General features: G+C 36.8%; 24 protein-coding genes and 4 pseudogenes across 43 annotated transcripts; 15 read left to right on the forward strand and 13 right to left on the reverse strand.

Annotated features, from left to right (window-relative positions):
• Positions 1-22,359: 22,359 nt before the first annotated feature.
• LOC104880694 (ribosome biogenesis protein BRX1 homolog 2-like) lies at positions 22,360-25,865 on the forward strand (annotated as a pseudogene).
• A 3,141-nt stretch (positions 25,866-29,006) lies between these two features.
• On the forward strand, positions 29,007-31,712 carry LOC100246599 (transmembrane 9 superfamily member 11). The gene is made up of 2 exons (XM_002264870.4): positions 29,007-29,142; positions 29,359-31,712. The coding sequence occupies exon 2, from the start codon at positions 29,395-29,397 to the stop codon at positions 31,363-31,365; it is 1,971 nt and encodes a 656-aa protein (XP_002264906.1). The 5' UTR covers positions 29,007-29,142; positions 29,359-29,394; the 3' UTR covers positions 31,366-31,712.
• A 1,672-nt stretch (positions 31,713-33,384) lies between these two features.
• Positions 33,385-58,546, forward strand: LOC100256872 (adenylate kinase 5, chloroplastic). The gene is made up of 19 exons (XM_002264779.5): positions 33,385-33,722; positions 33,815-33,916; positions 35,671-35,799; positions 35,883-36,017; positions 46,210-46,356; positions 47,562-47,636; positions 47,733-47,826; positions 48,787-48,839; positions 48,997-49,125; positions 55,027-55,062; positions 55,132-55,212; positions 55,324-55,462; positions 56,144-56,223; positions 56,342-56,407; positions 57,243-57,272; positions 57,354-57,463; positions 57,943-58,080; positions 58,198-58,227; positions 58,310-58,546. The coding sequence occupies exons 1-19, from the start codon at positions 33,528-33,530 to the stop codon at positions 58,332-58,334; spliced, it is 1,794 nt and encodes a 597-aa protein (XP_002264815.2). The 5' UTR covers positions 33,385-33,527; the 3' UTR covers positions 58,335-58,546.
• A 2,049-nt stretch (positions 58,547-60,595) lies between these two features.
• On the forward strand, positions 60,596-64,390 carry HT7 (hexose transporter 7; the record flags this gene model as incomplete). The annotated part of the gene is given in 4 exon segments (NM_001280908.1): positions 60,596-60,860; positions 61,499-61,818; positions 63,124-63,747; positions 63,831-64,390. Coding segments are annotated over 4 exon segments (1,581 nt in total). The 3' UTR covers positions 64,317-64,390.
• A 2,824-nt stretch (positions 64,391-67,214) lies between these two features.
• LOC104880700 (sugar transport protein 7-like) lies at positions 67,215-68,157 on the forward strand (annotated as a pseudogene).
• A 5,400-nt stretch (positions 68,158-73,557) lies between these two features.
• On the reverse strand, positions 73,558-74,735 carry LOC104880696 (uncharacterized). Its single transcript, XM_010658249.3, has one exon. It carries the CDS (start codon positions 74,609-74,611, stop codon positions 74,033-74,035), a length of 579 nt encoding a protein of 192 aa, XP_010656551.1. The 5' UTR covers positions 74,612-74,735; the 3' UTR covers positions 73,558-74,032.
• Positions 74,736-83,336: 8,601 nt separating this feature from the next.
• LOC100256785 (uncharacterized) lies at positions 83,337-103,926 on the forward strand. Of its 4 annotated transcripts, none has more exons than XM_010658250.3 (5): positions 83,337-83,573; positions 84,380-84,462; positions 85,561-85,643; positions 96,380-96,602; positions 103,390-103,926. In XM_010658250.3, exons 4-5 carry the CDS (start codon positions 96,420-96,422, stop codon positions 103,693-103,695), a joined length of 489 nt encoding a protein of 162 aa, XP_010656552.1. In that variant the 5' UTR covers positions 83,337-83,573; positions 84,380-84,462; positions 85,561-85,643; positions 96,380-96,419; the 3' UTR covers positions 103,696-103,926. The 4 variants fall into 4 exon arrangements, with proteins under 4 accessions (XP_010656552.1, XP_002264271.1, XP_010656554.1 ...); XM_002264235.4 differs by having other exon boundaries at positions 84,424-84,462; XM_010658252.3 differs by lacking the exon at positions 84,380-84,462.
• An 8,506-nt stretch (positions 103,927-112,432) lies between these two features.
• Positions 112,433-236,210, forward strand: LOC100260203 (protein ENHANCED DISEASE RESISTANCE 2). Of its 2 annotated transcripts, XM_010658253.3 has the most exons (23): positions 112,433-113,006; positions 130,637-130,711; positions 131,482-131,535; positions 138,126-138,191; positions 138,597-138,655; positions 138,965-139,041; positions 139,707-139,832; positions 146,907-146,941; positions 176,724-176,824; positions 176,894-176,989; positions 177,923-177,987; positions 178,609-178,680; positions 180,457-180,627; positions 188,329-188,555; positions 189,832-189,898; positions 199,680-199,855; positions 200,308-200,409; positions 202,994-203,041; positions 221,032-221,175; positions 221,262-221,357; positions 225,212-225,313; positions 233,982-234,117; positions 235,875-236,210. In XM_010658253.3, exons 1-22 carry the CDS (start codon positions 112,770-112,772, stop codon positions 234,072-234,074), a joined length of 2,289 nt encoding a protein of 762 aa, XP_010656555.1. In that variant the 5' UTR covers positions 112,433-112,769; the 3' UTR covers positions 234,075-234,117; positions 235,875-236,210. The 2 variants fall into 2 exon arrangements, with proteins under 2 accessions (XP_010656555.1, XP_059596680.1); XM_059740697.1 differs by lacking the exons at positions 233,982-234,117; positions 235,875-236,210 and having other exon boundaries at positions 225,212-232,069.
• A 686-nt stretch (positions 236,211-236,896) lies between these two features.
• LOC100265415 (leucine-rich repeat receptor-like protein kinase TDR) lies at positions 236,897-241,375 on the forward strand. The gene is made up of 2 exons (XM_002264494.5): positions 236,897-240,432; positions 240,810-241,375. The coding sequence occupies exons 1-2, from the start codon at positions 237,858-237,860 to the stop codon at positions 241,151-241,153; spliced, it is 2,919 nt and encodes a 972-aa protein (XP_002264530.2). The 5' UTR covers positions 236,897-237,857; the 3' UTR covers positions 241,154-241,375.
• Positions 241,376-246,880: 5,505 nt separating this feature from the next.
• Positions 246,881-331,892, forward strand: LOC100243116 (dicer-like protein 4). The gene is made up of 25 exons (XM_002264450.5): positions 246,881-247,186; positions 247,696-247,873; positions 249,180-249,290; positions 251,468-251,608; positions 251,723-251,795; positions 266,078-266,142; positions 267,148-267,279; positions 267,403-267,531; positions 271,760-271,898; positions 272,145-272,241; positions 302,922-303,114; positions 307,458-307,618; positions 307,710-307,916; positions 308,032-308,294; positions 308,396-308,667; positions 308,745-309,169; positions 310,766-310,866; positions 311,651-311,856; positions 312,000-312,209; positions 313,201-313,650; positions 313,787-314,059; positions 320,263-320,589; positions 330,501-330,792; positions 330,902-331,016; positions 331,464-331,892. Exons 1-25 carry the CDS (start codon positions 247,041-247,043, stop codon positions 331,624-331,626), a joined length of 4,869 nt encoding a protein of 1,622 aa, XP_002264486.2. The 5' UTR covers positions 246,881-247,040; the 3' UTR covers positions 331,627-331,892.
• Positions 331,893-344,782: 12,890 nt separating this feature from the next.
• Positions 344,783-350,396, forward strand: LOC100261877 (DNA replication licensing factor MCM5). The gene is made up of 16 exons (XM_059740808.1): positions 344,783-345,200; positions 345,295-345,438; positions 345,728-345,907; positions 345,997-346,095; positions 346,174-346,310; positions 346,439-346,544; positions 347,045-347,179; positions 347,256-347,333; positions 347,536-347,640; positions 347,803-347,894; positions 347,990-348,122; positions 348,222-348,317; positions 348,613-348,704; positions 348,793-348,883; positions 348,949-349,058; positions 349,782-350,396. Exons 1-16 carry the CDS (start codon positions 344,916-344,918, stop codon positions 349,921-349,923), a joined length of 2,025 nt encoding a protein of 674 aa, XP_059596791.1. The 5' UTR covers positions 344,783-344,915; the 3' UTR covers positions 349,924-350,396.
• Positions 350,397-351,624: 1,228 nt separating this feature from the next.
• LOC100248232 (uncharacterized) lies at positions 351,625-356,532 on the forward strand. 3 transcript variants are annotated; one of them, XM_019223106.2, is made up of 9 exons: positions 351,625-351,860; positions 351,951-352,008; positions 352,327-352,435; positions 352,591-352,738; positions 353,078-353,129; positions 353,235-353,372; positions 353,468-353,579; positions 355,536-355,662; positions 355,963-356,532. In XM_019223106.2, the coding sequence occupies exons 1-9, from the start codon at positions 351,718-351,720 to the stop codon at positions 356,420-356,422; spliced, it is 1,347 nt and encodes a 448-aa protein (XP_019078651.1). In that variant the 5' UTR covers positions 351,625-351,717; the 3' UTR covers positions 356,423-356,532. The 3 variants fall into 3 exon arrangements, with proteins under 3 accessions (XP_019078651.1, XP_010656557.1, XP_002264438.1); XM_010658255.3 differs by having other exon boundaries at positions 351,626-351,860; positions 353,226-353,372; XM_002264402.5 differs by having other exon boundaries at positions 351,628-351,860; positions 352,594-352,738; positions 353,226-353,372.
• Positions 356,533-356,809: 277 nt separating this feature from the next.
• On the reverse strand, positions 356,810-379,098 carry LOC104880697 (uncharacterized). 3 transcript variants are annotated; one of them, XM_059740525.1, is made up of 6 exons: positions 378,078-378,262; positions 369,660-369,758; positions 360,011-360,058; positions 359,028-359,152; positions 357,868-358,033; positions 356,810-357,669 (listed from the first exon to the last, which is right to left on the reverse strand). In XM_059740525.1, exons 4-6 carry the CDS (start codon positions 359,141-359,143, stop codon positions 356,899-356,901), a joined length of 1,053 nt encoding a protein of 350 aa, XP_059596508.1. In that variant the 5' UTR covers positions 359,144-359,152; positions 360,011-360,058; positions 369,660-369,758; positions 378,078-378,262; the 3' UTR covers positions 356,810-356,898. The 3 variants fall into 3 exon arrangements, with proteins under 3 accessions (XP_059596508.1, XP_019078652.1, XP_010656558.1); XM_019223107.2 differs by lacking the exon at positions 360,011-360,058 and having other exon boundaries at positions 378,078-378,258; XM_010658256.3 differs by lacking the exons at positions 360,011-360,058; positions 369,660-369,758; positions 378,078-378,262 and adding an exon at positions 378,327-379,098.
• Positions 379,099-381,038: 1,940 nt separating this feature from the next.
• On the reverse strand, positions 381,039-385,286 carry LOC100246513 (uncharacterized). The gene is made up of 5 exons (XM_002264196.4): positions 385,077-385,286; positions 384,381-384,996; positions 383,550-383,959; positions 382,774-382,872; positions 381,039-381,406 (listed from the first exon to the last, which is right to left on the reverse strand). Exons 1-5 carry the CDS (start codon positions 385,205-385,207, stop codon positions 381,193-381,195), a joined length of 1,470 nt encoding a protein of 489 aa, XP_002264232.1. The 5' UTR covers positions 385,208-385,286; the 3' UTR covers positions 381,039-381,192.
• A 1,099-nt stretch (positions 385,287-386,385) lies between these two features.
• Positions 386,386-408,403, reverse strand: LOC104880698 (uncharacterized). Of its 8 annotated transcripts, XM_010658263.3 has the most exons (5): positions 400,071-401,857; positions 399,443-399,502; positions 392,879-393,002; positions 387,504-387,669; positions 386,386-387,278 (listed from the first exon to the last, which is right to left on the reverse strand). In XM_010658263.3, exons 3-5 carry the CDS (start codon positions 392,992-392,994, stop codon positions 386,490-386,492), a joined length of 1,071 nt encoding a protein of 356 aa, XP_010656565.1. In that variant the 5' UTR covers positions 392,995-393,002; positions 399,443-399,502; positions 400,071-401,857; the 3' UTR covers positions 386,386-386,489. The 8 variants fall into 8 exon arrangements, 7 of the variants coding, with proteins under 7 accessions (XP_010656565.1, XP_010656568.1, XP_010656563.1 ...); XR_009466915.1 differs by lacking the exons at positions 399,443-399,502; positions 400,071-401,857 and adding an exon at positions 405,062-408,401; XM_010658266.3 differs by lacking the exons at positions 399,443-399,502; positions 400,071-401,857 and adding an exon at positions 405,437-408,403.
• A 13,514-nt stretch (positions 408,404-421,917) lies between these two features.
• LOC100267065 (ATPase 8, plasma membrane-type) lies at positions 421,918-426,030 on the reverse strand. The gene is made up of 13 exons (XM_002263205.4): positions 425,911-426,030; positions 425,684-425,821; positions 425,265-425,579; positions 424,861-425,187; positions 424,633-424,752; positions 424,418-424,540; positions 424,233-424,337; positions 423,830-424,139; positions 423,042-423,556; positions 422,800-422,973; positions 422,535-422,717; positions 422,258-422,439; positions 421,918-422,144 (listed from the first exon to the last, which is right to left on the reverse strand). The coding sequence occupies exons 1-13, from the start codon at positions 426,016-426,018 to the stop codon at positions 422,048-422,050; spliced, it is 2,697 nt and encodes an 898-aa protein (XP_002263241.2). The 5' UTR covers positions 426,019-426,030; the 3' UTR covers positions 421,918-422,047.
• LOC132254618 (plasma membrane ATPase 4-like) lies at positions 426,015-426,566 on the reverse strand. Its single transcript, XM_059740547.1, has 2 exons — positions 426,449-426,566; positions 426,015-426,207 (listed from the first exon to the last, which is right to left on the reverse strand). Exons 1-2 carry the CDS (start codon positions 426,497-426,499, stop codon positions 426,034-426,036), a joined length of 225 nt encoding a protein of 74 aa, XP_059596530.1. The 5' UTR covers positions 426,500-426,566; the 3' UTR covers positions 426,015-426,033.
• Positions 426,567-433,658: 7,092 nt separating this feature from the next.
• LOC100852602 (uncharacterized) lies at positions 433,659-438,975 on the reverse strand. The gene is made up of 4 exons (XM_010658271.3): positions 438,896-438,975; positions 434,229-434,284; positions 433,972-434,075; positions 433,659-433,881 (listed from the first exon to the last, which is right to left on the reverse strand). The coding sequence occupies exons 1-4, from the start codon at positions 438,973-438,975 to the stop codon at positions 433,807-433,809; spliced, it is 315 nt and encodes a 104-aa protein (XP_010656573.3). The 3' UTR covers positions 433,659-433,806.
• A 1,510-nt stretch (positions 438,976-440,485) lies between these two features.
• Positions 440,486-444,364, forward strand: LOC100248969 (uncharacterized). Its single transcript, XM_010658268.3, has 9 exons — positions 440,486-440,747; positions 441,944-442,028; positions 442,107-442,181; positions 442,266-442,302; positions 442,389-442,472; positions 442,569-442,629; positions 442,719-442,825; positions 443,990-444,055; positions 444,144-444,364. Exons 1-9 carry the CDS (start codon positions 440,672-440,674, stop codon positions 444,237-444,239), a joined length of 687 nt encoding a protein of 228 aa, XP_010656570.2. The 5' UTR covers positions 440,486-440,671; the 3' UTR covers positions 444,240-444,364.
• Positions 444,365-451,724: 7,360 nt separating this feature from the next.
• On the forward strand, positions 451,725-462,471 carry LOC104878818 (uncharacterized). Its single transcript, XM_059740847.1, has 3 exons — positions 451,725-451,985; positions 452,086-452,358; positions 462,460-462,471. Exons 1-3 carry the CDS (start codon positions 451,725-451,727, stop codon positions 462,469-462,471), a joined length of 546 nt encoding a protein of 181 aa, XP_059596830.1.
• A 19,922-nt stretch (positions 462,472-482,393) lies between these two features.
• Positions 482,394-486,250, forward strand: LOC100244749 (class V chitinase CHIT5). Its single transcript, XM_010658272.2, has 2 exons — positions 482,394-485,673; positions 485,994-486,250. Exons 1-2 carry the CDS (start codon positions 483,624-483,626, stop codon positions 486,020-486,022), a joined length of 2,079 nt encoding a protein of 692 aa, XP_010656574.1. The 5' UTR covers positions 482,394-483,623; the 3' UTR covers positions 486,023-486,250.
• Positions 486,251-486,330: 80 nt separating this feature from the next.
• LOC100248333 (class V chitinase CHIT5b) lies at positions 486,331-488,073 on the reverse strand. The gene is made up of 2 exons (XM_010658274.3): positions 486,722-488,073; positions 486,331-486,512 (listed from the first exon to the last, which is right to left on the reverse strand). Exons 1-2 carry the CDS (start codon positions 487,818-487,820, stop codon positions 486,490-486,492), a joined length of 1,122 nt encoding a protein of 373 aa, XP_010656576.1. The 5' UTR covers positions 487,821-488,073; the 3' UTR covers positions 486,331-486,489.
• Positions 488,074-489,857: 1,784 nt separating this feature from the next.
• Positions 489,858-495,639, reverse strand: LOC109122173 (class V chitinase). Of its 3 annotated transcripts, XM_019218563.2 has the most exons (7): positions 494,304-495,629; positions 493,201-493,338; positions 492,938-493,113; positions 492,215-492,425; positions 490,706-490,943; positions 490,458-490,608; positions 489,858-490,362 (listed from the first exon to the last, which is right to left on the reverse strand). In XM_019218563.2, exons 1-7 carry the CDS (start codon positions 495,373-495,375, stop codon positions 490,273-490,275), a joined length of 2,076 nt encoding a protein of 691 aa, XP_019074108.2. In that variant the 5' UTR covers positions 495,376-495,629; the 3' UTR covers positions 489,858-490,272. The 3 variants fall into 3 exon arrangements, with proteins under 3 accessions (XP_019074108.2, XP_019074107.2, XP_019074106.2); XM_019218562.2 differs by having other exon boundaries at positions 490,706-490,937; positions 492,938-493,338; positions 494,304-495,639; XM_019218561.2 differs by having other exon boundaries at positions 492,938-493,338; positions 494,304-495,633.
• A 1,760-nt stretch (positions 495,640-497,399) lies between these two features.
• Positions 497,400-504,293, reverse strand: LOC100258593 (cysteine-rich receptor-like protein kinase 34). Of its 3 annotated transcripts, XM_059740588.1 has the most exons (8): positions 503,824-504,293; positions 500,007-501,491; positions 499,571-499,705; positions 499,276-499,466; positions 498,581-498,791; positions 498,216-498,453; positions 497,970-498,120; positions 497,400-497,886 (listed from the first exon to the last, which is right to left on the reverse strand). In XM_059740588.1, exons 2-8 carry the CDS (start codon positions 501,112-501,114, stop codon positions 497,566-497,568), a joined length of 2,355 nt encoding a protein of 784 aa, XP_059596571.1. In that variant the 5' UTR covers positions 501,115-501,491; positions 503,824-504,293; the 3' UTR covers positions 497,400-497,565. The 3 variants fall into 3 exon arrangements, with proteins under 3 accessions (XP_059596571.1, XP_019074112.2, XP_019074111.2); XM_019218567.2 differs by lacking the exon at positions 503,824-504,293 and having other exon boundaries at positions 498,581-498,779; positions 499,285-499,466; positions 500,007-502,832; XM_019218566.2 differs by lacking the exon at positions 503,824-504,293 and having other exon boundaries at positions 499,285-499,466; positions 500,007-502,832.
• A 2,208-nt stretch (positions 504,294-506,501) lies between these two features.
• On the forward strand, positions 506,502-507,240 carry LOC100255594 (uncharacterized). Its single transcript, XM_002270050.4, has 2 exons — positions 506,502-506,851; positions 506,933-507,240. The coding sequence occupies exons 1-2, from the start codon at positions 506,690-506,692 to the stop codon at positions 507,035-507,037; spliced, it is 267 nt and encodes an 88-aa protein (XP_002270086.1). The 5' UTR covers positions 506,502-506,689; the 3' UTR covers positions 507,038-507,240.
• Positions 507,241-507,368: 128 nt separating this feature from the next.
• Positions 507,369-508,943, reverse strand: LOC104877292 (class V chitinase-like; annotated as a pseudogene).
• A 6,713-nt stretch (positions 508,944-515,656) lies between these two features.
• Positions 515,657-516,815, reverse strand: LOC100245284 (isopentenyl-diphosphate Delta-isomerase I-like; annotated as a pseudogene).
• Positions 516,816-542,956: 26,141 nt separating this feature from the next.
• LOC100241931 (class V chitinase) lies at positions 542,957-544,260 on the reverse strand. The gene is made up of 2 exons (XM_002270332.5): positions 543,166-544,260; positions 542,957-543,033 (listed from the first exon to the last, which is right to left on the reverse strand). Exons 1-2 carry the CDS (start codon positions 544,241-544,243, stop codon positions 543,011-543,013), a joined length of 1,101 nt encoding a protein of 366 aa, XP_002270368.1. The 5' UTR covers positions 544,244-544,260; the 3' UTR covers positions 542,957-543,010.
• Positions 544,261-571,003: the final 26,743 nt, after the last annotated feature.

A 571,003-nucleotide genomic window follows, 5' to 3' on the forward strand; every position in this document is an offset into this window, starting at 1 on the left:
TCTATGTGGGTCGCATATATATCCCCTTACCTCCAACTCTCTTGGTTTCGGTCATTCCTTTCATCCCGGTTCCCACTATTGCAAGTGTGAGACCTTCTGTGTGCTTGCTCTCTGACCGAGCCAGAGATTAGGAGTAGGGTCTAGCGACGGGCTATATCGATGTACGGGAGCATTCTGGAGGAGAGCGACACTTTGATGTCGGGAGGAGTCCGATCATTGAAGACCTGTATAGCCCGGAGCTAGGTTTCATGGATATTCGTGCGACCAGTGTGTTTTCTCTCCTGTTTTAGCTTCTTAGGGTTTTCGGATGCACCCACACCATTCACCGTGCACTCTAGTCGACCATTGAGCGTTGAGAGTTTGAGAGGTTTCACCATAGGAAACCCCCTGGGATGTCGAGGTAGTGCATGTGTGGAGGTGATGACCACCTTGCATGGAAGCGCCCCGTCTCTTCGGAGGCGTGCAGAGGGTTGCGTACCGCCGGAGGGTATGATCGCTTCTGCTAGGGATCTTTAAAATCCACCCATATCCATTTAGAGCCACCTTGACCTCGTAGGTTGAGCCATAGATCCTTCAATTAGGACTCCCTCCCTACACGTGGGTGCATCTGAGGGCTTCCAGAGCCTCTGTGGTTACAGTTCGGATCCAGTATTCCCTCTTTTTAGTCTCCAGTGAGAGTGCTCGGAGATCGGTATGAGTTTGAGTATCGGTTGGATCACCTTTCGTCTTGTCGCCTTAGTTCGTGTTTTTCACTCGTTGAGTTTAGCATGTTTTCTCCCTATGGCTTTTGTCCTCATTTCTTGGCTCGACGCACCTCTTCACTTTGTTGTCACTCACTCGATATTTTGGGATATGTTCATTGATCATCTTTTTATACTGTACACCTATCACGGGCTCAGTACCTCATCATTTGTTTGATCCTTGGTTCGATTTTCAACTCGATGCTCATATTTTCATTATAGAAAGGTGAAAGGTACATTTTCATATTCACACCTTTTTCGAGAGATTCGCCTTGATCACCTTATCATATTTTCTCTCATGGAGCTCGAGTTGAAGGTTGAGTCAAGGATATTTTGGTCTAGATTGAGTATCGATCTCGTGATAGTGTTCTTCACACCCCATTTACTTTCTTCACACCTCGATCATTTTTTGGATCATCGATAGAAATTCTTTAGTCGTATTTGTAGTTGTCTCACACTGGACACTCAGGTGACTCTAGAGATTCTATCATATATCCAAATTTTGATTGTCACCATATGATTGTGTATCACACCCTGTCATGTATTGGGTTGTATTGTATCATGCATTGGTCATTGTTCGTTGCATCCCGTGTCGTTGCATGAGTCGTGTTTGAGTCGTTTTGTTTAGGTTCTTTTGTAGGGGTTATTTGTAGTCCCAGTCTTGGTTCAGTGCCCTGGGTTGAGTGGGATAGAGGTTGATTCACATCTCTAGGTTGCTATAGACGGATTCACAGTCATTTTCGATTGGCTAGCTTATCGCTTCTGTGGTTTCGATTCAGGAGGCATTAACCAGTTTGAGCTAGAGGATGGATACTCAGCAGAGTAGGCATGTAGCGCTCGGGGACACGCCATCTGATTTATTGACACCACCTGTTCTACCTGTTCAGATGCCAGCTACACAGACGTTGCCTATTGTTTCACATGATCGGGCTGCTGTCGTTCCACCTATTGTCCCACCAGTTACCATTGTTGGAGATCCTCGTTCTCGTATGGACAGACTCGAGCAGAGGATCAGACGGATGAGAGATCTTGATGAGATGATTTCATGGGATGACCCTGGCGATGTGCCAATGGCCACTTTGCCAGTTGGTTTCAGGATGCCTGATATAGAGAGATATACGGGTGTTGGATGTCCTCGTATTCATCTCAGACTTTATAGCACAGTTATGAGGGCTCTTGGTCTAGATGAGGCACAGTTGCTCACTTTGTTCCCATTGTCACTGAGCGGCGCGACACAGAGATGGTACGCTGCATTAGAGTCATCTCGTCGGAGAAGTTGGGCAGACTTAGCACAAGAGTTTCTGAGACAGTATTCCTTCAGTGGTGATACGAGCGTTACACGTAGAGAGCTTGAGTTTCTTCGACAGGGATCAGATGAGTCTGTTTCTTTATTTATTTCCCGTTGGAGGGAGAAGACTGCGGAAATGATTGAGCGACCTACTGAGAGAGATCAGATGAGCATGTTTTTGAGGAGTTTGCATCCTAGGTTTGCTCGGCATTTGACAGGAGTCCCATTCCAGGATTTTGGATCATTGGTTCAGGCTTTGTTCGATGTAGACGATGGCATATCTAGAGGATTATGGTCAGATATTACTCCTTCCTCAGATACTGAGGGGAAGGGAGTTGGTGGATCATCTGAGAGCTATGGAGGCGTATGTTCTGCGGACTTTCAGCCTCGACGACCTAGTTATCATCCCTATGCGAGATCATTGCAGATACCCAGGAGTGATTTCCCGCCTTTACAGCATCATCATCCTCATTCAGTTCAGCAGTACCCTTCTGTGCATCCGCATATCGTCACGGTGCGACCTTCATTTCAGTTTCAGCATCCACAGACTAGTATCCCACGGCATGAGCAGTCTCGCCCCCATCGGCGACGTCAGAGGACTTATTCTGATTTGGGGATGCCTTTGGATAGAGCTTTTGAGCGACTCAGATCTACTGGTTTTTTAGTACCATTGGCCCCTAGGCCACTCCCGAGTACCTTACCTCCGCGTTTTCGTGCTCACGAGTTCTGTGCATTTCACCAGATGGCGGGCCACCGTACTGATTATTGTGCTTCTCTACGTCACACTATACAGGATCTTATTGACAGTGGTGCGGTTAGTTTTCCTGTATCGGCTACAGATACTGATCTTGGTCCAGATATGTCTACTGATTCCTTTCCAGCTTAGTCCACACATGCAGTTCCTCCTCCTTCGGGCTTATACCATCACATTTTGGACACCTAGGGCATTGATATTCACAGGACACTTTGATACCTTGTGGGTGTATTTTGGGACTACCTTGTTAGTTGGTTGTTTGAGTTTTTGTTCTCTTTTACTTTGTATTTGAGTCTTGTTTTGTAGTTAGTGGTTCGTGTTCGTACCCTATGTTTTGAGAGTAGACCTTATTATCTTATCATTTCGCATGATGTACTCTCATTTCACTTAGTGATATTGTTGTTTTCTTGGGTATGTGTTTCTGTCTTCTTTTTATTATTATCATTGTATCGTATCATGCATTTTATGTGTTGTTATCTTGGGTAGCATCTTGCGTTGCTTTGTTTTTGTCTCTTGCATGTGTTTGTTTTAGAGTCTTGGACAGTTTTAGTGTCGTGACTGGTCCCCGAGCAGATATTGATGGTATGATGGTTATGATACAGAGTACATCGAGATTAGACTTCTTCAGTTGAGGTTCACCATGTCGGACGAGATCACACCCATTACTCTTACTGCTCTTTATGAGATGATGGTGGATTTGACGCGGAGGGTTGAGAGGATTGAGCTTATTTTGTCAGAGCATCCATCGTCATCGAGAGGAGCTCCAGGAGTAGCGATGCCTTCATTGCCACACTTGACTTCACCGACACCTGTTACTTTGGGTGCCTCGCATCCACGACCTCGCCCACATTTAGTACTCCAGCAGCATTCCTCATCCATTTCACTGGCTACGCCGACACGACCTCCATCCCGGCTTCGGGGCCCTCCGGTCGTTACAGTTCCTCAGGATCGATTTCCTCCCCATAGACGATGTCGGAGACACTTTTCAGATTTGAGCGCACCCCTGAGCAGAGTTTTTGAGATGTTCCAGGCCATGGGATTTTTGGCTCCTCTGGCTCCTAGGGCGCTTCCAGATCCTGTGCCTCCACAGTTTCGACTTGATTTATATTGTGCGTACCACCAGTCAGTAGGACATCACACTGATCGTTGCACTGCTCTACGACATGCCATACAGGACATTGTTGATTCTGGGACATTTGGGCATCCTCAGTTTGATATGTTTCCTGTTCCTATCTCAGCTCAGGCCATGCATGCAGACGCCCCTTCACCAGCAGTCCCTGATCTTATTGACTTGGACGATTGACTCATGATTGGCTTACCTTGGTGCAGTGGTGCTCAGTTTTTGTTCCTTCTGTGGCCAGAGATGTGATGACAGGACCAGTCACTGTTTTTGTTTTTGTTTGTTTAGTCCCTATCCCGGTGTAGAAGGTGAGTAAGGCTATAAGAAATAAAAGGCTATGATGCTCATGCGAGGCTCAAAGGGCTAGCAATGGTCTAGATGTCAATAAAGGTAATAAGGTGTGAGCTAACCGAAATGAAGGCCACCCATCCTACGACCACGGTCTCAAACATCATGCTATCAAGTCCTCAAATGATCAATACTAAATATCAATGTCCATATGATATAACCACGTCAACCCTCTAGAATCATGCACCAACCGTACTCTAAATGCTCCATAATAATCTCAAAGATGATCCTCTCAAAGCAAAGTGAACGGTGATCTCATCGGGCACGACTGCTCATCACAAGCCAACTCTCATCATACAAGATCAATCTCTATACTCATGGCAAAATAAGTGACAGTCCCATCAAGCAATCGACCAATCCACATATCGTAAACCACCCAAAGATCATAAGATATCCCTCGCCATGCAAGATCAACCCTGGGCTCAAACTCCTCACACTCTACCTGGTCGGATCAGAGAGGGGATGTGCAAAACTAGAAAAGTCGAGGACGGAAAGGTCATATAATGGTCTCAAAGGTGATGCTGTGAAAAGCTCATAATGGATGGATGTAGGTCAAAACAAAGCAAGGTGTGGGAAGTGAGCGAGGTACTGCTCTGATCATAAAAAGATGTGTCACAGTCTCAAACTCCCTAGGTCAAATCTCTGATCCTAGGCTAATAGGCTCAATATCCCCTATGATAGGTCAAGCCTCAAGACCACAATATGCAAGTGAAGAGATGCCCCAAGTCAAAAGTACAACACATCATATCACAAAACACAAACACCTGTCCATAAAGGAAAATGCATCTAATGGGATAATCCGATGAGTACATCATGTAAAAGAAAGACAACAAAGACAATACTCAAGAATCGAGTTATAGTCTCTAAATGTCAAAAGCAAAACAAGACTAAACAAACAAAAACAAAAACAGTGACTGGTCCTGTCATCACATCTCTGGCCACAGAAGGAACAAAAACTGAGCACCACTGCACCAAGGTAAGCCAATCATGAGTCAATCGTCCAAGTCAATAAGATCAGGGACTGCTGGTGAAGGGGCGTCTGCATGCATGGCCTGAGCTGAGATAGGAACAGGAAACATATCAAACTGAGGATGCCCAAATGTCCCAGAATCAACAATGTCCTGTATGGCATGTCGTAGAGCAGTGCAACGATCAGTGTGATGTCCTACTGACTGGTGGTACGCACAATATAAATCAAGTCGAAACTGTGGAGGCACAGGATCTGGAAGCGCCCTAGGAGCCAGAGGAGCCAAAAATCCCATGGCCTGGAACATCTCAAAAACTCTGCTCAGGGGTGCGCTCAAATCTGAAAAGTGTCTCCGACATCGTCTATGGGGAGGAAATCGATCCTGAGGAACTGTAACGACCGGAGGGCCCCGAAGCCGGGATGGAGGTCGTGTCGGCGTAGCCAGTGAAATGGATGAGGAATGCTGCTGGAGTACTAAATGTGGGCGAGGTCGTGGATGCGAGGCACCCAAAGTAACAGGTGTCGGTGAAGTCAAGTGTGGCAATGAAGGCATCGCTACTCCTGGAGCTCCTCTCGATGACGATGGATGCTCTGACAAAATAAGCTCAATCCTCTCAACCCTCCGCGTCAAATCCACCATCATCTCATAAAGAGCAGTAAGAGTAATGGGTGTGATCTCGTCCGACATGGTGAACCTCAACTGAAGAAGTCTAATCTCGATGTACTCTGTATCATAACCATCATACCATCAATATCTGCTCGGGGACCAGTCACGACACTAAAACTGTCCAAGACTCTAAAACAAACACATGCAAGAGACAAAAACAAAGCAACGCAAGATGCTACCCAAGATAACAACACATAAAATGCATGATACGATACAATGATAATAATAAAAAGAAGACAGAAACACATACCCAAGAAAACAACAATATCACTAAGTGAAATGAGAGTACATCATGCGAAATGATAAGATAATAAGGTCTACTCTCAAAACATAGGGTACGAACACGAACCACTAACTACAAAACAAGACTCAAATACAAAGTAAAAGAGAACAAAAACTCAAACAACCAACTAACAAGGTAGTCCCAAAATACACCCACAAGGTATCAAAGTGTCCTGTGAATATCAATGCCCTAGGTGTCCAAAATGTGATGGTATAAGCCCGAAGGAGGAGGAACTGCATGTGTGGACTAAGCTGGAAAGGAATCAGTAGACATATCTGGACCAAGATCAGTATCTGTAGCCGATACAGGAAAACTAACCGCACCACTGTCAATAAGATCCTGTATAGTGTGACGTAGAGAAGCACAATAATCAGTACGGTGGCCCGCCATCTGGTGAAATGCACAGAACTCGTGAGCACGAAAACGCGGAGGTAAGGTACTCGGGAGTGGCCTAGGGGCCAATGGTACTAAAAAACCAGTAGATCTGAGTCGCTCAAAAGCTCTATCCAAAGGCATCCCCAAATCAGAATAAGTCCTCTGACGTCGCCGATGGGGGCGAGACTGCTCATGCCGTGGGATACTAGTCTGTGGATGCTGAAACTGAAATGAAGGTCGCACCGTGACGATATGCGGATGCACAGAAGGGTACTGCTGAACTGAATGAGGATGATGATGCTGTAAAGGCGGGAAATCACTCCTGGGTATCTGCAATGATCTCGCATAGGGATGATAACTAGGTCGTCGAGGCTGAAAGTCCGCAGAACATACGCCTCCATAGCTCTCAGATGATCCACCAACTCCCTTCCCCTCAGTATCTGAGGAAGGAGTAATATCTGACCATAATCCTCTAGATATGCCATCGTCTACATCGAACAAAGCCTGAACCAATGATCCAAAATCCTGGAATGGGACTCCTGTCAAATGCCGAGCAAACCTAGGATGCAAACTCCTCAAAAACATGCTCATCTGATCTCTCTCAGTAGGTCGCTCAATCATTTCCGCAGTCTTCTCCCTCCAACGGGAAATAAATAAAGAAACAGACTCATCTGATCCCTGTCGAAGAAACTCAAGCTCTCTACGTGTAACGCTCGTATCACCACTGAAGGAATACTGTCTCAGAAACTCTTGTGCTAAGTCTGCCCAACTTCTCCGACGAGATGACTCTAATGCAGCGTACCATCTCTGTGTCGCGCCGCTCAGTGACAATGGGAACAAAGTGAGCAACTGTGCCTCATCTAGACCAAGAGCCCTCATAACTGTGCTATAAAGTCTGAGATGAATACGAGGACATCCAACACCCGTATATCTCTCTATATCAGGCATCCTGAAACCAACTGGCAAAGTGGCCATTGGCACATCGCCAGGGTCATCCCATGAAATCATCTCATCAAGATCTCTCATCCGTCTGATCCTCTGCTCGAGTCTGTCCATACGAGAACGAGGATCTCCAACAATGGTAACTGGTGGGACAATAGGTGGAACGACAGCAGCCCGATCATGTGAAACAATAGGCAACGTCTGTGTAGCTGGCATCTGAACAGGTAGAACAGGTGGTGTCAATAAATCAGATGGCGTGTCCCCGAGCGCTACATGCCTACTCTGCTGAGTATCCATCCTCTAGCTCAAACTGGTTAATGCCTCCTGAATCGAAACCACAGAAGCGATAAGCTAGCCAATCGAAAATGACTGTGAATCCGTCTATAGCAACCTAGAGATGTGAATCAACCTCTATCCCACTCAACCCAGGGCACTGAACCAAGACTGGGACTACAAATAACCCCTACAAAAGAACCTAAACAAAACGACTCAAACACGACTCATGCAACGACACGGGATGCAACGAACAATGACCAATGCATGATACAATACAACCCAATACATGACAGGGTGTGATACACAATCATATGGTGACAATCAAAATTTGGATATATGATAGAATCTCTAGAGTCACCTGAGTGTCCAGTGTGAGACAACTACAAATACGACTAAAGAATTTCTATCGATGATCCAAAAAATGATCGAGGTGTGAAGAAAGTAAATGGGGTGTGAAGAACACTATCACGAGATCGATACTCAATCTAGACCAAAATATCCTTGACTCAACCTTCAACTCGAGCTCCATGAGAGAAAATATGATAAGGTGATCAAGGCGAATCTCTCGAAAAAGGTGTGAATATGAAAATGTACCTTTCACCTTTCTATAATGAAAATATGAGCATCGAGTTGAAAATCGAACCAAGGATCAAACAAATGATGAGGTACTGAGCCCGTGATAGGTGTACAGTATAAAAAGATGATCAATGAACATATCCCAAAATATCGAGTGAGTGACAACAAAGTGAAGAGGTGCGTCGAGCCAAGAAATGAGGACAAAAGCCATAGGGAGAAAACATGCTAAACTCAACGAGTGAAAAACACGAACTAAGGCGACAAGACGAAAGGTGATCCAACCGATACTCAAACTCATACCGATCTCCGAGCACTCTCACTGGAGACTAAAAAGAGGGAATACTGGATCCGAACTGTAACCACAGAGGCTCTGGAAGCCCTCAGATGCACCCACGTGTAGGGAGGGAGTCCTAATTGAAGGATCTATGGCTCAACCTACGAGGTCAAGGTGGCTCTAAATGGATATGGGTGGATTTTAAAGATCCCTAGCAGAAGCGATCATACCCTCCGGCGGTACGCAACCCTCTGCACGCCTCCGAAGAGACGGGGCGCTTCCATGCAAGGTGGTCATCACCTCCACACATGCACTACCTCGACATCCCAGGGGGTTTCCTATGGTGAAACCTCTCAAACTCTCAACGCTCAATGGTCGACTAGAGTGCACGGTGAATGGTGTGGGTGCATCCGAAAACCCTAAGAAGCTAAAACAGGAGAGAAAACACACTGGTCACACGAATATCCATGAAACCTAGCTCCGGGCTATACAGGTCTTCAATGATCGGACTCCTCCCGACATCAAAGTGTCGCTCTCCTCCAGAATGCTCCCGTACATCGATATAGCCCGTCGCTAGACCCTACTCCTAATCTCTGGCTCGGTCAGAGAGCAAGCACACAGAAGGTCTCACACTTGCAATAGTGGGAACCGGGATGAAAGGAATGACCGAAACCAAGAGAGTTGGAGGTAAGGGGATATATATGCGACCCACATAGACAAGCGACATGCAATCAAGCAGAAGAAGGGCAGTCATGCAACACTCAATCAAACAAATCTCAGATATATCATCAATGTACACACACAAGATAAGCGAGAATACTACAATCAGATGGATAGTGATACCAAGATAACACGCTCAAAGATGATCAAATAATATACCAACAAGTGGATCAGCATGTCGAGTCGAATGATGTACAGTAGTGAGTGTATGCATGTGAAGTGATCAGAACAATCATGACAAAATCAGGGTCAACGTGCTAAGCAAAGCAATAAGATCAATCATCAATAATCCAGCATGTCAATGTCTCAAACGAATATATCAATGAAGCACAAAGAAAATCACTGTGTCAGAATCTCCAATCAAGATAATCGACCAATCCAATCAATCATGTCAATGTCCCAAGTGAAAACTCGGGAACCCTCAATGTGCAATCAAGATGTGAGTATCCACTAATCGACTCATCAAAAGCCACATTTGCTTCATCTTAAGTTCAAGCTTGACCCTCTAATGATCCCCAGTGGAGTCGCCATTTTGTGGACCCCGCATTTCGATTCGCTCGAATGCGTTTCCCACTCGATTGGCGAACTCGATTTTTAGTTTTTGAAAAATTGATTTTTATTGATTAAGAAAATGACTTGGAGTCGCCACTTATTTTTGTTTTATTTTTAAAAGGGTAAACAAAATAAGAAAGAAAAACCCTAAGTGTGACTCCTTATTTTGGAAAAGGTGGTCTGTGAAAAACCGGATCGGGTTCGGGGGTCAGGTTACTTATCGGGAAGGTACGGTAAAAACCGTAGCACCCCTCTAAGTCCCTAAAGTCGGGTCTCTACTAATGAAATGAAGCTGACATGACAATCAATGAGAAAATCAATAAATACTCGAGTCAATCATGCACATATGAGAGTCAGAAAATGCATATAAACTAACCAGAGTGGGAACGAGTGTGTACCTGAGCAGCGAGCCACTATGCGCTATCAAGAGAGAGGGTTAGTGCACAATTAATGAATATAGAATATAGCCCGCGAGTCAGTAAACAGATAAAGAACTATCAACAGCACACATGGCATTTCACTCAAATTCAGTTTTATTTGATGAAAATTCATTTCATGTTGGGCCCCCACCAAAGCCCTTTTATTTTGCATGAATCAATTCCATAACTTCCATCACTTGGAATTACGGAATTTAATTCTTACTTATTTTAAAAACATTTTGAAAATAAAGAAAATGCAAAAGTGGCTTGCCGGAAAGAAAATGGCAACCAAATTTTATTGAAAATGGGATGTTGGTACCTAAAGGGGCTTTCGGGATGAAAAGCTTAGGTGATTTGAAATTATTTGAAAATCAGAATTTATCAAACTATTCACAAAGTGAAGTTCAAGAAATTCATTTTCAAAAATAGAGAAGGGGGAATGAGAGGAGATGACACGTGATTCCTCGGATCAAAGGTGGCCACGCAAACCATGCAGCAAGTGGGCCTGGGATGCAACTATGCTGAGTTGCATTAGTAGAAAGGGTCTCTGACAAGACAATCCCTTTATTATGATGAAGACCGAGTATCAGGAGAACATCATTGCTTTCAACTGCTGCACCAGCATGAACAAGGATGCCTTTAGGGCCCCACCTTACACGAAATGACCTGCCCATGAACAATGTTGCATCAACTGTGTTGCGGGAACGGTTTTCTGTTATTGGTGTCTCATGCCGGAGGTCCAACTTAAATCCTTCTACTTTTGTAATCTTCAAGGCGTTTCCTTATTTCTTTGGGCCATAAGAATGGTCCCAAAAGGAGTTGGAGTCAACACTACCAAGATCGTACTCAAACAGAGCTAGTGGAGTTATCTGTGCCGCAAACGAACCAGATTTATGGCTCATCATCCTGGCAGAATAATGTAAAAGAGGTCATGCATATTCCTTATTGAAAGGTGGTTCCCGCTGTTTAAATTCCTCACTGAAATCACGATCCTCTTCTTCATCAACAAGAAACGTCACCATTATCATTTACTTCATCTTGACTTCCCCAATAGTGAAGAATGTGTAGATTTAGCTGTAATCACCCTTCCCTGTGGTAAAATTCCTCATTGTGACAGCAAAACGTCCTTGTCACCGTCAATTATGCAATAGCAACCATGCCTTTCTTCTATTCTGACGGGAGACACCCCGCTCTACTTTTGCACTCTCCTTCTGACCATCCTGTATGGCTCACCTTCCGGACAATGACATAGTCTCCCTCATTCAGGCTCAGTTCCTTCTCTGATGCTACACTGAGAGCGTGCATCGCTTCAGCCAAGAAGTACATCGTCTTCTCTGTGTGGCCCTTTTACATGTAAGCTTCCTTAACAACTCGACTAGCCGCTGTATCACCAGCTGTAGACAACTTCACTTGCTTTACATGAAGAATCGAAACAATGAACTCTCCAACATCCCATTTTCAATAAAATTTGGTTGCCATTTTCTTTCCGGCAAGCCACTTTTGCATTTTCTTTATTTTCAAAATGTTTTTAAAATAAGTAAGAATTAAATTCCGTAATTCCAAGTGATGGAAGTTATGGAATTGATTCATGCAAAATAAAAGGGCTTTGGTGGGGGCCCAACATGAAATGAATTTTCATCAAATAAAACTGAATTTGAGTGAAATGCCATGTGTGCTGTTGATAGTTCTTTATCTGTTTACTGACTCGCGGGCTATATTCTATATTCATTAATTGTGCACTAACCCTCTCTCTTGATAGCGCATAGTGGCTCGCTGCTCAGGTACACACTCGTTCCCACTCTGGTTAGTTTATATGCATTTTCTGACTCTCATATGTGCATGATTGACTCGAGTATTTATTGATTTTCTCATTGATTGTCATGTCAGCTTCATTTCATTAGTAGAGACCCGACTTTAGGGACTTAGAGGGGTGCTACGGTTTTTACCGTACCTTCCCGATAAGTAACCTGACCCCCGAACCCGATCCGGTTTTTCACAGACCACCTTTTCCAAAATAAGGAGTCACACTTAGGGTTTTTCTTTCTTATTTTGTTTACCCTTTTAAAAATAAAACAAAAATAAGTGGCGACTCCAAGTCATTTTCTTAATCAATAAAAATCAATTTTTCAAAAACTAAAAATCGAGTTCGCCAATCGAGTGGGAAACGCATTCGAGCGAATCGAAATGCGGGGTCCACAAAATGGCGACTCCACTGGGGATCATTAGAGGGTCAAGCTTGAACTTAAGATGAAGCAAATGTGGCTTTTGATGAGTCGATTAGTGGATACTCACATCTTGATTGCACATTGAGGGTTCCCGAGTTTTCACTTGGGACATTGACATGATTGATTGGATTGGTCGATTATCTTGATTGGAGATTCTGACACAGTGATTTTCTTTGTGCTTCATTGATATATTCGTTTGAGACATTGACATGCTGGATTATTGATGATTGATCTTATTGCTTTGCTTAGCACGTTGACCCTGATTTTGTCATGATTGTTCTGATCACTTCACATGCATACACTCACTACTGTACATCATTCGACTCGACATGCTGATCCACTTGTTGGTATATTATTTGATCATCTTTGAGCGTGTTATCTTGGTATCACTATCCATCTGATTGTAGTATTCTCGCTTATCTTGTGTGTGTACATTGATGATATATCTGAGATTTGTTTGATTGAGTGTTGCATGACTGCCCTTCTTCTGCTTGATTGCATGTCGCTTGTCTATGTGGGTCGCATATATATCCCCTTACCTCCAACTCTCTTGGTTTCGGTCATTCCTTTCATCCCGGTTCCCACTATTGCAAGTGTGAGACCTTCTGTGTGCTTGCTCTCTGACCGAGCCAGAGATTAGGAGTAGGGTCTAGCGACGGGCTATATCGATGTACGGGAGCATTCTGGAGGAGAGCGACACTTTGATGTCGGGAGGAGTCCGATCATTGAAGACCTGTATAGCCCGGAGCTAGGTTTCATGGATATTCGTGCGACCAGTGTGTTTTCTCTCCTGTTTTAGCTTCTTAGGGTTTTCGGATGCACCCACACCATTCACCGTGCACTCTAGTCGACCATTGAGCGTTGAGAGTTTGAGAGGTTTCACCATAGGAAACCCCCTGGGATGTCGAGGTAGTGCATGTGTGGAGGTGATGACCACCTTGCATGGAAGCGCCCCGTCTCTTCGGAGGCGTGCAGAGGGTTGCGTACCGCCGGAGGGTATGATCGCTTCTGCTAGGGATCTTTAAAATCCACCCATATCCATTTAGAGCCACCTTGACCTCGTAGGTTGAGCCATAGATCCTTCAATTAGGACTCCCTCCCTACACGTGGGTGCATCTGAGGGCTTCCAGAGCCTCTGTGGTTACAGTTCGGATCCAGTATTCCCTCTTTTTAGTCTCCAGTGAGAGTGCTCGGAGATCGGTATGAGTTTGAGTATCGGTTGGATCACCTTTCGTCTTGTCGCCTTAGTTCGTGTTTTTCACTCGTTGAGTTTAGCATGTTTTCTCCCTATGGCTTTTGTCCTCATTTCTTGGCTCGACGCACCTCTTCACTTTGTTGTCACTCACTCGATATTTTGGGATATGTTCATTGATCATCTTTTTATACTGTACACCTATCACGGGCTCAGTACCTCATCATTTGTTTGATCCTTGGTTCGATTTTCAACTCGATGCTCATATTTTCATTATAGAAAGGTGAAAGGTACATTTTCATATTCACACCTTTTTCGAGAGATTCGCCTTGATCACCTTATCATATTTTCTCTCATGGAGCTCGAGTTGAAGGTTGAGTCAAGGATATTTTGGTCTAGATTGAGTATCGATCTCGTGATAGTGTTCTTCACACCCCATTTACTTTCTTCACACCTCGATCATTTTTTGGATCATCGATAGAAATTCTTTAGTCGTATTTGTAGTTGTCTCACACTGGACACTCAGGTGACTCTAGAGATTCTATCATATATCCAAATTTTGATTGTCACCATATGATTGTGTATCACACCCTGTCATGTATTGGGTTGTATTGTATCATGCATTGGTCATTGTTCGTTGCATCCCGTGTCGTTGCATGAGTCGTGTTTGAGTCGTTTTGTTTAGGTTCTTTTGTAGGGGTTATTTGTAGTCCCAGTCTTGGTTCAGTGCCCTGGGTTGAGTGGGATAGAGGTTGATTCACATCTCTAGGTTGCTATAGACGGATTCACAGTCATTTTCGATTGGCTAGCTTATCGCTTCTGTGGTTTCGATTCAGGAGGCATTAACCAGTTTGAGCTAGAGGATGGATACTCAGCAGAGTAGGCATGTAGCGCTCGGGGACACGCCATCTGATTTATTGACACCACCTGTTCTACCTGTTCAGATGCCAGCTACACAGACGTTGCCTATTGTTTCACATGATCGGGCTGCTGTCGTTCCACCTATTGTCCCACCAGTTACCATTGTTGGAGATCCTCGTTCTCGTATGGACAGACTCGAGCAGAGGATCAGACGGATGAGAGATCTTGATGAGATGATTTCATGGGATGACCCTGGCGATGTGCCAATGGCCACTTTGCCAGTTGGTTTCAGGATGCCTGATATAGAGAGATATACGGGTGTTGGATGTCCTCGTATTCATCTCAGACTTTATAGCACAGTTATGAGGGCTCTTGGTCTAGATGAGGCACAGTTGCTCACTTTGTTCCCATTGTCACTGAGCGGCGCGACACAGAGATGGTACGCTGCATTAGAGTCATCTCGTCGGAGAAGTTGGGCAGACTTAGCACAAGAGTTTCTGAGACAGTATTCCTTCAGTGGTGATACGAGCGTTACACGTAGAGAGCTTGAGTTTCTTCGACAGGGATCAGATGAGTCTGTTTCTTTATTTATTTCCCGTTGGAGGGAGAAGACTGCGGAAATGATTGAGCGACCTACTGAGAGAGATCAGATGAGCATGTTTTTGAGGAGTTTGCATCCTAGGTTTGCTCGGCATTTGACAGGAGTCCCATTCCAGGATTTTGGATCATTGGTTCAGGCTTTGTTCGATGTAGACGATGGCATATCTAGAGGATTATGGTCAGATATTACTCCTTCCTCAGATACTGAGGGGAAGGGAGTTGGTGGATCATCTGAGAGCTATGGAGGCGTATGTTCTGCGGACTTTCAGCCTCGACGACCTAGTTATCATCCCTATGCGAGATCATTGCAGATACCCAGGAGTGATTTCCCGCCTTTACAGCATCATCATCCTCATTCAGTTCAGCAGTACCCTTCTGTGCATCCGCATATCGTCACGGTGCGACCTTCATTTCAGTTTCAGCATCCACAGACTAGTATCCCACGGCATGAGCAGTCTCGCCCCCATCGGCGACGTCAGAGGACTTATTCTGATTTGGGGATGCCTTTGGATAGAGCTTTTGAGCGACTCAGATCTACTGGTTTTTTAGTACCATTGGCCCCTAGGCCACTCCCGAGTACCTTACCTCCGCGTTTTCGTGCTCACGAGTTCTGTGCATTTCACCAGATGGCGGGCCACCGTACTGATTATTGTGCTTCTCTACGTCACACTATACAGGATCTTATTGACAGTGGTGCGGTTAGTTTTCCTGTATCGGCTACAGATACTGATCTTGGTCCAGATATGTCTACTGATTCCTTTCCAGCTTAGTCCACACATGCAGTTCCTCCTCCTTCGGGCTTATACCATCACATTTTGGACACCTAGGGCATTGATATTCACAGGACACTTTGATACCTTGTGGGTGTATTTTGGGACTACCTTGTTAGTTGGTTGTTTGAGTTTTTGTTCTCTTTTACTTTGTATTTGAGTCTTGTTTTGTAGTTAGTGGTTCGTGTTCGTACCCTATGTTTTGAGAGTAGACCTTATTATCTTATCATTTCGCATGATGTACTCTCATTTCACTTAGTGATATTGTTGTTTTCTTGGGTATGTGTTTCTGTCTTCTTTTTATTATTATCATTGTATCGTATCATGCATTTTATGTGTTGTTATCTTGGGTAGCATCTTGCGTTGCTTTGTTTTTGTCTCTTGCATGTGTTTGTTTTAGAGTCTTGGACAGTTTTAGTGTCGTGACTGGTCCCCGAGCAGATATTGATGGTATGATGGTTATGATACAGAGTACATCGAGATTAGACTTCTTCAGTTGAGGTTCACCATGTCGGACGAGATCACACCCATTACTCTTACTGCTCTTTATGAGATGATGGTGGATTTGACGCGGAGGGTTGAGAGGATTGAGCTTATTTTGTCAGAGCATCCATCGTCATCGAGAGGAGCTCCAGGAGTAGCGATGCCTTCATTGCCACACTTGACTTCACCGACACCTGTTACTTTGGGTGCCTCGCATCCACGACCTCGCCCACATTTAGTACTCCAGCAGCATTCCTCATCCATTTCACTGGCTACGCCGACACGACCTCCATCCCGGCTTCGGGGCCCTCCGGTCGTTACAGTTCCTCAGGATCGATTTCCTCCCCATAGACGATGTCGGAGACACTTTTCAGATTTGAGCGCACCCCTGAGCAGAGTTTTTGAGATGTTCCAGGCCATGGGATTTTTGGCTCCTCTGGCTCCTAGGGCGCTTCCAGATCCTGTGCCTCCACAGTTTCGACTTGATTTATATTGTGCGTACCACCAGTCAGTAGGACATCACACTGATCGTTGCACTGCTCTACGACATGCCATACAGGACATTGTTGATTCTGGGACATTTGGGCATCCTCAGTTTGATATGTTTCCTGTTCCTATCTCAGCTCAGGCCATGCATGCAGACGCCCCTTCACCAGCAGTCCCTGATCTTATTGACTTGGACGATTGACTCATGATTGGCTTACCTTGGTGCAGTGGTGCTCAGTTTTTGTTCCTTCTGTGGCCAGAGATGTGATGACAGGACCAGTCACTGTTTTTGTTTTTGTTTGTTTAGTCTTGTTTTGCTTTTGACATTTAGAGACTATAACTCGATTCTTGAGTATTGTCTTTGTTGTCTTTCTTTTACATGATGTACTCATCGGATTATCCCATTAGATGCATTTTCCTTTATGGACAGGTGTTTGTGTTTTGTGATATGATGTGTTGTACTTTTGACTTGGGGCATCTCTTCACTTGCATATTGTGGTCTTGAGGCTTGACCTATCATAGGGGATATTGAGCCTATTAGCCTAGGATCAGAGATTTGACCTAGGGAGTTTGAGACTGTGACACATCTTTTTATGATCAGAGCAGTACCTCGCTCACTTCCCACACCTTGCTTTGTTTTGACCTACATCCATCCATTATGAGCTTTTCACAGCATCACCTTTGAGACCATTATATGACCTTTCCGTCCTCGACTTTTCTAGTTTTGCACATCCCCTCTCTGATCCGACCAGGTAGAGTGTGAGGAGTTTGAGCCCAGGGTTGATCTTGCATGGCGAGGGATATCTTATGATCTTTGGGTGGTTTACGATATGTGGATTGGTCGATTGCTTGATGGGACTGTCACTTATTTTGCCATGAGTATAGAGATTGATCTTGTATGATGAGAGTTGGCTTGTGATGAGCAGTCGTGCCCGATGAGATCACCGTTCACTTTGCTTTGAGAGGATCATCTTTGAGATTATTATGGAGCATTTAGAGTACGGTTGGTGCATGATTCTAGAGGGTTGACGTGGTTATATCATATGGACATTGATATTTAGTATTGATCATTTGAGGACTTGATAGCATGATGTTTGAGACCGTGGTCGTAGGATGGGTGGCCTTCATTTCGGTTAGCTCACACCTTATTACCTTTATTGACATCTAGACCATTGCTAGCCCTTTGAGCCTCGCATGAGCATCATAGCCTTTTATTTCTTATAGCCTTACTCACCTTCTACACCGGGATAGGGGCCCTTCAGTGTATGCATGCATTGTTTAGGAGTTTCATGAGCCTTGGACCGAGGGGCACATCTTTCTCATTATCTTTTCCTATCATTGCGTCATTGCATTTCGTCACATCTCGTTGGTTCTTCATCCTCTTCTTTATTATATCTATCGTTTGTTCCGCTTCATCTTCTCCCACCCCGAGTGGTGATCATCCTCAGTTCATTACATGGAGGGTAGTCATGTCATTTTCCACTATCTATCCTACGGACGTTGATCCAGGGATCCTTGGCTTGAGAGGGTCACATCATTAGAGAGAGTTTGTGATATATTGATATTTGAGGGCATGTTTATTCATTTTTTATCCCGTCTTTGGGTCTTTCTTGGTTTGCTTTAGAGCATGTATATTTGTATATATGTAAAAAAAAAAAAAAAAAAAAAAAAATGAAAAGAACAAAAAAAAAAAAAAAAAAAAAAAAAAAAAAAGAGGCACATGTGTGTATTATTCTCTATCATTGAGTATGTGTATATTAGTGTTCGAGGGGTCGCTTTGTTGGATGTGTCTATTGATGGGAGTTCGTATGTGAGCTCCTCGGGACCCTTCATTCTTCGTATTCATTTTGTTGTATGTTTTGAGAGTGAGATGAGTGGCCTTCTCTTAGGAGCTCTGGGTCATTGTCCATTCCATCATTGTGTTCGTTATTGACGTGACCTCCTTTCATATTTGATTTGAGCAGATCATCACTCGTTCTCGTATTCTATGCTTCATCATCATCCTCGTTTTCACTTCTGATTCATCATTTTTATTTCACCCCTTATTCCGTTCTTACAGTGACCTCATTTTCGGGTTCGATACCCTCTTCGCACCATCATTATACATCTCGTCATGAGTTCGATTTTTCTTCATTGCATCATCATTGTTACCATGTTCACAGTAGGCATCTTCAAGTCCATGGCTCACGATATTTTCTATATATGTTGCATTTTATACATGAGGGCATGGGTTTTGATCATTGGGTATTTGGGCCTAGTTTCCCTTCATTTCTATCACCCTATCACCCTAGCCTACGTTACGTCCCGTGTCTTAAGACCATCCTGAGGCCATGACATCACACATTGTGTTTGATAGCTCTTATGTGAGCGATACTTGGGATTGATTCGAGAGCATTCTGATTGTGCTGGACCAGGAGTTATGGTATGACCCTACACTGGGGCATAACCATCTCAGAGAGTTTTATTATCGGATGACCATTATGTCGAGGCATACTCTTCTCAGTCGATGACGGATTTTTGAGCCATGTCCATTCCTTGGAGGGTATCAGATGTCATTTTTCACATTGGAGCATGAGACATGATCAGTACATTTCATCTGGTGTACTTTACACAGAGGCATACCTCTTTCGATCGATGATGGTTTTTTTGGCATAGCTGTTCCTTGGAGGCGATTAGATGCATTTCACATTGGAGTACGAGATATGATTTGGTGATTTCTTTGATGTGATTACAGGAGCATAGCCTTCTCATCATTGTTGACATATTTTTGAGATGATTGGATCAGGACACGGACACTTATGAGAGCATGCAGCCGAGTTTAGTCATTTCAGGGTTTGCCCTATACTGGGGCATAACCCTTTCATTGGCGGTTGATCTTAGAGATATCAGTTCACATTGGGACATGTTTTTTTTCTTTGGGGGAGGTCAGATACTCTCTTCACATTACCACGATGGCTTTGAGGAGCAGAGGTTCACTTTGATCAGATGATGTATGATCGGTTGCACTCCTCTCATGGATGTTTGTTTTGGAGGTGCTTACACTGGGGCATAGCCCACTCGTCTTGATGATGATTTTGTGAGATGACAGTTTATACCAGACGCTTACTTTCCAGAGATTATCTTGTACTGAGAGTTTATCCATTTCGAGATGACGCAGTCACACTGGGGCATAGCCACCTTGCTGATTTTGACATTGAGACTCCATTTCGTGTTCATGGTTGCGACTTTCGATGGATCATGGAGTCATTGACACCCTGGGCTCAGTCTCCTCAGCATACCTAGTTTGATTTGGATATTCACTTACCTTTGTTACACACCCATACATCCTACATTTGGCACCGGTATAGCTGCACCCATCTTATCAGAGCTTTACATCTTTTGAGCCCACATATTTCATCGTTTTACATGATCTTATCCATTTCTTTCGTGATCAGAAGAGGATGTAGACCAGTCTCGGGTTTTCTGTTGAGTTTTCACATGCCTTTGGACATTAGGTTCAACATCTCCCATGATGGTAGGGCCTATTAGATTGTTGATGCACTTGTGATGATGTACTCATATTGATAGATGACATGACATATTTTGATTTGCTTACATTTCAGACCTAGGATCTCGGTCAGCATTTGTTTGGGGCCATTATTTTAGTTTTGCTTCGTCAGCATAGTTTCGGTGATGCTTGGACTTGTTTTATTATTTGTTCATTGAGGCTCTATATGTGTTTTTTTCTTTGCATCATCATTGAGCATATCCCGGAGTGTCTTGTATGGTGAGATTCCGTGTCTTATGTTAGTTACTATCCTACACTGGGGCATACCCCCATCCTTGAGTTCATCGGATCTTTTGCAGATTCTCTCACTACTCGATCTACTTCTTGATCTTCATGGGTCATCACACTGGGGCATAACCCCCATCCTTGAGTTTATCAGATCTTTTGCGTACTTTCCCACTGCTTGATCTATTTCTTGATCTTTGCGAGTCGTCATACTAGGGCATACCCCTTTAGCGCTTTTCTACTGGGGCATACCCCCTCTCTTTGGGTTTACCGTGTCTCGTGTTGATTTCATGGTTGTCAGACCCATTTGCCGATCTTTATGAGTTATCACCTAGGGCGTCCCCCTATTGTCATTTTGTTTAGGGCATCCCCCTACCATTTAGTTTGTCTGGGGCATTCCCCTTCATTCAGATTTTCACCACCATAGATTTTCATCTATGGGCTTTTCAGTTATTATCACCATCATAGATTTTCATCTATGGGCATTTCAGATTCACCACCAAGGATTTTCATCCTTGGGCTTTGATCAGTTTTCACCACCATAGATTTTCATCTATGGGCATTTCAGTTATCACCACCATGGATTTTCATCCTTGGGCTTTCAGTTTTCACCACCATGGATTTTCATCCTTGGGCCTTTGAGATTATCACCACCATGGATTTTCATCCTTGGGCTTTCGAGATTTTCACCACCATAGATTGACATCTATGGGTCTTTTTATTGTGTCACCACCGTAGGTCTTCACCTATGGATTATTTCCTCAGTTTAGTGTTTAGAGTTAGCTTTTTGGTTGGCTTCCAGAGCTTTATTTTCTTATTTTCTAGTTTAGTGTTTAAAGTTAGTTTTTTTTGGTTGGCTTTCAGAGCTGTTATTTTCTCAGTTTAGCATTTAGAGTTAGTTTTTTTGGTTTGGCTTGCAGAGCTTTATTTTCTTATTTTCTAGTTTAGCGTTTAGAGTCAGTCTTGTCATGCAGAGTCACAGCTCCTAGCGTTCATATTCTCTGGCATTGCATGTCTCACCTTCATGGATTTGCGCTTATTCTCACTCTCCTCACCTCGTTACCCTGTGCTTATCGTCTATTTATCTCATAGTCCACATAGGGCAGTCTCCTTTAGACGCATTCTTGTTCGTACTCCAGGGTGATTCGACCGTTACTCACCTTTGACATCGATCTTCGGGTCACTTTTGGAGACGTTTTAGAGGGAGCTTGGATCCTTAGTGTGACTTCAGAGGCATTTTCAGACACCCATCTTTCTCTTTTAGGATTAGAGCCTTTGTGTTTGTCTTTTGGCCTGAGTGAGTTCACACCTCACTACTGTCCCTATGGGGGTCTCCTTGGTTCTTCGGTAGAGTTCACTTCATTCCACTCACTATTCACACTTACCTTTCACTTCAGTGTTCATATTCTTTACACTCGTTAACTCTACCGAAGAGGGGCATATTTGTAGACCCTCATTTTGGTCTATAAGTTTTTAGGGTATTTTCAGGGCATATTTTCACCACTTTGAGGAGCTTTTTGGCAGCTGGTATGAGAGGGTGGCATGAGAGGAGTGATCCTAGAAGTGAGAAATCAGGGATTGACACGTTGCATGGGGATATTCTGGCAGTAGTGAGGCACGTATTTTTTCTGTTAGAGGAGGTAGGTGCTGATTGGTGCAAAGGAACCTTTGGCAGGAGGTGGTCCAGGCTGCCCTGAGAGATATTTTCAGAAAAAGAGGTGCTTTTTCAGAGGGGGGACTTTAGAGAGAGGGTATTCGTTTAGCTAGGGTGAGAGCTGTAAGAGGCATGGGTGTTTTCGGGAGAGGGAAGCTGTGACAGAGAGAGAAAAGCTGTTACAGAGAAGGGGATTCATCTTTCTGGGTGAGGGTGAGAACTGGAGAGAAGGTGATTTTTTCTGGTCATTTTTAGAGGGATGTTTTGATGAGGAGAAAAACAGGGATAGTTTTGCTGAGGAGTATCCGTTTAGGATGAGAGGGAGGGGAGCTTCCTTTCGAGTTTGGTGAGAGAAGATATTTTTGAAGGGGTTCCAGGGAATTTTTCTAGGAGTTTCTAGCTTAGAGGAGAGGCTATCGAAGGAGAGAACAGCAGGAGCAGCAAACTGTGAGGGTAGTGGGGGAAGAGGCTTGGCCGTTAGAGATTTTTTTGGAGCAGAAAAAGAGAGCAGAGAGCTAGAGAGTTTTTGGGGGAGAAAATTTTCTGGAGGAAGGAGGACTTGAGCTGCCGTGAGGTGGGTGACTCCACTTGCTAGAAGAAGGAGACTCAGGTATGATTTCCATAGCTATGTTTATTTTTACATGTTCATGCCCCTTTCATGGTGATATCTGAATATCAAATGAGGTTCTATCTGGATGTTTGAATGTGTTTACTGAGTATTCCCGTTGGTTTTTGGGATCTTGAGCTTGCTTGTACTCACCCTTTTGCTTGATTTCTATCCCGTTTCAATGTCCCCTGTTTTGAGATCTCTCATGAGATTCCCACCTTTGTTTTCGTTTTAAAACTCGTTTTTGAGTTTTTTTTTATTTTTATTTTCCTTGAACTGATTTTATATCCGAGCTCATTGAGGGTATGGGAAATGAGACTTGTATGAACTCATTTGGTTCCCATCTGCTGTGCTCTGTTCTGGTTATATTCCTCTGTTTTTAGGACCCATCCCTATCATGCATCGGATCTTCCACTTTCGCCTGATGAAGAAGGGTATTATGAGGTGCATAATCATGTTGGTTTGGTCCTTGTGCTTTCCTGTACCGAGATGAGTCATTTCTCAAGAGGAGAAGGGTATTATGAGGTGCATGATCACGTTGGTTCGGTCCTTGTGCTTTCCTGTACCGAGATGAGTCAGTTTTCAAGAGGAGAAGGGTATAAAAATGGGATTAATCATGAATGAGGGTGGTGTGGTATGTGATGGTGCTCGTGGTTTTAGACCTAAGTCTCTACATGCTGACACGGATGAAGTCTATAGGGCTATCACCATGAGAAAATGCCAGGAAAGCCCGAAGAAATTGAAAAACATGAACCAGAGATGAGGAGTTGGGGATGTTAAATCTATTGGCTGCCATACCTCACGTCCATCCAACCCATATACCATGTATCCAACCCACCATTTCTCGCGCATTATTCCCTCACCACCTTTTCTCTCTCTAACCACAACTATACCCATTTTCTCTCACCAGTTTCTGCTACCTATAGCACCCATCTCTTAACCTTTATCTTCATGCTCCAAGCTCATATTCATACCACTATACAACCCATTTAATTCACTCATTCATCATACCCATTGCACACCCATGAACATACCCATTTCTCACTGATTAGTTTTTCTCACCACATTCTCTCTCTCTCCCTACCACTAACCCCATGCCTGCATTTTTCCCTCATCACCATTCGTATCCATCTCCATGCCTACACTCATCACCACCCCGCCTTCATTATTTCATACCCATGCATACCATCAATTCATCCAATACCCACCGTATCCACCATATTCATCTTTCCACATCATACACCTTCCATACCCATCAGCATTTTCTCGTACCCACCAAACTCGCGCACCACCTCCGACACTTCATCCCCTCTCATCATGTCTCTGACGCTGAAGAAGAACCACAAGTTTGCATCGGCTCTGAAACAGTTGGGAAGAGTATCCCATAATTTTATGCCCCATGGATCCGTCTACGACTAGCATGTTTGAGAATATTGATTAATTTGACATGAAGGAAATCCCAACAGTTCATGTATGCAAGAGAAGGTGTTGGTCACTTGCCCTCGCCGCATCAGCTACAGGTATCGCCATTTGATGCTGAGTATAGTTTCACTTCTCCCTCATGCCAAGAAGGACAACAAGGTGGAGTCCAAGGAGAGTAAAGGCGCCACTTTGAATGAGCTCGTTGAGCTCAAGAACTGTTCTTCCTGTTTGTTTTTTTTGAGTGCAGGAAACAGAAAGATCTATATTTATGGATGGCCAAATGCCCCAGTGGTCCATCTGTAAAATTTATGGTTGATGCTGTGCACACTATGGAAGAGTTGAAGCTTACTGGGAATCATCTAAAAGGATCACGTCCTCTTTTTGACTTTCTCAACCAATTTTGATAAGGAACCCCACTGGAAACTTCTCAAGGAGATGATCACATAGATATTTGGAACTCCGAAGGAGCACAGGAAAGCTAAACCTTATCATGATCATGTCTTTGCTTTCTCACTTGCTGATGATCATATATGGTTCCGGAACTACCTGATTTCTGTTCCTCATAACGAATTTGACAAGGTGGATCGAGGAGGCCTAGATAAAATTACCTTGGTTGAGGTTGGTCCAAGATTTTGTTTGAATCCCATCAAGATATTTGGTGGCAGCTTTGGAGGCCTCGGTAACCATTACAATACTGAAAAACTGGCTGCAAATGAGTTTTAGGGACCCACGATTAGATTCGGCCAAGTGTACGAAGGAGATGATGCTGTCTTTTGGAGTTTGTTGGTGAGAGTGGCTTCATCGTAGGCGACCCAAGGTGGCAGAGATGATGTAGTGTAGTGTTGACCATTCTTCATGCGTGCATGTACACTATGATCAGGTCAAAGTCTCAGAATTGAAAGCAGAGAACACGGGCAGTTTATGGGCAGGATTTGATTGATGGTCAGCTATAGGAAGAGCTCCATTCAGGGTAGCAGGTCACGAGACTGTTTCAAATCAAAGATCAGATGCTCACTATTTGCAATATACCATACAGTCTCTTGGCTGAAGAAAATACAGATATACACCCTCTGTCAGTTGACCATAGACCTGAGTGTGATGATGAGGAAAGAGGCCGTATCGCTGCAAGTAGGGGTGAAGTCAGTCAATTGAATACAGGTACTGGTGTAGAGACCGTCCTTTTGAGATGCTGGCTGGGTGGCTTGCACCTTTCACAATCCATTGGTGATATGGATGTTGGAGAGTTCATTGTTCCGATTCTTCATGTAAAGCAAGTGAAGTTGTCTACAGCTGGTGATACAGCGGCTAGTCGAGTTGTTAAGGAAGCTTACATGTAAAAGGGCCACACAGAGAAGACGATGTACTTCTTGGCTGAAGCGATGCACGCTCTCAGTGTAGCATCAGAGAAGGAACTGAGCCTGAATGAGGGAGACTATGTCATTGTCCGGAAGGTGAGCCATACAGGATGGTCAGAAGGAGAGTGCAAAAGTAAAGCGGGGTGTCTCCCGTCAGAATAGAAGAAAGGCATGGTTGCTATTGCATAATTGACGGTGACAAGGACGTTTTGCTGTCACAATGAGGAATTTTACCACAGGGAAGGGTGATTACAGCTAAATCTACACATTCTTCACTATTGGGGAAGTCAAGATGAAGTAAATGATAATGGTGACGTTTCTTGTTGATGAAGAAGAGGATCGTGATTTCAGTGAGGAATTTAAACAGCGGGAACCACCTTTCAATAAGGAATATGCATGACCTCTTTTACATTATTCTGCCAGGATGATGAGCCATAAATCTGGTTCGTTTGCGGCACAGATAACTCCACTAGCTCTGTTTGAGTACGATCTTGGTAGTGTTGACTCCAACTCCTTTTGGGACCATTCTTATGGCCCAAAGAAATAAGGAAACGCCTTGAAGATTACAAAAGTAGAAGGATTTAAGTTGGACCTCCGGCATGAGACACCAATAACAGAAAACCGTTCCCGCAACACAGTTGATGCAACATTGTTCATGGGCAGGTCATTTCGTGTAAGGTGGGGCCCTAAAGGCATCCTTGTTCATGCTGGTGCAGCAGTTGAAAGCAATGATGTTCTCCTGATACTCGGTCTTCATCATAATAAAGGGATTGTCTTGTCAGAGACCCTTTCTACTAATGCAACTCAGCATAGTTGCATCCCAGGCCCACTTGCTGCATGGTTTGCGTGGCCACCTTTGATCCGAGGAATCACGTGTCATCTCCTCTCATTCCCCCTTCTCTATTTTTGAAAATGAATTTCTTGAACTTCACTTTGTGAATAGTTTGATAAATTCTGATTTTCAAATAATTTCAAATCACCTAAGCTTTTCATCCCGAAAGCCCCTTTAGGTACCAACATCCCATTTTCAATAAAATTTGGTTGCCATTTTCTTTCCGGCAAGCCACTTTTACATTTTCTTTATTTTCAAAATGTTTTTAAAATAAGTAAGAATTAAATTCCGTAATTCCAAGTGATGGAAGTTATGGAATTGATTCATGCAAAATAAAAGGGCTTTGGTGGGGGCCCAACATGAAATGAATTTTCATCAAATAAAACTGAATTTGAGTGAAATGCCATGTGTGCTGTTGATAGTTCTTTATCTGTTTACTGACTCGCGGGCTATATTCTATATTCATTAATTGTGCACTAACCCTCTCTCTTGATAGCGCATAGTGGCTCGCTGCTCAGGTACACACTCGTTCCCACTCTGGTTAGTTTATATGCATTTTCTGACTCTCATATGTGCATGATTGACTCGAGTATTTATTGATTTTCTCATTGATTGTCATGTCAGCTTCATTTCATTAGTAGAGACCCGACTTTAGGGACTTAGAGGGGTGCTACGGTTTTTACCGTACCTTCCCGATAAGTAACCTGACCCCCGAACCCGATCCGGTTTTTCACAGACCACCTTTTCCAAAATAAGGAGTCACACTTAGGGTTTTTCTTTCTTATTTTGTTTACCCTTTTAAAAATAAAACAAAAATAAGTGGCGACTCCAAGTCATTTTCTTAATCAATAAAAATCAATTTTTCAAAAACTAAAAATCGAGTTCGCCAATCGAGTGGGAAACGCATTCGAGCGAATCGAAATGCGGGGTCCACACAATTATTAGGTCGAGTTCAACTCAATATTCGTAGTTGACTCTATATTTTAATTCACATGTTGTAAGTCGAAAAAGTTTATATTAAAAAAAAAAAACAAAAAAGTCCCCATAGAATGGAGAAAAATTAAGATATGAATCTCTTAAATGGATTTTGGTGTTGAGGCACCCATGCCGAATCAGTGGACATGGACCTTCCCTCATTTATGTTAGGCTTTGGAATTAAAGAACCCATATCCAATAGGTGGATATAAACCATCCGCACCCAAACACACTCCACTACCACAATAATTTCAAAATTTTGAATTTTCCCCTCTTCTGATTTTCTGGAGCAGGACTTGGCTCTTTATGGTCTGCTCATGAAATAATGAATAAATGTATACAAATATGACAGAAAAGTACACAAAATTTTCTTAGACATGTAATTAATTGGTTTTTATTTTATTTATTTTGTCTTTTTAAATTTTGTGCTTTCTGATTGGTGTTATTAATTAATTTTTATTGTTTCTGGTGAGGTCTCATGATCAGGGCCTGTCCTGAGTACCTTTCATATCTCTAATGGGCTAATGGGCCCACTCCAAGTGGGTATGGGAATTTGCAACCCCCATTTGACTATTACAACAATTTCTTTTCCCTAAATACTATGTGTACAATAGTTTTAAAAGCTTTTTATTTTTATTTTTATTTTTTTCAGTTCAATAAAGCTTATTAAATATTGAATTGACAGGTTCTGAAGATGAACCAGGCCTGCTACGCTGGAAATGACTGAGGAAGGAAAAGGAGTTGAGCTTTTCTGCTTAGGGATTAATTGGAATAATAAATAGAGGTGGTGAATTATGAGGTTTCCCTCATGGAATAATTTCCTTGCAGGAAAATTGTAGTGCCCTCAAGGGCAAGAGTCTTCACCATATATTATCATGTCTTTTTTTTTTTTTTGAGCAAGTAGGTAGAATAAAAAAAAACTGGGGTCAATTGGTTGTCGGTGTGTAGGTTAGCCTTCAACCTATCGAGTGAAAAGTAGACGGTAATAAAATAAGTTATTTTTTTAATTTTATAAATATATTTTAAAATCATGAGAGTTGAAAAAAAGTAAATAATTTTTTTTATATAAATTAAATATTTAATAAATTTTTAAAAATAAGTTTAAAGTTTGAATAACCTATTGATTAATTGATTTCTCAACTAAAAATATTTTTAATTAAATTGTTATTGGTGAATAAATTATGGATAAAAATGTTTTAATTAGACTTTTGTGATTGAGAAAAGATAAAAAGTTGACTTAATCGAATGGTGAAATTTTGGTTTAATAAATTTAAGGATGAAGCAAGAAAGATAGAAAATTTACAAAATCTGAATATGGATGATATCCAAAAAGAAAAAAGGAGTACAAAAATAAATGAATTGATTGATTAGGGTGCATTATAGGTTATATATCTATATAAATAAATAAATAAATAAGTGGAGGAGGGGTAATATGGTCACTCCAAGAAAAGCCAAAGGCTCGTCAACACGCTGGCACCCTTTCGAAGTAACCGACGTTATAAAGCTGGGCTCGGGACATTTCTCGTCCTCTCTCGTTCGACACTTTGAGAGCTCGTCGATCTCCGTTTCGACTCCTCTCAACCCTCTATGCTCCGCCCTCTGCTGAGGTCAGTTGAATCGATTTCTAATTACTATGTTTTTTTTTTTTTTTAATGCAAAACCATTTTATCGTTTGTTGTTTGGTTAATTTTTACTCTCATGATGCTGTAACTATGGAAAATTTTATGTATTTTGATGCATGATTTGTTGATGAACTCAAAAACCCATATAGGAAACGGCATTTTCTTGTGTTTTACTCATTTTCCCATCCGGGTTTCTTTCAGATCTGACGAAAATCCGTAAAAATAATTAGTGCAAAAATGGACTTATTTCGTCAATTCAAGATCTGGGTCTTGTTTACATGCTTGGTGTTTCAATGTGGATGTGGGTTTTATCTTCCGGGTAGTTATCCCCATAAATACGATATTGGTAATACCTTGTCCGTGAAAGTGAATTCTCTGACTTCGATCGATACTGAAATGCCCTTTAGCTACTATAGTTTGCCCTTCTGTAAGCCTCCAGAGGGTGTCAAGGACAGCGCTGAGAATCTCGGCGAGCTCCTAATGGGGGATCGGATTGAGAATTCACCATATCGGTTTAAGATGTACACGAATGAGACTCAGATCTTTTTGTGTAAGTCTGATCCGTTGTCAGCTGATGATTTTAAGATCTTGAAGAAGAGGATTGATGAGATGTATCAGGTCAATTTGATTCTTGACAATTTACCCGCAATTCGGTACACGAAAAAGGAGGGTTTTTTCTTGAGGTGGACGGGGTACCCTGTTGGAATTAAGGTTCAGGATATGTATTATGTGTTTAATCATTTGAAGTTCACGGTTCTCGTTCATAAGTATGAAGAGACCAATATGGCCAGAGTTATGGGAACTGGGGATGCTGCAGAGGGGATCCCAACAGTTGACAGGACATCTAATGTGCCTGGGTATATGGTGGTTGGATTTGAGGTAGTCCCTTGTAGTGTCTCACACAACTTTGATTCAGTAAAGAATTTGAAAATTTATGATAAATACCCATCTGCAATTAATTGTGATCCAACTACTGTGGAGATGGCTGTTAAGGAAGGCCAGCCAATGGTTTTTACTTATGATGTTTCATTTGTGGAGAGTGACATTAAGTGGCCGTCAAGGTGGGATGCTTATTTGAAGATGGAAGGGGCTAAGGTTCACTGGTTTTCAATTCTTAATTCCCTAATGGTGATCACTTTTCTAGCTGGCATTGTCCTTGTGATCTTTTTGAGGACAGTTCGCAGGGATCTGACCCGATATGAGGAGATTGACAAGGAGGCTCAAGCACAAATGAATGAGGAGTTATCAGGGTGGAAGCTTGTTGTGGCTGATGTTTTTCGTGCTCCAGACAATCCTGCACTATTGTGCATAATGGTTGGAGATGGGGTTCAGATTCTTGGAATGGCAGTTGTGACAATATTGTTTGCAGCTCTTGGGTTCATGTCACCAGCTTCTCGTGGTACACTTATCACAGGTATGCTATTTTTCTACATGGTTCTTGGCATTGCAGCTGGTTATGTTGCTGTTCGTCTTTGGAGGACAATTGGATGCGGCGATTCCAAGGGATGGGTCTCAGTCTCATGGCGGGTTGCTTGTTTCTTCCCTGGTATTGCCTTTTTGATCCTAACCACCTTGAATTTCCTATTGTGGGGAAGTCACAGCACAGGAGCCATTCCCTTTTCTCTTTTTGTCATTTTGCTCTTGCTTTGGTTCTGCATCTCGGTTCCCCTTACACTTGTTGGTGGGTACCTTGGGGCAAAAGCCCCCCACATTGAATACCCAGTCCGAACCAATCAAATTCCTCGGGAAATCCCAGCCCAGAAGTACCCATCTTGGTTGTTAGTTCTTGGTGCTGGCACTCTTCCTTTTGGTACTCTGTTCATTGAGCTCTTCTTTATCATGTCTAGTATTTGGATGGGCCGTGTTTACTACGTGTTTGGGTTCCTCTTCATTGTTTTGATCCTTCTTGTGGTGGTCTGTGCTGAAGTGTCTCTTGTTCTAACGTACATGCATCTCTGTGTGGAGGACTGGAAATGGTGGTGGAAATCCTTCTTTGCCTCAGGCTCTGTTGCGATTTACATCTTCTTGTACTCAATCAACTATCTTGTATTTGATCTCAAGAGTTTGAGTGGACCTGTCTCTGCTACTCTTTACATTGGGTATTCCCTCTTCATGGTCTTTGCAATTATGCTGGCTACAGGCACTGTTGGGTTCCTTTCGTCTTTCTGGTTCGTGCATTACCTATTCTCTTCAGTGAAGCTGGATTGAGGAACTTCTTCAAGCTCGGAGATTTGTGCTATGAAGAGCAGTGGTGGGCATCCATGGGAGAAACGAAAACAACCCTTAAAATTGTCCTTACATATATATCTTACTTGTTTTTCAGTTTTATCGTTTTGCTAGGGAACTTGGTGAAGATAATAACAATAACTTCGTCCAGTTTTGCTTAATTCTTTATTAGTTGAAGATCATTGCATGATACCAAAGCTCAGTTGCATTCTGGCGGATAGGAGTAGATGTGGGGTTTTCATTATGTACTTTGATTGTCTGAATCTGTATGGATTTATTGGAATGCAAAATGAAAAAGGAAAGAAAAAAATCAAATTTGCGGCTCTTTAGGCTCTGGTGTTTCTTTAATTTTTAATTTTTTTTCTTCCTTGACCGGATGCCTTCTCTGAGATTTTTGCTATTATGCTAGCATGGAGAGAATTGGCATGCTATATTTATCAGTAGACCCTGAGCCTGGCTCAAGTGGGGAGGGACCGGATTGTTTGATTTAAGGAAATAAAAAATAAAAAAAGATGTGTTTCCCACCTAACTACCAAAATGTAGTTGGTGAAGTGTCGGTGCCTGACAGATGGCTTCTCAACCCAGATTTGTCATAGGGCATACAAAATTTGGGTTGTTTGGTATCCGGGCGAAGGTGTTCTGGAGAAACAGGCCAAGAATAAGATTTGGTAAATTGCCTTGATTCTTCTCTACCTTTAGAGGATGGGGTCGAGGCACCGTTTGTCCATCACCACTATTCTTCCCCGTGCATGGTCATGGGCTCAGCCCAATGGTTCCTTTTAACAAGCCTTGTTGAGCAGGGATAGGAAGGAAACAATAATTTCTGATTTCTTACAACTTATCATACTTACAAAAATTTTTGAAAATAATTTCAAATAGGTTAAGAGTGTGATTGAAAATGTTTTTATTTGAAATATTGTTAATTAAAGTACTTTCTTTAATAATGTATATCAAAGAAACATTATAAGTAAATTTATTTATTTATTTATTTTAAATTTCAAATATTTAATTTTCCTTCAAAAACTCTTTATTATGTTAAAAGTGCTTTATAAAAATACCGTGAAATGTACCTGAGCTTATTTACATACCCTTGTTATTTCAAGGTGTTAGACATTTAAGAAGGCATATCCCGTGTTACAAGCTCAATGGCAAGTGCTTAGAGATGAAGCAAAAATAACACTTAAGGGCATATTTGGTTGTTGTTTTTGAAAACTGTTATGAAAAACAGTTTTTGAGAATAGTTTTTTTGTGTTTTCAAAAATAAAAAAATTGTGTTTGGAAATTGAATTTTGGAAAACAGTTTTTATTCTCAAAAGCAAAAAAAATTAGAATAAGTAAAACCAAAAACATATTTGAAAGTTATTTTTTTAATTGATAAAATGTTTTATTTCATTAACTTGATATTATAAATATATAGATAATTTTCATATGCACAATTTATTTAAATTTAAAAAATATTTTATTTTGAAATTTTTACACCAGTTATAATTTTCATAAACAAATGATGACTTTGTTACCATGTGTAAGTATATTAATTTCAATTATTTTAGGAAGAAGAAAGGGTTTGTGGATGAGGGTGTGGTGGTTGGATGGAGCTCATCTTTGTGAAAACATAGAAAACAATTAAGAAAAAAAAAAAAACTAAAAATAATCTATTATTTGAATAGTAAAAAATAATGAAAACATCTTTTTATTGTTTTCAAAAAAGTAATTTTTGAAAACACAAAAAATGAAAACACACCTCCTTTCCCAAACAATTTCTTTTATGTTTTTTATTTTCAAGAACAAAAAATAGTTCTTGAAAATAGAACCAAACAGGCGGTTAAGTTCTGCTTTTAATTTTAGCCACCAAAATCTAATCACTTAAACAACTCAACTTATTTCGACTTTTTTTTCAGAATATTATAATAGCAGTAAATTAGTAAATTTGGTTTCAAAAATTTCCAAAGCCACAAATTATTTTCATTAATTAAATAAATGCCTGGTGGACCGTGTCACCGCGGAACCTGTGGTGTCCATTTTTCGGTTAACGCCACCCACTACTCAGCCCCTCGACTCTCCAACACCCTCCCCTGCCTGCTACATTCTTACCAGTTACCACTCACTACCTCCGTCCGTCCGTACCTCCGTGTGATTCATCGACAATGCTCCAAAGCTCTCTCGCTCCTCCTTCTCATCTTCACTGCACCAATCTCTATTCCGTTCCTTCCCTCCCTCCTCTCTGCTCCCTCCCTCTCTCCTTTTCTTCTTCCTCTCTCTCTTTCGGTCGTCGACGTTGCCGCCGCTTGTCATTCGGAGTTCATGTAGACACCCATTTCAGCATCAACCCCGAGCCCAAGGTTAGTTTTTTTTTTTCCACTTGTTGTTCTGTGTTGGATTTTGTGCTCTTGGCTTTGCTGATCTTTTTGTTGGTTTTATTTATTTTTTGCAGGGATTGAGAGTGAGCTGTGCGATAAGCGAGCCCTTGAAGGTAATGATATCGGGGGCACCGGCTTCAGGTAAAGGGACGCAGTGTGAGATGATTGTTCAGAAGGTAAGATAATTGGAAATGAACACGTAGTTAGAACTTAGAACTTTACTTGCCTATGGCATTGATCGCTGTTTTGTAGCTCGCAGACAATTGTGGAAATAGACGCAATTAGACTGTGTTGAAATTTTGAGATAAGAATTCAGCTTTAGGTTCTGAAATTTAGCCATGCTCAATATTTGGACTAATAGTTTAGATATCTGGTTGATGAAATAAAAGGTTCATTAGATGAAATTGATTGAAACTTTTGACCTTTGTCAAATTTGGATTAGAGTGGGAAATAAATTCCACAATCTTGCTTGTGAATCTTTAATCATTCTCTGCATTGAGACCATGGCAACAAAGTTCCTTTCATGTAACTAGTGTTTTTTTCTTCTTCTTTTTTTTTTTTTTTTTTTTTTTTTTCTTTTTTAAGAGATCTTTGGATGACATTGTGGTGTTTCTAATTTTTTTTTTAGGTTGGAATGTTTAGGTTGTGGTTTAGGTTTTGTCAATGGATAGTGAAGGTTAATTTGGGCTCACATCTTATTTCTTGTAATGAAAGTTGTAATTCCTCTATTTTTTTTTCCTCAAGGATATTCATCCTTCTTGTACCTATTGGTTCCTTTTGTAATCCAATGTGCACTTAAAAAACTAAAATGGATGATGAAACTGAATTAGTACAACTGGCTTATGTCTTGTGATTGGTTTCATAATGTGGATTTGCTTCCATAATTAATAACATTGTATAATTGCACCATCTACAAGATGCAACCAACTGGCTCTTATGTTTCTTAAACTGTTACCTAGTAACCAGTCTTTAAGCGATTGGCAGACTTTCATGTTTTCTCCACTAATGTCTCATTTTGTTGAATAGAACACCATGTTCTTTAAATCTCATAATATTAAGAAGGAGGAGAAAGAGGGGGATAAATAATATTAAGAGTCTTGTTAAGTGTTCTTTTATCCAATCTTAGTCAAATGAGTTGAGAAGAAGAAAATAGGATTATGTGCTCACAGAAAGATGTAAAATATTTGTATTTTTCATGTGAAGTTTGAGAACATCAAATATAAGGCTGATAGATTAGTTGGTTTTCCACTTTTTTATGAAGAAAATAAGCATAAACCCACATTCTTTTGTGGATCATACGTGAAATGGACCCCAATTTCATAAAATTGAATTATCACCATGGATTTCATTTTCTCAAACTGTGGTTGACGTAAAGTTGCATCAATTCATCAAGGGTAATGAGTATAGAGCTGGACATATGATTGGGAAAGAGAAAATACCCGGGTTGATACTCTGTTCTCCATTCCTTGGTGAATGTACTAAGAGCTAATATCACAGATCCATTGACAGCATGACCTGATGCACTTGAGATGGACCAATTATTTATCTTCTTCTATTATGTCTGATTTTTCTTTGTCATATTCCTTATTCTTATTTCTATACCATAGCATTGGTTTGTTTAGGCAGGCAGGCATACTGCAGTCCAAGATGCAGTAATTTGCCTTTTCTCATGCTTCCCATGTTCTTTCTGGAGGCCTATTTGTTTCTTCATCCGTAGTTCTTCTTTCCCCCGTCCCCTCCTTTTTGAATGTTCCTTTAAGAAGTTTTCATCTGTTTAGTTTAATTGCTTTCCTTTGCACAATGCTTGATAGCCTACTTCTGGTACTGTATATTTTCTTCATTAATTATGGTTCCATGTGTCTTCTATGTGTGGAAACCATAGTTTGTCCACTAATCTTATGATTTTCATTCATAACTGTTTTCTCTTCAGTTTGGGTTGGTGCACATATCCACTGGTGATCTCCTAAGATCAGAGGTCTCATCTGGGTCAGAAATTGGAAACAAAGCAAAAGAGTACATGGATACAGGTCGTCTGGTTCCAGATGAAGTTGTGATAATGGTATTACATTATTTAGCTAACTTATCTATATATTTCCTTTTCCCCTTTCAGTATTTGAGAAAATGAAAAACTTTGTCTGGCAGATGGTGACAGCACGAATATCACAAGAAGATGCAAAAGAGAAAGGGTGGCTTTTGGATGGGTTTCCACGAACTTTTGCTCAGGCACAAAGCCTTGAGAAGTTGAAGATTAGACCGGATGTCTATATAGTACTAGATGTATGTGATTCACATGTTTGTGCTATTAACTTTCAATCCTCTGGAACTGCTCAAAACTTATTGAATCAGCTTGCTAGTAGTAAATATACTTATGGTCTCCTGAAAGATTTTATGATATGCTGACTAGCATTACATTTATTCTACACAAGTTACTCTTTTTGGGACTAACACACTTTGCTTTTATCTAGCATTGAAACTGTTTCATCAATTTGTTGGATAATGAATATTTGTTTGGAATTGGTATCCTAAGCTTCCATGCTTTTCTCTTAAAATTGGATGGTCTTGTATAGCATATATATTATTTTTTTTGATAGATAAACAACGATATATAAAAAGGGCCAAAAAGCCACAAAGTATACAGGGGTTATACACAGAAGCCTAAGACGAGAAACAAAAAGAAAGCGAGCAACCTCACCAACCCTTAAGTGGTCGCGAGCCACTCCAAAAGCCTAAGAGTGAAGAGGACTCCTCTCCGATGTACACCCTAGCCCAACTCCACAGATTACATACAAAAGAATTTTTGAGTTTCTGTATAGCTAACGACCCCCCCCCCCCCCCCTCTCCCTAAAAGCTAATCTATTCCTTTCCTTCCAAATCGTCCAAAATATACACAATGGAATGGAATTCCAAATATTTTTTCTTTTTTCCCCACAAAAGAGCTCCTCCAACTAAATAACACCTCTTTAATAGACTCAGGGAACACCCACTTAACCCCAAAAATGGCGAGGACAATCTCCCAAAGAGTCTTAACCACTATACAATGTAAAAGAATGTGATTGCCATTTTCCTCTTCACAGCCACACAAAAAACATCGGTTAGGGAGCTGCCACCCCCTTCTTTGAAGCCTATCCAAAGTGAGGATCTTCCCCCACGTGGCTTCCCAAGCAAAAAAAGAAACTTTTGTTGGGACCTTATCCATCCAAATGCATCTATTCAGGAAGGTGCAAACTGTGAAGCCAATCAGCATATTAAAAGCACCCTTAACCCCAAAAGCGCCATGACCCCCCCCTTTCCAGCTTACTGAATCCTCCTCTGGAGAAGTCCTGAAGTCCCTCAGCAAGTTGAACATATCTCTTATCTGATCCAGCTCCCAATCATTGAAATCTCTAGCAAATCTGAGATTCCAACCTTCTTGACCAAGGCTTGAGTCCCACACTTCATTGACCGTTGCATTCCTGTGAACCGCCAAGGTGAACAACTGGGGAAAAATTTGGGACAACGCCGCATTACCACACCATTTATCAGTCCAAAACATTACTCTAGTCCCCTTCCCCACCTTAAACTCTATGCTCTTCCAGCACCAATTAGCCTCCTTCATGATCTCCTTCCAAACTCCCACTCCAAAAGACCCACAAGCTTCCTTAGTCCTCCATCCACACCCCTCTTGACCGTATTTCACCCCGATCACCCTTTTCCAAAGATTGTCCTTCTCATAGGCATATCTCCAGATCCATTTACCCAACAAGGCTTTGTTCAGCAAGTCAATCTTCCGAATGCCTAGACCACCCTCCTCTTTTAGGTTGCACACCACCTCCCAATTAATTAAGTGAGCTTTCCCCTCCAAGCTTCCCCCCCAAAGGAAGTCTCTTTGAAGTTTTTCAAGCCTTTTTGCAATAGACTTAGGAATGCGAATAAGGGACATGAGGTAGATGGGTATGCTGGCCAAAGTGCTCTTGATGAGAGTGATTCTCCCACCCTTGGAGATGTATTGTCTTTTCCACTAGGCTAGTCTTCTCCTCATTCTCTCTTCCACCCCATCCCAAGTTGAAGAGGCTTTATGGTGGGCTCCAAGGGGCAGCCCCAAGTAAACAGTGGGTAAAGCCCCCAATCTGCATCGTAGCTCTACCTCCAACTCATCCACTTCCCCAATAGGAATTAGAACACTCTTAGCAAGATTAATTCTTAGACCGGAAGCCGCTTTGAACCACGCCAAAATCCAGCTTAGATTGGTTAATTGCTCTTTTCTAGCTTCGCAGAAAATAATTGTATCATCAGCAAAAAGAAGGTGGGAGACAGTCAACTCCCCTCCCCTTCTCCCCCGAAGCTTGCAGCCTACAGCCAAATAAAAAGCCCCCCCCCCACCAGCCCTTTTAAAAAGGGTGCTAAGCACTTCCATACCCAAGACAAAGAGATAAGGAGAGAGAGGGTCTCCTTGCCGCAACCCCTTTGAATTCGAGAAAAATCCAATAGGCACCCCATTGATTAGGATAGAAAATTTGGCAGTTGAAATACACCACCACATCCAATCTATCCAACGAGACCCAAAGCCCATCATAAGCAACACCTTCATGAGAAACTTCCAATTGATACTATCATAAGCTTTTTCAATGTCCAATTTGCAGATCAACCCTTTCTCTTTTCTTTTATGCAAAAAATCAATCACCTCATTGGCTATTAGAGAAGCATTCAAAATCTGTCTGCCTCTCACAAAGGCATTTTGGTCCACAGAAACCACCCTTTCTAACACCTTCTTCAGCCTATTCGCCAGGACTTTGGCCAAAAGCTTGTACAAACCCCCAAGCAAGCTAATGGGCCTGAAATCCCCCAAGTCTTCAGCACTTCCTTTCTTAGGGATAAGGACCAAAAAGGTAGTATTACGGCATTTGGCAAAGGATCTATGCTCATAGAATTCCTTGAACAAATCCTCAATCTCCTCTTTCACAAAATCCCAGCAGACTTGCCAAAATGCCACTGTGAACCCATCCGGGCCTGAGGCTTTATCTCTCTTCATCTCCATCAAGGCGAAATGGATTTCCTCTTCAGTAAAAGGTAGCTCTAAGACTTCAGCTTCCTGGGAATTAAGTTGATTAAGTTGCAGCCCTGTCAGCTCTCCATCCCGGCTCTTTTGAGAGTAAGTTCTGGAAAGCGTTCACAATCCCCTCCCTCACCTCCTGATCCTTAGTCAACCACTCCCCATTAGTCATGATCCTGTCCAAGGAGTTATTCCTATGGTGGGCATTAGCCATCTGGTGAAAGAAACCAGTGTTCCTATCCCCTTCCTTAAGCCATAACTCCCTTGACTGCTGCCTCTAGTGGACTTCTTCCATTAGCACCCATTTATTAAAAGCATCCTTAGCTTCTTTTTTCAGCTCAATTTCTTCTACAAAAAGGCTCATCTCGCTTTCCACACCATCCCAGTACTCCACTTGTTGAAGAACTGAATTTTTATTGACTTCCAGCCTTCCAAACACCTCCATATTCCATACTTTAATTTTTTGCTTCAACTCCTTCAGCTTGGAGTCCAGTCTGAAACTACCCCTTCCTCTCACCTCAATCCCCTGCCACCACCCCCGGAGAAGAACTTTAAAATCATCAACTTTAAACCATATATTTTTCAAATCTAAACGGGGTAGGGCCCCTCCTTAACCCACCACCCATCAGCAATATAGGAAAATGATCAGAGGTAGGTCTGTGCAATTTGCATTGGGCGACCCCACTAAACATATCCAACCAATTCTAAGTCACTAGAAACCTATCTAGTCTAGCCCAGGATTGATTATTCCTACCCCCACTCCAAGTGAAAGCACCCCTTTGTAGAGGAAGATCGAGAAGTTCTAACTCATCAATAGTCTGGGCAGAACTTTTCATAGCTCTAGTCAGCCTTCCCTGACTACTCCTTTCCCTTTGGGACAGGATGACATTGAAGTCACCCCCTAAACACCACGGATCGTCCCACAAGCCTCTGATCGCCCCTAACTCTTCCCACATACAGTCCCTATCCTCTCTGGAGAAAGGTCCATACACACCAGTAAAGATCCAAGTTAGCCCATCTTCCATATTCCTGAACCTGCAGGAAATTGAGAATTTTCCCACCTCCATCTCAAGCACTTCCAGAGTCCTTTTATCCCAACATATCAACAGCCCTCCCGCAGAGCCATAGGCATCCAGGGCCCCCCGATCTGACCACCCACCAGAACCCAAACTTCTCACCAACCCCTCCAACATTGTCTGAATTTTGGTCTCCTGAAGACAGAAAAGATCCACCCTCTGACTCCTATTCACAACCTTAATTACCCTTCTTTTGGAACTGTCGTTAGCTCCATGAACATTCCAGCTCAATAGTCTTAGCTTCATTTAACTTCCATAATCTGACACCCTCTTACTTGCTCTCCACCATTTTGCTTTTTCCCCCCTTCATAGTTAATGGAACACTTTAATCTTTTCAGTTTTCTTTCGAACTTAGATTTCTCCAGAAGGGTTTTGCTGTGAACTCTTTCCTTTTTTTTTCGGATTTTAATCAAGAAGTCCACAATATCTTTCTCCAGGCTTTCTGTCGAAAACCCCAAGAATTTACTAAACTTGGCCAGATCACTTTCCTCCCAAATGGGCTCCTCTCAGGCCTTTGTTTCTCGTGGCACTGTTTGAGCAGAACACAACTCCTTTCCAAGTTCTTCAATTCTGCCTTTGTTGACCTCCGTCAAGTCCCAACATTTGACAGTCTCACCCACTGGGGACTCCGTACCATTGAGTAAGCGAAACGAATTTTCCCCCTCATCACACTCCTTTCCGTCCCCAGAAAGGTCGCAATACTCCCCCAATGGAGTCCGACCAGAAAAAGAAGAAGGAGAAGAATAGGGCCCAGAAACCAAACACCCAAAATGAAAAGAAGCACTCTCGTACCTCAACGCTTCCTTAAAAAGGGCGAGATCAGTCTTCGATCTCTCTTCAGAGTGGAGCTCTGCCTCACAAAGCCTGGCGCAGGCCATCTTTCTCCCAAAAAAAAGAAGTTTCAGAAAATGGACTCCTTGAAGGACTAGGGCTAGACCTCTTTGAGTTTTGGGCCTCACCAAAGTGGTCTCTGGACTCCACAGACTGGGGTGGACCTTGACCGTCGTCCAATCTAGCCGGCCCAAAACCCACGATAGTCTTCAAGGCCTTGGCTCGTCTAGGATCCTCCACCGCCTTCGGCCTGAGGGAGAACTCAGCCTCAAGAGAGGGGGCTAGGTCTAGTCTCTCAGGCCCATAGCCCAGCATGGAGCTTTGAGACTCCTCCAAGAGGCCAAGCTTGATGGGCCCACCCAACGATCTCACAACTCCCTGGGGCCCATAAGGCGACCTAGCAAGCCCTCGAGAATAGTCCAAGGGGCGCCCTGACCCGCTTGTTTGCCCCCGCGTCCCATCGGCAGACTGCGTTTGGTCCTCGAGCCTTGGAGCACCTTCATCCTCCAACACGTGCTTGCCCTCGCGTGGCAGAAACTCACCCTTGACCTCTCCTACAGCTTCGAAGGGTTTCCCCCTTTCTTCAGCCGGCAGCGATCTTAGTGTTGGCCTAGTCTCCTACCACAAAGATAAGGAATAACACATGTTTTCGACCCAAATTTCCACCGTATTAGGGAACTTCTCTCCATTAAGCTTCACCAAGATCCTAGCCCACTACAACTCCTTCATCTTCTCCTTTTTAGCGTCGATATCCAAAAACCCCCCACACTCCTCCCCTACCCTTCTTAGGATGGCCCGATTCCATAAAGAGATGGGTAATCCTACGATTCTCACCCAGGCCTCTCTCTCTTTCTCTCCCTCCATCAGACATCCCGTCATCTGGCTCCACTTCTCCAACTGCATGAAGAAACCTCCGATCGAGACTTCCCCAGCTTTTAGGGCTTTCTCAGCTTCTGCCATCACCTCAAATTCCAATAATGCCTTGCCACTTTCCAATTTAGTCCTAAGTTGCCCTTCAGCCCCCAAAACTTTGCCATTTGGGTCTCCCTAGCTTGGGGTCTCAGCAACCAACAAGACGGTGGGCTAGCTTCTTTAAGTTTTGGCTTAAGTCCCTGTTGTCGACTTCCACCCTAACCACCGCTTCTCCATTGCTACAAGGTTGCTTAACCACCTCTGCAAAGGATTTTCCCAACAAGGGTTTCCACGGCTTTTCCTTATCCTTCTGTCTCACTTGCCTTTCGGAAGCAACATCCACCCCCCGTAACGCCTCCAACAAAAGAGCCCAACCCCCTTTTGCTCCTCTGCCTTTGGGTATAAAGATGCTAAATCTTTTCTTATCCCGGTCGACAACACCCAAACGGAGGAAGCATCCCCCCTTATTTTCGTCTCGCACTAGCAAGATGATCCTCCCATTCTCTTACCAAAGTTTCTCCCAATGTCCAATTCTCGTGTCCTTGGTGCAGAAAACCAGACCTTCCAGGAGCGGCCCTAAGCTCGCCGGCCCCAGCTTAATCCATGAAGAGACTCCTCTCTTTCTTTCCACAATGAAGATTTGCATCTTGCCCTTCTTCTTTTTTGTCTTGACCTCAAAGGTCTTCGACTCCACCCCAAAACTACTTTTCCGAGCCCCTGACTGGACAAAGCTCGCTGCGTCCTCGTTCACGCCTTGAAGCAATCGCTCTCGCTCACTCTCTCTCTAGACCTTTCTCTCTCCTCCATGTACTCACAATTGCTCAAAACTTATAGCATATATATATACTGAATAAATTCATTTACAAATAATATAGCATATATATTATTTGTAAATGAATTTATTCAGTACTTGCTAAAGTAGAAGAAAAAAGATAGAAGTACAAACAAAAAAAATAAAAATTGAGGTTTAAAGGGTTAATTGCAGGCTTATACAAGGTAGAAAATTGGGAACGGTAGGGGAGGGAGGCTTTATTTCAAGATTTAAGATGGGGAAGGGGGGAGAATAATGAGTGGAGGTTTCCCATCTCTTTTTTGTTAATGACACCTTACTTGTTTCATAATTGTCCAGATTAAACCTACATGAATTGGGTTCTACTATGATTTGAATCTTCTTCAAGATGGAAAGTTACCTTGAAAAAAAGTGAATTAATCCCAGTATAGAAGGTCCCTAATGTGGAGGAGCTGCTTTGGTGTTGGGATATGGGGTGGAGAAGCTTCCAGTCGCTTATTTAGGTATACCTTTGGGACCTTCTTTCAAGTCTTAAGCTGTTTGAGATGTGGTTGAAAAGAGGCATTTAAAATGTTTAACTCTTTGGAAAAGGTAATTCTTCTCTAAAGGTGGGAGATTCACCATACTAAAAAGTACTCTTAGTAGCTTGTCTATTTACTTCATATTCCTTTTTGTCATACCTAAGGTGGCACTAAGATTGGAAAAAAAATTCAATGGGACTTCCTATGGGGAAGAGGCGCTCTTGAGAGAAAATCCATCCAGTGAAGTGGTCAACATTTTGCAAAGATCAGAAGAAAGGGAGGTTTAGGTATTAATGTTTCATCAACACTCGATAAAGCCTTATTCAGAAAATGGTGGTGAAAATTTATCGAGGAAAAAGAAGTCCTTTGGAGAAGGGTAACCGTTGGAAAGTTTGGGGAAAAGTTGGGAGGTTGGTGCTCTTGAGTTAGGAGAGATATGGTGTTGGATTTTGAAAGACAGTAAGAAAAGGATGAGGATCTATTAAGATCAGAACAAGATTTGTTGCAAGAGAAGAATCAAGCTTTGAGAAGATATTTAGTGTGATGATTCCTTTAAAGGACTTTTTCTCTCTCTCTTTTCTCTTTTGCAACTTGATAGGAGGCTTGGGTGGCTGATGTTCAGGTGGTAAAGGGTGGGCAGTTCATTTGAGATCTATTTTTCCTAAGACATTTCCAAGATTGGGAGGTCAACAACATTAAGGAATTGCTTTGAAAGCTTCAAGTGTTAGGGAGATGTAGCAGGAAGGAGGATAGTTTGGTTTGGAAGGCTAGTAAGAGTGGGAAGTTCTTAGCATTGGATGGAGGAGTGCCTTTCCCACCAAAGGAAGTGTGCAACCCTTGAGCTCCTGCAAAAGTGGGTTTCTTCACATGGGAGGCCATATGGGAAGAATCCTAACCTTGGATCAGCTCGAAGAAGAGGATGGGTTTTGGTAATCCGTAATTGTTATGTGTAAAAATGCAAAAGAATCTGCTAACAATCTCCTCATCCCATATGGGAAAAATAGGTGGTTGTGCCACATTTTATTATCTCTTAAACGTCTATTTGGTCCTAAAGAGCTACTACAGGTTGGCATGGGAGTATTATGAGTCAGAGAGAAGGAATGCTTGAAGAATAGCTCTTTTATGCTTATTTTGGACAATTTTGAAGGAGCATAATCAAAGCTCCTCTGAAGGGGTCCAATGCTCAGATCAATCTCATAAGGGTTCCTTTATTTATGACCTCTACCACTAGTTTCGCTGGTCTCTTCAAGATGGTTTTCAAGTCGGCTTTTCATCTCTCCTAGACTTTATTGAGTGGCTGTGCTAATGTCAATGTGGATTTTGTTTGTCTTTTACTTTTGGCCCTGTTGTATACTTCTTGTATGCTAGGAGAGTGCCCTCCCTTTTTTAATAGGTGCTTTTAATATATTTCTTATTTGTATATCAAATAAAAATAATAATAATAAAGGCAGAAGATTTAAGTTTGAATGATGGACAGTGGATAGGCAATCAATTTTCAACTCATAGATTATGAAAATGTTGTGGATAAGCATAACATAGGGCATATTATAATTGAAGATTTATCAAAAGGAAAATGTTTCAGATAGAACAGTTTCCATACGGAATAGGTTTCAGATAGGCTTGTAATCAAAACTAGTAGGTGGTAGAATTAAGGAGAATATGCATAGGAGGAATGGAGCCTTAATGAACTCAAGTATGCTAGGTCATTTTGACAGAAAATTGAAAGATTGAAAGATGAAAAGGCATGATTTATGGATCTGAAATTGGGTTTTAAAGCTGGAGGAAACGGTTGATTTTCTTTGCAGTGGTAGCTAGTAATGCTATGGGCTGTTGACGGATTGGAAACTGTCTATTATCTGTCTCAGAAATGTTATCTGGTGGGTAATCAGTGAACCTGGTATTGGCTCTTAAGTAACGGACTTGATGAGGAAGCACTACTCTTTCATCAGGATAAAAAGAATATTTGCTTGCTTAGAAACCAGTCAATTATCTGTAGCGAGGAGTTTTAGAACTTAGAAATCTGAATAGCAAGGAGAAAGTAGCGAGTTTTATTCCTCCTTCAGCAAAGTTGAATTTTTTTAACTTTGCAGGTTTTGCATTTCCTGTCCATGTGGTAGGCCAAATCTTGGTGATTTGTGTGGCAATCTCTCATATTAGTGAGGAGCAGTTACCATCATGTATGCTATTAGCTACTCTTTATGTTGTCATTATTGCTTCCATCCGTACCATGGAGGGGTCTCTTCTGTAGGCATTATTGTTGTTTTCCATGGACATGATATTTCCTAGTGATTCTTTGCTTCATTATCTGAGTATGAGGAAGAACTCTTCTCTGGCAGCATTGGTCCTTGCCATCCTCTGGTTGGCAATGGTGCCCCAGTCAAGTGCTAGTCATTACTGTTTCATTCCACCATGTTCAGACAGGTGGACTGGGACTGCTTTGTTAAATCTGACCTCTTCTTATCAGTGCATATACTGTACCTGTAAATTTGAGGTCAGGAGATCTTTTGCCCTGTCACATATGAGATGCAGCACCAATAATTTGCCTTCACTGGCTTGATGCTAGACCCCATGGATGTTGTTTATTTGGAGCCACTTGGTAGGTGCCCTTGAATTCGTACTAGCATTTTAACTGACAAATGGGCTGTTGCTGATGAAAAGGAACTTCACCCTTTGCTTTAGTCACCCTTTGAGATCACGCTCATGAATTGTCATATGGTCACATATGATAGGTGCCTGCCCTACAGTTTAAATTGAAGCATCTAATTACTTGGTTTGAAATTTATCTCAACTAAGAAAAAAGATGATATTCACTGAGGCTTGCAGTCTTGAGGTACCTAATAGGTAAAAGAATAGGCTTTTATAGGGGCTTTAGTTACATATTATTCACCTATTCTTGTACTTCATTCCAGTTTTAGTAAACACTACCTAGAGAACAAGAGTCCTAGTAATGGATGATAATTCTAATAGATCTTGACAGAGGCATTGCCTTACTTTTCACTTTGGATTAATATATGTTTGGTATGCAGAAAATTGCAGTTCCTTTTTCTCTATCTTGTATAATTGCATCTGTGGTATTAGAAATTGACTCTAGCATGTTGTGTCCTCTTTGATACTGAAAAGGACTCTTGTTTTCTGTCAATTAGAGATCAAGGGTTCATTTGCATTTATATCTTCAGTTTCATTGGCCCCTTCAAGTTTTAACTCAAGTTACAATCTTGACACTTTTTTTAAACATCCTTTCAATTGTTCAATTAATAAAAACTATTTCCAAGATTGGTCTTTTACAGAGATGTTATTTCTTAATTCTCAGGTTCCTGATCAAATTCTAATCGACAGATGTGTTGGTAGACGGGTGGACCCAGTAACAGGGAAGATTTATCATTTAAAATTTTTCCCTTCAGAGAATGAGGAAATTAAAGCAAGACTTGTAACTCGTTCTGATGATACTGAGGAAAAAGTATGACTGCAAATCCTTTATTTTTTTTTTTGATAGACGACTGCAAATCCTTTATTATCCAAATTCATAGTTCCTATTTGATCACTCATTTATTGTTTTCCTTCGATACATAATGTTGTGATTGTTTATTAGTGCTACAGTGGATTTTATGGTACTTTTATTTAAGCAAATCTTGCTGCTATAGAGAATAGGTTTCTCAAAAAAGAGAGAATAAAACACCAAATCAAGGGCCGTAATAAATTGGAACTTAATTGCACTTTAACAAAATTCCTTTGAGCATCCTTTAGTTTTCCATAACCTGGATAGGAACATGTTAAACACTTATTAGCTGTGAGGTGGATATGTTCACATGACTAAAAAGAAAAAGCAAAAACGGGTTGATAAGTAGGAGTTGATCATATGGCGTCATGGATCTGATGTATTATTCAAACCTGTTGATGTATGGATTGGTATCCCCTGAATCAAAAAGCATTTATATTTTCCTTTCTTCTTTTCTTTTAAACCAGAATACCAGAAAAATACTGCATAACTTGGTCCTAACAAAACTAGTAAACCTAGACAGAAACAATATCTAGCACAAACCTTGGAACATTAAGCTGCCTTTTAAATCCTGGCCAAGTCTAACACTTGCACCATAGTTGCCACATCATTTGAATTGAAAAGCTGAGAATGCAGGTGCGTCTTGGTCCTTTTCTTCTTTAACTTTAGTAAAACCATAAATAGAGGTGAGGGAATACTTGATATAGTGAACGACAGCAAAGTAACATGTCAAATAATTGAGAGTACCCAGTCATGTAGATACCTTGTAACCATCTAAAACAATTGGTTCTCTTTTGCACCAATCGATCTGAATTTTCTTTAGTTTTCTTTATTATCAATTCTGCCTTAAAAGGAAAAAATAATAGACACAAACTGGATTTGTGCAGTGAATGCAAAATATTCATTTAGGAAAATATTTTTGTCTTGTGGGCTTGGGTCTAAAGTGAGACAGCACTGTGTATCCTCTAAATTAACAGTGGACAGAGTTTTCTATCAACTGTTGCACTTTAGATTACATTACAACTTTGGCAAGGAGAAACATCATGCTTGAAACATGATAAACAAATTCTTTTTAGTTATCTTTATGTTTTTTCTCCATCTAGGCTAATTGACTAGGAGCTCCTACTGTTTGGTATCTAACATGTATCTTCTTAATTTGTGTCCAGGTGAAATCGCGTCTAGAAATATATAAGAAAAATGCAGAAGCAATCTTGTCAACATACTCCACCATAATGAATAAGGTGTTTGCATGTCTATTCATGTTGATATTTGCGTTTATTTTTCTCCTTATGAGTCTCAGTGATTATTAATTGGTTTCATTGTTTCTGAAAATACAGGTGGATGGAAACCATTCAAAAGATGAGGTTTTCAAACCTATAGACTCTTTGTTGTCCAAAATGCAGCAAGACAAAGAAAACATGATGAAACTAGGTAAGCGTTTTTAGAATTTTATCACTTTCGGAGATTTCATCGAGGTATTCATAAACAAAGCTTTTTTTGCATCCTTTGGTTCACTTTCCATACCATCCTGTGTGCTTCATATGTTTCTCTACTTATATGATTATGGACCATATTTTTCTTTCAATGTTGATCATAAAAGTGCCTTTTTTTAGCCCCAATTTTGTGGGAGTCTAGACATATTTATCTTGTGAAAGTAACCTTTTTTTTTCTTGTTGAATCAAAGACTTGTATGTCTAACTAGGTAGCCCATCATACAATAGTTAAAATTTTCATTTGTTCTTGTACTTCAAAAGAGACCTTTCATTTTGGAGTCATATATCAATATGTTGATTAAATAGAAGATGTCTAAAACATCTGAAGAGTGGTGTTTTCTTTATTGATCTTGATCTGGTATCAGTGCCCACATAGGGCACACACTGCTATTCACTTGAAGGAATAGCCCATTTGTCTTGTACTTACCTGGGACCGGACTATTCTTTCTTCGAAATTTATCTAAGTGTACAACCTATCCAGCACATGCTTTTCTGTTCATTCTCTCTTTAGATTTTACAGTGGGATTCATGTATCTATCATTTAATAAAATGCCAACTGATAGTTATGCATCGTTATCAATATATATTTTGTTTCTGATAAAAAAAGAAAAAAAAGTTATGCATTACTATTTGTATGGTGTTGATTCAGTTTGTTGTCTAGCTAGTTTGGTATTTGAAAAAAAATATGAAAAAATCATTTGCTGGTGATCTTTCTTATTTTCTTATAATACTTTCAATAAGGGATGCTTACTAAATATATTGAGAACTTCATCCATGAAGTTAAGAAACTTATTTGAATTTCAGTTACCTAACAAACTTTAGCCTCTGTGGTCTGTCAATCTTCTTTTATTTCTTTTATCTATTTATTATTCATTCTTTTGACTCTTCTTTGTGTCAGAAAAATCAATTCGTGCAAGTGAACGTCTTTCAAATCTGGCCTCTTCAAGCCAGGTATCTGGTTGTGTATTGTAAAGTTTAATAATTGAATTTTTTTCCTCATTAACACTTTTCCTTTACATTATGAATGGATAAACAAGAAAATAACAAAAAATAAAAGGTAATTCGTTTTATTATTTTTCTGTACTTATTTTGCTTTAGCCTTTCACAGGAAAACTGGAGGGGAATTCCTACAAGATTGAATAACATTCCTCATTCTAGGGAAATCAGGACATATTTCTATGATGATGTTCTGCAGGCCACACAAAGAGCTGTAAATGATGGGAGAACTCGATTAAAGGTCAGTTAATTTTATTTGTCTGTCTGGTTGAAGATTCAGTTACTTCAACAGAGAAATCAGTATTAGTTCCATAGCAGTTGAACAACCATTTAATATATTATTTTACTTTATTTTTTAATTTCTGACAATACAAAACTCTCCTGTGAGCTATGATTGTCTTAACAAACTATTACACAAGTGTAGGAGATGCTCTACCATTCTGAACATCTTGAAAAAAAAAATATATATATATATATATATTCTTAAAGCTAAGATTTGTATTAGGAAGCATATGAGGATAAAGAATACCAACCAATACAGAGAAAATAAATTCCTTTGTACTTGAAGGCTTAGCTAATATAATATCATACTTATACACCGTACTACTTTCATGCTCATATTGGAATATGATGATTTTATCTGGCTTCAATGGTTTGACATTTTTCATCCAGAATAGAATGATTAATTAATGAACTGGATACTCCATAGTGCAAATGGGGACACTGTCCTTTTCATTTGAAACTGTTTTTGTCAAATGGCACTTGTTCTCTGTTTGGTTCTTTTGTCATACATCTGATTAGATACGTGTAAGTTTCTTGCTTGGAAGTATTTGATGACTTGATCACCACACCAGGGTTTTACCATTATGCAATTCTAGAGAGATGCAACAGTAAAGCCTGTGGCTGATCCTATAACTCAAAAAAGAATAATAAGAACCATCTTATTTATCATTATATGTTGTCATTTATGTCAGTTTATGAAGTGCTCCTACATTTTTCAAAATCAGTTATCTTACAATGAGGCATTCAACTTGCATTAATAATCGGAACTGTGTAGTCCTTTTTGCCTCTTTTGTGATGTAGACAAGCCCTCTTCCTTAGGAAGAGTATTTGGTAGAAATTGCACTAGCAAAGTTTTTTAATAGTTTAAGGTGTTGGGCCAGCGGAAGTGCTAATGTAAACAGATTAATGAAAGAACACAAAAATAAAGTAAACCAAACACAAAGGTACACAAGATTTTAGCATGGGTTGGCCACCATGCCTACCTCCATGGATGAGAGAGAACATTCTACTATACGATAAAAAATATTACTAAGGACAAAAAACAAATACAACAATTGAGTCCCAAAACATTCCACTTTTTCCCATTGTTTGTATCTCTACCTTGAACCATGAGCCTTTTTGCTACATTAGGTATCTCTCACTTTTCCTCACATCTACGCCCTAATGAACTCTTGCTCCACTGGGTGTCTCTTTCTCTTCCTCACATCTCCACCCACCAGGTATAGTCCTCACATCTCTACCCATAACTTTTTCTTCTCATAACCTAGAATATTTATAAAGATATTCCCACTAGCTTTCCTTACTCTATAAGAAATCTAATTACAATCGCATACCAACTTAGGAAATATTCTATATGATATTCCTTCTACAAAGAGGAATATATTCCAATTTGGAATCTGAGACACTACCTAACAATCTCCACCTTGAATTAAATTCCATTAATTCTATCTTCCATCTCTCCATGATGTGCGGTTTCCTTGTGCGCCTCACTCTCCTCGTGTGCCACGATTTTCTTTGTGCACCCTGATCTTGTCGTGTGTCGTGATCCCCTTTCTTCTTATATCACTTGATAAGGGAACGATTAACTCCACCTTAAACATGAATTCTTTCTATAATCTTGTTTTGTGTTTTATTCTCTTTGCTTTTCTTGGAATCGTCAAATAGGATTCTTCCAAACATCTTCAACCAAGGCTCTTTTAGACATCTTCAATCAAGGCTCTTTCAGACATCTTCAATCAAGGCTCTTTCAGACATCCACAATCAAAGTTCTTACACCACTTGTTGGGAAAATTGCAACACCCAAATGTAGCAACAAAAAAAAAAAAAAAAAAAAAGTGAAATGGAGAAGAAAAAGTGATGAAAGAGCGATGAGAGATAAGCAAAGCGTGTATTGGGTTTTGCATAGAGAAGGGTTGAAAGAGTTTGAAGTATGCATTCTTGAAATTTATTTATAAATTCAATCTTCCTTACCCATGGAAGTATGTGATTACCTTGAACCACCAAAATCTTTCGTCTTCTTTATTTCACTTTATTTTTTCTATTGTGTTTGAGTGTTGCGATAACTAATCTTTTATAATTAAAAAAATGTAACTAGAAAGAATATTGCTTCAATGTTATTTCTCTATATGATTTTTGTTTAATTTCATTTTCTCTTGATTAGAGAACTTTCATTTTCGCTAAAAAAAGAATATATGTGTATGCTTGTCACTTTGTTATTAGGATTTGAAACTATGCCTTGTGTCAATATTGAATTAGTAAAAGATGTTGTCCCCTATGGTAGTGGGATGGAATGGAGGAATGGTTTTGGAAGAGGTTGTCATTGTGGAAAAGCCTATATTTCAAAAGGGAGAAGGATTATTTTAATCCAAATTACTTTAGCCGGTTTACCAATTGTTTCATGTCTTTATTCTCTATCTTGAGAAAAGTTAGTATGAGGCTTAGGAGAAATCAAAGAGGTTTTTTATGGGTTGGTAGGGCTTTGGAGAAAAAAAAAGGGGTTTGGGTATTAAGAGTCTCTCTTTGCTTAGTAAAGTGTTGTTGTGTAAATGGAGTTGGCGTTTCGCAAGTGAAAGGAGAGCTTTTGGGAGACAGGTTATAGGTAGCAAGTATGGGGAGGTAAAAAGGAGGTTGGTGGACTTGTGATGTGAGAGATGGGTATAGTGTTGGGTTATGGAAAACTATAAGGAAGAATTGAGATACTTTTAATAAAAAATTGTCTTTTGTCATAGGTAATGGGAGGAGGGTGAAGTTCTAGAAAGATAGGTGATATGGAGAGGAGCCTTTTTATATTCAATTTCCATCTTTGTATACTTTATCCTCTTCAAAAGAGGCTTGAGTAATGGGCTTGTGGGATCGACTTGGGGAGAGGGGTTAGTGGAATCTTTGTTTTTCAAGAAATCTTAATGATTGGGAACTTGATAATATAAAGCAATTTTTTTGCAAGACTAGAAGGAAAGATAGTGAATAGAGAGGACTATAGGGCAATGTGGATGGATGCAAGGAATGAAACCTTCTTAGTGAAGTCCCTTTATGCTACCTTAAAGCTAGGGAACTCACCTTATTTTTTGGTGGGGGTCATTTGGTACCCTTGGGCTCCATTTGAATTAAGTTTCTTTGTGTCGGAAGCTTGTTGGGGAAAAGTTTTGACTCTTGATCAACTACAAAAAGGGGATGGACATTGGTTAATAGATGTTGTTTATGTAAAGTGGAAGAGAATTCCATAGATCACATTCTCCTCCATTATCCCTTGGCAAGGATTTTTTGGTAGTTGTTATTTTCTTTGGTTGGTGTTCCTTGGGTTTGTCGACCATGGTACGATAGACTTTATTGGGGTGGCATGGGTTCTTCATTAGTAAGAAGCGTAAGAAGGTTTGGACAGTTGCTCCTTTATGTATTTTTTGGACTATTTGGAAAGAGATAAAATCGAAGGTTGTTTGAGAATGAGGAATTGTCTATCAAAATTCTGAAGAGCACTTTTCTTAGTAGTATATATATGTGTGTGTGTTGGAGGGGTGGGGTGGTGGTGGTGGTGGTAAAGATGTATGTAGGTGATAACACTTTGTCTCTAATTGATTTTGTTGATTGGTTGGATTGTTGGTAAGAGAGGGAGCTGTTTTTTGGTTTTCTAGCCTTGGTTTGTTCCTTAGCTTTTTTGCTGTTTTCTTGGTGCTCGTTGTATATTTCCTATGTACCTTGTTGCGCTCTTTCTTTGGTGCATGTTTATAATATCTCATCATTACTTATCGAAAATAAAATAAAATTGAATTACTAAAAATTTGAGTCAGTCCAAAGCTTGAAGACCTGAATCTGTAATAGTTAAATATTCATATCATTTTAAATTCAAGTACTGAAGTTATTAGAACTCTTCATTAAAGTAAGAAATGATGAAGGTTGAAATTTGTTAATAAATTTCAACCTACATCCCTATGATCATATTTTTCTAAAACATTCTTTCACTAATATTATCTTAATAAACTAAAAATTTAGTTCTGTAAACTTCAAATACCTGAATATGTAATAGTGAAAAGTTTATTATCATCTTGAATTTATGTGGTAAAGTCAATAAGTAAACTATCTAATAATCCCTATTGTCGCATTTTTTTTTATTCTTTTATCTGTATTATCTTAATAAATATCAACACTACCCATGTTCAATGAAGAAATCTATGTAAAAAGACATGACAACATTCCAACCTTCCACTCATATTTTAACATCCAGAATTTATATGCATCCACTCGTCATCTATTAAAGGAAATATTAGTTTTATGGTTCCAGGATAAATCATTGGTTCAGGGACTTGAGGGGAAAAAAAAAAAGAAAGATGAAATTGAAACCATTCCCATTTACATGAAAAAAAAAAAAAAAAAACTATTAATGTATTCTTAGAAATGAAAAAATCAAGTGGGCTTTTTGAATAATAAATAGATATTTTGACAGGTCTATAAGAAGAATATAAGGAGAGACACATGACAAATTTCTGCAATGAAAAAAATTCCTTTTAAAAGTTAACAAAAAAAAAAATCCTTCTCAAAATTGCAAAGCAGATAAAGAGGGTAGAGGAAGAGAAATTTGTTGCTGGTAAGATTCATTGCATACAAGGTTGAATACTAATTTTAAACTAAGCATGTATTGCTTTCAATGTTGTCAGGTTTGCACAACCAAAAATTTTAAATCATATTTAAGTTAAACTGAAGTTTTAAGAGGCAACTTTTTTTGTTATCAAGCATATTGATTTTATAATTTTCAGCACTTAATATGATTATCAAACAACCCTTAACCTTTTTATGGTATGCCTTGCTGGAGATGGGCTAGCTTTCTTTAATCTTTCTGAACTAGCATATAGGAATTGTGCATTAATGAAGGTGAATCAGGTGTCGAGAGGTTTAAGACTTGGCCTCTCTTTGCATGTTACATCTCAGACATCTGTGGGTTTTCCTATTACCATCTAGCTTGACTAAGGCCCTTTTTGGATTAGTTTTGTTGAAGTCTAAAACTCTTCTTTAAGCACAACAACAACTTTCTTCTGTGTTTGGGTAATTTTACTAAAAAATATTCTAGCTTAAAGAAGAGCTAAACATGGAAGCAAGGACAGCGTTGCTTATCATGGGAGCCCTTTTGTAGCTTATGCCAGAAGTTTTTTCATTTTAATTGAACTTTCATATTAGCAAGATTGTTCTCTTTGAAATCATGGCTTCTGTTTCTGCTTCTAGATAGGGCCAAAACCAAAAAAAGTTTTCCTAAATGAGGCTTGAGTTTTCTTTGTGATTTCATTGGGTACCATGCTTTGAGATTCTATGTACTAAATACTTGATCATAAACTAGAAGTATATATTGGAGCCTTTTAGGTCTAGTTTGGTGCAACGTTTTGATAGCCTAAAAACTCTTTCCAATTGCTTAAGAGATAATTGCAAAAGTGCATGTCCTACTTCTCATATGTGGAAGTTCTACCATTATTATCCATTCTCATTGAGTATTTCTTGTGATTGCATTGGGCATGGAATTTTGAGGTTCTATATACCAAATACTCAATCAGAAGGTACATATTTATGCCTTCAAGTCTCCTGTTGTGCAACTTTTGGGTAGCCTAACAACTCTTTCAGATTGTTAAGCACTTTATGGGTGTTCAATTATGCACTAGAACACATTTTTTAAATCAGGCTTGGACCCCCAAATGTCCCTTCTGAGCAGTCTTACTGCTATCCTAGCCATCTACTTGGAAAGAGAAAGACAATTATTTCTTGTTCGTTCATTCAGTCATTGTGGTTTGCAGAGAATTTCTTTTTAAGGATGCAGCTAGCATTTGCAAATATGTCTCCAACCAGGATCATGTTAATAGTTTGAATCTTTCCAAATTAACAGGTGGAGATCAATATTCCAGAACTGAACCCAGAAATGGTAAGAAAAATTTCCCTTTTAATTTTTCTAGGATTTTGTTTGGAGTTAACCATATCTTATGATGCACAGGATGTTTATCGAATAGGTACACTGATGGAACTTGTTCGAGTCCTTGCTCTATCATTCGCTGATGATGGAAAACATGTTAAGGTATTTAGTTTAGCTGTTTGTGTCATAGCTATGAGTAAATCTTCATTTTATAATAAAACACAGTAACAGTGGTTTCCATTTATTGAATTTTCCAGAATTGTTGCTCCTCAGGTTTGTGTTCAAGGTTCAATGGGAGAAGGTGCACTTGCTGGAATGCCATTGCAGCTGGCTGGAACTCGGAAGATCTTGGAGTTCATGGACTGGGGTGACTATGGTGCTAAGGGAACCTTTATCAACATTGGTTCTATAGGTTTGCATCTGAAAACTAAAAACATCTGCATTTGTATGACTTCCAGTTGTCTTTCCCCTCGTTATGTTGCAGTTTCTCATCATATCCATCATGTCGTAATATTATTGGTATTCCACATTCTTCATCAATGGTTCATTATTGGCTTGTTTCTTGCCTTTAAATAATAGGAACAAGGCACGTACAATTATGAAGAATAATGTCTTACATATAGACTTTCATAAGAATTACTTTGATAGTAAGGTGGATACCATTTCTTCTTGTCAAGTTAATATTGCAAAAGTTTTGTTAAAAATGAGAAATGTTAATGTGATAGTGTTCTGAATTTTGTAATTTTTCCCAAATAAACTGTTTTCATCCATATTTTAAAGTCTTTACTGTTTTTTCCCTCTTCATTGAACTTCAATGCTTTGTTGTTAACATATCGTCCTTGTTTTATGGTTTCAGGCTGTAGACACTTCATTAGAGTCAGCATATTCAGATTAAATAGCATTTTTATTATGCATTATATATAACTGATTTTTAATGGCACTCCACCCTAGTGTTTCTACTGTATGTGCATTCTTAATTTGCAAAATATAGAAACATTCGATCAATTACAGGAATTATGATTTCCTTCTTATACATAACTTGGTTGGGTATTTAATTTTGTTGATGTTGCCATCTTGTTTCATATTTGTGCAGGTTCTAAAGAGGTTGAAGAGCAAGATGACTTGTTTATTCTAGTGGCTCCTCAAAATGCTGTTGGGAATTGTATTATTGATGTAAGGATCTTGAGAGCAAATGTTTAATTGCTTTTTTAATTTTTTTTGGCACAGCATCTCTACTTGACACCTATACTTCCATATTTTCCTTTTAAGAGCCTTGAGGTTGAAAATGCAGGATCTAAAAGCTATGACCGATGCTGCTGGTAACCGTCCAGTCATTCTTGTCAATCCTAGGCTCAAGGTTTGGTTTCTGATATGAACTTTAACTTAATATCCATTCATCAAGTAATTTGTGTACCTATTAATATATGACTTGTCTTTCCTGCATTTGCAATTTTGTACAAAAGTACATGCTTCATTTCTTAATAGTTTTCATATAGTAAATTTTGTTTTATTCAAACCATCAAATGTACCAGCTCTAGGTCAAATGCAAAACATCTAAAATATCCCACATGAAAGAGCAGACCAAATCACAAGTAAAATTTCAAATGGGACCTCCCACCCTAGTCCCTAGTACCTCTCTTGTCATCGAGGTTCCAGAAAAGAGTGGCCTTAAATGATTCTCAGATTCTTTCCTTTTCAAATGGACCACTATACAGTTCCTAGCATTTTCTCTGCAGTTTAATCCCTTTAATTCTTCACTTACAACAAAAATACACTGAGCACCCATGAAAACCTAGCCCTAATTGGCAAAGGTAAAATATATTAGAAGGCAAACCTCTTAATTAATGCAGATTATGCATGCCATTGTGAAAATTCAATCTCTGGAAACTAGGAGTTTAACCATAAAAATCTTTTCAAAAAGCATAAGAAAAATTGATCTACTTTACAAGGAACTGCCACTCATTAGGAAACTATTAAACTGAACCTAAAATTCAGTTAAGGAAATTTTACTGCTTTACTATTACTCTCTTACCTATGAAACATGAAACTTTGTTGGGTTCCTTTCACCATTCCATGCTTACAATTACCTTGTTTATTGGTAATTAAAGGTCCTTTTTGGCATCCAGTTATGTTTTAGTGCAAATACTTTTTTGTCTGTCTACTAATTCTCTTATGAATTTCTTCAAATTCAGGATTTACCCGGTTCCAGTGGTATTATGCAAGTATGTACAAACCAGTAAGCTGTAAATAACACACAAATGAATATAAATTCTCAGCTTCTAATATGCCAATTTCTCTTGAAGACAATGGGCCGGGACAAGAGATTGGAATATGCTGCGTCATTTGAAAATTGCTATTTCTTTCGGCTTCTATATTACGCAGGAACTCAATACCCAATTATGGGTGCTATCAGGTGAGATTACTGTGAATCTAGTACTTTCTGAATGCCCTTAGTTTTGTTTTGGCTTTGGTATCTTTCAAATTTGAGAGAAATTTTGACCTACTCAAGAGGGAACACATCATGAAGAATAATATAGGGTATAGAATGATGCTACACAAAGTATTTAATACTCTATTATATTATCTCTGTCAACCTTATATGGCTTTGATCTCAAGCAGAGGGTATGGCATGCAGTGGTAGTAAAGACTAAAGAGAAAAACCTTATGTAAATTTACTTCTCTCTCCTCTCAAAGTCAGTTTGATGTGAGAACTAAGAATCCGTTTGGTTGTGATTTTTGGAAGTGCTACATTAAGTCAACATCTTGGCTACAATATTTATATCCATATTTTATATCTTGAGAGGGGCGTAGCGGTTGACATATACTCATCTCCCGAAAAAATTTTGTCAGCCAAAATGTTCCTTACAAGTCAATCTCACCTCATGATTTCAGGATGTCTTATCCATACCGTTATGAATTATACAAGAGGGTGGATGAATCATTTGGAAAGGAGAAGTATATCATCCTCTCAACGTCTAGTGCACGGCCAAACATCGATGAAATCAATGACGCATTCCTAGGAAAACCAAGGTAACTCGTATTGAAGTTTCCGAAATGATGTGTTATTACCCATTTTCTTTCTTTACTTTTCAATCCCACCCATCGGCCTAATCATCAATTCAATTCATTTTGGATCAACACTTGCAGGTCTGAAGCCAAGAAGGCCACAGGATTCTGGTAATATAGACCTCTGTATGTTTAATAGTACCGAGTTGTTGTGTCTCTTTGAGGTTGACCCATACATTTGTTTCTCCTGTAGGGGCTTCTTGAGTGGTATACTTTGAGTAGAAAGGAGAGTATGTTGATACGCATCAGATGGAGGTTTCAATATTAGAAAGTATGTAAAGGTAAATATTATGTTATCATACTGCCTATTTTGATGAGCCTGGATTGCACTCCTCCAGATGAATCCAGAAGGACAGTGTTTATTCCCTTCAACTATTTTTTTTCCTCCCCAGGATATATTCTATTCAATACATGGCAGATTTAATTCCCATTGTTTATTTTGAAAGGAAAGAGACTTTCTATCCATTAGTGAAATTTTTTTTTTAAAAAAAAAAAATTACCATAATGGAATTTAAAAATATAGATGCTTTCTCATAAATAGGAAACATAAAATAAAGCAAGTGAATTATTTCATTAGTTGTCACCAAGTTTCAAAGTCTTCCCATGTTGAATCGTCTTCACTGTATAGAACTTCTCCCACCAGTATTACGTCCCTGCCATGGCATCAATGATCCTGATTTTCAACCGCCAAACAAAAAAGATGGAGACCCTAAGAAGAGAGAATTGAGAAAAAAAAATAAAAAATAAGAAAATGAATGGCTGAGAAAAGAGAACACAAAGTAAGAAAGACAAAGAAGATAGAAAGAGAAAGACAAAAAAAAAAAAAATCAGGCCGTCGGATAGAATGGATAGAGGAGAACATGGGGTTGTCGTGGCAAATTTTTTTTTTAATTTTTTTTAAAGGAAATAAGAAGTATTAATTGGATAAGGTTTGGGTTAAAAGTTAAAACAGAATTCAATTTCCAATAAAAAATTATTATTCTTTTATTAATGAAATGGATATTTGTAAAGAAAAAGAAAGAGAAATGGTCATAGCCCCACCTGACCTAAATTAAGTACTCTTCCGATAAACTTCTCCTTAAATAAGCTCCAAATTTTAATTATAATTAACGGTCCATGTAAAGATAAGGTTTGGAATCATAAAGAAAGCCGATCGTGGAAAATAAAGCTATTGGGTGGGCATTAAGAAGTGAAATTAATTTCTCCAACTTTCAAAAGTAGAACACCTAAATTCTACAACATTGGCCCTTGGACTCCAACTTTCAATAGGAATTAAGGTAAATCAATTCTACACGATCCTCAAATCTGTAGAAAAATCAAAAGGAAACAGAACTGCCTAGAAAAGAAAAAACCTTCCTTTTCATAAAGCTAACCATGCCCAATCCCTAAATTGGGAATATTATCTGCATATCAAGTTAGGGGAGATCTTCTCATACCCCATTATAGCCACAAGATAAAATACCAAAATTTTCAAATACAATATCATCTCTTTACCACTGCATTGGTGATGGGGCTGAGTGATGATAGTGAATTATTTGGCTTCAATGTAGAGAGTGGGGCCTGATAAAAGGACTCTGTTTTTGTTTTTGATTTGGCACTGAATTATTTTATGTCTGGAAGATTCATTGGTGTTGATGGTGCACAGAGATGGTGACTCTCAACAAGTTGAGGAAAATTACAGCCAAGTACTATAAAATATTCATACACCTTCATGCATTATATTTGGTTTGGTGACAAAGTCCTCTTGCCTTTCTTTATTAAACAAAAAGAGAAAATAAAAATGAAGATTTGGTTGTGGTTAAAATGAAATTATGGGGAGTTTTTCAAAGTATTGGTGTCATTCCACTGGGTGTATTTATGGAAGGGAGACTAAGCAAAGTCAATAATAATAAACTGTCACTGCGAAAAAAGGGTTGTCTCTGACTTTTTCTGAGATGTTTTGGATTATAGGGGGTGGGCTTGCGTGTGATGAGCCCACCATCCATGACTCGGAGGAATGCAGACATAGCAGATAAGAAATGGAATCAGAAACTGAAGCAAATCCATATAAACTTCCAACAGGAAGAACAAGCCAAGTGGTGAAGAAAAGACAGAGGGGGAAAAGCGTTGAAAGCCCATTAACCTTTTTAAGGGTCTCTCTCTTTCTGTTTCTTTTCTTGCCTTTTCAAGCGTCTCCAAAACCACCCAAAACCATTTTTTTTTAAATGGAAGTTTTTTCTTGGATGGTAACTTTCTTGGGTGCCAAAAACAGAGCAAGCCTTCCGATTGTTTTCATGGTAATTTAATCCCTTCCTTGATTTAAAGCAAGGATTTTTTTTCCTTAAATAATTGTTGTCCTGTATCAAATATTTTATCCATTTGTTGTCGATGAAGACTGGTAACTGATTACGATAGGTCAGCCCCTCATTATTAAAAGCTAATACCATTGTTGATTTTCTCTTCACTTCAGTTGAGAATTACAAAAACCTTGAGTGGGGAACCTCTCTGTTTCTCCTTGTAAACCGCCCTTGGATTGAATTCTCAAGGAGAAGAAGGTCTTAGTCATTTTCCTTGGTGTCTCAACTGTGTTGGGAGAGGAGGAAGAAGAGGAACTATGGAGGTGGGAGATGGGTCTTTTGCTCCTGTAGGTGTGTCCAAGCAGAGGGCAGACCAGTACAAAGGCAGGCTCACTACTTATGTGGTCGTTGCTTGCCTTGTTGCTGCTGTTGGGGGTGCAATTTTCGGCTATGACATTGGGGTTTCAGGTACTTCACTTTTCCTACATCAAAGCTGTAAAATATTCCAGTTTGCTTTTTGTAATGATGAGGGAATCCGTGTGAAATGGAAGAAAATCTCAAGGGAATGGAACTTTTTGCCTTTAGGCATGGATAATTCTTTAGTATATACTACTTTTCAAATGGAGTACTGGGCATCTCATATCTCGGAGGAATGGAATCAGAATTATAAAGAACTTTTTGTAATGACTTTTGGTTGGCAAGTGTGGAGAAGATTAAAATTTGAAACCAGATGGGTCATTAGTCCGTGAACAACAAAACAAGACAGAAATTCTAGTAGCCAAATTGGGACTCTATTCAATTTTCCTCTGCTGATTTTGCTTTCAAATTTATGCACTTTTCAAAACCCCTCAGATGGGGGTTACATCCACAAAGTCCTGTTTTCGATGTTGCTGTCACCACAAATCTAATCCTGGACAAAACTCCAAATGAGAGTAGAAAGTAATGGTGATGTTTTTTCTGGATTTGATTATCTTTTAGAAGAGTAGCAAAACACAGGTTTATCCCTCTGTTCCTGAATATGATGATCATAAGTGGCCAAATGCCCAAAATGTTCATTAAAAACAAACATAAAAAATTCTTACCAATGCTATCTTGATGAATAACAGGAGGCGTGACATCAATGGATACATTTCTTGAAAAATTCTTCCACACAGTCTATTTAAAGAAGAGGCGGGCCGAAGAAGACCACTACTGCAAGTACAATGACCAAGGCCTTGCAGCATTTACCTCTTCCCTCTACCTTGCTGGTTTGGTTGCGTCCATTGTGGCATCGCCTATTACAAGGAAGTATGGGCGTCGAGCAAGTATAGTATGTGGTGGGATCAGCTTTCTTATTGGAGCTGCCCTAAATGCTGCAGCTGTGAACTTGGCGATGCTTCTTTCGGGTCGGATCATGCTTGGTATTGGCATTGGATTTGGCGATCAGGTAATACAATTTACATGAAACTCTAGTTTTTTTCATGTTGACATAGACTCACTTCTACAGTTCTACCAAACATACATCCAGCATTCCTTATTTGAAAGGAACAGAATTTTCATTCTCTGAACTACCAAACCTTCACAGCCTAAAGGTCTGGTTTGGTGTTTGTCAAGGGGAATGGAGTGCATAAGAACTCCATCATAGAAACATCCATGTATCTCAAAGAATAACTAGAAAAGACTTAATACTTCTTACTTAATAACTTAAGTTAAATTATTTTCGAGTTGTTCAAATAGTTGAAAAACAATTAGAAGGAATTTATAAATGATTTAGAGGTTAGAAATCATGAAAAATTGTAATAAAAATGAAAAAAGAAAAAAACTCATTTCATGGTATTTGGACTTGAAAGACACCCTGGAGAGATCTTGAAAAGTTGGACACAACAGAAATGTCCAAATGTATGATATTGGATAGAATTTAATTGTTTGACAGTTAGGTTGTTTGGAGGGACAGTTCCAGACAACTATAAGAGGGTTTGGATGTACAATTCTGAACATTCTAAGCGTGTTCAAAAATACAGCGTCAGACATTTATAAAACATTCGACTTTGCAAAACTGAACACCATTTGCGACACCTCCTTCTTAAAAAAATGCGAAAAGAAATATAAAAATATTATAAATGGCATACATTTGCACTTTATGACATACCTTGACACTTATGCCATCATTGGAGATGATTATTTGTTTATCCATTGGTGCGAAACACAACTCTCTTGATAAATTTTATTAGAACTTTAGAGAGATTAAAAGAGAAGTGAAGGAAGAATAAGAAGGTAGCATTTAGGGGTGTTTTTGTTCTAAAAATATTCATTATTTAAATGGATGCAAAAATCAGTTTGGTGGATACAAATATAATTTTTTTATTTTTTTATTGAGTATTCATATTTAAAATATCATAGATGCATAAGAATAATTATAAAAATATTTATTATAAAAGATGAGTTGAATGTAAAATCATACTTATGATGTACTTTCACTAAATATGGACAAACGAGACAAAAGAGATTCGAGATTAAGGATGAGTTATCTATTTTAGCTTTTTAAAAACATTTTTTATTTTTAAGTTGTGATATTATATTATTTTATTAAAAATATTTTATCTACTTAATGACTTAAATTGAATCATTAAGTGGTACTGAATATTTATCAAACGCCCTCCCAGTTAGAGGCTCAAGGAGGAAGGAAGGTGGTATGTGTTTTTGCATTAGCTTTTTAAATAGTTGATCTACTCTTTGTTATTCTTGTGTGAAGGCAGTGCCACTATATTTGTCAGAGATGGCGCCGGCCCATCTCCGAGGAGCCCTGAACATGATGTTTCAGTTAGCAACTACGACGGGGATCTTCACAGCAAACATGATCAATTACGGAACTGCAAAGCTCCCCTCATGGGGATGGAGGCTGTCATTGGGCCTGGCTGCATTACCAGCTATCTTAATGACAGTGGGAGGCCTATTTCTTCCTGAGACTCCCAACAGTCTAATCGAACGGGGATCAAGGGAGAAAGGGAGACGAGTCCTAGAAAGAATCAGAGGTACCAACGAAGTTGATGCAGAGTTTGAAGACATTGTGGATGCTAGTGAGCTTGCAAACTCAATCAAGCATCCTTTCAGAAACATCCTTGAGAGAAGGAACAGGCCACAGCTGGTTATGGCAATCTGCATGCCAGCTTTCCAGATCCTCAACGGCATCAATTCTATTCTCTTCTATGCCCCAGTTCTGTTTCAGACCATGGGATTTGGAAATGCTACTCTCTACTCGTCCGCTTTGACAGGGGCCGTTCTTGTTTTATCCACAGTGGTTTCAATCGGATTGGTGGATAGATTGGGTAGAAGAGTTTTATTGATTTCTGGGGGAATCCAAATGGTCTTATGTCAGGTACACATTCAAAAAACACTTCATTTCTGCTTTTTTCCACCATATAACTCTTTCCATTTTTCCCACTTTGGCATGATGAACAGGTGACAGTTGCCATAATCCTGGGGGTCAAGTTCGGAAGCAATGACGAGCTCTCGAAAGGCTACTCAGTATTGGTGGTGATTGTGATCTGCCTCTTTGTTATAGCATTCGGATGGTCGTGGGGGCCACTTGGGTGGACAGTTCCAAGTGAGATATTCCCACTGGAGACCCGATCAGCAGGACAGAGCATAACAGTGGCTGTGAACCTCCTGTTCACCTTCATAATAGCTCAGTGTTTCCTTTCCATGCTTTGTTCTTTCAAGCATGGAATTTTCCTCTTTTTTGCTGGGTGGATTGTTATCATGACCCTCTTCGTATACTTCTTCCTACCTGAAACAAAGGGAGTTCCCATTGAAGAAATGATATTCGTGTGGAAGAAGCATTGGTTCTGGAAGAGGATGGTGCCTGGGACTCCAGATGTTGACGACATCGATGGCCTGGGAAGCCATTCAATGGAGTCAGGTGGAAAGACAAAGCTAGGCAGCTGAGCTTAATTCTTCTGATTTCGGTGAACTTCAAATAATCCATGTAGCATATGGCAAGCCAGGCTCCTATCATGAGCCAAATAAATTAGTCTTTGTATATTGTTGCAGGGTGGAGGGTTTAATTTGGCCTACCGTGAGAGATCCCACATACAAATGAGGCTTTGTTTATATTTTCCGCATGAAGTATGGATGGCTACGGTACAGACTTGGGACGGGCCATCTCTATTCAAACTCCTCCTTTTATTTAAATTTATTTCCATCCTCACCCAAAAATGAAATTAAACTCGTCCTTTTATTTTTATTTAAATTATTTATGTAATTTTGTAAAAAAAAATATTGATATGATTAAAATTAATCAAAATATATAGAAATATTATAAAAAAATTTAAGAAATAATAAAAGTAATAGTATACATGTTAAAGTTGTTTTACTAAAAAAAATTACATAAATATAATTGATATAAAAAAGATGATTTATTATACTTTTTGTTTTAAAATGTTTATGGCTTATTTATTAATTTGTATTTATATATAATTAATTAATTGAAAAAATAATCATTATAAAAGTTATTATGATGTTTTTATATCATGAGATAATTAAAACTAATTATTTTATTAAAAATTTATTTTTATATTTTATTGTTTTTTTTTTTTTGGAAAAACTTTAAATGAAATAATTACTATATATTTAAAGTACGTTTGATAGTGATTTTAGGAATTGTTTTTAGTATTTTTAACATTTAAAATTTTTTATTTTTAAGTATTAGAAATAATTGAGAGACTTCTCAAAATAATTGCTAAATGCAATCTTAATATACATGACTTTCAATAATTAAGGGCAACTTGCCCTAGCGATATTGGCAAGCTTTTTGCATACCCAAGGTCATGGGCTCAAGCCCCGACCTTCTTTGTATGTTGTAGGCTTGTAGCTCGGTAGAGGGTTGGGTAGAGGGTATAATTTGGCCTACCGTGAGATCCCACATACAAGTGAGATTTTGTTTAGATTTTTAGCTGCAAGTATAATCGAGCAAATAAGGTGGCATTTACAAAAAAAAAAAATCTAAATATAACTTCATTTAAATAATTAAGTTTAAATAGATGTTAAATATTAAGTTGTTTTCTTTATTATTATTATTATTTACTTCAATATTAAAGAAATTTGCTTTAAGACTATGTATTTGTTTTTTAACTTATCATAAAAAAGTATAATTTTTTTTTTTTACTTTTATCTTAAATTGTAAAGCATCTTGTTTTAAGAGTTAAGCTTAAAAAAAATAAAGACTAATTTTATTTACTTTTGACTAAATATGCTTAATCCCATTATTTTAAAATCTTATCAAATGTATTTTTTATTTTGAATGAGGAAGGATGTAAGTGAAAATAATAAATAAAAATGATAGATGAAGTATTTAATGAAATTTGAAACCAATTAAGATTAGGTGTATTTATCAGATGAGCAAAATAAAATAAAAAAACAAATTATTCCTAAAGTCTTGTTGGTAGGATATAGGATAAGAGATGATATAACATATTATAATATTTAGTTGGTAATAAGATCAAATAAGTTGTATGATCGTTTATCTTATCTTATTGTTCAATCAAATATGACAAAATAAGTTATGAGATATATTATCTAACTTTTGGTCTGATGATTAAGTTGGAAAGCTCGGCCTTACCTTGCTTGGCGCTTGATTGGTTTAAGAGAAAGACCATACTACCAAACTTGTCTTTGGATGGGAAATCATAAAATGTAAGGTTGAGTATCGGAGGGTAAGTCAGATCCCCTCCTGCTTTTAGTTTGTCAGGTAGAACTCATTTTAGTTCTCGAGTAACTCACTCTACCTCTAATGCCTTGAAGAGGCAGATCAAAATGCATGGGAACAAACACTTTTTTTGAGAAGAGTAAAGCGAGGGATAGGATAGATGAATAGGAGCGTAGCCTTAAGGTTGGCCAAAGTGGAAGGCTCCCTTGACCTCACTGGAAAATGAGAAGGAAGCTTTACTCAACCTTTTAGTAAAGATCAGGGAATCTAAGACTTCTCTTGAGGTCAAACTTCTTCATGTGTAAGAAAAGACGCTAAAAGGACAAAGATGAGGTTTCGGCTAAGGTTTTTAGGGAACTGATAACTGATCTTCAGTCTCTAGATGAGCTTAATCAAAATGAAGGTTATACCTTTGGCTGGGTAGATGCTCACTTGAAGTTGGGTGTCAAGAACTTTGATCCTCCTAATTGCCTTCGATAGTCATTTAGAGGGTTTAACCGGTCAGTACTTGGTAGATGACTTAAGGCTAGATGAAGGGGGCTTTCTAAATCTAATATTTAGGTGAGCTTTACCTTTTTCTTATTGTTGATGCATTAGTCTTATTTTCTCTCTTAGGGGGTGCTTTGGTTCTCCTTGGCTTGCAAGTCCTGGGGATTCTTGGTGATCCACCTATGGGCCCTTCTAAATAGGTCGAGAGGGATATGTAGTAGATATTGCACAAGGATCATGTCAACTGACTTCCATGGACCTGGGAGGTGGCTTTAGGATTAGGTCGACTGTTTCTCCTGAGCGAACTAGGGATGATCTGCCTCAAGAGTAGGGGATTGACATCAACAGGGCTGAGCCTTCTGGAGATGACTGCAAAGAAAGGGTTCTTCTTGTATTTGATGCTATCCTACGAGGCAGCGTGTGACTTCCTAGTAATCTTTTATATCTTTTTGAACAATTTACTGCTTTTGGTGTGATCTTTTTTATTGACTTGTTGGGAATCGAGTTGTTTTGAGTGGGGATTTTCTTTGTTCTCTGGCCAAGAGAAGTTGGCAATTGTGGTAAGACCTTCGAGGAAGGTGGTCAATTCTTGAAAGAGCCACCAGACATGTTTACAGTTTACCTTTTGAAATATCGGATGTACTCTTTGTTGTTACCGTGTGAAGGCAGTGCCATTATATTTGTCAGAGATGGTGCCGACCCATCTCCGAGGATCACAGAACCTAATGTTTCATTTAGCAACTGCGATGGGGATCTTCACAGCAAACATGATCAATTACGGAATAGGAAATCTCCCTTCATGGGGATGGAGGCTGTCATTGGGCCTGGCTGCATTACCAGCTATCATAATGACAGTGGGAGGCCTACTACTTCCTGAGACTCCCAACAGTCTAATCGAACGGGGATCAAGGGTGAAAGGGAGACAAGTCCTAGAAAGAATCAGAGGTACCAAAGAAGTTGATGCGGAGTTTGAAAACATTGTGGATGCTAGTGAGCTTGCAAACTCAATCAAGCATCCTTGAGAGAAGGAACAGGCCACAGTTGGTTATGGCAATCTGCATGCCGGCTTTCCAGATCCTCAACGGCATAAATTCTATTCTCTTCTATGCCCCAGTTCTGTTTCAGGCCCTGGGATTTAGAAATGCTTCTCTCTACTCCTCCGCTTTGATGGGAGCAGCTCTTGTTTTATCCATACTGGTTTCAATTGCATTAGTGGGTAAATTGGGTAGAAGAGTTTTACTGATTTCTGGGGGAATCCAAATGTTCATCTGTCAGATACACATTCAAAAAGCACTTTCATTTCTGCGTCTCCCTCCATACAACTCTTCCATTTTTCCCACTCTGGCATGATGAACAGGTGATGGTTGCCATAATCCTGGGGACAAGTTCAGCGGCAATGACAAGCTCTCGAAAGGCTACTCAGTATTGGTGTTGATTGTGACCTGCCTCTTCGTTATGGCAATCGGATGGTGTCGGTGGCCACTTGGGCGGACAGTTCCAAGTGAGATATTCCCACTAGAGACCCGATCAGCAGGACAGAGCATAACAGTGGCTGTGACCCTCCTCTTCGCCTTCATAATGACGGAGTTCTAGAAAATCTTTTTTAAAAAATTGAAAATCTTTTTTTTTTTTTTTAAACAAAGTCAATTTTTTAAATAAAATTGAAAAACAGTTTTTTAACATAATAAAGATAAAAAAATTTAAATGTTTATCTTAAATAAATTTGGGACCTTCTTTTTTAAAAAACAATAAATTTGAAATCATTTTTTTAGTAGACATAATTTGCAAAGTTTTTAGAATAAAATTGAAAAACCTTTATTAAAATCTTTCTTTATAAAATTGAATAAAAGAAATCATTTTTGGCAAATAAATAAAAATAAAATCCTTTTTAATCAAATAAAAAATAATTTTAGGTAGATAAAAATGGGGATAAAAGCATCTTTTGTAAATAATTTTGTAAAATTTTTCTTCTTTTTTCTTATTAAACGTCATTTTCATTGATAGAATTGAGTTGGGACATTCTTTTCTAAATAAAATCATAAATCTAGTTTTCTAACAAAAAATAAAAATAAAAATCTTTTTCTTGTAAATTAAATTAAATTCAAACTTCTCTCTTTAAATGAACTTGTACTTGTTAATAAAAACAAGAAAAATTATTTGAAAATAAATTTGAATGTGAATAAAATTAAATCTTTTGATAAATAAATGAAAGCTTTATGAATAATCAAATTGGTTTTTAATGTAAATAAATTCTTTCAAGATTTCTTACAATTTTATTATGATATTTGAAATAATAAAATCTTTTTAATAAATCATTTTGTGTATTTCTCATGTATCAATTTTGTATATTTGTGTAATTCGCTATTATCATTACTTTGATGTACACTTGTATTATTCTTTTGTGGTATCCATAATTTACTAACCATTTGTCATAGTTCCATTGACCCATTTAATAGAGACCATTTTTTTAGGGCTTAGAGGGGTATTACAGTTTATCACTGTACCTTCTTGATAGGTAACCTGATATCCGAATCTGTTTTTACTTTGCAAACTTGTCATTTTTCCAAATAAGGAATCATATAAGGTTTTCTTTCTTATTTTGTTTTCCTTTTTAAAAATAAACTAAAATAAATAGTGACTCCAACCTTTCAAAAATAAGTATTTCACAATAAAATGCGAGTCTCACCATTAAGTGGGAACGCACATGAAAATTTTGAGTCCATAAAATGACGACTTCACTAGAGATGTTTAAAGGGTCAAACTTAACTCAAGTTAAAGGGAAATATGATGTTTGATTAGTTAACCAGTGCATACCCTCTTATTGTGCCTTTGTTGTATGCTTGTTTGTTTTAGGGCACATGAGAGTTTGACATGTTGATTACTTCTACTATATATATATTGTTTGTGCCTTGATTGTATATTGTTTCTTGTTATCATGTGGACTTGTATATATCTACTCATATTTATATATATCTACTCATGTTTGTGTATGCTTGTACATATATGCTTTGCATGACTACTTTTCTCCTACATGGTGCATGTTTGCTTGTCTTTATGGGATAAACATTTATCCCCCTATCTTCAACCCCCTAGTCTCAGTTGATTTGTCTTCCCTTTGATTTTGTATTTGATATAAGACTTAATGCTTTGTTTGTTTTGCAATCGAGCTAGTAATTAACAATAAGGTTTAGTTTTAAGTTATATCTATGTTTGAGAGCATATTGGAGAAGGTCATCATGTTGATGTTTCTTGGAGTTTGATCTTTGAAGACTTGTATAGCTCAAAGTTAGATTTAAGATATTTGTGTGATTAGTTTGTTTCTTTTTCTACTTTAGTTTCGTAGGTTTGTTAAATGCATCCACACCACCCACTGTGCACTTTAAATCGTCACTAAGTGTTGAGAGTTATGAGACGCACTAGCCAGTAGGAGAGCCTTTGTCATTACCCCAAGGATGTGAGGTATTACATGAGTAGAGATGGTGACCATCTTGCATGGAAACACCTCGTTTCTTGGAGGCATAAGAGGTTGCATATCGTTGGAGGGTATGATTGATTCTATTAGGGACCCTTTTTAGCTTACCCTTTTTAGAGTCACCTTAACCTTATAGGTTGAGCTTTAGATCATTCAACTAAGATTTCTACCTACACATAGGTGCTTATGAGCCTTTGGTGTCGCTTTAGTCACATTGTGGATACAACACCTCATTTTTTTCTTTTTTTTTCTTTTTGTGCTAAGAGATCAGTACAAGTTTGAGTATCAATTGGTGTACTAATTGAGTCCAACATGCTTTCTCCCTAGGCTTCTGTCAGTTTTCCTTTCTTGAGTTAGCACATTCTTTTAGTTTGTTGTCACTTTCTACTTAACATTTTGGGATACACTCATCGATCATGTTCACCCTTTTACGTTCTACACCTGTCATGGGCTTGATACCTTATTCTTTGATTGATTGTTTCCATTTTCAACATAATATTTTCATTATGGAAATGTGAAAGACATGTTTTCACATTCATATAGTTTTTGAGAGATTCACCTTATTCACCTTATCATTTTCTTTTATAAAGCTTGGGTTAAAAGTTGATTCAAGGATATCCTATTAGAGAAAGGGAATTGATCTCATGATAGTGTCATTCTTCAAATTCTAGATTATTAATAAAAATTCTCTAGTCACATTTGTAGCCATCTCACAATGGACATCTTTATGACTTTTGAGTTTCTATCATACATATAGATTTTGGCTACCATCACAAGATTGTGTATCATATCTTATCATGTGTCATGTTGTGTTGTAGCATGCATCATATCTTTGGTTATCTTGAGTCGCATCATGTGTCGTGTTGTTTTGTCTTTTGCATGTGTTTGTTTCATGTCTTATGGTCACGTGTTGCACTTTTGACTTGAGGCATTTATTCACATATGTATTATGATCTTGAGGTCTAACCCATCACAAATGATATTGAACTTATTGATCTAGGACCAGAGGCTCAACCTAAGGAGTTTGAGACTGTGATCTATTTATCTTATGATCAAAGCAATACTTCATCCTATCCTTTCGTACCTCGACCTTATGCACCTATCTATGACCAACCTTACATATCATTACCCTTGACACAATTGCATGACTTTTTCATCCCTAAGTATGTTAGCTTTATGCATCCCTTCTCTGATCCAACCATGTAGAGTCTGAGAGGGTTAAGCCTAAGGTAGATCTTGTTGTTAAGGGTTGACTTACGATGAGCGAGTTGGTTGATTGTTCTATGGTTTGTTGACCATTCTGTGGTCGAGATGAGCATCTTTAAGGTTGTTACATAATATTTTGATTGGGCCCTTACACATGACTTCAAAGAGTTGGCATGGCTATAAGAGGTTCATTTTATGAGATGATGATGAGTGGCTTGTGATGAAAGAGTGAGCAAATTGCTTTTTGAGAGTGTTGATTGTTCTATAATTGAGCGAATCATCTCAAATTAAGCCCTTACACATGACTTTAGAGAGTTGGCATAGCTATAGAAGGTTTATTTTATGAGATGATGAGTGGTTTGTGATGAAGGAGTGAGAAGGTTGCTCTTTGAGATTGTTGATTATTCTATAATTGAGAGGATCATCTCAAATTAGGCCCTTACATATGACTTGTCAATGCAATAAAACCCACAAATTACCATTCTTTATTTCTTCAATTGTTTCTTTTCAACCTTTTGAAATAATATCTTATTCAATAAAAACCTTTGTCACATTCTTCGCAACTAATTGTATTTTTCATCTCACCATTCCTCCACACACATAAGAACATAATAGGTATTCTAAATATCGTCATTGTCATATTGTTGAAACAAATAGCAATGATGGTGTTGTGCGGAAGTTCATCCTAACTTAGTCCTACGATTCTCCCTTAAGGATCTTAAGCCTTTTTCTTACTTTATTGGTGTTGAAGTCACACACCATCATCATGGGTTATTTATCTCTTAACGTTGATGTATTAGTTTTTAACATTGGCGGCAGGGCCCCGTATTGCATATGAGATTCCTGTTCGTCAACTCCAATAGGCATCACTCCTAAGGTTCCCTTGCTTTTCTCTTCGAGATAGTTGCATTACCAATGGGAATTGCAGTTGATGTCAATCTAGTGGTAGTTCTCAGCCACCTATCATATAAGTGGTAGTTCTCAGCCACCTATCATATAGGAAAGTGGCAAGGGTAAGTATAAAAGTCATTGGCTTACCAACCAGTAAAGTTTTTGCTTTTCCTCGGGTTTAGTTTGATTTGCAATTGGTTACCCTCGATGTCGTGCCTGCCTTCAACTTTGAAGGGGTTTAAGTTTAACTTCATATACCTTGGAGCGAGTTGCATTACCATAGGAATATATAGTTAAAGGAAGCTTACCCAATTACAGTATTAAGCTAAGCGCATTCAGTTCAAGCAATCTCAGGTTCAGCACCCTATATTGACTAAGCTCTAAGCTCTCGTAAATATCTAATGTGAATAAGTTGTAATAAAAGGGTCAGTCCTATTTATCAGTAATAATTTCTATATTAGTACTAGACTAGTATAGTATACTTCTAATATTGACGATCTTTTAGCTCGCACTTGGATGTTAGATGCCAAACCAGTTACCACACAACTTGCTACATTTCCCACTCTTGAACTCCACATCAGTATCTTTCTCTTACTCGGCCTATTAGCACTTTTGCAATGAATAAACTCTCATTATTTATGCATCGCCCACTAGTGATCACTGGCCTATTAGAACTATTGCACATTCTTCTACTAAAGTGGGATACTATCATGTTGCTTGTACATCTAGTGAATTGCATTGGGTATGTTTGGTGTTAATATTCCACAAGTACCTGTTATCTACTACGATGATGTTGGTGCTACTACTCATCTCTCATCTCTAATAACGTTGGTGCTACTCATCTATGCTCCAATCCAATCTTTCATTCTCACATGAAATATGTTGCATTAGATTATCACTTCATTCACAAACAAGTTCAAAGTGATGATGCTTTCTAGTGGCTCATGTTCTCCAAAGATCAATTAACTGATGCATTCACCAAACCTCTTTGCACGATTTCCTATTATTTGAATTTTTCTGTCGTTAATTAGGAGAGCCATAATTTCCAAAAGTATAACGCTTTTCATCGTGTCTCACCAGGTTGAAAGAAAACTCAACTTGGAGGGTTCCACCACCCCTAAGCATATAACGTTTGCTCTTTTCATGTGTATCTCACTGGGTTGAAAAACACTCAACTTTGAGGGTTCCACAGCCTCTAAGGATCACCTCATTCCGTAAAAAATTCAGGGTCAATTTGTGCTTGTTGTCCTCCAAGGTTTAGATTCCCCGATCTTAGTAGAAACGGAAAGCACGATTTAGATGCCCGTTCAGGCAGAATGCTGATCTCGTAGTTGGGGTTTGTAGTTGGGGTTCCCCGTCTGAAAAATATCATCACCATCAAAATAAACAGCAAACACACGAACACACCGAAAAGGGCAGCCTCATTTTATACTAAAAATCTAAAATTTTATTCAAGACTATAGAGCTACAACAAAGTTATGGAAATGTTCAAAAACCTAAACAACCAGTATCAATACTACTTTCCAATACCAAACTATTGAAGAATCAAGCAGAGATGCTTACACACAACGCTGCAAAGCAAAAAACAGAGATTCTTTCAAATAAAACTACCCACGAAATGAAATACCCCACACCCACACCCACACCATCTTCGTCGATGGCTTCATCGACTAATTCAAAGATTATCAGACTAACATAGAATGGAATATACAGCAAACACTACCATGTCTAATTCTCCGCACTTCGCTAGCAAGAAGTCATCATAAGCACTGCTTCGATCACTTCATTTGCTTATTTTTTCTCAAGGTCTTCCTGTTGAAAAAAAATAAAGGAAGATCCATGAGCAGAAGCCAGATCTGTATCATCCGATCAACAACTTTTTAATCTTTTGAGCCTAGGTCAAAGGAAATCGAGACGCAGCAATCGCCGTAGATCGCTAGTGGCCGCGTCGTTACTGGGAGATCCATCCTTCTTTGTGAAAAAAAGAGGGAGTGGAAGAGAACTCGGAGGAGGCGAAGAGAAGAACGCTGATCCGGCATAAAGGCCGTCCACGACCTTCGATTCCGAAACTCTAATCTCTTTCTGAACCATTTCAGGCTCCGGACCTAGCCGATCCGTCGAGCCCAGCATCAAATCCAAATCAGCCTCGCGCCTCGCCCTCCCCTTCCTGTCATTTCCAAGCCCTCGGTTTTTGGGTAGACTCAACGCCTCGCCACGCTTCAATATCGTCACCTGTCCCATGACCAGATTCCTTGCCGGCGACTTCACCACCATCGATCCATACCGATCTGGAACTCGATCATTTCCATTATCTTGAAACCCCAGCGGACTCCGCTTCCGTCGACGAGCCCGCGTACCATTAGGGTTAGGGTTAGAGTTAGGGTTAGGACGAGATTTAAGAAGAGGGGAATAAGTTAGGGTTTCGGGGTGAAAACGATCCCTGAGACAATCTTGGGATCGAAGGACTACAGTGGCCATCTCTTGTTTGGCTAGCAAGAAAACGCAAGAAAATGAAAAAGCCCGAAGAAATCCAGATGATTTCTCTTCGAAATGTACTTAGCTGGGCCTTAGGAAATTGGTACGTGTCCATGGTAGAAGGATGGAGCGGGAATATATACAGAAATGAAAGCGCCACGTGGCCTCCATCACCGTCATGAGCATCGATTCCATCACCCGCGGGGGACGCAAACTGTCACCAGTCTCATACGGACATCATTATTAAGAAACCAAACTTCTTCTGAAATTTACGTGAGTGCCATACCGCGTCTTTATCAACCGCGTTTCTGTGATGTGATAAATGAGGAGGGCGGTGGTAACGTTGGTAATATTGAGAAGAAAGAATGGGTAAATGAAAAGAGGGTGGTCCTCAAATGTGGAGAAAGGAGAGGACACGCGTCTTAGAATACGTGGCTATTAGGTTTAATCTTATCGACAAGTGTCGACACGGTCAACCGACTCCATCCTCACTTATCTGAACCGCCTAAAATGGGGGTGGGCCGCCTTTTCCACTTTTGCACGCAAGGGATGAACCGGATTCCTCTCCTTCCCGGTTCATTTGGAATGGTCCCACTTCCCGTGACTACTAAAAAAGAACCAATCACAATATAACACCTATAAGGCTCATTAATTTTTTATCATACATGTGACACGTCTCATTTATTTAGATTTACTCTTATAGTAACATTACATGTGACTTTATGATACAATTTCGCCGGTAAAGTAGTATTTAATAATTTAATAATTTAATTTAAATTATCATGTAAATCTATGTTTGATAAAATAATTTAATAGTATGATTTAAAGTAAAAAATAACTTTAAGTAATAAATAAAAATAATTTATTTATTTTTAATTAAAATACTTTATTAATGTTATTTAATTGAGATAAAATAAGTAAAAATGTTTTTCAAACAAACCATTAAAGACTTAAATTAAAAATAAAAATAAAAATTGTTCAACTTTATTTTATTTTCCATGAATATGTTATTTTAATTACCTACCATATTTTTTCAATCTTTCTATCTTTTTATCTTTTTATATTTCCTTTGCATTTCCTTCCTCACTAGTATACCAACTTTTTCTTATTCCTTCCTTATTTTTCTTCTTATTCCCTTCTTATTTTCCCTCTATAAGACACCTTGTATAGATTACCAAAGTAGAATTATGATAAACTTCAATAAATTCATATATAATATGGGATGGAGATAAATTTATCCAATCTTTTTTTATATTCCAAATATAATAATTCTAAATTGAGATATGAAATATATATTGACACACTTTATAATATATGTTTGAATAATCTAAGTTGTGACACGAGATATAATCATCATAAGTTCGAATAATCTTCATATTGTTTTTAGTCAATTATATTGATATACTCTATTATTTTCGTTTCTATCAATGATGTAATAGAGATGGTAGATGATTGTAACATATAATTGAGTTTTTTTTTTATCACGTTTATCTCTCTCATGACTTGGTTTTGGAATAATAACTCTATTTTTTTAATTTAGTTGGGACATGAGAGCTATTTTAAATGACTTTCTACAAATCATACTTAACTTATTTTAAAAACCAAGTCATTCTTATTTTCCAATACCTATAATCTTTCCCAATAAAGAATATGGATCTATTTATAAAGTACTCTTTCATTAGTAATGAATTTGATATGTTTGCCATAAGGTGAGTGGAAGGGGGATAGAGTGAATTAGGTGTTGATCAATTTTCACACAATAGTAGAAGTTATGCAAAGTTTGGCAACCACTTAAATTCGCTTCTTCTAGGTTCTTCTCAGGCTTGGAGACTTTTCTAGTACCAAGGTGCAAAGTTTGACAACCTCTTAAATTCGCCTCTAGGTTTTTTTCAAGCTTGGAGACTTTTCTAGTATACTAAGAGCTTCCTCAACCAAAGTCATTCAAATTCGCATACACTTGGATTTAAAGGTTTCAGTGGACCTTTACAACTTTTTAAGTGTTCTCCTACACATTTCCCGCTCTTCTCTCATAAAGATACAAAACATAATTGATATAAGATAACGAGAGCTAACTTGGAATAAATTACAAAGAAGAAAGTGGGTAGGCTCATCATGCAATTGAACAAATTGTGAAAATAAATGGACATAAGGCGGTGTTTAAAGCTCTTAATGGTTGATAAGATTGATGTTTAAGAATTGAAAGAATTATAAATGAACTCTATAAGCTTCAAATAGATGATTTTTGCATCAACCAATTGTTAGAAATAAATTTTTATCATTCTATCTCATCATTAACAAAACTTGAAATATGACAAGTTATTTCATCTCTTATCTTATCACATTCTATATCCTACCAATCAAACATATTTTTAGGCTATGTTTACTCGGTTGGAGATGATAGGATAAGGATATATATATCTTAAGACATCATTTCCTTTACTTATATTTGGTTTGTAAAAAGAATAAAATATAAAATATATTATATTTCAATATTTAATATTTGTTTAAAATAAAAATTATATTGTGTCACAATATCTACTATTAATAAAAGTGTAAAATATCTTTTATATATATAATATAAACTTGAAAACATTCTACAATTTATAATTTAATGAATAAATTTTTATTTCTTTGTTAATAATATTCATGATTACTATATTTAAATTTTATAAATAAAAAAGATTATTTATGTTGTTAAATATACAAAACAACATGTATATATTAAATAATATACATTTTAATATAATTTTATGATATATTTCATACATAAGGAATATAAAAAGAGGTGGGATTATACATCCTACCATACTTATTCTACTTGATGTTTGGCTGAAAATGGGATATAATAAGTGATTGGATAACTAATCTTATCTCATTGTCAATCAAACATGAGATAAAATACATCACCCATTTTTTATCCTATCATGTTATATCTAGCCTATGAAACATGTCTTTAAGATGTGTCATAAGTAAGCGCTAACTTAGAAATACATCAAGTGCATGAAACATCATTTTAATTTTAGATTTTATGCTTCTATTAATTTGGCAACTTCACTAAAATACCCATTTTCTAGTTTAGCAAATGCTAATTGTTTCTTAGAACTATTAATTGCTTCATTTTTTTTTCTTATTATTTAGATTAGAAATATATGCCTTGGAAATTTAAAGTATTGTCAAAATTTGTGTATTTAGGCAATTTAAGCAGGTAATTGAACTTAAGAGAAGAAAAATCTCTCTTTATGATTATATGTACCATAGAATGGTCAAGAGCATTGAACTTTGGGGCTCCTTATTACACAATTGTTTTGGAGTCATCTTTGTAGGGAAATTGGGATTACTTTGTTCCCTATAGATCTCATAAGGTGCATGCAAACTATCCTGGATTTTCTAAATTTAAGACAAAAAAATGACAATAAAAACAATAATAAACAAAGATCTAGAGATTTTGAGTGATATACTTATAATCTGTATGTTCCTAGATCAAGTCCAATTTGATAAAGTAAACCATAGATGTCGTAGATCTCATATACCTAAAGATCTTCCGCTAAATCTCTTTTTTCTTAGATCTCTAGCATAAGAGAAATATAAGCTTTTCTAGAGGGAGGGTAAGGTTTTCTTTTATGGAGTGCAGAAGATAAGGATGCAAAAGTGAAGCCTAACACCCTTAAAGAGGGTTTATATGAGTTTCCTTATGGGCTTAAGTAACTTAAGTCCATCTTGGATTTTGATCCCTTAATCCAACTCATATGACTCTTAATTAATTAATTAATTAACTTTGTTACGCTTCAATTTTTTAATTAGCCTAGACCAAAAAGAACTCTTTTATACAATATCAACTGAAAATGAAAAACCTCATAAACTTCGAATATGTAGAGACAAAAGGGGATCACGAGCCCCTTTACGTAATATCAAGTGACCTTAATCATCATGGGGTAAGTTATCAAAAATGAATATAAAAAATTATGAACCATGTGAAGTTCTTAGCATAACGTTTTCATTTCTAAGTTTTCATTTCTTAGGGTAACATTTTCATTTCTAAGTTTTGACTTTTATTGGTACAATATTATGTGCAATATCCATAGTGAAAAAAATTATTGTACACATTTATATTTTTGGGTACAAAAAATAAAAAATATTTTTGAGTTAAATATTTTTAGTTGTAAGATTCAAAATAAAAATAAGATAAATTAAAAATTAAAAATTAAAAAACATAAAATATTGTCGATTTAATTATTTATTTATAAAGCTATAAATAAAATAAGATAAACAAAAAATTATTATGTCAAAAACAAAGAATGAAAAAATATGTGTGTGAACAAAAAAAAAACAATAAGAAAAAATGTTACGTGTAAAAAAAAAAAAGAATATGTATATGTTAAAAATGAATAAATAATTTACGATTTGGGGATTTAGGAAATTTCCACTAGATGATCGAATGAAAGAGGAGGGGTGGGTTAGGGTTTTGGGGTTTTAAATTGAAATAACGATTTTGCCCTCACTTAAACATGTCATGTATTTTACACATGTGTCTTCCATTCATTTCAACTAACGTCATTGCACAACACATGTACATTACATGTATTTATGAAATATGAAGGATAAATGTGAGGAGGTAATGTGAAAAACACGATATAAATTGGAGGGTAAAGAGTAATAAACTCTTATTTATTTATTGATGTTAACCCATAGTTCATCATATATGATGAACTCTACGTTAACATATGAATTATAAAATAGGACAATTTCTTCAAAATCATCGTCTTTGTAAGTTGTCATTGAGCTTCTTAAGTTTGTAAGAGTTGTTCCAAATGATATCAATATAAAATCTATTTGTCACATTAGCCTCACAAAATATAACACAATATGAAAATAATTAATTCATGATTCTTAAATTATTTATAAAAAGATAGTAAAAATTTTATGTATAGAAGTTATTCTAAAATCCATCCTTATAACTAAATTAATTAATTTTTAAACTAACTATATTTTATTTTATTTTTCCAGAATAACATAATTTTTATTAAAATGGTTCAAATCATTTTTTGCCTCAAATTAGCCCCATTTTTATGCTATTATATTTTTCTTTTTAATATATATATTATAACGAAATAAATATTTTAGAATATAGATATAATTTAAAAAAAAATAATAATTGGTTTCATAAATAAATAAAATGATATAAATTTGAAACTCATGAGACCTAAAACCAGCTTAAATCCTATCAAATTAATCATGGATAAAACAACTTTAAAGTGACGAAGTGATGTTGGGTTGAAACTGTGGTTGATTAGGTCCATGAACAAAATTGGGCTGCCCCAAGTTCAGCCCATTATCAGACAGCTCACTGTACCAGAACTCCATCAGCCTGCAGCACAGGTAGCGCCGTAGCGGCGATCTCTATTGGCAGGAAAGCATCCGATAATTTCTTCTCCAAACGCAACGTTTCGATCGATCTCTGAGTTCAAGCCTCAAGGTACGGTCCCTATCACTATTCCAATTCAATCATTCGACTTATGGTCTAGATAAAATCGTTTGGTTGCTGAGAAAATGAAAGAAAAATTGAATAGTGAACCTTCTACTATCTAGGGGTCAAAAGAATGATACTTCACCTAAAACTGTTACGGGTTTTTGGTTTGGCTTTCTTTTTTTCCTTCATTTTCTTGGTAAGCAATGCCCGTGAAACTAATGGAACTTTGGAAAACTGCTCAATCTGAAATTTTTGTTGGATTGACGGCCATTGCTATTTGGGAATGTTTTCTTGTATAAAAATAGATTTAGTTTATACATGAAGAGCAAATATGAGAAAAGTAATTAAAAATTTGAATTATAAGCTTTTCTACACCGATGATTCGGGAATATGGAAAAATGCCAATTAGAACTCACACGACTGCTCGACTTAGTTCGCCTGAGGGTTTTTTTTTTTTTTTTGAAGTAGAAGATGAGAGATAACACAGGAATGAAAACGTTGTTTTCTTTTTATTGCTATATTTTCTTGGAAATCAAACGGAGGGCTTGAGTTTCTCTTGAATGCTTTTAACTTGTCATTTGTCAATGCTATTGCTGAAAATTTTGAATTCTAGGACTTCAATTTGGATCATGGATCAAGCTAGAATTCTTATAAATTTAACTACCAAGGAATATTATCTTGGACAATTATATACATAAAAGATTAGGCTCCTCAGCCCGTTATAACCAATAAATAATAATAAAAAGTCGAATTTATTTTGAGTTTTAAAACTATGTTTGGTTTCGGAAAGCACACGAAAAGTAAATTTTTTTTTTTAATTCTTTTATTTTATGTTTAGATTTCCATGGCAAAAGGTAAAGAAAAAAGTCATCTCGTCGTCATCCCTACATTATATGAGTGTGTGATGTGTTAATGTGTTTAAAGTAGGGAAGTTGATAGGACATACTCCAATACTTCAATTCCTCTAAAACGGGCTACCTTGTACACTTCCTATATAGTTTGTTCATTGACCTTATACAATGAGTACAACTACCTTATGTAGTTGTTCAAATTCCACATTCGTACTCTTGGTTGTGTGCACAAGTGTGTTAACCATGATTTAATCATAATCTATACAATAACAATCTGAATTAGCATAGTCATTTGGCTCAAGTTTTAAAACTTCGAACACCAAAGCAACGGACACGAAATTCAAACTTCATTCTCAATATTCTTCTCATTTTCTCATTAACTAAACAAAGCAAATCACAACTATTTGGCTCAAATTTCAAAACTTCGAACTCTAAAACAATAATAACCAAAAAACTCAAATTTCATTCTCAGTCTTCGCCTCATTTTCTTAACAACTAAATAAAGTAAAGAGAATGAAAAGTTAGTACAAGTGTTTCTAGAAAAGGAAAAAAAAAATCATCTTAGGTTGACAACGAAGACGAGATCGCAATGGTGACTAGTGCTAATAGACTGTATGATCAAGATAAATATCTGAGATCATGAATTGTTGTGATCTAAAAATTCCTTTGTTTTGTCTCTCAATAACAAAAACATGGTAAATAAAAAAATGAAGTAAATAAGAAAATTCTTTCCTTTACTCAAATGAATTTCTCGGTTCACTAATAATGTAGTATGAATTAAAGACCAATTGAAGATCAAAGACCACTAAGTGGATTGAGATGATCTACTATGGTTTTGGTCAAGCTTGTAGGGACTAGAGATGGTGGAGGTTTGGATTCTAGAATATTGAGGTAAAAGACAATGGAAGCCATTAAGAGAGATGGGAGAGGGTTGTAGAAAGAAAAGTACGAAGGGTTGAATAAGCAAGATATGAGTATTTTTTTTCCTACACTTCCATATCCTTACAAACAATTATACAAAATATGTGGCTTTAGGGACTTTATTAAATTCCTTTATTCCAACATAATTGTTTCAAAAAAAAAAAATGTGCAATATTTTTTCTCATATGCATGAGATGTTTGATTATAAACACTTTCAGGGATTGTTTGGTACATAGGAATGAGGAGTGAAAATGAACATTTTATTTTATTTTTCTCCTTCATTCTTATGTTTTTGGATGACTTAAATGATAACGGAAATGAATCAAAAGTTATTCAAGTGGAAATGAAATCAAGTGGGATTTCAATTCATCCCAATTATAAAGTATTTTAATTTTATAGTGCAAATTATTTTTAAAAATTTAAAAACTAAAGACTTTTTTTAGATAAGTTGTTTTTAAAAAATAATATTTTATTTTGAATTTGTAAAAAAATACAAATTATAAATTCAATTTATAAAATGTAAACTAAATTTAATTCACATCTTATTAAAAATAAATAATTTTTAATAAAATATGAATATTAATAATATAATAAAATTATAAATTATATTTTTTTATAAATATTATATTTTGAATTATTACTTAAGATGAAATTTTGATTTATTTTATTTAATCTATAATTAATTAATCAATTTTTTTAATTTCAAATTATTACTTAAAATAGTACTATATTTTACTTTGTTTATAAAAAACAACAACCAAATAAATTTTTTAAAACAATTTTGTTTTTAAATCATACGCACAAATAAATTTTTATTATTTAGCAAAAAAAATCTCATGAATTTTTTTAAATGACAATAAAAAGTTATTTCAAACTATGTAAAATGTGAGTTTTTTTTTTTTAAAAAAATTATTTTAAATGATATCAGATAATTTATTTTTTTTGTTTTTTCATATTAATTTAGAGATAATTAAAACGGAAACAAAATATTTACTTTCATTCATCATTTTACGCACTAAACGCTTAACTTGTCCTTTAAAAGAACAATAATAAAGTAAAGCCTTTCACAACCAATGATGAAAATATCGGTGATCACGGATATATCGGTAATTTGATTTTACGGTCGGATATATCGGAGAAATATCGACGGATATTTTGGAAAAAAAATTTTGATAGGCAAAAAATTGATCAAAACTCATAAAAATGTAAAAAAAAAACCTCATAACAATGTAATTAGAAGTATAATAGATAATTTAAATTTATTTTGTTGAATAATTTGATATATATATATATATATTATATGATTTGCGATATTATATGTAATTATATTATATGGGTCAATAAAAAATATGAATTTTATAATTATGTATTTATTATCAAGCTTCATAAAAAATTTGATTTTATTAAATACAAATAATTTATATATATTAACTTGATTTTATTAAATACCAATAATTTGTATATATTATCCCATAGCTAGGTTCACTTTGGATCGTTGGATCACATCCAAATTCACTTTGGACCATCACCATGGAATCATGATTTGTTTCCATTTTTTTTTTTTATCTCTACTAAATTTTTTGAAAAATCAAAAGGCCATCCATCCGAAAAGCCCTTTGCTGAAGACCCGCTTCTCTCACTCGGGCATCAAAAAGCCCTTGGCTGAAGCTGCCCTCCGGACGAGAGAATCGGCCCCAATTTCCTCTTTCACTCTCAGTCCTCGCAGGTTCTAATCTAATCATTTATTACTTTTTTTTTTTTTTTGCAACCCCTGTTTGATTCCCAAGAAAATCCATCCCCATTCAATTTCCGGGAAAATCCATCCCCCATTCGATTTCCGGGAAAATTCATCCTCGTTTGATTTCCGAGAAAATTCATCCTCGTTTGATTTCCGAGAAAATCCATGCAAAACCCTCAAGGAAAACCAAAAAAAATTGCTTTTTTTTTTTTCTCCCTGTGTTTTCTGATCTGTTATAGGTCGCTTTGCTTTTGTGCCATTGGATTTAAATTTCACGAACCCTAAATCCACGATTTTTGAGCCAGGCTGAAAAACAACCTTTGCCTGCAAGTCATGATCAGATTACCAAGGAACATCTTATGTTTTTTTTTTAAAAAAAAAAAAATTGGACAGATTTTGTATCCTGTGCGCGGGCTGGACTGGTAGGAAATATCGGGAAATTTCCCGAAAAATCGGCGATACAAACCGAAAATTCACCGATTTTTTGCTTGCAGCCATGTTTCGGTGATTTTTTCGCCGATTTTAACAGAAATTTGGCGAAATTTCTCCCGTTGATATTTCGCCCCCCTCTTTCGTATCGCCGGCCACCGAAACCCGAAATTTCGGCGAAATTTCCGCCAAAAAAATGTAAACTTTCATCCTTGTTCACAACAATATATTTAAAAAAAAATTATAAGTAAAGAATAATATTTAAAAAAAAAAAAATCATATCAATATTTTAAAATTTCATATAAATATTAAATACATTACACGTAAATAAGGAAAATGAAAATTTTTATTTCTATGTAATGTAGAATCTCTTGTACTTGTAAGTAAGCATCGATCATTCTTTCTCCAGACGCCGCTTTTCGTCGATCTCTGAGTCCAAGCTTTGAAGGTACTCTTCCAATCTCCATTTCCAACTAGTTCAATGGGCTTCTAGTTTATATACAATCGTTTGGGTGCTGAGAAAATAATGAGAAAACGAAAGAAAAGTTTGAATCCTAATTCGTTCACCATCTAGGGCTCGAGGCAGTAATAAAAATATGTTTTTATTTTTTATTTTTCTTCATTTTCTTGGTAATCCACACTCATTCTCAAGTGTTTTATAAATTGGGAATGTAGTGCAGTGAGTTTTGAAATCTAGGGCTTCTCTTTGAACAGCCGTAAAACTATTGCCAGTTTGCATTACAGCTCACGCTGGAATTTTTGTTAGATTAACGGTTTTTGCTGCTTGGGAATTTTTGTTAGATTAACGGTTTTTGCTGCTTGGGAATTTTTTCTTGTATAAAAACAGATTCAGTTTTGATACGGAGAAAATATGAAAAAAGTAATTAAAATTTTGAATTGTTAAACTTTCACCAACGATGATTCGGGAATACAGAGAAATGCAACTTAAAATTGACACTGCTGAGGGGCCGACCTTTTTTTTTTTTTCGGAGGCAAAAGATGAAAAATAACTTGGGAATGAAAAGGCTGTTTTCTTTCATTTCTGTATTTTTTTAGAAACCAAACAGAAAGCTAGGTTTATCTTGGAATGCTCTTAACCCGTCATGCTATTGTTGAAAATTTTGAATTTTAGGAATTCATTCTGGACTACATGGAAAATGCCAAATGATCATTGGAGTATCATTTCCCTATTGATGCCAACCTTTTTTTTTTTTTTTTTTTTTTTTTTTTTTCTGTTATGGGGCTGAATTCTTGTGACAATAACCATGGGGAGGGAATTTCTCATCTAGATGAGGAAAAAATAGATCAAATTGACCAACTCTGAAAGGAATTTGAGAGTTCAGCCACTGATTTGAGCATCCATTATTTGTAAAGTGGAATATTTTGCAAAGGCACCCCTTCTTAATTTCTTATGCAGTTAGCTTATAAAAAAGGAAAGTTCTTGGGCAGTTTCTACAATTAATCTTGTATGAGTGTATATTATGAATTATCCTTTTATGGTGGAGAAAATTTTATCTTACCTGTTCTTCTATTCTGAAAATTTCAGGCCTCTTCCTTTCAGTTGTTGTGAGGCTTGTATTGGACTCCTTTGAAACATCCAAGCAAGTTAATCAACCTGCCTTGAGTAATGTAAGTATCAAATTTTGCAAAATGTTCATCTTGGTCATTAATTCTTTTTGCCTTGCTATTGAATGGTTACATATTTAAACTTATTTTTAGAGTCTGAACACATTTTCATTTTTAAGATAATAGGTAATTTAGGAAATTATATGGGTGCATTTTGTTAAAAACTTTTTCCTTTTCTAAGTATATAAAAGTAGGTTTAGTGTGTACATTTTTTTTTGTATATATAAATAATTTAATTTTTGCAAGGTAATATATTTTAGGAATATTGATTATACTCTATATTACCATTTAATGCAATGAATACATTGGAATAAAGGATATTCTCAAAGGTTATAGTGCAAATTTCAGAAATGGTTGTTTTTGGCTAATCCTTCACCTCAAAGATCTAATTCTTCCTTGGATTGGTGTTTTCAAGTTTTAGCACATGATCATGCATGGCATGATTGTTTTAACTAACCTATTATACCATATAGGTGTTTAAGCTTCACGAAGAGTTCAAGAAAACAATCAACCCAAATTTAGGTGGGTTGGGTCGGGTTGATGCTAACATGAGCACAACCCAACCCATCCCAACCTCAAACTTGATGTACTTAACCCAAGCCCAACCTAACCTCATTTTCTTAGCTCGGGTTGAGTTGAGATTGAATGGATTAGATTCAAATTAGTTAGATTAGACCTGAGTTGGTCAAGTTGATCAAACCATATGATTCAAAATTCATCCATAATGTTTTTTAAGAACTCTTTTTTCTATATATTGATACCAAAATTTAATAGTAAATGAGACAAAATTTCAAGATAATAATAAAATAGTAAAAATGAATTTATATATCTGTTTATAAAAAATGGAAAAATATATAATATTATAATTTGACATTTTTCCTTAAAAATATAAAAAGAAAACTAATATTATGTAGGATAATATACATTATAAACATTAATATTAAATTAGGTTTGGGTTAGGCTCGAGGGTTATCTAAACCTTGGATTGAGCCTAACCTAAATTGAGTTTGGGTTAAAAAAACTTGACCCAAGCCCATCTGATAAAAAAATGATCAGCTCTAGCCCAACCCAATATAAAAAATGATTGTCTAAGCTGGTCCAAATGTTGCATCCCCAGAGAAAACACAAATAAAAATGGAAAATAGAAGTGTTTATTTTTAGATATTTCTCCAATTTTATTACCCTTCCAGTGGAAAATAAAATAAAACCAATCGAGGTTGTTCTATTAGAGCCTTTTGGTGGTGGGTGTATATGTCTTGTATACCTTGGGTCGCTCTTTTGGTGTCTTTTTATAATATATATACTTCTTTATCTATCAAAGAAAAAAAAGTTGTTCTATTATTATTTTTCATTTTTTTATTACTTTTAAAAGTTAAAATAAATCTTAATTTCACATTTTCAACAAGCATGCTGGCTTACACAATAATATTTATGCCACAGAGCATTACTTATCTTCTATTTCCTATTATATACTTGTTTGTTTGAATAGAAGAAGAAGATTACAAAAAGCTTTATTATGTAAATTAATAAGTTATTTCATATTCAATAAAAAATATACAATACTAATAATATCACAAGATTCAAATTTAACAATTTCATCAAAATTATCTCCTATGAGTGTTTTTTATTTGTTTTTGTGTAAAATATTTAGTCAAGAAGTTTTAATAAGTAATTCAATAGAACTTTGAACTTGAATTTGTCCAATGCTTTGATAGCCTTTTCCATGATTGATTTTATAGAGTGGCTTTTTGTCTAGGTAGGGGAAAAGTTTTTTGTTTTTCTTTTCACCTAGTTTCTTGGGCAATTTTTGTATATTTCATGTGTATTGTTTTTGCTGCCTCTAGGTGTTTCTAATACAAGCTCTTACTTACCTATCAAAAAAAGAAAAAAAGAAAAAAAGAAAAAGAAAGCTTCGATGGCCTTATTTGAATTAAGTGAAAAAGTTTTACCCAAATATAACCTCAAATTGTATCCACTATATGATTAATAATAATTTTTTTTTTTAATTTTAATCTTCATTTCAAAATGGTGGATGCTCATTCTGATGGTCATTGTTAGGATGAGTGGAAATTAAGGAAAAGTGGAAAAGTCATTTTGGCCATTGAAGGAGAATTAGTTCTTTTCAAATCAACGTGAAAAATGACGGTTTTTATTGGGTCCGAACCCATATCAATTAATTGGTTGTGGTTAAAATCTCTATTCACTATCATTGCCTACCAAATCCACCAAGGATTTCAATGTCATCATTGCCCTATTGTGCAAAGCCAATATCATTTATATATATATATATATAAAACTTACGAAGGTCAAGTGAATAATAATATTGATATTATAAAAATTTTGTTATACATGAAATAATATATATTAAAGTAGAACTTTTGTTATACATAATTTTTTTTTTTTTTTGTATTAGATTATTTTTAATCGTAAGTTATTTTAACAAATTTATCTAAATAGATATAAAAGCTCTTTATAAGCCAATTCAAAATAGGGTCAAGGAGATTGATGGAGTTGATGAGAGACTCTTAACTAGCTTATATATGTAGTATGATCTTGTTTTATTTGTTCATATGTTTTTTGAGTTTGCATTTTACTATTGAACCAAGGCTATGAACTATGGTAGAGATGGAGTTTGATTTGATTTGATTTTACTTTTTGAACATAGTGGAAAATATGAATAATATCAATTCAATTCTTTCTTTCTTTTGTTTGTTTTGAAAGAAAAATATATTTTTGAATAGGTGGAGTGTAGTAATTTCTTGCATGCAATTTTCTTATATATGGGAACATTTGTTAGAAGATCTAATTAATTATATTTTTTAAGAAAAAGTTTGATGTTCTAAGTGTGATGCTTATGCTTTGATGGAGAGATTTTACTTTATGGCATTTGGTAACATGACAAGGCATAAAGGTTTGTTTGGAGAAATCAGTGGTGACAACTAATTAGAAAAAAAAAAGTTTTTATTTTTTATTTTAATTCTTTTTTGGGGAGGGTTTGGTATTAGTCACTCTATTATTACTTAGAAAACATTATCAAAAGAATGCAAATAGTGAATGCAATATTTAGGGCTATTTTGGGAATATTTGAAAAGCCAATTTGACATTGATTGTTTTTTTTTGATGGGCAAAGACACAAAAAAAAATATATTAATAAAAATAGGGGCTAACCCAACTGCTAACTCAAAGCATGCAAGAGGTATACAATAGGCGCCTATAGACAAAAAACAAAAGGAAGAGGGATATAAAAAACTAACCCGCCCTCATCTATAGCCTAACCACTCAAAAAAGTTAATTAAAGAATTGGGCCCTTCATCTATACACAACTTAGACTAAGACCATAAATTACAAACAAAATAATATTTCATCATTTGGATTGAAAGATCCTTATTTTCAAAAGCAATCCTATTTTTTTCCTTTCAAACTGTCCAAAAAAGGCACAAGGGGGCTACTCTCCAAACCTTTACTCACTTCTTACCCACAAACACACCATGTCACCCAAGAAGGATCTCCTTCATTGATGATGGGAGAACCCACAACACACCAAAAAGGTTAAATAACAACTCTTATAAAACCCTAGCCTTGGTGCAATGAATTAGGAGATGATCAATAGACTCTTCAACAGCACAACAAAGGTAACATCCATTTGAAAGAGACCAACCCCTCTTCTTTAGTTGGTCCAATGTTAGAGCTTTATCCCAAGTGGCTTCCCAAGCAAAAAAACTTACCTTAGTATGAACACATGGGCTCCAAATAATGCTTTTCGGGAATGGGACTGTGTTGCTGCCCTCCATAGCACTATAAAAGGATTTAACAGAAAAATTACCACCCTTAGCCTCCTTTCACTGCATCCTATCCTCCAAATTGATAACCACCCTATTCCCTTGCAAGGAGAATATGAATCTCTCCACCATCTCCATCTCCCAATCGTTAAACGGCCTAGAAAAGTGTGGATTTCAGCCCCCATCCTCCCCCATAGCATCCCAAACCTCCGCCACCCACGCCTTTTTAGAAGTCGCCAAAGCATACAACGAAGGGAAAGAAAGACTTAGAGTTTTGTCTCCGTACCACCTATCCTCCCAAAATCTCTCTCTTTTTCCATCCTTTACAGAAAATATGAATTTGTTTTTCATAAAAGGCCATTCCTTTCTATTTTCCTTCCAAAGCCCCACACCATACACCTCCCTTCTTCAACCCCATATTTCCTACTAATAACTTGATTCCAAAGGGTCCCCCTTTCTTCCACAAAGTGCCAACACCATTTACCCAAGAGGCCTTTATTGAGTTTAGAAAGACATCTAACACCTAAGGCACCTTTTCTTTTATCCGAACAAACAATTGACCACTTCATAAGATGAGACTTTTTCTCCAACCCCCCTTTCCTAACCCTAAAGAAAGTCCATTTGAATTTTCTCTAGCCTTAATCTTACTACTTGTGGCATACATAGCATAGACATGTAGTATATGGGTATGGTTGACAAAGTGCTCTGAATGATCCTTCCTCCTTTAGAAATAAATTACTTCTTTCACATGGCAAGCCTCTTTCAGAACCTCTCCTCCACCACATCCCAAACTGCCATCGGATTATGAGCAACCCCCAGAGGAAGCCCCAAATAATAGGAGGGTAGCACCCCTATCTTGCTGCTAAGTTCTAAAGCCAAATCCTCCACATTGTCAACCCTTCCCACCAGAAGAATTTCGCTCTTGTCCAAGTTTATTCTCAGACTTGAGATGGCTTCAAACCACATTAATAACCAGCTCAAAAAGACCATCTGCTCTACGAAAGCTTCACAAAACACAAGAGTGTCATTAGCGAACAACAAATGGGTTATTTGCCTTAACCCTGCAGCCTGATAAAAAGCCCCCGCTCGTAGCTCTATTAATAAGGTTGCTAAGGGCCTCCATCCCAATCACAAAGAGATAGGGCAATAGAGGATCTCTTTGCCTCAATCCCTTGCTACTATGGAAGAAACCCAACATTGTATCATTGACCAAAATTGAAAAACTCGCTATGGATATGCACCATCTTATCTAGCCTGCCCACTTCTCCCCGAAGCCCATTTTTTGCATCACAGTCAACAAAAAATTCCAACTTATGCGGTCATATGCCTTCTTTATATCCAGCTTGCATAACACCCCGCTCTCATTTCCTTTTATCAAAGAATCTATAGCTTCATTTGCTATCAACACAACATCAAGTATTTGCCTTCCTTCAACAAAAGCATTTTGGGTCGGAGACACAATCTTACTTACCACCTGCGCCTCCTTTTTTATTTGTATTAAAACCAAGAATGTAATATTTAGGCTTCTAACGAATTTCCCCCACTCATGGAATTCTCTAAAAAAGCCCATAACTTCCTCCACGAAGTCCTAACTAAATTGTCAAAAAGCAATGGTGAACCCATTCGGCCCAGGAGCCTTGTTCCCATTCAACTCAGACAGGGCAGAGAAAACCTTCTTTTCACTAAAAGCTTCCTCCAACCTGACTATATCCTCATCCCCGATTCGTTCGAAGTCCAATCCTGCCAAGCTAGGGTTCCAATCACCCGACTTTGTCAACAAATTTTGGAAAGTCTTAGCCACCCCCTCCTAAATCTCATTCTCCTTTGAACACCACACTCCATTAATTTTAATCTTCCTCAACCAATTTCTCCTTTTGTGGGCATTAGCCATCCTATGGAAGTAGCTTGTGTTTCTATTTCCTTCCCTCAACCAAATTTCTTGACTTTTGTCTCCAGGAGACTTTCTTCATAAGCACCCATTTCTTGAAATCCTCCCGCCTCCTTTCTAGCCTCCACTTCTTCCATAGATAACTCTCTTGATTTCTCCTGCTCATCCCAAAAAGAAACTTTTTATAAGGCCAAAGTTTTATTAACCCCAATTTTTCCGAACACATCCTTGTTCCAAATTTTCAAGTTGGTTTTAAGGGCCTTCAACTTCTCTGCCAGAACGAAACTACAAGAACCACTAAAATCAAAACCTTGCCACCAGCTTTTTAGCAACTCCTTAAACCCCTCCTTTAACCACATATTCTCAAACCGAAAGGGGGTCAGTCCTCTCCTCACCCCTCCTCCATCTAGCAGGATGGGGAAGTGATCAAACACTGGTCTTGGGAGGGTGTAATGAACTACCCCTCTGAAATGGCTCCCCTAATTCTCAGTGACCAAAAAAGGGTCCAGTCTAGACATGGATTGACTGTTCAATTTGCCACTCTAAGTAAACAAACCACCCTGTAGAGAAAGATCTCTCAAATCCAATTCATCGATCAATTTTGAGAAGCTCCTCATGTTTGAAGACACCTTCCCTCTCCTGTTACGTTCACAAGGGAATCTGGTCATGTTAAAGTCCTTTCCAATACACCAAGGATCATTCCACAACCCCCGGATGGCCCCTAACTCCTCCCAGCTTTCTCTACACCTCTTTACAGTAGGCCCATAAACGCCCGTGAAAATCCACATGAATCCATCCTCACAATTTTTAAAACGGCAAGAAATTGAGAATTGGCCCACCTCCATTCCAAACCAGCTCCAAAACTTTGTTATCCCAAAAGACTACCACCCCTCAAGTTGCACCCCTAGCATTCACTGCACCCCACTCTAAAAATCTTCCCACTCCCAGGCTTTGCACCACTCTAATAAACATTTCTTGCATTTTTGTCTCCTGCAAAGACACCACATCCATCTTTTGAGACTTGATTAAAGCCTTGATTAATTTCCTTTTATTAACGTCATTCACCCCTTTAACATTCCAAGACAAAATTTTCAACTTTATGTAAGGTAGACCTCTTTGGCCCCTCCTCTTCTGTCCAACCCGTTCCGTTTTTTTCCTCTATTATAATTAATCGAGTATTCTAGCTTCTTTAGCTCGTGATCAAAGTTAGTAGTCACCAAGCATATTTTCTTTTTGCCCTTTTCTCTTCTACTCTTTATCCTTTGAAGCAAAATTAGAGTTTCCTCCTTGAAACCTTTTGTCAAGAACGCTAGCAATCTACTAAACTTGGCTAGACAACTATCTTCCTAGCCACCTCCTATCCCCCTCTCTTCCTGCGACGACCCCTCAACCTTTGGACTTTCACACCTATCGCCTACTTTCATAAAGGATAACATCTTCCCCCTCCTCACCCCCATCATCCTGTCCTGTGAGTCACACTCAACCATCAAAAGCCTCAATGACATTTGTACCCTCAACGACACCAAATTCCCTTCACTAACGACGTCTTCCCCCCTTCCCAGGCCAAAAGACCCACCTTTCACCAAGGTCCGTCCGAAAGAAGAAGAAGAAGAAGAAGGAGAAGATATACCCCGACCCCCTGCGAGAAGAGAGACGTCGCCATACCTTGAAGCAGAAGAAGAAGAAGAAGAAGAAGAAGAAGAAGAAGAAGAAGAAGGAGAAGATATACCCCGACCCCCTGCGAGAAGAGAGACGTCGCCATACCTTGAAGCTTTAGACAAGAGAGCTTCATCAGTAGCCGTCGCTCTAATCACCTCCTCCAGATACATCAATGCCAAGTCTCCCCTCAGATCCCCATCGAGGACATCGACCCCTCGCTTCTCTCCTTTTCTCTCCATCTCGGTTCTCTCTTGAGCCCTAGCAAGAAGAAGAAGAAGAAGAAGAAGAAGAAGAAGAAGAAGGAGAAGAAGAAGGAGAAGGAGAAGGAGAAGAAGGAGAAGATATACCCCGACCCCCTGCGAGAAGAGAGACGTCGCCATACCTTGAAGCTTTAGACAAGAGAGCTTCATCGGTAGCCGTCGCTCTAATCACCTCCTCCAGATACATCAATGCCAAGTCTCCCCTCAGATCCCCATCGAGGACATCGACCCCTCGCTTCTCTCCTTCTCTCTCCATCTCGGTTCTCTCTTGAGCCCTAGCAAGAAACACCCCTTCTGAAGCCTTTGGGTCAATAAAAGAGTTTCCCCCACAAGGCCCAACTTGTTAGGCCCAAAATCCTCTCCCACTTTCCCTTTTCGGCCCACTCCACTGTCTTTTAGGTAGATGGGCCTCACAGCCCCTAACTCCCTGCCCCCTCTCTTTAGAGAACCCAACCCATTCAAAGGTTGGGACCCCAGGCTCTCCAACCCACCCAATCCACTTCCCTCACCATCCACCTGACTACCCAAAGCTTCTAACCCACTTCTCATAACACCCGAATTGCATTTGCATGACATGTAGCACCTTAAAGTCAAACCGTTTCTCCTTATACATCCCTCCTCCCTAGCCTCCACAGTCCCCACAACCTGCACCCCTACAAAACGAGCAACAACAGAAGCTGCAGCACCCTTCAAAAGTCCACTCGTAGACGACACATCCTATACCCTAACTGTGCCTCCACCTAAGCAAATCTTTCCATTGGACTTTTACTGTAGGTAGTGCATGAACTTACATCTTCTTCTTCCCTAGCCATTGTGAGGCCATCTACATGGCTCCCTTGCGACGACACTATGTGCACAAACTACGGTGGAAATTCCCACCACAATAGAACGAAGAAACACCCTGACCCCACTACAACCTAGACTGAGCTAGGTAAACTTCTCCCATCCAACTTCAACAAGATTCAAGCCCATTGCAACTCAGCCATACAAGCCGTGTCTTCATTCTCCGTAATAAAAACTCCGCAGCCATCTCCAATCTTTTTGAATACCTCACGGCTCCACAAATGAAGAGGAAGACCCAACACCCTAACCCATGCTTCATTAGCATGAAACTCCTTTTGAAAACACCCTACCTCCGGGTTCCATTTCTCTAAACACAAAAAATTCTCCTTAGCCTCCAACATTGTCTCAAACTCAAACAGAAACAACCCTCTCCCTAACATTGCAATTCTTAAACCCTCCTTTGGAAGCCACGAGAGTTTCACCCACCTCCTTAGAACATCCAACTTAGGAATAGGAACTGCAGAGTTACCCCACCATCCCACCAAGCACTGATTCAACTGTTCCAACCTTCTCTACATGTCACTAGCCCCCACTTCAAACCACACTGAATCTCCTAATCTTACATGTTTAGGCTTAGTAGCCTCCAAAAATGACCTTGATACCACCCCCTTCTTCAGCAAAGCTTTTGGGGTGAGTGGAGACTTTGCATCTCGAAGAGGCTCCACTCCAAGGCTCCTCAATTTCTCCGCCAGAGTGTTCCACCCCCCCAGCAGTCCCTTTCTTTTTGGAACAATAATACAAAATCTTTTTAGCTCTTAAGTCACGAACAGAGCATAGAAGGAATCTTACAACCTCGTTCGAACGACGTTCCAATCTATATTTCCTTCCCCCATTTTCCCAGTTAAGAGCCCACTTTCTATCTCCATTATCCCTGCAATAGGCCTCGACTCCACCCAACAAACATCGCAAGCTCGCATCTCCAAACTTAATCCAGGACGTGACCCCTCTGCATCTCTCCCAAATGTTGCCTATCAACTTTCCTCCCTCTACCTCAACCACAATCTCAAAAGATTTTGCCTCCACTGCAAACCAGCTTCTCCCTCCCCTTGAAACCTCACTCATCTTCCCTTTAAGATAACACCCCATATCCATCCCTCATAACCTTTGAACATCATTCCCCTTCCCAAAATTTATGTCCTGTTTGACACTTATTTTAGGAAGTGTTTCTATCCTTTCAAGCTCTTAAAAGCGTTTTTTGGGTAAAAAAATAGGTGTTTGACAATATTTTAAAATTTTAAAATTAAATTAATTTAAATTAATTACTTTGCTTAGATTTGCTCTTCGTCCAAACTAAATTAAAATTTTGAATTGCTAAAGTTTTTATACTGAGGATTCAGGAATATAGAATAATGCCAATTAGAACTCACACAACTGATTAAATTTGTTTATCTAATGGTATCTTTTGAAGCAGAAGATGGGAGATAATGTAAGAATGAAAATGTTGTTTTCTTTTTATTTCTCTATTTTCTTAGAAATTAAACAAAGGATTAGAGTTTCTCTTTGAATGCTTTTAACTTGTCATTTGTCGATGCTATTGCTGAAATTTTGAATTCTAGGATTTCATTTTGGACTATGGCTCAAGCTAGAATATTTGTAAATTTAACTATCAAAGAATATTATCTTGGACAATTATATATATATAAGAGTTTCCTCTATCAGTTTATAACCAATGTATAATAAAAAAGTTTTATGAGTTTTGAAACTATGTTTAGTTCTTGGAAAGCATAAGGAAAGGGGAAAAAATTATTATTTTATTTTATTTTATGTTTAGATACTGTGGAAAAAGGTAAAGAAAAAAAAATATACTAAGGAAAATAGAGGAAAATGCTAAAAAATTTCCTTTCTATTTTTCTGACAAGGTGGGAAAAGTTTGGGGATCATACATTCTTGAATTATTTGATTTTCTCTCTCTCAATTTTTCATGAACAACCAAATAAGAATTTTTATTTATTTATAATATTTCCTTTTTTTCTTCTACTTTTCATCTTTATTTTCTTTTCTTTAAACTTTCAAGGACCAAACGTAGCCAAAGGGGATTTATTATGCTTGTTAGAGTCAAATTTTTAAGATTTGAGATATGAGGCGAAATAAGTGATGCAACAGGAGTGTTTTGGGAAGAAAAAACTCTTCAGAGGTAGTCAGCAGTTTCACTGAAATATCCAATTTCCAGTTCTATCGAATGTTGATTGTTTCTCCAAATTGTTTTTCTTCAGCAATGTTTTGTTTGGCCTGCTTGATTATTTTTCTTTATATTTAGAAATTGTGCCTCATAATTTACAGTATTGATTAATTTTATGTGTGTTTAAGCAGTTTAGGAAAGCAGTTGAGCTGAAGAAGAGTAGAGGAGAAAATGCCTTTTTATGATTGTATGCTTCTGTTGAAGCCACATGTTAACAAGGAAAGTTTGATGGACTTAGTTGCCCGAGTCGGAAAACATGTGTACAGAAGGAATGGTGTTCTTACTGATATAAAGTCATTTGGGATTGTTCGATTGGGCTATGGTATTAAGAAGCTAGATGGGAGATATTATCAGGTGAATCTACTTTTGCTACTACAGATTTTTTATTTTTTATTTTTTATTTCTTTTTGAAAATTTGATACATGATTTGGGTCTCTTAGTGTTTGAATGGGGATTTTTTTTTTTTTGATAGGAATTTGAATGGGGAATTTATAACCTGTTCATTTCTATAGTTCTATCAGTGGTTTGATATGTTTGATTGTTGACACACTTTTGCACATGATTTCTAAATGTAATTATTGTTGTAACTGAAATTCAGTTGGTCTCTGATTGTGTATGTTTGTTATAGTGTAATGGAACAAGGTGTGATCGAACCATGCTATCAGATCCTCAAATGGTTTAACAAGGTGGAGGATGATTGTCCTTCACCCTCTCCTAGATATATACTACAGCATTACTCAAGGAATGGAGCATCAAGGGGAGGATATGAATCTAACATCTTAATATTCTAGGACTTCCAAGAGCTTCTAGTTTCCCAAATAACCCAATTCATTAAATCTATTGTATCACCTTCCAAGTGCTTATTAGGTTCTTATATTTGAGTTTCCTCAGACTCCACCAGAGAGCTATACTAGAACTGATTGGACCTGCTGAATCTTGAAATGATAAAGTATTTCTAATGTTCGTCCTCCAAAAGCAGTGGATAGGGTGATGATCTGGAAATGTATAAGAGCTGGCTTCAACATTCATCTTGAAACTCTAAACAGATGGAGAATTCAGGTGATATGGAGTGTATGGTATATTCTTAGTGACAGATTCTACTTCTGTCGCATTCTAAGTCCATTGATACCTACAGTGCTATCTGTATAAACTCTGAATTCTACTACTGCTTTCTAGCCTCTAAAAACTACGAGCTTTGCCAAGCAAGAATTGTCTTTACTAGTATAGTGGACTATGTAGAGAGTTTGATGTGATTTAGCTGCATATGCTATCATTGCCTCTACAGTGAATATTTGTAGTCATTGATGTATAACTGCCACTCCTCTCCCTACCATTCAACATCACTAACTGTCTTTGTTTTGGGAATGGAAAAGCATGAGCCTACCTTGACTCATAGGTGCCTCAATATGGTTGACTTGGCAGTTTGAATCAGCTCTAGAGTATGAAACTTGATGACTTGGTTATCATGACTGGGGGAAAAAAAACAAAGACCGATTAAAATTTGTATTTTTAACAGTTATTATTTTCATTGAAAAGTGTTGACTCCACTTGAAACCTGGTGGAGTTAACAAAAGGTGTGAAGGTAAATCTGAACAAATTTAGCTGTACTGAATTTACTTTGTGAACTTCAAAGTTGTATACCTTTCTTTTTTTCTTTTTTCTTTTTGTTTTTTGATAGGTAAAAGCAATTGTATTGAAAAGTAAAAAGTATGCATGACATATACAAAACAACTATTAGGCAAAAAGACATGAATACACAAAAACTAGCAACCGCACCCTACGAAGAACCTAACCAATTCACAAAATCTAGCATTGACATAGAACCATCCCCAATGTACAATCTAATCCAATCCCAAAAAAGATATAAAAAAAGGAGCTTTTAAATGCTTGGTCTAAACTTTCACAATTTTCAATGGCTCTCCTATTTCTTTCTCTTCAAATGGACCAAAAAAGGTATAAAGGAGAAACTTTCCAAGCCTTCTTCCTTTTTCTACCAACACAAAAGCCTCCCTAACTCAAGAGCAACCCACTCACTGAAGAGTGCATTACCCACTGTGGTACATCAAATAAAGCAAAAATCAACTACCACAAAATACAAGCTTTCAGACAATGAAGTAGAATATAATTACTTGTTTCTTCTTCTTCTTTGCACATGTGACATCTATTAGGCATCTTCCAACTCCTCTTTCTAAGCTGATCCTAAGTCAAAATCTTGGTTCAAGTTGCTTCCCAAGCAAAGAAGGAAACTCTAATAGGAGCCCAAGAGTTCCAAACTATACCATGAGGGAAAGTTCCGCTCCCCTACTAGCCAAGGAGGAGTAGAACTTAACTAAAAATTCACCATTCTTTGTATCCGCTCACACCAATGTATCCTTAGAATCCAAAGAGAGGAATTGATCATGCAACCTCTTAAAGAAGTTATCTACTTCCTCTAACTCCCAATCATTCAACTGTCCAAAAAACCTAGAGTTCCAACTACCACCATCCCAAACATCAACCACCCAAGCATCTTTAGAGGAAGCTATAGAAAAAAAGATTCGGGAAAGTATCCCTCAAAGGCAAATCCTTGCACCATTTATCCTTCTAAAACTTCATCCAATTCCTAAAACCAACCTTGAAGCATGTTTTAACTTTGAAAGCCTCCCAACCATTCCTGATTGCCTTCCATATCCTCTCACCATACCTCTATCTTACCCCTTTTGTGCACCAACCACCATCTTCTTACCCATACTTGCCAATAATTATCCATTTCCAAAGAGGATATCTTTCAATCGCAAATCTCTAAGACCACTTTCTCAAAAGGGCCTTATTAAAGGTCAAAAGGTTTGTAAAACCCAATCCCCCTTTCGCTTTTTCCAAGCAAATAAATAACCAACCAACTCAATAGATGGGGCTTATTAACCAAAGCTCCCCTGCCCCAAGGGAAATCCCTCTAAATCTTTTCCGGTTTAGCCACTACTCTCTTAGGGATGACAAAAAGAGACATGTATTAAATAGGTAAGCTAAATGAGGTGCTTTTAATCAGAGTTTACCTCCCACCTTTTGAGAGATACTGCCACTTCCACAAAGCAAACCTTTTTTGAAAGCTTTCTTTCACCCTTTTCCAAACCCTAGAAGACTTGTATGCAGTACCCAAAGGAAGACCTAGGTCGATGGTTGGGAGGGCACCCACCTTGCAACCTAGAACCTACAAGCTCCTCCAAATTTGGGACATCACCAATTGGAATCAACTTACTTTTCCCTAGATTAATCTTTAGCCATGAATATGACTCAAACCACATAAAAACCCAACTCAGATGCTCTAGATTTTTCTTACTAGCATCATAAAGAATGAGAGTATCATCTGCAAAAAACAAATGAGACACCTCTACCCCCACATCATGCCTTCTTTTGACCAGAAATCCATAAATAAAACTGCATTCCTTTGCCCTAGAGAGCAAGCGAGAGAGAGTCTCCATCACCAAAATGAACAAATAAGGACACAAAGGGTCTCTTTGTTTCAAACCTCTAGAGCTTTGGAAAAAACTTGAAGGGGAACCATTTACCAAAATAGAGAAGCAAGTTGTAAATATACACCGTCTGATCCATCCTATCCACTTGGAGCCAAACCCCATTTTCTCCATAATTGTAAGGACAAAACTCCAATTAACATGGTCATAAGCCTTTTTGATGTCCAACATGCATGAGATTCCTCTCATATTGTCCTTTATTTTGGAATCAATTGCCTCATTTGCTATCAACACAACTTCCAAAATTGGTCTCCCTGCCACCAAGGCATGCTGAAAATCTGAGACTAAGGAGCCCACCACTTTTTTAAGTCTATTTACTAGAACCTTAGCCAGAAGCTTGTATAACCCTCCAACCAAGCTAATGGGTTTAAAGTCGTTTAGGTCTTTTGCCCCCCCTTCTTAGGTACCAAAACTAAAAACATTGCGTTTAGACCCCTCTCAAAGGACCTCAAGCCATAGAATTCACCAAAAAAACCCATTACCTCATGCTTCACAAAATCCTAACAATACTATTGAAAAGCTACGGAAAAACCATCTAGGCCCAGGGCCTTATCTTCACTCAAGCTGGATAAAGCTGCAAAGACCTCCTCTTCAAAGAAAGGGATTGCCAAAGCTTCTGAATCAGCTAGCTATAAGGAATTGAAAACCAACCCATCTATACTTGGCCTCCACTCCCTTACCTTTGCCAGAATCCTTTGAAAAGCTTTTCTCACCCTTTTTTTTATGTTGTCCTCCCCGACTAGCAACTCACTATTTACTCTTAGCTTGGCCATAAAATTCCTCCTTCTTCAAGCATGGCCATTTTGTGAAAAAATCTAGTCTTTTTGTCCCTTTCTTTTAGCCACAACTCTCTTGACTTTTGCCTCCAAGAGATTTCCTCCATCTTTGCCCATTTCTTAAACTCGTCCACCACTCCTCTTCTAACCTCATTTTCCTCCACTGTGAGGGTCGTTTCCCTTTCCTTTGCATGCCATAGCCTTAACTGTGCCAAGGCCTCAAGTTTCTTAGTGGACACATTAGCGGAAACTTCCTTATTCCAGATTTTTAGGTCCTATTTCAAGGCTTTAAGCTTCACCACTAGAATGTGACTAAAGGGCCCTTGAACACTCTACCCCTCCCACCAGTTTCTGATAAGATCTTTGAAGCCTTCCACCTTTAACCACATATTTTCAAATCTGAAAGGTGTCTTTCCTTTTCCTTATCCCTCCACCAAGAAGCAGGATTGGCACATGATCTATGACTAGATTTGGAAGGGTGCTTTGAAACATCCGACTGAATTGATTCTCTTAATCATCAGAAACAAGAAAACGATCTAGCCTAGAGGTTGACCTATCATTTAACCCACCACACCAAGTGAATAACCCACCGGACAGGGAGATCTTTAAGACACATCTCAATAAACTCTGAAAAGCACCTCATAGAAGCCGATAATCTTTGACAGCTCCTCATTTCCTCTAGGAATCATACTACATTGAAGTCCCCTCCCACAACTTTAAAAGGGCATCCCAAACCCACTTTAAGTCCTTATAAAGAATCCTCTATAGCAAGTTTTCCTCTTCCCACACAACCCTAATAGCAGCCTACTGCTCCAGATGCAGCCTTTCTTCTGAAGCCTAAAGAAGCCACACCTCCTATAGCTCTCGACTCTCTAGAAATCAACAACTCACCTGCTGGTTGCAACCCCGCATTCCTCATGCGACAAGGCGCATGGGAATCCCCTTGCTTCTTCTTCCCTGCTTCTAGCCTCTCCTTGCAAGGGGTCACCTGAGCAACCCAAGGTGGGAGCTCCCACCACAAGTAAACAATAAAACAAAGTTGTCCTACCACCACCTGTAACTTCCCCAACACCTTTCTCCCATTTGTCTTGATTAAAATTCTTGCCCACTACAAATTCTTTCCTTCCAGAGTCTCCTCATCCTCCCCCAAATAGCCCCCACAAGCATCACCCACTTGAAGAAATCTCCGTGCCAAAGATATAACTAGAGGCCCACTATCCTCATCCAAGTGGACTTAGCTTAAACTCCTTCTTTGAAATAGCAAGTTGCTGGGCCCCATCTCTTTAGCAACAAAGTCTTCTGCTTGAAAACACGCTCTCCTTCCTACAACACCATTTCCGCCTCCCTTGGAAATTCAAATTCAAACAACATCAAGGCACCTCCCAAAAAGTACAACAAGAGGTTCCACTTTAACCTCCAATGGTACCTAGCCCACTCCTTCAAAGGAGATAACAACAGAGCATCATCTGAGAAGTCTCCCCACCAAGCACCAGTTAAGAAAATGCAACTTGTTGAAAGCATTGACACCCCCAAACTGCAACCACACCAACTCACACTTGCTCCCCCAGTCAACAGAAACATTAGCAGCCTTCAAAGGCCCTTTCCTCTGAACAGGGCCAAACTGAGTGTTGGGAACATCGTCAGCCTTGACCAGAAGCACTACTCCACAGACTCAACTTTTGAGCTAAAATAGTCCACCCCCCCAGCAACCCCTTCCCTTCGGGGAAGATCAAAATGAAAAGATTTGCTTCCGCAGAAAAAACAGAACAAAACAGGTACCTTCCCGCCTCATTGCTGCATAATTGAAGCTTATAGTTTCTCCCTCGCTCAAGCCAAGAGTTGTTGAAAACCTTCAAACCCTCCTTTTGGCAGCAGGCCTCCACCCCTTCCAGAAGCAAGGACAAACCCCTCTCTCTGAATCTTATCCAAGAAGAGAAACTTCTTCCCCTCTCGGTGATGACCCCAGTGATCTTCCCATTGAGCAACTCCACTGAAATCTCAAAGGATTTAGAGTCAACCCCAAGCTAGTATAAAAGGTTTGTTGAAAACTTTGGGAGCCCAGTATCCCTGGAATGGTCAGCACAATAACATGGGATTCTCTGGGGAATGATATCACTTATCAGTTATCAAGTTTATCTGACTAGGTATGACATTGCCACAATACTTTTAACCATGCAACAAAAGCTTTAGAAACAAGGTGGATGTTGTGGAGTAGAATTCATTTATAAACAAGCCAAGTGGCTAGAATATGTGTCTTCTAAGGATGGAAGTTTATTTTGGATGTAGAATGGAGGCTTCTGAATTTTATATATTTATGTTGAGAAGATGGAGGAAGGCTAGTATTTTCTTTGAAGTTCCTTATCAGTAACCTGGGTTTGTGGAACATTTGGCTTTCGCCTTTATCATTACTTAATTGAACACTGGTAGCCAAAATATTTGAAGGGCTTCAATCAGATGGAGCTTTGGCCTATAAAGAGAGGAAAAGAAACAAAGAAAAGAAAAGAAAAATGATATCAGATGCTCAGCACCAGTATATGGGTATGGTGCTCTGGTCATCATAATAGGTTATTGTCATTGAAGTCTACGAATTTGTAAGAGCTTTGAAGGAAATGCTTGCTATGGCGTTCAACCCATTTAATATAAATTTGTACACAAAGTAAGAATTTTTTTTTTTGGTTGTGTTATGAATTCCTGTTTTGAATTTTGTATTTTTGCACTTCTCTATATTTAGGTAATTGGTACTTTTTGTCACTAATTAACATGACAATCAAACCCTCATTTTGCTTTTGTCATGCACTTTTTTATTCTCTGTCAGATTGAGTGGAACACCTTCTGATTGGTTTGCACATGTTATAGGGCCAACTGATGCAGATGAGCATGATGGCTACACCCAACTTCAACAAGGAGCTGCATTACCTGAACAAAGAAGACCGGTTGCTACGGTGGCTTCTGGTTAAACACCGAAACACCAAATACGGGCTGGAATTTCTGAATGAAGATGATGTTAGAAGTGAGCTGAGCAAGTTCCCACGAAGCACCTTATTCGACGATGAGAACATTGATGAGGATGACGATGACGATGATGAAGAATATGAAGTGAACCAAGATGAGGGTCACAATGATGAAGAATATGAAGTCAACCAAGATAAGGAGGAAAAGTGAAGGATAATGAAATCTTGTAGTCATGTTTATATGATTATGAGGGCTGATTATGTGGGCATTTTGTTAGCATGCCCTTCTTAGGGATTTCTGTACTAGTTTAAGAGTTCTAGCATTGTGTTTTTGGTAGATTGTGTTTATTGATTTACTAGATTGTGAGTTTTGGCCTGATTCTGGTGATGGACAGATGCTTAATAATCCTTTTTGGCAATTGACTAAAGCCATTGAATCTCAGAGTCGTCAATAGCTAGTTTCACTTGATACTTCTATACTTTACATCATCACCATGTCTGTCTTGAGACTTTTGCCTATGAATCTCCATGTGGGTGTTCATTATAAATTCGTCCTGATTCCCATGGTTGAGACTGTGGACTCCAAGAACACAGTGGAAACAAGACTCCCACAGAGGTACAAAATCCCAAACTCTTATTCTTTGTTTACACATCAAAGCACAAGGAGCATGCCTAGTATATGACACCTCCTTTATCTTGATTATCAGATTTCTCTACTTGCTTTGTAATCCTCCTCCTCGAGAAAACATTTCAGGAACATCTGTAATCAGGAGGCAACTAGTAAATTTTGAAAGCACTGAAATGCTATGTTTTGTTCTCGGAATTTTAATGTTATGTTTGATTCTTGGAAAATATGAGAAAAAAAAATAGAGAGAAAAAAATTGAAGGATAGTAAAAATAAGATTTGATGTCTTTAAATTATTTTTATATATTATTTTAAACTTATTTTACTAAAAAAAAAAAAAAATAGACAATTCGAATATATATAAAAAAGGGTTTGTGATGTCTAATCTAAACTGTGAAGTCTCTACTTTACCCTCTAGAAGGATTCCTGAGGAATTTTTCCTTTCTTTTAAAAGAATTTTATTTTTGCCTTTATTAAAAAAAATTCTTAAGGAATCTTTCCTTTCTTTTAAAAGAATTTTGTTTTACCTTTATTAAAAAAGATTCTTGAGACATTTTTCTTTTTTTTTTTTTTTGAAAAAAAATTGCAATTTTATTTAAAAACAAAATTTTCACTTAACTTTTGCTAAAAATATATACATTTTATTTTTTTTCAAATATTTTCATCTGTAAAAAATTATAATTTTCTCTAAAAGAGGATTTTGATTCACTTAGAAATAATAATAATAATAAAAATAAAGATTTTTAAATTTTATTTTACAAAGTAGTTTTGCCTTTAAAAAAAAAAGCAGTTTATCTAAAAGATGAATTTTGATTAAATTTTAATTAAAGAGAGATTTTTTGTGATTTCATATGTAAAACTAATCCAATGCAATTTATTGAAGAATGAATTATTGAGTTTTTTTTTTTTAAAAAAAAAACAATTTTTACAAATTTATTTACATATTCCATAATAGTTTTTATTTTTTTTTAAATGATTTTTACAATTCCAAAATGATTTTTACATCTGTTATTTTTTTTTTCAAATTTTATTTAAAAAGCATTCCAATTCAATTTTCATTAAAAAAAAAACTTGTTTGGTTTTATTGGATAATATTTAATAAGTAAAAAAAAATATTATTTTATGAAAAAGATATTCCAGTAAAAAAAAAAAAGTGCTTTATTTTATTTAATAGAAATTATTGAATTTTATAAAAAATGGTTTGACTTTTTTTATTTTTTAAAGAAATTCACTTTATTTATTTTAAACAAAAAGGTTTTAAATTTATTATTAAAAAAAAAATTCAACATTCATTAGCCATGATTTTAGTTTATTTAAAAAAAAAATCTGGTTTGAGATTTCTAAAAAAGGAATATCACAAGTGAAACAATAATCCTTATTAATTCATGTAACCTATACATTTTTTTTTAAACAACATTAACAAAATAAATAAATAAACAAAAAAAACAGAATAACAATAATATATTTATAACAATAATATATCTACAAATCAATAAATAAAAATAAAGCAAATATATACACAAATAAATAGAAATAGAAAAAGGAAGCGGATGAATAAATATGTACCATTTTACAATGCAATCCCAAAAGCTCAAGCCCAAATCCCTTATTTAACCAAATCAGGTTCCCCATCAATTTCTACTATGCCCTGTCTTAAACAACCTTAACTGTCTCCAACCAACATTGTGTCTCTTCCCGCTCTCAGCAAATGATGCCAAAATACCAAACAAAAATACAAGCAAATCCCCAAAGAAGCAAATAGAACAAATTCAATTAGACATAAATTAAATAATTCAAATGGGTCTAAATTCCTTATTAATTAACAAGCCTAAATCTCACAATTTCAAGCCCAAAAACAATGAGAAACAAAAACAAAATAAAGAAAAAGTAAAATAAAATAAAAACTTGCTTATCTCCCAAACCCACGAATAGAGATGTAACAATGGGAAACCGGTGATGGCGGCTTGGATGTGCAATTGGTGGCAATGGGTGAAGGAAATGGGGTCCGGGTGAGAGGGAGGGGATGTAGGGTGGCATGTGGTGGCTGCGATGGTGGGAAAAAAATAAGAGAGAAAACAAAAGAAAAGAAGAAAAAAAATGAGAAGGATGGAAGGAAGAAAAAGATAGATAGAGAGAAATAAATAAATAGAGTGTGTGTGAGGAAAAGAGGTGGCCAACCAACTTGCTAGTGGTGTAGTGTAGGGAGAGAGCCTCGATTTCTTCAATTCCAATGCCCAAACTTTGGAGTACCAAGGTCGATTCAAGTCATTAGACGGAAAATCTTGAGCGTATGAGACCACCGAACTCTTCAAGCTTCATTTTCATCACGTGGAATTAATTTGAAAACATTTAAATTCAAGGTAAAGTTTTCTTTGTCTTTGATTTAGATCCTAAAATGTTAAAAATGTTATTTTTGCTTATTTTGCATAGGATTTAGAAGTTTAAAGTAGTTTGCATGCACCTATATGATCTAGGGTTTGGGAACAAAGAGATTCAAGGTTCCCAACAATATGAACCTAGTTTCATGATCATTTGAGAGTTTAGGAGTGTTAGCCCTGTAGTTGAACTGTGACTCACTTCCTAAATCTACATCACTCATTTCCTAAACTTTCGATTTTTAGATTTTATTGATTTTAGAAACATGGATTATCCTTATAAATCCAAAATTAATGGAATTATCTCCAACCCATGTAAGCTTCATTTCATGTTCATTAAAGAGATGGAATGTGGATTTCTCCATGGAAATTAATTTAGATTTATATCAAAGCCCACATATTGCCTTGTTTTTTAGTTTTAAAGTGTTTTTACAAATTTGAACTATTTTTCTTGTTTTAAAATATTTTTGAGGCCTGGAATGTGTTTTGAACATCTAAAATGAGTCAAATAATTTTTTCTTTGCTAAAAAACCCCTCTCTAAGCTTGTTGAATAATTCAGTTTTTTCCAAATGCTCTATTTTTTAGTAATGAAATGTTTCTTGAAAGCTATACCTTAAGATGTATGTTTGGGCTCTTTGGTTTTTTGAAATATGTTCTAGACATCTTATATATGTTATAAAAAAAATTTCCTAATTTTTATCTCATCTATAACTTTATTAAATAATTTGATCTCTTGCATGGTTACTATGTTGCTCTATTTTTTAGATGTGAGATGTTTAATGAAGTTTGTAACATATGGTTCATGTTTGAACTCTTTTGGCTTTTTAAATATGTTCTATACATCTTTAATGTGCTATGTATTTTTTTTCCCTTGATTTCAATCTCATCTCTAACCTTATTAAATAATTCAATCTCTTGCATGTTCATTATACTATCTTGTTTTTTAATTATAAGATGTTGTTGTAGTATGTGGCTCATATTGAGTGAAAGACATCTATGGAGAAAAATAGGCAAATGTTGGAGTGGAGCGGAGTAGAACGATGACATTTGTCATTCAAGTTTGCATTTTTATTATTAAGGGTGAATGATAAGTTGAAGGGCATTGCTCCCTATAGTATGGTTCAGTGGTATTTTTGGAATTTCAATACTTGAAAGGTTAGTATAAATACCATTTTACGTAATCCTAATTTTTTATATAGTGAAAGTCTTCCTTCATATTCTCATAGACATGGGCAATTTATCGAACCATGTTAAATCTATGTATGTGTGTGTGTGTGTTTTTTTTTCTCTAATTTCTTCATTAGGAATCGTTGTAAGAATATCAACAAATGTGTTAGTGAAATTTGTACCTTTGTGTGTGTGTTTGGGCTCCTTGGGCCTTTGAAATGTATTCTAAACACATTTTATATGTTGTATAGTTTTTGCCTTAGGGTTGATCTCACCTCTAGCTTTATTGAATAAGTCCACTTTTTCACACACTAACATGTTGCCCTGTTTTTACACCCTTTATGTATCTTGTTGAATTAGTTCTAATCATTGCACTTTTGACCTTCCTTGATTTTTTATTTGAGTTTTATAATCTTGTACTTAATAAATAACCTTAGCCTTGTAACATGATCACCTCCTATCTATTTTAGATAAGTTTATTTTGATAGTGCATGTTTGTAGTCCTAATTTAACCCCTTTGCATGCATATGTAAATCAATCTCTCTTGATGTTAGTTTAAATACTATTGACCTTTGATTTGAGTTGTATGTATCTTGTACATGTTTGATCCTTGTTTTGTTATAATATCACTTTTTATGCTTGTAATTAATTCTTTCTTATGTAAGCACATTGCCTTTGTTTTGGCCATTATGGAGGTACGTCCTCTCCCCCCTTTGTTTGTTTGATTTATTTGCCATGGATGCTATGCTTTTAGGTGAGTTCTACCTATTTGGCCTTGGTCTTATGGTTTTTTGATGTACATGACCCAAAGATTTATCATCAATTTCTTGTTTATTATAACCATGTCTTCTTGTACTTTTTTTTTTATTGTTGTCTCTTGTTATCCAAGGTCTACTAGTCAATTGTCTTCATTCCCTCCATTTGTTTAGTAAATATCTCTTTAGGGCTTAGAGGGTACTACCATGTGATACTTTCTAATAAATAACCTGACCTTTGAATTTATATTAGATTTTCACAGACATTGCTTTTCATTAAAAAATGAGTCACTCGAGGTTTTATATCTTATTTTTTTCCTTTTAAAAATAAATAAAAAGAAGTGATGACTCCAATTTTTTTAAAAATAAGTTTTTCATATAAAATACAGGTCTCATCATTGAATGTGAACGCACATGAAAAATATAGGTCCATAGACATCAATGTCAGTTACTTTAAATTGGTCACACTCAAATATCATGTCATACCTAAACACATTCAATAAATGGGAATTGTTTTTTTTTTTTTTTTTTTGCAACAATTTAAAGCGATCCTAATAATAAAGTTAAAACAAATACCTTTTCAAGGGGTTCCAATCTATCTCTAACATTAAACCTAAAATGACAAATATATATCAAAGAATCAAAGACAAAAAATGACAACATGTTACACAGATGATTATTTTTCCCAAATCCTTCTTCGGTCGGTGGAATCAATACTATTAAACCATGAGCAATATAACGCTAATCCAAGTTCTAAACAATTTTTTTTAAAAAAACAATTTTGTGCAATAAAAAATAAATTCCCACTAAAAAAAAAGTAAAAAATTGCTCAAATGAAAGGCAAGAAATTTGGGCATCAGTGTGGGTCTCACATTACCTTTGGTTTCAAATGAGATGATAACAACTGATATGATGGTTCAAAAAACAAAGGCAAAAACCATGAGAGAGCATGTGTTTTATAATGGGATTTTTTCAAGGATACACATGAGATGAAGAAGAATAATCTTTTTGGAGACTTCTTTGATTCATGTTTGTGGAAGGATTGAGGTGTGCAATTATATATATATTGTTGTTGTTGAAGGGTATTTTTTATAATTCTTTATACAAATAACCTTTGGAGAAATTTTTGCATTTTTTCCTATGAGTGCAACTCGAGCGAGTTAGTTTGATCAAATTCGTCGTTTGAGCGGGTTTGAACAATCATTTTTAATACTTGAATTAGACTTGAATTAGGTTTTCTTTAATCTGAACTCATATTGGGTTGAGCTTGGGTTAAGATTCAAACGACTCAAACCTAACCAAATATGATTTAATGTTTTTATAATATTTATAATGTATATTATCTATATAATAGTATTTATCTTCTTTTTATATTTTGAAGAAAAAAAAATCAAATTATATTATATCATATACTTTTTCAAATTTTTTAAAAATGTATAAATTTATGTTTATTTATTTTTAGCTATTTTGAATTTTATCATATTTACTATTTAATTTTGCATATAAATATATATAAAAAAACTTTTAAAAAAAGAATTGTAGATGAATTTTAAATTATGCAATCCGATCAACTTGACAAACCTGAATTTAACTTAATCAACCTAAGTCTAACTTGACTAACTCGAATCTAATTTGAGTAACTCGAACTCAGTCTGAGTTTAGAAAAATAAGGTTGAGTTAGACTTGGATTGAGTTCCTCGGGTTAGAGGTTGGGTTGAGTTGAACTCGGATTGGTTGTTTCTTAATTCGAATTAGGTTTGTATTTACTATTAACTTGAGCAACCCCTCTAATTTTTTCTTACACTTCACAAAACCTTGTTCACTAATTTTCCCTATTATTTATGTCATAGAACATTCCATATATTATATTTTCTATTATATACTTGTATATATGGATTTACTTATATAAAAAAAAAGCTCTTTTTAAAAATTTATCAAAAAGAATTAAAGAAAGGTTTATTATGTAAATTAAAATAACAATTGAATATTCTTAAACCCATTCATCACATTTCTCTATGCATTCATTTTTTTAAAATAAAATTTATACATGAAAAAACCAAATTAGCTTTTTCTTTAGCCTTCAACATAACCATCCCAAACCCTAATCCATCATTCTCCTCTTTTCCTTCTTTCTCTTCCCTTCTGTCTTCATCTTCATTTCTCATTTTTATGGTGACTGTCGGCACAAGTGGAAATCAAAGAAAAGCAGAAAAGCATTTAATTCTTTTCCAACCCACCTAAGAAAAGTATTCTTCTTGGGTCCAGACCCATGCCGAAGGAGTGGTTGGGCTAAAAATCACCATCACTGTCATCCCATTTCAAGCCAACAAAGAGACCATGTCATCATTGCACTACTGTATCAAGCTTATATCATCATTTTACACCCTACCATACACAAAAAAATTTACAAACAAACGAACTTACTTCTCATTTCAATACACTTTCTATTTTTTATTTTTAAAAAATAAAAATTAATAATAACTTATATATATATATATATATATATATATATATATATATATATATAAATGGAAAAAAAACAAAAACAAAATTACATTTAGATATCTTGATTTTTTTTTTTAAATATTTTAAAAAATTATTCATTTTTAAAGATAAAGGCTCTATTTTATATTAGATTTATTATTAATTTTTTGTTTTAAAAACAAAAAATAAAATGTTAATCCAAAAGACACAAGCCACATGAATAACCTTCATTTAAAATTTAGAACCTCTTTTATTTTTCATTGATATATAAGTCAAAATCATAATTTTCAAACAATAATATTGATAGTACAAACATATCAACACATCAAATGAATTTCTATATAAACTAAAATACAACTTTTATTTTACAATTTTTTTTTAAAATATTTATGTTAAATTATTGATGAGATGTTTATGATATATGGGAAGATTTGTTAGAAGATCTAATTGTATTATTTTTTTTTCTCATAAAATATTGATGTTCTAAGTGTGATGCTTATGCTTTGATGGATAGATTTTGCTATATGGCTTTTGGTAACATGACCGAGCAAAAAAAAGCTTGTTTGGAGAAATCAATCATGATAACCAAATAGAAAGATGACGGAAGAGGTTGACGCTCCTTGGCTTGTTCAAGCTCCTAAGATTAGATAAAACGACTATTCTTGATTAGAGTCGATAATAGAGTAGTGTCTTCATCAAATACATAAGATTATGATTAGAATCACGAATAGAATAATGTCTTTACCGAATACATAAGACTGTCATTCCAACAAGAATATGATAAGGTCTTTACCAAATACTTAAGAACATTATTCCTAACCCCCAAACCCAAATGAGAAATAGAGTAAAACCTTAACCAAGAACTTAAGGGCACTATTCTTGACTTTAGGTAAGAATAGAGTAATACCTTTACTAATAATGAGAATTTCTTCAAATAAAATATAAATTTGAGTTCAAAATTCAAACTACTCAATTAGAATTAATTTACATAAACTGTTTATTATAATGAAATTAATGCCATCAAAGTTTAACAAGAAAGAAAGTAATGTCATTAAACTACAATTAAAATGCAAAACTGACCAAAAGATCAATTTCAAGATTGCCATTTTCTTCTAACTTTAAAAAGAATTCATTTTTAATGGATAAATTTCCAAGCACAAAAAAAAAAAAAAAAAAAAGGAAAAAAGAATTCCTACTAAAATTTTATTTTCTACTCTTCTTTCTCATTCCCAATCTTCTTTCACTATATTTACCATATAAAAAACATTAATCACTAAATTTAGATATAAATTAATTAGCCATTTTTTATTTATGTAGACCAAAGCATACGAGGAAGTAGAACTGAGGGTCCACAGAGTTTAATAATTGGGGTTTGAAAAAAAATAAAATAAAAAAAGCCCAAAAGGAAATGGAAAGCAAATTCTAAATCATCCTTAAAAGAATATAACAATTAACTTTTATTTTTCCTTTTTGACATTTTGTTTTCTTTATCTTCCTTTTCCTCTATCACTTTCGTTTCATCCTTGGTTCTTTCATAATTTCAACCATTCAGACAGATTTTTCAGAGGGGCTGAAAAGAGAAAAAAACATTTTTCTAAATTGGGATGATGTTTTATCATTTATGTATGAATATGGAGGAAGCACATGGCGATGATGGCACCTCCCTTGACTAAAAAATAGAAGTTGAAAACGAATAGGCTAACGTGTCGACAATTATGAATTCTTTATCATTTTGTAGTGAAGTTATCGTTTGAGTGAGTGGGACACATCGTTGGATAGCTCACCGGTCAGTCGCTATTCTCGGGAAAACAAGCAAGAAAAGGGAAGGGTGTCTGCTTGCCCAGAAGGAGAAGAAATCAAGGGACAGGCCTGAGGAAGATGGCAGCAACGTCAGCGCCGCTCTCCAAGCCCGGTAGCCAGGGATCGTCGGAGAGATACGGATCGGAGAGCGGCGCGGAGGAGAAGGCCCAGCGTGCGACTTTCGAGTATTTTGGATGGGTTTATCATCTGGGGGTCAATTCTATTGGGCGTGAGTACTGCCATCTTCGTTTCTTGTTTGTCAGGGGCAAGTATATGGAGATGTACAAGCGCGATCCCCACCAGTTTCCCGGCATTGTAAGAACTTATACCTTCAATTCTTGTCACCGTTTTTTATTTCGCTTTTTCTTTTTTCTGTTTGTTTGGTGGGGATGTTGGGGTGTGTGAGCAGATCGAGCTGGTGTCTGTTGGGTGTTCGGGAAACGTGAGAAACCCCTTTCTTTCTTTCTGTCTGGAATGAATCTACTGTGCTATTGCTTGGGTTTGTATAGTCGTGGTGAGGTAAGGTGACGGGTGTTTTTTAGAACGACGAAAACCAAGTAAAATGATTTAGATAAGTATTAATTTTTTTTTCTTATTTTCCTGGGTTTTCTTGTCACCCAAACAGAAGCTTGGGATTTTATTTTATTTTTTATTTTATTTTTGAGGTTGAGTATGATTTGAACGGTTGCAAATCATATTAGTGCTGAAGTAGAATAAGTTGAATCTGGATGTTCTTGGGATTGAGTGAGGAAATGGTTGTTCTGATTGGAAGGAAGCCAGAAAGGATGCCAAAAAACAAAAACAAAAAATCCAACTTGGAACAGGGGTAACTGCACCTGGCACAGGTAATTAAAGCTGTTAGCCATGGTCATTGGATGCAGAGAACTAAGTGAATTGTGAAGGAAACCTAGTGGATAGCATGTGGCAATCACCCTAGGAAGATGTTGATACAGGTGGCATTGGCCAACAGACACATGACTGTGATCTGTGGCGGGGTGCAAAATGAATGTGCTTTGAGCTCACAGTTTGACAAGCTAGTCGTTATAGAAAACTTAAGAGGTTATTGATAGGCCAGTAATAAAGTGAAACAGTTGGTGAGCAACAACTCTGTGATGATGACATGTAGCAAATTGCAAAATGAGTATGAGCTTGCAATTTCACCAGCAAAGCAACTGAAGTACGGCCCATTTAATCATGCATAGTGGGCTCCAATGGGTAAGAGGTAATAAACATGTTGGCAACCTTCCTAATCTTATGCATTCTGATGTCCACTTGGGTTCTTAGTAAGGATTGGGCATCCTAAAATATTTCAGGATTTGCCAATTTTCTCGGTCATGGTGTGATGATATTGCCCCCTTATCAAAGACTAGAATGGTTTAACTGGAGTGAGGTCTAACTGGAATAGTTGCATGTCCCGCACCATAACTAGGATGGGACACCTTCCTGCCTCAGTTTTCATAGGGAGTCGAGAAGAAAATTAAGTTACAACACATATCCAATGTGCTTACATTTTATAGCTGACATATGTTGGGCACATATTGGTTAGCTAGAAATAAATATTCTCATGAACTATAATTTGTAGAGCCTTGCCTTGAGAGGCTAGCCTTGAGGTGTAAGCCTCAATAGCCTTTTAAAACATGGATTTTGCTAAGATGAAATTGGCAGGGTTTGCAAAGTGTTATTGGTAATCAGTCTTATGTGATATTGACCATTTAGGTTAAGGCCCTAGTATTGTGTGGCAAGTGATGAAGTTAGGACTAACGAAGAAATACTTACTAGCTTGTCATAAAAATCATTTTTTAGATATGTTACTGAATCTTAAGCAAACCACTTCCCCTATTAGTGAGAGTAAGGCCTTATTTGAGGAACTAATGTTGCATTGTGGCATTCACGAGGATTACTAGGTCACTATTGCTAGGTTTTATAAATGGTTTGAGGCTTGAAATTAAGCATGGGGTTAGTTTGCACTCTCTTGAGTCCTTAAAGGAAGCTGATCATGAGGCTTTATAAACTAAAAAGTATCTTCGTTCTTATCCTCTAAGGTGTCACAGTTTGTCCCTCCTCAACTAAACAATGGACAAAACCCTAATATTACTACAAATTTTAGGGCCACCTTAAATAAGAGTAACTTGAATAATTCATCTAGTTCCTATTCACCTGCATCCTAACTTGAGTGTCATTGTTTTCACGGAAGGGGACACCTAGCTTCTAAATGTCCATAACCCATGAAGCCTATGAGTATTTCCAACTTGAGCCTATGGAAATTCCTAATTGCAAAGGGGAACATTTTGAGGTTAATAATGATGAAGAAGTTTTATTTGTGTATGTGATGAGCTGTATCTTGTCTACCCCAATTGATTGTGATGTGTGGAAATGTACAAGTATTTTCTATAATTATATTCCATTTAAGGATAAGGCTTGTAAGTTGGTCATTGATGGGGGTAACACCATGAATGTGGTGTTTGAGTCTGCCATTGCAAGGTTTGACTTGAAGCTCAAGCCCCACCCTCGTCCATTTAGGGTAGCTTGGGTAGATAAGATTTCTTTACCTGTCAAGGAGAGGTGTTTAGTTCCGCTTAAATTAAGACCTTATTTGGGAGACATTTACCATGATGTGTTACACATGGATGTCATACAGATCTAGTTAGGACATCCTTGGTTGTCCTATCATGATGTGAAGAATTTTTTATGAAACAATACCTATGAATTTAGTCATGGAGGTAGCGGGTCTTAAAACTTGCTCAACCAACAGTTAACTAGTGAAAGCCTGTTGATAAGTTTATTAGTAGGGAAGGATCTAAGCAAAGAATTCACTGTGTCTCAGGCAATTTGATCATGTGGGGCTTAATATTGGTTTGTTATATGCCCTCGTAGTTGAGGAAAGTTTCCACACTTCATTTGAGTCTAGTTTAAATTACCCTTCCAAAGTTACTCCTATGCTGGATAAATTTCCAAATGTCATGCCTTAGGACTTACTTGGTGAATTGCCATTCATGAGAGACATTCAACTCGCTATAGTTTTAGCCTCAGGATCAAAATGACCTAATCTCCCTCCTAGGATGGACCATGTGGATAGGGTTGAATTGAGTTGATAAATAGAGGGTTTCTTAGCCGAGGGTTTTATTTGCCATAGCCTTTTAGTCCTATGCTGTTCCTGTTTTACTCACACCTAAAAAGGGTAGGTCTTGGAGAATGTATGTGGATAGTAGAGCCATTAACAAAATTGAAGTTAAGTAGGTTTCCTATTCCTCAGCTAGAAGATACGATAGATGAGTTAGTTGGTTACCAATGGTTTTCAAAGATGGACTTATGTTGTGGATACCATCAAATTGGGAATACACTTGGAGATAAATGGAAGAAAACCTTTAAAACCTAGGATGGATCGTATGAATGCTTAGTGATGCCTTTTGGAATGCAACGCCCCTAGTACTTTTTCATGTGAGCAATGATGCATGTGTTGGGGCCATTCTTAGGAAAATTCCTTATTATCTATTTTCATGATATCTTGATCTATAGTCAATCTAAGGAAGAGCATTTAAGTCATCTTAGGCAAGTATTTGTTGCCTTGAGAGATGAGAAATTGTATGGGAACCTTAAGAAGTGTTGCTTCATGCAACCTGGATTGCTTTTATTAGGTTTTATTGTGTTTGTTCAAGGGATATCTATTGACCTGGACTAGGTAAAGGCTATAAAAGATTGGCCTAAACTGAAAACTTTTACTATATTTCTTAGTTTCCATGGGTTAGCTTCTTTTTACAGGAGTTTTATTCAGGGAGTCAATAGCATCATTGCCCCAATTATTGAATACATGAAAAAGAGGCTTTCATTTTACCCCGACAACCATAAAGTTGTCTTTGTGATTAAGTAGAAAATGATTGGGGTTTGTATTTGGTAACACCTTGATCTTTCTATGGTTTTTGATGTAGCTTGTGATGCTTTTGGAGTGCGTATAGGTGGTGTATTAATTTGGGATGGTCATCTTATTGCCTACTTTAGTGAAAAACTCAATGGAGCAAAACAAAGGTATTCTACCTATGATAAGGAGTTCTTTGCCATAGTGTAAACTCTTTGTATTGGCGGTACTATTTGTTACCAAAGAAGTTTGTCCTTTATTTTGACATTAAGCCCTTAAGTACCTTTATTCCCAACATAAGTTGAGTGAAAGACATGTTGCAAGGGTTGAGTTCCTCCAATATTACACTTTCACTCTCAAACATCATTCTGGGATAGAAAATAAGGACATTAATCCCTTAGTTGTGTTGCCACTATCATCCACTCTAAGTAATAGAGTGGTAGCATGCTTGTTCAAATTTTGATGTTAATTTTATAGATCTCTTATATCATCTTAATAAAATTCATGCCAACTTTCTCATTCAGGATGGTCATTTTTTTCAAGGGAGTTAGATTGTGCATTTCTTGACCTTCACTTAGGGAGTTTCTAGTTTGAGAATTACACAAGAGGTTTAATTGGACATTTTGGTAGAGATAAAACTGTAGCTCTAGTAGAAGATAGGTTTTATTAGCCTTTGTTGGAAGGGATGTTGCTAGGATTGTTTCCCAATGCCATACCTATTGATTGGATAAAGCTAAGAAAGAAAACACAAGTTTGTATACTCCATTACTTATTCCACTCACAACTTAGTGTAGTCTTAGCAAGGACTTTGTACTTGGGTTGTCTAAAACTGCTAGAGGTCATGACTCCATTTTGGGGTAGTTATGGATAAATTCTTTTTGATAAGTAAATAAAGAGTGTATTAAAAATCTAAGTGCTTCAAAGCATACATGGAGTATACAACGGGTGCCTAAAGTACCTCCAAAAAACAATGAAAAACGCAAAAAAAAGCACCCCTCAATAAGACCCTGTCAAATCCACAAAATCTACAATTGAAAAAGGGCCAAGAGCTATAAACAAATTGGACCATGCCCAAAGATTACACAAAAAATTCAATTTAATCCTATGAACAGAATGCTCAATGTTTTCAAACGCCCTACTATTCTTTACTTTCCAGATTGTCCTAAAAAAAAGCACAAGGGGGCAGCTCTCCATACCTTTCTCCTTTTTCTACCCACAACAGACCTGTGCCAACTTGTAAGCATCTCTCTCACTGAAGAGGAAAGGACCCAAGTCATGCTGAAAAGCGAAAAAAAGAGGTGTCAAACAACTCGTCTTGTTACAATGGATGAGAATGTGATCAACCGATTCCTTCTCTTTGCAACAGAGGAAACATCTATTTTCCATAATCCACCCTCTTCTCTGGATGTGATCCAAAGTTAAAACTTTGTTCCATGTGGCCTCCTAAGCGAAGAAGCCCACCTTGGGCGGTACCCAAGAGTTCCAAATAATGTTTGAAGGGAAATCCAATTATCCACAACTCTTTAGTTGTGGATAAATTCTCTGAGATGACTCATTTTATCACTTGTTTAAAGACTACTGATGCTACCTATGTGGCAAAGTTGTTTTTAGCCAAACTTGTGAGGTTGCATGATATACCTTCTACCATGGTGTCTAATAGGCTTGTCAAGTTTATTAGTTATTTTTGGAAGACACATTGGAAATTGTTTGGAACCACTTCCTTTGGGGGGGAAGAGAGCTCCAAAGAAGAAGGGGGATGATGTTCTAGAATTTTGACAAAATGCTATGGGGTGAGTCTTTAGAAGGTGATTTGATGTGGGTGGAAGGGGATCTATGATAGGATTGGCTTTAGGGTGGGAGATGGCAAAAGGGTGAAGTTTTGGAAAGATAGGTGGTGTGGGTTCACCTTTAGCTGTGATATTCCCAAAGCTGTTTTCAATTGCCACTGATAAAGAGGCTTGGGTGGATCAGTCATGGGAGCAAACTAGGGAGATTGGCTGTTGGAATTCAGTGTTCTCTAGACAAATAAATGATTGATAGTTGGGTGAGGTGGAAGGTTTGCTTAGAAGGTTGCAAGGGCACATGATCAATGGAGGAGTAGAGCATGCTATAGTTTGGAGGTTGGTGAAGGGGGGGGCACTTTTTCTGTCAAATCTTACTACTCCTCCCTAGCAGGTTGTTATCTGAAAGGTTTCCTCACAAGCTTGGTGTGGACTCCTTGGGTGTTGATGAAAGTTAGTTTCATTGCTTGGGAAGCTTTTTGGAAAAAAATTCTAACTCTAGATTAGCTAAAAAGGAGGGGTTGGAGCCTTCCAAAAATATGTCATTCTTTAAGGGTCAAGAGGAGTCAAACCATATTCTCATTCATTGTCCTAAGCCAAGCATGTTGTGACACCTTATTTTGGCTATTTTTGATGTTCAGTGGGTGATGCCATTCTCAATCAAGGATGCCTTCGTTAGTTGGCGGGGTGCCTTTGTTGGGAAGAAGAGGAAGAAGACTTGGAAAGTTGCACCTTTGTGCCTATTTTGGATATTATGGAAGGAGAGAAATCGAAGAGCTTTTAAAGATTCTAAACTAATAGACCAAACGATTTCATGCTCCTTCATGTACATGTTTTTGGAGTGGGTTAGGGTACATGTAGAGTCTAATTCTTTGTCCCTTTTAGATTTCATAGATTGATTGGGTTGTAAGTGAAGCGAGGGTGTTGATTTTTTGTCTATCCCTCCTTTTTTTGGCCTTATATACATCGTGTATACTTTAAGCGCTTTTTGGTGCTTTTAATACAATTGCTTTACTTATCAAAAAAAAAAAAGGTTTGGAACCACTTTAAAGTAGTCCCTACTTTCCATCCTCAAATAGACGATCAAATAGAAGTTGTTAATCGTAGCTTGGGTAACTTGCTTAGGTGCTTGGTTGGTGAGAAACCTAGTAATTGGGATCTTGTTTTACCCATCACTGAATTTGCTTACAATAATTCCATTAATCAATTCATAGGCAAAAATCCTTTTGAAATTGTTCATGGTCTTTCATCTTGCTAACCCATTGATCTTGTTCCTTTGCTTATTGACTACCTTATTATTTTGTTTAGGACTTTGCTGACCATATTTGTGACTTACATGTTGAGATACAACCAAAAATTGCTTTGAGTATGTCGATTATAAACTTGCTGCTGATGCACATCATAGGAATAGAGAGTTCAAAGATTATGATTCAGATTTGTCCTGAGTGTAACCTTAAAAATTCCATAAAGAAACTTCATGCCACTCACTTGACTCCTTTCCTGTCCTTCGAAGGCTTGGATCCAATGCATATTTATTTGATTTACCATCACACATAATTGTAAGTCTATTTTTTAATGTGGTAGATTTATTTCCTTATTGAGGCGCATTTGAACCTCTAGTCTTCTCCAGGGTAATCCTCCAATCTTGTGCCTCATGCTCCTTCTGTTTTATCAGTACCAATTGATGTATTTGTGGATGTCTTGGTGGATCAATATGTTACTTTCCTAACTAGTGGTAGTCATCGTTTCCTTGTTTGATGGAAAGATTGTCATGATATTGATAATACTTGAATTATTGATAAGGAGTTTTGTTGACTTGATCCTAATCTTTTGTAGTAATATCCGCTACATAACTTACTGGAGTCAAGTTCTTTTCAGCTAGGGTGAAATGATGTAGATAACGATGTTAAATTACACACTCATGCGCATATGTCAGGTGTAAATATAAAAAGTGATAGATTTTTTTATTCATTATTGATTTTAGGGTATTTGTTATTTATTTTAGGGTCATAGTTAATTACTAACAATGTTTTATTAGAGTTAGGATTAGTAAAATTAGTTTCCTACTAGAGTTAGGATTGTCTATCTATATATGTGCCTTGCTAACTACTACAAACTTTTTAGTTTTTTCGTATTTTCTTTGGCATCTCTTTTCTACTTCTATTTTTCTCCCTTGAATTCTTTTTCTCTCTATTGTTCTACATCACTTACTATCCTGGTTCAGGTCTGATGATGCTGCCATCCCATCTAAAGTGAGGATGATTTCAAGATCTTGCCTTAACAATTGTTTCAAGGTCAAGGAAGCCTTGTCCTTTAAATAGGGTCATTACCTTCTTACCTTAGTCTTGTAGAGATTTCGAGGATCGAATGAGACTATGACATGTCCATTTATGCTGATATCCCACCTTGCCTTATGTTGAGTTTTTATTAGCCTTTAGAAATCTCCCAGAAAAGTATTCCCCAAAAATATATATCAATTTTAAACAATAATTGTTTCATTGAGAAACTTACCATCTGAGTTGTCCTTGGTAGTTTCTATCCATCTTCTTGGAATTTTAACTTTTGACGCAACCTCACTAATTTAGAAATTGAAGTTATTGAAAGACTCATGTCTTCCCTTACTTTTGTGCACTAGTCTCTTTCTAACGCAGATTCTAGAGCTTGGTCATTATCTTTTTACCTAGGTGTTGGATTAAAGAGAAAGGATTTGCATAGAGATGACATGTGGTGATGTGCTTGAGCCTTGCAACTCCTCAAGTAGGAGAAACATACGGGTGGCTCATTGCATAGCTTATCTAGGTGTCAATGAAAGGGCAAGGATTTGCATGGAGATGACATGTGGTGGGGTGCTTGAGCCTTGCAATTGCTTAAGTAGGTGAAAAATAAAGGTGACTTGTTGCATCACTTACCAATGTGTTGATCAAAGGCAATGGGTTTGCATGGTGATATGTGATGACGTGCTTGAGCATTGTAGCTTAAGTGGGTGAAACATATGAGTGACTTGTTGCATGACTTACCTATGTGTCAGTCAAAGGGAACGGATTGCATAGAGATGACATGTGGCGCTGTGCTTAAGCCTTGTAGCTGCTTAAGTAGGTGAAATAAGTTTTTGAGTCACCATGCATGGTTAGTTGTCACATGATGGAAGTGACTTAGTGTCCTTTTGGTTGTATGCATTCCAACAACTCATGTGTGGGTTGCATGAGCCTTGAAGCTACTTAGGAATGTCTGGTTGAAATCTCTTAAAAAAACCAAAGTATGTGATGCACTTGGTTGCTCTGCAAGCTACATGCAAGAAGGTGATGCTTTTGCTTGCTTAGCAAGGAGGTGATTAAAAGGTAAAACTCCAAAATATTATTCATAAAAAACTAGAGTAGTCACAGTGGGTGTGGTGGGAGGGATGAAGGTAGGGGTTTGGTTTGTTGGTATAGGATTTTAACTATTGAATTATTAATTTATATAACAAACAGTTTTGGTTTTATGCTATTGTGGAAGTTCATTTTTGTATGAAGAATAGATGGATGATAGTTTTATCTTTTCTTTCTAAGAAGTGAAACTTGAATAAGAAAGTGGTTATAACATTGTGGCAATTTTTCAGCTAGAATGCTTTATTCTTTTGTGAACTAAGCACTATTCTTTAGATTGAAAAATAAGTTTCCTAACAACTCTTTATGAGTCTCAAAATGAATTTGAGGCTTTATATGATAGAACTGTTGTTATGTTACAAAAGAATTGCATTTTATAAGTTTCAATTAGAACCCATGAAATCAGGGATTTGGAATATGAGAGGTCATTATGTCTGTAGTGTACTGTGAAATCATGGTTGGAGAATGAGAAAGGCTAGTATGTGTGTGATATATGAAGGGAAAGAATGGAGTTTTATCGTACTATGTAATGGTTGTATTAAGTTCCTCAATAGAATCCAGTTGGGTAATGCTTGCATGTGCCTAAATAGTGTTGGATATACATCTGATGTCATGGAATCATGATTGTCCACCGAGAGAGGCCCGCGATTATGTGTGGGTTGGTGCATAATGCACCCAAATGCGTACTCTTTTCCATTATAATTTTCTGTATTGTTGATAACAAGTATTCAACTTTTACTTATTACCTTAACAGGGTGGGTTCAAAAGCGATTGATAAAGCTGTATGTTGACTGCTGCAAGGAGTTGTCTGAGACTCCCAATATTAAGTTGCTTAAGAAACTGTACAATTTGGTGGTATGAATAGGCTATAGAGGTTTAATGTGTGCCATACTGTGGGTGAAGGCAAATTTATGACTAAGTGAATGAGGATTGATGCGATTATTGGTATTTGTGGTAGTCATGTAATTCTCACAACTAAGAAGAAGAAGAGATAAACCTAAGAGTCATGCTAAGGCCTTGATGCTGGGAATAATTGTGAGTAACTGTGAGGCATGATGAAGTGCAAAGTTGAAAAGTTTGAAGTGGAAAAAAAGTCTTTTCAGGTGAAGTTTGAAGGATCGAATGGTGGAACTTGGGTATCAGTAACAGAAAGGAGCCGTGGTTTAGTTGTATCAGTAGGATTTGGAAGGGAGGAGGTGGATTGGTTAACGGAGCATTTGAAGAAAGCTGTGGAGTTGGAGAATACCAGGGGATTTACACGAAAGTTTAGGGGCGTGAATAAGATTCATTTGATGGAGATTTGCTTCAACAATAGAGGGCGATTCATGAAAATCACCAAGATTGCTACAAGAAGGAAACCTCTACTTATTGTCATCCCCGAGGGTGTTAAAGGTAATGGATGGGAAGTCCTTAGGAGGGCGATTCTTTCAGTGCAAGATTATTCTGATCAAGTCGGAGAAGAGTTGAAGAAGATGTTTGGCAATACTTAGATGAGTAAAAGCATATATAGAGGTGGTCGGTCATACGCAGAGGTGGTTGCAGAGGATGGAATTAGGAGTGGAGTTCCATTATCAGCTGGAAAATGGGCCAGAGCCGTAATATGCGAATGCAAAGAAAAAGTCCAAGACTGGATTCATGAAGGCAAGGCCATTGCGAGGATGATGGGTGTAAAAGGTATGGTGTCTATAAACCCCATTTCCGCCTTCAAGGGGTGTTTCTTTGTGAGTACAGCAGGAAGAGCAAAATGGTTCCAAGAGTAGGAGAGTCTTTTAGTGAAAGGAAGGCTTGTTCTCCTAAGAAGATGGACGCCAAGAGAAAATATGATTATTCTTGGAAAATTCAGAAGGGGTTGGTTAGTGTTGAAAGGCCTTCCTTTTCACTTGTGGGAGGAAGACCAGCTGAAATTCATCTTGAAGAAGTGGGGGAGGGTGACGGAGGTAGCAAGGGAAGCTGTGAAGCTGTTGGACTTGTCGAAGGTGAAGCTGTGGGTGGAGATGCATCCTAATGTCGTGCTTCCAGCGTTGCTTGAGGTGGAAGACGGGGCCTGGAAACATACAATAGCATTTTCAGTCATCGGAGAAGAGGGTGAAGACGACACTGTCACGTCCGAGATATCCCACCGTAGGTACGAGTGGTTGAAAGAGGGGGGTTGCGTCTCTCAGACGACAAAATTTGCAGAGGGGCTACGAGGTAGTATCAGGGGTAATGAGTGCTACAGTAGGGAGCTTCTTCCCCGGGCACGTTATCGGTGCTCAAGTACAAGCATGGCGGCCAAAAGGGAGAAAGAATGGGAAGGAAGCAGATTGGGCTTAGTAGAAGAAAACATTCTTGGGCCCATAGTGCCTGAGACTTCTACTAAAGGCCATCCAGTAAGGGCCCAAAGAGGGAGAAGGAGTCGTGGGCTTCACGCTGGCCCAGACGCCCCTCAAGCCCATGACGTAGCGGCATCCCCTTCTTCTCTCCAGCGAGTGGGCTTCTTTGCAAAAGCGACCACGCAACCTCGTTCAGGCGATGAGAGGGCCGGCGTCGAGGTAATTCATGGAGAGGATGGTCGGGCCGATGAGTTACAGGCCCAAACTTCATCCAACCCTAGCCCACCTTCAGAGATAGAAGATGTGAGTTACGGGCGTCGGACTGTGGGCTGTAAGTCAATAGGCCCGTCGGGGTTGGGCCAAGTTCTAGGAGGATCGATGTCGTCTGGCATGAGAGGTAGGTCTCGAGAGGAAGAAAGTGTAGCGAGAAAGGGGAAAGCTCCAATGGTTCAGATGGAAGACTTCACGCAAAGGGAAAAGACGATGGATTCAAGGAAGATGTGGTCCAAACTCTTCCTTCCAAGCGCGGCTCGCCGTCATGGACAATGGAGTAGCAACGAGCCTCTTCCCATACGGAGTGCAGCGTCACTTAGCGAAGTCCGCAATCTGGAAGTGGATGGTGGGATGGGATCTCAACAAATACGAGGTATCAGAGAGAGTCCCATCTTCCGTTGTCTTCTGCCAAGGAGATGCAACAGCTGGTCGAAGGAAGAGACCTTGACGTCAAGAGGAGAGATGGAATCGCGAAAATCCCAACTCAAAGATGACAAAGGAGGATTTACGGGCCGTGCGGGGTACGATCCTTGTGGTTCATCAGTCACGGTGTCACCTTCTATTCCAAGAACCAGAGGTAAAGAAATCATTTTGGGAGGAAATTGTGAAATTCCGAGAGTGGAAAACTTGGAGGAAAGTCAGCCTTTTTTTTCTTACCTACCCGAGCCTTATTCCTATCCTTTCTGTAATCTGGAAATGAATCTTCTGAGTCCCTCCGGTCCTCATCTCCCAAATTTAGAATTTCTTTCCCAGTCTCCTTCGGTAAATCAAGGTAAATTTAAAATTTTTCCTGAAATAGGCGATGTTGGCCCCTTAAATTTTGTTGGCATCCCTATCCATGTTGAGGAGGAGAATCAGAGAGATGTTTCTAACCAAATGTCCGAGAGATCTACCCCTGGGAAGTCTTCTAACCTGATGCCAGGCAGTCCGGGGGATAATGAGGCATCCCCACCGGAAGACTTTCTTATCGATGGCCTGTCCCCTAGGAAAATGGCTAAAGTGCGAGAGGTTCTATGCTCTTTGGACATTAAGGTGTACTCTAGGAGGAAGAATAGAGGTCCTTAGGTGTTTGAATCCAGGTGGATTTGGTTTGGAGGATTAGGGCCTAAGTGTTTTTCCATGAAAATTATCAGTTGAAATGTTAGGGGTTTGGGTTCAAGTAATAAGCGAAGGGTGATTAAAGATTTCCTTAGGTTAGAGAATCCGGATGTTGTGATGATTCAGGAAACAAAAAAGGGGAAGTGTAACAGAAGGCTAATGGGCAGTGTCTGGACGGTCAGAAATAAGGATTGGGTTATTCTCTCGGCGTGTGGGGCTTCAGGAGGGATTTTGTTCATTTGGGACTCAAAAAAGTTGTGCAAGTAGGAGGTGGTATTGGGCTCTTTCTCGATATCGGTCAAGTTCGCCTTGGAGGGCTATGGACCTCTTTGGATTTCTGCAGTTTATGGTCCAAATAGTCCCTCACTTAGGAAGGATTTTTGGGTGGAACTTTATGACATTTATGGTCTAACTTTTCCGTTGTGGTGTGTGGGCGGTGATTTTAATGTCATAAGGAGAAGTTCAGAAAAATTGGGGGGCTCTAGGCTAACTTCAAGCATGAGGGACTTTGATAGTTTTATTAGAGAATGTGAATTGCTTGATCCACCTCTTCGGAACGCATCATTCACTTGGTCAAATATGCAAGAGTCTCCCGTGTGTAAGAGATTAGACCGTTTTCTTTACTCAAATGAGTGGGGGCAGCTCTTTCCCCAAGGCATTCAAGAAACCCTTATCAGAAGGACCTCAGATCATTGGCCAATTGCTTTGGATACCAACCCGTTCATGTGGGGCCCAACACCTTTTAGATTTGAGAACATGTGGTTGCAACATCCTAGTTTCAAGGAGAACTTTAGAAATTGGTGGAGGGGTTTTCAAGGAAACGGATGGGAAGGCCACAAGTTCATGAGGAGATTACAATTTGTTAAAGCCAAATTGAAGGAATGGAATAAGCTTTCTTTTGGAGAGCTTAATGAAAAGAAAAAAAGTATCCTCAAGGATTTAGCTAACTTTGACGCCATTGAGCAGGATGGGGGTCTCACCTCTGAATTGTTAGATCAAAGAGCCTTAAGAAAAGGGGAGCTAGAGGAATTAATTTTGAGGGAGGAAATCCATTGGAGATAAAAAGCTAGGGTGAAATGGGTTAAGGAAGGGGATTGCAACTCTAAGTTTTTTCATAAAGTGGCTAATGGCAGGCGAAATAGGAAGTATATCAAGACATTGGAAAATGAAAGGGGTTTAGTGTTGAATAATGCCGAGAGAATCACAGAGGAGATCTTACTTTACTTTGAAAAACTCTACGCGAGTCCTATAGGAGAGTCTTGGAGTATTGAAGGATTAGATTGGTCCCCTATTTCGGAAGAGAGTGCGATAAGTTTGGATGCCCCTTTCACTGAAGAAGAGATTTCTAAGGCCATTTTTCAGATGGATAGGGACAAGGCTCCGGGGCCTGATGGCTTTACTATTGCAGTATTCCAAGACTGTTGGGATGTGATTAAGGAGGATTTAGTGAGAGTGTTCGTAGAATTTCATAGGAGCGGAGTTATCAATCAAAGCACCAATGCCTTTTTCATTGTTCTTCTGCCCAAAAAGAGTACGACAAAGAAAATCTCAGATTTTAGACCCATTAGTTTGATCACTAGTCTCTATAAGATAATAGCCAAAGTGCTCTCAGGGCGTCTAAGAGGGGTTTTACATGAAACCATCCATTCTACTCAAGGTGCTTTTGTTCAAGGGAGACAAATAATGGATGCGGTCCTCATAGCAAATGAGATAGTGGATGAGAGAAGACGATCAGGGGAGGAAGGTGTCGTCTTTAAAATTGACTTTGAAAAGGCTTACGATCACGTAAGGTGGGATTTTTTAGATCAAGTGTTGGAGAAGAAGGGGTTCAGTCCTAAATGGAGGAAATGGATGAATGGATGTTTGTCCTCGGTATCTTATGCAGTATTGGTGAATGGTAGCGCTAAAGGTTGGGTTAAGGCATCGAGAGGATTAAGACAAGGTGACCCTTTATCCCCCTTTTTGTTTACTTTAGTAGCAGATGTATTGAGTAGGATGCTTTTGAGAGCAGAGGAGAGAAATATGTTGGAGGGTTTCAGGGTGGGTAGAAACAGAACTAGGGTATCTCATTTGCAATTTGCCGATGACACCATCTTCTTTTCTAACACTAGGGAGGAAGACTTGCAGACTTTCAAGAGTCTTTGGTTAGCATTTGGGCATATTTCTGGGCTTAAGGTCAATCTAGACAAGAGTAATATTTATGGTATCAATTTGGATCAAGCTCATATTTCAAGATTGGCTGAGACGCTTGAATGCAAGGCTTTTGGCTGGCCTATACTCTATCTGGGTCTTCCTTTGGGTGGGAACCCTAGAGCAGGTGGATTTTGGGATCCTGTGATTGAGAGAATTTCAAGAAGATTAGATGGTTGGCAAAAGGCATACCTATCCTTCGGAGGGAGGATAACTCTCATCCAATCTTGCCTTACCCATATGCCCTATTACTTTCTTTCTTTATTTAAGTTACCCGCTTCAGTCGCTGCAAAAATCGAGAGGTTGCAGAGGGATTTTTTATGGTCAGGGATTGGGGAAGGCAAAAAGGATCATTTAGTCAGGTGGGATGTCGTGTGTAAACCGAAGGAAATAGGGGGTTTGGGTTTTGGGAATATTTCTCTGAGGAATCTCGCTCTTTTAGGGAAATGGCTATGGAGGTACCCTAGAGAGGGTTCAGCTCTATGGCATCAGGTCATACTAAGCATTTATGGTTCACACTCCAATGGTTGGGATGCCAACACAATAGTCAGATGGTCACATCGCTGTCCTTGGAAGGCTATTACTCAAGTCTTTCAGGAGTTTTCCTCGTTTACTCGGTTTGTGGTAGGAAATGGGGAAAGAATTCAGTTCTGGGAAGATTTGTGGTGGGGGGACCAATCTTTGGGATCCCAATATCCAAGTCTATTTAGAGTAGTCTTGGATAAAAGCATACCTATTTCTTCAGTTCTCGGTCCTACTCGTCCTTTCTCTTGGAATTTAAATTTCCGTCGTAACCTGTCAGATTCTGAGATAGAGGACTTAGAAGGCCTCATGCGATCTCTCGATAGATTGCATTTATCTCCTTCGGTTCTAGATGCCAGATTGTGGCCCTTATCTTCTTCAGGGCTTTTTTTAGTTAAATCTTTCTTTCTAGCTTTATCCCAATTTTCTGGATCTCCTCAGGTTTTTCCTTCTAAGTTCGTTTGGAATTCTCAAATTCCTTTCAAAGTGCAGTCCTTCATCTGGTTAGTGGCACACAAGAAGGTGAATACTAATGACATGCTACAAGTGAGAAGACCCTACAAAGCCCTTAGTCCGGATATTTGTATTCTGTGCATGAAGCATGGGGAATCAACTGATCATATTTTTCTTCATTGCTCCTTGACGATTAGGTTATGACACATGTTATTTCAGTTAGCTAAGATAGATTGGGTCCCCCCGAGGAGCATCCTTGACATGATGTACATCAAATTTAATGGATTTGGTTCGTCTAAGAGGGAGATAGCCTTGTGGCAAGCTGCAAACATCGCTCTTATTCGGATTGTGTGGAGGGAAAGAAATGCGAGGATTTTTAAGGATAAAGCAAGGAATTTAGAGTTTCTTTGGGACTCTATTGTTTTCCTTGCTTCTCTTTGGGCTTATTGTTCCAAGGTTTCGAAGGGGACTCCCCTTAATGTGATACAACTTGATTGGATAGCAGTGTGTACTCCATAAGGAGTGGTCTTTTTAGAGTGTTTGCTTGTTTTTCAGTGTATTTTTCTATAGTTTAGATTTCTTTGGCAGGAGGATACCTCATCCTTCTTTTGTACTTATTTTTATCTATCAATAAATCTTTGTGTCGTTTCCAATAAAAAAAAAAAAAAAAAATAATGCACCCAAATGCATGTTTGCCCGTATACACTGGTACCCCCATACACACGTACACCACCAGATTTGATGTGTGAAAGGAAAGTGAAATCACATTACTTTATATAATTGCAATATTTTGCTTTCCTAACCATCTCAGCTGTTCTTGGTAATTCCTTTCTATTCTCTTGGAATTTTAGTTTTTGTCATAATCTTACTGATATTAAAATTGAACTTCTTGAAAGACTCATGTTTTCCCTTGTTTCAGTGCACTTGTTTCCTTTTACTGTAGATTCACAAGCCTAGTTTTTATCCTCCTCAAGCTTATTCATAGTTAAATCTTTTTTCTTGACCGTGTCCAATTACTCAAATCCTACTTTGTTCCTTTTGGCCATTTTTCTGTGGAAACCAAAAGCCCCCTCAAAGGTTATGACCTTTTCTTGGTTAGTAGCACATAGGAAGGTAAATACCAAAGACATGTTACAGTTGAGAAGACCTTACAAATCTCTTAGTACTCATTGGTGCATTTTATGCAAAGGAAATAGAGAATCAATTGATCATCTTTTTCTGCATTGTTCTTGAAATTTGAGATTATGGAACAAGCTCTTTAGTTTAACAAGGATGGATGGGGTTCTGCCTAGGAGTATTGCAGATATTATGATTATTTATTTTAGAGGATTAAAGAATTCAATCAGAGGAAAGACTCTTTGGCAAATTGCTTGCCTCACTCTATTGTGGACTGTGTGCTTAGAGAGAAATGTTAGGAATTTTGTGGAAAAAATGGAGATTGGAAGGGATGTTGTGGGATTTGTTTCACTTCTACTCCTCTGTTTGGGCTTCTTGTACTACCGCTTTTAGAAGAGTTCCACTTAACGTTATTCAACTCAACTGGCTTTCGGTTTGTATTTCAAAAGTTTGAGATAGTTGGGGATTGCCTTTGTGTATGGTTTTTGTATAGTGGGGAGTATGTATTACTTTGATCAGGACGCGTATTTTGAGGGAAGAACTTTTCATTCTTCTTTTGTACCTTAATTATCATCAATAAATAATTTGTTTCTGTTTAAAAAAAAAAAATTCTACTTCCCTAAAGATTTCTCATATATGATATATAAAATGAAAGGATGAAATCCCATTGTTTTATGTACTTGTTACACTCAGCTTCTCAAAATAATCCATTCATGTAATTTTTGCATAGGCCCAACTTAACTTAGTTGTATTGATGGGGAGGATCTTTTTTCCTTTTTCCTTGCTACCTGTACTTAAGATGGAAAATTTTGGTCTTGTTTTCTTGAAATAATAATGGCTTATCTTTGCCTAATGGCATACAAATTGGTTTTTTTTTTGCATAGCTCATTTAACTCTGTAGTTTGCATTGAGCTCCTTTATAATTTTTTTTTTTTCCTCTCGAAGTATTACTTATGGTTTATGCCAACATTTTCTTGTGCAGAAACCGATTAGGAGGGGTGTTGTAGGATATACACTCACAGTAGAGGAGCTTGGACGGCGGAAGCTCAACGGTGGGGTGAGTCCTGTTTCATTATGTTTTAGGATTCTTTTTTTTTTTTTTTTTTTGATATGCAAACTGAGAAAATATATTATATGTGCCTGACAAAGAGTGCACCTGAAGAACTGTTCCATTATGTTTTAGTGTGCTGAAGTTTATTTATGTGTTTTTGATCATAAAGGAAAGTTACTAGGAAGGAGCCAAATTTTAGATGTAGCTAGCAACTTAGGTTGTTCCTTTTCTTAGTCCCCACATTTAGCTAATCATGTGGCAGATTGTTCAACAAAATGAACAACCAAACAGAGGGTTTCGTATGCAGAGGATTTTTTACCCCCTTGAGTTGCGGACTGTTTTTCTATTTTGCCCATGTTCTGTTTTTATCCTTGAACTGTAATCTATGTTGCTGCTCTAGTTAAGTATTTCTCCATTCCTTTTTTGATCATCCCTTGCATTTAAGGAGAGATTCCTCATCCTTTGCTCATACTTAAAATTCATATCAGTGAATTGCTTGTTTCTGATAAAAAGGTATAAAAAAAAAAAAAAGTTTCTTGGAAGGATGGACTGTGTTTCTAGTTAAACCCCAAAAGTAATGTGTACAAACAAGAAACAAGGAGAATGCAGAATTTTATTTTTTACATTTTTACTGTCAAGTATTTTATCTGAACATTTTCCTTATTAGTTGCTTTGGATGCTGTCCTTTACTGAATAGTTTTTGTCATTTTAGTATTTATTTGTATTAGCTCAAGAGAATAATGGAAGCTACATTTTGTTCTTAATTTTTTTGATAGGATATTTATGTTCTGCGCTTGTACAACCGGTTGGATGAGACAAGAAAGGGTGAAGTAAGTTGTGGTTTCAAATAGTTCAGTTTTGAAAATTGTTGCTAGGAATTGAAACTTTTCCACTTTAAAATATACTTATTTATGATGTTTTGCTGTAATAGATTTTACAATGTTGGAGGAAGTTTGAACTGTTCTTTCTATAATGTATTTTGTGGGCTGTACTATTTCTGTTTGGTGATGACAAGCTACCTTCTTTATTCTGAGTACAATAATTCATGGACTCTATAATATCAGTTAGGAATTGGATAATGCATCTTGTCTAGTTATGCTCCTCAAGATATACATGAAATTCATTTAGTTTACAAAAAACTAAAAAAAAAATAAAAATAAAAATAAAAATTTGATAGAAACACAAGTAGATAGAAAGGAAAAGAGTTTAGATGTAGGTTAGTTTCTTTCAAAACAATGTTCTTGTCTTGAATCTGAATCTCTCATGTTGTCAAACTATGGAAAATTGGTATCTGGTATTGTATTATTTCTCAAACTATGGAAATTGAGTTTGATATTCCTATTATTATCCTTGTATATATTATTTGTCGTTCATATGTGAATTTTGAAGACAATGTTGGAATATTTTATATAAAACAAGTGAGGTAATTTTTTTTTAATCAAAATAAAAAAAATGTATTAATTATGGATGAAAAGAAACATGAGAAGGATGAGCGATTCTCCCCATAATTACAAAAATCTGATTAAAATATGATTGAACAACTCCATTATACAAGGAGCCTGTACAAGAGGTTTAATCCACATAAAAATATGTGTAGATGTCATTTCCTCAAGTCCTAGTTAAGCTCCTGTCATTGTTATTCAAATGCTTTTGATCTACACACCAAATGCCAATTAAGTTGAATAATATTTTAGAGGAATGCCTTCAAAAGCATCAATGCAAGAGGTCCAAAGAGAGGAATAGGACTAAAGTAAATCCCACAACGTCTTTGACTTCCTCCACTTGTCCTAAAAAATTCTAGCATTTCTCTCCCACCACATAATCCAAAGGAAAGTGAGACAAGTAATTTGCCAAAGGCTCTTGCCTCTAATGAAGCTCCTTAAACCCTTACATAAAATGATTATCATGTTACATCTACTCCTGGTGGGACCTAATCAATTCTAGCTTGTCTGAATAGACTATGCCAAAGCCTTTAAGTTATTAGATAATAAGGAAACAAATGGTTAATCAACTCTTTATTCCTCATACATAAAATGCATCAATTAGGATTAGAGAATTTGAAAAGTCTTCTCAGCTATAACATGTCATTGGTATTTACCTTTTTTTGTGTCACTCAAGGTTCAAAGTATCGACTGAGTCCAGTATGACTCGGTCGAGTCTTATTCGTCTAGGGCCTTTCTGTGTTGAGCCTGATACACTATACCATCTTTATCACGAACTCGACAAAGAATTTTTTAAACTCGGTTAAATTTTGAGTTGACTCAGTTCAATATCCAAATATTTTCCAATTTTACCTAGAAATCAATTTTTTTGTTCCTTTCAAATTACAAAAAGAAGCAACCAAAATTGAGAAATCTCTGAAAAATCAGAGATTTTCTTCAAAAGAAAGGGTTTTAAAATCCATGACCTTACCTTTGATGAAGACGAAGAAGAAAGAAGACGTCCTTTGTATCAGTGATGTCATTGTCGCAATTGCCTCACCTGTGAGAACCATCGGATTTTTCCATCAACAACAATCTCTTTGCTTCGACTTAGTAGTGTGGCTGGTGGGGTGTGACATGCGTTGTAGAGGAGGCTCTTTACCTTTGCTAAACGAGGTACTCTCTGTTTGTGGTGTGGGATTGGGAATTTGAAGATAAAAGGGGTAAATATATTATTTTATATAAAGATGATTTATTATTTCAAATGCTCATGTGTGTTATAAATGAGAATTTGAAGATTATTATTTTATAGGCTAAGGTATGGGGTGGATTGCTTCAATATGGTCAATGTATTATTTATGTGGTAATCATATCATATATGGTGTATTACTATATATGCTAATTTATTCTTAATAATATATTTAAACCATTCCATTTATTATTATATTAATATGTATTTAAGTATATTAGTTTTTAAAGTTTATTTAATTATATTTATTTTTTAAAATAATTTTCATAATATTTTTATCATTTTTGAACTTCTTAATTTGTCTTATTTGCGTATTGCCCGATATTGAGTCGAGATGCTGAGATCGATGTGTTTCGGAACCCTCAGAGTTAATGATCAATACTGCTAATTTGAACCATGATGCTACTAACCAAGCAAAAGTCTTGACCTTAGATGAGACTTTAGATTTTCATATATATTTGGCTGGAAAGAACGGAACTGTATTTTATGTGTTGGACAAAGCCATGAAGAATGATTTGATTGAGAATAATCTTGAAGAAGTTAATGACCAAACTCAAGTACATACGAGTGAGGGATGACATGAGTATTTCAAGGTCCTCAATTTCCAAATTCATGATGTTGCGATGAAAATTAATATATTGAGAAAAAGAAGAAGAGTGATCATGAATGGTTGAAATAATGATATTTTTAATTGAATGTTGGAAATCTTGAAAGGATATTGCTAACCAAGATTCTAGTAGCTGTAAATATCCTAAGTGCTAGCTGTAGGTGCTAGTTGTAGATATACTAAGTGCTAGTTGTAGGTGCTAACTATAAATATCCTAGGTGCTGCTAGCTGTAAATATTATCCTAGAAATTTGCTAGTGCTTATTTCCTTATATTCTATAGAGATAATTTCCTTATTTATTCTTTTGTAATCTACCTATATAATGTATTCTTGTACATGTATGCCAAAAATATATATATATATATATATATATTTTAAATTTGATAGGAAACAACAAAGAAATATATTGATAAAATTAAGAAGTACAAAAGAAGGATGAAGAATCCCCCCACAAAAGAAAACTAAACAATAAGAATACAAAAACAATAAGCTAATTGGTAATTATAAAAAACAAACTCTCTTTGCTAGACCACCCCATTGGAGCTACACACTGCTAGCCAATCTAGTTGCATCACATTAAGGGGAATGCCCTTAAAAACCATAGAGCAAAAAGCCCAAAAAGAAGCAAGGAAGTGAATGGTATCCCATAAATTCTCTGAATTCCTAGCTTTATCCTCAAATATCCTAGCATTTATTTCCTGCCACGCAACCCAAATTAAAGCAAAACACGCAGTTTGCCACAAAACAATGCCTCTCTTGGATTTTCCAAAACCCTTATAATTGATGGTCATCATGTTAGAAATGCTCATCGGGGAGACCCAATTCATCTTAGTTATCTGAAATAATCTGTGCCACAACCCCAACGTCAAAGAACAGTGTAAGAAAAGATGATCTGCTGATTCTCCATGCTTCATACACAACTTACAGATGTTAGGACTGAGTGCTTTGTAGGGTCTTCTCAATTGTAGCAAATCATTAGTATTTACCTTCTTGTGTGCCACTAACTAGACAAAGGACTTGACCTTAAAAGAGACTTGAGAATTCCAAACAAAATTAGTAGGGAAAACTGGAGATAAATAAAAAAGGTGGGACAAGGCTAGAAAAAAAGACTTGACTGTGAATAACCCTGAAGAAGATAAAGACCAGGATCTTGCATCTAAAACCGATGGGGATAAGTGCAAACAATCAAACGAACGCATGAGGCTTTCTAATTCTTCTATCTCAGAATCGGAAAGGTTATGACGGAAATTAAAGTTCCAAGAGAAGGGACGAGCAGAACCAAGAATTGAAGATACGAGAATATTATTAGCTATGACTATTCTAAATAGTCTTGGAAATTGGAATCCCAAAGGTTGGTTCCCCCACCACAAGTATTCCCAAAAGCGGATTCTTTCCCCATCTCCTACCACAAACCGAGTATACTTGGAAAAATCTTGAAAGACTTGTGCGATAGTCTTCTAAGGGCAACGATGTGACCATTTGACTATAGTGTTGACATCCTAACCATTAGAATGTGTCCCATAAATGCTTAGAATGACCTGATGCCATAGAGCTGAACTTTCCCATAGGATACCTCTACAACCATTTCCCTAAAAGAGTGAGATTCCTTAGAGAAATCTTCCCAAACCCCAATCCCACTTTTTCCTTCGGTTTACACACTACATCCCAACTAATAAGATGATCTCTTTTACATTCCCCAACCCCTGACAAAAGGAAATCCCTTTGCAATCTCTCAATTTTTGCAGCCACTGTAGCGGGAATCTTGAACAATGATAGAAAGTAGCTAGGAATGTGGGATAGGCATGAGTGAATAAGAGTTAACCTTCCTCCAAAAGATAAATAAGCTTTTTTCCACCCATCTAATCTCCATGAGATTCTCTCAATCATTGGATCCCAAAAGCCACAATCCTTTGGATTCCCTCCCAAAGGAAGACCCAAGTAGAGTATAGGCCAATCAGAAGCCTTGCAATCAATAGAATAATAATAAAAATATCAATAGAATAATTTCTAAGTTAGCCCAAATGAGAATCTTTATGGTATTAGAGAAATTGTTTGTCTGACATTGATTTGGATAGTATGGTGGGAAAGAAATAAAAGGATCTTGTCCTTAGGAGGTAGAATCATCTTAATTCAGTCTTGTTTGTCGCACATCCCAAGTTATTTTCTATCACTTTTCAAGGTTCCAACTTCAATAGCTCTGAGGATTGAGAAATTAAAAAGAGATTTTCTATGGTTGGGTTTTGGGGAGGGTAAGAGAGATCATTTGGTCAGTTGGGACATGGTCTGTAAGCTTAAGGAGTCTAGTGGGTTAGGGTTTTGGAAAATTTCTCTGAGGAACCAAGCTTTATTAAGTAAGTGGCTTTGGAGGTACCCTAAGGAAGGTTTTGCCCTTTGGCATCAGGTTATCTTGAGTATTTATGGGACACATTCTAATGGATGGGACACTAATAATATAATAAGATGGTCACATCATTGCCCTTGAAAGGCCAATGCACATATTCTTCAAGTTTTTTCTACACACACTTGTTTTGTAGTAGGTGATGGGACCAAAATTTGTTTTTGGGATGATCTATGGTGGGGGGACCAACCTCTTTGTTTACAATTTCCAAAACTTTTTAGAGTCAGTACAACTAAAACTTGTCCTATTTCAACTATCTTGGGTAACAACACTTCCTTGTCTTGGGATCTTGTCTTCAAACGCAATCTAACTGATGTGGAGATTGTGGATCTTGAAAGACTTATGTCCTTACTTTCTCCTATTCATTTGACTTCTTCAGTTCTAGATGTGAAAGCTTGGGTATCGTTCTCTTTGAGATTTTTCTCAGTAAAATTGTTTTTTGCAGCCTTATCCAATGTCTCAAATTATGTTTCTTTCTACCTAACTAATTTTTTGTGGAAATCAAAAGTCCCTTTCAAGGTCAGGGCCTTTGCATGGTTGGTGACACACAAGAAGGTAAATACCAATGACATACTACAGATGAGAAGACCTTTCGAAGCCCTTAGCCTTGATTGGTGCATCCTTTGTAGGAGGAGCATAGAGACGATTGATCATCTCTTTTTGCATTATTTGATTACTATGGGATTGTGGCATAGAATTTTTTCACAGCTTGGGATGGAATGGGTTCAGCCAGGTAGTATTTGCGATATGATGGTGATTTCTTTAAAGTGTTTTGGGAATTCTATTAGATGCAAGATTCTTTGGAGGATCGCATGTCTCTCTTTGTTGTGGATTGTGTGGAGAGAGAGGCATGCTAGGATTTTCGGAGACATTTGGAAAACACTAGAGATGATGTGGGGTTAGTTTCATTTCTATATTTCTTTTTGGGCTGACCATTCATATATTTTTAAACCCTATTCTTTTAGTGTAATTCAGCTTAGTTGACTTTCGATATATACACCCTAGGGTTGGGTCTATAGGGTCAGGAGATGTTATAGTTGTATAGGCCTTTTGTACCTTTTGTGTAGCCTTCCTTGGGTAGTGGAGGTTTACTTAGTTCTTTTGATCAGGTTTGTACATTCCTCATCCTTTTCATGTTTCTTTTCTTAATATACATATATGGTTTGTTTCTGATAAAAAACAAAGGATAAGTGAAGGACTTCTATTCATCTTTTTGAGCATCTACTTTCACAACGTTCAAAGACAGTCCTCTCAACTTTATTCCACTTGAATGGATTCCGATATGTGGATAAAAAAAGGTTAAAATAGTAATGTCAAAATGTTTTGATGTCTTCTGGTTTATTTTTCTTTTCCTTTTTTTTGATCAGGTTTTGTATTTAGGGAAACATTTCTCATCCTTCTCTTGTTTACTCTATTCATGAAAATGTTAATAATAATAATAATAATAATAATAATAAAAATAAATAAATAAATAAAATAAAATAAAAATAATAATAAAATAAAACAAAAATTAAAGATTTCATTATTGAGACCAAAATTCTAGCTCTTCCAAAGGGTCTTGTTTAGATTAAAGCTTTAAGACTTTCAAATCTTGTATTGGAGTGAGATTCTGTTGAATGAATCCTGTTTGATGCCCTTTCAGATATTTTATATGATATGGAATCTATTTTGTTTTGAATTGGAATTTGGGTTTCTCTTCTTATATGCTGAAGTAGCTCAAATCTAATTTCCTCTTTTGCTGCAAGATTGCTTGTGCTTCAGCTGGAGAAGCTCGAAAATGGATGGAAGCATTTGATCATGCCAAGCAACAGGTATAATAAAATTAATTTAAAATTGTGACTAACATGGTGAATTTATCATGATCAACATAGAATTGGAGTCAGAAATTGATTTGAAATAAGTTATTTAATATGACTATGTTGTCTTATCTTGTTTGGTTAATATGGCAGTCACATTTTCCTGTGAATTTATCATGATAAACATAGAATTGGAATAAAAAAATTGATTGTTAACTAAGTTATTTAATATGACCATGTTGTCTTAACTTGTTTAGTTAATTGTTCTTTGTTTCATTTTGCTGATCATTGTAATACAGTAATGTACTCAATCTTTCTAGTGTAAAAAATTTCATGGCCTATATAATATTGAATTCACAAAGTTTTTCGTACTGTGCTCTCTTTTTATTGAATCTAACTGATATGCTATTTCATCAACAGGCTGAATACGAGCTGTCAAGAGGAAGTGGTGCCAGAAATAAACTGAACATGGAAACTGAGTATGCTTAAACATCTGTGGATGGAGGAATACTTACAGAAATATTTAGTATGCTTTAAATTGTTTGTTAGTAAAACCTGTTGGACAAATTTTCATCAATGGTATCAAGGGCAAGTTTATATTGTACCCTGGAAACTTTTTATGAAGAATCCCCTTGTTTCAGCTCATTGGGGAATCACTCTGCATAGCCAACAGTTCCAATCTTAAAAAAAGAGAAAAAGTGCAATCTTATGTGTTTTAAATTTAAAACATGCAATCTTATTAACCAGCTATTAGTGTGTAATCTCTCTTTACTTTTTGATTTGTGAAGGATCAATCTTGAAGGGCATCGACATTCTGTGCGGCGGTATGCACATGGTTTGAAAGAGCTTATAAAAATTGGACAAGGTGAATGATCTTGGTTATGTAAATGATGTTGATCATGGTGTTTCATTTAATGCCTAAATAGATGGCTGGTCATTTATTGACAGGACATAGAAATCATCATTAATGGAAGGTGGACTGAGCATTACAGGAAAAATCTACTGAAGTAGACCTTTATTCATACGCCTCTGATGAAAAACAAAAACCTTATTTTGAAAACTATGTTCTATAACAATAATATACAAATATTTTTTATTCTACTTTTTATTCATAAAGTCTAAATCCTTAGTATTAGATAATACACATTGTTTTTAAATGCATGATTTTTGGGAATTCTATGCTTGTTTTCTTGTCCATGCTTGCAATATTTCCTGTGTTGATTAGTATCTAGCAGCTCTTTTCCAACAGCTCTTATATATTTGTTTCCATAAATACATCATTGTTCCCATCATGTAGTATTACATATAAACATTTTCAATTTTGGCTTTGAAACATAATGTTTTTTATTTTTTTATTTTTTATTATAGGCAAATAAGAATATTATTATTTTTATCAGAAGTCAAATAAGAATATGATTAACAGTGCCTGATCAAAAGAAGGTGCACCGAAGTACATAGGGTTGAAACACATTGTTTACCAATATTGATTTTAGACATATATCATTTGATCAATTTTTTTGTTGCTTGTAGGCCCTGAGTCACTTTTGCGACAATCCTCAAACTTGGGTGTCAAAGTGAGGTCGGATGGGTACATTGAAGGGGATGGGGGTGATGCAATTGAAGCACACGAATGGAAATGTGTCCGTACAATTGATGGTATTTATGTGTTAGCATGTTCACATTTTCTTGATAGATTATTAATTGGCATTGTCTTCTGGCTTTTTGTGGTAATTGTTGTTTCTCCTTGAGTTTTTTGTTTGTTTGCATTTGGATTTGACCATGCATCCTGTCACTGTTTTGTAACCACTGATAAATATTCTCTTGCTCTGATGTGGTGGAAAACTTTTTTGCAATTTCAGTCCAAGTGTACTCAAATAGTGAAGGGTTTTTATTTTTTTTTCTTTTCTTTTTTCTGGTTTTCTTCAGTTCTTTTTGGATTCACCTTCTTAGTGTGGTGTATTGGAGGAGGTTTTTATGTTATTAGAAGGGCAGGAGGGAGTTTGATAACATTATTGGAGAGTGAGTTAAGTGGATCCCTCACTTAGGAATGACTCCTTTATTTGGCTAAACCTCGTAAGAGTCCTTAGCTGAAGGAGGTTGGATAGGTTTTTGTTCTCTATGGACTTGGAAAGTAATTTCCCTCTTAGTCTTCAAGAAACTTTACCCCATCCTATCTTAGATCATTGCCCTTTGGTCCTAGAAAACCTTTTAAGTAGGGGCTAACCCTTTTTAGGTTTTAAAACCTGTGGTTGCTTCATCCTAGGTTCAAGGATTGCATTAGCACTTGGTGGAAAGAGTGTTAGGCAGTGGGCTAGGAGGGGTATAGGTTTATGCAAAAGTTGTTGAACGTCAAAGCAAAGTTGAAAGTCTACACCAAGGTTATTTTTGAAGACAACAAAGAAAGGAAGTTATCTTGAGAAATATTGCTACAATTAATTCTTGTTAGGAGGAAGGGGTTTTAACTATTGAGTTGGCTACTTTTAGGGCTACAAAGAAAGGGGAGTTGGAAGATTCAGTGTTCAAAGAAGAGGTGTTTTGAAAACAAAAATTTAGATTTAAACGGGCTAAGAAGGGGGATTGGAATTCAGAATACTTCCAAGGTATGGCCAATGGAAGAAGGAAAGGAAATCAATTAAATCATTGATGAGTGAGGATGGAGTTGTGCTAGATAACCAAGATAACATGCTAGAGGAGATTTTGAATCTTTGGCAAACTTTACAACATATCAAATAAAGATTCTTATAAGTTTGAAGGTTTGGATTGTACCCTTATTTATGAGGAGTGATAGTTGTTTGGAAAACCTTTTACAAAATTGGTAATTGGAAATGCAATCTTTTAGTTGGATAAGGAAAATACACCACACTAGATGGTTTTTCTATAGCTTTATATTAGGAGTGTTGGGACACTATTAAGGAGGACTTGTTGAAAGGTTTTTACGAATTCTTTAATAATGAGATAATTAACAGGAGCACAAATGCCACTTTCACTGCTCTAGTGCCTAAGAAGTGTTAAGCCACTAGAGCTTCTTATTTTAGACCCATTAGCTTGGTGACTAACTTCTACAACATCATGCTAAAATGTTGCTTAAGCACTCAAGAGGAGTTTTACAATAGACCATTCACCTTTCTTAGAAAGCATTTTTTGAGGGTAGACAAAATTTAAAGTGGTAGATAAGAAAAGACATTCAAGAGAAGAAAGGATGATCTTTAAGACTGATTTTGAAAAAAATTATGACCATGTGGAGGGGGATTTTTTAAATCATGTTCTAGAGAGAAAAGGTTTTGGAGCAAAATGGAGATCTTGGATTTGTGGAAACTTATTTACAACTAAGTTTGTTATGCTACTATAGTGGTTGATGTTTTTAGTGGATTGAAGTGGAAGGTAGAGTATTGTGGCTTCTTAATGGGCTTTTTGGTCGGTAGATCTAGTGGGAGGGTAACCCATTTACAATTTGCAATTTACACAATCTTTTTCTCATGAACTAGGCTACTTTTATTTGCAGAACCTTAGACTAATTTTGATGGCATTTGAGCATGTCTTTAGGATCAAAATAAACTTGGAAAAAAGCATTCTGTTAGGTATCAATATGAATCATGATCAAGTTCAAGCTTTAGCTTCCTTTTTAGATTGTGGGGTTTCTAATTGGCCTATATCCTTTCTCTGTTGGAAAATGATTATTTTTTGTAGAAAAAGTTGAGGAAGCTTCCTTCCTACATGAGCTGGGGATTTTTAAGATTAAGGGAGGGTACATAGTCCAACTGAGAAGGTGGTCTCCTAGGGAAAATACACAAGTTTTAGGGAAGTTCAGAAAAGGTTGGATTGATCTGTGGGGTTTGCCCTTCCATTTATGGTATGAGGAACATCTGAAGAAAATTGTGGAGTAGTGGGGGATGGTGGTTGAGATCGATTGGCAAATAGTGAAATTGTTTGACCTTTCTAAAGCTAGAGTGAGAATATCAATGAAGAAACATATTGTTCTTCCCACTTTGATTGAGGTGAAAGATGGAGGATGGGTTTTTACAGTCTCAGTTATAGTGGTTGGAGCTGAAGACAAATTGAGGGTTAGAGGAATGGCTGAGTCGACTTGGGGGAGGATAGAGTCACTCTTGGATAGGTGGCATAAGGATGATTGAGAAGGGTAATCTAACAGTTAAAGGTTGCTTTTTTCATAGGGTCCTCAACAGTTCTCAAGGTGTAACAGAAAATCATGAGGGTGAGGAAACTTTTAAGGGCATGTGTGGTAAGAGGAGTGCATCAATGGGGAACAATTGGCTCTTTCTTTCCCCTCTTTAATTTGAATTCAAATAAAGAGAATGATGGGACCTTTGGGCCAAGCCTATTTGTTGAAAATGGGGCCGGAGCGGGTAAGGCCCATTCAAGCGCCAAGGATTGATAGCGGGCTTCAAATATTATGCAAAAGGGATGGGCCCATTCCTCTGAAGAACCCACGTCTGTGTTGAAAGTAAAAGTGGGCTGGGAAAGGGGATTTAAATTAAATGAAAGCCCACTTATGATATTAGGCCAAGAGCTGGGTGGAGATTGGCCCAAAGATGGGGAGGGCTCTTTAGATAGAGAAGGATCCTTTTTGCCTGTTTCACTTGCAAAGGGGACGTTAGGCTCAGAGGCCTCTTCTTCTTAGCTGGGGGGTTCCACTCAAAAACTCGGTTCGAAGAAGATGCGGAAAAACCCTAGTCCTCTATTTCCTAGCTGTTGACAAGGGTTCCAAAGACGTTGCGGGCCTCCATAGCAGGAAGTTCTTTTCGTAGTACAAGATGCTCCGTCATGGGATGCTACTTTCAAAGTGGGATTACAGAAGGCGTGAAGGTTAAGCTCTTGTCCTCTCACTACTAGTCACCGATTAGGGTTCCAAAGGAAAAGTTTTGGGGAAAGGGCTTCGTTGATAGGTGGCAACATGTGTACGAGTGATTGCCTTGGTTAACAAATGTCTTCACTTAAGCTAGATAATCAGCTTGAGGGGAAGGCAAAATCTGCACATCTTCTAACACTGTAGACAAAGGAGATTATGAGGAATTTGGGTGTTTCGCTCATTGTGGGTCTTCAATCTGGGTTTTTCCTTCTAGTCTAGTAACCAATGCAAAAGGGTGGTCCTCAAAGGGGGCTTGTGGTTTGTTGGTAGAAGAAAACAAAGAGGTAACCTTGTCTTCTTTCTCTTAATCATCTTTTTCAATTCTTCCCCCTTTCTCTGTCTTGGCACATCAATCTTTGGTTTATTTTGATATCACTCTTCCTAACTCAGTCCATCTGTTTCCTGAACCCCAAGTAGTATCTGAATTGAATTCCAAAAAAAAAAGAGGGTAAAGGACAAGGGCGCTTTGTGTGAGTATTTTTTTGGCAATCCTAACCTAGATGTTGTGGAGTCCCAGTTAGTTTGTTTGAACCAAGTGCCTAAGGGCTTTAATTCCCTTAAGAATTTGCCTAGCTTGCCTAGCGAGCCCCCTAACCTTATTACAGATTGCCTTGTTGGAGCTAAATTTTCCTCTTCGGGTGGGTTTCAAATAGAGGGTCTATCTCCTAGCAAAATGGCTAAAGTTCATTTGGTCTTAGGCTCTTTGGATGACAAGGTATATTCTAGGCAGAATAACAGACCTTCCTCAAGTCTTTGAGATCCATAGGAACTGGTTTGGAGGTTTAGGGACATAGGGGTTTTTGTCATGAAGATCATCAACTGGAATATACGTGGATTGGGTTCTAGGAAAAAACGAAGGGTGGTTAAAGATTTTTTGCAACATGAGAACTCGAATGTTGTAATGTTTCAGGAAACAAAAAAGGAGGTGTATGATAGGAGGTTTGTTGGTAGCGTTTGGACGATAAGGAATAAGGATGGAGCTTCTCTCTTGGCTTGTGAGGCTTTGGGAGGGGTTTTGATTATTTAGGATTTAAAGAAACTAAGTAGTGAGGAGGTGGTAACAGGATCTTTCTTTGTCTCAGTCAAGTTTCTGATGGATGGCTTTAGGCCCCTTTGGTTGTCCTCGGTTTATGGTCAAAAGAATTCCATACTTAAGAAGGATTTTTGGATAGAACTCTTGAACCTTTCTGGCTTAACCTTTCCATTTTGGTGTGTGGGGGGTGATTTTAATGTCACAAGGAGAATTTTAGAAAAATTGGGTGGTTCTAGATTAACACCTAATATGAGGGACTTCGATGGTTTTATAAGAGAGTGTGAGCTAATTGACCTCCTTTTACGAAATGCCTCTTTGTCTTGGTCAAACATGCAAGATTCCCCGATATGTAAGAGATTGGGCCGGTTTCTATACTCTAATGAGTGGGAGCAAAATTTTCCTCAAAGCTTTCAAGAAGTTCTTCTTAGACAGACCTCAGATCATTGGCCAATTGTTCTAGACACCGGGGACCTACTCCTTTTAGATTTGAGAACATCTGGTTGCGACACCCAAGTTTCAAAGATTGCTTTAGTAGTTGGTGCATAGCTTTTTAGGGTGATGGGTGGGAAGGACATAAGTTCATGAGGAAGTTACAATTTGTTAAGTCCAAATTGAAAGAGTGAAACAAAGAATCATTTAGAAAGCTAAAGGAAAGAAAAAAGAGCATCCTAATGATATTGTTAACATTGATGTTGTTGAGTAGGAAGGGAATTTTTCTCTTGAGCTCTCAACACAAAGGGCTTTGGGAAAAAGGGAGTTGGAGCAACTATTGTTGAGGGAAGAGGTACATTGGAGACAAAAGTTAGGCTGAAATGGGTAAGAGAAGGGGACTACAATTCTAAGTTTTTTCACAAGGTGGGCTAATGGTGGACGAAACAAGAAATTTGTCAAGATCTTGGGGAGCGAAAGAGGAATGGTGTTGGATAATATTGTTAGTATCTCGGAGGAGATATTGCATTTTTTTGAAAAGCTAAATAGGAGTCCCCCTGGAGAGTCTTGGAGAGTAGAAGGCTTAGATTGATCCCCCATCTTAGTAAAGAGTGCTTCTAGGTTGGACTTCCCTTTTACTAAAGAAGAGATTTGTAAAGCCACCTTTTAGTTAGATAGGGATAAGGCGGTCTGATGGTTTTACCATTGCTTTGTTTCAAGAATGCTGGGACGTGATTAAGGACAACTTAGTGAGGGTGTTTGCAGTCTTTCACAGGAGTAGGATATTTAATCAAAGTACTAACGCCACTTTCATAGCTCTAGTGCCCAAAAAAAGTCAGGTAGAAAAAGTTTCAGACTTTAGACTTATTAGCTTGATCACATGTCTCTTCAAGATAATAACTAAGGTCTTATCAAGGCGATTAAGAGGTGTGCTCTATGAAATTATTCACACTACTCAAGGAGCTTTTGTTCAAGGGAGGCAAATCTTTGATGCAGTTTTGATAGCCAATGAGACAGTGGATGAGAAAAAACACTTAGGGGAAGAGGGAGTAGTCTTCAAAATTGATTTTAAACAGGCTTATGATTATGCGGATTGGGATTTTTTGAATCATGTTTTTGAGAAGAAGGGTTTTAGTCCTAGATGGAAGACTTGGATGAAAGGTTGTTTGTCCTTGGTATCTTTTGCAGTCCTAGTGAATGAAAATGCTAAAGGGTGGGTCAAAACATCTAGAGGTTTAAGACAAGAAGATCCTCCATCCACTTTTCCTTTTGCTACTGTAGCTGGTGTGTTGAGTAGGATGATGTCAAGGGCAAAAGAGAGAAGTCTGTTGGAGTGTTTTAGTGTAGGAAGGAATAGAACAAGGGTGTCCTATTTGTAGTTTGTAGATGACACCTTCTTCTTTTCTAGTGCCTGAGTGGAAGAACTACAAACTCTTAATATTATTTTGTTAGTGTTTAGGAAAACATTTGGACTTAATTAGGATCACCTCACTAGGTTGGTATTGACACTTGATTGCAAGGCTTCTGATTGGCTTATCCCCTATTTGGGTCTTTCCCTGGGGGGAGGGGGAGGGGGGGGAGGGGGGGAACCCAAAGGCTTGTGGTTTTTGGGATCCAGTGATTGAGAGAGTTTGACAAAAATTAGATGGGTGGAAAAAGGCCTATTTATCATTAGGTGGAAGAATAAATCTTATCTATTCTTGCCTCTCCCACATTCCTAGCTACTTTCTATCCTTGTTCAAGATTCCTGCTTCAGTGGTTGGAAAAATTAAGAAATTGCAAAGGGATTTTCTTTGGTCAAGGGCTAGGGAGTGTAAGAGAGACCATCTTCTTAGTTAGGATTTAGTGTGTAAGTCGTAGGTGGAGTCTCCCCCCAATTACAAAATTCTAATAAAAAAATGCTCTCCACTATACAAGGAGGCCTATACAAAAAGGTTAAATCCGCTTTAGAAAATACATGGATGTCATTTTTTAAACCTTGACTAAGATCCTCTCTACTGTATGTTAGTTTCTCTTGGAGGTTGGGCTAGTTTTTTTTTTGGATCTGGTTACTTGGTCACTTTCTAACCAACCTTTGTACATCTTTGAAGGATTGCATGTCCTTCTTGTATTTATCCATTGATTGATGAATGGCGTTTGTTTTTTATTAGGAAAAAAAAAAAAACTATGACACTGCATGAAGAATCTGCAAGGTGTGGTTTATGGCTGATTAAAATACATTGTTGGAGTTGAATGCTTGCTGGTCCAGTAAAAACAAGTTATAGAATTTATTTATAAATATTTTATTGCCTGAATGTTCTGTTCTTTTTTTCTTTTCCTTTTTTTTATTGTTTTCTTAATAGGCTTATTTTGTAACATCTTCCATGGTGGAATGAATTTAATTCCGTCTTTCTGGTTTCAGGTGTTAGGATCTTTGAGGATGTTGCTGCTTCTCAGGTATCTACTTTCTCATCAAAATTTTAAACATGCTAGTTATACTGCAGGCTTTTATTTATTTATTTTTTATTCTTGGCAATTATTGAAGAATTGCTTTATTATTTGGGTATTTTGGAAGGGAGTTGGTTGGGAATGTGACAAAGAAACATGAGGATGAAGTGAAATATAAGGAAAATCCCATTCCCTTTTCATTCTTGCGGGGGGAAGATTTTCCTACTGTGGGATATTATGGTAGATGCATCTTTCACTTTAGAATGTGTTGTGTTAGAATGAGATGTGCCAATTACATATTTCAGGCATATCCAATATCCTAGAAAATTTGTTTCAAGGACTTGAATCAAAAATAGAGATTTCTGAGTCAAATTCTTCATTGATATCAGATTAATGAAAGGATTGAAGTGTAATATTTAATGCAGTCTTAATATAACTGCTATTCCTTTCCTTAGGACTTGGATGTAAGATGAAAGAGCCTGGGTTGTCCACTTTCCTGAAATGCCAAGAACCTTTTGTTCTTTTGTTTTAACATTACCTTTTTTTTCATTGTCTTCTAAGCATTTTTACAGTTAAAAAGAAAACCAAGAGAAGTGACCAGGGAATATTGACTCAAGATGAACGACAATAAAGCAGCAAAATGTGATCAAAGCATAGAATAGAACTTGGTGCAAATAATTTCAATACTAAAGAACAAATTAATGTGAAAGAAAAATTGTTTTATCTTGACTTCTAAAAGTTGGGATATTAAAAGTGAAAAGCTTAATCTATAACATGAAATAAAAGACTACATGCATGCATCAATTAAAGTTTGCTTGCTGTTGAGGATGTAAACCTTGTGGCTTCTGACATGGCACACTTGCTATTGATGTAGCACCTAGGGTTTGCTCCTCTAAGGCCCCCACATCAAACATCTTATCATCTGTTGCATTTGATGCTGCTGGTGGCCTGTTGTGGCACGTAGGGTCTGAATGCTATGAATTATTAAATCTATTTATTTTTACATGTTAAAAACAGTTATAAAATTAATTATTATGTTTCTTCTCTAAAATATAATTAAGATGAAAATATTTGAAAATTTATAATTTGAAAAATATCATAATCAATATATTTCCTGATACCCTAAAAATTCTTGAATTCATTACGATAATAAAAATTAGATGAAGATTAATCATGTAGCTAGTTAGAAACTTGGTTATTGAATAGTAATTAGGGTTTCTAATTATCCTTAAATGCTAAAAAAAATGTTAGAAATTTTCTGGGTTAAGTTTCATTGATTACGCTCTAGTTTTTATGTGGTATAATTTCGGATGTGGATTTATGATTGAAATATGTGTTCAATTGTTGAGATTAATTCATTAATTTTTGGATTTTTGATATGGGAAAGTGAATCAAATCCTAACTATTTATTTTTCAAAATTAATTAGAATTGCTGATTCTAGTGGACATTTAGATGAGCGTGAATTATATTTTGGAGTTCTAATTGAAAAAATCCCTTTGGATTTGATAATAGTTTATTTTGGTTTTGTTGTATGGTAAGAGGTTGAAATTTGAAAATTTGTAGTAAATTCATTTCTAATCCAAAATTTATGATTATAGTGTGGTTATTCATTTTTAAATGAGGACTTTAGAGAAATTTATGGAATTTAATTTTGTTAAGAATTGGATGAGTTATGAGGCAAAAATAGGGACCACATGTGATAGAACAGTTTCAGTTTTGAAACTTTGTGAATTTATTTAAGATTGATTTTTGATCCAAATGAGATGATTTTTATGTTGTTCTTTTCGTTTTTGAGTAACAATTTATGAGGAAATTTTAGATCTAATTTTTTTTTTTTTTGGAAAACAAGAGAAAAAAAATAAAAAATAGAACCTATTTTAGTATTCGTTTTTTTCTTGGTGACAACTTTGCTAAGTTATAGTAAATTCATTTTCCATCCAAATTGAAATAGTTTCATTTGCTTTCAAGCCAAAAATGTAAAAAAAATTTCAAAAATGAATTTGGTTTTATTTTGTGTGAGAAATTATGTTTGTTTATTATAACAAAGTTAAAAGTTTACAATAGAAAAAAATAGAAAAAGTAACCTTTTCATTAAGATAAAAGTTTTGTTTTTTTTTTTTTAATTATTACCTTTATTAAGAATAAATTGTCTTAGAAAAAGATACTATGTTAAAAAATAAATAGCTCTTGAAATGTCTTAATTCTTAAAGCAACTTGCTTTAAAACTTAACCAAAACAATTCTTTCCTTTTTTTTTTTCTTTCTGTGGAATTCAGTGGTGAGTCCGAGGAAATCTCAAATTTATTATTTAGTATAGTATTTCTTTTCTAAATAAAAAGATTAGGATAATTAGTAACCGATATATCTGGATTCTATTTTTTAGAATCTCAATTGTTAGGATTTATTTTATTTCCTTTTATTTTTATTTTTTTCTTTTTCGAATCAAGGAGTTGGTTGACTAGTATAGGGTTTTCTGCTCCTATATTATTTGTATCCTACCAGTTTTTGAGTTAAGGAAAAATAAAAAGTAAGATTATTTTCTTCTTTTCCTACATGGTGTCAAAGCACTCTTTGAACCAAAAGAATCTCCGATGGTAAAATATGGCATGACCAGAAAGAAGAGTAGTACATCTAACGCAACCACCAATTAAGGGGTCGTCGTTCATAGTAGGCATGTCATTTGGGACTCAAAAAAGTTGTGCAAGGAGGAGGTGGTATTAGGCTCTTTCTCGATATCGGTCAAGTTCGCCTTGGAGGGCTGTGGACCTCTTTGGATTTCTGCAGTTTATGGTCCAAATAGTCCCTCACTTAGGAAGGATTTTTGGGTGGAACTTTATGACATTTATGGTCTAACTTTTCCGTTGTGGTGTGTGGGCGGTGATTTTAATGTCATAAGGAGAAGTTCAGAAAAATTGGGGGGCTCTAGGCTAACTTCAAGCATGAGGGACTTTGATAGTTTTATTAGAGAATGTGAATTGCTTGATCCACCTCTTCGGAACGCATCATTCACTTGGTCAAATATGCAAGAGTCTCCCGTGTGTAAGAGATTAGACCGTTTTCTTTACTCAAATGAGTGGGGGCAGCTCTTTCCCCAAGGCATTCAAGAAACCCTTATCAGAAGGACCTCAGATCATTGGCCAATTGCTTTGGATACCAACCCGTTCATGTGGGGCCCAACACCTTTTAGATTTGAGAACATGTGGTTGCAACATCCTAGTTTCAAGGAGAACTTTAGAAATTGGTGGAGGGGTTTTCAAGGAAACGGATGGGAAGGCCACAAGTTCATGAGGAGATTACAATTTGTTAAAGCCAAATTGAAGGAATGGAATAAGCTTTCTTTTGGAGAGCTTAATGAAAAGAAAAAAAGTATCCTCAAGGATTTAGCTAACTTTGACGCCATTGAGCAGGATGGGGGTCTCACCTCTGAATTGTTAGATCAAAGAGCCTTAAGAAAAGGGGAGCTAGAGGAATTAATTTTGAGGGAGGAAATCCATTGGAGATAAAAAGCTAGGGTGAAATGGGTTAAGGAAGGGGATTGCAACTCTAAGTTTTTTCATAAAGTGGCTAATGGCAGGCGAAATAGGAAGTATATCAAGACATTGGAAAATGAAAGGGGTTTAGTGTTGAATAATGCCGAGAGAATCACAGAGGAGATCTTACTTTACTTTGAAAAACTCTACGCGAGTCCTATAGGAGAGTCTTGGAGTATTGAAGGATTAGATTGGTCCCCTATTTCGGAAGAGAGTGCGATAAGTTTGGATGCCCCTTTCACTGAAGAAGAGATTTCTAAGGCCATTTTTCAGATGGATAGGGACAAGGCTCCGGGGCCTGATGGCTTTACTATTGCAGTATTCCAAGACTGTTGGGATGTGATTAAGGAGGATTTAGTGAGAGTGTTCGTAGAATTTCATAGGAGCGGAGTTATCAATCAAAGCACCAATGCCTTTTTCATTGTTCTTCTGCCCAAAAAGAGTACGACAAAGAAAATCTCAGATTTTAGACCCATTAGTTTGATCACTAGTCTCTATAAGATAATAGCCAAAGTGCTCTCAGGGCGTCTAAGAGGGGTTTTACATGAAACCATCCATTCTACTCAAGGTGCTTTTGTTCAAGGGAGACAAATAATGGATGCGGTCCTCATAGCAAATGAGATAGTGGATGAGAGAAGACGATCAGGGGAGGAAGGTGTCGTCTTTAAAATTGACTTTGAAAAGGCTTACGATCACGTAAGGTGGGATTTTTTAGATCAAGTGTTGGAGAAGAAGGGGTTCAGTCCTAAATGGAGGAAATGGATGAATGGATGTTTGTCCTCGGTATCTTATGCAGTATTGGTGAATGGTAGCGCTAAAGGTTGGGTTAAGGCATCGAGAGGATTAAGACAAGGTGACCCTTTATCCCCCTTTTTGTTTACTTTAGTAGCAGATGTATTGAGTAGGATGCTTTTGAGAGCAGATGAGAGAAATATGTTGGAGGGTTTCAGGGTGGGTAGAAACAGAACTAGGGTATCTCATTTGCAATTTGCCGATGACACCATCTTCTTTTCTAACACTAGGGAGGAAGACTTGCAGACTCTCAAGAGTCTTTTGTTAGCATTTGGGCATATTTCTGGGCTTAAGGTCAATCTAGACAAGAGTAATATTTATGGTATCAATTTGGATCAAGCTCATATTTCAAGATTGGCTGAGACGCTTGAATGCAAGGCTTTTGGTTGGCCTATACTCTATCTGGGTCTTCCTTTGGGTGGGAACCCTAGAGCAGGTGGATTTTGGGATCCTGTGATTGAGAGAATTTCAAGAAGATTAGATGGTTGGCAAAAGGCATACCTATCCTTCGGAGGGAGGATAACTCTCATCCAATCTTGCCTTACCCATATGTCCTATTACTTTCTTTCTTTATTTAAGTTACCCGCTTCAGTCGCTGCAAAAATCGAGAGGTTGCAGAGGGATTTTTTATGGTCAGGGATTGGGGAAGGCAAAAAGGATCATTTAGTCAGGTGGGATGTCGTGTGTAAACCGAAGGAAATAGGGGGTTTGGGTTTTGGGAATATTTCTCTGAGGAATCTCGCTCTTTTAGGGAAATGGCTATGGAGGTACCCTAGAGAGGGTTCAGCTCTATGGCATCAGGTCATACTAAGCATTTATGGTTCACACTCCAATGGTTGGGATGCCAACACAATAGTCAGATGGTCACATCGCTGTCCTTGGAAGGCTATTACTCAAGTCTTTCAGGAGTTTTCCTCGTTTACTCGGTTTGTGGTAGGAAATGGGGAAAGAATTCGGTTCTGGGAAGATTTGTGGTGGGGGGGCCAACCTTTGGGATCCCAATATCCAAGTCTATTTAGTGTAGTCTTGGATAAAAACATACCTATTTCTTCAGTTCTCGGTCCTACTCGTCCTTTCTCTTGGAATTTAAATTTCCGTCGTAACCTGTCAGATTCTGAGATAGAGGACTTAGAAGGCCTCATGCGATCTCTCGATGGATTGCATTTATCTCCTTTGGTTCCAAACGCCAGATTGTGGCCCTTATCTTCTTCAGGGCTTTTTTCAGTTAAATCTTTCTTTCTAGCTTTATCCCAATTTTCTGGATCTCCTCAGGTTTTTCCTTCTAAGTTCGTTTGGAATTCTCAAATTCCTTTCAAAGTGCAGTCCTTCATCTGGTTAGTGGCACACAAGAAGGTGAATACTAATGACATGCTACAAGTGAGAAGACCCTACAAAGCCCTTAGTCCGGATATTTGTATTCTGTGCATGAAGCATGGAGAATCAGTTGATCATATTTTTCTTCATTGCTCCTTGACGATTGGGTTATGGCACAGGTTATTTCAGTTAGCTAAGATGGATTGGGTCCCCCCGAGGAGCATCCTTGACATGATGTACATCAAATTTAATGGATTTGGTTCGTCTAAGAGGGAGATAGCCTTGTGGCAAGCTGCAAACATTGCTCTTATTCGGATTGTGTGGAGGGAAAGAAATGCGAGGATTTTTGAGGATAAATCAAGGAATTCAGAGTTTCTTTGGGACTCTATTGTTTTCCTTGCTTCTCTTTGGGCTTATTGTTCCAAGGTTTTTAAGGGGACTCCCTTTAATGTGATACAACTTGATTGGATAGCAGTGTGTACTCCATAAGGAGTGGTCTTTTTAGAGTGTTTGCTTGTTTTTCAGTGTATTTTTCTATAGTTTAGATTTCTTTGGCAGGAGGATTCCTCATCCTTCTTTTGTACTTATTTTTATCTATCAATAAATCTTTGTGTCGTTTCCAATAAAAAAAAATATATTAGAAAGCTTTGTCCTTCCTATCATAGGGCATAAGTTGAATGGGCATAGTTATCTTCACTGGGCCTAGTTTGTCATGATGTTCATCTGTGGGAAAGGAAAGGATGACTATCTCACTATTGCCACAACCCCTCCACAGAAACAAGACCCTATGTTCAAAACATGGAGATTAGAGAATAACATGGCAATGTTTTGGTTAATTAATACTATTGATAATGAAGTCAAGCAAAATTTCACACTATGGGAGAGCAAAGGATATCTGGGATGCTGCAAAGGAAGCCTATTTTGGCAACAAAAACACTATTGAACTCTCTGAAATCAAAAGCACCTTACATGCTCTTTGGCAAGGTGATCTCTGTTTCTTAATACTACAATACCCTCACTTGTCACTAACAGTAGTTAGACATGTTTGAAAAAGTAGAGTGCAACTGCCCTGGAGACAGCAGTAGATATAGAAAATTGTTGAGAAAGAACAAATTTTCAAGTTCTTGTTAGGCCTGAATAAAAATCTAGATAAAGGGCAAGGATTCTTGGGAACCATCCTCCCCACCCCTTCTCTCTCCCTCCCTTTCTATACATACAAGGAGCCTTCTTTGAGGTGCGCAAAGAGGAAAACAAGAAAAAGATCATGATGGGCAATTAGGGTATCTTAGCTACACCAGAAGGCTTTGCTGTTGTCTCACACAGTGTCAATTTTCCTGGTAACAATAAGTGGGCTTTCAAAGGCAAACCTTGGTGTGATTGCTACCACAAGCTAGGACACACCAAAAAAACTTGTTGGAAGATTTATGGGAAGCTTGCTGATTGGAAGCCAAAGAGTCCACCATCAAACAAAGAAAGTTGTGGCCTAGCAATGACCATTGATGAGCTCATGCCATATGAATTAATCCTCTTCAACAAACAGCAATTTGACCTCCTTTAAAAAAATGTTTGGTCACTTTAAGCCAAGTCCTACAAATTCACCCATCGGAATTGGTTCAGTTGCCCAAAAAGGTATTTTTCTAAGAGCTCTAATTGTCAAAACTAAGAAACCAAAATCTTGGATAATTGACTCTAGAGCATCAAGTCACATGACTGCAAGTTACATGAACAGGGATGCATCCTTACTTCACACGTATAGCCCATGTTTTAGGAATTATAGAGTTTGAGTTACTAATAGGTATCTATCCACAGTTGGTGGTATTGGGTCAATAGTTATCTCAAAGAACCTTGTTCTAAAGTTCGTGCTTTTGGTTCCTAATCTGACTTGTAACTTGTTGTCGATTAGCAAAATTACTAGACCTAAATTGTGTTACTAAATTTTTCCCAAATCATTATGAATTTTAGGACTTAAGACTCGGGGAGGACGATTGATAATGTTGAGGAGTGTGTGGTACTCTATCTCTTGAAAGTCGATGACTTTCTTAAAGAAAACGCACAAAATGCTCATTGTATTTCATTCTCCGCTATAGTGAGTCAATCCAATAGGGATCCTATTTTAGTTCCAAATTTTAGTAATGAAAGTGTGATGATGTTATGGCACTTTAAAAAAGAGAGGATGAGTGAAGCTTCAAGGGGTGGAAGGAGCTGGTTTGCTGTAGAGTCCAAGTCTTTTGAGCTGTTGGGTAGAAAGTTGAGGGGGTGCATCTGGGAGAGATACAGAGGAATCACTTCTCAGATCAGGCTTGGGGAAGTTAGTTTAAGTTGGTTGTTAGATGGAGTTGAGGCTTGTTGTAGGGATAATGGAAATAGACGGTGGGTTCTTGATTGAAAGGAAGGGGGAAGGAAATATAGGTTGGAGCGACATTTGAATGAGGCGGGAAGGCTCCTTCTCTATTCAGTTCATGATCTTGAGTCTAAGAGGTACTGCATTATCTTCCCAGAAGGGAGGGGTTTATTTGGTGGTTGGAACATTCTGGCGAAGAACCTGCAAGACCTTGGAGTCGTCTCCTTGGTAATGTTTCTGGACTTGGGTGGTTCAGTGACTCCTTCAGGTGAGAAGGGTTTGTTGTCGAAGACTTATCTGTAGATTGCAAAGCTGAGGCCAGGAAGGATAGGAGATTCAGTTTCGTTGGAGTTGGGGGAAAGGGAGCTGCTAGGAAGGAAGGATCAGTTGGACCAGTGTTTGGTGGGCTGGTGGGGTGTGGATTCTATTCCTGTCCCTGAGTTGGATTTTCTGAGGAGTTGGGCAAGCTACCATTGGTTTTTAAAGGGGAGACTGAGGGTGGCCTTGCTGGGTAGAGGGCTTTTGTTGTTCGAGTTTGAGTCTTAAGTGAAGCTAAATGGGTTCTTGTTAGAGGGAAAATGAGACTCAAGGAGAATTTTTTGCATCTGGAAAAATGGAACCCGGAAGTGGGGTGTTTCTGATAAGGAATTTGTGCTAAGGAGGCTTGGGTGAGGGTGGTGGGTCTTCCTCTTCACATGTGGAGTAGAGAGGTATTCAAAAAGATAAGCGATGGATTCAAAGGTTTTATCGCAGTGGATGAAGATGCAACTTTTTTTTCTGAGTTACAGTGGGCCAAGATTTTAGTGAAGATGGTTGGTAAGGAGCTACCCGGTTCTTTGGAGATAGTGGTGGGGTTGGGTTGCGTTGTTGTTCAGTTATGGTGGGAAATTCATCCTTTGTTTGTTCAAGTGGTGTTGACAAGTGAGAGCTGCTCAATTGGTGCCTTCGGGGATAGGGAAGAAGAAAAAGAGAGTCTGTGCGCTAACTCTTGTGGTTCTCAAAGAGGAAGGGTGGTGCAGGATGAGTTTTAGAGGGGAGTAAAAGATGTGTCGAATTCTGAGGGGAGGCAAAAAGGAGTTGTTGCTATTTCTGTTGTATCCCCTGTATTGGGGTCTAAGGGTAGGTTTGAAAAGGGGGGTGGGGGTTTGATTCCTGAGCGTGGGGGGGAGGAGTAGGGGCGAACGTGTCTCTTTTTAAGCCATTAGGTGGGTGCAATGGTGGGTTGCCTGGAGGAAGGAAAGGGAAGGTGGGTTTGGGCTTTTTGAAAGGGAAAGGTCATAAGGTGGATGAATTTAGGCCCTTTTCTTTAAAGAGCCCTTTAGTGGGCCAAGATGAAGGGTGGGAGCTAGGTGCTGGGCCTAGTAAAATGGGTTTGGAGGTCGATGGCCCTTTAGAAGCACTAGCTCATCCCGCTTTTGCGATTGAAGCTAGGGCTCAGGAGGAATCCTAGAGCAAAGACAAAGATGGTGGAAGGCTAGTTTCTGGCCTCTTCGAGGGGGACTTGATGTTAGCTCTGGCCCCAATGCTTGGCCAAACAAAGATGACTCAAGCGAAGTTTGCTAGGGCAGCGATTATGAACGAGGTGCTATTGGAAAAGTCCTCTAGGTATGCTGATCTTCTTCTTGGTCTTGTGCGTCCTCCATTTCTCTTTTCTACCCCTTTTTCTTTTGATTTTGGTTTAGCCTTGGTGGTGAGTGGGTCCTCTAGCTTAGGTGGGATGGTTGAGGCAGAAGAAGAGAGGTCCCTCGATCCTTTGACCATTGTCTTGGCTGATGGCAATGCATGGGAGGTTGTAGAAGGAGAGGAGAAGGATTTGGTTGAAGGGGAGTGAGGGACTTTACAGAAAAAGCTGTGGATGCGGGGTTAGTTAAGAAGTAGAAGAACTTGGTGACCAGTGGGATGGGAGTAGTTTGGTGAAGTTCAACAAATTCTCGGGTTTCTCAATAGAAGGGTTTGAAGGGGAATTACTAAGTTTGCTTCTAAGGATAAAAAACAGAAGGAAACAGGGCAAGAGGAAGGGTCTTTGTTCGACTACAAGGTTTGATCGAGAATTGAAGAAGCTAAAGTGGTCGATCAATTATAATGGAAGGGACAGAGAGAGTGGGGTAGCCAAAAGAGAAGGGGTTAGAGTTTTGAGTTGTAAATGAAGTTAAAAGTGTTATCTTGGAATCCATTAGGGTGGTGCGAAGTCTTGGTGTGGGGAGATTTTTGGAGTGGGGTGCGTTAGATGCAAGGGGAGCAACTGGAGGGGTGGTGGTTTTCTGGGATAATAGAGTGTTCTTTTTTATTATTTATTATTATTGGCATGGAGGTGGGATAGTTTTCTATTTCTCGTTGTTTTAGAAATTGGGAGAATGGATTTTATTGGGTCTTTACGAGTGTTTATTGTCCTATTTTGAAGAGATGCAAAGAACTTTTTTGGGAGGAGTTTTTTTTTTTTTTTGATAAGTAAAGGATATGCATTCAAAAGGCAGAACGCCACAAGGTATACAGGGAGTATACAAGGCAGCTGAGTGTCACGGACTTAGTCGTTCACTAAGCTCGTGCGGTACTTAGACAAGCCAAGACGCTTGATCTTGCTAAGTCAGCCTTGCTCCCCAATGCTTAGCTTGCTCGGCTAAGACACTTGCGACTCAAAAGCTTAAGAAGCTTGGTAGGCAACTTCTTAAAGAATGGAAGCTCTTTATTACTCAAAGAAGCCTTTACAAGTGCTTGGATGCTCACTTACTTGGTTAGGAAGTGATTTGGGTGGTGCCTTGGCCAAATGAGGCCCTCACCTATTTATAGGCACCAAGGGAACTCTCTAGAACCTTGGAGGGTTCTTTACAAATCAAGAATATTCTAGAACATTCTACCCTATTCTATGTACAACCCTATGTACAAGAATATACAAGAGATTCCTAGAAGTCTCTAGAAAGCCTTGGACTCCTCCCATGCCTTCCACCATAGTGTAGAGATGTGTGGACATCTCTAGGCATTTCTAGAACCTTCCACACTCTTCCCACCAATGACTTAGTGTAGATGGCTCCAGGAGTCTCTAGAAGCTTCCCTCCTCCTATATAAGCCCATGGGGAGGGTCATTTGAAGCATCCTGTGACATGAGGCCTCAAAAAACAACAACAAAAAAATCACCTCCCTTTAAGTGGAAGCTATCCACTCTAGGAAGCCTATAAGGGAGAACGCCTCCTCACCTACATACAATTTGGCCCAACTCCACAGATTACATACAAAAAAATTCTTTAACTTTTGAACGTTCAACACCCCCCCCCCTCAAAGCTAATCTATTCCTCTCCTTCCACACCGTCCAAAAAATACACAACAGAATGACGTCCCAAATCTTTTTCCTTTTCTTTCCCACAAACGAGCCCCTCCAGCTAGCTAAAACCTCCTTTACAGTTTCTGGAAAAACCCATTTCACATCAACTAAACCAAAAACAATATCCCATAGAGCTCTAACCACTGTACAATGAATAAGGATATGATTTACACTTTCTTCCTCACAACCACACAGGAAGCAGCGATTTGGAAGTTGCAGTCCTCTTCTTTGAAGTCTATCCAAAGCAAGAACCTTCCCCCACGTCGCCTCCCACGCGAAAAAAGCAACTTTAGTTGGCACTCTTGCCACCCAAATGCTCCTTGATGGAAAGCCTGTATCATCAGACCTCACCAACAAACTATAAGCTTCCTTGACCCTGAACTGACCATTTCTTCCTTTCCTCCACAGGACTGAATCTTCCTCCAAAGAGGGTTTGTGACCCCTCAATATATGGAGAAAATCCCCAACCAACTCCAGCTCCCAATCATTGAAGTCCCTCAAAAAATTTAGATTCCAATTTCCTTGACCCGAATTTTGATCCCACATTTCCTCAACCGTTGAGTTCCTTTGAACCGCCATACCAAAGAGATGAGGAAAGCAGTGGGACAACGTTGACTTTGAACACCACACATCTGTCCAAAATCTTATCGTGTTGCCCTTCCCTACTCTGAAAGTCATGTTATCCCAACACCACTCTGATTCTTTCCAAATCTCTTTCCAAACCCCTACTCCCACCGCCCCATTAGCCTTCTTTGGCCTCCAACCAAAGTCCTCCTGCCCATACTTCACCTTGATCACTTGTTTCCAAAGATTATCTTTGTCACAAGCATACCTCCATATCCACTTGCCAAGTAAACCTTTGTTCAACATAGCTAGCTTCCTAAGGCCTAGCTCACCTTTATCTTTGTCTGTACAAACCACCTCCCAATTTACCAAATGAGTTTTCCCCTCCATATTTCCCCCTCCCCACAAAAAGTCCCTTTGCACTTTCTCAAGCCTTCTAGCAACAATCTTGGGCATTCTGAAGATAGACATTTGGTAGATTGGCATGCTAGCCAAAGTACTTTTTATTAAAGTGACTCTTCCCCCTTTAGAAATATATTGTCGTTTCCAAAGAGCTAGTCTCCTCCTGACTCTCTCTTCCACCCCATCCCACATATAAGGCGCTCTATTGGGAGCCCCTAATGGAAGACCCAAGTACTGAGAAGGTAAGGACCCCACCGTGCAGCCTAGCTCAACAGCCAACTCCTCCATCTCCACCACCTCTCCAACTGGAATGATTTCACTCTTGGCTAAATTAATCCTTAGGCCTGACGCCGCTTCAAACCAGAATAAAATCCAACTTAAATGAGTTAGATGATTCTTTTTGGCCTCACAGAATATAATTGTATCGTCAGCAAAAAACAAGTGAGAGATGTTCAAAGGAGGTTCACTATCACCCCTTATGTTACACCCTGATAAAAAACCCCTATCCACAGCTCTCCTAATAAGAACATCTAGCACTTCCATTCCCATAACAAAGAGATAAGGAGACAAGGGATCTCCTTGTCTAAGACCTTTAGTGCTAGGAAAGAAGCCTGCAGGCACTCCATTAACCAACACTGAAAATTTAGCTGAGGATAGGCAGCTCCACATCCACCCCACCCACTTACGCCCAAAACCCATTTTTTGCAACACCTTCAACAAAAAATTCCAATTGATACTGTCATAAGCTTTTTTTATATCTAGTTTGCATATAAGGCACTTTTCTTTTCGTTTCTGCCACGAGTCTATCACTTCATTTGCAATTAAGGAAGCGTCAAGAATTTGTCTTCCCCTCACAAAGGCATTCTGAGAAGTAGAGACCATCTTTCCAACTACTATCTTCAATCTGTTAGCTAGCACTTTAGCCAATCACTTGTAAAGCCCCCCCAGGAGACTAATAGGTCTAAAGTCTCTCAGGTCCTCAGCCCCACTTTTCTTGGGGCTCAATACCAAGAAAGTATTGTTAAGGCTCTTGAGGAAAGAGCTATGTTCGTAGAATTCCTTGAACATTTCTAGAATCTCCTCTTTAATAAACTCCCAACAACTTTGCCAAAAAGCCAAAGTAAAGCCATCCGAGCCAGGGGCTTTATCCCCATTCATCTCCATCAGAGCCACATGGATTTCATCCTCTGTAAAGGGCCTCTCCAAATTCACAGCCTTTTGTTGGCTGATCTGATCAAGCTGAAGTCTCCCAATATCTGCCTTCCACCCCATATCTTCTAAGAGTAAATTTTTAAACGGATTAGCAATTCCTTCCCTAATTTCCTGCTCCTCTAGAAACCATTCCCCATTGATCTTAATTCTCTCCAAAGAATTATTTCTACGATGAGCACTTGCCATACGATGAAAGAACCCTGTGTTTCTATCCCCCTCCTTCAGCCATGTTTCCCTTGAGAGCTGTCTCCAGTGAGTTTCCTCCATAATCACCCATTTTCTGTAGTTTTCTTTTGCCTCTTTCTTAAGCTCTGTTTCCTCCACTGTCAGAATTTTCTCATTTTCCTCCCTATCCCAGAATTCCACCTGCTGCAAGGCTACAGATTTGTTGCAGTCCAGCTTACCAAAGACTTCTCTATTCCAAACTTTCAGCTTTCGTTTGATTTTCTTCATCTTAGTAGCCAACTTGTAACTAGCGCTGCCCCTAACATCAATTCCTTGCCACCAGCTGCGCACAAGCTCTTTAAAGCCCTCAGCCTTAAGCCACATATTTTCAAATCTGAATGGAGCCGGGCCTCGTCTTATCCCACCCCCCACTAACATAATTGGGAAATGATTGGATACCGGACGAGGCAACCTACACTGATTAATCCCACTGAATTGGTCTATCCAGCTAGGAGTCACAAGGAACCTGTCCAATCGTGCCCAAGTCTGATTATTTTGGCCCCCATTCCAAGTAAATTCTCCCCCCCCCCCCTGAAGAGGAAGATCCACCAGCCCAAGATCATTCACAATTTCAGCAAATTTCCTCATTGCTGAGCTAATTCTCCTCTGGCTACTCCTTTCCCTTGGAAACAAAGTGATATTAAAATCCCCCCTTAAACACCAAGGGTCTTCCCACAGCCCTCTAATTGCCCCAAACTCTTCCCATAATGCATCCCTCTCCACTTTGGAAAAAGGGCCATACACTCCCGTAAAAACCCAGACAACCCCATTTTTTACGTTCCGGAATCTGCAAGATAATGTAAACTATCCCTCCTCCCAATCTAGAATGTCCAAAGACCTTCTATCCCAGCATATAAAAATTCCTCCCGAAGCCCCCTCCGCATTCACAGCTTTCCAATCTAGGAATCTCCCAGAGCCTAAACTTCTCGCAATGCTATCCGTCATAAGTTGCATTTTTGTCTCCTGAATACAAATTAAGTCCACCCTCTGATTTCTTATGAACGTCTTAATCACTTTTCTTTTGGAGCTATCATTTGCTCCCCTCACGTTCCAGCTCAGAATTTTCACCTTCATTGGACAATCACAATTTGGCGCCCTTTGCCCTGTACCGTGCCTTTCTGTTTCATCCCCCCCTCATAATTTATGGAACACTCCAGTCTTTTTAGCTCCCTTTCAAACTTAGACTTTTCCAGTAGCTCTTTGCTATGAATTTTCTCCCGTCTTTTTCTGATTTTGGTCAAAAAGTTCAATATTTCCTTCTCCAGCCCCTCCGTGGGGAAGCCCAGGAATTGGCTGAACCTCGCCAAGCCACTCTCTTCCCATTTGCCCTCCAACTCACTTCTCTCAACTTGAGCATCATATGTGTCACTGACCCCTTCCATCCTCCTGCCTTTGTCACTACTACTTTTGGTTACTCCCAATTCTTTACGGCCATTAATCCTTTCATTACAAGCCTCATACACTGTTATCCACATTGAGTTATCAACCCGACCTTCCTCATTCAAATCCCCAGAATGATCGTAAAACTCCCCCCGGCCCCACCCCGAAGTCCGATCGAAAAGAAAAGAATTGAGATGAGAATCCCCCAAAGCCCTTTTCCCCCAAGAACCAGATCCCATTCCATACCTCATTGATTCCTCTTCAAGCGCCCTATTCGTCTCTGTCAGCCTAACCACACCTTGAAACTTCCTTGTATCCTCAGACTCCCTCGCAACAAAAGGCTCTGGTTCAGGAGGATAACTGGAGGCAAGACACTTCAATAGAAAGCCCGTCTCCTCTTGGGCTGCTAATGATTTTGGGCCCTCCCTTAGTTTTCCACCTGGATCGGGCTGTTGGGAGCAGCCCTTTGAACAATTTGGGCCTTCGTTTGCCGATCGGGCTGTAGTCGAAGCTGGGCCTTTGGCATAGCAGCCCACATCTTCCATCCTATTCGACGGGCCTGCATCTAGGCCAAAATCACTTGCAGCCACACCTTTCATTTTCAAGTCCATGGACCCACTCATCAGGCTAGGCCCACCAACCCTCCTTGTCTCCTTTGGGCCCGCGATTGGACTTGAAGAATGCAATTTTCCAGTTAAAGCCCAAGTCCGGGTTGTCGGGCTTAGATCTGGACTGACCTCAACCTGACCCGACCCGGCCCCCTGCACGTCCGTCCCTTCGTCTGACGGTTGTAGCGTCTCGAGCCTCACGCTCACCCACTCCTTCTTCACTCGCTGCCCCGCGCGTGAGGTCTCCTCACCCCTAACCTCACTGCTATGACGACCAGCTTCGTTTCTGCGCTTCCTCCTCATCACCGGCCAACATTCCCACCATAAGGACACTGCGTAAATCTCCTCCTCCATTTCGATTTCCAGAACGCTCGGTCTAAATTCTCCTCTCAATCTCACCAAGATTCTGGCCCATTGGAGTTCACCCATCGATTTCGTCTGTTCATCGACTGTAATAAAACTGCCACTTTCGTCCCCCACTCTCTTCAATATCTCTGGACTCCATAACGAGATTGGGAGCCCAACTATCCTCACCCATACTTCCTTTCTCTCTTCCTCCTCTGCCCAACATCCACTCCTAGTGCTCCAGCCTTACCTGGATTTCTTCCATCGCGCGATTCCCAGAGGAAACGACGCGTCTAGCCTCCTCCAAATTTTCAAATTCCAGCAGCGCTCTTTCCTTATCCAGCTTAGCCAGCCTTAAACTACCTTTAAGGTCCCAAGACCTTGCCCAGAGTTTCCCCAACTTCTCAAGATCATTTTCTCCCCCTGACCTATCTCTCCAACTCGTCACAACACAGTGTTCCAATTTCTGTAATAATCCTATTGATTCCTCCTTTTTCACCTTCACTACAATGACATTTGGGTTACCCGACAGTGTTCGTTTCACCATTGTTGCATACGATCTTCCCACAACAGCCTTCTCCATAGTCTTTCCTTCCTGGTTTTCTGGTTTTTTGCCAAGAAGCCATACCATCTGGTTAAGCTTCTCTGCCATGATCATCCACCCCCTTTTATCCCTTTACCTCTCGGGATGAAAATGCAGTACCTCTTCCCTTCTATATCGGAGACCCCTAGCCTTATAAACCCCCCTGCTCTGTTTATCCCTCGTGTCATAGAATATATTCTCCCCTGCTCCTTCCATTCCCTTCCCCATCTTTCTTCTTTCTCACCCTTGATACAGAGATTCAGCCCTTCCAAGAAAAACCCTAGGCTATCCGATCCCAATCGGACCCATGACGAAACCCTTCCCTTCTTTTCCACAATGAGGCCTTGGATTTTTCCTCTTCTATCCTCCATAACAATCTCGAATGCCTTGGATTCCACTATGAAACTGCACTCCTTCCTTCTGCTCCGCGGCGCCGAGCTCTCCTCTCCCTCCTCATCATCGCACTCGCCGTCGCACTCTCTCTCACCCTCTCTCGCTCTCTCAGTTAGGGGCTATTCGTGGGCTATGGAATGACCCTTGGTGCATTGGTGGGGACTTTAATGTGACAAGGTTCCCTAGTGAGTGCAATAGAGGTGGAAGTTGGCTTTTGCGATGAGAAGATTCTCGAAGGTGATTGACAAGCTGGCTTTGAGAGACCTTCCCTTGCAAGGGGGTCTATTTACCTATAATGGTGGGCTGAATGGGCAATCCGTGTCAAGACTAGATCGTTTTTTGGTGTTTGAGGATTGGGAGAGTAATTTTAGTGGGGTGGTACAAAGCACCCTTTCTAGACCAGTGTTTGATCACTACCCTATTTTACTAGATGGGAGAGGGATAAGGAGAGACTCTATTCCTTTTCGTTTTGAGAATATGTGGTTGAAAGAGGAGGAATTTAAGGATCTATTGAAAAGCTGGTGGCAAGGGTTTAATTTCATGGGCTCCTGTAGTTTCATTTTGGCAGCAAAGTTGAAGGCCTTAAAGGGCAATTTGAAAACTTGGAATAAAGAGGTGTTTAGGAAGGTGGAGGTTAATAACAGTATGGTGTTAATACAAAGCAGGAGTTGTTGTCTTGTTTGGCCTCGGTTTTTTATTGCACAGTGTCAGAGTGACCTTTGTCTTATTTAGGTTTTCCATTGGGAAGGAACTCAAAGACGATAGACTTTTTGGATCCGATGGTTGAGAGAATTCGAGGAGGCTGGATGGTTGGAAAAATGCCTTTTTGTCTTTGGGAGGGAGGATTACTATAATTCAGTCAAGTTTGTCTCACATCCCTAGCTACTTTCTCTCCTTCTTCAAAATCTCAGTATCAATAGCCTCAAAGATTGAGAAGTTGCAAAGGGATTTTCTTTGGTCTGGGGCGGGGGAAGAAAGATCATCTTATCAGATGGGATGTTGTTTGTAGACCAAAGGAGTTGGAAGGTTTGGGTTTCGAGAAGACTTCTTTGAGAAATATTGCTCTCTTAGGGAAATGGCTTTGGAGGCTCCTTAGAGAAAGGAATGGTCTTTGGCATAAGGTTATTGCGTGTATTTATGGGACACATCCTAATGGATGGGATGCCAACATGGTGGTTAGATGGTCACACAAATGTCCTTGGAAGGCTATTGCTCAAGTTTTCCAGGATTTCTCCCATTTTGTCCGCCTAATGGTGGGGAATGGGGATAGAATCCGTTTTTGGGAAGATCTTTGGTGGGGTAACCAAACTTTGTACTTTCAATTCGCTGGTCTTTATAGAGTTATTTCTGTGAAAAACCTCACCGTCTCAAATGTCCTTGTCAATTCATTTCCACTGTCCTGGAATTTTAATTTTCGTTGTGATCATACTGATACAGAAATTGATCTCCTTCAGATAATCATGTCCTCCCTTAGTTTAGTGCTTTTCTTTCATTCTTTGGCAGATTCAAGAGCTTGGTCTTTATCATCATCAGGCTTGTTTTCAGTGAAATCTTTTTTCTTGGCCTTGTCAAAAGTCTCAAATGTTAAGGCTCTCAAAGGTTAAGGCCCTCGCTTGGTTAGTAGTACATGGGAAGGTAAACACCAATGACAAGTTGCAATTGAGAAGACCCTACAAATCCCTCTGTCCTCAATGGTGCATTCATTGCAAAGGAAATGGAGAATCGATCGACCACCTTTTTCTTCATTGTCTTGTTACCATTGGACTCTGGCATAAACTGTTCAATCTAGTAGGGTTGGCTTGGGTCCCTTAAAGGAGTATTGTGGACATGATGGTTATTGCTTTTAAAGGTTCAGGGAATTCATTAAGAGGCAAGACACTTTAGCAAATCGCTTGCCTTACTTTGTTATGGATGGTGTGGCAAGAGAGAAACAATAGGATTTTTGAGGATAAGGGGAGAACGGAAGAGATGTTATGGGACTTGCTTCTTTTCTATTCCTCTCTTTGGGCCTCTTGTACTGTAGCTTTTAGCGGAGTTCCTTAGTGTTTTACAACTCAACTGGACTGCGGTTTACGTTTCAAAAGTTTAAGAGTATTGGGGTTTTTCTTTGTATTTAGTTTTCTAAAGTTGGATGTTTTCTCTTTTGTTCAGTTTTTGTTTTTGTGGGAAGGACCTCTCATCTTTCTCTTGTATCTTTTCTTCTTTTAATATATTTTTCTTCGTTTCTGATAAAAAAAAAAAAAACAGTATGGTGTTACAACAGGTTAATTTTTGGGATAATCAGGAGAGGTCTAGAGCTTTATCGGTGGAGGCTAGGAAGGAGGCAAGGGAGGAGTATAAGAAATGGGTCCTCATGGAGTCCTTGTTTTTCTATGGCTTTCAATGATTGGGAGGTGGCCTTAGTGGAATGATTGCTCATGACAATTCAAGGGAAGAGGGTTAGTGTAGAATTGGAGGATAGGGTGTTATGGAAACAGATAAAAAATGGGATTTTTATGGTTAAGTCCCTTTATAGTATAGTATTCCAAGGAATATCATTTGAAGTCCTTATGTTCCTCCCAAAGTGGGTTTTTTTGCATGGGAAGCCTCATGGTGGAAAGTTTTAACATCATATCAGCTAAAGAGGAGGGGTTGGACCCTAGCTAATAGATTTTTCTTTTGTCTAGCCAAAGAGGAGTCTACTAATCATATCTTAATCCACTGCATGAAGACTAGGGTTTTGTGGGAGTTATTATTTGCTCTTTTTGGTGTGATTTGGGTTCTCCCTTGCTCGGTAAGGGAGACTCTCCTTGGTTGGTATGGGTCCTTTGTTGGCAAGAAGTGAAAAAAAGCTTGGAAGCTGACTCCTTTATGCCTTTTTTGGGTGGTGTGGAAGGAAAGAAACAAAATAGCGTTCGACAATAAAGAATTTTTGGTTCATAGGTTGAAGAATTCTTTTGTGTGTAGTTTTTGGTCTTGGAGAAAGTCGTATATAGATGTTGGACTTTTACCTTTAATTGACTTTTTTGATTGGTTAGATTCTAGGTGAGGGTAAGTGAGGTTTTTTGTATCCCCTTTTTTTTGTTCTTCTTTGCCTTATGGCATCTACTGTATACTTCCTATATGCCTTGAGTTGTCCTTTGGGCTTCTTTTTTCTATATTTATATATTTTCTTCTGATTTTACCTATTAAAAAAAGAAAAAATGTTATGGCACTTTAGGTTAGGGCATCCTAGTTTCATGTATCTCAAAAAGTTTTTTCCTTCATTGTTCATTAATAAAAATCTAAAGTCATTTCACAGTGAAATCTGTCAACCATCTAAACATGCTTGAAATTGTTACCTATTCAACATTATAAAGCGTCACATCCATTCTGTCATACATAATGATATTTGGGGGTCATCTTGTGTCAGTAACATCTCAGGTGCTAGATAGTTTGTGTCCTTTGTTGATGACACGCTAGAGCCACTTGAATATTTCTCATGAAAGAAAAATCAGAGGCATGTCCTATTTTAAAAAACTTTCACTCCATGCTCCAAACACAATTCCAAGCCAAAGTACAAATCTTTAGGACTGAAAATGCTAGAGAGTACTTCCATTCCATGTTCGGGGATTGTCTTCTCCATAATGACATAGTGCATCAAAGTTCTTGCATAGACACCCCACAACAGAATGGGATTACCAAAAGAAAAACTGACACCTTCTAAAGTAGCTCATTCTCTCATGTTCACAACTCATGTATCAAAATACTTTTAGGGGGAGGCAATTCTTATTGTTGCCTATCTTATTAATGGGATGCCTTCTAGAGTCTTGAAATTCCAAACTCCATGTCAAATACTCACTCAAGTCTATCCTGAAAATAGACTCACTTCCTCCTTACCACTTAAAGTTATCAGTTGCTCAACCTTTGTTCACATTCCTTCACACCAAAGAAGCAAACTTGATCCCAGTGTTATAAAATGTCTATTTCTTGGCTATTCACCTCACCGATAAGGGTACAAATGCTATTCTTTTGTCACTCGGAAATTTTACAACTCCATGAATGTAACTTTCTTTGAAAATCAATCCTTCTACCCTAAAACTCATATTCAGGGGCAGAGTTCTATCATTCTGGAGGAATGTCAGTTTTGGCAAGATGAGGACATCACAACCATGCCAACCTTACCCACACTATCCACACCAACTATCACCATCATTTTACTTGCACCTCTTCCACATGATTCACCTTCCAAAATTGGTCAAACTGAAGCCACTCCAAGTACTCCTCAGATTCCAACACAAAGAGCAGAAAATAAAGATGTACTTAACACCAAATTTCTAATTTTGGGTCTTATGAAAGGTTGTCTCCTTGTCACCGTGCCTTCACCACAAACCTGTCCAATATGGAGAATCCGACCTGCATACAAGAAGTACTTGAGAAACCAAAGTGGAAAGAAGCCATTAGTGAAGAAATTTGAGTCCTTGTAAAGAATGGTATTTGGGAACTCTTAGATCTTCCCAAAGGGAAACATCCTGTGGGATGCAAATGAATATTTGATGTCAAATATAAGGTTGATGGGAATGTTAATCGATACAAAGCAAGTGTATAAGTGTTATTATCTTTGGCAGCCAATTTAGATTGGCCTCTTCATTAGTTGGATATGAAGAATGCCTTCCTCAATGAAGATTTAAAAGATGAAGCCTACATGGAAATTCCTCTAGGATTGGAGACCACAAGTAATGCTAATGAAGTTTGCAAACTAAGAATATCACTCTATGGCCTCAAATAGTCTTCGAGAGCTTGGTTTGACAGATTCACAAGGGCAATCAAGGGGCATAGGTACTCACAAGGGCAGTTAGATCACACCTTGTTCACCCAAGTATTCATCAGAAGGAAAGATCACCATCCTCATTGTATACGGGGATGAATCATTATAAAAGGTGACCACAAAGAAGAGATGCACCAATTAAAGGCCATACTTGCTAAGGAGTTTGAAATCAAAGATCTTGGAGCCTTGAAATATTTCCTCAGCATGAAAGCTGCTCGTTCAAGCAAGGGTATTTCAGTTTCATAATGGAACTATGCTCTCAACTTGTTAAAAGAAACAAGCATGCTCCATTGCAAGTCCACAGACACTCCTATGGACCCAACCAATAAAGTTGGAATGAAAGAAGATAGTGCACCAATTGACGAAGAAGGTATCCAAGGTTGGTAGAGAAACTTATTTACTTGTCACACCAAACCGGGCATTGGTTTCTCTGTCAGTGTAGTTAGTTTATGAACAACCCAACTGACAAACACCTTGATGCAGTATAACGGATGCTTAGATATCTCAAAATGACTCCAGGAAAATGATTATTTTCAATAAGAAAACAAACAAGAACATTGAGATTTTTTCAAATGCCAACTAAGTAGGATCCTTAATAGATCGAAGATCCACCTCTGGTTATTGCACATATGTTTGGGGGAACCTAGTTATGTGGAGAAGTAAGAAACAATTAGTTGTTGTAAGAAGCAGTGCCAAAGTTGTATTCATGCCATGGCTCACAAAATATGTGAAGATACGTGGCTCAAAAGACTCTTAGAACTCAAGATTCCTACTGAGAACTCAATGAAAATGCTACGTGACAATCAAGCTACTACAAGTATTTCTAAGAATCTAGTTCATCATGATAGAATAAAGCATGTTGAGATTGATTGTCACTTCATCAAAGAAAAGATTGAAAAAGGGATCATCAATATAGTTTACACTCCTATATGTCTTCGAATTGCTGACATACTCACCAAAGTTCTACCAAGGGATTCACTTTGAGACATTAATTTCCAAGTTGGGAATGATTGACATATATTCCCCGACTTGAGGGGGAGTGTGGAATTCTGTAAAGAAATCTCGAATTTATTATTTAGTCTATATTTCTTGTCTAAATAAAGATATTGGGATAATTAGTAATCGATATTTCTGGCTACTAGTACCTTTCCTCAAATCTTTTTGGGATCCAAATGGAGTCTTGGAGATAAGAAGGAAAAAATAGGGATGAAGGAGAAAAGAGGAGGAATCTTTGTCAAGAATATCTTTGCTTTTAACGACATTGGAGAGATTCAAAGAGTAAAAGATCATATTCCAAGAGTGCTCCCTACTCACATTTGGAAAAACCTGATGGGGATCTCATTCATCACAAAATGAAACAACTCTCAATCAGTAAAAAAAGGTGGTGATCATGAGAAGGGAGGTGGTTGAGAGGAAGACGGTGAAGGTCTTGATTGAGAGGAAGACCTTCTTGATTAGGCTGGAAGGAGATCAAGGAGGTGAATGGTGTTCGATGACAGAGATAAGTAGAGGCTCTGTTTTTGCATTAGGTTTTGAAAAGGAAGCAGTTGGGTGGTTGGTTGAATACTTGAAGAAAGCCATAGCATTGAAGAGTCATATGGGGTTCAACAAAAAATTCAGGGGAAAATGTAGGGCTCATCTGTTGGAAGTTGGCTTCAACAATCATGGAAGGTTCATAAGGATCTCGGAGTTTGCTACCAACAGAAAACCTTCCGTTCTAATCATTCCTGAGGGCGACAAGGGCAGAGGTTGGGAGAGTCTCAAAAAAGCGTTAGATACAATGCTGGTGGTCCCCTATCCGTATGCAGAAGAAAAAGGAAGGAATTTAAGAGGGGAAAGCTGGCCTCACTACAAAGTGGGCTCGATGCACAGATCCTACGCGAAGACAGTTAGTGACGAAGGACCAAGAGGAGGTGGTCTAGTTCCAGTGGGGAGGTGGGCGCGTGCTGTGATATGTGAAAGCAAGTTTGACAGGGAGAATTGGGCTGAGGTTGGAAGATTGGTGGCGAGAAGCTTAGGGAAGAATGGAGTTGTAACGATCGTACCCTTTTCAGCTGGAAAAGGTGTATTTTTCGTTGAAACAACCAAGGAAGCCTTATTTCTCCATGATTTGAGGAAGTTAAGGGTTGGGGAAAGGAACATTATTCAGCTGCGAAGATGGTCGCCGAAGGAAAATGCGGAAATAGACGGGAAATTTAGAGAAGGATGGATCGAATTAAGGGGGTTGCCATTTCACCTATGGTCGGAGGTTCACCTGAAGAAGATTGTGGAGCAATGGGGGTCTGTAAAAGAAATTGATTGGTGTACGCTGAAGTTATTCGATCTCAGCAGGGCGAGATTAAAGATTGTAATGAGGGATAGGGCAATCCTTCCAGCTATGTTAGAGGTGACGGATGGGGATTGGGCGTTCACAGTCGTCGTCGTGGTGGTCGGAAATGAAGAAAGACGGAGAGGTAGCGAGAAGGGTGAGTCGACTCGGGTGGCTGTCGCTTCTCACATGGAGACAGGTGGAGGAAGGCGAGGGGAGTGCGGCAGATCAACGGAGGAGGGAAGGTACCGTGTCGGGGAGGATAACAGACATAGGAAGGAGGGAAATAGGGGTAAGGGCTGCCAGCTCCCGTCACAATCTCGTTTGAAATCAACAGATGGGATGGACGGGATTGGAGAAGAAGGAGGAGTTTGGGCCGGAGAAGATGAGGCTATTGCTGATGTGGGCTGTCGGGCCCGAGAGAGGAAGGCCCAGCTGCTGGCAAAGACTGATCCAAGTGGAGCTGTAATGGGCTGCAAGATTAAAGGCCTGCTGGGCTTGGGCCTAAGCCCAGAAGAGGTTACCCCAGTTGTGACAATGGCGTCGTCACGCGAGGAAGAAGAAGACGCATCTTCTGCAAACGAAAAGGTGAAATCAGCTCCTGGACTCCTCGAGTTTCAGTTGAGCAAGTTAGCGGAGAAGAAGGTGTTGTACGGTTCAAGGAAGCGGTGGTCAACCTTCTTTCCCCCAAGCTCAGAGCACCGACAAGGTATCCGGAGCAATAGCGAGCCCATTTCGCGCGGAAAAATCAAGGTGGACAGCGAAGAGGACCCAAAGACAGATGATTTAGGCGCCAAATCTCAAGCAAACAGAGGATTAAATGCAAGCCCTCTCTTTTCTCCGTGTTTTCCAAGGCTTCGCAAGGAAAATTTAGGGGAAACGGACTCGTCGCCGAGAAAGGAAGCAAATCTGAACATTTTTTCATCCAACGAAGATATGGAAGGTTTTTTGGGCCGAGTGGGGTCTGATTCTCGTGGCTCAGCAGCCATGGTTAAGCCTTCTTCGCCAGAAACCAGAGGTAAAGGGCCTAGCTTGATGGGGAACTGTGTTTCGAGAGTTGCGGAAAATCTGGAGGTAACGCCTTCACTTTTTAATTCCATCCATCCATATATACCCTCTTCTAGTGGCTTCTCTAATTCACTCTTGAATCCTCCCGTACACATTCGGTGTCCCTCTACCTCTATGTCTCCCGACTCATCTTCTCAATCTCTGGCACCCATGGAAAACCGAGTAAACTCTAAGTTTTTTTCCAAAAAAGGCAACGATGAAGGTCAAATTCTTGTTGATATTCCTCGTTTAGAAATGGAAATGGAGGTGATCCAGCCTGCTTGTCCTTACCAGATGTCTGAGAGTGTCAATTCTCTCTCAGCTAATTTAAGATCACCTTGCAAGGAGTCCAGTAAGGATACAGTTCACTTGGGAGGTATTGCGGGCTCTCCTTCGGGCGAGTTCCAAATAGAAGGACTGTCCCCTAGGAAAATGGCAAAAGTACGTGAGGTTTTAAAAACTCTGGATATCAAGGTATATTCCAGGAGGAAGAGCAGATGCTCCACAGGATTGTGAGACTATCTGGTTTTGGTTCGGAGATTAGGGTCACAAAGTTTCACATGAAGATAATCAGTTGAAATTCCAGGGGTTTGGGTTCAAAGAAAAAGAGAAGGGTGGTTAAGGATTTTCTGAGATCAGAAAAGCCGAATGTAGTGATGTTTCAGGAAACAAAAAAGGAAGAGTGTGATAGAAGATTCGTGGGTAGTGTTTGGACAGCCAGAAATAAGGATTGGGCAGCCCTTCCGGCATGTGGGGCTTCGGGTGGAATTTTGATCATATGGGATGCTAAAAAATTGAGCAGGGAGGAGGTAGTGTTAGGTTCTTTTTCGGTCTCAATCAAGTTTGCATTGAACGGTTGCGAATCTCTGTGGCTATCTGCAGTTTATGGCCCAAACAACTCAGCTCTCAGGAAGGATTTTTGGGTGGTGCTTTCAGACATTGTTGGGCTGGCTTCTCCGCGTTGGTGTGTGGGAGGTGACTTTAATGTCATAAGGAGAAGTTCAGAAAAATTGGGCGGTTCTAGATTAACCCCAAGCATGAAGGATTTTGATGATTTCATAAGTGATTGCGAATTGATAGATTTACCTTTAAGGAGTGCATCATTTACTTGGTCAAACATGCAAGTGAATCTAGTTTGCAAGAGATTAGATCGTTTCCTGTACTCAAATGAGTGGGAACAAGCATTTCCTCAAAGTATTCAAGGAGTACTACCAAAATGGACATCGGATCATTGGCCGATTGTCTTGGAAACTAATCCGTTCAAGTGGGGTCCAACGCCGTTCAGGTTTGAAAATATGTGGTTGCAACATCCTAGTTTTAAGGAGAATTTTGGAAGATGGTGGAGGGAGTTTCAAGGAAATGGGTGGGAAGGGCACAAGTTCATGAGGAAATTACAGTTCGTTAAAGCCAAATTGAAAGTGTGGAATAAGGCCTCTTTTGGAGAGCTAAGTAAAAGGAAAGAAGATATATTATCTGATTTAGTTAACTTTGATTCATTGGAGCAAGAAGGGGGCCTATCCCATGAACTTTTAGCCCAAAGAGCTTTAAAAAAAGGGGAGTTAGAGGAGTTGATTTTGAGGGAAGAAATACACTGGAGACAAAAAGCTAGGGTGAAATGGGTAAAAGAAGGGGATTGCAATTCAAATTTTTTTCATAAGGTGGCCAATGGCAGGAGAAATAGGAAATTCATTAAGGAGTTGGAGAATGAAAATGGCCTAATGATGAATAATTCAGAGAGCATAAAAGAGGAGATTTTAAGGTATTTCGAAAAGCTCTACACGAGTCCTTCTGGAGAATCTTGGAGAGTGGAAGGCTTAGATTGATCCCCTATATCTGGTGAGAGTGCGTTTAGGTTGGAATCCCCCTTTACTGAAGAAGAGATTTTTAAGGCTATATTTCAGATGGACAGGGATAAGGCTCCGGGGCCAGATGGCTTTACCATTGCAGTGTTTCAAGATTGTTGGGAAGTGATAAAGGAGGATCTAGTGAAAGTGTTTGCAGAATTTCATAGGAGCGGAATTATTAATCAAAGCACCAATGCTTCCTTTATAGTTCTGTTACCTAAAAAAAGCATGTCAAGGAGTATCTCAGACTTTAGACCTATTAGCTTGATCACTAGTCTTTACAAGATAATAGCCAAAGTGTTAGCAGGGCGTATAAGAGGGGTACTTCATGAGACCATCCATTCTACTCAAGGAGCCTTCGTACAAGGGAGACAAATTTTGGATGCAGTTCTCATAGCCAATGAGATAGTGGATGAGAAAAGAAGATCAGGGGAGGAAGGAGTTGTATTCAAAATTGACTTTGAAAAGGCCTATGATCATGTGAGTTGGGATTTTTTGGATCATGTGTTGGAGATGAAAGGGTTTGGTATTAGATGGAGGAAATGGATGAGAGGTTGCTTGTCCTCGGTTTCTTTTGCAGTCCTGGTGAACGGTAATGCGAAAGGGTGGGTTAAGGCATCTAGAGGTTTAAGACAAGGAGACCCTTTATCACCGTTATTGTTCATTATAGTGGCAGATGTGTTGAGTAGGATGTTATTGAAAGCTGAGGAGAGAAACGTCTTAGAGGGTTTCAAGGTGGGTAGGAATAGAACAAGGGTTTCCCACTTACAATTTGCAGATGATACCATTTTCTTTTCCAGCTCTCGGGAGGAGGATATGATGACCCTTAAGAATGTCCTGCTAGTGTTTGGGCATATTTCCGGTTTGAAAGTTAATCTTGACAAAAGCAATATCTATGGTATTAATCTTGAGCAGAATCACCTTTCTAGGTTGGTCGAGATGCTTGACTGCAAGGCTTCTGGGTGGCCTATACTTTACCTGGGTCTTCCTCTGGGAGGGAATCCTAAGACGAGTGGCTTTTGGGATCCTGTGATTGAAAGGATATCAAGGAGATTAGATGGGTGGCAGAAGGCATATTTATCTTTTGGAGGCAGAATTACTCTTCATTCAATCTTGTCTCACCCATATGCCTTGTTATTTTCTCTCCTTGTTTAAGATTCCCGCCTCTGTGGCAACAAAAATTGAGAGAATGCAAAGAGATTTTTTATGGTCAGGCGTAGGGGAAGGCAAAAGAGACCATTTGGTTAATTGGGACATAGTGTGTAAGCCGAAATCGAGAGGGGGATTGGGTTTTGGAAAGATATCTATAAGGAATGTCGCTCTTTTAGGGAAGTGGTTGTGGAGATATCCTAGGGAGGGTTCAGCTCTATGGCATCAGGTGATTTTAAGCATTTATGGATCACACTCCAATGGTTGGGATGTCAACAACATAGTTAGATGGTCTCATCGTTGTCCTTGGAAGGCCATTGCACTAGTCTACCAAGAGTTTTCCAAGTTTACTCGGTTTGTGGTAGGTAATGGGGATAGAATTCGGTTCTGAGATGACTTGTGGTGGGGGGAACAACCTTTGGGTGTCCAATATCCAAGATTACTTAGCGTAGTCACGGATAAAAATGCTCCTATTTCATCAATTCTTGGTTATACCCGCCCTTTCTCTTGGAATTTCACTTTTCGCCGAAATCTTTCTGATTCTGAGATAGAAGATCTAGAGGGCCTTATGCAGTCTTTTGATCATCTACACATTTCATCTTCGGTTCCAGATAAGAGATCTTGGTCCTTATCTCCTTCAGGTCTTTTCACAGTCAAATCTTTCTTTCTGGCCTTATCCCAATATTCTGAGTCGCCTCCAATTTTCCCTACCAAGTTTGTCTGGAATGCTCAAGTCCCTTTTAAAGTCAAGTCCTTTGTCTGGTTGGTGGCTCACAAGAAGGTTAATACTAATGACTTGCTACAATCGAGAAGACCCTACAAAGCACTTAGCCCTGACATATGTAAGTTGTGCATGAAGCATGGAGAAACAGTAGATCACCTCTTCCTTCATTGCTCTTTGACGATAGGGTTGTGGCACAGATTATTTCAATCAGCAAAGATGGATTGGGTTTCCCCAAGGAGCATCTCTGACATGTTATCTAGTAATTTTAATGGTTTTGGATCTTCCAAGAGAGGGATTGTTTTATGGCAAAACGCGTGCATCGCTTTAATGTGGGTGGTGTGGCGGGAAAGAAATGCAAGGATATTCGAGGACAAAGCAAGGAATTCTGAGTATCTTTGGGATTCTATTTGTTTTCTTACCTCTTTTTGGGCTTTTTGTTCTAAGGTTTTTAAGGGGATTCCTCTTAACATGTTACAACTTGATTGGTTAGCGGCGTGTAACTAGAGTGTCTACTTTTCTCTTTTTGTACTTTCTTATATTTGATTTCTTGTAGTCTTGTTTTTCTTTGTTGGGAGGATTCCTCATCCTTCTATTTGTACCTTCTTTTTATCAATATATTCCTTTGTCATTTCCTATCAAAAAAAAAATAAAAAATAAAAAATTTCTGGCTACTATTTTTTGGAATCCTGGTTGTTAGGATTTATTTTATTTCCTTTTTTTTTTTTTTTTTTGGTCCTAGAATCAAAGAGTTGGTTGAATGGTTTAGGGTCTTCCACTCCTATATTCGTTGTATCCTACCAATTCTCAAATTAATGAAAAATAAAAAGGTGAAGAATATTTTTCTTCCTTTTCTGTACTTTCAATGGAATTGAAATAAGCATACTTGTGCTTTTTTTTATTTATATAGATTTTGCTTTACTCTTTGCAGAGTGGTAAAGGTGTCCTCACGAAATCTGTTGGTGTTATTGATGCAAATGCAGATATTGTTTTTGAAGTGCTCCTAAACCTTGATCGGCATCAAAGATATGAGTAAGTTGCTCAGACTATATTCTTGTTACATGGTTTACAATTTCAGTTCTCTGATAATTTTCTTTACAGGTGGGACATGTTGACAGTTGATTTGGAGCTAGTAGATTCTTTGGATGGGCACTATGATATTGTCTACGGAACATATGATCCAAAATATTTTCCTGGGTAAAGTTGCTTCAGTTTACTAACCTGTTCCATTCTCCCAATTAGGCAGTTTCTGTTAGATGGTCAAAAAATCTTGGACTCTACTGTTTGAACTGGAATTCACATTCTTAGTTCTTTCGGTGAACAAAAATAAGCATTTCTCATATTGAAAATGATTTTTTACAAAATGATCTCTTTTAGGTGCTTGACAATTTCATGTTTCCTGTCCATCTTGAGATAGTTCCTTATTTTGTTTTATTTTTTATTTTTTTTAAAGTGCTTTGTGTTATGGAATGACATCCAGCCTTGTGAATTTAGATTCAATTAGTGTGGACTTCTTAGTTAAATATGTGTTTCTTTCCTATATGATTTTTACCCTCTGAAATGGTGTAGTTTTTGGCTAAATTACAATATAAAAATAATAATTTAAGAAACTATCTAGATAGTTGGATTATTCTGACTAACCTACTGGAAATTATTGTGTGACTGAATTACCAAAACTCAGTCTTATCCCAAAAAAAATATGAAACTATTAATGGATTAATATTTCTTAGCTTATGGACCATCTGGCTCACTTCTATGGTCATAGATATTTGTCTAGCTCATGGTGCTACCATCATTTGTTCAACCGAACCAATTGTACATGCATGTGCTAGTTCATATGTGAGATCTTGATAGCCACCACATTGCCATCTTGCATTGGTATGTTGTTAATATTCCACTTTAAGTATTTTTAGTCTTCAACATACAAACTGCCCACTGGTTAATGGATACCCTACCCTAATAATAATACTTAAAAATATATGTATGTAACCATCTTTCTTTTTGTTATAATGTTTAAAGCTAGTTAAGATTGGGACATGTTAGTTATTAATTCTTCTGCTTTACTCTATATGATAATTTGGTTTGTCTCCATTTTACCTCATATTTACTGTTGGATACTATGTTTTGCAGTTGGTACTCAAAGAGGGACTTTGTCCTTGCAAGGCAATGGTTTCGTGGACAAGATGGAACCTATAGTAAGAGAGTTGGATTATTGTGATTAATGTGCTGAAATTGTGTGATCATCTTAATCAATCACATCTATCTTATGAACTTTTCCTGCCCTCTAGCTATTAAAATTTTTTTTAGTGATGCTGGTACACAACTGCTCATCAATGCTATGATGCTCAGATCAAATTCAATTTTTCTGTGGGTGGACTATCACCTTGGCTATGAAACATTGGATATTTCAAAAATATGGAAGAGACTTAGTTTTGATGAGTTTTAATGATTTCAATTGAATTATTTTCCTTTTCTTTAAAGTTTACCATTTGGTTTCATAGAATCATCAGCACTTTGGTTATTTCAGTGGAATTATTTCAAACCTTAAAACCATGCCTTAAGGATGATAGGAGTTTGATGCGAGTCAATAAGGTCTCTTATGATCAGATTGATAATTTTTATATAATTTGGTGCATTTAGGAAAAAAAAAAAAAGGAAAAAAGAAAAAGACCCTTTTTACTGTCACTTTTTTTCAAGCTGGTCAAGTTGATATGTACCTTTTACATGTTAGTAAACACAACATCACTTAATTAAAGAAAACCAGCTTCCTTTGCCCATTTGCTTGGTTAACTTTTGTAATGCGTTTACTCATGCAGCAATCTTGCAATTTCCTTCCACACATAAGAAGCGACCTCCAAGATCTGGATATCGACGAACAAAAATTAATCGTAAGAATTCCTTTCTATAAATTTGGAAACTTATATATGATCTTTGTCTGAAGCACTCATTGTTTTCTACTGTTTTGATTAAATAAATAAATTGTTATGTTAAAGGAAATAGGCAGTTAGGCTGTGGCCATAAAATACTTGCAATACAGGATTTCTTATCCAGTTTTGACATGTCTTGATCTCACCTTTTTCTGGAATTGTTTAATGTAGTCTCTTAATGAAAGAGACTCCCACTTTAAATTGGAGACCTTTTTATTAAAAAGGAAAAAAATTTGGAATACACAATTGAAGGGCTTTCTTTTATGGGGTTTTGCTACAGGCCTGTAAGGTTGTAAGTCACCTTGTCATACGGTTCTTGTAGTTGTTTGGTGATATTTTGCTTCGCAGAAACCAATCATGCTTCTAGCCAGTTGCTGAAATCAATGATGGCCATTTCTCATAGATTTTCTTTCTTCATACAAGTGACTTGTTAATTGGCCAAAACAATAAAAAAAACTGGTTAAGTTGCTTTATTATGAAAATCAAACAAGGAAATGCTAAAACCAAACCCCATCCCACATCTAGTCAGTCTTTAGGTTTTCTCAAAAGGTCCCTAATTATATAAGCAATGTTAAAAATGTAGAAACCTTAAAAATACCATGGAAATATATATTTTTTTTTAAATTTTTTTTCAATGATGTTTAAAATTGAAAAGAGGGCCTAAGTGGATAAAAAGGAATTCTAATTTTTTTAAGTTATAAAAATAGGCTTAGGTCATTAACCCATTCAATTGTCCAAACATTTCAAAAGTTTCACCCCATGTCCAATCAAGAGCTGGTTGATTGCTAGGTTTGACCAGGTTGTTACAACACTATGCAAATGATTCTCTCTGGCAATGTTAAAATTAATGACATAGGGGCCATGAGACATTAGTCAGGGGCCTTGATAATAAGAATGGTAATTTGGGGATGTATAGATTGGTGGTTGGCTCACTTGGTGGATGTTGAGGATAGATCATTAATGGGTAGTCTGATAAGGTGGTAGATAAATGTTTCAAATCTGTTTCTTATAACAGAAGGTGAGTTTTATACTCAGGCTGATTTGAAGGCTGTCAGTAATTGGAGTCATTGATTGGGAAGACTTCAAATCTATCAAAAATTAAAAAATAAAAAAAAAATAATAGGGAAGATTTTGTGCAATGTAGAGCTAAGCATAAAAATTTCTTTAGATTTGGATTTATTATAAAATATAGGATGATCATATATATGGAGGTAAAACAGGATAATTTTTTAAAGCAAATATCTGGATGTAAGTGTTTTGTGTAGGAGAAGTGGAAATTGGGATGCTTCTTACTGTTGCTAATCCAAGGAAATTCGAAAGGGGCGGATAACATTTGAGAGAGTTTGATTGTGGTTTCTTGTGATATTTTGTACATGTCTTCATTTGTAGTTATCATTATATAGTGGAGTATAGTTTTACTTTGATCAGGTTTTGTATTTTGTGGGAAGAACCTCTCATTTTTCTCTTGAACTTTACTATTATCAATATATTTTTCATTTCTGATTAAAAGAACTAGCATGCTTTTCTATATTTCTCTTTAATATTTTTTGCTGAATTAAGTCACATATTGTTCATGACTGGGTCATTGCTAAATGCAGAGGTCTTTCAGTTTTTCGCCCCATATATGTTTATTTATGATAATTAAATTTATACCGTACTATTAGAAATTATCTGCTGATTAGTTGCTCCTTTATTAACTTGTTGCTTTCTCATACCTACATTAATTTTGCATTGTAGCTTCTACATGGGAAATCAGAAGGTTAAATACCCCTATGGCTTCAAACACTGCAAGATGTCTTGTGACACACACATTAGAGATGCCTTCTACTAGCTGGTTTACATGGAAGAATAATCACCATTCGAAATTTGAAAATTCTGTTCCTTTTGTGTTACTATGCCAAGTAGCAGGTTGGTTAACCTAATCATTTCTCTCTTCTATATTCTGTACAAACTAAACTGTCAGGAATCAGGTGGTTTTGGGACCAGAAAGTTAGGTGGTTCCAACCAATCATGTCTGTCTTTGTCAGATTTTTAAAAAATTTCTTTCTATGCTGGCCTCTGTACCACCCAAGTTTCTTTGAAACTTGACTTTTTCTGGGCAATGTGCCTTCCTGACAAAGACAATTGTGCATCTGGTTTGTCCTTACTTGTATGGCTATACATTTTATTATTTTAATGGATGGTAATCAAGCTTGAGAAGAACATTTCCTTGTCATTGTAACATTTATTGGGGAGAAGTTATCTTCTCTGCCTAATTGACGTCGCATAGAATATTTTGAACCTCATTATGGGAGTATTCTGCTTCATGTTGTATACCATTGTACAAAGATGGGATACTGTGTTTAGAGTCCATTTGAATACAGGTTGTAAAGAAAATGTTAATGCTCTTCTACTATCATATATATTTAGAAATCGTAAGCACATGTTTTAATATTTACACATATAAATAGATAGACATAAGCTTGGAAGAGTTTGGAAATGCTTGAATGCTAAAGAAGTCAAAATTGACAAACGTAAAACAATGGCATAAAACCATGTTGAAGATGCAGCTGTGCTGCAAAACTTTTATGAGCCTTTATCAACACCTTTCCCTGTCTGAACAAAAGTGGATAAATAATACAGTGAAGTATGGATATCAATGCAATCTGCGTAAGTAGGTCCCTTTGGCAAATCACTTGTCTCACATTGCTTTTGATCGTGTTGAGAGAAAGAGAAATGCTAAGATCTTTGAGGATAAGTGGAGGATGTCAGAAACGTTGTGGGATCTATCTCACTTCTTTCTTCTTTTTGGGCCTCTTGTACCAACACTTCTAAAGGTATTCTTCTCAATGTCATTAAGCTCAATTGGCATTTGGTGTGTAGTGTGAAAAGAGAGAAAAGGGAGAATCCCTAATTTTTGTTATTGAAAAACTGTTAATAATACACATTGGACTTGGGTATATATATACATGTTAGTGGGACCCACAATATAATAAGGAAAGAAAAGGAAAAGGAAAAGGAAAAGTAAATAACCTAAATAACTGTACACTATCTAACACTCCCCCTCAAGCTGGAGCATATATGTTATATGCACTAAGCTTGTTACAAATGTATTTAATTCTAGGACCTCTGAGAGATTTAGTAAAAATATCTGTTAGTTGATCATTTGAATTGACAAAACTAGTCGCCACACATCCTGATGCGATCTTCTCTCTAATGAAGTGACAGTCAACTTCAATGTGTTTGGTCCTTTTATGGAAGACTGGATTGGATGCAATATGCAAAGCGGCTTGGTTGTCAGCTTCATCTGTTCATCCTTTTCGAATCTCAACTCCCAAAGAAGATGTTTCAGCCATATGAGTTCACATGTTGCCAGAGTCATAGCTCGATACTCGGCTTCAGCACTAGATCTGGCCACTACATCTTGTTTCTTACTCTTCCAGGATATAAGGTTACCTCCAATAAAAACACAATACCCAGAAGTGGAACGTCTATCTGTGGGTGAGCCAGCCCAATCTGCATTTGTGTAACCAACAACCTGGGTATGACCTCTGTTCTCGTACAACACACCTTGGCCTGGTGTGCTTTTGATATATCGAAGAATGCGGATTACAGCATCCCAATGGCTATCACATGGTGATTGTAGGAATTGACTAACAACACTTACAGGAAAAGAAATGTCTGGATGAGTAATGGTGAGGTAGTTCAGTTTACCTACAAGTCGCCGATATCTCCCAGGGTCTCCTAAAGGCTCCCCCTATCCTGGTATAAGTTTGACATTTGGATCCATAGGAGTGTCTACCGGTTTACAGTCTAACATACCGGTTTTTTCCAAGATGTCTAAAGCATACTTCCTTTGGGAAAGAACCACACCGGAACTGGATTGAGCTATCTCAATCCCTAAGAAATACTCGAGTTTCCCCAAGTCTTTAGTCTGAAAGTGGATGAAAAGGTGTTGTTTTAGTTCTGAATACCATTCTAATCACTGCCTGTAATGACGATGTTGTCCACATAAACTACTAGATAAATACACTGCCCCGAAGAGTTATGATGATAGAAAACGGAATGGTCTGCTGTATTGCGGAACATGCCAAACTCCTGAACAATAGAACTAAAACGGCTAAACCATGCTTGAGGAGATTGTTTCAAGCCATATAGAGAACGACGTAACTTGCACACTAAACCAGACTCCCCCTGAGCAACAAAACCAGGTGGTTGCTCCATATAAACTTCCTCAACAAGATCCCCATGAAGGAAAACATTTTTAATATCTAACTGATAAAGAGGCCAAGAACGCATAGCCGCCATGGAGAGCAATAGACGAACATAAGCGATCTTGGCAACAGGAGAGAAAGTGTCACCATAATCAGAACCATAAACTTGAGTATAGCCTTTAGCAACTAAGCGGGCCTTAAGGCGATCAACCTGACCATCAGGGCTAACCTTAACTGTGTAGACCCAACGACAACCAACTGTAGATTTACCAGAGGGTAAAACAACAAGATCCCAAGTGCCATTGGAGTGTAAAGTAGCCATTTCATCTACCATTGCCTGTCGCCAGCCTGGATGGGAAAGAGCCTCAGGGGTCCTCTTGAGAAGAGAAATAGAAGATATAGCAGAAACAAATGCAGAATAGGGTGAAGATAATTGATGGTAACTCAAAAAATTGTAAATGGGATGAGGATTATGAGTAGATCGATTACCTTTCCGAAGAGCAATGGGTAAGTCAACAGAAGGAGGTAGAGCCGAGGCAGGAGAAGCCGAAGGGATAGGAAGTGAGTCAGCAGGTACCTCGGCCAAAGAAGGAGGAACAGCGACACGATGACGGCGATGATAAACCTGAAGTGGATGAGAAGGCACTGCATCAGGTGGGGAGATAATGGGAAGAGGTAAGACTTCAGAAACAGGAAAAGACTCAGAGGTGGAGAAGAACGGTGAGTCTTCAAAGAAAGTAACATCAGCGGAGAGAAAGTAGCGATGAGTCTCAGAGGAATAACAACGATAACCTTTTTGAAGTTTGGAATATCCCAAGAAGATGCATTTTGTGGCTTTAGCAGAAAGTTTGTCCTGTTCAGGAGTGAGAATATGAACAAAGCAAGTACAACCAAAAACATGAAGGGGAAGGAAATAAAGTGGTTGGTCAGAGAAAAGAAGGGAATGAGGAATCTGATCGTGTAATACAGATGAGGGCATACGATTAATCAAATAACATGTTGTAAGAACAGCGTCCCCCCAAAAACGAAAAGGAACATTACTATGGAGAAAAAGAGTACGAGCTATCTCAACAAGATGTCGATTCTTACGTTCAGCTACCCCATTTTGTTGAGGAGTATGAGCACAAGAAGACTAATGAAGGATCCCATGTTGGGACATAAATGAAGTAAATGGTGCAGAAAAATATTCCCTGACATTGTCACTGCGCAACACACGAATAGAAATATTGTACTAGGTTTGGATTTCAGCATAAAATTTCTGGAAAATAGAGAATAACTCAGCTCGATTTTTCATTAAAAATAACCAAGTACATCGAGAATAGGCATCAATGAAAGTGACAAAATACTGAAATCCTAAAGTAGACGTGGTCCGACAAGGACCCCAAACATTAGTGTGGACAAATTCAAAAGGAAACTTTGCCCGATTATTCAAACTCTTTGGGAACGGGACATGAGTATGTTTCCCAAGCTGACAGGACTCACACGCAAGCGACGGCAAAGATGAAAAACGAGGGACCATTTTCTGGAACTTGGATAGACTAGGGTGGCCCAGACGACTATGGATGAGGAGGGGAGCATCAGTGGAAATGCAAACTGTAGGAGTTGAAGGTGAGGTGAGGTGATAGAGGCCTTGAGACTCACGTCCTATGCCAATCGTCTTCTCCGTACTCCGGTCCTGCAAGGTCACAAATTTATCAGAGAAAGTGATAGAACAGTTAAGAGTGCGAGTTATTTTGTTGATGGAAATAAGATTAAAAGGACACTCTGGGGCATAAAGAACAGAATGGAGAGGTAGGGAAGGGAGAGGATGAGCGAAACCAAAACCTTTAGCCATAGTTTGGGAACCATTAGCTAAAGTAACAATAGGTAAGACAAAGGTAGTAGTAATGGAAGAGAAAAGATCCTTATTACCAGATATGTGATCAGAAGCGCCAGAATCTAGAATCCAAGGTCCAAGAGAAGATGTGTGGGTAAGACAAGTAGAAGCATTACCAATCTGGGCAACAGAAGCAACAGAAACTGACTTGGTGGCCTGATAGCGGAGATAGTCATCATACTCACTGTCAGTGAGGGAAATACCCTGAGATGTGGAGGAACTGGGAGGCTGAGGCGACTGAGGATCAGATGATTGGGCCACGTGGACAGTACGGGGAGGCTGCCCATGTAACTGATAACACCGATCACGAGTGTGGCCAAGCTTATTGCAATAGGTGCAATGAGGACGTTGGCCTCTACCTCGGTTACCACTGTGTCCTCCTCGAGAGTTAGTTTGAAAAACTAACACAGAAGAATCTGAAGTGTTATCAGATGACAAAGTCTGAGTAGAGGAGATACGGAGGAGGCGAGTAAACACATCATCCAAGGATGGAACGGAGAAACTGCCAAGAATCTGATCGTGGATGGTCTCGAGATCTGGACGGAGGCCAATAAGCGTAAGAACCATGAAGAACTTGTCAATCTGTGTTCGTTGATCCCCAACATCAGTAGTAAGAGGCATCACAGTCAAGAATTCCCCCTTAAGAGAGGCAATCTGCCCAATATAAGTAGATAAATCCATGTCTTGTTGTCTAACATTGACAATAGAAGAAGCCACCTTATAAAGACATTGGATATCATTCGTGTATAGCCCTTTCGCCTGATTCCAAAATTTAAAGCATGTTTTGTAGGCCCGAAGATGAAACAGAATCTTAGGATCAACTGATTGCCATAACATACTACATAACTGTGCATCTATCTTCCTCCATTGTACTCTGTCAACCTTAGGGATATCCGTCTCCTGCGTAACAAGGTGATCCTCATAACCTTGACCCATAAACCAAAGCTCCACAGAGGCAAACCAGGACAAATAATTTTCACTGCCAACCAATTTCTCCGAAGTAATCATAGGAGATCCAGATATGACAGAGGAAAAAGTGGAACTTTTAGTAACCATATCTACTTATCTGGAGAACGAAATATGTTTGGATCAAAGAGAGCCCTAATACGGCTTCAGATCGTGGCTGAAAGAAGAAAAATCGAGGATCCGCGGCTGTGAGAGACCAAATAGTAAAGAAAAACAAATGTGGCACTACTGGAAGGGTAGAAGAAAACTTCCTAAGACACGTGCAGGGCTCGGGGTGGAGAGGAAGTCACCGGAGGTCGTCGGAAAGGCTGTTTAGAGGGCCGGCTGAGACAAAAAACCCCAAAAAATGCACTTGTAGGGCTCGAATGGCACAAGCAAAAATGGAGGGTGGCTAGACGGCGTCAGGCGAGGTTGGAGGTGGAAGCGTGTGGCCGGAAAGTGCTCCACGCGCCCTCACGCGCCGGCGCATGAGGTTCAGGCTGCCAGAGAAGAAACGCGCGTGGCCGGCGCGTGGCTGAGAATTTCCCTCCGGTGCTTTGAGAAAAATTGAAGATCTTCTCCTTGCGCACCTGATGGTATGGTTGGTGTCGGAAAAGGACTTCGCCGGAAAAAGGTCACCGGAAAAGTTGTCGACGGTGAGGGTTTTTTGACGGCGATACGGTTGATTGGAAAGCTTTAGGAGATGGGAAAGGTGACCGGAATGAAACAATGTCATTGAAAGATTTCCTAGAATGGATTCACGGATAAACCCGGAAATAATTAGGGTTTTTTTTCTCCCTAGGCTCTGATACCATGTGAAAAGAGAGAAAAGGGAGAATCCCTAATTTTTGTTATTGAAAAACTGTTAATAATACACATTGGACTTGGGTATATATATACATGTGAGTGGGACCCACAATGCAATAAGGAAAGAAAAGGAAAAGGAAAAGTAAATAACCTAAATAACTGTACACTATCTAACATGTAGATCAAGCAAGTTTGGTCAGCAATGAGAGGAGCTTAGTCCAAGTTTGAGGAGATGATATCTTTGTTCTTTTATGTGGTCTAATCTATTTTGTATACTTATCCTTGTATAGTGGAGGAGTTCAGTTTTATTTTGTTCAGTTTTTGTATTTGTGGGAATGATTCCTAATCCTTCTCATAAACTTTTTATTTATGCTTGATACATCTTTTGCTTTTGATAAAAAGAAAAAAAATGCATTCTGTGAATCTGCTAGGAAGAACCATTTAAAATAACCTCATGACCTTGAACTTCAAAACATGTTCTTTATAGTTCCAAAAAGCTTGAGGGGGTGGAGATGGGACAGCTTTGCAATCAAGAAATGTCATGAATTCTCTGCAAATGCAATGGATCATTGTCAATGGGTCAAGGAGTTCAAAAAGGATGAAATGGTACCAGTGCATTTGATGCAATACAGATTTCATGGTAGGACTTATTGCAACATGTTTGAAGAACATTAGCCCAATGCTTAATTGGTAAAGTTGCCATTGGATTTGTCAATTAGTTAAATGATTGCCTTCTGTAATTTGTATTCATTTGAGGGGTTGATGGAGAGGCAACTCCAACAATCCTCTAGGTCTCATCTTTAAAAGAAGAACCAGATGCCATTGAGGATGCAATGGATTTTTAAGAGGTAAGTTGGGGCAGGCAACCAGTAGAAGCAATTTCTGGTGAGGTGGTTATGCAGATCAGGTAGCAGAGTGTTTGTATTTCTGGAGAGTAGTTGAAGAGGATTTATTGCTGAGATTGTGAAAATTTTCTCATTGGAACTGGATTCTTTGTTTCTAACTTGGGGAGTTGATAACAAGCACTCAAAGGGCATGCAAAAGCCAAGTGGGCCTACTATTTAGCCTGGAATTTTAGATTAGTTCAATCTGAGGCCTAAATATTTTTCCTTCTGTTCAATTTTAGTTTTCTTTGTTTATATATATATATATGACAGGTGACTACTTTCTTTATGGAATCTAACATGGAGCAAACCACCCCCTCCCTTAGCCTCTTAAACACAAGATTTATTCTATTTTAGTTTTGTTTTATTTTAGTTGGGTCTTGAAATTTTTTGGCAGCTATCTTGTTACTTTTGAGATTAGACAGTCAGGTGCTTGGATGTAAAAGCTTGTTGTAGTTAAGGATTTAAATATAAAAAAATGTCAGCCAATTTTAGTCAATGTTTTCAGACTTAGGGGAATATGAAATCCAACTTTTATACTACCTTTGGTCATTTGTAGCAATATTTTTTATAATACAAAATATTCATAACAGGGGAGAATTTCTGGAAATAACCATTATATGTGGCCTTTTTCTTTTTCCTATTTTTGGAAAGATCCAGCCATTGGAACTGCTATCCAGGATGATATAATGATCAAGATGATAGGTATAATGAGAAGCACATAACTATAGCAATCCAAGAATATGATCCATGGCCAAACCAATTCTAAGAATCATTATACTTTAGGACCAGAATGCAAGTGAATGCTTCACAAAGTTGGTATATTCTTGTAGCTATATTTGTCAGACCTTTTAAACCATTCATTTCATTGGTGGTGACATTTTCTTGTTTCATGATTATTCAGGTCTGAAGGAATATATTGGAGCCAATCCTGCTCTAAAATTTGAAGCTTCCACCACTGTTGTCCATTCTACTAGCTCTGAAGTTTCTGTTTCCAATACCGAATATGAGGATACTGAAGTGCGGGATGAGTTCTATGATGCAATTGCTGGTGATTCATTATCTGAAGATGAAGATAGTGACGATGACAATGATGCAGAACTCGACAATGATGCAGAACTTGACAAGAAGGTTTTTCAATTTATCTTTTTGCCCCTTTTCGACAAGCAATGATGAAATATATTAAAAAGTGAATCAGCACGGCAAAGTACAGTGGAAGTATGCAAAGAGTGCCAAAGATAATAACAAAAAGAGCCAAGGAGCAACTAAGGCGGGATTACTTATAATACCTCCCTCCTCAATAAGGTCCCAACCAATCAACCGCATCAATTAGACACATTGACCCATCACCTATGTACAAGTTTATGCACAATAGAAGATTACTAAGGAAAAAAACTCTTTAGACTCTAGATGGATACCTCGTCATTCTCAAATGACCTTCGATTTCTGTCTTTCCACATAGTCTCCCTCAGTATGGTCGACTGAACCCTAGAAATCCCAAAGAAAGGAAACAATTGCCAAAAGACCCTTGCCTTGTAGAACTAAAGGAGGATGTGGTCAATTTATTCCTCTTCCACTTTACATGGGAAGCATCTATTAACTAGTGTCCACCCTCTTTGCTAGAGTTGGACAAGAGTCAAAACCTTTCCCCAACAAACTTCCCATGCAAAGAAACTTGCCTTAGAGCCAATGTATTCTAGATGACCCTTGCAAAAAAGGAAATTGAGCTCCCCAACTCTAAGACAACATATAGAGACTTCATGGAGAACGTTTCTTTCCTTGAATTCATCCACACTACTCTATCCTCTACCTCTCCATTCACTAACTTGCCTTGCAGTCTAGCAATAAAATGTTCTACATTATCAAGCTCCCAATCATTCAAATTTTTAGAAAAACAAAGGTTTCAATAACATTTCTCCCCAACCTACTCCCACAAATCCACCACCCAAGCATCCTTTGATGAGGCTAAAGCAAATAGTGATGGAAAGGAGACACACAAAGGCTCATCATCGCATCACCTATCCTTCTAGAACTTCACCTTCCTCTTATTTCCCACAAACAACGAAACTCTTAGATTAAATGTATCTCAATCCTTCCTTGTCGCTTTACATAACCCAATATCATATCCTCTTATCACCTCTCAAGACCTCCAACCCCCTTCTTTGCCCCCATTTTCCGCTTATAATCTAGATATAGAATCTATGTCTTCTCTTTTCCACTCACTTTATATTGGATATAGAATACTAGTAGCGCTCAATTGAATGCAACACAGGGATTTTTTAAAGGCCTGTAAAATTTGAATTATCTCTATCCTTCATTGTACATCCTTTTCTCAATTGGTCTTTCGGTTCTCTATTTTCTACTAAAAAGGAAAGAGGAATTTGAAGTATTTTCTCTCAACTCTCAGGATAAAAAAGTGAAGCTGAAGAATGTTTCATGGGCCATCACAAGCTTAGCTTTGAAGAGAATTTCAGGTTCTCTCCTCCTTGTTTAATGCTTATAATTTGAAGGACACATCAAAATATATTATTATTGTGGTTGTTGTTGTTATTCACATGAAGATGATTGTTCTGTTGAATTAAGGCAATTGGGAAATATGTGGTTGTTGTTTTTGTTGTTATTATTCACATGAAGATGACAAAAATATTCTTCTTCTTCTTCTTCTTCTTCTTCTCACATGAAGATGATGGTCGGCTGAGAAATATGTTCTTTTTCTTATTCTTCTTCTTATTATCATCATCATCATTATCATGAAGATGATTGGTTTTGTTGAATTAAGACAATTAGGAAATATTCTTCTTTTATTATTATCATTATTTTCATTTTTTTTTTTTGATAATTAAAGAACCTTCCATGGCCAAGCCCTTAGGACTCTCCATGGGGACCCAAACCTTGAGGTGTTTACCGCCTCGCAACAACTAGCATCGAGTAAATTTAAAGTATCATTAGTGGCAGGATTTAAACCTAGAACCATGTGCCACTTACTTGGACCACACTTCCCTGTGTTCACCCTGACCAATTGGACTACCTTGACGGGTCATCATTTTCATTATTATCATCATTATCATGAAGATAATTGTTTTGTTGAATTAAGACAAGTAGGAAATCTTCTTCTTCTTAGATGATGGTTCTATTGAATTAAGGCAACCGAAAATATGTTAATATGTTAATATTATCTTCTTCTGGGAAATATTGTTCTTCTTCTTTTGTGAAGATGAAGGCTGAATTAAGGTAACTGGGAAATATGTTAATATTGAATTAAGACAACTAGGAAATATGTTAACGTGTTACTATTATCTTATGCTGAGAATAGCTAACAATTCTGCCGCCTAGAAACTAGGAGGCTTATTCAAACTCACTTAACAACTTGACGCCTAAAAACAGGATAAAAGAATTAAATTTAAACTCTAATCAATTTTAAAGAACAACAACTAACTGCTAGAATCTGATATAATCAGATTTATTATTTAAATGAAACAAAAATATTTGAATAACAGAATATATCTTCTATATTTCCTACACTCCCCCTCAAGCTAGCCCGTAAATGTTTCTCATGCTCAGCTTGTCTACTTTTGTCTCAAAGCTGATTCTCGGCAGTCCCTTGGTCAAGACATCAGCTACTTAACTTTTGGTCGGCACATAAGTCACACAAATCTCTCCTTGCTCAATCTTCTCTTTAATGAAGTGACAACGGCATGCTTTGTTCTATCATGATAAATTGGATTATGTGAGATGCTGATCGTGGCCTTGTTATCATAATACATCATGGCTGGACCTTTTGCAGTGATCTTCAATTCTTCCTGAACCCTTTTAATCTACATGATTTTGCACATTCCACGAGCTACCACCTTGAATTCTGCTTCTGTGCTACTCTTTGCCACCACATTTTGTTTTTTACTCTTCCAAGTGACCAAATTTCTCTAAACAAATGAATAATAACCATATGTGGATCACTTAGTTTCTATTGAACCAACTCAGTCCGTGTCTATATATGCTTAGATTCTCGTTTCATCATTCTTCCCAAAGTAAATTCCCTTTCCAAAAGTTCCTTTTAAGTACTTTAGAATTCTATATGCAGCCTCTAAGTGAGCTTCATGAGGTGAATGCATATATGGGCTAATAGTACTAACAGCAAAAGCAATATCAGGTCGTGTGTGTGTGAAAGATATGTTAACTTCCCTAGCAATCGTTGGAAGCTTCCCTTGTCAACTAGATATCCTTTGTCTACCACTCCTAGCTTCTGATTTGAGTGTACTAGTGTTTCACAAGGTTTACATCCTAGCATTCCGGTTTCCTTCAGTAGGTCGAGTACATACTTCCTTTGCAATATTGAAATGCCATTTTTATTTCTAACAACCTCCATTCCTAAAAAAAATCTCAAAGATCCGAGATCTTTGACTTCAAATTATTTTGCAATAATCTTCTTTAGTGCCTCCATTTCCGCTACATTATCACCGGTCAGAATCATGTCATCTACATACACTATTAGAATTGTCACCTTCTCGTCTTTTGAGTGTTTGTAGAACATTGTTTGATCCAATTGGCTCTGCAGGAAGTTATATCATTTTAGAACTTTAGAAAGCCTATCAAACCACACTCTGCGAGACTACTTAAGATTCTAGTGAACCTTCTTCAACCTACACACTTGGTTTGTTTCCTTCGATGCCCGAAGGTAGATCCATATACACTTCTTCCTTCAAATCGCCATTTAAGAATGCATTTTTAATGTCTAGCTACTGCAATGGCTAATCCAAATTGGCTGCTAATGAGAGTAAGATGCGGATGGTGTTCAACCTTGAGACAGGTGCAAATGTCTCCAAGTAGTCTATGCCATAGGTTTGAGTGAAACCTTTAGCCATGAGACACGCCTTATATCGATCAATCGAGCCATCAAACTTATACTTGATTGTAAACACCCATCTACACCCCATAGACCTCTTTCCTCTCAACAAATCTTCTACTGCCCACGTTTCATTTTGATTCAAAGCTTGCATTTCTCCAAGGACAACATTCTTCCATTCCAAGATAGCCATAGTCTCCTGTATATTCTTTGCAACACTTTCACGGGAAAGATGAGAAGTAAAAGCATGAAATGAAGGTGACAATCAGTGAAGTGAAACAAAATCGGAAATAAGATGGGAAGTACAGCTTCTAACTCATTTATGAAGTGCAATTGAAAGATTCAAATCACTGGTTTTTTTTAGAATCAGATTTACCTGGGTTTGGAACAACCAATGGTTCGGTTGTTTGAAGTGCTGGAAGTGTGCAGACATCCACTTCTTCTGGTTTTTGCCTCCTACAGTAGACACGAAGCTTGGTTGAATGCTAAGGTTGTGTTGCTTTCATTAGGGATTTGTTATCTCCCCCTGAGATGGGATGTACTAGAACTATAGGCAGGGATGGTGGTTGTGGTTGAACAATACTAGGCAAAACTGGTAGCTGAATGGGCAAAACTGGTGGCTAAACAGAACTGGGCAGAACTGGTGGCTGAACAAAACTGGACATTATTTTCTGGAGTTTCTGGCAGAACTGAAATGAGCAGAACTGGTGGTGGTGTTTCCTAGAACTGAGCTTCATCATTTGTTTTCTCCCCTTGAAGCGAAGATTGGGTGAAATATGGTTGGTTCTCAAAAAAGGTTACATCCATGGACACATAAAACTTATGAGAAATAGGATCATAACTATGATGTCTCACATTAGATAGGGGAGAAAGTTATTGGGGCTATATATGTATAGACTCCTCTTAATCATGTAGACACGTTTTAAAGCCGTGAGGGCTCCTTTAGGCCTAAAGAGCGGACAATATCTAGGGTGTCAGTCGTTATAAATGGTATCAAAGCCAATCCCCAACCTCGGTGTGGGGGTTTATTTGGCTCTATAGGGAGTGTTTGTCTATTTGGCCCCGCAATCCCATGGGACACAACGAAAACATTGTGTCTACATAAGAGGATGTTTGTAATGTCCCACATCGGATAGGGGGAAAAGTTACTAGGACTATATATGTATGGATTCCTCTTAATCATGTAGATGCGTTTTAAAGCCATGAGGGCTACTTGAGCCTAGGGCGGACAATATCTACACGGTTAGGTGCGGGTCGTTACAATAGCATTTGTAACCACATTGTGAAGTAGCTTACCTAAGAAAAATACATTTATGAGCATGGGGTTCTAATTTACTTCTATTGGGCTCATGAGCATGTATAAATGTCATGCATCCGAAGATTTTCAAACGAAGATTTGTGCAAAGTTGTGATTTGGGAAAAGGCTCTAGAGAAACATTGATTGGGGTTTTGAAATTTAAAACTTTGGGAGGCATTCTATTTATAAGATAAGAAGTTGTAAGAGCAGCATCACCCCAAAAAAATTCTCTTTACTCCCATTGTGAACATCAATGATTGAGTTCCAGTAGATGTCTATTTTTCTGTTTGACAATCCCATTTTATTGTGGAGTATTTACAGAATTATTTTGACGGACAATCCCTTTTTCGACGAAAAAACCTCCAAGGGTAGTTTTGAAATACTCTCTGCCATTATCAGTTCGAAATACTTGGATAGAAGTTTGAAATTAGTTTTGGATCATAGAATAAAAAATTTTAAAGGTTTGGGCAGCTTCAGATTTCTCTTCAAATTAATAAACCCAACAAGCTCTAAAGTGATCATCAATAAAGGTTATGAACCATTTTGTACCCATTAAATTTGTAATGCATGAGGGACCCCAAATATCATTGTGAGTCATGGCAAACGATTTAGAGGATTTGTAAGGATGAAAAGGGAGAAAAGAACGATTATGCTTTTAGCCATTTGACAAACTTCACATTGCAACAAGGACAACTTTTTATTTCAAAACAAATCTGGAAACAAACTTTGCAAATATAGAAAACTAGGATGACCTAACCTATAGTACCATGAAATTATTTCATCATAATTTGGAAAAGATAACAAATCACTACTTGCAACTTTAGCTTGTCCTTTCACGATGGCTTGATCTTCAAAGAAGTAGGGGACCTCACGTTCACATGCATTGCCAATCATCCTTCCCATAGACCGTTCTTGAAAAACAACACGAGAGGTAGAAAACTTAGCTTCACAGTTAAGCTCAAACAAAAGATTATAGGACAAGTTTGGGACATGAAGAACAAAGTTCAGCACAAGAGTATAAGAAAGAAACGTGTCCTTTTCTAGCTACTAATGACAAGGACTGATCAGCAATTTTGATTTTAAGATTCCTAGCACATGGTGAATAGGTTAAAAAACTCTTAAAAGAATTGGTCATGTGGTTGTGGCTCCAGAGCCAATTATCCATGGTTGATTTGACTCTGTTGTGACACTAAAGGAAAATTACCTGTTTGAGCCAAGGAACAAGAAGGAACAAAATTAGAATTGGATGGAACAAGTGAAGTAGAAGGCATGGATGGGGTTGATGGATTGATAAGCTTCTACAAGTGTTCAAGTTGCTCCTTATTGAATGCTAAGGCGCCTAACTGGCTATACAATGTCTCGGCAACAGTGTGGAAAGACAAGTGTTTTGATCAGACCTCAAGTTCGTCCAGTTTTGGGGCTTTCCATGAATCTTCCAATAGGTGTCTTTAGTATGGCCTCGCTTGTGACAATGATCACATATTGGCTTGTTTCATTGTCCAGGATGATAGTCATTTGACATTAGGTTCTCAAAACCCTTTATTGCTAGTGTCGAGTTCTCCACTACTCTTGGTATAGGCTCACCCAACATCACCTTATGTTGACTCTTCTCGCGTTGCACTTCAACAAATATCTTGCAGATAGAGGGCATAGGTTCTTTGCCCAGAACTCTACCTCTTACTTCGTCTAACTCCTTGTTATGTCCCATGAGAAACTCGAACGCACATTCCTTTTTAAGAAGCTTACAGTAGTGCGCACTATACTCGGTGCACTTCCGTTTGACTTTAGAAAACAGGTCTAATTCTTGCCATAAATTTTGGAGAATGTTATAGTACTGTGTCACACTATAACTTCCCTATTTAACTTCACAAAGCTTAGTTTTGATCTTGAATGTTTGGGCTGAATTTCCCAAATCAAAATACGTATCTTGGACAACATCCCAGAGTTCCTTAGCTTTGGGAAGAAATAGGTAGGTCTGGTCGATTTCTGCTAAAATTGAACTAATTAACTAGACCATGACCATAGAGTTCTCAGTGTCCCATACATGATAGGCTGCATCATCTTCTTTGGGCATCTTAGTTGCTCCAGTGAGATACCCAAGCTTTCCTTTCCCTTTGATAAAGAGCTTGACAAACTGGGACCATTGCAGAAAGTTCCATCCATTAAGTTTGTGAATGGTGATTTGCAGTATTAGATTCTCTGCTCCCCCATGTGTTGTCGTCACTGTTGGATTTCTGTTCTGGGTTGCGACTGAGGTAGCTTCAGAGTCGTCACCTCCCCTCACACCAGTCATGGTTGTCTTAGTCATTGTCAAGTGTTGGTCAGATCAAGTATCCAAGCTTTGATACCATGAAACCGAACTGGTTTCTTGACTTTTATTGAAATTCAAATTGATTACAAAGTTGGAGATTTCAACTACTTAAACAAATGGCTAGACAATAGCTAACAATTTTGCCACCTAGAACCTAGGAGACTTATTCAAACTAAGCTAACAATCTGATGCCCAAAAAAAGGATAAAAAATTTAAAATTTAAACTCTAAACAATAATTTAAAAGAACAACAACTAACTCCTAGAATCTGATATAATCAGATTTATTATTTAAATGAAACAAAAATATTTGAATAATGGAAAATATCTCCTAGATTTAAATTTCTCCTTCTTCTTCTTCTTTTTCTTTAAAAGATGATTGATTTGCTGAATTTAGACAATTGAGGAATATTGTTCTTCTTTTATCTTCTTCTTCTTCTTTTTCTTATTATTATTATTATTATCGTTAGTGAATTAAGGTTGCTGGTGGATTAAGGCAACTAGGATGATTGTTGGTGAATTAAGGCAATTAGGAAATAAGGATACATCACTATGTTGAATACGACGACTTAAATTTCTATTACTACGATCATTGACATCTTATGCTTAATCTTATACTTGTCATCCTAAATTTTAAGAGAGATCATCTTATTAGCTGAGATTTGCTGTGTAAACCTAAGATGGAAGGTGGTTTGGTCTTTGGGAAGATTTCTCTAAAGAATTGTGCTCTGTTAGGGAAATGGCTATGGAGATTTCCTAGGGAGAGTTTTGCTTTGTGGCATCGGGTTATTCTAAGCATATATGGGACACATACTGATGGATGGGATGCCAACACTATAGTTAGGTGGTCACATCGTTGCCCTTGGAAGGCTATTGCATAGGCTCTTTAGGATTTTACCAGCTACACTCAGTTTGTGATCGAAGATAGGGAGAGAATCCGTTTTTGGGAAGACTTGTGGTGGAGGGATCAACCTTTTAGGCTTTCAATTTCCAGGACTATTCAAGATAGTTACAATTAAAAAGCTTCCTATCTCATCAATTATTAGGTCTACTTGTCCCTTATCTTGGAGCTTTAATTTATGTTGTAACCTTTCTGATTCTGAGATAAAAGAACTAGAAAGGCACGTCCTTTTTTGCCCGTTTGCACTTAACCCCATCCGTTCCAGATGCAAGAGTTTGGTCTTTATCTTCTTTAGTTTTATTTACAGTTAAGTCTTTCTTTTTAGTCTTATCCCACCATTCTGATCCAATTCCTTTCTTCCCTACTAATTTATTCGGAAATCTCAAGTCCCTTTTAAAGTCTAGTCCTTTACTTGGTTAGTGGCATACAAGAAGGTAAATACTAATGGCATGCTACAGTTGAGAAGACCCTACAAAGCTCTCAATCCTGATATCTGAAAGTTGTGTGTGGAGCATAATCATCTCTTCTTACATTGTCCTTTGACGATGGATCTATGGTACAGATTATTTAGATGGGTCAAGATGGATTGGGTTCCCCCGAGGAGCATTTGTAACATGATGACCATTACATATAAGGGATTGGGAGGCTTCAAGAGAGGCCTATTATTGCGGCAAACAACCTATATTGCTTTAATTTGGGTTGTGTGGTGGGAAAGAAATTTTAGGATTTTTTTAGGACAAGACAAGAACTTCAGAGGTTCTTTGGGATACCATTCATTTCTTTGCTTGTTTTTGAGCCTTTTGCACCACAACTTTTAAGGACATGCCCCTTAATATGGTTCAACTTGATTGGTTAGTGATGTGTAGTTCCAAGGATGTGGGTTAGTAAGGAGAGGTTGCTTTTTGTATTTACCTTATGGTTTGTGGTTTTGGTATTTCTTGTGTTTAGCTTTTGTTTGTGGGAGGATTCCTCATCCTTCTATTGTACTTCTTATTTCCTAATTCAATATATCACATTGTTGTTTCTCATCAAAAAATAAAAAAATAATAATAATTGTCATTCTAAATTTCTTCTTCTTTTCTTCATCTTCTTCTTCTTCTTCTTCTTCCTCTTCTTCTTTGACTGTTGGTGAATTCACATGAAGATGATTGTCATGAAATAAGACAACTAGGAAATAGGGATGCGTCACTATGTTGAATACCAGTATGGTATGGCTTATATTTCTATTGCTATGATTATTGACATCTGATGTTTAATCTTATGATTGTCATTCTAAAGTTCTTATCTAAAGTAAAATGATATAAATTTCTTATAGGAGACATTTCCAAGTTGTTTAATAGGCAATTTCCAAGATTGGATGGTTGACCACTATTCCTTTTCTTTTTTAGAACTTAAACTTTCGTCGCAATCTTTTAGACTTTGAAATAAGAGATCATGAAAGATTTGTATCATCTCTTTCTTGTTTGCACTTAACTCCATTTGTTCTTGATGTGAGAGCTTGGTCCTTATCTTCTTCAGGTTTATTTATAGTTAAGTCGTTCTTTTTAGTTTTGTCCAACCATACTAATCCAATTCCATTATTCCCTACTGATTTTGTTTGGAAATCACAAGCCTTATTTGAGGTCAAGTCCTTTGTTTGCTTAATGGCCCACAATAAGATAAACACCAATGACATGCTACAAATGAGAAGATCCTACATAGCCCTTAGTCTTGATGTTTGTTTGTTGTGTATGGAGAGTGGTGAAACAATATATCATCTTTTCTTATACTATCCTTTGACTTTAGGGCTATGGCATAAGCTATTCAAATTGACTCATTTGAACTAGGTTCCTCCTCCTAGGATTATATGTGACATGATGACCATCTCATATAAAGGGTTGGGAAATACCATAAGAGGTATGGTGTTATGACAATTCACTTGTCTTACTTTGATGTGGGTTGTGTGGCAGGGAAGAAACATTAGGATTTTTTTAGGACAAGGCAAGAACTTCGAAGGGTCTTTGGAATATCCTTCATTTCTTAGCCTCTTTTTAGACCACTTGTACCACAACTTTTAAGGGCATTCCCCTTAATATGATTCAACTTGATTAGATATTGGCATGTAGTTCCAAAGGTGTGGGCTAGCAAGGATTGATTGCTTTTTGTATGTTCCCATATGGGTTGTTGCACTTCATAGTTGTATAGATTCACTTAGTACTTTGGAGGTTCCTAGATACTTTTTGTGTAGATTTTTTAGAGGATTCCCCATTCTTCTATTTGTATTTATTCTTACTTACCTTAATATATTATATTGTTGTTTCTCATAAAAAAATAAAAAATAAATAAAAAGAAGTCTTTTTGTCCCTAATAGAAGAATAACCTTTATCTCATGGGTGTCTAAGTTGGATAAAGGTCCTTGAAAATACAAGTCAAATCCTAGACCCAGCTAGCATTTTGGTTTGTTACTTCTCTTGGTCCCCTCATTCAGGTAATGAGAATGTTGATCGTTTAGCTAAACACAGAGCCAAACAAATGGTTTCTTTTGTAGGGGATTTTTTTACCCCCTTGAGTTGTACATTGATCCATATTTTGTATATATTCTTCTCCTATGCTTATTCAATGTGGTTATTTTTCTACTCTTGTGAGCTTTTTCTCTTTTTGATCATGCTCTTTATTTTGGAAAGACTTCTCATCCTTCACTTGTACTTCAAAGTCTTATCAATAAATAGTTTGTTCTTAATCAAAAAATAAAAAGAAAAATCAAGAATTCAATGGGGTAGCTAAAGTAAATATAGAAGGCACTTTTGTATTTTGTTATGTTTTCATTGGTTAAGGATTCCAACAATTATATTATGATTCTGCAATGCCTTTTTCTCCCTTCACTTAGAAAGTATCCATTACTTAAAATTCTAGATTATTATGGATGCAGCTCTAGATGCAAATAAGGAACTTGATCCGAATGCATCTCCTGTCAATGTCGATCCAAGCCAATTCCACTGTTCAATGCACCAAGGGAAGGATAAAAAGGACACAAATTGCTGGACTACTCTGGATGGTGCAGGATTTATGATCAGAGGAAAGACTTACCTAGAAGATAATTATAAGGTGGGCTTTCATCCTCTTTAGAGTGAGTTTTTGCATTGCTCAACCATGCTTGTCCACTTGTATTGATGTGTTCTGTAACTTAATATGGTACTTCTAGGTATAAACAACAGTGAGCATTCACAATCTCTGCTCGTCAGTCTTCATGTAGTACTACTCATCTCACTCTACTTGGTTTAGGTCTCTAATTTCTGTTTTCTAAAGTTGTAGTTTGAGTTTATTCCAGTCCTTTTTCTTTGCATCTTTTAATGCAAATACAACGATTTGATTTTTTACTTGTGGCAGGTACTTGTAATTTCTTTCTTCTTTTTTTTTTTTTTTTCTTCTAAGGGTATAGCTTCTTCTGTTATATATGTTATTAAATTGTACATGCACCAGATTGCTTTGGTTGCTGCTGAAATATGATATTCAGTTATTCTACCGAATGTCTGTCAAATAATCTAAAACATTTTCAGGTAATGGGAGGAGATCCCCTTCTCAAGCTCATAGCAGTTGATTGGTTTAAAGCTGATAATACAATGAATAAGATTGCATTGCATCCCAAATCTCTTGTTCAGGTAGGGGTCAGATTTCATTTTCTTTCTGTTTATATTATATGATATATATTTCATTTTTCTTCTTGTATATATATATATATTGATCAGAAACAAAAGATGTATTAATTATTAATTATGGATAAAAAGTATATGAGAAGGATGAGGGGTCCTCCACAATTTACAAAAAAATGATCAAAGGATGTCTAAACTGCTCCACTATACAAGGAGACCTATACAAAATAGTTTAGTCCATATGCAAAAGTGTGAAACAGTTCCTAGTGCATCGCTTTACTTAAACCCCCTTATGTACATTCGTTTAAAGTTTCTCCAGTTGCTAAGCAGAACCATAGCATTGATAAATTGTCTGTGATACTTCCTGAAGTTTAAGTTTCACATTACTTATCAAGGAAAGTGATTCCAATACCTTTGTTGAGATTCCTTCCTAAGCTCATACCGGTTGATCGGTTCAAGCTGATGATGCCATGAATTAGGCTGCACTATCTCTCCCAATTCCTTGTTTAGGTAGGGAACAGATTTCAGTTTTCTTGCCATTTGTATTATATGATAAGCAAATCGTGAAAAAATGCCTATTGCATCATTTTACTTCAACACCCTCACCTAGTGGTTCAAAGTTTTCTCCCATTTGCATAGCAGACCTAGAAGAGTACTTTATAGTCTTTGATACTTCCAGGAGTTTAATATTCATACTACCTATCATGAAAGGTGATTTTAAAATCTTATGCCAACATAACATAACTCCAAAAAAAAAATGAAGGAAGAAGAAACAAGGAAAGTGATTCCAAAACCTTTGTTGTATCATTTAAAGGGAAAACATCCTTCTTAACAAATGGATTCCCAAACCTTTGTTGATATCATTGTTAGGGAAAAATTTCTCCTTGACAATTCATTTTCTAGTTTTGAGTTTTGTAGCTTTTAGAAAGAAAACAGTGTATTTGATGTTTTACTGGCTAAAGCTTTAATGTAGACATGTTAGTTTAAGAACACAAAGATAAAATACATCCATGAGGTTTTAACGTGGTTTAACCAACCATACCTACATTCATGAATGATAGAGAATCATTCCACTATACCATAAAAAATATTATAAAGAACAAAAACTAAATACAATTATTGGATCCTGAAACATTCCATTTTCCCCACTCCTTGTGTTTACACCATGAACCATGAACTCCCTTACTCCACCATGTGTCTCATATCTCTATCTACCGCGTATAGTCTTCATAAACTCATCTTATCTCATAACCTTTTCCCCTCATGACTTAAAATATTTATAGAGATTCCCAATATTTTTTTTTTTTTGGTACTTTATAAGAAAATCTAATATTACAATTGTTAAAGAGCATGATATGCATATTGAACCCAAATCCTGCAAGCTTAAGCTTTTAGGAAAATTGGTACTTCAACATGGTATGAGAGATTGGCTTTGCAAGAGGTCATGGGTTTGAGCCACCTCTTCACAATTTGCATTTTCTCATTTGTTTTTGTTGGATATGAATCCAAATTTTGTCTATTTGATGTGAATCCAAATGTTGTTTATCTCTCCATGCGTGGGTATGGGGCCGCACATGAGGGAGGGTGTTAAGAAGCAAGATATGCATATTAAACCCAGATCCTATAAGCTTAAGCTTCTAGGAAAATTGGTACTTCAACAACAATGACATGAGTATAGAAAGTATTTTATACAATATTCTTTACAAAAAAGAATCTACACCAATTAGGAATTTGAGACACTTTCCAACATTTGAGTGTACCATTTTTTTCTACGAAGTGAGACAGAAGTAAATATTATTGCTTAGTGTGGCTTAAATAATGCTTTTGTTGTCCCTTTTCAAACATTTCCTTGGATGGTGGAGGTCTTTTTATGGTGTCCTTTCTCCTTCTTCTATGTACTTAATTCTTCTATTTTAACAAAATGGTGGAGGCAAATTATCCATGTAAAAGTGATCCAATAAATAAACAAACAATTGCCTCTTAAAGACTTTTAACTTGAAAGTTTTTGAAGCTTCTCTATAGCTTATTAGTCTAACTATCCTGTTTTAATTCTATACCTGCAACTACTAATCAAAAAAATTCTATGCCTGCAACTTCTAATAAAAAAAATTCTATGCCTGCAACTTCTTTATAACTACGCCCATTCCAAGAATTCAAAAAATAACCAAAGGCCTTGTTCTTTACTGCTTTTTGCTCCCCTACTAAAAAAGAGTTTAACCTACACTTGTCTTGGTCAGCCATTTGAGAAAGTTTGGAGCATCCCAACTGCCAGAGGCAAGGTCTGCCTGGTGGCTGCTGAATCTGTTTGGTATGATCCTGTTGGCTGCTCGTGTTAATGGATGCCACATAATTTTTTCATAAAGCCACTAGTAGCATTAGCATCTCCTTTCTAACTTTCATATTCTTACTAATTTTCCAGTTTATTCTAGTTATTTAAAGCAATTATGACCTTAGGTGCATCTTGCAAGACATTGCTAAAACATCTAGTGTGATGTTTCCCCAGGCTTGAAAATCATATATTTTACTTGAGAATACCCTTAGATTTTCACTATTTAATAATTTCTGCATCTAATTGTTCCTTTCTCAATTTCAGTGCGAAGCTGGAAAAAAGCTCCCATTTATTCTCATCATTAATCTTGAGGTATGTATAAGAATATCTATTATTCAATAAGTGTGATACCATGTATGATTCAGAGATCTATGGGCACCTTTTCTAATTCTTTTAAGTAGTAAATGATAAGTGTATTGTCGCTGCTATGGAGTTTATTCTCTAGTTATATAAATTTTAAAAAAAAATCATAGTAGGTCCTTTATATAATTCACATTTGAGTTTCATTGTTGTGTGCAATGAACAATTTGAAGGATTGGAACATTTTACATTGTGGCTGGTTGTCAAAATTATAGCTGCAGATTAGAGATATCCATTTTTCCTTTTTTTTTTTTTTTGTTTCAAATCAGAAACAAGATAATTCATTGCATTGAACCTACTAAGTTCAATGAATATGATAAAGGATGAGAAATCCTTCCAAGATTTAGCAAAAAACTTACTAACAAGAAAAAGTATGTTTATGCCTCCAAAAGAAAGCAAAACAAATTGCAGATGGAAACCAAAACAATGTATAATCCAAAAGCATTAAGCATCTCGAGGATGTGAAAAATCCCCAACAAAGAATACCAAGTGTGTAGCCCCTCACTTGTCTAAATGATCCTTGTGTTTGTTAGCAACATATTGAATCCAAGAAAAAGGACATCTCAAATTGCTTGCAGCATCCATGTTTTTGTGTTTTTTTTTTTTTTTGGGATCCCTCATCATATCTTAATGGACCTCTTTCTCTGTTGGACCCCCATGAAATGGGAATACCAAAGCCTCCGTCTGAAAATCACAAAGATTTGGCTTGTGATAACCCTCTAAAATAGCTTCAATTTTTCCTTCAGTAGCCATACTTTCTCCTACTGGTTTAGAAAATGCTCTAAGTTTAGTATCACAATGATCTCGAAACACTCCTTTAATCCCAAGTTGTCCTGGATTACCCATGGAACGTTCATCAAAGTCAAATTTTATGGAGCCCGCAATAGGTGGAAACCACTTTGTGATTCCAATCTAGTGTTAACAAACTTAAAGTGAATCCAACAAATGCATCTGTGACAGAGGTGCCAAAAAAATTATAGAAATGAACCAGTTGCTGAACAAAGTAAAAGAATGAATCAAGTTTCATAGAGTCATGATAGATCTCCATCTGTCCTCAAAGAACACACTGATATTAGCCACACGTCATAAAACCTGTCCTCCAAAACCTCTTTGTCACACTTTTAGGGGAACCCAATCAATCCCAGAAAGTTTGAATGGGTTATGCTGGAGTACCAAAACTAGTGGATAGTGTCACAGTGATAGAAACAAAAGGCTTTAAAGGCCTCCTCTTCTAGAACTTGTAATTGGTATTAACATTTTTATTAGGAAAAAGCAACATGAATACCTCAATCTTAGAGTGGCTTTTGGATTTTAAATGAAATTGGTTGGAAGGAAAAGCATCCAATTAACAGAAGGGAACGAGGCTCAGAGAAAGGAACAGATTGAGAAAATGCCTAACAAGGTCAAAGACCAGACACTCACATCTGGAAAAATGGTGAAAGATATAGAGCAGTGAGTAGATGAGATATGCTAGGTGTTGAAAAGGAAAACCGATTATAGAATAAGATATATAGACTGAAAATTAGGGAGTTCCCTTTCTTGTATAGTTGGCCCATGATTTCCTATGATTACCTAATTCTTAGGCTAGTACATAGAAGTTTCCTCCTTTTTTCCCTATTTTGTCCATAATCACAATATATTGCGATACATTTTTTCAATACAGAATGAAAAAGAGATAAAAATAGTATTCCTTTTCTTCTAATTATTCTTCATGGTTTCAGAGCCCCAGGGCTTTTGGGCAGTTTCCTTTTTTTGGTTTCCCTTCAACACCAAGTTATCCCCAAAAACATGATTTGGTCACAATGCTAGATTGTTCCCTGTGAAGCCCATTTGATTTTTAATCGCAAAAAATTCTACCTCTGTTGCTTAGTCTCAATCCACCATGTTCGAAAGATCGGGTGCCAACTTCTCTCCCATAGTTCAGACAAGATCACCAACTATTGCTGGAAATCAATTCAAAGATAATCAGAATCTCCAGTTCCCTTCAAACTGAATGGCAGTAACTACCATAAGTGGTCCCAATAGATCAAGACTTTCATCAAAGGAAGAGGAAAGCTGAATCACCTCCTTTAGCTTGAACCAAGCAAGCAAGGTCCCAGGTTCAATTCTTGGGATGAAGAAGATCCCATGGTCATGTCTTGGCTGTGGAATGTTATTAAACCAGAGATTTGAAGACTTGGCATGTTTCTCACTACTTCTTGAGAGATTTGGGAAGCCTTGTTGTAGACTTATTCAAATCTAGACATGAAGGAAGTATTAGATGTTCTCAAAAGAGAAAAGTTTCACGCCAATATGAAGAAGTGCAGCTGGTGTCAATGTGGGATGGTGATGACTATAGCTGTGGCATTAGAGGTCCAGCACTCTTGGCGATGACGGAAGTACGTCGAAGGTTAGGCACTTTTGATTTCCGATGAAATCTACAATGTAAGGAACGCCTATAGAAGGAAAAATCTTTGGTTACAACAACAACGATGGTGTGATTCCACTCTCATGATGAGTTTGCAATAGCGCAAGGGTGGATATTTGAGGGAAAGAGAAGGTCGATGGCAAGGACGATTCCAGGGCCACAACGAGGCTGTGACGTGATCTCAATGGTGCAATGGTGAGATTAGGCGAAGACAAAGCCAACTAGGAGGGGTGACGACGAGGTCTCCGAAGATGGTGGAATTTCACCAGCACAAGAAAATCAAAGGCATGAGGATGGCACAAAGGTGAAGGCAACGATGTGATGACGGCACTGTGAGGTCGTGACACTGAAGAAAACCCATGATGCACTTTCTATTGCAAAAGGGGCACGATTCAGACAAAAGAAACCTTTAAAGGTCAACAATGAAGGTCAACATTGAACTTTAAACTTGAAAATGAAGGCCAAAGAAACTTCTTCTCTTCCTAGATTCACAAGCCTAAGGCTCTAATACCATGTAAAAGAAGAGAGAGAGAGAATAAAAGGTATAGAATTCTTTTTCTCGATTCATTTTAATTTGTATAGTGACCCATATAAATATACACATATTCCTAACACCAAAATTAGTAACCTTCCTAACCTAGTTACATCAAATCCCTTTGTTTACGGGATTGTCCTAATTCACTTTCCAATTACAATATCATACAGCTATGACTTTCTAATTTCATTCTTCTCCAGTTTTGATTCTCTTAAGGATTTTTATCCTAGTGACCCTTTCTTTGGTTCAATTTGGAAGGATTATACTAATAGGCAGCCACGAAAGTATTCGTTGCATGATGGCTTCCTAATCAAAGGGAATCAAATTTGTGCTCTAGATTGTTTTTTAAGGGAAAAGATCATTCAAGACATGCATGGTGGAAGCTTAGGAGGACATTTTGGGCAAGATAAGACATATGCTATGATTGAACAGAAGTTTTTTTGGCCAAAAATGAGGAGGGATGTTTACAAATTTGTTAAAAGATGTCAAACATGCCAAGAATCAAAGGGAAAAGTTCAAAATACAGGTTTGTATGCTCTACTACCGGTTCCTATAGCTCCTTGGGAAGATGTAAATGTGGACTTTGTGGTGGGATTGCCTAGAAGTCAACGGGGAATGGATTCCGTCTTTATGGTGGTTGATAGATTTTAAAAAATGGCTCATTTCATTTGTTACAATAAGACTATGGATGCATCAAATATAGCAAATCTCTACTTTAGAGAGGTGGTGCGATTGCATGGAGTTCCAAAATCAATCACCTCAGATCGAGACTTCAAGTTTCTTTCTCATTTTTGGACAACTTTATGGAAGAAGTTTGGAACTAGGCTACAGTATAGGACTTCCTATCATCCTCAAACAAATGGATAAACTGAGGTTGTCAATAGAAGTTTGGGTGATTTATTGAGGTGTCTGGTTGGAGAAAATCCTAAGCAATGGGAAGTTGTGGCTGCACAAGCAGAATTTGCTTATAACTATTCCAAGAATCAAACTATAGGCAAAAGTCCTTTTGAAGTTATTTATGGGAAGCAACCAATGCATCTTTATGATTTAGCTCCTTTACCAGAAATGGGAAGAAATAGCTTAAATGGTGAAAACATGGCTGACTTAATGAAAAAACTGTATGAAGAAATCAGATTGAAGATTAAGGAGTCGAATGCAAAGTATAAGAAATATGCAGATCAAAAGAGATGTAGCCAAAGCTTTCAAGAAGGCGACATGATGGTGTAACTACACATGGAAAGATTTTCAGTTGGCTCTTATTCCAAGCTAAGTAAAAGAAAGATAGGACCCTAAAAAATCATCAAGAAGATTGAGGAGAATGCTTATGTGGTTGATCTGCCAAAACATATGGGAATAGATTCAACATTCAACATTTCAGATTTATATCCGTACACTGGTGAGAATGTAAAAGAGGTTTCCAGTAGCACCAAACTCGAGAACAAGCTTCTTCTTAGGAGGAGAGAATGATACAGTCATTAATAGACAATTTATGGCAACTTCAAAAATATCAAAGGTTTGCATGGGAAAAGTTTATTATTAAATTAGAAGTCAAAAGGTTAGTTTTTTGTTATTAAAGGTTACTAATTATGTCTTGGAAACCTTCAAAAAGTAGTTGAGGTTTATCATTATAAAAGGGAAGAACTTACTAATTGTAAGGACTTTTGATGATTATCCAGGAAAAATAAATAAATAAAGTGATTAACTGGAACTTTCTGGTTTCAGCTTATGCAAAGGGTTTTTCCTAGATTTTTCCTTAAGAAATCTTGGCTCTAACGTTGTTTGGAGTAACTTGGTTTTAGTCTACTTGGTTAGTAGCTATAATAGCCTTTTAATTTTCACCAAGTAAGGAAGATGCATCAGTGGATCATGGTAGATAGCAACTTGTAGTAGGGAAATTAATCTACTTGTCATACACTAGATTGGATATAACTTATATAGTGGGTGTGTTAAGTCAGTTTATGCACTCATCCAAATAGATACACATGGATGCAATCCGTAGAGTGCTTGGGTATCTGAAAACAACACCTAGAAAAGGCATTCTCTTCAGAAAATTGAAAGAATGGACGTTGATTGGGCAAGTTCGGTTATAGATTGAAGGTCAACATCATAGTAGTTTCTTTTTTATAGATAAAACCACAGAAACTTTATTTAAAAAAGGGAGCTAAAAAGCACCCGAAGCATACAGGGAGTATACACGAGAAGCCAAAATACAAAAAGCACACAAAAAGGCAAACACTCACCAGCCCTCAACTAGAACCCAACCAATCAACAAAATTAATTAAAGAATAGGGTCCTCCATCTAAACAAAACTTAGCCCAAGAAAAGATATTACAAACAAAAGAATTTTTCATTCTTTGAATCGACAAAACCTCATTATCAAAAACTATCATGTTTCTTTCTTTCCAAACCGTCCAAAATAAACAAAGAGCAGCTACCCGCCAAGCCTTTCCACGTTTCTTATCCACAAAGGAAGCGGACCATCCTATTAGATTGTCTAACCATAAGCGGGAGGACCCAATTAACACCAAACAAAGAAAACACAAAATCCCACAAAACCCTCGTCTTGGGGCAATGAATAAGGATGTGATTTATCATCTCCTCTTCATCACAACACAAGAAGCACCTGTTTGCTAAAATCCAGCCCCTCCTCTTGAGTTGATTTTAGGTTAGAAGCTTCCCCCAAGAAGCTTCCCAAGCAAAAAAAAACCCACCTTTGTAGGCACACAAGGGCTCCAAATGATGCTCCATGGAAACGGGACTGCACAACTAGATTCAAGAGTATTATAAAGGGATTTTACAGAAAAAATCCCATTCTTCGAAGCTTTCCACAACACTCTATCCTCCAACCTAGCAACTAGCCTCTTTCCTTGAAGGGTCGAGAGGAGCCTCTCCACCGCCTCCACCTCCCAATCATTAAAGGATCTAGAGAAACAGGGAATCCAACCCCCCTCCCCAATCCCCCACAGAATCCCAACAATCTACTACCCACGCATCTTGAGAGACCACTAAGGCAAACAAAGAAGGAAAAACCTCACACAGGGAAATATTTTTGCACCATATGTCCTTCCAAAATCTCACCCTTCTAGCATCCCCCACAGCGAAGGAAACATTTTTAAACAACAGAAGACCTTCCTTTCTAATTTCCTTCCAAAACCCCACCCCATAGCCCTCCCTAACCTCACGAGAAATCCACCCTCCACCTTCTTCCCCAAACTTCCTACTAATAATAAGCTTCCAAAAGGACTCCCTTTCAACCGCAAAGCGCCAACTCCATTTGCACAAAAGGGCCCTATTGAGAATAGAAAGATTTCTAATCCCCAAACCGCCCTTCTTTTTATGGGAACAAACCACAACCCACTTTACAAGATGGGGCCTCTTCTCCAACGCTCCCCCACCCCAAAGGAAATCCCTTTGGATTTTCTCAAGCCTCAATCTAACAACTCTTGGCATACGCAATAAGGACATGAGATAGATCGGCATGCTAACCAACGTGCTCCAAATGAGAGTGAATCTCCCCCCCTTGGAAATGAACTGCCTCTTCCACAAGGCAAGTCTCTTCCGCATCCTCTCTTCCACACCATCCCACACTGCCACCGACTTATGAGGAGCACCTTAAGGAGCCCTAAATAAGTGGAAGGGAGAGATCCCACTTTGCAACCCAGTTCAGCAGCCAAAACCTCAACGCTCTCTACTCTTCCCACCGGCAGAAGTTCACTCTTATTCAAATTGATGCTCAGACCGGAAATGACTTCAAACCACATTAACAGCAAGCTTAGAAAAGCCATTTTCTCTTGGGAATCCTCACAAAAAACCAACGTGTCATCAGCAAACAGTAGATGAGACACTTGGATCCCACTGCCACCCGTTCTCCTTATCCTGTAATCGGTAAGGAAACCCTCCCTAACTGCTCTGTTAATGAGGCAATTTAAGGCCTCCATCCCTAAAACAAATAAGTAAGGGGAAAGGGGATCCTCTTGCCTTAACCCCCTAGTGCTCTGGAAAAAACCCGAAGGCGATCCGTTAATCAAAACTGAAAAAGAAGCAGTGGAGATGCACCACCTGATCCAAACAGCCCATTTCTCCCCAAAACCCATTTTTTGCATCACTGTCAGCAGAAAATCCCAGTTAATATGATCGTAAGCCTTCTCTAAGTCCAATTTACACAACACACCTGATTCATCCCATTTCAGCAACGAGTTTATGACCTCATTAGCAATTAACGCAGTATCAAGGATTTGTCTTCCTTCAACAAAAGCATTTTGGGTAGGAGACACCACCTTACTCACTACCTTCTTTAACCTATTAGCTAGGACCTAGGCGAGAAGCTTGTACAGACCTCCCACCTAACTAATGGGTCTATAGTCGCATAAATCATCAGCCCCGCCTTTCTTAGGGATTAAAACCAGGAAAGTGGTGTTTAGACTTCTAACAAATTTACCCCTCTCAAAAAAATCCTTGAAAAATCCCATTAGCTCATCTTTGACAAAGTCCTAGCAAAACTACCAAAAAGCAATGGGAAAACCATCCGGACTAGGAGCCTTGTCCCCATTCAACTCTAAAAGAGCCAAAAACACCTCTTCCATAGAAAACATCTCCTCCATCCTGGCTGCCTCCTCTTCCCCAATTCTGTCAAACTCCAAACTGTTCATACTAGGGTGCTAGCCACCAGGATTCGATAACAGATTCTGATAGGCCCTCACCACACCCCTTTGAATTTCTTGATCTTCTGAAAGCCAGATTCCATCAACTTTAATTTTTTTCAAACAATTCCTCCTTCTATTAGAATTTGTCATCTTATGAAAGAATCCTGTATTCTTACCGCCTTCCTTCAACCACGTTTCTCTTGATTTCTGTCTCCACGAGATTTCCTCCATAAACGCCCACTTCTTGAAGTCCTCCTTGGCCTCCTTTCTAACCTCTTAACTCTTGCTCATTTAAGACTCTCTGCCGCTCCTAATCATCCCAAAAAGACACTTTGTCCAGAGCCATCCTCATGTTAACCCCCACTTTACCAAAAACTTCCTTATTCCAATTCTTCAACTTGATTTTTAGAGAATTTTTCTGTCAGGATAAAACTATAAGACCCACTGTAGTTGAAACCTTGCCACCAACCCCTAAACAGCTCCTTAAAGCCCTCCTCCTTCAACCACATATTCTCAAAACGAAACGGAATTGGACCTCTCCTCACACCACCCCCATCTAACAGAATTGGGAAGTGATCAGACACCGGCCTTGGGAGAGTACATTGAGACACCCCACTAAAATGATTCTCTCAATCCTCCGAAATCAGAAAACGATCTAGTCTAGACCTGAATTGACCATTCAACCCTCCACTCCACATAAAAGGCCCCCCCTGAAGAGGCAGATCTCTTGAAGCCAACTCATCAATCACCTCCGAAAATCTTCTCATGGATTCAGACAATCTTCCTTCTCTGCTATGTTCGCTGGGAAATCTAATCATGTTAAAGTCCCCACCAATACACCAAGGATCAAACCACAACCCTCGAATGACACCTAACTCTTCCTAAAAAAGTTCTCTATAACTTTTCAATGTAGGTCCGTAGACCCCCGTGAAGATCCACAAGAACCCATCCTCGCAGTTCTTAAAGCGACACGAAATTGAGAAAAGACCCACTTCCATATCTACTAACTCCAAAACTCTCTTATCCCAAAAGACTACCACCCCACCAGCTACTCCCCGTGCACTCACTGCTCCCCAACCTAAGAATCTTCCCACATCAAGACTGTGAACAACCCCCTGAGACATATCTTGAATTTTAGTCTCCTGCAAACACACCACATCCACTCTTTGCGACCTGATTAGGGCCTTAATTACCTTCCTTTTATTTCTATCATTGGCCCTTCTAACATTCCATGATAGAATCTTTAGCTTCTTCTAATGGTCGAGAATCTGGCCCCGCCTTCTCTAACCAGAGAATTCTCCTTTCTCGCACCATTATAATTAATGGACCACTCTATTTTTTTCAATTCGCGATCAAACTTAGTGGACCCTGACGATCCCTTAAGATTTTGCTCTCTTCTTCTCTTGGTCCTTAAGAACAGATTCAAGATTTCACCTTCAAAACCTTTTGTAGAAAAACCCAGAAACTTACTAAACATCGCCAAGCAGTTGTCGTCCCATCGACAACCTTTCCCTTCCATATCCTGTAGCAACCCCTCAAACTCACCCCCCACGCCTTCTCCAACCACAGACTTCTCCCCCTTAGAGACCAACTCCCCATTGGTACCATTAGTCGGGATGATTCTCAGCGGGATCTACTCTTCTCTGTTAACCACGGAAGCCAAACCGCCGAAAGACCCTTCATTCAACACAACTCGTCCAAGATCAGGAGTAGAAGAAGAGAGTTCTCGACCCCCCATAGGGAAAAAACGACGATTGACGTACCTGGATGCCTCTTCGCAAAGCGCTTCGTTAGTCAAAACCTCCCTTTTCCGTCATCTGAGAGGTCATCAACGGCAACACCTCCCTCGACAACCCTACGAGGGGGTCGTCATCTCCGCTTGCATCTCCACCAGCGCCTCTATCTTTGGAGAACAACTGCTCGCTTCAAGCTCTAGGTAGAGAGACTGGAGCCTCATCCCCATAAAATGCCCTTTCTCCTTTTGCGTCAGTTCCAACAGACCCAAAGCCCACACCCGATTCGCCCTCACTGCATCTTTAAAGACCATTTAAGTGAATGGGCCTTGAAACACGGCCCAAATCCTCATGGCTCACATGACAAGGACCCTGGGCCTTCCCGAATAATAAAACATTAGGCCCACTACAAAGGCCTTCCGGCCCAAAGCCTAGGGTGTCCAAACTGAAGGATGAGGTCTCCCTACCCCCTCCCACTAGGTTTACTGAACCACCTACCCTACCCCCCTCTCATCAGTCTCTTCTCTAGAGGCCTCAACAGAAAGGGTGGATGGGTTACCTCCAACAAGCGACACATCCTGTACCTCCATCTGCGTCCTCAACTGCTCCACCTTCTCCCTTTGACTCCCACAACAAACAACACATTAAGCTTCGCCAATTTCTTCTCCTAACCTTGAGCCGCCCTTCTTAGAGAAGCTTCCTGCTAGCACCACCTATGTGAACCAAGATGGAGATTCCCACCACAGCTGGAGAGAATGGCATCCCAACCCCAAAACTATATGAGCAGAGTTAAGGACCTCCCTTTCCACACGCTTTACCAGAATCCAAGCCCACTGCAACTCAGTCAAAGATCTGGTATCTTCATCCACTGCAACAAAACCTCCGCACCCATCTCTGATTCTTTTAAACACCTCAAAACTCCACAGATGGAGTGGGAGCCCGACCACCCTTACCCAAGCCTCATCAGCATTGGATTTCTTGCAGGAACACCCCACCTCCGGATTCCATTTATCCAAAATAATAAAATTTTCCTTTATGCTTATTTTGCCTCTGGCTAGAACACGCTCAACCTCGTAAGGCAAATCAAAATCAAACAGGAGGAGCCCCCTACCTAACACAGCAACCTTCAGTTTCCCCTTAACCTCCCAATTCTGACAAGTCCAACTCCTTACATATTCCAACTCAGGTAATGGAGCTGAAAATATACCCCACCTTCCTACCAGACACTGTCTCATCTGATCTAACCTTCCACACACCTCTCTTTCCCCTACCTCTAACCAAACTGACTCACCTACCCTTCTCGGGGTCGACTTAGCAGCATCTGCAAATGACTTCGTCTCTACCCTCTTTTCTTTCCACAGAACCTTCGGAACTCCCTTCAACTTCAACGAAACCTCTAGCATATTGGTAAACTTTAAACCTTCTGACGGGATCACTCCAAGGCCTCTCAACCTTACGGCCAGAGAATTCCAACCACTAGCCTGTCCCTTCCCTTCAGGAAAAATAATACTGTATTTTTTAGCTTCAAGATCACGAACAGAACATAGTGTTGAATATAATGTATTTATAGTGTACAATCTTTCTTTCCTTTCTTAATATAGGTCACATATATGGTAGTTAGTTCAACCTAGCCTTGTATATATATTTCTCTATTGTACGAAGTCAACAATATGAATGAGAATTAAGGTTTTCTCTCTCTCTCTTTCAACATGGTATCAGAGCCAAGTGAGAAAACTTTATTCTTTCTGGTTTACCCGTGTAATTAATTTCGAGAATCCATCCACTGACTGTGTTTCATTCCGGTCACCTTTTCCATCTCCCAAAGCTTTCCGGTCAGTCATATCGTGGTCAGAAAACCCTCATCACCGTCAACATTTTTTCGGCGATATTTTCCAACACCGACCACATCATCAGGAGCGCAAAGAGGATATCTGCAACTTTTCTCAAAGCACCAGAGCCAAAAACCGATCCACGCGCCTCCCACGCGCTACTTTTCTCCGGCAGCTTGAATCCCACACGCCGGCGCGTGGCCCACTTTCTGGTGTCGAGCTTCTACCAGCAGGCTCGTCCAGCGCCGTCTTGCACTTCTAAGCCTCCGTCAGTTCTCTCCAAACCCTGCTTCTCCATTTTTTTTGGCATTTCAGCCTCCGCGGGTCTTCTTTCAGCCTCCGACAGCAGCTCCCTTCCTTGGCCGAGACTTGTGTGTGCCTTGGGAAGGCCTCTTCTTCATCTCCAGTCACTTTTCTCCTTTGTTTGGGTCCCGACATACTAGGTTCTTCTTCCATAGCTATGATCCGACCTCCCTTTAGGGCTCTCTTCGATCCAAACGTGATTCAATCTCAGGTGAAGTTGATATGGCGACTAAAAATCCTATTTTTACATTTGTCATCTCTAAATCTCCTTCTATCACATAGGAACAATTGATTGGTAGTGAGAATTATCTCTCCTAGTCAGCGTCCATGGAACTTTGGTTTATGAGACAAGGTTATGAGGATCATCTTGTTACACCTGAGGATGTTATACCTGATGTTGACAAAGTGCAATGGAAGAAAATCGATGCATAATTATGCAGCGTATTATGGCAATCTGTTGATCCCAAAATTTTATATCATCTTCGTGCCTACAAAACCTGCTTTAAATTTTGGACTCAGGCTAAAGGATTATACACGAATGATATTCAACGATTTTATAAGGTGGTTTCTGATATTGTTCATGTGAGACAGCAGGACATGGATCTGTTTACTTATATTGGCCGGATTGCGTCTCTTAAGGAGGAGTTCTTAACTTTCATGCCCTTCACTAATGGTGCTGAAGCTCAACAAATACAGGTTGACAAGTTCTTTATGGTGTTAACCCTCATTGGCCTCCGTCAAGATCTAGAGTCTGTCCGAGATCAGATTCTTGCTAGTCCATCAGTACCATCATTAGATGATGTGTTTGCTCGTCTCTTACACCTCTCTTCTACTCAAACCTTGTCGACTGATGGTCTTTTAGATTCATCTGTGTTAGCCTCTCAGACTAACTCTCGAGGAGGACGTAGTGGCAATCGGGGTCGAAGACAACGTCCTCAGTGCACCTATTGTAATAAGTTTGGTCACACTCAAGATTGTTGCTATCAGTTACATGGACGGCCTCCTTGCACTGCCCACATTGCTCAGTCATCTAATCCTCTGGTATCTCGACGTGACTCCACTGCAAGCTCCACATCTCAAAGTATCACCCTTATTGGTAGTGATTATGATGCCTATCTCCGATATCAGATAGCCACATCAACTTCTGTTGCCCAAACTGGTAATGTCTCTGTATGTTTTACTCAGTCTCCTTCTCTTGGCCCGTGGATTCTAGATTCTGGAGCATTTGATCATATCTCTGGTAATTAACACATTTTCTCCTCTATTACTACTACCTCTGCCTTACCTATTGTTACTTTAGCTAATGGTTCCCAAACTATGGCTAAAGGTATTGGTTTGGCTCATCCTCTCCCTTCCCTACCTCTCCATTTTGTCCTTTATGCCCCTGAATGTCCCTTTAATCTTATTTCCATTAGCAAAATAACTCGCACTCTTAACTGTTCTATCACTTTTTTTGATAAATTTGTGATCTTGCAGGACATGAGTACGGGGAAGACGATTGGCATAGGGCGTGAGTCTCAAGGCCTCTATCCCTCACATCACCTTCATCTCCTGCAGCTTGCATTTCCACCGATGCTCCTCTTCTCATTCACAGTTGTCTGGGGTCATCCTAGTCTCTCCAAGTTCCAGAAGATGATCCCTCGTTTTTCCACTTTGTCGTCGTTTGCGTGTGAGTCGTGTTAGCTTGGGAAACATACTCGTGTCTCGTTCCCAAAGCGTTTGAATAATCGGACAAAGTCTCCTTTTGAACTTGTCCACACTGATGTTTAGGGTCCATGTCGGACCGCGTCTACTTTAGGATTTCAGTATTTTGTCACTTTCATTGATAACTATTCAAGATGTACTTGGTTATTTTTAATGAAAAATTGAGCTGAGTTATTCTTTATTTTCCAGAAATTTTATGCTGAAATCCAAACACAATTCAATGTTTCTATTTGAGTGTTACGCAGTGACAATGCTCGGGAATATTTTTCTACACCCTTTACTTCTTTTATGTCCCAACATGGGATCCTCCATCAGTCATCTTGTGCTCATACTCCTCAACAAAATGGGGTTGCTAAACGTAAAAATCGACATCTTGTTGAGACAGCTCGTACCCTCCTTCTCCATAGTCATGTTCCTTTTCGTTTTTGGGAGGATATTGTTCTTACAGCCTGTTACTTGATTAATCGTATGCCCTCATCTATATTACATGACCAAATCCCTCATTCCTTCCTTTTTCCTACCCAACCTCTTTATTTCCTTCCTCTTCGTGTCTTTGGTTGTACTTGTTTTGTTCATACTCTCACACCTGGATAGGACAAGCTCTTCGCCAAGGCTACAAAATGCATCTTCTTGGGATACTCTCGACTTCAAAAGGGTTATCGTTGTTATTCCCCTGACACTCATCGTTATTTTCTCTCCGCTGATGTCACCTTCTTTGAGGACTCTCCATTCTTCTCATCCTCTGAATCTCTTCCCATTTTTGAAGTATTGCCACTTTCCTATATATCCCCCCCCCCCCCCTTCAGATGCGCTCTGTTGTCCTCTTCAGTTTATCGTCGTCGACATCGTGCTATTACTCCTTCTCTTTTTTCAGCTGAGGTACCTGATGACTCACCTCCTGTCCCACCGATTTCTCCTACCCTGACCCTATCATCTACTGACCATTTGCCTATTGCTCTTCGGAAAAGTAATCGATCTACTCGTAATCCTCATCCTATTTATAATTTTTTGAGCTACCATCAATTATCTTCATCCTATTTTGTCTTTGTCTCTACTTTATCCTCTATTTCTCTTCCTAAGAGCACAAGTGAGACACTTTCTCATCCTGGGTGGCAACAAGCAATGGTTGATGAGATGGTTGCTCTGCACTCCAATGGCACATGGGATCTTGTTTCTTTACCTCTTGGTAAATCTACAATTGGATGTTGTTGGGTCTACACTGTTAAGGTTGGTCCTGATGGTCAGGTTGATCGCCTTAAGGCTCGCTTGGTTGCTAAAGGTTATACTCAGATTTATGGTTGTGACTATGGTGACACCTTCTCTCCTGTTGCCAAGATTGTTTATGTTTGCTTATTTCTCTCCATGACAGCTATGTGTCATACCCAAATTGTTGATTACATAGATGCAAACTGGGCTGGTTCACCCTCAGATAGGCGTTCCACCTCAGGGTATTGTGTTTTTATTAGAGGTAACTTAATATCTTGGAAGAGTAAGAAACAAGATGTAGGGGCCAGATCAAGCGCCGAAGCTGAATATCGAGCTATGGCTTTGGCAACATGTGAACTCATATGGTTGAGGCAACTCCTTCAAGAATTGAGATTTGGAAAAGATGAACAGATAAAGCTAGGTTGTGACAATCAGGCCGCATAACATATTGCATCCAATCCAGTCTTTCATGAAAGGACCAAGCATATGGAAGTTGACTATCACTTCATTAGAGAGAAGATCGCATCAGGGTGTGTTGCTACAAGTTTTGTTAATTCAAATGATCAACTAGCAGACATCTTCACTAAATCTCTCAAAGGTCCTAGGATTAAATACATTTGTAACAAGTTTGGTGCATATGACATATATGCTCCAGCTTGAGGGGGAGTGTTGAATATAATGTATTTATAGTGTACAATTTTTCTTTCCTTTCTTAATATAGGTCACATATATGGTAGTTAGTTCAACCTAGCCTTGTATATATATTTCTCTATTGTAAGAAGTCAACAATATGAATGAGAATTAAGGTTTTCTCTCTCTCTCTCTCTTTCAACACATAGAATGAACCTTCCTGCCTTATTCAACCGACGCTCCATTCTAAACTTCCTGTTTCCCTCCATCTAGCCAATAACCCAACTTTGATCATCAATCTCTCTACAACAGGCTTCAACACCTTCCAGTAAGCAACGTAGACTAGCCTCCCCGAATCTAATCTAAGAGGAGATACCTCTACTTCTCTCCCAAATACAACTTTTCAGCTTTCCTCCCAAATCCTCGACCAGAATCTCAAAGGATTTGGACCCACCACAAACCGACTTCTTCCACCCCTAACAGCTCTACATTCCCCCATGACTTTTTTATTGTAAATAGAGAGAAGCTTTAGCTCAAGAACCATAGGTTCAACATCAGAAACATCAGAGTATTGTACTTTCTTTGAAGGAAATTTCATTACTCGAAGAAGTCAAAAGCTATAAGTGGTGGCTAGATCAAATCTAGAGGTAGAGTTTAAAGCCATGGTACATAAGATATGCGAGCTCATTTGGATAATGATTGTCCTCACTAACCTTAGAACTAATGAGCAAGGACTAATAAGACTTTGTTGTGATAATAAATTAGCAATAAATATTGCCTATAATTTAGTCCAACATGATCACACTAATTATGAGGAAGTGGATTGACATTTTATCATACAAAAATTTGAGAGTGAACTGATTTACATTACCCATATTTCTACAAGTAGTCAACTCGATAATATATTAATAAAAGGACTTACGGCTCACTCATTTTTATCTATTACAAGTAAGCTAGGAATGAAGCATCTATTTACCAACTTGAGGAGTCTTGGAAAGGAAAACCAATTGTATAATGAAATGTATAGGATGTAAATTAGGGAGTTCCCTTTTTTGTATAGTTAACCCATGATTTCCTATGATTACATAATTTTTAGGCCAGTATCTATTATTTTTTATTTGCTCTATAGTCTCAACCTTTTGGTGTACACAATGATGAAAGTTTTAGCTAATATCATTGAAATGTCATGAAATTTCATATTTCAGCATGTTGGAAACGACATTAAGGCCATAATTTTAGTCGATGGGAATTTTGGTGATTTTTACCAAATTATCACGATTTCCTTTTTTTTTTTTCTATAAACTGTCGATTTTTCATGAATTTCTTGCAATTTTCCTAATTAATCACCAATATTTTGGCAATTCAATTGCACCATGTCAGTGCCCTTGTTTAAAATTTAAAGAGAAGGGGGCTTGTACCTTGGCTCAAACTTGAGCCCTCCAACAAGGGATGAGTGGCCCTTTGCTACCAAGGTACTTTTCCCGTCTTGGGCTCAAATATTTATATATATATATATATATATATATATATATATGTATGTATGCCTTACTTTGTGTCTCTAAGCCTTTTAATATATAAATGTAGACAATGAAATATTAAACTAAAAATTTAGTGAGTAAATTAATTTTAGTTATCTTATTTTCAAATTCCATTTAACTATCATTAAAAATATAAAAACCATTACGATAATCTTCTTTGATAAACATTTTTTATATCTTTTGCATAGGAATTAAATATTAGAGCAACATAAACTTGTAATTAAAACTATAAACATTTTTATAAAATAAGCATACATATGTCATAATCTTTTTATATCCTTAAATACATCCAAACTAGATAGATTATCATTTTAGTGTTAAATATGTTTTCAAGTCTTTCTTTCTCTCTCTCTATATGTGTGTGTGTGTGTGTATGTGTGTGTATGTGTGTGTGTGTGTTTGTGTGTGTATGTCAAAAAGTTAGGAGTTAGCTAGAGCTAAAAGTTAGGAGTTTTTCTAGTTTTTTTTTTTCTGTTTAATAAAATTTGAATTTTAAATTCAAATTGTTTAAGATAGGGAAGTTTGTTTGTTTCTATATTTTTAGGAGTTAGTTGTTATATTTCATTAGCTAATGTAGTCGAAATATTTGTGGGAGATCTCAACTCTTGCCAAGTCCATTTATGTGATGTAATTAATTTTAGTTTTTAATTCAATGAAGAGAAAAGTCTTTCCCCTTCAAAATTTTCAATATATATATTGTTTTGTTCAATAAAATAGCTTCAATATATGTATTAATGTTTATTTTATTATTTCTTGGAATTTTTTATAACATATCCATGAGTTTTCTTCAATTTCCATCCCATCAATATTTTTTCCCAAACTCTATCCAATATTTCCCGAATTTTCCGTATTATCCAGCAACCGGTATTTTGTCACTTTGCAATATTTTCATCCTTGAGTGTACATTTGTCACTACAGAATGAAAAGGGAGAAAAATATTATTCCTTTTGTTCTAATTATTCTTCACTAGCTCTTCCAATTCCTGATCAGAAAGGCTGCTATAGAAATTGAAATTCCGTAAGGGAGAGGGAGAGGAAATGTTTTAGATAGAAGAAATAAAAGAATCTCTAGTTCTCATAACTCAGAAGATACTTGGAAATTGGAAATGGAGAAATCACTTGCCCCATCACATGTTACAAATATTGAAAGATGGAATGGGGAAATGATTCTGAAAACTCACCTAATCGGTCACCAGAATTTTCTTAATAATATTATCATAACAAAAAATTTTATACTTTTTGAAGATCTATAAGGCAAGAAGAAATTCTGACTGACCGAAACTTATTATCAGTCAGACATCCTACTGATATTGTTTATAAAGGCTTATCAATTTTGTGTCTCGATATATTTGTGTGCTAAGTTTTTCTGTTTGACCACTCAGAAATAGATCACATTTTTGGTATTACGGTTTCAGATTCCAGCAAAACCAAACTATAGTCTGGTTCTCTACTATGCTGCTGACAGGCCAGTGAATAAAAATTCCTTATTGGGTAAATTTGTGGATGGAACTGACATGTTTCGAGATTCAAGGTTCAAACTCATTCCAAGTATCGTGGAGGTATAAATTCTTTTTCAAGTATTAAGTCTATACTTGTGGCTAAGTTTCCATGGTATTGAGTAGCTAATGATTTTTAATGTGCACAGGGTTATTGGATGGTCAAGCGCGCTGTAGGCACAAAAGCTTGCCTCTTGGGGAAAGCAGTGACCTGCAAATACCTCAGACAAGACAATTTTCTGGAGGTAATATATTCCCAACAGCCTCTGCTTTTGTTACCTATATGCTTCTCATTCAGGTTATCACCATGTAGATTTTATTTGAACTGTATTATTTTGGAAATACCAAATAATTTGAATTCACCTGGTTTTGCTTTCTCTTGTTCTTCTGGAACTCCTCTTTTTCACTTTATTGCTATTATTAGCTATTTTCTGAAGTGCATATTTACCTAACTACAGTGCCAGAATTTTTTTTATTATCATTATTTATTTTTATTTTTTTGTAAAGAAGAAGAACAAAAGAAAATTTCTTCCCAATTTTTATGGTACTTTCATCGTGTATGTCAATATATGACTTAGTGCATTCATATTGTTAAAATTTATTCTATTGTCTTGAGAGTTATTTAATTTATTAGTTAATTGATATTAGTTATTTTTATCTTGGTTAATAGTGTAAATAGGTGAAGAGGTATAGGCAAGTGAAGTTACGCAAATCTAAACTTTTCTGTACTTTCTTTTTCTCCTTTCTTCTTCCACTTTTTTAAACTTTTCTATACTTTCTTTTTCTCCTTTCTTCTTCCACCTTTTTTCCTAGTCTTAACCTTAATCTCATAAGTTCTAGTTTTAATTTGTATCATCACTCTATACAAAATGGGCAAATTGGTATTTAAAGATTTGTGAATCCCCAATTTGCAGTTCTATTGTGTTTTATGTGGTCTTGAAGAGTTTTCTCTTTCTCATTTGTTGCCCTCTCAGGCTTCACAACTTTCCCTTTTAGCAATTCTGAATGCTCTTCTTTTGCTCGCTCCCTCTCTCTCTGGGTAAATTGGTATTTAAGGATTTTTGAATCCTGAATTTGCAGTTCTGTTGTATTTTGTGCATGGTTCAATGTAATGGTATCAGGCATTGACTTGGGAGGTCCCAAGGCACATTGGTCTTGGCATCTTAGATTAGTATTGATCAATACAAAAAAAGTCCTAGTTTAAAAGCTCAAAAAATTCTTTAAAAAATTATGAAAATTATTGCAGAAATAGATACAATTGGATAGACTAAAAAAGATTAATAAAATAAACTTCTATTACTTGTAACATTATTCAAATAATGATAAAAGTATGCCTTTGGAATGGTTTATAATAATGTTAAAGAGTTTTAAAACCTTTTTATTTAATCACCTCATACTAATATTTTTTTTATTTAAAAAAAGATGGGAAAATAAAAAAGGAATTTTTTTTTATAACAAGTTTGTTTAAATTAAATATTTTAAAATTTTAATTATATTTTCAACCATTAAAAAATACAACCATGAATTGTCTTTTAAAAAAATAAACATGATTATTCCTCTCAAATATATTCAAAATAACAAATTATAAAAAACAAGAATTTTATTATTTTTATTTCAATAAGCATATTTAAAAGATAAATATGCTTCTTTTATGCTTCTATCCATTTTAATTTCCAATTTTTTTATTAATATTCATATCCTATTTATTTCATACAAACCCAAATATCCGTTATCCATTTCATATAATCCCAATTTATATCAAATTCCCATTATCCATCTAAACATAAATACCTATCAAATATTTACAATCCATTTAAAGACAAATACCCTTTATTCATAACCCAAATTCCTATTAAATACCCATTACCATTTAAACCAATATAGCCCATCAAAAAACCATTCCTATTGACGTAACACAAAGCAAGAACGTAAAAGGATAGAACACATCTAACCCAAGAAAACCTAGAATCCACTATAGAAACTCTCAAGAAGGGATTTTCATTGATTGAAAATTTAGAGCAAAAGACAAAAAATCTCTCTCCATTATTTGTCCCTCCTATTTATCCTAATAAGACTTCAGTGTCTTCACAACTTGCTGCCCTTAGAAAATGAAAACACATAAATAAGTAAAAGTAACCAGGTACTACAAGTCTTAAGCTTCCTAGGTAATTTAAATATTATTCTGATACTGGTTGACTTGACTACTTGGGACTAAGCATCCTACAAGTCTTAACCAGGTACACTTAACCTATTTCTCTTTTCTCTTTCATGTTCTCTCCTTGGTGTTGTTTCCTTGACTTTCTACTCCCATTTGACTGAAGTGAGTCCATTCACCAGGATGATAGATGCTTTTAGCATTCACTAGAAGATGAGAGATTAATGATGTTAACAATTGGAGCTGTATTATTGATGATAGACATGATCAATTTATTGCTAGGCCCAGCATGCTCCTTTTCAGTTCCGCCAATTTGATTATGGCTTTGTCTCTCCAGATGTGATGATAATTATATCACTGTGAGAATTCATAATGCTCCATGTGTGTTGTCTTAATCAGATCCAGGGGCTCCACGAATAACTGAAACTAGAGAATTTAACTTAAGTTCTGTTAAAAGGTTTCTTAAGTTATATTCTAATTCATATCTAAATGAAAAAATAGATCAGGTTCTTTGTTTGGCCTTCAATTCTCTAGAGTGGAATATGGAGGGAGGGAAGTGGGGTTGGTTTGCATGATGTAGGCAGAGGCTGAGCAAAATTGTGGGTTGGGTTTTTATATATGCCAAGGGGAAGAAGAAATTTATAAAGGGCCATGGTACAGATAAAAGCTTCATTACCGAACCTTGAAAATGTGAGCTCTCACACATCTTCACATGACTTGGATCAATAGAGCTAGAGGTACTTTTTGTGGTTGCAGTGTATGGCTTGGCTATCTAAATACTTCTTCTACAAAATTTTCTTTTGAAACTTAGAAACAATTTGAATTCCTAATGGTTGCTGCTGGAAAGGGAAAAGTGGTGCTTCCAGAACTAGACCTAAGGCTTCCATTAGTGAGCATAACTAAACCTGAGGTCTCTATAGTAGTTTCAACATCCTCTCACCAGACCCAGGGCTTTGACTCAACTACAAAGTTGAGCAAGAACTGGCTTACACCATAGCTAGAGCTGGGTCTCATGAAGCACTAATCATCAAAACTAACCAGTCCTTTAGCAGTGTTATTTTACTCCTGAAATCAGTTTGTATATGATTTTCATGTACCAATTCTTTTGCAGTGTCCTCTTAGGCCTGGAATCAATTTCTATATGCTTTTTATGTTAGGCTGTTGTATTTCAGAAAAAATCTTCTTTCAGTTGTTTGCAGGTAATACGTCAAGCACTAGGTCTTAAAAATACATGATAGTGTCATGTGGAACCTATATATTTTCATTTTCTTTTGTTTTACCATAGTAGTGCTTAGAATCAGGCATGCTTAAGCATTTGACTAAGAGGATGCTTGTTTTTATTACTTTTTGCTGAAAGCAATTTGTTTTCGGATTTTAAGTTGCTTGTTTTTCTACTTTTTTTATAACTTATTATAAGTTTTTGACTAAATAGAAAAAGCCAAAATATTTGGCTTTTTCTAAATAGAAAAGTGGCATATTGGTTTTTTTTTAGTTTTTAATGCTTAATAGAAATAAAATATTATAAAAACAAACAACCAAATACTTAACACTACTAAGCACTTTTTACTTTTAAGTTCTATTTAGAATTAAATAAAATAAAAACCAAACAAACACCACCTAAATCTTTTCACCTTTGCTTGAAGTGAATCTCATGTGATAATATTCTATGTTTCCTACATGCTAGGGCATTACCCCAATTAAACTTGATATATATTGTTGGCCCACTACCTAACAGTTAAGCTTTTAGGTTAATTGGTAATTTAACATGGTATCAAAGTCAAGTTTAACTAGAGGCCATGAGTTCAAACTTCATCACTTGATTGTTTTGAGCCCATGTGCAAGCTCCACACCCCACCCCCACACAACATTTATGGCTTGTTTTGCTACTTGTTACTTTTGTTCCCTCAATTTACTAAAGTATTGGCAAATGCCGCTATGATGCAGATTGATGTAGATATTGGCTCATCATCAGTAGCAAGGAGTATCATTGGTCTTGTCCTGGGGTATGTCACAAGCATAGTGGTGGATCTTGCAATTTTAATAGAGGTTTGTGCCTTCTTGCTTTCAGTACTTTGTGAAAGAAGCCCTGTTCTTCTGGTATGGACCTGTGCTCTCTTGTATGGACTTGAGATTGTGGATGGTTTTTGAGCTTTATTTGATCCTTCTAGTGGAGGTTTCTGCCTTTTGCTGTCATTATTTTGTGGAAGCACTATTCTTCTGGTATGAGCTTGTGTTCTTCTTGCAGTATGTACTTGAGCTTTTGATAGTTTAAATAGGCATTTTAACTGTGTCAGGGTGTTGCTTTTTGTTCAAGTACTACTGTCTCATTTTGTTGCTTTTTCTTATTCTTCATTTTAGAGATGAACATTTTGAGAAATTTTAGACCTTTTTTCTTATAGGCAAATAAATGGATGAGATTAGTGCGTAGGTCTCATAGCTTCTGAGAATATATTAAAATAGCCTAGCAGGAAGAAGGGATGCAACTCGCATGCACTAGAAGTATGCAAGGCACCCAGAGGCCAAAAAGAAGAAAGATAATGGCAAAATTCACAGATGAACCACTTTTCTTAACCCAAACTATCCACAAAATCAAGGAAAGACTGGGAGACCCTATGACCCTACTACAGTTCATAAGTAACGTCTTCAAAGAAGAATTTCATTGCTAGAGGTGAGCATTTAACATGTTCCAAAGTTCTATGTTGCTCCTTCCATATCATCCAAAACAAACATAAAGGAGTTAGTCTTGAAGCTTTGCAGACCTAGGAAGCAACCAGAACATGTTGAATAAAGAAAACACCAAGGATCAAAGATGAAGAGTCCATTTGCAATGGACAAGAATATCCTCAGCTGATTTTATGCCCTGTTTGCAGAAGCAACACCTATTAGCCAAAGTCCAACTTCTTTTCATAAGTTAATCTAACAAGAAACCTCACCTTGGAGGGTTTCCTTGGTATGCAAATCTCTTTATATATCTCACTTGACAACAAAGACTTGTAGCATATGATTTTACTGGAAATATACCCTTCTCAGAAACATTCCAAATCAATTTATCCTCTAACCCACCTATCACCTTGAAAGGAATCAATAAATGCAAGGACTCCATAACCTCCTCCTGATTAGAGAAATCTCTTCTGAAGCTGAGATTCCATCTTCCATCCCATAATCCACCACTCAAGCACCTTTACGAACTCCTAAATCATACAAGAATGGGCATCTATCTTTCAAAGGCCCTCCTCCCTACACCAACTTTTAGTTCAGAATATTGCAATGCAATTCCTCAATGAGAAGTCATCCACCCCCCAATGCCCTGCACATACTCAACCTGTAAGTTTCTTTGCCTGCACTAGAGCTTCATCCTCCTACTCAAATGATTTAGACCCCACACTCCAAGAAATTATTTGGAGCTTTCTTCATCAACATTAACAATGGACCAACCATTAGCTTCATCCTCATTAGCCAGAACCAAATCTCTACCACTATCATAATTCACAAAACAAACCAGCTTCCAAACTCCGTCTCCTTTGTGAACTTGCTCTCTTTCTTTTCCTTTTCATGGAAGGGGACAGAGCTTGCTGAACCCTTATCTATTATCACTTTTAAGGCCATAATTTCCTTCTTGAATTTTTTCAGTCATCCCAAAGGATTTTCTGAAGGTTTGATATTTGGAGTTTGCCTAGATTGAGATTTCTTGACTGTCTATAGTTTCTAGTAAGGGTGTAAGTAAAACCGAAAAACTGATCCAAACCAACTAAAACTGATCGTATCGATTCAGTTTTCAATAACCATAAAGTACAGTTTGGTTTGAGAATCTTGAAAACCAACTTTGTCAGTTTGGTTTTCAGTTACATTATCTTAAAACCAATAAAAATCAAACCAAACCGACATTCTGAACTTTCTATATAATTGTTCAATATTCTATGACCTCTTTTACGTTAGACTCTATGAAAATAATTCATTGTTTTTGGACTATGATCAAATTAATTTTTAAATGCATTCATTATATTTTGGGCTAAAAAATTTAAATGGTATTTTGAATTTCATATCCAAGTTGATTTTTATTAGTTTTAAAAACAAATTAGACTTAAGGTCTAAATTAACTTGTATCCAACGGTTCATCTAAACTAGACCAAACTGACCTTAATCAAGTTTGGTTTGATTTGAATTTTCCATCACTAAAAGGTCGGTTCAGTTTTGATTCAAACATAAATTGATGATGTTGGTTTGACTAATTTTTTTCTTCAAAAACAGACCCAACCACACCTGTTTACACCCCTAGTTTCTGGACCTGAACCCTTTTCTCTAAGGGCCAACTGGTGCAACACTAAAACAGGGACCACACTTTCTAGAGATTCTTCAAGATTAACAACAGAATAAGAGCCCCCCTGTGTTCATTAGGCAGGCGGGGATTGTCCAACCTGTTTTGGACTGTAACAAACATTATAATCTTCTCTTGGATTGCCCATACCATGATTGCTAACTTTTTTTATGTTAACTCTATTATACCCTACCAAAAATAAATCTGTTTCAGTAGAAAATAAAAGCATCATACTTATGATTTGTGGATGTAGACACAAGAATGACTTTAGATGAGGATACACATTGTCTAACATGGAAAAACCCAAAGGAAACAACTGGACAGATACACATGTGTAGACATGTTTATTTGTTAATTTTCAAACAATTTCTTTTATTTTAATTTTCAAATATTTGGTTGGGACAAAATCTAGTAAAGTTCTATTGTTTGACCAGGTAACTCAAAAGGCTTTTACTAATGTGGGGTGAAACATGGAAAAGTAGAAGAAATTTGGGATTATTTAGAGGTATAGCATAATATTATAGTATTTAAAGAATTCTAAGTCGGGAATATAAAATATAAGGGTTGGTTAAAAGTTTTACAAATAAAAAGGGAGGGCCTTAGAACTTCATGCTCTTTCATTCTCCATTTCAATTGATCTCTAGGTTGTTCTCCATCAATCTTCCTCCTATTCTACTTCTTAAACACTTCCTCAACAAGGCAGTACTGCTAGTCTTTTTCTCTGCAAGTATTACAATTCTCAGATTCAAAGGCCAAAAGTGCCTTATATATTGAACAATCCCATCAAATATGGCATGATTGTGTGTATGCTGCATCTATGATACCTACTTGGTTATTACAATCAGGATATGCCTTTTAGGCTCTAGAATTGATGGATTTGTAGATAGTGTCATTTTCGGTTTATTATAATATGGATGCTTTTAGTAATTGATATTTGGGGCAATAGAAAGGCTTTTAGAATGGATAAGTGTGGAAGAATGTAATTAGGAAAGATTATAGTTGTATATTTTTGTAATTAAGGAGAGGATTAGGACAATCCCATAATCAAGGGGATTTGATAGAATTAGACTGGGAAAGTTCCTATTTTTTTTGTGTTAGGAATATTTGTATAAATATGTGGGTATGTACATATTGAAATCAAGGAATAAATTTATTCTCTTACCTTTGAATTCTTCTTTAAATTCTACATGGTATCATAGCCTTGGGCTCCTAAGTTTAGGAAGAGAAGAAAAATTTTTTTTGGCCTTCATTGCCAAGTTGAAGACCAGAAGAGTCAACTTTAAGGTTTCATCTTGTCTGAGTCAAGCCATCGCAACAAACCTAGATCGCAAACGTCGTTGTCATCACGCCATCATCATCACTACTATAAGACATTTCTATCTCTGCCTCACACCTTTGTCGCACCACGGAGATCACGTCGCAACTCGTCTCAGCCTCGCCATCACCCTTGGGCCTTCCTTCCATCGGCCTTCTCTTTCCCTCAAACTTCCACCCTCACACCGTCACAAACTCATCACAAAAAAAGGAATTGTGCCATCATCGTTGCTAAAAAAGAAAAAACTCCTCCTACAGGCATTCCTTACATTGTAGATATCATTGGAAATCAAGAGTGTTGGACCTCCAATGTACTTAAGAGTGCTGGACCTTTGATGCCACTATTGCGACCACCTAGCACCCATATCAAGCTCTAACACAATTCCCTGAGCCTTATGGGCAAGAGAGTTATTTAACTAAGAGCTCTTGTATATTTTTCAAGAAAAAATAAAAGAAAGGAAAAATAATTTTTGACTTGTATTCCTTCCATCACTCTTCTTCTACATGGTATCAAAGCCATTTGCCCTACTTGCTAAGATGAACACTATCAGAATTTTGTGTTATTATTGGCAGCAAATTATAACTGGGATCTATAACAGTTCAATGTCAAAAATGCATTTCTTAACGGAAATCTAGAAAAAAAGATTTATATGGAAGTCCCTCCTAGATTTGGAAATTATCTAGCTGCTAAAAAAGTGTGTAAACTGAAGAAAGCTCTATACGGCCTAAAACGGTCTCCAAAGGCATGGTTTGGAAGGTTTGTTAAAGTAATGAAAAATATGGGATACAGACAAAGTCAGGGAGATCATTCATTGTTCATCAAACATTTAGATTCAGGGAGAGTTACAACATCATTGTGACAGGAAATAATGAAAAGGAGAGAGAAACTTTGAGGCAATGCTTGACCAAGGAGTTTGAGATTGAAGAGTTATTACTCATCCTAAGTAGGGAATTTTTATTTCTCAGCAGAAATATATAACGGACCTTCTCAAGAAAACAAGGAAGTTGGTGTGTAAACTAGTAAGCACACCTATATATCCTAATCATAAGCTTGGAGAGGTTGAGGAAGATGTTGTGGTAGATAGAGAGATGTAACAACGTCTAGTAGGAAGACTCATTTATCTCTCTCACACAAGACTAGATATAGCATATGTTGTGAGTGTGATTAGTCAGTTCATGCACAATCCAAAAGAGGTTCATCTACAAGCTACTAACCGAGTGCTATAATACCTTAAGGGGTCTCTAGGAAAGAGCATTCCATTTAAACGAAACTCGAGACTAGTATTTGAAGTTTACATAGATGCAGATTATGTTGGATTTGTGGTTGACAGAAGATCAACTACTAGGTATTTCATTTTTCTTGGTGGGATTTGGTAACTTGGAGAAGTAAGAAACAGAGTTTGGTGGCAACGTCCAGTGCAAAAGCAAAATTTTGCGCAATGGCCCAAAGAGTTTGTGAACTACTATGTTTGAAGATTATTTTAGAAGATTTGAAGATTAAATGGAATGGCACAATGAGACTTTACTACAATAATAAATTTGTAATCAGTATTGCACATAATCCAATGCGACATGATCGAATGAAGCACATAGAGATAGACAGACATTTTATTAAGGAAAAACTAGATAGTGAGTTGATTTGTACTCCTTATGTATCTACTAACCATCAAATTGTAGATATACTCACCAAAGGTTTAAGCAATAGAACATTTCAAGCAAATATATCCAAGTTGGGAATGAAAAACATCTGTTCACTAGCTTGAAGGGAAGTGTGGAAGAATGTAATAAGGAAATATTATAATTGTATATTTTTGTCATTAAGGAGAGGATTAGGACAATCCCGTAACCAAGGGGATTTGATAGAATTAGGTTGGGAAAGTTTATATTTTTTAGTGCTAAGAATATTTGTATAAATATGTGGGTATGTACAAACTGAAATCAAGAAATTTATTCTCTTAGAGTTGGAAATCTCCCTTGGTTGCATATTAGAACATTTTGAGGCAACATTGGGTTTGAAAGTGGACATGTAGAAGAGTAAGCTAATTCCTACGACTTGGGGTGGGACCATGGAAATGGATGTCCAAGCTTTCACTTTATGTTGTTTTTGGATTTCTTTTCTTAGCTTTCCATTGAGATTATCTTCCATTGCATGCACAATGACTTATTGTGTAGCATTTTCAATCTCTAATCCAATGGTAAGAGGGTTGGAATGCTTCAAAGGAATCTTTTATGGGATGGTTTAGAATGAAAAGGAAAATACCCGATTGAGTGAAATGAGTTGTGCCCTATTGTGGAGAAAGTGAAGATCGGATATAGTAGTTTGGCATCTATTAGTGAAACCTTTTATGTTAATGAGAGTTGTGATTTTGGGGTGGAAATTAGTAACTTGTGTAGGGATATGGTGGCATGGAATTATGGGAGGAGAAGCAAAGTCGATATTCTAATCATGCTAGGAGGCTTTTCGAGGTAGATGTCTTTTGATGTTGAGAATAGGCAGCATACCCATTTGGTATCGTGTGTAGTTTGGAAAAATGTGAAGTATAAGTTTCCAAACTCATTCCAGATAGCAGCAACAAGGAGGCTATGGTAGCATATTTTCAGGGATATTTTTATGATTACTCATAAATTCAAGGGTGTTTTAACAATTACTCATAATTGTAGGGATTTTTTGCAATTGCTCATGATTCCAAGAGTTTTTCTAATTACTTATATTTCTAGGGGGTTTTGTGCTGTTATTCAGTATTTGCGAGGAGGTTTGGGGTCCTATAATGTCTTAAAAATTTACTTTCTACTCGGAAAACGAGTGAAGAGAGGATTCTTTCAATTTATTCTCTCTCCTAGGAGAGGCACTGTCCCTCCCTAATTGGTAAAATCTAAAGAGAGTCGGTCATCTTCAATTGTGTTATGACCTAGCTTGGGAGATGTGATTTTTAGAATTTTCTGTCTTTGGGTTCAGCAGGTTAAATCAAGGTCAGTTACTGTACAGTTTTAATGGCAGCATGGCTGCTTCGTGGGAAGGAGGCAACATCCAGTTAGGAGATCAGCCTCAAACAGTATTAAATTAGAACTTATGGAAAGAACAACACAGGATAAAGTTTGAGGGATGAACTTCTGATTCTGAGCTAAAATTATGTGCATTGAACTCTTTGTATGTATCTGTTGGTCAAGACTGAGCAGGCAAGAAAGATCTGTGATTCCTGGATTTTGTAGATGAGTAAGCTGTAGGTGACCTTAAGTCATCTTCCCCTTTTTTGTTGCTTTTCTTGTATATTTTGGGTGCAGTTGGATTGCAATCTCATTTTTTGGAAACATTTAGTGATTTTAATCTTGCCTGAAAAAATAACCTCTTTAAGTCAATTTTGGTGCATTTGAAAGGAAAGGAACAGTGAAATCTTTGAGGGGGTTGGAGCTGTTGGAGTTAGCACTGAAATAACTGCTTCTTAACTGTTCTTTTTGTCTAAGGAATCTCCTCAGAAATCTTGTTCGTCCTTTCTTCATTTTATTGGTTGGGTAGAGCTGGTCTTGAGGCCAATGCTGGGGTCCCTGTTGTTTCTTTTCTTTTACTGAAGGGTTCTATGTATAAACTTTTGTATACTACACTTTGCTGCTGTTTTGGCAGTCTTATTTATTAAACTTGCTTATTAAAAATATAAAAATGATGAATAATAAATGTCTTTGAAATAAATAAAATATTAATGGTATAATAAATAGAAATATATAAATGTAAATAAAATAGAATCACAAGTACTCATTTAATTAAAACTACTTTGGAAATATATTCTAAAATCAAAATAAAATTCAAGAAAAGAGAAGAGAAAGCGGACTTCTTGTTCTTCTCCTTAATTCCATTCCTTGTGCTAGGGATTAATATGGAACTGAACTATTTTTATTTATTTGAATCAATATAATTTGTCTTGTCAATCAAGTGTGTTCATGTAATAACTTGTGACACATGGTTTAAGAAACTTGAAATAAAAACTATAAAGGAACATTTTTGTTAAAATATCTTACAATGGGAATGCACACAGATAAAAATTACTAGCTGAAATTCCCTATACATCTTAGTTGGCAGCCCATCTCATCAATTTAATCTCCTAACTTTCTAGACCTTGTAAGGCAAATAAGAAAGAGACCCTTGCTACCACCCATAACATCATTAGTTATGAGTAGATGAAGATTTGGGTGTTAAGGCACTCAAACTATTAGTTGTCGGGAAATTGAAGTCCAGGTGTTTCAACAAAGTGTTAGCCCAAAAATGAGGTTCAGGCAAAACATATCTTTTACTTGACAGAAAGAACTGCTGTCATTTGTATGGCTGTAGATGTATGAAAAAAATTGTCTGATTATAGAAGCAGAAAAACAAAGAACAATGATAATATATAGAACATTTCCAAAACATAATCCTATAGGAGACAGTGATATCAGATTGCAATTTAGTCTTTGATCTTCTATTAATACATGGAACATGCTTCATGGAATTCATCCCTTCATATCTTGTTTAAACACATAGAATTTAAAAGCACATTTAAATATTCCAATAATATAGAACTTAACTACAGTACAGTACTCAATTTCATGAAATATTTTGGGGCATGTTCTCCCTATTGATAGTGGTAAAGAGACCACTTGTTGATACAAGGGCATGTCAACCCATGTCTACATGTTTCTAGAAAGAATCTACCTTTATTTTACTCCGAAATAAGTGTGGAAAAATAGTTTCTGTCACTAGATGGTTCTTTTGCATGCAGACACAAACTCGAGCAGTGTATACGTTCAACACACAACATTTGTACATGAACACACGCATTCACTTGTCCATATTGATAGATTTTGGCTAGTTGCCACATCAGATATCTAGTGTCCAGTCTACATGTTATAATCCCAGCAATGGCAATTAGGTGGAGCTGTTTTGGATTTCTTTATTTCTAATCATGGAGTTTCCATTGTTGTTTCCTATTCATGGAAAAGATGTACTCATGCTTGTGTTAATGTATTGATATACTTAAATTTGAGTCCTTTCTACTTTTTGACCATGACAACCTCATGTCATACACTTCTTGGTGTTGATGGCCATTGTGTTTGCAGGCAAAAGAAGAGACAGAACTACCTGAGTACATTCTTGGCACTATTAGACTGAATCGTGTGAAGCTTGACTCTGCCATACCCTTACAGGGTTGAGGTTTCCATATTTCAATGCTAGTCAATTTTCTTTTTCTTCATGGTTAGTAGCAAATTTTCCATTGGGCTCGATTTTCCAAATGATTTTATTATTATGGTATATAATATAACCAATGGTTGTGACCTTCAAGTTTAAGTAATATAATAATAAACAGCCTTCCTATGTATCCATTTTAATTCCATATCAAATTATATTCAAGTTCTCTTAGTTTGCAGACAAGGACCAACCTTGGGCTCAAACATGGCCATAGCTATGCTCTTATCATGTCTGGGGTTGGATGCATCAGTCAGAGTTCTGGGGCATTTATGTAGAGGTTTTTATTTAAGTAGATAGTCTGTAGGTTTTTACTTTTTGAGTAGATATTCCCTCCCACTCCCCACCAACCTTACTTTATCATATGATTCAGCTGACTCCATATCACCAGGCTTTTTGCATGTCTTTTGTTTCTGATCATGCACTGGTTTAGTTATGACAAACAAAATTGTATTGGTGATATTTCATTGTATGACAAGGTTGAGAACATTCTTTTTTCCAAATACCTTATCATCTCAATGATATGACACGCATCAAATACCTGGGATGTAATACCTTGGATATTGAATTATGCTAGGGTTGCAACTGGGAGTATTGAACTCCTCAAATACACCATCAAATTGAAAACCCACATGTACCAAATGAAGCCTTATTTCTTGCTTTCCAACACACAATCCTCTAGACCAATTTCTAGATTTTCTATTCTTCAATTTCCATTTTTCTTTTCTTCTTACTTATTTGATAGACTCTATGGTGTTCTATTCTCAGCAACTTTGAGACACATGACACTAAAATTGATTGGTTTGAGTACCTGATTGTGAAGGAATATGTTACTGAAATGTGTTCGTGTACAATCAGTATTTATCTAAAATTTTGGGTATGCTTGATGTTGTGATTCCTTTTGTTGTGACTCCACCACTTTCCTAATACTTTCCTGACTAATTCCAAACTCCATATTATTTTCGGCACCAAATTATTTGCAACTGCAAGGCCTACATTTGTCGTAATGCTGTCTCTGCATGTTTGTTTGATAATTACATAGAACGAAAAAACAGAAATCTGAAAGGATTCTCAAAGAAGATAAACAGATGAAGAAGTGTCCCTTTCTTCAATCACTTTACCAACTCCACCCACTTTGTTTCTTAGCTTTATTAATATATTTTCATTCACTTTATGAATGATTGATGCCTGTTTGTGTAGAATGCTTATCCCTTGTGTTCGGTGCATTAGTTTCTGTTCCACCAATTCCTGTCAATTCATGCCTCTATAGAATTTCAATTCCACCCTTCATTCCCTCAATATGATAGCATTTCTAGTTGTCTTTTTCAACTTTAGGTGCCCCTCCACCTTTTTAAATCAGAGGCACCCAATTGCTGCTACTTGTGTTAATGTAATTATTGTTGAGAGTACTGTTACTTATGATTAGATGCAGATATCAAACGTAAGCTCTTGTTCTTTAGACTCCAATGGGGAATCAAATTCAAGTGAATTTGTTCTCTTTTTTCTAAAAAGATGTGTCCTTAGCTCATCCCCACACGGTCGGTGCGCCCGTCCTTTTCATACCTCTGTTGGACAAACTTTCCTGGGAATGCTTGTCCCCCTTTCTTTCTTGAGTCTTGACTAGGTAAACTGCAACGACCAGAAGAGAGAACCATGGTGATGTGATCCAATTTAAAAAGAGTAGAGTATACTACTCAAATGAACTGTTTATGCCATATCTGAAATGAAATAATATCATAGACTAAAGAATGTATTTTCATTTTCAGAATAGTAAATGAAAGTTATGGTCACGGGAGCAGTGATGGGCAGAATGCAGCCTTGCAGGAGACCCTCGTGAGGTGAGAGTACCAGTTTGCTTATACACACAGAGAGATAGAGAGAGAGAGAGAGGCCTACTACAATACGGGTATTGAAAATGCATTATCAATGGACTAGTGTCACGTGTGATTTGGGTTTCATGGCTTTTTAGTCAAATCCTATTTGTTTGTACCCCAATACTTTATATTTTCAGTTTATCTCATTTATTTGTATCCTGGTCAACGGCTCAGATTGTATCTTACATTTTCAACCCTCTATACATAATATATATTTTACAGTGTGTACCCTTGTGTTACCATCATACTTAAATGCCTGCAGCTTTTGACTGCTCCAGTAATCTACATTCAATTTTCAAATTGTATTTTTCATCATGAGTTGTGATGCTCAGCTCTCCATCCAGCAAAAGGCATTTTACAGTTCAATTTTGACCAAGAAACAAGTTCATGTTACCAAACTCAAGGTTGAAATCCTGAATAAGTGAGTACCCTTTTAGGTCATTATCAAGTAAGATTTAAAAAGGTGAAGACCAAATTGCAATAAAGTATTGTCACCGAGTGTTCAATTGTAATCAACCCAATCTTGTATTCTAGAGGGTGGTTGATAAAAAGTAAGACTTTTTAATTTCATAAGAATAAAATTTGAAATTCAAGGCCAATCCTACCCAATACCCACCAAATGAATCAAATCTTATATGTGATGATAAAAATGGAATTTTCCAACCCTAAAGACCTATAGGTCTAAAAGGCTAGGCGGAAAATGATGAAATTGCATGGAGACAGCGGGCATGAATGGGCACACGTAGTGTGGGTGAAGGCACACCTTTTGTGAAAACTTGAAGGACACAAAATGGACCTCGCCCTCATCATGTGTCAAGAAAAAAGTGACTTGCTTTTATCACGTATCTGTCGCCTACTGTCCCTCTGGACCAAGTCAGTCAGATCAGTATATCTCAAGGATATTTCCTTTTTTTTTTTTTTTTCCTTTTTTTTTCTTTGTCCACACCTGCCCTTCCACCTTCCATTCATCTTCCCACTTGGGCTCTAATCATTGCCATAACAAGAAGCTTTTCCCCATCACAAAGATGTTCTTTTGAATGTTAATTCCTCCCATTGTTGGTAAATCATCGCTCACAAGTATATTTGTATACCTTTGTAACCGTTGGAGATTCTTATTTTTCACTTTTCTTATCATTATTCCTTTGCTTTTGATAGCCACTTTTTTCCTTTAGGATTTTGTTTGAAAGAGGCTTAATCATGTTATAATGTTTCATTTATATATGCCCTTCTTAACATTATTTATGAGGAAAATAACCATTTCTTTAGATGAATTGCCATTCTTACAACAATAATGACGTGGGCTTGTATCTTTTTGAACTTTCAAAAAAGAAACTCACATAAAAATTAAAATAGTAATACTTCTTGTATAAGCTTTTATTAACTTATAGAGAAAGTGATTTCATGTTTATTTGGACTTTTTTATGATTAATAAATTGCTACTTTGAAATTTATTGGGAGGTGGTGTTTATATAAAGCATGGATTTTGAATTATTTTGAAGCATGTCCCAAAGTATTTGTACATATATAAACTATATTCTAAAGAGTCACTTATTGGATTCTCTACAGTCAGAAAAAGGCAGAGGAGGATGCCCCCCAGATGTAAATAAAAGCTTTATGCCTTATTGGCCAACACCACCAAATTAACTATAACCCACTGGTCCCATCTTGTTTCCAAAAGCAACCCAATAATATTCTCACATCAACTAATCACTATACGCCATTTTCTCCTTTTGCACAACCTTTCTCTAGTCCCCATGCACCACTCTCCCAACATTACAAATTTCATGGCTTGAGATATACACTGGTGTCACCCACCCTTACCTGCCATTGGGGTCTCTCCAATAGTCCCCTCTTTCTTCTCTGCTCCGAGTTCCAATGGAGATTTTCAGGAGCTTCTGTGTGAGTGTTTTGGGAGCTCTGCTGGTTATTGAAGCTGTTTTGGCTGCTGATCTTTTCTCTGATGCGCTTCTTAGCCTGAAGTCCGAGTTTGTTGATGATTCTAACAGCTTGGCTGATTGGTTTGTGCCTCCTGGAGTAGAGGAGTATGACAAGGTCTATGCTTGTTCTTGGTTCGAAGTCACATGTAACAAGAACTCCTCTCTGGTCATTGGTCTGGACCTGTCTTCCAAGAACCTTGGTGGAATAATTTCTGGGAAGCAATTCAGTGTCTTTACTGAGCTGGTTGATCTCAACCTCAGCTACAATTCTTTCTCTGAGCAGCTCCCTGTGGAAATCTTCAATCTCACCAATCTGAGAAGCTTGGATATCAGCAGAAACAATTTTTCAGGTCACTTTCCTGGTGGAGTTTCCAGGCTTGAGCACCTTGTTGTGCTTGACGCCTTCAGCAACAGCTTTTCGGGCCCACTGCCAACTGAAGTTTCTCAGCTTGAATACCTAAAAGTTCTCAATTTAGCTGGGAGTTATTTCAAGGGACCAATCCCATCAGAATATGGTTCTTTCAAGAGCCTTGAGTTCATTCATCTGGCAGGAAACCTTCTCAGTGGGAGCATACCGCCAGAACTGGGTAAACTGAGTACAGTGACCCATATGGAGATTGGCTACAATTCTTACCAGGGAAGTATTCCATGGCAATTGGGTAACATGACTGAGATTCAGTATCTTGATATTGCTGGGGCTGATCTCTCAGGCTCAATACCCAAGCAACTCAGCAATCTTACTAAGCTTCAATCACTTTTTCTCTTCAGAAACCAACTCACTGGATTGATTCCATCGGAGTTTAGCAGAATCGTGACGCTGACAGACTTGGATCTTTCTGATAACCAGCTTTCTGGGTCTATTCCAGAGAGCTTTTCAGAGCTGAAGAATCTTAGACTGCTCAGTCTAATGTACAATGACATGAGTGGCACTGTCCCTGAAAGCATTGCGGAACTCCCATTACTGGATACCCTTCTCATATGGAACAATTTCTTCTCTGGGTCACTTCCACAGAGCCTGGGCACGAATTCGAAACTCAAGTGGGTGGATGTTTCTACAAACAATTTCAATGGTCCCATTCCTCCAGAGATCTGCACAGGGGGAGTGCTTTTCAAGTTGATTCTGTTTTCAAATAATTTTACGGGCGGTCTTTCTCCATCTCTCTCCAATTGCTCTTCTCTTGTTCGTCTCCGACTTGAAAATAATTCCTTCTCAGGTGAGATCCCTTTAAGATTCAGCCATCTTCCTGAAATCACATATGTCGACCTGTCTGGAAATGGATTTACTGGTGGAATTCCCACAGACATATCCCAAGCTTCCAATCTTCAGTACTTTAATGTCTCTAAAAATTCAGAGCTAGGAGGGATGCTCCCTGCAAAAATTTGGTCTCTGCCGCTTCTTCAGAACTTCTCAGCGAGCTCTTGTAAAATCTCTGGTCATATTCCTGCTTTCCAAGTCTGCAAAAATATTACAGTAATTGAAGTGAGCATGAACAACTTGTCAGGAATTATCCCAGAAAGTATTTCCAGTTGTCAGGCCCTTGAGATGGTGAATTTAGCCAACAATAATTTTACAGGTCATATACCTGAGCAGCTTGCAAGTCTTCATGAACTTGCTGTGGTAGACCTATCCCACAATAATTTGACTGGTCCCATTCCTGAAAAGCTCAGCAATTTATCCAGCTTACTACTCATCAACGTGTCATTCAACGATATCTCTGGTTCAATTCCTTCAGAAAAGATTTTCAGAGTGATGGGTAGCAGTGCTTTTGTTGGAAATTCAAAGCTATGTGGAGAACCTTTGAAACCATGTGCTGATTCTGAGGGAATTCAGCATGGATTCAAACTGGGGAGCAAAAGCAAAGACAAGCTTAAATGGGTTCTTCTACTCTGTGCAGGGGTGCTTTTATTTATCTTGGTTTCAGTTCTGGGAATATTTTATTTCAGGAGAGGAAGTAAAGGACGATGGGAAATGGTTTCTTTTAGCGGGCTTCCTCGATTCACAGCAAATGATGTTTTGAGGAGTTTTAGTTCTACAGAATCCATGGAGACAACACCACCATTATCCTCTTCAGTTTGCAAAGCAGTTCTGCCCACAGGAATAACAGTTTCAGTGAAGAAGATTGAATGGGAAGCAAAGAGAATGAAGGTTATGTCAGAATTCATAACCCGAATAGGCAATGCAAGGCACAAGAATCTGATAAGACTGCTGGGTTTCTGCTATAACAAGCATGTGGCATATCTCTTATATGATTACTTGCCTAATGGAAATCTTGCTGAGAAGATCAGAATGAAAAGGGATTGGACAGCCAAGTACAAAATTGTAATTGGAATTGCAAGGGGACTTCACTATCTTCATCATGAATGCTACCCTGCAATACCCCATGGTGATTTGAAGTCGAGTGACATATTGTTTGATGAAAATATGGAACCCCATCTGGCAGAATTTGGATTCAAACTTCTGGCAGAATTGAACAAAGCTTCACTTCCATCAACCATTTCTAGGACAGAAACAGGTATGCTTTACTATTCATGTCTTTTATGTGGCACACATACAATAGGTTCTATGGATTCTAATCTTCAAAAATTACTGATTCAATATGAAAAACAAACAAACTAAACCTATGATCGTAAATTCTAAGATACCCAGTTTGAGAGAAGTCTAAGATGCCCATACAGATACCTCATAGGCTTTTAGCAAATCACAAATTCTTGTTCTATTTTTTAAAAAGCTCTAAGACATGTCTGATTGTGTTGCCAACAGTCATGGTTTGCAGAATACCATTATTCCAGGATATTAAATTCTTACTAGGATGCTGCCCTACCTATATCTCCTCCTAATCTGCTTTCAGGAAGGAACCAGTTCTTAAAGGTTGGTTTTTTCTTTTGACAGGTGAATTCAATCCTGCAATAAAAGAGGAGCTCTACACCGACATTTACAGCTTTGGAGAGGTGATTATGGAAACTATAACAAATGGTAGGCTAACAAATGCAGGAGGAAGCATACAGAGCAAGCCAAGGGAGGCTCTTTTAAGAGAGATTTACAATGAAAATGAAGTGGGGTCTGCAGATTCCATGCAGGAGGAGATAAAATTGGTTTTTGAAGTTGCTTTGTTGTGCACTAGAAGTAGACCATCTGACAGACCTTCCATGGAAGATGTATTAAATCTTTTATCGGGTTTGAAGTCACAAAGATTTATCGGGTTTGAAGTCACAAAGAAACAGGAGAACTTTTGAAAGGAGAAGTGCTAGGCACTTGCACAACACTAGGTATATGAAAGAACCATCAACAGATATAAAAAGTAGTTAATTAGCTGATAGGAGTGCTGTTTGTTTTTTTATCTTTGTTGATAGCTTGTGCTTATCATAATCCCCATAACTATTTTGCTGTTAAATAGTAACATATAAGTTTGTGTATTCTTAAAGCATCATATTAAAGAAAAAGGTTTAACTATTGTATTTGCCTTTCTTATTTTTTTTGGTAGATTCTGATTCGCCATTAATCGGTACCAAGATCATCTTACAGGTTTGATTTGAACCAGACATCCGTTCATGTTCAGCCCAAAAGAATTTTACAAAGACAATACATGTTGGTGTTTTTTGTCCATTTTTTGATGCGGACATTAAAGATTATGAACCTGTTGTGGCAGGGTTGAATCCTGACATTCTCTTCTACAACAAACAGTAGGTTTACAGTTTATTCACATCTACATCATATCTTCTTGTGGCAATTTTTTGAACCCCAAAAGCAGCCCGCTTCAGTCATTTTCGAAAAACAAATCATCCCCCTTTATTCACTTTATAGAATATTTAATATTGTAAAAATAAAAAATAAATAAATAAATAAATAAGGAAACAGGATAAAGTGTTAAACTTGCCTATATTCAAAAGGCTTAAGTCCCATGTTCAAAGACACAACTGCAAGTGACCAGTATAAAACTATACAGAATTCCCACAAAGGTCAATTACTATCGTCAACCTTCAAATCATGCGTGCACATCTTGCCTCTTGCCTCTCAAAGCGTGCCTCACAACAAACTAAGCCAAAAGAGACAAAGGTGGATCTAGAGAAAAATGGTATTTTACCCATGATTGTACGACGTGTTTCCTCATTACAAACTTCGGGAAAAAAAAAAAAAAAAAAAAAAAAACCAACTTGTAAATTAGGTAGCAACTCTCTTCCAATTATTCGTCCTTTTACATCATCAAGTTTCTTGTTTAGACTTGCAGTCCACAACACGGTCATTCTCGAGAAATGGTTAGTACCTTGTGTTATTAGTAGGACAACTCCATTCCATATCAATAACAAGATCTAATCCATGCCAAAGAGTTTTTATATTGTGATAGTATCACGTAACAGTTTGATCTCCTTGTTTTAGGCCATGAAGTTGGGTTCTAATCTCTAGTTTGTAAGAAGAATCTCCAAGGTTAAAGTACACCACCTTTATACAGTCCCAAACTTCCTTCGTCGTTTGGTAGTACATGTAAGGCTGAGAGATCTCAGATTCCATTGAGTTGAGAAGCCATGCAATCACAAGAGAATTATCAGAATCCCAATTCTCAAATGTTACATTTGTTTCCTTTAGTTGGCTAATCACTCCAGTTAAATAACCTATCTTCTTCCTTCCTCACAGATAAAATTTGACCGCCTAGGACCACTTTAGAAAATTTGAATCATTTAGTCTATGGTTCATAATATGTTGGTTCAGATTAATGTTACTATGGTATTGTCCATTCAATGATATCTCCAATGGTGGAATAACTTGTTGAGTTTTTTAGACATCCCCTCTATTGGTCCCATCATGGTTGTTTTCACCATGAACATTGGTTATAAAGCTCTGATACCACAAAGGTTTTGAGGATAAAATAAAATATGCTCCTTTTTTTAGTAAATCAAAATTACATTAAATAGGCAAAGAGATATTAACCATTCTCCCTTGAAAATAGGAATTGAAAGACAACCTAAAATAGAAAAAAATAAAAATCATAACAAAATCTAATTTTAAATTCAGTTTTATTCACATTATTACTTTATTTTCTATCAATTAATTTATGCTTAAATTTCGGAGGGAGAGATCTCAATATCTTCCTAACTACCTTATAATTAGAAAATTTTAACCTAAGTTAAAACAAAAATCCACAATGCCACTTAATTCAACATAGAATTTTGAAAATGACTTATCTTCTTCATCTATTCTAATGCTTTCAAATTTAGCAGTTTGCATTTACAGTTTATGAGTTACAACTAACCCCATGCCTATTTGATATTTGTACATGTTTCCATCCTTTTGAATTTGTCATAACTCACACCATTAAAAATATAATAAAAAGCTTTGGCATAAACTTCATTTTCTTAATTGTCAATCTTATTATATTCTTGCTCAAGTTTGGTCTTGCAAGTAGATCTCCCATTCCTGTCCACAGATACAGGAGGTAACCACCTATATTCCATTGCATTCAACATGCTCTCCTTGCACTTTAAGGAAACTTTTCATCCCTAACTTTCTAGTAGGGGTAGTAGTTATTCTATTGAAAAATTGAGGATAGTTGATAAATAATCTAACTCTCTGTGGTTTCATAATTCAAGAATCGAAAAATAGTTAATTTTAAAAAAATTTAATCTATCTTGATATCACTTGTAAGCTCAATCTTGATTATAGAACAATTTAGAAGGACAAAAGTGGTGAATGAGTAATCCATGATTTTATCTATCATGTTTTTAAATTTTATGATCAGATTATACTCATCCACTAGATATAAATAGAACAATCATCTATTGAGTCTCCCGAACACTATGTACATGTAATAAAAAAAAAAAAAAAAATCAATCAAATGATCGGATCACAAACCCGCTAAATATGAGTCTACCATTCTATTGTCACGGCTTTTCTACCATGTTCATTAAGAGTTTTGACTCACTACAAAACATAATTACAAAACCCAAATAACATCGGTTTTGGGTCATGGGTCATGGATCATTGGTTTATCAATTGATTTAAATTTAAGCCCACTGAACCTCAATTATCTTATTAATTCACCTATTCTTTATATTTTTACAAAAAATTAATATAAAAGTCCACAACTTTTCAATAAAGAAGTCTCAAGCATCTGGTTCCAAGTTACTATCTTTTACTTTATTCCAAGCCTTTTTCTCTTTCTTGCTCTTTCTTATCAAGGTAGTGGAGAGAACAATGACCCATCTTTTGTAAAAGTCAAATAATTTGCTTCCTCACCAAGTAAAAGTAGAAAAGATTCTATCAACACTTTCTAAGGCCAATTTACATTATGATTTATTAAAACTTTCTATTTTATTTTTTCACTTCATTTCTTTCTAAATTTAGTATTTTTTTCATACGTCCATTATCATCTTATATTTATAAGAAATTCTTATTTTATTTTATTTTTTATTTAATTCTTTTTAAGTCGGAATCTTTCTTATAACTAAACCTTTAATCTTAGGAATTTCATTTATTACATTAATCTATCCCTTTAAAATTAGTAAAAAAAATGTTTAAAAACTAGAATATTAAGAAATTCAATCTTTTTTTTTATATACTCATTATCCTAAAAATAAATACGTTAAGTACAAAATGATTCAATAAATAAATAAATTTAATTCAAAGGAAACAAACTCACATAAACTTTTTATCAAAAGAAATTCAATACAAGAAAATAAAAGATACTTAAGATTCTTTTTAAAAAGAAATTTGTTTTGATCTTCCAAATGTATTATGAAAAAGAAAGAAACTTGAAGTTAGTGTTTACCTTATATTAAAAAATTTGATGAGTGAAAAATACCTATCAAAACTAAGCTGATATAAATGAATGAAAAGCTTTTAGAATATTTTAATTAAGAAATTGATTCATTTGTTTAAAAAAAAAATTGATTTGTCCCTCAAAATTTTCTTAAAAGTGTGCTGCTTTTTATGTTCAACATGTTACTAAACTAGAAAGAAGTGCATTCTGATTAGTCAATAATTACAAACCATTAAATAAAAGTATTACAATAGATTCAATATTCAATACCTAATAAAAATAATATTTACTTAAAAGACTTTATAGTGCAATAATCTACTAAAAATTTAATATGAAATCAGGATTTTGATAAATACAAATTAAAGAAAAACGTATATATATAAAACATATTTACTGTCGCTTTTAAATGGGTATGACAAATCACACCTATTCTTTATGTTTATAAAAAAATTAGAATAAGAATCCACAACTTTTCAACTAAGAAGTCTCAAGTATTTGGTTCTAAGTTACTCCATTTTCCTTTATTCCAAACCCTTTTGTTTTTCTCTCTTTTTCTTGTAAAGGTGATGTATAGGACAATGACCCATCTTTGGGATAAGTATGATAGTTTGCTTCCCCACCAAGTAAAAGCAGAAAAGATTCTATTAGCACCATTTCTAAGGCCATTTTTTATTTATTAAAATTTTCTATTTTATTTTCTCATTTCATTTCTCTCAAAATTTGGTGTTTTTTTTCTTCTTTTCATATGTAAGTATTAATGTCCATTCCCATCTTCTATTTATAAGAAATTCATATTTTATTTTATTTTTGACTTAATTCTTTTTAATTTGAAATCTTTCTTAATATTTTCCTTTAACGTCTTCTTTCATTTTCTATCTATAAAACAAAATTCATCACTTTAATCATATTTATTATTAATTACATCAAATCACCTTTTTTTTTCATGCCCCTTTTTTTTAATTCAAACTCATTATACACAGTGCTAATTAAGTTCATGGGCTGTTTGGTAAAATTTAATATTCATTACTTAATAATTTAAGTTAAATTATATTTAAATTATTGACTTAAAACTTATTACTTAATTTTTATTTGAGTATTAAAGTTGTTTGATAAAATAATTTAAAATTTATTTTAAATCATCAAATTAACATATTCATTCTTATAAATAATAATTAGGGCAAATGAGGTTAAGTAACAACAGATGTTAAAATAGAAAAAGATATTGTAGAAGTAGGTGAAGTAAATGGTAGAAAAAAAAGTAAAATAAAAATGTTGATTTGAAAATAAGTTAATTATTTTTATTTATTACTTAAAATTATTTTTGACTTTAAATCATATCATTAAGTTATTTTATCAAATATACTTAATTTACTTCATGACTTAAATTAAGTTATTAAGTCACTTTAAATTATTAAATTGGTTTGTCAAATACCCACAAATTATTTTTCTTTTTATGATTCCTATTTTATGAGATTACTCAAACCTTTTATATTTACATAAAAATTATTAAAATTAATAATGACAAAACAATAATACGTCATTCATATCTATTATGATGTCATATTTCTTAAAAATAGATATGAAACCATAATAAAAAGTTTTATCCAAATAAAATTACATTAAACTTTCAAATAATGTTGGTAACGTTAGCATTTTAGGATTTTGTTGGTATATTATATAATAGAAACCTTTTGTAAAATGCCTGTAAAAGATAATATGAATAAAGTTTTAAAATTTATCTTAGAAAAGTGTAAAATTGATGCGAGTGCGAGAATACCATTTTCAAACTTAGCTTTAACAATAACATTTTTGAGTTTTTTTTAAATACTTTTTGTCACAGGTTTATTTATTTTAAATATTTGGATTTTGAAAAATTTAAAGAAAAATATAAGAAAAAGAATATAAAAATAAAAAAGAAAAAATAAAATGAAGAAAAATAGATAATTTGTTTTTACTTGTTTTTAAAAATTATTTTATCTTTTTATATAAGGATTAAATAATTTAACATTATATGAATTTTAATTTATTTTTTATTTTTTTATGATAAATCAAATATAGAAAATTATTTTTTATATCCAACTATATATATATATAAATAGTTTCCCTCTTTTAATTTTAAGCTAAAATGAAAATGCAAATACAAAGAAAATCCATTGCAACGACGTCGTATTGACTTGACATTGACTCCCATATGTTATTCTTGCGCTGGCTTCCTTTCGCCTACGTTGGTCCTTCAGTCCCGTTTTTCAAAAAACAGGCAAAAACCGCGAGCCAGCGAGAGGGAGAAAGACAGGGAATTGGTTTCTCCGCCCGTGTCGGGAGCTGGGACAACACTCCACCGTTGCTTGAACACTCAGCCGACTACAGCTATGGCCAAAGGCCAAGCTCCCGGTGGAGGCGATCCGGGGATCACCGTTGCAGCCTTGCCCATTACCGGACTTGCGGCCGATGAAGGAGAGGGATCGAGTTCCGGAGCTTCGAGTTCTAAGAAAGATCCGAGGACAATAGCGAGAGGGTATGCCATTTGTTCTTTTCTATTTGGTTTCTTTGTTGTGCGGGGTTTTAGTGGGTCTGTGATTGGTTGCTGAGAAAATGGAGGTAGGTAGTGGTGATAGTAATTTTGGTCGGTGAGAAAACTTTATGTCGAGAAAGGGGTTGAGTCCTGGGTTTTTCTTTGTTTTGGACTCGAGGAGAAAAACGGAGCCTTGCGGTTATTTGAAGGAAGTTTTTCGTTAATTGGAAACCAATGGGCATGGAGGATAAAATTCGAGGTTTTATTTCTTCTTCCTTAGTTCTCTAAGCATCCAAATGGAAAATTGAAAGATCGGAGTGACTTCGTAAGAGAATTGTACACAAGCATTGCTTTTGGTTTAGTGAACTCTTCGGCGTTAAAAAGAGAAAAAATTAGTGGCAATGGTGTTTATTTATTTATTTTTCCACCTTTTGTTTTTCCTCTTTCTTTTTGTTGTAACCAAGCATGGGTATAAATGAAATTTATTGACTTCATTTTTGTTTCTTTGGCAGGTATCAGTTGGAGCTGTGTAAGAAAGCTTTGGAGGAGAATATTATTGTTTATATGGGGACCGGTTGTGGGAAGACCCACATAGCTGTGTTGCTTATACACGCGTTGGGTCATTTGATAAGGAAACCCCAGAAAAATATTTGTGTCTTTCTTGCTCCTACAGTGGCTCTAGTTCAACAGGTGAGCTGCTTTGCCATATGGCGGTTCCCACCCTTGAAACTACAGTGCTCTTTTTTTTTTGATCGGAAATAACAATGTATTAAATTAAGTTAGGTACCATGAGGTACAAAAGAAGGATGATGAATCCTCCCAAAAAAACAAAGAACCAAACAGAAGGTATACCTCCGAAGTACTAAGTAAACTTATATAACAGTAAAATACCACATGGGAATATACAAAAACAAATCATAGCTCTGAAAATGAATAATTTCCTCTCAAGCGATGACTACTTGCTAGCCCCACACCTTTCCAACTACACATCGATAGCCAATCAAGTTGAACCACATTAAGGAGAATGCCCTTAAAAGTTGTAGTGTAAGAGGCCCAAACGGAGGCAAAGAAATGAATGATATCCCAAATAGCCTCTAAAGTCCTCACCTTGTCCTAAAAAATCCTAACATTTGTTTCCCTCTATACAATCCAACTACAGTCCTCAATTTAACTGATGGGTGATAATTATTATCGTTGTTTTTGTTGTTGTTAATATTATTCTTATTATTCCTATTATTATTATTATGACCATCATCATCATTTTTTGATAAAACTAAACATAATCAAGATACTAAAGAGCATTTCATACAAGGGTGTACAAAGAGGGGCAAAGATCATTCACATAAGAATAACCAGAGAAAAAAGGCAAACCTAAAGTGCATTTATCATGAGCATTTCCTCTCAAAGATCATTAAGAATGAATAGATTAGGGATCCAACTCTTGGGGAAGGTATAACATGGCTTCTGGCTTGTTTATGATGACCCTTCTCATGGGAGGGGATTTATGGCTATTTTCTCATTGGCCTCCTCAGGAGGCAGAGGTCTTTGGTGGCCTTCTCATTAGATGAGGGGGTTCCATGCTTTTTCTAGAAACATTGTCTCTTCTTTTATTTGGAAATCGAGATTGGTCAACTAGTGATTGACTGGTGGTCAACTTTTAGCTAAGAGTGATGGTATATTGCTAGATATATTTTTGAGGTTCCTACCCTAAATAAACCCCCCTCCTTGTTTTGAGGCATAGAGTTTCTGTCTTATATTTTTGTTTCTCTTTTAAATTGTGTTTTGCTTTTGCTTTTGCTTTTGCTTTTGCTTGGGATATCTAATTCTTCTATGTTCAGTAATTGTGAGGGATATACCTTATGCAAGATGATCACAATTTTTTACAAGATTTAATTTTTTATTTAAGCTATATTTGGCATTTATGTTTACTTGTGATGTTACAATTAAATATCTTGTATATGTCTTTTTATCACTTATGGTTGTAATTATTTTGTAGCAAGCTAGAGTTATCGAAGAATCTATTGATTTCAAAGTTGGAACCTATTGTGGGAATTCTAGGCGCTTGAGGACTCACCATGATTGGGAGAAAGAGTTTGAACAATATGAGGTAGTAATGCTAGTTGATTCATTTGAAGGTTCATAGTTTTCCATATTTTGTTGGATCTAGCGGTCTTTATTCTTGTTTCAATTGTTCTTCATTCTTGGTTGAAGGTGAGGCTATTGTTATAGGTATTCAATCCTTTACATATTGTTGTTCTTTGATATTGTAACACCAATTTAATGCAGAAGACCATTGTTTTTTAGATAGGTTACAAAACATTCTATCAAGGAAGAAAAACTAATACAAGGAAGGATGAATATCTTTTTAATCAAACCATAAGAAGAAAGAGGTTACTACTACTGCCAAAGCATAAACAACCACCTAAAAAAAATTGATAAGAAATATATAAAGACCCTTTCAAAGGCTCTAAAACAACTAAGGAAATTTGTTGTAGAGAATCCCCAACAAACACCTTTGATAGAGCAACTCATTGCTTAGCTAATTGATGTGCTATTTAGTTGGCCATTCTAAGTTTCAATAGGCAGAGTACCCTTAGACCTTTTTAATGGTCAACTATCCTACAAATCCAAGAGTTTATATGCAAAAACCATCTTATTTTAGGACATTGTAAGTTTCTCAAATTTCCATTTAGTACATAGTCTTTTGGTAAATAATATTATATAGACTATATTAGTATTTCTTTGTGAAAATATGTTTTCTATGGAATAAAAAAAAAAAATAGAAATATCTTTATAAACATTTTAGGATATGAGGGGGAAAAATTATGATATTGAGATTGCTTGTAAAAACTATATGAAGTAATGAAGATGTGTGGAAGAGTGAGAGACATCCAATGGGGCATGGCTTGAGGTGGAGTTTGTTTCAAGGTTTATGGTGTGGAGACTAGGAGTGAGGAGACCTGAGACTTTTCAGGGTTCAAGAATTGTATTTATTTTCTCTTTCCTCTATAATTTCTCTTAGTATAGTGAATTTATTCTTCCTCATCCTTGAATGTAGGCATAGTTAGTTGAACCACGTTAAAACTTTGTTTACCTTTGTATGTAAATGATTTTTATTTTATTTTGATTGCACTAACACGTGACATTAAAACTTCCACTCGCTCAATGGTACCAAGAGAGAACAACAGTTTAACCCTTGTTCAGCTAGACACTACTTACTCTAAAAAAGGTTGCTTTGGTTAATCCTCTCTACAAAGTTAGGATCCCTCCTTCAATTGCCCAACTACCTTTATTTAGCTTCGGAATCTAATTATCCTATCATATGGTTTCTAAACAATGCACTGATTATCATGTCCCTTGGATTACCTAATACTCACACACCTCTAATAGCAACAACAAACCTACGGTACAAATTGGGTTAAGAGGAAAAACAAAAAGAGAGAAGGATTGATGGATTTGAAAGATCTACTCTTGGTGCATTCAAAATCCTTTAAAATCAAGGTGCAAGAGGAGGGTTTGTAGGTTGGGAACATTGTTGTTAAAAGGTAAAGGTTACACAAGGTGGACCAAGTTCTATGGGTGATATCCATGAGGTTGCTGGAGTGCTTGAATAGCTGTTGCGTATGGAGTTTGAAGAAGGCTTGTATGAGGAGTTGCATGATAATGGAGGATGGATTGAAATGGAAATGAGAAAATTGCATCTGGAGGATGAAAAATATTGGATGCCCCAGAAATCCAGATTAGCAAAATTACTGCACTGACCTACAAGGAAAATAAGAATGTAAGGATCTTCATGCCATTGGAAAATAGGGATCCTCCTGTCACCTAGGAAGTTGAAAATTTTGCTTTTAGCTTGTACAAGAAGCTGGATGCTATGCTCCTTCAGTTAATACTGTATATTTAATTTGTAAAAAGCAATTATCTGAATGATATTTGGCCTTCTACTTTTTTCAAGAAAATTCTCCGTCATTCTTCACTTTATTTGTTTTTACCATTTTCATAGAAATATTCTCTTGCATATCATCTGATAAAGTTTGCCAGTCTCTCTTGTAAATAAGTCTTCAGAAATATTACTTGAAGTTAGCTAATCTCTGGTGGAATTTTTCATACATTTTTCTGCATTATTTTTTCTTTCTAATTTCTTTGTAGGGCTGCCATTGAGTTATTACTGTCAGTCATTTTGAAGAAACATATTTCTTTCTCCCAATAAAAAATTGCAGTTCTCATGACTACTAAGAGATCCTTGGATTTATATTTTCTAGTTATGGTGAATCTGAATTGCAGGTTTTTGTTATGACCCCTCAAATCTTACTACGTGGTTTATACCACTGCTTTATCAGAATGGAGCTAATTGCCCTGTTGATATTTGATGAGTGTCATCATGCACAAGTTCAAAGTAATCATCCTTATGCGGAAATCATGAAAGTAAAGAGCTACTTCAATATTTTAATAATCATACAATTCTTTTTTTCTATAACTTCCTTTCCTGTTGGCGTAGTATAATTTATTGGAACATATATTATCTTGACAATTATACAGGTCTTCTACAAAACCAGCTCCACAAGACTACCCCGCATATTTGGCATGACTGCATCTCCAGTTGTAGGGAAAGGTAATACAACTGTCCATTTTTTTTCGATCCAAAGCAAAAATTCATTAATACTAACTACAAAGTTAGAAATACATGAGAAGGATGGGAAATCCTTCCCAAATATGCAAACTCTAATCAATGGATCTGATGTATAAATGCCTTCTATATACCACACACAGCTACACAAAAGAAAAGAGGCTCTGTTCTCTTGAGAAATTAATGCATCTACAAAAGGAGGCTGAAGCTTTGCTCCAAGATTTGTTGTATTAAAACCTCTGTTTACACTCCAAGTTCCAATGGAGCTGAATAACAACACTAAGAGGAGTGCCCTTGAAACTGTGCATTCTTTTTATGATTATTAAGTTAATTATTAGAAGGTATACATCTACAGCTGTTCCATTTGCAGCTCATCTGGTATATTTGTGGAGGTTGATATAGATCAAGCTTTGTTATGTAATAGGGGCAGTGAAGTGGGCTTCAGTACACCTTCGATAAAAGGCATTTTATATTTTAAAGAGAAAATGAATTGTAAAATAGACAGGTTCCAGAATGGAATATGGGTAGGGTTTTGAGGTGCCCATTCATCTCAAGTGTTGCGGCCTTTTTAAAGAGATCGGTAAGGTATGTGGGAAGTTTGTAGTAGGGCTATAACTTTGAAGAGAGACTTGAGGTGGACTGAAATTTTTTTTAATTCCATAAAATTATAGTTTGATTTTGGTTGGTGTGGATCTGATCCAAAAAAAAAAAAGTAGATAGTTGGTGTGGACTATGCTTGATTTCTTCTTCCTATTAGGTCATCCATTGCACTTACTCTTACAGACCCCATAGTGCTTTGGGTATGAGAGCTATCTGGTTCTGGGGTTCCTGTGGTGAATCCAAGGTGGGGTGAAAACGAATGAAAGTCTAAGTGAGGTGCATGATTGAAGGTTAGTGGTGGGAATTGAGTTGGACAACAAATTAGCATGAATCCCATTGAGGTAAGGATTGGTCTATGACAGGTGGAGCCAGTGAGGGAGGCTAAGTGGCAGTACTAGGGAGTTGTGGGCTTAGGCACTTCTAGAGACAAAGAATCGGTCGGTTTGGGTGTCTATCTTTGCATCTGGTCTGCCCCTTTTAGCGTAGTTTAGGTTGTGTATTTATAACTTTTTTGGGAGTAGTGGTAGTAGATTTGATGGAAGTTGGAAGTAGCCTCAGTTTTTATTTGATATGGGTTTGCCAGTTTGGTTGGAGGGGGGGAGGAGTGGTAATAAGGATTGTTAGGGGTGTTGAAGATTAGGGGTGTTGAAGATCTTAATGTTGTGGGGAAGATGATCATAATGTTGATTTAAAGCCCTTGTACAATTGTGGACAATGGAGAATGAATGAGGTTGAATAACTTGGAATTGGATGTCATATTAGGTTGAATTGTTAAGAAAGTGGTGGATTTCAATTTATATCTAATGTCCTGTTTGGTTTGCAGAATAGGTGGAATAGGAATTGTATTCCTAGGGAAATGAATGCTAGAAGTGAACGTGATGGGATTTAATGATTCTAATTCTTATGTTTGAATAAGTTAGATTTCAGAATTAAGAAAATATATTTATTTCTTAAGACTGAGATGGAAAACCTTTTTTTCTCTCATATTTTTCTCTAAATAGTTACACAAGTTTATAATACATGATACATCACATGGTAGACTTCTAAGGCCTAAAAATAGTAATACAACTACGTATTCTAATCACACCAGATTTCTGGGAATTACACAAATAACTCTTAACAGCTTTACATTAACTTACACAGTCATACAATCTATTTTAGGAAGGAGAATTAAGTCATAATATTGTCAAATATTCCTACATTCCCCTCAAGCAGATATGCAAAGATATTTTGCATTTTAAGCTTGTCTAGGAATTGATGAAATGTAGAGTTTGGTAACCCCTTGGTGAATACATCGGCCAAATGGAGGTTTGAGACAAGGAAACCCTCTTTCTCCTTTCCTTTTCACCATTGTGGCGGATGATGATGATTATAGCAAAGGAGAGTGGTTTAACAAATGGGTTCATAGTGGGCAGAGATAGGACAAGAGTGTCTCTTTTACAATTCGCAAATGACACCATTTTCTTTTCTAAAGCCTCTCTAGAAAACTTGGAAAACTTCAAGTTAATTGTAGAAACTGAGAATCTTTCTAAAATTCATTCAAAATTGTATTTTTTACATAAATAGATCCCTATTTAACAAATACACAGAGAGCAAACAAAAAAGGAAAAAAAAAACAAATATGAAAAAATTAAAATCACACAAATTACCCACAATTGGGGCCTCAATCTTTCCCTAATATCCTACAGATCACCATTCAAATTATGCCGGATTTCTACACTCCCCCTCAAGTTGGATCATAGATATGAATCATGTCCAACTTGCAAATAAAATCTTCAAAGTTTGATTTATGTAACCCTTTGGTGAAAATATCGGCCAATTGGTCCCTTGTAGGGATATAAGTCATGCAAATAATCCCTTTCTCAATTTTTTCCTTTATAAAGTGTCTGTCCACTTCTATATGTTTGGTCTTGTCGTGCTGAACAAGATTATGAGAAATACTAATGGCAGTTTTGTTGTCACAATAGAGTTTAATGGGGAACTCTATTGTAATGTGTAGTTCTTCCAACAGTTTTGGCAACCATAGTCCTTCACACATGCTTGTGCAACTGCTCTGAATTCAGCTTCAGCATTGCTTTTGGCTACTACACTCTGCTTCTTACTTCTCCATGTTACTAAATTCCCTCAGACATAGGTACAGTAGCCTGTAGTAGACCTTCTGTCATCTGCTGATCCCGCCCAATCTGCATCTGTATAGATTTCTACCTTCTTACTATCACTCTTCTTAAAGAATAGTCCTCTCTTTGGAGAACTCTTTAGGTATCTGAGGATCTTATACATTGCTTTCAGATGACTTTCCTTTGGTGAATGCATGTACTGGTTAACCACGCTTACGACGAAAGCAATGTCAAGTCTAGTGTGAGAAAGGTAGATCAGTCTACCTACTAGTCGCTGATATTTCTCTCTATCCACGGGTTTTCCGTCGCTTTCCGTCCTGTTTCTTGCCTTGATAGGGGTATCGCTTGGCTTGCATCCCAGCATGCCAGTCTCAGTCAACAAGTCAAGTACATACTTTCTTTGGGAAATACTAATTCCCTTACTTGATCTGGCGACCTCCATTCCTAGGAAATACCGCATTTGACCCAGATCTTTTACCTCAAATTATATGGCTAAGACCTTCTTCAACCTTTCCACTTCTCCAATGTCATCTCCAATGAGAATGATGCCATCGACATACACGATTAGAATGGTCATCCTTCCATCGTTGGATTGTTTAAAGAACATAGTATGATCCGACTGCCCCTGTTGGTATCCTTTGTTCTTAATCACCTTTGCAAATCTATCAAACCATGCTCTGGGTGATTGCTTGAGACCATAAAGAGATTTCTTCAATTTGCATACCCTGGTTTCTTCTTCTTCCTTATAGAACCCTGGTGGTAGCATCATAAACACTTCTTCTTCCAGTTCATCATTCAGAAAGGCATTCTTGATATCAAATTGATGGAGTGGCCAGTCAAGATTTGCTGCCAAGGATAAAAGAACTCATATAGTGTTCAACTTTGCCACTGGTGCAAATGTCTCGGTATAGTCGATGCCATAGGTCTGAGTGAACCCCTTTGCAACCAAGCGGGCTTTGTATCGTTCTACTGTGCCATCCGCCTTATATTTCACTGTGAATACCCATTTACAGCCCACTGGTTTCTTCCCTCTTGGCAAATTCATCACTTCCCAAGTCCCATTTTTTTCCAATGCCCTTATTTCTTCCATCACTACCTCTTTCCATTCTGGAATCTCCAAGGCTTCTTGAATGTTTTTAGGAATTTGGATTCTATCAAGGTTAGTTGTAAAAACACGACATTTTGCAGAAAGAGTATTATAAGACACAAATTTCGAGATAGGATGGAGAGTATATGAACGAGGTTGTTTCCTAAGAGCAATGGGTAAGTCATCTGTTACCTGATCAGAATTGGAGCCAGACTCCCGAGGGGTTGGAATTATCACAGGTTCTGATTTTTTTAGTGCTTCGGAGATGAGTGTCTCATTGAACTTTGATTTTGGCTTCCTTGAGTAGACAAGTGTTTCCCTATTTGTCTGTAATTCTGTATCTCCCCCTGAGTTTAAGTGTCCTTCTGTATTAGGCGAAAGGGTAGATATAAGGCACGGAGTGGATTCGAACACAGCAACATCGAGATAGTCAAAGGTTAAGGGTGGTCTAGTTTCACTCATGGACTCCCCCTGAAGCGAGTAGTAGGGAGTATGCTCAAAAAATGTGACATCTAGGCTAACATATAGCTTCTGTGAAATTGGGTCATAGCATTTGTAGCCCTTTTTTGTGGAATAGTAGCCAAGAAAGACACATTTAAGCGCTCTGGGATCAAATTTGTTCTGCTTAGGTCTGTGAGTGTGGACAAACACAGTGGACCCAAAGACATGAAGTGGAAAATGTGCATCGAGTCTAGAGTGAGGAAAAAACTCTTGGAATTTCTGGAGGAGTGTGACAAAAGATAGGACCCGACTAGGCATTCGGTTAATAAGGTATGTGGCTGTCAAAATGGAGTCACCCCAAAATTGTGAGGGCATGTGAGAGGTAAACAGAAAAGCACGAGCAACTTCAAGAATATGTCTATTTTTCCATTCTACAACCCCATTTTGCTAAGGGGTGTCAACGCTTTGATGTATAATACCATTTTCTTTCTAGATAGGTGCTCAATGAGTGATTGAAATACTCAGTACCATTTTCAATACGAAGAATTTGAATTTTGGTGTGAAACTGAGTTTGTATCATAAAGTGAAAGTTCATGAAGACTGATCGAACCTCAGTTTTATCAGTCAACAAATATACCTAACACAGGCAAGTGTGATCATCAATAAAAGTAATAAACCATTTTTTATGGGTCCTATTAAGGGTACATGAGGGTCCCCATAGATCACTATGAATTAGAGTAAATGGTATGGATGGTCTATACTTAGATTTAGGAAAAGACGCCTCGGTGGTATTTGGCAAGTTCACACACTTCACACTGAAAATCCCATGAAACTTTATTTGAACATAGTGAAGGAAATAAATGTTTTAAGTACTGAAAACTAGGATGACCCATCCTTTTGTGCCATAACAAAAGTTCACTATCCTTAGGACGAGATGCAGAATTACAAACAGTAGGAGAACACTATCCATGCACATCAGTTTCGTCGAAGTAATATAGACCCTCACGTTCCTTAGCACTGCCAATCGTCTTCCTTGATGATAGGTCCTGAAAAACACAATGAGATGGTAGGAATTTAGCTGACAAATTAGACTTTTTGGTTAACTAACTAATAGACAGCAAATTGCAAGATAAATTAGGTACATGTGGGACAGGGTTGAGAGTAATAAACTCAGAAATACGAATACTCTCTTTGCCAGCAATTGGGGATAAAGTACCATATGCAATTTTTACTTTTAAATTATCGGCACAGGAAGAGTATGTAGAAAATAAACGATGAGCATCAGTCATACGATCAGATGCACCAAAGTCAATAATCCAGGGAGTAATATGAGACATGGTGCTAAGTGCTGTCAGAAAGGTACCTTTTTAGGCCAAAGAACCAGAGGACAAAGTAATAGAAGACATACCAAAGGCTTGGAAATTAGAAAAAGGCTTATAATTTCGCAAGCTAGTTGGAATTAAACCCCACACTAGAAGTTGACTGACGAATTTTGGTGGGTGTTTTGTCTGCCTGGGTTTCGGTGGAGGCCTGAAGACTATGGGCTTTATTGGGCTGTCTGGGCTTCCAATCTGTGGGCTTGCCATGTAAAGTCCAGCAAGTGTCTTTAGTGTGGCCCAACTTCTTACAATGCTCACAATAAGTCCTCTTGGACTGTCTTGGGCTTGGCCCACTAGATCCAGCAGCATGAGGCCCCACTAGATCCAGCATGAGGCCCACGTCCACCAGTAGCAGCATGAGGCCCATAGGTTAAAAGGGCTGAAGCCTTAGGCCTAAATGAGAGATCCAACATCACTCTCCTTTTGCTTTCCTCTTGCCACACCTCAGAGAAGACCTCTCGGATGGAGGGCAATGGCCGGCGACTAAGAACCCTACTCTTGATGTCGTCAAGCTCACGGTTTAGCCCCACTAGGAACTCGAAGACCCTCTCGTTCTCCATCTTCTTCTTGAAGCGCACACTGTGACCCATGCACTCCCACTCCTCTTCGCAGTTGAGATCAAGATCTTGCCACAAACCCAGCATCTCGGTGTAGTATTCCGTGACTTCTCGATCTCCTTGCTTCATCTGCCAAAGCCGTGTCTTGATTTCAAAGATTTGGGAAGCATTCTCGGCATTGAAATACGTTTCCCGTATCGCATTCCACACATCCTTTGTCGTCGGGAGGAACATGTAAGTCTTGCCAATGGTTGGCTTCATGGAGTTAATTAAGCATGAGGTGATAAAGGAGTTTTCGGACTGCCATTTCTGGGATGCCGCTACATCGGTCGGAGGTGGTTGTCGAGTCTCGCCGGTAAGAAGCCCTAACTTTCCCTTTCCGTCAATAACGAGCTTGATTGCTTGTGCCCACTCTCTGTAATTCTTGCTATTCAATTTTTCAATGCTAAGATGGAGTGGGGAGTTGTCGAATGCACCGACGGGGCCCATTGAGGAGTGTATCTCCGACACTCTTTCATGGGTTGCCGATTGACTGGACTCATGGTTGTTTCCTCTTTGGGCAGCCATGGACTGATTAGGGTTTTAGAGCAAACCTTGCTCTGATACCATGTAGAAACTGAGAATCTATCTAACATTCATTCAAAATTGTATTTTTTACATAAACAAATCCCTATTTAACAAATACATAGAGAGCAAACAAAAAAGGAAAAAATACAAATATGGAAAAATTAAAATCACACAAATTACCCACAAGTGGGGCCTCAATCTTTCCCTAATATCCTACAAATCACTGTTCAAATAATACCGGATTTCCACATTAATCCTCTTGGTTCTTGGTCAATTATTAGGGCTTAAGATCAACTTAGAGAAGAGCACCCTCTCCGGTATCAACATGAGCCAGGATATGATATCTAGGTAGGCCTTGATGTTTGACTGTAAAGTTTTAGAATGACCCTTATCCTATTTGGGTCTTCCTTTAGGAGGGAATCCAAAGTCAAGGGGATTTTAGGATCCAATGGTTGATAGAATTTTGAGGAGATTGGATAGGTGGGAATAAGCCTTTTTGTCTTTTGGTGGGGGGGAGAATAACCCAAATACACTCATGTTTGTCACACATCTCTAGTATCTCTTTTCAAAATCCCTACATCAGTAGCCTTAAAGATTGAGAAATTGTAAAGGGACTTTCTCTGGTCAAGGGGTGGGGAGGGAAAGAAAGATCATCTTACTAGTTGAAACATAGCGTGTAGGCCAAAGGAGTTTGGAGATTGGGAAGACTTCTTTGAGAAATTGAGCTCTGTTAGGGAAGTGGCTATGGAGGTTCCCTAAGGAAAGTTATGGGCTACATAGGACACATCCTTATGGATGGGACGCTAATATTTTGGTTTGATGGTCATATAGATGTCCTTGGAAGACCATTACATAAGTTTTCTAGGATTTTTTGATGTTGTCATTAATAGACAATTTTTGACAAATTTGAAAATATCAAAGGTTTGCATGAGAAAAGTTTCTTATTACATTAGAAGTCAAATGGTAAGTTTTTTTTTTTTACTAGAACTATGGTGAATGAATAAATAAAGGCTATTAATTGTGTCTTGGAAACCATAAGAAAGGAGTTGAGGGTTATCATTATAAAAGAGAAGAACCTACTTATTGTAAGGACTTTTTGATAATTTTCTAGAAAAAATATACTAAGTTAGTTTCCAGAATTTTCTGGTTTCAGCTTATGCAAAGGGTTTTTCTTAAATTTTTCTTTAAGAAATCTTGGTTTCGACAGTGTTAGGAGTAACTTGGTTGTAGTCTACTTGGATAGTAGCTATGATAGCTTTTCAGTTTTTATCAATTGGTATTGGAGCCTCTGTTCCAGATTTGTGATTATTTTGAATCAATGGCTGGGTCTGGGAATCATTTGAATGCTACAGCATCACAACCAGCAGGAAACAATCCAACTAGAGAAGAGTTTGCAAACTTGCAGCAGCAACTTAATCAATTATGTGCCAAATTGGAGCAAGCTGGTATTTTTGGTGCTCCAAATTCCACCATTGGAGGCCAAACAAGGCAAACTTTTCAAACTTATCAGCAGAGGAATTTGAGAAATCAGCCTGCTATTGAGAGTTCCAACAAATTGTAGGGGACTTTTCAGATGAAGAAGGTGGAGTTTTACCTTTGGAGTGGCAACCAACATTTCATCATACCATAGATCATGATTAAAATCTAAATATTAAGGTAGACATTTCATACTGTATTGGAGAGGAGCAACCAGTAGAGGTCTTAGATTAGTTGAATGAAGTTGAAAGTTTCAGTTTCTAAATCTTCCAGAAAATAAAAAAGTGAAGCTGGTGGCTATAAAATTCAAGGGGTATGCTTCCTCTTGGTGGTAGCTAGTGCAAGTGACAAGAGTCTAATCTGGAAAGGAGAAAATCTAGAGTTGAACTAAAATGCTGCAGCAAATCCAAAGTCAATTCCTTCCATTGAACTATGAAGGAATTCTTTTTCAGCAATACCAACCACTTCAGCAAGGCCAACGTTTTGTGCGAGAATACACTAATGAGTTTTACAAAATGCCGACTAGAGTACAGCTAACTGAAACGGAAGTGTAGATCATTCATCATTATTTGATGGGATTGTGGCCAAATGTTAGAAATTTGGTGGAGCTACAACCTTGTTGGATGCTATTTGGTGCTGTTCAGTTGGCAATGAAAGTTGAAAGTCAGCAAAGATGGTCCAACAATCACTCGATTAAAAGTGTAAGGGGCCTTAATCAATTGGAGGATAATAGGTAGCATGGAGATGCCAAACAGAAATCAGTGGCAGCGAATGATGATTTGCAGAATCCTAGATCAAACACTCAGTTCCAATCTCGCAACCAAGGTTGAGGGCGTGCAATAATGAGAAATCTTGTTCTTGGAAATAGTAGCAGCTCATTTCAATCTGTGAGACATAGTGTAATAAGTTATAAATGTGGAAAAGACGGTCACATATCTTTTGATTGCTGAAAACAAGCCAACAACTTATTGATCAAGATGAAGGAGAGAATAATGATAATGGGGAGGTAGTGATGGAACCTCAAGGCGATGAAGAGTTGTTGGAATTAACAGAAGATGAAGTCACATATGAAGACCATGATTTTCCAAATTCAGTGGTAAGACGTTCCATGTTAACTTTAAAAGCGTCAAAAAGCGATTGGAGGAGAAACAATATTTTGAAAACTTGATGCTCTTCACATGGGAGGTGTTGCAATGTTATTATTGATAGGGGAAGTTGTGAGAATATTGTTTCTAAAGAAATGGTGATGAAGCTTAACTTGGAAGTGCTACCACACCTAAAGCCATATGGAGTTGCTTGGTTTAAGAAAGGAGGTGAAGTAGAAGTAGTGTAGCAATGCCTTGTTCCCTTCTCAATTAGGAAAAACTATGTGATGTGATGGAAATGGAAGCCTACCATTTGTTACTTAGAAGGCCATGGCAATTTGAAAATAAAACTGTCCACCATGGAGAGAAGAATGTTTATGCTTTCTACAAAAATGGACTTAAGGTAGTACTTGCCCCGATGAAAGAAGAGTTTGTTAAGTCTAAGGTCAAACAAGAACAATCTTATGTGATTGTTCAATGCTTTTTAAATGAGTTTGAAGCTAATGGAGTTGCATTTTGTTGTTGGCAAAAGATGTCTTAGAAGACCAACAAGATGTTTCTAATGAAGCAAAGACATTATTGGAAGTTGTAGAGGTATTTCCTATAGGGCTACCAAGTGGATTGCCTCCAAAAAGAAGCATCCAACACTATATTGATCTATACCAGGAGCCAGCCTACCAAACCTGCCACATTAGAGAATGCCTCCAAAAGAACATGAAGAACTTCAAGACAAGTGGAAGAGTTGTTGCAGAAGGTACATATAAGGGAATCAATGAGTCCATTTGCAGTTCCAGCACTATTAACTCCAAAGAAAGATGGTACCGGGAGAATGTGCCTTGATAGTCGGGCAATAAATTGGATAACGATAAAGTATCGGTACCTAATCCCAAGGCTAGATGATATGCTGGATATGTTTCATGGAGCAAAGGTATTTTCTAAAATTGATCTTAAAAGTGGCTATTACCAGATTAGGATTTGGGAAGGTGATGATTGGAAAACAACCTTCAAAACTAAACATGAACTTTATGAATGGATTGTGATGCCTTTTGGTTTGTCAAATGCACCTAGCACATTATGCGTTTGATGAATCAAATTTTGAAGCCATGCATAGGAAAGTTTGTGGTGGTGTATTTTGATGATATACTTATTTATAGCTCATTTGCAGCACTTGAAGGAAGTATTAGATGTTCTCAAAAGAGAAAAGCTTCATGCCAATATGAAAAAGTGCATATTTTTAATTGATTCTTTGCTGTTTCTGGGATATATGGTTAGTGCTGAAGGGATAAAAGTTGATTACAGTAAGGTTGAAGCAATTAGAAGCTGGCCAATACCAAAAATAGTGGGAGAAGTGGGCAGTTTTCATGGTCTAACCTCATTTTATAAATGCTTTATCAAGAATTTCAGCACCATACTTGCTCCTATAACTGATTGCATGAATAAAGGGAGGTTTCAATGGTCAGAACAAGCTGAAGAAAGTTTTCAAAAGATTAAAGAGATGCTTAGCTCAGCCCCGGTTCTAGTGCTGCCAGATTTTAAAAGGGTCTTTGAAGTAGAGGGTGATGCTTGCCGAATTGGGATGGGAGCTAATGTTTTAAGTCAAGAAGGTACGCCTGTGTCATTTTACAGTGAAAAATTGAATGACACAAGGAGGTACAAGACTAATGATAAAGAATTTTATGCTATCATTCATACTCTTAAGCATTAGGAGCATTACTTGATACATCAGGAATTTATTTTGCATATAGATCATGAAGCTTTAAAGCATCTCAACAACCAACAAAAGTTAAGCAAGAGGCATGCACATTGGGTTTCTTACTTGCAACTATTCACATTTGTGATGAAGCATGAGTTTGGAGCAAGTAACAAAGGGGCAGAACCTACTTATTGTAAGGACTTTTGATGATTTTCCAGAAAAATATATTCTAAGTGATTATCCAAAATTTTTTGGTTTCAGCTTATGTAAATGATTTTTCCTATATTTTTCCTTAGAAATCTTAGCTTTGATGGTGGTTGGATTAATTTGGTTGTAGTCTACTTGGATAGTAGCTATAATAGTTTTTTAGTTTTCATCATTTTTCTACTCTCACTCGCCTTGTGGTGGGTAATGGGGAGAGAATTCTTTTTTAGGAAGATGTTTGGTGGTGTGATCAACCTATGTCTTCCACAATTTTTAGGCCTTTATAGAGTTATCATAGTGAAAAATCTCACCATTTTAGCCATTCATGGTAACTCCTCTCCATTTTCTTGGAACCTAACTTTCGTCACAATCTCACAGATATAGAAATTGAAAACCTCGAAAGACTCATATCCTCACTTACTTCTGTGCACTTATCTCCTTTTGTTGCAGATTTAAGAACTTGGTTTTTATCCTCTTCAGATTTAAGAACTTGTCCAATTTATAAAATCCTTCTCTGTTCTTTCCAACAAAATTTTTATAGAAATCAAAAGTCCCTTGAAAGGTCAAGGCATTTTCTTGGTTAGTGGTGCATAAGAGGGTAAATAATATTGACATGCTACAGTTGAGAAGACTTTACAAGTCTCTTAGTTGTCATTGGTATATATTATGCATGGGAAGTGGAGAATCGATCGACCATCTCTTTCTACATTGCCTGTTGACATTGGGGCTTTGGCACAAGTTAGCCAATATGGTATGGGTTCCACCTAGGAGTATTTGTGTTATGATGACTATTTCATTTAGAGGTTTGGGGAACTCCATCAAAAGGAAGACCTTGTGGCAAATCACTTGTCTCACTATAGTTTGGATTGTGTGGTAAGAGAGAAATGCTAGCATCTTTGAAGAAAAACGGAGAATAGAAGAGATGTTGTGGGGTCTAATTTACTTTTATTCATCCTTGTGGTCCTCTTACTTAGTCGCCTTTAGGGGTATTCCACTTATTGTTATTCAACTTAGTTGGTATTCAGTTTGTAATTCAAAAGAGGTGGATAACTATGAGAGATTTTGAGTCTTGAGGACTTCAGCATCACACCACCTAATAAATGGATGTCTTGAGATCCGAGCTCTCTTGTATCTTAATAAAGAAATGTGGCTATCTATATGTATAGTCCTTCTTGTATAGGGTAGGTGTTTAGTCTTTTATATGGTTTTTTGTATTAAGAGGGGAGGACCTCTCATCCTCCTCTTATACTTTTTCCTTTTCTAATATATTTCTTGTTTCTGATCAAAAAAAGATAAAAGAAAAAAGAAAAAAGAAAAAAAGCCAACTGCATAGTTAATGAAACATAGGGTGTATACACTTGTCCACTGCCTAATTTTTTCTTTGATAAAGTGAAGTTCTATCTCCACATGCTTTATTATATCATGATGGATTGAATTGTGTGCTATGTTTATGGCTTCTTTGTTGTCATGATATAGCATCATAGGATTGTGAATCTTAACTTTAAAATCTGTAAGTACTATTTTAAGCCAGAGTAACTCACAAATCCTTTAGACCCTAACTCTGAATTCAGTCTCAACACTTGACCATGCTACTGTTGATTGCTTTTTCCTACTGTAGGTGACAAGATACCCTCCTATGAGAGTACGATACCTTGTTGATCTTCTATCAATAAGAGAACTTGCCCAATTTGAATTAGTGTTTGCTTCTAACTGTAGGTCTCCATTGTTTTGAAACAGAACTTCTTTTTATCGGGGGCTGCCTTGAGATACCTGAACATCCTGTACACAGCTTCTAAATTAGGCTTAATGGTGAATGCATGAATTGGCTTACCAAACTAACCACATATGCAATGTTGGGTCTTGTGTGTGATGGATAAATCAGCTTTCCTACCATTCTTTGATGAGTACCTTGGTCATCTTCATGTTCTTCATTTTTCGTCCCTTGTTTATGGTTTGCCCCAATAGTTGTTTCAGCTGGTTTGAAACCCAACAAGCCTGTTTCTTTAAGCAAGTTCAATACATACTTCCACTAAGAAATAAAATTACCTTGTTTTGACCTTACGACTTTGATGATGAGGAAGTATCCAAGACTTCATAGAACCTTAATTTCAAACTCATCTGCTAGATATGCTTTGAGCCTTCAATTTCTTCTAGATCATCTCTAGTGGCCACTATGTCATCTATGTAAACAATTACTGTTGTTACCTTGCCTTGAGCATAGTGTTTGATAAACAAAGTTTGATCCTTTGGTTATCATTGACTTTGTAAACTTCCCAAACCAAGCTTGTGGAGGTTGTTTTAGCTCATAGAGGGATTTTTTGAGTCTGCATACCTTATTTGTCTATATTTTGTGGACAAATCCCAACAAAACATCTATATACACTTCCTCTTCTAAGTTGTTATGGAGGAAAACATTTTTGACATCAAATTGTTGCAAAGGCAAGTGTAAGTTTGTTGCTACAGACAGTAGAGCTCTAACAGTGTTCATCTTCACTATTGGTACCAGTTGTTGACATCTTAGATCTAAGCAATGGAAGCAATACTTATTTTTTAAAAAATTGATCTTTTAGGGTTAAAGTACTAACCTTTAGGTTTGGATGTTCCCAAACCTTAAATTCCAATTGTTGAAGACAACCTTGAAGTTGTTGGAAGTCTCGTAAACCCACGATTTTCTGCCTGCCTAATGACCCAACCTTGTTCTTGGCACACTTCCAGTGGGGAGGAAAGGGGGGTGAAGACTATGACTCTTTTTCTCTCTGGATGGTGGAAGACAAAAGTTATGGAAACCCTAAGTGTCATGATTAAGTTGACATCATATGTTTGTGTATACCCCTTTGCTACAAACCTTGCCTTGTACCGTTCCACCATTCCATCTACTTTATACTTGATGGTGTAAATTCATTTGCACCCAACTGTTTTCTTCCCGCTTTACTGGTAGATGATTTTTGTTTTTTTTTTTAATGTTTCATTGAGCTGTTTTTGTTATGTAGTTCTTATCCTGGAAATAGTAACGCGTATATTATTTCATTGCTTTCTTACTCTGGATTTGCTATTATTTCAGGTGCTTCTGATCAAGCAAATTTACCAAAATGCATAAATAGTCTTGAAAACTTACTTCATGCTAAGGTGGGTTATGGAAGCTGCCAAGTTTATATAACAAACTTCTGTTTTTTTATTTTTTTTATTTGCCTTTGTCAAAATAATTATAGTCAAAATAAGACTGAACCAGCAATACTTATGCTTAATCAATAGCTTGTGAGATGAGCCCAAGCCCAGGATAATTCATTTTGGTTAATGGGTCTTTGCCAAACTGGCATTTGTTGAGCTCATCCAAAGCATTGTTGTACCTTGTCTGCATGTGTGTGTTTCTGTGTAGTTATTTTAACATATGTGTTCTACTTTGAAACTCATGCCTTCATGGCTTGGCCAAGCCTTGAAAACTGCTATTTGCTTAAGCCAAGCAAGCCCTGGCCTACCGCAATACTTGGTGACAAACCTCAGCTCTTCCTGGATGATGCTCAGCCGTGCTGAAGAATACTTGATTTAACATCTTTGGACCCCCCTTTTGAGAATTCCCTATGCCTCATTTGCACATACGCAGTGAGACTTGCTACTTAGATATCCAATTGGAAAATGCCCTTGAGGCCTGGCTCAAGTGGCAAGGGGTTAGGGTGGGGGTGTGGAAGGTTTTAGGTTTAAATCTCAGAAAAAGAAAAAGGGGAAAAAAATTGCCTATCAAAGCAGAAAAAAAGGTTCTACTGAAGAACTGTTCAGATCAAATGATCAAGGATGACATTTAGAGAAAAGAAGCATGGTTACTGCCTTTGGATCCTTTCTTCATGAGATCCTCTTTTACTGCCTCCAGATCTTACAGAAAGTGACAATGAATTAATCAGGACCCTTTGTTGCAGTCCTATTGAATGTGATACATGAACATGACATTATCAGATGACCAACCTTTCGACATCAGGGCATTCATTTGGGAGTCATCATTTGGGTCCCAAACTGAACCTTTGTGTACAATGTGTATACAGCTGTTTGGTTTTTCTACTTTGGTTATGCAGGTGCTGATATAGATGTTCACCAACTTCAGTAACGAATCTCTAATTATTTTTCTCCACCATTGCATAGGTTTATTCTGTTGAAAACCAGCAAGAATTGGAAAGATTTGTGGCATCTCCTAAAATAAATGTATATTGTTATCATCCTGACATAAACATGACATCTAGCACTTGCAAAAAACTTGAGGAGATAAAAAGCCAGGTAACCTTTATTTTTTTATTGTTTTATCTTTTAAAGGTTTAATCTCGTGGTAGTAATTATTATTTTTTTATTCCAATAGAATCTCACTTTTTGCTACTTCATTTTTCAATTTGATAAGAGCAGTGTGTATTATCACTGAGAAGGAACGTCGAAGATCACAAAAGTCTCCGAAGCACAAAAAAGCTGCTCCAGAGAATGCATGATAATTTGATTTTTTCCATGGAGAATCTTGGCCTTTGGGGAGCATTACAAGTAAGGTCTTGCATCATCCAATTAGTTCTGTTGGTTCTTCTAAAATTTATGTGTTTTTCTTTAGTCATTCCAGTTCCTTTTCTTCATAATATGCTTGTAGCATTATGGTTTATAGATCTTTTTCTCGTCAAAGGCAAAGTTATGATCCCTGTTTCCTACTTCATGCTATTGAGATCTTTTATAGGATACATTTGCCATTTTCATATTGCCTTGTAGAATTTGATTCTTTTGAGGGCTGACATTTGTGCTTTATTTTTAATGAAAGCACTCTGTGAAGCCTGTGTGCAAGTGTTTGGTCAGTGTTCATACAGTTGCATAGAGTGGAGTGTACCCTCAACTGACATCTTTTAATCATACATGCCTTCCACCTTATACATTCCAATTAGTATCAGGTTATTGTACTGTTTTTACACCAAAAATATGTACAATTCTTGGTATTATGCTTGAGTTAATCTTAGAGTCCCAGATTTTTTAGAACTGAATGTTGAGAGAGCATCTAAGGATGTGGTTGAAAAAAAGGCTTAGCTTCCCTACTACCTACTTCCTCTCTATTTTTGGGATACCTATTAGTGAGACTAAAAACGGCTTGGGATTTGGGAGTCTGGAAGAGGATGATCTCATCAGTTGGAAGATTGTGTATAAGTGGGTTACTTTTAGAAATTGGGCCTTGTTGGATTAATGGTTGTGAAGATTTTCAAAAGAGCAATGCTCTCTTTGGCACTTATTAAGTGTGGGTTGCAGGTTAATGGATGGGATGCAGTCCAATGTTGAGAACACAAACTGTCGTCAGAAAGTCATTGCAAGTTTTCCATATGTTATCAGGTGTATTAAGTTCATTGTTGTTAATCAATCTAAAATCATCTTTTGAGAAGGTCTTTGATTCTTTTTTCCATTTCTTTTTTTGGGTATGGGCAGTGGCTGACACTTCTTTCAAATTTCTTTTATTTATTTATTTTGATCTGAAACAAAAGATGTATATATTTATATTAATGAAAATATGAGAAGGATGAGGAGTCCTCCCCACGATTAGAAAAAGACCTGATCATAATATGATCGACCTTCTCTACTATACAAGGAATCTACACAAAAGGTTTCGATTGCAACGTGACATATAAAAATGTCATCTGTTGAAGTTCTGACTAAGCTCCTCTTAAGGATATATAAACCCTTTTCATTTATACACCAAAAGCAAGTCTGTTGAGTTAGATAACATTAAGAGGAATGCCTTTAAAAGCCTTGGTGCGCGAGGCCTAGAAAGAAGAATAGAAGTACAGTAAATCCCACAATCCCTCTGTTGTCTCCCACTTATCCTGAAAATTTTTGGCATTTCTCTATCGCCTCATAATCCAAAGCAATGTGTTACAAGCTGTCTACCAAAGAGTCTTGCCTATAATGGAGCTCCCCAATTCTATATGAAATGATCATCATATCACATATACTCTTGTGTGGAGCCTAATCATTGCTGACTAGTCTAAATAAATAGTACTAAAACCCTAAAGTTATTGAACAATGCAGAAAGAGATGATGAATAGACTTTCCACTCCCCTTACATAGAACACACCAATCAGCCCTAAGGGATTTGAAAGATCTTCTCAACTGTAGCATGTTGTTGGTAAATTACATTCTTGTGTCCTACTAACCAAGTAAAGGCATTGACCTTAGATGAGACTTTAGATTTCCATATAAATTTGGTTGGGGAGAAAAGAATAATAATTGATGTCTTAGACAAAGCCATGAAGAACAATTTGATTAAAAATAATCTTGAAGAGGCTAATGACCATGCTCTCACATCTAGGGTGGATGAAGACAAGTGCACACAAGTGAGGGATGATGTGAGTATTTCAAGGTCCTCAACCTCTGAATCTGTAAGGTTACGATGGAAGTTAAGATTCCAAGAAAAAGAATAAGAGTGGCCAAGAATAATTGAAATGGTGGAATTTCTAACTATGACAACTCTATAAAGACATGAAAATTATGAACATAAAGGTTGATCTCCCAACTATAAATCCTCCCAAAAATGAATTTTCACTTTGTCACCCACCATAAAATGAGTGTAACTTAAAAAAATGTGGAACATCTATACAATGACCTTCGAGGGACACCTACGTGACCATGTGACTATAATGTTAGCGTCTCATCCATCAGGATGTGCCTCATAAATGCTTAAAATAACCTAATGCTAAAGGCCATAACTTTCAATGGGGAACCTCTAAAGCCATTTCCCTAAGAGAGCACGATTCCTTAGAGAGATCAACCCAAATCCTAAACCTCCTGACTCTTTAAGCTTACACACTAAGTCTCAACTAATAAGATAATCTTTTTTACCCTCCTAAACTCTTGATTCGAGAAAATCCCTTTGCAATTTCTCATTCTTAGATGCTACTAACATTGGAATCTTGAAAAGAGATAAGAAATAGTTAGGGATGTGAGATAAGCATGACTGAATTAGAGTAATTCAATCCCTTAGAGACAAGAAGACCTTTTTCCATCCATCCAATCTCCTTGAGACCTTGTCAATCATTGGATCCCAAAATGCCATTGCCTTGAGATTCCCCCCTAATGGAAGACCCAAGTAAATTACAGGCTAATTTGAAACTTTGCATTAAGCATTGATGCCAATTTGGTATTCAAATCCTGACTTATGTTGGTTCCAAATAGAGTGTTCTTGTCTAAATTGATCTTTAGCCTTAATATGTTCCCAAAAATCAATAGGATTAGTTTAAGGTTTTGCAGATCTTCCATAGAAGCTCTAACGAAAAAGATGGTTTCATCTATAAATTGTAAATGAGATACTTTAATCCTATTCTTACTCAATAGGAATCCCTCTAAAAGACTACTCTCTTCAGTTCTCAGCATCATCCTATTTAATACATTGGTTGTTGTAGTAAAAAGGAATGAGGAAAAAGGGTCTCTTTGTCTTAAACCTCTGGTCATCTTAACTCATTCTTTGGCATTTCCATTCATCAAGATTGTAAAACTTGTTGATGACAAACAACCCCTCATCCAAGACCTCCATCTTGTACTAAACCCTTTTTGCTTTAGTACGTGATCCAGAAAACCCCAATCCACATGATCATTTGCCTTCTTACAGTCTATTTTGAAGACTATCCCATCCTTTCTTGAACGTCTTTTCTCATCCACCACTTCATTAGCATTCAAAATTGCATCCACGGTTTATTTGCCCTTAACAAAAGCTCCTTGGGAGATGCGTATGGTTTCATGAAGGACTTTTTGGATTTGCTTTGATAAGACCTTAGATATGATCTTGTACAGATTCGTGACCAAACTTATTGGTTTGAAATCCAAAATTTTGTTGGTTTGTCTCTTTTTTGGCATAAAGGCAATGAAAGTTGGTTGATAACCTCATTATTATAAAACTCCAAGAACACCCTTAGTAGATCCTCCTTAATCACATCCCAACACTTGTGGAACACTGCAATGGAAAAACCACCTTTTCCTTGTCTAATTGGAAAACGACATTGTGAACATCCTCTTATGAAAAAGGCCAATCGAACCAAATGGCACTCTCTCTTGCAATGGGAGACCAATCCAATCCTTCTATCCTCCAAGAAGCATTGGGCGCTTGGAGTATAATTTTCCAAAAAAATGTACTACTTCGTTTGTCTTTTTTAATGGAGGAAAATTCCTCTCTCTCACCTCTACATTATTCCTTTAGGGTGAAAGGAACCCTATGTTGCTCATTTGAGTCCAAAACTCACAACTTAAAACAAAATTTTCTTTAAAATTTTGGAAAAGAAGTACCAATTTTCCTTTTTGCCCAGAAAATTTATATATCATTTCTCTTTTAGCTGTATTTTTTGTAAACCCTAGCTATCTGTTATTTGATTGTGGACAACCCTATTCAATACTTAAGATTGTTGTACATCAGTGAGACTGTGGACTGCCCCCAGTTTTGTATATTTACTTATCTACTTGTTTTGTTACTTAAGTGCTTCATTGATATGTAAATAGAGCTAATGCTAAATTCTTCTTGTGAGTCTAGGGTGACTTAACTACCTATAGGTGGCCTTGAGAAAAATACTGTTTATCGGTTGGGAAGGTTCTTTCATGAATCTTCTTTATTTGCTTTATATTTACTAAAATTCCAATTACTTAACAGGAAAGTCTACCTTAGGAATTGCTTCCAATCATTATCTTGGAATAATTGGATTCTGGCCTGTTATAACAGTTTTTCTTTTTGTGGTTTGTCATGTTTTTCTCTTTAAAGGCTAGCCGCATCCTTTTGAGTGGTGATCATGCTGAGCGTAATGAATTAATGGAGGCTGAGGGAAGTGCTAGTGATGACCGTTTATGTGATAAATATCTAGATCAATCTGCTAATGTTCTTGCTTCTGAATGCATTCAAGGTATTAATTTGTGCAAAAGCTTCCTTTTTGCTTCTATTTTCTTCTAGGTATTATCTTTATATACACAACCATTACAAGTTGAATAAAATGATAATATATGTTCTAATTTGTGTGTGGATATTTAGTACTTTTTCTTTTATTTTTTGATCTTTTATGTTCATTAAATTTTTGGAAACAAGTAGTATTTAAATCACCATTATATTTTTCGGCATAACTAATCATGTGAATAATGTTTCTACTCTCTAGATGGCATTGGATCTGATATATCTTATGTGGACGTTTTAAAGGAGCCATTTTTCTCGAGGAAGCTCTTACGCCTTATTGGAATTCTTTCTACTTTTAGGTTCGTATTAAAATGTTTTGTCTTATTTTCTCTATACGTGTCCTTGCCTTCTCAAATTTTGAGAACTCTTATAGACTTATACATATGGACCTTCGTCATCACATCATTTAATCTTGTATTTAGTTGCGTTTTGTCCAAGGATTCTTTTTGTTTTTATACTTTGTGGTAAAATGTGAAATTCTTGCATGTTTTTTTGAGATGAAATACTTACTCCCTTGTGTATATCAAAATATTTAGTTAAAGATAAATATGTAAATAGATTTAAATATTGCACTTTAGCTATCACATGAAAACAAGTGATGTAACAAACTAAATCCTTGTGTGACTTTTTATTTTTATTTTTTATTACAAAGAACAATATCATTGTATTGAAATAGTAAGCACAAAGAAGTATCATAAATCCTTCCCAGAAGTACAAAATCTTCTATACAAAGTGAAAGTTGGAAACATGAATTTCTTATTATTTGAGAAGAAAAGAAAATGGAAACTAGAGAATACAATCATAAAAAAGGAAACTAACTCCTATAATTTTGCACTTAGTTAGGAAAACCACCAACTACAATATTCTACAGTGTACAGTTAATAAATACACTATGGAAGGGAATAACATCCTTGATTTACTATTCCTAAATGGAAGGGAATAAATTCCCTGATTTCCTATTCCTAGAAGATCATGTTTTCTAATACTCCCCCTCAAGCTAGTGCATACATGTCGTGCATTCCCAACTTGCTCACTGTGAAATCAAACGTGGTACTTGACAACCCCTTTGTCAAAACATCTGCAAGTTGTTTCCCTGTAGTTACAAAGGGTGTTGTGACTTTCCTGACTTCAATTTTCTCTTTGATGAAATGTTGATCCACTTTTACAAGTTTTGTTCTATATTGTTGAATTGGATTATGGGCAATGCTAATGGCAACCTTCTTGTTGAATCTTTGTTGGTTCATTAAGTTCCAATCCAAGTTCTTTGAGTAGACCTTAGATGTATAAAACTTTGCAAATACCTAGTGTCATAGCTCTATATTCTGCCTACGCACTTGATTTAGCCACAACATTTCGCTTCTTGCTTCTCCAAGCGATCAGATTGCCTCTGATAAATGTGCAACAACCTATGGTTGATCTTTGATCCTTGATTAACCCAGCCTAGTCAACATCTGTATAGGCCTCTAAATGTAGCTCACCATTCTTTTGGAAGATTAGGCCTTTTGTTAAGATGACTTTCAAGTATCTCAATATCCTAGTACTACTTCCATGTGACATTCTAGGGGTGAGTCATGAATTGACTTACAATGCTAACAACATAAACAATATCAGGTTGAGTATGGGAGAGATAAATCAATCTTCCAACTAGCCACTGATATCTTTCTTTGTCGATTGGAACACCTTTTAGCTTGACTCCCAACCTATGGCTTGGATCCTTAGGAGTCTCGGCTAGTTTGCAACCTGTCATGCCGATTTCCTTGAAGAGATCAAGTGTATACTTCATTTAAGTAACTGAGATGCCCTCTTTAAACCTTGCCACCTCCATTCCTAAGAATTACCGAAGACTGCCAAGATCTTTGATTTTGAACTCCTTGGTGAGAGAAGTGATTTCAACCTGTATATTTCTTCTTGATCATCACCTAAGACAATTATGTCATCCACATAAACAATCAAAACAGTAAGTTTCATTAGTGAGGATTGTTTGTAAGACAGCATGTGGTCTCCTTGACTTTGACCTAACCTATAAAGTTTTAGAGACTTGGTAAACCTCTCAAACCAATCTCTAGGTGATTGCTTGAGACCATACAAAAAAATTTTCAATTTTCAAACTTTCCTAGAGCTGTTTAGCTTCTCAAAACCTGGTGGCAATTCCATGTACACCTCTTCTTCAAGATTCCATGTAAAAAAGCATTCTTTACTTCGAATTGATGTAGATTCCAATCATTATTTGCAGCAATAGAAAGAAGAACTCTTATAGAGTTCATCTTCATAACTGGGGGAAAAGTTTCTTGGTAATCAATACCAAAAGTTTGTGTATACCCCTTGGCGACCAACATAGCCTTATATCTCTCTATAGATCCATTTGCTCGGTACTTACTGGTAAAGATCCATTTATATGCAATGGATTTCTTGCCACTAGGCAATTATACCACTTCCTATGTGTCATTTTTATACAAGGCACTCATTTCTTCAAGGACAACTTTCTTCCACCTAGGATCTAATAGGGCTTCTTTAATAGTGTTTGGGATAGACTCTAGGGATAGGCTTGTAGTGAAGGCCTTATAAGTTGATCCTAACCACTGATAGGAAAGAAAGTTGGCTAATGGATGTTGAGTGTAGGTTCTAACACCTTTCCTAATGACAATGGGAATATCTAGATTGATGTCTAACAAAGAGCAAGGTTGTTTAAAGTTTGGAGGAGAAGTTGTAACAATTGTATAGTTGTACATAGAATCTTATAGTATTTTTTCCTTTCTTAGCATTCTTCACTTTATTTTATTTATTTTTTGATAGCATAATCATGGGCATTATTTCCTAGGCTATTTTTATACAATTATTCTATATATATTGATATGTAATCCTAAACAGTAAACACAACAAAAAGCATTTCACAAAGGCTTCAAGATTTGAATGAGAACATGGTACCAGAGCTAGAATTTTCTTAATCTAATCAATATCATTCTCAGTGTCTTGTGCCTTCATTGTGAGGAATTTTTCTTTTTTAGAACATATCCTATTTAGTTTCTGACTTCTTGTTAGAAACACTGCTTCAGATTAGGCCTTCATTGCCCCTTCATAATGTCAAACACTTCAGAGGCTGATTCTTCAATATCGAGCTAAGCCACAATCCAACAATCAACACCACTCGTTGAATTCCAGAATATAGTAGGATCCTTCAAACTCAATGGAGGAAATTGTTTAGAGTGGTCATAGTTGGTAAAGACTTATATTAAGGGTAAAAGGGAAGTTGAGGCATCTCATTGGACTTGTGGTGAGTAAGGATGATCCAAGGTTTGTCATGTGGGATGGAGAAGACTCTCAAATCATGTCATGGTTGTGGAACAACATGCAACCAGAGATAAGCCGCACATGCATGTTCCTCTCAACAGCCAAGGAAATTTGGGATTTCGTGTGTCATACTTACTCTAATGTAAGGGATGCAACCCAAATGTTAGTACTCAAGGATTCACAACACCAGGCAAGGTATTCTTTATGTAATTGAGTACTACAATGTTATTAAAAGTCTTTGGCTTGAATTTGATCAATATCAGAATTTAAGAATGAAGTGCAGGATAGATGCAACAATGCATTAAGAGTTCATTGAATGAAAGAGGGTGTATGATTTCTTAGCGGGTTTGAATGTGGAATTAGATCAAGGGTCCAAATCCTTGGGAAAGAGCCATTGCCATCTCGAAACGAAGCCTTTGCAATCATTAGAGGAGAAGAAGAAGGAAGGCTAAATATAATGTTAGAAAAAGGAAGCACCATCGACAAATCTACTTTAGCCATCTCAAAACCAAGTAGAAATGAGGGAAATGTTGCAGCTAATGTTGCAAACTTTGGCAGAAATGAAGGTAAGAAAACAAGTGAGAAAGACTCTTTATGGTGCAGCTATTGTAAGAAAAATAAGCACACAAGGGAGACATGTTGGAAGCTCCATGGCAAGCCCCTAAATTTCTTTAAGGGGAATGGGGGTAAAGAGGTTAATTTTGGCTATAAATCATAAGCTGATCTTGTTGAAAATGAAGGAAAACAATAGGAGGAAAGCTTTGGCGGAAGCTCAAATACTTCCTAGGGATTGAAGTTGCACACTCTAATGAAGGAATTGTAATATCAGAAATACATTATTGATTTACTGAAGGAGACAGGTATGAGTGGTTGCAAATCGGCAGAGACTCCAATAAACATTCTCACAAGCTAAATGAAGGAAAAGGAAGCACTCCAGTGAATAAAGAAAGACATCAATGCCTAGTGGGGAAATTGACATACTTATCTCACAGAAGGTCTGACATAGCCTATGTAATGAGTGTGGTGGGTCAATTTATGCATGATCCTAGAGAAGTGCACATGGAAGCAATATTTAGAGTGCTAAAGTACCTAAAGTCTTTACCAGACCAAGGCATTCATTTCGAAAGTGGAGGGAGCCTAATCCTAGAAGCATACATTGATGTTGATTGGGTTAGGTCAGTAATAGATTGAAGATCAACATCAAGGTATTGCACATTTTTAAGAGGAAACTTAATGACTTGGAGAAATAGAAAGCAATTGGTGGTAGCAAGGTCTAGTGTAGAAGCGGAATTCAGGGCTATGGCACACGGAATCTATGAGCTTCTTTGGATCAAGATAATGCTAAGTGACCTTGGAATCAAATGGGAAGAACCTATGAAACTCTACTGTGACAAGAAGTCAACCATTAGCATTGCACACAATCCAATGCAACATGATAGAACTAAGCATGTGGAAGTGGACCAACATTTTATATAAGAGAAACTTGAAAATGGGCTGATTTGTACTCCTCATATTTCTATAAAGGGTCAGCTGGCTGATATTCTAACAAAGGGGCTTCCTACTCAGCCATTTCAAACTATCTTAAGCAAGTTGGGACTGAGAAATAGTTATTCCTTAGCTTGAAGGGGAGTGTTGGAAAATCTGCCAGTTGGAAATTCTGCCAACTTGGATGGTAGATTATTGAATATTTTTCTAGCCCATATGAGCTATAAGAATTGTATAGTTGTACATAGTATTGTAGGATTTTTTCCTTTCTTTGCATTCTTTACTTATTTTATTTATCTTTTGATGGCATAATCATAGACATTATTTCCTAGGCTATTTTTATACAATTTTTCTATATATATTCATGTGTAATCCTATACAATAAACACAACAGAATGCGTTTCATAAAAGCTTCTAGATTTGAATGAGAACAATTTTCCATACCTTTCTTTGAAGTTGAAGATTGGCCGTGTGAAGGAGAATTTGGGACTATAACTGGAGGATGATCGTCTCTTTTCCTTTTAGTATAGACCACATGTGTTTTTTCCACTTCTTTGTTACCTTCTTTAGATCTTGGAGTAGTGTCCAACTGCTGTTCATGAGTATGTTTTCCCCTTGATTGGTTATCTTCCATCTGCCTTGAATTTTCATTCTCAACCTATCCTCCAAAGTCAGCCTTATGTCACAGGATGCTTCAAATGAGCCTCATTATGGGTTTATATAGAGCCCAGGAAGCTTCTAGAGACTCCTGGAGCCATCTACACTAAGCTATTGGAGGGAAGAGTGTGGAAGGTTCTAGAGATGCCTAGAGATATCCACACATCTCTACACTATGGTGGAAGGTATGAGAGGAGTTCAAGGCTTTCTAGAGAATTCTAGAGATCTCTTGTATATAGGGTTGTACATAGAATTGTGTAGGGTATTCTAGAATCTTCTTGATTTGTAAGGAACCCTCCAAGGTTCCAGAGAGTTCCATTGGTGCTTATAAATAGGTGAGGGCCTCATTTGGCCAAGGCACCACCCAAATCACTTCCTAACCAAGCAAGTGAGTCCTCAAAGCACTTGTAAAGGCTTCCTTGAGTAATAAAAGCTTCCATTCTCTAAGAATTGCCTACTACACCTTCTCAAGCTTTCGAGTCGTGAACATCTTAGCCTAGCAAGCTAAGCGTTGGGAGTAAGGCTGACTTAGCAAGATCAAGCGTCTTGACTTGTCTAAGTGCTGCACGAGCTTAGGAGACAACTAAGTCCGTGACACTTAGCTTGTATGAATGCTAATTAACCGGGTAATACAATCGTTGTAGGTTCATTTCAGCTAAGACATGACATGTTTTCTACTCTCCCTTTCTCCCCTTGAAAACCTGTCTTAGAGTAATAAGATAAACTCTCAAAGAATTTTACATCCATGGTCACAAAGGTTCCCTAGTAGGAGGTTGAAAACATTTGTATCCTTTTTGAGTGGATGAATATCCAACAAAGACACATTGAAGGCTTTTGGTTCGATCTTAGACCGATCTTTCACATGAACATGGACATACGATACACACCCAAATACTTGAGGAGGTGGAGACCCAATGAGGTTGACACTAGGAAAGGTTTATTTCAAAAGGTCAATGGGAACTTTAAGGTTAAGTGGTTTTGATGATATTTAGTTTATGAGATATGCTACTGTAAGAACTGCCTTTCCCCACAAGAACTTAGGAACACTCTTTGAAAAACATCAATGCTCTCCCTTCTTCCAACAAGTATCTATATTTTCTCTCAACTACTCTATTTTGTTGAGGTGTGTCTACACATGTAGAGAAGTGTGCAATCCCATCTTCACCAAGTAAGGACTTAGGATAGAATTGAAATAGTCATAGAAATTTTTGTTTCTTCACTCCAACCATTCTTGATCTGCAATGGAAGTTTTCCAAGACAGGAACTGGCAAATTCTCTACTTAACTCAGAATTTTAATACAGCTTTTGTACACTTCTGATTTAGATTCTATCCCCACTTTAGAATCTTGCTTCTGCTATTACATATAAACCTTGTTGCTTCATGTACAATCTTCCATTTCTATCATCTTTTCGTGATTATTTTGGTCTCTGTCTTTGTTGTATTACTTTGTTATGTATGAATATGGATATCCTCTCTTCAATAAGCATGATCAACTAATAGGGTTATCTTGGCTAGATCTAAGAGAATATGGTAAGGTCGTTGAAGGTCTCTATGAAGAGGAAGACCTTCTTGGTTAGGTTAGACGGCAAGCACGGAGGAAAGTGGTGCTCGATTACAGAGCACAGTAGAGGCTCTATTTATGTCTTAGGTTTTGAAAAGGATGAAGTCGGGTGGTTGATCGAACACTTGATGAAAGCTATCGAATTGAAGAGTTATATGGGGTTCAGTAGAAAGTACAGGGGAAAATTCTGCGTCCATTTGATGGAAGTATGCTTCAACAACCACAAAAGGTTCATAAGGATTTTGGAGTTCGCTACCAACAGAAAATCAACTTTTCTGGTTATTCCTGAGGGCGAGGAGGGCAGAGGATGGGAGAATCTAAAAAGCACGTTGTCTTCAATGCTAATGGTCCCTTTCTCGAATGCAGATGAAAAAGGAAGACAAAACCGAGTGGAAAGGTCTATCCACAATCACATGGGTCCTCTATATCGGTCCTTCGCGAATGTAGTTAGAGATGAAGGACCAAGGAGAGGTGGACTTGTTCTTGTTGGGAGGTGGGCGCGAGCTATGGTGTGCGAAAGCAATACAGTTAGGGTTAAATGGGTTAAGGTTGGCCAAGTTGTGGCGAGAAGTTTAGGGAAGAAAGGAGTGGCAACGATTGTGCCCTTCTCAGGCGGAAAATAAGTTTTTTTTGTAGAAACAATGGAGGAAGTTCTCTTTCTCCAGGATTTAAGGATTCTTAAGATTGAGGGAGGGAATACAGTCCAGTTGAGAAGGTGGTCGCCAAAGGAAAATTCGGAAATTGAGGGGAAGTTCGGAGGTGGTTGGATTGAAATATAGGGATTGCCATTTCATCTCTGGTCTGAAGTTCATCTGAAGAAAATAGTGGAGCAGTGGGGGATGGTGACTGAAATTGATTGGCGAACGTTGAAATTGTTTGATCTTAGCAAGGCGAGGGTAAGAATTGCAATGAAGGATCGGTCAATTCTCCCAGCTTTGATCAAGGTGACAAACGAGGATTGGGTGTTTACAATCTCTGTCGCAGTGAACGGAGTTGAAGATGATAGGAGAGGCAGTGTAATGGGTGATTCGACTTGGGAGATTTTTGCATCTCACTCGGGAACAGGTGGTGGAAGGCGGGCGGAGAGAGATAAGTCAATGGCTGAAGGAAGTTTTCATGTTGGGGAAGCTGGCAGAAAGAAGAAGGGAGGAGAAAGGATAATGGCTGAAGTTCATCCAGTGGGAACACGTGGAAAGAGAGGTCAGGAGGTGGGGAATAACTGGTTCCTATCTCCCTTGTTTGAATTCAAAAAAACAGCTGGTTCAAAAAAACTGAACATTGGGCCAGTTGGGACAAAAAAAACGGGCGTAGCAAGGGCCGACGGGGACGAGGCTTTCTCAGGTGAGGGTGGTCGGGCCTTTGAGAGAAAGGCCCAGTCCCTTCCCATTCCTAGTCCACTTAATGTTGCAAAAGTGGGCTGTAACTTAAAAGGCCCGTCGTGGTTAGGCCAAAGAATAGGAGGAAAGAAGCCCTCTGATAAGATGGGTTCGTCACGAAGCGAAGAAGTTTCTGCAGTGGGAAAGGGTAAAGTTGTATCAGTAGAACTTGACATTCAAACGAGAGGCTCCGCGAAGAAGGAAGCGAAGATTGGTTCAAAGAAGCTGTGGAATACCCTTTTTCCTCCTAGTTTCGATCGCTGACAAGGACTTCGAAGTCGCAGCGAGCCTCTTTTGCATGGGAAGCCATCGTCAGATAGCGAAGAGTTTCCAAAGGAAGAGACTTTCGGGGCGCGATCTCAGTCGGAACGAGGATTTAGTGCGAGTCCTCTATTTTTTTGTTGATTGTCAAGGATTCAAAAGTGGTGTTCGGGGGAAGGGACTTCGTCAGCAAGAGGCGAAGAGGCTTTGCGCAAACCCTATTTTGAAGAAAACAGAGAAGGATTTTTAGGCCGAGTGGGGTCCGATCTTCGTGGTTCATCAGTCACGGTTTTGCCTTCTAATCTAGAAATCAGAGGTAAATGGATAAGCTTTAAGGGGAATTGTGGAATATCGGTAGCGGAAAACATGGAGGTAAATTCGTCTTCACCTTCTCAGTCACCTGTGTCTTCTTTTCCCCCTTTTTGTGGTTTGACACTTTCATTTCTGAGCTCTTCTATTCCAGATCTTTTTAGTTCAGTCTTTCAGCCTCAGTTTCCTATGGAAAATCGAGTAATCTCTGAATTTTTTTCCAAAAAAGACGATGTTGGTACTTTATGTCAAAATTCTGTTGGCAACCCTAACCTTGATGTGGTGGAGTCCCAGTTTGCTTTTTCAAACCAGTTGCTCGAGAGTTTTAACCCCTTTAAGTCTATACCCAATTTGCCTAATGAGGTTTCCAACTTGGTTACAGTTAGCCAGGGGGATGTTGTGGTCTCCCCAACGGGTGAGTTCCAAATAGAAGGCCTATCCCCCAGGAAAGTGGCTAAAGTGCGTGAGGTTTTAAGCTCTCTGGATATTAAGTTATATTCCAGAAGGAAGAGCAGATGCTCCACATGTATGTGAGACCTGTTGGATCTGGTTTGGAGGTTTAGGGTCTGAGAGCTTTTTCCATGAAAATAATTAGTTGGAATACCAGGGGTTTGGGATCAAGGAAAAAGCGAAGGGTGGTTAAAGATTTTCTGAGGTTAGAGAATCTGGATGTGGTGATGATTCAGGAAACAAAAAAGGTGGAGTGTGACAGAAAGTTTGTGGGTAGTGTTTGGACGGTCAGAAATAAGGAATGGGCTGTTCTTCCGGCGTGCGGGGCTTTAGGTAGGATTTTGATTATTTGGGACTCTAAAAAGCTGCGTAGTGAGGAGGTGGTATCAGGATCCTTTTCGGTCTCAGTCAAGTTTGCTTTGGATGGATGTAGACCTTTATGGTTGTCTGCAGTTTATGGCCCAAACGGTCCCTTACGTAGGAAGGATTTTTGGGTGGAGCTTTTAGACATTTTTGGTCTATCTTTTCCGTTATGGTATGTGGGCGGTGATTTTAATGTCATAAGGAGAAGTTCAGAAAAATTGGGAGGTTCTAGGTTAACTTCAAGCATGAAGGACTTTGATGATTTTATAAGAGAATGTGAATTGCTTGATCCACCTTTACGGAACGCACCATTCACGTGGTCAAATATATAAGAGTCTCCCGTGTGTAAGAGATTGGATCAATTTCTTTACTCAGACGAGTGGGAGCATGTCTTTCCTCAAAGCCTTCAAGAAGTTCTTCCTAGAAGGACATCGGATCATTGGCCGATAGTTTTGGATACCAGCCCGTTCAAGTGGGGCCCAACACCTTTTAGGTTTGAGAATATGTGGTTGCAACATCCTAGTTTCAAGGAATGCTTTAGAAGTTGGTGGAGAGGTTTTCAAGGAAATGGGTGGGAAAGTCACAAGTTCATGAGGAAATTACAATTTGTTAAAGCCAAATTGAAAGAGTGGAATAAGGTTTCTTTTAGAGAGCTAAACAAAAGGAAAAAAAGCATCTTAAATGAAATAGCTAACTTTGATGCCATTGAGCAAGTAGGGGGTCTCACTTTTAAACTTTTAGTTCAAAGAGCTTTAAGAAAAAGGGAGCTAGAGGAATTAATTTTGAGGGAAAAAATTCATCGGAGACAAAAAGCTAGGGTGAAGTAGGTTAAGGAAAGGGATTGTAACTCAAAGTTTTTTCATTAAGTGGCTAATGGTTAGGCGAAATAGGAAATTTATCAAGGTGTTGGAGAATGAAAGAGGCTTAGTGTTTAATAACTCCGAGAGCATCATAGAGGAGATCTTACTTTACTTTGAAAAGCTCTACGTGAGTCCTATTGGAGAGTCTTGGAGAGTTGAAGGATTAGATTGGTCCCCTATATCTAAAGAGAGTGCGTCTAGGTTGGACTCCCCTTTTATTGAAGAAGAGATTTCTAAGGCCATTTTCAGTTGGATAGGGATAAGGCGCCGGGGCCTGATGGCTTTACCATTGCAGTGTTTCAAGATTGTTGGGATGTGATCAAGGAGGATTTAGTTAAAGTGTTTGCTGAGTTTCACAGGAGCGGGATTATCAATCAAAGCACTAATGCCTCCTTCATAGTTCTGTTGCCCAAAAGAAGCATGACAAAGAAAATCTTAGACTTTAAACCTATTAGCTTGATCACTAGTCTTTAGAAGATAATAGCCAAAGTGCTATCAGGGCGTCTAAGAGGGGTACTACATGAAACTATCCATTCTACTCAAGGCGCTTTTGTTTAAGGGAGACAAATTTTCGATGCAGTTCTCATAGCCAATGAGATAGTGGATGAGATAAGACGATCAGGAGAGGGAGTCGCCTTCAAAATTGACTTTGAAAAGGCTTATGACCATGTGAGTTGGGATTTTTTGGATCATGTGTTGGAGAAGAAGGGGTTTAGTCCTAGATGGAGGAAATAGATGAGAGGTTGTTTGTACATGGTATTTTATGCAGTTGTAATGAATGTTAACGTTAAAGGGTGGGTCAAGGCATCTAGAGGCTTAAGAGAAGGCGACCCTTTATCCCCTTTTTTGTTTACTTTAGTCGCAGATGTACTGAGTAGGATGTTATTGAGAGTAGAGGAAAGAAATTTGTTGGAGGGTTTCAGGGTGGGTAGGAATAGAACAAGGGTGCCCCATCTGCAATTTGCAGATGATACCATTTTCTTTTCTAACACTAGTGAGGAAGAATTGCAGACTCTCAAGAGTTTATTGCTAGTGTTTGGGCATATCTCTGGGCTTAAGGTTAACCTTGATAAGAGTAATATTTATGGTATCAATCTTGAACAAAATCATCTTTCTAGGTTGGCCGAGTTGCTTGATTGCAAGGCTTCTGGGTGGCCTATACTCTACCTGGGTCTTCCTTTGGGAGGGAATCCCAAGGCTTGTGGCTTTTGGGATCTAGTGATTGAGAGGATCTCGAAAAGATTAGATTGGTGGCAAAAGACTTATTTATCTTTTGGAGGTAGGATAACCCTTATCCAATCTTGCCTCACCCACATGTCTTGCTACTTCATTTCCTTGTTTAAGATACCCGCTTCCGTGGCTGCAAAAATTGAGAGATTGCAAAGGGATTTTTTATAGTCAGGGGTTGGGGAAGGTAAAAGAGATCATTTTGTTAGTTGGGATGTAGTGTGTAATTCGAAGGCAAAAGGGGGATTGGGATTTGGGAAGATTTCTCTAAGGAATCTCATTCTTTTAGGGAAATGGTTGTGGAAATACCCTAGAGAAGGTTCAGCTCTATGACATCAGGTTATTTTAAGCATTTATGGATCACACTCTAATGGTTGGGATGCCAACATTATAGTCAGATGGTCACATCGTTGTCCTTGGAAGGCTATTGCACAAGTCTTTCAGGAGTTTTCCAAGTTTACTCGGTTTGTGGTAGGAGATGGGGAAAGAATTCGGTTCTGGGAAGACTTTTGGTGGGGGGACCAACCTTTGGGATCCCAATATCCAAGACTATTTAGAGTAGTCGCGGATAAAAATATTCCTATTTCTTCAATTCTCGGTTCTACTTGTCCCTTCTCTTGGAACGTTAATTTCCGTCGTAACCTTTCCGATTATGAGATAGAAGATTTATAAGGCCTCATGCGGTCACTTGATGGTTTGCATTTTTCACCTTCGGGTTCAGATGCGAGATCCTGGTCCTTATCTTCTTCAGGGCTTTTTATAGTCAAATCTTTCTTTCTTGTCTTATGCCAAGTTTCTGGTTATACTCCAGTTTTCCCTACTAAGTTTGTTTGGAATTCTCAAGTTCCTTTCAAAGTCAAGTCCTTTGTTTGGTTAGTGGCACACAAGAAGGTAAATACTAATAACTTGCTACAATTGAGAAGACCCTACAAAGCTCTTAGTCCTGATATTTGTAAACTGTGCATGAAGCATGGAGAATCAACAGATCATCTTTTCCTACATTGTTATTTGACGATGGGGTTGTGGCACAGATTATTTCAGTTAGCCAAGACGGATTGGGTTCCCTCGAGGAGTGTTTCCGACATGTTGTCCATCAATTATAATGGTTTCAGTTTATCTAAGAGAGGGATAGTTTTGTGGCAAGATGCGTGCATTGCTTTAATTTGGGTTGTGTGGGGGAAAGAAATGCGAGGATTTTTTAGGATAAAGCAAGGAATTCAGAGAATCTTTGGGACTCTATTAATTTCCTTGCTTCTCTTTGGGCTTTTTGTTCCAAGGTTTTTAAGGGGATTCCTCTTAATTTGTTACAACTTGATTGGCTAGCGGTGTGCAATTCCAATGGGTTGGTCTAATCTAGAGAGTTTGTTTGTTTTTACTTTGTATTTTTCTGTTTTTGTATTATTGTAGTTTAGTTTTATTTGGTGGGAGGATTCCTCATCCTTCTCTTGTACTTCTTTTTTCTATCAATATATCATTTTGTCGTTTCCTATCAAAAAATAGAATTGAAATAGTCTTTCTCATTGTTAGAAAATGTGGAAAGAAAGGAATAAGAAGTCCTTCGACGATGTTAAGAGGAATGACCAAGAAATTAAATCTATTTTTTTGTACACTTTTGTAAATTGAGCTAGGGTGTATATAGAGGAACACACTTTCTCTTTGATTGATTTTGTAGACTGGTTAGCTACCAAGTAAGGGACAGGCTTGTTGCCTTATTGTCCTTTGTTCCTTGGTATACTCCGTGTATACTCTCTCTTTGGCTTTTAATGAAATTTTCCTTTACCTATCAAAAAAGAGTATATAGTTCCTCTTCTCTGGCTTTTGAGAAGAATATGTTATCATTAGTAAACCGTAAATGAGTCACCTTTGTCCTATTTCCATCTACCAAAAAGCCCTCTAAGATACTTTTATCGTTTGCTCTCAACATCAATCTACTGAACACATGTGCCACAATGGTTAAAAAAAGGAAGGGAGGGGATCGCCTTGCATTAAGCTATCCTTTGGCGCACTGATGTATTAGCATTGCCGAATTTGACTGATGAAATGCACCTAGGAGTCTTTAATCTCCATCCCTGGTTAAAAGTTAAGACCTTGGAAACAAGATTTGATAAACTTACAATCAATTCAAAATATTCCAAGTCTTTGAAAAATCTTCCACTTCTCTTGCTAAACAATCACTGGACACTAAAGTTTAAGTTGTTAGGTAACGAGTCAAATGTATTTCAAGTTGATTAATACTTAGCGTAATAGCCTTTATAGCATGCTCTGTGTCCAACCTCCTCTTGCTTGCTTGTGGCTTCATCAAATGTTATAGAAATTAACCTGTGAGCTTTGAAAGCAAGACCTTTTGAAAACAAAGGCTTGAGACCAGGTTGAGCCATCACTTGATCAAAAGTTTAAGTTGCTAGGCATGGGTCTATAATTTATATTAAGTTAATTATTACTTAGGTAGTAGCCTTAAGAACTCTCTTTCCAAATAAACATGATGAATAGACAACTCCTTTTGTTTGCAAAGGTAACACTAGTTGACTAAAGTCCAACATTGTCTAATGAGTTGATCAATTGTTAGAAACTTTTCTGATGTTGCCTCACCAATATGAAGAAACCCAACTTAGGTGGCACCTTAGTATCTTTAATGTCTTTGGCTAGGAAAGCCAAAATTGTGCTTGAATTTAAAGACTTCCAAAATGACCTTAGTAAGAAAATACCATTCCTAATGCCCTCAAGACCAACCTATCCTTATAATTATCATAGGTTGCAGGATGCATAAATTTCAAAAGAACTCCACTAATTCCAATTCAAATCATAGAAGGTCCTCTTAAACCTAAGATTTCAATGACCTTGAGACGCATATTTCTTTTCCTAGTAGTTCACCATTCAAGCTCCTTTATGAACTACAAAATTTGAAAATAGAGAATGATTTCTGAATCATACTTGTGTATTCATTAGATATATTTACACCCTATTTATAACACTAGAATAGGAAAAGGAAAGAAAATTATTCTAATAAACCAGCCACTATTTATAGGAAATAAATAGCAAGTCAACTGTAGAGAAAAATAAACAATCCTAGATTAAATCTCAGCCTATACAGGCTGCATAATGCAAGATGTGTAATCCCGCAATTACTGCATGGATACTCTAACAAAATTACATAGAACAAATTGGATGTAAAGCCACGACTCATAGAATTGCTCGTTTTAGAGTGAAACTCTCCTCTACCCTTACTATGATTCTCTAGAGAGTCAACACCTAAGCCTCCATTCCCACTTTTGTGCACTAATTCTCTCTTAACCTTCTCATGCTCTCTTAGAATAAGTCTTCTCCACAAACTATTCCACTCTATTACCCATTTTATATCCACTTCCCTAGTGATGCCTTATTAAGCACCAAGAGACTTGTTGTTCAACCTCCTTCCTTTATGTGAAATTCAATCTTCAATTCATAGACGCGATGTACACAATAATTAGTATTGTCTTTTGGAACTTTATAAGGCTTGATGGACATCAAATTTAAGCATTAATTTGTTTACAAAGGATATTCTAGCATTGCTAATTTTAAGGGTGTTTAATAGCAGTTCTTTTGGTAGAAACTTGTAACCTAATTGCATGGATAGTGTTTGATCAACAAATATATTGTTGAAGACTCTAGGTTGTTAATTGTTAAAAATATTATTGGTTTAATCCCCAAGCCATTATGGCATTCTAACTTCTAATGTATGTGGGAGCATCTGATGAGATATGGTTATAGAAACATGTAGAGGACTCCTAGTTAGAAGTTTTTGTTGGGGGACTGTTTTTTGTTAGAGTGCATGATATGTATTGTGGGCCCAAATTCTTCAAGTTTAAGCTTTTAGAAAAATTGGTGGTTCAACATTTTCCTTTTAAGTGAGTGTATGAATGTGGGAGGTTCAAGGATTGAGTCCTACATGAAGAAAAGGGGGAAAAAAACACTACCAAGAAAAAAAAAAGGTTCTTGTTCTGCTTTTGTATTTTCCTCCTTTAGTTTAACTTGTAGGATGCTTGTCCTTTCTTACATTGTTGAAACTTAAAACTATTAAACAAAACAAAGAAATTATTGAAGCAGAAAGAAAAAAGTTACAAGGAAGATGACATGTCCTTCAAAAGAAGGAAAAAAAAGAGACTCAAATCCACCCCAACTAAGAACAAACACTAAGGTTGCTTCTTGAAGTGGGTCAACAAATTGCCCCCAATTTGAGGAGAAAAGGGTAAAAGGAATTCCGACAAATTCCTTTGTCATAGATATCTAAATAGGGGTCATGAAGGTTATTCCACCCCAAATAAGAACAAACACTAAGGTTGTTTCTTGAAGAGGACTACCAAAATGCCTCCAATTCGAGGAAAATAGGGTAAATGGAATTCCAACAAATTCCTCTGTCACAAATATTCCACCCTAACTAAGAACAAACACTAAGGTCGCTTCTTGAAGAGGGTTAACAAATTGCCCCCAATTCAAGGGTAAAAGGAATTCTAACAAATTCCTTTGTCATAGATATCTAAATAATTTTTTTTTTTGATAGGAAAGGACAAAGGAATATATTAAAATAAAAAAGAAGTACAAGAGAAGGATGAGAAATCCTTCCACCAAAGAAAACTAAACAACAAGAATACGAAAACAAGAAAATACAAAGAAAAAACGAACAAACTCTCTAGACTGGACGAACCCAAAGGAATTACACGCCGCTAGCCAATCAAGTTGTAACACAATAAGGGGAGTCCCCTTAAAAACTTTGGAACAAAAAGCCCAAAGAGAAGCAAGGAAATGAATAGAATCCCAAAGATTCTCTGAATTCTTTGCTTTATCCTCAAAAATCCTCTCATTTCTTTCCCTCCACACAACCCAAATTACAGCTATACAAGCATCTTGCCACAAACCTATCCCTCTCTTCGATAAACCAAAGCCATTGTAATTGATGGACAACATGTCAGAAATGCTCCTTGGGGGAACCCAATCCATCTTGGCTAACTGAAATAATCTGTGCCATAACCCCATCGTCAAAGAACAATGTAGGAAAAGATGATCAGTTGATTCTCCATGCCTCATGCACAACTTACAAATATCAAGACTAAGAGCTTTGTAGGGTCTTCTCAGTTGTAGCAAGTCATTAGTATTTACCTTCTTGTGTGCCACCAACCAGACAAAGGACTTGACTTTGAAAGGGACTTGAGATTTCCAAACACACTTGGTAGGGAAAACTGGACGAGAACCAGAACATTGGGATAAGGCAAGAAAGAAAGATTTGACTGTAAAAAGCCCTGAAGAAGATAAAGACCAGGATCTCGCATCTGGAACCGAAAATGACACATGTAGACATTCAAGTGACCGCATGAGGCCTTCTAAATCTTCTATCTTAGGATCGGATAGGTTGCGTCAAAAGTTAAAGTTCCATGAAAAGGGATGAGTAGATCTGAGAATTGAAGAAATAGGACTATTTTTATCCGTGACTACTCTAAATAGTCTTGGATATTGAGAACCCAAAGGTTGATCCCCCCACCATAAGTCTTCCTAGAACCGAATTCTTTCCCCATCTCCTACTACAAATTGAATAAATTTGGAAAACTCCTGAAAGACTTGAGCAATATGTCACAAGATGTTTCAAATGAGTCTCCCCATGGGTTTATATAGAGCCCAGGAAGCTTCTGGAGACTCCTACACTTAGCCATTAGTGGGAAGAGTGTGGAAGGTTCTAGAGATGCCTAGAGAAGTTCACACAACTCTACACTATGATGGAAGACATGAGAGGAGTCCAAAGCTTTCTAGAGAATTCCAGAAGTCTCTTGTATACTCTTGTATATAGGTTTGTACATAGAATGGTGTAGGATGTTCTAGAATATTCTTGAATTGTAAGGAACCCTCCAAGGTTCCAAAGAGTTCCATTGGTGCTTATAAATAGGTGAGGGTCTCATTTGGCCAAGGCACCAAGCAAGTGAATCCTCAAAGCACTTGTAAAGGCTTCCTTGAGTAATAACAACTTCCATTCTTTAAGAGTTGCCTACTACGCCTTCTCAAGCTTCCGAGTCATGAGCATCTTAGCCTAGCAAGCTAAGCATCGGAAGTCAGGTTGACTTAGCAAGATCAAATGTCTTGACTTGTTTAAGTGTCGCACGAGCTTATGAAAATACTAAGTCCGTGACAAGTGGTATCAGAGCGCGGCTACAAAGCGGGCATAGTAAAGGAAACATGTCGGGCTCCAACGTGGATGAGACTAGTGAGCAAACCCGTGGGAGGGAGACCGAGCCTACTGCATGGGGCAGAGGCAGGAAGGATAAGTCTCGTGACGCCATAGCCAACATGGAGGCAAGGCTAGCCAAGGTGGAGTTAGCCATGGTAGACACCCGGGAAGGGGTGGATTTGATCGAGCAAGGCATGGAGAAAGGCTTAGAGGATCTAAGAGAGCAGATCCAAGATCTTCGCGAGGGGGTACTAGGCTCACAAGTTTAGTCGGTGTCACACGAGGAGTTCATGTCCTTCCAAGACAAGGTCATGAACATGTTCGCTAGTGTGGAGTCACATGGAGGCCCGAGATCAGGAGATTCGGCAAGAGCTGACCATTTACAAGACTGCAGTATCAGCATGAGTCATGGCCACTCATGAGGCACCAAGGGTGGAGGTGCCCAAGCCACACACGTTCAGTGGCAAGAGGGATGCCTAGAAGTTGGATAAATTCTTGTGGCACATGGAACACTACTTTGAGGCTATCGCACTGACGGATGAAGCCACTAAGGTACGCACCGCGACCCTCTACCTCACTAATAATGCTACTCTATGGTGGCGTCGAAGGTTTGCCTACATAGAAAAAGGGACGTGCACCATAGACACATGGGATGCCTTTAAGCGAGAAATCAAAAGGCAATTCTACCCTGAAGATGTGGCTTACCTAGCAAGGAAGAATATGAAGCGTCTCAAGCACACAGGCTCGATCCGTGAGTATGTCAAAGAGTTTTCTACGCTTATGCTTGAGATACCTAACATGTTCGAGGAGGAGCTACTATTCAACTTCATGCACAACTTGCAAAGCTGGGCCAAGCAAAAGTTGAGGAGACGTGGTGTCCAAGACCTAGCCACGACCATGGCAGTAGTAGAGTCCTTGGTGGATTATAAAAGGGAAGACTCCTCCAAGCCCAAGCCACAATCCAAGGGTAATCATGCTAAAGGTGGGGGAGACAAGGGATCAAAGGGGTACACCCCTAAGGAAGGATCAAGTAAGACCTCTAGTGGCAAGGATGGTAAGGGCAAAGACAAACGAAAGGAGTTCACACCCAGGACCAATTGCTTCCTATGTGATGGGCCACACTTGGCGCGGGATTGCCCTAAGAGGAAAGCTCTAAATGCTATGATTGAAGAAAAGGAAAAGTAGGGCGATGCTCAGGTGGGTTCGTTGCAACTCCTAAATGCCCTTAAGGCTAAGCCGATGCCTAAGATGCCTCAAAGCAAAGGACTAATGTATGTAGAGGCCTTTGTGAATGGGAAGGCCACCAAGGCCCTGGTGGACACTGGTGCCACTCGTAACTTTGTCTCAGAGGATGAGGCAAAGAGGCTGGAGCTCCAAGCATCCAAAGAAGGAGGTTGGCTCAAGGCAGTTAATTCAGCTGCCAAGCCATCACACGAAGTAGTTCGCGGGGTGACTATGCACATCGGCTCATGGGAAGGAAGGGTCGACTTCACAGTGGCACTCATGGACGACTTCAAGATGGTACTAGAGATGGATTTCCTACAAAAGGTCAAGGTCGTGCCACTACCTTTCCTACGCTCAATGGTTATCCTATAGGAGGAGAAGCCATGCATGGTCCCTACGGTCATCGAAGGTACGCCCAAGACCCCTATGTTATCAGCTATGCAAGTTAAGAAGGGGTTAAAGAAGAAAGAGGTGACCTATCTCGCCACCCTGAAGGAAGAAAGGGATGATGGGTCGAAAGGACCCATGCCTAAGGAAATCGAAGGAGTCCTTGATGAATTCAAGGACGTGATGTCGCCTGAGTTGCCCAAGCGACTTCCTCCTAGGAGAGAGAAAGACCATAAGATCGAGTTAGAGCCGGGAGCCAGGCCCCCTGCTATGGGGCCATATAGGATGGCACCACCTGAGTTGGAGGAGCTAAGGAGACAACTTAAGGAGTTGTTGGACGCAGGGTTCATCCAACCATCCAAGGCTCCCTATGGCGCGCCAATCCTATTTCAGAAGAAACATGATGGGTTCCGACGGATGTGCATAGACTACTGGGCACTCAATAAGGTGACGGTAAAGAACAAGTACCCTATTCCGCTCATCGCTGACTTGTTCAATCAACTTGGAAGGGCGAGATATTTCACAAAGTTGGACTTAAGGTCAGGCTATTACCAAGTCAGGATTGCGGAGGGGGACGAGCTGAAGACCACATGTGTGACCAGGTATGGCTCATTCGAGTTCTTAGTGATGCCTTTCGGACTCACCAATGCCCCAGCAACGTTCTGCACCCTCATGAACAAGATCTTCCACCCTTACTTAGACAAGTTCGTGGTGGTATACCTGGATGACATAATCATCTATAGTAACACCCTAAAGGAGCACGTAGAGCATTTAAGGAAGGTCTTCAAGATCCTGAGGCAGAACGAGCTATATGTGAACAAGGAGAAATGCTCATTTTCCAACGAAGAAGTGAGCTTCCTAGGGCATCGCATCAAGGATGGCAAGTTGATGATGGATGATAGCAAGGTGAAAGCCATCCAAGAATGGGATCCACCAACCAAGGTACCTTAGCTCAGATCTTTCCTTGGTTTAGTTAATTACTATCGGCAGTTCATCAAGGGTTATTCGACAAGGGCAGCTCCGTTCACTGATCTTCTTAAGAAGAACAAGGCATGGGAATGGGATGAAAGGTGCCAACAAGCCTTTGAGGATTTGAAGAAGGCTGTGATGGAGGAGCCGGTGTTGGCACTACCCGACCACACCAAGGTTTTTGAAGTACATACAGATGCCTCAGACTTAGGCACTATCTTCTAGGGTCTCACTTCATAGTAAAGACCGATAACATTGCCATTAGCTACTTCCAAATATAGAAGAAGCTAAGTCCTAAGCAAGCTAGGTGGCAAGACTTCCTGGCCGAGTTCGACTATACACTGGAGTATAAGCCAGGAAGTGCTAATCATGTGGCCAATGCCTTGAGCTGTAAAGCGGAGCTAGCATCCATGACGAGCCAGCCCTAAGGAGACATAATGGATCTTCTAAGGGAGGGACTGCAACATGACCCAGTGGCTAAGAGCCTCATCGCCCTGGCTCATGAAGGGAAGACTAAGCGGTTTTAGGTGGAGAACGACCTACTCTACACTAAGGGGAGGCAACTCTACATGCCTAAGTGGGGGAACATAAGGCGGAATCTAATTAAGGAGTGCCATGACACCAAGTGGGTTGGGCACCCTAGGCAATGATGCACGAGTGCACTACTCGAGTCGGCTTACTATTGGCCTCAAATACAAGATGAAGTTGAGGCCTACGTAAGGACTTGTCTTGTGTGCCAACAAGACAAGGTGGAGCAACGACAACCTAGAGGCCTGTTGGAACCACTACCAATAGCAGAGCGCCCATGGGACGGCTTCACGATGGACTTCATCATCGGACTGCCCAAGTTAGAGGACAACGGGTCTATCATAGTAGTAGTGGACAGGTTCTCTAAGTACGCAACCTTCATAGCAGCCCCTATTGACTGCACTGCAGAGGAGACGACAAGGCTATTCTTAAAGCACGTAGTCAAGTATTGGGGGTTGCCTAAGTATATTATCAATGATCGCGATCCGCGTTTCATTGGGAAGTTTTGGACGAAGCTCTTCAAGCTTATGGGGTTGGAGCTTCACTTCTCCACAAGCTTTCACCCACAGACAGATGGGCAAACTGAGAGGTTGAACGACTTACTGAAGTTATATTTGAGGCACTTTGTGAGTGCCAACCAGAAGGATTGGGTTCAGTTGCTTGATATAGCCCAATTCTCATACAACTTGCAAATGAGTGAGGCAACCAACAAGAGTCCGTTCAAACTAGTCATAGGGCAGCAACCCTTAACTCCTCACACACTAACAATAGGCTATACGGGGAGAAGTCTGACGACTTTCAAGTTCACAAAGGGGTGGCACGAGCAAGCTGACATAGCACACTCATACTTGGACAAGGCCACTAAGAAAATGAAGAAGTGGGTGGACAAAAAGCGACGTCACACGGAGTACAAGGTCGAAGACATGGTACTTGTCAAGCTTCTTCCTCAACAATTCAAATCCCTAAGGCCGGTGCATACGGGCCTTATGAGGAAGTATGAAGGACCCTTCCCCATACTTGGGAAGGTCGGCAAGGTGTCCTATAAAGTTAAGTTACCACCAAGGTTGAGGATTCATCCTGTCTTCCACATAAGTTACTTGCCTATCACGAAGACAAGAATGATCCAAGCCGAGGGTTGTCTAAGAGGGCACCTATAGCGGTCGTGACCTCCTATGACAAGGAGGTAGAACACGTCCTCGCAGATTGGGTCATCAGGAGACGAGGTGTGCCTCCTGCTACGGAATACTTAGTGAAATGGAAGGGACTACCAGAGAGTGAGGCTAGCTGGGAGCCAAGAGATGCACTATGGCAGTTCCAAGAGCAGATTGAGCAGTTCCGGGTAGAAGGTGCGACGAGGACGTCTGCGGCTTAGGTGGGGGAAAGTGTCACAAGATGTTTCAAATGAGTCTCCCCATGGGTTTATATAGAGCTCAGGAAGCTTCTGGAGACTCCTACACTTAGCCATTAGTGGGAAGAGTATGGAAGGTTCTAGAGATGCCTAGAGAAGTCCACACAACTCTACACTATGGTGGAAAACATGAGAGGAGTCCAAAGCTTTCTAGAGAATTCCAGAGGTCTCTTGTATGCTCTTGTACATAGGTTTGTACATAGAATGGTGTAGGATGTTCTAGAATATTCTTGAATTGTAAGGAACCCTCCAAGGTTCCAAAGAGTTCCATTGGTGCTTATAAATAGGTGAGGGCCTCATTTGGCCAAGGCACCAAGCAAGTGAGTCCTCAAAGCACTTGTAAAGGTTTTCTTGAGTAATAACAACTTCCATTCTTTAAGAGTTGCCTACTACGCCTTCTCAAGCTTCCGAGTCGTGAGCATCTTAGCCTAGCAAGCTAAGCATTGAGAGTCAGGCTGACTTAGCAAGATCAAGTGTCTTGACTTGTCTAAGTGCCACACGAGCTTCGGAAAATACTAAGTCCGTGACAAATAGCCTTCCAAGGACAACGATGTGACTATCTAACTATAGTGTTGGCATCCCATCCATTGGAGTGTGATCCGTAAATGCTTAGTATAACCTTATGCCATAGAGCTGAACCTTCCCTAGGGTACCTCCACAACCATTTCCCTAAGAGTGCGACATTCCTTAGAACTATCTTCCCAAATCCCAAACCTTTTTTTGCTTTCGGCTTACACACTACATCCCAACTAACAAGATGATCTCTTTTACCTTCCCTAATCCTTGACCATAAAAAATCCCTTTGCAATCTCTCAATTTTTGCAGCCACTAAAGCGGGTATCTTAAACAACGAAAGGAAGTAGCAAGGCATGTGGGTGAGGCAAGATTGGATAAGAGTTATCCTACCTCCAAAAGATAAAAAAGCCTTTTGCCACCCATCTAATCTTCTCGAGATCTTCTCAATCACAGGATTCCAAAAGCCACAAGTTTTAGGATTTCTTCCCAAAGGGAGACCCAAGTAGGGTATAAGCCACCCAGAAACCTTGCAATCAAGCAATTCGACCAACCTAGAAAGATGATTTTGTTCAAGATTGATGCCATAAATATTACTCTTGTCGAGGTTAACCTTAAGCCCATAAATATGCCCAAACACTAGCAATAAACTCTTGAGAGAATGCAAATCTTCCTCCCTAGTGTTAGAGAAGAAAATGGGATCATCTGCAAATTGCAAATGGGACGCCTTTGTATTGTTCCTACCCACCCTGAAACCTTCCAACAAATTTCTTTCCTCTGCTCTCAATAACATCCTGCTCAGTACATCTGCAACTAAAGTAAATAAAAAGGGGGATAAAGGGTCGCTTTGTCTTAAGCCTTTGGATGCCTTGACCCACTCTTTAGCTTTTCCATTCACTAAGACTGCAAAAGATACCGTGGACAAACAATCTCTCATCCATTTCCTCCATCTAGGACTAAATCCCTTCTTCTCCAACACATGATCAAAAAAATCCCAACACACATGGTCGTAAGCCTTTTCAAAGTCGATTTTGAATACGACTCCTTCCTTCCCTGATCGTCATTTCTCATCCACTATCTCATTGGCTATGAGAACTGCATGCAATATTTGTCTCCCTTGAACAAAAGCGCCTTGAGTAGAATGAATAGTTTTGTGTAGTACCCCTCTTAGACGCCCTAATAACACTTTGGTTATTATCTTGTAAAGACTAGTGATCAAGCTAATAGGTCTATAGTCTGATATTTTCTTTGTCATGCTTTTTTTGGGCAACAAAACTATGAAGGAAGCATTAGTGCTTTGATTGATAATCCCGCTACTGTGGAACTCTGCAAACACTCTCACTAAATCCTCCTTGATCACATCCCAACAATCTTGAAACACTGCAATAGTAAAGCCATCAGGACCTAATGCCTTATCCTTATCCAACTGAAAAATGGTCTTATAAATCTCTTCTTTAGTAAAAGGGGAGTCCAACCTAGATGCATTCTCTACAGATATAGGGGACCAACCTAAGCCTTCAACTCTCCAAGACTCTCCAGTAGGACCCGAGTAGAGCTTTTCAAAGTGAAGTAAAATCTCTTCTGTGATGCTCTCTGAATTATTCAACACTAATCCTCTTTCATTCTCCAACACCTTGATAAATTTCCTATTTCGCCTACCATTAGCCACTTTATGAAAAAACCTTGAGTTACAATCCCCTTCCTTTACCCATTTCACCCTAACTTTTTGTCTCTAATGAATTTATTCCCTCAAAATTAATTCCTCTAACTCCCCTTTTCTTAAAGCTCTTTGAACTAAAAGTTCAGAAGTGAGACCCCCTCCTTGCTCAATGGCATCAAGGTTAGCTATTTAATTCAGGATGTTTTTCTTCCTTTCATCTAGCACTCCAAAAGAAACCTTATTCCACTCTTTCAAATTGGCCTTCACAAATTGTAATTTCCTCATGAACCTATGACCTTCCCACCTAGTTCCTTGAAAACCTCTCCACCAACTTTTAAAGCACTCTTTGAAATTAGGATGTTGCAACCACATATTCTCAAACCTAAAAGGTGTTGGGCCCCACTTGAATGGGTTGGTTTCCAAAACAATCGGCCAATGATCCGAAGTCCTTCTAGGAAGAACTTCTTGAAGGCTTTGAGGAAAGGATTGCTCCCACTCATTTGAGTAAAGAAAACGGTCCAATCTTTTACACACAGGAGTCTCTTGCATGTTTGACCAAGTGAATGGTGCGTTCCGTAAAGGTGGATCAAGAAATTCACATTCTCTTATAAAATCATCAAAGTCCTTCATGCTTGAAGTTAGACTAGATCCTCCCAATTTTTCAGAACTTCTCCTTATGACATTAAAATCACCGCCCACGCACCATAATGGAAAAGATAGACCAAAAATGTCTAACAACTCCACCCAAAAGTCCTTCCTAAGTAAGGGACTATTTGGGCCATAAACTGCGGACAACCAAAGAGGTCCGCATCCATCCAAAGCAAACTTGACCGAGACCGAAAAGGATCCTATTACCACCTCCTCACTATGTAGTTTATTAGAATCCCAAATTATCAAAATCCCACCTGAAGCCTCACACGCCGGCAAAATAGCCCAATCCTTATTTCTAACCATCCAAATACTACCCACAAACCTTCTATAACACTCCATCTTTTTTGTTTCCTGTATCATCACTACATCCGAATTCTCTAACCTCAGAAAATCTTTGACCACCCTTTGCTTTTTCCTTGATCCCAAACCTCTGGTATTCCAACTTATTATTTTCATGGAAAAACAACACAGACCCTAAACCCTGAATCCGGTACCACCAGGTCTCACAATCCTGTAGAGCATCTACTCTTCCTCCTGGAATAAACCTTAATATCCAAAGAGCTTAAAACCTCACACACTTTAGCCATTTTCCTGGGAGATAGGCCTTCAATTTGGAACTCGCCCAATGGGGAGTCCACAACATTACCCTGGCTAACCGTAACCAAGTTGGAAACCTCACTAGGCACATTGGGTTTAGACTTAATGAGGTTGAGACTCTCGGGCAACTGGTTTGAACAAGAAGACTGGGACTCCACCACAACCAGGTTTGGAATGCCAACACCATTCTGACATAAAGTACCACCATCGTCAGTTTTGGAAAAAAAATCGGAAATTACTCGATTTTCCATGTGAACTGGGGGCTGAATGACTGAACTAGGGAAAACGGGAGCAGAAGGGCTCAAAAATGGAAGTGCCAACCTAGAAGAAGAGGGAAAAGAAGACACGGGAGGCTGAGAAGGTGAGGACAAGATTACCTCTAAGTTTTCCGCTACCGAAATTCCACAATTCCCCAAAAAGTTGAGCCATTTACCTCTGATTTCAGGATTAGAAGGCAAAAGTGTGACTGAAGCACCACGAAGATCAAACCCCACTCGGCCCACAAATCCTTCCCTTTCTTCTTCATGAAATGGTTTGCGCGCAGCGTCTCCGCCTTTAGACGACAATGCCCCTCCCCCGGAGCACCACTTTCTAAACCATTGGCGCATGAAGAGAGGGCTTGCGCTGAGTCCTCGTTCCCACTAAGCTCCCGCCCCGAAAGCCACCTCCATAGGAAGCTCTACGCTACTCGACGAAGGCTTCCCGTGCATAAGAGGCTCACTGCGACTTCGAGAACCATGTCGACGAGTGGAACTTGGGGGAAATAGGGTATTCCACAGCTTCTTTGAACCGAACTTCACTTCCTTCTTCGCGGATCCTCCCGTCTGAATATCAGACTCAGCTGCAACTCTTTTCCCCTTTCCCCTTTCTCCTTTCCCCTTGTAGAGCCACCTTCATTTTGTAACGATCCCAGCTTTCCAACGGGCTTCTTTTCTTCTGTTCCTAGGCCCATCCTCATCGGGCCTTTTAATAAACAACCCGTTTTTGCTATTGGGCTGAAATTGGAGAGAGACTGGGCCTTTCTCTCAGAGGCCCGACCATTTTGGCATGAGAAGGCCTCGTCCTCGTCGGTCGAAGCTTCGCCCGCCATCTCTATCCCAACAGGCCCATAGTTCAGGTTTTTTGAATTCAAACTGAGCGAGTTGTTCCCCATGCATTGACCATTCTTACCACGCGTCCCCGCAGGAAGAACTTCAGTCGAACACCTTTCTTCTTCCTTCTTCTTTCTGCTAGTTTCCCCAACACGAAAACTACCTTCAGCCGTAGATCTGTCTTTCTCTTCCCGCCTTCCACCACCTGTCCCCGAGTGAGATTCAAATCCCTCCCGAGTCGACTCACCCATTACTCTGCCTCTCCTGATCTCTTCACCTCCGACTACTGCGACAGAAATAGTAAACACCCAATCCCCGTCAATCACCTCAATCAAAGTTGGAAGAATTGTCCGATCTTTCATTGCGATTCTTACCCTCACCTTGTTAAGATCAAACAATTTCAACGTTCGCCAATCAATTTCAGTCACCGTCCCCCACTGCTCCACTAATTTCTTCAGATGTACCTCAGACCAAAGATGAAATGGCACACCCCGTAGCTCAATCCAACCTCCTCTGAACTTCCCCTCAACCATCGAATTTTCCTTTGGCGACCACCTTCTCAACTGAACTGAATTCCCTCCCTCAATCTTAATAAACCTTAAATCGTGAAGAAAGAGAGCTTTCTCTATCGTTTCAACAAAAAAAACACCTTTTCCTCCTGAGAAGGGCACAATCGTAGCCACTCCCTTCTTCCCTAAGCTTCTCGCCACAGCTCGGCCAACCTCAGCCCATTTACCACAATCTACACTGTATTCACACACCACGGCTCGCGCCCACCTTCCAACCAGAACAAGTCCACCTCTCCTTGGTCCTTCATCTCTGACCACGTTCGCAAAAGACCTATACAAAGGACCCACGTGAATGTAGTTAAACCTTTCCACTCTATATTGTCTTCCTTTTTCATATGCATTCAATGGGGGGACCACCGACAAAGAAGACAGAGCGCTTTCTAGATTCTCCCAACCTCTGCCCTTCTCGCCCTCAGGAATAACCAGAAAAGTTGGTTTTCTGTTGGTAGCAAACTATGAAATCCTTATGAACCTTCCATGATTATTGAAGCATACTTCCATCAAATGGACACAGGATTTTCCCCTGTACTTTCTGTTGAACCCCAAGTGACTTTTCAATTCAATGGCTTTCGTCAAAAGTTCAATCAACCACCCAACTTCTTCTTTTTCGAATCCTAAGGCATAAACATAGCCTCTGTTGTGCTCTGTAATTGAGCACCAATTTCCTCCGTGCTCACTTTCCCACCTAACCAAGAAGGTCTTCCTCTCCACAGAGACCTTCAACGTCCTTACCATTTTAGAAATGTGCTCCACATAGATATCTAAATAATGGTCAAGAAGGTTATTATTATTATTATTATCAACACCAAAACTTTGGCCCCTATAAGGTGTGTTATTATTATTATTATCAACAAAACTTTGGCCCTTATAAGGTGTGTTGTTGTTAATATTATTATTATCAAAACTTTGGCCCTTATAAAGTGTGTTAGAAGCCATACCTAGGGTTTGAATGTTCCCAAACCCAAATCCTCTCCCAGAGAATATGTCTGGAAACCATGCGATCTTCCACTTAATGGCTCATTTTTTTATCCATGGCATTTGTGTAGAGGGGCTACACACTTCTTAAGGGAAAGAGATGAAGACTAGATCTTTGGAAGACCGATTCTTTGGAAGATTAGAAAAATTAGAGTCTTAACCCTAAAACCCATGGGGTTTATATAGACTCTCCTATAATCTTAGGCGACTTTGGCCCAACTTGTGCTTGGGTCACTTACTCTAGTCCACTAGGTCCTAATTAGTTAATTAACATAATGGGTTCCAATTAATTAACTGGCCCAATCTAAATAAACAAAATTAATTAAGCAACCTTGCACTTTTATCAAAATGCTCATATGCACACATGATTAATCTTTAATGTTGCTCAAACCCTTATGTCAACAAAGACTATGAGCTTGAGTGGGGACCACTAAGACTCATAGGAAAAAAATTGCTCCCTTAGGATCCAATTTTGAAGTTAACTCACCATTCCACTGAAGAGAGTCAATCGCACCCCAGTATCCTATGTCATTATATTAAGATAAGAATTGATTAAATCTAATTTAATCAATTCCTCCAATTCATGACCTATCCATTGCATGCAAACTTATCATGAATTGGTGTCCATAATATAACGGGGTAAATGCTATCAACCTCTTAAGATCATCTTTACAATTGTGGAGTCTCATATCCTCCTATTATGCAGTCAATTGACATACTTAAGTGTATAAAGGACATCTGTCAAATCCTACTTGAGGAATTACTGTGACACAACATATTTCATGATTATAAGTCCATAGGATAACCCAAGGGGACACATTGTCTCAATCCCATGAGATATCATGGTGTCTCTATTGAAAATACTTGAGAATACCTGTTGTCATCTTCCTTAATCAATAGTGACCCAATTCGTAAGGAATATATGACTACTTTAGGGTCTCTCCCATAGGTCAAAATTGTTGAAGATCTCAACACTAGCTCAATATTCTCTCAAGGTTGAAAGTCCATGCAACATGGTAACTTGGTGAACTCACCATGGGAAACTCATCCCGGTGATTAAGATACGTTATCCCTCCAATTAAGAGGTAGTGCACTGCAACCTCAGTTGGATACCTAAGTCCATAAACCGGTTCTGAACAACTCATCAACTTGCAAGGAACCTATGATTTTGGATCTTTTATGCAACTCCTAATGCTCCTAAGTCATGTACAATGCAAGTTATGCAAGTTTAAATGCTTGAATAAATATTAATGCAAATAAGGATAGAATAGTAAAAACTTACTTTGTTGTCATGTCTTCCTTTTAAGAGCTTTATGCCAACAACTAGCAACATACAATACTAGAGGACTCTACTCCTAGAGCCCCTACCAAAGCCCTGAAAGGAGATAGCCAACATGCTTGAGCCACCTGTTGAGAACCTACCAAAGGTAAAATAAACAAGTACAAGTAATGTGCAGAAGGAAATGGTAAAAGTAGGTGGTTAGTTGACTCCTCTAGACAAAGAGTGTGTCTTTCATAGCTGATAGCTTTATAAGGTTTCTTGGGATAAAGCAAATAGTTGGTATTCTCTTCATTGTGAACCTCCAACAATAAAAAACGTTTGACTTTCGTGAGATCTAGAGTTTCAAATCAATTCAATTGAAAAAACCTAGTTAGGTTTTCCTTGAAGGAAATATAGAAGAATTTGAAAGAAGATAAACCTGGGAGGATTTGCTCTTAGTAGGCTTCAATCCTTAATTGAGCTTGCTAAAGTGAAGATCCTTGGTAGGGATAAACCATCATCTGTAGTGAGGATTTTACATTCACATGAGAAAAGTCATCATAATGATAAATTTCAGAAAGTTGCATATAGGTAATGACATGGTTGTTATGACCATGGGTAAGCACAAATGTGGACGAGATACTGTTCAGAAGACAACGATTGATAAATCAAGGTTTTAGTGATTGCAGCAGACTAAGGCGTGCATGCCATAGGAAACCTTAATAAGATGCGTGCTCTTTATTTTTGAAAAAGTGATTTCCTTTTTAGAAGCATGAAAGTGCATGTGTTTGCACTGCATGGAGTTTTTATTAATGAGCTTGTTACTTCAAGATCCTTAGTGTGCATGCTTAAAAGCCTTAAGTTTTTCCTGTCTTGGAAGTGTAATTTCCTTGGAGGAGCACTCATGCATGTTGTAAATAGGATTATTACTGCAAGATCCCTGGTATACATCTTTCAAAACCTTAAATTTCTGTCATCATGGAAATGTGATTTTGTTGCCGGAGCCTGCATGTGTGCTTGTTTCTATATAAGGTGTTTACATAAACATGTGTGTAAGTATATATGTTTGTATGCGCAAGAATCGTTTTCTGATAGAACTCTTTCATGTGTTTTTTCAGGCGACAGCCAAATATGAAATGTATAATTTTTGTAAATAGGATTGTTACTGCAAGATCACTGGCGTACATACTTCAAAACCTTAAGTTTCTATCGTATTGGAAATGTGATTTCCTTGTGGGAGTCCATTCTGGACTAAAGAGTATGTCACGGAAAACCATGAACATAATCCTTGACAAGTTCCGCTCTAATGAGGTAATGCTTCACAGTTTTGTTGGCTGTTACTGTTGGTTTCTTCTGACCCATGGGAACCTTAAATTCATCAGCTTGTATTTCACCTTTTCTGGGTGCCAATTATTTAAGATGCATTGGACAAACTCCAGGTCCAAAATGGACATATCTTGTTCATAAAGAGGACTACACATCTTTAATTGTGCATGACATCTAAATTGTAAGACCTATTTCTTGCAACTGCTTTTCAGTAGGGTGACTTTTCTCTCCCCTTTAATTCAATTTACAGGTTAAGACCACCTCATGGCTGAAACTGTTCTATGTGATGTTAAAGAAGTGATCTCACTGTATTAAAATAGTATTGGAAAAATGTTGTTTTTTCCTAAAGTTGATTTTGCAATAGATTTTGAAACTATATTTGGTTTTTAGCTTTAGTTACAATTACCATTTTATTTCATAATTACATAATAGGCTTAGGCTACATTTGTATATGTCTTTAGTCCTTTAAGTGAGATTTTTTTTTTTTTTTTCTTGGAAAAATATTTGCTTTGCTTTGGTTTGTTATTCTTTTATTTTCTTTTCTTTTCTTTCTTTGTATTTCTTGGAACAGTTTTTCAAAGGTCACAGCTATTCTTCATACAACTTGTTCAAAGTGTTTTCTTTCAAGCGAGGTTTATGTTAGTTTTCTATAACATAATAAGGATATTTTTATTTCTTTTTAGTTAACAATGGTTTGTGGTACAATGCAACATTAATATCTTTCCTGCTGTTTGCTTTTGTGATTTGACATAGGGAACCAGATAAATCTTGGTTTGCAATTTTGAAATGCTTCCTATTCCTTGGCTCTTGCACTTTCTTTATCTGTGAGCTTTTTTGAATGAAGTCTTAGAGAATCATGTCCAATTTGGAAAATACGACATCTTTTAATCCAATACGAATGGATACAATGCTTGAGAGAAAAGGTTTTCTGATAAAGTAAAGATTTGTTACAGATTTTTCTTTTGACATCTTAGTTCATTCAATCTTCAGCAGAGAGCTACTTTTGGTGTTGCATTTGGTCTCTTTGGTTAATACAGTCTGAGCATGACAACTACTTAATCTAAATATAAATATTGTTAAGTGACTAATTAACCCAAAAGCTTAAGCTCGAGGGTACAGGACCACCAATGATATCAGGCTGATTTGGGCAATGCCCCAACACCTTGCCTCACAAGCAACCTTCTATGGGCTTGGACATAACTTCAATAAATTATGGTATAGACATGGATAAAGCTTGGAAACACATATCCTCTTGTAAACCAAGGCTCTGATATCATGTTAGGTTACCAATTGACTCAAAAGCTTACACTTTTAGTTAATGGGCCAACAATGTATATCAAGCTGATTTGGACAAAAGGCCAGACATATATATCTGTTGGAAGTGCAGTCTTTATCAAAGGAAAGATTAAAAGTACAAGAAAAAGGAGTGATCCTTCACACAGAGAGAAGGAAAAACTTGATAAATAACAAAATAATAGTATTATCCCCTTCCTTTAGACTTTGGTGAATAGTTCCCTACAAACACTACAAGCAATTTTAGCTTCCCCATTGGCAAAGTAATTGGCCTCTTGGTTACCCTCCCTGGTTTCTAGACAAATAAAATAACCATCTATCTAGGGAGCCAAAGAATCCTGCTCATCCAGTTATTATATCTCCAAGGACCCATACTCTTGGAGGAGGTGCAGGAGGTCACAACTGAAGAGTCTCCTTCCACAAAGAAACTCCTGAACACGGTGGGCGCATCTGCAAGACCCCTTGTAATGCTAATAATTCAACTCCATTGGTCAATATATTCCTAGTTGGTTACTGATCAAATATATATACTTATATTCCTAGTCAGCTTGTAGAAGGTCTGAAAATAAACTCCTTTGTGATTGCTAAACTTCCCCAAAATGTCTGAAAAAAACCAATAGGATTAGCTTGAGGTTTTGCAAATATTCCAGAGAGGCTTTAGAGAAGAAAATGGTGTCATCTGCAAATTATAGTAGAGACACTCTAATCTTGTCCCTACCCACAATGAAGCCCTTAGTTAAACCACTTTCCTCCGCTCTAATGATCATCCTACTTAGGACATCTAGTGCTATAGTAAAAAGGAAAGGAGAAAGAGGGTCTCCTTGTCTTAAACCTCTAGTGGCCTTAACCTAACCTTTAGTATTTCCATTAACTAGGATTGCAAAACTTGTTGAAGTCACTTCCCCTGATCCAAGATCTCCATTTTGAGCTAAAACCTTTCCTTTCTAGCACATGGTCCAAGAAACCTCAATCAACATGGTCATAGGCCTTTTCAAAATCAATTTTGAAGACCACCCCTTCCTCCCTCGGCCTCCTTTTCTCATCCACCACTTCATTGGCTATCAACATAGCATCCAAAATTTGTCTCCCTTCAACAAAGGATCCTTGAGATATAAAGATTATTTCATAGAGAACTCCACATAAACACTTTGATAAGACCTTAGCTATTATCTTATATAAACTTGTAACCAAATTAATAGGATTGAAATATGAGATTTTAATGGTTTGACTCTTTTTCGACACAAGAACAATAAAAGTGGCATTAGTACTTTGATATATTATCCCATTACTGTGGAACTCTAGAAGCGCCCTCATAAGGTCCTCTTCAATCACATCTCAACACTCTTGATACATTGCAATAGTAAACCCATCAGGGTTAGGGGCCATTTCCTTGTTAAACTGGAAAACTGCAAGGTGCACCTCTTCTTCAAAAAAGAGACGGTTTTAAGGGGGTTGCTTGGCTCATCACTTTAGACATTTTTTATATGATGTGATAGATAGGAATTCAAGTATTAAAAAATAAATTAATGAAAGGTGGTTCTTTGTTGTTAGTAGTAAGTGCCTGACAATTGCAAAACTCTACTGTGAAGAGCCTTTAGCTTTAATACCATGTGGAAAAAAAATACATTTTGTATATTGATTTTAAAGATGAACCAATTTTCCTAAAAGCTTAAGCATGTAGGATTTGGTCTCATAGTGTATATCATGTGTTCTGACAATAAGTATGTATATATATGTAAGGTAAATTGAAAATAGGGAATTTATTCCTCATAATCAATTCATAAAATTTTCATGAAGATCAGAAAAGAAAAAAAAAATTCTCAAAAGAATAAAGGCAGAAAAGAATGTGAACCTTCCTAAAGTAAATCAATTACAAATCAGCGTGTAATAAAATTAATTTGACTTCCTATATGAATGGTATTCTTAACAAACTTGCCAACACAAAGAAAGCAATGGTTTACCAGAGACCATCTTCTTTGCAGCTGGTCCAACATCAAAACCTTTCCCCAAAAAGCTTCCCAAGCAAAGAAACCTGCGTTGGTCAGGACCATCAGGTTCCAAATAGCTTTTGTAGGGAAAGTGTAGATAATCATGAGTTTTTATCTTATCTATTAGTTAGTATTTTATCTGCTAGGCATTCAAAATAAATAAGGTCAGCCGAATATGACCTGCAGTTAGGATTAAGACTCTTTTATTATGTTGTTTTGGATTATTCTTTGGAGTTATTTGTATCCCTAGTTTTTAGGAGAAGTCCTTGCTGATCAGTTAGAGCAAGAGTCTATTTATTTCCCTTGTTTTCCACAAGTTAAATAAAATAAAAAAGTCTATGCATTAAAGACTTTAGAAAGCAACTGCTCTTTCCTGCCCTAGAAAAGAGTAGAAGGATTTAACAATAAATTTCCCCTTCTTAGCATCCATCCATTCCAGCCTATCGTCTTCATTCCTTCTCACCTACCTGGCATAAAACTCCTAATTGAACTCAGTTTAGAAACTCAAATAACACAGATATTCTTAAAAGGTAAACAGTCCACTAGAAATAAAAAGAAACTTACGGTGAAGAGACAATTTCCTTTTCTTTCTTTTATTTTTTCTTCTTTATTTTTTATTTTTTTATCAGTAGCAAGTAGATACTCTAAACTGTGAACCAGACTCAACAGAATCTCAACTAGGAATAGCCCAAAATCAAATTACTACTGATGCTGAATAATCTCTCATAATAACATGCATAAAATTTCTGAGATATTTCTACATGGAATAAAATAGTCTAGTTTGAAGAATCCTAAACTAACCCAATTTTCCTCTTCATTGTTAGCATGCTTTTCTTCACATTTCTATTGCAGCAAATTTTCAAATTTCCAATATGAAATCCATGGCATTTCTAGCATGAATAGTTAGGCCACACCTTCCTGTGAATTTTGGGCCAAGGCTCTGCTGATGGTGACTGAAATTTTCTTTGATAGAAGAAAACATGTTTCCTCATTGGCTCTACTGGATTAAAGCCGGCAGTAAATTTATATAATTAATTGACTTTTCAGTTAAATCTATTGGTGGCAACTAAAGTGGGTGAAGAAGGACTTGATATTCAGACATGCTGCCTTGTGATACGGTTTGATCTCCCGGAGACTGTTGCTAGCTTTATACAGTCTAGAGGGCGTGCACGTATGCCTCAATCTGAATATGCATTTTTGGTTGACAGGTGCTTTTTGAAATATGCTGTATGTGAATTTTCTGTTTTTATGTTATCTTCTTTAATACAATAACCATTGTCATCCTTCTTAATGTTGCAGTGGCAAGCAAAAGGAGATTGATTTGATAGAACATTTCAAAAAAGATGAAGATCGAATGAATATGGAAATTTCAGTCAGAACATCCAGTGAGGCATTTACTGACCTTGAGGAAAGAATATATAAAGTTGATTCATCTGGGGCCTCCATTAGTTCTGTATATAGTATTTCATTGCTCCATCAATATTGTTCAAAACTCTTGCATGATGAGTATGCTCTTGTTCTGAATTGGTTTGGTACCTCAATAAAAGTTCAACTAGATAAATTTTTAGCACAAATTTCTTTCTAGTATTGGTTCATTAAGATGTATAAATTTATTTTACAGATATTTCAACCCCAAGCCAGAGTTCTATTACTTTGATGATTCAGGAGGTACTGTCTGCCAAATAAATCTGCCTTCCAGTGCTCCAATCCATCAAATTGTTAGCACACCACAATCTTCAATGGAGGCTGCTAAGAAAGATGCCTGTCTGAAAGCAATTCAAGATTTGCATGTACTGGGTGCCTTAAATGACTATCTCCTGCCAGATCAAGGCAATGCACATGAGGAATTAATGCTGGTTTCTTCTGATTCTGATAGTTGTGAAGGTTAAGCCATAGTAACTCACTATTGTAATTTTGTTGCCTTCTTTCTACGTTTCATCTCACTATGAGTTATTTCAACTATAAATTTGTTCTCCATGTAGCAGATGAAGATTCACGAGAAGAGCTTCATGAAATGCTAGTTCCTGCCGCACTTAAAGACTCCTGGAGTAACTTGGAGCATATTTGTCTTAACTCTTACTATATTAAATTTACTCCTATTCCAGAAGATCGGATCTATAGAAAGTTCGGTCTTTTTGTCAAAGCACCTCTTCCTGCAGAGGCTGAGAGAATGGTACTAGATCTTCATCTCTCTCATGGTAGATCTGTAATGACTGAGCTTGTCCCTTCAGGAGTTACAGAATTTGATGAAAATGAGGTAAAGGATATGTTCTTGAGGAAAATTAATGCTACTTGATGTATTTTCCCAGTATTTACACTTTTATACTTGTGCAGATTCTGCAGGCACATAATTTCCAAGAAATGTATCTTCAAGTCATCCTTAATCGGTCAATCTTTGAAACTGAGATTGTTCACTTGGGAAAGAGTGATTTTTGTAAATCAAGCTCATCAACCTTCTACCTATTGCTGCCTGTCATTCTGAATGAATGTGAAAACATGATAACTGTAGATTGGCAGATTATTAGAAGATGTTTGTCGTCACCAATTTTCAGGAACCCAGCAGATAGAGTTGACAAACTTCCTCCTTTGAATGACCATTTGCGACTCGCTGATGGTGTCTATAGAGAAAGTGATGTCATTAATAGTTTAGTATATGCTCCATACAAGAAGGCATTTTTCTTTGTTTCTCGCATTTCTGCTGGAAGGAATGGATACAGCCCATACAAAGATTCAAGTCATTTAGAATATACGTGGAAAACGTAAGTACCTGGACTTCTAAATATCATTGATTCTAATACTTTTATTATATTTATATTATTTTATTTTAATTTCCTTTTTGAAAAGGCTTATGTTCCCCACATTTTGATCCTCAGTGGAAAAATTTTCAATAAAATGTAGAGATATATAAATGTAGGAAAGGGGAAACTAGATTCCGTTGCAAAAGGAGAGTGAATACACTTGGGTACTATACTATAATTGTAACATCTATTAAACCTGGCTGCATTTAGTCTTCATACAGCTTTTGGTTCTGTTCTTGAGCTTGGTTGTAGGGGAGGTTCCTATCAATATTATAATAACTTTAACCAAAACAGTGGTCTGACCATAATTCAACTTTTTTCCTGCCATTTGTACAGTCCAATTCTTTGAACGAAACCAAATTATTTTAAAACCAATAAAGATTGAAGAGAATCACTTTAACCATTTGGACTAGCATGAGAACAAGTTCAATTAAACTTTTAAGCAAAATCCATAATAATAAAAGGAAAAATTGATACATGTGTTTTATGCACCTGCTAATCACGCCTTTTGTGACACATGACATATTTATAAGATTGGTAAACATTTTTAAATGTACCATATATATATATATAGTTTTAACAATAAGAGTGCCAAAAGTTGTTGCTGCATGTTCAGTTGATTGCCGGAGGGATGATCTTACTATGTTTAGATGACTAGGAGAAAAATTATGCATAGGAGAAAAATTATGTGTTCTTAAGTGGTAGAGTTATCTTAACACAATTTTTTACTTCTTTTCTATGTATAAGATTGCAGTCAAAGTCGTGTTGAGGGTTTGAGAAACTGCAGATGAGAAAAAACAATTCACCTTATTGGTTGGAACTGGGTGTATAGGCCCAAGAAGAGGAGGTTTGCATTTAGGAAAGATCTCCTTGTGGAGTATAGCCTTTTTAAGGAAAGTGGTTGTGAAACTCACCTAGTAGAATGATGTGATGTGCCATCGGATCATGTTGAGTAGTTAAGAGTAACACTCCAATGGAGGAGATGCCAACACTGCGTTTAGGTGGTTGTAGAAGGCTATTTTACAGGTTCTATTCCAATTTTCTCATTTATGTGGATGATCGTACAAAAATCTAGAAGTGACCTTATCCCATTTTTTTATTTATTTGTGATCCATATGTCTGATTGTTTCCATGTAAGAGAGTAAAGATCTTGATTTTAAGAAAGGGAAAGTGAGCATCTAATACATTAGGATCTTTGTAAAGTTTTAGAAAATCTTTTGAAAAAATCCAATCTTTTAACAAATTAAGAAAGAGAAAAAGACCCAAATCATGTGTATGGTTGGGATAGTTGATCCATGCAGGTTTAGGTGGCGCTTGCAAGCAATAAGTCCATCAAACCCAATAATTATAAGTTTGGTTGTAGGGAAGAACATTATCTGGTGGAAATGCTAATATGACCTATTTTATATACCAAGCAGACTACCCATCTGCTCATTTTTGGATCACATGCTTTGATTAAGCATGTCTCAGTTTATGCTTCTGCATTCTTATCTAACAGAATATTTTGCAATATATTTTGATTTGATGCTCTATAATTAAGGTCAATTTTGACATCAGGTTTGGTATCCATCTTGAATTTCCTAAACAACCTCTTCTGTCAGCAAAACGCCTCTTTTCTTTGCGCAACTTGTTACACAACCGAAAGCATGGGAGTTCAGGTATTTGTCTATTATGTCTTTGCTTTCAGGTTGTTATTGTTAGTATGAGAAGAGTTTGCAAATATTTTCTATTGTTTCATCTGCTATAGTCATTCTCTCTCTTTCTTTTTTTTTTTCTTTTTTTTTTAAATAAAAAATCTTATTTTAGAGTAATAAAATTTCAATCACTGTGTTTATTTGGTTTGTTGGATGTATTGGATTTTTATCTATCATCTGTATTATAGAATATTGTAGAGGTTGTTTTGTGTTACTGTGTTCTGAGATGTTATTTTCCCTAGTTAGGCAAATACTCGTTTAATATTGTCACTGGTATCAGGGAAGAGCTTGACGTTCATATAGAATAAATACTTCCTTAGTCCTACAAATCAACTTATCACCCAACTGGGACAATGAATAAATCCCCTGCATTTGGTTGGGGATAGAAAATGAGCTGACTCACTTGTCATAGGCTTGAGATTGACTTGTGGTATAGCTAGGTTGAGCTCATTGGCAAACTCAATAGATGATTTAAAACTGACTTGAGCTCTTTAAATTGTGAGCTGAACCTTAGCTGCCCTCCACTCTTCTTTAGTAAAGATGTGAGTAGAGAGGTTTGCATTTTATTTTGTTTTTAATTTTTCCTTTTTTCTCCCCATTTTATCAATTGTGTCAAGTACTTGCCCCTCTCTTGATTCTGGACTTATGATCTCAGTGTCAGTGTAATAATAACCTTCCACTGCTGTTATTTTATTTCTTTAAATTCACTTTTAGCTGTTGGTATATGAGCTTTAATGTCAATCTACAGAGTCACATGAATTGGAGGAGCACTTTATGGATATACCTCCGGAGCTTTGTCATTTAAAGATTATTGGCTTTTCAAAAGATATTGGGAGTTCAGTCTCTTTGCTACCATCAATTATGCACCGTTTGGAAAACTTGCTTGTGGCTATTGAACTGAAAAACATGTTATCTGCTTCATTCCCAGAGGGAGCTGAAATTACTGCTCATCGCGTAAGACTGTTTTTCAGATATAATATTTATTTGATAAGCAATGTGTTTATATTAAGTTGGTTTTGGCATTATTCAAATTCTAGTGGGAATCTGTATATACACTAAACCAATTTGCTAACAACAGCAGAGGTCTTCTATACTAGGTTCTAGAAGCACTCACAACAGAGAAGTGCTTGGAGCGCTTTTCTCTTGAAAGGCTGGAAGTACTTGGTGATGCTTTCCTCAAATTTGCAGTTGGCAGGCGCCTTTTTCTTTTGTATGATGCCCTTGATGAAGGAGAACTAACTCGGAGACGTTCTAATGTTGTAAACAATTCCAATTTATTCAAGCTAGCAGTTAGAAGGAATTTACAGGTATATGGTTTTGTTTTAGGAAAATAATTTATTCATTGTCCTTGTTTTTTATTTTTTACTTTTTATTTTATTTTATAGCTTAGCCTCATAATGTTGTATTTCACTTGATTGAACATATTCCTTTTTCGTTGATAGGCAAATAAATTGATCAAAAATAAATTCTTTTGCTTTCATTGTGATTTATATCATGGAATTTTTGGAACTTTTGTCCACAGAGCAAGATTCTCAATGAATCCTTAGACATTTATGTATCAGGTTGGTGATGAATCTCTAGAAGTAAAATTAGCTCATCATACTAATGATGAAGTGCTAAGGTGAGTGTTGGTATCAAACATGGACAAAAAGGATGTGCTTGATTTGCAGAAATCTGAGGTCAAGAATAAGAATCCCATTTCAGGAAATAGATCGTTGGAATGAAATGGATATAAGATTCTGATTCCAGTGTTTGGTTAGGTTCAGGACTCGATATTCCTGTCAAATTTTATTCTCATTCTAGTATTTAATAACTTTAGGACTTGCATGGGAAGTAATGCAGATTTGCAAAAGAATCCTTCAAATTATATTTACAAAAATTAGATTTGTTTATACGTAAGGGAATTAAAATGGGGTATCCTCTCTCCTTTTTTTCCCCCATTCCCTAAGAATGAGACTGGAAATAGCAGGGCTAAGATGGGTAAGAGATTGCACCAAATTTTGGGAGGATCTCATATTCAAGAAAAGTCAATTTCCTAATTATGAATATCCAAAACATGGTAAATTTATATCTGATGATAAAGTTCCCATCCCCTAGTTAAAATATCTGGGGAAAATAAAATGCCGAAGTGTATGAAAGGCCTTCTCCAAGGAACTGAAATGTGATCTATGGATACCTTCATGCTGACAGAAACAGCAGTTACCGAAGTGGTAAATGAATGTTTGACAAGTAAAAAATGGATAAATAAGTGAAAAATAGATAAATATTAACTGCATTGTATTTGTCCTTGCATTTTAGGTTTATATCCGTGATCAGTCATTTGATCCTGGCCAATTCTTTGCACTTGGGCATCGCTGTCCCAGAATATGTGAGAAGGAAACTGAAATGGCCATTCATTCTCGGTGTGGTAAAACTCCTACTACTGAAGTCAGATGCAGTAAATGTCATCATTGGCTACACAAGAAAACCATTGCAGATGTCGTTGAGGCTCTGGTTGGTGCATTCATTGTTGACAGTGGCTTTAAAGCTGCAACTGTTTTCCTTAAATGGATTGGCATACAAGTGGACTTTGAAGCCTTTCAAGTTATTAATGCTTGCATTTCAAGCACAAGCTACATGCAGCTTGCCTCTTCTACTGATGTTCCTGCCCTTGAAAAATTGTTAGGTCATGAGTTTCTCCATAAAGGTCTACTTCTACAGGCAATTGTACATCCTTCTTATAACAAGCATGGAGGGGGCTGCTATCAGGTATGTGCTTGGTTGTTCTGTACCACTTTGGATGCTAGATGAGCATGATTCATCCTGATTAATAGTTCAAGCCAGAGTCCTTGCAGCATTTTATGTCAGGATACCACATTTTATAATAATTTGACCTTTTGAACAGAGGCTGGAGTTTCTTGGAGATGCTGTCTTGGATTATTTAATCACGTCATACCTTTATTCTGTTTATCCAAAGCTGAAGCCTGGCCAGATGACAGATTTGAGATCATTGTCTGTGAACAATAAGTCATTTGCGAATGTTGCAGTGAGTCGATCCTTACATGAATTTCTTATATGCGATGCCAGTAGCCTCTCTGAGGCAATAAAGAAGTACGTGGACTTTATTAGAACTCCTACCTTAGATAAGGATCTGCATGAAGGGCCAAAGTGTCCAAAGGTATCATTGTGAACTTTTATCTTTTTATTTTTTATTCAAACACAATTTTGGGCTTAATCTAACTGGTACACTTTTATAGTAGCTTGCAAGTTTGCAAAGTTGGTGCTGATGAAATTTGTTGAGATCCCAAAATGAAACTATTGGTGCTGATTTCAATGTTGAAAATTTTGCATTTTGTGGTAAACATAGAGCAATATTTAATAAAATTCTGTTAGTTATTTGGGTCCATGTGAATTAAAATTTAGGCATGGAACTATGAATATCTGTGTTGAGTGACACAAAGCGACTTTCGCAGTTCAGGACTGGTATGATGGCTAAAATGATTGTGCCAGACATCCATTAATCATGAGGGGAATTACCAGAGAGCTCACCATGTTCTTTGATTCTTCCTCTTCCAAAAAGGAGGGAAAAAAAAGAACATGCAATCTCAGCGTTCAAGGCAGCTCTAGTCTAAATCTTTTCAACTGCCGCTGAACCAGGCCCTTGAATGTAACAATGTCATACTCTGTTGAGGCAGCTCAAGCTTTCTTCTTGGTGTTATTTGCAAATTGCATTTAGATTATCATTTGTTTAATTTCTTTTACATAGGTTTTTGCTAAATATTAGAAGAGGGTTTAAGAGGCACCTGAGCAGATGGAACCAGACAGGAAAAAGAAAGTCCAAAGGCAAAATCCTGCTAAAAACTTAACAGCAAATGCACATTGAGGGATGCCCATGCTAGAAGTAAACAGATAAAATTATGGAGAAAAAAAAAATGGATGAAGAACAAGAAGAAATGAAGTACACTAGTGTTGGATGGAAGGCAACTTTTCAGTAGAAGGTGGGAAAACTGTTGGTACACCTAAAGATCTAAAAATCTAATATGAAAGTTGAGTTAAGAAATTCTTATCTTTGGCCTTTTGTGACTGAAGCATATGTTAAAATCCCTTTAAGGTTTGTAGTTGTAAGATGTGTGATCAGGACACCTCTATTGCTCTTATGTGGAGGGGGCACACGTTATTTTGTGGGTGTCAATGAAGTGGGAGATGTTTGTGGGTTTGCCCAACTATAGATATCACTGGTGACTTAGGATGTTTTTTCCTTCAGCTCCATGTTTAGCACTCCCAGTTTGTAGACTAGTTAGCTAAGTAAATAATAAGGGACCAATATGTTTGTAAGGGGTTTCTTACCAGGATTAGAAGTATTGGCCGAGTCCAGTGCAACTCGACCAAGTTGTATATGCCTTGGCTAGGTCCGAGACAATTCTGAAACCCAAGTTACAATTTACAACATTAAATTTTGACTTGGTGCTAACTCGCCTTGAATCGTTTGACTTGGACGGTTTTTTTGAAAAAACTTTTTCGACTTGACCGAGTTTCAAATTCAACCCTAATACCCCGAGTTAGGTCACAAGTCCCTCTTTTTCTTCATCATCCACAAAATCTCCCTGCTTCATTGCTTGCTATTGCTATTGCGGTGATTGAAACTTGAGAAGCGATGATTTGGTGTCGATGGTCTCTCTTCCTCCAATCATCATCTTCTAATCCTTTTTGCTATCGACACCATCTTGGATGGTGATCTGGATTTTTTACTAGTGACAACATTTTTGTGGTGCCTTGGCTTTTCTTGCATAGACATCTCTGGTTGTACTTCATGGTGACAATCTTGAAAGCTTGAGAACAAGATTCACTCGTAGCCAGAGAAGAAGATTGGGTATTGGGTATTTTATCACATATCAATAATATATATGGTATCATATTATATAGCATCATGGATTACATGTATGGGTTGAGGATGGGATTTCATAAATATATATGGAAGATAAATGGGGATATTAATATGGCTATGGGCATAAAGTATGAACATGAATATTTATATGGTTATAAATATAAACTCTTAATAAATTAATTGATATATAATTGAATTTATTTTACATATAAATTTAGAAAAATAATAAAAAATGATAAAGTTCACATAAAAGAATATCATTTAATACATTTTAATAAATAACTAATAAAAATATAATAGTTATATCATATTCATTAATTATATTTTTAAAATTTTTTGAGCTATTAAATTACCATATTTTTCTTATCGTCCCTTACCAATCCTAATTACCAAGACCAAGGTGCCTTTATACCTTCCATTGTTCTTTTGCCCAAAAAGAGTACGACAAAGAAAATCTCAGACTTTAGACCCATTAGTTTGATCACTAGTCTCTATAAGATAATAGCCAAAGTGCTCTCAGGGCGTCTAAGAGGGGTCTTACATGAAACCATCCATACTACTCAAGGCGCTTTTGTTCAAGGGAGACAAATAATGGATGCAGTCCTCATAGCAAATGAGATAGTGGATGAGAGAAGACGATCAGGGGAGGAAGGTGTCGTCTTTAAAATTGATTTTGAAAAGGCTTACGATCACGTAAGGGGGACTTTTTAGATCAAGTGTTAGAGAAGAAGGGGTTCAGTCCTAAATGGAGGAAATGGATGAATGGATGCTTGTCCTCGGTATCTTATGCAGTATTGGTGAATGGTAGCGCTAAAGGTTGGGTTAAGGCATCGAGAGGATTAAGGCAAGGAGACCCTTTATCCCCCTTTTTGTTTACTTTAGTAGCAGATGTATTGAGTAGGATGCTTTTGAGAGCAGAGGAGAGAAATATGTTAGAGGGTTTCAGGGTGGGTAGAAACAAAACTAGGGTATCTCATTTGCAATTTGCCGATGACACCATCTTCTTTTCTAACACTAGGGAGGAAGACTTGCAGACTCTCAAGAGTCTTTTGTTAGCATTTGGGCATATTTCTGGACTTAAGGTCAATTTAGACAAGAGTAATATTTATGGCATCAATTTGGATCAAGCTCATATTTCAAGATTGGCTGAGACACTTGAATGCAAGGCTTCTGGCTGGCCTATACTATATCTGGGTCTTCCTTTGGGCGGGAACCCCCGGGCAGGTGGTTTTTGGGATCCTGTGATTGAGAGAATTTCAAGAAGATTAGATGGTTGGCAAAAGGCATACCTATCCTTAGGAGGAAGGATAACTCTCATCCAATCTTGCCTTTCCCATATGCCCTGTTACTATCTGTCTTTATTTAAGTTACCCGCTTCAGTTGCTGCAAAAATCGAGAGGTTGCAGAGGGATTTTTTATGGTCAGGGATTGGGGAAGGCAAAAAGGATCATTTAGTCAGGTGGGATGTCGTGTGTAAACCGAAGGAAATAGGGGGTTTGGGTTTTGGGAATATTTCTCTGAGAAATCTCGCTCTTTTAGGGAAATGGTTGTGGAGGACCCTAGAGAGGGTTCAGCTCTTTGGCATCAGGTCATACTAAGCATCTATGGTTCACACTCCAATGGTTGGGATGCCAACACAATAGTCAGATGGTCACATCGCTGTCCTTGGAAGGCTATTTCTCAAGTCTTTCAGGAGTTTTCCTCGTTTACTCGATTTGTGGTAGGAAATGGGGAAAGAATTCGTTTCTGGGTAGATTTGTGGTGGGGGGACCAACCTTTGGGATCCCAATATCCAAGTCTATTTAGAGTAGTCTTGGATAAAAACATACCTATTTCTTCAGTTCTCGGTCCTACTCGTCCTTTCTCTTGGAATTTAAATTTCCGTCGTAACTTGTCAGATTCTGAGATTGAGGACTTAGAAGGCCTCATGCGATCTCTTGATGGAGTGCATTTATCACCTTCGGTTCCAGATGCCAGATTGTGGCCCTTGTCTTCTTCAGGGCTTTTTTCAGTTAAATCTTTCTTTCTAGCTTTATCCCAATGTTTTGGATCTCCTCAGGTTTTTCCTTCTAAATTCGTTTGGAATTCTCAAATTCCTTTCAAAGTGCAGTCCTTCATCTGGTTAGTGACACACAAGAAGGTGAATACTAATGACATGCTACAAGTGAGAAGACCCTACAAAGCCCTTAGTCCAGATATTTGTATTCTGTGCATGAAGCAAGGGGAATCAGCTGATCATATTTTTCTTCATTGCTCCTTGACAATTGGGTTATGGCACAGGTTATTTCAGTTAGCTAAGATGGATTGGGTTCCCCCGAGAAGCATCCTTGACATGATGTACATCAAATTCAATGGATTTGGTTCGTCTAAGAGGGGGATAGCCTTGTGGCAAGCTGCAAACATCGCTCTTATTCGGATTGTGTGGAGGGAAAGAAATGCGAGGATTTTTGAGGATAAAGCAAGGAATTCAGAGTCTCTTTGGGACTCTATTGTTTTCCTTGCTTCTCTTTGGGCCTATTGTTCCAAGGTTTTTAAGGGGACTCCCCTTAATGCGATACTTCTTGATTGGATAGCTGTGTGTACTCCATAAGGAGTGGTTTTTTTAGAGTGTTTGCTTGTTTTTCAGTGTATTTTACTATAGTTTAGCTGTCTTTGGCAGGAGGCTTCCTCATCCTTCTTTTGTACTTTTTATCTATCAATAAATCTTTGTGTTGTTTCCAATCAAAAAAAAATACCTTCCGAGTCAATGATTGATATAGCAACTTTGAACCATGTTTCTCATCCCCCGAGTTCTATGGAGCTTTTTTGGGCCAATACTTATGAAACATCCATGATTAGTATATCTTGTTTTGTTTCCACATTCGAGTGGTTTATTATTACCTTTTCTGGTTTTTGACTAGATTTTGTATTGGGAAGGATTTCTTGTTCACTTTGTTTTTTATTTAATTTCTGTTTCTGATGAGAGAAAGTTGAATTAAGAAATTAGTGGGGGGGGGGGGGGGGAGGGTGTGGTGTGTGGAAGGGAAGAAAATAAGGTGATCACAATGTTGTGTTAACTATGGAAGAATATATCAATATTATTCTCAATATTTTGGGTCATACATCAGGAATTTATGAATCCCAATAGATATAGACTATGAGATCTCTATATCTATGTGATCTCAAAATTACATTTTATGTATTAAGATGTCAGCGTGTCAACTATCAGAATGGAGATATCAAAAACCCAACTTTATTTAACATTTTCAACCCGATAGCTGGCATTTTTAACCACATTTTAGACATGCAGCAAGATGTGTAATTGGAACACCTTTATTGTTCCATTGTCACTTGCAGCTGTTGGTGTCTTTAAACCTGTTCTCTAGATTCTCTGCTGGCCTATATCAATCTCTTTCAATTGCTATTGTAATTTTCTGGTTTCTGCAAGTTGGAAGGTCAAGCCCTAGTTACTTCTTGGTTTCCAGCTACACCTTTTGATTCTCTGTTGCTGCTTCTTTCTTGGTCTCTAAATTCACTGAATTCCTAAAGGCGACAATTTTGTGGTTTAAGCTGATCCATCTCAAGCTGGAGGTAGCCTTATGTCCATTGATCTCACCCTCAGCCATTTGTCTCTAACCTCCTTTTATCTTTTAAGATCTAACTCTTTTATTGCAAGTTAATTTTCTGCATTTGACATAGAAAAGGAGTGGTATTTTTAATATTTAGCATAGGCTTAGTTATCTTAAACTAATGTTAATTTTATTTCAGCATTTCAGTCATTGGAATAGTTTATCGTAGATTCATTGTAGTTTAAATGAGTGTTCAGTTCGATGTAATTTTATTAGATGCCATCAGACGTTAAACTGCATTTATTCTTATAAATAAATTTCTTTTAACAAATTTATTTGTTTTTTCTTTAGTAAAAAAATAATAATAATAAAAGATAAATAAAACTAGTTCTTGTTTATTGTAGTAGGTTAATAGGTTTGAGTCCCCTGGGAACTCTGTAGGAATGAACATATGGCAGCAAACTTCTCTTAGAGTGAAAGGTTGTAACCAAGCATAGTCTAGAACTTGAGAGACTGCATTGATGTATGAAAGCTACTGCTTTTGATGCATACTTCATGTATGCTTGTCGGCATACATCACATGCTTATTATCTGTGCTTTTTTTCTTTTTCTTTCTCAATTCTCTGAGTATGTTTTGCTGCTGATATCTACAACACTCTCAACTTGTTGTTCCATATTAGCATTTGATTTATTGATCTCTGGTTTTCTGGAATGCTGATATGATGGCTTTCTGTGCTCTTGGTTGATTGTTATTGATGACAATGAGAAACCATTGCCAACTTTATTCTTGTTAGTAATCCTAAAAGTTCAAGGTGTATGTGAAAAAACTAAATAATGGTACAGGTCTTCCCCAGTCATATTTAAATTCTGAAAGATATCCATGTAAGTTAACATATTCCAACATTATCAAATTCAGAAAGTTTTGAAATCATTTCTCTGTTAATTCAGGCTCTTGGTGATTTGGTGGAATCTTGTATGGGCGCCATTCTTTTGGACAAGGGTTTTGATTTGAACCATGCTTGGAACATAATGCTCTCCATTTTGGATCGTATCATGAGCTTTTCCGATTTGCAACTCAATCCTATTCGGGAGCTACAGGAACTTTGTCAACATCATAACTGGGATCTGCAGTTTCCAACCTCAAAGCAGGGTGGAACCTTTTTAGTTGAAGCAAAAGTGAGTGGAGATGATATTTGTACAACTGCTTCTGCAACAAATGCCAATAGAAAAGATGCTAGAAGAATAGCTTCAAATCAATTATTCAAAAAATTAAAGGTAAATTTCATACACTTATATTATGTTCTCTGGTTTCCCATTGCTATTGCCCTGCAAAACCAGCATGTTTGTTGTCACATTGTTTACTTGAAGTTGCAAAAATGGTTTACTTATCTGGTATGGTAGTAGTCACATTTCCTGTTCTGGTAAATTTATGTCAAATGTTAGCTTTCCTGCTCAACAAACTGTCATGTTGGAGGATGAGCTGATATTTCCTTCCTGTTTTGCAACTGTATAGAGGGCAATCTTCAGAATCTAGGGGAAAAAGCAGAAAAAGGAAAATGCAGACTGAGATAGTAATTGCAAGCATATAAACACTAATCAACTCTTGAGGACTAACATCTCTTGTTAAAACTGATGAAACTTTTAGGGCCCATTTAATAACAGAAATGAGGACAAGTCTTTATTTCATATTTTCATTTCTTCAAGTGAAGAGTTCCTTTCCATTTTTATACCCAAAAATGTATTTGGTGATAGAAATGAAGAGTTAGTAAGAAAGTTGGAAAAACATATGTGGTACTAAGCATCAGGCTGATCAGCAAATTCTAAGACAATGAAAAGAGAAATGTTCAAGATCTTGTTATTCAAAACTATTTGAATTTCAATGTGATATCTTCCATTTTACCCCATTCAGTATTCACTAACCATGACTTGTGCCACTAATACCTTTCATGTCATCATTAAGAAAAATAACCTAATGAGCCACAAACACACATACACTCACAGACACAGAAAAGAGAGAGGAAGAAAGCCAATACCTATCAATTACCATTAAGAAAAACAACTAGATTAGCCACCAACTAACAGAGAATGACCGTATAACACGTGGAAGGGAAGAGAGATAGTGGGTACTTATCAAGTTATCATTAAGAAAAACTAAATTATTCACTAACAAACATACACTCATGCCAAAAGAGAGAGAGAGAGAAAGAGAGAGCCAGTACCTATCAAGTTACCATTAGGAAAACAATTGTGTTAGTACTGAACCAACACAGAAATATACACAACACATGGAGGAAGGAGGAGACACACGCAGCCACACATACACACACAAAGATGAGAGAGGGAGAGAGCCCATACCTGTCAAGTTACCATTAATAAACACAACTATATTAGCCTAGTTGAAGGTCACAATTGACCATTTTGGTAGAAAAAATATAAGTTATAGGCATCTTTCTAAAATATTATTCACAATGCCCTGTTGTTCCCATGTAGGTCCACATAAGCCAATAATTTATAAATAAATAAATAAAAATTAAGTAGAAGTCGTAGGATGAAACTATGACTTTAATGTTTGATACGAAACTACATGATAAACATCTAGCTTCCCATAAAACACAAGTCACTTGTTTGCTAAGAAGTTCCTACTTTGAAGTTCCTGCTTCATCTTACAACTTCTACTTAGTTTTTTTCCAATATGGCTTGAAATGGCTATTGTCAACAATATTTTAAAAAGCTGCCTATAGCTCATACACACATGAATCGTGCATCGTAAGTTTTTTTATATAGTGACAAATAAATAGAAAACATATGCATCTATATATATTGGAAGCATGAAGTATGAAGTAATGTATGACCAATTTTGTGAAAGATAGTAGAATTTAATGAGTTAAACTATATGAAAACATTGAATATTAGAGCTTTGAATGGTTCAATTTAACAAAATATATTTCAATATATATAAGTTACTTATCAAAAAAAAAAAAAATTAATATATATAAGTTCATAAAACTTTAGCATTGAATGTTTTCATATGATTTTAATATATAAATTCATCATAGTAATAAATTTGTAATATTGAGATATGATTCTTAGTTTAAATTCTAATTGGGTATATGTACTTGTACGTGTTGATATATATGTCATATGTACTTGTACATGTTGTTGATATATATGTCCTTATGTGTCATCTTCAAAGTTTCACCTTTTCATGTTTATTGTTATTTCTTCCATACCAAAAAAAAGAATCCCCTGTTTAAGATTCCCGCTTCAGTGGCTGCAAAAATTGAGAGATTGCAAAGGGATTTCCTTTGGTTAGGGAAGGTAAAAGAGATTATCTTGTTAGTTGGGATGTAATGTGTAAGCTGAGGGTAAAAGGGGGATTGAGGTTTGGGAAGATTTCTTTAAGGAATCTTGCTCTTTTAGGGAAGTGGTTGTGGAGGTATCCTAGGGAGAGTACAACTCTATGGCATCAGGTCATTCTAAGCATTTATGGGACACATTCCAATGGTTGGGATGCCAACACTTTAGTCAGATGGTCACATCGTTGTCCTTGGAAGGCTATTGCACAAGTCTTTCAGGATTTTTCCAAGTATACTCGGTTTATGGTAGGAGATGGGGAAAGAATTCGCTTTTGGGAAGATTTGTGGTGGGGAGACCAGCCTTTGAGATCCCAATATCCAAGACTATTTAGAGAAGTCACGGATAAAAATATTCTTATATCTTCAATTCTCGGTTCTGCTCGCCCTTTCTCTTAGAACTTTAATTTCCGTCGTAATCTTTCCAATTTTGAGATAGAAGATCTAGAATGTCTCATGTGATCTCTTGATTGTATGCATTTATCCACTTCGGCTTCAGATGCGAGATCCTGGTCTTTATCTTCTTCAGGATTGTTTACTGTCAAGTCTTTCTTTATAGCCTTGTCCCAAATACCCGATTTATCTCCACTTTTCCCTACTAAACTTGTATAGAATTCTCAAGTCCCTTTTAAAATCAAGTCTTTTGTCTGGTTAGTGGCACACAAGAAGGTAAATACTAATGACTTGCTACAATTGAGAATACCATACAAAGTTCTTAGTCTTGACATTTGTAAGTTGTGTATGAGGCAAGGAGAATCAACAGATCATCTTTTCCTACATTGTTCTTTGACGATGGGGTTGTGGCACAGATTATTTCAACTAGCCAAGATGGATTGGGTTCCTCTGAGAAGCATTTCCGACATGATGTCCATCAATAAAGGTTTTGGCATTTCCAAGAGAGGGATAGTTTTGTGGCAAAACACGTGCATTGCTTTAATTTGGGTTGTGTGGCGGGAAAGAAATGCTACGATATTTGAGGACAAAGCTAGGAACTCAAAGAATCTATGGGATTCCATTCACTTCCCTGCTTCTCTTTGGGCTTTTTGTTCCATGGTTTTTAAGGGCATTCCCCTTAACGTGTTACAACTAGATTGGCTAGTAGTGTGTAGTTCCAATGGGATGGTCTAGCTAAGAGAGCTTGTTCGTAGTTTTCATAGTGTAGTTTCTTGTTTTTTTTATTGTGTTATTTAGTTTTATCTTTGGTGGGAGGATTCCTCGTCCTTCTTTTGTACTTCTTTTTTCTATCAATATACATATTTGTCGTTTCCAATCAAAAAAAAAAAAAGGAATCCAAAAAAAAAACTAATGTATAAGTAAAAGTTTTTATTCACTAATCATCATCATTTTGAATGTGAAAATTCTCTTATAGTCATTGTAAGAATAAATTTACTTTTCTTATATGACTTTTGACAATAAAAATGTAGCTTTTCATGTAGAATTATTTTACCCCTCTCCCCCTTTTATGATCAATTTTTAACCTTGTTGTATATTTTAAACAATTGATATAATAATTCCTTAAAGAGAAAAAAAAAATTATTTGATTTTTCTTAAAAATTATGAAGAATAGTAAAGGTATGTGTGTTGTTGTATTACGTATAGTATTGTGTATCATATATGTCGTATGATATATTTAAGAGTAAAATAGAGATTGTGATATATATCAATTTCCATAAAAAAAAATATATCATATTATTGTATTGTATCATATATTGGAAATTGTTAACAACTATATATATATATATATGTATGTAGATAACCATATTAGCTACCAATGGATACTTGTGTGTTGAAACATGAAGCTAATTCCTATCAATTAGCATTAAGAAAAATAACTATATTAGGGTTCCAACCCGATCTCCCTACCAACACACGAGTGGGGCTAGAAGGGAGGAAAAAGAAACAATGCTGACTAGCCTTAAGCTCATTTATGTACAATCTATCATGCATTCATACATAACCTGTTAAACCTACTCCACCAAACATCTGACAAAGCCATACATAGGTAAATGTTTATCCAATCACAAGCCCTATTCAACTATAAACAACTTTTTTTATCAGAAACAAAATATGTTCCTTCCATTGAATAAAAATACAAAGAAGGGTGAAAAATCCTACCAAAGATATACAAATGTTGGTCAAAAGGTATAAATGCATACTGCATCACAAAACTTACCATTATCTGCATAGACAAAGCAATGTACATATACTACAAAAGTTCTACGAACTCGAGGAGAAAAAATATCTCTAAAAAAGGAAACCATTGTTTTGCTCCTTGCTCATCTAACTAGTCCACAACTTGATTAGCTGAGTGAGGAACCCAAGAGAGAGCATCCCCTTTCACTAGCAACACCTAGAATACTGCAGAGCCGACTATCAAACTTCCATGAGCCTCTCTCCCACACCCAAAAGTTAACATCAAATTCTCCTACATTTAGGTTGGAGAGACATGAGGATTTAGCTTTTAAATAACTTGTTAAACTTGTTTCATCATATATTTATTGAAAACAAAAATCTTCTTAAAGCAATAATTCTTTTTATATTTTACTAGCTTTATGAATAACTTATCAACATAAAACCAGCTATAATATAACCCAATCAACAGTTTAACTAAATAATTTAAATACTTGTTAAAATAAGAAGGACAAAGTCACTTATGCATGTTAGAGTTCTTTGATAGTAAAGGAAAAGGCAATGAAAAAATAGAAGAAAAGAAGAAAAGGAAGACAATATCTTTGGACCATTTTTTATAGCCCACACCCTTTATTGTGTTTGTGAGTGCGTGTAATACTAATATACCCCATGTTGTCAAAGGCGCTAAGTGATATGGTGCAGGTGTTGGATCATGAATGCCCATCGCCTAGTTGAGGTACCACACCACAAGCTAAGGCCTAACTTAGGCACGAATGCTAGTGACTAGGCTTTGAATCATCATCATTATTACTATTTCTTTTTTATGGTGGCCGAAAACAATGTCATTTTGGTACAAAATAGGGCAAAATGACATTGTTTGGATCCCTTTTTTTTTTTTTTTATAAACACAACAAAACAATGTTATGTCTGTTTTTGTCAAAAAAAAACATGAGCAAAATGATGTCATTTTTCTGATTAGTATATAAACCCAACCCATGCTTCTTTCTCTAAAATAGGTCCTTGTCTTCCTATAGAAAAAGTGCAAAACAAGCTCAAATGATGTCATTTTGGTGCCAAATAGGGTAAAACATCATTTTGAGCCCTTTCCTTCCTTTTTTAAAACAGAAAAAAAGGGCATCGTTTTGCTGTCTATTTCCTTTCGAAAAATGAGCAAAACAACATTGTTTTGCCTGTTGATATATAAATCCAACCAATCTCTAGGGCAAAAGTGCAAACCACAAGGAGAAGGAGAAGGACAAGAAGAAGGTGATGAAGCCAACATAGATCAGGTACTGGGGCTCCACTGTGACATGGTCCCAGTCTTTTTCCCTGCTTTTTGAACTGATATTTCTTTCTTATAATTGATTTTTAAAGAAGAAAAAGAAGAAAACTTTTTTTTTCTAACATGAATTGATTTCTGAACTTAACATGAATTAGTTAAGAAATTAGGGCCAAATATGAGAATTAATTTTTATTGAAAGATGCCTATAACAACAAAATCATGTATGGACACTTCACTACAACACAGGTTTCATTCTTTTTTTTTACCCTTCTTTGTGTCTGATATTTCTTTTTTTAACTGATTTTAAAAAGGATAAAGAAGTAGAAGATAGCTTTTCTTTTCTAGCACGAATTGATTTCTGAATGTAACAGGATTAATTAAGAAATTAGGGCTAAATACAGGAATTGATTTCTATGGAAAGATAGCCTGTTTTGCTAAATATGATAGTTTCTCTAATTTAAAATATAAATTAATGCTAAATACAAATCACGTGAGCTAGAACTACCGTGAATTTATTTAGAGCTTGAATTATGAATTATGTGAGTTATTCTAGATGTAGTTAGTTCTAAAATATGAATTTTATGAGCTATTTCTTATTCAATTGTTTTGTTGGATGCTTCTTTTAAATGCTTTAATCTTGAATTTTTTATTTTTTGGCCTTTTGTGTTGGTTTGAATTAGGAATTTGGATTATTTGTGATAACATATGAATATATGTCAGTGTGTCTAAATTTGCGATATTCCATAAAATTGCACGTGCGTCTTGGAATGAGCCTTACTTTGATCAGACTTGCCTTGCACCTAGGCTCTGGGAACTTTTTTGTCTATGTAGTTGTTATGTATTTCATAATATAGTTTTCACATTAATAACTAGTCAAACTATCACTTGCCTTAAAAGCTTAACTTTTTAGGAAATAAGTCAATAATGTATATGTCACCGATCAGGAGAAAAAACTAGCATTCACCGAATTCTTATTAAAAATAAAACAGTGGTACAAACTATAATTTATACATAGCAGGACGTGAAATAAGCCTTAATTCTAGGAATAATTAAATCATATCTTCTAATCAAAAAAGTCAAAAGAGACAAAGTCGAATAACAACCAAATAATTGTTGATTATTTGGCTACTGATTTAAAACGGAATCTATCCATAATTAAAATGATTTGATTTTATTCAAATTATCTTCCAACACTCCCCCTCAAGTTGGGTTGTACAAATTGAACATACCCAGCTTGTCTATTAGCTACTTGAATGATCTTCTTGATAGTGCTTTGGTGAGTACATCTGCTACTTGTTTATTTGTTGGTACATAAACCATGCAAATTGTACCGTCTTCAACGTTCTCTTTTATAAAGTGTTTGTTAACTTCTACGTGTTTAGTTCGGACATGATGAACTGGGTTGTGTGATATGTTGATGGCCGCCTTATTATCGCAATACACCTTCATTGGCATCTCCTCCTTCACACCAATTTCTCCTTAGAAGTTGTTTAAGCCATAATAGTTCACACATACCATGAGCAATAGCACAAAATTCCGCCTCTGTGCTACTTCTAGCTACAACCGTTTGCTTCTTGCTCCTCCAAGTCACCAAGTTGCCCCACACAAAGGTGCAATAGCCTGAAGTTGATCTTCGATTATCTATGGATCTTGCCCAGTTAGCGTTCGTGAACCCTTCAATGCTTCTTGTTTCATTTTTCCTGAAGTATAATCCTTTCCCAAGAGATCCTTTAAGATAATTCAAAATTCTATACACAGTTTTCACATGCTCTTCGCAAGGAGCATGCATGTATTGACTCACAACGCTTACTGCAAAAGCGATGTCTGACCTGCTGTGGGAAAGATAAATTAGCTTTCCTACTAGGAGTTGATATCTTCCGGTGTCAACAGGTGTGCTTTCTTTTTGTTCTCCAATCTTTTTTACTAGATCAATTGGAGTATCCATAGGTTTACATCCTAGCATTCCGGTTTCTTTCAAAAGATCTAGAATATATTTTCTTTGGGAAACTGATATTCCACTTTTGTTCCTTGCTACTTCCATTCTTAGAAAGTAACATAGAGGTCCTAGATCTTTAGTTTCCAACTCAGTAGCCAACTTCTCTTTTAATCGTTCCATTTCCATTAGATCATTTCCAGTCACTATAATGTCATCCACATAGACAATGAGAATAGTGACCTTACCATCATTGTGACGATAAAACAAGGTATGATCGGATTGAGCCTATATATATCCATGCATCATGATGGTCTTGGTAAATCTCTTGAACCATTCACGGGCAACTGTTTCAAACCATAGAAAGATTTTCTAAGCTTGTAGACTTTCCCTTCCTTTCTTCCTTTCATGATCAAATCCAGGAGGTAATTCCATGTACCCTTCTTCTTCTAGGGCTCCATTCAAAAAAGCATTTTTAATGTCTAGTTGTTGAAGTTGTCAATCCAGATTTGCAGCAAGGGATAAAAGAACTCTTACAGTATTAAGTTTGGCAACTGGGGCAAATGTTTCTCGATAATCAATACCATAAGTTTGAGTGAATCCCAAGATGAGCAACAATAATAATTGCTTCCCCCAATATGATTTAAGAACATTTTATGGAACGAAAAAGTTCTTGTAACAACAAGAAGATAACCATTTTTTCTTTCACCAACCCCATTTTGTTGGGGAGTACTAATGCAAGAGGATTCATGGATAATACCTTCTTTTTTAAAATAAGGTGATAAGACTTGATTGAAGTAATCCTTTGTATTATCATACCTAAACTTCTTGATTCCCTCTCCAAATTGAGGTTTGACCATTTTGTGAAAATTGGGAAATATAGTAGTACTTACATCCTATTTTTGTTTGAATAGAAAGATCCAAGATACTTGAGCGCAATCATCTATAAATGAGACAAACCATCTAGAGTTTGAAATATTAAGAAATGTGGAAGGACCCCAAATATCACTATGAACTAACGCAAAAGGAATCGAAACTCTTTTATTACTTATTATAAAAGAAGCACGAAGGTGCTTTGCAAGTTCACAAATATCACAATGTAATTTTTCTACATCAATTCCTTTGAACAATAAAGGAAACATGATTTTAAGAACTCTAAACAACAAATGTCCAAGACGACAATGATGAAGTCAAATCTTATCTTTTATTGTAGATGGGATTTTGGAAAGGAATGATAAGGGTACCTAATTCTCAGTCCTATTTTAACCAAACGACAACTCAAAATAATAAAGTCCATCATTTTCCCTAATATGTCCAATTGTCTTCCTCGTACCCTAAAATACACTATGAGAGGGACAATTCAATTCTTTGGTAAGTCAATGAATGGAAACAAGATTAGTGGAAAGGTTAGATACATGTAGCACATTTTTCAAAACTATGGATTTATTCAAGTGAACTTCCCCTTGGGCTATTTTCTTATTACTAGGACATGGACTATAACTACTAAAATTTTGTGAGGAATGAGTCATATAATTGGTAGCTCCTGAGTCAATGACCAAGACCATAGGAAAGACATAGTCGAGACACTAAAAGCAAGAGAAGGGGAATACTTACTTGACTGAGTGAGAAAGCAAGCATTGCTAGGATTCTCAAGAGTTCTTAGGAGATTCTTCAATTTCTCAATCTCTTCGTTGTTAAGCGCAGTGTATTCACTATTACCAGAATTCACCCTTTCTTGTAAAGAAAAGTTGGTGAAGTGTGTCTGGGTTCTCTATTGTTCAGCTTTGAAACCTTGTTGTGCACCCTTGAAACCCTAATCTTTACTCAAAATTTGAGGCTTTCCATAGAGTTTCTAGCATCAGTCCCTTATGTGTCTCGGCTTCTTACAGTAAGTACACCAAATAGTGCCCTTATTTGTTGTTCTAGACAAATCAGCCGTTGATGGAGGATTCACGTTGTCTGTCACTTGAGTTTGGGCAGTGTTGGTGTCGTCAACAATCTCAAACATGGTGGGTAGAATTCGGAAATAATTTTAGAGAAAAATATAGCAGAGTGCCTTTGAAATGACAATGAAGGTTGTAAACTGGGTTCAAAAAACAGGGGAAAAATGGTACTACAACTCAACAATGAAGGCTGAAAAGGAAAAATCCCAAGGGGCATAATTCGTCTCTGATACCATGTGGAGAAAAATTATGTCTCATTCATATTTTAAAAGTATACATCCCTAGAAATATATACAGTAGAAGAAAAGAAAGAATAAGGAAAGAATTGGAAATTATCCTATTAAAGATCCCTACAAATCAGGGATTATATACACAAATCTATACAACTGGATATTCACATAGTTGTATGCACACACACACCTATATACGACAGTTGTATACACAGCTGTAATAATCTTCACCACTAATATAACAGAAGAGCACCAATATCCTTAGTTTCTTCTTCTTTCCAACTTTATCCATTGGAGTTCGACTCAAATGTGCAGGATCAAGGGTATATGCTCCATTCTGAATCATTAGAGGAAGTTTTAAAGTCAAGCAGCAAGATGGAAGCCAAACTGATTGGATATGATGAAAAACCCATTGATGTTGCTTTTGATTCCTTTGAATTTGAGAAGTTGAAGATGCAGGAACATTCTAACAGTGATTGCAACCGCAAAATCCAGCCTATGAAGATGAAGCCCAAGAATGTTTGTAGCCCCTGCATCAAGCCTGTCAGTGATCTGCCCCAATTCCAAATTAAAGCTTCTGAACAGCAACCTCATGAGATAGTGCAAGGTAATAGCTTTGACTCAGGCTCACAGACAACAGGTATTGTTTTTGTTACTGTACTTGCATTATGTGGAGCAATTACTGCATTCTCTCACTGGAACACAATTTTTTTTAGGTGGTGTGCAAAAAGTATCAACAAAAGCACGCATGTATGAAATTTGTGCTGCTAACTATTGGAAACCTCCTTCATTTGAATGTTGCAAAGAGGAAGGGCCAAGCCACTTAAAGTTGTAAGTTCATGAACCATCCTGGTGAATGTTATCCTGTTTGTTTTAGGAAAAATGTTTATTGAAACTTAACCTCCCTTGTAAATAAAATTGGAGGTTGAAAACTTGTGGCCACTTTGCCTTAGATGTTAGTCAATGGTTTGTAAAAATGTTTCAAACAGTTAGATAAAACTGGAACCTGTCTTTGCTGGTTAAGGTGACTTCTCAATGGCTTGGAAATGGGTTTTATTTACTAATCTCCCACCTCAGGCTGATATTTTAGATTTTATTTTTCAAATTATAGTTTTTGTTTTCTTTATTTCCATCAGAAAAAAACATTCCCAAAGACAAAATAGCCTCAGAGAAGACCTTCGGTTGCTTGAAACCATATGCAGGCCTATTGCTGTTGCATTTTACTAGTTAGTCGTACATTAATTCCTGATATCTCTTTATATCTAAATATTTTCACAGATTCACTGTCAAACTGACCATGAAAATAGAAGACGGGTCTGGTTTACTTTTGGAGTGCTATGGATATCCTAAGTCAACCAAGAAAGCTGCAGCAGATTCTGCAGCAGAAGGTGCTATTGCTTACCTAAAGCAGGAAGGATACTTCTTGCCTAATTCTGAGTAATATATTTATAGCCTTCTCTGCTATAGGCTTCCCTTAAAACATGGTTCCATACTCATTGTAACTAGTCTGGACTGGTCTTATGTATCATCATTGCATACAAGGAACAAATGCGAAAAATCAGCTGTATGTAAACAATGCTCACATACTGCTCCAGTGACTGTGCCATGACAGTCCTGGGCACCATCAAACTGTCATAACATTACTCCAAATTTCGAGGCTCAGTTAATTTATTTTAAATAAAGAGCAAGAGAAGCATTCATGTTTTCTGTTTGCCAATTGCATTAAGACAATTGAATGTATTTTCGTCTCTCATACCATCTCTTTAGTAGTCTTCCACTGTTTTATCAGTTTCATAAACTTCTAGCTTCCTGCATATGGGAAGTTGATTGATTGAATTGTGCTGGGACTCAGTGAAGGTTTCCATCATTAAATTTGAGCACTTAAATTCAGCACTTAATTAGGAAATTTTTCATAGAAATTGATATGCCCTCCTAATTGCTCTGATAATCTAAAATTTTAGTGTTCATTAATTCTCTCTTTCTATCTGTGACATGAAATTTTCCATCATTCAGAGCCTTTATAGCTTTGAGCTGCCAGTGCCAAAAAAATTGGACCAAGAGATGGTCTTGAGATTTGTTAGTTGTGTGATACCTATTGGGAAACCTTGGATTGCTCCACTCCCAAACCTTGAATCATTAGGGTGCATGAAATCCTATTTTAGACTTCTCTAAAACTATGCATAGTAGAAAACTTGGTATTCAAAAACCATAATATGTATAGATATAGATATTATTCACATACCTACAATCCGAATGTTTCTGAATTGATTCATGCCAATGTACAATACTTTAATACTACAGGTGATCTCGTAAACTCAACAATCATCCACCCGATGACTTCTTAAGTTTAGGCATAGAGATGGTGGAGATCTTTGGGTTGGAGGCTAAGGTTTTCTCTCTATGAACTAAAGGGAGAGACAATAAGATTGAAACTCTAACTATTAAGAGGGGTATTTATAGTCTTCCTATTGGGTTTAAGTGACTTGAGTTCACCATGGGTTTTGATTACTTAATTTAACCCAAAAATATTGCTAATTGATTAATTAACCCAATAAGATTCTAATTAATCAATTAGCCCAATTCAGATATATCACTCACTTACCGTTGTGCAATCTTACATAATTACCAAAACACCATTATGTACATAAGTAAACTAAAAACTCATCCAACCCTTATAAACCATGTCTCAAGGAATATGAGCTAGAGCATAGATGTCATGTCCCAAAACCCGCTCCAAGGGCATGACGGTCATTTCATACCTCAAGCCCAAAGGCTCAAAGTGGAAACGACACAAACATTCATATTGTAACTAGAAATTTACCAATTACCTAATTCTTGTTCAGAGTAGTAGGACAAAATTCTAAAATCTCCAAGTATCAACTTTAAAAAAAACTAACACATCAACCAGAGTGTTATTGTCCAAATAACTCTAAATTTAAATAATTTAAATGGGAATTAAATTTTAACATCTAAACAATGTCCAAAATAAAATTTGAACCAAAAGCTTAACAAAGAAAAATTCCCTAGCCTAACCATCATTCCTCACCCGAACTGAGAGTACCTGAAAAAAATATCAACGAAGGGGGGTGAGATCAAAGCCCAATAAGGAACATTAATACAGTTTCATGGATCAAACATTTTTCAATCATGCTTGCAAATAGGAAATATTACATATACTTATTTTCATAAAAACTTTTGAGTTCAAAATACTAATACATTCAAACTTTCAACAAACTTTCTCATATCCATTTCAAAACAATTTCTCATCAAAACCAAATCAAATGCATTCAAAATATCTTTACTCTAGTTATCAAATAACAAATGGTGCCCAATTAGGTGAGACTTCACAAATGAGTGGCTAGTTTCAAATTTGTTCTAATTAAGGTGAACAAAACCAAATATCAACAATTATTACCCGTTGATTAGGGCCATAAAGTCAACTATTATAACCCGTTGATTGGGGTCATATAATATCAACTACTATAACCCGTTGATTAGGGTCATACAAATGTCAACAATTATAACCTGTTGACTAGGGCAATAGGAACCAGAGTCAAACACTTTATTTCATTAATTCAAACTTGCAAAACAAAATATTATATCTCCAAAATTTTTCATTTTTCATAAACAAAGAAAATTATCAAGTATACCTTCCATACAAAATACATATTTGATCCATGTGAAAAGATAAAAATAATATTTTTACACATTTAAAAATACAATATAGAAAGGAAATTATTTTCTTTTATAAAAATCTGCATTAATTTCTCTTACCTCGAAGAAACACTAAAAAACTTGAAGTATTTAGCTTGACAAATTTACTTTTCACCTAACATAATATCATATATAATATTGATTATTAATTATTTATCTAAATATATAAATTTGACAATCTTAGAAATATTTTATTTAGTATCAGGGATCCTAATTAATTTTTTTTTTTTTCTTACTTATCTAAATTATATCTTTTAAGAATATTTATTTGCAGTAAACTATTATTACTATTAAATTTATTTCTTGTTTCTAACTTATCTAAATTAATTCTTTTAAGAATATTTATTTGCATTAAACTATTATTGTTGTTATTATTATTATTGTTGTTATTATTAATATCATTATTATCATTATTCTTATTAATCCCCACTATTATTATTATTATTATTATTATTATTATTATCATTATTCTTATTAATCCCAATGTCCCCTCTTACTTAACAAAATACCTCAGGTACTTTTAACAACTCCAATAGCCCCACCAATTCTACTCATTATTATTATTTTAATTTATTCCACTATCACTCTTTGTCTCTCACAATTACATATTAAATTTTTCTTTCTTTCTTTAGTGCCTCAAATCCAAAATCTAGAAACATGCAATTTTTTTATTATTATTTTCCAATCCTTTAAGCCACATATAATCATAGATTTATTTACTCATTTAATTTTTAAAATTTCATTGTTTAGATCTATTCATCTAAAAAAATAATTTCGAATTTCCCTATTTTCATCAATGAAACAACCTATATTCATAATTTTAATCTTTTGATCTTAAAATAAATTAACTAAACTAACCCTAATCTAAATTAAAATTTTCTAAAGAATATCTAATGTGTTCAAAACTAACTAACGAATATAATATATTAACTAGGATTAGAATCTTACCTGGAAAAAAATATGAACTTCAAACTCTAGACCTCCAAACCTTTAGCCCTACGTTCTCCAATTTTCTGATTTTTGGTTAATAAAGCTTTCTGAATAGAGAATATAAAAGGAAAATCTAATTTATACCTATGATTTTTAATTGTAAAAGGACTCTTTTACCTTTAATGAGTTTAATTAATTTTTAATTTACTATTTTGCCCTTAAAGTTTATTTTGGGGTGTTACATTAGACCACTGGACCCATAGGACAATACTAGCTCATTTATAATCTAATTCTCAAGTTGACTCAACATCCCATTATAAAGAGTCAACTGCATTCTAGTACCCTATATATATTGCAACAAGACACCAAGTGTTCAGGTCCATGACCTACTATCGATTATATGTAGTCTTCACATAAATTGTTTGTCCGTAATCTAACAAAGTGAAAATTATTAGCCTTTCAAGATTGTCTCTATCATCCTTGAGTTACAAATCTTCTTATTATGTGATCAAATAACGTACTCTAATTCATTAAAAACATATGTCAAATTTCACTAAAGAAATCACTAAGGGCCTATAATTTTCATGATCACACATCTTTCAGATCACCCAAGGGGGCATACTATCTCAAAGTTTATGAGATATCATGGTACCTTTATTGAGAATATTTATTGCTACCAACTTCCATTAATAGTGATCAAATCCATAGAGAATATATGATCACTTTAGAATCTCATTCGTATGTCAATGTCACTGCTAACTTCTGCACTAACTCAATATTCTTTTAAGGTTGAGAAACTATACAATGTAGCAGCTTGATGAAGTCATGACCACCTGATAGCCTTATGTTAAAACTCATTGTAGGTCCTATCCAATGTCTAACTATACACACTAGTGCACTCACCATGGGAACCTCATCCCAATAGTTAAGACTAACCATCCCTTCATTTAGGAGATGGTGCACTACAACCTCAAATGAATTGTCTAATAAAATGAAACTGTAAGCAAATCATCCACATGGAAGGAACTAATGACTTGGATCTTTCGTGTAACTCTTAATGCACCAAAATCATGTACAATACAAGAAATGTTAGGTCAAAATGCTCACAAAGTATAATACATGGAATAAGAATAAATAAAAGTAAAACTAGAATATCATTAAATGAATAATGAATTCCAAGTCTGTTACATCATATCTTACTTTTAAGGGTTCTATCCTAATAATATCATTAGTAAATAAAATTTGAACATTTAAGAATCTTCATTATTTTCATTTTGAATTTATTTGTATTGTCTTATGGGCTCAATTTTCCAATCCAAATGTACAAAAACATGACACATGGAGCTTTCTATCTTATCTTTTTTTTTTTTAATGCTATATAGCATTCATTTATTAACCTTTGTGTATGTGTCACGCCCTAGATTTTAGACTCACTAATTAAAACTATAAAGATTAGACCTAATTAGAGCTCCTAAACCTAAAATGGTGAAGATAAAAGAGTTTCATATAAATTTATGTATAGAATAAGGATGTGGAGACATGTAAAAAAAATACATTTTCTAGGATAAATCCTTTTAACAGATGATCAACAAATTATATTACATTTATCATAATTAAAACATGTTTTAAATTTCTTTGTATATACCAAATCCCATGGTCTATTATGGGTAATCCACAATTACATCCATGAGGATACAAAATATTAGTTATATTTCAACTCCAAACCATAGTGTCACGCAAAAACTTCAAAACACATCAGGTATGATCAAGGATGAAAATATCAATAATCATAAATATATCGGTACTTCGATTTTTACAAATATGTCAACGGTTTTTTTGATATAAAATATCGATAGACTCAAAATTGATCAAAACTCATAAAAATGTTGAGAAAAACCCTAAAAATGATATAATGAGCAATAATAGATATTTTAAAGTAGTTTTATATAAAAAAAATGAAATATGTATATGATATAATTTATCATATTTGATAATAATATTGTATGTGTTGATAAAAAAATATGAATTTTATAAGTATACATTATTATGAAATATTATTCAGCAATAATATTGTGATATTTTTCAATAATATATTTAATTTTAAAATATATTTAATATTAACATTATAATCCTTTTAATTCAATTATATTAAATGATATAAAATAAATGATGATAACATTATACTAATTTGGATATATTAAAAAAAATGATGATATATGTATAAGTATTTTTAATTGAAAAATATTGATAATTTTAATTATTTTATATTTAATTATTATACAAGATACATAATAATTAAAATTAATGTACTTACTATAATCAAAATTTTAATTAATTTATAATATATATTAATTTATGTATATATAATTTATTTATATATATATAGATAATATTTATAATATAAATACATAAATGATATTTATTTTATGAATATTATATATAATGTTTGTTTATAACTTAAATATATATAATGTGTATCAAACATTTACTAAGTAACAATATCAACCTATTGGCACAATGGGCTTATTTTGAACCCAAGAACATGGGATCAATCCCACTCCTCTACAAGACTACATCGACGCTCAATTATTTTTCATTGCATCTTGAAATGCAGTCCCACATCGATGAGCAACAAAATCCAAAACCAGTATTTAAAGTGCAATGGGAGAAAGAGTGGAGTACGCTGGGCCCAAACAATGGGGGTTGAGTGCAATGGGAGAGAGAGTGAAGCAGGATTTGGAATTCAAAATTTTTTAACAAAAATAATTGATCATTAATTCATGTTCAATATTGCACTTTTACCAAAATGTCCTTAGATACATAAATGATTTATTCTCCGTAAAACTAAAAAACAATCCTAAGTTCTTATGCAACCTTGTGTTTTCACCAAAATGTCCTTATGCACACATATAATTAAATCTCCAATTTCCCTCAAACCTTTATGCCAACAAAGACTATGAACTTAAGTAAGGAATATTAGGACTTGTAGAAAAATACTAACTCTCTTATAACCTAATTTTGAAGTTAACTTAACACTTCACTAAAGAGAGTCAATCACACTTTAATACTCTATAAAATTATATTAAGATGAAAATTAATTAAATCTAATTTAATCAATTTTTTAGATTTATGATCCATTATTCATTATATACAAACTTCTCATGAACTTGTGTTCGTAATCTAACGAGGTAAAAGTCATCAACCTCTCAAAATTACCTTTACCATCCTTGAGTTTCAAATTTTCTTATTTTGTAATCAATTGATATACTCTAATTCACAAAAAACATATGTCAAATCTCACTTAAGGAATTACTAAGGTGCTAGAGATTTCATAATCACAAGTACTTAGAATCACCAAAGAGAATATACTATACCAATCTTATAAGATATTATGTTATCTTTATTGGGAATATATGTTGTCACCTACCTTACTAAATAGTAACTTGATTAGTAGAAAATAAATAATCACTTTAGGGTCTCACTTGTAAGTCAAAGCAATTGAAAACCTCAACACCAAGTCAATATTCTCTTAATGTTGAGAGTTCATACAACATGGTAACTTAGTGAAATCATGACTACTCGATAGCTAATGTCATGATTCACCGTAGGTTTTGTTCAATGTATAGTCATACATAATAGTGCACTTATAGGGAAAATTTGAATCACTCTATTTTCCAAGCTTAAATCATGTTAGAAACATGCAAAAACTTCCTAGGGTTTTCTAAATCCTATGCACAATGGAAAAAAAAAATTATCATTTTTAAATAATAACATGATTCAAAAAGTGCTAATGAAATCAATACCTGATTCAAATGTTTTTGAATCAACTCCACACAATGAAGACAAAGATTGTTGTCGTAAGAAGTCTTATAAACCCAAAGTCTTCCGTCTGATGACTCAAACCACAACTTTGATGCATTTTCGATTAGGAGAAAGAGATGGTGGAGGTTGTGACTTTTTTTCTCTCTGGAGATGGAAAACAACTCTATGGAAAAGCTATGGAAACCTTAACCCGTAAGGGGTATTTATAAGGTTACCCATTGAGCTTAAATAATTTGAGTTCATTAAGGGCTTAGATCACATAATCTAACCTAAAATGATCCTAATTGATTAATTAACCCAACATAGCCTATTAATTAATTAATTAGCCCAATCCAAAGACCTTGTTCACTTACCAATATGCAACCTTATATAATTACCGATACACCTTTATGCACACAAGTGAACCTAAAGCTAATCTATCCCTCATAACTTATGCCAACATGGTATATGAGCTTAGAGTGGGACCATTAGGACCCACAGGAGTACTAACTCCCTCATAATCCAATTCTAAAGTTTATTCAACATCCTATTACAGATAAACAATTGTACTTCAGTATTCTATGTAAATAACGATTTCATGACTTGTTATCCATTACATTCAAGTCTTCCTATGAATTGGAGTCTTTAGTCTAATAATATGAAAGCTACTAGCATTTCAAGACCACCTCTACAATCATTGAGTTACAAATCCTCTTATTTTGTGTTCAACTAATATGTCTTAGCTTTTAAAGAGTTAATGTCAAGTTCCACTTAAGGAACTACTATGGTCATAGTTTACATGAACACCCCTCCTTAGGATCATCCAATGTGACATTTTGTCTCAATCTTATGAGATATCATGGTGTTTTTATTAAGAATACCTATTGCTATCAGCTTCCACCAATAATGACCCAATTCATAAGGAATATATAATCAACTTATTATCTCACCCGTAGATTAAAGCCACTACTACTTTTATCCCAAACTCAATATTCTCTCAAGATTGAAAGGCAACACAATGAAACAACGTGGTGAAGTCATGACTCACTATAAGTCTTATCCAATGTGTAATCATACATAATAGTGAACTCATCAAGAGAAATCCAACCTAATAGTTAAGATCAATCATCCCTCCAAACAAGAGATAATGCACTACAACCTCTAATAGGTTGTTTAAACCCATAAATCGATTGTAAATAAGTCATTTATTTACAAGAAACTTATGATTTAGATATTTCATGCAACTCCTAACGTACCTAAGTCAAGTATAATACAAAATATGTAGGTTAAAATGCTTCAAGGTATAATGCATGGAAATATGATAGATAAAAGTGAATTGGAACTTTATTAATAAATAATAAAATATAAAAGTTTATTACATCATGTCATGCTTTTAAAAGCTTTATTCTAGCAATCTCCCACTAATCCTCAAAACATCATGCTTTTAATGCATACTAGGTATACATTTTGACACCTATGTTATCCATGTGACCACCAAATACTCTTCATGTCAATGTCTTAGTGAAGGGATCCGCAGGGTTATTTATAGAAGGTATCTTTTCAACCACTATATCACCCCTCTAAACTATCTCATGAATCAAGTGGTACTTTCTCTCAATGTATTTTTTTTTTTTTTGTTTTTTTTTGTTTTTATGATTTCTTAGTTCTTTAGGCTATGCCATAACCCCATTAGTGTCATAAAGTAGTATCATGGGTTGCACAACCAAGGGAACGACCCCAAGTTCCATGAGGAACTTCCTAAGCCAAATGACTCTTTGTTGTTTCAGAAACTACAACGCATTTGACTTCCTTAGTAGAATCAGGAATGCAAGATTACTTTACACTCTTCCAACTAACAATTGCATCATAAAAATAAAAACAAAATCAATGATAGACTGATGAGAATCCTAATTAGATTAAAAGTCTGAATTTGGGTACCCTTTAGGTACTAACTCGTCACTTTGGAACACAAATATATTGTAACATCCCTCATTTTTAATAGTAATACTTTTGAAGTTTCCCTTTAATTACCTTCTTATGAACCATGCAAAAGCATCACATTCTTGTATATCCCTTACCAAGCTTAAGGTATCATGATGCATGCAACCAAGGATGAGGTGGTCAAAGGCATCGTAACAAAGGTAGTGTAACAAGTCCAATCTAAAAGGTGAGTGATCTTATAATGCATGATTTTACTTAGTTTTAGAATAATGTATCTCATGTTAAAAATGTTATATGTATTCATTATTTTTTAAAATATCATAGGATATGCTTTGAAAATGTATTGGTCAAATATTCTGTTTATAATAAATATGTGTTCTTTGTATCCTTGATATATATGTATATAAATAGTTAAGATGGTCCTGTGATCATGAAGGAATGGGTACGATTTAGGGAAGCTCTGTCTAAGGAGACTGGGTTTTAAGCAAGAGCACTATGACCCTTTTAGTCTTTCCTGGGAGCTTACCTAATACGTATTATTCAATGAAAATCACTAGTGCTATCGTCGTTGTGCTTTATAATATTGATATGGATGTGATTGTAATATACCTTGAACTTATATTGTACCATGAAGATGGAAGGGAACACTATAACCAATTGACCTGGTAATCTTTTGTGCCAAGAGATGAAGGGGCACTGAAACAATTTGTATAAGAAGCATGCTGAGTGATATAAGGGCATTGTGTCTGCACATAGAAATTATATTACATAATATTGGGATGACTTGAGAGTTGGAGTGGCACCATAGTCATAGATTATGCACGTGTTTGATTGATTATACATCGGGTTGTCCGATGTTGCATGCCTACTTGATTGTTATACTATATATTATCTACATTGAGTGTTACATGCATGATGAAACGTCTTTTTCTATTCTAAACTGACCATCCTTTCTCACTTGATGGGAAACTCTTCCTGATTAAGGCTTAATGGTCACCTGTGGTATATTAAATGCCCAACGACTAGTCAATCGGTCATATCAAAGCTCGACCAAACAAAGCCTATTGGTGTATTTTTTGGGTGCCTAAAACTAGAAACCTATAAATTGAGAGCCTCAGTTCATTTATTATATAAAGAACACCTACAATCATCTTCCCAACTACTTGTTTCTCATTAAAAACTCTCTTTTCCATACTTGGTGCATGGATTTTTCACTTGCAAACCACCTTAGTTCATCTTTATTCATCCTAACCCTCCTTTGTATTTGTTCATATATTGAGTTAGAATGAGAGTGTTTTTTTTCTTTTATATTAAAGTAAGGTTATGAGTATTCAAAGCTTCATGTTGAGGTATACTTGAAGGGATCTTATAACGCTTACTGAAGTCGGAATCCAAGTGTAGAGCATTGGAAGCTTGGTTGAGGCTTCAAAGATAGTAAAACCCTCATTCGATTAGAGCTTGAGAAGAATGGACGAAGGCAAGAAGTGTTGAACTATTATAAGACCTTGTATTTGCTTTCTCTATCTCTATCACTTTATTTATTACTCTTTAATTTGTTTAACTTTGATGTGTTTGGAAAAGATTTTCAAAAACTCAATTCACCTTCTCTCTCCCCTTTTGGGTGATTTTCTTAATTGATTAGCCTTAATTTCACATGACTTATTTTTTGTTACATGGAGTTCCACAACCAAGACAAAATATGAGAATCTTCTTCATCTCAAGAGACAAATTTTGGATAATTCATGTTGATCATTGGAACAAGAAGATGACTTTGCTTCTCATTTCCTTTAATATACATTTTCATCAATTGTAACCATTGTTGATAATTGCCATCATTAAGTTTGAAAGAAGTAAAGACATTTTGATAGTCATGACTTAGAGTTGTGTTCTATGTTGTGAACTAGCTAGTTATATTATCATTTCTTAAAGCCTATTAGAATGAAAGAAAGTTGAGTTACCGACAATTAAGTTTTATCTAGAAAAACAAGAAATAACAACAAAAAGGCTAGTTTGGAAAAGCAACAAATAGTAGCAAAAATGCTTAGTTTGGGATTAAAGAAGTTTTTGTTTATAATGAAGATTGATAAGACTTATGACTGAAGAATGAAGGCCTAGCTATGACTAAGAAATGAGGCTCAATGATGGGAAAATGGGTCTCAAAGAATGGCTTAGTCTTTTGTTTTATTAATTATGATTCTTCATGTTCAAATAAAAGAAGCTCTTGTTCAATGCCCTCCTTTTAGTGGATCTTTGCCTTTACCATTGATCCTAGTAATGAAGAAAAAGGTTATTCCTTTAGTTTGGCATGCACCTTGGCAGTTGGATGTGAAGTTATTCACTCTACTTTTTATGGTTTCGGTTTAGCCATCGAATGTGGTATGACATTAGTGTGTATATAAAGAAAAATAAGATCTCAACTCCTTTTAGGAATGAATTTCTACAGAGGAATCAAATCCCATAACATTTTAGGTGGATTGCTTTTTCATATCCATCTTTTTTACTAGATGATTTGAAATTGTCGATCAAAACATCTTAGCATAAGAAATCTCTAGGAGGTAAAAAAAAAAAAAAAAAAAAAAAGGTTATTTATAGCCTAGGTTATTTATAGCCTAAGATATTTTTATTTACGAAAAAGAATCAATCAACTAAATTAATAAGGAAAAAACTTAATTTACAAATATTTCTTAACTAGCAAATCTTCATATGCATAAAGTTATGTATATTTTCCAACACATACAAAATCAAGTCATGATACACATTTAAGATCCAAGAAAGCAAATGTGTTGTTATGCAAATGACATAAACATCCATACATCAATCAACAAGTCTACCCTTAGCTATCACGAGGAGGAATAAAAATGCATGATATAACTTTCCAAACTATAACCATAAAGGTTTAGAATATTTTTTATTTTGTGAATTGTAGTAACTCGACATTATAAATATTTCCTCATTTCCTAACCTATATTAACATCTAAATTCTTATCAATATGAATAATATTTTCATATATATGTTTAAGATGAATTCGCTTGCTCATTCTACTCATGTGCCTATTCATCCACCTCTTAGCCTGAATCTCATCAATTTATGCATACGTCAGTATGATGTAGTTGAATTTTTAGAACCTAGAGCTTATCACTTTTTTTTTTCTTGTGGATGATTCTAATTAAGTAGCATAGTTTCATCTCTTTCTTTACATTTCCAAGCTAATTCATCATTATTTGTCCACCCAAAATCTTTATTTCAAACATACTTTAAAGATTTATCAACCTAATCCAACTTAACAAAACCTAACTAATCTTCTTGAGTCTATTTTGAAATAAATTGTACTGATTATTTGCCTCAAAGAATAGGTTATAACCCAACTCATAAAAAAAATACCAACCTCCTCTTCATTTCCTATTTGTTTTCTTCCTTTTTTCTTTCTTTGTTCTTTCTCTAGCTTCACCCAAGCATAACAACTCTTTAATGGTTGAAATGAAGCCAAACAATCCTTTAAATAAGTGAGTAGAGTAAACATGATGTGGCAAACTCAAGGAGGGTGTCACCAACCAATGTTTACAATTTTACAACTTAGCCACCTCGTGTTTACAATAACTAATCACAATTAGCATTAAATTATAATTAACTTATGATTAATTGATAAAAAATGATAAAAATATCCCAATTTTATAAAACTATCATTCCTCGTTTTTAAACTTAAAGAGTAACTCATTTTTTACATAAATACCCTTCAACATTTTCATTATTTACACGTGTGTTTTAAAAGAAATGATTATTTTTGCAACAAAAAAAATGAGGACATTTTTGTCAAAATAGATATTTTTTAGGTTGAAAAAAGGTGAACAGATAGTTTTCCAAAGTGCCAAAGATTTCATCCATTTTAATCCGTTATCTCGTTAACTTATTATTAAATATGATTAGGATTAAATTAGTTTCAACCCATAATTAACCTTAACCGTAATCATTATAGAAATGATCTAAACAAAGTGCCATGGTGTTTCCATCATATCTTTTTAGTATCTTCAAATCTTTTTTCTATGTAACCCCATATCATGCTTTCACATTAAAAGGAAAAAAGAAAAGAAAGGAAAAGAAAAAACCACAACCATTTTGCAGGATGGAAACATTTCTACCAGGTGCATTTATTTATCCACATCCCGTCCACAAATCCACTCGCCACCAAACACCGCCCAGGGGATCCCAACCCACGCGCCAACCTCATCATTTCCCGCCAAATCCTTCCCGCCAAAATCTCTCTCTAAAATCAATCTTTTTTGTTACAGCAATGGAGAGAGTTGTAGAGAGGGAAAGTAGAGTGTAGAGAGAGAAAGAGAGCAGAGATGTCAGGTTGGGACGAAGGAGCCGTGTACTACAGCGACCAAGCGCAGTTTCCCCGCGGCGGAGCTGGCGCCGGCGATCCCGAAACCACTGCAACCCGCCACTCCGCCCTTCGCAAATTCAAGGAGTTCATCAGAGGATTCGAGAGCGACAAAAATGTGTTCCCCTACAGAGAAAGCCTGGTTCACAATCCTACCTACCTTCGCGTCGACATGGAAGATCTCCACGCCTTCGATGCCGACCTTCCTGCCAAGCTCCGATCTTCTCCTGCGGATTACCTCCCTCTGGTACACTGGACCCTTGCTCTGGTTACAAATTTGTTGATTTTCTAGAAGTTTTGAGTTTTGATTTTTCTTTTTTCTTTTTTTCTTTTTTTGGTAGTTTGAAACTGCGGCGGCGGAGGTTTTGGTGAGTTTGAAGTCGAAGGTAGCCGGAGAGACGGGAGAGTTGGAGGAGCCGATGACCGGGGAAGTGCAGATTCTGTTGACTTCTAAGGAGGATTCGGTGTCAATGCGTTCACTTGGGGTTAGTGGGTTTGGTTTTGTGCTCGTCTGGTTACTCGTGAAATATTGGAAAACGATAGAATTTGGAATGTTAAATCTCTATTTGTGTTAAATTGGAATTTTGAATCGTTATGATCAATTTAGACTAGCTTGATGCACATTTGGCTTGGTATGGTTGAATTTTCTTTTCATCTCCTTCACTATCCCAGCTTTAGAATTGGAGGGTTAGGGATTTTTTGGTTTTGTATTTTAGGGTTACGGTGGGTTTTTGGATTTTGATTTGTTTTTTTTTTCTTTCTGCTGGCTGGTAGGCTCAATTTATCTCGAAACTTGTAAAGATAGCTGGGATCACCATTGCTGCTTCAAGGACCAAGGCGAAGGCAACTTATGTGACTCTATTGTGCAAGAATTGTAAAAATGTGAAGATAGTTCCTTGTCGACCAGGTCTTGGAGGGGCAATAGTCCCTCGTTCTTGTGACCATATCCCTCAGGTTCATCTTTAATGTGCCTTTTGATATTTGTTGCAAGTGCTTTATTTGTAAAGTCTTGATAATGATGCAAGTGAATGGGATTTTATTAGCCGGGAGAAGAGCCATGCCCTATCGATCCTTGGATAGTGGTTCCTGATAAAAGCAAATATGTTGATCAACAGACCCTGAAATTGCAGGAGAATCCTGAGGTAGGGACACTGATCAATGAATAGAAATTGACATTGAGTCAATATTTTTATTTGACTAGGTTATTTTGGAAATGATAGGATGTACCTACTGGGGAGCTTCCTAGAAACATGCTTCTATCAGTGGATCGCCATCTTGTCCAAACCATTGTACCAGGCACAAGATTGACTATCATGGGAATTTACAGTATTTATCAGGCAGCCAATTCTTCCACCTCGTAAGGATCATTTGACACTGAGATAAGCATAACACAATTTGTGATTTAATCTTCACTAATTTTGATTGTTGGAATTACATGTTTATTTATGGGTCAGTTGGTTTGTTGATTGATTGGTTCTTATGCAGCCATAAAGGGGCAGTTGCAGTTAGACAGCCTTATATCAGAGTTGTAGGAATAGAAGAAGCTAATGAGGCCAACTCCCGAGGTCCAGCTGCCTTTACATCAGAAGATGTGAGTTTAACAATATCAGAGAAGTTGTAAATTCGAAAAGTGATATTCTTTCTCTTTGCAGCATCTTATTTACTAACATGCTTCTGCAAATCCTACGAAATAATTTTATGAATTTAAAATTCCATTGTTGACATGCATATTTATATCTCCTATTTGCTTGTTAACAGTTGCAAACCCTGCCTTTGTTGTGAGTATCAAGAGACTATGAAATTAGCTATTGAGAGTCCAATATTTTTGGAACAAAAGATTGTATTTATGGAAGAAATGGGCCAGAAAGTTTAATTGAATTCGCAACATTATTCAAATTAGATCAGTGATGTTGGTTCAATTGGTGGTCGTTTTTTTTTCCTTCTTAACTTCAGTAGGGGTTTCCCATATATATATATCATAGAAAGAACCAAGCTCTTTGCAGCTAGTTTATCTTGTTCAGTGTGTTCTGCCACTAGCATGCTTTTCTTGTTCCTTTTCTATCTTCTAATACAATTGTGTATTGCCTGCAGATGGAAGAATTCAAAAAGTTTGCTTCAGAAGCAGATGCTTACAAAAGAATATGCTCCAAGATTGCTCCCTCTATATATGGTCACGATGATGTGAAGAAAGCAGTGGCTTGCCTTTTATTTGGAGGGTCAAGGAAGGTATACTTTGAACTTGTACCTTTTTAACATATTTATATAGTTTATCAAAGCATAATCACTTCCTCTGTAAGTGCAGAATTTACCAGATGGTGTGAAATTAAGAGGTGATATCAATGTGCTGCTTTTGGGGGATCCATCCACTGCTAAATCACAGGTCAGTCATATGCCTTGTAGTTGTTAATGTGTCAGATGACCTATTTTTAATCCTATTTGTGTTGGAAGGGTTGATAATTTTAATCCAGACCATGTCATCTAGACTTGGAGAAAAGAAACTCAAAAAAATTTAAATTTAAGATCTTGCTCCTCTTTCATTGTTACATAAGCCTAGGCACTGACTTGATGATTACTTTCTGAAGTTTTTGAAGTTTGTTGAGAAGACTGCTCCAGTAGCTGTTTATACATCAGGGAAAGGCTCATCAGCTGCTGGTCTTACAGCTTCGGTGATTCGAGATAATAGCACTGTAAGTTTTTGAGATTCTCTATCATGTGTGCTGATCCTAATGTCAATTCTCTAGCTCTTTCTTTCTCCAGATAAGCTTTGTCAATGGAGCCGATGAGTTTATTTAAATTCCCTCAAAATAATTAGGTTATCTGACTTCAAATTCAAACTCTACATGATTCAGCGTGAATTTTATCTAGAAGGAGGAGCAATGGTTTTGGCAGATGGAGGTGTTGTCTGTATTGATGAGTTTGACAAAATGAGGGCAGAGGACAGGTAATTTAAACTATTATGGATCCTGATAACACTCTATCCCTTGTACATCAGTCATATTTATGTCGTTCTTACAAGTTCATCTTTATGTGGTTTAGGGTTGCCATTCATGAAGCCATGGAACAGCAAACCATATCCATTGCCAAAGCGGGAATAACAACTGTGCTTAATTCTAGAACTTCTGTGCTTGCAGCTGCTAACCCACCATCAGGACGTTATGATGATCTTAAGGTCCATGGCCCCTTTTCTTCCTCAGATTTGTTCTTTACTTCTTATATTCATGCTTATGATTTACTAAGCAGGCAACTAATAAAACTACATACATTCCAGACTGCTCAAGATAACATCGACTTGCAGACAACAATTCTTTCAAGATTTGACTTGATTTTCATTGTGAAAGATATCAGGATGTACAGTCAGGATAAGGTACTCAATTCTCTTGCTTGGCAATGGCTTTTTGCATTGGGGAAATTAAATCATTCCATTTTGTTTCCTGGTGCATTTGAAGATGCAAATCTACATGCTGTAACTGAAAAAATGGAGTTGGATGATCAAATATCAAAAGATTCAAAGCCACTTCTTTTCTTGAAATCCTACAATGGTTTTTCTGTGTAGACCATATGAATGCAAATGTAGAAACAAAGGAAATATTTTCATTTTGAAGCGGTTTGCATGCCCCTTCTTTAATGTGAGTGCCTCACTCAATGCTCCTTTGATACAGATAATAGCTAGCCATATCATAAAAGTTCATGCATCTGCTGATGCAACCTCTGGTGACACTAGAACTTCTAAAGAAGAGAACTGGCTGAAGAGGTATAAATTGTGAAGCTATCAATCATGCATTTTGTATGATGCTTTTTTTCCTGTAGAGTATTGATGAGAGAATTGAAACTTTTTGCAGGTATATACAGTATTGTCGAACCGAATGTCATCCTCGCCTGTCAGATTCTGCATCCACAATGTTGCAGAATAATTATGTCAAAATCAGACAGGTATCCTTGTTGTCGGCTCATATCCCCATAGAAGAATATTCTCTTAAATATGCTGGTTTTTGTAGGATATGAGACAGCAAGCAAATGAAACTGGGGAGGCAGCTGCCATACCAATTACTGTAAGACAACTAGAAGCTATCGTAAGGTTAAGTGAGGCACTTGCAAAGATGAGACTGTAAGTACTGGTGTAGAATTTGACAGTTTGCATAGTCCTTAATTGCTCATGAAAATAATACTCAAAATATCAAAAGATAAATTGATTGATGGCAAGGGTTGAGATAACACCCAGGAACTTTAGTCCATAGAGAGTGAATTTGCTGGATAGACTTCTTCACTTCTGGAGCAACTAAAGGAAAATTACTGTGTTAATTTCTCTAGGAATAGTTCCTTTGGAATGACTTTTTAATTTTCAGTTCTTGCATTATGGAATCTTATGCTATTTCAGGAGTGTCCATGATTGGGGTGACAACGTTCGCCCTGGGGGTTGTAATTTTTATGTAATAGTCAACCTTTGAAATTGACCTTCTCAGAATGGTTGCTATGCGCCATGTGCTGATGTTGAAGCAATAGAATCTAATTGCAGCTAAGCAAATTGATAACTGAACTCTAGCTGCTGTTAGAATTCATTCATCCATTAACTTCTGAACCACTCCAAGTTAGTGGCTCTCATTCTTACCCCTTACCTGGGTATAAAAAACTGCATAAACACTATTGATGAACAGTTTCATAGATTATACATGAAAGATGTTTTAAATTGGGACTTGACGTGAATGAGGATGGCAGGTCAGATCCATGTCCAGGAAATCTCACAAATTTTGAATTCACATTACCAATTCGAATTTTGAAATATTGTTCTCCTGGAGTTGACCCATTTCATTTTCTTGAACCATAATTTCAGGTCCCATGTAGCAACTGAGGAGAATGTTTTGGAAGCAATAAGGCTTTTTAATGTTTCCACAATGGATGCAGCGAGGTCTGGAATAAATGAACACATGAATCTTACTGCAGAAATGGCAAATGAGATAAAGGCATGTGATTGACACCCTCACCTCCATTTTCTCTTTTCTTTGTTTCTTATTTTTACTAACACTTGGGTTCCCCATGAACAGCAAGCTGAAACACAGATAAAGAGAAGAATGGGAATTGGAAGCCACATATCGGAGAGACGGCTGATTGATGATATGACCAGGATGGGAATGAATGAATCTATTGTAAGAAGAGCTCTGTTAATTATGCACCAGAGAGATGAAGTTGAATACAAGAGAGAAAGGCGCATTATTGTTCGAAAATCTTAATTTGATTATATAACAAAGGTTTACAGTCACTGAATTTTGATTTGTAATGGTAAGGCATCAACTGCAGTAGTAGGCTGTGGTTTGGATGGCAGCCTTGTAGAGTGATTTATACTCCTACAAGCTAACGATCACCAATATGGGCTTAGTTTGACAACAACAGAATGGTTGTATTAAGATATTGTTTTTTTCAAAAATATCTTCCATATGGTGTTGAATTATTGATTGGTGAGTGTGGACTATTTTCTTTCATTTTCTTTTACTTTTATTCATTATTCAAAATCAAAGGTTTTGAATTAGAATTTAATGTTGGAAGGCTTGAAATTATCCTCTTTTTCGACTGCCAATTTGCCAATTTCAGACACTGCATTTTTAAAACCATGAATATATGTATTCAAAAGAAAGCAAAACCTTATGCATTCAAATTTCTATTCTAAAAAAATTTAAGCACTTTAAAATTTTATATTCCTAAAATTAAAATAAATCTGATATTAACTTGCTACCAATGTTTTGAGCATCTAAAGTTTTTTACGATTTTAAAACACGTCTACATAATTAAAGATAGTTTATACATGTATAGTTATAAAAACTTTTTCTTTTATCGCATGTGGGATATCCTTGTTCTCTTTCATAGGTTTGCAAAGCTAAACAAACTCTCACACCATAATTAGGTTTGTAGAGCCAAACAAACTCTTACACTATAATTAGGGATTTGATTTTTTGTAGTAATCCGTTCCCAAATGTGTAGACATTGTTTATTCAAAAACATAAAAGTTCATAATTTTAAAACACGTTCAAACAATTAAAAAGAACTCATATATATATATAGACTAATATATTTTTGGTGTTATATATGTATGAACTCTTATTAATCGTATAAATATGTTTTAAAACCATAAAGATCCTTTAGTCCTAAAGCGGACAATATTAACATGACTCTAAATATAGACATATAATTGTTCAGCGTTGCAATCGTATGAAATGAGTAATTGTATTATTCCACATCAAATAAAGGAATAAGTTCATGATACTATATATATATATATATATATATATATACTTTCAAATCGGTTTATTTGAAACAAATTTATATTTGGTTCCCCTAAAAAATTAAGGAAAGAAAAAAAAATACAAAAGAAAATGACTTTTTTTATATTTGGTTGCCTTATAAAAAATATCAAATAAAATCAAATATAATTATAATTATAATTAGTTAAAAACTCATATATTTTTTAATTATTTAATCTTTATTTTGATAAGTTCAAATATATAAAATAAGTTTGAAGTAATAAATAAAAATAATTTATTAATTTTTAATCTATTTTTTATTTTCTTTTCTTCTATTCTTCATCAATATTTTATGTGCTTTGCATTTCTTCTTATCCACCAAACATCACCTTAATATTTTTAAATGAATAATAAAAGAAATTACTAAAATTGCTACTGTATTAATTTATCATATCGGAACTTTGTCTAAAGTGAACCGGGTGGTGTCATAAAATTTTCCGTCCGGTCGGCCTCACGCAGTGAGCAGCAGAGCGGATGCTGCCGCCAAGCTGCTTCATCCGAAACCCTAGCCCCACGTTTCTTCCATGGGAATGGAAATCTCCGGGGAGTCGCGGCGGATGCAGTAGAGGAACCACTTCATCAGTGCTACTGTCTTCTCCCTCGCAGCGTCCTGTCAGGTCTTTTTCAGACGTTGTGTCTCATTCGTTTTTGAATTTGATATGTAAAATTGTATGTGGCCCTGATGTTCTCTCGGTGCTCAAAATTAGATGCGCACTGCTCGGTGCTGGTTTTGCTGGGCTCTCTGTGGCTTGGCACTTGTTGCAGGTATCCCCGTCCCCTCTCTATTATTTCAATGTATGCCCAGAAATGCGGGAAAAGCCAGAAAAAAAAATTAATTAATTAAATTTAGGATATTAGATTTTTTTTTTTTTTTTGGGGTAGCAATTTGTAGCAAAATTTCTATTTATTTCCCAGGTTTAAAATCTGCTTGGAAACTGAATTTTTCACTGTGGCATCCTCTGTTTGGAGTGTTTAGGTTAATAACCCTGACTGCACATGCAATCGGCCTATTGGCTTGCAGTTTCTAATGGTGGTATCCTGTGCTTATATGCCTTTTTAAATGTTGAGGAATTATTTTTGCAGCACAGTTCTAAGGAGTTGCGTGTATGCATTGACATCTATGATGAAGTTGGCATTGGGGGTGGTGCATCTGGAGTCTCTGGAGGACTCCTTCACCCTTATTCACCTAAAGGTTCGCATCACATTTTCTTGAATTAGTCCAGTCTTACAGGGATAATGAGCTTTCTTTTCCTCTTTTTCCCCTCCTTGTTTCCCATGTGATTGATGTCCAAAAAGTATTCATTTTTAAGCACCTGCTTTTGATGGGCTAATCTGTTCAAATTCTAGCAGCTAAGCTTCTCTGGCGGGGTGCTGAGTGCTGGAAAGAGTCTTTAAATCTTTTAAGCATTGCAGAAGCAGCTTGGCATTCCAGGGAGTCAACCTCGGAAACTCAAGAATTTGATCAAGAATTAAATGGCTTCATAGTTCGGAGAGGGTTTGCTCTCTCTCTCTCTCTAATACACACACAGTCTCTATAGACTTCAATACCTCTGATGTTTTTATGATATTTAACCATCTTAGGTAACACAGCTTCAGTTTTAGTTGCATAAAAACTGCAAGAAAATTTGATTTCTGACATCAATAACAATAAAGAAAATGAGGAAAACTAGGCTTCAGTGAACATATTGTCATTCAACATATTTGATGATCTTCCATTCATGACTTTTTCTATTTTTCCAATAGCTTAAATTCCTTAAGAGGAAGGTTTTTATCTTCTCTCTGCATTTCAGTTATATGCATTGGCCTATCCTTGATCTATCATATTCATTTTCAGGGGCATCTTGAGACCTGCAATGGACATAAAGAATTTGAATGTATTGAATGACGTAATTCCCTTGACCTCTGCAACTGATACCAGCATGGTTAAATTATTGAAGTTTGACTATGTAGTAATAGAATTCTTTCTCAATTTATGTGATTAGAATGCTCAGAACTGCCTTGCCAGTTGCAGAATAGAGCCCATTGATAAGGATACTGCCCAAAGTCTAGTTCCCAAGTTATGTGTACCTTTCAACACAGCCTTCTATATGCCCAAAGCTGTAAATATTCATTCTCAACGCTATCTCCAGGTTTGAAGAAACAAGCCACTGGCTTTTATTTCTTTCATGATATGATTACCTTTTGCATTTTTCTCTCTTATATCTTTTTCTCTTTCTTTTTCTAGGCACTCTTCTTAGCATGTGAAAATCTAGTGAAAGAATTGTCCACTTCAGGTTTTGGAGGGACAAAGTTGTGCTTGCACAAGAAATCTGTTAACAAACTCCTTGAACTACAAGGTAACCTCTCGCTGTATTGTTTCACTTTCTTTCATTTGTAGCTAGTTGAAAAACCGTTTGTCCAATATGATAACACCAAGAGAGTGAATGGGTGTTTTCAAATTTTATATAAGTGATGAATAAATTAACCCAAATTAAACCTGTGAAATAGTAGGGATAATCAAACCAATCAAAGATCGAAGTAATAAAAAGATCAAGCAAGGGACACAAGAAATTTTATGTGGAAAACCCTCACATTAACTATGGAGATAGAAAACCACAATGTCTAAGTCCTCTAATCTACAATCCACTATTTGAGATCAAAATACATAGTTTTACCTGTTTAATTTACCCTAAAAATTTACTCTCCAACACCTATATCTTGATCCATGTCTGCAATGCAACACCTCCAATGCTCCTATGGATTCCTCTCAGCCTCTGCAGGAGGTCCTTCCAACAACTCAGAATTCAATCTTATAAATTCTTTCTTGAGAGATTGGGAATGATAGGGTAAGTTGGTTGATTCTTTCAAAGTGCTTAACCCTAAATGGGTTAAGAGAGGGTTTATCTAGGCCTAAAGGCCTAGGAGATCGGTATCTAGAATTTATAAAAAAGAATACTCCTGAAATTTCAAAAATGAATTCTGTCATATTCTAGTAGATTCTAGACAATTGCTCAAGCGCCTTGGGCACTTGAGTGTTGGATAAGCACTTAAGTAGTTCCAACGCTTGAGTGTTGGCTCCACTGCTCAAGCATTAGCTCCACCGCTCAAGCATTCCCGTTTTTTCAAAATATCAATTTAAGCATTTTATTTCATATAAAAAAATACTGATCTACTATAACCCTTCAATCACTTAACTTGTCACTAAACAAACCTTTTTAGACTGACTTATGACTTTCTGGTTAAGTCAATAGCAACCTTGAATCTTCAATGGAGAGTAAGTCATTATATAAAAAGTTTCCTAAGCCAAGATAAATAGGAACAAAATTGCCAACAAATATAAACTAAGACTCAATGTCCTAACACCAGTGCTTTAGAAGTTGTGGCAGCATGCTTAAGGGAGCTCAGTTTTTGAATTTAGGTTCTTTCCGGTTTCCATGTAGCTAGTATCCGGTAATACTCTCTCGTGCTTGAGCTGTTCTTGGGATTTGCTCTGTGAACTTTCTAACCTGTAGGAACCTGCAACCGATTGTTGCTTGACAATTTGGCATCTTTATTGATCACTGAATTCAAAGCAGTGACAACAGCTTGGAACGTTTAGTTGAACAGGTCAACTATCTTTTTTGTGAGCTATTGCCCTTCTTCAAAGGAAAAAATATTAATTTTTAAGGATCTATTTATGTGCATATCCAGCCCCAAACAATTATCACTTTTATCTCGTGATGTCTGGCAAATGTACTTTTAGGTCTCACCTTTGACTAACATGATTTTCATCTGATATTGTGACATCCATAGTCCTAAATCACATGGGTTTTTCCATATATTTTTAATAGAAACAATTATTTGACATTTGGGTATAGTTTAGGGTTGACATTGCTTAAAAAAAATTAGGGACTAAGTTGAGGCACATGTGAAAGGGGTGGTTTTTGTCATTTACCTTCAAAATTATAATAAAGTTCTCGTTAGCTTCACGGTGACCCAGAAGGGGGAAAGAATATTCAGCCCACTTATAAATTACAATCCACTCTAGTACATGATGGAATCCATGAGAGAGATTTCTGGACATCTTTCAAATAGGTGGAATCCAGTCCAGGTGCCCATCTCTTTGGAAGTGCTGGTGAAAGATTGTAATTGTTAGGGGCACACTGGCAAAAGCTTGTTTTTCTTCCTTCAGGATCAGCATGCTTATCCTAGAAACTGATTCCTTTAGGTCAATGCTGGTGGAATTAATAACCACAAAAAAAAAAAATGTTTTAGAGGGGATTATTTTCTATATACTTAATTACTTGGTGTTTCTTTGCATTTTATATACTCAGGGGAATACGATGCAGTGATAATTTGTCTAGGTGCCAAAGCTGACATGCTTCCGGAACTCTCTGGGAGGCTTCCTTTGAGGACATGTAGAGGTGTCATTGCTCACCTGCAGCTGCCTGACAATATTGGGTAAAAACTGTTTACTTGCGCCTTTTGTAGCTAACAGGCTGACAAGCTTTCTGCCTAGGGATACTTGAATGCCTTACAGATCTGAAACGGTTTCATTTTGACAAAGATTACATTTAGAACTCTCTCTCTCTCTCTCTCTCTTTCTCTGTATGTGTTATTTGTGTCGATTACGTGATATATCTATCTCATGCACTAGATATGAACCAAAAAGGAAATGATCCTGTTGTAATATGATATTAAAACTCCTGGGAATTTTATTTGATCCTCCCAGAACTCAATTTCGGTAATGATGTGTTTCAGGGAAGATTATTCAGACCATAGTCCTTCAATCTTATCAGATGCGTGGCTTGCAATCCAAGGTCCCCGCAGCCTGTACATGGGCTCAACATGGGAATGGAAATCAAGAAATTATCTTCCTAATGTCTCAGCGGAGGAAGCAACAAAGGCCCTTCAAGAGCTTCTACCAAAGGCATCTGCTATTTATCCAGGTATAAAAGACTGGACTTTTGCTGGGGCAAGGGCAGGTCTCAGGGCAATGCCACCACTAACTCCCCATGGATCTCTTCCTCTTTTGGGCTGCATCAATGATCTTGTGGGCGGAAATCACACTTGTAAATATTGGTTGTTTGGAGGACTTGGTTCAAGAGGACTGCTGTACCATGGTTTGCTTGGGAAACTGATTGCCCAAGCTGTGCTCTTGGGTAATGAAGATTTAATTCCATCTGAACTAACCTCTTGGAGAAGAAAAAGCAATAGTTAAGAAAGAAACTTCTTGCAGATACTGGCAATTTTGTTAAATCAACTGAGCATTTGTTTAGTTTTGAAAGTCTGATTTCTGTTCATGAAAAGTTTCCCAAAATTCCATTCTTACATCTAATCCTACACATTGTTAAACCAATTAGTTGCTGAATCTAAAATAATGAGGGCTGAAACATTCATCTTCTCAATTCTTGGAGATAAGGTCCTCAATTCCTCTTAATTATATTTACTGATTTTTTTTTTTTTTTTTTGAAATCCCCTATGCTTATTCCCAAATGTGGATTAGATTCAATCCATGCAACCCATTTTTTTCCCCCTGTTTTTATTTTTTATTTTTTATTTTTTTATCTGACATGGCATTATAAGTTTTAAAACAGGCATCACCATCTGTAACAGAAGAGAGATGTAATAAATCACTCAAAAGGTTGTCAATATACCTAGAGGCATTACACAAAGTAGACCTGAAAACATGTTTCTCTAATCCTGCAACCAAGTATGATCTTGAAGGAAAAACCCATCAAACATAGAAATTGCATTGCATCGGTTAGTTGCCAACTCCTTGAGTGCTTCACTGCCACCCTTGATGTAACTTTTCTCAAGTCTATCAAACATTATTGCTGCATTCTGCACAGTTCTATAGTTCATATCCTTCAGCAGGTCTTCGCTAACGTCACTCATTTTTTGGAACTCCTCAGTGAAGGCATCAAATATTTTATCCAAGTTCAGAGGCTCACCATCATATGCCTCCCTTCCACTCAACATGTCTACCACTTCTCTGCGCTTGGCACCATACTGATGACTCCGTTGTGCAGCTCGATCATGGACCACAACCATAGTATCAGTTTTACCTTTCATTTCCATGCATTTATTTGCCATCCTTTCATAACATTGAGCAGCATCGCCATATATGCACATCTTCTTGATAGAATTACGTATTCTAACAAGAGAGCCAGGTACCTCCGATCCAAGGAAATATTCAAAATAGTGATACAAATAAAGACGCATTTCAAGAAGGTCATCCCGGCCACATCGTTCTAGGAAAAACCTCACAAATATGAAGTGAGGCAGACTTGAATTAGAATCTTTGCTGGGTACTTCATTGGGCATAAAATGAGCCATAAAAGAATATGCTGGAGCATATTGTTCAGTATGTGTTTGACACACTGGGCACCCACACATAGGAGAAGAACCTAAGAAAGCATGTTCTCTTTTCCCAATCAACAACTTGGAAGAGGTCAAGAGAAGAATCTGCTCGAAGAGAAGAAAGAAACGAATATTTAGATGTCTAATTGAGGACAGGAAATAAGTAAGAAGGAACAGAGGAAAAGTAGAGAGAGGCTTGTTTCACAAGCAACATGTTGATTATATCATTGGAGGATGGTAATCAACAAACAGCAAAGCAGATACCTATCATTTCCAAGTTCTAACCACATAACAAACCCTTACCTTCCCAAGCATGTATTGAGCAGCAGCATTCCCAGCATCTGCACATCTATATAATAACCCTTTTATATTCTGGAAATATTGTAACCCACTAGATAGATTCACATTGTCGAACACTGCAGCTTGCAGAATCTCTTTTTCATCAGAAAGTGTCATAAACAATCTGGAACTGCAATGGGAAGGCAGCTAGAATCAGAAGTGACACTTCCCTCCCTTTTTTTTCTTGGAATTATGGAAGATTGCCAATAGTCAGAAAAAAAAAATGCTCAGGTGGTATAACTTATTAGATGCATATATGTATTGTGCCAAATCTCATCAAGCACTGCTGCATTGACATCAAGCTTAAAACATAGCTAATAACTGTAAAAATTGACAGCTGAACTCCCCAAGACGAGTGAGTTTGGTTCAGGTTCCAAAATGGTATTTTTTAATATTCTAAAATGTCGGGGTCCTGAAAATAGCTTTCTTCCAGTTGTTTCTTTCTCAAACTAAATTTTGAAAATGAAAATGTTCAAATTCTTTGAATTGCTTGGAGCAGATCTGTGCAAATTTTTAGCAGCAGCAAACAGGGGAGGAGCCAGCCAAGGCCCAGGGGGAATTGAACCCCAGACCCCCTGAAAAGTGTCCAAGCTGGGTCATTGGGCTAGAGCCCACATTTTTTATAATTGGAAAAATTTACATATCTCTTAGAAGTTGCTCCCCCTGAACTGAAATCCTGGCTCCGCCACTGGTAGCAAATTTCCCAAACTTAAACTTTTTTAAGGAAAATGGTTTTTTGAAAAGACTATCAAAATGCCTAAAGCTTCTCAACCCCATAATTAACCCATCCCATTTAAGGTTCTACTTTCAACTTTGGATGGAATGGATTTCAGTATCCATAAATGTATATGATATGAGTAAAGCATTTATGCACATATGTCCATGCATGGATATGTATAGACACATGGGCCAATGATGAATTGAAGTCCGTTTAGCTAAGGTCTCAACATTGGCCTGAATCAATTCATTATCAACTCAGATCCACAGCCAAACCAATGAGAGATGGACAACCCCAAACCCAATGTCAGGTTGGATATGCAGGGCTTCATTTAGGCCAGTTCTCATTGCACTATATTACTTTGCACATTTTACACAATAGTAAGCCTTTTCGAGTAAAGTCTTACACAGATAATAGCCTTGCCAGATCTGCTGCCCCATGTGACGATTTAGCCACCAACATGATAATGAGTTTTAGCACATCAAAGTGCATATCAGTAATCATTAACTGCTTGCGCTTCATAACTTTTAACTGCCAAGAAAATTTACAAAAATTCATGGATGTTTATAGATGTCACCATAAAATGACATAATTATAAAGTATCACAACATAAATCCATTGTTTGATAAAGACCAAAAGCACATGTTATTTCAATCACAAGATGATCAACAATAATATAAGAGACATGGGGCAGTTATTTCAAGACCAGCATTTTCCTATAGGAGAAAAAAGTCTTCTTTTTTTCCTTTCCAAATTTTCTAACAATGTGCTAATATAAACCACAAAACTCAAAGGCCTATATCAAAGAAATCTAAATTTCTTCAGTATGAACTTCGAAGGTACTGGAACTAACCTTAGGAATTATTTAAGAGCATTAGAGAAAATAAGGAAACCAAATATGTGCATTTAATACTAAAATTCCAATTTTAAAGAAAGACAGAAATACAACCATATTTAAATGATACACTTATTCACACAATAACCAAATAGTCATGGGCTTCAACCACAATAATGCTTTGAGAGTAGCAAGAGGAACCACAAAATAGCTTGATTCACAGCCTTTTATAAAGAGGTGGACTGGTCATCACATAGTGACAATTAAGGCTGTTTAAGTCATTTTACAATTTGGAGCAACAACTAGGTAGATCCAGGAAAGACAATCTAAATCTTATCAACCCCAAAGCTAACTCAAGTTTATGGTCTTTTCTTCACACCTATTCCAATTCCATTTAAGGATCTCCTGAATTTGTTTCATGAAGGGACGATGATGATTTTAGGAGAAAACCATAATTATTTGAATTTTCTTTCAAGAACTTTAAAATTAGAACACATACTGAAAATGTGTGTGTGCATGTGTGTTGGATAAGAGAAAGGGTAAAAAAATTATACCTGCAAATGAAACCTTCTTGTTCTCTAACAAGTCTGGTTCTTGCAATCCTGGATGTATACAAGGCTTTGAGAAAGAAAGACCAAGAGTGGCCAAAAGAACAAATACAATTGTGGCAAACGTGTTGAGTAGATTGATGTTGAGAGCAGAGGAGTGTGGTATAGGCTTCTTAGCAGTAGAAGTAGAATGAGGATGGCTCATCTATACTTCACTCATGACACCATATTCTTCTCAAGAGGCTGTTTAGATGAGTGGCAAAGTCTTAAGCCAATTTTATGGTGTTTGGGCACATTTAAAGAATGAAGACAAATCTAGATAAGAGTATCACACTGGAAATCAATGAGAGTCAAGACTTACTTCTTGATTTGGCTACTACTATAAAATGTAAGGTTTTTTATAGGCCTATTTCTTATTTGGGTCTTCCTTTAGGGTGGAACCATATAGTTGTCCCTTTCTAGGATCCGGTTATGGATAGAATTTTCTTAAGGTCAAATGGCTAGAAGAAAGCTTACTTGCTCCTAGGTGGTAGAATAACTCTAGTCTAGTCATGCTTGTCCTATATCCTCTCTTATTTTCTATCTATTTTAAGATTTCAGTTGAAGTGGCTAATAGGATCAAGAGATTAGAGAGGTACTCATTGTAATCAAGCGATCACGATGGAAAGATGATCTAGGTTGGGATCAAGCGTGTAAGCCAAAGAGTGAACAAGATTTAGGTATAGGGAAAACATCCTTGAGGAATAAAGCTTTCTTAGAAAAGTGGCTATGGTGGTTCCCTACAGCATCGCTTTATGGCATGGGATCATTTTGAGCATCTAGGGACCACACTCTAATATATGAGGAGATGATATTGTTGTCAAGTGGTGTCATTGGTGTCCTTGGAAGTCATTACCCAAGTATTCTCTGCCTTCTCTCTCATTCGCTATTCAATGGGAGATGGTACTAAAATTAGTTATGGAAACATATTTAGTGCAACAGTCAACCTTTTTGTGTCCAATTCCCAAACCTCCATAGAATGGTAAGGTTGAGAGATTATTGTGTTTCTTTAGTTTTGATTTCTCCCTTGTCCTCATTGTCTTAGAATTCAATTTTGACACAACCTTTCTGATCATGAAATTGAGGAACTTACTCTCCTTGTGTTGACTTTAGTCCATGTGTATTTATCATCCACTTTCCCAAATATGAGCACTTGGTCTTTGACATCATTTAGTTTATCTTTAAAGCTCTCTGTGTATCTATCAAGCTGAGATCCTTTCCTCTTATGAATTTCATTTAGAATTCTAAGGCCCTACTCAAAGTCAAGGCCTTTGCATAGCTAGTGGCAATCAAAGGTTAATACCAATGAATGTTGTAGAGAAGGAGACTCACAAAGCCCTTGGGGCATGATAGTGTATCATATGTTAAAGGAGTGGACAATTAATGGATCATCTTTTTTTGCATTGCCCAACAACACTACTTTATGACATAAGCCATTTGGACTTGTTGGGATTGTTAGGTTCCACCTAGGAGTCTGGTGGAGTTGTTGAGACTATTACTTACCAAGGTTTGGGAGATCTTCCTATAGGGAAGTCACTATGGTGCATTACTAGTCCCACATTACTTTGGACTATATGGTGGGAGATGAATGCGGAGATTTTTTAAATTGAGTACTTTGGAGGCAATACAAGATTTAATCTATTTCTCCTCAACATTTGTGGCTACCCCTTTGAGCATTATACTACTAGATTAGAACCTAGTATGCAAATCTACTAGGTTAGTCAAGAAGATACTTCCTACATGGATACCTCCTCAAGTGGGCAGCATCAAGTTGAATTTTGATGGGTGCCCTTGGTAACTTAGGACAAGCAGGAATTGGAGAAATAGTCATGGATCATCATGGAACATTATTAAGAGCCTTCTCTACAAATGATGGAATGGGTCTAGCCATTGTGACAAAGATATTAACCTTGTTGGAAGGCCTAAAGTTAGCTAAAGCTAAAAGTCTATTTGACCTTCTAGTAGAGAGATTTTGCAGTAGTCATATTTTGGGTAAATATGGAGAGAAACTTGTGGAGCTTTGCTAGGTGGCCACACTCAATTTTTTTGTATTACTTTAGATTGGGGAGCTCCTTCTACTAGATTCCTTGGGTAGCTAACCATGTTCGAACACGTTAGCAAAACAGAAAGTCAGTCAATTGATTTCTTCTATAAGAATGTTCTACCCCATAAGTTTTGATTCCACAGTTGTAACCATTTTTAGTTGTGCTTTTTCATTGATATCTAGAATAGATAGGTTCTCTCGCTTTTGATCAAAGTTATGTACTGCCTATGTTTGGGGGAAGGATTTCTCATCATTCTTTGTATTTATTTATTTCATGGTAATAAAATGTTTGTTTCTAATAAAAAAAAAAAAAATGAATAAGGCAAACTGACCCTTCTTTCATAGGTGATATCATTTTTATAGTTTTTTCTCCCAAATATGCCCCCAAGGCCCTCACTAATTTAAATGTAATTCTATAATACTAATAAAAAAAAATTCTTTATACCTATATTTTGACCACTCAATGCTCAAGATTATCTAATAATGAAAAAAAAAAAATCTCAAAACACCTTTCAAGTTGTGCTGCCATAGTATGCAAGCAACACACACATAATGCACATAAAATGCACTTTTGAGAAAAACATGTTTTGGTGTACCTTCTGAGTCATAGAGAAAAATTTTGGATAGTGTAACAATTTTTTTTTTTTTTGATAGGTAAGAAAAGATCTATTAAGAAGAGGCGCCAAAAGGGTGACTCAAGGTATACAGTATCTATATACCCACCGCCAAACCAACCAAAAAAGTACAAATAAACAAGCACCTAGTTGGGTCAAAAAACAACTTTAGCTAGAGCTCAACCAATCAAAAAAACTAACTATAGTTAGAGGGCAATCAACTATAAACAACTTGACCTCTTATTGATCAAAAAAAAAATAAACAACTTGACCTCTTACCAAAGGGAAAAAACAAAAAAGTATTTGAGTTTCTGGATTAACAACACATCATCATTGAAGGTCAATCTATTTCTCGCCTTCCAAACCGTCCAAAATATGTAAAGAGGAGTTGCTCTCCACACCTTCTTACGCTTTTTGCCCACAAATGAACAATGCTAACTAAGGAGAGTCTCTCTATCTGAGGAAGGCAGAACCCATGACACCCCAAACAAAGTAAAAAGCAAATCCCATAAGACCCTTGTTTTTTTTTTTTTTTTTTGGTAAGTCCATAAGACCCTTGTTTTTGTACAATGAAGAAGAATATGGTCTATAATCTCTTCCTTCTCATGACACAAAAAGTATCTATTTGCCAAGGCCCACCCTCTTTTTTGAATTAAATCCAAGGTTAAAGTTTTGCCCCATGTAGCCTCCTAAGAAAAGAAGCTAATCTTGGGTTGCACCCACACGTTCCAAATGCAACTTGAAGGAAAAAGAGAAGGGCTGCCTGGCTTAAGAGCATAGTAGAGGGATTTGATCGAGAATTTTCCACTCTTTGTTTTGGTCCAAAACACCATGTCTTCCACATCTCCTTGCACTCTCTTCCCATATAGCCGCTCCAAGAAGCTTTCTGCCTCCTCCACCTCCCAATCATTAAAGGCTCTTGCGAAACAAGGGTTCCATCCCCCCAACCCCCCTTAGCCAAGGGGTCCCAAATATCCACCACCCACGCTTCCTTATCATCAGTTAAAGCAAACAAGGAAGGGAAGGACACACACAACGGAGAATCCCCGCACCACCTATCCCTCCAAAATCTCACCCTCCTCCCATTCCTACTAGGAAGGAAATCCTAGAACCCACAAAGTCCCAATCCATCCTTATCCTTTTCCAAAGCCCCACACCATACGCCTCTCTCACTTCCCGAGAACACCATCCCCCTCTTGGATAAAGTATAACATATATTCATTGTATGGCTCATTATTATTCAAGTCAAACCAATTAATGGACCACCTACCGACCTTTGCACATTGAAAAGACTCTCAAAATAAACTCTTCTAGAAGTTTCTTAGGCTGGTTGAATTGGGAAGCAAGTTACTCTGTTAACTTTATCTAATGATCAAATTATATAACTTTATTTCTTGTATGGGTTAATGGGACACCTACTGATTACTTGCACAGTTTGAGAATTTAAGGTAAAGGAATTCTTTTTCTACCTACCACTTTATTTTGGTGATGGCAATGTTGAGTTTGTTTATCGGTTGAGTGGTGGAGGGTGGTTATCCATGGTTTTAAGGTGGGAGGAAGGAGGGGCCAAGGGATTGTGACTTAACAGTTAGCTTTTCACTAATGGTGTGCTTTTGTTTGTGAAGCAAATGGGGATTAGCGTTTTATACCTTAATAGCACTTTGAAAGTGCCCAAGAGTTAACTTTAAGATGACTAAGCAGATTCCTATATGCCCAGTTCACAAGTGGAAGTTTTGGTCACTTGGTGCAGAGCAGGCCAGCTCCTGTCCACCTACTTGGGAAAGTTGTTGGGTAATTCTTTTGAAGTCATATTTGTAAGGGATCCTATGGAAGGATGATTATGAAAAGGCTTTTCTGCTGGAAGAGGCAGCCTCTCACTTTAGTGGAGAAGACTTGTGCTCATCAAGAGGCCTGCCTTTTGGAACTCTCTCTCTTTCTTAAAACCTTTTTGTACTTATTTCTATACAGCTTGCCACCTTAATTTAAAAGATAACCCCTCCAAACAATCTCCCTCTTGCACTTTCTCTCAAAACCATTTTCCTTATTTCCTTTTTCTTATTTCTACACATATTTTGCCATCTTCTTCTGAAAGAATTCCCTTGGCTTCAAGGCTTTGAAAGTCATCCTGCATAACGTGGTTGTTGATAGCTGGGGTGCTCACCTATTTTTATCAAGTGAGAATTTCATTAAGAGCAAAAGCAAGGAAAGTTGAAAAAGAAACTAATAGAAGGTCCATGCTTCATATGGTTCCCAGGGTATTATTTCTTTTTTGATAGACAACAAGAGCATGTATTAAGAAACACCAAAAAAGAGGGGGGGCGCCCTACGTATACAGGCAATATACATTGAAACAGCCCAAAGCGCACCTCAAACAAAGAAGTTCTACACTAACAAACAAAGCAACGCTAACCACAAAAATGATTATCTAGGAAATTCAACATAGAGGGGAACTTCAACTCCAAAGAATCCTTAGACCACTCAAAAAGTGTCCAAAAGAATAGATCCTTTAAACTTTGGTTAGAGAGCTCTTCATCTACAAAAGTCCTTAGATTGTGCTCTTTCCAAATATACCATAATAAACAAATGAGAGCCAAATGCCAAACTGTTCTTTTCTTCTTTTGAAGCCCCTTAACTTTCTATTGTAGGAGGAGATTTCTCACTTAGTCTAGGAATACCCAAACCAATCCAAAAAGGACAAACAAAAAGGTCCATAGCTTTCTTATCTTGGCACAATGAATCAAAATGTGATCAGCTAATTCTTCACTATCTTTACACAAAATACATCTGTTAACCATTTGTCATCCCCTCTTCATTAAAATATCTACAGTTAAGATCTTCCCCCAAATAGCTTCCCAAACAAAAAAGCAAGTTCTAAGAGGAGCATGGGATCCCCAAATCTCCTTGCCAAGAAAGACTACATTATTCTCCATCCTTAGAGAACAATAATAAGACTTGACATTGAAGATTCCCCTTCTACCTTCTTTCCAATATAAAGTGTCTTCACCTTCTTGCACCTTTAACGAGTAAAGAAATCTCAAAAAATGGGTCACCTCCACAGTTCAAAGTCGTGGTATCAGTCATTGACTCAGGAGGTCCTAAGGCACATCGGTCTCGGTATCTCGGATCGGTATCGGGTGATACGTAAAAAATTCTAATTTAAGAGCTCAAAATAATTTTAAAAAATTATGAAAATTATTAAAAAAATTAAATACAAATAAGTAGAGTGAAAAATTAATAAAATAAACTTCTATTATATTCAAATTATTCAAATTATAATAAAAGCATACTTTTGGGATGATTTATAATAATATTAAAAATCTCTAAAAATATTTTAATTGAATCACTTGATAATAAATGTTTCTTATTGAAGATGAAAATAATAAAAAGTAAATTTTTTTTTATAAAAAATTGTTTAAATTAAATATTTTGAATTTTTTTAAAAATATTTTTAATTATTAAAAAAATAAAACCATGATTCATCTTTAAAAAAATAAATATAATTTTTCTTATAAAATATATTCATTAATTTTAATTTTTATATAAATACTCATTTCCTATTTATTTGATATAAGTCTAATATTCATTATTCATTTTTTATCATTATAATTTTCATCAAATTATTTAAAACCCAAATCCCCACCAAATACTCATTATCTACTTAAAAAACAAATACATATTATTTAAAACCCAAATCCTCATCTCTCTTAAATACCCATAACCCTCATTGACTAGTCAAACACCTATCTCTCTCTCAATATATCCATTTCTCCTCTCAACCAGCTCCTCCGCAGACCCACTTTCTTTCTTCTCCCACTTTCATCAGCCACATCACCGTCGTTCTCCGTCGATAACAGCGGTGGCGGAGTCCAGCGACTCTGCCTCCTCCTCATGTCGCTCAGTTCCATCTCTGACGGGAACTTGGGGGATCCGAACAAGCAAGCATGCTTCTTCGACCTCGCCGACGACTCCAAGATGCAAGGGTTCTAACTCTCTATATTCTGTATTTTTCATTTTCGTGGTTTTTGATCCTCTCATCTTCTCCACCATTTCTATTCCAATATTACCTTTTTTTTCAATTACCAATTACCCAAATAGCTTAGTCTCAACATGATTTTGGAGTTGTCTCAACGTTTCCATGGGATTTACTCCGAGACTGTTCATTTATCTTCAATTCAACCGAGTTTGTTCACAAGCTGACAAAATATCCAACTCGGGTATTGGTCTGGTACCGGCCATGGTCGAGGCAGATTCGACTCGGCCGAGTCGTACCGGTATCGACCGAGATTTTGAACCCTGGTCAGCTCCTCTACCTCCCAATCTTGGAAGGGTCTTCTAAAGTGTACCTCCCAACACCCCTCTTCGTCTCCTTCTCTTTTCCATAATTCTACAATTGTAGCATTTTTTAGGGATGCTATCTTAAAAAGGGTAAGGCAAACATCTTTCAGCTTAAAGTCCCTCGCCCAAATGTTTCACTAGAAACTTGTACAACTACCATTTCCTAAACGGGTAGAAGTTCTAACACTAAACTCTTCCCATCATTTTCTAATGTCCTTCCAAAGGCTCATCCCAAAGGAAACCCTCCATACTCTAGTAGTCCAACCCCCCTCCAACTCCCAGAATTTTCCACAAATGATCTTCCTCCACAAGCTCATACTCAACAGAGAACCTCCATAACCATTTACCTAGCAAAGCTCAATTGAGACTGTCCAGTCTTCTTAGCCCCAATCCTCCACAATTTTTAGCCTTACACACATCTAGCCATTTTACAAGTGGATCTTTCTCCTATCTCCCAAATCTCCCCACAAAAAGTCTCTTTGAATTTTCTTTAATCTAATATTCACTTTTCTAGGAACTACAAAGAGGGACATAAAATTTTTTTTTTTGATAGGAAACGACAAAGGAATATATTGATAAAAAGAAGGTACAAAAGAAGGATGAGGAATCCTCCCAGCAAAGAAAAAACAAGACTACAAGAAATCAAATATAAGAAAGTACAAAAAGAGAAAAGACACTCTAGTTACACGCCGCTAACCAATCAAGTTGTAGCATGTTAAGAGGAATCCCCTTAAAAACCTTAGAACAAAAAGCCCAAAAAGAGGTAAGAAAACAAATAGAATCCCAAAGATACTCAGAATTCCTTGCTTTGTCCTCGAAAATCCTTGCATTTCTTTCCCGCCACACCACCCACATTAAAGCGATGCACGCGTTTTGCCATAAAACAATCCCTCTCTTGGAAAATCCAAAACCATTAAAATTACTAGATAACATGTCAGAGATGCTCCTTGGGGAAACCCAATCCATCTTTGCTGATTGAAATAATCTGTGCCACAACCCTATCGTCAAAGAGCAATGAAGGAAGAGGTGATCTACTGTTTCTCCATGCTTCATGCACAACTTACATATGTCAGGGCTAAGTGCTTTGTAGGGTCTTCTCAATTGTAGCAAGTCATTAGTATTAACCTTCTTGTGAGCCACCAACCAGACAAAGGACTTGACTTTAAAAGGGACTTGAGCATTCCAGACAAACTTGGTAGGGAAAATTGGAGGCGACTTAGAATATTGGGATAAGGCCAGAAAGAAAGATTTGACTGTGAAAAGACCTGAAGGAGATAAGGACCAAGATCTCTTATCTGGAACCGAAGATGAAATGTGTAGACGATCAAAAGACTGCATGAGGCCCTCTAGATCTTCTATCTCAGAATCAGAAAGATTTCGGCGAAAAGTGAAATTCCAAGAGAAAGGGCGGGTATAACCAAGAATTGATGAAATAGGAGCATTTTTATCCGTGACTACTCTAAGTAATCTTGGATATTGGACACCCAAAGGTTGTTCCCCCCACCACAAGTCATCCCAGAACCGAATTCTATCCCCATTACCTACCACAAACCGAGTAAACTTGGAAAACTCTTGGTAGACTAGAGCAATGGCCTTCCAAGGACAACGATGAGACCATCTAACTATGTTGTTGACATCCCAACCATTGGAGTGTGATCCATAAATGCTTAAAATCACCTGATGCCATAGAGCAGAACCCTCTCTAGGATATCTCCACATCCACTTCCCTAAAAGAGCGACATTCCTTATAGATATCTTTCCAAAACCCAATCCCCCTCTCGATTTCGGCTTACACACCACGTCCCAATTAACCAAATGGTCTCTTTTGCCTTCCCCTACGCCTGACCATAAAAAATCTCTTTGCATTCTCTCAATTTTTGCTGCCACAGAGGCGGGAATCTTAAACAAGGAGAGAAAATAACAAGGCATTTGGGTGAGACAAGATTGAAAGAGTGCTCTTTATAAGAACTAGTCTTCCTCCTTTAGGAAGGTAATGTTTTTCCAAGCAGCCAATTTCCTTTTAAATCTCTCCTCAATTGAGTCCCATACACCACAATGCTTATTAAGGGCCCCAAGGGGTAAACCTAGGTAAGAAGTAGGAAGCTTTCCTACTTTGCATCCAAAAAGAGAAGTTGCTCTATTTACATCCTCTGTCTCCCCTATTGGAATAATTTCACTTTTTTTTAAATTTATTTTCAATATTTCAAATATTTCAGCCTGACACCAATTTGAAACAAATGACAATCTATTTCCAATATTTCAGCAGCTCTACATCATCCTTGCAAAAAAGAAGGGTATCATCGGCAAACACAAGGTGTGAAACTTGATTCTCCTCTCCCTTGATGAACCCCACAAAAATTGATGGTTTAGGCAGAAGCATTCAACACAATAAATGTTTAATCAAAACAAACTAGGAAGGTTGACAAAAGCTGTGTTTATCTTAACTTGGAGAGTTCAAAACCTATTTCCAATCCCATATGAAGGAAATGCAAGAAAGCTCTGTCTCAACATCTAGTTGTAGCACTCAGACAACTCAAACAATAAGCTCAAGGAACATCAATGGAATACTAGTACAATATTTCTGCAGTTACTGCAGTTGTTCAATAAAAAAATGCTGACTTACTATGGTGTACTGCAGTAAAGATGACAGGCAGAGGTGTTTGCTTAAAGATTTTTACTGGTCTTGGGACTTTTTCTTTGTTGCTTCATATTGCTTTACTGCCTGCAATACATACATGATAAACCTCAGTTTGGATATGAGCTTTTGATTAAGCAACAGAACTCTGTGATACTAGTAAATATGATAAAAGGCCATGCCTTGTAGCTCACACTATAACTCTGTACCTTTGCCTTTCCAAGGGTCATAATAATAGGTTTCTTTAAAGTAATAAAAATTATACTTCTCAGAAAAAAAAGTGTCACTCCACATGCATTGGAAATGAGACCAAAATAGAAAAGAATGAATAATGACATGTTTAAAGATGCAACAAATAGAAAGTACAGCTCCTAAAGTTAGAATTTCACAATTTATGACCTCCAAAAGCACTAGTTATAAATTTCAATAAAATCTTCATCTCTGCCTTATGTAGCAATAGCAAACAAGCTATGCAACCAATGTTTTTTTTTTCTTTTTGTAGATATTAGCATAGAACATATATTGAAAATTGTAAACATCGAAGGCAAGTAACTGAGCAGTACAATTTACGTCTAGGCATCAAGAAACAGAAAGAAAAAAGGAAAAACATATTAATCTCCACTCAAACTGTCACTGAACTCCAAGAAAGGTCATCTACTGACTGATCGACCTTCGCCCAGATAAATAAGAATCTCGACATATTTTCCTTCCAGTTTCCACGCCAATTTTCCAGTGAAACTTCTATTATTTGTGTTCCTTCCAAGTGCACCAAGACAACATAAAGGTTTCGTCCTCTGCACTTTCCTTCTTCTGTCAACAAACTTTCCAAGCCAACCAAATAGAGCCGGACTCATGGCACATGTACAAACACACCAAAGTCACACCTCAAGGAGGGTTAAACTCATAACCCATAAATTGCTAGCCATTTTATAATGAAAAAGGAATTGATCAGCACTCTCCCCATCCCCATTATACACACAGCACCATTTTGGGATGTTCTTACCAACTGGCCAGTGGTTAAAATCATCTCCCATATGCTGTTGGTGCTACAAGTATCACAGATTTCTTTTCCTCAGGAAGTTGAAAAGATCTATGACCATGTGGATTTGGGTTTTTTCAACCATGCTCTTGATAGAAAGGGTTTTAATACTAGATAGAGATCATGAATGAGGGGATGTTTGTCCTCAACAAGTTTTTCAGTTTTAGTGAATGAAAATGCCAAGGGATGCTTTAAAGCAACCATAGGCTTAAGGCAAGGAGATCCTCTTTCTCCTTTACTTTTCACCAATTGCAATAGATGTTTTAAGCAGAATGCTAGTTAGAGCAGAGGATTGTGATATTCTTAGAAGGCTCTCTAGTGAGGAGAAGCAGAACTAGGGTGTCTCATTTGCAATTTGCAAACAACACTATCTTCTTTTCTAATGCTAGAGATGAAGAGTTGCAAAATTTTAAGATCATTTTGTTGATTTTTGGCTATATTTCAAGACGTAAGATCAATCTAAACAAGAGCACTATGTTAAGAATTTTTTTTTTTTTATAAGTAAACAAAGAAAATATATTAAAAGCGCTTGAAAAAGGCACACAAAGTACACAAAGAGGGCACTATGTTAAGAATTAATATGAGTCACGATCGAGTTGCTACGTTGGCTTCCATGTTAGAATGCAAAGTTTCCAACTAGCCTTTAGTCTATTTGAGTCTTCCACTAGGAAGGAATCCCAAGGCTCAAGTCTTTTGGGACCCAGTCATAGACAAAATTTCAAGGAGACTACATGGATGGAAAAATGCCTTTTTGTCCTTAAGTGGAAGAATAACTCTAATTCAGTCTTGCTTATCTCACATCCCTAGCTATTTCCTCCCGTTATACAAGATTCCTTCTTCAGTGGCAACAAAGCTTGAGAAAATGCAAAGGAATTTTCTTTAGTTAAGGTTTATGGGGGAAAGAGAGATCATCTCATTAGTTGGATCAAGTGTACAAGCCTAAGGAGGAAGGAGGGTTGGGTTTGGGAGCATTTCTTTGAGAAATAGGGTCTTTTTAAGGAAGTGGTTGTGACAGTTTCCAGTGGAGTGCACTACTCTTTGGCACAAGGTTATCTTGAGAAACTATGAAAAGCATCCAAAAGGTTAGGACACAAACATTTTAGTTAGGTGGTCAGATTGTTGCCCTTGGAAGGCCATTTCTCAGGTCTTCCATGACTTCTCTAATCATACCATATTTTGAAGGAAAATGGGACAAAAATCTTATTATAGGAAGACTTACAAAAGAGGACTCAATCTTTGGCTTTGCAATTTCTGAGTCTTATAGAGTTTCATCAATTTGAAATTCCCCTATTTCATCTATCCTAAAACTCTCTCCCTCTTTTTCTTGGAATTTTAACTTTCAGTGAAATCTCACTAATTCAAAAATAGAGGATCTTGAAATATTCATATCCATTCTCAATAGTTTTAACCTATCACCATCATCCTCAAATGTGAGACATTGGTCTTTTTCATCTTCTAGCTTATTTTCGATTAAAAAAATAAATAAAATTCTGGCCTTATCAAAGCAATCAACTTTAGTTCTCTTCACTCCTGCTAATTTTATTTGGAAATCAAAGGCCCTATCAAAGGTCAAGGTCTTTGCTTGGTGAGTGGCCAATAAGAAGGCTAATACCAATGACGTGTTTCAAATGAGAAGACCTTTCAAATTCCTTAGTCTAGATTGTTAAACTCTATGTATGGGCAATAGAGAATGAATAGATCACCTTTTTTTATACTATCTGATGACTATGAAGTTATGGCTAGTAAAGCAAGCTTTTTAAAACTATGCTTGAACATATCCCCAAATTGGCCTAAAGTCCTTAAGCTTCTCCACTCCCGGTTTCTTTGTCACTAACATAATGAATGAAGTGTTCAAAATTCTGAAGTCCCAGTTGCATGGGACATTCAAAGCTCCATAACCTCTCTTTTCACTACTTCCCAATCTGAATCATACTAGCAAAAAGTTATTCACAACCTAATTAATCCTCAAGCTTTATCCCCATTCACATCTTTATGAGCTCCTTACACCTCCTTAACATCAATAGTGTTGAGCTGTAAATAGAATAAGAGAATTATTTTCCTATTATGTTAGTTTCCTATTTCTGTAAATAGATAGTTTTATGATTTAGGAATAAGTTAGTTTCCTATTATGTCTCTTGTTTCCTATTTCTTCTCTTGTAATCTCCTATATAAACTGTGTATAGTCAATCTAATAGACATAACTTATTATTTTTTATCCCATATTTCGTGTCATGGTATCAAAGTTGTAGGTTTTTAAGACCTAGGCATCATTTTGGCCTTCATCGCCATTTTTCTGGCCTTCATAGCTGAATTTTTTTTTTATTCACGTGTTCTTTACAAACCTACTGGAACTTCTTCTTTGGCTCTTTCAAGTACACCTTCACTCTCTTTTTGCATAAATGTCTCACACAGGGTTTATGATGACTCTTGGATAATAGACTCTAGTGCCACAGACCATATGACCTCCAAATCTAAACTTTTCTATACTTGTACCACCCGAAGCCTAAGTAACAAGAAAATTGCAGTGGCCAATGGCTCTTTAGCTATCGTTGTAGGTTTTGGAGACATATACATCACACCTATCCTTATTCTTAAAAATGTCCTCCATGTACCAAAATTGTCGATCAACCTTGTTTCCATTCAAAAGCTTACCCATACTCTTAAATGTTATGCTATTTTTTTCCCTTCTTATTGTGTTTTTCAGGAACAAGGCTCGGGGAGGAGGATTGGACTTACTAAGGAAAGGAGAGGTCTTTACCACCTTAAATCATCTCAGAAAACTAGTAATAATTTGTCGTTATCTTTTCTCAGTTCCTCAAATAAAGATACCATTTGGTTGTATCACCTACGTCTAGGTCATCCATCTTTTAGGGTTTTAAAGGTCATGTTTCCTCATTTGTTCCAAGGATTAGATATTTCTGAGTTTCATTGCGAAACTTGTGAATTGGCAAAACATACTTGTGTATCTTTTCCTATTAGTAATAAAAGAAGTTCTCATCCTTTTCATTTGATTCATAGTGACATATGGGGTCCTTCAACTATACCTAATGTTTTTGGGGCTCGTTGGTTTGTATCCTTAATTGATGACTGCACTCGGGTTACATGGATCTTTCTTCTTAAACAAAAATCTGATGTTAGCATCGTTATACCTAATTTCCACTCAATGGCTCAAAACCAATTTGGGGTTAAAATAAAAAGCTTTAGAACAGACAATGCTAGAGATTACTTCAACCAGATTTTGTCACCCTATTTTCAATCACAGGGCATTCTCCATGACTCATCATGTGTTAACACGCCCCAACAAAATGGGGTAGCCGAAAGGAAAAATGGGCATTTACTCAACACAATCCGAGCCTTACTCTTTCAAGGGAATGTTCCTAAGTCCTATTGGGGGGAAGTTGTTCTTACTGCCACATACATGATAAATAGAATTCCCTCACGAGTGTTAGACAACAAAAGCCCCGTAGAGATACTTAAGAGTTTCTATCAACACTTCAGAACCTCAAATAGGCTCACTCCTAGGGTATTTGGGTGCACTGCATTTGTTCATGTCCACAGCCAACATAGAGACAAGCTAGACCCCCGAGTCATAAAATGTGTCTTCCTTGGTTACTCATCCACTCAAAAAGGATACAAGTGTTACAATCCCTCAGCCAGAAAATTTTACATCTCTACAGATGTCACATTCACAGAAAATAAACATTTTTTCCCCAAGTCCTCTCTTTAGGAGGAGATTTCAATGATGGAAGATAGTCCTTGTGAGTCTTTTGAACCTCTTGACTTTCCTCATGTCTCAACCCATAGTGATAAAGAACCTGAGTCATCCCCTATTCCAGCCAGTGTCACTGGCAATTTTCCACAATTTCCTAAGTTGTATTCAAGGGAAAAGGTCATTCCAGAACAAAAGCAGGTCCAAGAATCCAACTTAGACCCTGGGAATGAAATCACGGTAAGATCAGACCACCTTTACATACACAACCTGGTGAAACTTCCACTAACTCAACAGACAACCTAGACCTAGACCTAGACCTTCCCATTGCTGTCAGAAAAGGCACAAGAGAATGCAAAAACTGACCACTCTATCCACTATCACACTATGTGTCTCTTAAGCATCTATCACCAACCCACAACAATTTTATTGTGAGTCTAAACACCACTATCATCCCTAACACTGTTTCTGAGGCATTGACAAAAAGGGAATGGAAGGATGCTATGAGAGAGGAGATGAGTGCATTAGAAAAGAATAAAACATGGGAGATTGTTGAAAGACCGAAAGGGAAAAACATTGTTGATTGCAAGTGGATTTTCACACTGAAATATAAGGCTGATGGATCTCTTGAGAGACATAAAGCAAGATTGGTAGCCAAATGGTACACTCAAACTTATGGAGTTGATTATCAGGAGACTTTTACTCCAATTGCAAAAAATGAATACTATAAGAATCCTGCTATCACTGGTTGCCCACTACAATTGGCAACTCCTACAGTATGATGTTAAGAATGCATTTCTTCATGGTGATTTAGATGAAGAGATTTACATGAACATCCCACCGAGATTTGAGGGAAACACAGGTAACAAGGTGTGCAAACTGAAAAAGGCCCTTTTATGGGCTAAAACAATCTCCTAGGGCTTGGTTTGGGAGATTTGCAAAAGTCACAAAAGAGTCTAGGTACAAACAAAGCCAAGGTGACCACACTCTCTTCATTAAGCACTCGGCTACAAGGGGAGTAACTGCTCTTCTAGTCTATGTTGACGATATCATAGTGACAGGAAATGATGAAAGTGAAAAGCATGAAGTGAAGCAGAGATTAGCAACAGAGTTTGAGATGAAGGAACTAGGGAAACTGAAGTACTTCCTCGGTATTGAGGTGACATATTCCACACAAGGGATCTTCATCTCTCAACAAAAGTATGTGACTAATTTATTGGCAGAAACAGGGAAGATCGGGTGTAAACCAGTCTCTACCCCAATGGATCCAAACCACAAGTTGGGAGAAGCTAAAGAAGAACCAGTGGTGGATAAAAGAATGTACCAGATGTTGGTTGGTAGGCTCTTATACCTTGCTCACACTCGGCCAGACATCGCCTACTCGGTGAGCGTGATCAGTCAATTCATGCATGATCTAAGAGAGCCTCATCTTCAAGCTGCTTACAGGGTGCTGCATTACTTGAAAGGCAACCCCGGGAAAGGAATTTTGTTCAAGAAGAACAATACTTTTGCTTTCGAAGCATACACCGACGTTGACTATGCAAGTTCCCTAGTGGATCGAAGATCAACTACAGGGTATTGTACTTTTCTTGGAGGTAATCTGGTAACATGGAGAAGTAAAAAACAGAATGTGGTAGCAAGGTCGTCTATAGAATCAGAGTTTAGGGTCATTACTCAAGGGTTATGTGAACTACTTTGGCTGAAGATTATTCTAGATGATTGGAGAATCAAGTGGGATGGTCCTATGAAGCTCTATTGTAACAACAAGTCAGCTATCAATATTACTCATAACCCTATACAACACGATAGGACAAAACATATTGAGATTGATAGGCATTTCATCAACGAAAAGTTTGAGGAAGGAGTAGTGTGTATGTCCTATGTTCCATTAGAACATCAATTAGCTGATATCCTAACAAAAGGGCTGAACAATTCAATGTTTCACGATCTTGTATTCAAGTTGGGAATGGAAGACATTTATTCCTCAACTTGAGGGGGAGTGTTGAGCTGTAAATAGAATAGGAGAATTATTTTCCTATTATGTTAGTTTTCTATTTCTGTAAATAGATAGTTTTATTAGTTTCTTATTTCTATAAATAGATAGTTTTATAATTTAAGAATAAGTTAGTTTCTTATTATGTCTCTTGTTTCCTATTTCTTCTCTTGTAATCTCCTATATAAACTATGTGTATAGTCAATCTAATAGACAGAACTTATTATTTTTCATCCCATGTTTCATGTCAAATAGCTCTCACAACCTACACTCTACTGATTGTGTCTAAAGAACTAACCTCCAAACCATTTAGATTTGGTCTCCATAATACAATGTCAAATGTCAATGGACAATGTATGGAAGAATGGTGTGACTCCACCAGTTCCAATCTCTTCTTCAATATTCCTTCACATTGTGTCGCCCTTCAATCTACCTATGTGGTTAAATCTTCAAAGCACATTAGCTAGCTAGCAAAAAAACCTCATGTTTCCATTCCCATACTTTAGCCAAATCACCCCATATTTTTATCACCAACAGATTACTTCCATCTCCATCAATCAACAATATTCCTCACCATGCTCATTTCCAAACCCCGCGTACACCTCCAACAACCCCTTATCCTTTTCTTTTATGCACTCTCTGGCCCTTCCCTAATTTTTTTCCAATGGTCTTGCCTTTCTAGTTGCAATATCTAAGAACATTTTTAAGTGTTACATTCTCTTTGCCCATTTAAGCAATGAAACTTCCATATTAAATCTTCATGTTCTCCTAAAGTCTTCCACTTTCAAACTCATACTCTCCACATAATTCAAATCTAAAGGGGCATTTTCCCCTTCCCAATCCACTGATATGCAACAAAAGCAGATATTGAAACAAATGTCCAGGAAGAATGAGCTCAAACACATCCCCATGATGTTCCTCCCACCATCACTACCATCAATTTGGACATGCACTGCCTTCGTTGGTAGCTGACCTATATGGATTTTCCTCCTTCCACAAGCAAATCAACAAACCCATAGGTAGCAATAAAGTCTGAAAACCTCCTAACAGTTGCAGAAGTTGGAAGTTCTGTCACAATTATGTTTCTCAAAAGAGGGCCCAACTGTGTTAAAACACCACCTAGTAGATCAAAGATACTCCCTTGAGCCCCTCATGCAGACTTGCACCTAGTCCTCCCAGAAATACCCTCTTTCCCACCCATCTACTGGTCCATACATGATACACCCATTTTACCACCCAGACAAGACAAATCCCCACATTTCTGAACTTGCATAACAATAAAAAGGCTCCCACCTGTATTCCTAATGAATCCACAACCCCTTTGCCCCACGTTAGAAAATAGAACCACAGTCCCATGAGCTTCCAGTACCCACCAGTCAATATATGAACTCAGACAGGAAGATGAATCTATTTTTCTGTTTGAGACCAACACGAATTCAGAACCAGTAAACCTCATTGGCAAATTTACAATCCCTACATGGTAGAAGCACAAAACAAGGGTTTATAAAATAACACTAGAAAATGTTTTCGAGAACAAGAAAATCAGCTTAAATAATCTAAAGCAAATCCCAATTTTATATAGAACCTGTGGAAAATGCTGTTTTATTTTACAAAATCATTCCTCAAAGCAGAAATAGGAAGATTTGAGAAAATAATGATGTATACTTAATAAAAATCTGGCTAACATCATCCTTGATCTCAATGAAACTGGAACCTATTTCTTTCCTCAATGTATTGTTGCACAGTTTTGCACATGTCATATGAAACAGATGGGGTTTACAACATCATACACTCTGCCAAAATTTCTAGGGTTTTATAATTTTTAGTGGGTAAAAAAAGTCAAATGAAACCATCTCCAACACTCGTTTGGAACAAATTTGACAGCACAAACATGAAGGAGTCATAGTTGCTTACCTGGTTTGCATCCAGAATTTGGGAAGAAGAGACAGCTAAGAATGATAGAGACAACAACCCAGGCCTCTTGTACATATCTTCTTCTGAGTCTGACACACGTATATCAGCAGTCACCTTCATGACTTAGATAGCATAGCATTGCTGGGCAAGGTTTTCACTTTTCACCTCAAATAAAAACCCATCTAATTGTTATTCACCATTACCACACTGCCGCCAGGGCTGGCCGTACGGTCGTTGGAAACCTAATCTTCTTATTAACATCTCACTGCATAACAATAAGGATTCTAGGGTTTTCAGGAGAGGAGAGTGGCGGAGAGAAGACAACCTCCAGGCCCCAAGTAAGCAGTTCTGCTTCCAGTTTTCCAATATATTGCTTTAGAAACAAACGTATTTTTTAAGATAATTCTTTGAGAATTATATTCAACCAACAATTCTTATTTCAATTAGTTTCAACTGTTAAATATTTACTTAGAAATTATTAATACATAATTTCTATTCTTTTGTGATTTCGTCTCGATCTCTTCAGGTTCGGGATTTGCAGGGTTGATTCCAAACCAAAATAAAGAGAGAAATGAGGGATTTTACAATCACAAGGCACTAAAAAAATAGTTTTTTTAAAAAAAAAAAATCAAGGCCTTTTTTACATACGCTATTTCTTTTGCAAAAATTCAAAATTAAAATAGAATAATTATGATACTCGACTTTAAATAGCTTGAATGAGGAAGGATTTCAAGTTGAAATGGAAGTGATGAAGGGAGAAAAAAAGAGGAGTTGTGTTTTAGTATCTTTGATTTAGGGCTCTCTAAATTAAAGTGACTCACAAAGGTTTTATTTTACTTTAGAATTATCTAGAAATCTTATATAAGTAAAAGTTATCTAGAACTCTCTAAAATACATTTTTTTATTATCTTTTATTTTTGTGTAAAGATAAGTTGATAATTTTTTTTCTTCTTAAATCTTCTATAAATCTCTACTAATTTTTAGATAACTTCAAATAGTTTTAGATGTGAGTTATGTTTCATTCTCAAAAACATATAAGTGAAAATGTGAGAGAAATAAAATAGAGAAAAAAATATATAAATTTAAAGTTAGTAAATTATTTTTATATGTTAATTTAAATTCATTTAATTTATTTTAATTGAATCGTAAAAGATTAAATAATTTAAAAATATATAAAATTTTAATTTTATATGTATGTTTTTTAATGTATTTTTATAGGGAAATCAAATTTGAGAAAACTGTTTATTTTTTAAAGCTTTTTCTTTTCTCAACACTTCTACGAACCAAGCATAACCCAATTTAATTTCCTTTATTTTCTCCTTAATTAAAATGAGAGAATTTAAAAATTCTCTACGAATTACACCTGTTATCTCATTCTCCCTTGAATTAAATTTTTTATCTCAGTTACTCGAGTGAGTCAGCTATAACTCATTCATTCACTTGTCTATTTCACCAATCATAACCACTTTTATTGCTAATGTTGCTTGTCCCATTAACATCTTATAATACTCTTTTTGCAGTCAATGAACCTAATTTCCCGGAAAGGGCAAAAAAAGGTTCATGCCATTGCCAACCCTAGGCTTATTTTGTCATAAAAAAAAGTCCAGGATAGTGTAAAATATTAGAAGGGCTTTACGGGGAAGGAACGAAGGTGAATCCCTTGCGTAAACCAGGCAGACGGACAAGTGAATCACAATTACGGCCCTTCGCTTTTGAATCTTTCTTTCCTCTGCTTATTCCGCCCCGTGATTCGGCTTTTTGCTCGACCAAATAAGAGAATGTCCGGTTAGGAGAAGTGGCAAAGAAGGCACTCACAAACATAAAATTTAATCTTACTTCTACTACTACTATTAAATGCAGTAGCCAGATGCTATTTTCTTTTAACCCTTTTTCTTTCAATGGTTGTAGAGATCCACAATCAGCCTCGAATAATAGGTCATCATGGCCCCGAGAAGAATATGAAGTGCTTCTGCCCTACTGCTCGGAATATGTACACTGTATGTGACTGATAAGAGATTAACTAAAAAACCGGCATAATCAAAATCCAAAACGGATACTTAACAACTTGTATGATTGCAGACATTGGAATAGAAATCAAGAAACCATTCACCAACTCAAATCTATATGCAGATGAAGCCTCAAATCTCCCTTCCAACACCTTCAATTCAGCTGGGCATCGAGGACTGCACTTCTGCTGGAGCAAGGCCCAGTCCACAATAGCTCGAGATTTATTTTCCATTGCTCAAGCCAGCATTCAACTGCCAAAACAGTACTGCAAAAACTAAGGGCATATGTTCTCAACAACAATTTTCGACTTTTGAAAACAAAAAAACAGGAAATAATATTTGACAAGCAGAAAGAAAACAACTTTTTATTCTTAAAAACAAAAATTATGATATTTTTAAAAAAATGCATCTTCATTGTTTTCAACTGTTTTTAGATGTTTTCTGAAGGCCTTTTTTTTAAAAATAGTAACAATAATAGTAAGATAAATATAAATAATACCTTATTTTCGAGGTACTACATATAAAATTAAAACTTAAAAAATATTTGAAAATATAGAAAACAAGTTAAAAATATTCCAAATTTCAAAACAGATTTTTGTTCTATAGTACATCAAAAAACTACTTTTAAATACTATTTTTTGAGAATAGTTTTTGAAAATATTCCTAAACAGATCCTAAAGTCCCCAACTATGAATCACACCCAATGAGCATCCTACAAAATGATCAACATACAGTGAGGAAATTTCTTGTCAATGTGCAAAATTTACAGCAAATTGCCAGAAGATTTACTTTAGAAAGTAGAAAACGCATCTTTTGGCTCACTATCATAAAATACACCGGTTTTGAGAGAAACTGATATCCTAGCATGATTTCCACATATAGATCTGCCCCCCGCCTGTGGCTCCTGCTAGCATTCCAACCTTATAAGGGTGTGCACTGAACCGGCATGGAATTGCAGACATGTGTGCGCTCTGTAAAGTCATAACTGTTTTTCTACAAGCTGTTGAGATAATATCAACTCCTCTTTTCATATTGCCAATAAAAAGGTAAGAATCATCCCAACCCCATATGGCTCTGCTTCCACAAACAAAATAGATACTGTTAAACCGCAATCCAAATTTCAAAAGTTGCAAGATTAAGATCCTAATTTATATACCTATTGTAAGATTACAATAATCAGTTTTTTTTCACAAGAAATTTTGGTAATATATATACATCATGAATTCAGACCATGTTTCCTGCAAATTCAACTTATTCAAACTACATTTCACCATACTATTTGACAGACAAGGTGGTCAAAGTGTTTTAAGTTCTAGATACCTGGATCCAGAGCAGGAAAACCCTTTTAAGAAATTTACAAACTGAGCTACTAGCATGTAGCTCAACATGAAAACATAAATAGGTTGAGAAGATCACCTGACAAGAACTTAGAAAAGAGAGAAACCTAATAGTCTGTCCCATTTCTTGGCATGAGCAATAGCTTCAACTCATTTCTACTAAAAATATAATGAGACCCAACAGGAAGGTTCTATTTAGAGACATAAAACATAATAACATTTTCCTGTTGGGTTTCTAGTAAATAACAACTTTAGAATCACCGAAAAACCTACAACTTGAGCAAGACATGCAATTCTGTGCATATGCAGAAGGCACCCAAATGATACACTTAATAGGTAAACAGATATTCAATGATAAAGAACATAAAATCTTTCTACAAAGAAATTAGGAAGGCCAGTGGAAGAAGACACTTTAATATACAAGTGTTATGCAATTTAATGTTCCACTTTGTCACAAAGAGATTAAACATGATGTCTGGGGTACACAACAACTCAAACCTTACAAGGTAGCTTGTTCCTCAGTTTGACTCTCAAGGCTGTTACCTGAGTTATTTTTCTTTAGCCTCAACTCAAAAGTCAAACACTTGGGTTAACCATTGTACACTTTTTAAAAGAATTTGACTTAAATACATGAAAGAATTTTTTTACCCTGCTTTTAGAATACCAATAACTTCCTATATTGAAGGACTTTTTTTACACTCATGGCTCTAAAATCAGAAGGAAAAATCAGTACCTAACAGGCAGGATGCTTAACATTGACAAAGGGCAATTTTAAATGAAGTTGCAATTGGTCATTTCCCTAAAGCAAAACTTATTTACTTAATTATTTATTTATTTTATGGCTGCTACAGTGCTACTTGTTCTTCTAGAAAGTGGAAAAATAGAAGGAAAGTTATAATGCAGATACATAAGTTCTAATAGCTGACATCCTGACAACATGCACATAATGGCAATAAATTTCACAAAGAAAATGCTTGAAACAGATATAGAAACAATGAACAACTCTAGTCGAGAAAACTTTTCAGACCTGCAATAGAACATCAAGCAGATTGCTTTAGCAAGAACAAGTCGCAGCAATGTTTGACATACTAGCAAAGGCCATACCTGAAAGAAGAAATCCATCTGCACATATGATTTTCATGGTAAATCATAGATAAGTCCTCAAAATTAACTCCACCAAGCAGACCTACTTTGTTTTCAACACTACATGAAGAGTTTGAAACATTAAACATCAGTAAGCAAGAACCACCAAATAAATAAATCAACAAGTTAAATTTCCTTGGGCAACTTATGTGTGTATTAATATTGGACTCAGAAAAAAAAAATCAGTTATATAAGAAATATTCTGCATATTATAAGGAAATTAAGAATTTTAATTTATATATATGTATATATATCATATACATATACACACACACATATATATAAGCACAGGAAGCTGATTAATAACTCTGAACCTTTAACATCTATAGCTACATTATTTTTTTATTTTATTTTTGATAGGTAATAGCTACATTAGGGGATAAGGGGATAAAACACCAAAAACAATCTCTGAATTCTACAGAAAATGCAGACCAACTTGTAGAAAGAAGAATCAGTGGTGGTTGCTGAGTGTTACATGGCACAGAGAAATAATAAATTAGAAGGATCTGCTTACACATAATCTGCATCTGAACTGCTTCTTGCAGTAAAATTTTTATTGCAAGACATTATGTAAAAAGTCCCATCGAGTCCCTTAGTACTCAACTTAGCATGAATTAATTTCATAAGTATCAACCATCAAACCTTCCTCGCAAACCTTAAAATATGAGCTTTTGTTGAAAATTAAATCATTATGTGCTGAAAAAAAAATGTAGTGAAGTTCAAACAGCTCCACATACCTTGTTGTTGCAAGACTGCTTCCAGAGGGTGAGAAGTATGCAGAATGCACAGCCCTTGCATGGCTAACCGTCTTCAAAGTTTTTGGTTTATCTGAATCAATTTTTCTCAAATCCCAAATGCAGGCAGTCGCATCTGAGGAACTTGTAGCCATGATGTTTGGGTTGTTTATGTTAAAATCTATAGTGTTGATCCTGTATTCATGCAAAGGCCATGAGCTTGAAGGTTCTTTTCCAGCCCTCATATCCCAGAGATTCAACCCTCCATTTCCCTCTCCAAAATATAAGCAGTTCACATAATTTGGTCGTTGAGAGAGAGAAAATATAGCACTTTCACTGGAATATATCTTATCAAATACCTCCTTCTCTGCGTCCATCAATTGAATAGAACCCCCATAGCAGCTCGTAAAGATCTGAAATCAAACTCAACAATTGTAGGTCATCAACAATACATGAAATCAGCCAGCATATCCACTATTAATGTAACAAATAAGCAGGGAACCATCAGGTTGTTGCCTTCTCAGTGCCAAATGCACAAATATATAACTAAAGAAAACAAATTTTGATTAGGAGATCAGATATTGCAGGTACTTTTTTCACTTCCTTATGGGTTATTCATTCTAATATTCAAATTCTAATGCCAAAACAGCAGTTGCCTTCTCATTCCCAAACATCCTTCTTTAATGTTTTGTATTCTATCTATAAATCCAGAAAGTGCCTATAAACAATCCTTTCTCCAAAAGGTTTTATGACTAATAAAATGAAACCTAAATGTAAATATTCAAGATATGTGAAAAAAAAAATAGTAGTAGAAATTATGAAAATTCAGAGTACCTTTGATTGGGAAAATTCTTGAATTAAAATCCCTGAAACAGGATCCTTATGAGGCTGGTACAAGAAAACCCCATCCCTTTCCTTTTCACAATCAACATCCCAAAATCCAATATGGCCGCTTTTGTCACCAGCAACAATCATTGTCGAGTCAATACAAGGAAAGAACCTCAAATTCATTATTCTACCAGGCATAATCCTTGCTATATTTTCTGCATTCAAAGTCATTGACCCCAAATCAACCGAGCCCTCAACTCCCCCGCGACTTTCCCTCTTAATCAAGCAATCCAATGGTTTTTTTTCATCAACCTCGTCATCAGCAGAACACTTATCTGAATTTCTCAACTGAGATTCCTTTGAAACACCCAGAATCTTATCAAGAAATACCCTATCTCTAATACTAAGAGGGCCCTCAGGCAGAGAGGGCGACTTGGAGCCCTCAGGCGTAGAGGGCGACTTGGGGCCCTTAATCATAGACTCAACAAACTCATCTTTGAGCCCATTTCCAGACGAGAAATCCGGCGGCAACCCTCGGGTTCGGAGGGACCGCCGGATGACAATTGGGGATTCCGTTTTGGGCTTCTTTTTAGGGCTAACTTTGTTCGATTTCGACTCAACCCTGCGGCAAAAAAGACAAATCAATGACTGACATTTGAAGAAAACAAGTCGAGACAGAGGAACCTAGAGAGAGAAAGACACCTCCGGCGCTTAGCTTCCTCAGAGAGTGCGGCGGCTTTGGAGTGGAGCTTGAGAGAAGCCACCATTTCATTGTTGCGGCGAATGTTCTCGAGCCTCCGACGCTCGTAGTCTGTTAGGTTTTGAAGGTCCATTGGCGCTAGGGTTTGGAGCTCTGAGACTGTTAACTGTTGCGCTTCTTCTGTTCATTTGTATTCCTTTTTCTATGCTGTATATCCACTTATATAGTTAGATATTGGCGGGAAATGAAGCTGGCGGGAAACAAAAACGGACCTGGGCTGTTTTAGTGGAGTTTTGGGTCAAAATGACCCATTTATTAAAAAAAAAAAAAAAAAAAAAGATATAACCACTTTTTGAAATTTATATTCAAATTGGCCTCGTGTCACATAAACGCCATATTATTTAAAAAAAAAAAAATTCATCATTTAAGTTAAAGCCCCAGTTCGCAACCGAGGCTTCAATTTTAAACTAAAACCGTAGTTGTCAATTAAAATTTTAGTTAAAATTTTTTTTTAATTTAAAATTTAATTAAAAATTATTAAATTATAATTTATGATTGAAATTTAAAAAATATACTTAAATATTAAATTATTTATATTTAAACTTAAGAATCTAGTATTACTTCAACAAACATAAATTGATAAATAGAAGATATTATAAATGAATATTTTATTTATTAATAAATTAATAATCTTAAAATAATAAACTTATATAACATATAAATAATATATAAAATTGTATAATTTATTAATTTAAGATATTTAATTTGTTATTTTTTAAGATATTAACTTATTTGTACTATGATAAATTTGTTTTTATCGAAATAATAGTACACTTTTAAGCCGCAGTTGATAACTTTTAAACCGCAGTTGCTAACTGAGATTTTCGATAAAACAATTCAATCCCATAAAACACATTGGTGATACATAATCGGTTGCAACTTATATTTTGCTTATGATCAACCAATTCAATCCCATAAAACATGATACTTGAAAAGTGGTGACCATCATTAGACACAAATTTCATTAAAAATAAGGGTGACTATATTGTAAAAAATCATCCAGTAATAATGTGTTTAGATATGATTTTAAGAAGTGTTTTTAGTCTTTTTAATATATGAAAAATAAAAAATTTTAGATGTTAGAAAGGTTAGAGACACTTTTAAAATCACTACTAAAAACACTCTAAATTTCTAAAAAATTACCTCACAAACTCAACTCCCAACGCACATCTCCATGGATTCTTCCATGCTCTGAGAATCTTAAGTATCAAATATTAGAACAAGCTTTTGAGTTAAACCTACTAGGAAAGAGTAAAGAACATCACATGATCATCTATATAACAAAAGCAAGAAACTAGTTGATCACTTTTGACAGTTTCAAAACATGTTTCAAATCCTACAAAGGGTACATATTTTCAAGGGAATAATTGATCAAACAACGAAATTGCAAAACCCCGGTTGGTTTCTACATTTTCAAATGCTACCCTGCTATTTTCTGTGAACATTGCCTCAAGTCTGCCAAAGATTATAGCTACCACATGTGGTGATTTGTACCATATGTCATTTGGGCACTCTTCCTTAACAGCAGTAGTTGTTTCAAACTCCTTAGTTAAGGTAGCAAATATCTTATCAAAATCAAGAGGCTCACCATCATATTCTCTCCTTCCTCTTAACATATCTTCCATCTCTCTCTGCCTGGCACTACATTGATGACTCCAGTCTATCATCCGACTATGGACCGCGATTATACCTTTTGCTCCTTTGTCTGATAATTTGGCACTGCTTTCAGCTTTAACTTTCATTTCTATGGAATCCTTTGCCATCCTTTCAAAACATCGTGCAGCATCACCGTATATACACATTTTCTTGATACAATTGAAGAGCACGAGAAAGCCAGCTCCCCCTGATCCAAGAAAGTACTCAAAATAGTGATTCAAGTAGAGACGCATTTTGAGAAGGTCATCATGGCTGCATCGTTCCAGGAACAACCTCACAAGTATAAAGTGAGGTAGACTTGGACGTGAAACTGGGCGAAGAACCCGACTATGCAAGAAAGGAACCATAGATGAAGATGCTGAAGTATATTCTTCAGCAACCCATCTGCTATATGCTCGACACTCAGCACATAAACAGGTAGAAGTAGCTTGTAACCAAGCATATTCCTTTTCCCTGATCAACAGCTTGGAAGTGGCCAACAGTAATGTCTGCTCAAAGAAAAAAATGAAGAAGATCTAGATGTTATTATACTAAGGTTGATAAACAAATAAGAAGGAACAAATGAAAAGTGAAGAAAGAGAGAGATGTTTAACAAGCAATATGTTGATTATATCATTAGAGAATGACAATCAATTAAACGAGGTAGGCCATTGCTTCCAAATTCCAACCATGTAACAGTAAACAAGAAATTAATTGGTGCCAGAAACCCTTACCTTTGCAAGCAAATACTGAGCAGAAATATTTCCAGCATGTGCACAACTATATATCAATCCTTTTACATTCTGGAGAGACTGAAATCTCCTTGATAGTTTCAGATTATCAAACACCACCACTCGTAAGATATCCCTATCGCCCGCAAATTCCATAAACACTCTAGAACTGCAATGAGAAGGTTACTAAAATCTCTCTTCATTGAAATTACGGAACAATTCATAATAACTTAAAATGTTTAAAGTGCATGCTGTAATCACAGTGAAACTCATCAAGTTGGTCTACTCCGGCGTCAATCATAGAACATATCCAATAACAAAATAACCTAACCTAACCAAACTCTGCCCAAATCCAAGGATATATTTGACTCAGGTTCCAAAACAGTGCTTTTGAATATTCTGAAAATTTCAAGGAGTTTTGCGGATCAGTGTGGAAATATGGGATTATGATTTGTAATTAATTGCCAAGATTAGAGGGATTGTGTTAGGATATTTTCTATTTTTATGGATGAGAGAATCTCTCATAATTAGTTATTGTTTCCTTAGAGATAGGAATCCCACTTGTATATATATAGGTCACTTTGTATTCAGTTTTGACACAGAAAAAAGAAGAATATTTTCTTCATGGTATTAGAGCATTCAGATCTGAACCACGTACAAAAAAAAAATTAAAAAAAAATCATCTTTTTCCATGGAGAGCAGAACGGAAGGATCAAACTCGGAGGTGACGTCCAGACCTGAAGCAGTTCACTCCGGCAGTGCCAGCACTACAGACGGCATCATTCTTCCCATAACAGGTCATAAACTCAATGGGCAGAATTTTATTCAATGGGCTCAGTCTGTTCGGATCTTCATCTGTGGGAAAGGTAAGGAAGAATACCTTACAGGAGCCATTGTTCAGCCGAAGGAAGATGATCCAGGATACCGAACCTGGAAGTTGGAAAATAGTATGGTGATGTCTTGGTTAATTAACTCTATGACCAATGACATAGGAGAAAACTTCATGTATTATGGCACAGCAAAGGAGATATGGGATGCAGCTAGAGAGACCTACTCCAACATCGATAATACCTCGGCGATTTTCGAAATCAAGAGTATTCTCCAAGATCTTTGACAAGGAGATTCAACTGTTACCGAATATTTTAATATCCTTACACGGTATTGGCAACAACTCGATATTTATGAAGAATTGGTTTGGAAGTGTCCCGAAAATGGACTCCTATACAAGAAGGTCATTGAAAAGGAACGCATCTACAAATTTTTACTTGGCCTTAATAAGAATTTAGATGAGGTACGTGGAAGAGTTCTAAGTATTAAGCCATTACCTAGTGTTAGGGAAGTTTTTTTCTGAAATTCGCAGAGAGGAAAGCAGACAAAAAGTGATGTTGGGAACCCAAAATTCCTCCAAAAATCTTGAGAACTCAGCCCTAGTTACACGAGGAACCCAATCCAACAACAACAACCACCAAACGAAGAAGAATCGTCCATGGTGCGACCGTTGTAGAAAACCTGGACACACGAAAGAGACTTGCTGGCATCTACACGGTAAACCTGCTGATTGGAAACCTTCTCGGCCACAGCAAAACAGAGAAAGCCGGGGTTACACCGTTGCAGCCGAAGAAGACACATCTGGCACTATCTCAAATCCTGGTCCGTTTAGCAAAGAGCAATTGGAGGCACTACAGAAAATGTTCCAACAGACTCTTCAATCAACTGGAACAACTATTGGTTCCGCATCTGTAGCCCAGAAAGGTATTTTTTCCCATGCCCTAAATGTTAGACAGGAAAATCACACTACATGGATAGTGGACTCAGGAGCTTCAGATCACATGATTGGGAATCTCATGGTTTTTCATGAATATACTCCTTGCCATAACAATTCCTCTGTTCGAATTGCCGATGGAACCCTTTCTAGGGTATTTGGCACAGGTTCAGTTATTATTTCCAAGGATATTACTCTTCACTCCGTGCTCTATGTTCCGAAATTGGATTGCAACCTATTGTCCATAAGTAGACTAACACAGGATCTTAATTGTGTTTCTAAATTCCTTCCTCACATGTGTGAATTTCAGGCCTTGAACTTTGGGAAGAGGATTGGCAATGCTAAGGTGCGTGTTGGACTTTACCTTCTGAGAGCTGAGGAAATTCGAAGGCTACCAATGAAGACTGCTTGTGTAGTTTCCAACCCTAGTTCCAAGACGGATAGTGTTGTTATGTTATGGCACTACCGATTAGGTCACCCAAATTTTTCCTATCTTGAAAAACTATATCCATCATTATTCAATAAAAAATTCCAAAAATTTTCAATGCGAAATATGTCAATTGTCCAAACATACTCGCAACTCCTATTCCATTCAACCATACAAACCATCTCATCCTTTTTCCTTAATTCACAGTGATGTTTGGGGGGCCTCTAGAATCAACAACATTACAAGTTCTAGATGGTTTGTCACCTTTGTTGATGACCACACTCGAGTGACTTGGGTATTCCTTATGAAGAAGAAATCAGAAGTGAGAGAAATATTTGAAAACTTCAACAACATGGTTCAGACGCAATTTCAGGAAAAAATTCAAGTCCTTCGGACAGATAATGCTCGAGAATACTATCACAACATTCTTGGGTCATATCTTTTGGAGAATGGCATCATACATCAAAGCTCGTGCATTGATACTCCACAGCAAAATGGAGTTGCAGAAAGGAAAAATAGACATTTGATGGAGGTTGCACGATCCCTCATGATAGCTTCAAACGTGCCTAAACAATTATGAGGTGAAGCTGTACTCACAACAACCTACTTGATCAACCGAATGCCTTCTAGGATTCTTCAATTTAAAACCTCGTGTCAAATCCTCCTCGCTGCATATTCATCCACTTGAATAATCTCGTCTATCCTAGTCAAAGTCTTTGGTTGTACTTCTTTCGTTCACATCCATAAGTCCCAACGTAGTAAACTTGATCCAATAGCCACTAAATGCATCTTTCTCGGGTATTCACCAAACCAAAAAGGATACAAGTGCTACTCTCCAACAACCAAGAAATTCTACACTTCCATGGATGTCACTTTCTTCGAAAATAAACCCTTCTACCCCAAAACTGCAATTTAGGGGGAGAACTGGTCCACAGATGAAACTGAAATCAGCACTACTTCTCCTTTGAGTTCATCACTACCTCCTCAAACATATAGTACTCTTTCCGTCCCCGAAAACAATTCCTTGGATGTCCCTTCTGTCACACCTGAGTCAACTACACAAGGCAGTAAAGAGGTAATAGTTTATTCTAGAAAAAATTTAAAGGAAAAGCCCAAGAAACCTCCTCAAAAGGAGCCCGAGGACAACACTTCACCTAAGCAGAACCAAGAATTGGACCAGGATCCAAGCAACCCAAACTCACAACCAGGTAACACAATTTATGATCTAGATTCTAGTAATGACCTTGATGATCTTGATCAACCCATTGCTTTAAGGAAATGTGTAAGATCCTGCACTCAGCATCCAATCAGTAATCATGTGTCCTATGGAAAGCTTTCACAGAATTTCCAAGCGTTCATCACTTCTCTTGAAGATGATCGTATCCCATCCAACACCCAAGAAACACTTCAACAACCTGAATGGAAGACTGCTGTTCAGGAAGAAATACAAGCCTTGGAGAAAAATGGGACATGGGAAATCTCATAATTACCAGAGGGTAAGAGGCCTGTTGGATGCAAGTGGATATTTACCGTGAAGCACAATCCGGATGGAAGTATAAACAGGTTCAAGGCTCGACTAGTAGCTAAAGGATTTACTCAATCCTATGGCATTGATTATGAAGAAACATCTGCACCAGTAGCAAAGCTCAACTCCATCAAAGTGTTATTGTCAGTTGCAGTAAATTTGGACTGGAATCTGCACCAACTTGATGTCAAAAATGCATTTCTCAACGGAGAACTAGAAGAGGAAGTCTACATGAAGATTCCACCTAGTATGGAAACTCCAAAAAATTCAGGAAAAGTGTGTAAACTGAGAAAGTCCCTATACAGTCTAAAACAGTCACCTAGGGCCTGGTTTGATCGACTGACTAGAGTTGTGAAAAAACATAGGTTCATCCAATGTCAAGCAGATCACACACTATTTATGAAACACTCTAAGGAAGGTGAAATGACTCTGTTCATTGTCTATATTGATGAGATTATAATTACCGGAGACGATGAAGAAGGGATAGGGAATCTCAAGAAGCTGCTAGCAAGAGAATTTGAAATCAAAGATCTTGGACAACTCAGATACTTTCTTGGCATGGAAGTTGGCAGAACTAAGGAGGGAATTGTGGTCACGCAAAGGAAGTATGTCCTTGATCTACTTCAGGAGACTGGGATGCTAGGTTGTAGGCCAATGGACACGCCTATGGATCCTATTGGTAAGATTGATAAAGATAATGACAGTCATCCAACTGACAGAGACAGGTACCAGAGGTTAGTAGAAAAGTTGATCTAATTAACTCACACAAGGCCCGATATTGGTTTCGCTGTGAGCATGGTAAGCCGCTACATGAACAATCCCACTGAAAGACACATGAAAGCCGTATACAGAATTTTACAATACCTTAAAAAGAGCCCAGGTAAAGGACTCTACTTCAAGAAAACCTCAAGTAGGGAAGTTGAGGTATTCACAGATGCTGATTGGGCAGGGTCCTTGATAGATCGGAGGTCAACTACTGGGTATTGTTCCTATGTGTGAGGAAACTTAGTGACTTGGAGAAGCAAGAAGCAGTCCGTAGTGGCGAGAAACAGTGCAGAGGCAGAATTAAGGGCAATGACTCATGGGATATGTGAAGGAATGTGGCTCCAAAGAATACTCAAGGAACTTGGAATTATATCAAACTCCACTATGACAGTTTTGTGTGATAACAAGGCTACCATAAGTATTGCAAAGAATCCAGTTCAACACGACAGAACCAAGCATGTGGAGATAGACCGTCACTTCATCAAGGAGAAACTTGAAGGGGGAACAATCAGACTTATGTATATTCCTTCAAGTCATCAAACAGCAGACATTCTGACAAAGGCACTTCCAAGGGCCACCTACGAAAACATGAAAAGCAAGTTGGGAATGCTAGACATCTACTACCCAACTTGAGGGGGAGTGTGGAAATATGGGATTATGATTTGTAATTAAGTGCCAAGATTAGAGGGATTGTGTTAGGATATTTTCTATTTTTATGGATGAGAGAATCTCTCCTAATTAGTTATTGTTTCCTTAGAGATAGGAATCCCACTTGTATATATATAGGTCACTTTGTATTCAGTTTTGACACAGAAAAAAGAAGAATATTTTCTTCAAGTTTGCACTATGTTACTCTCTGCATTCGAAGTTACAACAAGCCTTTTCAAGTAAAATCTTACACAGATATTGTTCGAGCTAGATCTGCTGCCCCATTTGATGAATTAGCCACCAAAACAATTATAAGTTTTAGCACATCAAAGTGTAAGTCGGTAATGGTTAGCTGCTTCCTCTTCATGATTTGAACTGCCAATAAAATTAAAAAGAATCACAAGACAATCAATAATCAACAATAACATAAATTTATTGTTTAAGAAAGGCCAAACACACTTATTATTTTCTTGGTAAATCTTTCAACTAAAAAAAAAAGGAAAACTCAAACTTAGGTGTTAATTAAATATTTTGATTGAGGACTTGGTGATACAAGTAGCACGCAAATAGTAAAGGAAAATTTTAGGTTGTGTGCAGTGTGTGTGAGTGCATGGCATGTGTAGCATGCACATGTGTGCTTGAGTGTGCTCTATTGGATGGAGGATGTCTCATTACTGTTTTATTATCCTCTCCCATCTGCCTTTGTCCTGTCTCAAATGAAATTACCTCCCTTGTTAACTTATAATACAAATCTTCACCTGTGATTGATATGAATATCCTCAACCTTCTCTATCTCTTTTTTTTTTAATAGAAAATCAAAAGGATAAGCAATTCTTTGGATCCAATTTTTTTTTTCCTTTTTCTTTCCAAGAATTTCCACATTTTCTTGATCTAATCAAGCCACAAAGCACAACTCTAAATTATAGAACTATTAATTTTACTTTGATCCTAAAATGTAACACAACATATGTGAGAATTGTCCTTTAGATCTTTGAAGCCAAGAAGGAAACAAAATTTACTTTGTTGACGGGCAGGTTGGAATTTATTAATGCTTAACAATGGGAACCAGGGGGTTTCTTTTTCTTTCCAATAATTTCCACCCTTTCTTGATCTAATCAAGCCAAAAAGCACAACCCTAAATTATAGAACTATTAATTTTACTTTGATCCTGAAAGGTAACTCAACATATGTGAGAATTGTCCTTTTGATCTTTGAAGCCAAGAAGGAAACAAAATTTACTTTGTCGATGGGCAAGTTGGAATTTATTAATGGTTAACAATGAGAACCAGGGGGTTTCTTTTTTCTTTCCAAGAATTTCCACCTTTTCCTGATCTAATCAAGCCACAAAACTCGACCCTAAATTATAGAACTATTAATTTTAGTTTGATCCTAAAAGGTAACACAACATATGTTAGAATTGTTCCCTAGATCTTTGAAGGCAAGAAGGAAACAAAATTTACTTTGTTGATGGGCAGGTCGGAATTTATTAATGCTTAACAATGGGAACCAGGGGGGTGGGGAAGGAGGCATTAACCCCAAGAACACAAGAAGTATGAAAAGTGCATCCAAAGAACCAATACTTCATTAGCAATGTCACAAGAAATCGCTAACAAATAAAAAAGAAAATATACTTTCAAAAACTTTCTAGACCAAAAAGAAAGAGAATACAGAAAGAAAGATAGAGAAAGGCACCTGTAAATAAAACCTTTTTGTTCTTTGATGAGTCTTTGTCTCACGATGCTGGATGTATACAAGGATCTCAGAAAGAAATACTTAACCCTAAAATGGCCAAAGAAATTGATATGGATAAAGTGAATTGACCTTTGTCCTTTTATATAGAAATATCATTTCTGTGATTTTTTTTCTCAAATATGTTCATAAAGACCTCATTAGTTTATGGTAGTACATAAAAGCAATAAAAGGTTAACTTTTATTGTCATTTCCTATTTTGACAACTGAATATTTTAAATTGTTTAATAATGCCAACAAAATTGACACGTATTGTTATGTTGGCAATCGTTGATTAACACTTAAGCAATACACATATGGTACGAAATTCAGTATATTTCAAAAACATATGCTTTATACACACACACACACACACACACACACACACATATATATGGATGTATGCATGTATATGCAAAGGAAAAGAAAGACCACTCAAAGATGGAGGGAAAAAAAAGCCCAGATTAACCTTTCTAGGGGTCTAATCTTTATTATATATATTTTAGGTCAATATATGATAATAATGATAACAACAAAATGTAAATTACAATGACAAGATTAATTATCTGAGATTTAGTTGTAAATCCTCGATGAACCTTATCAGAACATGAAGAATCGAATTTTACAATAGCCACAAAGTTGGAGGATGGAGATCCAAAGGAGGAAGATAATAGATAAAGAATATTCTAGTTACCCTCTCTCAAGCACATTGGGACTTGTCCCTAGTAAGCCTGCTTCCAAACAAATTGAAGCTATACATTGGAAAGACATTTATCAGATACTTTTTTTTTTTCCTCTTACAGAAATTCATTGAATAGTCATTTGAAATACATGAGAAGGATGAGAAATCCTTCACAGATATACAAACTCCGATCAAAAGAATAGATCAATACGCTATTACCTATATACCCCCAACACCATACAAAGGAAACATGGTCCTACTTTATTTAGGGAACAACACATCGACAAAAAAGACAGAATCTTTGCTCCAAGATTAGCTCTCTCAACCCTTTAGTTACACACCAAAGTCCAATTGAGTTGAATAGCAGTGAGAGGAGTGCCCTTGAAAGCAAGAGTAGTTCAAGCCTAGAAAGAGAAATAAAAGCATATTAAGTCTCATATCGTTTCCTTCAATTCCTTTATCCAGATCGATGTGAGGCATGCAATTTTCCAAAGACTTATGCTTCTAATTTGTACTCTTAAAAACTTAGAAGGAAATGGTCATCATGTCAGAAATGCTCCTAGGAGGGACCCAATCAAGCTTGGCTAGGCTAAATAATCTATGTCAATGCAGCAAAGTTGTCGAACAATATAAAAGGAGATGATCAATCCATTCACTACTCCTCATACACATCACGCAATAGTCAAGGCTAAGAGCTTTGAGAAGTCTTCTCACCTATAGCATGTCGTTAGTATTGAACTTCTTGTTGGCCACTAGTCACACAAAAGCCTTAACCATAGATAGCGCTTCAGATTGTTAAATGAGTTTTGCGAGAGAGAAAGGAACAAGAGCTGATAAATTGTATAGGGCAGAGAGGAACGATTTTATAGAGAATATGCCTAAAGAAGATAAAGATCAAGCTCTCAAACCAGGGACAACGATCTTAGAGATATATGAAAAAAAAAAACAAAGAACATGAGTCTTTCTAAGACTTTTATCTCCATAGTGGTGAGGTTATGGTGAAAGTTAAGCTTCCATGAAAAAGGAAGAAAGGAGCTACGAATGGATGAAATTAGAGCATTTCTAACTGTCACAACTCTAAAAGATTTGGAAATTGAGAGCAAAGAGATTGATTACCTCACACAAAGTCTTCCTAAAAGCAAATCCTTACCTCAAACCCCACCACAAACTGGGTATGACATGAGAAAACTTGGAAATCCTATGCAACGACCTTCCAAGGGCATAATTGTGACCATGAAAATACAATATTGGCATCCCAACAATTGGAATGAATACCATAGATACTCAATATTGCTTTGTGCCAAAGAGCATCACTCTCCCTAGGGTACCTCCAAAGTCATTTTCCTAGTAGAACTTTATTTCACAAGGAAATCTTCCCTATGCCTATACTCTTTTGCAACTTAGGCTTGCATAAATGTTCTTGCTCTTTCCTTCCTTAACCCCTGACCAGAGAAAATCCCTTTGCATTTTCTTAATCTTTGTCGTCATTGCTAGTGGAAGCCTATACAAAGAAAGGAAGTAACTAGGAATGTGAGATAGACAAGACCGAATTGGGGTTATCTGTCCCTTTAGATGGAATGATCCACATATCCCAACTCTTTTGCATTACTTTATCATGAAGAAAACGAAAATCTATTTCTATGTGCTCTCTTCATGCAAGTGGAAATGGATTTGTTGTTAAAAGAAATGGCTCTCATATAATCACAATATAATATAAGAGCATGGGTTAAATTGATACCCAATTCTTTGCACAATGCTAGAATCCATGAGAGAAGACTGCAACATAGGCCAAACTTCTATACTCTCCTTTATTACAGGAACGAGATACTACCTTTTGTTTCTTTGAGCACCATAAAATTAATTTTGGACCTATGCATATATAATAACTTGTATTTATTTATTTATTTTTCAATAGGCAAGCAAGAAAAAAGAATATATTGCCAGTGGACCACAATCCAAGTACACAGGAAATATACAAGGCATGCAAAGGCCAAATACAATAACTTGTAATTAAGTAGTAATCATTTGCATCACTTGCCCAATCTGCATTAGAAAATACAACAAGGTTTTTGTGACTGAGCTACAGGCTGCATATGAAGTTCAAGATACAGAGTACTTTTAAGTATCTTAGAATTCTCTTCATCATTTTCTAGTGTTCCTCACTAGGTGCACTGATTGGTGTGGGAAAATCTTAATTTATCTTGCCTATTTGCTGTAAATTGCAAAATTGGTTAACCTTAAACCATCGTTGTTTAAAGGTGCATTGACATGTTTATGCAAGCTGTGCAGGAAAAAATGGGACAAAAAACGGAATGAATGAATGTGCAAAACTGAAGAAAAGTCACTTCGCTACCCCACCCCCCTCCTGTCTCATTTATTTCACAAGACCCCCTGGCAAAGGTATCAACAGTCACCCCCAGAGCAATTAGACCAGAACCTACTAGTTCTGCTTTCCAACAAGCTTGCTAGTCACCCCGTGCGAAGATGTTGAAGGTCATTCCTTATTAAATCATCCTAGCTTTGATTCTTAGAAACAAGCACATTCTTTCTGACACCTTCAACAACAATATAACAGATGACACCCCTACAACTCTACAAACAAGGAAGCAGTGTGGCCGACTATTAATGAGGAAAAGGACAAACAAGAGTTGGTGGCCAAGGAATAACAGCCAGAAAACTTAGGAAACCCACCTCATTTTGTTATCAACTTGAGCTGCCAAAAATCCTATAAATAGGATACCTGGGGACAAAGGAACAACAAGTCAACAAAGAGTCAAGTAGTAGATAGGGTAGTTCCATCAAGCTTTCTACTATATAAATTCATTCTGTTCTTTCCATTTTCACCATGAATAGCTAAACCAAGAGTCAAGGTGAAGAGAGGTTGAGATGTCTCAGTCTTGCTGCTTTCAGCATTTAAGGGAGTCTCAATTCCTGATTTGATTAATTACTATAGTGCCAAGTTTGAGCTAGTTGAGACCATGAACAAACACCCCGTTTACTATTATCACTATTTCCCAACTGCTTGGAAAAGCCTTGAATGAGAAGTGATGGCGAAGTAATAGTTGGGTGTAGAGTCTCCCTGTAACTCGACTCAAGTTGGTCAGTAGTTGTAGAAGACAGTTAGGAAAGAGAGTGAGAAGTAGAAAATGAGGAGTGTTGGTGCTTATCGAAGACACACGTTAACAATGCTTTGAGTAGGTAGATCGACTTCTCAACACACACTATACTATTTTCACCAGTACCCATGACTGTAAATCCCAGAGGAAAAACAACCCCCAAATCTTGTCAGGTATAATTGTATAAATGTAGTCCTTTCGCTTGGGGACTCAATGTTTTCATCATACAATCACCCATTGAGCACACTTTCAATAGAATCAACCAAGCATGCATGCATAAACCAACATACTTTATTCACTAGAAAAGCTCTCTAGCTATGTGATAGTGATATATAGTAGTACTCCTATACAAATAGTAAAAGGATTGAGCACACTTTCAATAGAATCAACCAAGCATGCATGCATAAACCAACATACTTTATTCACTAGAAACGCTCTCTAGCTATGTGATAGTGATATATAGTTGTACTCCTATACAAATAGTAAAAAGATATCTAAAAGCATAAATTTCTTTGACCATAAATTGACAACCATTAAAAACTACATGGACTGGGAGATATGATAAAAGTAAACAAAAAGGAAAGCAAATAATTTAGTACAAAAAGGAAACTCAAGGTAGTCCTCCTAGGCCAAATGTCACCACCATATAGGAGCTCAAACTTGAGTTAAATCATAGTTTAACTAATAGGTGGGACATGACATCTGGAACCTAGTTTAAGTAGGTCCAGGAGCATTATTGTAATCTCACTTATGAGGTTTAAAACCCAACAAGAAAAACTATCAAAATGTTCTTCAATGGAAAAATAACAAATAAACAATAGGTACTAAATAGAATCATAATATCCATCAATAACTATAAGAGGTCAAAACACCTAACATGGCTCAAAACTACCCTCATGGATCAATGCAAGTATAGAAATATATAGGATGTGATCATGTCATTTATGAATTGATATGTAAATAATAGAGTATTTGGTCAAAATTATTTAAAGAGGGGAAAGGTGTCAACTGAAAAATGAACTTAAATAGCCTCATAAGAAATCATAATATGATGTATGCACTAATGCAAGTGCATCATACCGTGATAAATATAGTCTTAATAAGAAGGCGATGTATGCACTAGCCATCAAATATAATGCTCCTAATTCAATAATTCAATAGATGGTTAAATATGCTTGTGATAGATTAGGAAACATACAAATGCTCCATTTTTGGAAAATAACACAAATACACATATAGTGGTAAAACAAATAATTTTATAAATAGCACATCATAATGTGATCCTTTACCTGACAATGGAACAAAAGAGGAAAGCTAAGACTAAAGCGTTCCACTAGCTGAGTCAACTCCTATCAAGAATAAATAAAAAATCATTTACAATTTACTCTTGAACTCTACAACTCTATATATGAAATCTATTTTATGTTGGAACAAAGACAATACTCTATTCAAGTCTAAAGTTAAAATGCTAGATGTTAAACTAGGCAGAGAAAAACAAGCTCGATTGACTAGTCATGTGTCTCAATATGCCTGATGGATTAGGAAGGGCAACTAATAGATCGGTCCTTCATGTGGATAAATCAACCTATTAACAATTAGTTAAAAAATTGCTTCTTAAGGCCAAGAAGTCACATTTTTGGCTTTTTAATTTTTTAATTTTTTTTTTCCTTTTGAAACATGAGTAACAATTTAAAATTAGGTATTGTCTCCAAAACTCCAAATCAACCAAAACAAATAGATCGAGGGTTCTAATTAAACTATAGTCTTAAAGGTCATTTTCTAACTCTACAATTAACTAATAGATCTTTAGCTAGAAAAGCTTAGGGAATCAACTTAGGGTTGAAAATATATTTACTTGTGTGATTTGGGGTAAAAAGGAGAAAAATGGGAAAGTAAATCTCTAAATGAAGAGCCTACCTGAAGACTATGATGAAAATCAGGATGGAAACACCGATGAACCCCTTGAATTTCCTAGATTTGGAAGATCTAAAACACCTCGTTCTCTCTGTATACTCTTAAGAAGTAGAGCCTTCATATAAAATGAGATGGATGCCTTAAGTCAATTTAAGGATTCGACTTGGTTGAAAAGACCCATGTGCCTTCCACTTACAAAAGTTTTCAATAAAAGTACAAGGCCGAATATGACTTAATAACTAAGTCCAAAAATTGAATGGGAATTAGAAAAGGCCAAAAAATAACTTAAGCTTAAACCTAAAGATCCATAACCAAATTAACACTTGAAAGGCCCAACTAAATTATTACCTAGTAGACTTAGATTATTATACTGAACTTCAAATGAAAGAGTACTCCTAACTTTGGTTCCGGTATTACACTATAAACAAGGATGAAGCACCACCGGATCAAATTAGTTAAAGACATTAGTAAATCAAGATATTAGACAATAAATATGACAAACTTGCAACCAATCATAAAGGCACTCAAAACAAAATAGGAAACTTACTAGCTCATAACTTTTACTTACCTCAACTATTGACATTTTAACAACCACCTAAGGGAACAATCCTAAATATTGGCCACATTGAAATTACTACCCATCAAGATGAACCCATTGAGAATGCCTAGCCTTATACATGTATTGGCTTTTAATCTCCACTTGTCTAATTCAAACAACCTTGACAAATGATTTAACATTAAGGGAACACATTTCTGAACTCCAAGTAATAAAACCGGATTAAGATAGATGCCAACTACCTTAGATCAAGGACATGAAAAAGTGAAAGCTTGAAACAAGGAGTTTCAACACAAAACAAGGGAGTATGTACAGTCAACTTCATTGAGTCCTATGAGCAAGTAGGCACGTAGTATAACCACCTTTCCACCAACACTATAATAGGGCCCTCTAATGCATATTGAAGGCTGCCTCCAACAATCAACAATTACGACTCCTTAATTAATTCAAAAGTGAAGTTTACCTAGCATTTTATCCTTTTTATTTGCTAACTCCTGGCAACTTGGATGTCGTTCAAAGCTCAGTGATCCTGTGGTTTATTTCTTAGATGTGTCTTTCCTTTACCTTTTAGTAATAATCAGTTTCATTGCTATTTCAACAACTTTTTTTTTTTTTTTTTTCCTTTTTTCTGAATACAACTTACCATTCATTTTGTGTTTATTCTACAGATACTTTTAGGAAGTTTGATTGAGAAGTTTTTAGGTCTAATTTTTTTGCGTCGAACTTCATTTTCCATAGTAGTGGCATTAATACAACTTACTTTTAAGTCCTAGTTAACTTTATCTACTTTTTAACTTCCAGTCTATTAGGTAATCAGTTAGTTCATTTTCTTTTTCCATTTTTATTATTTGTTTCATTAGATTTTGGCATTATATTAGATCTAGTTGAGTAAGCCATAAAAAATAATTCAAAGTAGACATGATTCTGACCAAGTTGGACAGTCACTTAAGAAGTAAGCAGGTCGCATTTAAGCGAGTATACCTCATGTTAGTTGGGCTAGAACCTTTTCAGGTCCATTAATCGAGCAGTAAAACTTGAACTATTTAGCCCTATGCATCTCATAGTATTGATCACAGACATGCATCCTACATTCCACAACCTCAGAACTTGAAAACAGATGCTATCACAACCGAAACTTCACTAAAAAATGAGGTTACCAAGCTTAAAACATGTCAGCTGTAGCTGGTTTTGAAAATAAAGATTGTTTTCATTTTTTTTTTTTGTCTTTTTTTTGAGACAAGATTGTTTTCATGTTTTTGAAAATAGACAAAAAAATATTCCAAGAAATAAATTGGGAATATGTTGCAAAAATCTCATGGTTTCAAAAAATTTTGAGCAAGATGCAAAGTTAACTTTTATATATTTATTGAAGCCAAGATGTAGAAATTTAATTCTTTTACACTAGGTTTTTTTTGAGACAAGATTGCTTTCATGTTCTTTTACACTAGGTTTTTTTTGAGACAAGTTAACTTTTAGATTTTAAATGACGTTTGAAACTCATTCAAGCCTAGAATATAAATCACTTTGGGTAATAGCCTAATAACAATGAACTACTTTAATAGAGTCCACACCATATACATAATACTGAATACAAACAATTATGAATCATAAAAAATACAAAATTTGGAGTATCTATTCAATTCAAGTCTATCAATTAGAAAAAAAGGAAATAAAACATCAAACTGAGCAAGTTGATTTTCATAACCCACTAACTGAACTGTGCTTCATGGTTGTTGAAACCTAATCCGGTATGTTCTGTTTTGGTTGGGTTGGATTGTTTCTATTGATTTTTTGGTTTCCACTTATACCCTTAGCAACACGACCAGTTATAAAGCCAAGATAAAAAACAGTGCACTCAAACAGAATGTAGAAAAAAAAAAGGAACAAATATTTGAGGTATATCCAAGATTTGCTCTATGTAAATTAAACCCTTAAGAGTTTCAAGCTGTTGACAGTCAAGGTCGAAAAGGCAAAGAGACTTATTCTCGAGTATTATTCCAATGAAACACCTAAAGAAAAACTGAGAACTCTTTTTGTAGAAAGATAAGAAATGGGTTTTGAGAAGTAACTAGGAGCATGGACTCTTATCTTGATGATTTTGTCTAAGGCCAATGGTATGACCTAGTCTGGACAAGATTGCTTGTATCTGATACATGACCATCAATTCATCCCCTTTAGTTTAGTGAACCTTTGGGTGTCTCCTCATTTTTCTTTGCACCAGCATTGCTAGGGGCTAGCAATGGGTTGAGTCGGGGTGGAGGTGGGGTAAAGAACACCAAGAATTCCTCCCCAGTTAGGCTTTTCAATGCCTTTTGAAGCATTCTCATGCAATTCTCATTCCTTTATAGCTCAATGTCTCCATGTGGAAGGCAACTTAAGGCTTAACTTAAGAAGGTATAAAAGCCCATTTTGAATGGAGTAAAAGACGAGATAGCCTCTGGCCAATGTTTCAACCATCTTTGCTTTCAGATCACTGTTTTCTTCTATTGCACCATTAAGTTTAATCTTTCAGCACAATTTTGTATGTTAATGCTACAGTACTTCAAGTCTTTATCTTGATTCAATTTTTAGTAAGCTTGTCTTCTTCACTAATTTCAAGTTTCAACAGTTACATTAATGGAGACTCCAATGTTTCTTTCTGTTAGCTATTTTCATTAACTAGGAGAGGGACCCTTTTGGGCTGAACTCCTATGGATTTGTACATGTTTTACTCATCGATTTGGTGCAGTGTAGTTCAAATGGATTACCATGTATTTATTATTGTTTTGCTCTCTATTTTCTCTCAACTAGTAATGGATATGACAGCTGCTTAAGGTTTAGACACCTTCACCTGATATTTTTCCATCTTGATCATGTAATTCTGAGGCTGGTAGTTGGTAGAAAATAGGTGGTTCTCTAGTGCTAGGAGTTAGGTTAATCATCTGAACCCAGTGTTGTGAAAATGCATCAAAGCATTTCAAGGAAAAATCCTCCAGCTGAAACCACTTATTAGTGCCCCAGATGTGTTTTAATTTGGGTACATTATTCATTTGCATGGGAGTCCCATAAAGGGATGTTCCCAATTCCTAGTATTTGTACCTGAAATCAGTTTTAATTAATTCAGTTTGGCAATCCTCATTATTTTTCTACAAATTCACTGCACAACCCCACAACAAAGTCCATCATGAACCCCTCATGTTGACCTCTTAATCCCCTCATTTCCAACCTGTCTATGGGGCCCTGCTCCTTAAGGATCATACCTGGCTCATCAAGTCTTATACTTGCAGTCTGACACCCTGCACTTGGGGATATTTGAGTCCTACAACTTTGGGAATCAAATAACAATCTCCACATACATGAATTGGAAAACTTAAATTTGTTCTTTTGTAATTTGATTTTGAAAAAAGCAAACACCTATAAGAAAACCTTATATCAAGATAACAAAGATACACACCTACATCCCCAATATTTAAGATTGCAGCATTTTTTTCCTAATCATGATTATGTTTTAAAATTCCCCTCACAGTTGATGATAAATTACAATCAACAAGAAGATGGCAGACCAAAGTTGATTACAGGTTGACATATTGTCTTGCTTTGGCCCATCCTTTCCAAATTTTCCTAAAAGGAAATCCAAATACTTAACAGAATCCTTTTAGATACCAATACTAAAGAATATGAGGATTTAATGTATGAGGACTCCATTGTTATGAGATGCCTTAAGTCCATAACATAACCCTGAGAAAGAATATATTATTTGTTCTGTAACAATATAAACTCATATAGAGCATAGAAGCACAGACTAGATCATATAATATAATACCAGAAAATCTTGTTCAAAATAACAAATAATCTAAAGCAGAAGCTACGTTTTCTAGTACTAAAAATTTTCAAAAAGAGTGTGTCATGTTTTTACACTCATTTGTTGATATAGAACCAGCAATAGGTGCTGTTGTTTTTTCACAAGAATGACATGTCAAAGCACTAACTGGAAATATAAAGAATCTTTTCAATGGCATATAAATTATACACATAGCAGAAGCATCTGAGTTAGAGAGAGACATTACAAATATATCACAAAAGTTTGTTCAAAATAGAAGATAAGGAACCAATTATCGATTAGAAAAATATCAGACTGGGTTTAAAGCATCCAATCATAGGTATAAGCATGCTGCATTTTGGTTTAAGATATATATCTAGTTATGAATCTTGACTGGATAGAGTAAGGTTACCATCTAAAGCACAAACTAGGCTTAATAACATTAAGATTGGCAATTCAAATATTATGAAATGAGGTCTTTAAGTAATTTTTTAAGGGGATATTCTTACACAGTGGCATTCAAACCAAACTAACATAAATTGTTATAAAACCAAGCTCAGTCTCTCAAGAAATATTATAATTCAGGAAAAAAAAAAACAAAAAACAAAAAGAATAATATGTGCATAGTTGAGGTCTTACTGATAAAAGCAATTATAAATGCAAGAAATTTGTGGTAAAGATCTGATCATACTTTATTTCCTGGTTCTTGAGAAATAAAAAAATTGGATCATATCCTCCTTGATATCAATGGACTTGAACCTTTTTTCCTCAATGTAATCATGTAAGCAGACTGTTTTTCCATCTTTCTACCCATCTCTAATAAGATAGGGGGATTACATACTCACTAAAATTAGAGTAAATCCCCCCAAACCATGGATTTTGGTTTTGATATTCACATTGAGTAGAGGACTTCGAATTACTTCGGGCTTTGAATTCCTTGGGCACAAAGTTGGCAGCACAAGCATCAAAATTCAACTCTACTGGCAATAAGTCATCAAACAGTTTAGTCTCTACCTTGTTTCCATCCACTGCAAGGAAGAAGCTCCCTCAATCATTTTAGAAATTAATGTGGCAAAGCTCTTGTCCTTATAAACAGAATTGTCCCATTCGGGATCCAGACTTCTGAAAATACTACCCTATCAAATTAGAAGAAAGCTTCAGATCTTGAGAGTCAACTCACGTCTATTCTATGCCATTGACAAGGACAACAGCATTGTCCTTGTGAAGTTCGGAACCAGAGTCCACACTTATTTCACTAGCCACATTTATGACTTCATTGCATACTGGGGTAAATTCCACCACAAATGAAAATCCACTTCTGCAAAAATCCACTTCATTGCATACTGAGCTATTATCATGAACAGCATGAAGCATAGATAGCCAAGGAAGAGGAACTACTGGATCCACAAGAGCATCACTAAGCTGAACTGTGAGCAACCACATATTCTGATAGCATTAAACCTTTCTCAAGAAGAAAAAAGGAAGAAACTAGGGTGGGTCTGGAACAACTAAGAATTCCAAGAGTGGCTTCTGTATCCACAATAACTTAAATCTTAACCATGCTGATGTTCTCCTCCAAGCAACTTCAGGTATGTTTATTGGAAAGCACGTCTTTAAAAACATCAGAAACTGTAGAAGAAGGTCATCTGAACCCACAAGCCTTTAACTTTGAATATATGATCATGGAAGTCTACAAAAAAAGATTCCTTTTGTCAAAGACCCACAAGGCCTTTTCATGTCTGAAATCAGGCATGTAGCAATAAAGCCACATAGTCAAGTTTCAATTAAATTTCTCAGCAAATTTATGTTCCTGATTACCTGAGGGTATATAAAATCATTTTAAGTTGAAATCCAGATTCATTGTAGGTTTCTCACTTTTTTACAAGATCCCACTATGCACAATCTCTGTTTTTTTTTTGATAGGTCACTATGCACAATTGCTGTTATTCAAGCTTCCCAAGGGAAATCAACAGAAACAGTGCTACATCCACCAAAACACTGGCTAAGACATGTGGAAGAAAGATCTATGTTGAGTATCACAAAGCCCACGGCTATGCCATTACTCTGTTGCCATAAATCCATTCAGGAAGAACACCCTTCATAAACCTTCCCTGCCAAGAGAACTTTCCCAGCGACAATCACCATCCAAGAACAAAAGCTCCAAAGGAAGCTACTATATATAGAAGGATTTGGAAAAATTTGAAATTTCATTAGCAACCAACCCTGTTGGAGCCTGAGCTATTTCCAGAAGTATCAAATTAGAATGAAAAAACCTGATTTAGAAGCCCCTTCACACTCATCATTGTTTGAATGCAACCTCAATTTGGATATTTAAATACACTAACTTAACAAGATTCACCATCAGCTTCCTAACACAAAATAGAAGCCACAAACTGATAGAAGCCACAACAAAACAGAAACCATCAGAGCCACAAAAGAAAATTGATCCTTCAGCATCAATCAGTACATACTTAGCATCTTGATCTGGATTAAACAGCTCAAATTGCATCCATCAAACCATCAAATGAACCAAGCAAACAGAACACTCAAGATTCTAGAATGCAAGCTAAACTTACATCCTAAGCACTCACCCATTTCCTGAATTATTCAAATGGTTCCAGAGAACTTTCAACTCACTTCCCTTAAAATTCACATTGGAACAACAAAAATCCAAATCAAAGAATAAACTCTCTCCTACAAATGCAGACCCAAAGAAGCATCCCAACAAAGCTGGCCTTATATACCTTCAAAGCTTGTGATGAGATCAGATACGCAATGTATTTAGCATAACATGGACAGCAGCTTCATAAACAACCCCATCATAATGCATTCCATCTACAGTACAAGAGACCCCGCATTTTCGACTCAGTGACTCAACATCAAGCAATAAAAGGGGGCCTCCACCGAATTGGCGCAAGAGCTTACTTTGGTAAATCTCTCTATCATAAGCAGCCACCACAGCATCACTCATCTTCACCCTCTTCTCTTCTGTATTCAGCATCGAGTTTATTAGCCTTGGCATCCCTAGCCAAAACAAGTGAGCGGAAAACCCCGAACCAACCAATTCATTCCTCAGTGACGTCAACCAAACCCCATAATCGGAGGAGTTGGTGAGATGAAGCATGTGCCACAGCCCCGAACCCATCACCAAAACATCCGGGTAATTGAGGTTCCGCTTGAATTCCATCACCAACCCAGTTAAATTCGCCTCATAAGGGGCCCAAACAAAATCCAATTTCAATCCGATTTCACCCACAACGTGCCGATAATCACTGTGCCGCTTAAACAAATCGCCTCTAATAGCCTCCATCTCCTCCGAATCTAAAACCAAACCAAGGAGCGACACCACAAACAGCCGCGCCTGGGAGTCCCCGGCGACCACGACCCACGACCCACTCAATAAATCGGAAGCATTAGCGCGGGCGAGGCGCTGGAACTGGCAGGCGACCACTTGAGGGGACCGAGCCCAATAGTAGCTGCTGCTGTTATGGGGGTCCCAAGCGACGTCGTTGAGGAAGGAGACGCATGATGAGTCGCGGTTGAAGGAAGAAGAAGGAGAAGAAACGCCGTCGGATAGGGAGGAGGGGAAGTACGGGATGGTGAGGTGGAGGCGTAGGACGAAGATGAAGAAGAAAAGAATCGCCCCGCTCAACAAGAGCGCCCTGTTGCGCCTTTGATGCACTTGCCAACCCAATGCGCCTCCCACCATTGCAGATTTCATCCAATCAATATATGATCTCTGTGAATCACAACTACAGGTTTTCAACATCATTTTCTAAAATATGACGAGGAATATAATTATTGAAAATCATCCCATCATTTTTATAGATATCCATTCTCTTCCTTCATACCAACAGTTCCAAATTCTTTTCCATTTCAATGCTTTTGAATCTTTGATACCTAACGGGTGGGATACTATAATCAAAATGCTGTTTCACTAACCACTCTTACTGTCCGAATGGACAAAGTTGCTGGATGCTTAATAATTACTCTCCCTTGTGGCTCACTATTTTTGCCATGTTTGGTTTCCATGAATTAGTAGGAAAATGCAGAAAAATAAAAAGTAAGTTTAATTAATAAATGATTTTTATATCCTGAAACTTAATTCAGTAATTTAATTTTTTACTTCATTTTATTTATTTATAACTCTACTAAAAATATTAAATAATTTAAATATATATAATTTTTTTAATTATATTTAACTTTTTGCACATTTTTAAGGTAAAATTAAATATGAGAAAATCATTTCTATTTTGCAAAATAAAGAAAGATTTGGACACAGGGAAATGAAAATTTTAGACTAAAAAAAATGAAAATTTTAGAGTAAAAATGAGTTACTTTTTTTTACCGTGAATAAAGTAAATGTTTAAAAAGGAAGAAAAAATATTAAGGAAAAATATGGTATTTTCTTTTGACATAAAAGTATAAAAGAAAATTAAATTAAAATTAATTAAAATTTTATTAATTATCTAAATATTTAACTTTAAACAAAGTGAATTAACATATAAAAATAATTTATTAATTTTAAATCTATTTTTTTTATTTTCTTGCTCTTTTTTTTTTCTTTTACATTTTTTTTTCATTTCTCTAATATTTTTTCTCAAAATTTTCAGGAATCAAAATTAAAGGAATCCTATAAGTATAAAATTTTAAAAATAAATAAATAACAAGAAGCAATATTGCCCTCATTTCATTTTTAGGTTATTTTGGAAATTATTTAATAAAAATTATCAAATAAATCAAATTTATTATTTATAATAAAATATACATTTATTTTACTAAACGTGCTCATATTACATCTAATAGATATGTCATACCTGCCCATATTAAATTTGTATAAAAAAAAATGTAACTAACAACATTTATAATTTAGTGTCTAATATTTGTTTAAAATAAAAATTATATTGCATTTCCAATATTTTGTTATTAAAAATTTATAAAATCTTTATCATGTTTGTATTAATTAGAAATTGTTTTATAATTTATCATTTAATAAGTAATTGTTATGCATTTTTTAATAATATCCATAATTAAAATATTTAAAGTTTATAAATAAAAAATATATGATAACATGTTGGTAAATATATAAAAACATTTTGTATATATTAAATAATAAATATTTTTTACTTTTATTTTTGAAAATGCAATTTTACTTTTGTAATAAAAAATTTAAATTTATGAAAATACAAATTTTTATAAATTTGTGAAAATAATAAATTTATAATCCATGGGATATTTCAAGGTTATCCTAATATCATGTAATCGGATAAAAATAATAATAATAATAATATGTTATAACTGAAGTAATGAATGTCATTATATTAATTATAATAAATATTAATTGAATATTATTTATGACTTCCATTAATGTTATTTATGAGTTCCATTAATATCCATTAATTAGAATATTAATGGAAGTAATTTGGAAAGCCTATAAAAAAGTTTTTTATCCCCTGTAATATGCATTTCTTAAGCAAGAAAAAAATTTCTTTCTCTCATTATCTCTGTCTTTCATTCTCTCAACTTTCTTAATTCTCTTTTGTGATTTCTTCTTCTCTATCATATATTATTATCAAAATAATATACAATTTATCTCTACTACTTTATTTGTGTTCCATTTATCATTGTTTTACAACACGTTATCAGCACAAATTGCTCTAAAGGTAATTCTCATATCTTAAACTTGAAGTTATTTATATAGAATAAAATTTTACATATTTATATTATTGTTGATTTGTTTTGTTACATATTGTTAAAAGTTATAAACAAATTATTTGATTTTGTTTATAATCAAAGTTATACCAATGCTATCAATTTATTATACATAATTCTAATAATATTGTTTTGTCATATATTTGAAGTTATTTGACAATGTTGAATCTCACAAAATCGAATTTGTGGCACTTGACATTTTGGGAAAGAACTATCCATCTTGGATCCTTGATGTTAAAATACATCTTGATGCAATGAATCTTGGAGCTACGATCAAAAAAGGAAATCAAGCATTCTTGGAAGACCATGTAAAAACACTTATTTTCCTTCACCATCACCTCCATGAAGGTTTTAAAAATAAGTATCTTACGGTAAATGACCTTTTTACTCTATGGAGTAATTTGGAGGAAAGATATGACCACTAGAAATTTGTGATTCTTCCAAAAGCTCGATATGATTGGATGCACTTGAGGTTGTAGGATTTTAAAATTATTAGTGAATATAACTCCGCACTTTTCAAAATCGGCTTTCAATTAAAACTATGTGAAGAAAAAATCACAGAAGAAAACATGTTAGAGAAAACTTTTACTATGTTTTATGCCTCGAATGTGCTCCTACAACAGCAATATCGAGAGTGTAGATTTACAAAATATTGTGAATTAATATCATGTCTTCTTGTTACTGAACAAAATAATGAGCTTTTGATGATGACAATGACGTGGTCATGGTCGTGGAAGAAATCCCCGATACCATGGTTCTTTATAGTAATAATTCATCAAATTCTCAGAAAAGGAAAGTCTCATTGCACCACCAGAAGTAGAATAATACTGAGGCAAAACAAGAAAATGGGAAGTGTTTACAAGATAAACCTCCTAAGAACCATGAGAATAATTGTTATAGATGTGGCATGAAAGGGCATTGGTCGCGTACCTATCGTATGTCCAAACATTTGGTCAACCTTTACCAAACATCAATAAAAGAAAAAGGAAAAGAGATAGAGATGAACTTTACTGATAATGATGGATTGGACCTAACCTACTATGACATTAATTTCTTTGGAGGTCCCAGTGAAAAAATAGACCATTTAATAAATGATGAGAAGATTAACATTGATTAATGTTACTTTACATATCAAATAATATAGTATTATATCTTATATTTACATTTGATTTTCTTTTGTTATTTACATTATGCCTTGTTTTTTTTTAATATTAGTTATATATAATATCCATGTGTTATTTGGTCTCAAGATGAATGAAGATGATGTATGTCTCGCAAATTGTGCAACCACATACACAATTCTTCGAGATAAAAGATATTTCCTCGAATTGACATTAATAAAAGCTAATGTAAGTATCATATCTAGTACTACAAACTTAGTTGAAGGCTCTGGAAGAGCAAATATAACGCTACCAAATGGAACTAGATTCCACATAAATGATGCTTTATATTCTAGCAAATCCAGGAGAAATTTGATCAGTTTTAAATATATCCGCAAAAATGGATATCATATTGAAACTATGAATGAAGGTAATGTAGAATATCTTTCCATTACTTCCATTATATCTTACCAGAAGCTTATAATGGAAAAACTCTCAGCTTTCTCCTCTGGGTTGTATCATACAACTTTAAAGCCTATTGAATCATATGTTGTCGTAAACCAGAAGTTCAATGACCCAAAAGTTTTTGTCATTTGGCAAGACAAACTAGGTCACCCAGGGTCTTCAATGATGCGTCAAATAATTGAACACTCACATGGGCATCCACTAAAGAACCAAAAGATTCTTTTGCCCAATGAATACTCATGTGTTGCCTGCTCATAAGGTAAATTGATAGTCAGACCATCTTTTACTAAAGTCATATATGAGTCATCAGTATTTTTAGAAAGAATACATGGGGACATATGTGGGCATATCCATCCACCATGTGGACCATTCCGTTATTTTATGATCTTAATAGATGCTTCTACTAGGTGGTCACATGTTTGTCTCCTTTCTACACGTAACGTTGCCTTTGCTAGACTTATTGCACAAATAATCAGATTACGAGTACAATTTTCAGATTATCCAATTAAGACAATACATCTTGATAATGCTGACGAATTTACTTTTCAAATATTCATTGGCTATTGCATGTCAGTAGGGATAAATATTGAGCATCTTGTTGCTTATACTCATACCTAAAATGGTTTAGCAAAATCCTTAATCAAATGTCTCCAATTAATAACTCGACCTTTATTAATGAAAACCAAATTACCTACTTCCGCTTGGGGACATGCTATTATGCATGTTGCAGGTTTAGTTCGTATTCGACCTACAACTTACCATGAATACTCCCCTTCACAACTTGTGCTTGGAAAACAACCAAAGATCTATCACTTACAAATTTTTGGTTGTGCAGTATATGTACCAATTACACCTACACAATGCACCAAAATGGGTCCCCAATGAAGACTTGGGATTTATGTAGGTTTTTATTCTCCTTCTATTATAAGATATCTTGAACCTTTGACATGCGATGTTTTTACAACCCGTTTTGCGGATTGTCATATTAATGAGAGTGTTTTCCCGTCATTAAAGGGAGGGAGGAAAGTCAATTCCTGAAAAACGACGAGAAATTAGTTGGAAGACATTTACTATGACCCATCTTGATCCTCGTACAAATCAATGTGAACTAGAAGTTCAAATGATCATTCATTTGAAAAATCTTGCAAATTAATTACCAGATGCATTCATTGATATAAAGAAAGTGACAAAGTCATATATTCCGACTGCAAATACTCCAACACGGATTGATGCCCCTATAAGACAGTTAACAAATGAATCTAAGATACGCCTAAAGCGTGGTAGATCTATCAGCTCAAATGATGTAACTCCCCGGAAAATGAGAACCTAAGAAAAACTTAACACTCTAAAAAAGGCCATTAAAATGACTGATTAGTTTAAAATTGATAAATCTATAGCCTTAGAAAAGGCACAAATAATGCAGAAAGCCCTTGAAAAGGCACATATTGAAAAAGAAGCCCCTAAAAAGGCACATATTGAACGAGAAGCCCCTAAAAAGGCACATGTACATGAAATTGTGATATCTCAGTAAGTATTGTACACACGAGAGAAAAATGGGATCGAAATAATATTGTTATTAACAATATTTTTGTTTTCCAAGTGACCTCCGATATCATAAGAAATGATGAAGATCTTGAACCACGAAATTTGGAAGAATGCCGACATAAAAATGATTGACCAAAATGAAAAAATCCTATGCAGGCAGAGTTTAAACCCATTAACAAAATGAGAAGTTTTTGGATATGTAGTCTAAACACTTGAAGATGTAAAGCTTGTTGGGTATAAATGGGTATTTGTATGAAAATGCAATGAGAATAATAAGATCATAAGATATAAAGTGCAATTAGTAGCATAAGGTTTATCGCAGAGACCTAGTATTTACTACGAGGAAACATACTCTCCTGTCATGGACGCAATCACATTTCGTTTCTTAATTAGTTTGGCAGTCTTAGAAAAATTGGATATGCGTCTCATGGATGTTATTACAACATATTTATACGGATCCATGGAAAAAGATATATACATGAAAATCCTTGAAGGATTTAAATTGCTTGAAGCAAATTGTACAAAGCCTTGTAGCATGTACTCAATCAAGTTACAATGATCCTTATATGAATTAAAGCAATATGGACGTATGTGGTACAATCGCCTTAACGAATACTTGCTAAAAAAAGGGTTTGTGAATAATCCTATATGCCCATGCATCTTCATTAAGAAATCAGAAACCGGATTTGCAATTATTATAGTGTATGTTGATGACTTAAATCTTGTTGGAACTCCTAAAGAGATCACAAGAACAATAAATTACTTGGAAAAAGAATTTGAGATGAAAGATCTTGGAAAAACAAAATTTTGTCTCGGCCCACAGATCAAACATTTTCCAAATGGAGTTTTAGTACATCAATCAACATACATTAAGAAAGTTTTGAAGCGTTTTTATATGAATAAAGCACATCCTTAAAGTTTTCCAATGGTTGTCTGATCACTTGATGTGAAAAATGACTCATTTCGTCCTTACAAAAAAAAATGAAGAATTACTTGGTCCTGAAGTACCATATCTTAATGTTATTTGTGCACTATGTATCTTGCCAATTGTACACGTCCAGACATTGTTTTTCTGTCAATTTATTAGCAAGATACAATTCCGCTCCAACTCAAAGACATTGGAATGATATCAAATATATATTGCGTTATTTTCGCGGAACTATTGATATGAGTCTATTTTACTCAATGAAATCAAAACAACAATTGCTTGGATATGCAAATGCAAGATATCTTTCAGATCCACATAAAGGTAGGTCACAAACAAGGTATGTGTTTAATTGTAATGGTATTGCTATTTCACGGAGATACGTCAAACAAACAATGGTGGTCGCATCATTAAATCATTCAAAAATACTGGCAATTCATGAAGCAAGTCGTGAATGTATATGACTAAGATCTATGATTCAACATATTCGAGAATCATGTGGACTGTTTTCTATCAAAGATGACTCGACAATATTATTTGAAGATAATGTTGTATGCATTTCACAAATAACAGGGGGTTATATTAAAGAAGATAGAACTAAACACATTTCACCAAAATTCTTTTATACACATGAACTCCATAAGAGTGGTGAAATTGATGTGCAACAAATACGTTCAAGCGATAATCTAGCAAATTTATTCACAAAATCATTGTCAACCTCAACATTCAAAAAGTTAATACACAATATTGGAATGCATCAACTCAACGATATTGACATGAGGGGAAGTATGCTTGTAAAAGGGTGTTAGTGTACTGTACTCTTTTTCCCTTCATCCAGGTTTTGTCCTACTAGGTTTTACTAGCAAGGTTTTTAACGAGGCAATCTTAACATACCAAGGACAACTTAAAGAATTATAAGAATATTGTACTCTTTTTTCTTCGCTAGGTTTTTCCCATAGGGTTTTTTACTTGCAAGGTTTTAATGGGGCATATTCTTCAATGTGGTGGACATCCAAAGGGGAGTGTTATAAGTGAAGTAATGAATGTCACCACATTAATTATAATAAATGTTAATTAAATATTATTTATGATTTCCATTAATACTCATTAATGGAAACCATTAATGTTATTTCTGAGTTCCATTAATATCCACTAATGGGAATATTAATGGAAATAATTTGGAAAGCTTATAAAAAGGTTTCCTATCCCTTGTAATATGCATCCCCTAAGCAAGAAAAAAATTTATTTCTCTCATTCTCATTGTCTTTCATTCTCTCAACTTTTTCAATTCTTTTTTATGATTTCTTCTTCCCTATTATATATTATTATCAAAATAATATATAATTTATCTCTACTAATTTATTTGTGTTCCATTTATCCTTGTTTTACAACATAATAATATATTTTACTTTTTATCTTATCTCATATTTGATTGAACAAAATACATATTATATCATACTAACTTTAAAAATTTTATTCGTCATCATAAATCATCACTAATCAAATTTTTATTTAGAAGTAATCTTATTTTAAATTCAAATAATCATATTAATGATAATTATGATTCAAAGATCGAAAGGAAAAATGAGTTTTGACTCACTAATTTGAAAAAAAAAATAGAAAAAAGATCAATATAAATTAGTTTTAAAATTTAGGTTGATAGAACAAAATACATATCACATCATGTCAATTGGCTTTATAGAAATTTTTTTCATCTTCAGAAATCATCACTAGTCAAAATCTTTTTTAAACATAATCTTGTTCTACATTCAAATAATCAAATTAATAATAATAATGATCAAAGATTGAATGTAAGAACAAAGACAGAATCCGATGACATGGCAATCCAAAATCAAGGCACCTTCTGTAGACCCTCTATTTTGTCTTCCTCGCACATGTCGTTTATAGCAATTCCCTGGTGGCCCATAAATACTCGTGTAACCTATCTTTTCTAAGCCACTTCGGAGACTTTGGTTGAGGGATTATCTGACCCCTTATTGTGACCCTTGGCAGCCCTAACTTAGACTTAGGCTTTTCTTGCTTTTTTTTTTTTAGGATAGCTTTTAGGCACCCTAGGCCCATTTAGGTACACTTGGCCCATTAGGCATCACTTTAGGCCCATTTAGACACTTTAGGCCCACTTAGTTACCTTAGGCCCATTTAGACACTTTAGGCCCACTTAGTTACCTTAGGCCCACTTAGTTACCCTAGGCCCACTTAGATCACTTTAGGCCCATTTAGACACTTTAGGCCCACTTAGTTACCCTAGGCCCACTTAGATCACTTTAGGCCCATTTAGCCATTTTATGCTCACTTAGTCACCCTAGGCCCATTTAGATTACTTTAGGCCCATTTAGGTACCCTAGGCCCATTTAGATACACTTGGCCCATTAGGCATCACTTTAGGCCCATTTAGACACTTTAGGCTCACTTAGTCACCCTAGGCCCACTTAGATTACTTTAGGCCCATTTAGGTACACTTGGCCCATTAGGCATCACTTTAGGCCCATTTAGACACTTTAGGCCCACTTAGATCACTTTAGGCCCATTTAGGCACCCTAGGCCCATTTAGGCACCCTAGGCCCACTTAGTACACCCTAAGCCCATTAGACGCACCTAGCCCATTTGGCGTCACCCTAAGCCCACTTAGGCACTTTAGGTTGATTTAGGCACTTTAGGCCCACTTAGGCACCTTAAGTCAATTTAGGCACCATAGGCCCTTTTAGGCACCTTAGGCCCATTTAGGCACCCTAGGCCCATTTAGGCACCTTATGCCAATTTAGGCATTCTAGGCCCATTTAGGCACCTTAGGCCCATTTAGATCATTTTTTGCATGGGCATGGTTTGCATGGTTGCATGGCTTGTATGACTTGCAAGACTCGTTTTTGTAAAATCACATTGCTTGAATTTTTTTTTTTACTCTTATATTTTTGTTTATTTTATTTTATTTATTATTTTGTATATTTCTTCATTTATTTTATTTTCCTATTATTTTATCACTTTTCCCTAATACTTGTCTTTACTTATTTAGTTTAATTTAATAATTTTGTTTAAAAGTTTTCATTATTATTATTATTATTATTACTATTACTTTATTAACTTTGAAATTTTGTAGGAAGTCCACCAATAGAAAGATAAGAAAGTGCCTATGATGTGAAGCTTGGAGTGGGTAGCTACCATATTGGTTCCAAGAGTAGACATATGGAAAAAATGAATGGAGCCATGTTATGGGGAAGATTCAGCTTATGTATGAAAAAAGAAATGATGAGCAGTAAAGAAGGTAATGTAATTTGTCTTTTGGAAAAAGAATCACGTGATGATGGAAGGAGGATTCAGTAGTGTTTTGGGTTAAAGCATATTTTAAACAGAAAAGGAAAAGAGATGATATAGTTTAGGAAGAATTGAGGTAGCATATTGAATAGACAGACTGTATTTTGCAAGAAAGAGAACATGGGGGAATTCAGAGAAAGAAAGAAAAGTCAACTCACATGCAAAAAATGAAGGAGAGGCGTGATGAAGGGGATTTAGGTTTTTTTTTTTTGGGAATATGAGAAAGACAATTGAGGAGGGAGGAGGAGGTTTTTTTTTTTTAGGGGAGAGCTTGAAGATAGGGGGGGACGGCTTAGGGAGAGAGAAAAAAGAGTTCTGGAAGAATTTTGGTTGATTTTTTGAACGAGAATCAGAAGAAAATTGTAGACATGGAGATCACGTTTCCGGGTGGAACTTCTAAAGGACGCATAGGCTGATTCGGGGACTCTTTGTGGTGAAGGAACACGCGAGCCAAATCGAAGAAGCAGGCACAACTAGACTGAGAAGAAAAAGTGACACAACCGTGAAAGAGGGTAGCTGCAAGCAAGGTTAGTGTTCTTTGACTTCGTTTTGTTGGATTTAAAATGCAAACGAATGTGAATATATGGTCAGTCTTGATGCGAATGATGCTATTGGCATGTTTTTATTTATTTGTTAAAGGAAAGGGAATGAAATCATGGACGGTTATAATAGGATTTAATGTCTTCCGGTGAGTGTTTTGTTGGATTTAATGTATTTATATGAGATGTGTTAATGATTGTTTGAACAAAATATAAATTAAGTTAGGATTTTTAGTTTTTTTTTTGGTTTTTTGAATTTATTTTATTTATTTTATTTTAGTTATCATTATTATTATTGCTAATCTCATGTTACTTTTTGTAGGCATTTGTCTTGGATGATTCGGGATGATAGTTTAAAAATTAGATGTTTTATTCGTTTTGGATAATTTTGTGATGTTAATGAAAAGTTGAAATATTTTGCAAGTTTTTTTAGTTTTCAATAATTTGGATATTAATGAAAAGTTATATTGTGCTTATTTTTTTTTTTTTTAGCTTTGGGATAATTCCTGATGATTGTTTGAATAAAATATAAATCAAGTTAGGATTTTTAGTTTTTTTTTTGTTTTTGAATTTATTTTGTTTATTTTATTTTAGTTATCATTATTATTATTATCGCTAATCTCATGTTACTTTTTGTAGGCATTTGTCTTGGATGATTCGGGATGATAGTTTAAAAATGAGATGTTTTATTCGTTTTGGATAATTTTGTGATGCTAATGAAAAGTTGAAATATTTTGCAAGTTTTTTTTAGTTTTCAATAATTTGGATATTAATGAAAATTTATATTGTGCTTAATTTTTAGTTTTGGGATAATTCCTGATGATGATGAAAAAGTTTGAATTTTTAAGTGTTTTGATAATTTTTATGATAGCTTTGTTCAAAAATAAAAAATAAAAAATCGTAATATTTAAATTATTTTAAACATTTTTTGTTCTCTTGGAGTAAAATATAAAATAATTGTTTATCTTATTTATAAAATTTATTATGTTTTAAAAAATAATAATAAAAATTCATGTGCTTTCTAAAATAAAGAGTTGTGAAAATCATCCTCTTGTAAATAAAATAAAATAAAATAAATTATTAAGGAAAAATTTAAATTATAAAAGATATTCTTACATTAAAGAAAAAATATTTTTAAACTGTCAAATATATTTTTTATGAGGTTTTATTATTATTACCATTATTAATTAATTATTTTTTTTTTTTTTTCTTTCTCTTTTTTGTAAATGAATTTTTTGAAAAATATTTTCTTTACATGGAATTAAAGTCTTTTTTTTAAATAAATTAAAACTTCCTTTTATAAAATTCATTAAAACTATGGGATCAATTATTATTATTATTATTGTTATTATTAATACTCATAAAATATTTCCTTTATAAAAGTGATAACATTTATTTTCTTGTGAATAAACTTTCTTTTAAAAAAATATTTTCTTTACATGGAATTAAAGTCTTTTTTTAAAAAAAAAATAAATTAAAACTTTCTTTTATAAGATTAATTAAAACTATGGACTCAATTATTACTATTATTATTATTATACTCATGAAATATTTCCTTTATAAAAGTGACAATTACATTTATTTTCTTGTGAATGAACTTTTTAAAAACATTTTCTTTGCACGGAATTAAAGTCTTTTTATTTAAATAAATTAAAGCTTCTTTTTATAAATAAAATTCATTAAAACTATGGAATCAATTATTGTTATTATTATTATTATTTTTAATACTTATGAAATATTTCCTTTATAAAAGTGATAACATTTATTTTCTTGTGAACAAACTTTTAAAAAAAAATATTTTCTTTGCATGAAATTAAAGCCTTCTTATTTAAGTAAATCAAAACTTCCTTTTATAAATACAATTCATTAAAACTATCGAATAAATGTTTTTTTTAATACTCATGAATTTTTTATTTTTTTTATTTTTAATTTTTATGAAAGTAATAACATTTAATTCCAAGCTATATTTATGTATATCAATTTGGGAATTGGTGAAACCCCTACATAAAATCATCTTTTTAAAACTCATCTTTACTGTCACCCTTGCCATTTATTGAAATCATATCTATTTTTTTTAGGAATTATATACAAGATGTGTGCGATAACTGATGATTTCGTATACTTTGATTATTTTTGCTTTGCTAATTAGATAATAAGAATGATAAGATTTATGTTGTTTATTATTTATTATCTAACCCATTAAGACTTGAGGAAACATGTTATAAGTTATCTATGTTATCCAGGTACGTCCCCTGTCATCTACCTTCTAAATTCTGTAAATATAATTATCATTGTAAATTACACCTATGTTTGAGAATGTTTGGGATGTCTTGATATTTGTTACGTTGTTTGATCATTCATGATAAAATGCATGTTGAGTGATATATTATCTAAACTAACAATTGATGTTTTATGATAGCGCTTAAGAAGTGGTTCAAGTATGCACCCTGAATCTTCTATATGATTGTAATTGATTTTCTTGTTAACATGTTATTTTAAAATCACCAAGTTTACTTAAGTATCTATAATTAATCGATTAATTGCCACATTTCCCTCAACTTAGTTAGTAGAGACCTCTATAGGGCTTAGAAGGGTGCTACCTTTTAAAGGTACCTTCCTGATAGGTAACCTGATCCCCGTACCTAGACTCGGGTTTTTCAAAAGACATGCCTTTTTCCAAAAATTATGGAGTCATTTTTTAGGGTTTTTCTTTCTTATTTTATTTTCCCTTTAAAATAAAAATAAAAATAAGTGGCGACTCCAGTTTTTTTCAAAACTAAAATTTTCACTTTTCTAAAATAAAAAGCGAGTCTCGCCGATCGAGTGGGGGGCGCACGTGAGAAATGCGGGTCCACACCTTCTTAAAAAACCAACCTTAAAGTCAAAACGAATACCAAAATCTCAAATTGAAAACTTGATATCATTACTTTTTCAAGGCTAATTAAGAAAGCTTTGCAACATATTAATACCCACTATTTACCAATTATATAATCAATAACTATTTAGAGTTAGAGAATGATTTTGGAAGAACTTTTAAAAGTCTAAAAATAAAAAGTGATTCTTAAATAGAATTTAAAACTAAATAATGTTTAATAATGTTAAGTATTAAGTTGTTTATTTTTTAAATATTTTATTTATCTTAAGTATTAAAAAATAAAAAAATAAAAACAATAGGTTGGTTTTTAACATTATGATTTAAATATTTTGATTTTTTTCTATTTAATTAAAAATTTTGATAAATAAGTAATAAGTCAATAAAAAGCAAAAATACAAACAATTTAAAATCTGAAATCAAATTACTTTCAATAAAAAAAAATTATAAAAAACAAACCCCACCAAAGTTTCTAATAGAAATATTTTTAATAAAAGCGTTTTATGAAGCGATCAACAAATTTTAAGTAGGGAGATTATTAAGGTTGAGTTCGATAGTGCTTCTAAGAAGTGTTTTTAGGATAATCATTCATCAAATATTTCTCTAAAAAACAGTAAAAGTGAGTTTTCAAAATTTTAAAAGCATGTATTAAATTTTATCAAACATCTATCTTTTTATCAAAAAAAAAAAAAAAAGATTTAGAGTAATTTTTAAAAAATACAGCCAAACGGACTCCTAAAATGATTGTTACACTAGTTTTTTCTTTTGTGGTTTTAAAGGGTTCTTAAGTTTTTGATAGAAATACTACTGATGAAAGTGTTACAGTTAACGATCAACTTCGAGCAGGGAGATTACTGACATGCCTTGAAGAACCTGCATGGAACTTAGGAAGTGGAAGATTGACAGAACTGCAGGAAAAGTTTTGAGTGTGTATGAAGTAGGAACTCCAAAACCCTTCCAACTCGGAAGCTAATTCATCTTCAAATGCAAAGATAACAAACACAAAATAAATAAATATAGTCTAGTTTTTTTATTAATTTTTTTCCCATCCGCAGGGCCCCATTTATGTATGTTTTGTTTCTGTTTTTTGCTCTTGATCCTCTATCTTCCTCACCTACACTCCAAACTTGATCATTTTTAAACTGTGTAGTGTTGTTGGATGGTTTCAATGTCCAGTCCCTTCAGCTTCACCACTGATTCAACATGGCCCTTGAGTGTATGGAGCTCCCTGAGCCTGCAACATTTGCAATAATATGAGGAAAATGCCTTCTAACTGAACTTCAGGAAAGAGTTTCTAGGTCCTGTTTTCAGCCTCAGGAGAACTGTAATCAGCAATTGAAGGATTACCTTGCGACTTCTGCCCGTCTCTTAGCTTGCTCTGCAATCTCAGACAACTCCCGGTAGCTGCTGTTGTCATTGAACAAGTTTGAAGTCTCTGGTGGCTGGAGACCATGCAGTGTACGTTGAGCCAAGGCCCATTGTGCCTCCCTCTCTCCCCTTCCATAATCCTTCTTTGTGGTGAATGCAGTCTAGATTATGATTCAGAAGCACACAAAGAAATACAGTGAGCAAAAGGAATAGATATCTACAAAGTTTGATGATGTTGTGGAGTTTGTTTAGGAACCTTGTTTTGGAGCAGATTATCCCAGGCCTTCCCACTCAATCCGTATCGAATGATGAACTTGAGGATATCAAGAGGGAAGTAGGTGATGATGCTGAAGAGCCATATGGCTCCTGCCCATCCCCACCCAATGCCTTCAATCCGAGCAAAGCCCCAGCTTGGATACACGGCTATGCATGTGGCAACCTTTGTTGAACAGCCACCAATGTTAGAACAAAATATTATGGTCATGTGTAATTGAAGGCACCCTATCAGAATCCATACTTACCAGCTGGGCCGCAATGAAGGCACCGACCAGCAAGAGTCCAGGGCGTTCAACAAAGGACCAGCTCTGCGACCTGGTAACAAAGATGAGTGCTTGACTCACAATACTCACTTGAAGATAGAGAGCAGCGGTCACCTCATCTCTATTATGCCTGATTGATCTAACACCAAATTTGTCCTGCAAATAGAAAAATTGTTAGAATCTGGTTTGGATTTGAGTTTACCAGTTTATTGCCTATCCCTTACCGAAAAGAAGTCAGTGTCATGAATAAGCCAGAAGAAGAGGACGGTTATAAGGGCAAGGTAGGTGCCAAGGACAATGCCAGTGGCAAAGATTTCCTTGAGTTTCCATGAGTCGGGCATAGGTGATGGCTTCACCCTGTCCTTAGAGATGGTCATGATGGTTCCATCATTGAGAATGGCGATGATCAGAACCATGAAAGGTGAGAAGTCAAACTTCCAGATAAGAGCGATGAGCATGAAACCAAGCACAATACGGATTGTGATTGAAACCGCATAGATGGTATAGTTCTTCATCCTCTGGAAGATGGCTCTGCTTGTCAACACAGCGCTAACAATCACACTCAGCCCTGGCTCTGTCAGGACTATATCTGATGCGCTCCGGGCTGCATCAGTGGCATCTGCCACAGCAATGCCAATGTCTGCCTTCTTCAGTGCTGGGGCATCATTCACACCATCTCCCGTCATTCCACAAATGTGCTTTCTCTCTTGGAGCTTCTTAACAATTTCGTACTTGTGCTCTGCAAGCCCCATTTTTCTATTAGTCCTAATAGCTGTAAATTTGGCAAACACTACTAATAATTGGAATGACCACAAAATATTACAACCCTGCCAACCCCAAAAGATTGGTATATCCCAAATTTTGAGTCCTTCTATCTCCTAGGAAATAAAACCAGCTAAGAATAGGATTTATGGATGGAGTTAGAGTCAAATATTTAGTTTGTTAACCATATTTCTTATCATAAATATATAGTGATTCAGTGTTTTCTTTTAATTCAGGTGAAGCCAATTACCAGGGAAGACTCCAGCAAAGCCATCGGCCTTTTCAATGAGCTCATCAACAGGGATGGTAGCAATGGACTCGTCCTTGCTCTGGCCGAGGAGGGAGGATGAGGGATACATGTTGGTGCCCATGCCAAGCCTACGACCAGTCTCCTTACCAATGGCAAGCTGGTCACCAGTGATCATTTTAACATTGACACCAAGGTTGAGGGCCCTGCGGATGGTTTCTGCACTATCATGCCTGGGAGGATCAAAGAGAGGCAAAAGACCAACGAACTCCCATGGCTTGCCGGCACTCTCCTTGGTTTTCTCTGGTATGGTCTATAAATTGAGAGAGCACCAATCCAAACCAATTCAGTTAGAAAATTTACCCTGTAGGTAATCATGAACAAATAGCAACCTTAACTGATTCACCTGTCGAGCAACTGCCAAAGAACGTAGACCGCGGTCAGCATAATTGTCAATGATGGAGTGAGCCTTGTCCTTTACGTCTCCTTTGAGCTCACAAAGGTCAATTATCTGGTAAAGAAGTTATGGAAACATTTAGACACCAGAAACACAACACCCTGCCAGTATAAGTGGAGAGGAGTATCTTCTACCTGTTCAGGCGCACCCTTGCTACATCTGTGCCAATCACCATTGGCATCAATATAGGTTATAGCAGTGCGCTTGTCCACTGGGTTGAAGGGAAGGAAATGGACCTCTGTGATCCCTGCCCTTGCCTGCAAAGCTCACAAGAAAGCAACAAGAGACACCTGACTTGAGTCCCTCAATTCATGACACAGAGTAGATTAACATGAATCCAGTTGCTTACCTCCTTTGGATCTCCCAACATTCCAACAATGGAAGCATCAATGGCGTCCTGGTTTTCAACCCTAGAAGCCCTAGCGGCCAGCAAGACAACACTGTCCTTGTCCATGTCCTTTGGGAATACCTGCAATTATAATTGTGCCCATAATAAGTTCCATACTTGTGATCACACACTTGTTTATATTCTACACCTTCATTTTGGAAATTATATAACTGGGCGTAAGCTTCCAACCTCAATGAGGGTCTTGTCCACGGTAAGCTTGTTGAGGGTGAGGGTTCCGGTCTTGTCACTGCAGAGTACATCCATGCCAGCCATCTCTTCAATAGCAGTCATCCTCTTGGTGATGGCGCCTTGTTCTGATAGCCGGTGGGATCCAATAGCCATTGTCACGGATAAAACTGTTGGCATGGCAATTGGAATTCCTCCAATGAGAAGCACCAGAAGATTGTCAATCCCCTCTCTGTACTTCCGTTGCTGGATAGGGTACATCACCACAATCTCCACAAGCATACCCACAGCAATGGAGCAGATACAGAAGTTACCAATGGCGGTCAACACCTGAACAAACAATCAACCACAGACAAACAAATTTAGCATCTGTTGCTGGAAAATCAAGTCACAGTGGAAGAGAGTACCTTTTGGAAGTGGCCAACTTGGTTGGTGCTGTCAACAAGGTGGGCGGCCTTGCCAAAGAAGGTGTGGACACCGGTGGCAATAACCACAGCCTCAATTTCACCTTGCTTGCAGGTGGAACCAGAGAAAACCTCATCACCTGGGTTCTTCGTCACGGGAAGGGACTCACCAGTGAGGGCAGACTGGTCGATCTTGAGAGGATCTCCTTCCAGGAGACGGGCATCGGCTGGGACAATATCTCCCAATTTAATGCTAATCACATCTCCTGGTACAAGGATAGCTGCCTCTTGCTCACTCCACTTTCCATCTCTCAAGACCTTCAGTGAGTCCATAAACATACATCTCATTGCATTTCTTTCTAATGAATCAAAATTGGATTATATCTACTTTTAATATAAACAACAAGGAAGAACAACAATACCTTGGTTTTAGGAGCGAGACCCGCCATTAGAGCGGCTGCAGCATTGCCTGCATTGTTTTCTTCAATGAAACTGATGGTTGAGTTGATAATGAGCAACACAGTGATACCCACAAAATCTTGCCAATCCGGAGGCTTTCCCTGCATAGTAAGAAACCTTACTGGTCATTGAGAGACATATAAATATATAGAGGGAGTTTGAGAAAAGAGAATTTGATAATGGTGATTACCCCTCCATTTGCCAAAACAATGGCCATAATAGCAGCGCACTCCATAACCCACGACAGAGGATTCCACATAAAGCCCAAGAACTTGAGAATCTTGCTCTCCTGTTTCATGGTTTTATTCAAACATCAGATTTTCTTCCAGCTGTACTGTAAAGTAGTGATAAAATAAAAGAAGTTTGCCTTCTTTTCTTCAAGCTTGTTGTGGCCAAAGATTTGGAGCCTGTGCTCCCCTTCCTCTGATGTCAAACCGTCTTTGGTACATTTCAGCTGCTCGAACACTTCCTCGATGGGAATTCGTTCCTGCACATAGGGCAACCAAGTTTTCATTACTACCGCAAAATATCAATGCATATAGACCACATTTTCTCAACAACCAAACAGAAAGCAAATAGAACAACACTTTTGGCTGGCCTTGTTGGGGGTGAGTGCAATTTTCAATAGGTTTCCCAGGAAGATCAAAACCCCATCAACATTTTATTTATACCCCTCATCAGTTATCTTAACAACCAAAAGAGAAAGCAGGCGGGAGCTTTGGACTCACAAGGTCGACAGATTCATTCTTGATCTCTTCCAAGGACATTGTAGAAGCCATGGTGAGTGAAGAAGAAGAAGAAGAAGAAGAAGAAGAAGAAGAAGAAGAAGAAGAAGAAGAAGAAGAAGCCTAGATTAGAGAGATCAAGTCTCCCAAAAGAGGAGCTTCTTCTCCTCCTTCTTCTGATAATTTGCTTCTCAGGAAGGGCAGTCTCTTTTAGCAGACTCCCTCTTCCTCCTCCATATGAGGCAATCAAGCACAGAGCTGGGTCTTTCCAATAGAAAAACCTAAGCCTTAGGCATTGAGAGCTCCATTTTCTTATATAATCTACTCCCAACTCCCAACTCCCAAGAAAGAGGAAAAACAATTGAATTTGCGGGTGTCCCCACAACACATAACTAACTATAACGGTCGGGACGATGTCTGTTGTGGGTTTTGTGGCTGTGCAAACGCCCCGGCTCTTTGTGGGTGGACAAGCCGCCACCACGGCCCATTTCTGAGTTGTCTTTTGTTTTGGCAGTAAAATCTAGTAACACTTGAATTGAAATTTGAATTTTGAAATGCAATTTTATTTTTATTTTATTTTTGTAAAAATATTATATTCAAATTTATTAGTTCTTGAGTATACAAATCTTTTTGAAGTTACATTTTTATCTTCAAATTTAATTGAAAAAAATTGGTTATTCAATTAATTTATCAGCTTTGATTAAAGCTTTGTCATCAACTGATGGAAAGAAAATATGGAAAGATGAAAAGAGAAGTAAATGTTGATTTCTACAATAGTTTTTCTGCTTGGACAGCACCTCAGGGGGTTCATAACTTGATAATATTTGATATGACTACGTCATGTTAAAACCAAAAGAAACTGGACACAATTGATATGAAAAGTAGTTCAATTTGAGCACAAGGATCCAATATTTTAAAAATGTTTCCTCCTTCCCCGCTAATTTGATCAAAGTATGGAAATCATCACAACTGAGTTCATTTTTTAGAATGCATTAAAATTCTCAGATCGACTCCATTTATAATATGCTTAATTCATAAATGAAAACCTGTCAAATTGTGGTAGGCCAGCGTACACCGCATGCTGAGCATGACCTTCAGTGTCTTCATGGGCTGAGCTTTCATGGCCAAAGCAAAGCTGATTTTAATCAAAACAATTTCTTAATTTTAATAAAACTTGTTAATAAGCCAAAATTTGTTTCATAATTCAAATAAATAATTTCAACCCGATAAAAATAAAAGCAAAAGCAAAAGTTACTATTAGATGAGACTTGAATAATCACCATTCACTAAAAATTACCAAAAGAGTTAAAACTGTAGAGAGCTTTGTTTGAAGTTCTAATTTTAAAGCATTTTTATCCCAATTAGCCAGAACCTTTAATGCACTTAGAAGGGCGTTGGAAGAGTGTTTTCCCACTCCCCGGTTGCCCAAAAGAGTTCATGAGAAGCTGCTAAATCAGGAGGCCATGCGTATTTTGCTATGAATCAAGCTTTTATGTCCATCGTACATGCCAATGCACATTCCCAGGCTCATGAGGTTGTTGGTGCGAGGAGAAGAGCCAAATCATGTAAAACCTATCATCATACAACAAATGAAAAGACGTGGCACCAAACACACCAAGGAGACAGGTTTCAACGTTTCACAATAGAATTTTTAGTCGCACTTGGATGTGTTTTAAAACCAAAAGACCTGTGAGGACAATAACTAATGGCCTCTCTCCCATAAGTACTAGTTCTATCTTTTCAACGATGGCCACAGTAGCTCATCAATACATTTCCCGGCCCAGGATTCCAGCCCCTTACTAACAATTTTCCACTTCTTTCGGATTTGATGAGTAAATATTTTAACCAGCAGGAAAAAAGGGGTATTGCTAGTTATCCCAGGGAAATCAGCATTAGAATCAAACCCACAACCCAACACCGCACTCCCCTACAACACTACAAGGGAAAAAAAATTAGGATATGCTATATTGAAAAGCACAATGATCCCTTTCAGAAACCCACCATCCCCAGCACAGTATACTTTTTGGTTAGTAGTTCTTACAAATATGTTCTGCATTGCTACAAGATCTAAGCATGAAATATCTGGATTTAAAGTGAAACCTCCGAAATTTTAATTTTGCGATCCAGGAATGGTAGTGCAGTAGAAGGTTCTTTACCTAAACACTTCACCTTGCATTAGATTTAAGTTTTGGTACCAAAAAAGATATGAAGGGCAGGTCAAAACTTCTAACACCACAATTTGTAGCTCCTCAGCTCTAGATGATGTCAAACATGAATTGAGACTTGGTTTTCTACACACTCTTTAAGCTCTCCACATATCTAATCTGGAATACCACATAACATCTCTGTTCCAGGAGCTTCTCTATCAGTTGTTTATGCAGGAAGAAGGATTCTTTCAATTAATCTCTCTATCACTTACTGTTTCTATGATGATCACTCCTCTCAACTTTGCTACTCAAACTGACTAATTCTTTGATAACATTTTCACCTTTCCATATGAAACACAAACAAAATATCTACCAACCATACTATACCGTAATTTTTTTTATTTTATAAGAGCATGTATTAAAAAAGCCAAAAAACGGCGAAAACAATACACACTAAGTATACGCTAAATGCCCGATAAACTAGACAACCCAAAGACAAGCGAGCCCACCCCTTACTTAACGGATAACCAATTTACAAAATCAAGCATTGACAAAGTATGATCCTCTATATATACCCTAGCCCAATTCACAAAATTATACAAAAAAGAAAATTTGATGGTTTGGTCAACCTGTTCGACACCATTGAACGCTCTTCCATTCCTTTCCTTCCATAAGGTCCATAGAAGGCATAAAGGAGCAGCCCTCCACGCCTTCACCCTTCTTTTACCCACAAAAGTGTCATTCCATCCAAGCAAGTTACCCCTCACGGTGAAATGCATAACCCATTGCACATCAAAAAGGGAGAAAATCATATTCCACAACAAACTAGCTTTGTTACAAAGCAAAAAAAGATGGTTGTTAGTTTCTTCTTCATCTTTACACAAGAAACATCTATTAGGCATGTTCCATCCCCTTCTTTTCAACTAGTCGATAGTCAAAACTCTATTCCAAGACGCTTCCCAAGCAAAAAAAAAACCACTCTCATCGGAGCCCAAGACCTCCAAATGATGCACCAAGGGAAAGGATCATTAGAAGCCCTTGTGTAGGAAGGGTAGAGAGAACTAACAAAAAAAACAACAAGTCCTACTTTCTCTCCAGCTCAAAGCATCCTCCACATCTCTTCTAACAGCCAAAGAATGAAGTTTCCGAAACAAAGACTCCACCTCTCCAATCTCCCAATCATTAAGGTGTCTTGAAAAGCAAGGACTCCAACAACCCAACTCCCCACTCTCCTCCCAAGCATCTGACACCCACCCCTCTTTGTCTACAACCAAGAGAAATAAAGTAGGAAAAACATCTTTCAACATTTGATCCTCACACCACAAGTCTTTCCAAAACTTAACCCTTTTCCCATTCCCTACTGCGAAACAAGATCTATCTCGAATGCCCTCCCATTCTCTTCTAATGGCTTTCCACACCCCCACACCGAAACCTCCTCTCCCTACTCTCGAACACCAACCCCCTCCCTCCAAACCAAACTTGTCGAAGATGACTTGTTTCCAAAGGGACTCCCATTCTTTTGCAAATTTCCAACTCCACTTCCCAAGCAAAGCCTTGTTAAGGGCCACAAGGCTACGAATTCCTAGGCCACCCTCCTCATCAGCACAACAAATCTTCCAAATCTTTGTTCCACTACATTCCACAAGGCTACGAAGCAGTCCCATTGATTAGAACTGAAAAACTAGTTGTGGAAATGCACCCCTTGATCCAACTAATCCACTTTTCCCCAAACCCCACTTTAGACATAACAGAAAGGAAAATCTCAGTTGACATGGTCATACGCCTTTTCAATGTCCATTTTTAAGAGGAAACCAAGGATATCACTCTTTAATCTTGAGTCAACAGCCTCACTAGCAATCAGGACTACGTCTAAGATTTGCCTACCATGGATAAAGGCATGCTGAAACTCCAAAACCACCTTTCCCACAACCATCTTCAACCTATTTGCCAACACTTTGGCTAACAACTTGTACAATCCCCTAATCAAACTAATTGGTTTGAAATCTTTTAGCTCCACAGCTCCCCCTCTTTTGGAATCAAAACCAAGAAAGTAGAATTTAGGCTTCTCTAGAAAGTGCCTCGACTACAGAACTCCCCAAAAAAAGCCATAATCTTAGATTTGGTGAACTCCGAGCACAACTACCAAAAGGCCAAAGTAAAACTATCAAGGCCTAGCGCTTTGTCACCTAAGAGACTGTAGAGGGCTTCAAAAACCTCCTCTTCCGTAAAAGGCAGCTCAAACTTTCTAGATTTGTCTTCCCCCGACACCCCAAACTGTAAACCCCTTACTCTAGATCTCCAATCCCCTGAATTTGACAACAGAGCTTGGTAAGCCCTACACACCCTAGCCTTAATCTCATCCTCATCAATAAGAGTAACCCCATTGATTTTCACCTTAGTTAATAAATTCCTCCTCGCATGGGCATTAGCCATAAGAGAAAGAGGGTTGTCCATCTCCTTCAAATCCCATAACTGAACATGAGCAAAGGCTTCTAATTTGCTAATAGAGACATTGCCAAAAACTTTTTTGTTCCACTCTCCTAGATCCTTTTTAAGAGCCTTCAACTTCTCAGCAAGGCAATGACTACTAGTTCCTGTAACTATATATTCAGTCCACCACCACTTTCTCACTAACTCCTTGAAACCGTTCAACAAGAGCCACATATTTTCGAACCTAAAAGGAGTCTTGCCCTTTTTAACCCCTCCACCCTCAAAAACAATAGGACAGCAGTGGTCTAAAACTGTCCTAGTAAGGGCATATTGCAAAATCCCCGAGAAATGGTCTTCCCGCTCATCAGTGACTAAGAATCGATCCAACCTTGAAGCTGCTTGAGAATTGATGCCTCTACACCATGTGAACCGACTACCAAATAGAGGAAGGTCCTTCTCCTCAATGACTTTTGTAAACGTCCTCATATCTACTATGAAATTGAAAACATTCTTCTTTCCTCGGGAAACCTAACAGAGTTGAAATCCCCACCAACACACCAGGGATCATCCCACAGACCTCTAATTGCACCCAATTCATCCCAAAAATCCTTCTTTTCACTCCCCAATAAAAGACCATAAACACTTGTGAACACCCAAACAAAGCCATCCTCAAGGCTTTTAAAACAACCAAAGATGGAGAACCCTCCTTGCTCCAACTCCAAAAGATCCAAAACCCTGTTGTCCCAAAAAAGCAAGATGCCACCTGACACTTCTCTAGCATCGACTGTATCCCAATTCAAAAACCTTCCAACACCCAAACTTTTCACTACCTTCTCCAACATCTCTTGCATCTTTGTCTCAAGAAAACAGACCAAGTCAACCTTTTGAGACCTAATCACCGATTTAATCAACTTCCTTTTCTCCCCGCCATTGAGGCCTCTAACATTCCAAGAGAAAATTTTGATTTTCATCAATCAACTGGAATCAGCTGCCAATTGTTCTTACCTCTCCTTCTGGACCCCGAGGAAGAACCTCCATAACTTATTGAATAGTCCAATCTCTTGAGTTCCCTCTCGAAACGAGAAGAGGACACAAGATTCTTCTTCCTCTCTCTATTAGGGTTCCCGCCTCCAACCTTCTTCCTTGGCTTTCTTAGCATCAACCAAATTTCTTCTTCAAACCCATCAACTAGCATTCCCAGAAATCTACTAAAATTAGAAGTATCATCTTTAGAAGAGTATCAAATCAGAAAATTCAAAACATTCACTATTTCTAATACTGCAGCTCTCCACCAATACTGTTATAAATTTAAAAATCCCCTTGTTACCCTTATTGTTGAATCACACTAATGTTAAAAATCCCTATGCTACCCTAATCCTTGGACCACGTTGATATTAGAAATCCCCTTGCTACCCTCATCCTTGGATCATATTAATGTCCACAAATATGGAGCCTAGCCAATGGGTTGTAATTAATACAACTTCCCAACGCAGTCAAGCAAAACATGGGTTCAATTTAGCTATAGCTATGTTAATGCACTCTGATGAGAAATTAATCTAGTGTATGAAGTACAACAATCCAAATTAGAATTTTCCCTTTCATACAGAGAATAGTTGCAAGGATTTTGCATGAAGTCATGAGTTTGTGGTTAGAATACATTTCTACTTGCCCTTACATTGACTCTCCTGTAGCATTCCAAATCTTTCTCATTTAAAACACCCAGCAAACCTTTCAACATGAGTGCTTGTATCACTATCTTTCCAACCGATTTACCCATCTCCTACATTTCAAATCATCCTAGCTCATTGGAAAATCCTATATAGAAATCATTTATGACTAAGGGTGCTCAAAAACCCTAAAAGCATATCTACTTATGAGTCAACTCAAACACCCCAAAACCCTTTATTCTGTCATTTATGTCATAGGGCATCTCAATCCAAAATTTCTCAGTTTCTAATTCTAGATTTCATCTTACCTTCTTCATTAACTCGGTGCCAAAGAATACCATTGTTCTGTTCGAAGACAACCAATGCATTATGGAAAATACTTGCAGTCACTTGCCCTTCTCTTTACTGTAAAAGTTAAAATCACCTGTTTTTTGGAGTTTGCCACATTATAGGACAACTACACAACTTCCACTACATCCAAAATTACAGAATTTCTTAAGAACACTATGTGGGGAAACAGACTCAATCTAAACTGGTGCCCTTGCAGTGGATAAAGGACCAACTTCCACTACATCCAAAATTCCAAAATGTCTTTAGTATTTGGGAAAACAGATGATCTTGGGGAAACAAACTTGATCTAAACTACTGCCCTCACAGCAGTAAAACGACCAAAGGTCTCCATTCCACGTATTATTTCTTTCCACAACTCTTTAGGCATTAATTTTGATTTGAAAATATGATCAAGAAAAGAATACACTAGGTAACATTAAGCTATTAACAGAAAAAAAAAATACACTAGGTAACATTAAGCTATTAACAGACTTAAAATTAAGAAAAATATGCAACAAAAACCCTTGAATTGGCAGATTCAAGTAGAAATGGAGGTATGGATAGCTATGCTAAAACTGATGGCAAAGTTCAATTTCATAATATAACTACAACTGCATTAGAAACCATCACAGGATAATATTAAGGAAAAAGTAGGTTTCATCCATTAAATAAGAAATACTATGAATCAAAACAGAAATCTCTTCAAAACCTCTCAACTAACCGACTCTATAGAGTTCCCAACTGATCATACCCATATTTCAAGTATTGCAAAAACACAAAATACTAATTAGAATCCAAAACAACTGATCCACTTCAAAACCCTAGCTTCGTGCGGCGCCAGTGCCTGCGCTTCGCGTTGTACCTGAACGACATGACGCCACATTAGTTTGAATTCGGTGCTTCCATCCATGAAGGTTAAAGAGATCTAAATAAAGACTCAGCAGAACTAAACCTGATGGTGTTGTCCGTACGCATACGGATCCAGTGAGGAATCGGCCTGTTCTGCCTCATCTTCTTCGCCAGCTTCTTCTTGATCATGAAGGTCTTGTGCGACGGCTGCTCATAGAAAAAGGGTCGGAAAAAATGAGAATAAGCTCGAATCGAACAGTAAACAACCCACCAATAATCAGATTTCTAGCGAGAGAAAACAACAGTTTTGCAGGGAGGAAAACTCAGTTTCAATGTGAGAGATTTAGAGAGAGAAATCACCATTTTTGAGATCTTCCGAGCTCGCCGACGCTAAGGCAGAGTTGCAGACAGAAACCCTTTACAATAGAAACCCTAGAATATGAAATCGCGGGCCCTTATATAGCGACGTTGACGGTGAAAAATGGATTGGATTTATAGGGTTAATACTAGTTTGGGCCACGAGATGAAAGCCCAGAATGAGATGGTAAGAGAAAATCCATTAATGGCCTCTTTGGTGTGTAAAAAGAGTTTTTTTTTTTTTTTAATAAATAAATAAAATAAAAATATAATAAAATGTCCGTCTGTATACGCTCCCTATTTTCAATTTTTAAAATAAAAATAGTAATAAATTTTATATATAATAATTTTTAAAAGTTTACATTAAAAATGGTCACGATTTTAAAAATTTTACAAACAATTTTGAGATTTTTACTACTTCAAAATTTTAAATCCATAATGTAAATCCATAGTCTTTATATAAAATGATATAATTTTATTTGAAAATTTCTAATTTCAAAATAAAAAACAATAAGGATGTATTTGATTATGCAAAATACTAAGGAACTAAAAAAAATGGAAAAGAAAATAATTTTTTCATATTTGGTTGTCCTATTAAAAAAAAAATCAAATATAATTAAAATTAATTAAAAACTTATGTATTTTAAAATTATTTCATCTTTGTTATGTAAACGGAAACTTTCATGTAAATAATATTAATTCAATGACAAAAAGATAATATAATTAACACAAAGTTACAAGAGGTTTTAACATAGTTCAACCAATCATGTCTACGTCAATAGATGAAAAAAAATCATTTTACTATACAATATAGAATATTACAAAAAAAACAAAATCAGATCCAATTATTGGGTTTTTGAAATATTTTATGTTTTTTTATTCTTGTATCTACACTGTGAACCATGAGTCCATTACTTCACTTTATAAGGATATTTCCATCAACTTTTTTATTTTATAAGAAAATGTAATATTACAATAATATATCAAGAAATATTCTTTACAAAAAGAATTTGTATTAATTAGGAATTTGGTACACTTTTCAACAATCTCTACCTTAAAACAAATTTCATTAAATCAATCTTCTATCTTTATGATGGACTATTTTTGTATCACATCTTGACGAGAACAATTGACTCAGACCTTGAATTTAAATCTATTTTGTCTTTATCTTGTGTGTTCTATAATATTTTGTTTTTTTTAGAAATCTTCAACTTAAGCTCTAATACTAGTTTGTTGTGTCGGAGAAAGCTTTGATGCAAATAATATTAATTTAAAAATAAAAAAATAAAATAATTGACACAAAGGTGAATGATGTTTTAAAGTGATTCAGCCGACCATACTTACATTCACGAACGAGAGAGAATTATTTCACTATACAATATAGAATGTTATAAATAATGTAATCAAATACAATTAATGGGTATCTCCCATTTTTCCTTACATCTCTAACTATCGTGTTTTTACAGACTTATCTCCATGACTCCCCTCATAACCTAAAATATTTAGAGAAGTATTTTCAACAACTTTCCTTATTCTATAATGAAATATAATATTACAATAATATATCAACTTACAAAATATTCTATACAATATTCTTTATAAAAAGAAATATATATTAATTAGGAATTTGAGATACTTTCCAACAATCATTATATCAATGAATTAAAATAAATAAAACGAATTTGAAGCAATAAATAAAAACAATTTATTAACTTTTAATCTCTTTTTTATTTTCCTTCACTTTTTTTTTTCTTTCTACTTTTCCTTTATATTTTATTTCCCTTATATTTTCTCTAAAAATTTTCAAAGATTGCTTAAATGCATCCAAAAGGACAAAATGTGACATGATAAAGGCTCTGTCAAAGTGATCGTAGTATTTTCTATGGTTAAAATCACATACAATTAAATAAGATTAAATTTATCACAAATTAAATAGCATATAATTTAATATAATTTATAATTATTTTTTTAGTTAGTTAATTATTATTTTGAAAATACTTTTAATGTAATTCTTTTAATTTCATTAATAAGGCAATTTATAGAGGACAAAAAATTAATTACATGTATTAATATAATTTGTTAATTTGATTAATAAGACAATGTAAAGGATAAAATATTAATTAAATATATTATATCTAACACTTATAATTTTGACAACATTTTTTATATATTGATAAGAGTTTTATATGATGATTACATTTTTTTTTGTAGGATAGTACATTTTACATGCCTTAATTACATTCTTTCGTACCATAGTTTTAATTTTTTATTAAATTATAAAAAAAAAATTTTAAATTTAAAGCTATATTTGGTTTGAGAAAAGTACTAAGAAAATGGAAAAAAAATGTTTAGATTATATTTGGTTCCCAAAAAATTTAAGAGAAAATGTTAAAGGATGAAGACAGAAATGAAAAATAGAATGAAAAAAAATTTAAACCCAATAATTTATTTTTTGAAAACTTTTTTCACTTATTTTAACTACTCTATAAAAAGATTAAATAATTTGAAAATATATAGATATTTAATTAATTTTAATTATATTTATTTGACTATTTATTTATGTTCTTTTGTAAAAACAAATATAATAAAACCATTTCTAAAAAAAGTATAAGAAATGAAAAAAAAAATACTAAAGAAAATGATAAATATAAAAAAAATCAAATAAATATAATAAAAATTAGTTAGAAACTCATGTATTTTCAAATTATTTAACTCTCATATAAAAATATTGAAATAATTGAAATGAGTTACAAATAAAATGTAAAAATAATTTATTAATTTTAACTTTTAAAAAATAATTGAAATATATTTTCAAAAAAATATAAAAATAATTTATTAATTTTAAATTTATTATTTATTTTCCTCTTCTCTTCTTTTATTATTTCAAATGATTTCATGACCACCTCGCCCTTTTTCTACATGCAAAAGGCTCCAATTTACTATTAACACTCATAGCCATTCAACCACATTTTTATTCTTTTATTTTATTTTATTTTAAAAATTTTTATCTTCCGGCTATTTTAACGGATATACCATGGGCATGACCGTTTATTACAGTTAAACTATAAACCGTTCTTTAACTAACTTTCTTGTTGGGTTTCCTTAATTTCCTCATCTCTTATGCGCAAATCATAAAAACATTTTTTAAACCAACATCCACTAATTAGCCCCTTTTTTTAAAATACATTTTTCTCCACAAATTTGTTTTCAAATTCTTTTTATAAAATTTGAAAAGAAAATAATTTTTTTACAACATATTTAGAGTATTTTTTTAATTGTTTTTTATAAAATATTTTAAATAATAATGGAAAATATAAAAAAATTTATTTGGAATTTTTTTATATATTTAAATTTTAAAAAATTTAAAATTTATTTATTTAATAGATCATTTAGTGGCTTGTATTTGGTAAACAACTTGATAACTTAATACCTTAATTTAAACCATTAAGTAAATTAAATATGTTTGGTAAAATAATTTAATAGTATAACTTAAAATTAAAAACAATTTTAAGTATTAAATAAAAATAATTAACTTATTCCTTGATTCTATATTTTCGTTTTACATTTTTATCCTCATTTGTCTTAATTACTTCAACAATCTCTTTTGTTATTCTAGGTTGTTATTGGATTTTCTTTATCCTAATTATAATTTATGCGAATAAATATATCAATTTGATAATTTATAATAAATTTTATCAAACAATTTTAATACTTAAAGTAGGAATTAAATAATAAGTTTTAAGTCAATAAGTTAAATATAATTTAATTTAAAATCAACTTAAATCATTAAATAATAAGATGACGTTTGTTTTTTTTTTTTTGACTTAGTTATAAATAGAACTTATATTTAACTTAATACTAAATAATGTTTAATAGTATTAAGTGTTAAGTTATTTGTTTTTTTAATATTTTATTTCTATTAAGTATTAACCTGTTTGTTTTTTATACACTAAAAACCAATATCTTAATATTTTAATGTATTAAAAAAATATAATTTAACGCATTTCTAAAAAGTTCAAAATAATAAAATTGTTATAATAAATAATTTATCATTATCATCCTTACAAAAAATAATTAATATATTTATTTTTTATATAATTGAAATAAAATATTTAAACTTAATAATCTGAAAAATTATTTTTATGAAATAATAATAATTTTTTCTTTTTTCTTTTTTCTAACACATATAAAGTAAAAAGGAAAGAAATTATTTATTATTAAAATAAATTACAAAATTTATTTATAAATTATATTTATTTACAATATAATTAAATTAAAACAATTAAAGAGTTAGGAGGAAACCGATATCAGAAATTCTCGTATTTGTTTCATTTGAATCTTTTTAGGGTAGAGGAAAATATGTTTAAACAATGGAATGGGATTGGGATGGAATAACTCATCCAATCCACCTCGCTATCATTTCTAGATGTTTGAGCAATGGGTCTGGTCGAGCAGCCTGACCTGTGACACTGGGATCCTAGAGCACAACGCGGTTCTCTCAGTTTAAAGCAGAAAAACACATATGACCAAGCTGTCGCAGAAAAGAAAAAAGAAACAAGGCTTTTTAAGGCAGAAAACGGTGATCTCCTCTTAGTTTCCAGTTTCCGCCATCCACAGCCAGATCTCATGGATCCCCATCAACACCAACCCATTGGACAAGTAGACGAAACCTCACCTTCTTCCTCCAACACCGCTGCCACTTCATGACACTACTGCCGCGGCCCCACCACATGCCCATCTCCACCGGCATGGTCCGACATCTCTCTCCCACCCCACTATCGCCCCATCCGTGCCCCCACCATCAACCTTCCTCCTACCACAAAATTCATTGAACTTGTAAACCCATCAAACCCACTCCCACGAAATCAAAATTTCCCACAAAACCCCAAAATAAACCATTGACATAAAAATCATAAAGAATCGTACTAGATAAGATATTAATAAACTATTTTCGAACATAAAACAATCATTCTACCTATAGTTTAACCTCATTGTTGAGAAAGAACACGAACGAAAGTTGAAACCTAAATAAAGAGAAAAAATGGGGAATGCAGGGGGCTTCCCCATATGACCACATGGCATGTCACCTTTGCTCCACATGACATCCTTCTATCTCTATTTGGACAAACGTAATCAGATCCGAATATCCAATCCGAATTAGAAATATCAGTAGCTGGTCACGCGATGTTCCTCTAAAACTACACAATGCATTTCGAATGGGTTTCCCGACTCACTCCCACAAGCAATCATTTTCCTTATGCCAGAAACACGCTCGATGGGACGTCACCTTGTCTCCGTAGGTAACCTGCTACGCTGCACCATCGCCTATAGACTGAGGTGACAAGTGAACCATCAAGTCACCTCACTAGCAATCCCTATCAGCCGCCTAAAGGGTGATGATTGTTTTATCATTAACTGTATTGTTATCATGACTACGAAAGTCAAGGAGTCATCTCAGTACAGATGTGACACCGTTCCAAATACTATAAAAACCCTCCTACGGTTCAAGATCAAGATACGTGCACACCTAACAGAAACTCCTTCTTAAGCTTCTACAAATGGGGAAACCTCGAAGGTTGACTTTAATCATTTGACTTGAGCTTCAGAGGGTGTGTCTGGACAACCTATCTGAACATCTTTTATAGGGAAAAAGGGAGAAACATTGTTCCCAATTGACTTGGCTTCAAAAGGGAAGAAATTACCTTGAGAAAGCTTAGTGATAGTCATGGAATCAATGAGTTACACATGGCTGAGGTGAGGGTTGGGGATTGCTGGTTGCAATTGAGACTAGAGAGCTATAAGGGATGGGCTAAGGTTGGGCGTCGGACATTGAGTTACAATCGTGATTTGGGGAGGTTTAAAAAACTTGTTTTTTTTTGTTTAGCTAAAAATTTTAAAAATTCAATAATAAGTCATCAAAAACTAGAAAAACAAATGATCTAAATTTTAAAAGCAAATTCCTTTCAATAAAAAAACAAAAAATAAATAAACATCACCTAAGCATTAAGTTTTACTTAATAAGTTGTTTTTGTTTGGAGTGGCGGTAGTAATATCAAAATTTTACAAAAGAAATCTCATTAATTAATCCCACTTTAATTTATTTTTTAACCATTTTAAAATGGGTATTAATTATTTATTTAGAAAAATAGGATGCATAAGCATTAAAAAAATTCAGAACAAATTATTTCATAAAGATGGAAACTCAAAATGAAAGTCCACAAGTACTAAATTTGCGGCGTGTCAGAAAGAAGTAAGGTGCCAAATGACGTAACGTAACCGAAGCTTCTTCCCCCGAAACGAACACTCACACTCATACTCTCTCTTCATCCCATACTGCTTCGGAATTTTCACTCCCTGCACTCACTTTAACCTACACTTCTGATTTCGATTTGGGTTTTTGATTTGGTTCCGGTCATCAAATCCGACGTTCCCCATTCCCAACAGCGATGTCTTTCCCAAGAAAGACGGGATCACCCAATCCAATGTCGATCAAAGCGAATGACGTTGATCTCTTTCATTCCGGTAACCCCATCATTGTATCATTGTTTGATCGCTTATGGGTATGGTCTGTTTGGTTGCTCAGAAACCGGAGGAAAGTGGGAAAAGAAGAAAGAATTTTTTTTTCATAATTTGGTGTTGTTTGTTTGGTGGGAAAATTCCAAAAAAAGTGGTTTTAAACCTTTTTCTTTTGTTTTTTGTTTTTTTCAGCAACCAAACGCAGGGTCAGTATTGTTTCTGTTCACGTTTTTCGTAATGCGGTTGCTTTAGGTGCGTTTGGATGCTGGGAAACTGGATGAAAATGATAGAAAAGCAAAAAGAACTACTTATCTTTCTGGTCCATTTTAAATATCAACAATGAAGTGTACACAACCTTTGTATTTCTTCCCTCCATTTTCTAGTCAACCAAACAGAGTCTTAGGATCCTCCTCTTCGGCTTCTATTCTATTTCTTAGTGTTAACTGTTAAGTTGCTTTGGATTGCGTCATTGATATTTTTTTTTCCCTCTCTTTTCCGTAGCTTTTAACTTTTCTCTCTCCAATCTGGGTTAGATTGCAAGGAGTTTACGTGTCTCTCTCTTAAATAAAAGATTATTATTAAAATAATAATAATTATTATTTTATGGAGAATGATGTGACTTCCATTACGGCTTGAGGAATGCAAGTTGAATGGATTTCATGGCTAGGCTGTTTTTGTTTTTGCTTTCTATTTTTTTATTTTAATTTCTTAATTTTATATTTTGATTTTCAAAATTTCGGGTCTTATTTCGAGCCAATTTATGGCTGCTTAGAAAAAAGAAAAAAGAAAAAAAGAAAAATACTAGGAATCTGGAAGAGATGCAACAAATTTGAATTTCGATTAATACGCACGTGGGATATAAGATAGGAAGTCCGCAAACATAGGACTTCGAGGATAAAAAGCAGCTTTTCAGGTTGATAGGAAGAACATTCTACCTGCCATTCAATTCGCGGATTCTATAGAGTTGGTGGCTGAAGGTTACATGAGGAATATTCTTTCTAGTATTCACGACTAAATTCTTGTTTAATCCTTGCGTTTGGCTGCTGAGAAACTGACTCACTTTTAATCATAAAGTTTAAAACTGATTGCTCTAAAACAAGTTATTTTTAAGTGCGTTTAACGTTAGTTTGTATAATGAATCAGTTTATTTGCATGGGAGTTGATGTGATGCATATTGTATAACGATATGATATGTTGTTCAGCTTCAAACATAGCCTTAATGCAGCTGTTGGAGCAGATAGATATACTATTCGATACATACGCAAATGAAATGACAAACTTGATCGAGTAAGTATACACTATTTGATCTCAGTCATCTTCTTCATGCTATTACCTCACATTTTCCATCAAAATTTGAACAAATAGGGCATCGGGCATAGAGGAACTTTGTTCAGATTTAAAGGTGGGTGCGGATGATGTGAGAATGCTGATGCTTGCATGGTATGTCGTTGGAGTAGTCTTTGTTTCATTAATCCAATGACTGTTCGTAGATGACTGATGATGGGCCTGGATGTATGTCTGCAGGAAAATGAAAGCGAAAAAGCAGGGATTTATAACTCAGGTAATTAGCCCCATGCACCCTCATGAGATGTGAGTGAGAAAGAATTAAAGAGTAGGTCAACTAAAATCAGTAGCTCTGGTGGTCAGGATGAGTGGCGGAGGGGCCTGAAAGCTCTGGAAGCTAACTCCCTGGAGAAGTTACAGAGAGCACTCCCAGCGTTGGAGAGAGAGGTAAGCATTTTATTTTGTTTTACATTTAGAGGAGTAGTCCGGCCGGGAGATTGGGTGAAAATTGTAGCTGTGTTGTATTTGTGTGTATAAAATTAGGTAATGAGGCCTTCGAATTTCAAGGATTTCTATGCTTTTGCGTTCCGGTACAGCCTCACAGGTAAGTTTGCATACTTTCAAATGAATAACGGGAATAATTAAGCTTTTAATTTCATGCATTTATTTGGTTATTTCATGTGCATGTTTCAGAAGAGCGGCAGAAGACGCTGGACATTGGCAGCATCTGTCTATTGCTGAAGATAGTTCTAGGTTCCCAGTTCCGCCCTCAGGTGGATTCCTTCACCCAGTATCTACAGGTGTGTGTGCTCTCTTCCTCTCTCGTCTTTCTTGGTGGAATTAGTATTTTTAATCCACTCAATATTAAAAACACATTAGGGCCGTGTTTGGTTTGCCCGATCCATGGAACAATATCCTATGATTCCTATCCATGTGCAGTAGTATATCCTATCTCACGGTTTAGTAGATATAATAGAATTATGGTGGAGGGATATATCCTACCTTTTTTTTCTCTCTATAATATCGGAAATACTAAAAAAAAAAAAAATTAAAAAAATGATTTTTTATATTCAACTATTTTATAAAAAAATCCAATATAAATAAAACTATTTGAAAAATTATATATTTTAAAATTGTTAAATTTTTATATCGGTGAATTAAGGTAAGTGAAATAAGTTTGAAGAAGTAAATAAAAATAATATATTGATTTTGAATTTATTTTCTTTTATTGTTTCTTTATGTCTTATTTATTTATTTATTTTACATTTTCTTTCAAATTTTTCGAAAACCAAATATAATCTTATAATCCTAAGTTGTACCGATCTCATGGATTATAAATTTACTTCTTATCAAAAATTTTATATTTCTTTTAATTCTCTATATTACTCATTTTATAAAACAAATAATTTTGATTTAAAAAGGTTAAAATTGTATGTAATCAAAAAAATAAAAATGTATAAAATATACCATAATGTAGCAATGATACATGTATTATTTAATATATACAAATTATTTTCTATACTTAACAACGTAATATGATATTTTAATTTATAAATTTTAAATATTTTAACTATAATATTATTAATAAAGTACTAAATTTTCAAATGATACTTTTTATATTATTTCATATATATTTTAAAAACAAACATCACAAATATCAAATATTAAAATTCAATAAATTTTTTATCTTTAAAAAGACCAAATATAAACATATTATAATCTCGTTGACTATAATTCATGGGATATCATTCTATTGACATATAATATATTAAAATATACATATTACGATACTTTATACATCTTATGGTTGTATTGTATACAACTAGCCGTATAGTTCAAGATTTGTCATGCTTAGATAGCATCTATGTCACAGCTTCTCTAGGTATGTTAGGATACTAAAAAAATCTTACTTGTTGCTTAATAAGTGAATTCATCCCATAATCTTGAGAATGAATCTGTGGCAGATGCAAAAAGAATACAAGGTACTGACATTTGATCAATGGATGGGGTTTTATCAATTCTGCAATGAGGTAATTTTTATTTTTGGTGGGTGTGGACTGTGGAGGATCTTGCATTTATCAATCACCTAATTGTGAAGTTCAACTCTTTTGTTGGCAGATAAGCTTTCCGGACCTTAACAACTATGATGATCAGCTTGCTTGGCCGTTGGTCCTAGACTCTTTCGTGGAATGGATCAGACAAAAGAACAACTAGATGGATACGCCTTAAACTTCGCACTACCATGTTGCTCCATCTTAATTTGTATCGTTTCATGCATTTTGAGACCTAAAATATGAACAACCTATGATAATTAATAAAACTTCAACTACTATTCATGACTTCGTCCCTATTCATCTGCTTCTATGACTAGGAAAATCCGAGTCGTTGAGCTTGTGCACTAGACCTTTTCAGTGGGAACTAAGCCAAGCAACAACAGCTGCGGGTTATGAAGATCCTTAAAATATCTATGATGCATGTCTTTGTTTTACAAACATCTGCTACTGTCCGGTTGACCGGCCAAGGAAGCCCCTTATTCATATGGGCGTATGGAGTATAAACTCTGAACGGATCTAGGAGGATTAGAAGTGCCTTTTTTTTTTTTTTAGTTGTTAGGAAATGCTTAACTTACACTAGTTAGATATTTGATAAAATTTTAAGATCACTTTTATTTTGAGAATACTTCATCTTACTCTTTATCGTATAAACTTTGAACGGATCAAATTTTTATCGTATTGCTAAAACATGTTCGCCAATTAGCATATATAAAAGTATTTTCAAGAAATGAAACATAGATAACAACCCTAGCTAGCTTTTACATAAAGAGAAATTTTCTTCATTTCATTTCTTTTATTTTCCTATCCCATGTGTTAAGTAACGAGATCATTACAAGAAAACATAATTTCATACAAAAAATTTAGGGATGAATTAAATTTCATCTTGAAAATAACTTTTTTTTTCCTGCTAAATTTTAAATTTTTGTCACTAAAATATCGGCGTGGAAAATGTAGTATCATTTTTTTTGTTCCAAACACTTTTTTGACGAAAATAAACCATATGTACAGAAAATTGTGCATTACTAAGTATAATTTTTAGGGATGTGTGGACCCCGCATTTCGGCTCATGCGTTTTCCACTCGATGGCGAACTTGATTTTTACTTAAAAAATGATTTTTATTCATTAAAAATTGACTTGGAGTCGCCACTTATTTTTGTTTTATTTTTAAATGATAAATAAAATAAGAAAGAAAAACCCTAAGTGTGACTCATCATTTTGGAAAAGGTGGTCTATGAAAAACCTGATCGGGTTCGGGGGTCAGGTTACTTATCGGGAAGGTACAATACGGATGGTAACACCCTTCTAAGTCCCTAAAGTCGGGTCTTTATTGATAAAAATAAAGCTGACGTGACAATCAATGAGAAAGTCAATGGATACTCACCTTAATCATGCACAACAGGTGAATCGGAATATGCATATGGAATGATCAAAACGAGAGTGGGTGCATACCTGGGCCTCTAGCCATAATGCGCTATCAAGAAACGGGATTAATACACAATTAATGAATACAAAATATAGTTCATGCATATCATAGTGCAAAACGAAGATCAAGCAAAATACATTAAGCACAACAGTTGACAATCAAAAGAGATCAAGCATAAGGCCCCCACCAAAGGCCAATTTATTACTCATGAACTAGTTTCACAAATTCCGTGTTTTAAAATTATGAAGAATTCATTATTGCTTATGTAGAATCAAGAAGATCCGAAGATTATTTAAGAACTGGAATGGAATTAAAACTATTCGATTGAAAACTGGATTTTTGGAATTTACTTGAAAATTGGAGTATTGGGAATTAAATTTAAAAGATTAGAGCTTCGGTAATTAAAATGAAATTTGCCAAGGAAGATGAGAAATGAACTTTAGGAAATTGATCTGTGAGAATATGGGTTTTGAAAGTTGAATTTGTAATAATAATAATAATAAGGAATGAACTTTAGGAAATTGAACTGCAAGAATATAAATTTTTAATCATAATAATAATAATAAGAAATGAACTTTAGGAAATTAAATTGCGAAGATATATATTTTTAATAATAATAATAATAATAATAATAATAATAATAATAATAATAATAATAATAATAATAATAATAATAACAATAATAAGAAATGAACTTCAGGAAATTGAACTGTTAGAATATAGATTTTTAATAATAATAAGAAATGAACTTTAGGAAATTAAATTGCGAGGATATAATAAATGAACTTCAGGAAATTGAACTGCTAGAATATAGATTTTTAATAATAATAAGAAATGAACTTTAGGAAATTAAATTACGAGGATACAAATTTTTTATAATAACAATAATAATAATGATAATAATAATATTAGGAAATTGAACTGAGAGAGAGTATAGATTTTTAATAATAATACTAATAATAATGATAATAATAATAATAATAATAATAATAACAATAAATGATAATAATAATATGGATAAACAAAAGGGATTAAAAGGGTTTTGGAATTAGAAGGGCTAGGGTGAGAAGGGCTTTGGAAATGGGCTTGGGATATTAGAAACGAATTTGGTTTTGGAATTAGAAGGGCTTTGGAAATGGGCTTGAGACATTAGAAACGAATTGGGCCTTGGAATTAGAAGGGCCTAGGGTGATAATAATAATGATAATAATAATAATAATAATAATAATAATAACAATGAGGTTTTGAAATAATAATAATAATAATAATAATAATGATAACAAAATTTTGAAAGTTGAATTAATAATAATAATAAGAATAATATTTTAAAAGTTGAATTAATAATAATAATAATAATAATAATAATAATAATAATAATAATAAGATTTTTGAAATAATAATAATAATAATAAGGTTTTGAAAGTTGAATTAATAATAATAATAATAATAATAATAATAATAATAATATTAAAAGTTAAATTAATAATAATAATAATATTTTAAAAGTTGAATTAATAAGAATAATAATAAAAATCTGTTAATAATAATAATAATAATGATAATAATATCCGTTAATAATAATAATCCGTTAATGATAATAGTAATAATAATAATATCCGTTAATAATAATAATAATAATAATAATAATAATAATAAATTGAATTTGAAGATTTAAGTAATAATAATAGAGATGGGCTTAGGACAAAATGGGCTCAAGGCTATGGCTGCAAATTGAGCCACAAAATGGGCCTAGGGTGGGAAGATTGAATCTCAAAAAAAAAAAAGCCAGTGGGCCTTGGGCATCTTGGTGGTGCACGGATTGTTCAAATCCTTCATTTTCCCGTTACAAAATCTGAATGATCATGGACCTTTTTAATCAACCCGTGCATGTAAGGGGTTGAGCACTCCATGCACGTGCCCAGCTTGAGCATATTGCCTGAAAAGGGTAATCTCCTCTTGTGATCAGATTCTGATCATGCGAATTGGAATGTCGGCCAACACCATCAAACCATGACCCCATGCAGCAGTCACCGTCATTCTTTCGTGCAAGCCATGGGACATCTCGGCAACAAACTCAGCAAGTCGCCAAGCTAGCGCAAAACCTCAATGAGGCCAGCCATGGCGACACCCTTCAAAAGCGTCTCTGGATCATCTTTATGGGTGGCTCGGAAGAGCTCGGGATCCGTCAAGCTGTAGAGAGAATGCCAAGATGCGTGCTGTGACTGGATGCAAATGAAGATGGGCCATAGCTTAGGGGTCTATTGTCCGGCATTGGCTCAAGAGACTTCATCCTTAGCAACAAGGCCAACAGCAAAGCGCATACGGGTATGAATGGGTTAGTGGGTATGAAGCAACTGAGTTACACAAAAGTTAGGATGGATGTGGTGGTGAGAATAGTGTAGAAATCTAGAGAGAGAAATGGGTTTGGAAGCTATAGTTAAATGAATACATGCAGGGGAGGTGTGTGACATGGGTATGGCAGATAATGGAGTTAGAAAACGGGTATGATTGCATAGGTGGGTATAAAAAAAGGGAATTGGAGAGTTAAGTGGTGAGGGTTGGTGAGAAACGGGTGTAGGAAATTAGAGAGAGCAAAGGTGACGGGGTGAGAATGGGTATATGCATGGTGGTGTAAGGAGGAAGATATGGGCGGGTATGTGTGAGTGGTGATTTGCATGAGATTGGTGGCATGGTGGAGAGAGAAAATGATATGGGTATGAAGAGGTAGAAGCATGAGCATGAATGGTGATGAGTTTATGCATGGAGATGGGTGCGAAATGGTGATGAGAGAAAAATGCAAGCATGGGGATAGCGGGAGGAGGAGAGAGAAAAGGTGGTGACAGTGTAAGGGTTAGCCATGGGCACATGCATCGCGGGTTTGGTTGATATGGGATGAGCTACATGCATGGGATTAAAGGTGGAAGGGGCACGATAATGCAATGAGCTGTGGGCAGTGGGTATGTATGAAGAAATATGGGGATAGGAAAGGTGGACCATCGGCATGCTAGCGTCGCCAACTTCAAAATACCTCACAGCACACCAAGTGACGAAGTAGGAGTCTACTAACCCTGTACCTACGCAAAATTCTTCACCAGAAACCACATATTGCAACCATGCTCATCAACTCAAACCATAACTCACCATTTTCACTATTCATTCCGTTAAAAACAGAGAAAAATGTGAAAAAGAGCATTTACAAAACAGAGTTTGTTGTCGCCTCGCGTATCCGGTGATCCACGTTGCTGCTAGAGGGATGGACACGTGATTCTCAACACACAAGGGGTTCTTGATTCAGCGATTACACCTGCAAAAGGCATCCGGACAGGGTGTCCGGACGCACCCTCCGATGGTTTTGTTAGCCATGGTGAAAGAGAAATATATAAATCAGTTGACCTTTTACTAGGTATCAAGAGGTTACCAGGGGATCCCCCCTTCTTCTTCGTGCGAAGGTATATATCTAGCTTCAGGGGTACTGTTCCTCTCATTAATGGTGAGGAGATCTTTTCTGTTGTGATGATGACAATAGGTGTTAGTAGGAGCACTATCATCCTACGAATGGCTGTCAGAGACCATGGTAGGTGATGCGGCTGTCAGAGATCGTGGGAAGCGATTATGCAGAATGATTGTGGGAAGTGACTTGCTGTCACTTCCTCTTGTCTTCTCATTCTGCAGGTGATGGGATGTGGGCCATGGCTGCTTGTTGTGATTGCGTGTAAGACTCGCTTTACTTTAATTGACCATCCAGAAGATTTATATCCGGATGGCTCATGCTGATTATCCGGATGTGTTGTGGAGACTATCCGGATGTGTACGCTCTGCCAGCGTCGTTTGCTCTTCCTTGGATAGGAGAAGATGAAACGTCGTTTGCCTTTCCTTGAGGCGGTCCGGATAGGATAACTGCACCATGCATATCCTTAGGGGAATCCGGATGATGATGGTCCGGCTGATAACACGTGCCACGCGTCACTATGAGCTGCGTGCCACGTGTTTCCCAAGGGGAGGGGTCCCTACATTGCCCCCTTTTTAACTTGCCTATTTTGCCCCAAAAATGGGCGGGTTAAAAATAACTGGCTTTTGAAAACTGAAGAAGTCCCTTCGTCTGACTGGGCCACGTGGCGAGTGGGGGTGCGGAAGCCAAAAAGGCATTTATGACGAGCCGCCGACCCTGCGTATCCCCAGACAATATGTCGTTTCAATGATAACATGGCTGTTGGTTTGGCTTTCCGAGGGGCTGTCCTGCTATAAATAGGGCACTGTACCTCTTTTTGTATTTTTTTCTACTGCATTCTCTTGAGAGCTTTCCTTCTTCTTACTTTTTCCTGCGTCCTTTGCTTTTTTGAGAAAAACTTCGAACGACCTCGCTTGTTTGTTGCCGGTGATTTTATACCGAGAGAGTAACCGTTCTTCTTCTTCAGAGCTCTATTTGGTACGTACCTCTTTGCTACTGACATTCCTTTGGTTGCATTTGCTGGCTCTTTAAATTTGTTTTCTGGCTTGCTTGGGCGTTGTTTTGGACGAGTCGTTTCCAATTGTTGTTGAATGTTGGTACTTTGTTGTTGTTTGGAGGGGTTTTTGAGGGGGTTTTTCTGACTGTTTTGGGTTAGGGTTTGTGTATTTTCTGACTGCTTGGTTTGATTCGTTGTATTGCTTTTGTATGTAGATTTTGATTTAGCTTTGTGGTGAAAAATGGCTCCAAAAAAGGCTGTTTCATCTGTCCGGGTTAGCGAAGCTAGCGAAAAGGCGATAGACAAATTAAATGCGAAGGAGTTCCGGGAGCGATTCCGCATCCCCCATGACGTATTGATAGACCTGGTGAACGAGGAGGCGGCTATGCCTACTGAGAAAGGTGGAAAAAACGCTATCCTCTTCACAAAGGAACAATTCAACGCGGGGCTCCGGTTCCCTCTACCAGCCTTGTTCAAGGAATTCCTCCACTTCTCTCAGATTCCACCCATCTTCATTCATCCCAACCTTGTCCGGGTGCTGATGGGATGCAGCATTATCAACATGCTGTACAGCCTCGACCTTACGCTACTGGAATTGTTCTTTGTCTATTCCCTGAAGAAAGCAAAGAATGATATCTTCAGTGTGTCCGCTCACCTGCCCTCCCTTCAAATGGTGACAGAACTGCCAGATTCGACAAAGGGAGGGGCGAAGGGGTTGGTGGCAGTCTGGGGTGGATGGGTGGGGCTATCGCAGCATCCGTCGAGGCCTTTTTCTCCGAATTATACCTTAAAAATTCCGGGTAATCTTGTTTTGCGATTTTTTTATCCGGATTTTGCTTTGCTGATTTTTTCTGATTTTTCCGGACGGAATTCTCACCTTTTGTTGCTGACAATGCAGGTTTGGAATTGAGGGGCCACCTTGTGGATTGGGTGGAAAAGGCGTCCTTTGCCTGTGTCTGCAAATTATTTGAAATAGATCCCAAGGAGAGGGCCTACAAAACATTGCTTTCCGCGCGGAACTTGACAGAGGTCGTCCGGGAGCCCCAGGAATATGTTATCAATATTCTTCCTAGGAAACTGGCAAAGGATGAGATAGTGCCTGGGGAGCATTATACTGTGAAGGAGCTCCCCCTCTATCAGGAAGCTAAAGAGGCTGACGCTGAAAGGCGGCGAAAGCTCCTGGAGGATAGAGATCAGAAAAAGACTGAAGGCACTATCCGGAAGGCTCCCGGACAGAAGCGGGGTCCGGACTCTCCTCCGAAGAAAACTTCAGGAAAAAGGGGGAAGCTGGTGAAGAAGCATGGGAAGGATGCGAAGGAACCCACTCCTCCCAAGGAGTTTCCTCCTCCACAAACTACCTATGAGGGGGAAGTAATGATAGAGGAGCCAGTAAATGCTGCTCCGCACTCTATCTCAAGCGGCTCCGGACGCATGTCGGGGTTGAATCACTCAGGTCCCTCCTTAGTCATGGCTGCGCGTCTGGCCAACGTGGCTGAGGAAGCTGCATCTATCAACCATCCGGGCAACCTTAATCCGGATGATGATGCAGCTGAAACGGCCCCGTTGGAGGAAGCGGGGGCAGAAAGCCAAAGTCAGCCTTCCGACGACCCGGATCGATTGGCCATAGTCCTGGTGAAAGGGCCTCTCCTCAAGAAGCCGCGTTTGACGCGCGATCTACAGTCTGGACTCTTTGAGCGGCTTCAAGAGCGGCAGCAAGAGATTGAAATTAGCTGCGCTTCTGCCCATGACGCTCATCCGGATGAAGGCGAGGTGGAGATGGCTACTGAGACCTCAGCCGCTCCGGCAATAATTCCGGCTGAGGATGCATCCGGACCTATGTGCCCGGACGAAAATATGGGGGTTCCGATTCCGGGACACGAACTACCCTCTCCTTCCTCATCCGAGGAGGAATCTGCTGACGATGCCGCTCCCGCTAGCCCTTTCAGCTACGCGGAGTTGGAAGTTAAGTTAAAGCAGATTACTCCTGACTGGAAAGCCATCAAGCCCTCTGCTAAGATGTTTGATATGATAGAAACGGTACACCGTTGTCTTGTGTTTTTGCTTTTTGACTTTTTGTTGCATTGATGTGTTTGTTGTAGTATGATTTATGTTTTTGCTTTTCTTGTTTGTGTGTCAGCTGGTGAGGGGCCTCCGCAGCATGTCTCAACAACACGATCTTTTTACTCAGCTGCTGCAGACTGCAGACTATATGAGGACCTTCTCCTCTCGGCGCCAAGAGATTGAAAATCAGCTGCGTCTGAGAATGGAGGAGGCTGAGGCCAATTTATCCACCATGCGAGAGGAAAATGAAGCCCTCCGAGCGGAGCTGGCTGAGGCGAAGAATCGCGAAGAATCGACTGCGGGTCGCCTACATGAGGCGGAGGGTGAGGCAGCCCGGCTGAGGGACGAAGTGAGTCAACTCCGGACCGAGGTTTCGAATGAAAAGAAACAGAAGGAAGACTTGCAGCTGCGTCTGGAAGTGCAAAAAGAGGAACTTGAACGGGAGTTTGCTGTGGAAAGAGAGGAACTTGCAGCGGATTACCAGCAACAAGTGGATGATACGTTTATCTTTGGGTATCGCTGCTGCATGAAGAAGAACGGCATTAAGCGAGATACCCCTTCAATTCCTCCGGGTGAAGAAAAGAAGCTCCATGAGAAGCCCGCTCCCTGATAGTTTATCCCTTTTTGCAACTTTTCTGCTGTAATTTTTCCTTCTGTATTTTTTTGTGGTCCGGAGATCTCTTTGTAATTACATTTATTCATATCAATAAAACATACTTCTTTCTCATTTGCACTTGTGTATACTTTTTACTGATAGTACTGCTTTAAATTGGACACATTCCATGGTCTGAGTAACGAAGTGCCATCTAGCTTTTGTAAATGATAGGATCCATTTTCGTTTGCCTTAGACACTATGTAAGGTCCTTCCCAATTGGCTTGGAACTTTCCCGTGCCTACTTCAGCAGTATTTTCAAAAACTTTTCTAAGTACTAGCGTACCATTTTTGAAGTTTCTGGGCCTGACTTTTCGATTGTAATGCGCTGATGCCCTTTGTTGATAATCTGCCATCCGGATAGACGCGCTTTCTCTGACTTCATCTGCCCAGTCCAAATTTCTTCCTAGTTCCGTGTTGGCGTCTTTTTGCTTTGCTGCATCAGTCCGGATAGTAGGAAGACCTATTTCAGTGGGAATGACTGCATCCATTCCATATGTGAGGGCAAAAGGAGTATTTCCTGTTGGTCGTCCGGGTGTGGTTCGATAGGCCCACAGGACGCCGGGTAGTTCCTCCACCCACTTCCCTTTGGCTTGCTCCAGCCTTTTCTTTAAGGCATTGACTAGAGTTTTGTTTGTGGCTTCCGCCTGGCCATTGCTTTGAGGATAACGTGGCGTGGAGTATGAATTCCGGATATTCAATTCCGAACAGAAATTCCTGAATGCAATGCTGTCAAATTGTGGACCATTGTCAGCTATGATGATTTGGGGAATCCCAAAGCGGCAAACAATGTTCTTCCATACGAACTTGGTAACATCTTTATCTTTGATGCTTGCATATGCTTCAGCTTCTACCCATTTACTGAAGTAATCAGTGGCGACAAGGAGGAATTTCTTCTGGGCAGTGCTGCTGGGAGGGGTCCCACAATGTCCATGCCCCATTGCGCGAAAGGCCATGGGCTTGAGACCGATTTTAATGCGGCTGATGGCATATGTGGAATGGGAGCGTATCTTTGACATTTATCACATTTTTGGACATATGCTGCCGCGTCTTTCTTCATTGTTGGCCAATAGTATCCTTGTGAATGAGCTCTATGTGCTAGGGATCGTCCTCCCGTATGATTTCCGCATATTCCTTCATGTAACTCAGCTAGCACATACTGGGCCTCTGAATGCCCAAGACAGCGAAGATAAGGCCCTGTGAAGGATCGCTTGTACAGGTGCCCCCCAATCAGGGTGAAACGGGCAGCTTGCACCCGGATTTTGTGCGCTCGTTTAGGATCTTCGGGTAAAGTTCCTGTCCGGAGATATTCTGCAATATCATGCGTCCATTCTTGATCATCCGCTTGGTCTGCCTCAATGGTGTTGCAAGTGGAATTTTCTGCGACAGAGGGATTGGCTTGTACATGGATAGACAATAGAATGGCTTCTCTGATGGGGAGGGAAGCAGCTATACCGGCCAAGGCGTCAGCGCGCCCGTTGTCAGCTCGCTTAATTTTTTCAATTGTCCACTCGGTGAATTGCTGTAAGGTGCTTCTTACTTTGGCCAAGTATCGCGCCATGCGTGAGTCCTTAGCCTCATATTCTTTCTGGACATGCCTTACCACTAGTTGCGAGTCGCTGTAGATTCGGAGTTTGGAGACGGATAGCGCAAGAGCGAGGTCCAATCCGGACAGGATGGCCTCGTATTCTGCTTCATTGTTAGACGCGGAGAATCCCAGCCGGATGGCCTGCTCCAGATGTTCCCCAGTTGGGGACTGCAATAAGAGCCCAACTCCAAAGCCTGATGAGCGTGAGGCTCCGTCAACTCGTAGAGTCCACCACTCCTGTTCACCTGATTCGTGGCGCTGGTCGGGTCTTCGTGAATATTCGAGCACGGAGTCGGCCATTACTTGGTCTTTTTTGGATAATCTGGGTTGGAATTCCATTCCAAATTCGCTCAATTCGATGGCCCATTGTAGCATTCGCCCAGTTAAATCTGGTTTGTGCAGAATGCTACGAAGGGGCTGGTCGGTCAGTACAATCACTGGGTGGGCTTGAAAATAGGGGCGGAGCTTTTGAGCAGCACTTCGAAGAGCTAAGGCTGTTAGCTCCATTTTTGAATACCTGGTTTCTACATCTGCCAAAGCTCTGCTGACATAGTAGACAGGTTTCTGCTCCTTTGGCGAAGGGCAGCGGAATAGAACGGCGCTGATTGCCCATTCTGAGACAGCCAGATACATGTATAGCTTCTCCTTTGGGATGGGGCTGCACAAGATGGGTGGATGCATAAGACAATGTTTAATTCTTTCCAACGCGTTTTGGCAATTGTTCGTCCATCCCTGCGTTCCAACTTTTCGTATTGCTAAGAAGAAGGGTCGCAACTCATCAGTGAAGCGGGCTATAAAACGTCCTAACGCAACGAGCTTGCCTGTGAGGCGTTGTAACTCCTTTTTGTTCCTGGGAGGAGGTGTCTCCATGACTGATTTGACTTGATCCGGGTTGACTTCTATGCCTCTTTGGCTGACCATAAATCCCAGAAACTTGCCAGCACTCACGCCAAAGGCACATTTGGAAGGATTTAGCTTCATGTCATACTTTCGCAAGAGGTAAAATACTTCTTGTAAATGGAGGATATGCTGCTCTCGAGTTTTGCTTTTAACCACGATATCGTCAATGTATACCTCGACCGAGCGGCCTATCAGAGGTTTGAAGATTTTAGTCATCAATCTTTGATACGTGGCGCCAGCGTTTTTGAGTCCGAATGGCATGACTTTGTAGCAATAGAGGTCGTGTGGCGTTATGAATGCTGTTTTTTCTTCGTCATCCGGAGACATGGGAATTTGGTGATATCCGGAGAAGGCATCCAAGAAAGAGAGCATCCCTTGCCCGGAAGTGGAATCCACAATTTGATCTATCCATGGTAAGGGAAAACTGTCTTTTGGACATGCATTATTGAGATTGGTGTAATCAACACAGACTCGCCATTTGCCCTCTTTCTTTGGTACCACTACTACATTTGCCAACCAATCCGGATAAGATACCTCTCTGATGAATCCGGCTTCCAACAATTTGTTAATTTCATCTTGGATAACTCTTTGTCTATCCGGGTGAAAGCGTCTAATCTTCTGTCGAATGGGTCTGGCTGCTGGAAAGACGTTAAGCTTGTGAGAGGCGATAGAGGGATGAATTCCCTTCATATCCGAATGTGTCCATGCGAAGATGTCATGGTTGCTTCGAAGGATATTTTGTATGCTCTGGGTTTCTTCTTGTGTCATGAGGGAACTGATGTTTGTGAGGTGATCATTCTCTTCTGAGATTTGGATTGTTTGTAAGGGATCTGCTACCGGGGGATCCTTGTCCACCGGACCCAATAATTGCTATTGGTCGCGCGCAATGCTAGGTTCAGGGGGAGATGCATCATCCTGGTTAGCGACTGCTTCACGTGCTATTTGGTAGCACTGGCGAGCGGCTAACTGGCTGCCATACAAGTCAGTTTGCCCTTCATTGGTGAGGAAACTCACCATTTGATGATATGTGGAAGGGATGGCTTTCATGTAGTGAAGCCATGTGCGTCCCAAGATGACATTGAAGGGTGACAACTCTTGTACCACCGAGAATTGCACGTTGAGAGTGACTGGGCCAGCTCGAACCGGCAGTATAATGTCTCCTAAGGATGTTGTTGATGACCCGTTGAATCCGGATAAGATTCGTCCGGGGTTTTCGAGACCCGTGAGGCTATGTCCCATGTGGCCTACGACTGATGCTTGCACCAGATCGGCTGAACTGCCTGGGTCAACCAAGATACGTCTTACATCAAAATTTCCTATTTCTAGAGAGAGGATGAGGGCGTCGCGATGTGGCTGTAGCGTCCGGGTGGGATCTACTGGTGGGAAAATGATTGTCCCATCTATAGGGCGAGGACCCTCTCCAGTAAGACCCGGCCGGATGGAATTAATGCGCTCGCGTATTGACGTGGCCCGCAGCAATTTCTGCCTTTTACGCCTGGAATCGTATTCCTCGTCAGACGGGCCCCCATTGATATAGTTTATGACAGCCTTGGGGGCGACTGGGGCCCTCGGGGCCTCAGAGTTATGATGTTGAGATACGTCCCTTCCTCCAGTATCTGAGCGGAGGTACTGTTTTAAATGTCCTGCTTTGATGAGCCTTTCAACTAGATACTGGAGGGATCGACATGTCTCTGTTGTATGACCATGGTCTTTGTGGAAGGCGCATTTCTTGCTGCGGTCTCTTATGGATGGGTCCGTTTCGAGGGGTCTAGGCCACCTGAAGTCGGACAACCCTTGGATCATTGGGAGAAGTTTTTCGTATGATACGGATAGGGGTGTGACGGGCGGCCTATTCGGACGACTCGGCCCGTCCTGTCTCCGGTCAACTGGTTTTGGACGGGCCGGAGGTTTGGCATGTCTGTCCGCGTTATCTCTAGAAGCTCGTCCGGCAACCAAAACTTGCTGAGTGGCTGCACGCACGTCATTTTCGAGCATTGAATATTTGTTAGCACGTCTGAACAAATCGTCCATCGTTGTAGGAGGCTTTTTTGCCAGTGATTCAAAAAATGGAGTGCCTGGACAAATGCTTCTCTTGAAGATTTGTAGGACAGCATCCATGCTGCAAACCTCTATTTGGAGTACGGCTTGGCCAAATCGTTTCACAAATTCCCTCAAGGATTCGTTGTCTCTCATTTTTATGTTCTGGAGGGTGCTGATATTCTGCTTGTGTCGAGCAGAGCACAAGTACTGTCCCACGAATGCTTCAGAGAGGTCCCTGAAATTGTCAATAGAGTTAGGAGGTAGGTGATGAAACCATGAGAGGGCCTGCCCTTGAAGGCTGGCGGGGAATACTTTGCATAACAATGCATCGTTGCCAATATCGAGCGTCATAAGCTGTCGATAGTGCATGATGTGATCGAAGGGGTCGTTGGTCCCATCATATGTGGAAAACTTTGGTACGAGGAATCCCCTTGGGGGTTCGTAATGAGTGATATGAGAGCAAAAGGGCGTGGAGAGCATGTCATCCAGCCTTTTGCTGATGGAGCCAATGGGTGGCTCGTTTGGGAGGTTTCTCCCAGCTGGTCGTTCCGCTAGGTGTGAGTGAACGTTCCGCATCGCTGGGGTGACCATGGGGTCACGATGCGGAGGTACGTTCTGCACCATGGGAGCGATCATAGGATCGGGGCGTGGCGCCCGGGTTGTGGCTGCTGGTGGCCTTGATCTCCCAGGCTCTTGTGGGCCTAGTCTTGCGCGCATAGAACTTGACAACTGTGATTTTCTATCACGTTGTCTTTTTGCTGAGAAATGAGTGGAATCTGAGCTTTCCTCACGGGGAGCTCGAGGCATGGGTGTGCGTGGCTCATGGGGCCTTGCGTTGTATGTTCCTGGGACAGCTCCTGTTGACCCAGGATATATTGATTCTGGCTCTGGCCTTGAATTTGCCACCTGGCCTTTTGAGCGCTGACGACGAGGAGGTCCTGATGTTGAGGCTTGAATGCGTAACACAGCGTTTTCTTCCCTTAACCTCTCCGTCTCCTGGAGGAGAGCTCTTAGCTGTTTTTCGCTCGCCAACTGTCTTTTTTCGATGGCTTGACGCCATTCGTGATTATCTTCTTCCTCTATATCAGATGATCGACTTTGGGAAGGTGTGGCCATCTTTGCTAGTGACTGAATCAAAATAAAAAGTAAAAGTTTCCCACAGACGGCGCCAATGTTGTCGCCTCGCGTATCCGGTGATCCACGTTGCTGCTAGAGGGATGGACACGTGATTCTCAACACACAAGGGGTTCTTGATTCAGCGATTACACCTGCAAAAGGCATCCGGACAGGGTGTCCGGACGCACCCTCCGATGGTTTTGTTAGCCATGGTGAAAGAGAAATATATAAATCAGTTGGCCTTTTACTAGGTATCAAGAGGTTACCAGGGGATCCCCCCTTCTTCTTCGTGCGAAGGTATATATCCAGCTTCAGGGGTACTGTTCCTCTCATTAATGGTGAGGAGATCTTTTCTGTTGTGATGATGACAATAGGTGTTAGTAGGAGCACTATCATCCTACGAATGGCTGTCAGAGACCATGGTAGGTGATGCGGCTGTCAGAGATCGTGGGAAGCGATTATGCAGAATGATCGTGGGAAGTGACTTGCTGTCACTTCCTCTTGTCTTCTCATTCTGCAGGTGATGGGATGTGGGCCATGGCTGCTTGTTGTGATTGCGTGTAGGACTTGCTTTACTTTAATTGACCATCCAGAAGATTTATATCCGGATGGCTCATGCTGATTATCCGGATGTGTTGTGGAGACTATCCGGATGTGTACGCTCTGCCAGCGTCGTTTGCTCTTCCTTGGATAGGAGAAGATGAAACGCCGTTTGCCTTTCCTTGAGGCGGTCCGGATAGGATAACTGCACCATGCATATCCTTAGGGGAATCCGGATGATGATGGTCCGGTTGATAACACGTGCCACGCGTCACTATGAGCTGCGTGCCACGTGTTTCCCAAGGGGAGGGGTCCCTACAGAGTTCAAAGATAAGAAAAACAATGATTGGAGACCCATTTCCTCGTTTCTTCTGTGAGCTCGCAAGAGGGTGGAGAGATCCAGGGGTTTACACAAAAAACAGGGGATTAAGCATTGAGATATCTCACACTGGAGATAAAACAAAGCCAAGGTCTTTTCAAGAAGAAAGTCATGATATAACAATGACAACAAAACCGTAATCATCCTAAAGATCAATAAAAGCTAATCTTATGGCCTGAAATTCATGCATAAAACAAACAAAGATATCCCATAACAAGATGGTGAAAATAATAAGCAGAATCCATACCTGAAAAGCTTATTTACAAGCAAACAGAAAAGAAGATTCTTCCAGGAAGTCCTTCGTCTCCTTGTAGCAGGTGTCTTCCCCTTCTCTCTGAGGATTCTCTCCAAAATCTCTCTAGTAGCTTCACCCTCTCCCAGAAAACTCGCTCTCCAAACCAAAAATCTCCTTCCTTCCTCCTTTTTCCTTCCTTTCCCTTCCTCTTCGGCCCCACCTCTACTCAAAATATCTTACCCTGTAACTTGCTCTGCCACCCTCCCACTCCACTGTGAGTCCTCGGAGGATGGTGTCACCATTCACCCAACTGGCATGGCTACTGTCAACTCCATAGCCATGTGTCTTGTGCAGCTGCTGTTTCAAGGAGCCGGTCCCCCACTTCATATGCCCTCCTCCGGACGCTCTCAGAAAACAAAAACCGAGGAGGGGGGGGTCTACAGGATGAAAGTAACTTCATCACTGAAAGTTATAGCTTTTTGTCTATATTTGCTAATGAATTTTTTTTCCTCAAAGATTTTATTATTTGTTGATGAATTTAATAATTTTGTCACTAGTGTTATTAAATTGTGATGTTATTAAATAGCTAAATGATTTATTTAATTATTAAATAGCATGTTCTTAATTTTTATTTGACATATTAATATTTATACTATACTATTTTATTTTTATTACTTTATATAAATCATAAAAAAGTATTTAAAAATATGTGAGATTAAGTCCTATAGTCTAAGTTTATTTAAATATAAATGTTTTGCTTTATATTAGTAGTATTGGTATGAAAATATGATAAATATATATTATTTGGGCAATTAAGATATATAGTGTAACATGTTATTTATATGGTTTTTTATAAATATAACTATAAATAATTAATGATATGTAATATTACTTCCAATAATTTTAATTTCAATGCTTTGTTATATTATTATTAAAAAATAAATAATACTTTATGATTTTTAATCGATTGGGTAAAGGTTGTCTATATAACTTTAAAGTAACAACAACAACGAATTTATGTTAGCTATATGTAATTATAGGTAAGCTGAGTGTTCTAATTTGGTCTCATTCAACATCAAACTTACCGACTCAAGAAGTAAATTTTTGTTTTTCATCATTGTCCAGTAACATTTAATTAGATAATTTAAACTAATTGATTTTTTATTTTTTTTTTTGAATTTTAAATAATTATTAATAATGAAATTTATCAATAAATTGCTTAGTGTCTACAAATATGTTTCATTGTCATAAAATCTCAAATATGTCTTTTCATTTTTTTTCCATTTTTATTATGTATGTTATTGCATAGTTATATCACCTTAATTTTTTATATGTTAATTTTGAAATCTAGAATGTCAAATGTTATTTTAGATAAACATGAAGATTTATATCCGTTAATTTAAAAAGATATAGGGTACAATCCAAGAAGAAACAACTGGTGCTTGTTTGACTATCTTTTCAAAAACAATTTTGAAATTATAGGATTTGTTAATTTGGTAATTGTTTTTTAAAACAATTCTGAAAATTAGTTTTTTATGACAATTTTTGAAAATTGATTTTTGATTTTTGTAAAACAAAAGCCTATTTAGAAACCTAAAATATTTTTAATTTAATTTTAATATTTTTAAATATTCCTTATTTTATTTTATTTTATATATATAGTGATTTATTTTTAATCATTCTACATGTTCATATAATTATTTCTTAAAACAATCATAAAAAAAAAGTAAAAATAACATAACATAACTAAAATATGTTTTCTGATAACATTCTATTTTCTATTCTTAACAACAGAAAAAAGAAAACAGTTTTTAGTTGTAAAACATACTTCCTATGTTTTTTTATTTTAGAGAATATAAAATTATTCTAAAAAATAGTTTCCAAATAGACCCATAATTTTTTTTTTTAAACAATTATAAAAGGTATATATATATATATATATATATATATTTTTTTTTATCTTTTATCTTTTCTAATAGAAAAGCCTTTGCAAAAACTTTAAATATTTTCAATCTATTTTCCATGTTTTCAAATGTTTTTAAAATAAGTTTTATCTATGATAATCTATTATATTCAATTATTTTGTATATAAACAATTATTTTCTAAAACAACCCCAAAAACAAGTGAATGAAAATAATTGATATATCTTTTTTGAAAACACACTATTGTTAGAACAAATTTTCAAAAAATCATTTTTTTGTGAAAAGAATTAATAAACATGTTTTCAAGTTTAGAAAATAATTTTGTATTTTTAAAAACAGTCCGAAATAGTTTCCTAGTTTTTTTTTTCTTGTGATTTGTTTCATAAGATCCCATATATTACACAAATTCGAGCAAGCTTTTGTTATTAGTATGAAAACAAGCTATTATGTCACTAATGATGGAGTCACTGTCAAAGTAATAACTAACACATTGGATAAAATATTTTCATATGAGGAACTTAGGTGATGTTATTTTTAGATTGATGATGTCATTATTAATAAAGCCACTTTATAAGACATTAAAAATTTTAAATATGGTGACACCATTGACTTTCCTTTAGGAAAGTGATATAAGGCTAAAGGGGGTCAATGTTGGAATATATATCAATAGTAACTTCTTTCGTTAAAATGAAATTTCAAATTTTGTAAGTCCAAAAAAAAAGTTCATCCAAGTAAAGTATAAAACATGCATGTTGAAAAATTTGATGAGAAAAATATAAATAAAAGTTATGTTTGATTCTCAGAAACTACAAATATAAGAAAAAAATGTTAAGAAAAATAATTTTTTCATATTTAATTATCTTATAAAAAATAATATATAAATATAAAGTAAGATTAATTAAAAATTTACATATTTGTAAATTATTTAATCTTTATATTGAAAAGTGAAAATAAGTAAAATGAGTTTGAAGTAGCATATAAAAATAATTTGTTAATTTTATTTTATTTTTTAAATTTTTTTTTAATTTTTTCTTTCATTCTATTTTATTTTCTTCGTATTTTCCATTATATTTTCAGGAGCAGACATAGTCAGGTTATTTGATTTTAAAAATAAATTAAAGGAATTTTATAAATAATATAATTTTGAAATATGTAAATATAATATTGTGGACCCCGCATTTCGGCTCATGGCGTTTCCTACTCGATGGCGAGCTCGATTTTTACTTTAAAAAAAATGATTTATTAATTAAGAAAATGACTTGGAGTCGCCACTCATTTTTGTTTTATTTTTAAAGGGTAAACAAAATAAGAAAGAAAAACCCTAAGTGTGACTCCTTATTTTGGAAAAGGTGGTTTGTGAAAAATCGGATCGGGTTTGGGGGTCAGGTTACTCATCGGGAAGGTACGGTAAAGACCATAGCACCCCTCTAGCCCTAAAGTCGGGTCTCTACTAATAAAATGAAGCAATCATGGCAATTGATGAAGAAAACAATGAATACCTGGAACTATCATGCACATAGGAGAATCAAAACATGTATATGGAAATACTGGAATGGGAATAGATACGTACGTACCTGGGTGACGAGCCACAATGCGCTTATCAAAAAGTGAGGTTAGTGCACAATTAAAGAATAATTTCAAACATGTCATAAGGCAGAATAGAAACAATCATGCATGGCAACTAAATCAATCAGTTATAAAGTCGCATATGTCGGGCTCCTACCAATACCCATTTATTTTGCATGGACCAAATCCGTAAATTCCATTATTCAGAATTACAAAATTTGATTCTTTGCTTATTTCAAAACATTTTTAAAACATAGGAGTAGAAGATTGTTTTGAAGACCAGAATGGAATTAAGCTATTGAGAGAAAATCGGATTTTTGAAATTTAATTGAAAAATTGGAATCTCGAAGAACACTAGAAAATTGGAGTTTTAGAGTTTATTTGGATATTAGACTTTTAGAGGTTGAATGTGGGAATGAGAATTTTCAGAAACTGAATTTGAAAGAGGTTGGAATTTTGAAAACGATTTGAGGGCTCGGGATTTTAAAGAAAGATTAAGTTGCGAAAATTGAGACTTTGGAAGTTGAATTTTGAAAGAGATCAGAATCGTAAGTTATTTGAGAAATAGAAATTATGAAAGTTGATGTGTAAAAATTGGAAATCTTAGAAGTCATTCGAAGGCGGAATTTATGGAAATAATGAATAAGATGATAATGATAATGATAATAATAAGTAGCGGGATAAATACGGGAATTGGAGCATGGGAAACTGAAAATTAAGTTTGGAGATTGGACAATTAGAGTTTCAAATAGCTAAATTTAGAAATTGGAATTTTGAAGAATTAGACCTTAATGATTGAGATTTTTAAGAGAAATAAATAGGTAAATATGAAATAATGTTGTTAATTAATTAAAACGATATTTGGACGGATGAATTAGTGAATAGTGAGATTTTGAAAATTAAGTTTGAAAGTCGAACCTTTGAATAATTGAACTTTAATTATTGGAATTTGTAAAATAAATGAATGGGATAATGATAATAATAATAATAATGAGAATAATGTTTAAACGAACGAACATGAATAGTGGAATTTTTTTAGATTGAAAATTAAATTCGAAAGTCAGATTTTTGAATAATTAAACTTTGATGATTGAAATTTTTAAAAGAAATAAATAAATAAATATGGAATAATAATAATACTAACAAAAATAATGTTTAAACGAATGAACGTGAATAATGGAATTTTTGGAGTATTGGAACTGAAAATTTGAATTTTGGGAAAATTAAATTTAAAGCTAGAGTTCTAAAAAATTATTTCGAGAATTGAATTTTGAAAAATTAAATTTAAAATATTGGAGTTTTGGAAAATTGAATATTAGATCGGAAGTTTCGTGAAATAAATTTAAAAATCACATTTTACGATATTATTTTGAAAAGGATACGTGTATATATATATTCTTAAATAAAATAATAAATAAATAAATAAATAGACAAATAAAAAAATAAATGAATAAAATAGATAAAATAAATAAATGAATTTGAAACGTTGGGATTTTAAAAGAATTATTGGATAACAGAACTTTAAAAAATGAAAATTTTAACATGTAAAGTGGAATTAAGAAGATGGCACGTGGGAGAAAGGAGAAAAAAATAATAACAAACCACATTGAAGCCTGCTGGAACCATGCCACTAATGAAGAATAAAAAATAGTATAAAAAACTCATGTCTTTGACTTTTAATTCACCAATTATTCAAATAGTTTCATGCCTGCCATGCAATACATTCCTCTTTCCTTTTTTTTTTTTATTTTTTTATTATGCTCATGCTGCCACTATGAAGGCTAGGTAGATTCGGGACCTTAGAGGAGACTCACAACAACCTGGGCAGCCATGCGTGCATGGGTAACGTAGACGTGGGTGAGATGGCAAGAGGATTGGTAAGAAAGGAACATTAAAACAGTGAGAAAAAGGGTTTTCGGTGATTGATGAAATGGAAGATGTTTGGTATGAAGAGCAATAGGTGATGAACTTTGTGGGTATGCAAGGTGGTCTTGGCTAATGAGGACGAGCATGGTATGGGTATGGTGATAATATAGAGAAAGAAACGGGTAAGAGATGGATAGGTGGGGTATTTGGGTAGTGGGTATGGGCACGTATGCACGAGGTTGGAAGGTTGGGTTGCCAACAGCGGGTTTCGAAGAAGGAAATGCGGGCATGGTGGTGAATACAGTGGGTATGGTGGGGTATGAGCATGAAAGGTGAAAGTGTCATGTATGGAAAATGAGAAATGGGCATATGAAGAATAACCAGGTTAGCATGATCCTCCTGCACATGGGTGGATAAATCTGGGATATTAACAAGAGTTTTGGAAGGAGCTTTGGGACAGCCATGCATGCGCTGGAATAGGTATCAAGAGAGGGTTAAATGGGTAGGCACGCATGCATGAGGACAAATGGGTATTAATTTGTTTAACTTCTCCTTTCCATCGTTGTTCAAGTCACCTTCCAAAATAATATAAATAAGGCTTGGAGTGGTTGAAATAGCCGAAATATCTTCAGAGCAACTTTATTCTCTGATGACATCAAAACCTTGAGGATCTGTATCTTCGCAAGGGGTCACAGCCAGATTTCCTCTCTCACAGTCCATGCGTTTAACATGGTCCAGGAACAAGGAGCAGCCACAACAAGCAAGCAATAATGGAAACAGAGCATGAGGAACAGCAGATGAAGATATCCTCAACTAAGGCTTCACTCATGAGCCACCAGTGAGCCCTCCGATCAGGTGAGAATAAACACAACAAATACAACTATTGGCATGATTGTGGAATATTTCACAGTAGAAGCATGGCATATTAAGATTAACAACCTCAAACATGAGTTTAGGATCATATCTCAACAAACAACAGGTGGCCTTCATTATCTACCCTAAGCAAACCAACAAATATTCAAACATCAACAAGAGATATGGAAGGGAGGTAACAACCAAAACATCAATAAGCTTGCAGTAACCATACCTGGGGAAGTTTTTCTCCAGCAAAAAAAACCAACAGGACTCCAAGCTTTTTCTCTAGAAAATCTGTCTGCTACCGTGCTTTCGGCCAAGCTTCTTCCTTTAACTCAGAGAACCTCTCTGGACCCCTTCCACAGCAGCCTAAAAAAAAACCCCCCCCGGACCTCCCTTCAACCTCTCTTCTTGCTTTTTAAACCTCCCCTCTTCCTGTCTTCCTCAGCAAGCCACTGAAATATCTCCTCTGTCACCCCTGCAGCCCCAGCTCCTCTATTCCCTTAGACTGTCACCTCAAGCTCTTTGGGTTGCTCAAGAACAGCTCACCCATCATCCTCTTTGGCTGCCAGCCTTCTTTGGCTGCCCGAGAAACGGCTCCTTCTCATCAGCCCCCTTTTTCTTTTTTTCTTTTTTTTTGTCAAGCTTCTATTGGTTCCTCAAAAGCCCATTTGAATCTTCAACAGCCAATCCGGGAGTGACACGTGGCTGCCTAAGAGCGCGACACCTGGCCAAAAACTAATTGCAAAAAATGCCTTAGATATATCCCAATTTGGGGTCTACAAATATGTCCCTCTTCGGTAGAGTTCATGAGTGTAAAAAACATGAACACTGGAGTGAAAAACAAGTGTTAATAGTGAATGTAATGAAATGAACTCTACCGAAGAACCAAGGAGACCCCCATAGGGACACCAGTGAGACACGAACTCACTTAGACTAACAGACAAACATAGAAGCTCTAATCGTAAAAGAAAAGGATGTCACAAAATGACCCTGAAGTCACACTGAGGACCTAGGCTCCCTCTAAGACGTCTCTACAGGTGACTCAAGAGATCAATGTCAAAGATGAGTAACGGTCGAACCACCCTGGAGTACGAGATGAATATGCGATAAGCACCGGGTAACGAAGTGAGGAAAGCCGAGGACGAATGCAAAACCCTGAAGGTAAGATGTGCAATGCCAGTGAATATAAATGCCAAGAGCTGTGACTCTGAATGACAAGACTGACTCTAAATGCTAAACTAAGAAAAACAACGGCTTTGGAAGCCAAACCAAAAAGCTAACTCTAAACGCTAAACTAGAAAATAATAGCTCTAGAAGCCAAACCAAAAGGCTAACTCTAAAAGCTAAACTAGGAGGCCCATAGGTGAAGACCTATGGTGGTGATACAATAAAAAAAGGCCCATAGATGCCAATCCATGGTGGCGATAATCTCGAAAGCCCAAGGATGAGGATCCATGGTGGTGAAATAACTGAAATGACCATAGATAGCTGATCCATGGTGGTGATAAACCTAAAATGCCCATAGATGAAGATCTATGGTGGTGAATCTGAAATGCCCATAGATGAAAATCTATGGTGGTGATATGACTGAAACAATGACTCATAGATGAAAATCTATGATGGTGAAATAACTGAAATGCCCATAGATGAAAATCTATGGTGGTGAAAACTAAAACAAAGGCTCATAGATGAAAATCTATGATGGTGAAATAAATGAAATGCCCATAGATGAAAATTTATGGTGGTGAAATAACTGAAATGCTCATAGATAGCTGATCCATGGTGGTGATAAATCTGAAATGCCCATAAATGAAAACCTATGGTGGTGAAAATCCTGAAAGCCCAAGGATGAAAATCCATGGTGGTGATAAATCTGAAAGCCCAAGGATGAAAATCCATGGTGATGATATAACTGAAAGAAGGGGGATGCCCTAAATAAGATGACAATAGGGGGATGCCCTAAACAAGACGATGGTAGGGGGATGCCCTAGGCGATAACTCATAAAGATCGACAAATGAGTCTGACAACCATGAAATCAACATGAGACACAGTAAACCCAAAGAGAGGGGGTATGCCCCAGTAGAAAAGCGCTAAAGGGGGGTATGCCCTAGGCGATAACTCATAAAGATCGACAAATGGGTCTGACAACCATGAAATCAACATGAGACATGGTAAACCCAAAGAGAGGGGGGGTATGCCCCAGTAGAAAAGCGCTAAAGGGGGTATGCCCCGGTATGATGACTCGCAAAGATCAAGAAATAGATAGAGTAATGAGAGAAGTCTGCAAAACGTTAATGAACTCAAGGATGGGGGTATGCCCCAGTATGACAACTCACAAAGGTCAAGAGATAGAATGAGCAGCGAGAAAGTCTGCAAAAGAGAATCGATGAACTCAAGGACGAGGGTATGCCCTAGTGTAAGATAGTAGTCAACATGGGACATATAATGTCACCGAACAAGATACTCTGGGATATGCTCAATGATGATGCAATGAAAATGATATACATAGCCTCAATGAACAAACGCTAAAACGAGTCCAAACATCACTGAAACTATGCTGACCAAGCAAAACTAAAATAATGGATCAAACAAATGCTGACAGAGACCCTAGGTCTGAAATGTAAGCAAATCAAAACACAACATGTCGACTGGCAATATGAGTACATCATCACAAGTGCATCAACAATCTAATAGGCCCTATTATCATGGGAGATGTTGAACCTAATGTCCAAAGGCATGTGAAAACCCAACCAGAAAGCCCGAGACTGGTCTGCATCCTCCTCTGATCACAAGAGAAATGGATAAGGTCGTGTAAGACTATGAAATATGTGGGCTCAAAAGATGTAAGGCTCTGATAAGAAGGGCGCAGGTATAACAATGTCCAATGTAGGATGGATAGGTGTGTAACAAAGGAAAGTGGGTACCCAAATCCAACTAGGTATGCTGAGAAGACTGAACCCAGGGTGCCAACAACTCTATAATTCATCGAGAGCAGCGATCATAAACAAGAAGTGGAGGCTCAATGTCAAAATCAGCAAGGTGGCTATGCCCTAGTATGAATGCATCACCTCAGAATGGGTAAGCTCTCAATGCAGAATGATCTCTGGAAAGTAAGTGTCTGGTATAAACTGTCATCTCACAAAATCATCGCCAAGACGAGTGGGCTATGCCCTAGTGTAAGCATCTCCAAATCAAACATTTATGAGAAGAGTACAACCAATCATACATCATCTGATCAAAATGAACATCTGCTCATCAAAGCCTTCGTGGTAATGTGAAGAGAGTATCTGACCTCCCCCAAAGAAAGAGCATGTCCCAATGTGAACTGATATCTCTAAGATCAACCGCCAATGAAAGGGTTATGCCCCAGTATAGGGCAAACCCTGAAATGACTAAGCTCCACTGCATGCTCTCATAAGTGTCCGTGTTCTGATCCAATCATCTCAAAAATATGTCAACAATGATGAGAAGGCTATGCTCCTGTGATCACATCAAATATATCACCCAATCATATCTCGTACTCCAATGTGAAATGAATCTGAACACCTCCAAGGAACAGCCATGCCAAAAAACCATCATCGATCGAAAGGGGTATGCCCCTGTGTAAAGTACACCAGACGAAATGCGCCAATCATGTCTCATGCTCCAATGTGAAAAATGACATCTGATATCCCCCGAGGAATGGACATGGCTCAAAAATCCGTCATCGACTGAGAAGAATATGCCTCGACATAATGGTCATCCGATAGAAAAAAACTCTCTGAGATGGCTATGCCTTAGTGTAGGGTCATACCATAACTCCTGGTCCATCACAAACAGAATGCTCCCGAATCAATCCCAAGTATCGCTCACATAAGAGCTATCAAACACAACGTGTGATGTCATGGCCTCAGGGTGGTCTTAAGACTCGGGACGTAACGTAGGCTAGGGTGATAGGGTGATAGAAATGAAGGGAAACTAGGCTCAAATACCCAATGATCAAAACCCATGCCCTCATGTATGAAATGCAACATGTATAGTGAATCCCGTGAGCCATGGACCTGAGGATGCCTAACGTGAATACGATGTCGATAAGGAGACAAATGAAGCAAAATGAACTGATAGTGATATGTGGAATGAATGATGCGAAATGAGTATCAAACCCGAGATGGGTTGCTGTAAGAAGATAATAAGACGTGAAGTGAATGAGGTGAAACACAAGCGACGATAAAAATGACAGCGAAACAATGAATATATGAAGAAAGGTGGTGATCGACTCAGATCAAACATGAAGTGAAGTCACATCAATAATGAACGTGATGATGGAAAGGACAATGACTCAGAGTCCTTAGGAGAAGGTCACTCATCTCTCTCACAAAATAGATATGATGAAGTAATACAAATAACATGGGATCTCGAAGAGCTCACATACGAACTCCCAATAACGAACATACTCGATGAAAATGACCCCCCAAACATCAATATACATACTCAATGATCGAGAACACTATGCACATACACACATGTGCTAATAATAATAATTTATTTATTTTTATTATTATTATTTTTTTTACATACATACAAATACGCGTACCCTGAACATGAACAAATGAACCCCAAAGATGATATCAATAACAAATGGACACACTCCCAAGTGCTAAGGTAACAAACAAACTCTCTCTGACAAGACGACCTTCTCAAACTAAGGATCTCTAAACCAGTGTCCGCGAGATAGATGGTGGAAATGATGTGACTATCCTCCATGTGGTGAACTGAGGAGGATCACCACTTAGGGTGAAGAGAAATATGAAACAAACAAGTAGTAGATGGGATAAGGAAGAAGAGATGAGGAACACAACCAACGAGATGAGATGAAAATGCAGAGGTGCAGTGATAGGAAAAGATAATGAGAAAAATGTGCCCTCCAGGTCCAACGCTCATGAAACTCCCAAACAATGCATGCATACATTAAAGGGCCCCTATCCCGGTGTGAAAATGTGAGCAAGGTGATAAGAAAGAAAGGCTATAGTGCGCATGCGAGGCTCAATGGGCTAGCAACGGACTATGATGTCAATAAAGGTAATAAGGTATGAGCTAACCGAAATGAAGACCACCCATCCTGCGACCACGATCTCAAACATCGTGCTTGATTCGTGCCCAATTGGTGTCTCAGCTGATCCATGTCCAGCTGGTGCTCCTTGGATGAGGGAGTGATCAACAAAATTTATACCTATAACACCATACACTAGGGTAGCAAATAAAAAGCTACTATAGTATAGTGGCTCTAGGATCGTTCACTGGGAATGATTAACAAGCAATCAATGATACCAATTCCAAGTGAATTGGTCTTGTTTCATTTCACGGTTAGCTTAAGAAGTAAAACACAAACTTTGATTGGTAAAGGTTTATACTTAAACTAACTAACATAACAGAAGTTTGGAATAATTTAGGAAGAAAAGCATTCCCTGGAGAGTTAGGTTCATTGGGGTGGTTCCTCATGCAAAAGACATAGCTCCGGTCAGATGGTTCATTTCCTCGCGTTAGAGATTCAACATATAGTCAATTCTCTAACCAGTGTTGTACAGAGACTCCTTCAATTAGATTTCACTTTAATTCTCTCACTGATGCAACTTGCAATGGTTCATGCCTCTCACGAGCACTTACCATTCAAAATGATCTTTAACCTTGGACTTCCCTTCACAAACTCGCAAGAGATAACTAATGGATGTCTCCTAGGAGTCCAAAAGCTTACCAAGTGTTGGTAATTCCAGAAAATCCTACCTTGAAGTCACCTCCCAGAGGCTCGCAAGAGGTAAACTAGTGCATTTCCATGGTTGGAAATCACTTGCCTTACCAAGTGTTGGCCCAGGTGACTCTAAGGTGTTTTAAGTTAACTAAAAACATAGAAATCATTAAAGGATTTCACTTCCTCTTCATTAAAAGCTAAAACCACAAAGCTCTGCATTCTTGCACTTGGAACCTTCCCCGGCAACCTTATCTCCAAGGAATTAGAGGTTTAGTTACTCATTCTCTGGGGAAAACTCCTCAGAGAATTCATAATTTAGAAATAAAATGAAAATACAAAGTGAGAAGGTAAGGCAGTAGAAAGAAAATAGACTTTACTTGCTTACCCAAACTTTTTCAGAAGGAACTCCTCTCCGAGAACAGGCTCCCGAGAGGTATATATATGAACATAATATAAAACTAATTGTTACAAAGATATTTAGTCTTTTTACTAACTTAAAAGCTAAGGAATCTTGTAGTTGGTGGTTTACAAGGAGTATTTTGGGATTTAGACAACAAAAATCTGATGTAAAATATCTCCCAATGTCGGTAGCAAAAAATCGGGAGGCTTCAGGAACCATTTCGCAGAAGAAAAATGGTGTCTGCGAGATTTCGCAGACACTTAAGAGGGCTGCGAAATAATTTCGCAACACCAAGCTATCTTCACCAGGCTGCAAAGTTGGCTTCCACCTTGAGGTTCCTAGCTTCCTTCTCGCGGCATAAATCGTGCATCGTCAGAAGGAGAAACACCTTACTGTACAAAAATGCTGCGAAATCACTTCGCAACAAAAGGGTGATTTCGCAGCACTTTGCAAAATGCTTCCTTCAGCTCGGAGTGATTGGCTTGTAATGGCTGCAACTTCTTCGTTTCAACTCCGAATTGCACACCGTTTGAAGCATTGGATTGTTGACTTCCTGATCTTTGAAATGGTATATAGCATGCATCATTTGGACTTCAGAAAGTGCTCCAAAAGTGGCTGCTACGACTGTCATCAAGAATATGCTTTATGGCAGATTCTCTTTGCTTTTTCTCCTTGCAATCCGGATTTACTCTTGGCAAATGACTTCCAAGCTTTGCCCAAGATTCCTCATAGCTCTCCTCATTCTTGACTTGCTTTGGTGATCAAAATACTAACAAAAACACCAAAACTTACACAAAGTGATTAAAATTGCTTTAAAGGATCCTTAACATGCCAATTGAGTTAAAAGGCCTAAACTATTACTCAAAAGTGTTTAAAAAGATTAATTATAGGTTATCAAATAGAACTTTTTGAGTAGTAATCAGTGCTATCAAGCCCTCAAATGATCAATACTAAAGATCGATGTCCATGTGATATAACCATGTCAACCCTCTAGAATCATGCACCAACTGTACTCCAAATGCTCCATAATAATCTCAAAGATGATCCTCTCAAAGCAAAGTAAACGGTGATCCCATCAAGTACGACTACCCATCACGAGCCAACTCTCATCATACAAGATCAATCTCTATACTCACAATGAAATAAGTGACAGTCTCATCAAGCAATCGATCAATCCTCACATCGTAAACTACCCAAAGATCATAAGCCAACTCTCGCCATGCCAAATCAACCCTAGGCTCAAACTCCTCACACTCTACCTGGTCGAATCAGAGAAGGGATGTGCAAAACTAGAGAAACCGAGGATGGAAAAGTCATATAATGGTCTCAAGGGTGATGCTGTGCAAAGCTCATAATGGATGGATGCAGGTCAAAACAAAAGCAAGGTGTGGGAAGTGAGCGAGGTACTGCTCTGATCATAAGAAGATGTGTCACAGTCTCGAACTCCCTAAGTCAAATCTCTGATTCTAGGCTAATAGGCTCAATATCCTCCATGATAGGTCAAGCCTCAAGACCACAATGTGCAAGTGAAGAGATGCCTCAAGTAAAAAAATACAACACATCATATCACAAAACACAAACACATGTCCATAAAGGAAAATGCATCCAATGGGATAATCCGATGAGTACATCATGCAAAATAAGGATAACAAAGACAATACTCAAGAATCGAGTTATAGTCTCTAAATGTCAAAAGTAAAACAAGACCAAACAAAACAAAACAAAAACAGTGACTGGTCCAGTCATCACATCTCTAGCCACAGAAGGAACAAAAACTGAGCACCACTGTACCGAGGTAAGCCAATCATGAGTCAATCGCCCAAATCAATAAGATCAGGGACTGCTGGTGGAGGGGAGTCTACATGCATGGCCTGAGCTGAGGTAGGAATAGGAAATATATCGGACTGAGGATGCCCAAACGTCCCAGAATCAATAATGTCCTGTATGGCATGTCGTAGAGCAGTGCAACGATCAGTGTGATGTCCTGCTGACTGATGGTACGCACAATACAAGTCAAGCCGAAACTGTGAAGGCACAGGATCTGGAAGTGCCCTGGGAGCCAGAGGAGCCAAGAATCCCATGGCCTGGAACGTCTCAAAAACTCTGCTCAGGGGTGTGCTCAAATCTGAAAAGCGTCTCTGACATCGTCGACGAGGGTGAAATCGCTCTTGAGGAACTGTAATAACTGGAGGGCCCTGAAGCCGGGATGGAAGTCGTGTCGGCGTAGCCAATGAAATGGATGAGGAATGCTGCTGGAACATTGAATATGGGCGAGGCCGTGGATGTGAGGCACCCAAAGCAGCAAACATCGATGGAGTCAAACGTGGCAATGAAGGCATCGTTACTCTTGGAGCTCCTCTCGATGACGATGGATGCTCTGACAAAATAAGCTCAATCCTCTCAACCCTCCGCGTCAAATCCACCATCATCTCATAAAGAGCAGTAAGAGTAATGGGTGTGATCTCGTCCGACATGGTGAACCTCAGCTGAAGAAGTCTAGTCTCAAGGTGCTCTGTATCATAATCATCATACCATCAATCTCTGCTCGGGGACCAGTCACGATACTAAAATCGTCCAAGACTCTAAAACAAACACATACAAGAGACAAAAACAAAGCAACACACGACGCTACCCAAAATAACAACACATAAAATGCATGATAAGAAACAATGATAATAATAAAAAGAAGATAGAAACACATACCTAAGAAAACAACAATACCACTAAGCGAAATGAGAGTACATCATGCAAAATAAGACACTAAGGTCCACTCTCGAAACACAAGGTACAAACACGAATCACTAACTATAAAACAAGACTCAAATAAAAAGTAAAAGAGAACAAAAACTCAAAACGACCAACTAATAATGTAGTCCCAAAGTACACCAACAAGGTCTGCCATATCATAGCGTCTGGTGAATATCAGTGCCCTGGGTGTCTCAAACATGATGGTATAAACCCGAAGGAGGAGGAACTGCATGTGTGGAATAGGCTGGAAAGGAATCAACAGTCATATCTGAATCGAGATCAGTATCTGTGGTCGATACGGGAAAGCTAACCGCACCACTGTCAATAAGATCCTGTATGGTGTGACGTAGAGAAGCACAATAATCAGTACGGTGGCCTACCATCTGGTGAAATGCACAGAACTCGTGAGTACGAAAACGTGGAGGTAAGATACTCGGGGGTGGCCTAGGGGCCAATGGTGCTAAAAAACCAGTAGCTCTAAGTCGCTCGAAAGCTCTATCCAAAGGCATCCCCAAATCAGTATAAGTCCTCTGATGTCGCTGATGGGGATGAGACTGCTCACGCCATGGGATACTAGTCTATGGACGCTGAAAATGAAATGAAGGTCGCACCGTGGCAGTATGAGGATGCACAGAAGGGTACTGTCGAACTGAATGAGGATGACGATGCTGTAAGGGTGGGAAATCACTCCTATGTATCTGCAATGATCCCGCACAGGGATGATAACCAGGTCGTCGATGCTGAAATTCCGCAGAACATACGCCTCCATAGCTCTTAGATGATCCACCAACTCCCTTCCCCTCAGTATCTAGGGAATGAGTAATATCTGACCATAATCCTCTAGAGATGCCATCATCTACATCGAATAAAGCCTGAACCAATGATCTGAAATCCTGGAATGGGACTCCTGTCAGATGCTGAGCAAACCTAGGATGCAAACTCCTCAAAAACATGCTCATCTGATCTCTCTCGGTAGGTCGCTTAATCATCTTCGCAGCCTTCTCCCTCCAGCGGGAGATAAAATAAGAAACAGACTCATCTGATCCCTGTCGAAGAAACTCAAGCTCTCTGCGCGTAACGCTCGTATCACCACTGAAGGAATACTGTCTCAGAAACTCTTGTGCTAAGTCCTCCCAAGTTCTCCGACGAGATGACTCTAATGAAGCGTACCATCTCCGTGTCATGCCGCTCAATGACAATGGGAACAAAGTGAGCAACTATGCCTCATCTAGACCAAGGGCCCTCATAACTGTGCTATAAAGTCTGAGGTGAATACGAGGACATCTAACACCAGTATATCTCTCCATATCAGGCATCCTGAAACCGACTGGCAAAGTGGCCACTGGCACATCGTCAGGGTCATCCCATGAAATCATCTCGTTAGGATCTCTCATCTGTCCAATTCTCCGCTCGAGTCTGTCCATACGAGAACGAGGATCCTCAACAATGGTAACTGGTGTGATAATGGGTGGAATGACGGCAGCCTGATCATACAAAGTCCGTGTAGCTGGCATCTGAACAGGTAGAACAGGTGGTGCCACTAAATCAGATGGCGTGTCCTCAAGCACTATATGCCTACTCTGCTGAGTATCCATCCTCTAACTCAAACTGGTCAATGCCTCCTGAATCGAAACCACAGAAGCGATAAGCTAACCAATCGAAACTGACTGTGAATCCGTTTATAGCAGCTCAGAGATGCAAAAACCTCTCTCCCACTCAACCCAGGGCACTGAACCAAGACTGGGACTACAAATAGACCCCTACAAAAGAACTCGAGCAAAACGACTCAAACACGACTCATGCAACGACACGGGATGGAACGAACAATGACCAATGCATGATACAATACAACCCAATACATGACTACACAATCGTATGATGACAATCAAAATTTGGATATACGATAGAATCTCTAGGGTCACATGAGTGTCCAGTGTGAAATAACCACAAATATGACTAAAGAATTTCTATCGATGATCCAGAAAATGATCGAGATGTGAAGAAAATAAATGGGGTGTGAACGACGACACTAACACGAGATCGATACTCAATCTATACCAAAATATCCTTGATTCAACCTTCAACTCGAGCTCCATAAGAGAGAAAACGATAAGGTGATCAAGGCGAATTTCTCGAAAAATGTGTGAATATGAAAATGTGCCTTTCACCTTTCTGTAATGAAAATATGAGCATCGAGTTGAAAATCAAACCAAGGATCAAACAAAGAATGAGGTACTGAGCCCGTGATAGGTGGACAGTGTAAAAAGGTGATCAATGAACGTATCCCAAAGTATCGAGTGAGTGACAACAAAGTGAAAGGATGTGTCGAGCCAAGAAAGAAAGACGAAAGCCCTAGGGGGAAAGCATGACAAACTCATCGAGTGAAAAGAACAAACTAAAGCGACAAGACGAAAGGTGATCCAACCGTACTCAAACTCATACCGATCTCCAAGCACTCTCAACTGGAGACTAAAAAGAGGGAATGCCAAATCCAAAGTGTAACCACAGAGGCTCTGAAAGCCCTCAGATGCACCCACGTGTAGGAAGGGAGTCCTAATCGAAGGATCTACGGCTCAACCTACGAGGTGAAGGTGGCTCTAAATGGATATGGGTGGACTTTAAAGATCCCTATCAGAAGCGATCATACCCTCCGGCGGTACGCAACCCTCTGCACGCCTCCGAAGAGACGGGGCGCTTCCATGCAAGGTGGTCATCACCTCCACACATGCACTACCTCGCATCCTAAGGGGCTCCTATAATGAAAGCTCTCACACTCTCAACACTCAATAGTCAACTAAAGTGCACAGTGAGCGGTGTGGGTGCATCCGAAACCCTAAGAATCTAAAGCAGAAAGAGCAAACACACTGGTCGCGCAAATATCCATGAAACCTAGCTCCGGGCTATATAGGTCTTCAATGATCGGACTCTAATTGACATCGATATGTCGGTCTCCTCCAGAATGCTCCCGTACATCGATATAGCCCGTCGCTAGACCCTACTCCTAATCTCTCGCTCGGTTAGAGAACAAGCACATAGAAGGTCTCACACTTGCAATAGTGAGAACCGGGATGAAAGAAATGACCGAAACCAAGAGAGTTGGAGGCAGGGGGATAGATGTGCAGCCCATAGAGACAAACGACATGCAGTCACACAAAAAAAGAGTTGTCATGCGACATGCAGCCAGGTAGAGTACAAGATATATCACTCATGCACACATACAAGCTATGACAATCGGATGAAAAAGTGATACAAATATACATCATGCTCAGAAGCGACCGAGAGAATATACAAGCAAGTGAATTAACGTCTCAAATCAATCGATATAACAATAAATCTATACATGCAAGGCGATCAAAATAATCATGGCAAAGAACAGAATCACTATGCTAAGCAAGGCAAGATGATCAATCAATATAATCAGCATGTCAGTGTTACTCAACAAACATGGAAATGAAGCACACAAAAAAAACAAAATCCTCAATCAAGATAATCAATCTCATAATCAGCATGTCAAATATCTCATACAAATATATCAATGAAGCATAAAAAAAAAAAAACTTGCTATATCAGAATCCCCAATCAAAATAATCAACCAACATGATCAACATGTCAATGTCCCAAAGTGAAAACTCGGGAACTCTCATTATGCAATCAAGAAGTAAGTACCCACTGATCGACTCACCAAACGCCACATTTGCTTCACTTTAAGTTCAAGCTTGACCCTCTAAAAGATCCCCAGTGGAGTCGCATTTTGTGGACCCCGCATTTCGGCTCATGGCGTTTCCCACTCGATGGCGAGCTCGATTTTTACTTTAAAAAAATGATTTATTAATTAAGAAAATGACTTGGAGTCGCCACTCATTTTTGTTTTATTTTTAAAGGGTAAACAAAATAAGAAAGAAAAACCCTAAGTGTGACTCCTTATTTTGGAAAAGGTGATCTGTGAAAAACCGGATCGGGTTCGGAGGTCAGGTTACTCATCGAGAAGGTACGGTAAAGACCGTAACACCCCTCTAAGCCCTTAAAGTCGGGTCTCTACTAATAAAATGAAGCAATCATGGCAATTGATGAGGAAAACAATGAATACCCGGAACTATCATGCACATAGGAGAATCAAAACATGTATATGGAAATACCGGAATGGGAATAGATACGTACCTGGGTGACGAGCCACAATGCGCTTATCAAAAAGTGAGGTTAGTGCACAATTAAAGAATAATTTCAAACATGTCATAGGGCAGAATAGAAACAATCATGCATGACAACTAAATCAATCAGTTATAAAGTCGCATATGTCGGGCTCCCACCAATACCCATTTATTTTGCATGGACCAAATCCGTAAATTCCATTATTCAGAATTACAAAATTTGATTCTTTGCTTATTTCAAAACATTTTTAAAACATAGGAGCAGAAGATTGTTTTGAAGACCAGAATGGAATTAAGCTATTTGAGAGAAAATCGGATTTTTGAAATTTAATTGAAAAATTGGAATATCGAAGAACACTAGAAAATTGGAGTTTTAGAGTTTATTTGGATATTAGACTTTTAGAGGTTGAATGTGGGAATGGGAATTTTCAGAAACTGAATTTGAAAGAGGTTGGAATTTTGAAAACGATTTGAGGGCTCGGGATTTTAAAGAAAGATTAAGTTGCAAAAATTGAGACTTTGGGAGTTGAATTTTGAAAGAGATCAGAATCGTAAGTTATTTGAGAAATAGAAATTATGAAAGTTGATGTGTAAAAATTGGAAATCTTAGAAGTCATTCGAAGGCGGAATTTATGGAAATAATGAATAAGATGATAATGATAATAATAAGTAGCGGGATATATACGGGAATTGGAGCATGAGAAACTGAAAATTAAGTTTGGAGATTGGACAATTGGAGTTTCAAATAGCTAAATTTAGAAATTGGAATTTTGAAGAATTAGACCTTAATAATTGAGATTTTTAAGAGAAATAAATGGGTAAATATGGAATAATGTTGTTAATTAATCAAAACGATATTTGGACGGATGAATTAGTGAATAGTGAGATTTTGAAAATTAAGTTTGAAAGTCGAACCTTTGAATAATTGAACTTTAATTATTGGAATTTGTAAAATAAATGAATGGGATAATAATAATAATAATAATAATAATGAGAATAATGTTTAAACGAACGAACATGAATAGTGGAATTTTTTTAGATTGAAAATTAAATTCGAAAGTCAGATTTTTGAATAATTAAACTTTGATGATTGAAATTTTTAAAAGAAATAAATAAATAAATATGGAATAATAATAATACTAACAAAAATAATGTTTAAACGAATGAACGTGAATAATGGAATTTTTGGAATATTGGAACTGAAAATTTGAATTTTGGGAAAATTAAATTTAAAGGTAGAGTTCTAAAAAATTATTTCGAGAATTGAATTTTGAAAAATTAAATTTAAAATATTGGAGTTTTGGAAAATTGAATATTAGATTGGAAGTTTCGTGAAATAAATTTAAAAATCACATTTTACGATATTATTTTGAAAAGGATACGTGTATATATATATTCTTAAATAAAATAATAAATAAATAAATAAATAGACAAATAAAAAAAATAAATGAATAAAATAGATAAAATAAATGAATGAATTTGAAACGTTGGGATTTTAAAAGAATTATTTGATAACAGAACTTTAAAAAATGAAAATTTTAACATGTAAAGTGGAATTAAGAAGATGGCACGTGGGAGAAAGGAGAAAAAAATAATAACAAACCACATTGAAGCCTGCTGGAACCATGCCACTAATGAAGAATAAAAAATAGTATAAAAAACTCATGTCTTTGACTTTTAATTCACCAATTATTCAAATAGTTTCATGCCTGCCATGCAATACATTCCTCTTTCCTTTTTTTTTTATTTTTTATTATGCTCCTGCTACCACTATGAAGGCTAGGTAGATTCAGGACCTTAGAGGAGACTCACAACAACCTGGGCAGCTATGCGTGCATGGGTAACGTAGACGTGGGTGAGATGGCAAGAGGATTGGTAAGAAAGGAACATTAAAACAGTGAGAAAAAGGGTTTTCGGTGATTGATGAAATGGAAGATGTTTGGTATGAAGAGCAATAGGTGATGAACTTTGTGGGTATGCAAGGTGGTCTTAGCTAATGAGGACGAGCATGGTATGGGTATGGTGATAATATAGAGAGAGAAACGGGTAAGAGATGGATAGGTGGGGTATTTGGGTAGTGGGTATGGGCACGTATGCACGAGGTTGGAAGGTTGGGTTGCCAACAGCGGGTTTCGAAGAAGGAAATGCGGGCATGGTGGTGAATACGGCTGTGGGTATGGTGGGGTATGAGCATGAAAGGTGAAAGTGTCATGTATGGAAAATGAGAAATGGGCATATGAAGAATAACCAGGTTAGCATGATCCTCCTGCACATGGGTGGATAAATCTGGGATATTAACAAGAGTTTTGGAAGGAGCTTTGGGACAGCCATGCATGCGCTGGAATAGGTATCAAAAGAGGGTTAAATGGGTAGGCACGCATGCATGAGGACAAATGGGTATTAATTTGTTTAACTTCTCCTTTCCATCGTTGTTCAAGTCACCTTCCAAAATAATATAAATAAGGCTTGGAGTGGTTGAAATAGCCGAAATCTCTTCAGAGCAACTTTATTCTCTGATGACATCAAAACCTTGAGGATCTGTATCTTCGCAAGGGGTCACGGCCAGATTTCCTCTCTCACAGTCCATGCGTTTAACATGGTCCAGGAACAAGGAGCAGCCACAACAAGCAAGCAATAATGGAAACAGAGCATGAGGAACAGCAGATGAAGATATCCTCAACTAAGGCTTCACTCATGAGCCACCAGTGAGCCCTCCGATCAGGTGAGAATAAACACAACAAATACAACTATTGGCATGATTGTGGAATATTTCACAGTAGAAGCATGGCATATTAAGATTAACAACCTCAAACATGAGTTTAGGATCATATCTCAACAAACAACAGGTGGCCTTCATTATCCACCCCAAGCAAACCAACAAATATTCAAACATCAACAAGAGATATGGAAGGGAGGTAACAACCAAAACATCAATAAGCTTGCAGTAACCATACCTGGGGAAGTTTTTCTCCAGCAAAAAAAACCAACAGGACTCCAAGCTTTTTCTCCAGAAAATCCGTCTGCTACCGTGCTTTCGGCCAAGCTTCTTCCTTTAACTCAGAGAACCTTTCTGGACCCCTTCCACAGCAGCCTAAAAAAAAACCCCCCCCTGGACCTCCCTTCAACCTCTCTTCTTGCTTTTTAAACCTCCCCTCTTCCTGTCTTCCTCAGCAAGCCACTGAAATATCTCCTCTGTCATCCCTGCAGCCCCAGCTCCTCTGTTCCCTTAGACCGTCACCTCAAGCTCTTTGGGTTGCTTAAGAACAGCTCACCCATCATCCTCTTTGGCTGCCAGCCTTCTTTGGCTGCCCGAGAAACGGCTCCTTCTCATCAGCCCCCTTTTTTTTTTTTTTTTTTTTTCTGTCAAGCTTCTATTGGTTCCTCAAAAGCCCATCTGAATCTTCAACAGCCAATCCGGGAGTGACACGTGGCTGCCTAAGAGCGCGACACCTGGCCAAAAACTAATTGCAAAAAATGCTTTAGATATATCCCAATTTGGGGTCTACAAATATGAAATTAAATTTAACAGAATTTCTCTATTTCTATTATGACTTTTTGAAAAGAGCTTTCCACATTAAAAAAACTTACAACTTTTGGCTTGAAAAAACTTTGGATTAAAGCAATTTTTTTATTTTTTTTATATTTTTATTTTTATATACACATAAATAAATTTAATACTATTAATGAATTTAATATTGTCACTTCGCCAAACTTGAGAATTTTGAAATTGTGAATTAAGCCACTTTTTTTTTAGAAAACCTATGCTTCTTGGTGATGCTTGAACCCAGAGCTCTAGGCTTCTTCTTGTTCATAGATTTATTCGTTCTTCACATCCTTCTGATACTTCTTCATCCCACTTATCCTTTTATCAATTATCTTCTATTTAAAGGAATAATTTTCTGTCAAAACTCCGTGAGAGGGGAGAACTTAGCGCGATCAATCTATTGATATGGGCACATTAATCTTTGTAAGTATGTGGAAGAAAAAAAACGGCAACTTTTTTCCAGTGTAGACTGTGAAGCACATCAGCCCATCGTTTTCTTCTCTCCAAATGATCAAGGTATGCTTCCGTTTCTCTGAGCTCCACTGCGACAAGAAGGCAAAATTCAGGATTTGCAGTTTAAGATTCTTAAATCATGAAACCTAGAATTTGGGTTTAGTGATTTCGCGCTCTAACCTTTTCATTTTGTTTTCTCGGGGGAAAATAAAACTGAATTTTGAATGAAACACCGAAGATTTCATATTCTTAAAGTGTTGGCTTAAACTATGAATCTACCCTATAAATTGTGACTCTGAATCAATTAGGGTTTTCAGATTTTTTTTGCCCCTTTTAGGGATTTCAGTTCAAACTTAAAAAAAAATGTGTAACAAGTCAGACTCCGAGAAGGCTTCATAACTGGATTGAAAGAAGTTGTTCATTTTTTTTTTCAATTATATTTTGAGGATCTTTTTTTTTTTTTTTTCTCCCCTTTTGAGTGGTGTTATCTGGAAATTAGCAACATGACAAAGCAATTTGCTGGCGAATCTGTTCATTTTCTTCGATGCAGTATGGCAAATAAGATCCATGGAAGAAACTTTTGTGATTATTATTATTGTTTTTTAATTGAAGGGGATTAAGATCAATTTGTTAAGCATGTCTTACCCAAACTGACAAAACCCTCTTGTGGAGAAGAAAGCTGGCCGAGGGAAGGGAGTAAAAAACACTAAGCATGTAGAGACGTATGTAGTTTCATTACTGTTTCATATTCATAAACCAACAATAGTTTAATTATTCTGTACCAAAATCTAAGCACAATCCTCCAAGAATATGCCTGGACTGCATAGAATGTTTTCGATATAACCGGAGTTTTTTTATGCCTTCAACATCCTTGTTTGTATAAATATGCAATCTATGAACACCTAAGAAAACCAGAATACCTCAAGGTGTTGATGGTCAGAATTCTCATGATGGTTGGCTGGAAACTTGTGTTGATTCTACCAGCCTTTGTTGTCATTGGCAGTGCAATAATTGGGATTGCTTCTGCATTGCCCGCTGATGGCTTCTCTTATCCACCTGAGCCACTGGAGGGAAAGATCCCTTCTCCTCTGCTTTCCCCCATTTCATGGACTTTCCCATCAACGCCAGAGCCGAGTCAATCTCCTGCGCCTCCCATGAGTCCGATCATGCCAGAGCCGGTTCCATCTCCTATGGCTTCCTTCAGTCCCCCTATACCGTCAATGTCAGAGCTGGTAACATCTCCTACAGCTTCCCCCATGCCATGGTCTACACCATCAACGCCAGGCCCAGTTTCATCTCCCCCAACCCCAGGTCATATACCATCAACTCCAGGAGTATCTCCATTTGAGCCTCCATTTTCAGCATATGTACCATTGCCATCTCCCCCGACCCAAGGTCATATACCATTAACCCCAGGAATATCGCCATTTGAGCCTCCAGTTTCAGCATATGTACCATTGCCATCTCCTCCAACCCCAGGTCATATACCATCCACCCCAGGAATATCCCCATTTGAGCCTCCAGTTTCAGCATATGTACCATTGCCATCTCCCCCAACCCCAGGTCATATACCATCAACCCCAGGAATATCCCCATTTGAGCCTCCAGTTTCAGCATATGTACCATTGCCATCTCCCCCAACCTCAGGTCATATACCATCAACCCCAGGAATATCCCCATTTGAGCCTCCAGGTTCAGCATATGTGCCATTGCCATCCCCAGGACTATCCCCATCTGAGCCTCCAGTTCCAGCATATGTACCAATGTCAGCTCTGTTTCCTATACCACCAGTGCCAGTACCTATCGCATCTCCACCTCTAGTTCCTTCCTCACCGTCTCCTTATGCACCAATGCCAGCTCCAGTTCCTACACCATCCGTGCCAACACCTTCCACATCTCCACCTCCATTTCCTCCCTCACCATCTCCTTATGCACCCATGCCAGTTCCCACACCTTCCTCTAGTGGAATCAAAGGTGCTTATTGGCCTTCATGGTTGGCCGAAAGTTTACCTCCTGTGGGAATTCCCACCTCATACTTCACTCACCTCTTTTATGCATTTGTCCAGCTTGATGCCTCTGCTTACCAACTATCCATCACTCAACCTGATGAACAATGGATGGGTAATTTCACCGCCACCCTTCATGCCAAAAATCCACTAGCGAAGGCCTTCCTCTCTATAGGAGGAGGAGCATCAAGCCCTTACACCTTCTCCAAGATGGCAGGTGACCCTGATAATCGCGCTGCCTTCATCAATTCCACCATTGATGTAGCTCGGAAATATGGTTTTGATGGCCTTGATCTTGATTGGGAGTTTCCTACTAATCCTCAAGACATGTCAAACCTGGCTATCCTTTATTCAGAGTGGCATGCTGCTGTTAAGAAGGAGGCTCATTACTCTGGCCAATACAAACTCCTGTTATCTTCTGCAGTCTACTTTGCTTCTGACTTTTTCTTATCTGATGTGCCTCGATCCTACCCAGCTGATGCCATAAAAAAATATGTTGATTTTGTAAGCCCTATGTGTTTTGATTATCATGGCAGCTGGGACACTTCAGTTACCGGTGCACATGCACTTCTTTATGACAAAGCCAGCAATATTAGTACCAGCTATGGCATTTCATCCTGGATTGAAGCTGGGGTGCCCCCAGAGAAACTAGTCATGGGCCTCCCACTATACGGGAGAACTTGGGAGCTAAAGGACCAAAATAAGCATGGTATTGGAGATCCTGCAGTTGGGACTGGACCTGGCGATGGTATCATGGCTTACACGAACATTGTGGACTTCAATTCAGAAAAAGGTGCAACTGTGGTATATGATGAGGAGACGGTGTCGACGTACTCGTATGCTGGAACCAATTGGATTGGGTATGACGGGCCAATTTCAACTGAGAATAAGGTTAAGTTTGCCTGGGAGCAAGGTCTTGGTGGGTATTTCCTCTGGGCCCTTGGAGACGACAAGAACTGGACCCTCTCAAAAGCAGGTAGGTTTTTGTCAGTTCTAATATTATTCAATAAACTTAAAAAATTTAGTTAACTTGTTATAGGATAAGCCTCATTTGAGTTTGACCTAGTATTCCCCCCAAAATCGATCTTTTTTCTTCTGATTATGCTTTCTGCAACACAGAAAATCAAAGGTCATCAGTTGATGGCCTTTGTTTTCTAATCAATGGGAGAATAGAAAAAAATGTGAGGCTTGTGCTATAATTCCTCTGATATTAGTTGTAGTTTGATCATTAAGTGGTAATTCATTTATAAATTGGAACAATGAGACTAACCCGAAGGTATATTTGATATATGGCAGCTTCAAAGGCATGGGATGGCACCGATTGATTTGCTAAAATTGACGAGATTGGTGTGTTTGTGAATAATGTAATGTAATGTTGTCTGTAACTTGATTTGTTTATGCCTCATGAAACCAGTTGAGATGCCTCACAGTGATTAATTCTTAGTGGTTTTCTTCTCTGTTCTTTAATGAAGTTGTGCTTGAAATGTAACAATTAACATGATAGAGGGTGTAAAACAGATCATTACCATGAAAATCATAACCTATTCTCTCTCTCTCTCTCTCCCCACCCCTACCCCACAACACCACCACCCCCCCCACCTCAATGCACACATACACATACATAAACATCCTCTTTATTTTCCCCAATTCAATGATTTAATAGAGGGGTTTTGGATGGGTTTAGTACATTGTTCTGCCCATGACAAAATTGATGCTCAAAGAGAGATGGAATCTCCCAAAGTGGTATAAGCAGGCAAATGCAGATGAATCCTCCCCTTTTGTCACTCCATCCTTAAAGACTCCACGCCTTGGAAGCTGCACACAATCAAGTCCAGGAAGAAATGCTTCAGCATTGGACCAGTTTAAGAGATGACCATATATGAATTGCAGGGGCAGTTAATGACTTAATAGTATGCAAATAATTATGGGTTTTCAGTAAAATGAGTGAAACTAGGGTCATGCATGTGTTATACTTTATAAAAGAAATCATTCAAGAAAAGATAGCAATAGCCATTGAAAACTACCTTGTCTTGAGATCTTCCATTTGCTGTCATCATTGACAGCCCAAAAGAAGTAGCCACGAAGTCCAAGCGCCCGAGCAAACCCTATTTTCACCGTAGTTGATCTGGTATCATCATATCCAATCCAAGAAGTCCCTGCATAAGAATAAGTTGATACCGTACGCGCATCATACACCACAGTGGCTTTGTTCTCTTTATTAAAAGCCTCCACCTGTGAAAACGACAGTACCCCTTCATCACCCGGACCCACATCGACGGCCGGTGCTCCGATCCCATGTTGTGTAGGATCCTTGAGCTTCCATGTCCGGCCATACAGTGGCAGCCCCATAACCAACTTGCTCCTAGGCACCCCGGCTTTGATCCATGACTTCACCCCATAACTCGTGCTTATATTACTATTTGGGTCGAACAATGCTGCTTGGGCCCCCGTTGCAGAAGTGTCCCACGACCCACGATAATCGTAGCACATCAAGTTGATCAGGTCCAAGTTTTTTCCAGCCGAGCCCACCTGATACTTGCGATAGTCCCCATATGCAAAGAAGTCCACTGAGAAATACGTGGCAGCTGTAATTAAGAGAGGGGCCCGGCCCTTTAGCTTGGCCTCCTTCTTGACCTCAGCCCTCCACTCTTGCAGCAAGAGGCCCCAGTCCTCCATCTCTTTTGGACTTTCAGGGAACTCCCAATCAAGGTCCAGCCCATCAAACCCATATTTGCGTGCAACTTCTACGGTTGACTTGATGAAGCTCGCCCTTGTGGAAGCCTTTGAGGCCATGCGGGCAAAGAGTTGTTGATCACCGCCTCCACCACCGATGGAGAGGAGAGCCTTCAGCGACGGCTTTTTCCTGTGCAGCGTCGAGGTGAAGTCCAAGAGGGAGATCCCGGTAGAATTCGAGATATCGAACTTGAATGTCACATTGTTTGGCGAGGCAAATGCATAGTAGACGTGGGTGAACAGCGACGTGTCGATGGCGGATGGCGGAAAACTCTCATCCCATGAAGGCCAGTAGGCACCCTTTACCGGCGGCGAAGCAGTGACACAAGTCATGGCGATGGCGTAAAGGACAAAAACGGAGAGGAAGCGCATAGAGTTGAGGCCTGTCATTGTTTTGGGACTATGCTATGTATGTGTGTATCTATCTATCTATATATATAAAATATCAGCCTTGTATTCAACAGACGGCTTTGACATATCCCTTTAGTGTATAGTTGTGGATGTTGATATATATCCATGGGAGATGAGGACATTATTAAAGGGAGTGGGGTGCGGGGAGGAAAGTAAGGTGATAGGGTGCGACTAAAAAATTGTCTTGACCAGTACCGAGCTATTGAGCAAGTAGTGTTTCTTCTTCTCTGGATTTCTAGATGGCCGCCCGGAAGACCTGTTCCCATAATGTTTTAATATGCAAAAAATGGACTCAAATCAGGATTCATGATTTGGTGGTCGAGTTTTAGGGTTATGAACCTAATTTAAAGTGAAAATTTAGGAGTGCGTGAACCATTGTTGGATTATAAAAATAAGTGGTGCATGTGAGTACTGTCTCTTCTTCATGATTGTGTGGATTAAAAATGTAGATGGTTCAATGCGAGGACAGTGACAATTGCATAAGTTCAAGGTGTGTCTGCCTCATTGTATGGCCTATGTTGAGTGTCCTGCCTTTGTGTAAGTTAGTGGAGAGCGTTCAGATGGTGAAAGGACAAGGAGAAACGACACTAGCAAAAGGGCAACGATGATCATATACCTTCTACATTACATGGTAGTACCCGTTCATCACATGGATTTCAAGGGAAATACTTGTCCAGCAGCACAACGTTGACCCACAATCCTCATTGGCTGATATGGTCAGAATGGTTGGGGATGTGGCATCAGAAAAATTCTATCTTTATGGGTGGTCTGACCCTAGACACAGAGGGTGGTACTTTTCCAAATTCAATGATGGTTAAATGTTATGAACTTTGTCAACCGCTGAAAAAGAGAGAGGAGTTTTCAATCCATACGACTCTGCACAATGAATGTCTTCTGATACATCATGAAACATGGCAGTCTACATTTTGTTTTTCAATTTGTTATTGGAGCCAACTTCTAGAATTTCCATTTTGGATTGGTCTACTCATCGATGCAGGTTTTTTTGCTATAAATGTCAAAATGGTGATGCAGTTTGTTTGGGCGACACCGACCAGGTCCTGTGTTAGGATTGACCTGAAGGTAGTGAATCATTGATATCCCTTATCAACAGATAGCGGACCGACTCTTTTTTAGGGTATCTAATATTGTTTTTTTTTATTTTTTATTTTGTTTACCGAATAGAAAAAGTAAATTTTTTTAAAATAAAAAAATAACATTGATTTTTTTTTACTTTTTAATACTTAATAGAAATAAAATACTATACAAACAAATAACCTAATATTTAACATTATTAAATATTATGCTTATTTGGTTAAAATTAAGTAAAAAAACAAACGTCACCTTACCATTTTTAGAGGTATTTTATTTTAACAGTATCAATTCATATATTCAATAATAAATGAGATCTCACAAATATATTATATACGTTGGTTTTTATTTTCTTTTAAGCATTCCCCATAATTTATTTTTAAAAGCGGTTAAAATTATTTTGAGTTTGAAGTTGAAAATGAGTTTAAAAATTAATTTGATTATTGGCTAATGACAATGAATAAACTCATCAAATATCCAACGATTTTAAATTATAAAAAATGGAAGTCTTAAAATATAGATTTGATTTGACTGTTATATGTTTGAAAACGGAATCAACGGAATGAGTAAGTTTGTTTTTAAAACTTTGCCACCGAATTGACTTTTATTGTCGTTGAAAAATGAGCTGGAACAATTTTGTGGAATTTTCGATTTTGACTTCCCCATGAGGCTAAGACAAGCATTGACTTTGTGCTTTAGGCATTGACCGTGAGATTAAATATGCCACTCTTTTTCAAATGGGATTAGCTAATAAAAGGCCTAGAGCCGAATGTGATCTTAAAAACCAATTGCATTCCCGGAAAACATCTCAATATCGTATTTGTCTAGGAGAAAAACAAAAATTGTATTTTCATTATGATCTTATAAAACACCGATTACTTAACTATGTTCATATCACGGGAAAAGCAAAAGGGGCGATAAGTCGGGTTTTACTCCAATTACTTGAAATGCGTATGTGGACGAAGCTCTCTTCATTCATTTGTGAGTTTTCCCATGTGTTAAAATTTAGTGTTCATAATTGTTGTAATCTGTACATGATTAACATAAATGCCTCTATTGGGGTTCACTGAGCCACTCAAACTCAGAACCTTTCTGCCTCAGTACTGAAGTTCTCAGCGAGGCAAGACTTGGGAGATTGTTGTAACATTGACCGAACCAATTTCATGGCCTGATGCAGATTTACCGTCTGCCTCAACTTCATCTCTTTTTGCTGCAAAAGCAGGCCTTCTAGGAATAGCAATGGCTGCAGTTTCATTTTTGATCATCGAATCGACTTCTAACATGGACGGTCTATCGGCTGGATTTTCCTGGACGCATAGCAGTGCTACTTGCATGCATCGTGTCAGTTTACACGAAGAACATGCATCATCCAGTGATGGATCCATGAACTCCATGCTCTTACCATCCTTCCATCCTTCCATAGCTCATATGCCTGAAATAATTTAATGCTAATTAGCAAGCCATGTTGTAGAGCATATACAGAATTTGAAATCAAAATGAAGTGAGGGAAGTCTCAAAGTAACTTGCATATTCAAGAAGGTGTAAATTTTGATCCAAACCATAGAAACATGTATTCTTCTTGCCACTGATAATTTGTAATAAGAGAACTCCAAAGCTATAAACATCAGACTTCACAGAATAGGTACCCTTTTGCACGTATTCAGGGGAGACATAGCCACTGTATTGAATGAACAAATGGGATTGCGTGAATTTTTCCCAGAATTTGAGGGGAAAAATTATGGGTAAAATCGATTTTGAAAGGAAGTTTTACTTACTATGTCCCAACAATTCGGCCGGTGTTTGCTTCATTCTCATCTTTTTGGAAAATTCTAGCTATCCCAAAATCTGCAATCTTTGGCTTCATTTCACCGTCTAATAAAATGTTGCTAGCCTTCAAATCCCTGTGAATTATCCTTAGTCTTGAGTACTCCTGTAGATATAGAAGCCCTTGAGTGATCCCTTCAATGATGTGTATGCGTTTTCCCCAATCTAAGAGTACCTGTCCCTCTGGGTCTACATCAGATGGATTTATGAGCAAGTAGTTATATTTCTTATCTAAACAATAAAATGAATCAACATTGGCTTCTTTCAGGCTTAAGGGTGTGGCTGCATAGGGGAACCCTTTGGACACCATTCTGCATGGAGTTTAGCCCCTCATATCAGAACTTGTCTTTATAGGCTGAGAACTTCCATCCAATTTCTAAAATGAGAAACAGATGGGTGTTCCTGAATTCACCTTATTCCTTGGATGCTTTGGTTTGCCAATGGGACGAATTTGTGCATGGAGCAGAGAGTGATCATCAAAATGGTAGGAAAGTCTCATGCTGTTTGGGGGAAGGCAACCCCTGCAGTAACCAGCTCTGCAGTAAGCAAAGCTGCCAGGATGCATAGGATGAGTTGGTCTTTGGGGAAATGTTTTCAAAAGCAGACTCAAAAGTGATTTTTGGGAGTAATTGTTAAAAACACCTGTTAATTAATTTGAGGAATAAAATTTTGTTTAAAAACTCAAATATAAAAGCAGTTAATTTCTGGACTTTTTCTCTTGAAGGATTAATTTTCATATTTTTAATTATTACTCAAAAACATTATTAAAAAAAAAAAAACCAACCTTAAAACACTTGAAATTTGTTTTTGAAAACATCACACTTTTAGATAAACTTATCAAAAATATTGTTTTCTATGAGAAGTTTCTCAAACTTGTTTTATGAATAAAAAAATTAGGCCATGTTTGGTAATTATTTTTTAAAATAGTACTTTTCTATTTGCATTTTCATTTATTTTTTGAAAATTGTTTTAAAAAATAATTATAATAACATAAAGAATAAATAAACATAAAACATTACATCTAAAAATTATTTTTAAAATATATTTAAAAGTCTAAAAAATAAATTAAAAATATTTTAAGTTTCCAAACAAAAATTTATTCCATAAAAATATCAAAGAAAAGTTGTTCAATTTATTATAAAAACTGTTTTTCATAAAGGTTTTCAAATTTAGACACCAGACAAACAGGGTATTACTTCCCAAACAGATTACTGGACTTCAAGCATTCCAAATGAAAAAGCCCACAAAGAGGACTTGGGTTTCTACCGCTGAGGATTATGGAAGGGAAGTTGATTTGCCATTCTTTTTCAGGTCCCTGATTCTAAGGGCATGGTGACCACAACTACTAGGAAGTTCCTTCTTATGCCATCGCCCTTTAAGATACCGAGAAACTACAAAACTTTAGGCCCCTCAACATGTTCTCACTAACTACAACTGGAAGATTAAAAGAATACACGTACCAAAGAGATAGAAATCCAAGCTTTTGTTTGGCATGCATTCGTAGATGAGCATCTTCTCTTCCCTTTGGGTGCAAAAACCCAAAAGTTTAACAAGATTCACATGCTGTAGTGTTGCAGTGAGTGTAACCTCATTCTTGAACTCCTCAAGCCCTTGATGAGAAGTTTTTGAAAGTCTCTTCACTGCTATTTCCTGCCCTTTCGGTAATTTACCCTACAAAACCACATCCATGGTCACTATTTTCTGCTAAAAATTAAGCTACACTTCAACTCATTTTAGGTTTCAATTCCTATACAAGTAACAAATGTGTTACTACTCAACAGAACTCGGCCATGATTAGATCTCAACTGGCTCTGAATTTGGTTCTGGACATCAGGTAAACCAGCTGCTACTAACCTTCAAAAATGTCTTAGTAAAGGAGCTACTACAAAAAGGTTAGGCAACTAAAATTAGATTATTCATAATTTTCTGGAAAGCTAAAAAATGTCTATATAGTAAAAGAACCCAAAGAATTTTTAATGAGGTTGATTATACATGGGCAGGGTGAATCTGTAGGCAACTAAAGATTTTAGACCTTCCATGCCCCCTGCTATCCTATTGTTCCATGATTTCATATATATAAGTTTCTCTTAACCACGTTTTTAACCTAAAGCCGAGAGAGGGTTGTTACAATTGAAACAAAAAAAAAATGACAAAAACAAATAGGGTATATTACCAGACATTACCTTGTAAACAGGTCCAAATCCACCCTCCCCAAGCTTATTTTCACTTGAAAAGTTATTTGTAGCCACTTTAATGGTAGTGAAGCTGAACACTTGCAGATTAGGATCATCACTGTTGGCAGATAATGTATTGCTTCCCAGTTTAGTAGGCAGTGACTTTGGTCTGGTCTGCATCATGACTAAGCAAAAAGAGCAAAAGAAAATAGAAAAAATGATACTCGTAAAAAGATTTGTTAATCTTGGGAAGAAATAGTTGGAAAACTTACCTTTTATATTGAATATTAGTCTCCTTTTCCATCGATGACACATTATGGAACTTACTAGGAGAACAACTATAGCAATTGGAAGCAAAATAATTACCAACAATCGCTGCTTGTTTCCTTCATCTTGATCTTCATCTTGAGCTGCAAAAGTAGGAGGCTACATCAAAACTTTTTTTGCTTTCAGTTTGTTGAACCTCTCAACACTTCATTAGATGTCCTTATAATTCTCTGTTGTAGAAATGCTAATTAATATGCTATACACTTGAGCAACCAAAGGGTTTTCAGGGATTGAATAGAACAATATGAGATAACCTTCAACCGTGTGGAGTCATTAGAAATGTCTTCGGAAAAAGAGTGACAGGGTTGATACAGTAAGCACTAAAAAATAGTAATTGGAAGGTAGCTTTCCTTCAATTTTCTCAATGAAAGATGGATGAAAGAGAGTGATGTTGTGTGTCAACCAGTTAGGTTCACCAATCTTCAGTCTGTAATTCAAATTAATGCAGCAGCCTGCAGTCTCAATCTCTTCTTAATTTCTTGATGGCCAATGAAAGGAAATTGCTGAAAAATCAGCAAACCCAAATTCCATGAAAATTCATTTCTCGGAGAACAGTTTAGAGCAAATGAAGACTGCATGGAGTTAACCTGGTGTGGACCCGCATTGTATCCTAACTCTCTATTTTTCTAAATGTCGACCCTGAAGAACTGACAGGGGAGGCTAGTGAATGCCTAAATGTTGCCACTAAACTCTCATCATGGAGTATAGGAAAACACTAAGCTATTCTTTGCACATGGGCGGCTAGAAATATATGGTGAAATATAGATAGTTGAATAAAGGTACAATTATATGATACCAAGCTATAAAGGAATAAAATTGAAGTACAATGAGATAAGATCAAGATAAAAAGTAATGGACCTCGGTATAGATGAATAAGACCCGAGTATAAAGAATAAGACCAGAGCATAAATCAATAGGACCTGGGTTACACAGGTAGCATGATGGCACAGAGCTGGGTTCAAGTCTTTAAGACCTTCTCCACCTACTTCTAGCACAAAGAAGACAAAGGGATGACTATTTGGAATACAAATGGCAAACTATTACCCACCTGCCAGAGACAGCACCCAATTCTCATCATGAGAGACTTCCCACACAAAGTAACCAAGCAGCCCCTTCTCCTTTGCATAAGAAACCTTAGTTCTTATAGCCTCAACATCATCATAACCAATCCATGTTGCTCCAAAGCTGCAGTAATTCACTACATATGTAGCATTATACACAGAAGCACATTCATAACTTCGAATGAACAATTTGATGTATTTATAGCTCACAGATCCGTCTGGTGTCATGGCCAAACCTGATGCAGGTGCTCCAATACCATTTTCCTTGGGGTTCAAGAGTGTCCATGCATACCCATGGTACGCCAAACCCAAAACCAGCTTCCCAGCCGGTAACCCTCTGCCGATCCATTCCCCTATACAGAAATCAGTATTAACCCGACTCACTGGGTCGTATAGAGCAGCATGGGCATGTGTGAAGTTCACACTTGAAGGCAGATAAAAGTCATAAGCCGCAACATGAACCCAATCCAAGTTCCTTCGTATCGAATCAACCTCATAACTCACTGACTCAAGAGTTGGCAAGCAATGAACTTTCAGTGTCAGAATCAGTGGTGACTGACTAGGGTCTCTTGACTCAGAATTTACTGCTGCTCGCCATTCATCAAAGAGGATTCCCATGTTGATCGTGTTGGATACTGTTCTTGGCCAATAACCACTAAGGTCTAGACCCTGGAACCCATAGAGCCTAGCTGTTTTTATTGAAGATTCAATGAAGGACTTCCTGTGTGAAGGCTGGCTGATCATTGAAGAAAAGTTTGTGGAGTCATTTTTTCCTGCCCAGATGGATAGAAGTGTTGTGATCGATGGATTCCTCTTTTTGACTATGTTGGTGAAGGTCGCGAAGTATTGTTCATCAGAGGGGGAGATATAGATCTGGTAGGTAGAAGAGTCGAGCCAAGCAAAAGCACAGAGAAGGTGAGTAAACAAAGCAGAGTTTATATCAGGAACTGGAGATTCATTACCGGAGTACCAATAACCTGCTTTGACCCAGGTCTGTGAGTTCGAAAGGCGGAAATGGAAAGCAATAAACAAGAGGAGGGCAATATTTTTGGAAGCCATTGAGGAAAGCTAGCTACCCTCATGCTTGTTAGCAGATCTTTAAATAACCTGGGCAAAAGTCCAATTAATGTGATCACAATTTCAAGTTTTGATCTTTGTCAGGTTCTTCCCTGGTACTTATTCAATGTGGTGAACTTTGTGGTGGTGTAAAACGATTCTAAGAATCAAGCAGGAATGTTGAAATTGGATGGTTTCAATCCCATTAGTCCAAGCTGATTTTTTAACTTCTCATATTTAGAACAGTAAACTGGATCCACCACTTCGAGGATTTCAAATTCTTCGGTCGACCATAATTTGATCATTTTTCCCCATAGTCAGTTTAATTGGCAATTGGAGGCATGTACTTATTACATTGATGGCCTTCAAAACTAACAATTGTGATCTTAAATTTCAAAGAACTACCCCACTTAATGGGACGCAGGTTCCTTAATTTCTTGGCTGATGGTTTGGCAGGCTGGAAACTTCACCAACCAAACAGAAGAGATATCTAAACTCGTTCCTACCTAACCTCATTTTCTAGGTTTGAAATTTCATAGCCTAACATAAGACAAAGTCTTGCATTCCGATCCTTTCAGATGCTTGCTCTCTCTCTCTCTCTCAAAAGAATCTTTTTATTAATTAAAATATCAGGAAAATGGGACCGTATGTGTGTTTGAGTTCCCATTTTACCCTTCTTCTTGCCAACTCAGTCTATCACATGAAAAAATAAATAAATAAATAAATAAATTCATAAAACCCACAAAGTCTAATTCATGCCCATTCCATCTCATTCATTTTTTTTCAAGCACATAAACCTATAAACCCTCCCATCTGCTTTTTCTTCCTTCCTCTCATTTCCCGGAACCTACAAAAGAATGAATCTAATCTTACCTCCTATATATTTGAAAAGTAGTTAATAACATCTGTCGTTTTTATTCAATACAAACAAAATCAAAACAACGTAGTCCGCTTTTCCCTTGATTTATGCTATTTTTCCTTGTTATTTCATAAATATTATATGACAAAATATTTTTATTTCATTTACATATAATAATATTCAAAAAATAAATAGATATTTTATTCAATATTAATATACAAAATCTCTAATTGTGTTTGGTTCCTAAAAAATACTAAGGAAAAAAAAAAAAATATAAAGAAAAATAATTTTTTCATATTTGATTCTCCTACAAAAAATATAAAATAAAATAAAATATAATTAAAATTTTATATATGATTAATTATTTAATCTTTATATCGATAAATTAAAATAAATAAAATAAGTTTTGAGTAATATATATAAATAATTGATCGATTTTTAATGTATTTATTATTTTTTTTACTTTTTTTTTGTTTTGAGTAACATATATAAATAATTGATCAATTTTTAATATATTTATTATTTTTTTTACTTTTTTTTTCTTCTATTTTTCTTTTATATTTTCTTTCCTCCGTTTACAAAATCTCTAAATATCACATACCCTCTAAACTATAAATAGTAAAACATAATTTCTTAATCTAAACTATAAAATATTTGTATTTATTATTAATATTTTGAATTATTAAATGTATCATTTCTATAAGATAGTATTTTTATTTCTTTTTTTTGTACATTTATATTTTGTGTATGTTGCCAATAATTGTCTATTAGAACATGCATGATTAAAAAAAGGGACGTAGAGAGAGAATTTGTGATAACAATGGATGACTAATGTGACTTCAAAAAAGCACATGAAATGTGACGTAAAGTTGGCAATGTCAAGACATCAATGCGAAGGAAAAAATCACAAGCTATAGTCTCCTTGAATCTTTCGCAACTAAAAATTAATGGAGCATAATGAATTTATTTCTTTATTTTTCAATCAAGTGAAAGGTCCCAGAACCTCCACCAGAGAGCATGCAGTTGGGTTGTGTACGTCTACTCCCTTGCGACATCATGAGCTAATTAACATGAGCAGGTGGCCGTGTTCAATGCAAGTCCAGCATTTTCTAAGGTCCCACAATAGATGAGAAGTTCATGAGAATTAGTCCAACCCTATCCTTACGCCTTTTGAATTCCCAATTCCACCTCGGGTTTCCCGGAAAATCATATATTACTGACAAGTGACAATAAATAAGTAATAAACATTTACAATCTTATCGGGAGGCTAATAACAACAGATGATACCCAAAATCACAAGTTATCATTTCTTCATATTAGGACAGTCTGCACCATCACCGTGGTACCAAATCAGAAATGGTGGCATCATTGACTGATAATATATTTTGCTGCGAAGAAGTGGTGGCATCATTGACTGATAATTTATCTTCATTACTTTTGATTGAAAAAGCAGGCCTTAAAGGGGCAGGCATGGCTGCAGTTTCGCTTTTGAGCATTGAAGACACTTCCAACATTGTTGGTCTATGGTCCGGATTTTCTTGGATGCATAACAGGGCTACTTGCATGCATGCCATGAGTTTACAAGACGAAGATGAGTCATCTAGTGATGGGTCCATAAACCTCATGCCTTCTCCCTCTTTCCACAACTCGTATGCCTGCAACAGTTTGGTTTCATCATCTGTTATAATGATTTAAATCTCGTACAACAATGGTGGAAATGCTCAGTAAAGTGACTTACATATTCTAGAAGGTTTAGGTTTTGGCTCAAGCCATATGTGCATGAATTCCTCCTGCTACTAATTATCTGCAGAAGTAGAACTCCGAAGCTATAAACATCATATTTCATGGAGTATATCCCTCTTCGAACGTATTCAGGAGGAACGTAGCCACTGCATGGATCATCCAAAAATACAAGTACTTAAGAAATTAAGATGAATCATGTTATACCACTGAAAGTTGAGGGTGAGAGGGCTTAGTGACTTACTACGTTCCTACAATCCGGCCTGTACTTGCCTCATGTTCATCCTTTTGGAAAGCTCTAGCTATGCCAAAATCTGAAATCTTGGGCTTCATCTCGCTGTCCAGTAAAATGTTGCTAGCTTTCAAATCCCGGTGAATTATAGTGAAGTTGGAGTATTCTTGGAGGTAGAGAAGTCCTTGAGTAATCCCTTCAATGATGGCGATGCGCTTTGTCCAATCTAAAAAATAGCGCCTAGTAGGATCTAAAACAAATGAAGGATTAGTTCAGAATACTTCAACTATAATGCATAGAAAAAAAGAAGCACAATGGACATGTGGAAATTAAGGAAAATCTTGTTAACTATAGTTGGAGCAGAAAAGGTTGCAGACCAAACAGATAGAAATCCAGGCTTTTGTTGGGCATGTACTCATAGATCAACATCTTTTCTTCTCCTTCCGTGCAAAATCCCTGAAGCCTAACTAGATTTACATGTTGCAGTTTGGCTGTAAGTGTAACCTCATTTTTGAACTCCTCTGCTCCCTGATTAGAAGTTTTCGAAAGCCTCTTCACTGCCATTTCCTCTCCCTTCTGTGATTTACCCTAACAAAATCAGCACCCATGGTTAGTAGTGCTAGTATGCATACATGGGAGCATGAATGGACATGCTTAATCTACTTTCACTTTGCGATGCAGTCAGCTTGGGCTAATATGTTCTCAATCAGCACCTCAATTTTCCGCGTTTTCTTCTTTTCTTTCCGTTATCCTTGAAAGAGTTGGCAGAGGGGTAATAGTGCAGGTCATGGCCTAGGGTGATGACTTGCTCTGTGGCTCACTCTGTTTGACTGGTTCAAACCATTTTTCTACATGGACAAAGCTATAGCAGAAGTTGAAGATGTGCGTGGAATTTCGCTCCTGTTTCTAGTTCTAATGTATCATAACTAGGTTATCTAACTGAAAAAAGAGCATACTTAGTCAAATCAGTAATCGAGCGAGGAGCTCCCTAATTCCTTTTCCTACATTTCCTGTTCTCCCCCTATCAAGACCATTCCAAATATCTTAAGAGAAAACATAAAGAAATACTTACAGATAGTACCTTGTAAACAGGCCCAAATCCACCCTCTCCAAGCTTATTTTCAAAGGAAAAGTTATTTGTAGCCTCTTTGATCTCAGCAAAACTGAACACTCGCAGATTAGGAGCATTACTGTTAAAATTTTCAACACCTGATGATTTGCTTCCTACTTCATGTAGTGATATTTTGCCTAAATTCCTGGTCCCTGTAACCAGAATGGGAAAATTTTGACAAAACATTAGTCTCTGCATATCATATAAAATGGGAAAAATGTTCTCATAGTGAACTCTTACGGTTAACTAAAGTTACCTATTGCTTTGAGTACTCTGCTTCGTGAGTAACAACACATTATGGAGCCTGCTACAAGAATAAGTACAGCAATTGGAACCAGAATTTTTATCAATAATTCCTGCTTCTTGTGATGAACTTTGTCATCATCTTGAGCTGTAACAGAATTGATCACATTAATGGGAATGAACCATGAAGAGATCTTTACCATCTGCTCTTATAGTTTCCAAGATAATCGTAATGGGAAAAATACAAGGATGTCTTATTGTTGTTCTCTTTACTCAAAAGGTTACTGCATTAAGAGAAGCATCTTATGAGCAAACCATGAAGATCAATTTTGCCACCCACCAAACCAACACAGACTCTGGTTCAAGTTTCAGGCTAGTCCCTTAATACCTTCTTGACCCATTGATAGAAAGAGATGAAAATGACGAATAAATCAGAAACCATTACTAACCTGCCTGAGAAAGCGCCCAATTGTCGTCGTTGCTAACCTGGAACACATTGTAACCAAGTAGCTTCTTCTCCTTGGCATAAGAAATTTTAGCTCTGATAGCCTGCACATCATCAAAACCAATCCAAGTTGTTCCAATAGTGACGTAATTCACTACATAAGTAGCATTGTACATTGAAGTAGCCCCATAACTTCGAAGGAACCACTTGATGTATTTATAGCTCATGGATCCATCTGCTGTCATGGCTATACCTGAAGTGGGTGCGCCAATGCCATTGTGGTTAGGGTTCACAAGTGTCCATGCATATCCATGGTAAGGCAACCCCAAAACCAGCTTACTAGCAGGGAACCCTTTACTGATCCATTCCCTAATACCAAAATCAGTGCTAACATTGCTCAATGGATCATACAAAGCAGCATGGGCGTGTGTAAAGTTCACCCTTGAAGGCAAATAATAGTCATATGCTGGAATATGTGCCCAATCCAAGTTCCTCTGTATTGCCTCAATGTGGTAGCTCACTGAGTAGAGAGTTGGCACATAATGAACAGCCATAGTCAATATCAGTGGTGCCTTACCAGAATTTCTAGACTCCAATTTCACAGCTGCTCGCAGCTCATCCAGGAGGGCTCCCATATTCTTCATATCAGACTCGGTGTTAGGCCAAAGCCAAAACAGGTCCAGGCCATGAAACCCGTAAAGTCTAGCTGTTTTCATGGCGGATTCAATGAAAGATTTTCTGTAAGAGGGCTGCCTAACCATCAAAGACACCATGGAAGAGTTCACCCTTTCACCCAAGATGGACAAACCCGTGGGCCCTTGTCCTCCCCAGATGGACAGAAGTGTTACAACAGAAGGGTTCCTACGCTTGACTATGTCGGTAAAGGTAGAGAAGTAGTGTTCTTCAGAAGAAGATATAGAAAGCTGGTAGGTGGTAGGGTTAATATCAGCAAAAGCACAAAGAAGATGAGTGAACAACCCAGATTTGATATCAGGAATTGGAGATTCACTACCGGCATACCAGTAACCAGCTTTAATCCAAGTTTCTCCATGTGAATAGGGCAATCCGAAAGCAAGAAAGAAAAGAAGGAAGCTGACAATTCTGGCTGCCATGGAAGAAAGCAACCTTAACTATGAAACTTCATAGACATTAAATAGCACCATCTGAACCAAAACACAGGTCTTACAAAATTTGTTGGCTGTGGACTGTAGCGTACTACTGTTAGTCGTTGAAGACTTTTAGGGAACCCTGTAGGTACGGACGCCCTGTAGGAGTGACGCTGGGATTGATAGACTAAGAGGAGAGACCAAAAATCCTATATTTTTCATGGGAGAATTGATGGAAAATATGAGTCATACTCGGCTGTATGACGTTGCATTGGCCCACCAACCGCCCTAATTGCGTTGGCCCTTGGAATATTGGAAGCCGATCTGCCACGTGGAGACTGGAGTCTGGGGTAGCGATTTGGAGTGTGACCCAGAGACGTAACCTTGTTTCACAATGTAAATTCAGTGAAAATTTTCATCTCCTACCATGTTCTTAGTGATTAATTTTAACCATCAGAATTTTCCAATTCCTTTTGGAATATCGTAAAAGGTTTTTTCATTTCATATGGGAAAATTATAAGGTTGGAATACGTTTTTTTTTTTTTTCAAATTTGCTGAAGATGTCAATAAAGGCCAATTTTTGTTTTTTTTCCAATTTGCCTCTCTCGTTAGGGGCCACATGGCAGCAGGCGAGAGGGCGGAGAGAGCCAGCTAGTACCGTCGAATTTGGGCCGGTCATTGCCCCACCATTGGGCTAAAGCCCCTGACAATGACAACTCGTATTTGTTTCAAGGCTACCCCTGAACTAACCTGCTGGCACCGCCACCGATGGCGGAGACCCCCCCTTCCAACCCCACCTACAATTCTGACATTTTCCTCGTGTCAAACTCAAAAACACCGTTCCATCATTCTCAAAAACCCCGTTTTGCATTTCACATGACTGTAAACAACCAAATATATTCCAACGGTTCAACCCTCTTTCTCTCTCGGGGACTGATATAAGATCATGGATTGAAAAATCGGAAAATGTCGCCGATATTTCGTCGAAATATCGGTTATCGTGCGGCATGGAAACGATAAACGGCACCGATTATCGATCGACGGAAAAATCGGCCAAAAATCGACAAAATCGCCGATATATCGGCGAAATATCGGTGAAGCACCGAAAAATCGGAGAAAAATCGCGATATTTCCTACCAGTCCAGCCCGCGCAGTTGTGTTTTTCAGCCTGACTCAAAAATCGTGGATTTAGGGTTCGTGAAATTTAAATCCAATGGCACAACAGCAAAGAGACCCCTAAAACAGATCCAGAAAACACAGGGAGCAAAAGAAAAGCAATTTTTTTGGTTTTCTTTGGGAGTTTTGAATGGATTTTCTCGGAAATCAAACGAGGATGAATTTTCCCGGAAATCGAATGGGGATGGATTTTCTTGGGAATCAAACGGGGGTTGCAAAAAAAAAAATAATAATAACATGATTAGATTAGTACCTGCGAGGATTGAGATTTGAGAGTAGCAGAGGAAAATAGGGCTTTTTAGGGATTCTCTCGCTGGAAGACACCTTCAGAAAAGGGTTCTTGATGCCCGAGAGAGAAGTGGGTGCCTTTTTTATTTTTTTTTATTTTTAGATTTAGGGGAGATAAAAAAATAAAAAATAAAAAATAAAAAAAACATGAGAACAATTTTCTATAAATAATTATTAATTTTCAACTTTTATTTGGATTATTAAATAAATTTATATTAATAAAAAAAGTTGTTATCACATTTTTTAATAAATTTTAAAAATTAAATCTCAAATAAGATATTTTATATAAATTAATTTAATTTATCATTTAAAATATAATAAAATATGTAAAAAAATCATGAGAACAATTTTCCACTCTCTATATAAATAATTATTAATTATCAACCTTTATTTTTATTATTAAATAAATTAATATTAATAGAAAAAGTTATTATCACATATTTTTAATAAAATTTTAAAAATTAAATCTCAAATAAGATATTTTATATAAATTAATTTAATTTTTCATTTAAAATATAATAAAATATGTTTTAATAAAAATATTTTAAAATTTTGAAAATAAATACTGTCTTCAACAAGATGAACTCCCTTCATCTAATAATATATTGAAACTACATCGATATCTTTCTTAGTATAAGGACTATTGCAATATCATATTTCTTAACTCAATTTTAACTTTATACGCTTTCAAAATTCATATATATTATTTTTAAAATTCAAATATCGAATCTACCAATATATCTCTATTTACGATATTTTTTTTCTTAATTATATATATATATCAATTACACTTACAAGATAACTTTAAAATGTGTATTCTTACTTATGTTATCATTTTTTGAAGTTTTTCAAGAATTCCTATTAATTTTAAATAATTTTCACTCCACCGATATTTATGAAAAAATATCCACCGATATTTCTCCGATATTTCCGATATATCCGTAAAATTGAAGTACCGATATATCCGTAAAAACCGATATTTCAATCCTTGTATAAGATTGGGTTTTGAAGAGTCAAAGTATTCCATATTAACGATTTTCAATCTCTCGATTTATCAAGATTAATAATATCTTCTATGAGGATCTCAAGAGGCCTCTCTCTTTGATCTTTTTCTAGCACAAAAGAACAAAACCTTAGACCATTTGTGAGACAATCCCATTGATGACAGGAACTTCTCTGAAAAATCTTTCATAAGTAAATTCTTCATCAAATACAAAAACTCTAGGAAATTCAAGTGTCATTTTTACCAACCTTTTTCTCAGCACACCAAACAGATCGTGTAGAAATAGCCTACTCCAAGGGGGAAAAAAAGATGTAATGGCGTTTGGAGGCGGGTTCGTGGATAGGTAAAATGGGGAGCTAGGGGAGGAAAAAACACATCCCGAAGACAACCCAAGAAGCACAAAACCCGTACTATGATGCCATCATTTTCCCGAGAAAACACGGAAAAATTTGTTGTATAGGGCTGGAATAGCAGGGCACCCTGTAGAGAACCTACAAGTTTTTCAGAGCCACAGAATGAAATGACTCTGCCCTTTTGCATTCAGCCCTTGCAGCCATTCAACAAAACTGAAACCCTAAATTTTCGCCAAAAAATCTCAAAAAGTAACAAATCTTCGTCGTAAGTCTTCACAAAAGAAGCTCACAGACCCTATTCCTAACCCTATTGGGTGAGAGACTGAGAGAGGCTCTCCCCAAAGTTGTGCCCTAAATTTAGAGACGGAGCCAGATATAAAGGGGTCGATCTGGAGATAAATGGGCCTAAAGAATGAGGCCCGGCCCATCGTCTTAGTCTCCACGTCCATCTTGTGGATAATCTTTTGTGAATATCGAAGATGCCATATATCTCATTAACACATGAACGCCATCTTATCATTCATGGTTTCTTATATTCTAAAAAATCGAATTTATATTAAAAATGTCTCTTAAATTAACGTTTTTTTTTACCATTTTTATATTAGTTATATAGTGAAAAAATTAAATTTATACTAAAGATGTCTCTTTAAGAGACACCTTTTACGATTTCATAAAATTAAATTATATTAAAGATGTCTATTTCAACAATCCTCGTATTAGTTCTCCATTAAAATAATTGAATTTATATCGAGGGTGTCCCTTCAAAAGACACCTTCCACATTTCATAATTAAATTTACATTGAAAGGTTTCCCTTCAAGAGACATTTTTAGAATAAATTTAATTTTTTCATAGGTGACTAATATAAAAATTATGGAAGGTGTTTTTTGAAAATACACATTTAATATAAATTCAATTTTGTGGAATTGTAGACACGTCTTCAATGTAAATTCAATTTTTTTTTTTTTGGTGATTAATATGAAAATTGTAGAAGACGTTTATTCAAGAGACACATTTAGTATAAATTTGATTTTATGGTATTATGGAAAATACACATTTAATATAAATTCAATTTTATGGAATTGTAGACACGTCTTCAATGTAAATTCAATTTTTTTTTTTTGTGATTAATATGAAAATTGTAGAAGACGTTTATTCAAGAGACACATTTAGTATAAATTTGATTTTATGGTGTTATGGAAAAGATATTTTTTAGTATAAATTCAATTTTTTTTTAATTTGTATGACCATTAAAAAAGGTTATGAAAAAAATGTCTTTTGAAGAGACATATTTAGCATAAATTCAATTTTATGAAATTATAAAAGGTGTCTCTTAAAAAGATACATTTAGCGTAAATTCAATTTTTTTTTTCAGCAAATATAATTGATATGAAAAAAATGAAGGTGTCTCTTCAAAAAACACCTTTCAAAGTGGCAAAAAAATCGTAGATTTATCAATAATTTTGTAACTACCATATTTTAAGAATTTTTTTTCCAAACTACTATTTTTTTTAAGAATTATTTTTTAAACTAGTTGTAAAAGTTAAAAAAGCCCATTAATTGCAACTAATAAACCACAATAAGGTGACCATTTCCACTTCATATAAGATGAAAAACTATAAGCCATTATGGCTAAAAATAAATTCTATCATGATGAGATTTGTTTTCTTTTTAACATTGAGTCATATGGGGTGTTTGGTGAACCAATTTAATAAATTAAAATGACTTAATAACTTAATTTAAGTTATTAAATAAATTAAGTATGTTTGATAAAATAACTTATGGTGTGACTCAAAAACAACTTTAAGTAATAAATAAAAATAATTAACTTATTTTTAAATTATATTTTCATTTTATCTTTTTATTTATCCTAATTACTTCTACGATTTCTTTGACTATTCTACGACCTCTATTATTACTTGATCTCCATTGCCCTAATTATAATTTATGAAAATAAATATGTCAATTTTATAATTTAGATTAAGTTTTAAGTTAATTTTATCAAATAATTTTAATACTTAAAATAAAAATTAAATAATAAGTCTTAAGTCAATAATTTAAATATAACTTAACTTAAAATCAACTTAAATCATTAAGTAATAAGTATTAAGTTTTATCAGATATTTCATAAGCATTAAGAAAAGAAAAAAATATTAAGGAAAGGGAAAAAATATATATAAAAAAAACGAATAGAATAATACAAAACATAAAAATAAATCAGTGCATCTCTTTCTAAAATGTTTGTTTACATTCTTTTAATCGATATATTTATTTCAAATTGGTTGTACCATGTGCTTACAATCAATTAGAGTCATGTAAATAATAGATAAATAAATTAAGTCAAGGTATATCTAGCCTCCAATCATGGAGCACATGCAAGGGTCGGTGCCCGATAGGCCATGTACTCAAATCCGACGGTCATCATCTTCCAATCAGGTCAACTTTGGACCTATGAGATGATCCCAGCCCTTCAATAAACTTCTATTTTGTTCCCTGACCATAAACAGACAGATGTAGGAGAATTGACTTTGTAAACAAAACAAAGCAGAAGTCATACTATACAACTCCTTCATCCATTACCAAAACGCGCTTTCTATATTTTTAAACACCCTAAAACAAGCAAACCCCCCATTCTTCTGGTTTCCATTGATTCATCCCTTGCATTCTCAGAAATCCTGTCTGCCGGCAGTTAGAGAAAACAACCCAGATTTTGGCTAGGACCTTCAAGCTCAAAGAGAGCCCTTCCATCTCTGGGAGAGAAAGATGTGTCCTCTGAGGTTCATTTTGGTGTTCTTCTCAGCAGTTTTAGCCGGGTATTTTGCATGGAGGACGGTTCGCTCTTCTCAGGAAACTGGCTTGAGTTTGGAGGATTCCAATCTGGAAAATGTACCATCTAAGGACAAGCAAGAACTCAATTTCAAAAGGGTATGTAAAACTTACATAGTTTATTTGATTTCCTGGGGATTGTGTGGTAGTCTGTTTGAGTTTTTATGGTTTGATTTTCAGATGATTCGAGATGGGTTTTGGGGTTTTGTGGACATGGCCAGTGGGAGGTACTTGTGGAGAAATCTGAGAGAGATGAAGAACAATGAGAAAATGAAAAGCTGCTAGAATTTGGTAATTTCTTTTGTATTTAATATACATGGGATTAATTCTTGATCTCTACGAGCATTTTGGGCTGGGTTCTCAAAGGAAGAATCAATGGGATGTAATTAAAATTTCACAACTATTTCGCAACTATTCCGCTTTTTCAGAAAATTTCATTTTAGATATAATGGCGGGGGAAAAAGTTAATTTATTTTCAATGAAAGAATTGTGACAACCCTATACCCAATGGTGTAAATATTGTCCCCTTTAGATTCAAAGAGTCCTCAATGACTTTAAAATGCATTTACACAATGCGTTTATATGACTAAAAGGAGGGCATACTTATACAATGGTAGGGACTCTCTCCCTTATCCAAATATCACAAAAAGGCTCTGCAGAATATTGTTCTTATAATGAACAGATGGGAAGTAAATTAGTGCAGCATAAAATATTCAAATATTAACAAAAACCAAAGAGTTTATTCCTTATTTTTCTTATTATAGATAACAAAATATTGATGAACCGTTGTAATAGTTCTGGAACAATCTCATAATAGTACGTTTTTTAAGATCTCATAGAGTGCAATGTTCTTTCTTCATGCTTCCCATGTCTGTGAAGCTGCAAAAACACAGTAGAAACCACTATATTAGGTATGTGATTTATTGTACAGAACATATGAATGATATTCCTAGACGTGTTTCTCTGTATAAGGTCTGACCATGTCTAGATTGCAAACTTAGACTACTTAAAAGCTGGAAAAATTTGTAGTTAATTTTTTAAGAGTACTAACCAAGTTGAGACAGAACCCAGTTGTCATCCGCTGCAACATGCCATGCGAAGTAACCAAGCAACCCTTTTCCCTTAGCGTACGAGACCTTGGTGGAAATACTCTGAGTATCATCATAACCTATCCAGGTTGTTCCTGCATAGCAATAGCCCCCAACAATGCTTGCATTGAACACCGTTGCAGCTCCATTCTGCGCCATAAACTGCTTTATCTGCTTATACAGCATTACCCCATCAGACCCTGTTCCCTCTCCGTTGGTCGGTGCAAACAGACCATGGTTATCAGCGTTCACCAACCTCCATGCATAGCCATAAAAGGGAAAGCCCAGCACTAACTTCTTGGGAGGCAAGCCCGCTTGAATCCAAGCTACAACCCCATAATTCCCATTATATTGACTCTCCGGGTCGTATAATGCAGCCGGAGCACGCGTCACTTGGGACCAGGGTCATAAAAATCATAGGCCATAGCGTTGATCCAGTCCAAATTTGTAGTTATTGAGTCGATAGGGTAACTCAGTGACTCAATTTTGGGTGCGTAGTAAAATGCTGCAGTTAGAAGTAATGTTGCCTTGCCGGAGTTTGAAGACTCGGCAACCACTGCATCACGCCACTCTTTGAGGAGTACACCGAGGTTGGTCATGTCGGTGTCAGTGGCGGGGTACTCCCAGTCGAGGTCTAGGCCATGGAAGTTATAAGACCTTGCTAAGTTTATTGCAGAATCAATGAAAGTTTTCCGTGAATTAGGCTGGCTAGCCATGGAAGAGAAGTGGTTCTTGATGTCTGCCGAACCTCCTCCCCCGATGGAAAGAAGGGTTTTGACAGAAGGGTTTTTTTGTTGGACAGTGGTGGTGAAGGTGGAGAATGCATTTGTGTTTTGGGATGCAACGGTAACTTGGTAGGTGGTGGGATCTACATCTGCAAATGCGCAGAAAAGATGGGTGAAAAGGGTGGAGTCGATGTTGGATGCGGGAAATTCATTGTCTGGAAACCAGTAGACGGCTTTAACGGAGCTTTGGGCGGCAGAGGAGTGGAGATGGAGCAGAGAAAGGAGGGAGAAGAGGAGGAGGAAAATAGAATTAGAAGCCATTGAAGGAGAGGGATGGATAACTATCTTGCTTGGTACGATGAGAAGCCCTGTGTCTCTTGCCATTCTTTATACTTTGACTAGCAGACCAACAACAATGTGGAATTTGATTTGGCGTGGTAGATTAAAATTAGGGTGTGGAAGTCAAGAAACAAGTAAAAATTAGCTAGTTTGAATTTTGATTTAGAGATTGATGTGTAAAAATCTTTCATTCAATTAAGCTGTGCTACAGAAAAATTGATTGATCTCATTTAAACGCTGAAGGAGATTGATGCAGAGGAGGGTCAAGTCCTTCTGGAATGCCAGAAAAGTTTATAATTTGAACACGTATTCGTTGCCCGTCTTTGACGTTTGCATTGACTCAGAAAGATCTTGGTGGAATGGTGTATTCAGCCCATTGGGCTTTATAATTGGGGATAATTACCTAATAGGACGGGTTGGGCCGGAATAATTTCTAGAAAAGGTAGTCATAATTCTTGGCGAGGACAATAATAGGTTTAAATACCAAAACTATCTTTTAACTAAAACTTTTAAAATTTAAAACATTTAAAGCACTTTGCTTGATTTGTTAGGTGTGTGGGCCCACATTTATTATAATTATTGACATTCCAAATTTAAATAAAAAATTTGGGTTTAACCCTTACAATTATTATATATAATGATAATATAATTTTTTATTTAAATTTATTATTTAAAACAAAACTACTTCTAAAACATATTTTCAAAATATCATTTATTGTTTTTTTTTTTTGCATTTTTTTATTCTAATTTTTAATTTTATTAAGAAAAAAAAAAGTTTTATAATTATATAATAAAAATGATGATTTTTTTTTCATATATATATATATATATATATATATATATATATATATATATAATTTTAAATTGATGAATTATGTTTTTGTATTAAATTCAAGGAAAATAAAATGTTTAATTTTTCATTTAGATTATCTATAAAGAATAAGAAAATGATGGAGAATGTTTAATCATTTTTTTATATTTTATAATAAAATAATTTTTAAAAATTTATATGATTTTTTTTCCTTTGCATAGTGTTTTTTTTTTCTTAATTTTCATATATAATTTTTTTTTCTCAATGCATTGAGTGGATGATGTTAATACATTTGATATATTGAATATTAATGAGGTATAAAAAGTGATATTCAAGATTATTACTTATATTATAAAATACATGTACAACAAAAATATGATATAATTACAATATAAACATACTTACATTACAATAAAACCTAATTAAGAAAATTTTAATTTTTTTTATAAAAATAATAATTTTGTATGATCATACCATAATTCATAACATACTTATATTATAAATTGTGAAACCAATGTTTGGTTAATCTCGGTTTTGATGATAACAAAACAAAGTTTAGAACTAATGATTATATTTCAAGTGTGATTATGCAAGACGATTTCCAAAGTGGCAATGACAAAGACAAATCAAGCCAAGGAAAAATCATGAAGAAGAAGACCACCTCAAAGAGAAGTGTTTTTCAAGACTCAAGCTTCATAAAGATCTTTTTGTAAAGTTGTTGGTGCACTAGGATTTTTATGCATTACATTATTTACTTATGCACCAAAATCATTCAAGAGTTATTTTGTTTAAAATATTTTAAAATTGGATGATTTCATGTTTTCAACTAAAACCTTATATCAAATGTTTTTCAAACTTGTTTAAAAGGTTTTAAGTTGAAAAAGTTGGTTGTTGAGTAAAAAACGGCTCAACCGGTTGAACCGGATGAGGAACGGGTCGACTCTTAGCACAATCGGTCTATGAGTAGGTCGACCCCCAGTTCAACCGATCAAGGGTGTGAACAGTAACCGATCAATCACCAGCTCAATCGGTCGAGGGGTGTAAAAAACCTTATTTCTCTTCTAGAATGGTTGTTCAACTAGATGAGAAACCGGTCGACCTACATCTCAATTGGTCGAGGTCGGTCAAGGTCTGGTTGAGGTCCAACGATCACCTGCCAAGTATTAAATGTTAACGGCTAGTTTGATTTTTCTCTATAAAAAAACTCCAAATCTTCATTGTTTAAGAGTTCAACCTTCCTAAACCTTTCTTAAATATATTTGAGCCTTGAAAGAGTGTTTTTTAGTGTACCATTGTTCTAAAACTTGCATATCTTTAGTGCACCATTCAATCCTAGTTTTCTTGTATCAATTGAGTTTAAAGTTTTTGTATTAGGATTTTATGAGATCAATTAGTTTTATATCTTTGAGATGAAGATTCTCAAGTGTGGGGTATCATTTGAGAGGTTGTTCAAGAGTGAGGTATCTCTTGAGGATTGTAAAGGGTGCTTGGAGCCAAAAGTCCAAGAGGGTGGATTAGAATCATAATCCAATTGTATTGCTTGAAGGCTTAATTTGGAAGCCTTGAATTAGTGGAACCTCAAGCTTGGGATTGAAGCTAGAGGAGAGTGGATGTAGGTCGGGTTGTGTCCAACCACTATAAAATCTTGTGTTTGCATTCTCTTTTCCCTACTCTTTTACTTTATATGCAATTGTCTTTATATTGTTTTATTATATACTTGCACATATTTGTCTCTTACATTCACATAGTTTAAATTTGTAAAAAGAGACTATCACCCTATTCACTCCTCTCCCTCTAGGAAGATTACCATAGGTTGGATAAGCCTAATTTTTCTAACATAAATAATTTCTAAAACCAAATAAAATATTAATTTGAATTCACGAGACTTGTAGTTTTATATATATATACAAAAATTATTAAATAATTTCAATGCACATACGATGTGTTAATACCAATAGGGTATGAATAAACATTTTTAGAATTATTACTTTTATAATGAAATATAGGTACGACATAAATGCATTATACTTACAATATAAATACACTATCATTACAATATAATAACATAATTTAATTTATTTTTGTTTAATTTTTTCATGTGCTATATTACCCAATGAATAATTGTGATTTATTCTATTTAATAGTTATGTGTTAGTTAATTGAATATTTATATATTATTCAATTGATGGGTGCTCCTAAAAAATAATTATTCATTTTATTATGGTAACAAAGTTTTTAATTGTATGTTTCATATATAAAACGATATAATAACCTTAGGATATGGTTTTTATTTATGAGATATTGAAAATTATTTCTTTTACAAGGTTCTTTAAAAAATCTCGATTTTTTTGAAAAGTTTTTATTTATGAAATATTGAAAATTATTTTTTTTACAAGATTCTTTAAAAAATCACAATTTTTTTTTTTGAAAAAAAAGAAAGAAAAAATAGTAAATTTTTAAACAGTCACTTGATTGTTCAAAAGTGAACAACAATTTTTTCGGGCCTGAGAAATGTATTATTGATTACCTATACTCATCATCATGTATGGGTCCCACATCATTGACAATTTCAAATTTATTTATAAATAATATAGAAAACATATTTAAGGGTAAAATTGTCCTCTAAAAATTCTTGAGATAAGTGAGTCTTCTTAGTAATTATTCAATCTAGCCTACCCTATTGAGTAATTCTCCCTTATAATTAAGATAAGGTCCTTCAATAACCCATAATTGATTATAAGGAGATGAACATGGAAGAAAATATTGGCGATATATGTGTATCGGAGATTATGGAAACGATATTTGGTGGAGAAATATTGTTATGGCAAAATTTCGGGGAAAATCTCCAAATATCGGCAATATTTTGTAATATGGTGATAAATCGTTGATTTTTCCCAATATATCGGGATGGTCAACGTGGGTCAACTCGGTCAAACCTACTACAATGCGTCTCTACAGTATTTGCTACAACAGAATATTTTAGAGAGCAAATTAATTATAATTATTTTATAATTAAATGCAAAATTTTCTTTTAATTGATTACCAAAAATATAAAAATCATCATGATAATTTTTTTCATAGTGTTTTTAATATCATTAATAGATTAATTAAATATTAAAAATTGTACATATATCACAATTTATTTTATATCATTTAACACAATTGAATTAAACGGATCATAATTATAATATCAATATATATTTTAAAATTGGACATATTATAATCAAATATCATAATATTTGATATAATTTAATAATAAATGTACACTTAAAAAATTCATATTTTTATCGATGTATACGATATTATTATCAAATATGATAAATCATATTATACATATATCAAATTTTTTAATAAAACAACTTTAAAATATCTATTATACTTCTAATTATATTTTTATGAAGTTTTTCTTATATTTTTATAAATTTTGATCAATTTTAGGCTTATGAACATTTTTTTCCAAAATATCCATCAATATATTCGTAAAATCAAAGTATCGATATATACGTGATTATCGATATTTTTGTCCTTGGATATGAGATAGTAATATATAAAAATAAACTCATTTTTGTCTTTATTTTACCTCTCTTCTACCACTCTTTACATGCCACTATCATCAAATTTTCTTTTATTTAACCATTTTTGGATTTTTCATTATTTTTTAAACTTTTTTTATAAATAATTGAAAAACCAACACTATTTTCTATTTTTAATTTATAAATAAAAAAATTATATTAATGATTTAAAGACTATTTTGGAAAATACTTTTAAAAAATATTAATTTAAATAAATAAAGATTATCTTTTACATTTTAGAAGTAAATAATTTGATGATTAAAATACTATTTAAAATAAATATATTCACTATTTTATTTTCTTTTATACTAAAAAGTATTTTAAGATAAAATAAAAAGTTTATTTTTAATTTTTTTAATTTTCTTCCTTCCTAATTTTAATAACTTTTTGAACATGACTTTTAGTAATAAGTTATATGAAATGTTTCAAATTTGTTTGCTAAGGATTTTTTTTAATGATTTGAATTAATTGAAAATTTATTAAAATAAGAAAAAGAAAAAAAAGAAAGAAAGAGGGTGAATGGAGAATTTTTATTTTAAATACCCAATAAAAATGTGTTTGTATGATCTAATTTTAGAAGTAGAATATATCAATACATAGTAGAGATTGAATTTTTTTTTATATAAAAGGGTTGAAAAGTATATTTACTTGTTTGAGATGAAAACAAGTAGTTAAAAATTATATAGATTATGTTTGAGTTTGGTTTAAAAATATTTTTCTAGTTTTTTTAAAAATAATTTTTATTTTCTATATTGTCTCTTTTTGAAAATACGTTTAATTAAAAAATGAAAACTATTTTTAAAAATGAAAATTGAAAACCTTGTTTAGTACTATTTTTTTATATGAAAAATAATAAAAAGAATTAAATTTCATTTATTCATTTATTGTGTCATTGTATAATGGTATTACATTAACTGTGCAAGAGAAATGTAATAAATGTGCAAGACTATATTTTGTAAAAGATTTCAATTTATTTTGAACCATTCCTTTATTTTTCTTATCACCCACAAATTGTACACCCATGCCATGCATTTTATTTAATTTTCATATGAAAAGTCCAATAATTTCACAATAATGATATTTGGGGAAAAAAATTTGACCATAAGTCATCCATAATTTTTTCAACTAAACCATTAGAAATATGATTAAACACATCTACGTGGATACATAACTTAAGAGGGATATTAAATTTGTATCACTGTACCAAGGCATTATACTAAGTGTACAAGGGTATACAAAACTACCATTTATGAAAGATTTCAATTGAACTACTCCTTTATTTTCCTTGTCACCCAAGGATTGTACACCTATGTTATGCACTTTATTTAAGCCACACATGAAAATTTTAATATTTTCCTCAATAATGATATTTGAAGAAAAAAATTTGACCCTAAATCATCCACCATTTTTTTCAACCAAACCATTGAAAACATGGTGTGGACCCCGTATTTCGGCTCATGCGCTTCCACTCGATGGCGAGCTCGATTTTTATTTTGAAAATGATTTTATTCATTAAGAAAATGACTTGGAGTCGCCACTTATTTTTGTTTTATTTTTAAAGGGTAAACAAAATAAGAAATAAAACCCTAAGTGTGACTCCTTATTTTGGAAAAGGTGGTCTGTGAAAAACCGGATCGGGTTCGGGGGTCAGGTTACTTATCATGAAGGTACGACAAAGACCGTAGCACCCCTCTAAGTCCCTAAAGACAGGTCTCTACTAATAAAATGAAGCAATTGTGATATTTAATAAGGAAATCAATGAATACCCGAATCAATCATGCACATATGAGAATCAGAACATGCATAGAGAATGACAAGAATGGAAACAGATACGTACCTGGGCAACGAGCCTCAATGAGCTATCAAGAAATGAGGTTAGTGCACAAATAATGGATATAAAACATAGCTCACATGCCACTAAGCATAATAAGAAATCATCAAATATCACATTCCACTTCACTCAAGTTCATTTTTATTTCAAATGAAATCCTTTGATGTAGGGCCCCCACCAAAGCCCATTTACTTTTATATGAATTAATCCCATGAATTTCCATTATTCGGAATTATAGAAATAAATTCATACTTATTTTAAAACATTTTTTAAAATCATGGAAATTATGAAAATTGCTTGCCAGAAGGAAAAGTAACGGCAAAATTGTATTGAAATTGATATTTTGAAGCTAAATAAAAAAAAAAAACTAAGGATGACGATTTGAAAAGTTAAAATTATTTGAAAATCGAGAAATTGGAAACTATTTGAAAACTGGAAATTTGGAAATTATATTAAAATTGAAGATGAAGAAATAAATAAATAAATGAATACAAAAAGGACACGTGGCCCATTGAGAGCCTTACACCTTCGAAAAAAAGGGGTTTGGAACTCTTGCAGCCAAATTTATTCCGAGTTATGTAATAGCACTGAAGGTGGCTGCTCTTTTCCTTTAAGTCAACTTGTGAATGGTTTTCATATCTGTAGCTTCAAGGAGGGTCCCCTTCTCAACATGGTCCCACCACTTGAAGAAGAAGTTGTCGACCACCAGTCTGAACCAAGGGAATAGCTTCAGACCTTCCTCACCAACATCCGTTTTCCTCTACAGCTCTTTCAGATCATTCCGGGACATATACTTAACATCAGCAACTTCATCAGGGTTTGGATTCACATTAGTATCTCGGACAGTGAAGAGTAGATAATCAAATTCATGCTCTCCCCACTTGCCATCCGATGGTGCCGTGTAAAGCATGCAGCCCAGTGGAGTGAACTGATCAATAGATGCCTCTTCAGCAGGAATGCCGAGTTCACCCAATAGCTTTCTTTGTGCAGCATTCCGCACTCCAAGCGCATTCTCATTAATAAGATCTGATTCACGGTAAAGAGGATGGCTGCAGCAGGTGTTTGTATCCAGATTCAATATAAAAGAATAACACGGCTGTTGAGTGAAACCTCCAAGACTGCAAAGTAAGCCCTCGTCAGCCTCCGAAAAGCCAATATATCAGCCAAAGGAATTGAGAGTGTCATCTTTAGAGCAATGTCAAGTGTAGAACACGAGCTGAAAGTTCAGCATCAATTGCTTCAGAAACTTTACCAAATGATCCTTTCCAATGCGTGGATACCTCTCCACCAAATTATTGTAACCTAGTGGGAACGAGAAGTCGTTGTCATTTTCATTCCCACTGCATGGTATGGGTATAGTGAATATATAGAGAGAGAAGTGGGTATGAATAAGGGAATTTGAACTATTAAAGGAGGCGCTACAAGGACAAAGGAATGCTCATTTCTAATCTAACTAGAGTGGTGCACAATGACGGCTAGGGTGGTGAAAATGACAGCTTCTTTTGTGAGGGGCTTGGGTATGTTAACACCGTCTGGCTGACAACGTTATGAAGATGTGGTAACAGAACGCACATACAGTAGAAAAAGACACGTGTTGGCTCCTGCCTGCTTTTGTCTGCCAAAATATTTGCTAGTGTTACTGCTGGTTGAAGTAGGTGTGCCTGAGGCAGTAGAGGGCTTTGATATGCTGCTTGCATGTGAAACGGATGCCCGATGTATTCTCTAGAGTAGAACTGTTGTGTCTCGGGAACCGGTCACAAGGTAGTTGTCTTGAGATATTAGGAATGCTTTCCTTATATCATTATTTTCTTATATCATTTAGTGTTTAGATATTAGGAAAGTTAAGATATTAGGAATATTGAGATATTAGGAAAGTTGAGATATTAAGATATTAGTTGTTATTTCCTTATATTATTCTTTCCTTGTATCATCCTTTCCCATTCTTAGAATGGTGATTACCCTCTATATATACTCTGTACATGAACGAAAGAAAGTATGAATGAAAAACTACCATTCATCAATTTGAACATGGTATCATAGCCAGGGAACTGAAATCCTGGATATTTTGTCGTAAGGCCAACAATTGCCTCTCCTTTGCGAGAGAAAAAAAAAAGAGTGAAAAAAGTACTATTGTTTTTCAATCTGAAGGTACTTTCAATCCAGGAATTATTTTGACTGAATCAAACTATGACGTTTGGTTACAACTCGTGGAGATGCATATTGCCGAACGGGAAAAACTTTCCTACATCCGAGGTAAGACAAATCTACCAAAAGAGTCAGAAGATGGATATGAAAAATGGTATGCTGAGAATCAAAAGGTGAAGAGATGGTTGCTAATGTCCATGAGTCCAGAAATTATGAAGCGTTACTTACGCTTACCCACCGATCAAGAAATTTGGAGTGCATTATCAAAGGCCTTCTATAATGGAAGTGATGAATTACAAGTTTTCACTTTGAATAAAAAAGCCTTCACTACCAAACAAAACGGTAGGTCTCTTTCTGAATATTATGGAGAGTTAACTGAACTTTTTTGCGAATTGGATCATCGGGATAAGGTAGTCATGAAAGACCCTGAAGACATTGCAGCATACCGGAAATCCATTGAACGACAACGGGTGCACATCTTTCTTGTTGGGTTGGGTGGTGACTTTGAGCAAGTTCGAGGAGAGATTCTATGTAAAGATCCTCTTCCCGATTTGGAAGAATGCTATGCACTGATTCGACGAGAGGCAGTACGTCATGCTAGTATGAAAGCAGAATCTGACAACCCTGACACCTTAGCTATGGTAGTCCGACAACAATCAACCCGAAATTGGCAGGACCAATCCAATACCAACCATCCTAAGACAAACCCTAATATTGATAAGTCAACCTTCAAATGCACTCACTGCAATAAGACTGGTCATATCAAGAGTCGTTGCTTTGAAATTGTGGGATATCCAGACTGGTGGTATCACAATCGTGATCAACGAAAGAAGGATTCCAAGAAAACCTCGACTGCAGCTATTGTCGAAATAAAAACAGAGGCTAATGTTGATGAGAAAGCCTCTGCATTGATAGCCGCTATAGATTATGGTGGTAAGTTTTTAAATACTTCTACACCTGTTATTAATAATGCATGGATAATTGATTCTGGTGCTACAGATCATATGACTTTTGATTCTAGACAGGTCTCACCCGTTAGACCTTCCTCACAAAAATTTGTTTCCACAGCCAATGGTAACACAACCCCAGTCATTGGGGAAGGATCCTTAACTCTTACTGATACTTTGAATTTGGATTCTATTTTAGTTGCTCCATCCTTAAATTACAATCTTTTGTCAGTTTCTCAAATCACTGCAGCCTTATATTGTATTGCCATTTTTTGGCCTGAAATTTGTGTTTTTAAGGACATCCAAACAAGACAGACGATTGGTTTTGGTATTAAGCGGGGAAAACTCTATTATTTGGACTTGCAGTCAAAGGATTCAAATAAGTTGCGACAAGCCTTAATGACAGATGGATCTGAGGGGGAGAAGAAAAAGTCTGAAATTTGGTTGTGGCATCGACGTTTGGGACATGCTTCCTTTGGTTATTTAAAAAAATTATTTCCTAGTTTGTTTGTAAAGAGTGATATTTCTGGTTTCCGTTGTGATATTTGTGAATTGGCTAAAAGCCATCGTGCTTCCTTTCCATTAATTTTGAATAAAAGTCCGTCTCCTTTTATGGTTATACATTCTGATGTTTGGGGCCCATCCAAAGTCCCAACTTTGAGTGGTTCGCGTTGGTTTGTTACTTTTATTGATGATTGTACCAGAATGACATGGTTATACTTGATGAAGACCAAAGATGAAGTGAACTTGTTGTTTCAAAAATTTCATAAAATGATTGAAACTCAGTACAATGCAAAGGTTCGGGTTCTGCGTAGTGATAATGGTGGAGAATATCAAAGTTCTGATCTTCAAAAGTATTTGGAAGGACATGACATCATTCATCAAACTACTTGTTCCAATACACCCCAGCAAAATGGAGTCGCTGAACGAAAAAATCGGCACTTGTTAGAGGTTGTTCGTGCTTCCTTAATAGCAGCAAAAACACCGATATCTTATTGGGGAGAAGCAATCACATCTACCGTATACTTGATCAATCGGGTACCTTCTAGCTCAATTAACTTTCAAACACCTCTCCAAGCTCTTACTAATGCCGTAGTTGCCCCAACCGTCCCAAATCTACCTCCTCGTGTTTTTGGTTGCGTGGCATTTGTGCATCTACACAAGCACCAACGCACTAAGTTAACTTCCCATGCATTGCAATGTGTGTTTGTTGGATATGCATTGCACAAAAAGGGATATCGATGTTACCATCCTTCAACTCGACAAATGTATATTACAATGGATGTGGTGTTTCATGAAGATTCGATATATTTTTCATCTGAGTCTGAACTTTAGGGGGAGTACCATAAGGAAATTCAGACTCTTGATTATGATTATCATATCTCTAAGGAAGATGAATCTGGACAATCTGAACTAGTGAACCAGGAAGTGGGTGAGTTGGATATGAGTAGTCAACAATCTGGGTTCGAAGATGTCTTCACTGAAATACCAAACCAATCGTCGTCTGTTGAGACTTGAGGGTGTTCTTAATTTGGAACCCGATCCATTCATGAAACGGTTACCACATCGTCATAATAGAGGTATTCCTAAACCCACATATGAACCTGATTTGTCTACCAAAGTCAAATATCCCATAAGCAACTATGTGTCTAACCATCGTTTGTCTGAATCAAATAAGTCATTTGTAAATCAATTATCTACTGTAGTTATTCCTAACAGTGTGCAGGAAGCCTTAGTTGATCCAAGGTGGAAAGCAAGATTGGTTAACCGATATCCTCACCAAAGCTGTCTCAAGTCAAGTATTCTCAAAATTTTTAGACAAGTTGGGCATGTGTGACATCTATGCACCAACTTGAGGGGGAGTGTTGAGATATTAGGAATGCTTTCCTTATATCATTATTTCCTTATATCATTTAGTGTTTAGATATTAGGAAAGTTAAGATATTATGAATATTAATATATTAGGAATATTGAGATATTAGGAATATTGAGATATTAGGAAAGTTGAGATATTAGGATATTAGTTGTTATTTCCTTATATTATTCTTTCCTTATATCATCCTTTCCCATTCTTAGAATGGTGATTACCCTCTATATACACTCTGTACATGAACGAAAGAAAGTATGAATGAAAAACTACCATTCATCAATTTGAACAAGTTGCTATCAAGTGAGAGAGCAAGGCAGGTCACTAGAGCACAATGTCCTCTGGCTGTTTCTAAGGCTTTTGCTCCATCTGATGATATTAGCCTTATGCTATTATCCACATGTCCACCTGTGATAATTCTTTTGCCACAGGTGATGGAAACAATGGCTGAGCTTCTAATTCCTAAGGTTGCAAAAGCTAGTGCTCGTGGAAAGTGCCACTCATCAGAACTAGAGCCAGTTGGACCTTTGAACATGCGCATGAATGTTCTGCTACTGGAGCTTCCTATGGCCTTTCCATGATGAAAAAGAAAAGGCGTCCCCTGGCCATCAGGTGTGTTTGGCTGCCACTTGTGTTGTGCTACATGTGCCGCTGCTTCAGCATTTGTTGCTGTTTGAGTTGCTGAAATTGAGTCACTTGAAACTGCTGATGAGAAGTCGAATGGTTGGAGTAGAATCCAGCGTCTGTGTTAGCGTTCTTCATAGGGACAGAGATAGGACTAGGTTTTCTCGGGGGGACCAACAGTCCTCGGCTCTGTTGGTATACATACTCTCTGTCAATCATTCTCGTCTTAACCACCTCCCCTGCAGCGGGATACAACAAATCCTAGGTAGCAGGGGGGCGAAGATACCTGAGAAGGACTAATTGGGCTTTCACGGCTTGAGCCCTGCTCGTAACCACAGCCAGTCCAGTACTGATGCGAGTTCCATGCATGAGTATCCTTCTTCAAATGTTCCTCTTAAACTTTTGAGCTGAATGGTTCACCATCCCATTGACAAGATCCTCAACTCTAAGGTGGGCATATCCAGTCATTGCCCTCACTTCTAATATATTCCCTTTTTGAAGCATGGCATTTCGAGGTCCTGGATATTCCGCAAAGGTACAACACATGCAAAGGTCCTCAAGCTTGCATAGCTTAATCACGAGATCATATTCAGACATATCCAAACCCCAATCAGAAAGCTCGTTAGTCACCAGAACCCTCACTTCCATATGCTTGAATCTCTTCAAAGTTGTTGATCTAGTAACCTTGCCATGATCTGTATGTGACTCAACCACTTTCATCTCACGAGTCTCCAGTTTCGAAACAACATCGTTTAGCCACTTGCTGTGATTCATGAAGGCTATCACATACTTGGCATCGAGCGTATAAAAAAAGAAAGAAACAAAAAAAAAAAAAAAAACAGAGTCCAGAACAGAGGAGAGCCAGGAAAAGCAAATAAATAATATATGAATCAAGATAAACCACATCTAATGCTTTTTCAATGGGCTTGGATTGGTGGGAAGGGGTACCAAACAGGTTCAAATGAGAAAACAACAACTAATACCTTCACATAGAGCAAAAATGAAATAAAACTTCTCTGGGTTCAAACCAATACTAAGAAGGATAGTGAATGAAATGATTGGCGAGCGTATGAACAAACCAGAAATTAACAAAACTTATGCATAACTCTTGTTATCCATAACCAGACAAACAAACGGAACCCCAAGTAGTAAGAGAAGAAAATGAAAGGACAATGATAATGAAGATGAACAGAGATACACAGTAAACTTACCTTCCTTAAGCCTTCCCTCCTAAGCTCTCATGAAAAGCTCCATTGTCCATTTTCCCACTCTGGCTTGCTCTCCCATAAAACCTCTCAAACTTGCCTCACCAGATCACCCCTTCTCCTCCCTCGATCACCAGCTAAACCAATACCCCTGCCTCGAAATCTTCTCTCTGTCCAAAACTGCCAGCAAAAGCACCAGCCCACCTCTCTGGTTTCTCTCCCTCCTGGCAGCAAAAAGCACCCCCCTCTCTGCCAGAATCCTTTCTCTCCTACGCTCCTGCATAACGACCTCAATGCCAAAAGAACCTCCTTCAATATTCTCTCCAGGTGCCTCAATATTATTTGCTCCTCAATTCCACTATCTGATATTCACTGGTAGCCAACCATAGGTCGACACGTGGTCTCCCAAGGTTTCTCCACGTGGCAAGCTAGGCAGTTGCAAGAATGACCTAAAATGGGGTCTACACATAGTTAACACACTTTCATGAACACAAAACTTAATAGGGATATGAAATTTGCGTTATTGTATAAGGGTATTACATTAACTGTACAAGAGAAATGTGTCAAGTGTACAAGGGTGTACAAGACTCCTGATAGGTTTTGTAAGATTTTTAAACAACTTGACATTAAGACGATTATTGATAGTGGATTTATTATTATTATTATTATTATAATCAAATTATGTTATTAAGACATTTCCTACAAAAATTAACACATGGGAAATAAAATTAAAATCAATCATGTTTGAATATATATATATATATATATATATATATATATATATATTTGCTATTTTGTTTTTATAAACATAATTTTATTGTTATCAATAGAGATTAAAAAATCATATTTAAATGGAATTAGAAATAAAAAAAAAAATCATTTTTGTAACATTTTTATTTTTTTAAATCATTAATTTAAATTATGAAATTAGTTTTAAATTTAAAAATTATTCGTTGTAATTATAGTTTTGAAGATTTCATGATTTTTATCTTATTAATTTTAAAAAATTGCTTTAATAAGAAAATATTTATTTTAATAGTTTTAAATATTTAAATCTTTATTTAAAAATATTAAGGATTAGTGTAGGGAGTAATTACGTAATTTTGGAATGGAGAAATTTTGAATATCTTTAAGACTTTAATTTTGTCAATTACCCTATTTACACTTTCAAAATTATTGGAAGATTGGTAAATTAGTCTTAGAAATATTGTTCTCTTGATTAATAATATATATATATATATATATATATATATATATATATATATATATATATATATATAGCATGTGAGTGTTTACATTATTTCTGAAATAATATGAGAAATAATAAACACTTTGCAAGTTAGAAAAAAAAGAATAATAATATTTTATGAGATATTTAAAAATTATTTAATATATATAAGAAATAATGTACAACATATTTATTATTTTGTAAGTAAGAAACAAAAAAAAAATATTTGCTATGGTATTTAAAAAGTATTTATCATATATTCTATAAGTTTGAAAAAAATAAAATAATATTTGATGATGTCTAATTTGCAAGTTAGAACCAATAAAGAATACTAACATTTTATGAGGTGTTTAAAAATTATTTAATATATATGAGAAATAATATAAGTTTGAAATAAAAAATAATATTGTGGATCCCGTATTTTGCTCGATGCATTCCCACTCGATGGCGAAACTCGTTTTTTATTTTATTTGGTGAAAATTTGATTTTTAGAAAAAGAATTGGAGTCGCCACTTATTTTTGTTTTATTTTTTTTAAGGGAAAAACAAAATAAGAAAGAAAACTCTAAATGTGACTCGTAAAGGAAAAACAAGTCTGTGAAAAACCAAGTCTGGATCTGGGGGTCAGGTTACTTATTGGGAAGGTACGGTGGTGAGTCGTACCACCCCTCTAAGCCCATATACATACGGCCTCTACTAAACGCATTAAGGGAATTGTGACAATTAATTAATTAATTATGGATACCAAGAAAAACAATCAATGTACAAGTCATGATGTAAATCAATATACACAAAAACAATTATGAAATCTAATTACAAAAATACACAAAATAATTAATAAGAGAATTATGCAAAATGATTTATTGAATTAAATAAATAAAAGTTATTAAAAAAAGTTTTAAAGAAATTTCAAAGGATTTTATTAAAAATGATTTTGAATTAATGATTTCAATTTATTTACTTACAAAAAAGAATTAGTTTATTTTCTCAATTTCATTTGTATTCAATTTTTAAAAAAAAACTATTTACACTTATTGTATCAAAAAAACTTATTACAAAATTTCAATTTGAATACAAAAATTATTTTTACTTGCTTTTACTAGAAAATAATGAATTTTTACAATTTTATTTACAAAAGTATTTAGATTCGTTTTCATTTAAAAAGTGATTTTTATAAATTATTTAAAATGACATAACTTTATTTGCAAAAGAAATTTTAATTAAAAAAAATAAAAACAAAGATTTAAATCCTCTATTTCTGAAAAATACTTTTAATCCCATTTTAATTAAGAAAAAAGAATTCATTTGAAAAAAATATTTTTAGACAATTTTATTAAAAATTAATTTTTGGGACAACTTTATTTACAAAACATTTTTTTGGACAATTTTTATTAAACAAAGAAATTTTTGGACAATGTTATTAAAAACAATTTTTTGAATTCTATTAAAAACAAATTTTTTTTTTATTTTTCTAAATGCATTTTTCTGAATTTTTATAAATAATGAAAAAAAAACTTTCTTTTATTAAAAATAATATTTTAAAATTATTGTTTTATCAAAACATATTTACTGAATTCTTCTTCTCATTTAAACAAAATTTTTAGTTTGTTTGATATTCAATTATGTACACACTCAATAAATACATACAAACGAATATTTATACGAACTAATAAAAATAAAACCAAATAAAAGTGGGAAATAAAATATGTACCCAAATAAACTTACAACAAGCTCAACGTGTCATCAATTCGTACTCAGCCAACAAGATTACAGAGTGGGTCCATGCAAAAACAAGAATAGTACAAATGTAAATATCCAAAAATATGTAGAGTCCAAAATAATTATTCAAGTTTCAAATTACTTCAATAAAGTTAAAAAATGAGCCAAAATTAACAAATATAACCCAATAAAAAGTATCTCACATGTCATAAGCCCTAATATAAAATTTTCAAATTAATAGCCAAAATATAAGCTCAATTAATCAAACCCAAAACATGATAAATTAAAATAAATCTCATTAGGCCTAAATTTAATATCTCATAATCCAAGCCCAATTTTAATATACACCACAATTGTCCCATGTCCAAATTGGCCAAACCCACATCAAATATTCAAGTCATTTAACAAACCTCACTCACATTGTAAGCCTAAAATTCATATCAATTAACAAGCCCACATTAATAATACACATGACCAAAAGAAATAATATCTTAAGTCCAATCTAATAAGTCCAAACAAATATCCAATTAACAAACCTATATTAATAATATATATAGCCAAAGGTAATAATGTACTAAACCCAATCTAATGAGCCCAAACAAATAACAAATTAACAATAGACCCAAGTCCAAATAAACAGTATGCAATTGATATAATCCAAATATCCCAAATTAATCACCAAATGCAATATGCCCACAAACCTAAATTAACAAATTTCAAATTAATTCACCAACAATAAATTAACCCAAATTACATATTAATCCAATAATTCAAATTTCATAAACTACAAGCTATTAAAACCAAACCAAGGAAAATAAAGAAAAATAGTAATAATAAAAATAATAATAAATGAGTGATACGGGGAAGTGATAGAATGAGAGAAAAATGAAGGAGGTCGTCGGCTGACTGGGACTCGCTGGCGGTGACCGGCCGGTGATTTTGCCGAGTGGATGGCTTTTTGGGAAACACAAATAAAATAAAATAAATGATGCGGGGGAAGGGGAGGGGGGCGACCTTGGGAATTGGGGGGAAAAAGTGAAATAGTGAAATGGAGGGGGGCCGGCCGTGTGCGAAGATGGGAGAGTGGGGAAAGAAATGAAAAAAAAAAAAAGGAGAGGCCACGTGGAGGGAATAGGAAGAGAGAGAGTATCAGTGGGTGGGGTGGAAAATGGAAAGTAAAATAAAAAATAAAAAAAGATAAATGAGATGGTGGCCGGTGGTGAGGGAGGTATGGGAGAAGAGAGAATGAGTGGGTGGGGTGGTTGGGGAGTAGGAAGAGAGAGAAGAGAGGAGAGAGAAGAGAGGAGAGAGAAAAGAAAAATAAAATAGATATAATAATAATAATAAAAATAAAATAAAGGTAATAGTAATAAAATAAAATAAAATGATATACAAAATAATAAAAGTTATTAAATGGTGAGTGGACAAAAAAAATATAAAAATACATGTAATTGAAATTTAAAATTAGGTTCAAAATTAATGTAAAAATAAAATTTGAACAAATTTTGAAGTCTATAAATATTTATTATATATTATGTAAGTTTGAAAAAAGAGAAGAATAATATTTGATGAAGTATTTAAAAATTATTTACTTCAAAAATGTATTTAATAATAATAATTTTTAGTAATTTATTTTTCATATTCAATATAGAAAAATGATTAGGAAATGATTCAATTTGGTCCCACTAATAAATATGTGAGAGAAGGGTGAAGGAGCCAAAAAAAAAAAAAAAAAAAAAAGAATGAGAAAGATGGGGTGATTCGTTAGCCTTTTCATTTAAAGTATGTTTGATAGTGATTTTAGAAAATTTCTTAAATATTTTTAATATTTAAATAATAAAAATTTTAAAATATTAGAAATATTTTTTAAAATCACTACCAAACAACTTCTTAATAATTAAGAGTATTTTATCATTTTTTTAAAGATAATATCCTTGGTTTCAATTTCTAATATTTTATTGGATAGGATTACCTTACCTCAATTACCGGAAAACACAATTTTCCCAAAGATCTTTCGTAGTGTAAAAGCATCGCAAGTTGCCTAACGTCAAACTTACTGACATTGACGAGGTTCCAGTTGTCAAAAATAATTAGTTTCCACCATGACCTAGCAATAGTTTGATCTCCCCATAAGACGTACATTCCTTCTTTGGTAGGGAATTTCATGTTATGGTGGCTTGAGTATGAGATTGCCTACATGTCGTGACCCCATGATGATCTTATACATAGAGGGGTTGTCCACCACAACGAATAAAGTGGGACAAGTGACCAGCCCCACTGTTACAAGTAAAGTGATTTCCCTGATGGGATCGACAAGCATACCATCTAAGCCAAGTAGGGACCATACTTATATTGGGTCATGATCTCCTTGGTATCATTATTCCTATGCGGGTGGACATGAAAGGTCAGTTGTGTTCCAGGGTCGATTAGCACTCGCCACACCTTAAAATTGGCTACCCTCAGTGTAATCGCAAGTGATAGGAGGGACCACTTGGGAGGTCATTCTCTGCTCGTCTCTGTGCTTTCATGGTTCTCTGAGCTTTTGTTTTTGATTTCATATGATCAAAGGTCCTCCATTCATAGTGGCTAGCTATGGTTGTTAAGGCTGGCTCTTTTGAAGGAGGAGGTAATCTTTATTCCTTATCTTGATTTTCCCCCATTTGAGTTCTTTGCTTACTAACTCTTCTAATTTCTCATTTTTTTACCTTTCTCCACATATTGCTTCAAATTGGGACACTCATCAGTTTCGGTTATGTTTGATTCTCTAAAAATTAAAAAAAAAAAATATCAAGAAAATAAAATAAAGAGAAAAGGCAAGAGGGAAGAAAACACGAAGATTATGTTTAGTTCGCAGAAAATACCAAGGAAAGAAAAAATATTAATAAGGAAAATGATTTTCTTATATTTGGTTTCATTATAAAAATATCAAAGAAAATCAAATATAATTAAAATTAGTTAAAAATTTATGTATTTTAAAATTATTTAATCTTTATATAATTGAAAAAAATAAGTAAAATGAGTTTTAAAAATTATATAAAAATAATTTATTAGTTTTGAATCTATTTTTTATTTTCTTCAATTTTTTTCTTTTCTTTTCATTTTCTCACAAATTTTAAAATCAACCGTCATCCTGCATTATTGCATGTTTTTGGGTTTTAGAGAACATGAACAAATAAAGTTATGTGTTGCATTTTAATATAATGTACTTCATACAATGCAAATTATGTGTTTCCTATTAGTTTTAAATTTGATGTGTTTTTAAATTCGATGTATTATTACAAAATGTCACAAATATATATTATACATATATCAGATTTTTTTTTTTTTTTTTTATAAAAAATCTTGAATATATATATATATATATATATATATATATATATTATTTCTTATTTATCATTTTTTAGAAATTTTCTTTAAATTTTCATTTGTTTTAATTGATTTTCGACCTAGCAATATATGTCAAAATATTCGTTAATATTTCTTAATATATCCATAAAATCAAGTTATCGATGTATCTTTCACCATTGATATTTTCATTTTCTCAAACCAACCTAAAAATTATTGACCCGGTGAGTTGGTTTCCATTTCTCTTCCATGAAAAATGAAATGTTCGTGGTGCCTTCCTTCTTCCTTGGGTATCCATCGCTCATGGGACAGTAATTGGTGGAAAGTTATTTGAAGTTAGCTCACAAGTCATAACAAGCTTACATATAGTGGCCATCCTAGGAGCAAATTTGGTATAAACTTTTGTTCACGTACCCATTAAAAAATTAGGAGCAGAAGTTAAAGAGATGGTTCCTTATTTGCCTTTATGCATGTAGAAAATACAAAATTTCATAACTGAAATAATATTATTCTTCTATTTTCTTGAATAACTTATCAATGGATTCAATGCTTCATATTTAAGCTTCCAAGTCTGCGAAGCTGCAAGAACAATAAAAACAATTGTATTAAGAGCAGAAAAGAAATGATTTTCGAAGAAGAAACAAAAATAAAAACAATGAAAATTTAAGGGCTTGTTTGGAAACTATTTTTTAGAATAGTTTTTTGTTCTCTAAAACAAAAACCTATTTTATGTTTTATATTATTAAAAATAGAAAATATGATATTTTCATATAACAACTTTTAGTTACTTTTTATTATTTTTATTTGGTTTTTTAGGGTTGTTTTAAGAAATAATTATACAAATATGTAGAATAATTAAAAATAAAATACTACATATCAAAATTATTTTTAAAACATATTTAAAACATTTAAAACAAGTTAAAAATATTTTATGTTTCCAAACAGATTTTTGTTTTACAACAATTAAACAAAAGTTTTCAAAAACTATTCTCAAAAACTATTTTTTAGAATTGTTTTCGAAAACAGTTATCAAATAGGTCCTAAGTCTTAAAAAAACTAATATTATTGTTAGGAGTCTAATCTATATTAACTTGATAATTATTTTTGTTTAATATTAAGGTAGCGTTTGTTGTTTATTTATTTATTTATTTGTTTATTTATTATCTAAATTATCTTAAAATCGGTGGAAAAGTGTACTCTAAATTTCTAATAAAATTTTAAAAAAATTAACTTTTTTCATATCCAAAGAAAGTATCTTGAAATCCATAAAATTTAATTCAAACAGCAAACAAGAATAGTAAGACTTACCGAAGACTTTAAAAAAAAAAAAAAACAAACAAACTGAAAATTATTATAGAAAATCAAAGTATATTTTTGGAGCAAAGTTCTTAAAACACCATAAGAGAAGACAAAATTAAAATAAAATAAAAACACAAGCAAATTTATTAAATTATAGTTATGTGAAAAACAATTTTTGAAAACAAATTTTGAAAATTATTCTTTAATATTTTGTAGAAAAAAACATATTTAAAAACCTAAAATGTTTTTAACTTGTTTTTAATATTTTTAAATATGTTTTAAAAATAATTTTTTGTCTACTGTTTCATTTTTAATCATTTTATTTATTTGTATAATTATTTTTTAAAACAATTCTTAGAAAATAAGTGAAAACAGTATAAAACAATTGAAAAATGTTATCTGAAACACTCTATTTTCCGCTCTTAAGAGCAAGAAACGGTTTTTGGTTAATAAAACTTATTTTCCTGACTTTTTGTTATAGATAATAGAAAACTATTCTTGAAAATGTTTATGAAACAATCCTTACTCTTTACATATTTGATTTATCCTAATATTTCACACATTATTTAATTTCAAAATACAGGATGTTAAATTACGTTTAAGAATAATTGCTATTTTCATAGATTCAAGTTAGCATATTGTGCATATTTCATAGATTTAAAAGGAAAACTAAGTTATGAATATATATGATACGTATTGTTGTCGCCTCGCGTATCCGGTGGTCCACGTTGCTACTAGATGGATGGACACGCGATTCTCAACACACAAAGGGTTCTTGATTCAGCGGTCGTACCTGCAAAAGGCATCCGGACAGGGTGTCCGGACGCACCCTCCGATGGTTTTGTTAGCCATGGTAAGAGAGGAAGATATATGAGGCAGTTGGCTTTTTACTAGGTATCAGGAGGTTACCCAGAGAGAGAGAGAGAGAGAGGGAGCCAGAGAGAGTTCTTCCTCGCGTGAAGACTTATATATACAGCTTTAAGGGTACTGTTCCTCTCATTAATGGTGAGGAGATGTTTTATGTTGTCATGATGACATTAAGTAGCAGCAGAGACATCATCACCCTACGAGCGGCTGTCAGGAACCATGGTAGGTGACGCGACTGTCAGAGATCGTGGTAGGTGATCATGTAGAATGATCGTGGGAAGTGACTTGCTATCACTTCATCTTGTCTTCTCACTCTGCAGGTGACAAGATGTGGGCCATGGCTGCTTGTTGTGATTGCGTGTAAGACTCGCTTTACTTTAATTGACCATCCAGACGATTTATATCCGGATGGCTCATGCTGATTATCCGGATGTGTTGTGGAGACTATCCGGATGTCTACGCTCTGCCAGCGTCGTTTGCTCTTCCTTGGATAGGAGAAGCTGAAACGTCGTTTGCCTTTCCTTGAGGCGGTCCGGATAGGATAACTGCACCATGCATATCCTTAGGGGAATCCGGATGATGATGGTCCGGCTGATAACACGTGTCACGCGTCACCATGAGCTGCGTGCCACGTGTTTCCCAAGGGGAGGGGTCCCTACATTGCCCCCCTTTTTAACTTGCCTATTTTGCCCAAAAAATGGGCGGGTTAAAAATAACTGGCTTTTGAAAATTGGAGAAGTCCCTTCGTCTGACTGGGCCACGTGGCGAGTGGGGGTGCGGAAGCCAAAAAGGCATTTATGACGAGCCGCCGACCCTGTGTATCCCCAGGCAATATGTCGTTTCAATGATAACATGGCTGTCCTGCTATAAATAGGGCACTGTACCTCTTTTTGCATTTTTTCCTACTGCATTCTCTTGAGAGCCTTTCTTCTTCTTGCTTTTTCCTGCACCCTTTGCTTCTCTGAGAAAAAACTTCGAAAGCTCTTTTGTACCGGTGTTTTTGTATCGCGACTTCGTTTGTTTGCTGCTGGTGATTTTGTACCGAGACAGTAACCGTTCTTCTTCTTCAGAGCTTTATTTGGTACGTACCTCTTTGCTACTGTCATTCCTTTGGTTGCGTTTGCTGGTTCTTTAAACTTGGTTTCTGGCTTGCTTGGGCATTGTTTTGGACAAGTCGCTTGCAATTGTTGTTGAATGTTGGTACTTTGTTGGTGTTCGGGGGGGGGGGGGGTTTGAGGGGTTTTTCTGACTGCTTTGGGTTAGGGTTTGTGTATTTTCTGACTGGTTGGTTTGAACCGTTGTATTGCTTTTGTATGTAGGTTTTGGTTCGGCTTTGTGGTAAGAAATGGCTCCAAACAAGACTGTTTCATCTGCCCGGGTTAGCGAGGCTGGCGAAAAGGCGATAGACAAATTAGATGTGAAGGAATTCTGGGAGCGGTTCTGCATCCCAAATGGCGTATCTATAGACTTGGTGAACGAGGAGGCGGCTATGCCTACTGAGAAAGGTGAAGAAAACGTTATCCTCTTCACAAAGGAACAATTCAACGCGGGGCTCCGGTTCCCTCTGCCGGCGTTGTTCAAGGAATTCCTCCACTTCTCTCAGATTCCACCCATCTTCATTCATCCCAACCTTGTCCGGGTGCTGATGGGATGCAGCATCATCAACATGCTGTACAACCTCGACCTTACGCTACTGGAAGTGTTCTTTGTCTATTCCCTGAAGAAGGCAAAAAATGATATCTTCAGTGTGTCCGCGCACCTGCCCTCCCTTCAAGTGGTGACAGAGTTGCCAGATTCGATAAAGGGAGGGGCGAAGGGGCTGGTGGCGGTCCGGGGTGGATGGGCGGGGCTATCGGAGCGTGCGTCGAGGCCCTTTTCTCCAAATTATACCTTAAAAATTCCGGGTATTCTTGTTTTGCGATTCTTTGTCCGGATTTTACTTTGCTGATTTTTTGCTGATTTTTCCGGACGGAATTCTCACATTTTGTTGCTGTCAATGCAGGTCTGGAATTGAGGGGCCACCTTGTGGATTGGGTGGAAAAGGCGTCATTCGCCTGTGTCTGCAAATTATTCGAGATAAATCCCAAGGAGAGGGCCTGCAAGACATTGCTTTCCGTGCGGAATTTGATGGTGGTCGTCCGGGAGTCCCAGGAATATGTTATCAATATTCTCCACAGGAAACTGCCAAAGGATGAGGTAGTGCCTGGGGAGCATTATACTGTGAAGGAGCTCCCCCTCTATCAGGAAGCTAAAGAGGCTGATGCTGAAAGACGGCGAAAGCTCCTGGAGGATCGAGATCAGAGAAAAAATGAAGGCACTATCCGGAAGGCTCCCGGACAGAAGCGGGGTCCGGACTCTCCTCCAAAGAAAACTCCAGCAAAAAGGAGGAAGCTGGTGAAAAAGAATGGGAAGGATGTGAAGGAACCCACTCCTCCCAAGGAGTTTCCTCCTCCGCAAATTACCTATGAGGGGGAAGTAATGATAGAGGAGCCAGTAAACGCTGCTCCGCACTCTATCTCAAGCTGCCCCGGACGCATCTCGGGGTTGAACCATTCGGGCACTTCCTTGGCCGCGGTTGCGCGTCTGGCTAACGTGGCTGAGGAAGCTGCATCTATCAACCGTCCGGGCAACCTTAATCCGGATGCTGATGCAGCTGAAACGACCCCGTTGGAGGAAGCGGGGGCAGAAAGCCAAAGTCAGCCTTCCGACGACCCGGATCGCTTGGCCATAATCCCGGTGAAAGGGCCTCCTTCAAAGAAGCCGCGTTCGACGCGCAATCTACGGTCCGGACTCCTTGGGCGGCTTCAAGAGCGGCAGCAAGAGATTGAAGTTAGCTGCGCTTCTGCCCATGACGCTCATCCGGATGGAGGCGAGGTGGAGATGGCAACTGAGACTTCAGCCGCCCCGGCAATAATTCCTGCTGAAGTTGCATCCGGACAGATGCGTCCGGACGAAGATGTGGGGGTCCCGAATCCGGGACAAGAGTCACCTTCTGTTTCCTCATCTGAGGAGGAACCTGCTGACGATGCAGCTCCTGCTAGCCCTTTCAGCTACGCGGAGTTGGAAGCTAAGCTAAAACAGGTTACACCCGGCTGGACTGCCATCAAGCCCTCTGCTAAGATGTTTGATATGATAGAAACGGTATATCGTTGTCTTGTGCTTTTGCTTTTTGATTCTTTGTTGCGCTGATGTGTTTGTTGTAGTATGATTTATGTCTTTGCTTTTCTTGTTTGCGTGTCAGCTGGTGAGGGGCCTCCGCGGCATGGCTCAACAACACGATCTTTATACTCACCTACTGCAGACTGCAGACTATATGAAGACCTTCTCCTCTCGGCGCCAAGAGATTGAAAATCAGCTGCGTCTGAGAATGGAGGAGGCTGAGGCCAGTCTATCCACCATGCGAGAGGAAAATGAAGCCCTCCGAGTGGAGTTGGCTGAGGCGAAGAGTCGAGAAGAATCAACTGCGGACCGCCTACATGAGGCGGAAGGTGAGGCAGCCCGGCTGAGGGATGAAGTGAGTCAACTCCGGACAGAAGTTTCGAATGAAAAGAAACAGAAGGAAGACTTGTAGCTGCGCCTGGATGTGCAAAAAGAAGAACTTGAACGGGAGTTTGCTGTGGAAAGGGAGGAACTTGCAGCGGATTACCAGCAACAAGTGGATGATACGTTTATCTTTGGGTATCGCTGCTGCATGAAGAAGAACGGCATCATGCGAGATACCCCTTCAATTCCTCCGGGTGAAGAAAAGAAGCTCCATGAGAAGCCCGCTCCCTGATAGTTTATCTCTTTTTGCAATTTTTCTGCTGTAATTTTTCCTTCTGTATCTTTGTGGTCCGGAGATCTCTTTGTAATTACACTTATTCATATCAATAAAAACATACTTCTTTCTCATTTGCACTTGTGTCTACTTTTTATTGATAGTACTGTTTTAAATTGGACACATTCCATGGTCTGAGTAACGGAGTGCCATCTAGCTTTTGTAAATGATAGGCTCCATTTTCGTTTGCCTTAGACACTATGTAGGGTCCTTCCCAATTGGCTTGGAACTTTCCTGCGCCTACTTCAGCAGTATTTTCAAAAACTTTTCTAAGTACTAGCGTACCATTTTTGAAGTTTCTGGGCCTGACTTTTCGATTGTAATGCGCTGATGCCCTTTGTTGATAATCTGCCATGCGGATGGCCGCGCTTTCTCTGACTTCGTCTGCCCAGTCCAAATTTCTTCCTAGTTCCGTGTTGGCATCTTCTTGTTTTGCTGCATCGGTCCGGATAGTAGGAAGACCTATTTCAGTGGGAATGACTGCATCCATTCCATATGTGAGGGCGAAAGGAGTGTTTCCTGTTGGTCGTCCGGGTGTGGTTCGATAGGCCCACAAGACGCCGGGTAGCTCCTCCACCCACTTCCCTTTGGCTTGCTCAAGCCTTTTCTTTAAGGCATTGATTAGAGTTTTGTTTGTGGCTTCCGCCTGCCCATTGCTTTGAGGATAACGCGGCGTGGAGTATGAATTCCGGATATTCAGTTCCGAACAGAAATTCCTGAATGCAATGCTGTCAAATTGTGGACCATTGTCAGCTATGATGATTTGGGGAATTCCAAAGCGGCAAACAATGTTCTTCCATACGAATTTGGTGACATCTTTATCTTTGATGCTTGCATATGCTTCAGCTTCTACCCATTTACTGAAGTAATCAGTGGCGACAAGGAGGAATTTCTTCTGGGCAAGTGCTGCTGGGAGGGGTCCCACTATGTCCATGCCCCACTGCGCGAAAGGCCATGGGCCTGAGACCGATTTCAATGCTGCCGATGGCATATGTGGAATGGGAGCGTATCTTTGACATTTATCACATTTTTGGACATATGCTGCCGCGTCTTTCTTCATTGTTGGCCAATAGTATCCTTGTGAATGAGCTCTATGTGCCAGGGATCGTCCTCCCGTATGATTTCCGCATATTCCTTCATGTAATTCAGCTAGCACATACTGGGCCTCTGAATGCCCAAGACAGCGAAGATAAGGCCCTGTGAAGGATCGCTTGTATAGGTGCCCCCCAATCAGGGTGAAACGGGCAGCTTGCACCCGGATTTTGTGCGCTTGTTTAGTATTTTCGGGTAAAGTGCCTATCCGGAGATATTCTGCAATATCATGCGTCCATTCTTGATCATCCGCTTGGTTTGCCTCAATGGTGTTGCAAGTGGAATTTTCTGCGACAGAGGGATTGGCTTGTACATGGATAGGCAATAGAATGGCTTCTCTGATGGGGAGGGAAGCAGCTATACTGGCCAAGGCGTCAGCGCGCCCGTTGTCAGCTCGCTTAATTTTTTCGATTGTCCACTCGGTGAATTGCTGTAAGGTGCTTCTTACTTTGGCCAAGTATCGCACCATGCGTGCGTCCTTAGCCTCATATTCTTTCTGGACATGCCTTACCACTAGTTGCGAGTCGCTGTAGATCCGGAGTTTGGAGACGGATAGAGCAAGGGCGAGGTCCAATCCGGACAGGATGGCCTCGTATTCTGCTTCATTGTTAGACGCGGAGAATCCCAGCCGGATGGCTTGCTCCAGATGTTCCCCAGTTGGGGACTGTAGTAAGAGCCCAACTCCAGAGCCTGATAAGCGTGAGGCTCCGTCAACTCGTAGAGTCCACCACTCCTGTTTACTTGATTCGTGGTGCTGGTTGGGTCTTCGTGAATATTCGAGCACGAAGTCGGCCATTACTTGGCCTTTTTTGGATAATCTGGGTTGGAATTCGATTCCAAATTCGCTCAATTCGATGGCCCATTGTAGCATTCGCCCAGTTAAATCTGGTTTGTGCAGAATGCTACGAAGGGGTTGGTCGGTCAGTACAATCACTGGGTGGGCTTGAAAATAGGGGCGGAGCTTTTGGGCAGCACTTCGAAGAGCTAAGGCTGTTAGCTCCATTTTTGAATATCTGGTTTCTACGTCTGCCAATGCCCTGCTGACATAGTAGATGGGCTTCTGCTCCTTGGGTGATGGGCAGCGGAATAGAACGGCACTGATTGCCCATTCTGACACTGCCAGATACATGTATAATTTCTCTTTTGGGATGGGACTGCTCAAGATGGGTGGTTGCATAAGACAATGCTTAATCCTCTCCAAAGCGCTTTGGCAACTGTCCGTCCACCCATGCGCTCCAGCTTTTCGTATTGCCAAGAAGAAGGGTCGCAACTCATCGGTAAAGCGGGCTATGAAACGTCCTAACGCGACAAGCTTGCCTGTGAGACGTTGTATCTCCTTCTTGTTCCTGGGAGGAGGTGTTTCCATAACTGCCTTGACTTGATCCGGGCTGACTTCTATGCCCCTTTGGCTAACCATAAATCCTAGAAATTTGCCAGCACTTACGCCAAAGGCGCATTTAGAAGGATTTAGCTTCATGCCATACCTTCGTAAGAGGTGAAAAACTTCTTGCAAATGAAGGATATGTTGTTCTCGAGTTTTGCTTTTAACCACGATATCGTCAATATATACCTCTACTGAGTGGCCTATCAGAGGTTTGAAGATTTTAGTCATTAATCTTTGATAAGTGGCGCCAGCATTTTTGAGTCCGAATGACATGACTTTATAGCAATAGAGGTCGTGTGGCGTTATGAATGCTGTTTTTTCTTCGTCATCCGGGGACATGGGGATTTGATGATATCCAGAGAAGGCATCCAAGAAAGAGAGCATCCCTTGCCCGGAGGTGGAATCCACAATCTGATCTATTCGTGGCAAGGGAAAACTGTCTTTTGGACACGCATTGTTGAGATTGGTGTAATCTACACAAACTCGCCATTTTCCTTCTTTTTTGGGTACCACGACTACGTTTGCCAACCAATCCGGATAAGAAACTTCTCTGATGAATCCGGCTTTGAGCAATTTGTCAATCTCATTCCGGATGATTTTTTGCCTCTCCGGGTGAAAGCGCCTAATCCTCTGCCGGACGGGTCTGGCAGTTGAAAAGACGTTAAGCTTGTGAGAGGCAATAGAGGGATGAATTCCCTTCATATCCGAATGTGCCCACGCGAAGATGTCATGGTTCTGTCTGAGGATATTTTGCATGCCCTGAGTTTCTTCTTGTGTCATGAGGGAACTGATGTTCGTGAGGTGATCGCTTTCCTCCGAAATTTGGATTGTTTGTAAGGGATCTGCTGCCGGGGGATCTTTGTCCGCCGGAACCAATAATTGCTATTGGTCGTGTGCAATGCTGGGTTCAGGGGGAGATGCATCCTCCTGGTTAGCCCCTGCTTCACGTGCTATCTGATAGCACTGGCGAGTGGCTAATTGGCTGCCATATAGGTCGATTTGACCATCGTTGGTAAGAAAACTTACCATTTGATGGTATGTAGAGGGGATAGCTTTCATGTAGTGGAGCCATGTGCGCCCCAAAATGACATTGAAGGGTGATAGCTCCTGTACTACTGAAAACTGTACATTGAGAGTGACTGGGCCAGCTTGGACCGGCAGTATGATATCTCCCAAGGATGTGGTTGATGATCCGTTGAATCCGGATAAGATTCGTCCAGGGTTTTCAAGGCCCGCGAGACTATGTCCCATGCGACCAACGACTGATGCTTGTACCAGGTCGGCCGAACTGCCTGGGTCAACTAAGATACGTCGCACATCGAAGTCCCCAATTTCCAAGGACAAGATGAGGGCGTCGCGATGTGGTTGTAGTGTCCGGGTGGGATCCACTGGTGGAAAAATTATTGTTCCATCTATGGGGCGAGGACCCTCTCCAGTTAGACCCGGCCGGATGGAATTAATGCGTTCGCGTATTGATGCAGCCCGCAACAATTTCTGCCTTTTCCGCCTGGAGTCATACTCCTCGTCAGATGGTCCTCCGCTAATATAGTTGATAACAGCCTTGGGGGTAACTAGGACCCTAGGGGCTCCAGGGTTGTTATGCTGTGAAACGCCTCTACCCCCAGTATCCGTGCGGAGGTATTGCTTCAGATGCCCTGCTTTTATGAGTCTTTCGACCAGATACTGGAAAGATCGGCACGTCTCTGTTGTATGGCCATGATCTTTGTGGAAGGCACATCTCCTGCTACGATCCCTTGTAGATGGGTCCGTTGCAATGAGTCTAGGCCATCTGAAGTCGGACAAGCCTTGGATCATTGGGAGAAGCTTCTCGTACGATATGGAAAGAGGTGTGAGAGGCGGCATTTCCGGGCGACTTGGCCCTTCTTGCTTTCGGTCAGACGGCTTTGGCCGATCCGGAGGTTTATTACTTCCCTCCGTATTATTTCTAGCTGGCCATCCGGCAACCAAAACTTGCTGAGTGGTTGCACGTACGTCATCTTCGAGCATTGAATATTTGTTGGCTCGTCTGAATAAGTCATCCATCGTAGTAGGAGGCTTTTTAGCCAGTGATTCGAAAAATGGAGTGCCTGGACAGATGCTTCGTTTGAAGATCTGTAGGACAGCATCCATACTGCAAGCTTCCACTTGAAGTACGGCCTGGCCAAACCGCTTCACAAATTCCCTTAAGGATTCGTCATCTTGCATTTTTATGTTCTGCAAGGTGCTGATATTTTGTTTGTGTCGAGCGGAGCACAAGTATTGTCCTACGAATGCTTCGGACAGGTCCCTGAAATTGCCAACAGAGTTGGGAGGTAGGCGATGAAACCATGAGAGGGCCTGTCCCTGTAGGCTGGCGGGAAATACTTTGCATAGCAGCGCATCGTTGCCAATATCGAGCGCCATGAGCTGTCGATAATGCATGATGTGATCGAAGGGATCGTTGGTTCCATCGTATGTGGAAAATTTTGGTACGAGGAATCCCCTTGGGGGCTCGTAGTTAATGATATGAGAGCAGAAAGGCGTGGAGAGCATGTCATCCAGCCTTTTGCTGATGGAGCCAATGGGTGGCCCGTTTGGGATGTTTTTCCCAGTTGGTTGTTCCGCTGGGTGCGAATGAACGTTCCGCATCATGGGGGTGACTACGGGGTCACGATGCGGGTGAACGTTTTGCACCATGGGGGTGGCTATGGGGTCAGGGCGTGGTGCCCAAGTTGTGGCCATTGGTGGTCTTGATCTTCCAGGCTCTTGTGGGCCTAGTCTTGCGCGCATCGAATTTGACAACTGGGATTTTTTATCACGTTGTCTTTTTGCTGAAAAGTGAGTAGAGTCTGAGCTTTCCTCACGGGGAGCTCGAGGCATAGGCGTGCGTGGCTCATGAGGTCTTGCGTAGCGTGCTCCTGGGATAGCTCCTGTTGTCCCAGGATATATTGACTCCGGTTCTTGTTGAGGCCTTGAGTTTGCTACTTGGCCCCTCGATCGCTGTCGTCGCTGAGGCCCTGATGTTGAAGCCTGGATGCGTAACACAGCGTTTTCTTCTCTCAATCTTTCTGTCTCCTGGAGGAGAGCTTTTAGTTGTCTTTCGCTTGCCAACTGTCTCCTTTCGATGGCCAGGCGCCACTCAAAATTATCGTCCTCTTCCCTACCAGACGACCGGCTTCGGGAAGGTGTTGCCATCTTTTTCAGTGACTGAATCAAAGTAAAAAATTTCCCACAGACGGCGCCAATGTTGTCGCCTCGCGTATCCGGTGGTCCACGTTGCTGCTAGATGGATGGACACGCAATTCTCAACACACAAAGGGTTCTTGATTCAGCGGTCGTACCTGCAAAAGGCATCCGGACAGGGTGTCCGGACGCACCATCCGATGGTTTTGTTAGCCATGGTAAGAGAGGAAGATATATGAGGCAGTTGGCTTTTTACTAGGTATCAGGAGGTTACCCAGAGAGAGAGAGAGAGAGAGGGAGCCAGAGAGAGTTCTTCCTCGCGTGAAGACTTATATATACAGCTTTAAGGGTACTGTTCCTCTCATTAATGGTGAGGAGATGTTTTATGTTGTCATGATGACATTAAGTAGCAGCAGAGACATCATCACCCTACGAGCGGCTGTCAGGAACCATGGTAGGTGACGCGACTGTCAGAGATCGTGGTAGGTGATCATGTAGAATGATCGTGGGAAGTGACTTGCTATCACTTCATCTTGTCTTCTCACTCTGCAGGTGACAAGATGTGGGCCATGGCTGCTTGTTGTGATTGCGTGTAAGACTCGCTTTACTTTAATTGACCATCCAGACGATTTATATCCGGATGGCTCATGCTGATTATCCGGATGTGTTGTGGAGACTATCCGGATGTCTACGCTCTGCCAGTGTCGTTTGCTCTTCCTTGGATAGGAGAAGCTGAAACGTCGTTTGCCTTTCCTTGTGGCGGTCCGGATAGGATAACTGCACCATGCATATCCTTAGGGGAATCCGGATGATGATGGTCCGGCTGATAACACGTGCCACGCGTCACCATGAGCTGCGTGCCACGTGTTTCCCAAGGGGAGGGGTCCCTACACGTATTAGTAAGAAAATCCATTTAATTAAACAAACATAAAAATGAGTAAGATATTTTTACCTAAAGGATTCATGCATACTATCCAAGTTAAGAGAGGACCCAGTTGTAATCCACCCCGACGTGCCATGCAATTAACCAAGCGAACCTCAGCATATGAGGCCTTAGTGGAAACACTCTGAGTATCATCATAACCGATCCAAACTGTTCCAGCATAACAATAGTCCCCAACCATGGTTGCATTGCACACTTTCACAGCCCCATTCTGCTCTATAAACTGCCTTATCTGGTTGTAGCCCATCGACCCATCTCCAGCCGTAGCCGGTCCATTAGCTGGAGCCAAAAGACCATGGTTACTAGCGCTCACCAGTCTCCATGCGTAGCCATAGAAGGGAAAGCCCAGCACTATCTTCTTTGCAGGCAAACCAGCTTGAATCCAAGCTACAATCCCATAATTCCTGTTATAATATTGATTCCCTGGATCATACGGTGCAGCCGGGGCACGTGTGAGTTACGAGAAATTTGGGCTATGAAAATCATAGGCCATTGCATTGATCCAGTCCAGACTCGCTGCCATTGAGTTAACAGACTAACCCAATGTCTCAATTCGGGGTGCATAGTAAACTGCTGTTGTTAGAATTAATGGTGCCTTGCCGGGTTTTTTGGACACATTAGCAACTGCAGCTCGCCACTCAGTGAGGAGGACGCCATAGTTTTTCATATCTGTGGCCGTGGTTGGGTACTCCTAATCCAGGTCTAGGCCATGAAAATTACATAACCTGGCCAAGTTTATTGAAGAATTGATGAAAGTTGTACGTGAATTTGCCCGGCCTGTCATGGAAGAGTATTGGGTCTTTGTTATTGTTGTTCCATGGAAGCTTTGATACATATTAATAATGTTAATTCAAGAACATAAAGATAAAATAATCAATATAATGGTACATGAGGTTTTAACGTGGTTCGACCAATCATATCTACGTTTACAGATAAAATAGAATATTTCTACTATATAATAAAAAATATTACAAAAGATAAAATCAGATACAATTATTGAGTTCTTCAAACATCTTATATTTCCCCATTTCTTACATCTATACCCTATCACGAGCCCTTTTATTCCACCATGTATCTTTTATTTTTTCTTATATCTCTATTCATCTTGTATAATCTTTAAAGACTATCTCCATTTCATAACTTTTTTCCCTCATAACCTAAAATATTTATAAAGATATTTCTAATAATTTTTCTTATTCCATGTGATATATCAATTTAGGAAATATCTTATACAATATTCTTTATGCACTTCCTCACCAATGGAGAGAAGGGTTTTGATAAAAGGGTTCTTTTGTTGGACAGTTCTGGTAAAGTTGGAGAATGCATTTCTGTCTTTACGGATAACTATAAGTTGATTGGAATCGGGATTGAGATAGGTAAATGCGCAGAAAAATGAGTGAAAAGGGTTGAATTGATACTAGCCAGAGGAAATCCGCTGTCTGGAAACCGAAAGGCGGCTTTCACAATGCTTTGTGCAATGGGGGTGTGGAGATGGAGTAGGGAAAGAAGGGAGAAGAGAAGGAAGAAACTAGTGTTGAAAGCCATTGAAGAGAAGGCGCAAAACAGATGATTAACTCTCTCTGATCAAAAGCATGTCGCACCTGATCTACAACTTATATGATAAGCTTTGTGGCTGTTTTAGCCGATTTGTGGAGTGATGCAAGTAGGGAACTTGTCGAAATTTTAATGTGAAAATATCTTAGGAGAAGATATCGTCTCAATTCAATAGTACTTCAAATAAGTAAACCAATTGATTTCTCTCCCAATTATTCAAATAGTACTTCATGAATTTGAGCTCATCTTTTGACATATTTTACAAAATGTTGAATTTTTAAGAGTGTTGTTATTTTCTTCAATTTAATTATTAAAAAAACCATTATAAAACTGATCGAGATTTAATAAAATAAATTGTTATGAATTTTTATGTATCCATAGGATTTTATTTCTCAAGGTATAGCTTCGCTCTACGAAGGTGGTTCGTACTATCAAGCTGATCATTTAACTGCTTTGATTTTGTTCTAACAAGTAATTTAGAATTAATTAATTCATGTTGGTATCACATTTAGTGAAGGAATTGAAAATAAATATGACCATCATCCAACGTCCAAATATCAGTAGAAATTAATGAGATTTTTTCTCATTTGTGATGCTACATAATACAAAACATTTCTTAAAGCTGTTTTTGTTATTATTGGTTCATTTTGAATAATCTCATACTTATGCATTTCTTGGATCCCATGCTTCAAACTTTATGAGCCCCACGTCTGTGATGCTGCAAAAACAATAAAACCCAGCATTATAACAACTGACATTTAGCATTTATTGACAAATGGAGTAGTCAACGAATTGTAATTTGAGAGAAAAACAAAATAATATTATATGTATAAATAATAAATATACTTACCAGTTTGAGAAAGGACCCAGTTGTAATCCACTCCAACGTGCCATGCGAAGTAACCGAGCAACCCCTTTCCCTTAGCATACGAAACCTTGGTGGAAATACTTGTATCATCATAACCTATCCAAGTTGTATTAACATAGCAGTAGTCCCCCACATAGGTTGAGTTGTACACTTTCGTAGCTCCATTCGCTATGACCTGCCTGATCTGGTTGTAACCCATCGAACCATCTCCCGCCGTAGCTGCTCCGCTCGTGGCAGCGAAAAGACCATGATTATTAGCATTCACCAGTCTCCATGCATACCCATAGAAGGGAAAGCCCAGTACTATCTTCTTGGCGGACAGACCTGCCTGAATCCAATCTACGATCCCATAATTGCCATTATACTGACTCCCCGGATCGTACAATTGAGCCGGCAAACGGGTTACCTGAGACCAACCGGGGCCATAGAAGTCGTAGGCCATAGCGTTGATCCAGTCCAAACTCGCTGAAATTGAGCTAACAGGATAACTCAATTCCTCGATTTTTGATGCATAATAAACTGCTGCGGTTAGAAGTAATGCAGCCTTGCCGGAGTTTTTGGACTCATTAGCAACTGCAGCTCGCCATTCAGTGAGGAGGGTTCCGAAGTTGGTCATATCGGTGGTGGTGGTAGGGTACTCCCAGTCGAGGTCTAGACCAGAAAAGCCATTCGACCTTGCTACAGTTATGGAGGAATCGATGAAAGCTTTACGTGAACTAGCTTGGCTGGCCATGGAGGAGTAATGGGTCTCATTAGAGCTTCCTCCACCGATGGAAAGAAGGGTTTTGACAGAAGGGTTTTTTTGTTGTACAGTGGTGGTGAAGGTTGAGAATGCATTTGCGTTTTGGGAGGAAATAGTAACTTTGTTGGTGCTGGGATCGAGATCCGCAAATGCAAAGAAAAGATGAGTGAAAAGGGTGGAATTGATACCGGAGGCAGGGAATCCGCTGGCTGGAAACCAGTAGCCTCCTTTCACCACGGTTTGCGCAATGGAGCGGTGGAGTTGGAGCACAGAAAGGAGGGAGAAGAGAAGGCAGAGAATGGACGTCTTGGAAGCCATCAAACAGAAAGGATAATGTATATTTAGCCCCTGAAAGAACTTAAATAATGCCTCTACTTAGGAATTTAGGCTATTTAGCACCTTCTTGCCCGGATGATGATGATGATGGTGTCTTCCATAGCTGATCAAAATTAATGTGGGTGGAGAGATTTCTTAGATAAAGACGCGTAGAAAAGAGAGGCTATAATAAAATAAAATGGGTTTTGGATGATTGTGGAGTGATGCGAGCAGCGCATTTCAGCTTATGCGCTTCTACTCGATGATAAACTAGATTTCTTTATTTTGAGAATGATTTATTTATTAAGAAAAATGACTTGGAGTCACCATTTTTTTTTTTTTAAAGGGTAAACGAAATAAGAAAGAAAACCCTAAGTATGATTCCTTATTTTGGAAAATGTGGTATGTGAAAAATCGGATCAAGGCTCGGGGGTCAAGTTACTTATTGGAAAGGTACGGTAAAGACCATAACACCCCTCTAAGTCCCTAGAAAAACGGGTCTCTACTAATAAAATGAAGTAATCATAGCAATTGGTAAGGAAATCAATGGATATCCAGAATGATCATGCACATGTGAAAATCAAAACACTTAATAAAGAATGGCCAGAGTGAGAGCGGGTACGTACCTTGGCAACGAGCTATAATGCGATATCAAGAAATGGAGTCAGTGCATAATTAATGAACATAAAATATGTCTCACATGTCACTAAACAGAATGAGAAATCATCAGATATCATAATTCAATCAGATTTATTCTTAGAGGAAACATTCATTGATGTTGGGCTCCCACCAAAGCCCTTTATTTTTGCATGAATTGATTCCATAAATTCCACCATTTGGAATTATGAAATTTGATTCTTGCTTATTTAAAAACGTTTTAAAAATAGAGGAGATGTAGAAATGGCTTGCCAGAGAGAAAGATGACAACAAAATTTTATTGAAAAGTGAATTTTTGGAACTTAAAAATTCTAAGGATGAAAATTTTGAAGAATTAAAATTATTTGAAAAACTAAAATTTGGAAAATTATTTGAAAATTGAAATTTGGGAAATTATTTTTAAAATCAAAGAAGAAGAAATAAATAAATAAAAAGAAGAAGAAGGACACGTGGCCTAAAGGTGGCCATGCAAACCATGCATATGATCCTAGGGGTGTAACTGGCATTGTACTATGAAGTTGGTGATGGAAAGTGTTGTTCTCTCATCTGGCATGAAGTTATCGTTGACCTTCAGCAATTTAAATCCAGACTTACTTGCAACTTCAGTAATTTCAAAGTCATAGCCTTCACAACCTCTTCAAAAATTCCCTTCTCAATTTCTTCTTTGGGCTTCTCGCAGTAGAGACTCACAATACAACTTTTTGGCTCTCAAGTTGGGTAGTAAAGAAATCACCATGTTCATTGACAATAATTTCCAACTCTACTGTTCAAAAGAGCCTCACTAATTCCAGCATCATCGTCTCAGTTACCACTTCTACAACCATGATCGGCATGCACATGATGAGCATCCAATTCAACTAGCTTTCTGGGAAGATCTGCTTTGGCATTATGGTCCTCAGAATGATGTGCTGTAAGCTATTGTTTCTCTCGATGGAATGGCAGGGTCGGCTGTCTCATTTGAACACGGATGTGGTGCAACTTGGAATCATACTTGCTTGAATAAGCAAGAGTAGCGTCAACCATATTACCCAACATTGCATCAGGAGCATGTGAAACATTTCTCGAACAATTGTAAGCCAAAGTAGGAATATAATCAGAACCAAACTGTTCAAGTGGTTATTCATTTCATGACTCATCATCATATGAGCTGTAATACCTGGACTATTAATCAGGTTAGGCCCTCTCGGTGTGAGATTTCAACATGGCATGCATCAGACAGTGATTATTTCAGGAATTGTGAAGACTTTGGACAATCTCAGCTTCTTCACCATTCTCACGCCATCAACCAAATGGGTAGGAGATGAGGCTTTGGCATTAGAGCTTCCATTTTTGGCATGAACCGCCTTCTTGGAGACAGTGGATGGGTTTACCAAGTTCGGCTTTACGTCAAAGGAGTTGTTGACTTGGGCATTATTGCAACAAATGGAGTTGATGATTTCGGTGTTACTTTTGGAGCGGCATAATACATTATAGATGGATCTCATTAGTTGCACTTGCAAAATGGGTTTAGATGCCTATGTGTAGGCATACTTGCGTGCCTTGAAATTCTACTCAACTCCCATGCAAGTCACCAAGTTTGGAATCATTTAGTCAACCCGCGTTTAATGGATTCCACAGGGATGACCTAATTCTGTCCACACATCCAGTGCTGATGCAACAAAGGGAATATGCTGACAACCAACAGTAAACCGTAATTCTTCCCTAAGCTTAACATATACCTCCTCCATGTAGAAGCTGCCAACAGTTAAAGGAGGAGCAAAAACTTTTTCTATTGAGGATCCCACACCAACTTCAAAAGTATATTCTGTATAATCTTTAGAAGGAGATGGTCAGATGGTTAAACGGTCCACACACTTTATTCCCAGTTTATTAAGAGCTACCACTCTAAATGCGAGGACCCATTCTTCCAAATTGTCAGGCCTTCTACATCATTCACATCAGCATGTATTCAGAACCATGAAAATGATTCCTTTAATGATTCTCAATCAACCCATCTCGCCCTGGAAGTTCATAAAAAACCATATTACCCAATTGTAAAGCAGCTAAACATATAAGTGATCCTGCATTTTTTTTATCAAGCTCTTCATCTTCATTCCGTGGCTTCAAATTGCTTGAGAACATCGCATCTAAAACATCCACCACTTGTGGCTCAAAACCCATGTCAATCATACAATCAGCTTCATCTCAAACAACGTAATTGCATTGGTTCAAAATAGCATAACGTCTTTTTAGGCAATCAATTAACCGCCCAGGTGTCGCAATTACAACCCCATACCCTTGCCTGATCTTAAACCCTTGCTCTTCGATCGAATGACCACGGACAATGGAGACCACTTTGATACCTAAATAATGGCAAACTCCTCAGTCTCATCCTCAATCTGCTGTGCAAGTTCACGAGTAGGGAGATAAACAAGGGTTCAGTGGTGTGTTTGAGGCTAATGGAAGTGGGTGTGATGTGGGTATGGTAGACGTGAAAGTCAGGACAATGAGGAGTTATAGATGGGCATGTGCATGAGACTTCATGCACGTTGGAAAATAGGCAACAAAGGGGTAATGAAGGAAATGGATGGTGGATATGGGCATGAAGGGCTTGATGGGCATGTTCGGTATGAGGTTAAAGGTGGGAAAGGTGGATATAGTGGTGAAACAATATGCATGAAGAGTGCGTGGTGTAGAGAGATAAATGGGTTTATGGGATTTAAAGAAAGGGTAACATGCATAGGAGGTTATGAAATATTACAAGACAACATATTATGATTTAAAGCATCTTGTTGTCTCAAAACTTTAATTGAAATATTACAAATCCATCTAAACATATATGTAAAGATATAACATAATATATTGAGAACAATAGTTGAACCTATTGTAATTTCAAAATTATTTTGGATAACGAAATTATTGCATTAATAAAAATACCGCATGTGGCAACATGTAATAATATATGTAAATTTTTCTCCTAATGACAGTATAACTTCTAATAATAGAAATTTATAAAAACTATCAAACACTTACCTATTTGTATAACTTGATATGCAAAAATATTAATCCTTTGATAATATGTAAATATTATCTATATGCTTGTTATCATAGCTTCAGGCTATAATATATTTCATTATAACTTTTGGTTATATAAATTTCAAAAAGTTGTACAAAATTGTTAGTTAACAATTTCGTTCTCTATAGCTTCTAGCTATAAGAAAGTACATATTAACAACTTTGGCATAACCTTTGATTAGCACAAAGAATATTAATTTTCTTATTTTCATAACTTCGGGTTATGAATAATAATATTTATATAACTTCTGGTTATATAACAAAATTTAAAAAAAAATTATGTATCTTCTAGGTACATATTTGTTCATTTCAACTTCCTTTTCTTTTATTGATATTTGGTAAAGGTCGACCAAATGTTTGGGCATACGACAAGTACGCGACCAATGCTCTTTCATACCACATCTATAACACTTATTCTCATGGTTCTTAGGAGGTTTGTCTTGTAAACACTTCCCATTTTCTTGTTTTACCTCAATATTATTCCACTTCTGGTGGTGCAATAAGGCTTTCATTTTCTGAGAATTTGGTAAATTATTTATATAAGAACCATGGTATTGGGGATTTCTTCCATGACCATGACCATGTCCTTGTCATCGTCCATGAGTTTGGGACAATATTGCATTCACTTCAGGGAATGATTCAGATCTAGTTGGACGAGACTGGTGATTTCTCATCAAAAGCTTATTTTTTGTTAAACCTTCATGGAGATGATGACGAAGGAAAATCAGTGTTTTTGTGCGATCCTACAGGGATGCTTGATTTCCTTATTTGATCATAGTTCCAAGATTCATTGACAATTTTGTTTTGAATAACTTCTAGTTATACAAGAAAATTATAAATTGTATGCAAAGCTTCTAGTTATGAAATTATTGTTAATAAAAATTGTTTTCCATAATTTATGTTGTGAAAAATAAGTGAGTACAAAATAAAAATTAAAAGTCAATATTTTTCATAACTTTGAATTATGATCATTTTGTCAAAAAAAAAAAAAAGCAAATTTGTACATAGCTTCAGGGTATGAACTATTTATGTATAACTTCTAGTTACACAATATAATTAAAAGAAATTAAATAAATTAAAAGTTAATATCTTTCATAGCTTTAGGCCATGATTATTTTGTCAGAACAAGAAAATATTTAAATTTGTACATAGCTTCAGGCTATGAACTGTTTTTTTTTATATAAATTTGTGCATAACTTCAGGTTATGAACATTTATTTATTTCATAGCTTTTAGCAATAATATTGTTTGGTATAACTTCTAGTTATACAGTATAATTAAAAATAAATAATTGGGGATCATATACATAACATCTAGTCATGTATTTGTAATTCTATAATTTTTCCCCATAACTTCTGGTTATAGGAATTGCACATATTTTTTCATAACTTCTAGTTATGGATTTATCTCATAATTTATAATTTATCCCATAACGTCTGGTTATAGGGATTGTACATATTTTTCATAACTTTTTATTATAGGGATTGTACATATTTTTCATAACTTCTAGTTATGAATTTACCATATAATTTATAATTTATCCCATAACTTCTGGTTATAAAGATTGTACTTATTTATGCATTCGAATAAAATAAGTAAAAATAGAGAGTCAAAGGTAATAAAGTAGAAAATCATGATATAAGTTTATCACATACTTTTTTGTAAGAAAGAAGATAAAAGAGTTTTTCTATTTCTCTGAAAATGAGAACACCTTTCTATTTCTCTAAATAGAGAAAAATCTTTCTATTTCTTTTATAGAGACTAGTCGTGCTGATAACGTGTTGTAAAATTATAAAGTGAAAGGAGAAGAAAACAAGAAAGAGAAATTAGAATGTAGGAAGAGAATAGAATGCATAGAAAAACTCTATTAAATTTCATTAGGGGTCTCTCCCTTTTATAGGGAGTTACAAAAGATATTTATTGATGATCATCTACAATTTATCATAGTGGTACAGAATCTCATATTTTATAACAATTTATGAATAATTTTTTTATTAACAATTCTATTTTAGTGTAATTGCTTTCTTAACACAAATAACTAAATTAAAACCACTCATTTTAAATAAATAAACTTAAGAGAGTCGAACTTGACATACATATTCAATCTATTATATATTCATTTTCATATATTTGAAACTTTATGATTATGAATTTCTAATCAACAATTAAACATACAAAACCAAATCTACCATTTTCTTCCTAAAATGTGGTTGCAGTATGGTGCAATCTTCAAAATAACAACAATTGGAAGGAAAATATTTTCACACCAATGAACATTTGAGAAAAAAAAAAAAAAAAACATGCATCTATAAATTTTCCCTTCCTATTTAAAAAGATGTGAATGATCTTACAAACTGAAATGAAGAAGTGCTCCAACCTACTTAGATTAATTAATAATTTTGTTCTAATTATGAACTAATCTAACATGACTTACTTTCTTAGGTCTCAACATTTTTTGGTTGGGTTCAAGCTACCCTAGCATCAAATTTGAAGAAAACAAAAATGCAAGAAAATAGAGAGCAAAATGAAAATAAAATGAAAAAATGAAAAAAAAATTAAGTCAATGAATTATTTTTATATAATATTTTTAATTTATTTTATATAAATATTAAATAATTTTAAAATATATAAGTTTCTAATTAATTTTAATTATATATGATATATTTTTTATTTTTATAATAAAACCATGAAGAAAAATAATTTTTTTTCTTAGTATTTTCATAAAACTAAATATAAGAGAGGAAAATTGTGAAGGAAAAATAGAGGAAAAATGTAAAAATAAAAAATAAAAAATTTAAAAATACTTAAAATTAATATATTTGTGGACCCCGCATTTTCATGTGTGTTCCCACTCGATGGCGATAATCGAGTCTCCACTTATTTTTGTTTTATTTTTTTAAATGGAAAACAAAATAAAAAAGAAAACTTTGTGTGACTCCTTATTTGGAAAAAAACATATTTGTAAAAATCGAATATGGATCTAGGGGTCAAGTTACCTAACGATGGTGAGCCATAGCACCCCTATAAGCCCGTATATATATGGTCTCTACTAAACGAATTAAGAAAATTGTGACAATTAATTAATTAATTATGGACACCAAGATATGACAAAATAAAATTACAAGAATGTACAAAATAAATGACAATAGAATTATGCGAATTGATTTATTTATTTAATTAGAAAAAAAGATATTTGAAAGAATTAGTTTTCAAGAAATTTCAAATGATTTTATTAAAAACAATTTTGAATTAGTGATTTCAATTTATTTTCAATTAATGATTTAATTCAATTTCATTTGTATTTAATTTTAAAAAAAGTTATTTATACTTATTGTATCAAAAGAATTTATTACAAAATTTCAATTTAGGTACAAAAATTATTTTTACTTGTTTTTACTAGAAAAGAATGATTTTTTATAATTTTATTTTCAAAAGCATTTCAATTTGTTTTCATTTAAGAAAAATGTCTTATACAAATTATTAAAAAAAATATAACTTTATTTGCAAAAGAATTTTTAATTAAAAATTAATTTTTGGGACAAATTTATTTATAAAACAATTTTTTGACAATTATTATTAAACAAAGAAAATTTTAGGCATTTATTATTAAAAAAAAATTTCAAATTCTATTAAAAACAATTTTTTTGGATTTTTCTAAAAGCATTTTTCTGAATTTTTATTAATAAAAAAAACTTTCTTTTATTAAGAAGAATATTTTAAAATTATTATTTTATTAAAACATTTTTATTGAATTATTTCTAACAAAATTTTTTATTTTTTCGATATTCAATTCTGTACATAACAAGTAAATATACACAAATAAATATTTACAGAAACCAATAGAAATAAAACCAAATATAAGTGGGAAATCAAATATATATACCCAAACAAACTTACAACAAATTCAATGTCTTCCAATAGCTTTTCGATTTTCACTTTCTTCCATGAAATTTCATGCACCACGTGTCATAAATTCGTACTTAGCCAATAGAATTGCATAATGGATTCATGCAAAAACAAAAATAACCTAAAGTGTAAATATCCATAAATATACAAAATCTCAAACAAATATTCAAATCCAAATTCAAATTTCAAATTAGTCCAATGAATTTTGCCAATTAAAATGAGCTCAAATCACTATAGGTCTTAGTTCAAAATATTCAAATTAATAACCAAAATACAAACACAATCAACTAAAATGGGATAAATTAAAATAAATTCTACTAGACCTAAATTTAATATCTCATAATTCAAGTCTAATTTAATATACACCACAATTGTCCCATGTCCAAATTAAATAGTTCAAATTGGCCAAACTCATATCAAATATTCAAGTCATCCAACAAATTTCACCCACATTGTGGGTCCAAAATTCATATCAATTAACAAGCTTACATTAATAATACACATGACCAAAGGAAAAAAAATGTCTCAAGCTCAATCCAATTAGTCCAAATAAATAACCAATAAGCAATAGGTCAAAGTCCAAATAAGATAAACAATATGCAATTCACATAATCCAAATATCCCAAATTAATCACCAAATGCAATATATCCACAAACTCAAATTCTATATCAAAAAAACAATACATGATCAATTATTTATTATAATAAGAAAATAAAAACACATAAATAATAAATAAGAAAATGAAAAGTTACGCAATTTCAAAGAAAATAAGAGAGCAGCAGTGGAGGTGTCAAGTGTGGAAGTGGAAACCGGTCGATAATTGGCCAACAAGTGGAGCGGTGTAGTGGGTTTGAGTGGAGAGAAAGAAAAAATAAATAAATAAATAAAAGAAAAGATTGAAATTGGAGAAAAATGAGGAATAGGAGATGGTGTGTGCTGAATATGGGTAGATGGAGGATTCAGGAAGGAAAAAAAAAAATCTAGGAAGAGGAGAGGAGTCCAAGGGGGTGTCACGAGGAAGAAGAGTTGGTGAGCTTGCGAGAGAAGAAAAAACCAAGGCAGAACAGCGAGAAAAAAAAAAGGTAGAACGAAGAAAAACAGAGAAGGTAGAAAAAGAGCATCTTCAGGTAAGGTTACTTGGCTTTTCCCTAGTTTTCGTTATTATCATTGTTTTTTTATCTTTTCTTCCTACAACTTGAGCTATTTTTGTTGATTTTTTATGCTTGACCATCTTCTATCGTAAGCTTTGTTGATTCTGACCTGATTACATGTTTGTTGTTGTTGATACATCCTCTGTTTTGTTTGGCATTGTGGGATTCAACTAATCTTTATTTCGTTTTCATTATGTGGCATTTGTAGCATTGATTTCTTTGATTCCACCTCAAGTCTCTTTACTTGTTTAAGCCCATGGATTGAAACATGAAATGTGGCTTTTGTTGGTTCATTTTGTTTCCACTTATTATTATTATTTTTATTGTCTCCACTATTTATGGTTCTCATCCCAATCAATTTCTTTCCCGGTTTTCAAAATCTGCTCTCTGTTCTAGAATCGAAAACTGAGGTTTGATGTGGACTGTTTTACTAAAGGAACGACATCAGTAGTGATGCATTCAACTGGAGAATATGCTACTGCCAGATGTCACATGTGACGATTATCTCTTCGACATCCTTCTGGGAACAATGGGGACTTTGATAGCATCGTACGAGCAAGTAGTTAGGATGCATGCTTTGCCAGTCAACATTAGTGCTTACCATCAATCTGGTGGGGATTAGGAATGCTGAAAGTGGCTTGCCTTCTGATATGTGATTTCAGGTGACCATGGAGAAGACGAGATGTCGCCTTGAATCCAAGCTTGCTAAGATACAGTTTGCCTAACCTCCTATTTACATTGAGCAGAGTGATGTGGATTTAAAAGAGAATGGAACCAATATTTGCAATAAGAGAATGCACGGTGAGACTCAAAGTGGGACCAGAGTTTCATTCAACAGTTTGTTAGACCGAGCAGGAATATAATGGTGAAACCGTGACTTTGAAGCACTTGATGGAATGATGGTGGCCATGCAAGAGTAGTCTACGCTTGGTCTTTACACATTATCAATCAAATTTCTTTTCTGGGCTTAGGTGGATGCTGTTTAAAGCAATGTGGGACAAGTTTTCGGATTTGCAGAATGATAGTTGTCACATTGAGGAGCCTCATGACTGCCATAGACGCTGTTACTCAGATGTTTACATCCATGATCAGGTCTCTCACCTTCCAGCCCGTACCAAAACAACTGATATGGCCAAGGTAATTCTCAGTTGGGTTTCTCATCACCTAAGCCACCCATTGGACCTCACCTTTCCGACTCACTCTGCATGGCCGCCTTTGCAAAGTCTCCACCAAAGCCCCACCAAACCCAAATCTCATCACCTTTACCACTCAAACCACTTTCAGCTTACTCTCCACCCATTCCCCAATCAATCCACCACCACACCTGGCTTTAGCTCATTTCTTTCCACTTTCCCGTGTGCACGCAATCTTGGCCATGCATGGCCACATTACTCAAGACAACTCCGACATACCCGTAGCTATCGTTTGGCCCGTAGATGTGTCCATGCATGTCTAGAGGCCAACACTCTATAGCAAGCTGCTACAAATCAAGACTTGTTGTTATTTGAAGGGCCAAACTCGGCACTGACGCTTGGCATTTATGCTCGGGAGCTGAAAATCCGGCCATGGAATTCATTGAAAGCTTATTCTCTTCCACATCACTTGTACGAAACACAAGGTATGATGCAACTGCCGCCGCCGGCGACGGTGTTGGGTCTCGCTTATCAGGCTGTTTCCATACCACTATTGAGATATTCTGGTTTTAGTTGCTACAATGCCTAGTTTCACCATCAATCGCTGCACCTGCATAAGCACCACCACCTTCACCTAGTGAAGCCAAAATCCAACACCTCACTAAGGAGAGGAAGGGACTGATTTAAGGGTCCTTCAGAGATAAACACTTCAACGCAAGTTCAATATTGCTAGGGTTCGGAGTTTTTGAATCAATTGGAGGAGAAGTTAACACATGGTTCAGAACAGGAAAGCTATTCCCAGGACCTCATCTCTTTGTAGGAGCAACTATCACACCATTATGGGCAGCTGTAGTAGCTTTTGTTCTTGCAATACAGAAAGGGAATTAAACTGTCAGAAATCTTCACATTGCATTGAATGGGTTAAATGTGCTGCTCTTCATATGGCAGATCCCTACCGGAATCAAAATAGTATTCAAAGTGTTTGAGTTTGCTAATTGGCATTGAGGAGCTGTCAGTCCAAATAGAACTTGACAGGTTGAAAGAAGAAATTTTGAACTTACTTGGGGTCAGAAAGCTTGTATCTGGCGATGATGATTATCTTATGAGTCTTGCATTTGCCGAAACAATTAAGAATTTGGAGTGATAAGCCAAGAACAGAGGAGAACAGAGGAGTTGGTTACTGATGTCACAAGATGAAGCCCACTTGTTGTTAGCTTTATTGTTATTGAGTTGTTATTTTTTTACCAACTGCTATTACAGCCTGTCTCCATCTATTTTGAACACTATATATATATTAAATATCTCTCTCTTGTTACTTTAACAAAGAGAGCAGAGTTTTCAGCTTCAGCTTTTCTATCTTGGTATCAGAGCTCTCATTCAAGGTTTGAATTTTTTCTTCTCTTTCTAACTTTCTCTCTGTTTCTCTCGATCCAAACATGGCCTCTACTCCGACACAGTCTTCTTCTTCCTCTGGTTCGATTGGATCTGGACAAAGCTCAACAATGGCGTCCATTCCTTCCTATCAGATGCTTAATCACACTTTGCCTGTGAAACTTGATCGGACGAATTACATCCTATGGAGATCTCAGATTGATAATGTCGTTTGAGCTAATGGCTTTGAGGATTTCATTGATGGAACCTCTATCTGTCCGGAGAAAGATCTGAGTCCAGGAGTGATGAATCCAGCTTTTGTTGCTTGGAGGAGACAAGATCGAACAATCCTCAATTGGATCTACTCGTCGCTCACACCAGGTATCATGGCACAGATCATAGGCCATAATACTTCTCACTCTGCTTGGAATGCCTTGGAAAGTATTTTTTTCATCTTCTTCAAGAGCTAGGATAATGCAACTCAGACTCGAATTACAATCCACAAAGAAAGGATCAATGTCGATGATAGACTACATAATGAAGATCAAAGGAGCTGCTGATAATCTAGCTGCTATTGGAGAACCTGTCTCAGAACAAGATCAGGTTATGAATCTTCTTGGAGGTCTTGGATCCGATTATAATGCTGTTGTTACTGCTATCAACATTAGAGATGATAAGATCTCTCTTGAAGCTATACATAGTATGCTATTAGCCTTTGAGCATCGTCTTGAGCAACAAAGCTTAATTGAACAAATGTCTGCCAATTATGCCTCTTCTTCTAATAACAGAGGTGGTGGAAGGAAGTTTAATGGAGGTCGTGGACAAGGCTACTATCCAAATAACAATAATTACACCTATAGAGGTCGTGGACGTGGAGGTAGAAATGGACAAGGTGGAAGGCAAAATTCTAGTCCAAGTGAGAAACCTCAGTGTCAGTTATGTGGTAAGTTTGGCCACACTGCTCAGATATGTTATCACAGGTTTGATATCTTTTTTCAAGGTGGTCAGACTACTATTTCTCATTCTTTGAATAATGGGAATCAAAACAATATACCTGCTATGGTTGCTTCTGCTTCTAATAATCCCGCAGATGAGAGTTGGTATTTGGATTCTGGAGCAAGTCACCATTTGACTCAGAATTTGGGGAATCTCACCAGTACTTCACCATACACGGGAACAGATAGAGTCACTATTGGTAATGGTAAGCATCTTTCCATCTCCAATATCGGCTCTAAACAACTTCATTCTCATACACATTCTTTTCGACTCAAGAAGGTGTTTCATGTTCCCTTTATCTCAGTTAATTTGATTAGTGTGGCTAAGTTCTGCTCAGATAATAATGCCTTGATTGAGTTTCATTCTAATGCTTTCTTTGTGAATGATCTACACATGAAGATGGTTCTTGCTCAAGGCAAGCCTGAAAATGGGCTTTACAAGTTTCTTGTGTTCAGCAATCTGAAACCTTATAGTAGTATTAATAATGCTTCTGCTTTTCATTCCCAATTTTCTAGTACTATTGAAAATAAAGCAGAGTTATGGCACAATAGACTAGGCCATGCTGGTTTTGACATTGTTTCAAAGGTCATGAATACTTGTAATGTTGCTTCTGGGAAATATAAATCTACTGTTTGTTCTGATTGTCAGTTAGCTAAAATTCATAGACTACCCACTCAGCTCTCAAATTTTCGTGCATCCAAACCTTTAGAACTTGTTTATACTGATATTTGGGGACCTACCTCAATTAAATCTACATCTGGAGCGAAATATTTCATTCTTTTTGTAGATGATTATTCCAGGTATACTTGGTTTTATTCATTACAAACAAAGGATCAGACCATTCCTATCTTTAAGCGATTCAAGCTTCAAATGGAGAATCAGTTTGACACCAAAATTAAGTGCTTACAGTCTGATAATGGTGGAGAATTTCGATCTTTTATGTCTTTCCTTCAAGCAGTTGGTATTGCCCATCGATTTTCCTGTCCATACAACTCAGCTCAAAATGGTAAAGTTGAGCGGAAGCACAGACACGTAGTTGAAACTGGGTTGGCTTTGTTATCTCATGCTTCCTTGCTAATGAAGTACTGACACTACGCTTTTCAGACATCAACTTTTCTTATCAATCGAATGCCAAGCAAAGTTCTCGAGTATGATTCTCCTTACTTCACTCTTTTTAGATGGCATCCTGATTATAAATCTCTTCGTGTATTTGGTTGCCTTTGTTATCCTTTCATTCGGCCATACAACACTCATAAATTGCAGTACAGATCTGTCCAATGTCTTTTTCTTGGCTATAGTTTGAATCACAAGGGGTTTTTTATGTCTTGATTATGCAACTAGAAGAGTCTATATTACTCCCCACGTGGTCTTTGATGAATCAACTTTCCCACTTGCTCAGTCCAAGTCTTCCAGTTCGTCTAATGACACTTCAACAGAAGGCTCTACCCCTGCCCTTATAACTCCTCCTTATTTTCCATGTCTTCTCCCAGATTCAAAAATCAGTCATGCTTCCATAGATTCTCATTCTCTATCCACAAGTGAAAGTCCTATTCCTACAACCTCTTCTTCACCTCTGGACACATCTAGTTCTTCTCCTACTATAGATTTGTCACCTAAATCTGTTCAAGAACCTCAAGTCACTGCTCTTGCTCCACGAATGACAACAAGGTCCATGCGTGGTATAACCAAGAAAAAGACCATTCTTGATCTCTCTGCCATAAAGGTTTCAGAACCATCTACTCTCAAACAAGCCTTCAAAGATCCAAATTGGACTAAAGCTATGGAAATGGAGATTGCTGCTCTTCATAGAAACCATACTTGGGATCTTGTTGAACAACCACCCAATGTCAATGTGATTGGCTGTAAGTGGGTGTATAAACTGAAACATAAGCTAGATGGGAGTATAGAGAGGTATAAAGCTAGGCTTGTGGCAAAAGGATATAATCAGACTCATGATCTGGACTATTTTAAGACTTTTAGTCCAGTAGTTAAGGCTGCCACTATTCGCATCATACTTACTGTTGCTCTCAATTTTAAGTGGGAAATTCGACAGCTTGATGTTCACAATGCCTTCCTCAATGGTGAGCTAGAAGAACAAGTCTATATGTCTCAACCTCCTGGATACTTTGACACTCAATTCCCGAATAGAGTGTGTAGATTGAAGAAGGCTTTATATGGCTTAAAACAAGCCCCACGTGCTTGGTTTCAAAGACTCAGCTCTGCTCTTCTTCAATGGGGATTCAGCATGTCTCGGACTGATAGTTCTATGTTTCTGCACTTTGGAAAGGCCACTACTTTGATAGTTCTTGTCTATGTTGATGATATACTCGTAACGGGCAGCTCTTCCACACAGATTTCGTCTCTCATAGCTAAACTTGATTCAGTTTTTGCCTTACGAGATTTGGGTCAACTCTCATTCTTTCTCGGTATAGAGGTTTCTTACAATGAAGGCTCTATGACTTTGAGCCAAACCAAATACATTTCAGATCTACTTCATAGAACTGAAATGTTTGATATCAAACCGGCAAAAACACCTGGTGCTGTTGGGAAGAACTTGTCTAAATTTGATGGAGATCCTAAGGCAGATGTTACTCATTATCGAAGTGTAGTAGGGGCACTTCAGTATGTTACCTTGACAAGACCTGATATAGCCTTTGCTGTTAATAAGGCATGCCAATTTATGCAACAACCAACCACAGCTCACTGACTCTCAGTCAAACGAATACTTCGGTATCTAAGAGGAACAATGCAAGATGGGCTCCTGTTAAGTCCTTCAAGTAACTTGACAATAGAGGGATTCACAGATGCAGATTAGGGTGCTCACCTTGATGATAGGCGCAACTCAAGTGGATATCTAGTTTATCTAGGAGGTAACTTAGTCTCTTGGTCCTCTACCAAACAAAAATTAGTGTCTCGTAGTAGTGTAGAGTCTGAGTATCGTGGCCTTGTTTTCGCTACTGCTGAGATTGTTTGGATGCAAGCCTTACTGCAAGAGCTATGTGTGCCAATACCTGCTATACCTCTACTTTGGTATGATAATATCAATGCTTACCATATGGCAAAGAACCTTGTGTTTCATGCTAGAACTAAACACATAGAAATAGACCTTCATTTTATACGAGATCAAGTCATGAGAGGAAAGATACAGCTGCACTTTGTTCCCACTGAAGAGCAGCCAGCAGATTTATTGACTAAGCATCTCACAAGTTCAAGGTTCTTATCCCTCAAATCTCAACTTTGTATAGCTCCAAGACCCTTTCACTTGAGGGGGGATGATAAGCCAAGAACAGAGGAGAACAAAGGAGTTGGTTACTGATGTCACAAGATGAAGCCCACTTGTTGTTAGCTTTATTGTTATTGAGTTGTTATTTTTTTACCAGCTGTTATTACAGCCTATCTCCATCTATTTTGAACACTATATATATATATTAAATCTCTTTCTCTTGTTACTTTAACAAAGAGAGCAGAGTTTTCAGCTTCGGCTTTTCTATCTTTGGAGTTTGTGAAAAAGTCCACGGCTAGGCTTAGGAAGAGGTGCACAAACCCAATGTTTCAGCATTTTAAACATTATTTCGATGACTCAATTCAGAATGACATTGCATGGCATGGGTGAGAGTATAAATGGAATAAGATGGATAGGAAAGTAAAGAAAATGGAGAGATTTGTTGCGGTTATCTCACAAGTGTACCAAGAATGGAGTTTCTGGAAACAATTGAGATACTAGTATACGTGTGGTCTTATAGCATGCTGGAAATACTATTTCATCTTGTCAATCTTTGAAGTAACTATCATTATTTCTAACCTAGGATTCAGCGGGTGGACAAAATCATCCCCACCAAAATCAAAGTGGGACCAAGCAAAGAATGTCGACATTTTCGGTGTTGAGTTGGAAAAAAATGCAGTAACATTGCCACTTAACCCCTCCACCCCGAGTCCATGCGCATGAATCCAATTTGCATGGCCACCTTGACATGTAGTTCCAAATGACACGTGTCATCCTCTTTATTTTTTATCTTTTGGTGGCAAAATTTAATTTTCAAAACTCCAATTTTCAAATTTAATTTTCAAAATTTCAAATTTTCAAATAATTTTTAGAACTCCAATTTTCAAAACTTCAAATTTTCAAATAATTTTCAAATTTAATTTTCAAAACTTCAATTTTCAAATAATTTTAATTTTATTTTCTTCTCTCTTCCTTAAGGTTTAGAGTCATAAAAAAAAAAAAAAAAAAATCGCTTTTAATAAACTTGCATTATTTCTCTTTAGGTAAACACTCTCACAAATTTTCTTTGATTTTAAAATAATTTTCCCTTTTTCTTGATTTTTAATAAATATGAATGATTTTTCATAATTCCAAAACAATTGAATTTATGAGATTAATTCATGCAAAATCAATTGGATTTTGGTGGGGGGCCTACATGTGAGTTTTTTTTTTTTTTTTTTTTCTGATTGTCAATTGTCATGCATAATGAATATTACTTGATCTTTGTCTTGCTCTTTGATATGTATATAATAATTTTATACTTGAACTAACCTTATTTCCATGATAGTGCACTATTACTTGCTACTAAGGTATGATCTCAATCTCACTTTGCTTATTCTTATGTATGATTTTTTTTATTATTTGATCATTTCATTGGTATCCATTGATTTTCTTATCAATTGTCACACTTACCTCACCTTATTTAGTAGAGACCCATTTTTAGGGACTTAGATGGGTGCTACAGTATTTTATCGTACCTTCCCAATGGGTAACTTGACCTCCGGACTCAGACTTTGGTTTTCTATAAATTATCTTTTCCAAATAAGAAGTTACACTTAGAATTTTATTTCTTATTTTGTTTTCCTTTAAGAAAAATAAAACAAAAAATAAGTGGCGACTCAAAGTCTTTTTCAAAAAAATCAAATTTTCATCAAATAAAAAGAGAGTCTAGTCGTCGAGTGGGAATGCATGATGCAAAAAATGCGGGGTCCACAATAATACTTTTCATAGTAATATCACTTATTTTACATTTTTATATAAAAATCAAATAATTTTAAAAAAAATATAAATTTTCAAGTAATTTTATTTATATTTGGTTTTTACATATTTTTTATAATAAAAAACTAAAGATAAGAAAATTATTTTTTAATATTTTTTATTCCTTAATATTTTTCTATACCGGAGATAGTATTAGTGTTAATTATCCCATACAAAGCTTAAGTAACCCAATTGATTACTCTCCCGGATATTCAAAGTTTTACTGTAATTTTTTTCAACTTGTTATTGGTTTTAATGTTGGGTTTGGTCCATCATCTAAATCCTAGAATCTATTTGCATGAGAAAAAAAAAAAGGATTTTTGAGAAAAAAAATATTGTAATTTTAAAAAACAAAACAAAAACGGTTGTATATTTTGGTCTAGAAATTGACTGAGATGCCTTGAGACAATGTTACAAACCTTAGCACATGGTCTTTAAAAGCTGGTATGATTCTCTGTGGGCATAATTTATAATTAGTGGTCAACGAAAGACTTCTAAAATTATTGAAACGAGATTATTAGCAGAGAATTTTACCCTTGAAACACAAATCCTATTTTAAAAAATAGAGATCAATGATAAATTAAATCCATGTTAATCAATAAAATTTCTACGTGGAAAACCAATCATTAAATTTAATTATCTCCTGTTTCTTCAAGAATCTCACAACTTTCATGAATTTTTTGTTGCTCTCCTCTTTTTCATGACACCTTGCTCAACCCACCGTCATGGGTTTTGTCCCTATTTCTTTTATTTAATAGAAATGTCGCACAATCTGAATATAGTTTGCTTTGTTATATTGTTGATTTTAGGATAAACTTATATTGGTTGTTTTTACGAGGGTCGATGATATTTTAGATGAATTATTTATTAATATAGTTGAGATATTGGAGAAAACTAATATTAAGGTCTAAATTGTTTTTTGGTAGATATAGATTAATTCAACTTAAATATAAATATAATTTAATAAAGTTAAGTATTAAGTTGATTATTTATTTAATATTTTATTTTTAAGGGTTTCAATACATAAATAAACTGAACTTAACCCACTATCTCATATATCTTGGAGTTATTTTTTGAAAACAACATAGTATTTGGCATCGGGTCCTGAATAATAATTATAGTTTTTGGCATGTTTGGATCTTTCTATCTTTTTCAACCTCTAATTACAATCACAAACGGTGATGTATTTGTTGTAAGCATGTTTATGGTACTACAAACGGTGATGTATTTGTTGTAAGCATGTTTATGGTACTAAATAGAAATATAAAAAAATGTTTTGAGGAAAAGTGAATTCATATTCTAGTTGTCCTGTATGTGATTTGAATCATGATAATTATAATAAATATTTTTCTAAAGTTACATGCATAAATCATAAGTAACTATAGGTGATTCACATAATTGTTTTTATATTTATAATCATTTTTAATTTATTTAATTTTACCTTATTAAGGTAGAGAGTTTTAAGAATATAGGCTTAATAATTTAGTATAATTTATTAATTTAATTTTTAAAACTTATTATTTAATGTTATGAAAGTGAATATATGGGACTTAACAATTTTTAAAACCTTTTAACATGTTTTAAAGAATGTTAATACTTGGAATAAAGAAAAATGTTTTAAGATATTAAATTTAAAAAAAAAAATATCATTTTACATTATTTCATTATTTTAGGTTATTAAATATGAGGTTCTCGATTTTACTTTGGCATCAAAGTGCATTTGATTAAAAATTACTTCAAAATAAATCGGATAATTTAGTGCAATTCTAATTTGATAAACAATTGTAGATATACAAATTTGAGTGATTTAAAGTACCACCAAATTGATCATTAAAATCATGACTCCTTGTTGAACAAATTTTGGACAGGATTAGTGATCAATCATACACATTGACATATGACAAGCTATTCAAAAGATGACACGTGGTAAAGTTTGGAAGGTTACAAAATCAAGTCTTATAAAATAAAATAATTAAAGTCAAAATGGAATAGAATATATATATATATATATATATATATATATATTTGTTGGTAAATTTCCTTAACATATGAAATGAATTTCCTAATTGAAGTAGAAAGGGTATTAGAAAGTAATATTTTCTTATTAACAAATTTACTAGATGAAGGAGACAAGCTTATAAAATCAAGGAGTCAAATTCTTTTAATTAAGCAATCAAATATTGGGGATTTCAAATCCCATCCCCTACCTTCACTTATAAATAAGAGTGACCTCCTTGTTAGACCAAAGTTAGGTATTATAATTGTTAGCATAAGTGTGGACCCCGCATTTTCGCTCGATGCATTCCCACTCGATGGCGAAACTCGCTTTTTTTCATTTATTTGGTGAAAATTTATTTTTAGAAAAAAACTTGGAGTCGTCATTTTGTGAACCCCGCATTTTCGCTTGATGCATTCCCACTCGATGACGAAACTTGTTTTTTTCATTTATTTGGTGAAAATTTGATTTTTTGAAAAAGATTCGGAGTCACCACTTATTTTTGTTTTATTTTTTTTAAAGGGAAAACAAAATAAGAAAGAAAAGCCCTAAGTGTGACTTTTTATTTGGAAAATTAGGTCTGTGAAAAACCAAGTCGGAGTTCGGGGGTCAGGTTACTTATCGGGAATGTATGGTGGTGAACCGTAACACCCCTCCAAGCCCCTAAAAATGGGTCTCTACTAATAAAATGAAGCAAGTATGACAATTAACTAGGAGATCAATGGATACCAAAGAGATCATAGATTTAAAGCAAGTCATGATAATGAATAAATGAACAAAGTGAGAGTGAGAGCATACCTTGGCAGCAAGTAATGAAACGCTATCATGAAACAGGGTTAGTGCGCAATAACAAATACAAAATATATCACATGCATATCAAAGTGTAAGACAAAGATCAGACAATATTCATTAAATATAACAATTGATAATCAAAAGAGAAAACTCATATGTGGGGCCCCCACCAAAGCCCAATTAATCTTGCATGAATAAGTTTCACAAATTCCATTATTTTATAATTATGAAAATTGTCTTCTTGCTTATTTAAAATCAAGAGAAATAGAAGATTATTTGGAAACCATAGTGGAATTAAAATTGTTCGAGAGAAAACTGGATTTTTGAAATTTATTTGAAAATTGGAGTCTCGAGAATTATTTGAAAATTAGAGTCTTGGGAATTAAATTTAAGAATTGGAATTTTGGAAATTAAATTTGAAAGAAATTGAAAATTTTAAAATCATTTGAGAATTGGAACTATGAGAATTGGAATCTTGGAAATTATTTGAAGATGGAAATTTCTAAAAGAATAAATTTGAAAATTGGAATTTTGAAAAATTATATTTGAAGATGACATTTTAAAAATTAAATTTGGGATTTTGGAATTTTGGAAAATTTATTTTAAGATGGAATTTTAAAAATAAATAAATAAATAAATAAAATAATAATAATAACGAATATAATAATGATTAAATAAATAAGTGTGAAAATTGGAATTTTGGAAATTGGGAATTAAATTTGGAAACCAGAATTTGGAATAATTATTTAAAGATTAGAATTGTAAAAATGAATAAATAAATAAATAAAATAATAATAAAGAAAATAATAATGATTAAATAAATAAATGTGAAAATTGAAATTTTGGAAATTGGGAATTAGAATTTGGAAACCGGAATTTGGAAGAATTATTTAAAGATAGCATTTTAAAAATGAATAAATAAATAATAATAATAATAATAACGAAAATAATAATGATTGAATAAATAAATGTGAAAATTGAAATTTTGGAAATTGGGAATTAAATTTGGAAACCGGAATTTGGAATAATTATTTAAAGATTAGAATTGTAAAAATGAATAAATAAATAAATAAAATAATAATAAAGAAAATAATAATGATTAAATAAATAAATGTGAAAATTGAAATTTTGGAAATTGTGAATTAGAATTTGGAAACCGGAATTTGGAAGAATTATTTAAAGATAGAATTTAAAAAAAATAAATAAATAATAATAATAATAATAATAATAATAATAATAACAACAAAAATAATAATGATTAAATAAATAAATGTGAAAATTGGAATTTTAGAAATTGGAAATTAAAATTTGGAAACCGGAATTTGGAAGAATTATTTAAAGATAGAATTTTAAAAATAAATAAATAAATAAAATAATAACGAAAATAGTAATGATTAAATAAATAAATGTGAAAATTGAGAATTAGAATTAGGAAACCGGAATTTTGAAGAATTATTTAGAGAAGGAATTTTAAAAATAAACAAATAAATAAAATAATAATAATAACGAAAATAATAATGATTAAATAAATAAATGTGAAAATTGGAATTTTGGAAATTGATAATTAAATTTGGAAACCGGAATTTGGAAGAATTATTTAAAGATAGAATTTTAAAAAAATAATAATAATAAAATAATAATAATAATAATGATTGAATAAATAAATGTGAAAATTGAAATTTTGGAAATTGGGAATTAGAATTTGGAAACCAGAATTTGGAAGAATTATTTAAAGATAGAATTTTAAAAATAAATAAATAAAATAATAATAATAATAATAATAATAACAAAAATAATAATAATTAAATAAATAAATGTGAAAATTGGAATTTTGGAAATTGGAAATTAAATTTGGAGGTCGGAATTTTTGAAGAATTTATTTGAGAATGGAAACTTTAAAAATACATTCAGGAATAGGAATTTTGAAGAACTAAAAAAAAGATGGAGTTTTTTTTATAAAAAAAAAATAAAATTTGAAAACTGAATCTTTGAGAATTTTAAATTTGACATGCAGGATAAAAAAATAAAATAAAATAAAAAAAGATGATACATAACCATTGCATGCCAAAGGTGGCCATGCATAGGTACAGAAACGGGCCCAAGGTCATTGAGATTGCACCATTAGGATGGGCCCAAAGTGAAGAAAAGCATTTAAAGGTTGTGCATGGGCTTGAGCATCTGGCAGTGCACTGTCCAGCTTAGGTCCAACTATCATTCATCTTGATGGACCTACCCAACCTAGAGAGAGGATTTCGGCCAGGCACGCCTTTGAACCCATTTTGAAATAACCCTTTTTCCACTACCAACTGGATTTTTATCAGAACCATTTTTAACTGCCAACAATTTGTCATTGGCAATCAAAGGTGCTTTCCGGTTCAATTCAGAGTCAGAAATTCCATTATTTGGTTTACCTCCAAACCCAATAATGTCTTCATTGTTATCAACATGAGCCCACTTGGATTGAACATAAAATCCAAAATAAGCCTAGAGGGTAATCAAAATCAACCAGAACACTACCTTGTTATTTCGAAACCACTGAGAACCAACCCTACTACTTTTAGCTTCTCTTCTTGGGATCCAACTTGAAAGCGATCTTCGAAATGAAGAAGAGTTCCTAGGAGTTGATCTACCTGATAATGTTGACTTCAAGCTTCCACCTGGCCTTAACGGTGACTGTCTAACTACATTTCCATGAAAATCCCCTCTACCATTATTTTCCTCCATGAGTTCTTCAACTATATTACATTGCCAAAAGAACCTAAATCTAGATTGTTGGAATGATATCTAGACCAAAACCAACATTGAAATGCTAAAAGATTGTGGATCCAGCCTATATCATGGAAATACTTCAAAATAACATTCTTCTATAGCTCCTCAAGTTTTGATTCAGATTTTCTTGAAATCAGGTGTCATTAAACTCAGACAAACAAATAGATCTCCTAATCCACACCAAAACGGAAAACCGGTGCCCACAAAGACAGCTAAAAATGGAAATCCAACCATATAACAAAAAATGATAAACTAATAAGCTGTAGGAGTTGTACCTAGAAAGCTCTCCTCAAGCCAAGAGTTGCTCCTCTCTCTCCGTCTTTCTCCCCTAAGCTACTCGCGAAAAAAAACCCTATGTCCCCGCCCAAAAGAAAAATATCTCTTTCTAAATCACCCAACAAGCTTGTCGAACCTGCTCCCTTGTTCCCTAAAATTGTGTTTTCTTCCCCCTCTCCCGCTTCTTGTCCTCTTCAGCCACCTAAATACAACTCACCCATCAGTTGCTTTCTTTCATTTTCAGTCTCATCTAGCTGCCCAACACAGCTCAATCTCGGGGTGGTAAGAAGAAGTCAGGAAGAAGAAAGAAAAAAACATAAGAAAACAAAAAAGAAAAAATGTCCTACATCTGAGGGGGTCTACAATAAGGTTTGTATTAAAAAAAAAAAAATCATTTATAAAAATCTTAGGTGAAATGGAATAACTATATGTTTGCGTACTCTTAATGATGTCATCATATGCATGCTATATATGTGTTGCACTTTTCTAAAATGCATGTTTTCCCATTTCCTTACATTATTTTTCTAAATCATGCTTTAAATCGGAAATGCTCTGAGCAAACTTTTATTTGAAAAACATTTTTAAATGAAAAAATGGGAGAAATAGTATAATGATTTTATTTTACATATTTCCATGGAAAATATGTCATGCTTAATATTCACATTTTTAAAATCATTTTTAGTTAATATCATGATTCCTTCACCATGCTTAAATGAGATTTTTTGTTGATGACAAAAAAGAGAAGTAATGGTATGTTGCTAACTTGGGGAAAAAGTAGTACTAAATTGTCAATATTGTTTTAGTAATGCTATCAATATTAATGCTATGTACAAAATGATTATATACATGCATGCGTCTTGTTTATTATCTTGTCGATTGCTATTGTTCTTTGTGTTATTTATATTTGATTATATTATTTTTTAAGCATCATTAATATACTCCTAAAAGCTTTTAAACTTAAATATTTTCTAATATTGAGGGAAAGCAATTTCGCAACCTTAGTTTTGTAATCATAAAAAATGAGAGATTATGAGACCAAGGTTTGGTTAATCTTAGTTTTGATGATAACAAAATATAATTGAGAACTAATAGTTTATCCTAAGTGTCTTTAGACAAGATTATTTCTAAAGCACGAATCACAAAAAATAAACAAATCAAAGAAAAATCAAGAAAAAGGAGAAAACCTCAAAGACCTCTTTGTACGGTTATTGGTACACTAGAATCATGTATTTTATTTTTACTTAAGCGCCTAAAATTATTCAAGTGTCTAAATCAATTTTATTCTTTTATAAATTGGATGAGGAATCTTTTTAAATGAAAACTACCTTTATTTAATAATATTCATAGTTAAAAAGGTTTTCAAAATGACAAAGAGTTTATTTAGTCAGGTTTTCTTAAGGATTTTAAGTTAAAGATGTAAAAATTGCAAAAACTATAGAGTTCATTTATGCATCTTTTAATGTTTTAAAAAAAAATGAGATTGATTGTTTCAAGAATAAAAAATGTATATTTTGACATGTATTTCAACATTAAAAAAAATAATCTTAAGTTTTCATATTGAAACAATTTAAGTCATTAAAAGTCATTTGTGCATCAATTTTCCATATTCTATATATGTTTGACAAAAATAACTCAACCCATTAGTATTCACTAAACTGGTTAATGTTTAATTGATTTAAGCGGTTACTATTTGCTTAATCAATCAAGGACCGATTGAACCAATGATCAATTGATCGAGCTCTTATGACCTAACAATCACTTTCTGGACCTTTTGCCACCCAATGACTATAGTCGATTCAACTGGTTGGTCGATCGGTCGATCCAAACTATACCTAACAACTAGTTTAAGCTTTTAACTTCTATTTAAAAACTTCAAACTTTTTGTTTTGCATAAGGAAGAGTTCTAAATTATTCTTAAATATTACTTGAGCCTTAAGGGAGTATTTTTAGAGTGCACTTGCTTTCAAATTTGTAATTCATCTTAATGCATCATTCAACCTTAGTTTCTTTATATTCCATTTGAGTAAATATTATAAATTAAGATCTTTTCTTCATATCTATATCTTGAGAGGGTGATTTGGAATCATAATCGAAAAGGAATAGTAAGAAGATTTTGACTTTAAATCTTGGTGTAAAGGTCCCTTCAAACCATAATCCAAATGAAAAGCTTGAAGACTTGAAAGCCTTAATTAGTAGAACCCTTACTTGTATAGGAATTCGAGGAAAGTGAATATAAGTCAAGTTTGTATTGAATCTTTATAAAAACTATTGTTTGTGTTTCTTTTTTTTTTTTCTACTCTATTTATTTCAAAATTTTCTTGTATTGATTTTTCTTATATTCTTACTTATATTGTCACTTGCATTTTCTAAGTTTAAATTTACAAAAATGGTCATCACCTTATTTACCCTCCCACTAGAGCGATTACCCTAAATTGGTATAACTAAAATTCTAACACCATGATTATATATATTTTTTTTCATGTCCATTTTCTTCATTTTCTTAATTTTTTTTATATAACTCATTTTTCAAAATAAACAAATTTGATTGTACAAATTAAATTTTTAGTTCAAAAAAGAATATTTATAGTGTTAATATATTGTGTTATTTAAAATAATACTTAACATACACAAAATATTTTTATATATTTAATTGCATAATGTAATGTTGTTTTATTTACAAATTTTAAATATTTAAATTATGAATATCATTAACAAAAACTTTTAAAAGATTACTTACTAAATTAAAAATTATAGAATGATTTCCAAATAATAGTAAATATAAGAATATTGTTTTTAATAACAAGCACTGGAATATAATGTATTTTTTATTTTAAAAAATTATTGAACAACAATATGCTTCTATTCGCCTTTCGATTCTCTAAGCCAAATATATATAGAGCATAACATATTTTATAAGATAAGATATGCTAAAATATCATTTCCATTAGATATGATATCTAATATATATATATATTCCATTACTCATTGTATTTAATATTCAACCGAACATGTAATAAGATCACTACTACAAAAAATGAAATCAATGGCGTTTTATTTCTTAGCGTTTTTAAAAGACGTCATTGCTTATTAATAAAAATGACTTTTCTTGGCGCTTACATTCCCTTGACACTTTGTAGGTAGAAACAATGGTGCTTTTAAACAATGGCACTTTTAGAAGGGTCATTGTAAGATGAAATTTAAATGATGGCACTCTTAGAAGCGTCATTGAACGAGTAGCTTAACCTTGGCGCTCTATAAGAGCATCATCTTCTATTTCTCCTTATAAGTACACATAACCCCACAATATTCACTTTAACCTCATAGTCCTTGCACTCGATGCGCAATACTCACACTCACCTTCAACAAATCAATAAGTGTTCGTTCTAAAGCCAGATGATTTCTGTCAACACCCACGAGTTGGCAAAACACTCCTAACAGTTTAGGTTTCCAACGTTCTCTTGTTGAGAGAGATTTAAAAAAATCGTGATGTTGAAACCCAACCCTAGTGGACATTTGTTGTGCGAAACCTTGGTATGTCTTTTTACCTCCATCGAAATTAGTTTTTCCACTATTTGCATGATGGCCTTTGATTATCTTATACCATTTTAGGGATTCAATTTATTTTATTTTTGGGTTTTAATT

Source organism: Vitis vinifera, chromosome 11 (genome assembly GCF_030704535.1).
Source record: "Vitis vinifera cultivar Pinot Noir 40024 chromosome 11, ASM3070453v1".
Lineage (NCBI taxonomy): Eukaryota > Viridiplantae > Streptophyta > Magnoliopsida > Vitales > Vitaceae > Vitis > Vitis vinifera.

Coding starts and splice junctions, on each gene's coding strand:
- LOC100246599 (XM_002264870.4), top strand. CDS start 29,395: ATGGACTTATTTCGTCAATTCAAGATCTGGGTCTTGTTTACATGCTTG.
- LOC100256872 (XM_002264779.5), top strand. CDS start 33,528: ATGCTCCAAAGCTCTCTCGCTCCTCCTTCTCATCTTCACTGCACCAAT. Junction 55,063..55,131: donor CAGAACTGAACCCAGAAATG/GTAAGAAAAATT, acceptor TATGATGCACAG/GATGTTTATCGAATAGGTAC. Junction 57,464..57,942: donor CCAATTATGGGTGCTATCAG/GTGAGATTACTG, acceptor TCATGATTTCAG/GATGTCTTATCCATACCGTT.
- LOC104880696 (XM_010658249.3), bottom strand. CDS start 74,611: ATGGCCACTGTAGTCCTTCGATCCCAAGATTGTCTCAGGGATCGTTTT.
- LOC100256785 (XM_010658250.3), top strand. CDS start 96,420: ATGCCTTTTTATGATTGTATGCTTCTGTTGAAGCCACATGTTAACAAG. Junction 96,603..103,389: donor TAGATGGGAGATATTATCAG/GTGAATCTACTT, acceptor CACATGTTATAG/GGCCAACTGATGCAGATGAG.
- LOC100260203 (XM_059740697.1), top strand. CDS start 112,770: ATGGCAGCAACGTCAGCGCCGCTCTCCAAGCCCGGTAGCCAGGGATCG. Junction 139,042..139,706: donor GCTTATAAAAATTGGACAAG/GTGAATGATCTT, acceptor TGTTGCTTGTAG/GCCCTGAGTCACTTTTGCGA. Junction 176,990..177,922: donor GATCCAAAATATTTTCCTGG/GTAAAGTTGCTT, acceptor TATGTTTTGCAG/TTGGTACTCAAAGAGGGACT.
- LOC100265415 (XM_002264494.5), top strand. CDS start 237,858: ATGGAGATTTTCAGGAGCTTCTGTGTGAGTGTTTTGGGAGCTCTGCTG. Junction 240,433..240,809: donor CATTTCTAGGACAGAAACAG/GTATGCTTTACT, acceptor TTCTTTTGACAG/GTGAATTCAATCCTGCAATA.
- LOC100243116 (XM_002264450.5), top strand. CDS start 247,041: ATGGCCAAAGGCCAAGCTCCCGGTGGAGGCGATCCGGGGATCACCGTT. Junction 251,796..266,077: donor ATCTCCAGTTGTAGGGAAAG/GTAATACAACTG, acceptor CTATTATTTCAG/GTGCTTCTGATCAAGCAAAT. Junction 309,170..310,765: donor TTAGAATATACGTGGAAAAC/GTAAGTACCTGG, acceptor TTTTGACATCAG/GTTTGGTATCCATCTTGAAT.
- LOC100261877 (XM_059740808.1), top strand. CDS start 344,916: ATGTCAGGTTGGGACGAAGGAGCCGTGTACTACAGCGACCAAGCGCAG. Junction 347,180..347,255: donor TATTTGGAGGGTCAAGGAAG/GTATACTTTGAA, acceptor CTGTAAGTGCAG/AATTTACCAGATGGTGTGAA. Junction 348,318..348,612: donor GGATGTACAGTCAGGATAAG/GTACTCAATTCT, acceptor CCTTTGATACAG/ATAATAGCTAGCCATATCAT.
- LOC100248232 (XM_010658255.3), top strand. CDS start 351,718: ATGCTGCCGCCAAGCTGCTTCATCCGAAACCCTAGCCCCACGTTTCTT. Junction 351,861..351,950: donor CCCTCGCAGCGTCCTGTCAG/GTCTTTTTCAGA, acceptor GCTCAAAATTAG/ATGCGCACTGCTCGGTGCTG. Junction 353,373..353,467: donor ATTCTCAACGCTATCTCCAG/GTTTGAAGAAAC, acceptor TTCTTTTTCTAG/GCACTCTTCTTAGCATGTGA.
- LOC104880697 (XM_010658256.3), bottom strand. CDS start 378,446: ATGAAGGTGACTGCTGATATACGTGTGTCAGACTCAGAAGAAGATATG. Junction 358,034..359,027: donor CTGGCAAGGCTATTATCTGT/GTAAGACTTTAC, acceptor TTCCCATTGCAG/TTCCAGATTGTTTATGACAC. Junction 357,670..357,867: donor CTCAATACATGCTTGGGAAG/GTAAGGGTTTGT, acceptor CTCTTCGAGCAG/ATTCTTCTCTTGACCTCTTC.
- LOC100246513 (XM_002264196.4), bottom strand. CDS start 385,207: ATGGACCTTCAAAACCTAACAGACTACGAGCGTCGGAGGCTCGAGAAC. Junction 382,873..383,549: donor AGCAGTCTTGCAACAACAAG/GTATGTGGAGCT, acceptor CTCTTCATGTAG/TGTTGAAAACAAAGTAGGTC. Junction 381,407..382,773: donor AGATGGATTTCTTCTTTCAG/GTATGGCCTTTG, acceptor TTGTGGAAGCAG/AGCCATATGGGGTTGGGATG.
- LOC104880698 (XM_010658266.3), bottom strand. CDS start 392,994: ATGAAGAGGAAGCAGCTAACCATTACCGACTTACACTTTGATGTGCTA. Junction 387,670..392,878: donor CTAGCTCGAACAATATCTGT/GTAAGATTTTAC, acceptor TTCTCATTGCAG/TTCTAGAGTGTTTATGGAAT. Junction 387,279..387,503: donor CTCAGTATTTGCTTGCAAAG/GTAAGGGTTTCT, acceptor TTCTTTGAGCAG/ACATTACTGTTGGCCACTTC.
- LOC100267065 (XM_002263205.4), bottom strand. CDS start 426,018: ATGAAACAGGAGAGCAAGATTCTCAAGTTCTTGGGCTTTATGTGGAAT. Junction 424,140..424,232: donor CTTTGGCAGTTGCTCGACAG/GTGAATCAGTTA, acceptor CTCAATTTATAG/ACCATACCAGAGAAAACCAA. Junction 422,145..422,257: donor AGACGGGCAGAAGTCGCAAG/GTAATCCTTCAA, acceptor CAAATGTTGCAG/GCTCAGGGAGCTCCATACAC.
- LOC132254618 (XM_059740547.1), bottom strand. CDS start 426,499: ATGGCTTCTACAATGTCCTTGGAAGAGATCAAGAATGAATCTGTCGAC. Junction 426,208..426,448: donor AGAATGAATCTGTCGACCTT/GTGAGTCCAAAG, acceptor CCCTATGTGCAG/GAACGAATTCCCATCGAGGA.
- LOC100852602 (XM_010658271.3), bottom strand. CDS start 438,975: ATGCCGGTGGAGATGGGCATGTGGTGGGGCCGCGGCAGTAGTGTCATG. Junction 434,076..434,228: donor CTCGGAAGATCTCAAAAATG/GTGATTTCTCTC, acceptor TTCTATGAGCAG/CCGTCGCACAAGACCTTCAT. Junction 433,882..433,971: donor CGTACGGACAACACCATCAG/GTTTAGTTCTGC, acceptor CATGTCGTTCAG/GTACAACGCGAAGCGCAGGC.
- LOC100248969 (XM_010658268.3), top strand. CDS start 440,672: ATGTCTTTCCCAAGAAAGACGGGATCACCCAATCCAATGTCGATCAAA. Junction 440,748..441,943: donor CGTTGATCTCTTTCATTCCG/GTAACCCCATCA, acceptor TATGTTGTTCAG/CTTCAAACATAGCCTTAATG. Junction 442,473..442,568: donor TCCCAGCGTTGGAGAGAGAG/GTAAGCATTTTA, acceptor GTATAAAATTAG/GTAATGAGGCCTTCGAATTT.
- LOC104878818 (XM_059740847.1), top strand. CDS start 451,725: ATGGCTACTGAGACCTCAGCCGCTCCGGCAATAATTCCGGCTGAGGAT. Junction 451,986..452,085: donor TGTTTGATATGATAGAAACG/GTACACCGTTGT, acceptor TTTGTGTGTCAG/CTGGTGAGGGGCCTCCGCAG.
- LOC100244749 (XM_010658272.2), top strand. CDS start 483,624: ATGGTCAGAATTCTCATGATGGTTGGCTGGAAACTTGTGTTGATTCTA. Junction 485,674..485,993: donor CTGGACCCTCTCAAAAGCAG/GTAGGTTTTTGT, acceptor GATATATGGCAG/CTTCAAAGGCATGGGATGGC.
- LOC100248333 (XM_010658274.3), bottom strand. CDS start 487,820: ATGACAGGCCTCAACTCTATGCGCTTCCTCTCCGTTTTTGTCCTTTAC. Junction 486,513..486,721: donor ATGGAAGATCTCAAGACAAG/GTAGTTTTCAAT, acceptor GATTGTGTGCAG/CTTCCAAGGCGTGGAGTCTT.
- LOC109122173 (XM_019218561.2), bottom strand. CDS start 495,375: ATGGCTTCCAAAAATATTGCCCTCCTCTTGTTTATTGCTTTCCATTTC. Junction 492,426..492,937: donor GATTTGGACCTGTTTACAAG/GTAATGTCTGGT, acceptor GTGGTTTTGTAG/GGTAAATTACCGAAAGGGCA. Junction 490,363..490,457: donor ATTTACACCTTCTTGAATAT/GCAAGTTACTTT, acceptor AAATTATTTCAG/GCATATGAGCTATGGAAGGA.
- LOC100258593 (XM_059740588.1), bottom strand. CDS start 501,114: ATGGCAGCCAGAATTGTCAGCTTCCTTCTTTTCTTTCTTGCTTTCGGA. Junction 498,792..499,275: donor CTGTTTACAAGGTACTATCT/GTAAGTATTTCT, acceptor TGATTTTGTTAG/GGTAAATCACAGAAGGGAGA. Junction 498,454..498,580: donor CCTGGATTTCTATCTGTTTG/GTCTGCAACCTT, acceptor CATTTGTTTTAG/ATCCTACTAGGCGCTATTTT.
- LOC100255594 (XM_002270050.4), top strand. CDS start 506,690: ATGTGTCCTCTGAGGTTCATTTTGGTGTTCTTCTCAGCAGTTTTAGCC. Junction 506,852..506,932: donor AAGAACTCAATTTCAAAAGG/GTATGTAAAACT, acceptor TTTGATTTTCAG/ATGATTCGAGATGGGTTTTG.
- LOC100241931 (XM_002270332.5), bottom strand. CDS start 544,243: ATGGCTTCCAAGACGTCCATTCTCTGCCTTCTCTTCTCCCTCCTTTCT. Junction 543,034..543,165: donor CTGGGTCCTTTCTCAAACTG/GTAAGTATATTT, acceptor TTGTTTTTGCAG/CATCACAGACGTGGGGCTCA.